The sequence below is a fragment of the Talpa occidentalis genome, unplaced genomic scaffold (genome assembly GCF_014898055.3).
Source record: "Talpa occidentalis isolate TD23 unplaced genomic scaffold, MPIMG_talOcc4v2.1 talOcc4.8, whole genome shotgun sequence".
Lineage (NCBI taxonomy): Eukaryota > Metazoa > Chordata > Mammalia > Eulipotyphla > Talpidae > Talpa > Talpa occidentalis.
The window spans coordinates 80,667,985-81,230,332 of NW_023605194.1; the positions used below are offsets into that span (position 1 = coordinate 80,667,985).

A 562,348-nucleotide genomic window follows, 5' to 3' on the forward strand; every position below is an offset into this window, starting at 1 on the left:
AGTCTCAGAAAGTCTCAGAAGATATAAAGAAAACTTTGAGTAAATCAGGAGAGTGATGGATGGAAAAAGCAGGCACTAAAGGAATTGAATTTCTGCTCACTAGTATTTTCAGAATAGGGCACATATTTTGGTTTACCAAGTTTTAATGTAATAATTGAAAGAAGCACTTCATTGATCTCTCAGATTATAATTGCATATCCATTTTACATTAAATACAAATTCTGGTTTATTAAAGAAAATGAATCAAACAATCCTTGAAACAATAAGTAGAGATTGGATAACTTGTGCAACATTATGTTCAAAATTGTATTAATAATGAATACCTGTACATATTGTAAGTTTTGACTACACTTTATGCATTTTTTCTATACAAGTGGGATATATCAGTGTTCCTTTCTGACAGGTTTTTCGTAAGGATTCTTTTGTCACTGGACGATATCCATTTTTACACACAAAGTGAACAGGTTCCCCTGACTGAGAATAAAGTTTGTCAGCATCTATCCATCTCAACCTTATATGATGTTCCTCCATGGCTGTTGGTGATATTATGCATGGCTCTAATGGGGAGGAAAAGAATGTAAAACATTTAGTGACAAATATTTTCACAGGACTTTAGACTTTCAAGGGCAATCTACATTGGTCCAAGAATTTTCGAAACTGTTTCCTAACCAAAACATAAGTTGTACCAGTATTAAATTAATTATTTAAATTATTAATTTAAGTAATATATAAATTTGATTAATATTTAAATTAGTGATTTAAATGTTAAATGATAAATGATGTAAAAATAAAGCACTGTGTTTAATACGTGATAATTAAATGTTATAATCCCAGATTTATAGTATCAATGATCATATTAAGAAGATTGATTAAAGGAAATTGTTGCTGTTGTTGCTTGAAGGATGTTACAATGTCTGATTTCCTCACACATTATTTTGTAGCCAACCATTCACAGAATAATAGTTTTTCATCCATGAAAATTTTAGTTTAAAGAGTAAAACATCATACACATTACAGTGATTTTTCCGAGTTTTCATCAGAATTTTAAAATACTTACCTAGACATTCTGGTGGTTTTGACCATTGTCCATTGCGGCATATTACATTCTGGTTTCCATCAAGTTTATAGAAAGACTTGCATCGGTACTCAACTGATGTTTCTGGAGCATATACTGGTAATAGGGGTGAGGTAATATCTCCATTGTTTATAGGTGGAGGCGGGCCACATTTTCCTTTCGAGTCTAAAAAAATATATGATTTGCTGAATTTGACCTGTTAATCTCAGGTTATTTCAATAAATTCAACAGGTTAAGACCCTGAATAGGCAAGTAGTCATTAAAAAACGATGAAGAAGAGAGGTCTCATAAGCCCAGATTTCAAACTACAGCATAAAACTACAGTAATAAAAACTATATGGTACTGGAATAAAAATAGATACAAAGACCAATGGACTAGAATTTAGAACCCAGAAATAAGCCCTAACTTTATTGTCAGTTAATCTGTACATGGAGCCAGGATACACTGGATAAAGGAAACTCTTTAACTAATGGTGTTGGAAAAACTAGACAGTCGCAGGGAGAAAAAGAAAAACATCAACAAGGGGCTGATGCAAACTCTGCAAAGAACATATGGAACTAAACAAAAAGAAAGCAAGTAACCCAATAAAAAAAAAATGGACAGAAAAGGTAAATAGACACTTCTCCAAAGAAGACACACAGATGGACAACAGACAGAAGAAAAATAAAACCTTATTATCAATTATTCTTAGAGAAACTCAAATCTAAACCACAATGAGATACCACTTCACCCATATGGAAATGGTCCTCATCAAAAAGACCAGAAACAGCAAGTGTTGGCAGGATGTAGAGAAAAAAGAACCAGTGTACATTGTTAGTTGGAATATAGACTGGCTCAGCTCCTAAGGAAAACAGAATAAAGTTTCTCAAAATATTAAAGATAGGTCTGTCATATGATCTAGCAATTACAAACCTTGGTATCTACGTAAAGAATGCAAAGACACTAATTCAAGGGACATATGCACTCCTAAGTTCATTGTAGCACTATTTACACTCGCCAACTCATGGAACAACCCTAGTGTCAAGGAGAAATGAGTGAGTTAAGAAGCTGTGGAATGTATTCACAATGGAATACTACTTAGCTATATAAAAAGAAAGATGAACTCTTTCTGTCTGTGACAATGTGGATGTACCTGGTGGGGGTTATGCTAAGTGAAATAAACCAGAAGGAGAAAGACATATCAGATGTTTCATTCTTATGTGGAATACAAAACGAAGGGTCAAAGAAAACCAAACCAAAAATATACTCTAGAAATATTAAACTAAATTACCATATTTATTTCTCAAAAATCACTAAGTGTCTTAATCCTTAAGATAGGGAATTTTCCATGATTCCAATAGTTTCAGTTTGTTCAAATCTTTCATAAAATAAACCATGTTGCTTCTTCAGTCAAAAAATAATTGGATTTTAAAGTACCTTCGTTTTATTTGATTTGAAACACTTTAATACGAACAACTGCATATATCTTATTATTATCCTTAGATGTCATACTTGGGATAAATATGTTGATATATTGAATATATCACCAAATACATTATCTAAAATCATGTATAAACTATGATACTCTACATTTGCACTCAGGTGGTTTTGTCCATGTTCCATTTAAACATATCACTTCCATATCCCCAAATATGTCGAAAGGTTTTTTGCATTCATACTGTACTCTCTCACCAGATGAGTACCTAGGCATCTTGTTTGGTATCACAGCATTTTCCACTCTAGGTGGATCTACACAGGAAACATCTGTCGAGGAAAACAAAAGCATCTCCAAAGTAATGATTCATGTGAGTAGCAAATCAGTAATTGGGGTCCCAACTATATGTGAAAGGGGAATCAAAATAAATAATCTGTCATGAAAAAATACTAATTTTAATAAATTTGCATGCAAAATTAAAGAAAGAGGGATAAAGCAATCTATTTTTTGATAATGTTGACTCCCCTGTACCTTACCCTAAATAGAAGATTCATAGACATTTTTGAATCAGTGAAAATGAGAGTTTTACTGGACATGTCCATGGGTTTAGTAAAATAAATATTATAAATTATAAAAATTCAAGGTGACTTTACAATCCACAAGAAATTCATAAGAAAGAGATTAATTGACATCAATTAATGAATATGGTTTCCAACCATCCTGTTTCTGAAGTGTAATTTTAGGTTCATCGAAAAGTACACGTGGTAGACACTTCTTCAGAGAATATATCTGGAGCGGTAACACTTTGAAGACCATGGTTAAAGAAAGATGATTAATCCAGTCATCCCAATAGATGTGGAGAAAAAAACGGATGTAAATGTGTCATTTATGAAAACACTTTTTTGGAGTGTATTTTTTGCAAAATTTTAAATTACTTTAATGAGTGACTCGCAATTCATCAGTGAGAGTCAAGGAATATGTTAGCTAGTAGGTTACATAGTATTTATGTTTGATTCTTAAACCAAAGTGTGCACAGAATCCCCTGGGAATTGCTCAAACAGTTTCAGGGTTGAATCCCCAGAGGTTTTGATTCAGCAGGTTGAGTGAGCTTGTGAATTTGCATTTCTAGCAATTTCCAGAAGATGCTGATGCTGCTATTCCAGAGACCAAACTAAGAATTATTGGGCTTTAGGATTAGCCACTGAGTATACAATTTCATCCCATTATGTTAGGCATAAACAATCGTTGATCTGGCCTAAAATATCCTATGTCTATTTCTAATGATGCTAGATGCAATTAAATTACTTAAAACACATTAACAAATTAATTTTAAAAAATTATTGTAGTACCTCTACATGTTGGCCTTCCTATCCATTTTCTCTTAATACACTGTACAGTATTGGAGCCATCTATTTGGTGATATTTTGGACATTTATAAGCCACCTTTTCTCCTGACCTATATGATTCCTTTTTCTGACCTATGAGTATGGCATCACCAAAGCTGGGTAAATTATAACAATCCGTTTCTGAAAGACAAAAAAGAAAGTAATGGGACCTTGCTTAGTAAATATGTAAAAATACATAATGGTCAATAAGTATATTCAGAATAGTTCTATCAAAGCAATAAATGCTCTACTATACTTTCTTATGCATGGTAGCAGGTTTGACTTGGTTTAGTGTAACAGTGTAACAAAGAAATGAAAGCCTAAGAGAAATGGATACTTACATGCTCGAGACCATATTTCTTAAATTCTTTTTTTTCTTTTTGCCTGTACAGGCCATAACATTATGTATTTCTCTTTCTGTTTTGGTCAAAATCTGTTATCTTTGAGTTAGAGAAATGTCTTATAAAAGTATATATTTATAAGGTGATAACCAACAGTATATTGAATAATGACGAGATTGAGTTGCTGTTGTGATATAGGAAAGAAGGTGAGAAATCTCTGAGGATGTATATCAAAGGACATTGAAAGTGCTCACAAGATAATATGAAAATAAATTGAGTTGGTTCATGTCACACTTTAATTACTAGGCCGATTAATTTTATACTAGAACTAGAAAATATCCACAGATACTTTGTTAAATTATATAATTACTACTTAGTTTCACATTTGAACCATTTGATGATATGAATTAGAAAGAAGATATACTATACTTAGGCATTTTGGTAGAGGGGACCATTTTCCTCCTAAACATGTTATAGTTGCAGGTCCATCAATCCCAAAGCCTTCGGTACAATGGTAGGTGACAATTTCTCCATATTGGTAATTGTCTCCCTTTAGATATGGAATACCATGGGAAATCAAACCTGGAGGTTCACAAGGAAGTCCTAAAAAGAAATGTAAGTATGATTACATGTTTCACTAACTCTGGGATTGAATTTAATGTGTGGATATAGGAGCTACCATGACATTACAGCAAAGGCACACAAATGCTTCCTAGAATCACTATCCTGGTTCAGCTGTCAACTTGAGCAAGAACTTGAATTTAAAATGTCAGTATATTATTTAAGAGATTTTCAGTATTTCTCTATCCAATCATGTATAATAATAGAAACTAATCATCTTAAGGAAGTAGCATATATTCAAAGATATCAGAAAAGACATTTTTAAGAAGAATATAACATTTTTTTTAAAAACTTGATGACATCTCAAACATACAATGCTTATATAATAGGCAGAAACAAGAAATTGTATACTTATGTGATCAAGGAGGTTTAATGTCACAACACATTTTAAACATAAAATTGTTAGAATTTCAAGTGACCTATAATGAGTCATTGAAATGAACAATAATAGGATTGATTTATTATAGAAAAAATTTTGGGTAAAATTAAAAAATGATATATAAACCTATGTATGATTGTCTAGTTTTGAATGAATTTTACTGAAAATGGAATTTTAATTTGGATATTGTCCTTCCTCACCTACACACTGAGGTAGAGGGCTCCATTTTCCCATGTGGCATGTTATTTCATCTTCTTCAGATTTCTTGAAACCATCATCACAAATGTAACTAAGTTTGGTGCCATGTGGATAAGTCTTGGATCCTAGTGTAACTTTCCTCTCTTCTGAAGGGTTAGAAAATTGAATGGTTCCATGTTCTATATGAGGTAGTTGTGGACATGGCTTTTTTTCTGTATAAAGAACAGAGATCAAGGGTCAGTTACAAATATAATGCTTAAATTAAAAAATTCAAACATTCCTTTGAACTTTAAAATGGGGATAATTTTAACAAACTAAATTATTTAAACTGAAAAAAGCTGAAAATGGCAAGGATGTATATCTCCATAAAATCTGTGTTACTATCCACTTATATAATATGCTCCTTTGTTCTGGTCCTGTTATTATGAGGAGAAAACTATGCAACTGGAAATTTTATATGGTATATACATAGTTACCCAAAGTTTTTATCTGGATTTATTACACTGAAATAAAAGAATGCTGATTGACACATGAACTTTGATTGCAGTTTAGTCTTTCAATATGAAGTGGAAAGATATAAAGAGACATATAAACAGAAAGACCTCCACCTTGTTCACTTATACAAAATACAGGGGATTGTTAACGTCATCTGAAAAAAATCATAAAGCTTGGTAGGCAACAACTGACCAACACATTGTGGTATTGACTGCCATCTTCCATCTTTACACATAATTTCTTCACCGCCCTGAATTAGATAGTTTTCTTCACAGAGAAGAGATATTCTTTCCCCATCCTGGTAATTCACTGTGGTTGTCATAGCTTCAGCATGGAGAATCTGAGGTGGAGGTGGGCAAAATTGTTTTGGTACTTCTACTTCTAAAATATGAAAATTATATTTCTTGATTAAAAATCATGTTAAAAATAATCAAAGAATAATTCAATAAATGAGAATAATAATATGTGATCAACTAATAATGGTATGTACTATGTTTAAATCAGTTCTACTTTTCAGCTTGATAGCATTTCACTAAATCATATTTGGTTTATTTTCTCTGGTTTTCCTCCCAGTTTGTTTTGTTTTTTCCTTTGATTAATTTTGCATAATTTCTGTGAAACCTACTTGAATTATTTCTAACAATTAGGACATTCTAACAGAGTTATTCATGTGGTGACAGGCACTAAATAAAGAATGAAATCAGGATCTTTTTCAGATATCCATAATCAGATATATTGGGATTGGATTAAAACCTTCACAGGATAGTCTACAGATAAAGGTGATTAGCCAGAGGAAGAATTACATTTGTTAATGATCAATTAATATGATATATGTTATTGGCAAAAAAAAAATAAGATTTAGATATTCAGTGGTTAATTCAGTAGTTTAAGGTATGCCATTTAAAATTCAGACTTCTCCTGGAGATACCATTTCCTAGTTTGCCTGAAATTTTGAGGGATTGTATATAAATGAAATGCACCTGGCTTAATGGATTAGCCAGCCTGGCTTTAGTTACATAACCCTCAGTTTATAAAAGAGCCCTTGTAAACTTGTGTTTGAGCTCCTGTAAAACTGAGATCTATTTTTGAGTAATATGTGAAAATACCTGTTCAACTAAGGAATATAATTTGGAAGTTTTTGCACCTGGTATGAATCCTGTCACACTGTATCTTTATTTGATGAAAGGGAAGTCATGTAAATCCTTTCAGTTGTCCAACCTTGTATATTCCAATGATTCAGGGAAATATTTGACTGACTAAAACACTTCATTCATGCTTTCTAATATTGTCAGATTTTCTATTTCTATCTAAGTCAAAAGCAATATTTAATTTTTGATCAAAAACATTTTTTCTTTTTTCTGTTTTAAATATCTTTGCAGTTTTTTTCCCAACTTATTCTCAAGGATTAATTTCCTTTTATTTCTGTTATTTAACCACTTTTTCCTGAACAGTCTTAATTTGCATTCACGCTTGATAGATTTGCTAAAGTTTGGTCTAACTACAGAGTTTCTCTAAAAGCTGCATTATATTCTGCAAATCACCTGTTTATCCTCTTCCTTAGGTTATCATAATAGATGCTTCAGTTATTCTTTCCTTCTTTGTCCTTTAGAAGTATGTTCTCTTCTATTAGATTGCAAGTGCTATGGCTTCATTTTGTTCTTTGCTATTATTTTTGCTCTTTATTTAGAGAGAGTGGTTTGAGGACACTGATCACATTAACTTTGCATGTTGGGAATTCTTTTATCACATGGGAAAGATCAATTGTTTTAAATTAATTGACTATATTATAATAAGGTAATATAGACTTCAGTACAAGGAGAACCACAAAAAATAAAGGCAATTTTTTTAATTACAGAAAGGTTAATTCACAATGAAAAAATTATTATAAGTGTGTATGCATCTAAGAATATGTCACAGTACATGAAACAAAGCTGGGCAGAACTAAAAAAGGAAAGAGAAGTATTCACAATTCTAGTAAGCAACACTGATAGCTTTTTTACTCTGACTGGTGTATTACAATTAGACAAAAATTTTTTTTGAAAACATAGATAAATTTGAAAAACACCATAAACCACTTTAACCAGATCTATCAAGTAGAATATTACTATGTTTCTATGTGAAAAGGTACCCACCACAAAGATAGAAATCATGTTGCACAATAAAAAACAATTTTCAAAATACTAAAATCTTACACAAATGTTCTATGACAACAGGATATGACCAAAATTAATAGAAATAGATTATACAAGCACAGTAGTGTGTAGTATAGAGAATTAAAAGCAATAATTTTCCAATAGCAGTAAACGTACCTGCTATCCAGATGTTCATTTAAAACCACCTCATTTCTGGGTGGCTTACTATATATCTGATTGATGCACAAAATATAATTAGTATTTAGAAACACCATTTTGGGTAGTTTCTAAACAGCCTTCCAGCCTAAAACTTATTTTTTTAAAAAGATTTATTTATTTATGCATACAACAGCTGGAATGCTGTCCAGAAGTGGAGGTTGCGGAGTCGGGGGGAGAGGATTCACTAGAGACAGAGTGGGGAGCAGAACAGATGAATCTACTGAAATACACTGCTGAGGGCAGCAGCAGGCTAGACAGGAGAGGTCTGCTGTGCCATGTGGGTCAGCTCCCTGGCCATGGATTGAACTGGTGCTGCAGGGGCTGCCTGTAGTTTCATAGTGCCAAGACTTAAACGCTTGTGCTACCAGGGAGGCTCCTAATACTTATTTGTAACATTAAAAAAACCTCTCATTTTCCTTTAAGATACTATATGACAAGTTCAGGAGAAATAGAATAAAAATTTAAGAACTTTATTAACAGGAGCTTACCAGTGCAGGTTATTTTAGGATCCCATTTTCCATTTATGCAGGTGGCGTATTTTTTTCCTGATTTTCCTTTACAGTCGTAACTTGCGCGGTAGTTATGATTAAATTCAATCATATTTGATAGATTTGGATCATTTGCAAATGGCTTTTCTGGTTTACACTTCTCAAGTGCATCTGTTTCTATAAAATGAAAAAAATTCCAGGAAATGTTAATTATAAGAACCAAAGCAACTACTCCAAAAAATAGCTATAGAACCAATACTATAATGAAATTAGAATATGTCTATAAATTCCACCAACCAGGGTACTCCTGATCATATTGCAAGAGATGAGCTATTCTGTAGGAACATATATCCTATACCTTGTCTTAGAAATTTTAGAGAAAATATCCATAATTAAGGTATTTGCATATTGGAGACTGGAAGAGTATAAGAGGTTTACTCTTTTGTATAGTTGCCATAGCAAATGGTGATCACATGTTCAAATTTGTTCCCAGTGTGAAATCTCTGCAGATGTTCACATTCGTTTCTTGATTTCAAGCATCTCTATCTTTAACTGAACCTTAAACCATTAATATAAAATAAATATCTATAAAATCAAATGTATGTATGTATTCTCTCTATATATAGAATCAAATATATAATGTTGCTAGTTTAAGTATATTTTTTCAGGCAAGGTAATGTTATATAGCAAGGAAGTAGATCTGATACATATAGTATAGGATGTGACTATTTAAGCAGATCTTTTGTCTGATCACCAAATAGAAACAGATACTTAAATCAGTAATTGGGGATTTAAATTCATGAATTGTTTTCTGTGTGTACACTTAAAATATGAAGTTAATGGGAAGTATGAAAGTGCAGGCTAGAGGCAGGTATTAAATAAGCACTGGGAGGAGAAAATTGGAGTAAGACCTATTATAGCTGAAAGGGGATTACCTTAAAGTAAATATGGGTAGATTAACTCTAGGAAAGAAAACTGGAGTCAGAAGAGAATATAGTTGAGGCGAGTGTTTTTGGTCTAAATTAGAGTGAAAAGAGGAAAGTTTTCATGACTCATATTACCTTGGGTTCTACAAATTTGAATTCATTATAAATTGAGAATATCTCCCTATTTCAATAATGTTGCAAATCGGCATTTTCAAAGAGAATATCAAATTGATACATATTAATTTTAGGAGTGTATTCTTACCAATGCACTCAGGAAGTTGGCTCCACCTTCCATTAATGCAAGTGGCTGAGCTGTGACCAATCAGAGTAAATGCTTCTCTACAACTGACCTGTACTGAATCTCCATGGTGATAGGGAGGGGCAGCATCTTCAACAAGGCCATTAGGAAGGTCAGGTATACCTCCACATGTGCTCTTCTCCTCTGAAAATTTCACAAAAATGTTTATCATTAAAATGTAATTTGTTATATATGAACACATGCAAAAAGTGTAGGCTATAGTTAATTTTTTTAATTGAATTACCAATACACTTAGGCAAGTTTGTCCATTCTCCATTAACACATTGAATTTTATTGGAACCCTTCATCTGAAATCTAGGATTGCAAACATATTCCACCACTTCATTGTGTTCATATTCTTTTTTCTGTGCTTCTTTAACTTGTCCATTCAGGAGTTGTGGAGGTTTCCAACATGATTTCACTGTCCCTACTGTAGAAATACTGTGTAAGGAGTGGTTAAATTGCATATTTTACAGTTTAAAAAACCCAGCAAAATAGATTTTTTCTTCAATTTGTTTTCTATTATATAACTTATTGTAACATTCTTAACCAATGAAAAAAGAAATGTTTACACCAGATTCATGTTTCCCACTTCTATTACTTTTACTGAACTGGCTTGTTGGAAGCGTATTCAAGCCTGTAAAATATTTCCTAAATATTCTAAAGATGTTTACAAACGCATTAATAAATAGTTATGTAAATAATATTCCATGAACATTTTATCAAAACTTTCAAAAAACACCATCATTCGAGATTAACAGATCAACATCGTTTAAATTTGATTAAGCTGTTCATGTAATTTTATTGACTGTAAGCTGATTTAATAATATTTAAACACAGTGAAATGAGGTATCAGCCATGCTGTATGGAATATCCAAAAATAATGTTGGAATTTAGGTAATAGGAAAAATAACAAAAGTAGTCCCTCTAGTGTCACCCACCTTATATCTACTATCTATAGATACTTTTGCTACATATTTCAGAGCAATTAAAATTCTTAAATAAGGAAATCTGAAATATCTACTACCCAATACATGTCCTCTGGTTTCAGCACTAGGTTATAGACCCAGTGGAAGCCAACAGAAATCAAGAGAAGAAAAAATATTGATAGCCAAATTCTAATTCTTGTTTCAAAAATTGTAATTAATATTTACCTTTACATGTTGGAAAATTAGGGGACCATCCAAAGTGGTAGCACTGAACTGAATCTGGTCCAACTCTGAAACGGTCCAGTCTGCAGAATAATTTCACCACATCTCCAATTTTATACTTGTTTTTGGAAGGCCGAACAGTTAAATAATCATCTAGTTTGGGAATTTTACATTCTGTTTCTATAAGAAAAGGTGAAGTAATTTACTGAAACTATCACTGCCCAAATAAATCTTATGTATGTCATGAAGTGCCAGGTGCTGCATATACAGAGGCGCATCAGATAAATCCTCCCGGTAAATTCATGTGAAATTCTCTATGAAATATTGAAATATTGCACATCAATATATGTGTCCTGTAAATTTATTTGTAAGTTCAATTTGCTTATAATGTGTTGATTTTATAACTGATATTTATAATATTTAGTGTTATATTTTGGTACTCTAAAGAATACAAGTATGTTGTCATATTAAAAGATAATGATAGAGGTTTAAAATTGAACACAAATAAAAATTAGTATTTGTTTCATATTATTGGGGAACTGGAAAACACCAAAGCCATTTCCTATATAGTTAGAGAAACATTAAAAATCACTTCATTAAGGGCCTTCCCAGTGGCCCTTATTTGGAATCCTATCTGGAGAATAAATTTATAAAATTATTATAAAAAGAACTGGTATTCAAAATTTAGAATCATGCTAAAAAGAAAATTCATGCTATGTAAGAGTCAACTATTGGACAAACTTATAATATTAGAAGGTAAATGTTTTTTAAAATAATGACACAAATAAAACTCAACGAATTTGATTTAGGTTTGATGTTGAGTTTTGAAAATTAATTGAGATATTCACATCTTGAATGAGATGCAGTGGGATTTCTTTCCTAAAATTCTGTCCTGTGTTCTGCAAAACAGTGCCTTTATTTGTTGTGTCTTTGTTTATACATTTTGTGCTCATTTTATGTGAATTTTGTATCTTATCACATTGCAAAAAACTTTGTCTTAACAACAGCAACAAAGAGATCTCAGCTGTTGGTGATTTTTCAACTGTTGTATTTATCTAAAGATGTTTTAAGGAATGTGATTTAAAGGAGTAATTGAATGAGCATTGTTTCCCTGAATGGGCAATATTTATCTTTATTCAGCAGTGAAAATCCCAAATCCTAACACTAATATAGTAAGTCTTCACTTAAATATCTTCAATAGCTGCTTGGGAACTGTTACTTTAAGCAAAACAATGTATAACCAAAGCAGGTTTTTGAATGATCTGCTTTTGATTCCTGTCAGCCTAATTGTGTTGTTCTCATTAACTTTTTAAGGAAGGACATTGAACAAAATGATGTATTCAAAGAGCTGCTATACTTGGAAATGTTAATATGAATTTTTTTAATCCAAAGTTTATGTGCATTTAAAGGTTCAATAGACATGGTTTGACTTAAGGGGTTTTTGATAACAATTCCTTGGGAAAAGTTCTAAAAACAGGAATCCCGGAGCAATTGCAATAAATTCAAGTATCAGTCTGTGTGCAATTTTCTGCTACATGGTTAAGGAAGTTGTTTTTAAAAATTACTAAACTCTTATGTCGCCATTCAACTTCTGGAGTCCCACATTGTGTTGTTGAATCCTACCAATGTGCCACATGATTATAAAAATATAAATAAATATATAATTTTAGACAAACATATTTGTAATAGAAAGCCATAGTGGACACATTAATCACTCCAGCTTCAATATCCTCTCCATGTTTTCCTGGAATTGCAATATTAGCAGTACCATGGAAATTGTATGTTCACGATTTTGTATTCTTTCTTTAAAAAGGGCACCTCAAATATACAAAAGCTTCTGTGTTCATAATGTATGATCTGCCCAGAAAAGAAAATCATGATTATCTTAAAAGCTTCCCTTTTACTTAGAATAAAGCCCAAACTCTACTGAACCATTCCTTGCCTACACTTGCAAAGCCAACTTACCTCCCTCTCCCAAGTCAATCCAGACTCCAGGCTTATGATCTTTGAATTTTTAAAATAGGTGAATTTTTTTTGCTGCTTCAGATGTTGCCTATGTCCCTATTTCTATGCCAAATGCTTTTCAGGCTTTCTTTGTATAGATATCTTCCTATATAAGACAGTGCTCTCAATCCCTTCCCCTTTACCATTCAGTATGTTCTCATGACTCTCATCTTTTTTTGTTTTTCATATTCCTTTCACCACATAATTTCTTCTAGTAATAACTTGAACTTTCTGTTCTTTCACTTAACCAAACTTCTTGAAAGCTATATACCACATGTTAAATTTTCCTAGTAATGGTTTTTCTTCAGAGGGACTATGTAGATTCTGCTCTTTTTTTTTAATTTTTTTTTTTTTGCTTTCTCTACGTCTTTGAAACTGTTTCTGTTGTGGCTACTCTAGGTAGTCAGAGCCAACAATTTTTTTAAAAACTGTTTTCTAACATGACATATCAACTGAATTAGAAATATTTACCACTTCAACTATCATAAGATGTAATTAGATTACAATTTCTTGGGTTTTGTAAAACAGGCATGATGGCAAGAACTTTGTAATGGCAATGCAGTGTAATAGCCAAAGCAATCCTTTGAATTATTAGAGACTTCATGAATATTAAAATATTTTACAGATAAGAAGGCATGAATAAACTCCAGATAGTCTTGGTTGTTGCCCTAACTTGTATCCTTAGTTAAGTTCTGAATTGGACTTGGAACCCATCTAGATTGATTCCACAGGCTTTACCATTATTCAATCTATCATGATCATTTTCCATCAATCATTTTCTCCTTTCCATATCTGTAACAACATTCTTTCTATCTTTTTTCCTCCTGATTCGCTGGGTTCTCCTTTTTCTAACTATGTTGTTGCCATTTCTCTTTTGTCTCACATCTAAATGTTAGAATGATCTTTGATCTGTCATGAATTCTCCTCTTTCTTCATTCTGCATTACCTTCCTATCTGATGTAATTGCTTTTTTGATGATAACCCCAACTATATATCTCCTGGCTACAACTGTTTGTTCAACTCTGTCGTTTAAGATCCAATTTAAAATGTCTGTGGGTAACTCAACCATAATGTGCCCACAGCAAAAGTAGTGATGTTCCTCCCCAAATCTTTTCTCTTCTGCCAGCACCACCTTTCAGAAAGGCATGCCTATTTAACTACTTGCTTAAAAAAAAAGTTCAAAAAAAATTGAACATACTTGGGAGTGCTGTGACTCTTACTCTTTCTTTCGCTTAATAGTTAGTAACATTTACTATGTTTTCTAGCACCAAAATATATCCCAAATCGGTCCTTTATTCTGTATTTCCTCAGCCACTACCCTATGCACTTTTTATCTCTTCTTACCATAAATGGACTCCAGAATCTTTTCTTGCCAAGCACAAGCACAGGGAAAAGGTAAGTTCAAATATACAAATTCCTATTTTAAACCCCTTTATGATGTTTTACTAATCATAACATTAATACATATACTATATTTCCTTGCCATTATTCCGTTGTATTCCACCCATTCTTTGCTTAAAAAATCCCTCACATGCTGACTAGAATTGGCTCACCCTGAAATTTCCCAGATATTGTTTGGTTTTCAAAGCTTTGCTCATACTGTTCCCTTGATTTGGAACACTACATATGCTTAATTTCCACAATTCAAACCCTGTTTCTAACCGTGGAAAACAGGTGAATGGCAAACAAAGTAGATTTGTGGTTTAGTCCACAGAACATGATAAAACCAGAAAATCAAGAGCTTCTCTCAGGACCTGCAGGAACTCAGGAGCAAAAAAGCTGAGAAGTTGATAAGAAGCTATAATTTTGCTTGTGAGTGGCCAGTTTTATATAATTTGAAAGCTAGCATTTAGAATGACCTAGACAATTATACTATATTCATAAATCCATCATGTATATGGCCCATAGAAAACATCATTTTAACACACACTGTTAAAGATAATTATCTTTGGACATTAAAACAACCTCATTTATCAGTTAATAACAACCAGCAAGTGACACCTTGATGTTAATCATTGTCCCTAAAAAATGACTCTAATTATCAATTTTACTAATTCTGAAAAAAGGAATACACCAAATATAGCACTTACCATGGCATGTAGGTTTTTCAGACCAACCATTGTCACCACATATTATGGAGCCAGTGGTGCCTCCATCTCTGTTCTCATATCCCTTGTCACATTCATATTCCACTTTGTCATTGAGTTTAAACCATCTGCTATCGTTTTTGGGTCTGGCATGCTCGAATACTGGCATATCACATGATTCTAATGCATGATAGAATTAATATTCCATTTCTGATATTATTTAATTGTCAATCTAATTGAGTAAATCCCATCCCAAAGAAAATGATGTTTTCAAAGAGTATGCTAATATCAAAGAGTATACTAATTATATAAAAATAAGCTATGTCAATGATAAATCACTGTTCTAAAGCTTACCCACAGTGAAAAAAAACAGTTTCTACATTTAAATTCTCTGAAAAGTTTATGTTAAGAACATTTTTATCAATTATATTTCTGCCTTTATGCCATGAGAGAACAAAATAGACCATTACAGATATATTGTTCTTATTATTACTAAACAGAATAGCATTTTGTGAATGAAGATGTCAAACTTAGTAACAGTTGTGACAACTATACCAGCGAAAAATAGATTAATTGCAAAAAGATTAATTTTCAGTAATATGAGTAAATTGTTAAACATTCTATAAAGCTGTTTACTGGAAAAATATTAACTTTAAGGCATAAGTCTGATTTAATATTCTCAAATATTTTCCTAATGTCTTTGTATTCTTCAGTAATTATCAAGATTGAATGTAGAGTTCTATTGTTCATAACTAGATGTAAGAAAAATAAAGTATTTAAATATAGTTTCAATGTTCACTAAATGCTGCACTACAATAATATTAATAAAATATTTAATATTCCCCAATTTTATAATTTCTATAGACAGCTATCTTAAAGCTGCTAAGAAATAAAGCAAAATTATACTAATTAGGTAAATAGAGATATTTTCTGTTCCGTAAAAAGAGTGTTATAATGGATAATTAATCACAATTTAATGTGAGATGAGTTTGAACTAGGGGCAACTATATCACATATCTCTTTGACTAGGATCATAAAGCATAGAAATTGTCAAAAAATGGTAATGGAAGGAAAACAGGAGAAATGTGTGTCTTAAATATCCACTACAGTAAAGTGACTATATTAAATATCACTTTTAAAATGTCATTGAATGACTTTGGGGTTAATAAAAGAGAGCAAGTTCTTAGAAAAATCTTCTTAAATGTCTAGATAGTGGAAAAGGAGAACCTTGAAGCAGAACGTATTTTGGTGCTGTCTAGAAGTATTTCTCTTTCTCCATAACTACGTAACTACAAGGAATTTATGAAAATTTTCTAGAGGATTTTTTAAAATGGGCCTACCCTATAATATCAAACTTCTACATTATACAAGTTATTTTATTCTAAGATCATGCATTGTGCACCCATATGTTCACATACAAGTTTACATTTTATGCCTAAAAACAGAGACTCTCATATAAAAGTTGGATTACCTAGAAAAAAGGTACAGTAGGGACAGAAATCTCAGGTGTAATAATTGAGCTTACACCTGTATACACATGAGTGCCCCTAAGGATATTTTAAAGTGCAAAAAACTTGACCTAAAAAAGTGGATAGGCATTTTACTCTTCTGTTAATTAATCTTAAATGGCAAAATGTTATGTATTTTTTCAGTTATTTTTATTTATCTTTTCAAATAGAGCCATACAGGCAACCCCACCCCAAATAGTTAAGTTAAAATAAACTTTCTACAGTATCATTTTGGTGATGAGCAATAACAATTAATTACTTACTAATGCATCTAGGTTGAGCTGACCATCCGCTTTTCATACATTTAATTGATCCTGATATTTTACCATCTTCTGTTAAATATCCTGGTTTACACTTATATTGTGTTTCCTTATGTAAGGCATATGTAGTATCAGGTTCAGAAATAAAACCATTCTCAATTTCTAAATCTCGTTTTGAGCATGTTTCTAAAAGGGATAAAGCATATGGAAAAGGTAAGAATATGTTCAAAAAACATTTTCATAATGGTTCAAATAGTATTACAACATAAAAATTAAGAAGTCATTCCTGTTCAAGTCCTTGTGTTTTTAAAAAATAAGCTGAATTTCCAAGATACAAAGCCAAGATATGTTATTCATTTCTTTTTGGGGCAAAGTAAATTTCAAATATTCAGAATCACTTCTAAGAAATTATACACAGGAGCACAAAAAGATTATCAGGCATCCAAAGGCAAAGTAATGAATCTAGATATACTCCTCATGTATTATATGAAAGTTGACACAAAATTGATCATGTATGCAAAAGCAAAATATAAACATCTAAAAGAATGGATGAAATTGGTTTAGGCAAAAAGGTTTTAATGTACACCAAAAGCCAGGATCCTTAGAGAAAATTTTAATACAGGGACTGGTATCAAAATTAAACTTTTGCTCTGTGAAAGACTAGTGAGAAAAATGAAAAGTAAAGCTACGTTGGAGGCAAATATTTGCCAATCATATACCCAATTGAAAGCCTTATAGCCAGAATATATAAATTAGTTTCACAAATACAGTAATAATGAAACAATTTAGTGAAAGAGTAGGGAAAGATTTCCAGTCCTAAAAACAAATATGTGTAACCAGAAAATAATGCTCAACAGCATTAGCTATTGAGCAATGAAATACCACAATGTACATGTTAACATAGCAATTGAAAGACACAAGAAACTGACTCTATCCAGTCTTAGCAAGGCTGAGGAATAGTTGGAGCACTTAGACATGGCATGTGTGAATGAAACATGACGATCAACCAAGACAAGTTTATCCGTTTCTTGTAAATTAAATATATACTTAGCATCCATCTAGCAATTCCAGACCTAGATAATTAATTACCCATGAAAAATGAATTTGTGGTCCTGCCTGGTTGCCTGCAGGTTAAGCCTCAGTGCTATCACAGCTGTGGCCTGAGGTTGATCCCCAGCCAGGGAACTAACCCACATATGGAGCAGCTGACTTCTGTCCTGCCCACTGCTCCCCTTAGCAGGGTTTTTCAGTAAATACACCCATCCTGCTTCCCACTTTGTATCTCTGGTGAATCCTCTAATACCCAGCACCTCTGGCCTACACCCCTGTTCTTCTACACAAAAATAAATTTAAAAATCTTTAAAAAAAAGAAGAAAACATGAATTTGTGTTCATACAAAAACCTATATGTGAATATTTTTTAGCAGTAACATTCACAAATGCCCCAAATTGGAAACTACCCAAATGTTTTCAATGAGTGAATGTACTAACCAAGTGTGGTACACAATACAATGGAACAAAACTCAGTAGTAAAAATAATTACGATTGGTATGTAACAACATGAATTACAGATTCAAAAGTAGACTAACCAGGGCCTTCCTAGTGGTGCAGCGGGTTGAGCGCAGTGCTGCGAAGCTGTCCACAGCCTCCTCAGGGCTGGTTCGATTCCCGGCCGGGCAGGGAGAATCCCACATCGCGTGGCAGACCTGTCCTATCTGTCCCACTGCTCCCCTCAGCAGTGCTTTCGGTCCATCTACCTGTTCTGCTCCCCGCTCCGTCTCTGGTGAATCACCCTCCCGTGACTCTGTCCTGTACCCTAGCTCTTGTATAAATAAATAATAAATGTTTAAAAAAAAAAAACAAACAAACTAGACTAACCAGATAACACAGTGTGTGTTAGACCTCCATCATTTGGGATCAAACGTAAAACTATTGTTTTCTTTTGGGGACATCTTATTTCATTAACACTTCATGTTTTTTTTTTTTTTAAGTTTTTAATTAGTTTCCTTGTGTTTGAAGTAGTCACTTCCTCTAGTCTTTACTGACCAACATTGGCAGAGAAATACCTCTGTGAAAACTGTTAAGGATTCAAAGACTTTTTCTGGGACCCTGTTTATGGATATACCTGTTCATCATGTGTTACTCTCACTAGGAAGGGAATTCTTAAATTGCCTGCCTTTTGTCACTCTTGCAGAGTCAGTCTGGCAGCTGACACTTTCCTGTTTGCTTGTCCTGAAACCATGCTGAATGCTGAAGCCTGTGTTTTGTTCCCATTCCTGAGTCAAGTGAGCTTTCTTGTACTCACTAGCCATCTGTAAAGACAACATTTTGACATGTGCACAGCGGCCTGCCCATGGTGTGGGTTGGGGCGAGGTGTGCAGAGAATCGGGGTGCCTGTGGGTGAGCAGGATCTGTAGCACAGCTCCCCCATGGCTAGTGGACAGGCTTCCTAGTAAAGGAAGGTTGCCCGAGCTTGGTAGGAGTTCTGTCCCTTTATGAATTCGGAGGCCTGGATGCTCTGTTCCAAGTTTCTCTCACCGCTTTGTGCTACTGCTGATCTCTCTATTGTGGGCTATTGTGGATGTGGTGAGAAAGAAGGGGGCCTTTTTCTAAATGTCAAGCACAGCCTAGGAAGCTGGACACTCACTCATATTTTTTCTTTTCTCCACTGGGAAACCATGGACTGAGTGCATCCTCTTGGCTGTGCCTCTTTAGGGGAGGGGTGGGGTGATACAAGTTAAGTGAAACTGTTACTGTCATCCCCTCCAGTGCAGCCAATCTGGAACCAGTTTGTTTCAACAATGTGCTGAAACTTCTTTGCTAGAGTTCCAGATTCCCACAAAGATACTCTTCTTCACAGGTAATTGTCAAAAACAGTGCCTTTTGTGGAGAAGATGGTAGAAACTCCTTTACGTCCTTCTTGCTGATATCACTCTCTTTTTACAAGTTTTGTCCGTGGATCTTTTACTGTCTTCTTGACTCTGTCTATCAATAGCACATTAATTTTGCTGTGTACTTATCAAGAGATTGCTGTGTCGACTCATACACACTTGAAAAGAGTAAAACCAAATAGATCCATTGGCAAAACAGAAGTTAATTGAAACTTTTTGCTGCAGTTAAGATACACAAGTCTTGGGAAATCATCAACATACTGGGTTCTTAGACACCTGTACTTACTGACTTTAATGCATCTGGAAGGAGGGGACCAGTTATTCTCTGTACATGTCATTGTATTCTGCTCATCCTCAAGACTGTAGCCAGGAAGGCATTCAACACGTATAGATTCACCCTGTAAATACCATCTTGGTCTCAATGGATAGTTTCCATTTTCCAAATAATTGAAAATACATTTTCCTAAGGATCGCAAAAAAGATAAATGAAAATGAAGAGGCCCATATGTTTGATTAAAGTAGAAAACTAAAAATATATTTACAATGCCTAATTGACAATACAGTAACTTAAAAAACCCATTAATGCTTCTGCCAAATGTTTGTTTAAAAAGATTAATTCAATATATGAAGTTATTTATCTTGTTTTTTAATTGCTAAAATGAATGTGAATTATGTAGATATTTATATAAAATCCCTAGTTTTATTTCTCATGTAATTTTCATGAATAGCTTCTCTTAAAATCAAGGGCATATGTTGTTTTTTTTTTTTTTTGGCTCCTAGCATTTATCTCTTAGCCTTATTTTTGTCAGAGAAGCCTTAAGTGTACTCTCTTTTTTGTCTCCATCTTTTGAAAGATTTATGAACACAATTTTAAAGATGTTTACTTACTGAGGCATGGCAGTGCTGGCTCCCATCCTTCTGGTTTGCAAGTAATTGTACCCCAAAATTGTTGTGAAGGGGTCACAAAATTTTCATCACAGCCATAGTAGTAATAACGTCCTATGGATACTGGAAAGTATGGTCTATAATATGCTTCATTATGTAGATGTCCGTGTTTAATTTCTGGAAAATTACAGGGCTTCACTTGCAATAAGAAAAAAAAAACATAAATCATGTTTTACCCCAATAAAAAATTAGAAATTGTTTTCTCTATGAATTTTCTTATTTGCATAATTACACTTATTGCATTGGGACTGTAGGTCAAAAGTGTTCAAAATGATTGAGGTGAATGTGGAGGCCCTTGGGGGTAATGATAAAATTATGTGTGTATGTCTTATGATGTATAAACTTATATAAAATATGTACAGAACTTTTTAATGTAATCTCCGTAAGAGCATATATAGTGTGTTGTTTGATTAAATAAGCACCTTGGTTGGGAAATGAAGATACTGATTTTATCACTCATTATATTTATTTTATTAATTAACTTTTAATTGAATTGATATTTGAATACCCCTATCTGGCATTGCCACTGTAGTACGCACACCACCAAATCACTAAAATAGTCCATTGAGCTCCCTTCCCTCTATCTTCTCTTCCCCCCAGCCCTCCCCCACCATTGCTCCCCCCATGAATGTTTCCGTTTTATAGTCAGCTTTCAAGAGTTAGTTTTTAAGGTTGTGTTTACCTGACCCTTGATTTAGTTACTATTATTCCACATATTAGTGACACCATCCCGTATTTATCTTTCTTGTATTAACTTATTTCACTAAGCATTATCCCTTCTAGTTCTATCCATATTGCCGCAAATGGCATGAGTTTAACTGCTTTGATCACTGAGTAATATTCCATTGTGTGTACACATATATACATGTATATATATGTATTTAATAACCCATATCTCCTTGATTCAGTCATCTGTTTTTGGGCACTTAGTTTGTTTCCATAATTTGGCTATGGTAAATAGTGCTGCAATAAACACGAGTGCATGTTTCCTTTTGAAGTAGTGCGTTTGAATTTTTTTCAGTAGTTACCTGAAAGTGGAATTACTGGGCGGTGTAACTGATCCATTTTTAATGTTTTGAGACATTCCCACACTGCTTTCCATAAGGGCTGGACCGGTCTGCATTCCCAGCACCAGTGCAAGAGAGTTCCCTTTTCTACACTTTCTCACCAGCACTTGTTTCGGTATTTTCAACGTGGGTCCTACTCACAGGTGCAAGATGGTATCTCACTGTGGTCTTGAATTGCATAGAGCACATCAAGATGCCACAGAATAAAACTAATCAAAACAATCAGTTTAGCAAAGTGGCAGGGTATAAAATCAACTCAAAAATCAGTTGCCCTCCTATATACAAACAATGAGATAGAGAAGTTAAGAAAGTGACCCTATTTACAATCATAACAAAAAAAATTAAATACCTAGGAGTAACCTAACACAAGAGCTAAAAGATTTATACAAAGAAAACTCTTATACATTGTTAAAAGAAATAGAAGACCCAAAGAAATGGAAAAATATTCCCTGCTCATGGATTTGAAGAATCAATAGTGTCAAAATGGTCATCCTACCCAAAGCAATATACAGATTCAGTGCAATCCCAATGAAAATATTAATAACATTGTTCAAATAACTGGAAGAAACACTACTGAAATTCATATGGAATTACAAAGACCCTGAATAACAGAAGCAATTCTGACAAAAAAGAAAGAATGGAGTTATCATATTTCCAGACTTCAATATATATTATTAAACCATAATAATTAAAACAGTCTAGTACTAAACCAAAAACAGACACACAGACCAATGGGATAGAATTGAGAGCCCTGAAATAAACCCCACCCCCATATGGGCAGTTAATCTGTGATGAAGGAGCCAAGAACATGCACTCATTTTATCTTCATTTCCATTCCCATTGGAATCAGATCCCTGACTTTTTTTCCCCTGGATCAAGTCAATATAGGGAGATAGTGAGGTCTTTCTTGATCAACATTCATTATTTTTCTATTTATCAAGAACAATTTTAAAATACAGAAAAGCATATTTTCCATTGATCACATCATAGAGAAAAATACTATTATTCAAACTTCAAAGCAGCTATTGCAGGAAGTTTTGCTATAGTTAACCAGAGAAAAGGACATGAAATATTTCTTATTAAGCATATTGTTAAGATTTTCATAGGCATTTCTAAATACCTAAAAATTTAATTGGAGATGAGGTATTTTTAATGTCATAAATATTTGTAAAGAGGTACAATACCTATCATTTTGAGTACTTGCTATATATTGAATAATTTGTAGTGTATATTTAAGTGATGTACTGTATGAACAACTTTACATATATTTTCAGAAATATTTGCCTTTTCATGGTATGATTTATTTATACTTCAGCAATTTTAATATCAGTGTAGTGTTAGTGTTTCTATGAAAGATGTTATGAGAAACTATACAACGCTTTAGAAATGTTTCCACACATATACACAAAGTGCTCCCTATCATCTTCATTCCTTAAATTCCCTTCTCTATTTTTTTTGTTTGAATCAAGAAAATTTTCAGGTAGTTTCTACCTACTTTTCATCTGGATTATAAACTTTGAATCCTTGCATATACTGATGCCTTTCTTTAACAAAGATTTGTTTATGATGCTGTTTTTGTATATAGATTTTTGGCCAGTGGTCCATAACTTTCATTCTTGATACTTTTGCTCACTTTTTGAAACTTCAAGTGTTGAATTAAAATGTTCACTTAGTCTCATTCCTTTTGAGTAACATTCTAATTTTTTTTGCCTCACTTTTTTGAGATTGAGGTTATTTTCTCTTCATCCTCAATTTTACCAATATTTATCTTGGCCATGTTTAAATATTTGGATTTACAGAAACCATTCTTAAAGAACTCAATAAAATTTGCATGAAACTGTGAAGGAGGAATTTGAACTCTGGAGGTCTGATTTCAGAACAAGTATGGCTCCCCACTTCCAGTGGTGATTCATAGGATATGAATAAAATAAAGAAGACCCTGAGATTTCTTTTAAAAGGTGCAGGAAGGGGCCATCATTTAAAGTATTATCATTGCAAAATGAATCACTGCTATTTTTCTCTTTCTTTTGGTACATTCAAATCTTTATCCTCTAGTGAGATCAGCCCTGAGGCAAATACAGCATTTCATAAGTGGTCGGAATAACACTGAGCTTAGCAAGATTTAAAACAGCCTCATTCTCCCTCTAGGCTTGTGGTCTCATTAGCAGTTATGGGGCTCCATCAATGTTTTAACTCAAATTGATCACAAAATTGATTAAAATATTTACTAGATTTTAGAGCTGTTTCTAGTACTTGTGTAATTGATTCCTCAAATGCAAGCCCAGGATCTTATGGTTACTACTGCTAAATGTCATATTGCTAGATTTAGCCTTAAACTCAAGATTCTATTTGAATGATGAATCTGTCCTACTGAAGATTCACTATCATCACCTCCTGTATCAATTAGTTTGTATGGCATTCCCTCTAAACTCTAAAACTGTTTGGTGACACAAATGAATAATAGAGTTGGTCTGAGAACATCGACCTGCATCTGGGAACAACATCAGTTTATTTAATTTTTATTCTAAACTATGTGATCAACCATCTGACTTGTCAATTTCCCAACTAAAATGCAAGAACTTCATCAGTTCCTTGTGGAATAATTTGGCTGAGATGGAAATACCACTGGGCTCATCTACCATTTTCATAAATTAACAATAAATCATAAATATTTATTTTATAATTGTTAGCACATTGAAGTCTTATTTCATGCTGATATCAGTTTTCTCTTTGAGGGAACTTATGCTTTGAAAACTCCTTTTGGACTTAACACTAGAATTAACTTTGAAGTCATTAATGCCTATTATATGTAGCATTACATTTTCCGTCATGGAATATCCATTTTAATTGTGGTGCATCTTCACAACAAACTGTGAAATATAAAGATAAGGAATATGATTGCAGAGGTGGAAAATATTTGAAAAAAGACAGAGGGAGCATATCCCCAAATCAAATATTCTGTCAAATTTTATGGATTTTGCTGAAAATGATAGTTTTAGGAAATTGTACAACCTCTTTAGCACTCATTCTTCAAAAAAAATGGAGCTTAATTCCCCTCCTCTGTGTGTGTCTGGACTTAGTGAGTCACTTTTAAAGAACAAATATGTTGGGGCCTCCCTAGTGGCACAGGGGTTAAATCTTAGCACAATGAATCTAGCATCAGCCACTGTGGCATGAGTTCCATCCCTGGCCAGGGAGCTAACCCACATGGCACAGCCGACCTTTCCTGTCTCGCCAGCTGCTCCCCTCAGCAGCGTATTTCAGTAGATCTGCCTGTTCTGCTCCCAACTCTGTCTCTGGTGAATCCTGTTACTTCCTGCACCTCTGACCTACACCTCAGTTCTTGTTTGCATAAATAAATAAAAACTAATCTTTGAAAAAAAAAAAGAACGAATATGACTGAACCACCAATGTGTGTCCAGGTATAGATGGTATGGAGGCTTCCTACTCTGAGATCACTAGGTCTGGAGAGTCAGTGCCCTTTAAGCAACCTGTGGAGAGTCCAGGTGGGCAAGTACTGATGATTTCTCTTATGTCATGTAATCTCCAGAGCAGGCCCTAGGCTGGGCTGACCGCAGCCTAGCTAACATCCTGACTGCAAGACGGAGACTGATTCAGAGCTAGCCTGCTCAGCCACTCCCAAATTCCTGACCTTTAGAATCTCAGAGATGATAATGGTTTATGTTTTTAAGTCAATATGCTTTGGAAAAAAATTGTTATATAGCAGTAAATAACAAGTGTCTAGATTGTAGATGCTACTACTATTACCTGGTGTTTAGCTCAGATATTAGAATTTTATTAGTTTGAGAACTATGTATTTATATACATATATTTAACATTGACTAGCCAAAAAAATAAAAAGATTTACATTTATAAAGTATTTTTGATCCTATAAAGAATTGGTTACTTTGAAAATCAAAGAAGCTTCTTGTTATATATACAATATGACAAATATTTTGATTAATTGTATCCACATTTCTGTGCTTAATTGAATTAAGAAGTAAATCAGGCTATGAATGGAACCCACAGTTACACCTTGGAGCAGGTACCCAGCCTGTAACAGTGCATTTTACTTTATTTTCCCAGGTTGCATATAAAAGCCAACTTTACATTCATATGTGATTTCATCTTCAGTTCTGTATTTGGTCTTTACAGGTTTGTAGACAGCATTTGGAATATAAGGCTTATTACATGTTACTTCTGAAAAAAAAAATGTGTGGATAATGTAGGAATGACTACCCATTAAAATAAGCAAGTACATGAAAACAAAGAGAGTGGGTATTATTTTTCTTTCCGATCACAGCACAAAATGGGAATAAAATGAGCATAGCATCATATTCTTTTTTTCTTTTCTTTTACACCATTGTTCATTTTGAAACAATATTTGTTTCCCACTCCCCCATCAGGTGTAGTCCCCCATAGACTTTCCTCCACCAGTCCACCCGTGCACCATCAGCACAGTCCCCTGTGCTCCTCCCTCCGTCCCTCTGAACATCATATTCTCACTGTATCACTCATATCCCCACATATCTCTCATATAATATATTTATGTCCCCTGGACTCTTGATTTCTCCAAAGTCATCACCTATTTCATGATACTCCACTTGGGGCCTATGAGTTCAGTGTATATTATGTTAGCATTCTTTCCACTTTAAGCTTCTTGGCTTCTGAAGTTCTCATGTAGATTTTTATAAATATTCTGAATTTTTTCCTTCCAGACTCTTGGTAGGATCACTTGTCCCTGGCCAACTGAAGTAGGCATGCCATAGACCAAGTGAAATCGCTATTTCCACTCTCCCATCTGTTAGTTATTCTTCAGTCTACTGCTAACTGGCTTCTAATATCTACTCTGTGTTGGCACTGCTCTGACTAAAGACCCCCAGTTTCCAAATCCCCAAATTCCTTGTATTTGATATATTGCAGTGACTAGTGTCTATTATGGGCTTCTTCATTATGTGTTGTACTGGACAGATAAAACCCTCTGTCATCTTCAACATTGTTGGCCACTGGCTTTTTCAAGTTCTCCTGTGCCTTACATTCTATAATAAAATGATTATATAACAGCATTCATTTCAGTTATTTCTGTCCAGGAGGAAGTTAGAGGTAACCACGTGGCCATCATTAGAATATTGGATAAGTAAAACATATGCACACTATGCAGTCCTTAAACAACAGCAAACTAGATTCAGCAACATGGAGCTGAATAGCGATAAGGCAGTAAAATCTCTGGTCATCTTTCATCTATGAAAAACATGTAAATGAGACATAATTAACAGAAGGGTTTAAATATTTAAAAATATATCAAATGCACATCCCAGTTTGGTTTAGGGGAACATAATCCAGAATCCCCTTTATCAGGGATAAAGGGGTAAATATATACATAAAGGAAAAGTAGCACCCTTCATAGGCCAATCCTCTGACGTGACAAGTACAATTGACTTCACCGTTGCCCAAGACACCCAGTAGGGGTGGGCAAAAGCATATGAGATCATAGCCTCTGTCTTTAAGCAACTGAATATTTTGTGGACCAAACTTACAACCATATAATTAGAAAATTAGGTTGATTATTTCAGTGTCTTCATGAGATACAATAATTATATCAGGTGGTTTCCCCCTATTTAGATAGAAAAAGAAAACCAAAAAAACTATGTAAATATTACCTTATTGTATAATTAGATGCATTAAATAAAGTGAATTCATGTATCTCACTTTCATCACTTTAATTATAGCTTATCTTTTTTTTTTTCAGTAGAAAATTTGTGGTAAACTGTCAGCTAAAAGTCAAGTATAATCTGGAGGATATTTTCTTTGAACAAATTCCCGAAGGTGTCTATTTTTCCAAGTAATTTTGCTTTGTTTCCGACATCTATGGACATTTCATAGCCTGACTGGTTTCTTGTCCCTATAAACTAATAATGCTCATCACTGTCCTCCCATACTCATCAACTGTCTGCCTCATGTTCACAGTAACTCACACTCGAGGCTGTGTGGTTATGAATATTTTTTTAAGAGTCCGCAGGTTTTGGTTTGTCTGGACAGTCCTGCTTCAATGTGTTGGCCACATATTTATTAATAGAGCCTCCTTTCACCTCCAAAGTGTCCTCATTTGCGTAGTCAATTATATAGTCCTCCTACTTATTACAACTTCATGACTTCAATCAATGAATAAAGCATTAGGATAAAAATCAAATTTTTTTTGACAGTTGATAATCTTGCTGAAAATTTACAGTTACTTCTTATTTTTCAAATTTTCCACTTTAAGTTCTTACTTTATGTAAACAGACTTAAAATTGCCCAACTTTTTCGTGCTAGGAGTGGCTTCCAGTGAGCAATTGGAATTAAGGTTAACGCATTAATTCCAAAGAACACCTGCACCCCTATGTTTATAGCAGCATTATTTACAATAGCTAAGCTTTGGAAACAACCCAAATGCCCAAAAATAGATGACTGGATCAAGAAGATGTGATACATATACATAATGGAATATCACTCAGCATTCAAAAAAGATAAACACATGCAATTTGCAGCAATATGGCTGGAGCTGGAAGGGATCATGCTCAGCGAAATAAGCCAGAGAGAAAATGAAAAATACCAGATGGTCTCACTCTAGCAGGAATCTAGAAAACCTAAATAAGGGACCAGGAAAAAGAATAGCTACAAGAAAGAAAAAATCAAAATCAACAAACAACTATGAACCAGAGACACACGGGGGGGGGGGGGGGAAGGGGCGAGGCAGGCGGGGAAAGTAGGGATGGGGTCAAAATAAGGTGGTTGCAATTGCATGTGGATTGTAAAAATAAAATTTAAAAAACAATGAAGATTAACATATAACTTCTAAATGATCATACCCTTAAGGTATTTAGATACTGTTCTTCTATCCCCCCAAATCTAGATATGCAAAGGGTGTATTGTCCTATGTTACTAGAAGAATACTTTGCTAGTTTTGCCCAAAGGGAAATATCTAAGTATTAAAATTATAAGAAATATTTTTTAGTAAAATTGATGTTCCCAACTGAAAGCATATATTAAAAATCCAAATTCAATTAATTTTAGGATTTCCTTTATATTTTTTAGATAATAAATAAGAGTAAGAATTATTTTTACTTTCTGCATTGAGTTCTCCTGATATGATTAACAAGATGATAAAAGCCAAGTCTTTTGACCTCATCTTCAATGGCATGCTTAATAAAGACTAACAATTTTAAAGCAGTAGGGGTTCCTCATTAATTACACAACACTTCTCTTGAAGAAAAAGTTAATTATTTACATCTGTCTAAGTCTCTTTGTCACAAGCTGTATATTTCATTCAAAATATTTTTGAATAGTATTAACTTAACAAAATTATGTTAACTTACAATATTGATCATGCCAGAGGTAAATAGAAAATTGATAACCCAAAAGGGCAGAAGCATAATAATTAACTCAAACTACATGAAAGGAGTAACATTTTAACTCTAATTTTCAATTGTAAGTCCATAGAGTAAAGTTCACTTGTGGTCATTGATTTCTTTACCACTATTGATCAAATGAAAAGATGAACTTGGGAACATGAGATAATGGATAACTGTTGTTAAAATAAGACCAGGTCCATTAAATCAAACCTCTTGATTCTGACAACAGGATGGTGGTTACCAGAAGGGAAGGAGATGGGGGAAAATGAATAAAGGGGGGTCAACTGTATGGTGGTGGACATTTTTGATGGGTTTACAATGTAGCATATACAGATGTCACATTACAATGTTGTACACCTGAAAACTATATAATGATATGAACCAATATCATATATACATATATTTAGATATGTATGTATATGGTGCTGTGTAGGTTGTACAAATTAAAGAGGACAACGAGCTTAAATGTCTCGAGTAATGACAGGATATTCGTAGTTATGTCTACCATTTAGTAGGTGCTCACTTGGAAGACAACCTACTCCCACTCAATAAACTTCTTTTCATATATAAACCCATAAAATTGTCATTCTAACTATGTTGCATTTTACATAGTTCTTTTTTGCTTCTGGTTTTAATTATGTAGGTAGCAGGCTTTCCTCATTTAAAGCTCTTAAAGAGCCAAATTCCTTTTAGTTCAGATAATGAAATAAGACTAATGTTATTTAATTACTATACAAATTAACATACTTTTCTTGTTCATAACAAAATATGGTAAATCTATCAATTTTATTGTTTATACAGCAAATAAGTAGTAGATGAATATTGTTCTAGTAGGAAGAATAACACCTCTTTGTTTTCCAAATTTAGAGTTAAGATGCTCTTTTTTTTTTGGTTTATTTATTTATTTATACAAGCACTGGGTAGAGTCAGAAGTGCAGGAGGGTGAGAGAATTCACCAGAGCCAGAGCGGGGAGCAGAGCAGGCAGAAGGACCGAAGTACACTGCTGAGGGGAGCAGCTGGCGGCAGGAGAGGTCTGCGCTCCATGCCGGACCCTCGCCCTGTGGCCGAGGATCAAACCGGCCGTGGTTGCGGGCAGCTTTGCAACCCAGCGCTCAACCGCTGTGCCACTGGGGAGGCCCAAGATGCTCTTCTTTAAGACTAATAGAAAATGGTTATTTTCATCCTATTAAGGAAACCTATCAAGAAGGAGATGTAGTTCAATTTTTCTGCCATGAAAATAATTATCTAAGTGGATCAGATTTAATTCAGTGCTGTAACTTTGGTTGGTACCCAGAATCTCCTGTAGGTGAAGGTAATTTTTAAAATTTCTGAGACATAGAAAGAGATACCATGTTTTAATCTCTTTGAACTTTAAAAAATGTCTGTGGTGATATCTAATTCTTGTCTTCAGTACTATCTTTTAAAATAAATAACTATTGAGGGGAGCGCGTCCCCGGCACTGGCATTTTGCAGCAGGGACCTTTCTTGCTGGAGACTGTGTGAAACAAGCAGAAGGCTCACCGAGGAGCCAGAGGTAAGCTGGGAGGCTTGCCCATGCAGGGCGCTGCCGTGGACCACCACAGCAGTAGAAGATGAGGCCACCTCAGGGTTGAGAGAAGCGTGCAGGGTGGTCAGGGCGTCAGTGAAAGAAATGACAAACAGACACACTTCAAGAGTGAAAATCTGAGTGTAATTTTCTTTGAGTTTGTGACCAATATATATGTTTTCCAAAGGCACAGGGACAATGAACATCAATGAAATCAGCTTGCTCATGGGCTCAGTCTATCACCATCAGGGAGGTGATCTACATAACAAGCAATGACTTTTGTAGAAGAAAGAAGGAAGTTTAGAAAGATAAATAAGGGATTGAAGTTTGTAGTTCTAGAAAGAGGGGATAAGATTTTTAGCATTCTTGTAGTGGTTCTTGGTGGTCATTATCTTTTGATAAGCTTCTGCCTTTTCAGGGAACTTCAGCTGAACTTCCTCTGCTTCAGGGTGTTATGCTGTTCTCCCCCTGCATGCTGGTTGCCCAGCCTGACCTAGGGACCTTGGTGAAAGCCATTCCTAAAGATCACTGCAGGGGGGGGGGGGGAGGTGCAGCAGGTATGTAGGGTTTTGCTGTTCTCCCCCTGCGTGCTGGTTGCCCAGCCAGACCTAGGGAATGTTAACCCTAAAGGTCACTGCAGGGGGAGGTGCAACAGGGCGCCTTCTAGCCTGCAGTCCCAGCCCAGAGGGGAGCAGCACCCACCACTGGGGCAGACCGGGCGTGCAGGGGAGCGCGTTCCCGCATCGCCATTTTGCAGCACGGATCTTTATTTGGTGGAGACTGTGTGAAGCAAGCAGAAGGCTCACCGAGGAGCCAGAGGTAAGCTGGGAGGCTTGCCCATGCAGGGCGCCTGCTAGCCTGCAGTCCCAGCCCAGAGGGGAGCGGCACCCACCACTGGGGCAGACCAGGCGTGCAGGGGAGCATGCCTGGCACTGGCATTTGCAGCAGGGACCCTTTTTTGGTGGAGACTGTGTGAACCCAGCAAAAGTTCCCCAGAGGAGCCAGAGGTGAGCTGGGAAGGTCGCCCAGTACCCAGTACCAACAACACAGTGTCACAAGGAATACGGCATATTAGAAAACAGGCAGTAGGGAGTAGAAAAACCACATGCAACCCAGCAACTCCTCACCAAAAAAGCACACCGCAAAAAGAAAACCATCTACCAGATTAAAACAACAGTAACTTGGAAGAACTTCTGAGCCTTCCAGATAGAGAATTTAAAATTGCTGTGATTAAAAAACTGACAGAAGTCATAAAGGAAAACAATGATAAGGGGAAAATAATTAATGACCAGAAGAATGAAATTGAATCCCTAAAGAGGGAAGTAAAAGAAATGCAGGAGATCAAAGAATTAATGGAGACACTAAAGAACTCTGGGAAAACCAATGAAAGCAGAATAGATGAAATGGAAGAACGAATAAGTACTCTTGAAGACACAGAAATAAAAAGAACTAAAACTGAAAAGGAAGGAGAAGTACGAAGGAAAAAGACAGAAGAAAGACTTCAGGAACTATCTGACTCCATGAGGAAAGGAAATATAAGAGTTATAGGAATCCCAGAAGGAGAGGAGAGAGATGTAGGAACAGAGAAAATATTCAAGGATATAATTGAAGAGAACTTCCCAAACGCGAAGAAGGAGCTGAAAATTGATATACAAGAAGCAAGAAGAACACCAAACTTCCATGACGAAAGGAAAAATACAGCAAAACACATAATAGCAAAGCTCCCAAGAATCCAAGACAAGGAAAAAAGAATGAAGCTGACAAGAGGGAAGAAACAGATAACATTCAAAGGAAAACCAATCAGACTGACATCAGACTTCTCTGAAGAAACATCACGGGCAAGGAGAAAGTGGAGGGACATAGTCAAGAGACTAAGAAAACAGATGGCAGCCAAGAATACTCTATCCCACAAAGCTTTCCTTCCTCTATGAAGAAAGAATAAGGACCTTCCCAGACAAACAGAAACTCTGGAATTTCATTACAACTAAACCCCCACTCCAAAAATACTACAAGGAATCCTAAAGCCAGAACCAAGAGAGGTATGAATAACAACAAAAGAAGGCCCCCCCAGAAAAAGTTATTAAAAGAATAAATAAATAAAACCAGAGGAAAGACAAACACAATGGCAAATACAGATACTAACATATCAATACTAACTCTAAATGTAAATGGACTAAACTCTTCAAAAAAGACACAGTGTTGCAGGCTGGATTAAGAAACAAAACCCAACCTTTTGCTGTCTCCAGGAAACACATTTAGCTGCAAAAGATAAAAATAGACTCAAAGTAAAGGATGGAAAACAATTCTACAAGCAAATGTACCAAAAAATAAAGCAGGAACAGCTATACTTATATCAGATAAAACAGATTTCAAACTTAAAAAGATAAAAAGAGACTCCAGTGGTCATTACATTATGATCAAGGTGACAATACTTCAAGAAGAAATAACACTCATTAACATATATTCACCAAACGAAGGAGCACCAAAATATATCAGACAACTATTGGCATCTCTGAAAACAGACATCAGAGAAAACACATACGTACTGGGAGACTTCAACACACCACTATCAACAATGGATAGATCAACAAACAAAAAATAAGTAAAGATACTAAAGCTCTAAATAAGGATCTAATGTGCTTGGGCTTAACAGACATATATAGAACACTAAACCCAAAAAAATCTGAGTATACATTTTTCTCAAGTGCACACGGATCATTCTCCAGGATCGATCATATACTGGGGCACAAGACAAACATCAACAGATACTCCAAGACTGAAATCATACCAACCATCTTTTCTGACCATGAAGGCATCAAACTAGAAATAAACCATAAAAAGAAGGCAAGGTACTCTCCTACCTCATGGAGATTGAAACCCACACTACTGGAAGTCCACTGGACTAATGAGGAGATAAAAGAAGAAATTAAAAAATTCTTTGAATTGAATGACAAGGAGGACACCAATTTCCTAAATGTATGGGATGCAGCAAAAGCAGTAATAAGAGGAAAATATATAGCAATAGATGCTCACATCAAGAAACAAGAAAGAACTCAAAGAAACAACCTAATCTCGAAGCTCAAAGATCTAGAAAAAGAACAACAACAAAACCCCAAAACCAGTAGAAGAAAAGAAATAATAAAAACCAAAGCAGAAATAAATGAAATTGAAACTAAAAAAACAATCCGAAAGATCAATGAAACAAGAGCTGGTTCTTCGAAAAAATAAATAAAATAGATAAACCCCTAGCCAGGCTCACAAAGGAAAAAAGGGAGAAAGCACAAATAAATAGGATAATAAATGAAAGAGGAGAAATCACAATGGACACAGCAGAAATCAAAAGAATAATTAATAACTACTATGAACAGTTATATGGAAACAAGTTCAACAATCTAGAAGAGATGGACAAATTCCTACAACTCTACAATGACCCAAAGCTAGATAAAGAAGAAATAGAACACCTAAGCAGACCGATTACAAGCAGCGAAATTGAAATGGTAATCAAAAACCTCCCCAAAAACTAAAGCCCAGGACCTGATGGATTTACAAATGAATTCTACGAAACATCCAGAGACGAATTGGTGCCTATCCTTCACAAACTCTTCCAAAAAATTGAGAAGGAAGGTATAATACCTAACACGTTCTATGAAGCCAACATTACCTAATACCAAAACCAAACAAGGACAACATAAAAAAAAAAGACTACAGGCCAATCTCCCTAATGAACACTGATGCAAAAATCCTCAATAAAATTTTAGCTATCAGAATTCAACAGTGTATCCATAAGATAATTCACCACGACCCAGTAGGATTCATTCCAGGGACACAAGGATGGTTCAACATCCGAAAATCAATCAACGTTATCCAACACATCAACAAAAAGAAATATAAAAACCATATGATATTATCAATAGATGCCGAGAAAGCTTTTGACAAAGTGCAACACCCATTCATGATAAAAGCCCTTGAAATTCTTGGGATACAAGGAACATACCTCAACATCATAAAGGCCATCTATGACAAGCCAACAGCCAGTATCATTCTCAATGGTGAAAAGCTGAAAGCAATTCCATTAAGATCTGGAACAAGACAAGGATGTCCACTCTCACCACTGCTTTTCAATATAATACTGGAAGTCCTAGCCAGAGCAATAAGAAAAGAGAAAGACATAGAAGGAATCCAAATAGGAAAAGAAGAAGTCAAACTATCACTATTTGCAGATGATATGATAATATGCATAGAGAACCCCAAAAACTCCATAGAAAAACTAATTGAACTCATCAATCAGTTCAGCAAAGTGGCAGGATACAAAATCAACATGCAAAAGTCAGAAGCCTTCCTATACACTAACAATAAATCTGAAGAAGAAGAAATGAAAAAAACCATCCCCTTTATTATTGAAACAAAAAAAAATCAAATACTTGGGAATAAATCTAACAAAAGAGGTAAAGGACCTTTACAAAGAAAACTATAAACACTGTTAAAAGAAATAGAAGAAGACACAAAGAAATGGAAAGACATCCCCTGCTCATGGATTGGAAGAATAAACATTATTAAAATGGCCATCCTACCAAAAGCAATCTACGGATTCAATGCTATTCCAATCAAAATTTCAATGTCATTCTTCAAAGAAATAGAACAATTATTGATGAAATTCATATGGAATCACCAAAAACCCCGAATAGCCAAAGCTCTCCTGAAAAAAAAAGAAGGGAATGGAGGCATCACACTCCCAGACTTCAAACTATACTACAAAGCCATAATCATCAAAACTGCATGGTATTGGAACAAGAACAGACACACAGACCAATGGAATCGAATAGAAAATCCAGAAATAAACCCACAGATTTATGGTCAACTAATATTTGACAAAGGAGCAAAAAATATGCATTGGAGCAAAGAAAGTCTGTTCAATAAATGGTGCTGGGAAAACTGGGTCGCTACATGCAAAAGAATGAAGCTTGACTACTACCTCACACCATACACAAAAACCAACTCAAAATGGATTAAAGAACTAGACATAAAACCTGAAACCATAAAATACATAGAAGGAAATATAGGCGAAACACTACGGGATATGCACATCAAAGACATCTTTACAGACACATCACCCAAAGCAGTGATAGTGAAGGCAAAGATAAACAGCTGGGACTACATCAAATTAAAGAGCTTCTGCACAGCAAAAGAGACAATAACAAAAACAAGGAGAAACCCCACCAACTGGGAGAACATTTTTGCACCCAACACTAATGATAAAGGATTGATCACAAAAATCTGCAAAGAACTGATTAGACTCAACAACAACAAAGAAAATAACCCAGTCAAAAAATGGGCAGAAGAGCTAAAAAGAAACTTCTCTGAAGAGGAAATGCAAATGGCCAACAGGCATATGAAAAAATGTTCAACATCACTTGTAATCAGGGAAATGCAAATCAAAACTACCATGAGATACCATCTTACACCAGTGAGAATGGCACATATTAAAAAAACTAGCAAGAACAAAAGTTGGCGAGGGTGTGGAGAAAAAGGAACTCTTCTGCACTGTTGGTGGGAGTACAAACTGGTCCAACCACTATGGAGAGCTGTGTGGAGATTTCTGGACCTACTAAACATAGAGCTTCCATATGATCCAGCAATTCCACTCCTAAGTATTTACCCAAAGGACACAGAAACATCAATTCCAAAGAACACCTGCACCCCTATGTTTATAGCAGCACTATTTACAATAGCTAAGCTTTGAAACAGCCCAGATGCCCAAAAATAGATGACTGGATCAAGAAGATGTGGTACATATATACCATGGAATATTACTCAGCATTCAAAAAAGATAAACACATGCAATTTGCAGCAACATGGATGGCGGAAGGGATTATCCTGAGCGAAATATGCCAGAAATAAAAAGAAAAATACCGGATGGTCTCACTCATAGCAGGAATCTAGAAAACTTAAATAAGGGACCAGGAAAATGAATAATTATAAGAAAGTGAAAATCAAAATCAACAAAAATCTATGAACCAGAGACACTTTTGGGGGGGGGGGTGCCGGGAGGGGAGGGATTGGGGTCAAAATGGGGCTGTTGAAATTGTATGGGGAATATAAAACTAAAATTTATTATTAAAAAAAACTATTGAATATACACTTAAAAAAAAACTCTTATAATTTATCACAAGTACTGAATTGTTCCTTTATTTTTATCTTGAGTTTCTTCTCCTTACTGAATGATTTTACCCCTAACAGATGGATAATTTTTGTTGATGATGTTTTTCTTTTTGAACATTCTGTGAAGCTTATTTTATAATATTTTCTAAAATCTGATCATTTTACATATTGGTAAACTGTAATAGTTGAGATATATATCTGCTAATACATTCTATTCCACTGTTCAGTGAAAAGGTTGTGCTTATTTTTTTTTTTTAAAGATTTATTTTTATTTATTTATTTATACAAGCACTGGGTACAGTCAGAAGCGCGGGAGGGTGAGAGAATTCACCAGAGCCAGAGCGGGGAGCAGAGCAGGCAGAAGGACCGAAGTACACTGCTGAGGGGAGCAGCGGGCGGCAGGAGAGGTCTGCGCGCCATGTGGGACCTCCTCCGGTGGAGGCTGGGGAGCAGCCGGGGATTGAACTGGCACTGCAGAGGCTGCGGGCAGCTTCGCAACCCAGTGCTCAACCGCTGCGCCACCGGGGAGGCCCGGTTGTGCTTATTTTGTCAAGAGTTTAGCAGTTAGAACTATCCAAAATCAACTTGCTTACTCCAGAATAAAACGTTCAGTTTGTACAATCAAAAATAAATAAATAAATAAATAACTATTTTCTTTTAAATCAGCTTTTTTCAGTAATATATCTTTTAAACTTATTTTTAAATTTCTTACATGAAATTTAAAACTCATTGTAATGAATAACTTTTTAATTGGAGATTAATAGATTCAGCTATCCCTACCTGCCAGCTTTGTTGAGGTTCTATCTTATTTGGTCATACATTTTCCTTTTTCTTTTTTTTTAAAGATTAATTTTATTTATACAAGAGCCAGATGCATGGGAGGGTGAGAGGATTCACCAGAGACAGAGCGGGGAACAGAACATGCAGAATGACGAAACACATGCTGAGGGGAACAGCTGGCGAGACAAGAGAGGTCTGCTCGCCTGGCCATACGTTTTCTAATGTGAGAACGTAGTCTCCAAAATAATGGGGTAGAGAGCAGAAAATGCAGCTCAATATGAATGAAAATGAATCAAAATGCAAAGCAAGTTTATCTAATTAGAGCTATCCTAGAATGCAATGGCTATTTATGGTCAAGTTTCTTCTTCTGCAGTTGTTAAGATTACCTCTTTGAAGACATCAGTTTAAGAGTCATTCAAACATACCACAATGTAATATGAAGGGGATCTTAGTGTAGCTATTAAACAGATGTTAAAAAATTAATTGGGGCAAGGGGTTCAGCAAGGGGCGCAAGGGGTTCAGCACTATGAAGCTATCCACAGCTACTACAGAACGAGTTTGATCCCAGGACTGAGAGGTGACCCACATGGCGCAGCAGACCTCTCCTGTCTTGTGCACTGCTCCCCTTAGCAGTGAATTTCAGTCAGTGTGTCAGTGTGACTGTTCTGTTCCCTACTTTATCTCTAGTGAATCGTCTCACCCCCACATTTCTGGTCTGTACACCACTTCTTATATGCATGAATAAATAAATCTTTAAAAAAATAATTGGTAACTATGTGACATAAATACATATATACTGTGATAAAGTTAGGTGCAAAGTGTATGAACAAAGATTGATGTTCTAATTGGTATGGTGAGAGATAGCATTTACAGAGGTGATGGTTAATATGTGAACTGAGCCAGAAAAGAGAAATAGAAATTTGAAAATTGGAAGGTTTGGGAGTGGTAAAGGACTTGATAGCTTCTATTGTCTACGGCCATACCACCCTGAACGCACCCGATCTCATCTCTGTATGATAATTCATGTCATTATAGATAGAAGGGAGAAGGACAGCAAGGTCGAACTTGAAAGAGAGTGGGGAGATTTGAAATAGGTGCTAGGAGGAATAAGAACAGGAATGGACCAAGAACATGAATGGGAGTGCCCAAAACTATCCCAATTCATTAAATGCACCAAACAATAACTTTGTTTTTAAATTTTCTGTTGTGCTCGATAGTTTTGTTCTAACTGAAGAGAGGAAGATTGTTAGCTTAGAGTCTGTAGCATGTTATTTAAAAAATCTATGGCAGACCTACTTAACTTCTATTTTGTTCCCATCCCCACTCAGATTAGTCAGCATGCCAATGACTTGCTATTTTCTCCAGTAAACAGTCAGCAGGTGTAGGACAGGCAGTGTAGTAAGCTGAATAATGTTCCTCTCTGCCATCCCTTCCCTCTAGCAAAGATAGCCATATCCTTATCCTTGGAATGAGCCTATTTGGCAAAAGGGACTTTTCAGATGTGATTAACTGAAGGATTTTGAGGTAGAAATACTACCTGGGAAAATCCTGATGAATAATCACAAGTGTCCTTATAGAAGGGAGATTTGATGATAGAAGCAAGAGACTGGAGTAGTAGGAGAAACGGCCGTGTGCAAGGAATGCAGGCAGCTTCCAGAAGTTTGACAAGGCAGAGTAGCTGATTCTCTCATCAAGCTCCAGGACTGCAGCATCCCTGATACCTTGGCTTTAGCCCCAGTGAAACTATTCTGGACATTGGCTTCCAGAGATGCCAGAATAAATTTGTGCTGTTTTAAACCAATAAATTATGGTAATTTGTCATACCAGTAATGGAAAACTAACATAGTCACTGTTGTACAATAGCTAAAGAGCAGTAGATTTTAATTCAGATTGACATCCATTCAAGAGCAGATCCTCTACTTACTAAATTTACTTCATATGTTTTAGTTCATTTATAATATGGGAGACATGCATGATAGTCCCCACTTAATATTTATTTTAGGAATAAAGGAGATATGTATGTAAAGTGTTTGCTATTTCTGTTTTTTGTTGGAGCATAGCGATATTACTAAATGGTTAGAGCTTAAAATGAGACATTTTACAGTTGGAACAGGAACTCCTGTTCCTGTGAGTCAGGATTCTGGACCATAGCATCAATGGGTCCTTTGTATTTGTGTCTATTAAAACTACAGTCTAGGTGTTGGCTGGGACTGCAGCCTTATCTGAAGCTCAACTGGGGACCAAATCTGCTTCCAAACTCTCTGGTTGTAGGTAGGATTCAGAGCTTTGCAGATTGCTGAATGGAAGGGCCCTCTGCCCTTTGTCACATGGTTTTCTCTGTTTGGAAGCACACATGGGGAAGTTGTCTTCTTTTTAAAATCAGCAGTGAGAAAGAGTCACTCAGTATGAATGGGGTTACAATATTTTGTTGCATAACCACACTCAGATAATCACATATATCTCATAACCTTTGCTGCATCCTATTGGTTAAATGCATATGGCCGTCCCTGCTCCTAGAGATATTTACCACCTGAGACAGTGAATCTAAGTTGCGGGGGGCCAAGGAGGTGACCCCGCAGTCTGACTGCCATACTTCCTGTGCCACTTGGCATGATGAACATGCTAATTAAACCTTACTTTCCATTTGGGGGTAATTTTATGACAAAATACGCTGAATTTCTCTTTTCATTAGGAGGAAGAAGTCGATGTCCTCCTCCCCTTCTGCCTCTAAACTCCAAGATTCAGATGTATTCAACAACTTATTGTCATGGAGAAATAGTTCATGTAGAATGTGAACTTAATTTTGAGATACAAGGATCAGAAGAAATACGTTGTGAGAATGGAAAATGGACAGAACCTCCAAAATGCATTGGTTAGCAATGCCTCAAATAAGCTTTCCCTCAATGAGATGTGCCGGTATTGATAACTACTCTCTTCTTTTTAAATTGTCCCTTTCCAGAAGAAACAGAGAAGATAGCTTGTGAAGAACCACCCTTCATTAGGAATGGGGCAGCAAACCTAAACTCTAAGATTTACTACAGTGGGGATAAAGTGACATATGGATGTGAATGTGGCTATTATCTCCGTGGATCAAAAGAAATCACTTGTACATGTGGAAAATAGACACTTGCCCCTGAGTGTGTTGGTGTGTTGCTGCATTTGACATCAATAGCTTATCCCGTTGTGTAAAAATTTCCTTTATCCACATTTAATCTATAGAGTGGTGACTGTTTAGAAGATTTAGGAACATGTCGAAACTATACCTACTTTGTTATATTTTCTGTGTCTTTGGAGCCATCTATAGAATGTAAGCCTATAAAAATAATTAGGAAACAAAAAACCGAAGGGCACAACCAGGTTGTGCCACCCTGCCTGAGTACTGTCTTCCTGTCATCCTTCTCAATGCTGGATCAGATCCCGGAGAGCGCTCCATAAATGTGCTTACCTGGGATATTTGTTGTGTAACAAAGAAGCTATTAAGGTTGTTAAGAAATTAGCAGAGTAAGATAAAGACTTTTAAAAGACAGAAAAGCATGGAACATTTAATCCAAAGACTGAGATCCAAGATGAAAGGGAATGAGAAGGAAAAGTGTAGAAGTGGATAGTGACAAAAGAGAGTTTCAGGACTGAGTAAAATCTTTTTTTTTTTTTTGTAGTTTTTACATTGGGTACTTTATTTTTTTTTCTTATAATAAATTTTATTTTTATATTCCCGAAACAATTGCAACCCCCCCATTCTGACCCCAATCCCTCCCCTCCCGCCCCCCATCCCCCAAAAGTGTCTCTGGTTCATATTTTTTTGTTGATTTTGATTTTCACTTTCTTATAGTTATTCATTTTCCTGGTCCCGTATTTAAGTTTTCTAGATTCCTGCTATGAGTGAGACCATCCGGTATTTTTCTTTTTCTTTTTGGTTTATTTCACTGAGCATGATCCCTTCCAGTGCCATCCATGTTGCTGCAAATTGCATGGGTTTATCTTTTTTGAATGCTGAGTAATATTCCATGGTGTATATGTACCACATCTTCTTGATCCAGTCATCTATTTTTGGGCATTTGGGCTGTTTCCAAAGCTTAGCTATTGTAAACAGTGCTGTTATAAACATAGGTGTGCAGGTGCTCTTTGGAATTGATGTTTCTGTGTCCTTTGGGTAAATACCTAGGAGTGGAATTGCTGGATCATATGGAAGCTATATGTTTAATAGATCAAAAAATCTCCACACAGCTCTCCATAGTGGTTGGACCAGTTTGCACTCCCACCAACAGTGCAGGAGAGTTCCTTTTTCTCCACAACCTCACCAACATTTGTTCTTGCTAGTTTTTTTAATATGTGCCATTCTCACTGGTGTAAGATGGTATCTCATGGTAGTTTTGATTTGCATTTCCCTGATTACAAGTGATGTTGAACATTTTTTCATATGCCTGTTGGCCATTTGCATTTCCTCTTCAGAGAAGTTTCTTTTTAGCTCTTCTGCCCATTTTTTGACTGGGTTATTTTCTTTGTTGTTGTTGAGTCTCATCAGCTCTTTGCAGATGTTTGTGATCAGTCCTTTACCATTAGTGTTGGGTGCAAAAATGTTCTCCCAGTCAGTGGGGTTTCTCTTTGTTTTTGTTATTGTCTCTTTTGCTGTGCAGAAGCTCTTTAATTTGATGTAGTCCCAGCTGTTTATCTTTGCCTTCACTATCACTGCTTTGGGTGATGTATCTGTAATGATGTCTTTGATGTGCAAATCACGTAGTGTTTCGCCTATATTTCCTTCTATATATTTTATGGTTTCAGGTCTTATGTCTAGTTCTTTAATCCATTTTGAGTTGATTTTTGTGTATGGTGTGAGGTAGTAGTCAAGCTTCATTCTTTTCCATGTAGCAACCCAGTTTTCCCAGCACCATTTATTGAACAAACTTTCTTTGCTCCAATGCATAGTCTTTGCTCCTTTGTCAAAGATTAGTTGACCATAAATCTGTGGGTTTACATCTGGATTTTCTATTCGTTTCCATTGGTCTGTATGTCTGTTCTTGTTCCAATACCAAAATGTTTTGATGATTATGGCTTTGTAGTATAGTTTGAAGTCTGGGAGTGTGATGCCTCCATTCCCTTCTTTCTTTTTCAGGAGAGCTTTGGCAATTCAGGGTTTTTTGTGATTCCATATGAATTTCATCAATAATTGTTCTATTTCTTTGAAGAATGACATTGAAATTTTTATTGGAATAGCATTGAATCTGTAGATTGCTTTTGGTAGGATGGCCATTTTAATAATGTTTATTCTTCCAATCCATGAGCAGGGGATGTCTTTCCATTTCTTTGTGTCTTCTTCTATTTCTTTTAACAGTGATTTATAGTTTTCTTTGTATAGGTCCTTTACCTCTTTTGTTAGATTTATTCCCAAATATTTGATTTTTTTTGTTTCAATAATAAAAGGGATGGTTTTTTTGATTTCTTCTTCTTCAGATTTATTGTTTGTGTATAGGAAGGCTACTGACTTTTGCGTGTTGATTTTGTATCCTGCCAATTTACTGAACTGATTGATGAGTTGAATTAGTTTTTCTGTGGAGTTTTTGGGGTTCTCTATGTATATTATCATATCATCTGCAAATAGTGATAGTTTGACTTCTTCTTTTCCTATTTGGATTCCTTGTATGTCTTTCTCTTGTCTTATTGCTCTGGCTAGGACTTGCAGTATTATATTGAAAAGCAGTGGTGAGAGTGGGCATCCTTGTCTTGTTCCAGATCTTAATGGAATTGCTTTCAGCTTTTCACCATTGAGAATGATACTGGCTGTTGGCTTGTTATAGATGGCCTTTATGATGTTGAGGTATGTTCCTTGTATCCCAAGAATTTCAAGGGCTTTTATCATGAATGGGTGTTGCACTTTGTCGAAAGCTTTCTCATCATCTATTTATATTATCATATGGTTTTTATATTTCTTTTTGTTGATGTGTTGGATAACGTTGATTGATTTTCGGATGTTAAACCATCCTTGTGTCCCTGGAATGAATCCTACTTGGTCGTGGTGAATTATCTTATGGATACATTGTTGGATTCTGTTAGCAAAATTTTGTTGAGGATTTTTGCATCAGTGTTCATTAGGGAGATTGGCTTGTAGTTTTCTTTTTTTGTGTTGTCCTTATTCGGTTTTGGTATTAGTGTAATGTTGGCTTCATAGAACGTGTTTGGTATTGTCTCTTCCTTCTCAATTTTTTGGAAGAGTTTGTGAAGGATAGGCACCAATTCATCTCTGAATGTTTGGTAGAATTCGTTTGTAAATCCATCAGGTCCTGGGCTTTTGTTTTTTGGGAGGTTTTTGATTACCATTTCAATTTCGCTGCTTGTAATTGGTCTGTTTAGGTGTTCTATTTCTTCTTTATCTAGCTTTGGGTGATTGTAGAGTTGTAGGAATTTGTTCATCTCCTCTAGATTGTTGAACTTGTTTCCATACAACTCTTCATAGTAGTTACTGATTATTCTTTTTATTTCTGCTGTGTCTGTTGTGATTTCTCCTTTTTCATTTCTGATCCTGTTTATTTGTGCTTTCTCCCTTTTTTCCTTTGTGAGCCTGGCTAGGGGTTTGTCTATTTCATTGATTTTTTTCGAAGAACCAGCTCTTGGTTTCATTAATCTTTTGGATTGTTTTTTTAGTTTCAATTTCATTTATTTCTGCTTTGGTTTTTATTATTTGTTTTCTTCTACTGGTTTTGGGGGTTTTGTTGTTGTTCTTTTTCTAGATCTTTGAGCTTCGAGATTAGGTTGTTTCTTTGAGTTCTTTCTTGTTTCTTGATGTGAGCTTCTATTGCTATATATTTTCCTCTTATTACTGCTTTTGCTGCGTCCCATACATTTAGGATATTGGTGTCCTCCTTGTCATTCAATTCAAAGAATTTTCTAATTTCCTCTTTGATCTCCTCATTAGTCCAGTGGTCTTCCAGTAGTGTGGTTTTTAGTCTCCATGAGGTAGGAAAGTTCCTTGCCTTCTTTTTATGGTTTATTTCTAGTTTGATGCCTTCATGGTCAGAAAAGATGGTTGGTATGATTTCAATCTTGGTGTATCTGTTGATGTTTGTCTTGTGCCCCAGTATGTGATTGATCCTGGAGAATGATCCGTGTGCGCTTGAGAAAAATGTGTACTCCGTTTTTTGGGGGTTTAGTGTTCTATAGATGTCTGTTAAGCCCAAATGCTCTAGGTCCTTATTTAGAGCTTTAGTTTCTTTACTTATTTTTTGTCTTGTTGATCTATCCATTGTTGATAGTGGTGTGTTGAAGTCTCCCACTACATATGTGTTTTCTCTGATGTCTGTTTTCAGAGATGACAACAGTTGTCTGATATATTTTTGTGCTCCTTCGTTTGGTGAGTATACGTTAATGAGTGTTATTTCTTCTTGAAGTATTGTCACCTTGATCATAATGTAGTGACCATTGGGGTCTCTTTTTATTTTTGTGAGTTTGAAGTCTGTTTTATCTGATATATTGTTGATCTATTTCTTTAACACTGCTTCCTCATGTCATTATCACCTTTGAAAATCTTGTTGAGCAAATAAAAATATACTTGTAGCTACTCAAAATGTATTTTGGATTAAAGAATGATTGTAATAAACATTTAGTTTCAAGTGGAGAATTGCAGCAGCTGCCTAAATAACTGCCAAAATTGAGATAAATTTGAAAAAAATGACATTCACTTCAAACTTCAATCCCGTAGATTTACTTCATTTTTAACTTTGCTAGTAAGAGTTATATATAAAAGTAATGCCACTGATCATTATAGTTACAATGAACTTGTTACATCATAACTTTCAGAGAGACAATGATATGATGAACATCTTATAAAAAGTCATTTAATTAAAATACTAGCCTTTTAAACTACAAAATCGGTCATTGTTATTTACCAAATAATAAGTGTATAGAAGCAACAGCTAGAAGAAAACAGAAAATATCAGTAACCTTAAAAAAAAATGCCTTAAATAAAAGACTCAGATAATGTCTCCTAACCTTTCTCTCTCTCTCTCACACACACGCACACACACTCACTCACAAAACATGCTATTGTGAAATACTACCCCTTTTTTTCACTTAAACTATATTATGAACATGATTTGCTATTCTTCAACAATATATATTTTAATGATTATATACTATTACAGTGAAGTATTACATGGTTAAATTTATCACTTTTTATGGATGTTTCGTCTGCTTTCAAAATTTTATATTCCAAACAGTTCATTTAGTACCAGTATTTGTACATTTGAAAAAATTTTGTTTTTTAATGTTTAAAATCATTTATCTTTATTTCACTTTTTTCCCCAGATTGGCTGAATAGGAATTTATGGGTCAAATAGATCTGGAATTTTAATTATGTTTCTAAGTACCCATTTGTCCTCAGAGAGTTTATTCTGCTTTACATCACCATGTTCACTGAATTAAAGTAGTTTCCCTAAAGTTTGTCAATAAATATTTTAATATTCATATGTTATTAACAATTTCAATTATTTAACTTGTTTTAACTAATTACTAATGCATTGGGAATTTTTCCAGTTTTCTAATGGCTGCTTTTTTCAATGAACTGACTGGTTGCAATTCAGCCGTTTTTCCATACTCAGAATAAGAGTTTTATCTATATAAATTATTTTATCCCTTTAACAATCATGTATATTACAACTATTTCTTATGTTTCTTTTACTTTTATTGATAGTGTTTTTAAGCCCATCAGTTGAAGTTTTACATCTGAAGCTCTTTCAACATCTCCTTAGTGCTTTGTGTCTTACAGATCATTCTTAGACTACTGTTCCCATTCACATTCTGATAGATTTTCACTTATTATTTTAATTGCTATCCTGTTTTTACAAATGTTTTTGATAATGTGATTGGTATTTTCACTGAGTAGAAGTACAGTCCTCTCTGAGGACAGAGACTGGATTGAAATTGTAATGGACGAGCTAGTAATGGGACAACCTCATAAAGAATACAGTTTGAAGAAATTGATCATTTTATATATGGAACAACTGTCTCAAGACTAGATGAGGTGGTAATGAACCAACTCAAATACTGACTGAAGACAATTCATTGTCATCAGGGTAGGAAGAGTTTTTCTTATTCACCTTTGCAACTAAAAGTACTCTCACTACAAATGGCAAAAACAGAGTGATGAGGAGCAGAATTTTCCAACCGTGAAATGTTCTTCCAGGCATTAGGAACCTTCTAATTTTCTTCTTCCTGGTCTTTCCTGCTTTCATTCTTCTACAGCCACTTACTCTTCTTATACCAAGTGTGCTATCACCTCAGCACCCTCTGCCTGAAATGTCTTCTCGCAGATAGCAACTTAGTTTAGTTCATGCCTTAACCTTCTTCTTCTTGCGCAAACATCACTTCTTATTTAGGCTTATCCCAGCCACCTTCTTTAAAGGAACGACCTCATTTACCCCAGTCCTTTTGATAGCCTGTCCTCTCCACTGCTCACTTTCCTAATTCATCCTGTATGGTTTAAAGATGATCTCACATTATAAAATCCATGTATTTATTGCTTACTATGTATGTTTCTTCTAATTGGAAGCCAAACTCCATGAAGTCAGGACCTTCATTTTCTCTTTGGTGTGTAACAAGTGGTAGCTCTCCCACAAATAGTCACACACTAAATACATGTTCTATTTTAAGGTTTTTATTCTATAGGAAGGAAATCATGATCAACTTCAGTGGTTAATAGCCCTAAGTGATGTTTTTAATGTTTCAAATTATTTGATTTTAGTTAATGAAATAAAGAAGATAGGGACCTTTGAGGATAAATATCAAATATCAAATATTAATTTTGAGCCCTGTCATAATTTTCCTTTAAATATTATCTCTTTCAAATTTGTGAAATGAACAAAGGATTTAAAGGAGCATTTTGTTTTACAGAGCCATGTACTGTTAATGTGGATTACATGAGCAGAAATAACATAGAGATGAAATGGAATATGAAAGAAAGATCTTACATGGAGATCTAATAGATTTTGTATGTAAACAAGGATATGACTTAGCTCCATCAACTTCACTGGGGTTTGGGGTTTAGTTTAGAGATGACAACAGTTGTCTGATATATTTTGGTGCTCCTTCGTTTGGTGAGTATATGTTAATGAGTATTATTTCTTCTTGAAGTATTGTCCCCTTGATCATAATGTAGTGACCATTGGGGTCTCTTTATTTTTTTTGAGTTTGAAATCTGTTTTATCTGATATAAGTATAGCTGTTCCTGCTTTCTTTTTTGGTCCATTTGCTTGTAGGATTGTTTTCCAACCTTTTACTTTGAGTCTATTTTTATCTTTTGTAGCTAAATGTGTTTCCTGGAGACAGCCAAAGGTTGGGTTTTGTTTCTTAATCCAGGCTGCAACTCTGTGTCTTTTTATTGAAGAGTTTAGTCCATTTACATTTAGAGTTAATATTGATATGTTAGCATCTGTATTGCCATTGTGTTTGTCTTTCCTTTGATTTTAATTATTTATTCTTTTAATAACTTTTTTTAATTATTTTTTATTTTTTGGGGGGCCTTCTTTCATTGTTATTCGTCCCTCTGAGGTTTTGGCTTTAGGATTCCTTGTAGTATTTTTTGGAGTCGGGGTTTAGTCGTAATGAAATTCCAAAGTTTCTGTTTGTCTGGGAAGGTCCTTATTCTTTCTTCATAGAGGAAGGAGAGCTTTGCGGGATAGAGTATTCTGGGTTGGCATCTGTTTTCTTGGAGTCTGTTGACTATGTCCCTCCACTCTCTCCTTGCCCATAGTGTTTCTTTAGAGAAGTCTGATGTCAGCCTGATTGGTTTTCCTTTGAATGTTATCTGTTTCTTCCCTCTTGTCAGCTTCATTATTTTTCCCTTGTCCTGGATTCTTGGGAGCTTCACTATTACGTGTCTTGCTGTATTTTTCCTTTCATCGTGGAAGTTTGGTGTTCTTCTTGCTTCTTGTATATCAATTTTCAGCTCCTTCTTCACATTTGGGAAGTTCTCTTCAATTATCTCTTTGAATATTTCTCTGTTCCTACATCTTTCTCCTCTCCTTTTGGTATTCCTATAACTCTTATTTTTCCTTTCCTCATGGAGTCAGATAGTTCCTGAAGTCTTTCTTCATTCTTTTTCCTTCGTACTTCTCTTTCCTTTTCTGTTTTGGTTCTTTTTATTTCTGTGTCTTCAAGAGTACTTATTCGTTCTTCCATTTCATCTATTCTGCTTTCATTGCTTTTCCCAGAGTTCTTTAGTTCCTCCATTAATTCTTTGACCTCCTGTGTTTCTTTTGCGTCCCTCTTTAGGGACTCAATTTCATTCTTCTGACCGTTGTTTTCTCTCTTTAGGGCCTCAATTTCCTTCTTCTGATCATTGTTTTCCTTTATGAGTTCTGTCATTTTTTTAATCATGGCAATTTTAAATACTCTTTCTGGAAGGCTCAGAAGTTCTTCCAAGTTACTGTCGTTGCAATCTGGGGGGTGGTTTTCTTTTTGTGGTGTGCTTTTTTCCTGAGGAGTTGTTAGGTTGCGTGTGGTTCTTCTACTCCCTACTGTCTGTTTTCTAATTTGTCGTATGCATTGGGACACTGTGTTGCTGGGACTGACCGGCATCTTGGGTGAGCTTCTCTGCTCCCCTCTGGCTCTTCCAGGGGCCATCTGTCTGTTTCAAGCAGACTTCACTGAAGAAAGGTCCCTGTTCTAAAATGCCGATGTGGGAACCCACTCCCCTGTGCGCTTGGTCTGCCCTGGCGGTGGGTTCCCGCTCTCCCTCTGGGTTTGGACTGCAGGACAGAAGGGGCCTGGCGTGGGCGAGCTTCCCCGCTCACCTCTGGCTCCTGAGGGAGCCTTCTGCAGGCAGTCTTTACTGAAGAAATGTCCCTGTTCTAAAATGGCGATGCGGGGCTCACTCCCTGCGCGTCTGGTCTCAGGCTAGAAGATACTACCCTTTATACTTATAAAATGTAGAGAACTTTAAAAAATGAACTGTAATATTAGCTGAAGGTTAGTGAGCAAATATTTCATGAGGTAGTAATCTGTCCAGATGTTCAAATATTGCCCAAGAAATACAGTTTAAAAGTGCTAATTATTTAGGTTAAATAATTGTTGGGATCACGCAGATTATAAAATCTGAAATCAGTGAATACTGCAAGCATTGAAAAATGGCATTATCATTATTACCAAGATAAGTGGGTGACTTCAAAGTACCACATTGCCACTTTTCAGCTTGAAGCAGCAGTTATGCTTTTAATCGCTATCACAGTTCATTCATAAGCAGTGTAATGACACTACCTAGGTACAGGGATACCTGTTAGGATTGGTCGTTGTTACTAGAATAGCATTTTTTTTTTCTATCTAGAAATTATTCAGTACATCTAACTCAAGATCTTATTTTTTCAGTATGATGACTTTCTTCAAATCTCCAAGTTATAATTATTTACTACCGGGTTATGAGGTAACCTCTGTAAACGAAGTCACAATTTTTGGATTTAAATTTAAATTTGAGTCCCTGGATTAAATATTCACTCATCAAATGTTAAGCGTGCATGTTTTAGGGCTGTGCTTGAATACGTAGTTATTAATTAATTTTTTTGTAGTAGTTATCTACAGTGGATCCCATGAAATTGAAATCTGATTGAAATTAAATAGTAATAGGAAAGTATTGATCCTTTTCACTCAACCACTCAATGCATTAATGAGTGATACAGAGCAGCTGCTGTATCCCAGGAGAAGGGTAATGCAGGATACAGATATGAATCAAATTCACTCAGTATTTAAAGGAAATCCCAAAGGAAGGAACTCCTTAGTTTAGTAGAAGAGAGAAAGTACTAGCAGTAGCCAACTCAAAGACCTAGGGGAACAAGCACAAGTCTGGGATGTTGAGTGTGTCAGGGCCTGTGATATTCCTGGTGGCCTGATGATGGCACGCTCTGTTTAACCCGGACAGCTGCTGCTTTGCTCAGCGTGGATGATTGTCCTGTGAGATTGAGTCCAGTATTGCTGCATATTCTGCTTTGTTTCTTGTGAAATCTGACTTTTATACGTGGAGGAGAAACGAAATAATTTTGTGAAAAACGCAGTTCATAAGCTGCCAGTCTGGAAAGTGCCTGCACAAAGCAGAGCGGTGGCACAGCTGAGGCAGCTGAACTTTTTGGGGGTGTGTGGAGGAGGGAAGGGAGGGAGTGGAAAGCTTCCTAGAAATAGTAAGTCTGGGGTCTACCCGACCGGAGAAGACATTTCAAGTCGAAGGCACAACGCAGGCAACATCAGCTATTAAGCACAAACCGCACACTGCGTATTAAACCCAACTTTCGGGATAAGAGGAGAGGTGGGACTTGCCCTCAGGACTGTGGGGAGGGGGAGCAGCCGACCCTCCTCCCGGGTCTCGCAAGGAGCCGCGCCGGCGCCCGAGGGGCTGCGGGGTGCCGAGCGGGGGAGCGGCCGTGGCGACGCGGCGAGCGGGCCGCAGCCGCTGGGAGGTGAGCCCGGGGTAGGCGCGGCGGCCCCGGGGGAGGCGGCGTCCCCGCCGGTCCTGTCCCTCAGCCATTTCTGCCGGTCGCCCTTTCTCTGCTTCGGGGACGTGCGCCCGGGCGCCTCGCGGACGCTGGGGCTGGCCCTGGCCAACCCGAACGAGGAGGTGGCTGAGGTGAAGATCCGGCGCTTCCCGGCCCCCGACCGCGGCTTCAGTGTCTCGCGCCGCTTTTTCGTGCTGCAGGTGAGTCCCGGGCGCCGGCGGGAGCCGGGCTAGGGGCGGTGGGCGGGGCGCGGGCGGGGCGCGGGCGGGGCGCCGGCGCCGCCCTTGGGAGGTCGCTCCCTGGTCTCTGCTGAGGGGCGAGCGCGGCTGGGCGGGGAGCCTCAGGTCACCAGCCCCTGGAGAATAAGTGACTGTGCCGCCGCGCTGACTCCGTCGGTCCTTGTCGCCTGTGTCACGAAGGGCCAGGGTAGGCGACCGCCGGCGTTTGGTGGCGCAGCAAGTCGCGCGCACCTGCAGGACAGAAGCGTTTTCAAGACCCCTGTTCAGTGGGGAAGCGTTTCACAGCCTTCGGGTGCTGCGACGGGCTCTTGCAGTTTTAAAGTAAAAGCATTAAAAAGGTAACGCCTAGTTTTCAGATGGTCAGGAGTACTTTGGTTGGAGCAACTGTTTTTTTTTTAAATTGCTTCCTGTCAAGTCATCGTAATATATGCACTTTCGTGTTCACAAGCATCAGGGAAACGACTCCCTCTGAAGCGCTTCAGGGTGATTCTGCTGAAAGATTTTGGGTTCTTTGCTTTTGCTAATGTTCGCAGCAGAAACCAAGAACCTTCTTCCTAGTGTTCAGCCTGCATGTATGGGGTCAATGCACACATTAGCATGAGTGTTTTAATCCTTTGTTTTCTTTTCTGTCAGTCTCAATTGCGAACCTAATTTTATGCATGTGGTTTCAGTAACTTCCCCTGCAGTTTTTTCTGCAGTGCATTGACCAGAGTAGCATTCCCACCCTTGTCACCAAAAAGCAGAGAACATGGGTTCTTGTTATGACTACTGTGGGTTTTCCACCGCGTAAAACCTCTGCACGTATGAAGATAGACCATGAGTTGAGGGCGTGTGAGCAGTTAGCTGAGTAACTGCTTCACAAGGTAGGGGGAAGCAGCTCTGGTTTGAGATCCATGAACTGGTGTGTAACCAATCTGCACAGCCACATTTCAGAACCTGCCTCACCCCTATAGTCTATGACTTGTTAGTTTTTAGAGAAAGAGATGTTTGTTTTCTATCTACCTAACACTTACTTCCTTGATAGTTGGAACTAATGGGCGTGTGTGTGTGTGTGTGTGTGTGTGTGTGTATTTATTCAAATGTACTTTTTTTATAGGAGTGCAGGTTCCCTTTCCAATTAGTGTTTTTGTGTCCTTGGGTAAATTCCAAGAAGTGAAATTGCGGGATCATATGGTAGATTCATTTTTAGTGTTTTGAGGAACCTCCACACAGCTTTCCATAGTCCCTGGACCAGTTTACATTCCCACCTGTGGTGTAAGAGGGTTCCTCCTTCTCCACATCCTCATGAGCATTTGTTTACAGTTTTTTAAATATGGGCCATTCTCACTGGTCAAGGTGGTATCTTATTGTGGTTTTGATTTGCATTTCCCTGATGACAGGTAACATTGAACATTTTTTCATATGCCTGCTCCCCATTTGTGTTTCTTCTTTGGAGCAGCATCTTTTTATCTCTTCTGCCCATTTTTTCATTGGGTTGTTTTCTTTGTTTTTGTTGAGTTGTGTAAGCTCTTTGTAGATCTTTGATATCCCTTGTAAAGTGTGTAGATATTTTCTCCATTCAGTCTTTGTTTTGGTTACTGTATCAGAAGTTTTTTAGTTTGAGCTAGTCCCTGTTTATCTTCTCCTTCATTTTCCTTGCTTCTGGAAAAGCAACCTCACAGATATTTCTGAGGTTTATATCGTGGAGTGTTTTGCCTGTGTCCCTTTCTATATATTTCACGATTTCAGGTTTTACATTCTCTTTCCATTTTGTGTTGATTTTTGTGTATGCTGTGAGAATGTAGTTTAGTTTCATTTCCAACATCATTTATTGAAGAGGCTTTCCTTGTTCCAGTGTATCTTCTTTCTTCCTTTGATATAGATGAGTTGACCACAATTGTGGTTTTACTTATGGACTTTCATTGGTCTGTGTGTCTGTTTTGGTTCCAGTACCATGCTGTTTTTATTATTATGACTTTGTCATAAAGTTTGAAATCTGGGCATGTAATACCAACATTCTTCCCTCTGTTATTCAGGAGAGCTATGGCTATTCAGTGTTTGTGTTTGTGATTCCACTTGAATTTCAGCAGTATATAGTCCATTTCTTTAAAGAATAACATTGAAATTTTTATTGGAATTGCATTTAATTTGAAAATTGTTTTTGATATGATGGCCATTTTGTTAATATTAATTCTTCCAATCCATGTGTTGGGAATATCTATTTCTTTGTGTCTCCTATTTCTTTTAACAGTGTTGATATTTCCTTGTTGTAGGTATTTCACTTTCTTTGTTAGGTTTATTCCCTGGTATTTAATTTGGGGGGAGTACATTTACAAATATGATGTTTTTCTTAATTTCTTACTCCTTCTGATTTATGTGCATTCATTTTGCAATCTGCTACTTTACTGAAATTTTCTAGTTCAGTAAATTTTTCTCCATATTTTTTAGGGTTCTCTCTCTATTATTGTATCATCTACAAATAACGATAGTTTTACTTCTCCTTTTCCAGCTTGGATTCCTTTTATGTCTTTCTCTTGCTTAATTATTTTAGGTAGAACTTCAATATTACATTGAAAAGCAGTGATGAAAGTGAACATCCTTGTCTTGTTCCAGATCCTGATGGGAAGTCTACTCAGTTTTTCACCATTAAGAATATTAGGTCTCTGGTGAATCCTTTCACCCTCCCGCGCATCTGGCCTGTGCCCTGGTTCTTGTCTAAATAAATAAATTGATCTTTAAAAAAAAGAATGCTATTAGCTGTGGGTTTGTCATATATGGCTTTTATTATGTTAAGATCTTTTCCTTTTATTCCAAGTTTTTCAAGGGCCTTCATCATAAATTATGTTTATAAAATGCTTTCTCAGCATCTATTGATATGATCATGTGATTTTTCTTTTTCTTTTTGTTGATGTGGTGACTTATGTTAATTGATATTTAAATGTTGAACCATTCTTGTGTTCCTAGAATAAACCCCACTTGGTCATGGTGTATAAAACTTTTGATGAGTTGTTGGATTTGTTTTGTTAAGTTTTTTTTTTTGTTGTTTGCTAAGTTTTTTTTTTTTTAAGATTTATTCATTCATTTATATAAGCATTGGGTACAGTCAGAAGTGCCTGAGGGTGAGAGAATTTACCAGAGCCCAAGAGGGGAGCAGAACAGGCAGAAGGACCGAAGTGCACTGCTGAGAGGAGCAGTGGACTTGGCAGGAGAGGTCTGCGCTGCCAGTGGGACCCTCTCCAGCAGCCAGGGATCAAATGCGCTGCAGAGGCTGCGGCCAGCTGTTTTGCTAAGATTTTATGGAGAATTTCAGCATCTGTGTTCATAAGGGAGATTGGTTTGTAATTTTCTTCTTGAATGTTATCTTTAGTTTTGGTACCAGTGTAATATTGGTTTCATAAAATGTATTTGGTAGTATTCCTTCTTTCTTGATTCTTTGAAAGAATATTTGTAGGATGGGCATTAGTTCATCTTTGAATGTTTGGTAGAACTCACTTGTGAAACCATCTGATCCTGGGCCTTTGTTTTTTTGGAGGGTTTGATTGCTGTTTCAATTTTGCTGCTTCTAATCGATTTAGCTCTTCTAGTTCTTCTTTGTTCAGCTTTGGCTGACTGTATAGTTCTCAGAATTTGTCCTTCTTATCTAGATTGTTGAACTTGTTTGTGTAAAAATATTCATAGTAATCTCTATCTTCTGTGTCTGCTGTGTCTGTTGGAATTTCTCCTCTTTTATTTGTGATCCTATTTGTGTGAGTTTTGTCCTTCTTTGTGAGCCTAGCTAGAAGTTTATGTATTGTATTTTATTTTTTAAAGAAGCAGCTTTTGGTTTCATTGATCATTTGAATTGTCTTTTTTATTTCTACTTCATTTCTGCTTTAAATTATATTATTTTCTTTCTTCTACTTTTTTTTGTCGTTTTTTTTTTTAGTTCTTGGAGGAGGAAGATTAGGTTCTTACTTGTTTCTTGATGTGGGCTGTTAGGCTATATACCTTCCTCTTACTACTGTTTTGCTGTATCCTATGATTCTGGAAATGTATGTCTTCATTTGTCATTCATATTAAGGTATTTTTAAATGTCTTCTTTTATTTCCTAATTCACCCAGTGGTCTTTCAGTAGCCTGTTGTTTAGTCCTCATGTGGTAAGGGAGCTCCTTGCTTTCTTTTCATAGTTCAGTTCCAGATTGATGCCTTTCTGATGAGAGAAGGTACAATTTCAGTCTTCGTGCATTTTTTTATTTTATCTTGTGCCCCAGTAAGTGTTTGATCCTGGAGAATGATTCATATGTACTTGAGAAACTTTGTATTAGGGTTTTTGGGGTGTGAAATGTCCTATAGATGTCTGTTAAGGCCATGTGGTCTAGATCTTTACTTTGGGCTAATATGTTCTTGTTTATTTTTTGTCTAGTTGATCTGTCCATTGGTGAAAGCAGAGAGTTGAAGTCTCTTAACCACATATGTATTTACTCCAATGTCTGTTTTCAGAGATGATGGTAATTTTCTAAAATTTGGATGTTCCCTCACTTGGTGAGTATATATTGATGTGTGTTATGTCTTCCTGGTGTATTGTACCCTTGGCATAGTCCTCATCTGTGTCTCTTGTCACCTTTTTTAGCTTGAAGTCTATTTTATCTGATATAAGTATGGTTGCCCCTGCCTGCGTTTTGGGCTCATTTGCTTGTAGAATTATTTTCCAACACTTTACTTTCAATCTATGTTTATCTTTAAAGTTTAGGTGTGTTTCTGGGAGGCAGCAGACGTTTGGATTCTGTTTTCTAATACCGCATGCTCTTTTATGTCTTTTACTGATGATTTTACTCTGCTAACATTTAGGGTGATTATTGATACCTGGAAGTCAGCCTGTATTGCCATTTTCTTCACCATTTTGTGATTCATTTCAATTACTTGTTCAGTTCTTCTTGTTCGTTCCTCTCTTGCTTTAGGTTTTTAGGCTTCGTATACTATTTCTCAGTGGGGGCTTCGTGGTAGTGAATTTCTGAAGATTTTGTTTGTCTGAAAAGTTCCTTATTTTTAACTCAAATGAAAGGAGAAATTATAGGATTGGATATTCTCTTGGCTAGCATTTTCATCTTAGAATTTTTTAGAATAAGTCATTCCATTTCTCCTCTTGGATTAGTCTTGGATTCTTGGAAGCTTTACTAATATGTGTCTTGCTGTAGATTTCCTTTCATTATGATAATTTGGCACCCTTCTAACTTCCTGTATGCCTATAATCATTCCCTGCTTCAAGTTTGGGAAGTTCTCTACAATTACTTCCTTAAATAGTTTCCCCTCTTCCTTGCCTCTCTCTTCTCCTTTTGGAATTCCTGACTCTTCTATTTTCTTTCCTCATGGAGTCAGATAATTTTCAAAATGTTTCTTTATTCTTTGTGTCTCTCTTTCCTTTTCTTCCTTGTTTCTTTTCAGATCTGTGTCTTCGGGAGTATTGACTCACTCTTCCATGTATTCTATCCTGTTTATTTTCATGGCTTTTTTCTAGAATTTTTTAGCTCTTCCATTGATCTTTTACATCCTGCAGCTCCTTAATTTTCTTATTTAAAGTTTCAGTGTTTTCTTTTGTTCATTGATTATGTTTTCCAAAGTGTTCTTTTCCTTTTCTGTATTTTCTCACATATCTCTGATTTGTTTTTCTGGGTTTTGTTTGTGTTGTTTGAGTTCTTTGACTTTTTCAATTATGACAGTTTTTCCCTTGGCCACTTGTATTTTTCTTTCCTCCCATTGTTTATTTTCATTTTTGCTCTGCTATAGATGGAGCTTCAGTTGGCTGTGGAACTGCTTCTCCCTCTACTTCTGGGTGTTCACAATGGCTTACCGTGAATTATAAAGTGCAAATGGGGCTGTTGGGTAGAACCTCTGTTTACCTTACCTGGCCATGGGTTGTCCAGGTGAGTGTCTGGGATGCTGGTGCCTATCAGTGTCTCTCTGGGCAAGCTGATGGCGGGATGTCCTGGGTGGTCGTGTGTCCTGTGACAACTTTGGTGTACTCTGTCTCAGGACTGGGTTTCACCAGACTGTGTGGGTTTTTGGCAGGGATGTTTTGGGAAGTCACAGGGGCCTTAGTAGGCTGGGGCTGGTGGAGTCCGCAGAAGTTGGCAAGACCTCTGTTGTTCTGGGTAGGGCTTGTTGTCTTGTGCTGGAGATTATGAGGTGTCCGGGCACTCTGGCCCCTCCCCAAGTTGCATCCCAACTCTCACCTGACCAAGCTGGGGCTGGCAGAGTCCCGCGGAAGGTTGCGGTTGTTCTTGTTTTTTTAGACCAGCCAGCTATTTATGATATTATATGGTTTCTCCTTCAAAACAAAATTTGTGTTTTTCACTGGAAAAACAATAGACACAGTTTTCTTGTCATGTTAGGGTTTTGCATTTGACAAATTCTGCCAGGCTGTGTGATGTTGGTGTTAAAGTCTGAACTTTGAAGTCAGACTGCCGGGATTTGAATTTTTAGCTGTTTGATGTTGGCAAAATACATAAAGCTTATTGGGTCTTGATTATTTCATCTGTAAAACGTGCATCTAAATTATGGTACCTGCTTCCTAATGATGTGAAGGTAAATGAGTTAAATAAGATACCTAAAACTATGCTTGGAATGTAAGATGTACTTTGAAAAATTATCAGTAATGATAATGTGGATGATAATGTGGATGATAATGATAATGTGGTCATCTTAACATTTCTTTTTGAAAAAAGTCTTCAAAATACAAGGTCATTATATTTACAGTAGAATTACTGTGCAAATTATTTTTTTGTGCACAAAATGCTGTGCAAATGTTAAAGAAGTAAAATATGCAAGTAACGTTGAGTCAGACAACTAAAATAAATTTATGTGGAGACTATCTGTTCTTGCTTTCATGTACATTGAATATTTTCTTTTTTTTTTTTTTAAGATTTATTTATTTATTTATACAAGCACTGGGTACAGTCAGAAGCATGGGAGGGTGAGAGAATTCACTAGAGCCAGAGCAGGGAGCAGAGCAGGCAGAAGGACCGAAGTACACTGCTGAGGGGAGCAGCGGGCGGCAGGAGAGGTCTGCATGCCATGTGGGACCCTCCTCTGGTGGCCGGGGAGCAGCCGGGGATCAAACCGGCGCTGCAGAGGCTGCGGGCAGTTTCCCAACCCAGCGCTCAATCGCTGTGCCACCAGGGAGGCCCTGAATATTTTCTTTTTTTAATTTTTTTTTTTTATTTATACAAGCACTGGGTACAGTCAGAAGTGCAGGAGGGTGAGAGAAATCACCAGAGACAGAGCAGACAACAGAATAGGCAGACTGATGAAATACACTGCTGAGGGGACCAGCGGGGGGCAGGAGAGGTGTGAGTGCCATGTGGGACCCTTGCTGGCACCTGGGGATGGAACTAGTGCTGCAGAGGCTGCGGGCAGCTTCGCAGCCCAGCGCTCAAAGGTTGTGCCACCAGGGAGGCCCTATTTTTAATTTTTTGAGTAATCTCCATACTGTTTTCCATAATGGCTTACCTAATTTCTTTTTATGAATATTTCAATTACACTGTGTGGTAAATAGGCATCTTGTAGAAGACTTTAATGTTTTTTATATTAATGTATTAAGAAATAAACGAAAGTAATAACTATTTACAACTTATAACTAACAAAGGTATGGTTTAGTTTGGTTTTTACATACTTGTGAGCTAATATTATTTTGAATAAGGATACAAGAATATTTTTATCATTTCGTCTGAAATAGTCTCAGAAAGTCTCAGAAGTTATAAAGAAAACTTTGAGTAAATCAGGAGAGTGATGGATGGAAAAAGCAGGCACTAAATGAATTGAATTTCTGCCCACTAGTATTTTCAGAATAGGACACATATTTTGGTTTACCAAGTTTTAATGTAATAATTGAAAGAAGCACTTCATTGATCTCTCAGATTATAATTGCATATCCATGTTACATTTAATACAAATTCTGGTTTATTAAAGAAAATGAATCAAACAATCCTTGAAACAATAAGTAGAGATTGGATAACTTGAGCAACATTAAGTTCAAAATTGTATTAATAATGAATACCTGTACATATTGTAAGTTTTGACTACACTTTATGCATTTTTTCTATACAAGTGGGATATATCAGTGATCCTTTCTGACAGGTTTTTCGTAAGGAATCTTTTGTCACTGGACGATATCCATTTTTACACACAAATTCAACAGTTTCCCCTGACTGAGAATAAAGTTTGTCAGCATCTATCCATCTCAACCTTATATGATGTTCCTCCATGGCTGTTGTTGATATTATACATGGCTCTAATGGGGAGGAAAAGAATGTAAAACATTTAGTGACAAATATTTTCACAGGACTTTAGACTTTCAAGGGCAATCTACATTGGTCCAAGGATTTTCAAAACTGTTTCCTAACCAAAACATAAGTTGTGCCAGTATTAAATTAATTATTTAAATTATTAATTTAATATATAAATTTCTTAATATTTAAATTAATGATTTAAATGTTAAATGATAAATGATGTAAAAATAAAGCACTGTGTTTAATGTGTGATAATTAAGTGTTATAATCCCAGATTTATAGTATCAATGATCATATTAAGAAGTTTGATTGAAGGAAATTGTTGCTGCTGTTGCTTGAGGGATGTTACAATGTCTGATTTCCTCACACATTATTTTGTAGCCAACCATTCACAGAATAATAGTTTCTTCATCTATGAAAATTTTAGTTTAAAGAGTAAAACATCATACACATTACAGTGATTTTCCAAGTTTTCATCAGGATTTTAAAATACTTACCTAGACATTCTGGTGGTTTTGACCATTCTCCATTGCGGCAAATTACATTCTGGTTTCCATCAAGTTTATAGAAAGACTTGCATCGGTACTCAACTGATGTTTCTGGAGCATATACTGGTAATAGGGGTGAGGTAATATCTCCATTGTTTATAGGTGGAGGCGGGCCACATTTTCCTTTCGAGTCTAAAAAAAATATATGATTTGCTGAAATTGACCTGTTAATCTCAGGTTATTTCAATAAATTCAACAGGTTAAAAATGTATATGAAATCACATAAGACCCTGAATAGGCAAGTAGTCCTTACAAAACGATGAAGAAGAGAGGTCTCATAAGCCCAGATTTCAAACTACAGCATAAAACTACAGTAATAAAAACTATATGGTACTGGAATAAAAGTAGATACAAAGACCAATGGAATAGAATTGAGAACCCAGAAATAAGCCCAAACTTTATTGTCAGTTAATCTGTACATGGAGCCAGGATACACTGGATAAAGGAAACTCTTTAACTAATGGTGTTGGAAAAACTGGACAGTCGCAGGGAGAAAAAGAAAAACATCAGCAAGGGGCTGATGCAAACTCTGCAAAGAACATATGCAACTAAACAAAAAGAAAGCAAGTAACCCAATAAAAAAAAAAATGGACAGAAAAGGTAAATAGACACTTCTCCAAAGAAGACACACAGATGGACAACAGACAGAAGAAAAATAAAACCTTATTATCACTTATTCTTAGAGAAACTCAAATCTAAACCACAATGAGATACCACTTCACCCATATAGAAATGGTCCACATCAAAAAGACCAGAAACAGCAAGTGTTGGCAGGATGTAGAGAAAAAAGAACCAGTGTACATTGTTAGTTGGAATAGAGACTGGCTCAGCTCCTAAGGAAAACAGAATGAAGTTTCTCAAAATATTAAAGATAGGTCTGTCATATGATCTAGCAATTACAAACCTTAGTATCTACGTAAGGAATGCAAAGACACTAATTCAAGGGACATATGCACTCCTAAGTTCATTGTAGCACTATTTACACTCGCCAACTCATGGAACAACCCTAGTGTCAAGGAGAAATGAGTTTCATTCTTTTTTTTTTTTTTTTGGTAAGGATTTATTTATTATTTATTTATACAAGCACTGCGTATAGTCAGAAGCACGGGAGGGTGAGAGAATTCACCAAAGCCAGAGCAGAGAGCAGAACAGGCAGAATGACGAAGTACACTGCTGAGGGGAGCAGCGGGCTGCAGGAGAGGTCTGCACGCCATGTGGGACCCTCCTCCAGTGGCCGGGGAGCAGCCGGGGATTGAACTGGCGCTGCAGAGGCTGCGGGCAGCTTCACAACCCAGTGCTGAACCGCTGCACCACATGGGAGGCCCCAGATGGTTTCATTCTTATGTGGAATACAAAATGAAGGGTCAAAGAAAACCAAACCAAAAATATACTCTAGAAATATTAAACTAAATTACCATATTTATTTCTCAAAAATCACTAAGTGTCTTAATCCTTAAGTTAGGGAATTTTCCATGATTCCAATAGTTTCAGTTTGTTCAAATCTTTCATAAAATAAACCGTGTTGCTTCTTCAGTCAAAAAATAATTGGATTTTAAAGTACCTTCATTTTATTTGTGTTGAAACACTTTATTTAATAAGAACAACTACATATATCTTATTATTATCCTTAGATGTCATATTTGGGATAAATATGTTGATATATTGAATATATCACCAAATACATTATCTAAAATCATGTATAAAATATGATACTCTACATTTGCACTCAGGTGGTTTTGTCCATGTTCCATTTAAACATATCACTTCCATATCCCCAAATATGTCGAAAGGTTTTTTGCATTCATACTGTACTCTCTCACCAGATGAGTACCTAGGCATCTTGTTTGGTATCACAGCATTTTCCACTCTAGGTGGATCTACACAGGAAGCATCTGTAGAGGAAGAGAAAAGCATCTCCAAAGTAATGATTCATGTGAGTAGCAAATCAGTAAATGGGGTCCCAACTATATGTCAAAGGGGAATCAAAATAAATAATCTGTCATGAAAAAATACTAATTTTAATAAATTTGCATGCAAAATTAAAGAAAGAAGGGGGATAAAGGGGGATAAAGCAATTTATTTTTTGGTAATGTTGACTCCCCTGTACCTTACCCTTAAATATAAGATTCATAGACATTTTTGAATCAGTGAAAATGAGAGTTTTACTGGACATGTCCATGGGTTTAGTAAAGTAAATATTATAAATTATAAAAATTCAAGGTGACTTTACAATCCACAAGAAATTCATAAGAAAGAGATTAATTGACATCAATTAATGAATATGGTTTGCAACCATCCTGTTTATGAAGTGTAATTATAGGTCCATCGAAAAGTACACGTGGTAGACACGTCTTCAGAGAATATATCTGGAGCTGTAACACTTTGATGACCATGGTTAAAGAAAGATGATTGATCAAGTGATCCCAATAGATGTGGAGAAAAAAAGGGATGTACATGTGTCATTTGTGAAAACACTTTTTTGGAGTGTTTTTTTGAAAAATTTTAAATTACTTTAATGAGTGACTCGCAATTCATCAGTGAGAGTCAAGGAATATGTTAGCTAGTCGGTTACATAGTATTTATGTTTGATTCTTAAACCAAAGTGTGCACAGAATCCCCTGGGAATTTTTCAAACAGTTTCAGGGTTTAATCCCCAGAGGTTTTGATTCAGCAGGTTGAGTGAGCTTGTGAATTTGCATTTCTAGCAATTTCCAGAAGATGCTGATGCTGCTATTCCAGAGACCAAACTAAGAATTATTGGGCTTTAGGATTAGCCACTGAGTATACAATTTCATCCCATTATGTTAGGCATAAACAATCTTTGATCTGGCCTAAAATATCCTATGTCTATTTCTAATGATGCTAGATGCAATTAAATTACTTAAAACACCTTAACAAATTAATTTTTAAAAATTATTGTAGTACCTCTACATGTTGGCCTTCCTATCCATTTTCTGTTAATACACTGTACAGTATTGGAGCCATCTATTTGGTGATATTCTGGACATTTATAAGCCACTTTTTCTCCTGACCTATATGATTCCTTTCTCTGACCTATGAGTATGGCATCACCAAAGCTGGGTAAATTATAACAATCCGTTTCTGAAAGACAAAAAAGAAAGTAATAGGACCTTGCTTAGTAAATATTTAAAAATACATAATGGTCAATAAGTATATTCAGAATAGTTCTATCAAAGCAATAAATGCTCTACTATACTTTCTTATGCATGGTAACAGGTTTGACTTGGTTTAGTGTAACAGTGTAACAAAGAAATGAAAGCCTAAGAGATATGGATACTTACATGCTTGAGACCATATTTCTTAAATTTTTTTTTTGCCTGTACAGGCCATAATATTATGTATTTCTCTTTCTGTTTTGGTCAAAATCTGTTACCTTTGAGTTAGAGAAATATAAAAGTATATATTTATAAGGTGATAACCAACAGTATGTTGAATAATGACGAGATTGAGTTGCTGTTGTGATATAGGAAAGAAGGTGAGAAATCTCTGAGGATGTATATCAAAGGACATTGAAAGTGCTCACAAGATAATATGAAAATAAATTGAGTTGGTTCATGTCACACTTTAATTACTAGGCCGATTAATTTTATACTAGAACTAGAAAATATCCACAGATACTTTGTTAAATTATATAATTACTACTTAGTTTCACACTTGAACCATTTGATGATATGAATTAGAAAGAAGATGTACTATACTTATGCATTCTGGTAGAGGGGACCATTTTCCTCCTAAACATGTTATAGTTGCAGGTCCATCAATCCCAAAGCCTTCGGTACAATGGTAGGTGACAATTTCTCCATATTGGTAATTGTCTCCCTTTAGATATAGAATACCATGGGAAATCAAACCTGGAGGTTCACAAGGAAGTCCTAAAAAGAAATGAAAGTATGATTACATGTTTTACTAACTCTGGGATTTAATTTAATGTGTGGATACAGGAGCTACCATGACATTACAGCAAAGGCACACAAATGCTTCCTAGAATCACTATCCTGGTTCAGCTGTCAACTTGAGCAAGAACTTGAATTTAAAATGTCAGTATATTATTTAAGAGATTTTCAATATTTCTCTATCCAATCATGTATAATAATAGAAACTAATCATCTTAAGGAAGTAGCATATATTCAAGATATCAGAAAAGACATTTTCAAGAAGAATATAACATTTTTTTTAAAAACTTGATGACATCTCAAACATACAATGCTTATATAATAGGCAGGAACAAGAAATTGTATACTTATGTGATCAAGGAGGTTTAATGTCACAACACATTTTTAACATAAAATTGTTAGAATTTCAAGTGACCTATAATGAGTCATTGAAATGAACAATAATAGGATTGATTTGATTATAGAAAAAATTTTGGGTAAAATTAAAAAATGATATATAAATCTATGTATGATTGTCTAGTTTTGAATGAATTTTACTAAAAATGGAATTTTAATTTGGATATTGTCCTTCCTCACCTACACACTGAGGTAGAGGGCTCCATTTTCCCATGTGGCATGTTATTTCATCTTCTTCAGATTTCTTGAAACCATCATCACAAATGTAACTAAGTTTGGTGCCATGTGGATAAGTCTTGGGTCCTAGTGTAACTTTCCTTTCTTCTGAAGAGTTAGATAATTGAATGGTTCCATGTTCTATATGAGGTAGTTGTGGACATGGCTTTTTTTCTGTATAAAGAACAGAGATCAAGGGTCAATTACAAATATAATGCTTAAATTAAAAAATTCAAACATTACTTTGAACTTTAAAATGGGGATAATTTTAACAAACTAAATTATTTAAACTGAAAAAAGCTGAAAATGGCAAGGATGTATATCTCCATAAAATCTGTGTTACTATCCACTTATATAATATGCTCCTTTGTTCTGGTCCTGTTATTATGAGGAGCAAACTATGCAACTGGAAATTTTATATGGTATATACATAGTTACCCAAAGTTTTTATCTGGATTTATTACACTGAAATAAAAGAATGCTGATTGACACATGAACCTTGATTGCAGTTTAGTCTTTCAATATGAAGTGGAAAGATATAAAGAGACATATAAATACAAAGACCTCCACCTTGTTCACTTAAACAAAATACAGGGGATTGTTAACGTCATCTGAAAAAATCATAAAGCTTGGTAGGCAACAACTGACCAACACATTGTGGTATTGACTGCCATCTTCCATCTTTACACATAATTTCTTCTCCGCCCTGAATTAGATAGTTTTCTTTACAGAGAAGAGATATTCTTTCCCCGTCCTGGTAATTCACTGTGGTTGTCATATCTTCAGCATGGCGAATCTGAGGTGGAGGTGGGCAAAATTGTTTTGGTACTTCTTCTAAAATATGAAAATTATATTTCTTGATTAAAAATGTTAAAAATAATCAAAGAATAATTCAATAAATGAGAATAATAATATGTGATCAACTAATAATGCTATGTACTATGTTTAAATCAGTTCTACTTTTCAGCTTGATAGCATTTCACTAAATCATATTTGGTTTATTTTCTCTGGTTTTCCTCCCAGTTTGTTTTGTTTTTTCCTTTGATTAATTTTGCATAATTTGTGTTAAACCTACTTGAATTATTTCTAACAATTAGGACATTCTAACAGAGCTATTCATTTGGTGACAGGCACTAAATAAAGAATGAAATCAGGATCTTTTTCAGATATCCATAATCAGATATATTGGGATTGGATTAAAACCTTCACAGGATAGTCTACAGATAAAGATGATTAGCCAGAGGAAGAATTACATTTGTTAATGATCAATTAATATGATATATGTTATTGGCAAAAAAAAATAATATGTAGATATTCAGTGGTTAATTCAGTAGTTTAAGGTATGCCATTTAAAATTCAGACTTCTCCTGGAGATACCATTTTCTAGTTTGCCTGAAATTTTGAGGGATTGTATATAAATGAAATGCACCTGGCTTAATGGATTAGCCAGCCTGGTTTTAGTTACATAACCCTCAGTTTATAAAAGAGCCCTTGTAAACTTGTGTCTGAGCGCCCATAAAACTGAGATCTATTTTTGAGTAATATGTGAAAATACCTGTCAACTAAGTAATATAATTTGGAAGTTTTTGCACCTGGTATGAATCCTGTCACACTGTATCTTTATTTGATGAAAGGGAAGTCATGTAAATCCTTTCAGTTGTCCAACCTTGTATATTCGAATGATTCAGGGAACTATTTGACTGACTAAAACACTTCATTCATGCTTTCTAATATTGTCAGATTTTCTATTTCTATCTAAGTCAAAAGCAATATTTAATTTTTGATCAAAAACATTTTTTCTTATTTCTGTTTTAAATATCTTTGCAGTTTTTTCCCAACTTATTCTCAAGGATTAATTTCCTTTTATTTCTGTTATTTAACCACTTTTTCCTGAACATCTTAATTTGCATTCACGCTTGATAGATTTGCTAAAGTTTGGTCTAACTACAGAGTTTCTCTAAAAGCTGCATTATATTCTGCAAATCACCTGTTTATCCTCTTCCTTAGCTTATCATAATAGATGCTTCAGTTATTCTTTCCTTCTTTGTCCTTTAGAAGTATGTTCTCTTCTATTAGATTGCAAGTGCTATGGCTTCATTTTGTTCTTTGCTATTATTTTTGCTCTTTATTATAGAGAGAGTGGTTTGTGGACATTGATCACATTAACTTTGCATGTTGGGAATTCTTTTATCACATGGGAAAGATCAATTGTTTTAAATTAATTGACTATTATAATAAGGTAATATAGACTTCAGTACAAGGAGAACCACAAAAAATAAAGACAATTTTTTTTAATTACAGAAAGGTTAATTCACAATGAAAAAATTATTATAAGTGTGTATGCATCTAAAAATATGTCACAGTACATGAAACAAAGCTGGGCAGAACTAAAAAAAGAAAGAGAAGTATTCACAATTCTAGTAACACTGATAGCTTTTTTACTCTGACTGGTATAACAATTAGACAAAAAAATTTTTTGAAAACATAGATAAATTTGAAAAACACCATGAACCACTTTAACCTGATCTATCAAGTAGAATATTACTATGTTTCTATGTGAAAAGGTACCCACCACAAAGATAGAAATCATGTTGCACAATAAAAAACAAGTTTCAAAATACTAAAATCTTACACAAATGTTCTATGACAACAGGATATGACCAAAAATTAATAGAAATAGATTATACAAGCACAGTAGTGTGTAGTATAAAGAATTAAAAGCAATAATTTTCCAATAGCAGTAAACATACCTGCTATCCAGATGTTCATTTAAAACCACCTCATTTCTGGGTGGCTTACTATATATCTGATTGATGCACAAAATATAATTAGTATTTAGAAACACCATTTTGGGTAGTTTCTAAACTGCCTTCCAGCCTAAAACTTATTTTTTTTAAAAAAGATTTATTTATTTATGCATACAAGAGCTGGAATGCAGTCCAGAAGTGGAGGTTGCGGAGTCGGGGGGAGAGGATTCACTAGAGACAGAGTGGGGAGCAGAACAGATGAATCTACTGAAATACACTGCTGAGGGCAGAAGCAGGCTAGACAGGAGAGGTCTGCTGTGCCATGTGGGTCAGCTCCCTGGCCATGGATTGAACTGGTGCTGCAGGGGCTGCCTGTAGTTTCATAGTGCCAAGACTTAACCGCTTGTGCTACCAGGGAGGCTCCTAATACTTATTTGTAACATTAAAAAAACCTCTCATTTTCCTTTAAGATACTATTTTACAAGTTCAGGAGAAATAGAATAAAAATTTAAGAACTTTATTAACAGGAGCTTACCAGTGCAGGTTATTTTAGGATCCCATTTTCCATTTATGCAGATGGCATATTTTTTTCCTGATTTTCCTTTGCAGTCGTAACTTACGTTGTAATTATGATTAAATTCAGTCATATTTGATAGATTTGGATCATTTGCAAATGGCTTTTCTGGTTTACACTTCTCAAGTGCATCTGTTTCTATAAAATGAAAAAAATTCCAGGAAAGGTTAATTATAAGACCAAAGCAACTACTCCAAAAAATAGCAATCGAACCAATACTATAATGAAATTAGAATATGTCTATAAATTCCACCAACCAGGGTACTCCTGATCATATTGCAAGAGATGAGCTATTCTGTAGGAACATATTTCCTATACCTTGTCTTAGAAATTTTAGAGAAAATATCCATCATTAAGGTATTTGCGTATTGGAGACTGGAAGAGTATATGAGGTTTACTCTTTTGTATAGTTGCCATAGCAAATGGTGATCACATGTTTAAATTTGTTCCCAGTGTGAAATCTCTGCAGATGTTCACATTCATTTGTTTCTTGATTTCAAGCATCTCTATCTTTAATTGAACCTTAAACCATTAATATAAAATAAGTATCTATAAAATCAAATGTATGTATGTATTCTCTATATATATATGGAATCAAACATATAATGTTGCTAGTTTAAGTATATTTTTTCAGGCAAGGTAATGTTATATAGCAAGGAAGTAGATCTGATACATGTAGTATAGGATGTGACTATTTAAGCAGATCTTTTGTCTGATCACCAAACAGAAACAGATACTTAAATCAGTAATTGGGGATTTTAATTCATGAATTGTTTTCTGTGTGTACACTTAAAATATGAAGCTATTGGGAAGTATGAAAGTGCAGGCTAGAGGCAGGTATTAAATAAGCACTGGGAGGAGAAAATTGGAGTAAGACCTATTATAGCTGAAAGGGGATTACCTTAAAGTAAATATGGGTAGATTAACTCTAGGAAAGAAAACTGGAGTCAGAAGAGAATATAGTTGAGGCGAGTGTTTTGGTCTAAATTAGAGTGAAAAGAGGAAAGTTTTCATGACTGATATTACCTTGGGTCTACAAATTTGAATTCATTATAATTTGAGAATATCTCCCTATTTCAATAATGTTGCAAATCGGCATTTCAAAGAGAATATTAAATTGATACATATTAATTTTAGGAGTGTATTCTTACCAATGCACTCAGGAAGTTGGCTCCACCTTCCATTAATGCAAGTGGCTGAGCTGTGACCAATCAGAGTAAATGCTTCTCTGCAACTGACCTGTACTGAATCTCCATGGTGATAGGGAGGGGCAGCATCTTCAACAAGGCCATTAGGAAGGTCAGGTATATCTCCACATGTGCTCTTCTCCTCTGAAAATTTCACAAAAATGTTCATCATTAAAATGTAATTTGTTATATATGAACACATGCAAAATGTGTAGGCTATAGTTAATTTTTTAAATTGAATTACCAATACACTTAGGCAAGTTTGTCCATTCTCCATTAACACATTGAATTTTATTGGAACCCTTCATCTGAAATCTAGGATTGCAAACATATTCCACCACTTCATTGTGTTCATATTCTTCTTTCTGTGCTTCTTTAACTTGTCCATTCAGGAGTTGTGGAGGTTTCCAACATGATTTCACTGTCCCTACTGTAGAAATACTGTATAAGTAGTGGTTAAATTGCGTATTTTACAGTTTAAAAAACCCAGCAAAATAGATTTTTTCTTCAATTTGTTTTCTATTATATAACTTATTGTAACATTCTTAACCAATGAAAAAAGAAATGTTTGCACCAGATTCATGTTTTCCACTTCTATTATTTTTACTGAACTAGCTTGTTGGAAGCGTATTCAAGCCTGTAAAATATTTCCTAAATATTCTAAAGATGTTTACAAACGCATTAATAAATAGTTATGTAAATAATATTCCATGAACATTTTATCAAAACTTTCAAAAAACACCATCGTTCGAGATTAACAGATTAACATAGTTTAAATTTGATTAAGCTGTTCATGTAATTTAATTGACTGTAAGCTGATTTAATAATATTTAAACACAGTGAAATGAGGTATCAGCCATGCTGTATGGAATATCCAATAATAATGTTGGAATTTAGGTAATATAAAAATAACAAAAGTAGTCCCTCTAGTGTCACCCACCTTGTATCTACTACTATAGATACTTTTGCTACATATTTCAGAGCAATTAAAATTCTTAAATAAGGAAATCTGAAATATCTACTACCCAATACATGTCCTCCTTTTTCAGCACTAGGTTATAGACCCAGTGGAAGCCAACAGAAATCAAGAGAAGAAAAAATATTGAAAGCCAAATTCTAATTCTTGTTTCAAAAATTGTAATTAATATTTACCTTTACATGTTGGAAAATTAGGGGACCATCCAAAGTGGTAGCACTGAACTGAATCTGGTCCAACTCTGAAACGGTCCAGTCTGCAGGATAATTTTATCACATCTCCAATTTTATACTTGTTTTCGGAAGGCCGAACAGTTAAATAATCATCTAGTTTGGGAATTTTACATTCTCTTTCTATAAGAAAAGGTGAAGTAATTTACTGAAACTATCACTGCCCAAATAAATCTTATGTATGTCATGAGGTACCAGGTGCTGCATATACAGAGGCGCATCAGATAAATCCTCCCTGTAAATTCATGTGAAATTCTCTATGAAATATTGAAATATTGCACATCAATATATGTGTCCTGTAAATTTATTTGTAAGTTCAATTTGCTTATAATGTGTTGATTTTATAACTGATATTTATAATATTTAGTGTTATATTTTGGTACCCTAAAGAATACAAGTATCTTGTCATATTAAAAAATAATGATAGAGGTTTAAAATTGAACACAAATAAAAATTAGTATTTGTTTCATATTATTGGGGAACTGGAAAACACCAAAACCATTTCCAATATAGTTAGAGAAATATTAAAAATCACTTCATTAAGGGCCTCCCTGGTGGCGCAGCGGTTGAGCGCTGGGTTGTGAAGCTGCCCAAAGCCTCTGCTGCGCCGGTTCCATCCCTGGCTGCTCCCCAGCCACCGGAGGAGGGTCCCACATGGCATGCAGAACTCTCCTGCCATGCCCGCTGCTCCCCTCAGCAGTGTACTTCGGTCCTTCTGCCTGCTCTGCTCCCGCTCTGGCTCTGGTGAATTCTCTCACCCTCCCGCGCTTCTGACTGTACCCAGTGCTTGTATGTATAAATAAATAAATAAATCTTTAAAAAAAAATCACTTCGTTAAGTGAATAATCAAATAGAAATATAAACAGATCATACTGAAATATAAAAAAAAGAAGAAACATTGTGTTCAAGGATGCATTTGTATATCCATAGTGTCCTGAATATTTACATAATAACCATCTATTTTAATATATGATAATTTATACTATATTTTAATAAATTGCTTCTTTTCCTGATTGAGTTAGGAATTGTGAAACTTTCCCTAAAATTTGTAAACTTTGTGCAATTTGTGATATTGCTAAGTGTTTGTCAAAAATCATTTTTATTTGGAATCCTATCTGGAGAATAAATTTATAAAATTATTATAAAAAGAACTGGTATTCAAAATTTAGAATCATGCTAAAAAGAAAATTCATGCTATGTAAGATTCAACTATTGGACATACTTATAATATTAGAAGGTAAGTGTTTTTTAAAATAATGACACAAATAAAACTCAACGCATTTGCTTTAGGTTTGATGTTGAGTTTTGAAAATTAATTGAGATTTTCACACCTTGAATGAGAAGCAGTGGGATTTCTTTCCTAAAATTCTATCCTGTGTTCTGCAAAACAGTGCCTTTATTTGTTGTGTCTTTGTTTATATATTTTGTGCTCATTTTATGTGAATTTTGTATCTTATCACATTGCAAAAAACTTTGCCTTAACAACAGCAACAAAGAGATCTCAGCTGTTGGTGATTTTTCAACTGTTGTATTTATCTAAAGATGTCTTAGGGAATGTGATTTAAAGGAGAAATTGAATGAGCATTGTTTGCCTGAATGGGCAATATTTATCTTTAGTCAGCAGTGAAAATCCCAAATCCTAACACTGATATAGTAAGTCTTACTTAAATATCTTCAATAGCTGCTTGGGAACTGTGACTTTAAGCAAAACAATGTATAACCAAAGCAGGTTTTTGAATGATCTGCTTTTGATTCCTGTCAGCCAGAATTGTGTTGTTCTCATTAACTTTTTAAGGAAGGATATTGAACAAAATGATATATTCAAAGAGCTGCTATACTTGGAAATGTTATATGAATTTTTTTTAATCCAAAGTTTATGTGCATTTAAAGGTTCAATAGACATGGATTGACTTAAGGGGTTTTTGATAACAATTCCTTGGGAAAAGTTCTAAAAACAGGAATCCCGGAGCAATTGCAATAAATTCAAGTATCAGTCTGTGTGCAATATTCTGCTATATGGTTAAGGAAGTTGTTTTTAAAAATTACTAAACTCTTATGTCGCCATTCAACTTCTGGAGTCCCACATTGTGTTGTTGAATCCTACCAATGTGCCACATGATTATAAAAATATAAATAAATATATAATTTTAGACAAACATATTTGTAATAGAAAGCCATAGTGGACACATTAATCACTCCAGCTTCAATATCCTCTCCATGTTTTCCTGGAATTGCAATATTAGCAGTACCATGGAAATTATATGTTCATGATTTTGTATTCTTTCTTTAAAAAGGGCACCTCAAATTTACAAAAGCTTCTGTGTTCATAATGTATGATCTGCCCAGAAAAGAAAATCATGATTATCTTAAAAGCTTCCCTTTTACTTAGAATAAAGCCCAAACTCTACTGAACCATTCCTTGCCTACACTTGCAAAGCCAACTTACCTCCCTCTCCCAAGTCAATCCAGACTCCAGGCTTATGATCTTTGAATTTTTAAAATAGGTGAATTTTTTTTGCTGCTTCAGATGTTGCCTATGTCCCTATTTCTATGCCAAATGCTTTTCAGGCTTTCTTTGTATAGATATCTTCCTATATAAGACAGTGCTCTCAATCCCTTCCCCTTTACCATTCAGTATGTTCTCATGACTCTCATCTTTTTTTGTTTTTCATATTCCTTTCACCACATAATTTCTTCTAGTAATAACCTGAACTTTCTGTTCTTTCGCTTAACCAAACTTCTTGAAAGCTATATACCACATGTTAAATTTTCCTAGTAATGATTTTTCTTCAGAGGGACTGTGTAGATTCTGCTCTTTTTTATTTTTTTTTATTTGCTTTCTCTTCGTCTTCGACACTGTTTCTGTTGTGGCTACTCTAGGTAGTCAGAGCCAACAATTTTTTTAAAAACTGTTTTCTAACATGACATATCAACTGAATTAGAAATATTTACCACTTCAACTATCATAAGATGTAATTAGATTACAATTTCTTGGGTTTTGTAAGGTAGGCATGATGGCAAGAACTTTATAATGGCAATGCAGTGTAATAACCAAAACAATCCTTTGAATTATTAGAGACTTCATGAATATTAAAATATTTTACAGATAGAAGGCATGAATAAACTCCAGATAGTCTTGGTTGTTGCCCTAACTTGTATGCTTAGTTAAGTTCTGAATTGGACTTGGAACCCATCTAGATTGATTCCACAGGCTTTACCATTATTCAATCTATCATGATCATTATCCATCAATCATTTTCTCCTTTCCATATCTGTAACAACATTCTTTCTATCTTTTTTCCGCCTGATTCTCTGGGTTCTCCTTTTTCTAACTATGTTGTCGCCATTTCTCTTTTGTCTCACATCTAAATGTTAGAATGATCTTTGATCGGTCATGAGTTCTCCTCTTTCTTCATTCTGCATTACTTTTCCTATTTGATGTAATTGCTTATATGATGATAACCCCAAATATATATCTCCTGGCTACACCTATATATTCAATTCTGTCGTTTAAGATCCAATTTAAAATGTCTGTGGGTAACTCAACCATAATGTACCCACAGCAAAAGTAGTGATGTTCCTCCCCAAATCTTTTCTCTTCTGCCAGCACCACCTTTCAGAAAGGCATGCCTGTTTAACTACTTGCTTAAAAAAAAAGTTCAAAAAAAAATTGAACATACTTGGGAGTGCTGTGACTCTTACTCTTTCTTTCACTTAATAGTTAGTAACATTTTCTATGTTTTCTAGCACCAAAATATATCCCAAATCTGTCCTTTGTTCTGTATTTCCTCAGCCACTACCCTATGCACTTTTTATCTCTTCTTACCATAAATGGACTCCAGAATCTTCTCTTGCCAAGCACAAGCACAGGGAAAAGTTACGTTCAAAAATACAAATGCCTCTTTTAAACTCCTTTATGATGTTTTACTAATAATAACATTAATACATATACTATCTTCCCTTGCCATTATTCCGTTGTATTCCACCCATTCTTAGCTTAAAAAATCCCTCACATGCTGAGTAGAATTGGCTCACCCTGAAATTTCCCAGATATTGTTTGGTTTTCAAAGCTTTGCTCATACTGTTCCCTTGATTTGGAACACTACATACGCTCAATTTCCACAATTCAAACCCTGTTTCTAATCCCGGAAAAAAGGCAAATGGCAAACAAAGTAGATTTGTGGTATAGTCCACAGAACATGATAAAACCAGAAAATCAAGAGCTTCTCTCAGGACCTGCAGAAACTCAGGAGCAAAACAGCTGAGAAGTTGATAAGAAGCTATAATTTTGCTTGTGAGTGGCCAGTTTAATATAATTTGAAAGCTAGCATTTAGAATGACCTAGACAATTATACTATATTCATAAATCTATCATGTATATGGCCCATAGAAAACATCATTTTAACACACACTGTTAAAGATAATTATTTTGGACATCAAAACAACCTCATTTATCAGTTAATAACAATCAGCAAGTGACACCTTGATGTTAATCATTGTCCCTAAAAAATGACTCTATCAATTTTACTAATTCTGAAAAAAGGAATACACCAAAAATAGCACTTACCATGGCATGTAGGTTTATCAGACCAACCATTGTCACCACATATTATAGAGCCAGTGGTGCCTCCATCTGTGTTCTCATATCCCTTGTCACATTCATATTCCACTTTGTCATTGAGTTTAAACCATCTGCTGTCGTTTTTCGGTCTGGCATGCTCGAATACTGGCATATCACATGATTCTAATGCATGATACAATTGAATATTCCATTTCTAATATTATTTAATGGTCAATCTAATTGAGTCAATCCCATCCCAAAGAAAATGATGTTATCAAAGAGTATGATAATATCAAAGAGTATACTAATTATATAAAAATAAGCTATGTCAATGATAAATCACTGTCCTAAAGCTTACCCACAGTGAAAAAAAACAGTTTCTACATTTAAATTCTCTGAAAAGTTTATGTTAAGCACATTTTTATCAATTATGTTTCTGCCTTTATGCCATGAGAGAACAAAATAGACCATTACAGATATATTGTTCTTATTATTACTAAACAGAATAGCATTTTGTGAATGAAGATGTCAAACTTAGTAACAATTGTGACAACTAGACCAGAGAAAAATAGATTAATTGCAAAAAGATTAATTTTCAGTAATATGAGTAAATTGTTAAACATTCTATAAAGCTGTTTACTGGAAAAATATTAACTTTAAGGCATAAATCTGATTTAATATTCTCAAATATTTTCCTAATGTCTTTGTATTCTTTATTAATTATCAAGATTAAATGTAGAGTTCTATTGTTCATAACTAGATATAAGAAAAATAAAGTATTTAAATATAGTTTCAATGTTCACTAAGTGCTGCCCTACAATAATATTAATAAAATATTTAATATTCCCCAATTTTATAATTTCTATAGACAGCTAGCCTAAAGCTGCTAAGAAATAAAGCAAAATTATACTAATTAGGTAAATAGAGATATTTTCTGTTCCATAAAAAGAGTGTTATAATGGATAATTAATCACAATTTAATATGAGATGAGTTTGAGCTAGGGGCAACTATATCACATATCTCTTTGACTAGAATCATAAAGCATAGAAATTGTCAAAAAATGGAAATGGAAGGAAAACAGGAGAAATGTGTGTCTTAAATATCCACTACAGTAAAGTGACTATATTAAATATCACTTTTAAAATGTCATTGAATGACTTTGGGGTTAATAAAAGTGAGCAAGTTCTTAGAAAAATCTTAAATGTCTAGATAGTGGAAAAGGAGAACCTTGAAGCAGAACGTATTTTGGTGTTGTCTAGAAGTATTTCTCTTTATCCATAACTACGTAACTACATGGAATTTATGAAAATTTTCTAGAGGATTTTTTAAAATGGGCCTACCCTATAATATCAGACTTCTACATTATACAAGTTATTTTATTCAAAGATCATGCATTGTGCACCCATATGTTCACATACAAGTTTACATTTTATGTCTAAAAACAGAGACTGCCATATAAAAGTTGGATTACCTAGAAAAAAGGTACAGTAGGGACAGAAATCTCAGGTAGAATAATTGAGCTTACACCTGTATACACATGAGTGCCCCTAAGGATATTTTAAAGTGCAAAAAACTTGACCTAAAAAAGTGGATTGGCATTATACTCTTCTGTTAATTAATCTTAAATGGCAAAATGTTATGTATTTTTTCAGTTATTTTTATTTATCTTTTCAAATAGAGCCATACAGGCAACCCCACCCCAAATAATTGTTAAACTAAACTTTCTACAGTATCATTTTGGTGATGAGCAATAACAATTAATTACTTACTAATGCATCTAGGTTGAGCTGACCATCCGCTTTTCATACATTTAATTGATCCTGACATTTTACCATCTTCTGTTAAATATCCTGGTTTACACTTATATTGTGTTTCTTTATGTAACGCATATGTAGTATCAGATTCAGAAATAAAACCATACTCAATTTCTAAATCTCGTTTTGAGCATGTTTCTAAAAGGGATAAAGCATATGGAAAAGGTAAGAATATGTTCAAAAAACATTTTCATAATGGTTCAAATAGTATTACAACATAAAAATTAAGGAGTCATTCTTGTTCAAGTCCTTGTGTTTTTAAAAAATAAGGTGAATTACCAAGATACAAAGCCAAGATATGGTATTCATTTCTTTTTGGGGCAAAGTAAATTTCAAATATTCAGAATCACTTCTAAGAAATTATACACAGGAGCACAAAAAGATTATCAGGCATCCAAAGGCAAAGTAATGAACCCAGACATACTCCTCATGTATTATATGAAAGTTGACACAAAATTGATCATGTATGCAAAAGCAAAATATAAACATCTAAAAGAATGGATGAAATTGGTTTAGGCAAAAAGGTTTTAATGTACACCTAGATAATTAATTACCCATGAAAAATGAATTTGTGGTCCTGCCTGTTTGCCTACAGGTTAAGTCTCAGTGCTATCACAGCTGTGGCCTGAGTTTGATCCCCAGCCAGGGAACTATCCCACATATGGAGCAGCTGACTTCTGTCCTGCCCACTGCTCCCCTTAGCAGGGTATTTCAGTAAATACACCCATCCTGCTTCCCACTTTGTCTCTCTGGTGAATCCTCTAATACCCGGCACCTCTGGCCTACACCCCTGTTCTTCTACACAAAAATAAATTTAATAATCTTTAAAAAAAAGAAGAAAAAATGAATTTGTGTTCATACAAAAACCTATATGTGAATATTTTTCAGTGGAAACATTCACAAATGCCCAAAATTGGAAACTACCCAAATGTTTTAAATGAGTGAATGTACTAACCAAGTGTGGTACACAATACAATGGAACAAAACTCAGTAGTAAAAATAATTACGATTGGTATGTAACAACATGAATTACAGATTCAAAAGTAGACTAACCAGGGCCTCCCTAGTGGTGCAGCGGGTTGAGCGCAGTGCTGCGAAGCTGTCCGCAGCCTCCTGAGGGCTGGTTCGATTCCTGGCCGGCCAGGGAGAATCCCACGTGGCGTGGCAGACCTGTCCTATCTGTCCCGCTGCTCCCCTCAGCAGTGCTTTCGGTCCATCTACCTGTTCTGCTCCCCGCTCTGTTTCTGGTGAATCACCCTCCCGCGACTCTGTCCTGTACCCCAGCTCTTGTATAAATAAATAATAAATGTTTAAAAAAAAAAAAAAAACTACACTAACCAGATAACACAGTGTGTGTTAGACCTCCATCATTTGGGATCAAATGTAAAACTATTGTTCTCTTTTGGGGACATCTTATTTCCTTAACACTTCATGTTTTTTCTTTAAGTTTTTAATTAGTGTCCTTGTGTTTGAAGTAGTCATTTCCTCTAGTCTTTACTGACCAACATTGGAAGAGAAATACCTCTGTGAATAATGTTAAGGATTCAAAGACTTTTTCTTGGACCTTGTTTATGGATACACCTGCTCATCATGTATTACTCTCACTAGAAAGGGAATTCTTAAATTGCCTGCCTTTTCTCACTCTTGCAGAGTCAGTCTGGCAGCTGACACTTTCCTGTTTGCTTATCCTGAAACCATGCTGAATGCTGAAGCCTGTGTTTTGTTCCCATTCCTGAGTCAAATTAGCTTTCTCTTACTCACTAGCCATCTGTAAAGACACACATTTTGACATGTGCACAGCGGCCTGCCAATGGTGTGGGTTGGGTGAGGTGTGCAGAGAATTGGGGTGCCTGTGGGTGAGCAGGATCTGTAGTGCAAGTCCCCATGGCTAGTGGACAGGCTTCCTAATAAAGGAAGGTTGCCCGACGTTGGTAGGAGTTCTGTCCCTTTATGAATTCGGAGGCCTGGATGCTCTGTTCCAAGTTTCTCCCACCCCTTTCTGCTACTGCTGATCTCTCTATTGTGGGCTCTTGTGGATGTGGTGAGAAAGAAGGGGGCCTTTTTCTAAATGTCAAGCACAGCCTAGGAAGCTGGACACTCACACATTTTTTTTCTTTTCCCCACTGGAGAAACCATGGACTGAGTGCATCCTCTTGGCTGTGCCTCTTTAGGGGAGGGGTGATACAAGTTAAGTGAAACTGTTACTGTCATCCCCTCCAGTGCAGCCAATCTGGAACCAGTTTGTTCCAACAATGTGCTGAAACTTCTTTGCTTAGAGTTCCAGATTCCCACAAAGATACTCTTCTTTACAGGTAATTGTCAAAAGCAGTGCCTTTTGTGGAGAAGATGGTAGAAACTCCTATACGTCCTTCTTGCTGATATCACTCTCTTTTTACAAGTTTTGTCCGTGGATCTTTTACTGTCTTCTTGACTCTGTCTATCAATAGCACATTAATTTTGCTGTGTACTTATCAAGAGATTGCTGTGTCGACTCATACACACTTGAAAAGAGTAAAACCAAATAGATCCATTGGCAAAACAGAAGTTAATTGAAACTTTTTGCTGCAGTTAAGATACACAAGTCTTGGGAAATCATCAACATACTGGGTTCTTAGACACCTGTACTTACTGACTTTAATGCATCTGGAAGGAGGGGACCAGTCATTCTCTGTACATGTCATTGTATTCTGCTCATCCTCAAGACTGTAGCCAGGAAGGCATTCAACACGTACAGATTCACCCTGTAAATACCATCTTGGTCTCAATGGATTGTTTCCATTTTCCAAATAATTGAAAATACATTTTCCTAAGGATCACAAAAAAGATAAATGAAAATGAAGAGGCCCATATGTTTGATTAAAGTAGAAAACTAAAAATATATTTACAATGCCTAATTGACAATACATTAACATAAAAAACCCACTAATGCTTCTGCCAAATGTTTGTTTAAAAAGATTAAATCAATATATGAAGTTATTTAACATGTTTTTAATGGCTAAAATGAATGTGAATTATGTAGATATTTATATAAAATCCCTAGTTTTATTTCCCATGTAATTTTCATGAATAGCTTCTCTTAAAATCATGGACCCATTTTGTTTTTTTTTGGCTCCTAGCATTCATCTCTTAGCCTTATTTTTGTCAGAGAAGCCTTAAGTGTACTCTCTTTTCTGTCTCCATCTTTTGAAAGATATATAAACACAATTTTAAAGATGTTTACTTACTGAGGCATGGCAGTGCTGGCTCCCATCCTTCTGGTTTGCAAGTAATTGTACCCCAAAATTGTTGTGAAGGGGTCACAAAATTTTCATCACACCTATAGTAATAAGAACGTCCTGTGGATACTGGAAAGTATGGTCTATAATATGCTTCATCATGTAGCTGTCCATGTTTAATTTCTGGAAAATTACAGGGCTTCACTTGCAATATGAAAAAGAAATATAAATCATGTTTTACCCAAATAAAAATTAGAAATTGTTTTCTCTATGAATTTTCTTATTTGCATAATTACACTTATTGCATTGGGACTGTAGGTCAAAAGTGTTCAAAATTGAGGTGATAGTGGAGGCCCTTGGTGGTAATGATAAAATTATGTGTGTATATCTTATGATGTATAAACTTATATAAAATCTCTCCAGGAAGAACTCTGTACAGAACTTTTTAATGTAATCTCCATAAGAGCATATATAGTAGTGTTGTTTGATTAAAGAAGCACCTTGATTGGGAAATGAAGATACTGATTTTATCACTCATTATATTTATTTTCTTAATTAACTTTTAATTGAATTGATATTTGAATACCCCTATCTGGCATTGCCAATGTAGTACACCCACCACCAAATTACTAAAATAGTCCATTGTGCTCCCTTCCCTCTATCTTCACTTCCCCCAAGCCCTCCCCCACCGTTGCTCCCCCCATGAATGTTTCCGTTTTATAGTCAGCTTTCAAGGGTTAGTTTTTAAGGTTGTCTTTACCTGACCCTTGATTTAGTTACTATTATTCCACATATTAGTGACACCATCCCGTATTTATCTTTCTCGTATTGACTTATTCACGAAGCATTATCCCTTCTAGTTCTATCCATATTGTCGCAAATGGCATGAGTTTATCTGTTTTGATCACTGAGTAATATTCCATTGTGTGTACACATATATATATGTATATATATGTATTTATAAACCATATCTTCTTGATTCAGTCATCTTTTTTGGGCACTTAGTTTGTTTCCATAATTTGGCTGTGGTAAATAGTGCTGCAATAAACATGAGTGCATGCTTCCTTTTGAATTAGTGTGTTTGAATTTTTTTCAGTAGATGCCTCAAAGTGGAATTATTTGGCAGTGTAACAGATCCATTTTTAATGTTTTGAGACACTTCCACACTGCTTTCCATAAGAGCTGGACTGGTCTGCATTCCCAGCACCAGTGCAAGAGAGTTCCCTTTTCTACACATTCTCACCAGCACTTGTTTCGGTATTTTCAACGTGGGTCCTACTCACAGGTGCAAGATGGTATCTCACTGTGGTCTTGAATTGCATAGAGAGCCAGCAAGATGCCACAGAATAAAACTAATCAAAACAATCAGTTTAGCAAAGTGGCAGGGTATAAAATCAACACACAAAAATCAGTTGCCCTCCTATATACAAACAATGAGATGGAGAAGTTAAGAAAGTGACCCTATTTACAATCATAACCAAAAAAAAAAAAAATAAATACCTAGGAGTAACCTAACACAAGAGCTAAAAGATTTATACAAAGAAAACTCTTATACATTGTTAAAAGAAATAGAAGACCCAAAGAAATGGAAAAATATTCCCTGCTCATGGATTTGAAGAATCAATAGTGTCAAAATGGTCATCCTACCCAAAGCAATTTACAGATTCAGTGCAATCCCAATGAAAATATTAATAACATTGTTCAAATAACTGGAAGAAACAGTACTGAAATTCATATGGAATTACAAAGACCCTGAATAACAGAAGCAATTCTGACAAAAAAGAAAGAATAGAGTTATCATATTTCCAGACTTCAAGTTATATTATAAAACCATAATAATTAAAACAGTCTAGTACTAAACCAAAAGCAGACACAAAGACCAATGGGATAGAATTGAGAGCCCTGAAATAAACCCCACCCCACTATGGGCAGTTAATCTGTGATGAAGGAGCCTAGAACATGCACTCATTTTATCTTCATTTCCATTCACATTAGAATCAGATCCCTGACTTTTTTCCCCTGGGATCAAGTCAATATAGGGAGATAGTGAGGTCTTTCTTGATCAACATTCATTATTTTTCTATTTATCAAAAACAATTTTAAATACAGAAAAGCGTATTTTCCATTGATCACATCATAGAGAAAAATACTATTATTCATAGTTCAAAGCAGCTATTGCGGGAAGTTTTGCTATAGTTAACCAGAGAAAAGGACATGAAATATTTCTTATTAAACAGATCGTTAAGATTTTCATAGGCATTGACTAAATATTTATAAATTTAATTGGAGATGAGGTATTTTAATGTCATAAATATTTGTAAAGAGGTACAATACCTATCATGTTGAGTATTTGCTATATATTGAATAATTTGTATTGTATATTTGAGTGATGTACTATAAGAACAACTTTACATATATTTTCAGAAATATTTGCCTTTTCATGGTATGATTTATTTATACTTCAGCAATTTTAATATCAGTGTAGTGTTAGCGTTTCTCTGAAAGATGTTATGAGAAACTATACAACGCATTAAAAATGTTTCCACACATATACACAAAGTGCTCCCTATCATCTTCATTCCTTAAATTCACTTTTCTATTTTTTTTGTTTGAATCAAGAAAATTTTCAGATCGTTTCTACATACTTTTCATCTGGATTATAAACTTTGAATCCTTGCATATACTGATGCCTTTCTTTAACAAAGATTTGTTTATGATGCTGTTTTGCATATAGATTTTTGGCCAGTGGTCCATAACTCTCATTCTTGATAATTTTGCTCACTTTTTGAAACTTCAAGTGTTGAGATTAAAATGTTTATTTCTTTTTTTTTTTTAAGATTTATTTTTATTTATTTATACAAGCACTGGGTACAGTCAGAAGCGTGAGAAAATTCACCAGAGCCAGAGCGGGGAGCAGAGCAGGCAGAAGGACCGAAGTACACTGCTGAGGGGAGCAGCGGGCGGCAGGAGAGGTCTGCGCGCCATGTAGGGCCCTCCTCCGGTGGCTGGGGAGCAGCTGGGGATCGAACTGGCGCTGTAGAGGCCGCGGGCATCCTCACAACCCAGCGCTCAAGCGCTGTGCCACCGGGGAGTCCCTAAAATGTTCATTTCTTTTGAGTAACATTCTAATTTTTTTTTGCCTCACTTTTTTGAGATTTAGGTTATTTTCTCTTCATCCTCAATTTTACCAATATTTATCTTGGCCATGTTTAAATATTTGGATTTACAGAAACCGATTCTTAAAGAACTCAATAAAATTTGCATGAAACTGTGAAGGAGGAATTTGAACTCTGGAGGTCTGATTTCAGAACAAGTATGGCTACCCACTTCCAGTGGTGATTCATAGGATATGAATAAAATAAAGTCGACCCCTGAGATTTCTTTTAAAAGGTGCAGGAAGGGGCCATCATTTAAAGTATTATCATTGCAAAATGAATCACTGCTATTTTTCTCTCTTTTGGTACATTCAAATCTTTATCCCTCTAGTGAGATCAGCCCTGAGGCAAATACAGCATTTCATAAGGGGTAGGAATGACACTGAGCTTAGCAAGATTTAAAACAGCCTCATTCTCCCTCTGGGCTTGTGGTCTCATTAGCAGTTATGGGGTCCATCAGTGTTTTAACTCAATTTGATCACGAAATTGATTAAAATATTTACTAGATTTTGAAGCTGTTTCTAGTACTTGTGTAATTGATTCCTCAAATGCAAGCCCAGGATCTTATGGTTACCACTGCTAAATATCATATTGCTAGATTCAGCCTTAAACTCAAGATTCTATTTGAATGATGAATCTTTCCTACTGAAGATTCACTGTCATCACCTCCTGTAACACTTAGTTTGTATGGCATTTCCTCTAAACTCTAAAACTGTTTGGTGACACAAATGAATAATAGAGTTGGTCTGAGAACATCGTCCTGCATCTGAGAACAACATCAGTTTATTTAATTTTTATTCTAAACTATGTGATCAACCATCTGACTTGTCAATTTCCCAACTAAAATGCAAGAACTTCATCAGTTCCTTGTGAAATAATTTGGCTGAGATGGAAATACCACTGGGCTCATCTACCATTTTCATAAATTAACAATAAATCATAAATATTTATTTTATAATTGTTAGCACATTGAAGTCTTATTTCATGCTGATATCAGTTTTCTCTTTGAGGGAACTTATGGTATGAAAACTCCTTTTGGACTTTAACTCTGGAATTAACTTTGAAGTCATTAACCTACTATATGTAGCATCACATTTTCCGTCATGGAATATCCATTTTAATTGTGGTGCATCTTCACAACAAACTGTGAAATATAAAGATAAGTAATATGATTGCAGAGGTGGAAAATATTTGAAAACAGACAAGAGAAGCATACCCCCAAATCAAATATTCTGTCAAATTATATGGATTTTGCTGAAAATGGTAGTTTTAGGAAATTGTACAACCTCTTCAGCACTCATTCTTCAAAAAAATGGAGCTTAATTCCCCTCCTCTGTGTGTCTGGATTAGTGAGTCACTTTTAAAGAACAAATATGCTGGGGCCTCCCTAGTGGCACAGGGGTTAAGTCTTAGCACAATCAATCTAGCATCAGCCACTGTGGCATGAGTTCCATCCCTGGCCAGGGAGCTAACCCACATGGCACAGCAGACCTTTCCTGTCTTGCCAGCTGCTCCCCTCAGCAACGTATTTCAGTAGATCTGCCTGTTCTGCTCCCTACTCTGTCTCTGGTGAGTCCTGTTACTTCCCACACCTCTGGCCTACACCTCAGTTCTTGTTTACATAAATAAATAAAAATTAATCTTTGAAAAAAAGAAAGAACAAATATGACTGAACCACCAATGTGTGTCCAGGCATAGATGGTATGGAGGCTTCCTACTCTCAGATCACTAGGTCTGGAGAGTCAGTTGTCCTTTAAGCAACCTGTGTAGAGTCCAGGTGGGCAAGTACTAATGATTTCTGTCAAGTCATGTAAATGAGCTCTCCTGGAAGCAGGTCCTCCAGAGCAGGCCCTAGGCTGGGCTGACCGCAGCCTAGCTAACATCCTGACTGCAAGACGGAGACTGATTCAGAGCTAGCCTGTTCAGCCACTCCCAAATTCCCGACCTTTAGAAGCTCAGAGATGATAATGGTTTATGTTTTTAAGTCAATATGCTTTGGAAAAAAATTGTTATATAGCAATAAATGACAGGTGTCTAGATTGTAGATGCTACTACTATTACCTAGTGTTTAGCTCAGGTATTAGAATTATATTAGTTCGAGAACTATGTATTTATATACATATATTTAACATTGACTAGCCAAAAAAATAAAAAGATTTACATTTATAAAGTATTTTTGATCCCATATAGAATTGGTTACTTTGAAAATCAAAGAAGCTTCTTGCTATATATACAATATGACAAATATTTTGATTAATTGTATCCACATTTCTGTGCTTAATTGAATTAAGAAGTAAATCAGGCTATGAATGGAACTTACAGCTACACCTTGGAGCAGGTACCCAGCCTGTAACAGTGCATTTTACTTTATTTCCCCGGGTTGCATGATAAAAGCCATCTTTACATTCATATGTGATTTCATCCTCAGTTCTGTATTTGGTCTTTACAGGTTTGTAGACAGCATTTGGAATATAAGGCTTATTACATGTTACTTCTGAAAAGAAAAAAAAACATGTGTGGATAATGTAGGAATGACTACCCATTCAAATAACCAAGTACATGAAAACAAAGAAAGTGGGTATTATTTTTCTTTCCGATCACAGCACAAAATGGGAATAAAATGAGCATAGCATCATCTTCTTTTTTTCTTTTCTTTTACACCATTGTTCTTTTTGAAACAATATTTGTTTCCCACTCCGCCATCATGTGTAGTCCCCCATAGACTTTCCTTCACCAGTCCACCCATGCACCATCAGCACAGTCCCCTGTGCTCCTCCCTCCGTCCCTCTGAACATCATATTCTCAGTGTATCACTCATATGCCCCCATATCTCTCATCTAATGTATTTATGTCCCCTGGACTCTTGATTTCTCCAAAGTCATCACCTATTTCATGATACTCCACTTGGGGCTATGGGTTCAGTGTATATTACTTTAGCATTCTTTCCACTTTAAGCTTCTTGGCTTCTGAAGTTCTCATGTAGATTTTTATAAATATTCTGAATTTTTTCCTTCCAGATTCTTGGTAGGATCGCTTGTCCCTGGCCAATTGAAATAGGCATGCCATAGACCCAGTGAAATTGCTATCTCCAGTCTCCCATCTGTTAGTTATTCTTCAGTTTACTGCTAACTGGCTTCTAATATCTACTCTGTGTTGGCACTGCTCTGACTAAAGACCCCCAGTTTCCAAATCCCCAAATTCCTTGTATTTGATATATTGCAGTGACTGGTGTCTATTATGGGCTTCTTCATTATGTGTTGTACTGGACAGATAAAACCCTCTGTCATCTTCAACAGTGTTGGCCACTAGCTTTTCAAGTTCTCCTGTGCCTTACATTCTTATGTTCTCTTCATTATTACCTTTGTCTGAACAATGCTATTTTATTTATAGCTGCTCCTCCTCCTCTGCTTTTCTTAATTTTTAGACACTGCCTGCTTCTAAGATCTTAGCTCCTACCTTTTTCCTGCTTATTGCCCTACAACCAACACAATAGCCTCTTTTTGGTCTTCACACATGCCATACTTATTCTGAAGTGTGGATTCCTGTTTCCTGAAGCTTGTTTCCTCTAGAATGTCTTATTGCCGTTGATCATCAATTCAGAGACATCTTTTCTGAAGACCCTACAGATACCTTGTGAATGAAAATTTGTGCTTTACAGATGTTTCCACATGAGGATTTGTTTTATTGTTTTTCTTCTCACATTCTCTGTGACTCAAGACATGTCTTTGATTAAAAAGCTGTTGCTCTGCTAATAACTTCTTTAGTGAATCCAAATACACATATCCAGCTTCAGCTTCACACTGGAAAGGTCCATGTATATAATTGAAAGGCATACCAAACTTATTATGTGTAATACTAAATTGTCACTCTTCTTTCAACAGAAAGAGGTTAATGCCAGAGGGCTGTGTTTTTGCTTTCTCTGCTCAGGTACCACAGAATTCACGAAGACAAACAGCAGGACTCTACACACCATCAGCCTAACACTGATCTAATATCTAAAGTTTGAAATTTTTCCTTCTAAAATGAGGTAGACTAATTAGAACACAATATTCCAGGCATAATTTTTGCTGAGCAATGAACACAATTCAGATGAATTTTTTGATTCTGTATAATACCTTTTCCTTATGCAACCTAAAAATGTTAGTTTGGTTTTTTAGTGTCATGATCACCACTGATTCATATCAGACTTGTGGTTAGTGAAATATTTTTCTTCCACTTAATTTCCTTGTCAACTGAGGGTTTCCTCTTCTGGAATTAATATAATCTACTCTTGTGGGCTTTGGAAGAACAATTTAATTATTTGAGAAGTATATATACCTGGGATTAGAAAGCCTGCTATATTGCTAGTTCTGCCATACACTTGGTTTTTGACCATAAACCAACTGAGCTAATAAAAACTTCTTGTCTTTTTTTATGCCCATTGAGAGAGAGAAAGAGAGAGAGAGAGAACATGCATCATACCAATTGATCTCAAAATGGACCTTGCACAAATGCAATTTTAAGATATATTGTGTTTGTAATAGTTGGTTACTATAAACATTAATACTCCATTGTGCAAAAATAAACTGATTAGCTAAAATGATTATATGGATTAAAATCATTGATAAAGTATATAACCAAAGAAATAGAAGAAATATATAGTGCTACCTTCACATGAGGGTGGCGGAATCCATCCAGATCCCCTGCATACAGCATCTCCTTTTTCACTGTATTCAAAACCTCTATTACATTTATATTGAAGTCGTTCATTTTCCTTATAAAATTTCTTCTGAGCAATAGAATATCCATTTGAAATATCTGGTAACTCACAGGTAATTTCTAAATAGATGAGATTAAATTAAAAATGTTTGTTAAATTCTAAAGGGCTTGTCCAACATAGTTAAATATAAGACACAGATTTTTTTTTAATTTTTTATAGAGGCATGTTTTATTTATTTATTTATTTGTTTGTTTGTTTGTTTTGTTTATACATGCACTGGGTACAGTCAGAAGCGCGGGAGGGTGAGAGAATTCACCAGAGCCAGAGCGGGGAGCAGAGCAGGCAGAAGGACTGAAGTACACTGCTGAGGGGAGCAGCGGGTGGCAGGAGAGGTCTGTGCTCCATGTGGGACCCTCCTCCCGTAGCTGGGGAGCAGCCCGGGACGGAACCGGCGCTGCAGAGGCTGCGGGCAGCTTCACAACCCAGCGCTCAACCGCTGCGCCACCGGGGAGGCCCAAGACACAGATTTTGATTCCATTAGACAAGTGAGGCAACCAAGCAAAAGTTCTGTTTTGGTTTCAATGCTTGATGAACAATATATCTGTTATTCTTAACATTTTCTTTGTTAAGAATATCTGTTCATTTTCGAAGAAAAGTTAAAATGTTGATGAAAATTATGTTATTGTTTTTTTCTGGCTTGAGGATAATTTTTCCTCTTAAAATAAATAGTGGTCAGTAACATTCATCAGCTGCATATATAAAATTGAATGTAGATACAAGCTTATTGTGATGAATATATCACTTGAGTATCCTGCAAAAAATTACGTATCTTGCATTTTTTGATGATAGTGTAATTCGTGACAAAACACTTAGTCAAAAATTTAATTTATTACATTTCCATTACATTTCTGGAAAGCAACTGACCAACTTCTGTGGCCTATCCATCCAAGTTTTCTTACAAACATTTTACCCAAGGATCATAGAAACAATGATTAATTACCCATGTCCTACTTTTCCACCTTTCTAATCCGCTTTCCTATTGGTAATGAGTGACACTTTCCTTGTCACTTCATTGCTCCATTTATAATCCTTGATTCCGGATTCAGTCTGAATAAAAGCCAATTTCTCCTGGTGTATGTAGCACCTCAGAACCCCATGCTGGACTGTCGTCAATCTTTTCCAAACGTATCCCCTACTTGTATTTTGTAGGCAGTGCCTGAGAACAATGGAAATAGGGGTGCTTCCCACTCAATGAAACCTCCCTGAATTTGCACCTTCCTTTTATGAGCTTCTCCAATTCACATGCTTTTTCCTCTCAACATCTTCTAAAAAATTCTCATTTTTCCTGTGTAATTCATCTTATGTGTCACTCATTTCCAGAAGCTTTCACTAAACACATAAGTGTAGTTGTATGAAGTATATCCCTTTCACGAATGTCCAGCATACATAATGTTTGATATAATCAATATGAATGTATTTATCATTACTGACTCAAAGACATTATTTTGTTAGAAAGAGTTCTGAAGAGGAATGCTTTCTGCACCTCATTGTAGTAAAGATTAAGTATAAATAATATGGAGATTTTTAGAAAACATTAAAAAATAAATATGGCAGAAATGGCAAAGTATGGTGCATTTAAATAAATTGACCATAATGCTTCATTATAAAAGCCAGTATCATCAGATTTGTCATGATGCACAGGTCAGCAGTATTACAGCTTAAAAAAATCTTGACTTACAGATCAATATGCTATAAAACATCAATAAAAGTCAAAGATTGATGTAATGGATTCAATTCAATTCATGCTAAACTCTTAGTGCAAATGTATAAGTCACTTTCCATCTGTGTTTTTCAAAATCAGAAAGTCATATAACACATCAAAATAGAAATAAATGATACATTTTTCTACTTTCAGATTTAAAAAAAGAGGCCAAAAAATAAAACCTAGAGCAAAAATGCTTAATGTGTTATTTTAGACAAAAGAGCTGAGCACAACTTGATTATTGTTAATAACACGGATATTCGTGTCAGATAACCTAGAATTCAATCCTCTACCATTTATGTAGTCATGATTTTGGACATGTGATTTAACTTATCTGCAACATGTTTTCCTCAATTATAAATTAGAGGTGAAAGCAGAAAGTGAATCATAAAGTCATTTTGAAGGTAAAGTGAGAGTACACATGTAAGGCACTTAGATCAAATGTTGGGAAATTGTATGTGCTTAATAAATGAGCACAATTATTCATATTCTTTAGAATGCATGGTGGTTTGAAATACATGTTTTCATGTTAAAGACTTAAATTCTTCCAACAATCAAAGGAACAGAAAATGTATCTTACCCACACATTTTGGGATTCCACTCCAGGTACCATTTGCAGAGCAATGTATTTCTTTAGGTGCCTCAAGCTTGAAACCTGTATTGCACTCAATCCGAACCACATGTCCAAAGGTATATTCCTGGAGGTCTGATTCTAATGCACCACTGATAATTCTCCCATTCTTTGGTTCTGTCACTGGTAAACACTTAACAACTGAACAAATAAAGAAACATAACTTCTAATAGAATCTGAAAACTCTGTTGTATTAAATATGCACATGTACATATATGTATGACATAACAAGATTGGAGAAAATTACTTAAATTTTTTATTTTTTTAAAGATTTATTTGTTTATGTGTATAAGAACTGGTGTAGAGGCCAGAGGTGTAGGGGGTGAGAGGATTCACCAGAGACAGAGTGGGGAACAGAACAGGCAGGTTGACTGAAATACACTGCTGAGGGGAGCAAAGGGTGAGAAAGCAGAGGTCTGCTGCTCCATGTGGGTCAGCTACTGGCCAGGGATCAAATGCATGCTGCAGTGGCCGCAAATAGGTTCATAGTGCTGGGTTTAACCCGTTGCACCACCAGGGAGGCCGGAATTATTATTACTTTTAAAGATTTATTTATTTATTTGTTTATTTGTTTATACACGAACCGGGGTACAGGCCAGATGTGAGGCAGAGATAGCAGGGAACAGAACAGGCAGACTGACGAAATACAATGCTGAGGAGAGCAGCGAGCGAGACAGGAGAGGTCTGCTGGCCATGTGGGTTTCTCTGAGGCCGGCAGGGGTCGAACCGGCACTGCAGAGGCTGTGGACAGTCTCACAGCGCTGCGCTCAACCATCTGTGCCACCAGGGGAGGCCCCCCAAATTTTTTTTTTTTTTTATAGAGGCATGTTTATTTATTTGTTTATTTGTTTGTTTTGTTTACACATGCACTGGGTACAGCCAGAAGCGCGGGAGGGTGAGAGAATTCACCAGAGCCAGAGCGGGAAGCAGAGCAGGCAGAAGGACCGAAGTACACTGCTGAGGGGAGCAGCGGGCGGCAGGAGGGGTCTGCGCGCCATGTGGGACCCTCCTCCGGTGGCCGGGGAGCAGCCGGGGATCGAACCGGCGCCGCAGAGGCCGCGGGCAGGTTCGCAACCCAGCGCTCAACCGCTGCGCCACCGGGGAGGCCCCCAAATTATTTTTATAGCTTTTTATATAGCTTTTTGTCATAGATAAATGAGTAAAAAATAATTAAGTTCAACTAATTCTTTTTTATGGGAGTGGACAAAAATATTACTACTTTGAATAACAGTTTATATTGTTGTATTATCAATGTTAAATAATTGAGCAATATAAAGCCTGGAATAATTAACTTTCCATTTAAGTCCCAGAATAATGTAATACTGTATTCCTAAAAGATATAAAACAAACTTTCTGATTATATATAATTGAAACAGTCCTTAATCTTCCCTCCTTTTCCATATGAGTGCTCAAGATAATTTGAGTTTTTCTTTTAATTTGATTTAATATTTCCCAGTACCTCCTACATTATGGTAATTCAAAATTTATTTTATAGTGGGATGATGCAGAATGCTTATTAAAATGGAAATTCTGTGGCCATCTCTCTTCCCTGTCACCTCAGATATGTTGATTGAGTAGGTCTTTATAACCAAAAATTACAGTTTTTAGCAAACACAAGTAATTCCAGTGTAGATGGTCCTAAAACATTTATCTCCTCCTCTTGTTTGCATGAATGAAATATCTTTCTTTTCACCTTAGACATCAGACATCAGATTTTTGATAACACATTACTTCTTATGCCCCTTTCCCTACCTGCTTTTCTCCCTGTTTCTCTTCTGCATACACTTCCCCTTCTCCTTCTTCTATTGTCCTTCTCTCTTCTTTTTTCCTCTCTCTCCCTCCTCCTCTCTCTTCCCCTCTATTTACTCCTCACTGGAACTAGGAAAGATTATTCAGATTAACATTTTTATTTTCATGATAACTGGAGACTGGGATTCCATCCTCAGTCTTTGGAAACAGGATTGGCTTTTGCTCATTCTCACTGTTTGCTTTATGGATCAGTAAGAAAGGGCGAAGCACTCTCCTAGTTCCTACCTTTTTTCAAAAAGACTAGGACCACATGAAAGCCTCTCTTTGTAGGCAAGCAAGGATACATATCTAAAACATGTTCTCCATTTCAGATGTTGCCAAAGATCCCCGCATTTGTGAGGTTACTGGCTGAATGCCTCTTCTTAATAATGCTGAAATTCAGATCTTAATGTAAAAAATGATATTTGCGGTATATCTAGTTGTTAGAATTCAGAAGAAATGAAAAAGTAATTTTACATTTCATATCCTTTAATATTTTGAATATTGTATCAGATGATACTGTATTCATATTTGCTTATTCAAACCAAAATAATATAGTAATAAAAATTAAGCTATTTTAATATACTTATAAATCAATTTTACACCTACTTTCACATAGAGGAATATTGTTGGTCCATCCATCTGTCTCACATTCACGGTAATTAATCTCACCTAGCAGCTGATACCTGAAAATAAAAAATAACAGAGTGGTGAGTTAATGAGTGTTTACATACAGCTTTAAATTCAATACCATTCTGAATGCACAAAATCCCCATTTCAGGGAAAACGAACACTGTATGTATTTTCTTTCTCTTGATTTTTCTTTTTTGCTCTTTTTTCTTGCTTTTTAAAAAAGATTGATTTATTTATTTATACAAGCACTGGGTACAGTCAGAAGCACAGGAGGGTAAGAGAATTCACCAGAGCCAGAGCGGGGAACAGAACAGGCAGACTGATGAAATACACTGCTGAGGGGAGCAGTGGGTGCTGCAGAAGAGGTCTGTGTGCCATGTAGGGCCCCTCACCTGTGGCCAGGGATCTAACCAATCTAACCAGCACTGCAGAGGCTGCGGGGAGCTTTGCAGCCCCCTGCTCCACCAGGGGAGGCCCTTTTTTTTTCTTTCTTAGGCTCTTTTTCTCTTAATGACCTTTAAGCCCTTAGGTCCATACACTTGAAATAATCACAATTCTTGATTCAAAAAACAAATTTTATGCACAATATATTTCTGTTTTGTCCCTGAATCAGTTAAATAGCTATACTTAACAATCTAAAAAAACCCATGAAATATCAAAAACAAAAGCTAAAAACATGAGAGTAACAGCTAATCATAAGTTACCTTCCTCCAATACTTTTCTCCCCACATTCCTACCCTCCATGAATGGGAGATCCTGGACTCTTTGGGCTTTGCTTTGCTTCATGTGTGTTTTATTTTCAATTCTTGTCTTCACCTCCTATCTCCATTCCAGTGATTCTTTCTAGAGTGTAGTCAACCAGTCATGTTTGCTTTTGTAACCCATTCAAAATGGAATTTATCTAATTATAGGGGGAGATGGGAAAAGAGACTGTCCATAAACATGTTGGGGGTTGGGAAAAATAATGGCTTATGTCACAGCAACCCAGCCAGGCACAATATCAGAAAAAAATCCTTTTGCAGAATGCCTCCTTAAAACTATCTGCCAGTAGATAATGAAACTAACTATCCATTTTGAATATCCTCAGAAGTGGCTAGTATTCAGTAGAGAGAAGGTAAGGAAGGATGAGGAATCATGAATGCAGGCTGAATGGGTTTAGACAACCAACTTGACTATTATTTTCCACAAATGGGTAATAGATTTATAGTCTCTCAGATAAAACAATCCCTCAATAAACATTTTAAATAGCATAAAATGCTCAGTTTTCTGACCTTATATATTTCAAGAACTTTCATTTCACTGAAAAATATCTAAATCTGTTAAGAGGCCCAAACTGAGTAACAGAGATAGTGACTAGTCTAGAAAACCTACAGCAGTTTACCCATAGTTTGCACAACACAGAGGCAAAGATGATTTGGGGAGAGCCAAATTCAGAGTCAAGTATATTGCTGATTTCTTTACCAAATTATAAATTTTATTTAATAGTGAGATTTAAAGAATCTACTAGAAGTTTGTGAGTTTTGATCCCTTTGTCAAGGGTGGAACTCAAAAGGACCAGAATATCCTGGATTGAAGGAACTTTTCCAGAGGTGAAGAGAAGAACAAATGGGAATGTTTAGGCCTAGGTGTTCTTAATCTGTTTGACCATGTGTTATAAGATCAGCAGTAATGATTGAAGGTTGGGCTAAAAATGTCTTTGAGGGCCCTCCCAGTGGCGCAGCGGTTGAGCGCTGGGTTGCGAAGCTGCCCGCAGCCTCTGCAGCGCCGGTTCAATGGTTCAATTCCCGGCTCAATGGTTCAATTCCCGGACGCTGGGCGAGGGTCCCACAGGGCACGCAGACCTCTCCTGCCGCCCGCTGCTGCCCTCAGCAGTGTACTTCGTCAGTCTGCCTGTTCTGCTCTCTGCTCTGGTTCTGGTGAGTTCTCTCACCCTCCCTTGCTTCTGACTGTACCCAGTGCTTGTATAAATAAATAAATTTAAAAAAAAAGATAAAAAAAAAAGTCTTTGAAAAATTCCCTTACATAGTGATAAAGGAGTGACTAAATTCATAAGAACTAATATCTAATGGGTGTCTACAATATTCCAGAAACTCTTCTAAGGCTTTCTAGTGTGATTCTTATTTTTTTAACCTCACTTGAAATAATAGGGGAGAACAATGATGAGGTAAAACAGTGTTAAGATTAGCCATGAAAACTCAATGGGTGCTAGAGAACGCAGTTAAAGACCATGAAAATAGTATCATTTTTGGTCAATGTGATAAGAATAGTTTTCAGATCATGGAACCTTAAAGACTAGTCATTATTATTTCAGTATATTTGAAAGTTTTGCTTCTCCTAAGTTTTTACAGTCTTTATCAAAATAAGTACTATGCATCTAATTTTGTTACCATCCCCATTGTCCTGACATAGTGAACTCCCATAATGCTCTGTACATGATAGAATGTGGTGAGGACTTGTTGAAGTGAACCCTTATTTGTAATGCATACTATTTTCCCATCTTCTTTAGCCACATTATCAAAATAATTTTAATTCATTTTACTTTTTCAATTTTGAGAAGATATGATATCCAAATACAATCATTTACTTCATAGATTAATTTTTCAGATTACTTGTGTTACTTATAAAAATTCTCAAGATAAATATAGGAATCTGAAAAATATAAATGAGTACCATTGCTATTTTCATCACAAATAAGAAATTATCTCACTTACAGTTCCCCTTTGATTTTGACTACATACCCCTCATTACAGGTATAAACAACTTTTGCACCATATTCAAACTTATTTCCTACTGCAAGTTGGAAAGAACCAAAGGGAGTATCTCCAGGATGTCCACAGGGCCTTTCTAAAATGAAAAATATAAAATGTTAGTGGGTAACACAGAGAAACACATTTCAAGGACCATGATATTTGATATTATATTAGAAGACAGAATTGAAAATTTAAAAAAGGTGAAAATGAAGTTACTATTTTATAAATGAACTTACCTGCAATTTTTTTTTTGAATTTTGGAAGATTGCAGGCTCTTTTTAGGAATAATGATGGTGTATTGTTTTGTATTTCAATCCCCACAGTGATATAATTTGGCTTGTTACATTTATCAGACCCCTCAGTATTTTCAAACCTAAAAGGTCTCACAAATTTTATCAGCGTGAATCACTTACTTCGGCATATTCTAGATGGATAAAGAGGCTCCCAGTTTCCCTTCTTGCAGACCATTGTAATAGTTCCAAGGGTTCTGTATCCAGGGCGGCATTTGTATGTAGCCTGAGTGCCTTCTTTATATGATTGCTCAGGCCATGAGCCTGACAAAATTTTTCTTTCTTTTTTTGGAGGTGGTTCTTCACAATCTAAGAATAATAAAAATAAAACAGGTATTTAAAAGTGGCTACTTAAATACACGGGGCATTTAAGTTAGTTTTGCTTTTGTAAATACCTTTATAGTTACTGACCCATTCAAATCTCTCTCTTTCTTTTGCTCTCTTTCTCATAGAAAAACTTAACCTCACAGAAATTGACTCTACACAAATCTTTAAGAATAACTTTCCAGAGAAATAGTCATAATTTATTATATTATTATTAACTGCTGCACAGCATTTTACTATTCATTCATTAATTTGGAATATATTTATTGGGTGCCGTTCTGAGTACTAAAAGGAAAATGTAACAGAAGAAAATTTCCATTTAGTAAGGAAGTTATCTAATAAATCACCAGTGATGTATAATATGCATTAAGGTATAGCACACTTTTATTTTTCTAAATAGAACTCATTTTATTTAGATAAATTCTTCTTAGAAACTCAATTTAGGGAAAAAGAGCACTATAAGATTAGGCAAAAACTACATGAGGAGATTCCAAAATGGAGACAATGGGATAAAACAGAATTAAACTTCTATTGCAAAGTGAAAAAAAAGACAAATTGTGTGTGTGTGTGTTGAAAAGGATTAGAAATTGTAAATTGTGGCAACAAAGCATATTAAGTAAATTAGACCAAAGTGAGAAGGGTCAGTTTTGGGCAAACATATTGTCTTTCACCACTTTTTACCTGGTTGTGTTTGCCAGGTCTAAGTATAGGTTGAAGATAAATAAGACTTTGCCCAAATAGAGAAAATGTTGATGAGGGAAGAAGGGGCTTTTGGAGATGTGTTTGACATGAAAAATTCAGAAACTTTGCAGAACGAGGGTGATGTCCTGAAGCCTATGATGTTTATTAAAGCTGAAATTTAATTCCCTATAGTCTAATGGGAAAAGTTCCAAAAAAGAAAAGGAGCCTTGTTTCAAATACACAACTGGTGTTTTTTTTTTTTTTTTAAAGATTTATTTATTTATGATTACAAGAACTGGGGTACAGGCCAGAGGGCTGGGCAGTGAGAGGATCCCCCAGAGACAGAGTGGGGAACAGAACAGGCAGATAGCCCGCAGTACACTGCTGAGGGGAGCAGTGGGCGATCCAGGAGAGGTCTGCCGCGCCATGTGTGTAGCTCCCAGACCTGGGATTGAACTTGCGCTGCAGAGGCTGCAGACAGCTTCATAGCACTGCTCTCTACCCCTTGCGCCACTAGGAGGGCCCCCGCACAACTGGTGTTTTATCAAGACATGTCATATTTGAAAGTCACCCAGAGTAAGATTTCAGAGCAGAGATTAATAAAACACCAGAATAGAAAGATAAATCCTTATCATCTTTTGGAATAAAGGACGTAGAGAGAAGACAACCTCTTGATAAATAGCTCAAAAAGTTCTACACCTTGAGACTTTTGAAACCAGAAATGGATTGCCAAACTAAAAGTTCAATCCAGGTTCACTGAATTCAATTCCTGACTGGATCAAGAAATTAGAAACACTTTTGTCAGGGATGCTTAAGTTTATATTATTTACTTATCACCATGCATACTTATTTTTGTATTGATAATCTCCTTTCTTTAGTTGGTTTTATGATAAACTTTTAACATTCTATTCTAGAATTTCATTTAAAAGGCAAGTGTAAAATATAACTGAGTGGAATAACTCCTTAGAGAATATCCATCCATTAAGGCTACATTTCAACTTCCCATAGAACATAAAACTGTACTTGAAACTGCATTTATGTAATAGTATTTGTGCACTAATTTTCTTTTGAAGTTGTTTTGCAAATTTTTAGAACATTTATATTAGGGAATTTTATGATTTCACATTAGTTTTGAATTTTATAAACTATGTAAACACACCATTTGTCCACTAGAGGGGGTGCTAATACCATATCATAAACAACCCAATTTATCTGCCACCCTCCTAAATCCCTCAAGTCAGAGTTTTTGGTTTTGATTTTTTTTCAAGAAAGTAAATAAAAGTTTATTTAAAGGAAGAAAACAAGGAAGCCAAGTTTTTGGTTTTAAATATTAAATTCATGCTCATGCTTTTACATGGAATTTTTCTTTTCCATTACAAACTATCATGTGTTTTTCTTTTTCAAAATTGAAATCCATATTATGGAGTTCAGGTTATTGGAGGGAAAATTAGTTAAATTTCAAATGTAGATGTCAACATTGTGAGAGGAGAACTGATGTTAACATTTCAGTAAACTTAGTTTCGATCTGCTAAACTAATGAAAGAATAATAGTTTTCTTATCAATTAGTCTATTTGATTTAAATTATATTTATTAAAGTAATGCATCTACCAAGAGAGCAATCCACTCAGAAAAAAAGAAAAATTCATCCCATTGTCACCCTTCCTTCATTTTCCCATATTTCAACTGCAGTCTTCAAAATTTGAGTTATGATTTTAGTCATCTGTGACCTTGACTTTGAAACAGCTTCCCAACTAGACTCCAAGCCTCTACTCTTCCATGCAACATGTGTGGTTTTTGCAAATTTGGTTATACCATTGCTGTGATCAAAATTTTTCTGACTTCCATTTGCTTAAAAGACATCCCAAACTCTTCCCATGACCTTGGAACCCCCTGTGGCCATTCTCTCTGTTCTTGTAACCTCTTCCATTTGCTCATAGAGCCAAAGCCAACTGGTTTCCTTGTTTATATTTTGTTGACAATTGAAAATGTATTCTCCCTGCTGCCACTACTGCAGGTCTTTTGCACATACTGTTTTCGCCTTCTTGAACACTTTTACCTCAAACTTTTGATGACTGGCATATCTTTCAGGCTCTATTCAAATGTTATCTCCTCCAAATGATTTACTTACCTCTATTCTCAAAGACCAGCCAGTCTTAGTCTCCATGCTCCACTGCCCCACAACTGTTATTTTCCCTCAGTTCCTACTTTACATTCTTTACAACATAGTTCCTCATTCATGATCATTTTGCATTCACTAGGATTTCATCAAACCTCCATCAAAATGTAGACTCCCTGAAAGTAAGGATCATCTCTGCCCTGTTTTTTAAACTGGGGGATTTTCATTAACATCCAGATCCTCTAACTCAAATATACATTCTGCCTACTTTTGTTCTCATGTTACTAAACATATTGAGTGCAGGTTTGTCTCGTTATCCAGAAGTAGAGCATTCCTATGAAATCTGTCATAAATCAAAATTGCTGAAAGAGAAGAATTGCCGTTAATTTATATGGAAAAAGTTTTGTGTTCCCAGACACAAGGAATAACTTACAGCATCATACCCAAAACACAGGAAATCTAAAATACCACTAACATAGAGTAAAAGCAGGAATGCTGTAGTAGAGTCTGTATAAAGTAGTTTCCAGGGAATACGCTTGGTGGAGCCACTGTAGTTTTTCAGGGTGCTGCCTCTAGAACAGCTGTTGCAAAATAAATGCTGCACATGATTTTCACTTTTTTTTGCCTTTTATCATAAAAATGAGCTCTTGTTTGGATTTCTTTAGGTTAGCAAAAGCAGATACTAAAGTAAGTCATAAAAGCTAACTGTCATAGCTCAAACCTTTAAAAAGCAGGGAAAAACTGATTTATCAATTCATGTGATAACAAAATATTTTAAGTAATGATTTACTATGTTTTGTATTACAATAATTAGGTCTTATGACCTGACTTTTATTTGCCTGAAATGACAAACAACTAACTTTTCAAGTTCAGTTAAACCACATTCTCAATCATTTCTAATTACACAAAATGTGTGTGTTAGTTCAAGTTAGACTGTTGTCAAATATATACAACAAACACATTTGCTTTAATTAAATTGTCATTTGAAGAAATAGGATGGAGGGGGGAATATTAAATATTAATAATAGGCAGCATTAAAATATTTTCAAAAGTACAAAGAGTTTTTTGAGATAGGGTTTATTTTAAAATTGTATTGTTTTTGAACAGACATCTCATTTTCTCAAATTTTAAGTTAATGGGTAAACTAAGCTCTCCTATATCTAAGTACATACCTAGGTTTAAACAATAAGTACTTCATCATATATGTTTATATAAAATTTTAAATGCCAATCAATCTTTTTTTACAAAAACTACTTGGATGAATTTTTTCACTCACTTGATTTGATTTTCTGATTTAAAAATATTCAGTCCATGAATAAGGAGAATGAATAGATTTGGCTTTTAGTAGGAATAGGAATCATTTTGCTTTAATTTTAGGGACATTCTTAAAATTTAAAAGAATAATCTTTGAGAAATTTAACATTGAAAAACAGCATGAAAATAATTCTAGATCTTCTAGTTTTAAATTTATAATGACATTTAGAATAGTTTTAAAGGTGCTTCTAGCTTAAAAATATTTTACAAAAAGAAAATGGGGGGACAAGTGATAGATGTAATATTGGATGGGATAATATGTTTATCATAATTAGTAATGAAACAAGTTACTATTAAGATACAACTTAGATATTCCATTAAAATCAAGTTTCTTGAAATTTGTATTGTTTAAGTAATACCTAACATAACATGGTTCAAGTCAAAATGCTAGCTTCTTAAAATAAATTGTTCATATATAGAAAAACCTTTCTTAAATTTTTACAGATTATTATAAAAAAGGAGCTTTGTCATAAGTGACATTAAAATGAAGACCCTGAAATGATTTAGCATTTAAATAAATATCATTTGAATCTTAAGAATAGGCATTAAAAGAGAAAGGGAAGGAAAATGCATACAACACCCAGTTTTACCTGCAGTACTGGCAGAAATTAAATTGATGGAATAATCAAAACTATGGGAGATGATTTCAGTCCTCCAATTCTATTTTTGTATATTTTTTTATTTTTTAAAAAGATTTATTTTATTTATGTATACAAGAGCTGGTGTACAGGCCAGAGGTGTTGGGCAGGGGGTGAGAGGATTCACCAGAGACAGAGCTGGGAACAGAACAGGCAGATTGACCAAAGTACACTGCTGAGGGGAACAGCAGGCGAGATAGGAGAGGTCTGCTGCGCCATGGTGGGCTGCTCCCTGGCTGGCTGGGTATTGAACTCATGCTGCAGAGGCTGCAGACAGCTTCATAGGTTGCATCTTAACCCCTTGCAACACCAGGGAAGCTCCAGTCCACCAATTCTATAGAACATCCTTCCAGTAAACACTCCAATGTTTCCTCAGTCTTGAATGTCTTCCTGGTCATTCTCACCTGGCTAACTCCTATTGAACCTTCAAAACCTACTCAAGATGCTATATCAATGCTGACATTTTCTCTCTTGAATCCACCTCTCACAAACAAACTCCTCCACTCTTAACCCCCTCCATCCTTTTATCCCATTTGGGGACATGTCTTCTCTAAATGATCCTATAGTCTCTTGTTTATCTGCACCATGATACTTTATATAGGTTAAAATAAATTGATAGAATGTAATCATTCATTCCTTTTGTTTTCCCCTCTAAGTGACCGTTTTTAGAAAGTTTGTCACCATGTCAAATTTAACTGCACTCACAATATGATAATTATGTGAATGAACAATTGAACAAATGCACACATATGAAACTATCTGGGAGCCTTTCCAGTATATCTGCAGATTATGGACAATCTGTGGAAAGGCATAGTAGATGGTAATATATGTAAAAGAATAAGAAAGCATGGGAACACAGATTGAGTGCATTTGAAGATCTGCTGCATGAGCCTAAGAAAGTCTAACATCCCTAATTCTGTTGTATATCTTGTCTGTGTCTTAAGTTTGAATTTATGTTATGCTTTTTGGAGGCAGAATCATTCCCACTTAGGCCCATAAAAACTTGAGGGGACCTTTGAAGGGGCATTTCTATAATCACTTTTCTATCTATTACATTTCTGGCTAACAAGGTTTATGAGAAACTTGGCTCTCTCAGTTAAAAATGTCAAAACAAATAAAAATGCTCTGTCAAATCTTTTTTTCCCCTTTTATTCTTTTCCATTTTTTTTCTGGTATATTGCTTTCTGAGTTATCTTTATAAATTTTCCTGATAATTTTAAATTAAAATGTAATACTTTTTTTCTATTAAATTGTATCCTTTTTATGCACTATGTTCTGAGACTTGCTAAAGTTGTTAAGAGGAAATAGATAAAATGCACAGTAGTTAAGTGAGCATGGGATAGATTGGTTGGCAGAAACTAGTTAGGTGAAGGACTGTGGAGGGTGTGGGAGGGAGGAGGTATAGCTGGGATGAAGGAAATTTAACTGCACTCACAATATGATAATTATGTGAATGAACAATTGAACAAATGCACACATATGAAACTATCTGGGAGCCTTTCCAGTATATCTGCAGATTATGGACAATCTTGCAGTGGCAAGTGCTGACAAGCAATCAGGGACTGAGCAGATGAAAAAAAGATCAATTTAGACTTTGGCTCAAACCTTAGCAATCGAAGGTCAAAAGCAAGGGTCTTTACTAGCCTGCCTTTCAATTTATATTTGGGAACTTCTAGTTAGGAATAACTCTGGCAATACTTAAAGTAATTCCGTTTAAAATTATATGCAGTAAAAACATTGCAAATTCCCAGAATTAGCCAAACTTCATTAGTGATCTAGCTTTCACACACCTCTTCTCGGTGCCATTCCTGTGGGCATTTTCTCTATCCCTCCTCATGACACTCTGTACAGCCACCAGATATCTCCCACCTGGGAATACCTCATCTTCCAGAATTGCAGAGCTCTGTTCTTATTCACTTCAACATCCATTTCTACCTCCTCCCACAAAAATTGTTGACAATAAATTAGCAAGCTATAACAATTCACAGTAAATTGCAGTGAATACTACTATGAATTTAACTGTCCCAAAGCATATATTCAGGGTAGTTCTCAAATTTATGGTAATATTAATGTAAACCATTTTAAAAGGAGAGATGTTACCCTATTGTATAACTGTAATTCACACATACTGGTCAATATTCATCCTATTATCTCTGAAAACGTGGGACTTTGGGGGGTGGTGGAGAGGAATTTAAAACAGACTTTAGTATTATAAGCCACTATCACAAGTTTTTCTGGATTAGACAACTATTGATAATATTCAGAGATATCCTTACAAAAATAATTTTATCAATGTATAATTAATTTGCGTATTTATGGTGTCAATTTTTCCGTATTGGGATTAACTAGAATTTGAAGCCATCTTGTAATTGAAACAATATATAAAAATATAAATTCTTCTCTTTGAAGGCATAGAATCTTTCAATACTTGTTCTATGCTGTATTTCAGTTTCTGAAAGAACTTTTTTTGCCCATTAATCCTCCAGATCAAGAAAACATATGTCTCCCATATAACATAGCCAATGTGTACTTGGACATGTTTCAGTGTTGTTTTAATTTATTTACTTTCTTCCTTCTGGAATTTCTGGGTTGTGTCCTAATTGCAAAGGGTATGCAATTTTTACACCCTAAATCTAAGAGGGCTACATGAAAATACTTGTCATAATACATTCCAGAAAACAGAAATTGCATGGCATGACTGAGTAACTACTATTCTTAATTTCCTCCTGTATACCTGAGCAGATTCTTAGCAGCCTGTGGTAGCAACTCCAGCTGTGACCTTTCACAGCAAGCAAACAAATAATGTTCCTAATACTACTAGGAATATAGATACAGACAACCCACACTGCATTCAGAAAGACACTACTAGATCTCCAATACAGAAAAAGGAAATAAAGTATAAAGTTCAGTTTTATAAATTCTTGCTTTTGACTGTTATTCCTCTTTAGTATTGAAAGGTATTTTTTAAGGAATCTTCACTCTTAATGGCAAAGCAATTTATGAAGTGCTATAATGTTGTGCTTAGTTGAGTAAAGCAGATTATGATAGTATTCAAACTGTCTTTTCCAATCTAGCATACAGTTCTCAATTTGGTATCTCAATGTAGTATTCCATGTTTATTTCATGGTGAGAAGTAAACAAAGGCAAATGCTGAAGTGTATTTGCATATTTTTAATGGTCAAGGCTACTATGTTGAGTAATATTTCTCTTAGGCATAGTAGATAATGGAATTGATTTACATTTCAAACTAAATTAGTTTCAGAACAATTTGGGAGACAAGGAATACAATAGCAGTTCTATGTTCACTGAAAATTCAGATAATTTTTCTCTACTGGTTTGTGCATTGTGTGCTTTTGTGAAAATTATGAGACTAATCTGAGTGTTGTTTTAAATACAAAACTTGTACTTCATCTGTTAGAAAGTAGCCAGATTTTTCGTCATTCTTACTATAATATTTTTAGTTCACCAGCAGAAAGGGTATTACATTTACATACACTGATGGAATATACAAGGCAAATGAATCAGCTGCAATCAATTACATAAGATTAAATCACTGTTGTTTAATTTCTATCACTTATACTTTATAGCACCCAATTTTAATATTTCAGTTTCTACTTTGTAATCACTTAGACTGCTTGATTAAACGTCACATCAATTCTTGGTTTTTAAATATGAGCCAAAAATGAAACAAGTCTTTAGAACATGTACCTGACAAATGATATCTACATAAAAAGTTAGTCAACAATATGTAAATAGTGAAAAACTAAAAGCATAACTATTAGAGAAATAACTTACGCAAAGAAAAAAATCTTTGCTGTGATGGAAACATTAGCATTGTTTGAAAACTCTTTGCCAAACAATAAGCAATAATATTTTACCTTTAAATACTAATTATCATGTTTATATACACAGGACAAGTATTGTAGATCTAGTTTTAAAAGTGATCGAATATGAGGTGCATTAACTGAAAATCAAGCAACAGCATATTAGAAAATTTATCTGAAAAAGGGCTTTATCTTTCAAAAAGTATTAGACACCTTTAATTAAACCTAAAGAAATTACTAAAGGAATTAACTGAAAAAAAAAAAAGAAGAAGACATTGCCTTTATTTTCTAGATTAAAGGATCCATAAGGACAGAGGTTTTGAACCATTTGCTAAAACTCCTCAATGTTTCCATGCTGCTATGGAATAAGAAGCATTCAGTCAAAATCTTTTGAGTTAGTGAAAGGTTTGGGGATTTATGAATGGTTTATGAATTTATGAATGTAGTTCACTTGGTTTTAAATATCAATCAAATATCTACTGCCTATCAGAACTATTAAATTTCTTCCAAGAAGAAACTTTTTAATCTATGGAGAAATAGTGATAGATTTAAACTTAATTATGAATTCAGAAATTGTATTATTGATATCAGAAAAAACTCCTACACTGATATTCACTATACTTAAAGACTGCTCTTCCAGAGTATCTTATATACAGCCACAGAAAAAAAGTCCTATTGAAAGGCCATTGATGTTACAAAGACTGTGTGTTCAACATTTTCAAATTTACATATTTTAATTCTAATGATGTAAGTAATGTTCATCTACAAGACTTTTAAGATCACGACAATGTCAGTTGTAAATGATAAATTAATTTATCTTTAGGAAGAGCTAACATCCTGATTTGAAATAAATATCATAATATTTAAGGTTTTTATTGTCAAATTTAAGTTCTGGGTCTATATATTTCCACATACTTAATACTTTCACATAAAGCACTATGGTAAAAATGCTAGACAATAAATGTAAATTAATTTTATGACAATTGCAAAAGAAGTGACTATGGCTGTGCACTTTCCAAAAATATTTATTAATACAGTTTTTGAAATTTTACATTAAGTTTATGATGAATAATCATTCAAATAAACTACTGATTTTTTAAAACTTAATGTCAAAAGCCACTTACCTGTTAAGCTACAGAATTAAATCATATTTAAGCTACAGTAATTATATTTTTGACCACATTTTTATTACCTCTGTGAGAATCATATTTACAAGTATTTCATAATATAGAAAAAAATTTCTTTTTGCTCTTACCTTGTGCTATACAACCAGTCCATAACATAAACCACACAATCGTCACTGGAAATTTCATTTTTTGAATCTTTTTAGGTGCACATTTAATAGCCGTCACTGTCCACACTACATCAGGTTCTCCTCTGCTAAAAATAATGATCAGTGCAGTAAAGTACTTGCCCCAAAGGAAGCTGAAACAGCTTAGGCATTAAGGGGATTACTAGATGCTCCACCCATCTGCAAACTTTTGCAAAATAAAAGAAATCAACCACAAGCTCTAGCAGTGCCAGCCTTAGAACTGGATTCTTTCTGCATTCCTACAGAATGCTAATACTGTGGCTTGCCCTTGATTTGTTTTTATAAACCCAAGCATGTTCTTCTTTGGAATATGCTCAGATTCTTGGAATGTACAAAGCAGTAACTAGTGATAGCTTCTGAGTTTCATAAATCCTGTAATTACTCAGACTCCATTCTGGTCACTTGTGTGCAAAGCACAGATAAAATAATAGAAACTGTTTTAAAAATCATTTACAGAACTTGAGATTAGGCAATGCTTACACAATCAAGACCTAGACAACATGTAAACTTTGCCAAGAATGCAGTGCTGGCTGATTTGGGGGAGCCTGCATTTCCCACAATCCATGAAGTCAGTTTTCTAAAGAATTGTTATATATGTGTGTGGATTAAAGTGTTCACTCTGAGGCACAAATGAGTTTAATAATTCTAAAATCAAGACATTGAAATGCTGAATTTTTTTTTTTACAGATTTTTAAAATTTTATTTATGCATACAAGAACTGGGGTGTAGGCCAGAGGTGCAGGGGTTGGGGGTGAGAGGATTCACCAGAGACAGTGTGGGGAGCAGAACAGGCAGATCTACTGAAATATACTGCTGAGGGGAGAAGCGGGCAAGACAGAAGAGCTCTGCTGCACCATGTGGTGTAGCTCCCTGGACAGGGAACAAACTTATGCTGTGCCACAGTGGCTGGTGGTATCTTGATTTTGCTGAGAATTTAACCCCTGCGCCACCAGGGAGGCCCCAAAATACTAATTTAAAAAAAATATATTGAAATAGAAAGGGAAAATAAGTAAATGATTTACTGACTATTGAGAAGTGTAAAATACTCATGCATCTGGCACCAAAATCAAGAAACTGAATAGTATTGATACTTTCTCTTAGGAAACCTCTAGTATTCCCTTTCAGTTTCCTCCTTTATCCTCTGCCTGTACACATACAGTGATAACTTTATCCTGATCTCTAAGACACTGGGACAAATTTACCTGTTTTTACACAGCATGTGCATGGAATAATAAGAGATGTATCCTTTTGTGTTTAGAGACTTTCTTTAAAAGTCAGATCATTCAGGGCCTCCCTGGTGGCGCAAGGGGTTAAGTCTCAGCACGATGAAGCTATCTGCAGCCACTGTGGCACGAGTTTGATCCCCAGCCAGGGAGCTACCCACATGGCGCAGCAGACCTCTCTTGTCTTGCCCAGTGCTCCCATCAGCAGTGTATTTCAGTCATTCCTCCTGTTCTGTTCCCCACTCTGTCTCTGGTGAATCCTCTCACCCCCCACAACTCTGGCCTGTACCCCAATTCTTATATGTATAAATAAATAAATCTTAAAAAAATTCTTAAAAAAAAAGTCAGATCATTCAACCACACAGTTGGATGTAGTTCCAGATTATGAATTCTTGTCCCTGTAAAACATTATTCAAACATACCACATTTTATCTATTTGCGTGCTACCAGGTTTTTAACAGTGGCATTTGAGTAGATTCTAGTTTGAAGTTAACACAAAAAGTGCTGCAATGAACATTATATTATGAGATATTTTTGAAAACACACGGCCTCATTTTTAGTAAGTACTTACCGAAGATTGGAATTTTTAAGGTCTAACCTATTATTATGTAATAGGTAACCTTGGACAGTTTCCCAAAACAATGAGAATAATTGATTTTCCCACCAGAAGTATAAGAGCTGTTCCATATCCTCAACAACACTAATTTTTTTTTAAAGATTTATTTATGCATACAAGTACTGGGGTACAGGCCAGAAGTGCTGAGAGTGAGAGGACTCACCAGAGAGGGTGGGGAGCAGAACAGGTAGATCTACTGAAATACACTGCTGAGAGGAGCAGCGGGCAAGCCAGGAGAGGTCTGCTGCACCACATGGGTAGTTCCCTGGCCAGGGATCAAACTCATGCTGCAATGGCTGCTGATAGCTTGATAGAGCTGTTTTTAATCCCTGTGCCAGACCAGAGAGGCCCACAACACTAATTTTCAATCTTTATAAAGCTTTTAGTCAGCATAAGCAGCTAATGCCAGTGGTTTTAATTTGCATTTCCTCCTAACAAAGTAGACCAACTTTCATGTAGCAGTTGATTAATTAGGAATCCTCTTTGGTGAAGTGTTTATTAAATTTCTTTGTATATTTTTCAAATGATTTGTCTATTATCTAATTGTGGGAATTGTTTATATATTTTGCATATAAGTACATACTTGGACATGTAAATATCTTCTGTCAGTCCACAGGTCATCATTTCACTCAGTGATACATGTCTTTATTTTATTTTTTTAAATGATTTATTTAGTTATGCATACAAGAGCTGGGGTACAGGCCAGAGATGTGGGGGGTGAGAGGATTCACCAGAGACGGAGTGGGGAACAGAACAGGCACATCTACTGAAATACACTGCTGATTGCCTCACAGTGTGGTGCTTAACTCCTTGCGCCACCAGAGAGGCCCAATAAACAGTATCTTGATTTTAAAATAGAGCTATTTGTAAAATTTTATTCTACAATTAGAGCATTTGCTGTTCTGTTAAATATTCTTTGCTTACACCCAGGACACAATGATGCTTTTTCTCTAAAAGCATTGCTTTCTTTTTCACATTTAATGTTCCATATGACTTTTGTGTAGGGTGTGATAAAAAGCTTCAGATACATTTTGTAATGTTCTATCTAGTTATTATGGCTCTAATTATTATAAAAACCATTTTTTCCCTTTTGCACTGCTTCACTGTCACTTTGTTGTAAATTAGGTGAGCTAGATATATGTGATTTCATCTCACTAAGCCCTTCACTAATTAGATTCTCTTAAGCTCTTCACCCAGCAATAGTCAAAGTCCCACTTTAATTTTTAGAGGGCATCCTGTGTGTAGTGCCAGTTTCTGGGAATTTGGGGATTTCTTTCTTATCTTTTTAAATTTATTGCTTAACTTTGTGTTCAGAAGATATATTCTAAATAATTCCAATCTTCTAAAATTTCATGAATTTTCTTTATTACCCATTTCTAATCAGTATTCTACCTATATCAGTAGGTCATATTTGTAATTCCACTATGGAAATCTTTTACATTTTTTCCATATTTTTAATGGTTATCTATCTATGTTGTTGGAGATTTCTTGACCTACTAAACATAGAACTTCCATATGATCCAGCAATTCACTCCTAGGTATTTACCCAAATGACACAGAAACATTAATTCCAAAGAGCACCTGCACGCCTATGTTCATAGCAGCGCTCTTTACAATAGCTAAGCTATGGAAACAACCCAAATGCCCAAAAATAGATGACTGGGTCAAGAAGATGTGGTACATATACACAATGGAATATTACTCAGCAATCAAAAAAGGTAAGCACATGCAGTTTACAGCAACATGGATGGAGCTAGAAGGGATCATGCTCAGTGAAATAAGTCAGAAAGAAAAAGAAAAATACCGGATGGTCTCACTCATAGCAGGAATTTAGAAAACTTAAATAAGAGACCGGGAAAAAGACTAATCAATACAAAGTAAAAATCAAAATCATCAAGCAACTATAAACCAGAGATACACGACAGGGCGGGGTGAGGGAGGGGCAGGGAGAGGAAGGACTAGAGTCAAAATACAGGGGGTGCAATTGTATGGGGAATATAACCATAATGAAAATGCATACATTGTGCAAAGATGAAAAATGATGTAAGAATTATATAAAATAAAATATGAAAAAAAAGAAAGAGTATATTAAATTTTCCTCTATGATTGTGACTTTGGCAGGGCTTTTTGTTTGTTTAAATCAATCGATGTTTCTTCATATAATTTAATTCCATAATGATATTTGTGTACATATATAGAATTTGATGTCCCAAAAAAGTATCCTGTTTATTTCCAATATTTATGTCACATTCTCAATAGATGTTTACTATGTTTTTGTAAGACCTGAAAGTATGCAAAATTTATAAAACTTAAGTGACATAAATTTGTATTAGAGAAAATTTTCATATTTTTAAAGTAGATGTAAGTAATATCTATACTAAGTCAAATGACTTATCAATACATGCCACAGATATTTGGAGGACAGATAAGAAACCATTTATGCCTATGTTTTGAAGTGTTTGCCTATGTTTTCTTCTATGTATTTTATGGTTTCGGGTCTTACATCCAAGTCTTTTAGTCATTTTGAGTTGATTTTGTTTATGGCGTGAGATAGGTGTCTAATTTCATGCATTTGAATGTGACTGTATAATTGGCTTCTTTGTGGCTACCTGTCCACATATGTGTAGTTTTGTTTCTGGGCTTTTACTTCTATTCCATTGGTTGGTGTCTATTCCCACATACCATGTTGCTTTGATTGTTATAGCTTTGTAGTGTAGTTTGAAGTTTTTGGGAATGTGATACTTCCTTTTTATTATTATTATTATTTTTTGGTTTTTATTCAGGGTCTTTGTGGTTCCAGAAGACTTTTGGTAATGTTTGTTCTATTTGAAGAATGCCATTGAAACTATGATAAGGATTGCATCATATCTATATATTGCTTTGGATAAGATGACCACTTTAACAATGTTCATTCTTACAGTTTATGAGCAGGGAATAGTTATACATTTCTTTGTATCTTCTATTTCTTTTAACAATGTCATAGTTTTCATTGTACAGATCCTTCACTTTCTTTGCTAAGTTCACTCACAAGTACTTTATTCTTTTTGATGCATTTGTAAATGGGGCTGTTTTCTTCTTTCTCTTCAAAGGCATTGTATGCATATATTAATACAACCGATACTTGTAAATTTATTTTGTAACTTGCTACTTGCCAAACTGATTTGTTGTTTCAATTAGTTTTTCAGTGAGTACCTAAGTTTTTCTATGTATATTATTTTGTCATCTGCATGTTATGTATATTAATATGTTTTCAGTAGCTCTCCTTATTCTCCCAAAATTTAGATTTCTTTTATATCTTTCTCTTGCCTAATTGCTCTAGTAGGGCTTCAAATACTATGTTGAACAGTAGTGGTGAGAGTAGACATGCTTATATTAGTGGAAAAGCTTTCAGTTTTTCACCATTGAGAATGATATTAGTTGTGGGTTTGTCATATATGGCATTTATTATGTTAATGTGTATGACATTCAATTTTTGAGGGTTCTTATCATAAATGAATGTTGAATTTTTTCAAATGTTTTCTCAGCATCTAGTTATATGATCATGTCATTTTAATATTTTCTATTGTTGATGTGGTGAATTACTTTTGGATGGTGAATCATCGTTGTGTCTGTGGGATAATTACCATTTGCAAACCAGTACAATTTGATGATTCAATTCTCAGTGATTCATAGTAAAAAATGCTCCTGTCTTAATGATATATTGACATCAATTGAGATACCCTAACAATTATAACATGCCTCAAAAGTGAGACTATTGAGAGAAAACTCATTAATAGTATTTCAGCTCAAAGAGTATTTAATGTTAGCCATAGTGCAAGAACTCTTTTTATGTTCTGAAATGTATGTCAAGGAAATGTGACAGAATTTTTCTAAAATTGACAATAATCCTAAAAAGTTATAGGACATTATAAATCATGAGTTGTGAATATGAAAGAATGTTCCTAATATTTCAATAGAAGTAATGAAATAAATTAAACATGCTAAAGAAAATCCTGAATTGCTTTTTAGCATTTCTGTGCAGAAAAAAAGAAAATAAGGGTGTTGTAATTGTATGGGGAATATAAAAAATAAAATTTAAATAAAATGTGAAAAAAAAGATATCAAAATTGTATCAATTGCTATACATATCAGTTTGGTTTCTAATTGTTATGTCTGTGGTATTTGTCCATTTTTTTAAAAAGATTTATTTATTTATTTATACAAGCACTGGGTATAGTCAGAAGCGTAGGAGGGTGAGAGAATTCACCAGAGCCAGAGCGGGGAGCAGGACAGGCAGAAGGACCGAAGTACACTGCTGAGGGGAGCAGCGGGTGGCCGGAGAAGTCTGCGTGCCATGTGGGACCCTCGCCCTGCAGCTGGGAATTGAACCGGCGCTGCAGAGGCCACGGGCAGCTTCGCATCCCAGCGCTCAACCGCTGCGCCACCGGGGAGGCCCTGTGAGTTTTTTTAGTAGTGCATTTTGTAATAATTTATTTCTAACTCTATTTTTATTCTTTTAATTGATAATTTAAATAATCATTTCTTTTCAAACCTAATATTTGTTCTCTGTTTTTGGTCTTTTTCTGAAGGAGTCTGTCCAAATCTTATGTTGTATTCATAAAACCTGGATCTTTCTTCATTACACTTGTGGTATTAAAAGTAAGAGATAACAATCAAAATCATTCTATATTATAAAGTATATATCCCTTCAGGGCATCTTATATACCCCTAACTACATATTACAAAGGACAACACTTTTTTTTTTTTTTTATTAGGAGGCTAGTACCTTTATTTCTTTCCAAGGAGATATTATTAGCAAAACTCTATTTCATAATTTGCATGAAGATGAAGAAAATTGCGTCTAGATTTTCTTTAAATCTAATGGTGATGAAGTGAAAATATGCAATGGCCTCTGTAACTTTATTGTGCTTATTTTACTAGGTACATTTATAAAACTAGATTGCAAGCTCTTCAAATAATTGAACCCTTCAAAAGAGAAAGAAAAATATTATCATTCTCTTGACAACTTCTCCAATCAACTTGGACTTGGAGAACATGTAGAAAGCTTTAAAAAGCTTAAAGAAACTTGTCTCTCTCTTCGCTATATCAGCTTTCTCTTTTAATGTCCTCTTTCCCAGGTTTCCAGGCATTCATCCTAGGCTGTAACACACAACATAACTGCAAAATAAATTTGTTGTAGAAGAGAAGGCAAAATGATTTTTCTAAGCTACATTAACATAGTAGGAATTTAGAAAACCTAAATAAGGGACCAGGAAAAAGACTAATTATAGTAAAGTAAAAATCAAAATCAACAAGCAACTATTAACTAGAGACACACTGGGTGGGGGGAGGGAGGAGGGTCCCACAAGGGGGGGTGGGAATTGTATGGGGACTATAACCAAGATGAAAATACATACATTGTGCAAAAATGAAAAATGATGTAAAAAATATATAAAAGAAAAAAAGTGATCAATGTCACTTGTTAAGCTTTGCACTGACACCATTTCAGTCTTCCAAGTTCTGCTGATTGTTACATGCCAGTTGATGTGTTAAGTGTATTATTAACTTTAATTTCATTATAAACCTTATAGTTTCATCATTTCCTTTTTATACATATGGAAGCTGAGTTTCAGGAGCATTAAATGTCTTAACCCTAATATATTTCAGTAAATTTAGAACTCAGACTGTCTGGTCCCAGAGTGAATATTTCCATACTGGTCTCAGGGCTTTTCAGACTCCAAGTATGTATTATTCCCAAATTTTGTTACCAATTTTTGCTTAAAATTGTTCTTTTTCTAGACTCTCATAAGAATATAATATTTTGTTTATAGTAAAAGGCATTTTGAACATTGTAATTTCTTCTTTTAAGTTGTTTTAAAAACGTCTAATAAATGATGTGCTCCAGCATATCAGATGGAAATAACAATTTCTTGGAGAATATAAAATAAATCTTGCCTATGATGCGTAGTTAGTTGAAAGTAAATGGTTAATGACACGGAACTGTGGGAAAAGAAATACCTGCTTTTGAAGCCATAAGTCTGTGATATCTTGTTATAGCACTCCTGGCTGGTTAATATAAATCGTGAAGGTGAACTATTGGTTCTATAGTCAAAAACTACAGGAAAGGAGGTTCAACACTTGATCAATTTCTTTAGGTAATGCAGGTAGCACATACCACAAATGGCCCTTAGAATGCTCATTCCCGGGCCTTCCCAGTGGCGCAGCGGTTGAGCGCTGGGTTGCGAAGCTGCCCTTGGCCTCTGCAGCACTGGTTCGATCCTCGGCTGCTCCCCAGCCACCAGAGGAGGGTCCTGCATGGCGCGCAGACCTCTCCTGCTGCCCGCTGCTCCCCTCAGCAGTGTTTCCGGTCCTTCTGCCTGCCCTGCTCCCCGCTCTGGCTCTGGTGAATTCTCTCACCCTCCCGTGCTTCTGACTGTACCCCGTACTTGTGTAAGTAAATAAATAAATAAATCTTTAAAAAAAAAAAAAAAGAATGCCCATTCCCTAAGTGTTCATGTGATTTCTTTTAACAGTTCGTGTATGTTCAGTAAAATATGCATTCTCAATGACACATTAGGATAACTGAAATATGTGTAACATGTAACACCATTCTCTCTTTTGGACAATCTCCTCCTGCTCAGTCTTATAAATCATCCAGAGACCATTCACCATAATGTGAATTCACAGACTGTTTACAATCAGCCCATGAATTGTAACTGAAGATTGAATTCTTTAGTAGTTTTATAACTGTTCAGATTTTCACTTTCTCTTTAAATCTCTTCTATGCTAGATAAACAATAGGAATTCTAGGATTTTATTACATGTTTTCAAATATATTTGTTTATGCTAAACATGGTTCATCTCTGCCCTCTTTTGAGTTTTGATAACTCTCCCTCCTTCTCCCTCCATCTTTACCTCTCTTTCTGAATATCTAACTCTGGCTCTCTACCTCTTCTTCCCTACTTCATTTCTCCCTCCTATGTGGTTAGATACAATTTAAAACTTATTAGAGATTGTTAAATGAACATTTGCCATTATGCACTAATTCTCTTTAACTCTGCTAATATTTTGCATGATGTCTTGCCAGTGTTTTTTCAGTTACTTTGACAAGTTGTGTTTTCACTGCTGAATTTAGCACAATTAGTAGTATAATTGTGATTTTCATTTCTTAATTTTTTCTAAAAATCTTATAAATATTTACTATTTCTACACTTTTTCTTGATGCTTTGTTGGTGTTTGTTTTTACTTTCTTTATTTTCCACTTCTATTTTTTTTATTCTTCAGTGGTCCGTTTTATCATACACATTTAATTTTCATAAAGTTAATTTATCACTCTCTCAAACAATAAGATGTTTTGTTAATTAACCTACATATGCCCTGCTTAATTTATTTACTTTTATTATCTGATATTTTATTTTATTCTGCAATATTTAGTTTTTTATAAGCACTACTTATTAAAATTATTTAAATAATATTTCTTTAAATTTACCAATAAAGTTATGAGTTTCATTGCATCCTAAATCATCCTTCTGTGGTTATTTTATAGAAACATATATGGTAAATTTTTGTGTTATCTTGAGTGAGTAATAGAGTATCCAGATATTTGACTAAACACTATCACTAGTTGAGTCCATAAGAGTACTTCTGGATATTAATATTTTAATTGGTTTATTTTTAGTAAATTCTTAGTTTTTTTATTCTAAAAATAATCTTATTTTCCGAGATGTATTCCTGAGTACCCAGTTAGAGTATTAATTATTTTGTATTTATTTTTAGTACTTTATTTTGTTATAACTAATTATTTCATGTTTATTCTTCCTTATCAATATTAAGAGAGTATTTCACTACCCTGCACTTTTTATCTTTGTTTAAAAGTCTACTTATAGTCTAGTAGTCTTTGTTTTATTGTTGTTTTGCATTTTATCTGACTACATTAACATCTTTTATTATTATTATTATTTGGTGTCCTTCAGTTTTATAATAAATACCTGAGGATTTATATTTACTTACTTATAACCCTTATACATTCTTTGCTACCCATCTGTTCTTTATTTTTTGTGAAAAACTCTTAATTATGATTATTTTCAACTATTCTCTCATTTTCACTTTACATATTTATTTTTCTGGAATTCAGATTAGAGATATGCCTTTTCTTTTTATCGTCTATTCTCTTTCATATATGCTGCATTATGGGTTATTTCTTCAGACATATATTTATTTTGTATCTGATAACTTTAGTATCAAATGTCCCTATGATTGCCAAGCTTCTGGCTTTTATTTTTGCTCACTCTCACTCTTGAGGGCAAGGTTCTGTTTGTATTTGGTGATCTTTGATATTCAACTTGTATGTTCTTGAAATGCAGGAATACAGAGAGTCTAGCAAGAAAGAATTTTTTTTATTTGCTTCTACTTCAGATTCTATGTACCATGGAACATTTAGACATCTCCAGATGTCTCAGTAGTTAGACAAGTTGGTAGTAAATCTCAATGGCCTAAAAAAGATACTTCTATTGTATTACATACAATGATATACAAGATATCATATTACACAAAAGATTAAACAAAATTTGCCTTATACATATGTAACAATATTTTATATTTATTTATACTATTCCTCATTTATGATACTCTATTGTTAAAATTTTTTTAAAGATTAATTTTTTATTTATTCATGCAAGAGCTGGGGTACAGGCAAGAGGTGTAGGGGGTGTGAGAATTCACCAGAGACAGAGTGGGGAGCAGAACAGGCGGCCCTACTGAAATACACTGCTGAGGGGAGTAGATGGTGAGCCAGGAGAGGTCTGCTGTGCCATGTGGTGGAACTTAACCCCTTGTGCCACCAGGAAAGCCCTTATGATATTCACTTTAATGTAAAATCAAAAATTTTTTTAGCCTTAAATGTGGTTCATTTATCATTTTTAATTAAATTATGTGTATTGAAGTAATATTTTTGTTGATTCGCAGCTCTGAATATGCTTTTGGAGTACAAGTCCACCCTTCTACAAATGTGTGCTTGCAAACCACACCCACTCATGCTACTCAGTGTTGATGGGTAACCCATGAACAGATGTACATGTTGTCCTGGCTCCTAGATCTAGTTGTTGGGAATGCTGCCAGTTGCCATGAGAGAGGAAGGAGAGCTGGAAAATTGCATGCGGTTTCTTAAAGCTTCTGTCTAAAGATCATATAAATCAATTCAACTCTCATTTTATTGTTCAAAGCAGGTTCTGTGTATAGAGTTAACACAAAAAACTGTGAAAAACATTCCTATCATGTGTTTCTCACATTTTCCTCCTGTCATCTCCTGAATGTGTTAGATAATGTGTTGTATCAATTTTATAACTAATATTCCCATTAACTTTAAATCTTAGTTTACTTCTAAGTGGATTTATTTATTTTTAATCACATGTGTTTTCTTATTTTTCTGTTGCTGAGATCTTAATTTTGATTCATCCTTTTTCCCCCTTGTAGTTCATAATCAAATTTTTTATGACAGGCTCTTAGACTCTATTCCTTGATTTCTTTCATATTCATGAATTTATTTATTTTACACTAAAATGTCAAATTGACTGAACATAACAAGTCTTGAGTCATGCTTCTTTTTCCTAGGGACTTTATAAATATTATTTTACTAATGTCAACATATGTGGAAGTATTAAATGCCATTCATATCCTTTTATTTTGCATGATTTGTTCTCTGGATGCCAATAGAATGTCTTTTATTTTTTAATCAATTTAAATTTAATTTTACCTTTCCAATCATAAAATAAGATAGGCTGTTTTTTTGTTTTTTTAAAGATTTATTTATTTATTTATACAAGCACTGGGTACAGTCAGAGGCGCGGGAGGGTGAGAGAATTCACCAGAGCCAGAGCGGGGAGCAGAACAGGCAGAACGACGAAATACACTATTGAGGGGAGCAGCGGGTGTGGCAGGAGAGGTCTGTCGTGTCATGTGGGACCCTCGCCGGTGGCTGGGGATTGAACTGGTGCTGCAGAGGCTGCGGGCAGCTTCACAGCCCAGCGCTAAACTGCTGTGCCACCAGGGGAGGCCCAAGATAGGCTGTTTTAATAAGTTATGTAACACAGAGATAAATACAATAGCCTTTATTTCCTTCACCAATCTCATCTCCCTGAGCTGATTCTATTCTTGTAAAAATATGACCATTTACTGAATTATAACACAAATATAGAAAATGTGGAAATCATTCATATAGTGAGAATTAATTGCATAAATGTGAGCACACTAACATTAGTAGCATGTGGACAAAATCATAGTTCAATGCTATTCTCTCTAGGGATTCCTTCCTCTAGTAACCATTATCTTAACTTCTAACAGACAAAATAATTTCACCTGTTGTTTTCTTTTGAAAGTTTTTTGGTAAATGATTTTTACATAGACATAAAAACAGATGAAATACAGCATTAAGTTTATGTTTTTTATTAATAAGAGTATTTGTTAACAGACATAATATAAAATGAAAATGTGGGCCTCCCTGGTGGTGCAACAGGTTAAGCGTCAGCACTATGAGGTGATCTGCAGCTACTGCAGCATGAGTTTGATCCTTGGCCAGGGAGCTGAACCACATGGCGCAGCAGACCTGTCCTGTCTTGCCTGCTGCTCCCTTCAGCAGTGTATTTCGGTCTATCCACCTGTTTTACTCCCTACTCTGTCTCTGGTGAATCCTTTCACCTCTAGCACCTCTGGCCTGTACCCCAGTTCTTGTATGCATGAATAAACCTTTAAAAAATAAAATTAAAATGGCAGGCATATTTTCAACAATAATTTTAAAGTATTTGTTCTATCTCATATATATATAAATGTATTAAAATAATACATTAATATATTCAGTTACCATATGTATATATTGTATGTCCTATGTTTACCTTCCATGGCTATGATTTGATCTCTAATTTATTTTATTTAATATTCTTTGGGGGTTTCATTTTGTAGGATTCTCTCAAGTCTGTCCTTCATGCCCCATAGCATACAGTTAGCCCTCACTTAATGTTGTTGACAGATTCTTGGAAACTGTGGACTTTAAGCAGAATGAAATATAATGAAAGCGGGTCCTCAAATAACATTATTTCATTCAGTGGTGGCTAGGGTTTTTTTTTTTTTCCTCATCAATGTTATAATGAAACAAAGTTAAATGAAATAATGTTACTGAAGACCTGCTATACAAATAAGTGTGTGTGTGTGTGTGTGTAATGTGTGCAGGGCTTCTGATATTGTTTTAGTTTCTTTTTTTTAAAATAAATTTTATTTTTATATTCCCCATACAATTGCAACCCCCTTATTTTGACCCCAATCCCTCCCCTCCCACCCCCCACCTCCCATAGAGTATCTCTGGTTCATAGTTTTTTGTTGATTTTGATTTTCACTTTCTTATAGTTATTCATTTTCCTGGTCACTTATTTAAGTTTTCTAGATTCCTGCTTTGAGTGAGACCATCTGGTATTTTTCTTTTTCTTTCTGGCTTATTTCGCTGAGCATGATCCCTTCCAGTGCCATCCATGTTGCTGCAAATTGCATGTGTTTATCTTTTTTGAATGCTGAGTAATATTCCGTGGTGTATATGTATCATATCTTCTTGATCCAGTCATCTATTTTTGGGCATTTGGGTTGTTTCCAAAGCTTAGCTATTGTAAACAGTGCTGCTATAAACATAGGGGTGCAGGTGCTCTTTGGAATTGCTGTTTCTGTGTCCTTTGGGTAAATACCTAGGAGTGGAATTGCTGGATCATATGGAAGCTCTATGTTTAGTAGGTCCAGAAATCTCCACACAGCTCTCCATAGTGGTTGGACCATTTTGCACTCCCACCAACAGTGCAGGAGAGTTCCTTTTTCTCCACATCCTCGCCAACATTTGTTGTTGCTAGTTTTTTTTTAACATGTGCCATTCTCACTGTTATAAGATGGTATCTCATGGTAGTTTTGATTTGCATTTCCCTGATTACAAGTGATGTTGAACATTTTTACATATGCCTGTTGGCCATTTGCATTTCCTCTTCAGAGAAGTTTCTTTTTAGCTCTTCTGCCCATTTTTTGACAGGATTATTTTCTTTGTTGTTGTTGAGTCTCATCAGCTCTTTGCAGATTTTTGTGATCAGTCCTTTATCATTAGTGTTGTGTGCAAAAATGTTCTCCCAGTTGGTGGGGTTTCTCTTTGTTTTTGTTATTGTCCCTTTTGCTGTGCAGAAGCTCTTTAATTTGATGTAGTCCCAGCTGTTTATCTTTGCCTTCACTATCACTGCTTTGGGTGCTGTGTCTGTAAAGATGTCTTTGATGTGCATATCACGTAGTGTTTCGCCTATATTTCCTTCTATGTATTTTATGGTTTCAGGTCTTATGTCTCTAGTTCTTTAATCCATTTTGAGTTGATTTTTGTGTATGGTGTGAGGTAGTGGTCAAGCTTCATTCTTTTGCATGTAGCGACCCAGTTTTCCCAGCACCATTTATTGAACAAACTTTCTTTGCTCCAATGCATAGTCTTTGCTCCTTTGTCAAAGATTAGTTGACCATAAATCTGTGGGTTTATTTCTGGATTTTCTATTCAATTCCATTGGTCTGTGTGTCTGTTCTTGTTCCAATACCATGCAGTTTTGATGATTATGGCTTTGTAGTATAGTTTGAAGTCCGGGAGTGTGATGCCTCCATTCCCTTCTTTTTTTTTCAGGAGAGCTTTGGCTATTCACGGTTTTTGGTGATTCCATATGAATTTCATCAATAATTGTTCTATTTCTTTGAAGAATGACATTGAAATTTTTATTGGAATAGCATTGAATCTGTAGATTGCTTTTGGGAGGATGGCCATTTTAATAATGTTTATCTTTCCAATCCATGAGCAGGGGATGTCTTTCCATTTCTTTGTGTCTACTTCTATTTCTTTTAACAGTGTTTTATAGTTTTCTTTGTATAGGTCCTTTACCTCTTTTGTTAGACTTATTCCCAAGTATTTGATTTTTTTGTTTTGATAATAAAAGGGATTTTTTTTTGATTTCTTCTTCTTTAGATTTATTTTTTGTGTATAGGAAGGCTACTGACTTTTGCGTGTTGATTTTGTATCCTGCCACTTTACTGAACTGATTGATGAGTTGAATTAGTTTTTCTGTGGAGTTTTTGGGGTTCTCTATGTATATTATTATCATATCATCTGCAAATAGTGATAGTTTGACTTCTTCTTTTCCTATTTGGATTCCTTGTATGTCTTTCTCTTCTCTTATTGCTCTGGCTAGGGACTTCCAGTATTATATTGAAAAGCAGTGGTGAGAGTGGACATCCTTGTCTTGTTCCAGATCTTAATGGGAATGCTTTCAGCTTTTCACCATTGAGAATGATACTGGCTGTTGGCTTGTCATATATGGCCTTTATGATGTTGAGGTATGTTCCTTGTTATTGTTTTAGTTTCTATAATGGTTTTACTTATCTTCTTTTTTCTGAATTCTCTTAACTTATATTTTTTATTGATTCAACATTTTATTTTCTTACATTGTTCATTTCTGTACAATATTTGATTTCTCCCCATAAATATCCCACCACCATGTTAACCCATGAACCATCACCATAGTCCCTTGTGCTCTTCTCTTCCCTGTTTTGACCCCTCTGCCTCCCCATCCCTTGCTGCATGCCTCAGATCTATCATTTGCCTGTAAGTTTTTTTTTTTCTTCTGTGAACTTATTTATTATTTCTCCTCTTTTTTTATACTTTTCTCTACATTTTCTTAACTCATTCAAACTCAAGAAAGCTTGATTGATTAGAAGCAATCTAGTGACTCATGGTGTATATTTCTTTTGTTTGTTTTTTCATATGTAGATCTTTTCCTATTTATTTAACATTTTGTCAATGAATATGTCATTTATGTTTATTTATTTATTCTTTTTACTAACTTTGAATAGGGCACATATATCTGGTTCAAATATTTGCTGACACATAATTAAGAGTGAGAGATGTAAACTGATGCTATGAGGACATTTAGTCTTTTCTGTTTTGTCATCTCCTTCCTAAGTCTCCACTTGTCACTTAATATTTCCCATGTCTGGTGAGCCAAAAGTCTTCATAGTTTTCACAATAAAGCCTATGTTCCAGGTGTTACATATGACACATTGGGCAGTTATTAATTTGTTAGCATCTGTCTTTATTATCACCGAGGTGATTGTGCTGTATGCACTCTCTTCTTGTCTGCGTTGAAAAAGATGATACCTGTGTAGCTTCTTCTTTAGGCTCTCCTCCTTAATGTTACTTTACAACACCTGTATTCCATTCACATCTTCCATTAAGATCTCTTTGCTCCTTTCAGAGCTGTCTATCTACTTTGAGAGATCTTTGCACTATTTAAAGTATCTTTAGGAGTTTGTACTTACTCTTGACAGCTTCTGACATTTTGGTCTCAATAATTTTTTAAAATTTCTATTTGGAGTTTATTATTTGGGCTGTTTCCTATTCCCACTGAAAATAAGGCAGTTTCCATTTTTAATATTTGATTGTTACTTCAGTAGGTATTACAGAAGAAAATGGACTGAATTACAGAAGAATGCTTATAAATTCACTGAAATTTGGTAAAACATGGATCAGTAAAATATTTTCTAATTGCTTATGTGTTAAAGTCTGTTATTATGAAATTTTTCACTTCTACATGGATCAGATGGTCTGTTGCCTTGTGGTGGGTGTAATTACTGCAGAGTATAAAATTTGGGACATGAACATGGACATGCCAATGATTTGAAAGTTAGTATAGGAACAGTAGTGAAATTTCTGGAGAAACAAAATGTAAAGCACTTACGCTAAACTTTATTAGGAAAAGATTCTAGCTTTGAACCAACCTGGTCATTATTCATAGCATTACTGAGGAGATAACCATATATAATATAAATATCAGCAATTTTTTTCAAGTACTAGCGTCAGAAATTCAGTTCGAATCATCGTAAGTAAGAAGATAATTTATTGAAACTTGTGATTAGGTATTCTAGGAGTGCTGCTTACTTTGGTCAAGACTAGATCCAGAAATTTCTCTGTGATGTGTTCCACCTTGGACTATATGACCATGAATGTATGCAGGAATGGGTGGTAGTATCCCATGATCAAATGAAAGAAATAGGAGTTTCATGTACAAAAACAGGATGTCTGTAGACCAAAAGTTTAGTGCAATACAATTAATTGGGATGTACTGTCTAATATCCTCATTGCAGTGTGATTTCTAAAAAGGCTTTATATTTCAACAGTAAGTATGTGCAGAGTCTGAAGTCTATACTGTCTTACTTGCTTTGAAAAGAATTGGAGGAAAGAACAAACAACACAACTGTACTATTTCAGTTATCTTAATTCTTTAGTTGCAGATGGGCAAGCTAAAGTCTAAGGGTAATCACTCCATTACTCTGGTAGCTCCAAGTTTTGTGGGAATCCTAAGTTTAAATATGATCATTTGTTCCAGTTGGAAGTGAGTGAATTCATTGCTTGAGCTTCACAGCCATCTTGAAATCACAGGGGAAGGCTATAGAAAGCAGGGTAATTAAATGTAGAGGACATATGTTCTTTGTGGCATCATTAAATTACTATGTTAACCCTGGCTAAAGCTTCTATTATTCTGAATTTCTCCACATGTGAGATAATAAATTTCCTTTATTTTTATGACATTGAAGGTCAGGTATTCTGGTAATCAATAATATCTTAAATGATACATCAAGATGCTTTGGCCCTTAGCCTTTGCTAATAGTGTCAAAATCTCTTTTTTGAAAACTGAAAATTACTAATCTGAACGTGTGTCTTTAACTTTAATGTCCTTTAATGTCCCTCTTCCTATAATTCCTCTTGCTCTACTTCCTAGAATCTTGCCCCTGTTTCAAGTATCCATATTTAGCTTTTTCACTCAACTGTTAACTTGGTTCTTTCAGAGTCCAATCCAGCTTCCACAGTATCTCTAACAGATCTCTGTATTACTATTGGTTTTTATTTGGACACTTGCATTTTATCGCTTATATGATTCATTCCTACTCAATAGCTCTCATGTGACAGTAGCATAAATGACTTAGCTTCTAGTTTACTCTAATTAAATGGAACTGAACTTCACCTCATAGGTCTTTCATCTGATTGATTGGGGAGTTGATCATCAGCAAGAATTTTCTGCAGTGAAGAAACATGGAAAAGAAGGAACAATTGGTGGGGCAGTTTAAAAACAAAGTTATTTATTATATTTATAATCGTGACCCATGTTTTAGTGTACATAAACTATGAGTAAGGTTACCTGAGTAAAACAGAAAGAAATTATGGTCTTAGAGAATTTGGTAGTTTACTCCTAGGAAAAGAAGGACATATATTCCTTTTTCAGGAAATAAGTTGAAAACTCATACTTGATTTTCAGAACATTAACATCCAATGGCATTCAGTTTTTCAGTACCATGCTTTTGAGCTTGGTGAGTTTCCCGGGGCTTAAGTCCAAGTGTGCTCTTAGGCTTGTAGGCGAAAAGAAGGAAATAGAAGTGCAGAGGAAAAATTAGAGTTGTTTATTATTTGTGTTACTAAATCTGTTAAATGCCTTGTCAAAAATGTGAGTACTAATATTCTTAAATATCACATATTACATTTCAGCATACTAAATCAGTACTTCAAAATATTTGTATTGATATTTGAGTCAGAGGCAGTGAACTTTCCTCTTAATTATTGATTTGGCTATGACATTTCCAGATTGCTTTTTGCCATATCCTTATTTTCTGCAACTGTAAAGTTTGTGTGGACCCAGTGTAAAAATTGCATTACTCATTTAGCTCTGTAGCACATGTTCAGCTTGTTGCATCTGAACTCAATATGGTGCATATTTTTTTCTGGTTTATATGTGAATATAATTTAAGATGCTTGCTTTAATTTTAAATGCCTAGATGATCTGGTTTTAACTAAAGAATATTTAAGATATTTTTCTGATTATCCATTTACTATTTTCATGGGAGATCAGATTTTTTCTTTTTAATATTTGTACATTTATGTTCAGTTGCTCTGAGAGTACATACTTTAATTTATGTCTTAAAAGGTAATCAAAGCTGTTCAACCAGTTGTATGAAATTTGAAAAGGATGATTCAATTCGTTAGTTGCTAAATAGCAAAGATGAGTTTATATTAAGAAAAAGACTTCTAAAAGTGTGGATGCCTACATTTTGATAAACACATGTAGTAATAATAACAAATTATGTGGTTAGCATCATTCTAAAATTTTAATTGTATTAATGCATTTGATCTTTACAAAATAAGTATTCTAATACTTATTAGATGTGGTAACTAATGCACAATGAGTAAATTGTTCAAGGTTAGGTAGCAAATATATGCCAGGGTCAGGATTTAATACCAAGCAGTTCAGATTCAAAACTTGTGTACTCGATCACCAAAAATTAAGTAGTTGGGAACAGTGGGCTAGGGAACAAAAGGACCAGATAAATGGTTAGTGTAGGTTTTAGGCCAAACTTGATCCACTTCTTGAAGTCAGAGTTTAAATGATGGAACTACAGGAAAGAATTAGAATTTACTAAAAAAAAAAAAAAAACCAGTTTGCTAAGATTGTGTGTTTGTGTGTGTGTGTGTGTGTGTGTGCGTGTGTGTTAAAGATAGGCTAAAACTTGTAACCATCAAGAGGGAGGGATGTGGGGGTGAAAAGGTAGCATTTATACTGAAAATGAGATATATGCTGGTCCACTACTTGCAAGCAATACATGCAGATGCCAAATAAAGTGGCCCAATATTGAATGGCTTAAAGAGTGTAAAATCACTAACAATATATCACCTTTTAGATCTCAGTCTCTTCAAAGATATTGCTCATGTTCTATAGTTTTGTTTTCCTGTAAACAGAATGTTGAACTGACTAAATAGTTGCTCCTTATGGCCATGCCTATTGCGCTCTTCTTATATCTCCAGTTCTTAAGTTTGCATATTCAACAATTTGTCATTATTTGACAGTATTGATATTTGTATTTTTCTATTTCATTCTTATTTTTAGCATAACAATCAAAATGTCAGTAAACATTAATTAAAAAAAATCTGGACATTAAAATATACAAATAAAGGTATAAATATACAAATAGAGACTATAATGAACATAGAAATACCTTTTAATACCTTGGTGGTGGACTATCTGAAAATAAATAAAAATCCAAGTTTAGTATATAAAGGTAGCAGAATATTTATAATGAAACTTTATATATAAAGAAAATATATGAGTGTCAGAACTTATTTATTCATTAACACCAGTAATTTCAATGTATCTAACACTGTTATGGATGAAAAACTGAGACTTTTCTAATTTCTCTGATTTGTTATTATGTGCTATTTCATCTTATCAGGTTATTGTAGTGAACACTACTCCTAGTTTGTGGCCTAGAGATATTGCATAAAAATCAGGAAAATTGGACTTCCATATCATTTGTATTGAAATGGCTACTGAATAACTCATTTAAGCTTTCTTTACCTCTGATTAATCAACTTCAGAATGAGAATATTTAATCTATTAATATAAAATGTCAAATTATTCTACATTTTAAACTAATGAGTCTGGGGTATTGTTAATACTGGAGTGGGCAAATCATAACTATACATTAGAAGCTGTTGATATAGAAATGATACAGAAATCATCTAGTTTTCCTCCTTGTAAATTAACTTCTACATTGAAAAATCAATCTAAATTAACGTTTCATGCTTTGCCATTTTAATTGCTAAGACCATTCCTTATACTTTTTCTTGCAAGCGTTATTCTTTGGTTGCTCACATCGAGCCCTGCATGAGAGAGTATCTATTACACCTTAATATAACACTCTGACAAAGCACTCTTAAAATGTGCTTGAGTTAACTATGATACACACATGTATGCATGCACACATTTAAATCTGCTTAAATGTGCAACACAGTTTCTCCAGATTGGAACTCAACTGTCTAGGCAATTATTTGAAAAGTATCTTTTCCTTTCTTTACACCTTCTTCCTTTCCTTTCTTTTTTTTTCGTATCACTCAGCAATTTTCTGAGTCTATACTATATAACAGGTGCTGTTTTACATGCTGATAAGATAGACAAGGAAGACCCTGTTCTTAGGAAGCTTACAGCATTGTGGGAGTGGAGGGGGGTGGGGGGAGAAACCACAAAATAAAAATAGTGATGATGATTTTTAAAAGATAGCTGAAATTGATGATATACAAATTTTATATGAGAGTGACTGGGAGGGATTTTTGTGTTGAGTGATTAGGAAATCTCTGATGAAGTGATAATGAAGTTATGAAGCAGAATTGGAAAAAAGATAGGAAGAAGAGTTTAGGGAAAACAAATGTGATGGGAAGCCTCTCACGAGCAAATGGTCAGTGAAGTAGGAGCTCAGTGGATCACAAAGCTATTGCTTAAGGAATGACAAGGATATGACCTAATCCAGTCACACACACAGCTTCTTATTCACTCATTAGACATTTGTTGGCCTCCTTAACTGACAGCTATCTTGGAAAGACAAAATTAGAGTAGTTATTACTGTGTTAAAGGTTTGGTCATGGCAAAGGTAGGGGTGCCTCCACCACGGACACGTGGGCTAATCCAAGATAAAAACAGGTTTCTGGACCTGCTGGAGATTTCTCCTTTTTCCTGAGGGAAGCGGACCTCCCCAGGTCGCGTAGCGGTTGAGCTCTGGGCTGTGAAGTCCCGCATGGCACGCAGACCTCTCCTGCCACGCCTGCTGCTCCCCTCAGCAGTGTATTTCGGTCCTTCTGCCTGTTCTGCTCCCTGCTCTGGCTCGTGAATTCTCTCACCCTCCTGTGTTTCTGACTGTACCCAGTGTTTGTATAAATAAATAAATATATCTTAAAAAAACAAAAACAAAAACTCTCCTGAGGGGAAGGGAGAACTATATATGTGAATCAATGAATAATGATGGGTGTGACTTTTGGATTATTGTAGGAGATATTCTTCAAAGTTTTTTTTTTATTTTTATTTATACAAGAACTGGGGTACAGGCCAGAGTCGCAGGAGGGTGAGAGGATTCACCACAGAGAGCAGGGAGCCGCACAGGCAGATGGACCGAAAGCACTGCTGAGGGGAGCAGCGAGCGAGACAGGAGAGATCTGCCTCACCAGTGGGACACTCCCTGGCAGGCCGGAAATCTAACGGGCTGCGGAGGCTGGGAATAGCTTCAATAGCTTCGCAGCGCGCCGCTCAACTGGCTGCGCCACCTGGGAGGCCCAGAGATATGCTTCAAAATTTTAAAATCACATCTGGCCCTAAATAACTCCACCCTTGGTTTTCGATTCTCACTCCGAAAGTTCCGTTGAAGAGAAAAGGGAAGCAAACAATGAAGACAATGCAAGTTATCATTAAGAATGAAGCCAAATAAGAGGTGTCCTTAGACAGAACTATGAGAAGAGAGAAGGAAACAAGCTCATATGACTTTTTCTTTCCCTTTTTTTTTTAAAAATTGAGATTATTAGATTATTTTTGTTATTTTGGAACTATTGGCTCCTCCCTTAGGTATCACCACTGTCGTGCATCTGCCGCCAAACACCCAAAAGTCCCCTACCATAGCCTTCCCTGATTTTCCAAATCCAGAATTACATGTCTTTAAGTACTTCTTTGAAACACTATTACTACTTTGACTGATCACCTATTTGTTTAACTAGTAGCTGATCTGTCCTTTCACAGATACTATCCCTTCCCTATTAAGAAGATGAAATTCATTTCATAGTAACCACTGAGTAAATCTTTGTGAAAAAAATTATGAAACAGACACGTAAAAGAAATCTGAAAGTCAGAAATCTAAAAATTAAATTCTATTGAAAAAAGCAAAGAGATTGGAAGATGCTTTCCAATGTGTTTTCTAAAAAGAAAAAAAAGAAATTCTTAAACTAGGGATTCCTGACACTCTGTACTTGATCAGCATAATACTTTTCAGTTATTTTTTGACAAGTACTCCTTTGGTAGCGTGAGACCAAACTAGTCACTTGCTATAACAGACACTAGATGTTGATTATGGAGCTTCAGCAGCGAGTAGTGTAATTGTCACGTACAGAACCAAGTTTAAAATTGTTTCAAAAAATCAAATATGTTAGAGAGTAAAATGAAAGCTTCCACACACAGAGAGAAAAAGAAATCTATGATGCAGGAGATTAAAAAAAGGACAATGAAAAAAGGAAACCAAGATAAAAAGAGTGAAAGAGGAAACTATACTTTAACAGCAGGAAATCACATAACATTTAAAAAAATGTAGAAAGATAGGTGGGAAAACTAAAAGTCAAAATTAATGACAAAAAATAAAAAGTCTGCCAACAGACTGAAAATAAAATATAAATCAGAGCAAAAGGATCTTCCAGTTATAGGATCATGCCTTTCAATGTGCTTTCCCAGGATCTGCCAGTTAGAAGATTATTTCTTCAAATATAGCAAATATTGCTATATTTTAACAATGTCAGGATATAATCTCTTATATTCCAATACTTTAAAACTTTTTCTTAAATTTTGAAGTATAATCTTCACTTTGACAACAGTGTTAAGGCACACAGAAAATCAACATCATGAATGCAGTTGGAGACACTGACACAACTGAGAAAGGTTTTACTTATTTTTTCCTTTTTTTCTTTTTAATATGTCTGCTCCCTCCTTTTTTAAAGTCTCTCATTTTTATTTATTTATTTTGTTACATCATTGTTCATTTTTAAACAATACTTGCTTCCACCCACCCCCTCAGGTGTAGTCCCCATAGAGTTTCCTACATCAATGCACCCCTGCACCATCACCTCAGTCCCCTGTGCTCCTCCCTCCCTCCCTCTGATCCCTCTCCCCTGCTTCCTCTTAAACCATACTCTGGGCAGTTTAAAAGCCTACCAATCTTTAACTTTGAGTCTATTTTTATCTTTTGTAGCTAAATGTGTTTCTTGGAGACAGCAAAAGTTTGGGTTTTGTTTCTTGATCCAGCCTGAGACTCTGTGTCTTTTTATTGAAGAATATAGTCAATTTACATTTAGAGTTAATATTGATATGTTATCATCTGTATTTGCCATTGTGTCTTCCCTTTGATTTTTTTTATTTATTCTTTTAATAACTTTTTTTTTTTTTTTTGGCCTTCTTTCATTGTTATTCGTCCCTCTGAGGTTCTGGCTTTAGGATTCCTTGTAGTATTTTTTGGAGTGGGGATTTAGTCGTAATGAAATTCCACAGTTTCTGTTTGTCTGGGAAGGTCCTTATTCTTTCTTCATAGAGGAAGGAAAGCTTTGTGGGATAGAGTATTCTTGGTTGGCATCTGTTTTTTTTTGGAGTCTGTTGACTATGCCCCTCAACTCTCTCCTTGCCCGTAGTGTTTCTTCAGAGAAGTCTGATGTCAGTCTGATTGGTTTTCCTTTGAATGTTATCTGTTTCTTCCCTCTTGTCAGCTTCATTATTTTTTCCTTGTCTTGGATTCTTGGGAGCTTGACTATTATGTGTCTTGCTATATTTTTCCTTTCATCATGGAAGTTTGGTGTTCTTCTTGCTTCTTGTATATCGATTTTCAGCTCCTTCTTCACGTCTGGGAAATTCTCTTCAATTATTTCCTTGAATATTTTCTCTGTTCCTACATCTCTCTCCTCTCCTTCTGGGATTCCTATAACTCTTATATTTCCTTTCGTCATGGAGTCAGATATTTCCCGAAGTCTTTCTTCGGTCTTTTTCCTTCGTACTTCTCTTTCCTTTTCTGTTTTGGTTCTTTTTATTTCTGTGTCTTCAAGAGTACTTATTCATTCTTCCATTTCATCTATTCTGCTTTCATTGCTTTTCCCAGAGTTCTTTAGCGTCTCCATTAATTCTTTGATCTCCTGCATTTCTTTTACTTCCCTCTTCAGGGACTCAATTTCATTCTTCTGGGCGATGTTTTCCTTAATGGCTTCCCTCTTTAGGGACTCAATTTCATTCTTCTGATCCTTGTTTTCCTTAATGACTTCTATCAGTTTTTCCATCACAGCAATTTTAAATTCTTTTTCTGGAAGGCTCAGAAGTTCTTCCAAGTCACTGTGGTTGCAAGCTGGTGGGTGGGTTTTTTTTTTTTTTTTTTTTTTTTTTTGTGGTGTGTCTTTTTTCTGAGGTGTTGCTACTTTGCTTGTAGTTTTTCTTTTTCCTACTGTCTGTCTTCTGATTTGCTTCATACAAGCAAATGGACCAAAAAAGAAAGCAGGAACAGCTATACTTATATCAGATAAAGCAGATTTCAAACTCAAAAGGGTAAAAAGAGACCCCAGTGGTCACTACATTATGATCAAGGGAACAATACTTCAAGAAGAAATAACACTCATTAACATATATTCACCAAATGAAGGAGCACCAAAATATATCAGACAACTATTATCATCTTTGAAAACAGACATCAGAGAAAACACATAGTAGTGGGAGACTTCAACACACCACTATCAACAATGGACAGATCAACGAGACAAAAAATAAGTAAAGACACTAAAGCTCTAAATAAGGATCTAGAGTGCTTGGGCTTAACAGACATCTATAGAACACTAAACCCCAGAAAATGTGAGTACACATTTTTCTCAAGTGCACACGGATCATTCTCCAGGATCAATCACATACTGGGACCCTAGACAAACATCAGCAGATTCACCAAGATTGAAATCATACCAACCATCTTTTCTGACCATGAAGGCATCAAACTAGAAATAAACCATAAAAAAAAGGCAAGGAAATCTCCTACCTCATGGAGACTGAAAACCACACTACTGGAAGACCACTGGACTTCACTTGTAATCAGGGAAATGCAAATCAAAACTACCATGAGATACCATCATATACCAATGAGAATGGCACATATTAAAAAAACTAGCAACAACAAATGTTGGCGAGGGTGTGGAGAAAAAGGAACTCTCCTGCACTGTTGGTGGGAGTGCAAACTGGTCCAACCACTATGGAGAGCTGTGTGGAGATTTCTGGACCTACTAAACATAGAGCTTCCATATGATCCAGCAATTCCACTCCTAGGTATTTACCCAAAGGACACAGAAACATCAATTCCAAAGAGCACCTGCACCCCTGTGTTTATAGCAGCACTGTTTACAATAGCTAAGCTTTGGAAACAACCCAAATGCCCAAAAATAGATGACTGGATCAAGAAGATGTGGTACATATACACCATGGAATATTACTCAGCATTCAAAAAAGAAAAACACATGCAATTTGCAGCAACATGGATGGTGCTAGAAGGGATCATGCTTAGCGAAATAAGCCAGAAAGAAAAATACCGGATGGTCTCACTCATAGCAGGAATCTAGAAAACTTAAATAAGGGACCAGGAAAAAGAATAACTATAAGAAAGAAAATATCAAAATCAACAAATAACTATGAACAAGAGACACTCTATGGTGGGTGAGAGGCGGGGAGGGGAGGGATTGGGGTCAAAATAAGGGGGTTGTAATTGTATGGGGAATATAAAAATAAAATTTAAATTAAAAAAAAATAAAAGCCTACCAAGACCATCACAAAAGTGTAAAATAAGGGCACATAGTTTTTAAGTAAAATGCTGTTGCTTTACTTTCTAAACTCCAGCATGTCACGAATCAAAAACACTTAATAGCTATATTTTTCTTTTAGTGCCATGATTCTGAATCTGTTATATAAATATTCTAGATCATGCTGAATATAAAAAGAGTATAACATGCAAAAGAATGAAGCTTTACCACTACCTCACACCATACACAAAAATCAACTCAAAATGGATTAAAGAACTAGATATAAGACCTGAAACCATAAAATACATACAAGGAAATATAGGCGAAACACTACGTGATATGCACATCAAAGACATCTTTACAGACATATCACCCAAAGCAGTGATAGTGAAGGCAAAGATAAACAGCTGGGACTACATCAAATTAAAGAGCTTCTGCACAGCAAAAGGGATAATAACAAAAACAAAGAGAAACCCCACCAACTGGGAGAACATTTTTGCACACAACACTAATGATAAAGGACTGATGACAAAAATCTGCAAAGAGCTGATGAGACTCAACAACAACAAAGAAAATAATCCTGTCAAAAAATGGGCAGAAGAGCTAAAAAGAAACTTCTCTGAAGAGGAAATGCAAATGGCCAACAGGCATATGAAAAAATGTTCAACATCACTTGTAATCAGGGAAATGCAAATCAAAACTACCATGAGATACTATCTTACACCAGTGAGAATGGCACATATTAAAAAAACTAGCAACAACAAATGTTGGCGAGGGTGTGGAGAAAAAGGAACTCTTCTGCACTGCTGGTGGGAGTGCAAAATGGTCCAACCACAATGGAGAGCTGTGTGGAGATTCCTGGACCTACTAAACATAGAGCGTCCATATGATCCAGCAATTCCACTCCTAGGTATTTACCCAAAGGACACAGAAACATCAATTCCAAAGAGCGCCTGCACCCCTATGTTTATAGCAGCACTATTTACAATAGCTAAGCTTTGGAAACAACCCAAATGCCCAAAAATGGATGACTGGATCAAGAAGATGTGGTACATATATACCATGGAATATTACTCAGCATTCAAAAAAGATAAACACATGCAATTTGCAGCAACATGGATGGTGCTGGAAGGGATCATGCTCAGCGAAATAAGCCAGAAAGAAAAAGAAAAATCCCGGATGGTCTCACTCATAGCAGGAATCTAGAAAACTTAAATAAGGGACTAGGAAAATGAATAACTATAAGAAAGTGAAAATCAAAATCATCAAACAACTAAGAACCAGAGACACTCTGTGGGGGGTAGAGTGCGGGAGGGGAGGGATTGGGGTCAAAATAAGGGGGTTGCAATTGTATGGGATTATAAAAATAAAATTTATTATAAAAAATAAAAATAAAAAAAGAAATAAATATCTGTTGTTTATAAGCCAAAAAAATAAATAAAAAGAGTATAACAATATAAATGAAAATATTAATCTGAAACACTGAAAGGGCTAGCTTAATAGTAGATGGAGTTTCAAAATATGAACCAGATAGTCTCCTTTTTTCCCCTTTGCAAACTGACAATATGTGATATAACTTTCTCATTTGCCAAATGATTACAAAGTTCATGCAAAAGAAATATAGACAAATACAGTGAATCCTGAGCTAAAGCAAATGTGAAAATTATTTATTTCCTAAGTTTAAAATTTTTAATGCTTTCCACAAATACTTGTTGAGATTTTGTTATTTCAAAGACACTGCATTAGATAAACCGCAGGGAGGAGGATAGATGTGAGAAAATCACATCATACAACATGCCAGAATCTAGTAAGTACTACAAGCAAAATACAAGAGGTAAAAAGGGTTCAAGGAAGACCAGATCATTGCTAAGAGATGGAATCAGGAAATCTAATAGAGCATAGGTCATTTGTGATGGATCTGGAAGAGTGGGTAGAACTTAGAAGCCAGAGACAGGATATGACTATTTTATTTCCACTGAATTTTTCATGTTTAGGTACTCATCCTACTTTACCTGATATTACCATGTTGCTTATTTCTTCTGGAATTTTTAATTTTCTGTATAATACCTTCATTACATGACTCCATTAAGAATTAATCATAACAAATCAATCACTGTCCCCTAAGTAAACCAAACATTAAACAAAATTACTTTACTTCTACTCATGATATTTTCCCTGCTTGCTTGTTTTCCTTCCCTTTAAGTAGGTTGCAAAGGCTTAACAGCAGGCTTAGTTTGTTCTTAATGTTTTCCTTGACCCCCTCCAGGAGTAAGTGTGTTATCTATCCCTCAGGTATTTCCACATCTCTTTATATGTTCTTTAATTACTTTGTCTCATAAAGTATCACTTCAATTACAAGCTTATGCCTTCAAGCAAACAGATTCCTAAGGCCTAAGCAAGGATATGGTCTCTGTATCCTTAAACTCAGTATCTCAGGTGGCTAAGTATTCGTCTGCAAATACCCTGATGGAATCAGGTCTTGGTGGAAGATCGGTAAGCGCAAAGCTTCTGGTTGACAAAAGCAGCGGCTGATAATGAAAAACCAACTCTGGATTCGGGTTCCCTTTACATTCCCCCTGGGGAGCACATCGAAGGCTAAATTTAGCCTTGCAGCCTGGAAGCCCACCCTGCTGCTAGAGCGATGGCAGTCGGGGACGAGTGTAGACCCTCCCCGCCTTTAAATGCGCTTTCCTACCCTCACCTAAACGCTTGCTTTCAGCGGTCTTAAGTGGTGCTCCCTTCTTTTCCAGGATGGGGAAAACACCTCCCTTTTTGAGATTGTGAGCGAGGGAGAGAGAAAAAAAAAGGGACTTTCCTAGGTTGGGAGCGGGGATTCCCTCTCCAGGACGCGTATTTCCCAGCCCGCCCACCTCAGCTCAAGGCGATCAAAGCCTAGGAGCTGGGGATGCACAGGGGACACCCCGACAACCCCGCGGCTCCCGACTCCCGCAGAACGGTCTGGAGCCCGGGAAGCCGCAGTGGAAGCTCCCCCCAGGGTGGTCCCCGGGCACCTCCCCTCCGCCACCGTGTTAAGCTAACGCGGGGGCGTCGCCATGGCTCGGCCTGGCGCGGCGGCGGCGCGGGCGGCGACGGCGTCGGGACCCATCCCCGCGCTGCCCCCGCGCTGCCCCCGCGCTGCCCCCCGCGCTGCCCCCGCGCTGCCCTGCGCGGAGCCGGGTGCGCGCGCCCGCCCGGGGGGCGGCAGCCGACCCGCTGCCTGCGGAGCGGGGTCTTCATCTGCCAGTTGGGAAAGTGCTCCCCGGGGCCGCCGCGCGCACCCCCACCCCCGCCCTCTTTACAGGCACCGCGCGTTTGTTTTATTTTTCCGGGGAAGTAACTTTTGCCTTCCCGCCTCCCCCTCGTCCTGGGGACCAGAGGCGGCGCCGAGCCTGGGGGCGGTTCCCTGGCAGCGCCGATTCTTGTCAGAGCCAGACTTTTGCTCCCGGGCTGGTTTTGCATCATCCCCATCGCACCCTCGGAGAGGGGAGCCAGCCCCTGGCAGCCTCGGCTTCCGGCTCGAGCGCCCCCCGGCCGGCGGCCCAGGCCCCTTCGCTGCACCCGCCCCTCTCGCGGCCCCCCCTTTCGGTCGTCCGCTTTCCCACCCCTCAGCATTTTTCTGTCTTTCTCCCCCCTCTCCTCCATTTGTTGTTTAATGTTTCCCACTCTTTGAGGGAGGATGGTTGATTTGGAGAGCGAAGTGCCGCCTCTGCCTCCCAGGTACAGGTTTCGGGATCTGCTGCTGGGGGACCAAGGATGGCAAAACGATGACAGGTGAGTGGTGGTCTGGAAATGCAGCTGGAAAAAAGACCGACGAGGGGAGGCGAAAGAGGCAGGGGGGAGGAGGGAGCCAGAGACTGGGGGAAGGAGTAAAAGGGGCTCTGATATGACTCTCCATTTTGACTGCAGAGTATTGCTGGAGACAAGGAACTCTTTCCACTTTCTTATCCTTGCAGTGCATTTATTGCATCCATTGGGCGCTTGTTCTTTTGTCTATCTGTGCTTTCCTAGGGTGTGTATAAGGCTGGTGTGAGAAGTACAGTATATCGGAATGGCACGCAATATCAATGCCAATATTTTATTTTTTTTCCCCTTAAGTGTTGGTAATCAAATTCGAAAACGTAGGCAAGTTGGTTGAAAAAGCGCTTTAGAAACTTAAACATTCAGGTATCCATTTACTTGCTCCATGTCTGTGTTTCTTGATTAGGTATTCACCTGCCACTGGGGATTTTAGGCGATTTAAACATTTGGAGTTGCAGGTAGATGATCCTTGTAAATATGTAACAGGTAGTTAGGGAAAATGACCAAGTTTGCAATGGAAAATACTCACTTTGACTAGGTAACTGTAACAAAAATAAAGATGCTTGTATAGCATGATCCAACCTTATCTTACTGTATCTGTTTTAATCTAACTAGTATATGTCATACAATTAAAACTAAGTTTCCATACTAGAGTATTTATTATTGACAAAATGTTGCTAATGTGTTTTATCTGTAGCATCACTGATTTGCCTAGTTCAACTTCTGAAATTCCTCAGGCTCTTGTTTCATTATTTAAAATGTCCATTTTATGTTTTATTGAATTTAATATTTTCTGTAATAGTCACTTCATGGATCACATGCCACATTTCCTTGTTTTTAAACAATATATTAACTAGGCTTCTAATTCAGTTGAAATGTTTCCTTTAAGTTTGGTTTGGTACTGATGTGTATATATGTGGTACTGATGTATATATTTTAATTATATAAAAGAACCATTATTGGTCCAATTCAAAATCTCCTCCTTACTCGCCACTGGGTAATACCCTCCTTTTCCTCAGCATCACAGCTCTCGCTACCAACTCCTGTCCCTACACACAGGGGATTTTATCTTGGGCATTGATTATGGATTTCTTTTGCCTAATGTTAGTAATCTAAAGTGATATGGATGTTTCACAGAGGATAATAATTAAATTCAATGTCTTTTTAAGGATAAGCACATATATTGATTAATAAAGAAAAGAAAGAAAACATTTGTAGGCTGGCAAAGTAAGGAGTCTGGTTGACTGAAACTAAAAAAAGATATTTTAAGAAATTTGCAATGTTAGTTGATATTTAGAAAAACTAGTCTCCTTAAATGGCATATCAGGTGACAGTGTTCATAGTGATTGAATTTATATCTGTTATTCTGGCCTATGATCATCATGGAGAATAGAATTTCTCATTGCAGAAAAAAGTGAGACAGGTTGAATACATAGAAGACTCATTTTGGACTTGGTGGTAGCGGCATTTTTTCTTTTTTAATATCATATCCAAGGTATTGATTGTTCACGTGGTTGCCCTTATTTCTCTAAGAATTCTGTAAGTATATTTCAGTAACTAGGAATTTCCCTAGTTGGCTATATCTAAATGAGTCTGTTATATTCAAAAAGTTTGAAATATCTCTTATAATAAGAACTTAAGGTACTCAACTTGAACTTAAAAGTCAGACCATATTTATTATTAAAATGAGATATTCGATATTTAAAAATCATTCATCTATTTTTAAAGATTTGACTAAATTTGTCACTTCAGGAAAACTTTACATTTAGCTTTGGTTCCACTTGTTATCCATCTTTGAACAAAAAATCCTTGCAAGAATACAGATATCAGGTCTTTGTTTATTTTTTCACTTGCTGAATCACCTTGGACAGGTCATGCAGCCATGGGATTCAGTAATCTCAGTTCTGTAAGGTACCAGACTAAAAGTTACATACATATATGTAAGTAATTTGTGTATGTGCATATAGACGTGTATGTGTAGGCATGATTATGATTATACATTTAGCATGCATGTGCTGAATTGTTCTATATATTATCTAAGTTAATCCCTGAATAGTGAGCAGTTATTTTAGGCAGTAGAAAACTAAGTTTCTGGGAAATTAAATACTTGCCATGGTAAGAAATCTTATAAATACAAAAATGAAACTCAGTGCTTTGTGACTCTGATTTCTCTAGAAGCTCCTAATTATTTTCATTTAATTAGAGTTGATAAGAATAATTTTACAGCAGGTAGCAAGTGTAGGTGCTCATTAAGTGTTATTTTCCTTCTTTAGTTCAGATCTGCAGTTTGGTTCTGATATGCGTTATGTAAAGATGCAAAAATATGTATGCATCTGTTTGTCTGTAATATGGTCACACATTCTTCTTGCTATTCATTATGAATACAGTTCTGCTCAGTTATATTCATGGACTCAGTTCCTACAGGGGTAAGGAGGAAGCACTCATTCTGTAGCAAAAGGTAGTTTCTGCCAACAGATACATCTAATGGTCTGCCCATATTATTATTATTTTTTAAATAATAAATTTTATTTTTATATTCCCCGTACAATTACAGCCACCCCATTCTGACCCCAATCCCTCCCCTCCCGCCCCTCACCCCCCAAAAAATGTCTCTGGTTCATAGTTTTTTGTTGATTTTGATTTTCACTTTCTTATAGTTATTCATTTTCCTGGTCCCTTATTTAAGTTTTCTAGATTCCTGCTATGAGTGAGACCATCCGGTATTTTTCTTTTTCTTTTTGGCTTATTTCGCTGAGCATGATCCCTTCCAGCGCCATCCATGTTGCTGCAAAGTGCATGTGTTTATCTTTTTTGAATGCTGAGTAATATTCCATGGTATATATGTACCACATCTTCTTGATCCAGTCATCTATTTTTGGGCATTTGCTGCCCATATTATTTTTTTTTTTAATAATAAATTTTATTTTTATATTCCCCATACAATTGCAGCCCCCCATTCTGACCCCAATCCCTCCCCTCCCGCCCCGCCCCCCAAAAAAGTGTCTCTGGTTCATAGTTTTTTTGTTGATTTTGATTTTCACTTTCTTATAGTTATTCATTTTCCTGGTCCCTTATTTAAGTTTTCTAGATTCCTGCTATGAGTGAGACCATACGGTATTTTTCTTTTTCTTTTTGGCTTATTTCGCTGAGCATGATCCCTTCCAGCGCCATCCATGTTGCTGCAAATTGCATGTGTTTATCTTTTTTGAATGCTGCGTAATATTCCATGGTATATATGTACCACATCTTCTTGATCCAGTCATCTATTTTTGGGCATTTGGGTTGTTTCCAAAGCTTAGCTATTGTAAACAGTGCTGCTATAAACATAGGGGTGCAGGTGTTCTTTGGAATTGATGTTTCTGTGTCCTTTGGGTAAATACCTAGGAGTGGAATTGCTGGATCATATGGAAGCTCTATGTTTAGTAGGTCCAGAAATCTCCACACAGCTTTCCACAGTGGTTGGACCAGTTTGCACTCCCACCAACAGTGCAGAAGAGTTCCTTTTTCTCCACACCCTCGCCAGCATTTGTTGTTGCTAGTTTTTTTAATATGTGCCATTCTCACTGGTGTAAGATGGTATCTCATGGTAGTTTTGATTTGCATTTCCCTGATGGCAAGTGATGTTGAACATTTTTTCATATGCCTGTTGGCCATTTGCATTTCCTCTTCAGAGAAGTTTCTTTTTAGCTCTTCTGCCCATTTTTTGACTGGATTATTTTCTTTGTTGTTGTTGAGTCTCATCAGCTCTTTGCAGATTTTTGTGATCAGTCCTTTATCATTAGTGTTGGGTGCAAAAATGTTCTCCCAGTTGGTGGGGTTTCTCTTTGTTTTTGTTATTGTCTCTTTTGCTGTGCAGAAGCTCTTTAATTTGATGTAGTCCCAGCTGTTTATCTTTGCCTTCACTATCACTGCTTTGGGTGATGTGTCTGTAAAGATGTCTTTGATGTGCAAATCACGTAGTGTTTCGCCTATATTTCCTTCTATATATTTTATGGTTTCAGGTCTTATGTCTAGTTCTTTAATCCATTTTGAGTTGATTTTTGTGTATGGTGTGAGGTAGTGGTCAAGCTTCATTCTTTTGCATGTAGCGACCCAGTTTTCCCAGCACCATTTATTGAACAAACTTTCTTTGCTCCAATGCATAGTCTTTGCTCCTTTGTCAAAGATTAGTTGACCATAAATCTGTGGGTTTATTTCTGGATTTTCTATTCGATTCCATTGGTCTGTATGTCTGTTCTTGTTCCAATACCATGCAGTTTTGATGATTATGGCTTTGTAGTATAGTTTGAAGTCTGGGAGTGTAATGCCTCCATTCCCTTCTTTTTTTTTCAGGAGAGCTTTGGCTATTCGGGGTTTTTTGTGATTCCATATGAATTTCATCAATAATTGTTCTATTTCTTTGAAGAATGACATTGAAATTTTGATTGGAATGCTTTCTATGATTGCCCTCTGTCTGAAGGTTTTTGTTGTTACTATGATTTTCCTTCTGGCCACAAGAGCACACAAGATCTGACTGAGAGCAAGCCAGAAGTTTCACTGTGTAAACAGGGAGTTCTTAGCGAAATACCTAAACTTCTGAGTTCCTTGAATGGGATCATACTGAAGCATGCTCTACACTGTGTCCAATGGGACTGAGCATCCCATGCCCACAAGGGGTAGTTGACTTGATATTGCAAACTTTATTGACTTACTTCCCCTTCCCCCCTACTGGTATTTTGTGGGATAATTTCCCACACAAACTACTTATGTTCAATACTTACCTCAATGTCAACTTCTTTTTAAGATTTATTTTTACTTATTTATGCATCCAAGAACTGGGGGTGGGGGGTGTAGGCCAAAGTTGTGGGGGGGAGGTGAGAGGATCACTAGAGACAGAGTGGGGACCAGTACAGGCAGATCTACTGAAATACACTGTTGAGGGGAGCAGCAGAGAGGTCTGCTGCACCATGTGGATTAGCATCCTGGCCAGGGGATTGATGGAATTCATGCTGAAGTGGCTGATGATAGCTCAAAAGTGCTGAGACTTTAACCCCTTTGCCACCAGGGAGGCCCTCAATGTCAACTTCTTTTGGAATCTGAATGTAGGTGGGTATCTTTTGGTTCAAAAGTCACATCCTAGAAATGATGGGGGAGTTAGAGGATAGGAAAATAGATGCTTTTTATCTTTTTCTTCATTTTAAGAATTGTAAATTAAATCTTGGGAAGGCAACATTGACTGTTATGTGAAAATGAGTGAGTTCTTAAAGAAAGAACATTGGTATTCCTGTTAACATACAGAAAGTATGTACTCTCTACTAATGATTTTTCTGTGAAATAACCTTAGATAGTTGACTCAAATCTATATTGTATCACCATTTGTGTGTAGGGAAACACATATGCATTTAGTGTACATATAATATCAATGTGTATATATATGTAATAGAAATATATTAGATCTGTGACATATATAAAGTATATATAATAACTATAATAAATATATAATGTAGCTATGTGTTGAGTATTACATGTATACGTATATAATTAATGGTATCCTCATATAATTACCTTTCCCTCATTTTCATGCTGATATCCTTTTTCTGAGCAGTAAATAGGGAACAGATTTAGACACAGCCGTGCAGATAACTTAGCACATGATTACCATTAATTCTGTGAGGCCATGAAATAAGTTTGAGTTACTTAATGAGAACACTGCTTATGCTTTAGCGATGGCTGTTCAATATATGATGCACATGTATTTCTTTGGCATCCCTAATAAAAGGAAAATCTAATTCAAATGGTTAGTATAATATTTTTAAATGGTTAGTTATACATTCAGTTAATATTGCAATTCATGCTCCATCACAAAACTTCTCTAACTTAGCTTTTGGGAAGGTATAAAGAGCAATAAGAAACAGTGCTTCCTTTGGAGATGATCGTGAGTATGTTAGAGGTGAATTTTTTCCACAGTAGTACATTATGTTTTGTATTATCATGGTATCTTTGCAGAATTTCCATTCTAGACTGTTAAGAAGATTGTGCACCATTTGCAGATAGGACATTGGTGTTTGCTTGCAAATAAAGCACCCGTAGTCACCTGAAAGGATGACTCAAAGTATTCAATATATTTTGAATCTAAATTTAGAATATTTAGTATCTTCAAAGTTCACTCTGATTAAAACTGTTTGACCGGAGTATGTAACTGTTTTATTTTTTAAGATTTATTTATTTTTATTTATTTATACATACAAGATCTGGGGTGTAGACCAGAGGTGGGGGGTGGGGGGACGGTGGTGGTGGTGGTGGTGAGAGGATTCAGCAGAGAAAGTAGGGAGCACAGCAGGCAGATCTACTGAAAAATACTGCTGAGGGGAGCAGTAGGTGATACAGGAAAGGTCTGCCTCACCCTGTGGGTTAGATCCCTGACAGAATAGAACTCAGGTTGTAGTGGCTTGTGATAGTTTGACAGCACTGAGATTTCAACCCCTGTGCCACCAGGGAGGCCTGTAACTGGTTTTATATGTGAGCCATTTGTAGTATGTAGAATTTTTGTCTTAAAATCTGTAGTTTTCTGATCTGATATTTCTATGATTTATAAAACAGATTTAGAATATTGTCTTACCATTAAAGATTGGTCAATTTCAGGTTTTAAATGCCTTCAGACAGAACAATTCCTTCTCCTCCTTCCACATGACTTGGTAATTTCAAAGTTTGGAACATAGTGCACTTGATGTGAATAAATTGTCACAACTGTGGATAAATTGCTGTTAATGGACAATTCTCAGTTCCAGTGAAGCAAGAGTAGGCCATTTATTTAAATAAGATCATTCTTGTTTTCAAAAAGAATTCAAGTCCAGTAATTTTCAAGGCTATCTTACATATTTTAAAGGTGGTATTTAAAAGTAATATAGACAGATCACTTAATGTATCTTAGTGATTGAAAGCAAAAGAATTTGACCAAAAAGTATAATTCAATAAATAGTTTAAGAGGTATTTATAAAATGGGGAAAATATATGAATTCCTTTTAGAGTATGTGTAATTCTAGATGTCATACAGCACAAACATATTATTTTATATAATCTAACTTTGGAAATGAGTTTTGGATTGGCAGATGGCATATTTTTTTTATAACTTACTAATATATTTTCTCCCATAATAGTATGTTATTTGAAAAGTAGACAGTAATGTAACTACTTATTCTAAGTTTGCAGGTCAATAAATGAACTTTAAATTATTTTAGGTGCTTCTAAAAACTGAAATGTTATCTTTACTGCTTAAATCTATAGTGGAATCAATCCATGAATATACAATATCTATAAAAGATGATTTAAACATTATGGGAAAGATAATATAGACAATGCTGTGTTTCTAAGCAATGTTTATATTAAGGAAAATCTAAACAAATAAAGCAATAAAAATTGCTTACTACTGTAGTAGGTAATAATGCAAAAAAAGGACAGGTATATATACACAAAATTCAGAAAAGCTACACTGCTTAATATTTTTTTCCATAGCTACCAAGAATTCAGACATTAATGTTTTATATAAATCTTAAGATTCCTTCATTTTGACCTGATCATAAATATAATTGAAATGTGATTTTTATTTTATTTATTTTTATTTTTTAAAAGATTTATTTATTTATTTATACAAGCACTGGGTACAGTCAGAAGCGCAGGAGGGTGAGAGAAGTCACCAGAGCCAGAGCAGGGAGCAGAACAGGCAGACGGACGAAGTACACTGCTGAGGGGAGCAGCGGGCAGCAGGAGAGGTCTGCATGCCATGTGGGACCCTCCTATGGTGGCTGGGGATGGAACCCAGCTTTGTAACCCAGCGCTCAACTGCTGCGCCACCAGGGAGGCCCAGAAATGTGATTTTTTAAAATTATTTAGAATTTATTTATTTATCCTTCCAGTTTTATTGGAAATAATTGACATATATGACTATACAAGTTTAAGTTTTAATGCATGATGGTCTGATTTACAAGAATTTTATTTTAAAGTTTGATTTTACTTAAACACCTTCTTATAGATGGGTATGTATTAGTAATACCACAACTGTGAGATCTGCACCTTTTACTTTTCAGAGTACCTCTACAAATAGTAAGTCTTGGATAAGAAGCTGGAATGTAGTGATTTTTATTTTCTACATAAGGCCTGTGACATTTTAAGGTAATTAAACTTTCAACTAAATGGTTTTTTCGTTATAGCTTCAAGCAAGTCTTGAGTATAGATGCAAAACACTTCTAGATGGATGACCAAAAAAATGATTTCGGCCAGCATAATTATTTTCTCAAAATTGTTAACACACTTTCTTCCTTCCCTGTTAATAATGTTATTCAAATTCTACAAAATTATATTTGAAAAATAGTACAAGAAATAATATAAATGAAGGCTAAACATTTTTTGTTTTGATTTTTATTATTGGTACAAATTGAAAGTTAAAATGAAGATATATTTATTTATGATATATTCCTATATTTAGGTCATGTTTTTGTCCTTTTGTTCTTATTGATAGTGAATGTAATATCTATTTTTTTTTCAATTCATGTTCTTATTTATTGAAATTTTTATGTGCTCAAAAATAATTTTGTCATGGATGGTTCTTCTGTGTTTTTTTAATTGTATTTATGTAATGTCAATGTTGTCTTACTTATGCTCTATGCCTATCTAAGTTTACTTGAAAAAATGAAACAAATACATATTTTAGTGTAATTTTAACTAATTGCTTTATGTATTAAATATATATGTTTACATATTGAAATTAAGTTAGGTTGGCCTTTTCTGAGCAACTTTTAGTACTTGCAATTAGCATGTTTTTAAACTAGTGTTTTTTCCTGAGTATTAAATTGCTAATTAAAAATTTCTCTGTAAAAGTAATCAAAACAATAGATAATGATCCAAAAAGATGATTACTTTTACTCTTTGATAAGTATTGACTGGATGTGAGAATTTTTTTCTTATGGGTCATGAAAAGAAAACATTTCTTTTCACAAGGATCTCAATCATCAGACAGCAATCAGGTTGCAATTTAAGAGAAAATCACTTGGAGAAAGGTGTGAGAAGAAAAAGGTGCATCTGGAGCACTGACAAAAAGCTTGTTGTCGTCTGTACAGATTCAAAATTGGTTGTGTAGAATTCTATAAAATGGATGCAAGTAAAGCTAGGGAACTTGGAGTCCTTTCTCATACTGAGTGTACTTCTCGGTAGAGTAGATATGGTTAAGTAGGGCCAGAAGTTATAGTGGTGTGTGAAGTTTGTAGAGTGGTAAGCTCATGACTGAAATGTAGGAACAAGCAAATTATAAAGACCAAGTATAGATACATATTTTACTCGTATAATTAAATAAAATAGCATTGTTTATACTGATTATTGTTCTTTGTTCAAATTAACATAGAAACCAAGAAATTTGACACATGTTACAATTAGGAACATTACTGTGTCAGCCAAAACACACTGTTATCTATAGTCTAAAACAATCATTAATACTGACTTTTTTCCTGATATTATGTATTATGTCACTGTGATTTTCTAGTATGTGTGCATATTATAGAACAAGGGCTGTAGTTCCTTAGGAGCTGAGGTTTCCTTTTAAGCCCCATATGCTGCCACCACATGATCATCTCTGCAACCTAAAGCTTTATTCATGTGTGTTTAGCCTCATCATTTGTCTCAGCATTTGGATATTGCATGACCCTGAGCCATTGTGTTACTTGATTGCTTGTCTCATGAAGGAGAGTGGCCTTGTACATGCTAATAGCAGATAAATGCAAACCCAGACTCCATGAAGGTAAGGAAGCACTAAAATAATATCTAATATTTTGTATGTGATCATATGGAAACAAAAGAGTGGATTGGAATTTCCTGACCTTAATTCCTCAATAACTGAATATGACCAGAACAAACTAATTATTAAAGGGAATGTAAGATATAGTAGTTTTCAAGGAGGAACCACTGCACCTACTTGGAAAAGTAAATCATTTATGTAAGCTAATTCTGTTCGCTAGGCACATTAGATTTATTTGTCCCCTTTGACTGGAGAATAGAGAGAGGGATTTGGAGTTAGGAAGTGAATCGATTAGAGGCTATAAAACCCTAGTTTCCTGAAAGAAATGGAGGGATGCTCTCAGAAAAAGGGGAGATGAGGGACCACAAAAAGGAAAACTGAGGGGAGTCAGAATTTTCTCCTTAATTTTGTCTTAGGTCTGTCATACTTGTTTTTATCTCATTCTCTTTTATTTTGACAAAAAGGAGCAGTGAAGAAAAAAGTGACAGAAGCACAGACTTGCCTGTCCTTTAGGAAACTGTTACTGGGGATGAAACCTCAAATCTTTGACCCCTTTCATGTTTAGCATCTAAATGGGGCCTCTTTTTTGGCACCATGCTTTAGTTCTCTCAGAACTACTGCAATTATGCCCTGGCTTTAGAGGGTAGAGTCAGTTCCCTCTGTGCATGCATTCCTTGGACCCAGAGTTGTATTAATTCCAATTTTCACAGTATGTAAATATGTGTGAGAAATGGACTTTGCCTACAAAACCAAAAATAGTCAGTCTAAGAAATAAAGGCCTGCTTTTCTTGGCTTTCTTGTATTGGACTTTGCACAGAATCATAATGACTAATTGTTACTATAAGGGCACATGCTTAGCCCATCTTGTAGATCACTGTGAATAGGAATAAAAGCAGATTAACACATTTCAACCTCATTTAAGTCCCAGTGGGGAAACTTCTAGATTGTCCACCTAATGCAAACAACAAGTTATTAACAGCAGGAGCCAGATGTGCAGTTTAATAATGGACAGCCTGCTGGCACAGGTCTGTCAAAAACTGAAATGCCACCCGATCCCCTAGGACTCAAATAGGTGATCAGTAAGCTGCACACTTACCAGTGAAGAGTGCTGGCAGTGACGTTAGTCACTGTCGCACTGTGTGTGATTCCATTGGCAAATTATAGATGGAAGCTTTTTGTATTGTGTCTCTGTTTTTTTGTCTACCTCCCCATGTAAGGTCATGTGCTATTACAGTTATTTCTATGGAAAATACAGAAGATAAAGTGGAAAGGTTGATGATATTGGATATAGTAATTATCACAAAGACAGTGAACATGTCCCAAGAGCTAGAATCCATGCCATAGTTATTCTAGAGAGGTGACATACATGTATTATTTTATTTCGTCTTCACACCATCTCCAAGGAATTATGTTATTTTTCTTTTCACAGATGAGTTACCTGAGGTATGGAAATACAAAACTTGTTGCAACTTATGTAATCATAAGGTAGAAGTAGAATCTAGTTATTACATCAACTGTAATGTAAACAAATGAGATTTAATGCTATTTAATATTAAATAACAGAAAGGTAAAGGTCAAATAATTATATAGGGTTTGCAACCCTCTAGGCCAGTTTACAATAATTAACTCAAAAGAAAAGTTGGGAGTTTCGAAGTTAGTAATATTTTCTGGGAGAACATTTCTTTTCCTCTGAATGTGGAACACTGTTCTGACAGTCTGGAGAGGGTGAATTGAAACAAGAAATTAGTAAAACAACTAAGCAGAAATGTAATTTTTTTTTTTTGTTTTATTTGTCAGAAATAGGTTAAAGGTAATGCTATTTTATGTAGCCCTGTATATACATAGAGATTATACTAAATACATAATTATTTTTTTTAAAGAAATGACTTTTTTTTTAAAGATTTTATTTATTTTATACAAGATCTGGGGTACAGGTCAGAAGCGCAGGAGGGTGAGAGAATTCATCAGAGCCAGAGCAGGGAGCAGAATAGGCAGAAGGACCAAAGACACTGCTGAGGGGAGCAGCTGGCGAGGCAGGAGAGGTCTGCGTGCCATGTGGGATTTTCCCTAGCCGGCGGGAATCAAATGGGAGCTGCAGAGGCTGCGACAGCTTCACAGCATGGCACTAAACCGCTGCACCACCGGGGAGGCCCTAAATACATAATTATTATATTTGACTCTGGTTGCTAATAAAACAATACAGATAGCCAAAACTAGAACATCTTCAGTTTATCCATTGCCACCAATATCATTATGGCCTCCTCCCCCCAATTTCAAAACTTTACAGTACTTTATAATATGACTTTCCTAGTTCTTTACCTCCATGTGTTCTTTTTTTGGTAGAATTCTATCCAATCTTATTTAAATGATTACAGTATTTAATAGTGTGCCTCATTGTTCTGAGTCTGTTCTATGTATATATCTCACTTTCAGTTATCTTCCATGGTCAATTCAAGTCTTGTTCAATGATGCATTTTATCATAATTTTCTTAAACATGATTTTAATATAATATTTGTTTGAAAACCTCTGCTATGTAACTAATGCATGTTAAGTGAAATTTAAACTACTTTTCTCAGTAATCATTACTCTTTCTTAACTGATTCTTTCATTAATTCTCCCTAAATTGCTCTTTGAAATTTAATCACTGTAGTTATTCACAGAAATAATCCCTCACCTCACAAGCCAATACTTGCCTCATTGTCTTTGCTTGTATTCTATCAGGAGCTTGTCCTGTCCTCTGCCTGTTCATGTCACTGCCTCCTTCATGACTGGACCCCAAAACTTGACACACAACCAGAGTTTCTAATGGAATCGTTGAAATCACGCAGGTTCTTTGAAATATTTTACATACTGTGATACTGTTTAAAATTACTTTCATTTTATTTCAAGTATAACATAAAAAGTCAAGTCTTCAATTCATTTTGGACCCTCCTACATTGTTTAACTCATGTGGTTTACACAAAAGTGGCAAGAATTTCAATCCTGTAGTATAAGGATTTTATTTTTAAAAGAAAAAACTTACAGCTATGAATATATATGTACATCACATAAATACATTATAACAATAAAAATGAGGGGTCATTTGAATTTGAGATTTCTTCTCCTCATGGAAGCAAAATAGTTTGTAGACATGCATTCTAAACCCAGGTATAGTAGTTTAAATCATCCAACTTAAATATCTTCCCCACATCTCGTTTAATATTCATGAGGTGCTTTCCTTTAGAAATGGCAAAGCAGAATGTGCTTCAGTCCATAATTCTTACTGTGACAGTTCAAATGACTGTTAAAGTGAATTCTGAAATTTACATAGGGAGCTGTTCAGTGAAAGCCATGAATTTGCTTGACAGCTAGCAGTGCCGTTGTCCAAGGACTTGTGGAGGTATTGTCAATGATCACTTGGATCTCATGCTCAGATAGGTAGTGGTGATAATATTACATAACTGGGATGAAGAGAAGGAGTTTCTTTTTTTTTTTTGCCTTAAATCTTAATTTTTTTTCTTACTGAGGAACAGTGCTCATAGTTTAGTGTGTGCTTACTTCTGCATGTTAGTATGCACTTTAGAAATTCAAAATATAACTGAAATGTATCAGTGATAGTTATTTAAACATTTTCTAAATCTTTAACTAGAAGAAGGCACATTATTTTAAAACATGTATATTTTATTATTCTGTTTACCAAGTCAGATCGTTACTTGTTTTTGTTGTTCTCTAATTACTGCTTTTGATATCATTTTATTTTATTTTCAGTCCCAGAAAGAAGCTTTATAATATGTCTCTTTACGTTTGCAGCTTTACTACCACGTGGCAGGTAGGAGAGACAAGCACTAGTCACAGAAATATATCATTAAATGTGTGCTCAAAAAAACCAGCTAATTAAGATGTTCATTATAAAGTTGCTTTGACTTGGTGATTCTATTCCTCCCATAACATATTCTGAGTACTGTCTTCTTTTAGTAAACTCATAATGAAGTGAGGGGCCAGTTCTTTGTGTTCTCAAATGGTGTTCAAATTGAACTTACTCCTCTTATATGTGGTGGCATACTGTGTAAGAGCTATTTGAATGATGTGATCCTATACTCACACGATCCTTGAGCCTTTATTGCGTTGGAGAGAAAAGACAACTACTGCATAAATTAGAACACGATACAAGACTTAGTGCTATAGGAGTATTGGGAAAAGCTTCTTGGACAGTTCTAGAAAGGGAGTAAATTTTATTAGTCTTCATGTATTAAAAAAAAAAAAAAGTAGTAATGGCTAACACAAAAACACAATGGATTGTCTCTATGGCATGTCCTAGGAAAAAATGAAGTAAGTAGATTAAATTGGAAGCAATATAGGATACATGGTTAATAAGTTTACATTAGTAGTTCAAAGGGAAGATTCTAAGTGAGCTTATATTGCTAAATGAAAGAGTTTGATTTTGTTTTTGTGAAATTATTGACAGGGTTTGAATAAGGAAGTGACATCCATATAATTTAGTGGATTTATTTCAGATATGTGAAATGATTTGGAAGAGAAAGGGTGGGGATATTCATTAAGTCAGTGATAGTAAAAATGGCAAAAAATAATCTGTTAACGTGCAAGTGAATAAGACCCAGGGATTCCAGACTGTCAATGATCGATATTGTAGAAGGGATGCAGCCATCCACGTACACAGCCAGAGGAAACAGACTATTAGTGTGAAAGATTAATGTATATATAGAGAAGAAAGGATTTTAAATAATGGTTTCCTAATATGACTCCAGAAATTGCCCATACCCCCATTAGCATATGCCCAGCCTAACAGGCTTGGTCTGAAGCAGGGCTGCTGAGGCTGAAAGCTTGCCACAAGTCTAAGGTACCTTGCAAGGAACAACAGATCCCAGAGAGGTAGAGGAAAAAAAGAGAGACACAAAATTTGAAATACACCACATAATCCAACATAAGGTCAAGATAATGGCTGCTTTTATCTCTGTCAAGGACCCAGAGCAGCCTCCTTGTGTGTCTGTCACCCACAAGTCTCTCCCAAGTATCTCTTCATGTCTGTCTTCCATATGTCTCCTCCACATTTATTCCTTTCTTTTTCATTCCACTTCCCTTTATATATCCACCTTGATCCACCTTGCTCCTTGCTAGCTGTCCCCCACCCTCATTCAGCAAACTCAATTGATGGTATACTGGGACTTGTAGGCCAGGGTGGCTCATACGCTCTTCACAGAAGTGTATCTGTAATAAATCCAGCAAAAATCATAATGAAATCTGTGAAATGACCGGAAACAGAAAAAGGAGTTCAATTTGTGTTAGTGCTTTACATGTCCATTCGCTGCAATTTGATATCATTCATTTGGATTATGAAGCCTAGGGGGCAAGATTTCTAGTAGCTAATAATATACCTTATAAAACATCCAAGAAACGTGCTGTTTTAATTTTAAATTAAAATTTATAGGTAGAAAAATCATAAGACTATGAATGAAAGAATATTTGCCTACACCAGCCTTTTTCTCTGCAAAGTCATTCCTTACCTGGAAGAGTGTGTCCTATGTTTTCTAGAGAAATAGTGAAAAACATACTGATGGTCCTGCTAGTAACTGGGAGAAACAGAAAGGATGGACTCAGAATAGGGTGGGGGAGACTAAGGGTTGGGGGGAGAGAGAGAAGAGAAAGAGAAGAAGGGGATTAGGGGAAGGACAGAAAGAGGGGGGAAGAGTTCCTAATACTATTCCTAATCCTATTAGACTAAAAGTACCATGCCAAATAGGATTATTTGAGAATTTAAAGATATAGTTGCTACATTTATTGTGCAGCATTGTTCAAAGGGCATGCAAAATACTTTACTTACACACAGACATATACATGTGTGTATTTTATATGTAGTCTCTTAAGAATTATGTTTATACAAATGGGGTTATACCAGAGAAAATACAGTTTTATTAACTGCTGTTTTTCATTTAACACACTATTCAGTAGATGTATTTAAATGTATTGAGTGAAATGCACTCAATAGATTTAAGTAGATTCCTGAAACAATATTATTCATAACAGTGTAATATTCCATCATATCATTGAGCCATATTTATTTAATTTGATATTGTCGATAGACATTTAGGTTGCTTTCAAGATGACACACAAAGGTAAATCCATTTTTTCTCTGGAATAAAATCAGATAGTTGGAAGCAGAGGAGCATGTCAGTATATCAAAACAGGGTAATTTGAGCTTTCATAATTTTGGAGTAGTATTTACCTAATTTTCTATTATGTTACACTTACCTAGACATTACAGGGTATATTTAATTTTGAAAACAAATATCAAAGATTTGGTGTTACATGTTCTATGGGTTATTTGTGGCAATTTTTTCCCCATTAAAATAGTAGATTAAAATTTCAATGAAAAGTAGAAGTAAATAATTTTTATATTGAATACTTCTCTAAACATGTATCTATAAATTACTGTAATTAAAACCTGCAGAGTTAAAGCTTTTAAGCATTCAACTAAATTAGGACTCTGAAATTAACACATGATACTTAGCAATATAAATAATTATACAGGATGTTAATAAATAATAATACTTGGGAATTATAGACTTATTGCATAAAATTAAATAATTAAAAGGGAAAGGTCTTGTACTTTTAATGTCACTATAGTATAGCTATGGAGGCCATAAAATCTTAACCATCTTGTACTATGGGTTGAGGTCTCTACTCTAGCATTTTATAAACTGTATCCTTGGGCAGTTTAATCTCTGCAGTTATCAGTGTCCTCCTCTGCCTGATGAGGTTAATTTACTGCCTTTGGGAGATGAGACTATTGATGAAAAGTAGGCATAGTACTAGGTAATAATTACTGTTAAATAAATGTTAGTTGTTGGTTTGTTGTTATTTTATTAATAGTATGTAAGACATTTTAAGATATCCAGTCAGTCTGTAGAGATGATCGATATTTTTCTACTTGAACTTTCATGGTCATATAGAAAAATTATTTTTGAAAACTTTGTAAATACTTGAAACACCAGTTCTGGTTAAAATTTTGTTTGAATTTTTGACACAAAATATAGTCTATGTTTCATTGCATAGCTTTGAAAAAAGATAGAATCTTGGTTGCCAAAGTTTATTGATGTTTCATGTTTTGTAAGGTCTGAATCTGTTTTAACAATGCTGTGGTGATTGTACTTTGGAGAGTCCAGATCTGACATAAAGAATTCTTTTTCTTATTATTTATAGATAGCAAGACTTAGACCATTTCTCCCGTGAGCTCTTATTATATAATGCAGTTAAGAGATCAAGGGAAGACTCATGAAGCATATATAGTTTATAAGAAACAAGGGAATTTAATTATCAACTGACTAGCATGAATTAACATAAGCCCTCCAATGACCAAATTCTTAATAATGCTAATTGTTTTAAAACTTTAAATCAATTAAATGTCCTACAAGATTTTAAACAAACCCATAAAATAGAAACTGTAATAGAAGAGAGGTGAATTGACTCATCTGCTTATTTTATAATTAATTCACTATAGTTGAGAATTATGTGAATTTAAAATAAATTTATATGGATTGATATACATTCAATTATTCAAAAAGATGATGCCATCCTGAATATATTAAAGATATGAAATAAAATTATGTACCTAAGTATTTATGTAATGTGGTTTCCAGTTATCTAGAATTGGAAAAGTTAAGTTTTATCAGAACTTATTGACCCCATCAAAATATTGTTGATGGTAAGAGTCCCACTCACAACATGGTAGATAGTGAGTTTCTGATAAACATAGCCCCATTTCCATTAAGGTCAGAAACAAGAGTGTCCACTTTCACTACCACTATTCAAGTTAGTATTTGAATTCCCTGCCAGAGCAATTAGGTAAGAAAAAGACATAAAAAGAATCCAAACTGGCAAAGAAGAAGTGATGCTATCACTGTTCACAGATAACATGATAAAACCCAAGAAAATCTAAAAGATTCTACAAAAAACCTTGCTAGAAATAATAAATGAATATTTAAAGCAGGGCCTCCCTGGTGGCGCCGGTGGTTAATCGCAGTGCTGTGAAGCTGTCCGCAGCCTCTCTGCAGTGCTTGTAGTATCCCGGCTGGCTGTGGAGATAACCACATGGCACGACATACTTCTCCTGTCTCATGCGCTGCTCCCCTCAGCAGTGTTTTCAGTCAGTCTGCCTGTTCTGTTCCCCACTCTGTCTCTGGTGAATTCTCTTACCCTCCCACACATCTGGCCTATACCTGATTCTTGTATGCATAAATAAAATAAATAAATCTTTAAAAAATATTTAAAGCGGCAGGTAGAAAATCAGTACACAAAAATCTGTTGTATTCTATATGCAAACAAAGAATTAGAAGAAAGAGAAATTAAGGAAACAATCTCCTTGGGAGTAATTTTACAAAAAAGCTAAAGAATCTGTACCTATTGTATAATGTAAGACATTATCAAGGAAATTATCGGAAAAAAGGGGAAAGATAAAAAGGGGAAAAATAAACATTATTTAAAATGACCTTATTACCTAAGAAAATTTATAGATTCAGTGCAGTATCTATTACAATCCAAAGGATATTTCTAAAGGAAATAGAACAATTATAAATTTTTCATGGAACCACATAATTATTTAATTGTTATTACTCAAATAGTAATTTTTAATACATATTTTTATTTATATCTTTTACATCACTGGGTATTCCCCATAAAATTCCCACCACTTGTTCATCTGTGAACCAACACCATAGTCCCTTGTGCTCTTTTCTACCCTTTTTGATCCTGTTTCCTCCTCCTCCCTCACAGAATGTCTCTTATTTATGGTTGCCTAATAGTGTTTTTTATTATTATTATTATTATTATTATTATTATTATTTTTCCCCTGATCCCTTATTTCCTCAGATCTCTTACCCCCCTATATTCCTCCTATAAGTGAAATCATTTGATATTTTTCTTTTTCCTTCTGACTTATTTCACTGAGCATTATCCCTTCTAGCTCTATTCATGTTGCTGCAAATGGCAGAGTTTATCTGTTCTGATTGCAAAATCGTATTCCATTGTGTATATATACCACATCATTTTGATCCAGTCATCTATTTTTGGGCATTTGGGATGTTTCCACACCTTACCTATTGTAAATAGTGCTGCAGTAAACATAGGGATACGGGTATCTTTTTGAATTAATATTTTTGTGTCCTTTGGATAGATTCCTAGGAGTGAAATTGCTGGGTCATACGGTAGCGCCATCAAATAGTAATCTTGAGAGGAAAGAAAATAAATGTAGGTGACACTCTTTCTGCCTTCACACTATATTACACAGTTATAGTGATCAAAATAGTATGGTATCAAAACAAAAACAGGAACACAGACCAATGGAATAGAATACAGAGCCCAGAAATAAACCCACACAAATGTAGACACTTAGTCTTTGACAGTGGATCCTTGACCAGACCATGGAGAAGGAAAGGACTCTAATAAATGGCCTTGGGAAACTTAGACAACTACATGTTATTATTTAACAGGTTATTACTTAATTATGGATACAAAAATAATTCAAAATGTATTATATATCTGGTTATAACCTTGACACCGTAAGATATAAGAAAGAAAGCATAGGTAATACAATTCAGGACATCAACTGCAGAAATATATTTAGGGAAGTAACTGCAACATCAAGGGAAAGAAAAGCAAACATAAATGAGACCATATTAAACTAAAAAAAAAAAAAACAACACCTTTGTACTGTGAAGAAACCACTACAAAAACAAAAGGCAACCTGTGGAGTGGGATAAGTTATTTGCTCATCACATGTCTGACACAGGGTTTATTTCCAAAATATTTTAATAACTCATACAACTCAATTATGACAAAGCAAACAGCACAATAAAAAAAGGGCCAAAAATATAAACAGGTGCTTCTCCAAAAAAGACAATCAGATGGCCAATATATATGAAAAAACACTCAGTATCCCTTATTATAAGGAAATTGTGAATCAAAGCCACAATGAGATTCCACCTCACACCTTTGAGAATACTCTATGCGAAGAAGTACTGAAACAACAAATGTTGGCCAGGTTGTGGAGAAAAAGTAACACCTTCATTGTCAGTGACATACACAATAGACAAGTCATGGAGCCAACCTAAATGTCCATGAACAGATAAGTATATAAAGAAGCAGTGGAATGTATACTCAATGGAATACTAATTAGACAAAACAGTGTCTTTGGGGGCAAAATGGATGGATCTTGGTGTGATGATGTTAAATAAAATAAGTCAGAAAGCAAAAGACAGTTACCTGATGATCTCACTCATTTGTAGAATATAAAAAAACCGAAGGAAAAAAAGAACTGATGAAATAAGAAGAATAATTCTACAACTCTGTATAGAATGTCTTAGTTTCCAACAGGTATGGGAGAGATGGGAAGACGGAATACAAGAGAGAAAGCAATAGGGTAATCGCTCTGGAGCTTTGTTGGAGGATGAGTGAGGTCTGTGCACACATGGGGTGTGAAGGGTAATCCTAAAAGTATATAGTTATGTAAATTACTTGCAAATCAATAAACTTAGAGGGAAAACATTCTGTTATTAAAAAATAAATTATGAAAATTAAAAATATGTTGATGGTATATAAATACTAAAGTTGAAAGTATAGCGTGCATCTGAAGTTCTAAGTCCTGAAACTCTAGATGACCTATTCCATTTTCATTCTATGAATTATATCTAAGAGATTGAGTTGATGAATCTAATGGATGGGTGAATTAAATATTTTCTTTTTCATTAAAAATAATTATTTAAAAATGATTGTATATCCTATGTTGCTCTGTTATTTCTGGATTATCAAACTAATTTTGTGATTTTATAAGGCTTATTTTGAAGTATTTAGTTTCCACTTGCTAAAATACGTAGTACAGTAATTTCTATTCCATTAACTACATTCTTTTGAGCAGTTTGCTTATTGGGGTTGATGGAATGACAAATAATTTATAAGTATTGTTAAAATAATGTGCCTGGTTTGAATAATCAATATATATCAAATAGTGATATAAAAAATCAGTAAAGACCTTTATGTTTCTTCCCTTCTTTCACAATTTATTCCCTATTTGATATTTGATATGCATACAAGAACCAACCTGCTCTTTATCTTTGAATAAAGATAAAGAATTTGACACTAACCCAGGATTGCATAGCAGTTTAAGAATATTACTATTTCTCTTACCTTTCTGATTTCCCTGTCCCCTTTCCTTCCTTTGAATTTTATTCCCATTCTTATTTGTACTTATTATTTTATTTCATTTTTATATATACTCCTTGGGTTATTATTTTCTTATGTTATCTCTTATTTTACATCTTCCCTTCCCACAACTAGACTCCAAATCTCTCTAAATCTGGTTGTACTCATACTTGGAAAAAAACAGAGCTTGTCAAATGCTGAGCAATCAGTCTTTTCTACCTCATCTCACCTTTTCTTTCAGAATATTGTTTTGCTTGGAACCCTGAGCAAAGTTTCCTGAACAGTAGAACGGAATGATAAACTGAATTTTATTTGTAGTTAGGTAAAGCACCCAGAATTTTATTTGGAATCTTGGAGTCAGTTAATTTTCCCTGAGTGCCAAGATCCTGATCTAGCAAAATCTACCAATTTAATACTAAAACAAAATTTAATTAGAAAAAATTGACAGGATTTTTCTTTTGACAATATTTGTAGTCATTACACTGTTTACCAATATAATTTTCTGAGAATATGTTCAATCATCTGTACTCTGTCTCATCCCTGTACTCTGCACATTAGTGGGCCAAACAATGTCCTGTGTGTTAACATTTCTTCCTTCTGAGTCTTCTAGATTTCCTGCACTGCGAAAAAGAAATTTACTCACACTCTCAGACCAATCCAAAAGAGAGGTCAGTCCATTTGCTTATTTTAAGGAGAACCAAGCTATAACATTAGAAGCTTGTTTTCATACTGTTTCCCATATACTACAGGTCTGGGAGGGAATTGTTTAAATTATAGGCCATTACATCTTCATATGTTTGAGTTTTTTTCTTTTTAATGAGGTTTGTTTTTCCTGTCACTATATTCTGTCAATGTTTGGATCATTCTTCCACAATCACAGAATTTATGGGTACAACCTGGTACTTCAATTTATGTTGGGGATGCTTCCCACTTTCTCTTGTTTGGGTCTCCCATTTTATGAATTTGACTATTCCTTCATGTTGCTGGAGCACATCTTTCTGGAAATTCCTTGACAAGACCCTCTGCCTTTATATCTCATTTAGTTTGGTGACTTTTATGTCTAGTTTTCATCATCATCCTTTTGAAGGCTGGACTTAGCATGACCAGAATTGCTTTACTTCTGGAAACTTACTTTGCAGCATCCCACTATTTAACTAACTGCTTCTTATTCCAACATCTCACTAACTGATTAATTTTTTTTTTACATATCTTAGCAACGGTTAGTCCCTTGTCCATTTCACGTTCATGCTTCGCTCCCATTTTTTAGCTTCTGTTTTCCTTTTCCATTTCTTTTTTAGTCTTCTACCTCATACTTCCCTGTCCCCCCCTTACTACTGCACTGATACTTCTTTTAGTTTCTGGTTATCTTTATTATTACAGATAGGATGAACACTTTTCTCCTATGTTCCTTCTCTTTCTTGAATTTTCCTTATCAAATTTCTGTGACATCAACTTACTTCTAGTTAACATCCTGCCCATTCTTTTTGTTTGTTTTCCTTTACAGGTTTTCCTTTTACTTACTCCTAAAACTTGTGTTTTACCAATGATTCTTCTTTAGTATTTTTCACTTTTTACTTCTTCCCTTTTTCTAGTTTACTACATTCAAATTGTATAACTTTATAATCATGTTAATAATTTCCAAATCTCTATATTTGTTTTACTTATCTATCCAGAGCTCTAGAATTATACACACATTTTCCTCACAAATTATCTTTGTGTAGCTGTCTAACAGACAATTCAACCCATAATGCTCCAAATTGGTTTTATCTGCTCTTTAATACTGTTCTCTGGTATAATTGTTAGGGGAAAAGGATGTCCTAAAGCTAATTCCATACAGCTTTGTGGACTCCACCCCCACCCCAGGCCAAAGCCAAAGACACTGGGAACTCCAAATCCCATCACCATCAAAGGGAAGGTGGCTGGGACCTGAGGGTGGGGTTAAGCAGCCAAGTTGGTATAAAGGCAGACACGTGGGCTTTGGGGGGGGTCCCCCATTTTGGCTCTCCACCAGCTAGCAGCGTTCGGCCAGCTCTGAGCGTGACTTTGGGTTTTCCAGGTCGGCGGATTGGGTAGGACGCATTAAAGTAAAGACTTTATTTCCCTATTTTCTCCCTGAGTTGCACATTTTCCTTATTTTCTTTTCCCTTGTAAATAAACCTTTTATTAACCTTTTGTATGTGCCTGTAGTGGAGTATTAGTAAGTCCCTTTTAAGCGCGTGGGTGAGGACCCACAGCCAGGAACCCGTTCAGTATCGGGGCTGTCCTATAACAGCTTGGCGCCCAACGTGATTTCCAAGCTTCACCCGTGGTTGACCAGCCCAAAGCCAGGAACCTGTTCAATATCGGGGCTGTCCTATAACATTTTCTGTGGGGAGTAACAGCAACAGACAATCAGTAACCCAAACCGAGAGCCTGAAATTCAACCTTAAGCTTGGTTCACTACTAGTCTTATTGTGTTTTAGTTCTTAACTCTTACATTGATGTGGTCATCTTTGTTATAATGACAAAATCCTGCTGCCTGAGACCTCTGTCTAAAGAGTAACAACCTCTAGAGACAACCCACCCCATCCCTACCCTGCTGACCCATAGTGACTTGTATATTTTACTAATTATCATGTAGCCTTTATCTCAGTCTTTTGAAAAAGACTTTCTTTTCTGAAGATCTCTATTCTCATTCTTCTCTGTATCTTGCTGTTTGCCAACCTCCATCATACTTTATTCTATTTCATCTAGTTTGGAGAAAATGAAGCAGCTGGTCTGGGTGCCCTAGTACCCTAGCCCTGTGCATCTTTTCAGTATAAATGGTGTGGTGGTGAGAAAACTATTCAAAATGCTGAGTTGTTGAACCAAACTCATCCAAACTGCCCTATCTTGGTATTAAGGTAGTGGCCAGGATTGGCGAAACTATGATCTTGACTTTGTTTGATAAGGCAACTTGCACAGCTGACCTTTTGTCATTCTACCTAAGCTCAAAATAACCTCTCAAAATCCTAGCTTCACTTTTGCATATTCACTTTTAGCATATGAAGAAAGGAAACTCTTTGTTTACTACCAAATGTGTAGTATGTCCATAATAGATACTCTTATTCTGGCCATTGCCATTAGTTTCATGCTACCAGAAGTTGCAATTAATTTGTTATTGTATTAATATATAGTATAAACAGAGAGCATAAAATGTCAAATTGGATGATGTTTTTTCCTTGTTTTCCACCAGACTTCCCTCTCTTCTACTTTTTAAAAAGCTTAAGATAACATTTAAATTTAAGGTGATATATAGTTATAAGGATCCAGAGTGCAGAGTCAAAGAAGCTGGACCATTTTAGGTCTCTACAGCTGCTTTTTAGGTATTTCTTCCTACTGTATATAAAAGGGCTGTTGTCTATTCATGGACTTTAGCTCCTTAGTAGGCCAACAAAATGGAAGACTTTGTTTTCAAAATGTAATGAAGTGTAGAGTAAGAAAGCAACTTGGGTATTTTTAATGAGATATGGCTCTTAGCGAACACTTTTTACTTTTATTGAGTATAATTAGTATTTGAGTAGAACTTCTTTCTCTTTTCAGAAAATTTTAAAAATAAACAAAAACAAAAATCTTCTTACCAACAATATTCCTCATCCCTACCTTCTTCTTCTGCAATACTTATGAAAAATTCTCTGAAATGAGTTAGGCCATTGAGTGAATTTTGAATTCATTTTAGCTTTGTTAAACTCAAATTCTGAGAAAAAATTGAGGCAATATTCATTTGGCAGCTTTCATTTTCAGTAAGAGCTAGCAAAACTCAAAAGCTTTTATATTATTATATTTAATGATTTATTTTGCTTACTTTTGAATATACATGTCTGTTTCACATTGAAAGAAAAATAGAACTGCTTTTACTAGACTAGTCTAAATTTAGATATTTGGAAGTGTATGGATTTGAATGGTTAGAAAAAGGAGTTACCTGGAGAAAATGTCCTGCTTTCTACTCCCATGAAAACAGTTTATCATGTAAAAGGTTTTTTTCTTTACAATAAAAAAAAGTGAGTCACTGCTACCTAACCTATATTTTCTTGGCAGAAATTGGCATTTATGTGCTCCTATTCTAAGCCTTTGTGAAAGACAAGGCTAAAAATGTTAAGAGGATATATTGCATATATACTAAAGGATATATTGCATATGTACTAATGTTTAGATGTTTATTTAAAAAATGAACATGTTTTGTGAATCGCTATAGGAGCTATAATTCATTGAGAATAAATGACTTGCTTTTTAAAACATGTTTTTATCCAAATAATATTTGTATATAGTTTAAAAAGTCAGCTATTGTTAGAAGGCATTCTATAGGAAAACAAGAACATTGAAAACAATTGGCCCCTGCCTCCATCTTATCAGCCACACCATTGCAGCCTATTCAGAAACACTATTAAGTCACTTGGCCTTTGTTCACATTTGAACTCTATAATATAATTATTAGTTTTTCAATTTTAGTGTCTCTTGACTACCTACTGGAAAGGTGAGAAGTCTTATTACACAACCACATATAGTGGTGTCTACTCCCTGTCCTCCAAATATATATACCATCCTGACTTTTCACTTAGGGAATAGCAAATGTGTATATTATACTGTTATTTAAACATTTCTCAGAGTGGAATAATGTGGTATATCATGGTTAGCATTTTCTTATTCTTGATCTTGATTTTGTTTTTGTTGGATACTGCTCCTCCAAATGCCTTAGCAGACCTATTAAGCCTTTCTCTGTGTAGTGAGACACATCAGGAAGTGTGCTGGACTAGGTGGTTCAGGTCATGCTGTGGTAAGAAAAATCCTCAGATCACGGTGGTTTCTGTGGACTTACTCATGAGCCCCTTCCTCTCCCACTGACCTGTCTTCAAGGTTTGTTCTGAACTCAGAACTCTTGAGTCTTCTTCATCATTTTCTCTCTGTTGCACTGGAACTGCGGTTCATCCTTTTCCTATCATCTTGGGAATAGTTCTTCCTTTTTATTATTGGGTACTCCTTTTTCTTGAGTTTCTTTGTGTTGTGGAACATATCTTTCAGGTGTTTACTAAGAAAATGATTTTAGGAGGAAAATTTTTGAGCTTGTGTATACCAGAAATATTTACCTTTTCATGAGACTAAATATAAAATTTTGTTTTGACAATTATTTCCTCTCAGAATTTAGAAGAAATTGTTCCATTTCTGTTACCTTTCTTTGTTGTTGAGAAAAGATAGTTAGAAGTAGCCTTGAATCTAGTTAATGAAAACTTGTATTTCCACTCTTCTGATACTTCATGAAGATATGCCTTGGTATAAGTCTTTTTTTTAAATTTATTTAATAGTGAATTACCAAATTTAACTGAAAGCTTTATGACTGCGTGGGATCTGTTGCCTGAGAGCTTCACAGTGGGTGGTATAGAGAGTAACTGGTTGTGTCTTTGTCATTGACACTCCTCTTACCCAATTCCAAATGCCAATATTGTAGTTCTTGTCTCCTGGATTAGTTCCTCTAGAGTTAAATCCTCTGGAAACCAGGAAAAGAGTATTTTATATGTTTACTTGCAATGTTAACATGACTGCCCTGTTTTAGAAAAGAACCACCTCCCTAGTCACTTTCTTTCTTTTTGTTTCACCTTGGTCTACAACTACTCTTTCACCCTCCAGTTTTTTTTGGGTACTGGAAGTGTTATTTCCTTAACTGCTTCTAGTAGAGAAAGAAATAGTGATACTAACAGACCTTACACCCACTCTGTTTTCTGAGCAGCCCTTAACTCTCCGCAGTCTTGTTTTCTAGTATATGTATAATATTAAGTAAAATTCTATAAAATGCTTGGGAAAAAAAAAAAAAAAGAGTGTGGATTGCTTTTCTAATCACCCAGTATTATTTTTTCCTAAAGAGAAAAGTATCTGAAACAGAGCAAACCCAGAGGACTGGGGAAGAATCTGTCAGTGAAGCCTCATCTCACCAGCACACTTAAGAATGAAAGGATTTCTTTACATAGGGAATGAGGAAAAAGAAAAGAAAATTTATTGGTCAGCTCATGGCCAGATGCCATCTGTCCTATGCCAGATTGTGTTTGCTGAGCAGAGACCAGGACACAGTTGGAAGCAAACCACGGGGAAAAAAAGGGACAGGCTGCCTGTACTCTACCTTTAAATTCCATGTGGTAATTCTCCTCTGCCCCTTGTTCCCAACAGCTCTCATTCAGGAAGTCAGAGGCTAAACTCCAGAAAGCTCCACCGTTTTACCACTAGGATGGCTACATGCATCATCTGTACTGTTACTACTGGTTCTTTCACAGACCTAGATGGCTTCCTAACCAGCATGTGTTCATCAGGTGTCAGCTGAGCACTGAGGGGATACTGTCTGCTGATAGCTGGAGATTTTTCTATTTGAAGCTTTCTCTGACACCTTTTACCTCACCATATTCTCTTGGAAGATAGCAAATTTCCACTAATAATACCCTCTGTTAAACATTGGTTTTAAAAAATACCTTAACTACATTCTCCCAAGCATGAAAATTATATAACTTATTTAAACAGAAATTCTCATCGGTTGATAATGAACCTTGAATTTTGCTTGAAATCATTGAACAAAAAGGCATCTTTTTTACTTGTTGAAAACTCTAGGAGAAGAATCTGGGAAAGACATAAAGAAACTTGTGTCATTCTTCTTTACTGATGTAGTTTTTAAAAATAAAGGAAGAAACTTTTTTTTCCTATGTTTGTATAATTTTTCATTTCAATATTCTGCATTCATAATCAAATAATGCCAAAACTTTACATATATTCTATATGTATCCATAGTAGCTCATAAGTTTTAGATACTCCATGATTTTTTAAATAAGCCCACATATCTCTTTACATCTTAAAAGAATGTTTTTGGTCTCTATTAAAAACTGTAAAAGTTTACTTTATTTCTTTTAAAGAAACAATTTTTATATTTTGTTATTTTAGCTACCCTCTTTTAGGTTTGTATATGATATCTTTGTGATGAAACAGGGATTTTGTTATAGATTAGAGAGAATACTGAAATGTGAGAGAAAACTTGAATCCCCAGTTTTTGGCTCTTCCACTACTGTCTACTTCTTGGTTAGCTGTTTAACAACTGTATTTCTAAATCCTTACTTTCTAAAATGAAACAAACGTTCAATCATATGATTGATGTGAAAATCACAGTAGATGGTGTATTTGAAGGTAATTGGTAAATTAAATTTCTTTACAAAAATAGCTTATTTGGTATGGGGAGAAACTCCTAAATTAGAATAAAATAAAACACAAAATTCCACTTTTTGGGCTCACTGATAGGGTACTTTCCATATTCATCCATTCAGACTTTATAGGAATATATCCCAAATTAATATTTTTTTGTTCTTGCTTTTTCCTTTCTCCAGATTATTAACACTCTTAGTAGAATAGTAATACCATTAATAACTGAGTCCAAGAGTGAGTGAATGAGTTACTCAGGAACTTGTGACTGTGAGCTAGCTTTCAAACCTGTTCTATTAGTAACCAGTTTTTGTGTACATAAATTTTTATGTAACATAGAAATGTCACACTCTTTTCTTTCTCTCAAGAATTTTCAAGTACCTGGTATGGATCAGGCATTATTGGAAGTGAATTCATGCTATTATGGTATTTATAGTTCTCTGAGTTACTAGGAAGATAAACAAGATTACCCAGTAGCTGCCATGCTAAAGTTATGGGTATGATAAACCTGTATAATGGATGTGGGGAGGAGTAGAGATGCATATGGTGTTTGAGTGAGTTAATTAGGTCAATGTGGTAGAAACATATAGAAGGAATAACATGTGCAAAGGTGTGAAACTTTGAGGGACTTTGGAGAATTTGGGAAAGGGAAAGAAAAGGGTACAGTTTATATAGTGTTAGAAGAGTATTGCAGAAATATGTAAGTTTCTGCTTGTGAATGCACTCTATACTTCCGAAGTTTCTGAAATTTTCTGATTGAGATGGAGGAGGGAAACTACTGAATAATTTTAAGCTGTGAAGTGACCTGCCAAGAATCCAATTTTGGGTATATCTCTTCTCTGCTTGTTCTAAAAGTTAGCTGTGCTTACGTGAAAATTTGGATGATTACGGTTGGCTGTGATATGAGATACATGCAAAATAGATGAATTTTTAGTTCAAATTTCTTTTTGGAAAGTTATTTATAGTCAATGAACTATTTCTTTGAGATAAGAATGAATTGCCTAACTATATTTTTTGCAATTTGAGATTTTCATGGATATTTTTTTTTCCTTGTTAAAAATGTGTGGAGGGGTGGATGTGTATGTATACTGCACACAAGTGTGGGTATATATGTGGTTACACATTGTATTACACAATGCATATTGTCATTAGAGATATGTATAACAACAAAAGTCTAGGAGGAAGAGAAAGGAGAGCATTTCTAGATCTTACCAAGATTCAGAAGCCAGAATTTAAAAAATCTGAGACAGGTACTTATGCATAGTCTTTCATGCCTTAAACCCTGGTGGTGCAGCGGTTGAGCGCTGGGTTGCGAAGCTGCCCGCAGCCTCCGCAGCGCCGGTTTGATCCCCGGCTGCTCCCCGGCCACCGGAGGAGGGTCCCACATGGCGCGCAGACCTCTCCTGCTGCCCGCTGCTCCCCTCAGCAGTGTACTTCGGTCCTGCTGCCTGCTCTGCCTCCCGCTCTGGCTCTGGTGAATTCTCTCACCCTCCCGCGCTTCTGACTGTACCCAGTGCTTGTATAAATAAATAAATAAATAAATCTTTAAAAAAAAAAGATTTTACTCATTCAATGGATATTTGTTCACTTTTCACCATGTGGATACTCTCAAGTTAAACGATACAATAGTATAAGTTATAGCCCTTCCCCCTCCCAGGTAGAATTAACATGTATTATGTATCATGTAATGTATCATGACAACTGTTTGATGGAATTACACCTAAAGGAAATTATTCAGGCCAGAATAAGCTTGTTAAAATATTAAATTGGAGTAAATAATTGCCATTATCAAAGGCCAGTGTTTGACTCTCTTAATTCTATAATACTCAAACATGATCCTTTCCCTTAGTTCCTCACAAAGGTATCAATGTTCTATAAAAAACAAATGAATTTGGAAATAGTGGGATTTAAAATACAGTTCAGGATGCAGAGTACTGAATAAAGTAAAGGTGTCATTTCTCTCAAATTGCTCTATAGGGGTAAGGCAATTCCTATAGTTATTTCAGCAAGGTTTTTTTCTTTTATAGATACAAAGAAGTGTATTTCAAGATTTATATGGGAAAGATAAGTTTCTGGAATAGCCAGAACAATTTTGAGAAAGAAGAATGTGTGAGGCATCAGTCTTCTTAATGTTAGGGTTTACTTTGCTATAGCTATAGTATTCAAGATAGTGTGGTATGGAGGAAGAAAAGTTACATAATTCAGTGCAAATGGATAAATATGTCAAGTTAACTTTTTACAAAGGTGCAAAAGTAGTCCGATGGAAAAGGGATAATCTGTTCAATAAATACTGGATAAATTATGTATCCATAACTTAAAAAATGAACCCTTACTTAAATAGCATTCTCCACAAAAAAATTTAAGATGCAGTAAAATGTAAAACATAAAACTTCTAGAAAATAGGAGACAAATCTTCTCCTTCTAGAAAAGTCAAATAGTACTCAGATTTTACACCAAAAAAACCTCTAAAAAAATATGAATTTCATAAAAAATTCAAAGCTTTTCCTCCACTTGTAAAGGAGATGAAAAGACAAATTACAAACTGGAAGAAAATATTTGCAGATTACATTTTAACAATGAATTTATATCTAGATAAATAAAGAATTCTCAAAACTCAACATTTAAAAAGAAACCAAAGCAATCTATTTAGAAATTGAATAAAATATATACAGACATTTCACTAAATAGGATGGTAATGAGCATTTAAAAATGATGTTCAGTACCATTTGCATAGTAAGACCACAAGGAACTATCACTACACATTCACAGAATGGTTAAAGTTAGAAATTAATGTGCTACCTTCAATTGCTGGCAAGGAGATAGAGTAACTAGATCACTCATCCATTGTTAGTGGAAATGTAAAATGGTTACAGTTACTTTGGAAAATTGTTTGGCAGGTCCTTTAAAACTGAAAATGGATTTTCTGTACGATCTGGCAGTTTCACCCCTCAGCACATATCCCAAATAAATGAAAATTAGTTTTCACGCGGAAATTTGTTCACAAAAGTTTGTTCATAGTAGCCAACCAGTGGTTGTGGTATATCCATACCATGGACTACTTACTAGTCAGAAATAAAGGGCAGCAGCAATTGGACACTCAACAACTTGGGTGATTGTCTGGAAAAGCTTATCAAGGGAGAAAAGCCAGTCTGAACAATATATACGCCATGACATATATTTGTTGTTTATGAAATAGCATTAAATGTATGGAGAACAGATTTGTGTTTGTGAGATGTTAGGAATGGATGGGTGGTGGGTATGACTATAAACATCATGGGGGAGTCTTTTAAGATTTATTTATTTATTTATTTATTTAATTTATACAAGCACTGGGTACAGTCAGAAGCGTGGGAGGGTAAGAGAATTCACCAGAGTCAGAGCGGGGAGCAGAGCAGGCAGAAGGACCGAAGCACACCACCATGTGAGACCCTCCTCGGTGGCCGGGGAGCACCCGGGGAGCAGCTGGGGATCAAACTGGTGCAGCAGAGGCTACGGGCAGCTTCGCAACCCAGCGCTCAACTGCTGCGCCACCGGGGAGGCCCGATAGGGGAGTCTTGATAGTACACTTAAGTATTTTAATTGCAGTGGTAGCTAATATGAAGCAGCATAGGAAACTTACATAGGGTTATTACTTACACTGCACACAGCAAGTAAATTCATTTATATCTGGTAAAATCTGAATAAACTTTGGTTTTACCAATTACAGTTTTTCTAACTTTAGTATTGTACTATAGTTATGTCAAATTTTAATTTTGAGGGAACCTGAGTGAAGGGTGCAGAGGACATTCCTGAATATTTCTTTACCTTTCCTCTGAATTTATAATCACTTCAAAATATAGGGATTAAAAAGTAGCAATTAGTAAACATAAATGAAGTAAACATTCCTGGGGAAAAAAGTTTTCATTTCTCCTCCATTTAGCACTGCAAATAGTTAGAAATAAAATTATTGAATCTTATGAATATTTTAGTTTTCTGAGATAACAAGTTCATATGCTTCTCCCTCTAACCCACTCTCCCTTCTTTATTTCTTTCTTGGAGTCATCAATTATTTAATGTTCAGAACACTTTGAAGGATACTGGGTAAACAGCTGGAAGAAAATATGAATATCATGTATCAAATCTTCAACCTAACTTGAGTTCTATGAAATGGCTTATTAGTATTTGTGGCCAAGCGCATATTCACCTGGTCTTATTAGTAATCAAAACTGTCCATCAATAATTTTTTAAAAAAGAATTCCTCAATGAAATACAATGCTAGACATATAACCAAAACAAAAAGTTCCTGCTAATTCCCACCACAGTAAGTGTGGTCGTTTTTAGATCTAATCAAGCCATTGAGTGATTAAACAAACACATAATGTATACAAACACACATGTTTAGGAATTATATTCTGTGATTTCATAAAATTTCATATGTATCTCTTAGAATTAACTCTCTTTTTGGTGTGTCTTTAATTTATTTTTAAAACATTCATAAACTGTCACATTTTCTTATGCAAATGTGAAGGTTATTCTTCAAAGTTAAATTCATGTATTATATCTCTGTGAAGGATGAACAGTTTCTTAACGTTGTGCTGGGAAAGATTTGGTTGCATAGCTTTTGTGTGCCTTATGAAAATAAAAACCAATTCTCAAATCATTCAAAATTCTGTAGACAAAACCTGTTATAGTTAACCATATATATAGTTCCTGGAAGATCCTTTTCTTCTGATAAACATGTGTGCTTTCATTTTATCCTAGCATCCATCTAAACGTGAGGCAGCAGAGCCCCTTTCAATTTTTATTCCTATTTATGTGGAGTAAAACTTATGCTTAAAGTTTGCTGAGAAACATGGAAGAGTCTGAGCATCAAAGAACTATTGAAATTCTCATAGACATTCTTGTTCACCAAAGTCCTTGCTGCAACTCATTTGTTGATGATTCTCACAATAAATGCCTGGCCTTCCTCTATTTCAGTAAATTCTCTTTCCTTTTTTTAAGATTTTTTTATTTATTTATACAAGCACTGGGTACAGTCAGAAGCGCGGGAGGGTGAGAGAATTCACCAGAGCCAGAGCGGGGAGCAGAACAGGCAGAAAGACCGAAGTACACTGCTGAGGGGAGCAGCGGGCGGCAGGAGAGGTCTGTGCGCCATGCGGGACCCTCTTCCGGTGGCCTGGGAGCAGCCAGGATCAAACCGGCGCTGCAGAGGCTGCGGGCAGCTACACAACCCAGCGCTCAACCGCTGCGCCACTGGGGAGGCCCTCTTTCCTTTTTTATTAGCCCTTTGAAAGCCTACATTTGTGTAGTCAAATGCATCATGTGTTCAACAAAATGAAATAACTTTTCAATAATAATTACCCTTCCTAAAGCCATGATTAAGACTTCTAAGAGGCTATTGTGTTGTTATCAGATGTTTCTTCCACAAATACTTAGAGACACCTTCACTTACTATCAGTCACTTTATCACCACCTTCTACAACCCAAGTTTAGGTTACTCTGGATCTGGAGGATCTTCCCCAAAGGCAGAGCTTTACTTGTGTTGGGGGATGTCCCAATTTCCTAGCAAGTCTTTATATCAGGTCCAAAACTTGAACATACAGGTTTTAATTTTGTCCTGGTTCTTGAGTAAACTGAGAATAATTTACTTCCATGCCCTCTTTTTTAACAATCTGGATTTATCATTTTCTGTACCTTCTGAGAAGGTAAAAGACAAGTATATTGTACTCATCAGTCTGGCTATGTATTATCTGGTCTGATGTGAAGCAAGTGACGATAGCATCCATTAGACAGTTTCACTCATGGTGTGGGAATAATTACCTCTCATTTCTTGTTTCTCACATAAAATATTTCCTTTCTGCAAGTTTTAACATCTGCACATTAAGGGTCAGATTTTTAGCACACATACTGACATTAGCAAAATTATACACTATTTCCACAACTAAACCAAATAGAAATGATGTTTCTGCTTTGTGAATCTCAAAAACACATATCTCTCCTCCATATAAATACTCCTCATCCGGGCTGAGATGGACTTTTCCATGAAGAAAGATTTCTGAATCTCTAGGGCAAAATTGAAGTTACTGGATCTCTGGAAGTGTGGATCTTTGCAGCCATATGCCTTCTGCATTTGGATCTTTTACACTCTAATTTGCTTGTATTTGATACAGGAAAAAATCCTCCCACCTCATCTGTGGTCTAAGGCTGGAAAGACTAATAGCAGGCATTATTAGGATCAAAGGCTAAAATTTAATAACATCTATATGGAGCATTTACATGGTTGTAAATTCCAATGAATAATGGAACAGATCTGAAATATTTATTCTGTGTTTAATTGCCTGGGGTGCCAAAGAGAGAGAAAGAGGAGGACACTGACCATAACACAGAGAGGATGTTATTCTCAGAGTAAAAGATGAGTTTCTTAGATAGGGAGGACATATTCAATGACACCCCTATACCTTCTAGGTGAGAAAAACCAGGGAGCAGTGATTGCTTCTTCTATTTGGAAAAGGACAAATAACTGAGAAGGACAAAGCTTCTCATAGCCTCAAGAGTCTTCATAATTTACACTTTTAATTTAACTTAAAACAATCTTCATTCCTTAAGTGATGGTGTTAAATATCAAGGTGACACTTATTAGAAGAGGTCTACTCTGACATATTGATAAAAACCTATCTGACCCTTTTGGGGAGACTAGACATTAGGGCCTGGTTGACCTGTTGGTCACAGAAATCTAGTTTATAGGTAAGGTTTTAATAAAGGAGGTAAGGTAGTCAGTATGGTTAATAACCAGGAACCCATATCTCTTTGAAGGATATATTTACTTGTGTCAAAAAGCTAGTTTAACTCTGATCTCTTAAGTACAAAGAATTCTGTATCAAGGGACTTCTTTTTTTATTTTAAAATTTATTATTTATCCATACAAGAATGGAGTGTAGGCCAAAGGTGGGAGGGGGCGAGAGGATTCACCAGAAACAGTGGGGAGCAGAACAGGAGGATCTATTGAAAAACACTGCTGAGGGGAACAGCAGGCGAGACAAGAGAGGTCTGCTGAGCCATGTGGGTTAGCTCCCTGACAGGGGATCAAACTTAGGCTGTAGTGATTGGTGATAGCTTGATAGCGCTGAGACTTAACCCTTACTTACCAGGGAGGCCCTCAAGGGACTTATTTTATTCATTCCTACATTTCATTCAGCTCTCTTTCTGAACTGAGGCCCAATACTACTACATACTGGGATGATTTCCAGGGATATCTATATCACCTCTTCATTTCTTCTCCAAAGTTAGTATCTTAGAGAAAGAAGATCTATGGTACTCTTTAGGTCTTTTCCTATGCTGCTCAAGTTCTTCCAAAGATATTTGAAGTGGGTCTGTAAGAATTCTTTTGAAAATTGAGTTTATCTCTCCCTTTACAGTTTAATAGCAAAATGCTGTCCATTTCTTCACAAAATATACTTACTATTAAGGCATTATTTCAACAAATATGTATTGTGCATCTCCTATGAACCAGGCATTATTCAAAGTGTTGAGGCCATACAAATGAACAAAATGGACACGTTTCAGTCCTCATGAGGCTTACATCTTAGTAGGGAGAAGAAGACAAATTAATAGTGAGCAAGAGAGAGTGAGCTGTCTGCTCTTAGAATTTACTTTTGTTTTCTGAGCACTTCCATTAGAGGAAATGATGAATGTTTGATTTTTCAGGCTGAAGGGATGAGATGCAACCAGTTATTTATGGGGTACCTTCAAGATTAGCTCTCTGGCTTTCAAGGGTTCACCAAGATCCAGTAATAAATCAAAATCGTGCTGTTTCTGAAAAGTGTGATATTTACTCACACAGGGTTTATTCTTGTTTCAGAGTCATAGGCATCCCCGTTTTGTTCTTCCTATGGGAATCTGTCATACATTTTATTTAATATCCTAATCTTTACAGACAATTTGTGTACCATTACAGCTGACAGGTTATGAATGTGTTAAGCATTTTTCTGTTTTGAGAATACTTTGCGTAGTATTTAAAGCTTGAAACTTTAAGGTTTGGTTGGTATTGAGGCAGACTATATTACCAATATATGATGAGAAGTTTGGGATGAGGTTCCCACAAATAGGTCCAACTCTCCAAATCTTCAGTTTCTTTCTTTACGATAAATTTTATTTGATGTTTGAAAATTAGAATTATTCAGACTCAATGAAAATTTTGTAATAAAATGAATCATAAAAATATCAATACAAATATTTAATAGATTTTTAATAATAAAAATGATCAAAATTACAGAAATTCCTCAAAATTAGTGTTGTTTCCACAGTTATCACCTTTTGCCCTAAGAACGGGTTATCTTTTTTCTTTTTTAATTTTTGGTATCTTTGCTGTTTTTAGGGGTTTAAAGTGATATTTTGAATATCTGTGCCCATCATTGTAGGGAAACCTTTTTACTCAGAGACTCTTCTCTTCCAGATCAGGACTCTTGGTCTCCTGAGACTTTGTTGGTTAGAATTTTCTCTCCCGTACATGAAAGATTATTGCAGTTCTTGAGAGACTTTAGAGATGACTAACTTCGTTGTAGATTTTCTTCAGTTTTACCCTTCTCCCCACCACCAAGTGTTGTCCATATGCCCTCTAATCAAGCAAAAGCATGGATTTTCTTTTTAGTAGAAGTTTCTAGCAATGTAAGAAATCACAGCATTTTAATTTTCTCTCCAATCTAGCTAATGTGGGTGAACATGAACTCCAGTTGTTTAGGCTTGAATAAGAATCTGCAGCCCCAGATTAACTATTCTCTTCCTTCTCTGTGGGCAGCCAATATTACTTCCCTGTTGTTAGCCTTTGAACTAACTTCATTAACAAAAGAATTCAAGGGCTCTGTAGGTCTCTGTGGAAGTCTGAACTCCTTCAGTAATGTTTTGCCATAAATAGCTACAGCAGTAAATTGTTCCAAGTGATTCTGAAAAAAATCTGTAAAATTTAACTGGATTGTATAAAATAGGGAATTAAATGTAAGATAGTGCTTTATCTTAATGTGGTCACCAAATGTCAGGTAAATTCATAGCTTTGTTACAGTTTCAATAACAGATTAAGTATATCTCTTATTGAAAAATCAACAACACTATCAAATTAATATAAAAACAAAGAGACACTACTAAATATTCAAGTATATTTTAAAAGGACATACTGTCTTTTTAAAATTTTTATTCGAAATAGTTGCAGAGATTGTTATAGGACAGGGAAAAGGGTCAGCCCAAACCCCGCAAACCTGCCTATTCTAAATGGGTTCTGCCATCCGCCGCATCAACACAAAACATAGGAGACTTTAATGAAAAGGAACTTTAATAAAACTAGGAAACAATACAGGTAAGGCAAAGAATCTAGTTTCTAAATGAAGCACCCAAAGTTACCCGTCCCCTCGTGGGTAAAAGTCCATCCAAATGGGATTGGCCCAGAACAAGGCCCCAAAGCCTGCTACAAGTCTAAAGCATCTTCCAGTGGGGACCCACAGAAAAGGGTCACAAACAACTGGACAAGCCCGGAAGGAAAAGAGCAAAATCAACATCAAGATAAAAGCTGCCATTGTCACCTCCCCATGGGTCTCACCCACATCTGTGTCACCTAGTCCACGACCAAAAGACAAGCGCAGTTTCTTCACGTGTCTCTAGGCTCCATGTGCCTCCTCCAGGTCTCCTGGCTCCACCCTGCTTCCTTCCTCAGTCTCTTCTGCAGCTTCTCCTCTTCCTGCTCAGCTCCACCCTCCCTTGGGAGGGGCAGGGAACCTCCCCCTTTCCTGGGGACCACCCTGTTACAAGATCACTGAAGCAGAGTAGATAGTTCTAAAATTAAAGGAAGTAAGTGCTGTGTAAGAATTTAATGTATCATCAGAAATAGTCAATTAATTTTTGAAGAAGAAATTTAGCAATATAACTAATTATAAAAATCAAATCAGCTTGCAAATCATTCTCTAGATTAAGAAGGTAAACATGAAAGTACTAGAAAATCTGGGAGAAAGTAGTAATCAATATTAGGATATCAATGTAAGTATGGAAGTTTACTAGGAAGAAAATTGTAATAGCAGTTAGTCAGGACCTCCATGATCCTGTCCAAGGTGATCATTTCCTTAGAGGATGGAAAGTTATCATCATGCAACACATCAATCGATTTGACTCTACGAGCTGTAAAATTTTTGAGCCTAGAGCTATATCTTTTATCTCTGAACTCCTAACATAGTGTCTTTCTGGCATGCATTCAACCAACATTTACCATTTGCTTCAGTTGTGTCAGACTCTGGAGAAAGAAAAAAAATCCCACTATATAACATAATGAAAGCATTTTAATTTATGGTGAATGCAGATGGAAATTTGTGTTAGGTATTATGAGAGAAGAGAGATGAGCATGTGAGAAGAACAAGCTTCAGGATTGTTGTTTATTGTTGTTTTCTGAGCATTCTTGGCTCAAATACCATTGCTGCTGGTAAGCTTGAAGAAATCCTCAACCACATGAATAGAACCCAGGGCTAAAGCCATAGAGTTATCATAAATGATGAAGAAAGACTTGAATACTGAGGGAAATTGAAGATGAAAAGGCGGTCCAGCAGTACTTGTGTTGTTCTATAATGCCCGGTTACTCAAGCAGGCTCTTTGTTTTTTTTTTTTTTGTTGTTGTTGTTTTGTTTTTTTTTCATATTTTAAATTTTATTTTTATATTCTCCATGCAATTGCAACCCCCTTATTTTGACCCAAATCCCTCCCCTCCCCAACCCCCACCCCCTATAGCATGTCTCTGGTTCATAGTTGTTTGTTGATTTTGATTTTTTCTTTCTTATAGTTATTCTTTTTCCTGGTTCCTTATTTAGGTTTTCTAGATTCCTGCTATGAGTGAGACCATCCGGTATTTTTCTTTTTCTTTCTGGCTTATTTCGCTGCGCATGATCCTTTCCAGCGCCATCCATGTTGCTGCAAATTGCATGTGTTTATCTTTTTTGAATGCTGAGTAATATTCCATGGTATATATGTACCACATCTTCTTGATCCAGTCATCTATTTTTGGGCATTTGGGTTGTTTCCAAAGCTTAGCTATTGTAAATAGTGCTGCTATAAACATAGGGGTGCAGGTGCTCTTTGGAATTGATGTTTCTGTGTCCTTTGGGTAAATACCTAGGAGTGGAATTGCTGGATCATATGGGAGCTCTATCTTTAGTAGATTGAGGAATCTCCACACAGCTTTCCATAGTGGTTGGACCAGCTTGCACTCCCACCAGCAGTGCAGGAGAGTTCTTTTTTCTCCACATCCTCGACAATGATTGTTGTTGCTAGTTTTTTTAATATATGCCATTCTCACTGGTGTGAGATGGTATCTCATTGTGGTTTTGATTTGCATTTCCCTGATTACAAGTGATGTTGAACATTTTTTCATATGCCTGTTGGCCATTTGTATTTCCTCTTTGGAGAAGTTTCTTTTTAGCTCTTCTGCCCATTTTTTGATTGAATTATTTTCTTTGTTTTTGTTGAGTCTCATCAGCTCTTTGTGGATTTTTGTGAGCAGTCCTTTATCATTAGTGTTGGGTGCAAAAATTTTCTCCCAGTTGGTGGGGTTTCTCCTTGTTTTGGTTATTGTCTCTTTTGCTGTGCAGAAACTCTTTAATTTGATGTAGTCCCAGCTGTTTATCTTTGCCTTCACTATTACTGCTTTGGATGATGTGTCTGTAAAGATATCTTTGAGGTGCATGTCATATAGTGTTTCGCCTATATTTCCTTCTATATATTTTATGGTTTCAGGTCTTATGTCTAGTTCTTTAATCCATTTTGAGTTGGTTTTTGTGCATGTGAGGTAGTAGACAAGCTTCTTTCTTTTGCATGTAGTGACTGAGTTTTCCCAGCACCATTTATTGAACAAACTTTCTTTACTCCAGTGCATATTCTTTGCTCCTTTGTCAAAAATTAGTTGACCATAAATCTGTGGGTTTATTTCTGTGTTTTCTATTCAATTCCATTGGTCTGTGTCTGTTCTTGTTCCAATACCATGCAGTTTTGATGATTATGGCTTTGTAGTATAGTTTGAAATCTGGGACAGTGATGCCTCCATTCCCTTCTTTTTTTTTTTTTTCAGGAGGGTTTTTGCTGTTCGGGATTTTTTGTGGCTCCATATGAATTTCATCAATATTTTTTCTATTTCTTTGAAGAATGACATTGAAATTTTAATTGGAATAGCATTGAATCTGTAGATTGCTTTTGGTAGGATGGCCATTTTGATAATATTAATTCTTCCAATCCATGAGCAGGGGATGTCTTTCCATTTCTTTGTGTCTACTTCTATTTCTTTTAACAGTATTTTATAGTTTTCTTTGTATAGGTCCTTTACTTCTTTTGTTAGGTTTATTCCCAAGTATTTGATTTTTTTTGTTTCAATAATAAAAGGGATGGTTTTTTTGATTTCTTCTTCATCAGATTTATTGTTTGTGTATAGGAAGGCTACAGATTTTTGTGTGTTGATTTTGTATCCTGCCACTTTACTAAACTGATTGATTAGTTTAATTAGGTTTTTCTGTGGAGTTTTTGGGGTTCTCTATGTATATTATCATATCATCCACAAATAGTGATAGTTTGACTTCTTCCTTGCCTATTTGGATTCCTTGTATGTCTTTCTTTTGTCTTATTGCTCTGGCTAGGACTTCCAGTATTATGTTGAAAAGCTGTGGTAAGAGTGGATATTATTGTCTTGTTCCAGATCTTAATGGGAATGCTTTCAGCTTTTCACCATTGAGAATGATACTGGCTGTGGGCTTTTCATAGATGACCTTTATGATGTTGAGGTATGTTCCTTGTATCCTGAGAATTTCAAGGGCCTTTATCATAAATGGGTGTTGTACTTTGTTGAATGCTTTCTCAGCATCTATTGATATTATCATATGGTTTTTATATTTCTTTTTGTTGATGTGTTGGATTACATTGATTGATTTTCAGATGTTGAACAATCCTTGTGTCCCTGGAATAAATCCTACTTGGTTGTGGTGAATTATCTTATGGATGCATTGTTGGATTCTGTTGGCAAGGAATTTGTTGAGGATTTTTGCATCAGTGTTTGTTAGGGAGATTGGCCTGTAATTTTCTTTTTTTGTGCCACCTTTGTTGGGTTTTGGTATTAGTGTAATTTTGGCTTTATAGAACATATTTGGAACTATTCCTTCTTTTTCAATTTTTTGAAAGAGTTTGTATAGGATAGGCACTAATTCACTGCTGAACGTTTGGTAGAATTCATTTGTGAAGCCGTCTGGGCCTGGGCTTTTGTTTTTGGGGAGTGCTTTGATTACTGCTTCAATTTCACTGCTTGTAATAGGTCTGTTTAGTTGTTCTATTTCTTCTTTGTCCAGCTTTGGGTGATTGTATCGTTGTAGGATTTTGTCCATCTCTTCTAGGTTGTTAAATTTGTTTGTGTATAAGTGTTCATAGTAATCTCTTATTATTCTTTTGATTTCTACTGAGTCTGTTGTGATTTCTCCACTTTTATTTATAATCCTATTTATACGTGTTTTCTCCCGTTTTTTCTCTGTGAGCCTTGCTAGAGGTTTGTCTATTTTGTTTATTTTTTCAAAGAACCAACTTTTGGTTTCATTGATCTTTTGGATTTTTTTTTTTTAATTTCTAATTCATTTATTTCTGCTTTGATTTTTATTATTTCCTTTCTTCTACTGGCTTTAGGGTTTTTTTTGTTGTTATTTTTCTAGTTCTTTGAGATGTGAGATTAGGTTGTTTCTTTGAGTTCTTTCTTGTTTGTTGATGTGAGCCTGTATTGCTATATATTTTCCTCTTATTACTGCTTTTGCTGCATCCCATATATTCTGAAAAGTGGTGTCCTCCTTGTCATTCAACTCAAAGTATTTTTTATTTCTTCTTTGATCTCCTCATTAGTCCAGTGGTCTTCCAGTAGTGTGGATTTCAATCTCCATGAAGTGGGAAGGTTCCTTGTTTTCTTTCCATGATTTATTTCTAGCTTGTGCCGTTATGATTGGAGAAGATAGTTGGAATGATTTTGATTTTCATCTATCTCTTGATGTTTGTCTGTGGCCCAGTATGTTATCGATTCTGGATAATGATCCATGCACGCTTGAGAAAATGTGTACTCAGATTTTTTTTGGGTGCAGTGTCCTATAGATGTCTGTTAAGTCCATGTGTTCTATGTCTTTATTTAGGGCTCTAGTGTCTTTGTTTATTTTTTGTCTTGTTGCTCTGTCCATTGGTGAGAGTGGGGTGTTAAAGTCTCCCACTATATATGTATTTTCTTTAATATCTGTTTTCAGAGCTGATAATAATTGTCTAATATATTTTAGTGCCCCTTCATTTGGTGAGTATATATTGATGAGTATTATATCTTCCTGATGTATTGTCCCCTTGATCATAATGTAGTGTCCATCTATGTCTCTTTTTCCTTTTTTTAATTTGAAGTCTATTTCATCTGAAATAAGTATGGCTGTTCCTGCCTTCTTTTTTGGTCCATTTGCTTGTAGGATTGTTTTCCAACCTTTAACTTTCCGTCTGTGTTTCTCTTTTGTGGTTAAATGTATTTCCTGGAGACAGCAGAAGGTTGGATTTTGTTTTTTAATCCAGCCTTCAAGCAGGCTCTTTGAATTGCACTCTGTGCTCTGCAGTAGTCCTAACCTTTGTCTCTTAACAGAAGGCCCAACTTTCCACTTTAGGACTAGGACAGAAGCCATCACACTGGAGAACTTCTCCAGTTGTTTATAACTGTACATAAATGAGCACACTTCCATTCTAGTTGCTCATGGCAAAAGGAAGAGGTGCCTTCTAGGTAGTGAACATTTTCTCCACTTACCGTTTGTAAAGATTGCAGAGAAACATTAAAAAAAGTCCTAAACTTAGGCCAACAAAATCTGAGACTCAATTGCATCATGCAAAGACTTATAAGCAAGGTTAATCAGACAATTAGACTTCTCTGGAGAAGGGACATCTGATTTTTATCTTTTTTTTTTAATTTATTAACTTCTTTTTAAAAAAAAAAAAAAGATTTATTTATTTATTTATACAAGCACTGTGTACAGTCAGAAGTACGGGAAGGTGAGAGAGTTCACCAGAGCCAGAGAGGGGAACAGAACAGGCAGACCGACGACATACACTGCTGAGGGGAGCAGCAGGCGTGGCAGGAGAGGTCTGTGCGCCATGTGGAACCCTCGCCCAGTGGCTGGGGATTGAACCAGTGCAGCGGAGGCTGCAGGGAGCTTTGTAGCCCAGCACTCAACCGCTGCACCACCGGGGAGGTCCTCTGATTTTTATCTTGACAGACAAAGGCATTTTCAAGAGGTTACGATGTCAAGAAAGCTTTCCTGGTAGGTGGAAGAGGTAATACAAAAGTGAGCTATATTCAGTCAATGGCATATGGCTTAGAGTATTCAAAGGTGATGTTCGAGTAGAGAAGTGTGAGATATGACTGGATTGATAAAAGTATTTTATGATGGACCTATTTATTTTTAATTTTGTAATTAATACACAGCCAGTAATGGGATATTTTGATCAATCACTGTATTTCTTAATTAAATTTTGTATGAAACTTATGTTTTTTATTACCTATTTGTTTTTATTTTAGTATCTATTTTTGTCTATGAATCTTATGTGAATTTATTCATAGGTTTTGCAAAATATTGTATCAACAATTTTAAGTATATACTCAAAATAATATTTTTTACAAAAGCAATATTTTTTAACTCGCTGTTAGAAATATCTTGTAATAGAACAAAGTACAAAATCTTATAATCTATTTCTGTATCCTATACTTTTCTCATAGCAGGTATTCAATAAGTTGACATCTTTGTGAGACATTCATCTACTACGTTTAGCTGCAATAATAATATACAATTTCTTTCTTATCTTTGAGGAAAGTCCTTTAGTGAGCTATTTGTCAGCTGGTAATACCATGATGAAACTGTAAAAATAGTGCATTCATTGTGAAACTACAGGCAAGCTTTCATTTAGATTTTAAAGTTTCTCTTTTTTCATATTTACTCCCACCACCTTATCTATCTACCTTTTTGTTACTTCACATTCATTGAAATAAGATATTGCTTTCCTGTCCCATCCCATTTGATTTATCTTAGACATAGTTGCCATTCTTTTATTTATAAGAATTGTATTAGTTATGTATTTCTCATTACAACAGTTTTTATTGTATATCCCATGTCTTTTTTGTGGTCCAAAGGGCACATTTAAACCCTGCAATTTAAAGTTCAAAGAATTATCAGTTCTAACACCAAGTTACCTATGAAATCACGCAAGCTAACCATTCTTTGATATTTTATTGTTTTCCCTATCTGGAAGATCGTTTTTTCATTGTGTAAATGAAATGATGTTTTAATTTTAATGATGAAATTTGACCCAAAGATATCAGTCCCACTCCTCTTTGCAATAAAAAAATTCCTGACCCAAATTATCTTACCTGCTGGAGTCCCGCTCCAGCAGAATGTCGTGTCAGGAGTCCCTGAAAGGAGAGGACAGGACGGTGTCAGTGAAAACTTGGGAGGCTGAGGGAAAGTGGAGTGAGGTAGACACAGACGCTCTCTCTGGTGCAAGTATCTCCTGCTGAGGGTCTCAGCGGCCTTTATTTATACATCAGAAATTCTTTATGTGATCATTACATCATGAAATCATGTGATTTCACTTTTACATTGTTTCAGAACTTATTTTTGATTATCAATCAGTGCCCAGCCCTTTCTTAATTTTCCCAGTATATGATTAACTTGGTTGCTTGGTTACATTAGCATGGATACATATTTTCCTAGGTAATGTATGTTATTAGAAAATAGAAACAGGTGCTGCACACAACATGATTCAAGCAGTCAAGCTAGGTAACTAAAACAAGGCTAAACGGGCATAGTAAAATTGAGGGCTTTCTATTTCCCATGTAGAACCAGGGGGTCCCTGTGGATCATCATGTGGTGTGTTTTTCTCAGACCTCCTTTGCCTCCCGGGGCATCTCTGGGGCTTTCTCTTGTGGGGGGCTTTTGTCGGGCTCGATTCCAAGAGCTCTATCAAGCGTGGCTTGCTAGAGAACTCAGTGTTACTCATAGTAACAGAATTATAAATTGGAGGACGTGGAGAATTATTGGAAACCTTTTCATTATCAATTATGTTGGAAGGTACAGTTTTTCAAACTACTGAGGTGTGCATTACTTAAATGGCATTAATGCCAACACTCATTGTGTTATTCTAAAACTTATAGAAAATTTCCATGATTTTAATAACTGGCACAAACAAATGAAAGGAAGTAGCAGGAGCCAGCTATGGAGCTTTCTGACTTTTCAGAAATTTCCCCCATGCCCGGACCTTGTCAGACAACATGAGTAGCATGGCCCGCGCCATTTACCTTTATATTTTCTATCATTTCTGTATTATTTAGCTAATAGTACTCACTAAGATCCTAATGGGAGACCAGATGTTTTTACACTATTGAAATAAAATGATAAAAACAGGATCCATTGCCTTGAAGTGACTGAATTTCAGATGGCAGCCCTCATAGATGATTTCAGTTAAATTCTTAAATATGTAGTCATAATTAGATTAAGGCAGTCATGATAATTCTTCATAACACATGATTGGAAAAATGATTGGCAATGGTAGAGGTAGGGTAGGGAAATTGGAAGGAAAATAGTTCCCCATAAGAGAGAATACCAGTATCATCATCATCATCATCACCATCATCATCATCAACAACAAATGCTTTCTCTTTCTCTCATATTTCTGACTTTCACTACTGGGCAATTGGGAGGTTGTCATCCCTAGATTCTTGGCAATTATTGGGAAAAATCCAAAGCTGAAAGCATAGATACTCATGATTTCAAGCCCCTATTATAGGAAAGTTTGAACAATGGGGCCGTCTTTAAGGAATCTAGTATCTGGGACTTCCTGGTGGTGCAGCGGTTTTGCGCTGGGTTACGAAGCTGCCCGCAGCCTCTGCAGCGCCGGTTTGATCCCCGGTTGCTCCCCGGCCACCGGAGGAGGGTCCCACATGGCATGCAGATCTCTCCTGCCGCCCACTGCTCCCCTCAGCAGTGTACTTCGTCAGTCTGCCTGGATAGTGAGGATTCTTATAGTATTTTTTTGCATTTGTGAAATAGAGGACATTGCTGAAGTCACCAGTCTGTATATTGCCTTAGGTAAGATCACAACATAAGATTGTATATCATTTAAGTAAATGTTTACTGTCCATGAACATAGATTATCTTTCCATGAACATAGATTATCCATGAACATAGATTATCTTTCCATTTCTTTATATTTTTTTATTTATTTAGACAGTATCTTATAGATTTCAGTGTACAGGTCTTTCACCTCCTTTTAAAAGTTTATTTTTGGGTATTTTATTATTTTTGATGTGATTGTAAATAGGATTATTTCCCTAGTTTATTTCTTCTAGGTCATTATTTGCATATTGGATTGCAACAGATTTTGTATATTGAGTTTGTAACCCGACATTTTCCTGTACTCACTAATTGTTTCTAATAGTTTTCTAGTGGAATATTTAAAGCTAAGCTTTTCTATGTGTATTATATTATTTTCAAATGGTCATAGTTTTCCTTCTCCAGTTTTTTCTTGTCCAACTACATTGTCTAGGACTGCCAGTACTATGCTTAATGAAAGTGGTGAGAGTGGACATCTTTGTTTTATTTGTGATCTTAGAGAAAAAACTTTTAGTTTTTCACCATTGACTGTGATGTTAGCTGTAGGTTTGTTAAAGATCACCTTTATTATTTTGAGATATAGTCTTTGTATTCCTTGATTTTCAACAGGGATAATTAAGTGTCTTATTTTTAATTAGCTTTTATCTTTACACCACCAAAAACATTTATATTTTTAAGATAAAGATCAGAAAATCTTTTATTTTCTAAAAATTTTTTAGTTACATTGGTTACATTTGGTTACATTAGTTACCATTGGTTACATTTAGTTACATTAGTTACATTTGGTTATATTGTTGTTGGTATTTTGGAAGTATAGATTCTCCCCTTTCAGGTGTAGTCCTATGGTTATAGGGCACCACCACCAAAGCACCCATAGTCCTCTACCATAGTCCACTGTGCTCTTTCCCTACACTGCTTTGTTCCCTCTCCCTCCTCTCTGAATGTCTCATTTCAAGGGTTGGTTTAAAAATTTAAGAACAGGAATCTGAAGAGACGTCTAGTGTTGCCTGGTCACCTTGCCGACTTCTCCAGCTTTATGTAATGCTGTGTTCGCCTCTCACACATTTTTAAACTAATTGTTTTTATTATATCTGAATTCATATCACCTTATTTTAGCATAACATTATTGTTCTGCTTTGCCACCCCTTCACCTAATTTAGCCTTGATAAGCTCTGTTACACCTCAGCTCCACCATTCCTTTTATTAATTGCTGTCCTTTACACTAGTTTTTAAATTACATGAGTATGGAGACTTTACTTTTTTCTCACTATTGATTTTGCCAAGTTTAAAGCATTTTTCTTTGATTCATAGTATTTACTAATTTTTTTTTAAAGATTTATTTATTTATTTATTTATACAAGCACTGAGATACAATCAGAAGTGCGGGAGGGTGAGAGAATTCACCAGAGCCAGAGTGGAGAGCAGAACTGGGCAGAGTGACAAAGTACACTGCTGAGGGGAGCAGCAGGCAGCAGGAGATATTTTGCAAAGAATTAAGTAAAACATCTGAAAAAGATGAATTCCAAGTAAATACTCATCACAGAAAAATACATCATTAATAAACTGAGAAATGCATGTTAAAATGAGATTCCATTTTTAGTAGTATTCTAAAATTATGCTATTCAGTATGGAAGAGGATACAATAAATCAGGAGTATTTTTACATTATAAGTTGGAACGTAAATTTGTACAAGTCTTTGCAAAATGATTTGGCAATATTTATCAAGAGCCATGTAAATAAATCTACTTTTGGGAATTTACTGTGAAATGCAGTAAGAACTTTGCACATAAAGATATTACCATAGTTCACTTATAATTGTGTAATACTCTTTCTCCAGTACTGTGTGTAATACTGTAAACAATCCTATGAACTATATTAAAAAGTGAGTAGATTAAGTAGAAAAGAATTGTTAAAAAGATACTGCCTTCAAGTGTGCTTCAAAAAGCTCTTATGTAGGTAGTATCAATTTTAGGGGACTATTCAATGACTATTTTCCCCCAGTAAAATTGCTACTATTTACATATGTATTTTTTATGTAGACATTAATTTTGTTTATGTGTATCTCATTTGCATTTAAAATTAATGTGCCTTTCAAGATATAACTTACTTTATGTAGAAGAATAATGCATTGCCACCTTTTTATAATATAAACTTTTGTTTTAAAGTTGGAGGCTTATAACTAAATGTTTTTTATGTTATAAAAAACTGCAAAAATGTTCAGGGAGCATTTTATTCAGTTTTACTATATTTTCACTAAATAGTTAAAAATAAGTTTCAACTCTGAAAGGATATATATCTTTACTATGTAAAAAGAGGGGTATATAGATTGCCATTAGAAAAAAAAAAGCATCAGGATGAATGGTGAGCTTATTTAATTCAGCATGTTGTCATTTTACTCTGAGTTCAGCCTGTTTGTTTTGGTTCTGTTTTCCTGGAAAATCATTTACCAGGTCCCCAAAGCCATTAAGAGATTCTGGTAAGTTACGCTTTACTTGGCTTGTTGAACTGGTTGTGGAAATATTATCCCTCTCATTTTCCCACAAAAGCTGCAGTCCAAAAAGGAAATGGAAAAGAAAAGAAACAGAAAAAAAAAAAAAAACACCTCATAATTTAAGGCAATGTTAAAAACTATTCTAAAATCAGTAGTCAGATATAATATACTTTTAAAATCATATTCCTTATTAATGGATAACTTGAAGTGAACTTTCATCACTTTAGCTATTGGATTCTGTTTGGCACATGTGGTTTATATGTGCACATTTTCATGTGGCCTATAAGAGCACATACACAATTTTTTCAGGATATGGGTCTGCTGCCACTGAAGACTTTTCTTTGGTTTCATTATATCATATTATATTCTAATTAGAAATAAAAATCAATCACTCACTCTATTATAATATCAGCTTGCAGTTAAAGAGTGCTTTTTGGAAAGCATTAGACATCACCCACTTTGCCAGGAGGCTAATTTGTAACATTTTGATGACAACAGTGAGATAAAATATTACAGAGCATTCCCTGTCAGAATGTGCAACCTCTCACATCTTGCAGCTTAAGAATAATTAGATCACATTGCTTTTTCTTATCTCTGAAGGTACACTTTAATAAAGAGATTTGAGTTCCTTGGAAACAAAAGATGTACATTACAATAGTAAATATAGGTTTTCATTTAAAAGAATATAGATAACCTATTTGATTAAATAAATCACCTGATCCTGTTCACAAATAAGACATCAAAAATACCAAAGTTTTATTTTTTTATTTTTTTAATAAATTTTATTTTTATATTCCCCATACAATTGCAACCCCCTTATTTTGACCCCAATCCCTCCTTTCCCCGCCCCCCATCCCCCATAGCATGTCTCTGGTTCATAGTTTTTGTTGATTTTGATTTTCATTTCTTATAGTTATTCATTTTCCTGGTCCCTTATTTAAGTTTTCTAGATTTCTGCTATGAGTGAGACCATCCGGTTTTTCTTTTTCTTTCTGGCTTATTTCGCTGAGCATGATCCCTTCCAGCGCCATCCATGTTGCTGCAAATTGCATGTGTTTATCTTTTTTGAATGCTGAGTAATATTCCATGGTGTATATGTACCACATCTTCTTGATCCAGTCATCTATTTTTGGGCATTTGGGTTGTTTCCAAAGCTTAGCTATTGTAAACAGTGCTGCTATAAACATAGGGGTGCAGGTGCTCTTTGGAATTGCTGTTTCTGTGTCCTTTGGGTAAATACCTAGGAGTGGAATTGCTGGATCATATGGACGCTCTATGTTTAGTAGGTCCAGAAATCTCCACACAGCTCTCCATAGTGGTTGGACCAGTTTGCACTCCCACCAACAGTGCAGGAGAGTTCCTTTTTCTCCACATCCTCACCAACATTTGTTGTTGCTAGTTTTTTTAATATGTGCCATTCTCACTGGTGTAAGATGGTATCTCATGAAAAATACCAAAGTTTTAAAATCTCCCCATTTTAATAATTTATAATTTTTTGCATACTTATCACGCATTGATAAAATTTGTTGGAGATTTGGTAAACAAAAAGGAATTACTTTGCTGGTAATTACTATAATTTTTGTGCATGCCAGGTCAGATTGTCGTTTTTCTTATCAGTCACCATTTTTCCCTACACAGACATCATGTTAAGTCGTAAACATTGTAAGAGGAAAATACTCACAGGGGCCATTAAAATTACCTCTTGTTACTAATTAACACCAAGATGCCTCTTATAAGTGATATACTTCCATGGGAATGTTCACCAAGATCATTTTATCCCTCCAAATTTGGTATAGGATGATGATTATATTTGGTTTATTTTTGATTAATTCTCACTCATAATAAATATGAAAATATAAATACTGTAAGAATTCTAAAAAAATATTTTATGTCATCCTTATTTGTCTTTCTAAAACAGAAATGTATCCACCCTTTCTAAACTAACATGAAATCACCTGAAAAATGAATAGACTAATGAGTTTACTGATAAAGCAATTGGTAGTTTCTCTTTTTTCAAAGCAAATACGATATATCAATGGGCACAACTGTTAAGAGATTTGGGGAGTGTCATTCTGGAAGAAGAGTATGGTCTGTTTCCGACTAGTGTAAAATATTTATCTTGTTCCCTAGATTTTTTTGTACGTACTTTATTAATATTTAAGATAAGGGTTGAAGGTGGGTAGTAACTACTCTGATGGCTTGGCAAGGATTGGAAGAACAGCAAATTGGCCAAGAGTTTGAAGTTCATTTTATTTGTCCATATTTCTGACATCACAAAATCACACAAGTTTGAGTATAGTACCAAGATTCCTCTTGCTTTCTGAACTCCTCAAATTAAGTCTGACATATTATGGTTTGTTGTAATTTGTACATTTCACAACAGGACACTACCAAGGGGAGGTGGCAGAGTAAACATTTCTCCTCATTATGAAAGAGAGCATTTTAAGGTGGAGAGTATGAGAGCTATGTTCTAATGCCTGGAGATAGCTGAGTTCCTTGGGGAAGTGACAATTATGTTTGTTTATCTGATGTAGTTTTTTATGCTTGCACTTAAATGTAATCCACATTGGATGTTCCATAAAATGAATGAAATTGGCATATGAAACAGTTGTTTCATGATTCATTGTAACTAAAGTAGTAAGAACTGTGGGGAAACATGGAAGAATGACCCCATATTTAGGAATGGACTTCATCCTAACGAGATGGATTACTATCACTAACATTGATAGCAAATGCTAGATATTAATCTTTTATGGAAAGTTTAGAAGGTATCTCTTTATGAAATAGAAGAAAATTTTTAAGGAGCATTCACATTTCAGTTTTATATGCCCCTACTTTAATCTGTTCTTAACAGACAAAAACTGCAGTCACCATTAGCTAAATGAAATAGCAAAGTCATCAATTTTTGTAATCCTCTTTCCCCATTTCATAATCCCTCTCTGTTTTCAAGCACTCTCTCAACACCCATCTTCAGCAACCTCATAATCCCATGTCTACCTTTCACATACTGGCTCTCCTTTTCCATCTAGTTCTGTTATACAAGACATTTCAAATATCAAATTTATGTTTTGTTCATCAAACCAAAAATACAACAACAACAAACCCCCACCAAATCTGCTTTGTGTTACAATCTGATGAAAATAATTCAGCAGAAGTTAGGGATATAAGAGACTTAATCAGTTTTAGAGGTTGTTTAAAGCATTAGCTAAACCACATCAAGCTCTAAGTTTATGGGTTCAGAAGAGGCAAGAATAGGATACTTCTGAGCTTTATTTGCTTCCTGAAGGCCTGGCCCAGCCCAACCTCCTCATTTTTTTCAGACTCCTTAGGGGCAGTGCTGTAACTGCATGCCCTGTGAATGTAGAGAAAATAGTCTGGCACAACTGCAAATATCTGAAATTATGAATCATACATATATTAAAGTCAAGAGTTCCTTTTATTTAGGAAGTAATATCATGGGGAACATAGTTTTCCCATGTTGCTTTCCTATTTTCCATGGGGTTGACCTGAATTTACTCTCAGCAATCCCTCTCCTTTGCAGCATCTCTTTTCTCTTATATTGTTTCCATAACTTTGATTCAGAGAACAAAAGCATTTACCTGAAGAAAACAGAGGTCTGCACGATAATTTAGTGGAAAGAGAATCTAGGTGAGAAACAGAGCATGTTCAGTTTTCCGGTGTCTGCTGTATGATTTATTTTAGGAACTTCACAAGTGATCCTGTGCTTATTTTTAAAGTTGTGTGCATGGATAAATTGTAAGTGTGGTTCTTTGTGGTTAAAATCCTAAATGGTGCCCTTATCTTAACACAGAAAATACACACACACACACAAACACACACACACGACTATATATATGTTTGACTAAAGTTATTTTCTTGATTTTGATAATTTTTATTATAATATAAATAAAACCAATTAGTTATACATAATTTGAAAATCCACATTTTTCTGACAATGACAAAATGTACTGTATTTAAAATAGCCCATCTTCATTCTGTGTATTTTCTTACACATGGTACTTGAAGAAAAACACGTAAGAGGAATCGAGACAATCCAAATGTTTGATTTTTCCAAATGATTTTGCCAGAATCTGGATTTAAATTTTTTCTCTCACTCCTGCTGAGAAAGTGCATATATTTTGAAATTTAGTCTATTTGAGCAATGCTTTTCCCTCTTTACGCTGGTAATAAGCATATGGGTGTGGGATTGAATTTGAGACAAGCTGTTGATTCCTATTGAACATTCAAAAAATGTAAGGTATCAAAAAAATTTAAAACTATCCAGAGCTAGTCTAAAATGTACAGGAATTTCAGTCAGTGTAAAAGCCATTCTGGTATAGGATTTATAGAATGATAGGTGTGATTGAAGTATATTTCAAAATTGGGGATATGATTATTTTACTTATTACTTAGTGTTATAAAGCTACTGTTATCAAGAAAGAGAATTAAGAACAAGCTAGGGACATTAAAATTCACACAATTGTAGCCAGAATGTTTTTATATTGTCATTCTCTTGTTATTGTGTGATTTGTTATTTTTAGAATTACAATATATAGGACTAGCATATATATATATATATATATATATATATATATATGTTTTATATTTTATAATGTACACATATACCTAAGAAAGATTTTGGACATACAGTGAATATATACTGCATATTTTAAATGCTTTTAAAAGATAGACTTATACATTCTCTGTTATTAAGAAAGTAGGCTTCTGAGAACTTACATATTATTCCTTAGATTATTCTCAATTTCTAGTGTGGTGGCCTGTTACCTACAGAATAGTTCTGTTGCTTTTCTCTTGTAAAATTTCTCATGTGGTAATTCATGTGTAATAAACCAGGTATCAAAGTAGGAAAAAAAATGGAAGAAAATGAACTTCCAAAATTAAAAATTTCAAAAGTAAAAATAGAAGGTTTATCAGAACATAAAGACTAAAGTACATTTTAAAGTGATTTATAGTGACTTAGTACCGAAGTACAATCTAAAGAATGGGTTTTCACTCTTTATTGGTTATTATTGTTTTTACTAATTCCTCTCATATCCTTAGATTCATGAATTATAAATAGTCTGCCTATTGAATGAGAAACTCTGCATTTCCTTAAGACCTATCACTCTAACTAACTAGAAATGAAAAATCCTGGGCCCAGGCGAGACCTAGTGAATAAGAGTCTGCATGTTAGAAGATTCTAGCTTAATATATATATATTTGTTCTAAAATTTGAGAAGCACTACCATAAAATGCTTTTTCTTGTATTTTACCATTGGCATTTAATCCTAATTTCTTATGAAATTGTGTGTTTTTAATAACAATAATTTAAAGGATAGTTTTCTAAATAAATTATGCATACCCATTTAAGAAAGAAAATAATACAAAGAAATACAAATAAGGAAACTTGGGTACTCAGAAATGACATTATTATCATGATAATTTCAGATGTCTCTATATACAAATACAGATGTAGATGTAGATAGATGTGGATAGATAGGGAAAAGAGAATTTTATGGAAATGAAATTATGTAGTATATAAACATTTTACCTTGATAGGTATGAAGTTAATTTTACTGAATTCTGAATTCAAAATTGAACTCAGCAGAAAATCTTAATTGGAAATGAAGGTGTTGTTGAACTTGAAGCAAACATTTCTTTACAAGAAGAGATACTAGATCTTAAAAGTCTTCTAAAATGTAATGACATTCTGAGATGGACGTGTTTCAAGTTCAGACATCTGTTATCTGTCCAATGAAGAATGAAGAAATAAATATCATCATACTGCCTCACACTTCCATCTCCTAATTTTCTTTCTTCAAAACAATTATTTTTACAATAGCAAAGCTTCTAATGTTCACATTCCATTCTACACTCATAATTTTAATAGTTGTTTAAACTTACTTTTCAAATTTAGGGACATAATTATCAGTTGAACTTATCATAGCATCCCCCATTGTGTCTTTATTTTGATTCATATAATAAATACAAAGATTTCATTAATTTTTTTTCTCTTACCAACAAAATTGAATGAATGTTGTTCTCCTTAATTTCTTTCATACTCAAGAAGGTATGTTGTCATTTATTAGAAGGCTTAATTGCATATTTTTTTCTTTGCGGCCTATAACTGTAGATACTGTGTTTTCAGATATTATTTTCTTGAAATAGTAAGATGATTCCAATTCAACTATCCCTGCTTCTTATACTGAATATATAACTATTTCTAGAAATTAATATCTTTATCATAATGGCTTAGTTTTTTAATCAATTTTTTGTGGTACATATATTGTGCCATAAATTGTTGCAGATTCATAAAGTAGTTTTTATTTCAGTCGTTTTCTTCATTGTTTTAAATAGTTTCTTTGCTTTCTCATTTTATGTTTAAAATGTCTTCTTTCCATTTTACTTATCCTGTTTTTAAGAAACTCTCTCCGTATGTGTTCAGATTTCTTTGTTTTTTGTATTATTTCAGGATAATAGTAACAGATTTTGTAACAAGTAGCATATTTTATCATTCACTAGACCCTGTTACTTAGGATATTTCTTCTGTACTATCACTACCCTTGGGAATCAGCCCCACTCTGCTCTGTAGGAGAGACTAGTGAGTGTTCTAAGTTGTAACCATAGGGTGCAAATGGTATGATACCGAGTGTACAAGTGACAGAGAAAAAAAAAATTCCAAAAAGTTAAAAGCTCAAAGGACATCATCAAGAAAGTGATATAATCCCTAAAATAGAAGAAATATTTGTAAATCGAATATCAGGTATTTTAGATATTTTCCACTCAAGAGTCAAAAGATAGCCCCAATCTAAATATGGGCAAGATGAAGGAGAAAGAAAGTTGGGCATGAAGGCAGGGGCCCCAACTCTGAGACAACATCCTAAACATGTTAAAAATAGGACATTCTGTAGGCCGGCCCAGACCAAGTGTCATCTGTGTGGGCCAAGGTAAACACTATCTGCACTTTCCAAGAACCAGATATTATCTGACCAAGGAGACCCAAGCCCACAAATAGCTGGAATCTACTAGATAAAAACCTGTCCTAGAATTTCACCACTTCAAAAAGACACAATACTAATCCTCACCCCCTCCCACCATCTGTGAAATACTGATGCCCACTTATGTCAAATAAAATACATATGTCCATGCTTCTTGCACTTAACAGCTGTCCACTTGGGATCCCTCTCCATTCAGAGAGCTTTTTTGTCCTTCTCCTTCTCCGAGGATAAATTTCTTGCTTTTCTGGTCAACTCTTGATGTTGAATTCTTTCCTCACAGAGACAAGGACTGAGCCACTTGGAGTCCAGAAACTGGACTCAAAAGGATCTGAATAGACATTTGTCCAAAGAATATGTATAACTTGCCAATAAGCCCAGGAAAAGATGCTTTATCAGCCATTAGAGAAATGCAATCAAAACCACAAGGGGAAGCAATTCATAACATTAAGAAGATTATGATTAAAAAAAGACAGATAATAGCAAGTTTTGCTGAGGCTGTGGAGAAGTTAGAACCTGGTGGGAATGTAAAATGATGCAGCTGCTTTGAAAAACAGTCTGGTAGTTTCTCAAAAGGTTTAACGGATTTACAATATGATCCAGCAGTTTTCACTCTACATATATGCTCAAGAGAAATGGGAATGTATCCATTCAAAAACTTATACTGGGTTTTCACAGTAGCATTATTTAAATAGGCCACACATAAAAAGAAATCATATCCTGTTCAATGGACGAATGGATAAATTAAGTGTGATATACCAAGAAAAGCAATGTTATTCAGCAATAAGAAGGTATTAAGTGCTAATATAAACTGCAACATGAAGGAAAGTTGAGAACATCCTGAAAGGAACTAATTAAAAAGGATTGCACCCTGTATGATTCCATTCCTATTAAATATTCAGAATAGTCAAGTCTGTAGACACTAAGTAGTTAAGTGGTTGCCAGGGTCTTGGGGATGTGGAGAGCCACTGCTCATGGGTGAATAGATTATTTCATTTGAAGTCTGAGAATATTAAAATCAAACTTGGTGATGGTTGTACCATTCTATTAATATACTAAAGAACATTGAATTATATACATTAAATAGGTAAACTTTTTGTTATGTTAATTCTATCACAATAGAATCATTAAAAGAAAGCAGCCAAGTGGTGTGCAATCTAACTTACAGGTCTCTCTTTGGTCATTTATCATGCTTGGTAATCTCCCACAACACATCCTGTTTTCCCAAGGTCATAACTCATGCTCACTTTCTGTTGCACCTTTTCTATGTCTCTGTTGATGCTCCACACTCTACCCCCTTTCACCCGGTGGGTGATTCATTTCATGGTGACGATGGAGATCAGAGCCAAGTGCGTAGAGGAGGTGTTATTCCATTGTCCTCTCTTTAATTTTATAGTTATCATGTACCTATAGCCTGCTTACCTCTCAAAGCATTCTCTTGATTTCCAAAGCCCTCCTGTGGAAGTGAAAGTTATTTTTTTCAGTGATTGTTTTTTAGATTAGGACAGTGGAAAACACCTAATCATTCTTAGAAATTGTAACTTCTGGTAGCTTTTTGCATACAAGGACAAAATAAAAATATATTTGAGCTAAAGTATGTTTCTCCACTGATTAGACTTTTGAGAAGTCACTTGTTTGTATTTTTATTTAATCTCTTGTCAAGGAGGAGGATTTTTTTTTATCTTATCCAGAAAAACATTACATAAACTTCAGTTTTAAATCCAAACTTTTTTTTTTTTTTAGATTTATTTGTTTATTTATACAAGCACTGGGTACAGTCAGAAGCGCAGGAGGGTAAGAGAATTCACCAGAGCCAGAGCGGGGAGCAGAACAGGCAGAAGGACCGAAGTACACTGCTGAGGGGAGCAGCAGGCGGCAGGAGAGGTCTGTGCGCCATGTGGGACCCTCACCAGCAGCTGAGCAGCTGGGGATGGAACCGGTGCTACAGAGGCTGCGGGCAGCTTCTCAACCCAGCGTTCAACCGCTGCGCCACCGGGGAGGCCCTAAATCCAAACTTTTAATTTTTCTGAAGTCAGTTGTTATTACAAAGTTTTTCCGTAACTGCTGGTATCATGAAAAAATCACACAGCCTAGTCTCACAGGGGATATTACTTGTGTTACAAAACAAATTTGATCATGTATAATGAGACATGAAAGTGCCAAGCCTGCCAATGTTCCTTAAGGTGGCTCAGGGCATTCTTTTTCCAGTGAACTCTGTGTCTAGAAACAAATTAGGATGAAAAGACTGTTCAATGAGCATATGGAATCATATCAAAGAGAGTAGCCAAACTATCAGAGTGTTCCTGACATCCATCAATTCACTTGCAGATGAGACATAGTAGGTACATATATTACAAAACTTGTACATCTAAAATTCTCTAATGGATCTTTTCATCTTTGCAATTGCACTCTCATTAACAAGTGAAATACAAAACTTTCCTAAGTGAACTATTAGAAATTGAAATGTATGTTTATATGTGTGTATATGTGTGTATGTGTAATTTAAAAATAGTATTTTTTTGAGATAGGTAATATATTTCTGGTTTGAAAAAAATTAACTTGTATAAAGAGGAAGAGAAGTATAGTGAAAATTCTTTCTTACCTTTTCCTCCATTCATTTTGAATTTTTAAAGAACTAGTTTAGTTGGTCCTCTACTTCCTATATATGCTTCCAGAAACATCCTATCAATGGAAGCAAATAAATAAAAAGATTCTTGCTTTATTTTAACAAATGATAATACCTAGGTAGTCTCTTTTGTGTATTTCCTTTTGCACTTATCAAAAGTCTTAGAGATAGTTCCATTAGAGTGTATCAAGTTTTCTCATGTGTTTTAGATTTTCAATGTAATCTTCTGTTTGGGCATATCAAAATTTATTGATGCCATGAACTTTCATAGATACTTAGCTGATTTAGTATTTCATTTAGGTTTTTTCATGTACGAATAATTGTTCTTTTTATTGCTAAGTAGTATTCCACAGTATTGTTGTACAGTAGTTTGTTTAACCTTTCACCTGTTGAATGGCACCTGGACTGTTTCCAGGTTGAGTTATTACAAATGAGCTGCTATGAACATTTCTGTGCAGGTTTTTTGTGTAAATATGAATTTTCATTTCTCTGATATAAATACCTAAGTACAGTTTCTGGGTTCCATGGCAGTTGCATGTTTCATGTATTAAGAAATAATCTTATCTGGTTTCCAGAGTGGCTGTACCATTTATTTACATTCTTGTCAACAAGTATGAGTGTTCCAGTTTTCCACCCACCTCACTTCATTTGGCATGTTCACTTTATTATTTTGTCCATTGTGATAAGTGTGTAATGGCTCTGATTTTTAAATTATGAAATATTACAAACTTATTCAATATGAACCATCTAGAAAATATAGCATCCATTCATTTTTTCCAACTTGGTAAGTTTTTTTTAAAAGATTAAAATATCTTGATTATAATCAAGATACTTTATAATTTTTGAAGTGAAGTTTTTTTTACTTTTGGTTTGAATTCCTTTTTTTGTCTCAATGTTCTCTTTTCTGTTACAGTTACTTTCTTGGATTTATCTTTGAGATACTAAGATAGTAGTATGATTTTTTTATTGATACTTAATCTGACAAAATATATAGATCTGTGGTTGTACTTACAGAGGTGTTTGGTTGCTACCATGTAATGAGATGTACAGAAGATATTTTACTGAGGTTACACTTTGGTTTTATGACTTTAGAATCCTCACAATTGCAATATGTTAAAATGTTAATTCCCTAGGATATTGTTGAGAGACATATGGGATAATTATCTACAAATTAAATATAATTGTTTGAAACTACAAATTAAATCATGAACCAAATTTCTTATGCATGAAGCTTAACTTTAGTGAATTCCCTTTAAGAACTGAAATAAATAACCTTCAAGACTACCACAACTATATTTAAAATTAATATTTTGCTTACATATTTTCTATTGATAGTTACAATATCTCCTTATAACTTCATATAATAGACCTTACAATATCTATTTGCTTTTCACTTTGCCTTAAGTAATTTCTGCTCCTTGATATTCTAGCACTTTTTTCTCTGTGTGATTCTTACCCTTCTGATGTCTGTTCCTTGGTTATTTTCTTAGTGGGGGTTGATTGAATTCCATTATTCTTGCTCAGGGACCATGCAACTATTCTTTGTATCTTTCCAATTTTTGTGATTGTACTGCCACAGTTTGCACTGCCACCCTCTGGATCATGTTATATTCTCCTTCTATATGTTTCCTGGTTTCTTCATAAACATATATTGGCACTTACTCAGTACTCAATCATCTTAATAAAAGAACCTCTGGTTCATTGTCTTCATGAGGAGGACATGAACAATGCCTTTGTTCATTGCTCTTTTCCAGTGCCAAGTTTCACACCTTCCTCTTAGTAAACAATAAATTTGTATATTTTGGTGGAATGGTTGAGGGAATGAAATAATGGGCTAAAACTACCCTGACTTATAATTTCCATGGAAATGTTCTTTATTTTTTATACAGGAAGGTAGTTGTTTCTGATTCCCATTTCTTTTAAGGTGGGTAGTTTGGCAAACTCAGAAGGGGAATTATGTAAGGCGAAGAGAGTACTATAGAAAATTACCCATGAAGAGAATACTGCAGAAAATTGTCCTGGACTTCAGTTTCCTCTGACCACTCTCAGATACTCAAGACTCCATTTCCTTTATCCAGTAGTCTACCTTTTGGTAAATCAAAATTCTATAAAAGGTCTAAAGTTTTACTTCAAATCAGTGACCACTGAAGTTTATCAGTATATTAAATGCTGTCAAGGTGCTACATTTTCTTGTCTTGAAAAGGCTTGTCATTTTGTGGCTGTCTGTTGAAGGCTAATGCATACTTGGATCAAAATTAGATAAAAATTACACTTTAGAAACTATTATCTCTTAATAGAATATGTTTGGTAGACTTAGATCAGTGTAAATGAGTCAGATATTTATGCCCTTTAAATAGTGATTTTTAAAATTATAAATGTGCTTAGATGTCTTCCCTTTGTAAATTGAACTATATATATTTTTACAAAATTGACTGAGGAGATAACCATGCTTAAAGTGATCACCTCATCTTTAAAAAACATTTCTTTAATACTTGAATAGGTAGCATATCAATAACTATACAAGAATGTAATGGACATCATTCTCCTAATCTTGTCTTCTGTCCAAATTTTATCCACCCCCCCATCTTAGTTTCATGACATCATCTCATATCAAAGGAAATGAATTGGTTAAATGTGCAGAGTGCATTATCAGATATTTAAAATAACCCCTACATAATCATAAATACTCTTACAAATATTGCTAAATGTAATGAAACAGGTGATGGCAGAAGGCTGCATATTCTCCTCACTGGGACAGAAAGCAGCAATCTTCTCTATGTTCATAACCATGTAACAATTGTTTTAGATCCTGGGGGTCATACAGTCTCTGTTACAACTATTCAACTCTACTATTGTAACTTAAAAGCATCCACAGACACCATGTAGATGTGTGAACATGTTAGAGTTTGAATAAAAGTTGATGGACATTGAAATTTGATTTTTGTGTCACAAAATATTATTCTTGGATTTGTTTCTAACCATTTGAAAATAATAAAGCCTTCTTCACAGTTTATAAAAACAGTGGACACAATTTGGTTCCTTGGCTATGGTTTGCTAACTGCTGCTGCATGTAATGATACTTTGTTGAATTCTGTAACTTACTTCATTTCCTTTGAAATTGACTTTTAAAAAATAGATTCAAAATACTGATTTTAAAATATCTAATTACTTTGTTTAATCTGCTCAATTCGATATATGACTTTAGTAGCATTTAACAATTACTGAAAGATGATTAGGCGCTAGATGCATTTTATACTTTCTCCTAGTATATTTACCCACTCTATACAGTAGATATTATTTTTATTTTATAGGTAAAGTAATGAGGAAGAAAACAATACCAACATTTCCAAGGTCACATACTTGCTAAGATGTGGACTGTTTTTTTTAACATGGTTTTATCAGATTCCATGTTCATAAAACTGAATAATTTTTTGACTGTAAGTCTGGTGCTTCTACTGAGCACAATGCATTGCTTATGTCTAGTGTTCAAAGTTTTGTTGCTGCGGATGTTCAGTGCTGATACTTTCTCAAAGATATAAATAGGAAAATTGAACTCATATCTGTTTTCATTACATAATTTTCATCTGAGTGATTTTGCTCTAACTTCCTTTTAAGGAGTATTGGATTATAAAATTGTCAAATGGAGTTTGAAATGCAGTATTTTTTTTTTTTTTCAAATGTGGCCCATGGCTTGCAGGTACACATTTAATTTAATTTTTGCTTTTACAATTTCAGTACATTTTCTCTTGACTTCAGATGTTCAGAATAACATTTGATGACACACCAGTATTTTCATAGTGGTTAGGGGAAAAATGAAATTTTTTTACATGGAGATTTTAAAATACATTGAAGTGCATTTTAAAAAATGTTTTATTTATTTTCTTATATCTTTGTTAATTTTTGAACAGTATTTGATTTCACCCATGAGGTGTAGTCCCTGTAGTTCTGCCACCACCATAGCACCTGTGATTCATCACTATAATCCCTTGTGCTCTTCCTGCCCCTGTTGTATAAAGCACAATTTTTTTTTTACTTTGAGTGATCCTCTAATTCAACAACATCATTGAATTGCATCTACAATGTTCATAGCCAATAAAATCTAACTATCCTTCAAAGTAGAATTCAATACAGGAATAATTTTGGTTCACTTTATTCTTCAGATTAAAACATACTTTTTCTTGCATATATACTGGTTTACTTCAAGGGATTATTCAGATTATTTACAGAATTTAATAAATTACTTAAACAGCATTTTAAAAGTAATAACAAAAACTAAGAGTACACCTTTGTAATAATATTACCACTTATTTCAAAAAGACAATTTTAAATTTGCATTTAAACCTTATAGTAACAGTTTGAAATATGTTAATTAATTAGGACCTTTCAAATTCATCAGTCATGCCATAAAATATTCTCTCTTTAGTAATGGAAAATAATATTTTTAATTCCTTTTAGGGATTTGCAGGTAAATCTCTGGTTCACATTTCTGTAATTAAGTAATTAAAGATTAGTTCCAAATTACAGAACTTTATAGATCACATAATATATTGAATTTTAGTAATTGCTTGAAAGCAAAAAGTATAAGAATGCTGGATGACTACAGGATTACACAGAAAATTTCTTATTTCATATCTGCTTAGAAAATTCAAAGCAAAAGCTTATATATTTTTTTCCCTTGAGTACATAATAGCTTTTATTTTATTTATTTATTTTTTAAATAATAAATTTTATTTTTATATTCCCCCATACAAATGCAAACGCCCCATTCTGACCCCAATCCTTCCCCTCCCGCCCCCCACCCCCCAAATAGTGTCTCTGGTTCATAGTTTTTTGTTGATTTTGATTTTCACTTTCTTATAGTTACTCATTTTCCTGGTCCCTTATTTAAGTTTTCTAGATTCCTGCTATGAGTGAGACCATCCGGTATTTTTCTTTTTCTTTTTGGCTTATTTCGCTGAGCATGATCCCTTCCAGCGCCATCCATGTTGCTGCAAAGTGCATGTGTTTATCTTTTTGAATGCTGAGTAATATTCCATGGTATATATGTACCACATCTTCTTGATCCAGTCATCTATTTTGGGGCATTTGGGTTGTTTCCAAAGCTTAGCTATTGTAAACAGTGCTGCTATAAACATAGGGATGCAGGTGTTCTTTGGAATTGATGTTTCTGTGTCCTTTGGGTAAATACCTAGGAGTAGAATTGCTGGATCATATGGAAGCTCTATGTTTAGTAGGTCCAGAAATCTCCACATAGCTCTCCATAGTGGTTGGACCAGTTTGCACTCCCACCAACAGTGCAGAAGAGTTCCTTTTTCTCCACACCCTCGCCAACATTTGTTGTTGCTAGTTTTTTTAATATGTGCCATTCTCACTGGTGTGAGATGGTATCTCATGGTAGTTTTGATTTGCATTTCCCTAATTACAAGTGATGTTGAACATTTTTCCATATGTCTGTTGGCCATTTGCATTTCCTCTTCAGAGAAGTTTCTTTTTAGCTCTTCTGCCCATTTTTTGACTGGATTATTTTCTTTGTTGTTGCTGAGTCTCATCAGTTCTTTGCAGATTTTTGTGATCAGTCCTTTATCATTAGTGTTGTGTGCAAAAATGTTCTCCCAGTTGGTGGGGTTTCTCATTGTTTTTGTTATTGTCTCTTTTGCTGTGCAGAAGCTCTTTAATTTGATGTAGTCCCAGCTGTTTATCTTTGCCTTCACTATCACTGCTTTGGGTTATGTGTCTGTAAAGATGTCTTTGATGTGCAAATCCCGTAGTGTTTCGCCTATATTTCCTTCTATGTATTTTATGGTTTCAGGTCTTATGTCTAGTTCTTTAATCCATTTTGAGTTGATTTTTGTGTATGGTGTGAGGTAGTGGTCAAGCTTCTTTCTTTTGCACGTAGTGACCGAGTTTTCCCAGCACCATTTATTGAACAAACTTTCTTTACTCCAGTGCATATTCTTTGCTCCTTTGTCAAAAATTAGTTGACCATAAACCTGTGGGTTTATTTCTGTGTTTTCTATTCAATTCCATTGGTCTGTGTGTCTGTTCTTGTTCCAATACCATGCAGTTTTGATGATTATGGCTTTGTAGTATAGTTTGAAGTCTGGGAGTGTGATGCCTCCATTCCCTTCTTTTTTTTTCAGGAGAGCTTTGGCTATTCGGGGTTTTTGGTGATTCCATATGAATTTCATCAATAATTGTTCTATTTCTTTGAAGAATGACATTGAAATTTTGATTGGAATAGCATTGAATCTGTATATTGCTTTTGGTAGGATGGCCATTTTAATAATGTTTATTCTTCCAATCCATGAGCAGGGGATGTCTTTCCATTTCTTTGTGTCTTCTTCTATTTCTTTTAACAGTGTTTTATAGTTTTCTTTGTATAGGTCCTTTACCTCTTTTGTTAGATTTATTCCCAAATATTTGATTTTTTTTGTTTCGATAATAAAAGGGATGGTTTTTTTTATTTCTTCTTCTTCAGATTTGTTGTTTGTGTATAGGAAGGCTACTGACTTTTGCGTGTTGATTTTGTATCCTGCCACTTTACTGAATTGATTGATGAGTTGAATTAGTTTTTCTGTGGAGATTTTGGGGTTCTCTATGTATATTATCATATCATCTGCAAATAGTGATAGTTTGACTTCTTCTTTTCCTATTTGGATTCCTTGGATGTCTTTCTCTTGTCTTATTGCTCTGGCTAGGACTTCCAGTATTATATTGAAAAGCAGTGGTGAGAGTGGACATCCTTGTCTTGTTCCAGATCTTAATGGAATTGCTTTCAGCTTTTCACCATTGAGAATGATACTGGCTGTTGGCTTGTCATAGATGGCCTTTATGATGTTGAGGTATGTTCCTTGTATCCCAAGAATTTCAAGGGCTTTTATCATGAATGGGTGTTGCACTTTGTCGAAAGCTTTCTCAGCATCTATTGATATTATCATATGGTTTTTATATTTCTTTTTGTTGATGTGTTGGATAACGTTGATTGATTTTCGGATGTTAAACCATCCTTGTGTCCCTGGAATGAATCCAACTTGGTCGTGTTGAATTATCTTATGGATACATTGTTGGATTCTGATAGCTAAAATTTTATTGAGGATTTTTGCATCAGTGTTCATTAGGGAGATTGGCCTGTAGTTTTCCTTTTTTGTGTTGTCCTTATTCGGTTTTGGTATTAGTGTAATATTGGCTTCATAGAACGTGTTTGGTATTGTCCCTTCCTTCTCAATTTTTTGGAAGAGTTTGTGAAGGATAGGCACTAATTTGTCTCTGAATGTTTGGTAGAATTCATTTGTAAATCCATCAGGTCCTGGGCTTTTGTTTTTGGGGAGGTTTTTGATTACCATTTCAATTTCGCTGCTTGTAATTGGTCTGTTTAGGTGTTCTATTTCTTCTTTATCTAGCTTTGGGTGATTGTAGAGTTGTAGGAATTTGTCCATCTCCTCTAGATTGTTGAACTTGTTTCCATATAACTGTTCATAGTAGTTACTGATTATTCTTTTGATTTCTGCTGTGTCCGTTGTGATTTCTCCTCTTTCATTTATGATCCTGTGTATTTGTGCTTTCTCCCTTTTTTCCTTTGTGAGCGTGGCTAGGGGTTTGTCTATTTTATTGATTTTTTCAAAGAACCAGCTCTTGGTTTCATTGATCTTTTGGATTGTTTTTTTAGTTTCAATTTCATTTATTTCTGCTTTGGTTTTTATTATTTCTTTTCTTCTACTGGTTTGGGGTTTTTTTGTTGTTCTTTTCTAGATCTTTGAGCTTCGAGATGAGGTTGTTTCTTTGAGTTCTTTCTTGTTTTTTGATGTGAGCTTCTATTGCTATATATTTTCCTCTTATTACTGCTGCAAAAGCTTATATTGAGATACCATTGTGTTTTAGTCAATTGATGAGTTGTAATCATTACTTAATCACTACCAAGATAAAAAGTTATTCAAATTTATTTTAAATAAAAACTAAATATGTGTTGTTAAATTGAAAATAGCTGGCAAGAATGTGAAATAATTCTGTTGTAAATTACACATTAATATCAATAAAAATATTAATTGGACTTATATGTAAAATTTTGACTGAGTCCGAAATATGATATTTTGAGATTTACTGGCATGTCAGAAATTTATAGTTAAAACTATACATGAAAAATATTCAATAGATCAATAATTACACTTTTTGCAAAATAACTCAATTTTTAAAACAAACTACCTTATTTGTGTATGATTGACATATAAAAATGTGTGCATATTTAATGTATATAGCTCTATGAGATTAGAGATTAGAGATAAACATATGCCCAACCATCATCACAAGTTTATCTGTCACCTACAAGAGTATCCTCTACCTTCTTTCATGATCATCATTTTTTTTTTAAGATTTATTTATTTATGTATACAAGAACTGGGATACATATAGGCCAGAGGTGTGGGGAATAAGAAGATTCACCAAAGGCAGAGTAGGGAACAGGCAGACTAACCGAAATACACTGCTAAGGGGAGCTTGGGCAAGACAGGAGAGGTCTGCTGTGCCATGTGGGCAGCTCCCTGGCCAGCTGGGGATAGAACTTGTGCTGAAGAGGCTGCAGATAGCTTTACAGTGCTGTGCCCAACCCCTTGTGTCACCAGGGAGGCCTATCATCATTGTTATTATTCTTGTGTATGTATGTATGTACAAATATATGCTAAAAACACTTAACATAAGATTTACCCTCTTAGGAAATGTTTAAGCCCATATAATACTTGTGTTGTGAAAGATAGGCTTTATGCTTTATAACTATTTTCTAAGAGAATCAAAGTGCTTAATCAGACCAGTGTGTTAAGTATGTTAACTACGTCTGTGGTTCCCAGGTCAGAACAGAGAACCAAGTCAAGCTAGGTATGGATGGGAGCATATGATGACTTGGCAGGGAGCAAAATCATGGTAAAGAGGTCAAAGTCAGGAGACTCACTCCATAAACTGGCACAGTCAAGACTGAGTGATCACTTTGGTGGGGTACACTAAGTCCTCACAGAAAGTAGCTGGACAGTACTTCAGGCATAAAACTTTGAGAACAGGTCATTCCTTTTCAATCCTCAGGTTGTAGCAGGATATGACATTGCATAAATGCATAATATATGTTTATTTAATTAATGAGAAACATTTTTTACTAAGAAGCCATTTTTGTTAGGCAGGAATCCCCCCTTAGAACAGGTTGCCCAGGACTTGCAGATGTAGATGGATGAAACATCTCAGAGGAATGTTAATGAATTCATCTTTTTAAAATGAGAATCATGAGGCTAGATTTTCTGGCAGATGTTGACAGTTCACCGATGTCTGCGTAATCACCATCCTTACAATCCTTCATTTGGAGGCTGAAGCTAAGCCTTAAAAGTAGATATGTGTTGCTTGTTATCTAGGAGAAGAGCATTGCAGATTTTTATTGAAGGAATTAATGAATGGCACCAATCTTCTGTATATGTTGTTTTTCAAAAAATAAAAAAGTGTTATTTACTTACATATTTATATTAGTCCTCAGTAAAATAGTACTATTATTTTTATAACCTAAGTAGTTAACTCAATTTATAATGGATAAGTTCATTCAACTATATTAATTATATATATTAATTATATTAAATGTTTATTTGTGTTCACATCTGATTTCTATCTTCAAGAAATTATTTTATTTTTAAGACATTTTTCTACTTTTTTTCTTTATTTAATCAATATTTGTACATTGGGAATTCTACTAGGTATGATGAAAATTCAAGGATGAAATAAGAAACACGTGCTCTTAAGAATTATGTATATATTCTTTCTTAAAATTTTCCTTATTTTCTGGTTAATAAGATTCATGTTCCAAGTTTAAATTTGGAAATTTTAAAGAGTTCAGGATATTGAGTTTAGGAATGAACTTAGCTGTTAAATGTTCTGTTGATGTTAGCTTTGGAAACTCAAATGATGTCCAAATACATTACATGGAAATTATTCACATCACCTAGTTTTCTGTTTCTTGCTTGGCCACTGCTGGTGTTTATGCCACTGAAACTTTTCAGTAAGAATGAGTTGTTCCTGGCAGCATGTACTGTTAGCCCAAACTCTGATGTTTTGAAAAGATGTTTTAAGGGCTAAAGTTTTACTCAGAAAATTATTTCTGTTGATCGTTATTTGCAATCACTGTAAAATAAATATTAATATTTGATCAAGACATCCACTTCCTAAGAGGAAAAAAAAAAGACTAATGATTTTGTTTACAAAGATATTCACTTTAACATAGTGTAAGCTAAGGAAGCTTAATCACAAATCTGAGTATCCTGATGACTATGTGTCATAAGAGGAAGACAGTTAGTTCACAGGTACACCTACTCACCACTAGTCACCACTAGGCCATACTGCTTCAACAATCACCTCTATACCTCTACCAGCAACCATTTTAGTTTTATTGCTAAAATAAAGCATCTCTACTTGATGGAGAGAGACTCTAGCACTGACTGACTAGAGGTCCTGCTGAAATAATTACTGGACTCTTTACTTTCATTATTTCAATAAATGTAACTCATATCAATATTTCTCAGTGATAGCAATGTAAAACTTCACTAAAATGTCTACTTGCTTTGGAGAGAACATCTTACCAAATTTTGTGATAATAATGGTTATTCTGAGGATACTTGGATGAGAAAGGAAACAATGATGGAGACACTTCTACATGCCAGTTTCTACAAAAGTATTTCACATCCATTTTCATTTTACTCTCATTCGTATTTGTAAGTAGAAATTATACCTAGTGGGAACAACTGAGACTCAGAATAGTGAAAAAAATTGGATGCATTTAAAGTCCTATAGTTAGTACATAAGTGGATTTAGATGCAGCCCATGTGGCACTGATCTTTGTCTACTTACCTCAACATTCTCCGCCTATCCTTCTGGAAGTCTGCTTAGGGATTCTTCTCTGAGAACTGTGAGGATCACTTTTCCTTGATGGAGCTGGTAGAAAAGCATGGGTCTAACTCATTAACATAGAAAATGGTTCTTAAACTCTAAGCAGCAAAGCCCACACATTGCACCTGAAGGAATGAAACTAGCAAACCCCACCGACACTTCAGAAGATAAGGATATATTATGCACAAGTGAATACTACTCAGTTATAACAAAATGCAATCCTGCCACTTGTGACAACATGGATAGAATTGGAGTGGAATATGTGGAGGGAAATATAAGTCAGAAGGTGAAAGAAAAATACTGCATGATTTCACTCATATGTGGGATATAGAGAAACAAAACAAAGGAGCAGACTGAACTAAGCCAAACAAATCTTAGAAATCTGACTGTAGAATTGAGGTTGGCAGCAGGATAGTGGGGAAAGAACAATAGGAGAGTGAGCACAATGGGCTTGGTGAAAAGTTATGGTGCTTTTGTGGTGGATGTTGTATAGTAACATCTGAAGAGGTGTGATTCTGTACCTCTGAATCAACACAGTGTTGTAAACCAACTTTATCTAAGAAAAAAAATACAAATTTAAATTTTAAGCATATTAGATAATATGGTTCTTGATTACTGGGTAGTGATCAGCTCAAGAACTTAGGTTCTGTAAAATTGCTGTTTACAATCAAATTTCCTCTTTGATTTATTCTTTCAAAATTCTTATCTGAATCTTGTGAATTTACTCTGGGAGAGTGGCAGGGTGCTGAAGCGTAATTGAGTGAACTAACTAGTAAGTAGCAGTTAGAACAATGAGCTCTTATTTTTTACTTTGAGTGTGATGTGATTTCCATCATGATGTATTTTAAAATGACCTAATGCCACCAGGGAACAGCTATTTTGATTATGTAAATGACATTCATAAATTGATTTTGAAGAGATAAGCATTTTAGGAAGTAAAATTATGGTTAAATATTATGATAGTAATGTTATTTGATACTGATGATAGGTCTTATTTTGTTATTGGCTTATTTTAATTCCATAAGTTTTCCTACATAGCCACTATAGGAAACTTCAAAAACAACAACAAACAAAAACAAAAACATATTTCAGCAATGTTAATAATTTTATGTTAACTATTTTGGACCAAATACACTGGCATTTGGTGACCTATTTTTGTTTCTTTTTTAAAAATTAATAGTATGTTATGAATATATCCATCATTATCTGTGATGAGATGCTATTCCATAGTATTGATATACTAAGATAAATTTATCTAATTTTCTACTATTGAGCAATTGCTTTGATTTTTTTAACAATCAAAACAAGACTATCTTGAGTAAGGCTAGAAAACATGTTTATATACTACTGGGCACTATTTTATCATATAAATTACTGATACAATTTTCTTTTCTTTTTAATGAGATGTGTGCATTTTATATACTTTTGCATTTTTCTGAATTCAAACATGTATTCTTTCCTGTTGCAAATCCTGCCATTCCTGTTATGCCTATGAGAAACATCTCCACATTTTTTGTGTCCCTCATCATGTCAACCTTTCCATAGGACCCACGTTAAACAATAGTGTCCTGTTGGAATACAACATTTAGTGTTTATACTGTTTTCTTATTGTTGAAAGCACTTGATGATCATTCATAATTTTCAGAGTAATAAGGCTGTGTGTTTGGTAGACATAGTCTCATATCATGGACTGATCTTAAATTAACATCTGATTTTGATTGCCAGATAAAAAGTTGTAAGATATATCTTTTTGAAACATGTGATATGTTGTATATTTTGAACACCAACCATCTTGTGATTAAATAAAAATGCGTAAAAAGATTTGAAAAAAGAAGTAGCGAGGAATGTTGTGACAACTTATTTGTTATTAATGAATGCACAGTGCTTTGTGAAATAATCATGTTAACCAGTACACTGGTCTTCCTGCATCATCAACATTTCCTTAATAGTCTGTCAAGCAATGCTGAATCAAAGATAGCATTAAAGAAATTAGAATCAGCTGCTGAAGCTGAAATGTTTATATCGTATAAAATCTTTCCAAAATAATGGTAGAAACAAAAGACTCCTTTCCTTTGATCATGCAACTGGATGAAAAGAGTTTGTGGCTGTAAACAAATTTCTCCCTGGAACAAATATCTGAGCAGAAGATTATAATGTCTCCACAGCTAATTCCTTGTGGATCCACATTTGTGCCTTTTCCACGACTTCAGCCTTCAATGTCTGATTCAAGAGAAAGGTACTGTAGGGTAAGCTGGAACATGAAGGGGTTGAAACAATGAAAGCAATGTTCAAATGTTTTTATTGATGTGGATTAATATATCATTATTTGCTCCTTATTTATTCATCCCAAATAGAGTACTATTAATCTTTAGTTTCAAAGGATTTATATCGCATGTTTTAAATATATTTATCTTCATGATCAATAAGAGATAGAAATTTCAGAAAATTCTCTTAGCATTATTAAGTATTCAAGAATCTATATTTAAGATACCTTAGAATAACTGAGTATATGAAGTACACTCCTACTTTAAATCATTATCAAATTGCTCTAATTCAACATAATATCCTTTCTCTAAGGATACATTACATTATTATTCAAATAGAAGGTATTTGAATGTAATATGACCAACATTTTTCTAAAAATGTAATTTGATCTCATTATTTGTTTTAAAGTAGAGAGTCAAAAGTTAAATATTTATGTATAGTATAATGTAAGAATAAAGTGTATGGGGCAACTAAGGCACCAGTATGTCATGTCTGACTTTTTTGGTTCTCCACTGACTACAATAGCTTTCTCTAAAAATGCCCATTTTCTCCTGCTCCTTTTATTAGGACATTTTAGGCCCTGCTCCCAGCATTGCAGATGGGATTGTTATAAATACATTGATGTCACCACTCTAGGAAATAATTCTACCTAATGAGCAGGGGACGTGCTAACCATTTATTAGTAACAAGCAGTCATGCACCAGCAAGAAGGAAACTCCCACAGAAGATAAATCTCTTCTCCATTAATAACTTTTATTTTATGGTCTACATTTAAAACTAAAATGCTTCTTCCTTAAAGCTGTTGTATAGTAAGTGTTTGGGTAATAACCTATAATGAGTAAAGTTTTATTGCATTTCTTATTTGGCTTTTTAATCAATATAACACTTTTTTTTTTTTTGGCATGGGTATCATTAGAAAATTAGAAGTCACTGTATGCCAATTTTATTTGATTTTTGCTTAAACCAAAAAGTTGTTAGTCTAAAGTAGTTGAGGAAATATCACACAGTTTGTTTTTGCAATTGAGATGGCAGCTTAGAATTTTCTCTTGTGCTCTGAGGAAAACAATGAATAATAAAACTACTGGTATCTAAAGACCCATTCACAGCCTTTGTAAATATTTGGGGCTATCCAACATTGTAATATGGGTTGTTAAATGTTTAGAGTAATCCCAAGGCTATCCAACATTGTAATATGGGTTGTTAAATGTTTAGAGTAATCCCAAGACTTATTCTAACTTTCAAGAAAATATTACATGAAATCAAAAGGAATGTTAAATGAAATCAAAGGATTTGTAATGGATATAGTACTGATGTACTAAACAAATCGAGAACTTGTTTGAAAATGAAACGGAATACTTTGACACATAAAAGCATAAGCTTTTAATTTTTTATTACAAGTGTATAAAATAGATGTGGCTATTCTCTTATAGGGCCAATTATGGAGATTACTAGGTTAGAGACATAATGACTGTCAGTTCATTAGTGATTATTATATTTTTCCCCTCCAAAATGTTCAGTAAAGGTAATTAATGAATATTCATTTGAGACTAGAAAGTTGGTAAGTTAAAATGTCTAGGGAAATGACATAGAAATTTTGGTTCATTAACCAGAAGCCTTATCTAAATATCAGACATATGTATGTTCAGTTATTGCTTTGTTACTGTGTATACAATGATGCCCCTTAGTTTAAATCATTTATCTACTGTGTGTTTTAATTTTCTTTCTGTCTGCAAATAGAAGTTATAAAGAGTATCCTAGGCAAAAGTAGTTTTGACCCATTACATCTGTTGTTTTATAAGATAAAGTATGCATGGAAATAACTTCAAAATATATTTTATTTTCTTTGTAAAATTTCACCTTTTAAAGATCTTACTAGCAGTCAGACTTTGGACAACATACCAAACTTCCTGAGCCTCACCAATGTCAGCTATATAATAAGAATGACAATTCTTAGTTGAAGGATTTTTGTGATAATGTATTAAAGAAATACATACTTAACATAAGCAGGCAGATATTAATGGTGTTATCCACCTGGGTGCTCAATTTAGTTCGATTGATTAATAGAATACAAGTACATTTTGGAAATGGAAGTTTTCATTGGTGATGAAAAACATTTTTCATCTTGTTCATGACTACGTTTTTTCCTTTTATTTCATTTTTACTTTTATCTATCAATTTTTTGTTTAATGCCTTGCACATTTTTAGGATAAGATTATTGGGTTAAGTCATTGTGGAAGATACACAAGTGGAAAACTTAATAGTTTCTTGACCTCTAAAATGGAAAAATTTTATGGCAACCACTGAACTAAACAAATTGGGAAATGGTTTTAACATCTGGAAATTATGAGAAATGAATTCAACCCTGTGCTTTGTATAATGCATCTCTTTATCTGAATTATGTTCCTTCTGTGCACCAGCAACTTGACTTCACATTAAATTACTTAAATTGTGACTTTTCAAATTGTAACTTTATGTTTTTTATTTAAGTGAAAGTTTCTAAGTAATTAAGCATATATCCTTCATGTGCTAGAAATATATACTACTTTCAAAGAGCACATGCTGACTCACAAGTGGAATAATGGTTTCCTATTAATATTCTCCTCCATGGAAGAAATTCAAGCAGCTTTTAAAGTACTTGAAACTATAAAGATAATGGCCTCATTTTCACAAAATTTGTCAGATTATTAATATGGATTTTATGTCACCCTGTTTTGCTAGTAAAGTGTCATTATTTACATGTGAATAATTCTGAATGCATTTCAGTTAATTTTACCCAACTTTATGATGTGTGATACATTGCTATGCCTGCACTTTCAGCCTTTTTGGTAATAATGCTTTATAGTTTACTAACAAAAAAGCAAATTACTGAAGCTAATAAGCAGTTCTCATAAACGCTATGAGACCACCTTTGTCTATTAAAATGAATAACTTGCCGTTTTAAAAGCCCTTTTGTTTCTTTACCAATATTTTTGAGGAGATATACGGTAGCATAAACACACTGAGGATGATGCATAAATGTGTGTGGCAGTCAGTGTCTTTGTCTTGGTAACATTTGAAGAACAAACAAGAATGCTTTAGACCATCCTAGTAAAACTCCTTGGTAGGTCCTGACCAGGGCTATGATACTCCATGTTATACTGATTTATGTAATATATACATAAATTTATAAGCATGTGTGTGAACTTGAGTTGTCACAATTATATTTAATTTGTACACAATCACACACACATAAACAATCAATTGTTATTCATACTAGTTTTAGTCTATCTATTTGAGGTGAAGACTGAAACAGTAAACCCTGAGCTGTTGCTCCTGGGTAAGTACAGGACTAGGCTCTTGTGCATCTCTTCTCAAATTTTTGTCACTGATCAGCAAGCATACAGCCTTGCTTCATGTTTTTCTTCTGTTTAGGAACGTCTTATTTAATATATGTATCTTCCAGATAATTGCATATATGCAATATTTTTGTATAATAAAACACTACCCATGAAAATTTTAATATGTTCATGATTCTGTATAAGATGACCAGAGACTTCTTTGCCTTTTAGCCTAAGGACAATGCTGTCCACTATACCTTTTTTTTTAAAAATAATTTTCTTGGTCATCATCTCATGAATCCACAAAATTATCCAGTTTTCCATGTTTTTCATGGCTTCAGCAGCCAGAAAGGATGTTAATTAACATTTCCCAGAGCAGGTTCACATATAGAATGTTCAATTTCCTCTTCTTTTCTCTGGGTGAACATTGAGCTGCCATCCAAAAGCACTGTAACTTATTCCTGAAGGAAGTTTGATTAACAAATATTTTCTCCTTAAGGATGATAGACTCAGCATGCACTTAGGAAAACTGGACAGTGCGTCAGCATTTTGTGTGAGGCCTATTTTATACAGCAATATCTTTGACCAATATAAAGCCCCCAAAATGCAAAAAACATGGCACTCAGTTGATCATGGAAGGATAGATCTTTAAAGCATGAGTGCTGAAGCAGAAGGGGAAAACATCTTATTCAACTTCAGTTGGAAAGTTGCCCTACAGAAGAATTACAAAAATCTACAGATGATCATGAAAATGCCTTGGGTATTGATTTGATCATTTTCCATCTGTCCACTCACCATTGTCCAACTATTAAAATTTACCGAGTCACTGATCCACTTCTGGTATTCTGGTATTCTGGTTAAATGTTCCCATATCTAATTAGATGTATGAGTTAGGAATCTGGGAATCAAATTTGACTTCTTGTTCTTTACAGGGATTGCAGATATCTAACAAAAATCCCAATTGTATTCTTTCTGTTTTAAATAATGTTTTTAATCCATTTTCTGTACTGATAAAATCTTTTCAAAACTACATGTGTAACAAATAATTCTCTATTTAAAATACTTTCCATTGCCTTAAAGTCCAAATTCCAACTAATTTATGTGATTTACAAAATTCTGCCACCTTTTCTGCATCTCCTTTCTTCATTTTCTGTACTCCAACCATAATAATATAACACTTGCACTCATAAAAGTTAAACCTGACACTTGATTTAAGTTTTTTCTAAGCTATAAGAGAGTTTAACATGGAATTAATCTAATTTGTCCTCACTACCTGTAAACTAGAGATATATGTATATTAAATTTTGATAACTAGAAACTACCTCACTAGCTAATATCCAAAGTAATGTCAATATAGAAATGTTATTATAATGTGATTCTAATTACTTTTTTCAACATTTATGATATTTAAGATATAAGAATATGAAGATCTTGTTTAGCACTTGAAAGTGAGCATTATATTTGACTTCAGTATCAAACTGATTATTATACATCAGGTCTCATATACATTTAAAACATTAACATTCAATGATAAAACATTATCACTTCACTTGTAACTTTTGTAAATAAAAAAAATAATAGAGATACATTGTTAGGAATTAGTTGCTTTCACTTGCTACCCTCTTCAGTGTACATCAGTTATTTTACTTTATTTTTATTTATTTATTTATTTATTTTTAAAGATTTATTTATTTATTTATACAAGCACTGGGTACAGTCAGAAGCACCGGAGGGTGAGAGAATTCATCAGAGCCAGAGTGGGGAGCAGAGCAGGCAGAAGGACCGAAGTACACTGCTGAGGGGAGCAGCGGGTGGCAGGAGAGGTCTGCGCGCCATGTGGGACCCTCCTCCAGTGGCCGGGGATCGAACTGGCGCTGCAGAGGCTACGGGCAGCTTTGCAGCCCAGCGCTCAACCGCTGTGTCACCGGGGAGGCCCTACATCAGTTATTTTAACAGATAACCATTTATTCATTCTTTGTCTCTGGAAAACCACCAAGTCCACTGGATTTATTGCTTTCTTCTACCTCTAATCAAGCCCTCAGTTTGAAGAATATGACTGAGACTCAACCAGTCAAAGAGCTTCCTTCCCTAAGCCCTGAGTTTAATTTAGGAATGTAAATATTATGCAGTCAGATTAATTGAGACCTAGTGAAACATTTTCTTGAAATTCTGGTAAGGACTTCTCTTTCTTTTTATACTCAACATGAACAGATGTTATTCCTGGAGCAGTTGTAGGTATCTTGCTACCTTCATGGAAAATCTTTTTGGGGTAAAAGCAAGGGAAATGAAGATAGGAGATGGAAAAAATAAGGTCTTGTTGAAATTGATGAGTTCCTGCTTCCAGCCAGACCTATAGTCATTCCTGTCTGGCACTTTTCACGTAGGAAATAATTTGTTTTTCCTTTTAGTTTAAGATAGTTTGTTAGGTTCTTGTTCTCAATTGTCAACTAAAGAATCCCAAGAGATACAGCACTTAACAATAATATAATCAGTTCAGACATCTGCAAATTATTTTGACTCAAAGCATAAACATAAAAGATGTAGTACTTTCATTACTTCAGATTTTACTAATTCCTATATATGTTAGAAAATTGTTTTGGAATATGTATGCCTTTTCTTCATAAGAAACTGCTGGCTCCTCTAAAGGGCCTCCCTGGTGGCACAGCGGTTGAGTGCTGGGTTGCGAAGCTGCCCGCAGCCTCTGCAGCGCTGGTTTGATTCCCTGCCTCTGGGTGAGGGTCCCACATGGCGCCCAGACCTCTCCTGCCGCCCGCTGCTCCCCTCAGCATTGTGCTTCGTCAGTCTGCCTGCTCAGCTCTCCTCTCTGACTCTGGTGAATTCTCTCACCCTCCCGCACTTCTGATTGTACCCAGTGCCTGTATAAATAAATCTAAAAAAAAAAAAAAAAAAAATTAAAAAAAAGAAACTGCTTGCTCCTCTAATAATTATACTTTTTGCACATATATTGTCTTTCAACATTTATATCTAATTTGTCACAGACTTGTAACTCATAAACAGTCATTAATTTTTTTCACCTAAAGTAATTTTTACCTTTGGTTAACATGAATTAACATGAAAAAATTGCAAATATTAGTAAGAAAAATAGTAGAGTTTCCCGATATGGGTGAAGGAACTGAAAGCTGGTTTGAAGTGATATTATATTGCCAAGTATTGATTCTTTCGGCATAAACACATTAGTTGGATATAATATTTTGATATATTTATGTTCTGTGGTATATTTTTAGATACATCACAGTATTATTGGTATTTATTTCCATAAATGAGGGAAAATGTGATTCTATCACTAAGATGAAAAATTTCATTACAGTTGATACTCATTTATTGTCAGATCGCTCATATATAGACTTTAATTTTACATCAATATTTTTTCTTACCCTGTAAGGTATTCATGTTTCTTGTTAATGGTGAGTCAATGTTTGCTCAGTTATTATTAATGTAATAATGTGCATATTTTCATAAATACTAGGGTTGTAAGCAAGTTTGCATGTTATTAGTAGTCCTGATTTTATTATCTATTCCAAGCTGTAGAATGAATGCCTGTTAGCAGGAACCTAATATCCCTATATCTAGAGTTGGACAGGTTCTTGATAGGAGTTACAATGTGATGTGACTGCCATCCGAATTTTGGTAACAAGCCTCAGGGTCATTGAAAGGTCATGCTGTTGTTATTCCCATAGCTGTGTACTTTGGCAGTAATAGTGAGTCAGGACCTAGAATTTTCCATGATGTTCCTTCAGTATTTGGAATATCTTTCATTATTCCTTAGTCAGAGACATGGATTATTAACAAGAGGTTGATTCTCTACAAGGAACTAAGTTATCATTCTGACTTTGTTTCATTTATTTTTTGAGATGAGATATATTCATTTTTGTTTCCCTCTTAAAAAAGATGATTGAAAATTCAGACTTATCTGGTCTGGGAGATAGTTTACATGTTTTACTTCAAGGTCAGATGACTGTAAAAGACATGTTTAAGCAGCATTACTAAAGTGTTAGTATTTTAATTTAATGATTTTTTTTAATAAGTACAAGAAAAACTTCCAGTAAAAGTAAATGAATAGAATTATACTTTCTTATATTTTATGCAAATGTAGAAAAGCAATAAACTAGTTATTTAAATATTCCTATATTAAATATTATACATTTACTTATTTTAAAATTTAAGTAAATATTTAGGTATGTTTGTATAATGCACTTTTTTTAGTCACATTTTATCAATAATTTATGTAAAGTGCAATAGTTATTCTGAAAATATCAGCAAGGAAAAACCTTTTTTTTAAAGATTTATTTATGCATACAAGAACTTGTGTACGGGCCAGAGATGTGGCCCGTGATGTGAGTGGTGAGAGGACTCACCAGAGACAGATTGGGGAACAGAACAGGCAAATCGACTGAAATACACTGCTGAGGGGAGCAGCAGGAGAGTCAGGAGAGGTCTGCTGCACCATATGGATAGCTCCCTGGCTGGGGATTGATCTTGTGCTACAGTGGCTACGGCTAGCTTCATAGGTTGCATCTTAACCCCTTGTGCCACCAGGGAGGTCCAAGGAGAAAACATTTTTAATGGTACTTCTCCAACAGAGAAGAATGGTACCACTGCTAAATATTATGGAGGAGATTGAAGGGTGAAGGAGATTAGTAGGTGGAAATTCCAAATAAGACCCAACATAGAAAGATGGGATGGCAGAAAATTAGAAAAATCTTCAGAAGAGGTTAAAAATTAACAATATATTTCTAACAAATGAAAATGTAAATATGAACAAAAGCATAAAGCAAACCTCAATGTAGCAAAATTGATTCAACACTCAGTAATTATGTTGAGTACCTCATGTGTGTACCTAACGCTGAGTTAGATTCTCCAAACAAAGTCATGATGAACAAAATAGGCACAGTTCCTGCCCTCATAATTTTAGAGCCAGTCAAAGCCATTACTTAGCAGCTTTGGAGGGGCACACAGCAAGAAACATGCCCTCAGATCAACTCTTGATGAGGCTGATGGTTCCATGTTATTAATGATGCATTCCATCTGGTAGCTTCCTGTCTATTTCTGTCTATTTTTGCTCATGATTTTTGCAAAGCACTAAACTAAGTTAGCCTACTCTGTTTCAGGAGAGTATATAATTTCAACATGAAAATATGCCAAGTTTCTAATAAGTAAATATTTTCTAGTTATTTTTTTCTTGGTTTTCATTCTTATGAAAACTACTATGATGAAAGGAATAGAGTGCACTAATACACATGTGTAACTTCCCTAAGATTTTGATGAGGAACAACATTAAGATAGCAGCTAAAATGTGACCTGAAAGAATCAAGGCGAGGCCTAGAAGGAAAGCTTATCTAATTATTCTTGAGGTCCAGTTTGATATTTTTATTGAAAAGTAGTGAGCCATGGATTAAAAAACCTAGTAACTTTTTTGACAGTTAAATCTGGTGGAGGAGCTAAAGATGAATTATGCTACAGTGTTCATATCCTCCATAGCAAATCAGGAGCATGTACTCTCAAACTAACAAATGTGTTCTTCCTTTTGGAGCAAGGTTATTTGGGAGTTTCTGTTTCCTAGCATAGATGCCAGATGGCAGAAGCCACAGATTGTCAGCCTCTGCATGCTGATAGTTGTCAACTGTAGATGCTAACAGGGTGTGAGAAGCAACTATTACCGAGTAATTTTTAATTCAATATATATTAGTGAGCATCCTTTATATTGTTGCACAGCGTAACAAACCAAGACTGATTAATATTCTTTATTTAGTAGTGCTTGTGGTTTAATGAAGCTTTAAGAAACTGTGCAGTGACAAACTTTATTCTTCCTTAAACCAAATTTTATAGAACCCTGGATTCCATAATTGGAATTAAGTTGGGGAGGGGAAACAGAGAGGATAGACTTAGGGAAAATAACAGGTAGGTTGAGTACCTCCTTTCTCAGACACAATAAGGTGATGGAAGAAGAAAGTGGGTGGTTATTTCTTTTCCAATAATTCCCTCTGTGTCACTATCCATCACTCATGCTGGGGGAACCAATCTGGCAGTTTTTGCAGTCATATCTAATTAAAGGTCATGTCTTAGAATAGAAGACTGCACATCACAGTGCTTTCAATGATGAGAAATATTTTGCAGCTATTTTTGTAGATTGATACATGGTTGGTGCTTCTTTGGGGTTCAGTATTTCTGTTTATCAATTAAAGATTTTTTTCCATGTTTTGTCTTAAAAATAATTTTTAAGCTGAAGACCAGCTTGAACATATTTAGGTCATTCTGATTAACTATTTTTGACTGAACATGTTGAATATAGCCTTTCCTTTAATTTTCTTCTTTGTTCTGCTGTTACAAGACTTTTACTACTTAGAGCATTCTAGAGACTGTTAATATGTGTTTAAGTGAAAAGAGGTTTCAGTTGTAGCCGTATGATTTTTGTCCTAACCATCAGAAGGATGGATTTGATAGCACCTTATTGAAGAAAAATTTCAGGGAAGAGAATAAAAAAAATAGCTTTAATTATACTGAATTGGGGATGCCCATTTTAGAGATCAAATAGAAGAGATGCCTATGTAGTTGAATGTATGCATTTTGGAGATTGGACTGGATTGGAGAAAGAAGTTTAGCAATCTTCAAAATATAGATGGATTACACATTTGAATAAAGCTATAAGAGGACTGATTTTGAAAACAAAAGATGAAAAATCTCAAGGATACTCAGAAAGTAACCTGAAATTAGGATGAAAACTAAGAGAATGGGGTGTCCTGGAAGTCAAGTGAAGGGTGAGGATGTGATCAACTATGCCTGACATTAGTATGATGGGTAATATGGGGAGTGATACCCGATTTCTGCATCATGTCAGGTAGAGGTCACTGGTGACTGTGGTAATTGAAGATTTGGTGGAGAAGTGGAGTAGGCTTTAAAAGGAACAAGAGGTAAGGAGTTGAAGTCTGATTTCTGGTATATTGTTAGCTCATGTTATGAAATTGTGTCCTGAAAAATTCATATGTTGAAGACTTAACATCAGTACATAAGAATGTGATTGCATTTGGAAATAGGGCCACTCTAGAGGTAATCAAGCTAAAATGAAGTCATTAGGGTGGGCCTTAGTCCAATCTGGTGTTCTTGTAAGAAAAGCAAATTTGAATACAAAGACACAAATAACAGAGGAAAGTGCCTGTAAAAGTGCCACCTACCAAAGAGAAAGGCATGAGAAAAACTAGCCCTGTTAAACTTTGGTCTTGCACTTATAGCCCCCAAAACTACAAGTAAATTTATAATGTTTAAGCTATCCAGTCTGTGGTATTTTGTTATGTCAGTCTGGGGAGACTAATCCAGCATGCCTTAGTATCTCTTCCTTCCTTTCAATGTCAATGATAACCATGGTCAAGGTGGCCAAGTACATTCAACATCTTATGTGGTAAGGGATTTTTCTTAGTAGGTTGCTTTTCAGGAGCCCTGGTTCTTTGTGGGGGCTCTTTGTGGAGCTCCTTGTGTTGGATTTCCTTGACAGATTTCTTGCCTGTCAAAATACAAACTTTATACTCCCAGAAATTGGCTGATAGTACCAGTGTGGACAGCTACTTCATCCTGTGGTGGGAGGTGGGGGGAGAGTAGGGCATAATGCTAGCTTGCTTCTCTGGTTTCTGATTTTCTTATCTTTCCTGGGTTTTCAGGATTTCCTTACTTTCCGGCTAGCTAAGTCATACATGTTTTAAAAATTTGTGTGTGTGCATGTGTGCATTTCATGACTTATCTTTTTTGGTTACTTCTTTTGGGTTTGTGTTTATGGGACATCTGTTCTACCAGATTATCAAAAGCAAAATCCTGAATTATTTGAAGTGTTTTTCTTTGGAAAGGCAATTTGCTGTTATCTTTATATTCTGTTTTAATAATGATCAATTGCTTACTTTTTGATTAAGTTGACTGATTAAATTTATAGACAATCTATATAAACTAATTGCTGTTGTCTCTGGTTAGACACTCTAGAAACGGGAGTTTGGCTTGTTTGTCCTGAGAAAGGCATGATCTCACAGAAGGTGGCTGGTTGCTGAGTCAGATTCTGAAGCAGCTGATTGCTGGAGATTATCCAGCTACTATTGAAGGAGGAAAATGTGGATGTCACATTTCTGTGTCTACCATAACCAGTTATGCTGTACAACACACACACACAACAGTCTTAAGAAATAATATTTATTTAATAACGTAGTTGAAATTGAAATCGATGTTTCTTTGCTTCTCTTCAAGTTATTTTAATTATCTGGCTTCTTTCTACTTTTCAGCTTTTACATATTACCTGATAGATCCCTGTGCAGTAGTCCTTTTAACTCCTTTTTAATACTTCTCACACATTTCCCCCTATTTCTTATATTGGAAATGGCTTTCCATGTGTCTCTCCCCTTTCAAACTTGCCAGTCTTATTCAGTCTGCCTCCCTACCAAATTTCTGTTTGTGCTAAAGTTTTGATTTACATACTTATTTGTGCTAAAATTTTGAATTATATACTTATTTGAGCATGAACATTTCTTCTGCGTAGCATGTTGGAGTCCCTCTTACCCCTTTCTTCAAAATTATATTGAAGATTTTTTTCCCAGAGGTTCAAGATTACTTTAATTGTAATTCTTTTTTTTTTTTTTAAGATTTATTTATTTATTTATTTATTTATTTATTTTTATTTATTTATTTATTTATTTATACAAGCACTGGGTACAGTCAGAAGCGCGGGACGGTGAGAGAATTCACCAGAGCCAGAGCGGGGAGCAGAGCAGGCAGAAGGACCGAAGCACACTGCTGAGGGGAGCAGCGGGCGGCAGGAGAGGTCTGCGCGCCATGTGAGACCCTCCTCTGGTGGCCGGGGAGCAGCCGGGGATCGAACTGGCGCTGCAGAGGCCGCGCGCAGCTTTGCAGCCAAGCGCTCAACCACTGCACCACCTGGGAGGCCCTTTAATTGTAATTCTTAATTTGTGGCACACTTCATCATTATTCTATGGAGAGACTCATTCATTAATTCATTGTTCTATACACACTCTAATTTCATTAATTCATTCCTTTATTAATTGTGCATTAATACTATATAAACATATATGAACACTGAAAGAACTATTATTTTACTTTAAAACTAATTCTATATTCCTCTACTTTCTTCCCTGCCTTCTTCTTGGAGGTTTTCACTACCCTATTTTGACATTTTATTTTCTTGCTTTTTAAAAAAATATGGTTTAAACAGATACATAAGCTATTCTTTGATCTTTTTGAAATGGTAAAAGTGGATACCATGCTATGTGTAGTTTTCCTAGACTTGCATCTTTCACTCAACATTCTGTGATTAAGATCCACTCATACCATTGCATTCAGCTATAGCTTATTAATTTTTACTGCAATAGTCCATTGAATAAATATACTATAATTTACCCATTACCCTGTAAGTGGATATTTGATTTACTTTTGGTTTTTCTCTGTGCTCTTATGAACAGACTTTTTTGAAAAGCATACATGTGTGTAAGTTTCTTTACAGCATTCATCTGGGAGTATGGATGGTGCATTGTAATATATGATTAAATTTTATTAGATGAGGTCAGGTTGTTTACAAAAGTGATCACACCAGCTTTATACCAACAACTGAGAAATCATTTGGTACACTTTCACTCCAACATTTGGCATTATATTTCTTGAATGTCTAATCAAATGAATATGAAATGTTACTTCACTGTAGTCTAGTTTACATTTCCTTAAGTACTGATGAGGTTGAAAATATGTGTATTTTAGGAAAAATAAAAGTTAGCAAATCTAATGATCAAATGCCTGTCATCTCATTCAATGCCCGTGCTCCTCTCTATTCGCTTATATTATACTACAAAATAAACAAATGACCACACTATTGCAGAAGTGAGTTTCCCTAGAAAGCCCACATTTTATTGTGATACATCACTAAGTGAAATTCTACTTGTTACTGTTTTCCCATCTTCCTCCAAATTGTATGACCCTGTTTTCAAATGTATTCAACCCAGTATGCCTTGCCTGTTGAAAGTCACGTTACTTTTATTTAAGTAAGTGTGCTAATTACTAAGAGAAATTCTAAACAAACAGCTGTGTCTCAGTGACCTGTGTCATTACTGAAATATGGCTTCTCCCTGTGTGGTGCAAATGGAATAGGCTACTTGGAGTATTGATTTAAAAATCTTATATCATCACTGGGAAATATTAAATAGACATAAAAAGTGCTTCTTTCACTACATATTAGTGTCTTGATGTAATTTCCAGTTTTATATTAACAACTAGCACCAGCTGATTATGATCTGGTTATTTTAAACCCAGTGTCCCCCTCCTCTAAAACACACATATTTCCCTAAATTGGGCTTTCTTATTTAGCCATGCTGTTCCTACCAATCCTGGACTATAGGAACATCATATTTTCCTTCAAAGTTTGTCAGTTACTGCAATATTCGAGGAGTTTAAGATTATGTGGGCTCTTTCATGGTCTCATTATTTTGTAAGTGTAGAGAAAAAGAAAAGATTTGCATATAGTTATGTTTTGATTGGGAAGGCATTAGGTTTGTGATGGACCTGTACTGCCTGTAGTTGTATTATATATGAGCTTTTCTGGGGGTAACAACTTTTATATGTATACAGGATTGCCTGTCTATATGTATGTTTAGGTATGCATATGTAATATGATGCATGTATCTTATCTTTGGAGGTATATGAGTACACGTACATGTTCAATGAGGCGTAGTAGACTTGAGGTAATAGGAAAAAATAGAAATGATCTTGAAGCTTATAACCTTTTTTTTGAGGTGGTTGTAGTAAGGATATGTAATCCTTACCAAAAATAATTTATTTCAAGCCTAAATGCTGTGTATTTTCTACTTTTTATATAGTTATCAGCATAAAAGGAAATAAATATTCTATTATTTCCATTTTTTCTTTTTCATTTCTAACAGTTTGACCCAGACAGGCCCTCCTTCATGCATAAGGGGGTGGAGTTGAACCGCAAAATTTCTTTGCAACTTAAGGATGAAAAAAATGTACCCTTATTTTGCTTCTCATGTTTAGTTTTAAGTTATGTTTAGGTTGCTTAAATATCATTATTTTATATAAAATGAGGAAGTACAGAGAGTAAGACCTGCAAATGAACATTGCAAGAAGGACTTGAGTTTTTTAACTGAAGAATGACTTGAATACAAAAGTGCTTTTGGGTGCACTTGTAATATGTTTTACCATGGAAACCTCAAGATTATGTATTTCAAACTACCTACAAGCTGTGATTACCTAAGAGTGCCAGCAGCATAAATACAATTATTGAGCGACTGTCAGCATTATCCATAATGAAAGAAAATTGATAGTGATTAGCACCCCAGATTCTTTCCTCATTACCATTTATATCAGTAAACACACTTGCTATGTATGTAAGTGTATATATTAAGGCACATATATATGTGTATGTATTATATCCGTGTGAATGTGTTTGTATATATTTTATATGTATAAAATATAAAACATTTAAAATTTCATTTAAAAATTCAGATAATGCAATTGAAGTCCATCGGAGTTAATCTTTACCTCCTTATGAAAAGATTTATATGGGAAAAATGAAATTAAGAAATGCCATGAGGGACTTCAAAATATTTAAAGTAATGTTGTATTTGTGCATATAGTAAAAATTGAGTGTTGAGTAGTAAATCCTGGAAACTCTTGAGCATGAAGTGTTGTGACTCATTTTATAAGATGAAAACTCAGTAGTATGCCTCTTTAATTTATTTTTTATAAGAATCCATTTGAATGGTTGTTCTTTAGAATAATTTAATTATCAGAATTTAGGAGTATTTTTAAAAGGCTAGGAACTTGGTATAGATCAGTATTCAAAGGGCAGAAATAAACACTTCTCTGTGTGGACTAGGTGTTTGAATGCTCTTGTAATACTTTAACAAATGACCTAGAACTCTCCTAATAATGAAGAGCCAACTTGATGAGAGGCATAGGCAAGAAGGGACAGATGAGTGAAACAATTCTGTCCAATTACTAGCTGTTTGAATTTGAGCAAGTCACTAAGATTATTTGAACTAAAGTTTCTTTTTTTTGAACTAAAGTTTCTTATTCTATAAAATAAAGCTATGACTGTCTTACCCATCATAACAATATTGTAAAAATTAAATAAACACCCATGTAATTTTTCCTAAATAGTCATTAAATAATGGTATAATAGTACAAATAAACCTAAATTGATAAAAATGGGGGAAAATTAAAAATGTGTAGGGAATTGTCATTATTTACAAGGTAGAACAAGTTGGAATAAAAGAAATTCATGTTTGCATTCTGAATAGTTATAACCTAAGGATAGTTGTCCGGAGCCGTCTGGAGTATATGCCGTGTTGAAGAAGAAAAGAGATTTAAGAGGAGAACCACGAGAGAGGAGAGCGCTGCGAGAGGAGCAGAGAGAAGGCCAGGGAAGTAAGAAAGACAGGGAAAAGTAAAAGTGAAGGAAAAGGAAAAATAAAGAAGCAAAAGCTAGCGTCAAGTTGTCAAGCTCCTCATTTCAATCCTCAGCCCTTCTCTTTTCGTGCCTCTGAATCCCGCGGGTCGGGACAGGTGGCACCCAGCGCGGGGCACGAAAAAGAACGAAGGAAACGCTGAAGGACCAGCTGTGGTGAGCCGGCAAGTAAAGTAAGGTAGCTGGGATCATGGGCAATTCAATGTCCAAGGGGCGGTTAGTTATTTCCCTGGAAGCTCTCCTAAAATAGTTTGGGGTTCCTCTTAGTAAGGAAAATTCTTAAAAGATTTGTAGAGACCCTTAGTATCACTAGTAAGTGGTTTCTGGAGCAGGATCAGGTCGCTAGTGCCATTTGGAATAAGGCAAGATGGAGGAGAAGCCAACATTCCATTAACAAAGGTCATTCAAGGGTCGACAGAACCATATGCGGAGTTCCTAGCAAGACTGATGACTGCAGCTGGCCGAATTCTAGGTAACACTGATGCCTTCTTACTGATAGTTAAACAGCTTGTGTTTTGAAAATGCTAGTAAGTGGTGTCAGGAAGCTATTAGACCCTGGAAAGCTCAGGCTAGTTTGTATGAGTATGTGAGACTTTGTTAGGATATTTGTGTATGTAATAATCGTTCATGTCTGGACTGGTGCCCTTTTGCCCTGGTGGGCCAGGGTGAGGTGAAATTATATAATGGCACTTATTCTGCAAACAGTACCTTTGAACAATCCGTTAGTGTCCAGAATAATGGGTCGGAGAGTTTGTCTGCTGCTGTCTGTTTGTCCCCTCCCTTCTTTCTTGTCCTTTCCAATAATGCAGGAAATGCCACTGTGTTGAACTGTTCAGCGGAGGCCTGCGCCTTCTCTGCCTGCTGGGCCTGGAGTGCGGAGAGGGCGGTGATCGTTCGTCTACCTTCTTTTTTAGTCATGCCCGTGGTTGTTTCTGCACACCTTTCCCTGTTCTACCTAGAAGGAGACGTGATTTTAGCATCACTGCAGCTATTGTCGCCGTTTCAATAGCGATGGCTGCGGCTGCGACTGCCGCCGCCATTGCTGTCACTCAAGCTGCTGCAAATACGGACACTATGGACAATTTAGCTGCCGGTGTTGCTTCTGCATTGTCAACACAGCAAGATATTAATGGACATTTACGAAATGGACTTTTTATGCTTAGTCAGCAGTTAGCTAATGTAAAAAGGGATAGACACACTTTTGTTAACCGCTCACATACCTTGTAACCCTCTGTACAGTTTTATTTGTGTTACCCCTGTTACGGGTGAGGGTCTCATTGCCTGGTTTAGAGGACTCCTCTCAGATTTGTAAGCTTGGGGCAGGGTGGTAGCCTTAGCTCTTGGCTTTTTGTGCATTCGGTTTGTGGTTTCTTCGTCGGCTACGGAAGTAAAACAAAGAACTATTGTGCTATTGCGATCAGGCAAGTACTTGGCACCATGGTACTTGACCAGGACTCCCCAGTGGCACCTGGATGGGTCACCTTAGTCTTAGAGAACCTGTGAGCCAAAGACGGGTAAGGGTGTAGCCCCTCCAGACCAACCTAAGACAGCGGTCCGGACCAAGTGCGCCGGATTAGCGATGATGGGTAAGGCTGGTTATGGGACGTGCCAACCTAAGACAGGCAGGTGTCTCATTTAAAAGAAAAAATGGGGAGATGTCCGGAGCCGTCTGGAGTATGTGCCGTGTTGCATATGTGTGCCATGAGTTCGCTTTACCGTTTCGCCTTCGGAGAACCACAGGTTTTTCCTGTAAAGCACATGAGACTGGGAGGTACGGGGGGAGGAGGTACGAGGGTATAAGAGGAGAACGCTGGAGAGAGAGGAGAAGAAGAAAAGAGATTTAAGAGGAGAACCACGAGAGAGGAGAGCGCTGCGAGGGGAGCAGAGAGAAGGCCAGGGAAGTAAGAAAGACAGGGAAAAGTAAAAGTGAAGGAAAAGGAAAAATAAAGAAGCAAACGCTAGCTTCAAGTTGTCAAGCCCCTCATTTCAATCCTCAGCCCTTCTCTTTTCGTGCCTCCGAATCCCGCGGGTCGGGACAGATAGTTATAACCTAAGTTATAACCTTTTATCTCTTTCACTGTACTATCAAATCAGTGTCTGTAAGTTTCGTACCAAAGAAAAAACTGGGGGTGATATTACCCTTTCAGGCATTCACTCAGTAGTAGTTAATATCGAATATGTCCAAAATAATATGTTATTATTATTTTGTTATCTCATTTCAGTTAAAAAATACATCTCTATTATATATCCAGTACTGAACTTACTGAACTCCAAATATTATCTGAAGAATGGACTCATTCTTTTTTTTTTTTTTTTAAAGATTTATTTATTTATTTATATAAGCACTGGGTACAGTCAGAAGTGTGGGAGGGTGAGAGAATTCACCAGAGCCAGAGCGGAGAGGAGAACAGGCAGACTGACGAAGTACACTGCTGAGGGGAGCAGCGGGTGGCAGGAGAGGTCTGCGCACCATGTGGGACCCTCACCCAGCAGCCAGGGATTGAACCGGTGCTGCAGAGGCTGCGGGCAGCTTCTCAACCCAGCGCTCAACCGCTGTGCCACCGGAGAAATAAGTAACGAGAATCTGAATTTCTTTCTTTTTGTTATTTACATGTAAGGTGAAAACAAACCCATAAAGTTACAGAGCAGAGCCTCTCTGGTGGCGCAAGGGGTTAAGAGGCAACCTACGAAGCTATCTGCAGCCACTGCAGCACGAGTTTGATTCCCCGCCAGGGAGCTACCCACATGGCGTAGCAGACCTCTCCTGACTCACCCGCTGCTCCCCTCAGCAGTGTATTTGTCATTCTGCATGTTCTGTTCCCCACTCTGTCTCTGGTGAATCCTCTCACCTCCCACGCCTTTGGCCTGTAACACAGCTCTTGTATGTGTAAATAAATAAATCTTTAATAAAAATAAAGTCACAGAGCATTCAATTCCTTTAGAATGTGTAATAGATAAAACTTGATTTCTGACTGACAAAACCCTTTTTGCTTTCATGGCATAAGAGACTGCTTTTTAAATATTCATGGAACTTCTTGAAAATACAACATCGATTATAGTAGTGAAAAACTTCTCTAATACATTAATATCTTCATAAGTTTTAACTTCCATGAGTACTCCTACAAAAAGATTCCCATTTCTAATGTTGATTATCAACTAGGTATGCTCTGCACACAATGTTTCATTTCGCTTAGTATTTTAAAAATATTAATTATGCCCATCACTTTAAAGATATTTCTTTTAGTATTTAGAAGAGCAAACAAATGTATTTTTTAGAATGTTGGTGTTTTACAGGCTTGATATAATTTGTGGTGAATTAAATAGCTAATATTCAATTTCTTAATGGATTTTTCTGGTTTATAGCATATCTGGTGATTTTATTATTCTGTTTGTCATTAGCACTCCTTTTCTAACCATGTATAATATGAGTATATGTAAATTAAGAGATAAAGTGTCTCATATGTGGTGACCCAAATAATCTTAAGGTGGAATGAAACAACTTGTTAAAAATAAGATTTCAGGCCCATCCCATAATATTCAGGTCATTTTTGGGTATTTTTTTTTTTTTTACAGTAACATTGGTTTACAACACTGTTTTTGATACAGAGGTATAGATTCACACACCACAACCACACCTACCACCAAAGCACCCATAGTCCTCCACCATATTCCACTGGGCACCATCACCCCTATGCTCTCCACTCCATCCTAACCTCCTCCTCTGTTAGCCTCAACTCTGCAGTCTGATTTCTAGTGCTTGTTTTGGCTTAATTTTATCTTTTTTATTTTATTTCATATTTTTCTTTATGCTCCATATTTGAATGAAATCATCTGGTAATTGTCTTTCTCTTTTTTGACTTATGTCATTTAGTATATTCTCCTCCAGTTCCATCCATGTTATCACAAATGACCAGATTTTATTTTTTTTCTTTATATCTGAGTTCTATTCCTTTGTGTATATGTGTACCATATCTTCGTTATCCACTCATCCGTTTTCGGGCATATAGGTTATTTTCATAGCTTGGCTGTAGTAAATAATGCTGCAATTAAAAAAGGCATGTGTGTGTCTCTTCAAATTAGTGCTTTTCCATTTGAGGTGTTGATACCTAGGAGTAGGATTGTTAGGCCATACATTAGACCTATTTTTAATTTTTTGAGAAACCTCCATGATGTCTTGTATAGGGGCTTGACTAGTCTCCATTCTCACCAATAGTGTACGAGGTCTTCTTTTTCTCTACAATCTGGCCATTACCTGTTGTTTCCAGTCATTTTGATATAAGTCATTCTCACAGGATTGAGGTGATAACTCATTGTGGTTTTGATTTACATTTCTCTTATAATAAGCAAGTCATACTAATTTTTTTCAAATATCCAGTGTATTCTTATGATGGGGAAAATTATTAAAACACCCATTCAAAATTATTCCAAAGATACATATTAAAGACTTTGCATTATTGCTATTTCGAATCATCCATATTACTCTTTACATTCACTAATACAAAGAATATAATTAAAAAAAATATGATATTTGAATGGGTTATATCTTTAAAATTAGAAAGTAGCTTCTTTTTCCAAAAACTCAGTAATGTATTCAATTTTCTGTGGTTCATGTTAAAAGTACATAGTGTATTAAATAATTTATTTTTCTTTTCTAATTATTAGTCTTTAATTATGTTTTCATTTTCTGTTTGCAGGGTACAAGTTGAATTCTATATGAATGAAAACACATTTAAAGAGAGACTAAAGTTATTCTTTATTAAAAACCAGAGGTCAAGTAAGTCATTTACTTTATTCCACTGTCTATATGTTTGTGTATATATTTCCTCAAAAAATTCTAATTGTTTAAACTTTTGCAAAATATATTTTATATAGAGGAATAAAATTTATATTCTTGGCAGCCAGGCAATAAAAATTTAGAAAACTATAGTTGTTGCATCTGGTTTGGATAAGGTTTCTTAAATATCTTTTTTTTTAAAGATTTATTTATTTATTTATTTGATACAAGAACTGGGGTACAGGTTGGAAGCGCGGGAGGGTGAGAGAATTCACCGGAGCCAGAGAGGGGTGCAGAACAGGCAGACAGACCAAAGACACTGCTGAGGGGAGCAACGGGTGAGGCAGGAGAGGTCTGCTGCGCCATGTGGGGTTCTCCCTGGCCGGTGGGGAATCGAACCGGCGCTGCAGAGTCTGCGGACAGCTTCATGACCGCTGTGCCACTGGGGAGGCCCGGTTTCTTAAATATCTTTAATACTCTGCATTCTACATTGATAAGCAGACTTTGATTAGACAATCTGGATTAATATCTAAATGATTAATATCAGACAAATTTGGGAAACATTCCAATTTAAAGAGAATGTGAAATTAGCCTAAGCACTGAACTTGTAAGTATCTTCAAGATTGGAGTATCAGTGATATTTCATACTCCCAATAATACCACATATATTTAAAATTCACATATAATGAACATATATATTACATCATTGTTTAAAATCTCAGCAAGCAAAGCAGAGGTCTATATTAGTTTGATTTAGACTTTACGCTCTCTGAATTTTGACTTCTTAATCCTCTTGCCATGGTTTAAATTAAATTGTGCATCTGCAAGTATCCAAGGAAAAAGCCTGAGTTGTGAGAAAATTACTCCTAATACTGACATTAGGGAATATTTTAATATTTAAGGCACATTAGATAGCAATTCTTATGGTATGTTGTATCAGGTTTAGCTGGTAATAGCTAATGTCTCTCTATCCTGATGTTTGGAATTTCCACAGAAGCCCCAACAGATGTTACCTAAACAGTCACATAATATTAATAAAAGTTTCCTTGATTGTTTTTTTTGTTTGTTTTATTTATTTTTTTTTTTGTGGGACCCTCGCTGTCGGCTGGGGAACGAACCAGCGCTGCAGAGGCTGCGGGCAGCCCCACAGCCTAGTGCTCAACCTCTGCGCCAACAGGGGAGGCCCACAGTTTCCTTGATTTTAATACTAACAATGCTATCTCTCTTTTTTTATTATTTTTTTAATAAATTTTATTTTTATAAGACCAGAAAAGATTGATTGATTACTTTAATATTTGTCAGTAACTAGATTTAACCAAGCAGTCATTTGAAAAGACCAATTCTATAAAATCAGTGTAGTGTCCTTAATAGCTTAAAAGATTTTATAAAGAAGCTAACCCCATAAAATGTAGCTAGCATTTTAATAGGAAATCCTAGGAAAATGACACAATTCATGAACATTAACCTTTTGCTTTTAAGAAATGTTATCTGAAGTATACTCACATATACCAGAGTAAAAAAAAAAAAAGACATTTCATTCCCAGATTTTATTAAATAATAGTTATAGGAAAACCTTTCTGAAAATTTTATTCATGATGCATAAATCATATATACCACCTAATAATTACAGAAAATGTAATGCTTCTATTAATCAGATTTTAAGCATGTTTTGTTTAATCTTAATTACTTTTCTTCATCATTATGACAGATTGCATAACTGTGATCTATACAGTTTCAAAGATACATTCATGACAGTCTTAATTCCCACAAAATTTTTAATATTTCATTGGAATTTTAGTGAAAAGTATGACTCAACTGGTCAAATTGTAAAATGTTTGTGTGTGTCAGTATTCCCAGCATATGTTATTATGATTTTTCAGTAATCATATGCATTTAATATAATTAAATATACAATATATAATTATACTATGATTTTAATTTCTGTATAATCATACATGCAAGGCATTCTGAAAATACAATACTTATAAATTCACGTGTGACTTTGTAAGCAGCTAGATTTTCCGCTTAGCTAAAATTGATTACACAATTCATTGATATATAAAATACTTAAACATCTAAGCATATTCAAACCGGTCTTGGATGAACATGATTTTTGTGACTTAACCTATATTTACTCTTATGTATAATGTTCATTGTCATTTAGAGTTCATGCATTTTGTCAGTCTCACTTTTTGTTTCAATATTCAGTTAATTAAAATTCAACTACCTAGAACTTCAGAGTTTAGACAATTATGTTATTGTAGTTTCTAAATACAATTTAAGTGCTGTATTTAAAGTTGATTTTTTGACAATTCTTTTTATTCTTTTGTGAACTAAGTTCAAATGAACATCAAATTTTTGTTGTTTGTTTAAAGGTCTAAGAATACGACTGTTCAATTTTTCTCTCAAATTATTAAGCTGCTTATTATACATAATCCGAGTGCTGCTAGAAAACCCTTCCCAAGGAAATGAATGGTAAGGTATCTTTGACCTTCAAAAAAAATCGTTTGATTGCTTTGAATTAAATTGTTATTTTAAAAGGTGTTAATGTAGAATTTGTTTTCTAGAAAGATGTTTTTGGGTTTGTCACTATTAAATTGATTCAATAATGCATTAATTTGATCCTAGGTTCTTTTTTTTTTTTTTAAAGATTTATTTATACAAGCAGTGGGGTATAGGCCAGTGGCGCGAGAGGGTGAGAGAATTCACCAGAGACAGAGCAGGAAGCAGAACAGGCAGAAGGATCGAAGTACACTGCTAAGGGGAGCAGCGGAGGAGGAGACAGGACAAGAGAGGTCTGCCGGTCTGCTGCACCATATGGGAATCTCCATGGCGGGCCGGGAATTGAACCCACGCTGCAGAGACTGCGGACAGCTTCACAGTGCTGTGCTCAGCCCGCTGTGCCACCAGGGAGGCCCCCTAGGTTCTTTTTGTTGTTGTTGTTTTGTTTTGATTTATTTGTTTATTTACACAAGCACTGGGTACAGTCAGAAGTGCAGGAGGGTGAGAGAATTCACCAGAGCTAGAACGGGGAACAGAACAGGCAGAAAGACCGAAATACACTGCTGAGGGGAGCAGCTGGCGGCAGGAGAGGTCTGCGTGCCATGTGGGACCCTCGCTCCTGGCTGGAGATCAAACCGGTGCTGCAGAGGCTGCAGGCAGCTTTGCATCCCAGTGCTCAACCACTGCTCCACCAGGGGAAACCCCCCCTAGGTTCTTTTAAAGCATTTCTTCTTTTATTGTTTATTCTCTAAGGCCAAATAGTAGATACTCACCCATAACCCATAATGTTTTTGTTACTAGCCAAAATACAAGTAATTGTATATGTTAGTTTCTTTAAGGACCCAAATACCTTTCTGCTTTACATATACTTTCTAAGATTGACCTATATTCCTAAAGGGTTACTCTGCTGTATACCAGCTTTATAAGTATTTTCAGTTATACTCTAGTTATTACTCTTGACTAGAAACACCGTGGCATTCATTGTGAGGCATGGCTATATTAAATCTTAACTAGCTTGTGTAGTTCTTTATCTTATATGATTTAAATGAATTACTGATTTATTTTATTGTATTTATTCATTATTGTGTGGCCATTATAAAATTGCATTTGTATTTATTTATGGACTTTCCTTTTTGGACTCGGTCCTAGGAAAAGTTAATGATATGTAATGGCCCTAATAATTTTTATATCATGTCTTGGTACCCTGTCTATTCTACTCATTTTAAAATAATTTTCAAAGTAGAAAACTTAAATTTAATGGCTACCTTCTGTACAATTGTTTTCATGTGGAGGCTTACCCTATGAAAATTAAAAAAAATCAAGGAAAAATGGAAAGTCGGAACATAATACGAATTTAAATGTATTTGTGGCCCTTCATATTTAGATTGTGAAAATAAATGTATTTATTAAAATGTTTGGAAATAAGTTAAAGATTACTAAGTGAAATTTTATTATGTAATATCTTTTTAGAATTTCTTATAAATTAATTTATTAAATGAAATAGAATTAGACTCTGTCACTAGATTGACTAGCTTGCATGCACCAGTCATATTGCTGTAACTGAAGATATAGTCATGAAAAGCAAAATTCACTACTCTCAGCAATTTTCAACCTGTAAAACTTTGTATATTTCAGAGTTCTTGGTATTTCCTGGCATTAAAGTAATTGTTTCCAGTATGAAAATCCTTCAGTATACACTTAATTCTACTATTCCCACTTTACCTTTAAAGAAGCAGAAGTTTGCTCATATTTGCTCTCTGCTTTGAGATCCTCAAAAATAATCCTTTTATACATTTTCCCTGTTTAACTCAGTGTCCACAGGAAACCAGCACCTTCCCATTCTCCCAAATTCTACTTGCATATTTATCTATTCCTCTTGTGTATTTAATAGACGTTTCATTTCAAACTTGCCATGTTCCATTTATCTTCTGTCTTCTTACATATCACTAAGAAGGAATGTGAGTTCCCCAAACCCTCTTCTCCTCACAGCCTTCCACGTTTCAGCTGATAGCAGCTGATCTACAACTGAGCCATAACAGTTGCTTGGCTTTATCTGTGGAGTCATTTTGTCTCATACTCGGCAGCATGCGCCGCCTCCTTGGAAAAGTCTATTGTTTTTCCTTCAAGATACAGCCATCGTACAGTCACTTCTCAGTGCCACTACTGTGGTGGAAGCCACCTTTTCTCACCTAAATCTCTTTTTAATGTAGCAGCTAGTATTTTTCTAAAATACAAGTTAGATGTCTGAATGACAAAGTGCTTCCTGTGACTTAAAGACCCCCTTTTCCCCAGTGACTACTCCTACTTCTCGTCCTCCACCCATTTTGCTCTACTCCCATTGGCCTCTTTTCTCTGTTCTCTCTGTCTGGTATTTGTCTTTCACCAAGTAACATTAGGCACACTTCTGCAGATATTTACTCAAAACCCTGTTTTCAGTGAGAGCTTAACTAAACATCCTGTTAGAAATTGTAATCTCCTCATTAGACTCTCTTGGATACTTAAATAAAAAATGTTTTAATTTCCCTGTGCTGCTGTTATCACTTTTGTTGCTATTTTCTTTTCTGTATATTCCTTGTGGATTGCATGGATACTCCATGATGGCATAGATTGTCTGAATTCTCAGAACCTGGCACAAGTTAGGCACACTGTAATTACTTATTGAATGAGCAACAGACTAAAGGGGTGAATGAAGGTTCTTTTTGATTTGACTTTAACATACCTCCTCTCATCTACCTCCTATTTCAGCCATGCCGACCTACATGAAGCGAATTATACATACTCTGTTCTCCTTGCATTCAGGCCTTTGAACATTTTGCTTCCTCTTCTTGGACCTGTTTTCCACAACTGCCTTTAGCCTTTTATTTTTTGTTTAGGGAATTATTTTCTTTCCATTTTATTGAGATATAAAATTGACATCAAGCACTGTATAAGTTTAAGGTGTACAGCAAAAAGATTTGACTTACATAAATGGAGACATGCTCGCCACACTAAGTTTAATTAATTTATTTAGGTGTTTAACATGTGGAAAATAGTACTAATTTAGAGGAAATTAGCATGGTTAATGAAAATCATTTTGTAAAGAATTATTTTTTCCCTCTTTTTATTTTACACAATTGAAAACCCTCCTTCCCGCCTTTCTGGTAACTACTAATTTGGTCTTATACGCTAAAAGTTTTTCTTTTTTCTTTCTTTATTTAGTTAGTTTGTTTTTCTCTATATACCACCTAAGTAGAGTCATGTGGTTTTTTTCTTTCTCCATCTGACTTATTTCACTAAATACCCCCAAGGTCCATCCATATTATTGCAATTGGCAGCCCTATTTTTTTTTTAACCCACTTCAAGACCCCTGGACTTTTGGAGTAAAAGTTGATTGGTTAGCACTTAACTGAAATTCTTACTTGACAGTGTGACCTCGAATACAGTTCCACTCTGGTTTAAGAGTGGCTTCTGAAGATTCTCCAGACATCTTGCTCAAACTTCTATTGCAGTAATTAACAAATTGCTCTTGATTTTACATTTCACTTCTCTGTTCCCTCTTCAGTCTCTCTCAGAGCAAAGACTATCTGTATTTGCTTTCTGCAGCTTCCATACTTAGCAAGGTATATGTAGGGTCATGAATGTTGCTGAATTAGTAGGTTGTGCTCATCAGTTTTAGTAAAAGTGTGGTACTGTTAAGATGATTGAAGACCTCTACCTAGAGATGTCAGTGCATATTACATTTATTACATTTTTTGTCAGTGTGCTAATAAAAATGGTTCACATTAAATTTTTAAGAGCATACCAAAATGTTTTTAAAATTTGGTGATTTATTAATAAAGTGTACAGTGGGGAGACCTGAAAATCATAAAATAAGGCATTACGGCATCACGGCATCTTTCTACTGGTTAGAGGGCATTGGTAGGTGACTGCAGAATAAAATCGTATTATTTGAAAACATTAGGAGAAACAAAGTTTCCTATAATTAATTTCTATGTCATATTACTAAGAATATTCAACTATAATTGTAGAGGATATACATTTGAAAAATCATATTACTGCCATTAAAAAACATAACAAAATAACTCATGGCTCCATTTTGAATACAATGTTCTGTTTAGTTCCCATTGTCTATGCAGTATTGGTTAATGAAAAACAGAAGTGGCCTTTATGGGCACAGACTCTATTTTGAAATAATGAGGCTAATTCAACATAGAGATTTATTTAATTAGAGTTTCTGACATAATAAAGCTGCAAATACTTTGTACTGCTTTGCTTTATTTTTAATTCCCTTCAAGGGGTCAAAACTGATATAAAAATGTTGCAAAGTATGGACACATTGAAGGATATGAAAAAAAGTTTACTGTCAGTGTATGAAATTATGCAAATGATAAACTATGTTGTTTACAAAGTCTTTAGTAAATGACTTAAAGGTGATAGCATAGGAAATACACCTCCAGTGTGTAGTTTATGAATTTCATTGAGAGATGAGCCATCAGCATTGAGTCATTGCCTGCTGGTGCTTCCAGTTCTGCACTATCAGTCAAAATTCATGCATCCCTTTCCACTTTAGAATTTGTCAAAATGATTATTAATTTGTAAGATCAAGTGATATAGACAAAGATAAGCACATGAATGTATTTATATTTCATGATACTTGAATTTGCATTTAAAACCATGCCTGTTATAGCAACAGGTGTATTCAGGTCACATTCAATTTTAAAGATAATTTCTTCTTTAGGATAACAACTATTGAAAGAAGTAATTAAATTAAATCATAAACATTTGATGATTATTAGGAATGAATCTCACAATACAGGATTACTTTTCCTTTAATGTATATTGGTTATGGTATAAAGTAGTACCAAGTGTTCTAACATATAATCTAAAAAATAAAAAAAAAAAGTTTATGAGAGACTAGTGCTGATATTCCTAGTCAATGTGACCTTTTCTTCATATGGTGTTCACACACATACACGCACACACACACACACAGTGTTATATATGTTATCCACTTTATTTTTGTGGTTGTGTGCTGTCTCTGCTAATACCTACAAGTCCTTTGAAGTCACTTTCAGATAGGTAGAGAGAGCATTGCAAAGGTATGTAACACTTCATAAAATTTTTGGCTAACAAATAGCAAGCATCGCTTTTACTTGTATTTCATACTCAGCTCATGTGAGAATGTCACATTATCATACTTGACACAAGGCTGAGAAATGTAGCCTTCGGCTGACATGTGACTTTTTGCACTCAACTCTTTACTGTGGAAGGAGAGAATGAAAGTTGGTACAAAGCCATTGCTGCCTCATCCAATATATATGTGATTGAGAGACTCTTAAAATCCATCCTCTCAAAGAGTGGGCATCCTGTCCTCTTTGTAATATCACTGATGGTTGGACCTCTAATCTTGTATCAAGCATATCAAGTATTTTGAAAGGATTTATTAAAAAATCTTCCTAATACATTTTCAAAGCTATCATGCTTTAGTATCCTAGTCAACTTGATTTTATACACACATTAATATTTTTAAGTCTTTGAAATGTGAACCTACTGTCATGCCTTCTACTAATTTCTTACCATTTGTTGTGGTGAGGAGAGTTTCATAGTTTGCCTCTCTGGTTACGATAGTATAATTTTGTCATTACAGTACAAGACTGTATAATTTTGGGGGAAGTGGGTCATTGAGTTCATACTGTGTTTTTGACCCACAAGTTCTTTGATAAGATTCTATTCCCAAATATTTGCTCTACTACTTTGACATAATGCTTTATTTGCCTGTTAACATACTCATCCCCTGACTTCTATTTCAGATCTTCGTCAAGTTAACTGCCAAAGCTAATCTGACATTTTTAGCAACTACTTTCTTACCTTTAGGAGACACCATAAGTAAATGGTTCTTCTAGTTTCCATAATGAGGCTTCAAGCAAGAATTTCATCTGTAGGCTTAGTCTAAGAATAACTGAAGTGTTGCATTTGATATTCGTTTTTTGTTGTTTTAATGTTCTTTCCTGAAAAGCATGGAATTTATTCTTATTTTTATGATTTTATTAATGGAGCATGATTATTGTAATATAAATACATATGGCAAGGTAAAGGTAGTAGGAATTTCCTAAAATCTCAACAACTAGAAATAAGTATTTTTAGTATTTTAGATGACCAATCTTGTAAATTCTCCCTCTATAAATAAATGTATGTATAACACACTACTGATATAATTTGGATAAAGTAATATACATCCTTTTATCAGTGCCTTTTTTTCTCGTTTTTGTTATATTGGCTGTTGTTGATTTTGATGAGGCTACTTTAATTCTTTTATTGTTGGATATTGAGATAGATTCTACTTTCCTGCTATAAATAATACTGCAATAAGTCTTCCTGTACTGTTTCTTCTTTGCTGATTCTCCCTAGTGCTTTTAGTCAGTGGAATTAAAGCTTCAATGGGGGATTGACTTTCAATGGTCATTTGTTCTGGACATTATATTGGAATATACCAATAATCATTCTTTTTCATGATCAATCTATTTCACAGTAGTTTGGGCACTAGTATTATGCTGGAATTCATTTTTTTCTATGTATCCAAATTAGTGCTTAGTATATAGGTGAAAAGACATTCTATTGGAGATCTCACTTTACACTGATCTTTATGTATTAAAGATTTGTAGAAAATGCTTTTAGGGATTATGAAACCTATTTCACATAGCCTAGTATTATGCCCAAAAAACCTTTTCTTCAAAATATTATTTAAGTTTAAATACTCTATATTTCAAGACCTAACAAAACAACATCCTAGCCCAAAGGATAAGGAGTTTAATATACCAGTTTTACTAAATCCATGTTAATTAACAAATTCCCTTTGAAAATGTTCACAAACGTAAAAGTCACACATCATAATTCTCCATAATTTGAGATCTTCTGAACTAGTAGTTTTTGTAATGTGTCATTTTTCTATCTATGAAAACTATGCAGAGGCTATATCATAGTATACATATAGCGGAGTATACATCACTCTGTACTCCTACATAGCTTCTTGTGGTCAAATTTCTCAATGTCACTGAGAATGCCAGAGATATATCTTGGAAAGGACAGTGTTGCTGAGCTTATCAACCAGTTCTGCTTTTACTGGCAGGATCCATTTGTTGATCTTGAATATTTAGCCTACTATATGCATTTACTCAGAATGTTATTGGGATTACAATACTGGACAGAGTAGACATACTGTTGCATCTTTTGGGAATTTCAGTTTAGTAAGGAGAACTATTAGGTGTAAGAAATACACCTACACATAAGTGTAAAATTACAATTGAGATGAGTGGTAGGAGAAGTATGGTGACGTGACATGGCCCAAGAGATTTGTGACTACATCAATCAGTTGGAAGCTTCAGAGAAGTTTCCCAGAGAGAGAACTGAAATGAAAATGATGAAGAAAAACATGTAAAATGGGTTGTAAAAGGAAGGAGCACAAGGGATGAATAAAACTAAGAATGTTATGTAAAGAGTTTTGTTCTTTATCTTAACAAAAGTGCAAGACCAGTACACAGTACACAGTAATCTAACTTGCACTTAGGAATAACTGATGTAGAAATTTGGAGAAAAAGTGTAGAAGACAAAGGGAGGTGCATGGTCTCAGTTGGAAGACTTTTATAAGACTCCAATATGGAAACGGTGGTTTAAATTAAAGTGGTTGTAGTAGAGATGAAGATAGGTAGATAAATTCAACAGGCTTTTGTTGGGAAGAATTGAAGAGGCTTAGCTAATAATGGATTAAGTATTTGCAAGTACAGGAAAGTATCTAAGATGATGTACAACTTTTGGGTAAGCAAACATAAGGGATTTGGTGCCATTTACTGAGATGTGAAAAGTGAGAAGACCAGTTTTCCCCAGAAAAGTTACAGGTTTAGTTTGGAACAGTCAAAGATGTTAATCACGCTCCGTCTTCACTGGTTGCCCTATTACATGTATCATTCGTATACATGTAATATTTCGGGAATTACAGAGTAGGCTAATATACTAGCTGCTTTCTTTCTTGTTAAAGGTTACCATTTTAAAAAACAATATTTTGAAGAGTTTATTGTTCTTTTGTTATTGCTATTACCAAAAAATGACTTGAGGATTAAAAAAAACGCACAATATTTAATGAGGTACTTATATATTTCATTGCTCTAACCAGTGAGTAGGTTTGTTTTATCCTGTTTGTTATTTTGGCTTCTTTATTTGCACTTTGTGGCCCTTAATATAACCATTTTTAATTTTTTCCCCAAATGCAATGCTCTATTCTTTTTCCAACAACCACAATATAATAAGCATCTCCATCTGCATGTGCCTGAACTTCTCCTTGGTGGTTACCTCATACTTAACGAACTCACATGCTTCCTCCACCATCTCTATGAACATGTCTGCCAAATCCTAATAAATCTTGTCTCCTGCAAGTTCCAGAGCCTCATTTTTAATTGCATACCATTCTACCTGTTTGACCACAAATAGTTCAAATTCATCATTTCTAAAACCATTTTCATTATTCCGTCTATCTCCACCCCAATTTGATTTTTCCCTCAATATGTTTTCATAGTTTTATGGTTCATTGTTCAGATTTAGGAAAAGCTTAAAATGATACTTGATTTTTTTCTTTTCCTCACTTGTCTCAGCCAGTCAGTTGATGATTTCTACCTTCATAGTTTATCTGGAATCAAGCCTATCTATTCCTTTCAGCCAGACAAAACCTCACTCTCAGCTTTCCTTTTGTATTTCATTCACATCTTAACTGAGAAAGTGTCTTTCAGTATGATATCTCTTTGGCCCTTGCTGCACATTCTTACTCACTACTTGTAAAACATATTAACAATTATAGAATTCTTATGATCAACATCCTCCATCAATCCCTTCATTTGTTGCTATACAATTCTCTCACTATACTGTCCAAATTTTCCCAATATTTTCAAAACATCACATATTCTGTCAAAATTTAAATATTTATTACTATTCTAATCTTGTGTGCACATTCTTTTATGACTTTGCTAACTCTATAAATTCTTTTGTCCCACCTTTTTATCTTTTATAATAGAAATCACCAGCTGAGAATAACTCCCATTTGATTCAAATATACATAAATACTGTAGATAAGGATAGTATATGATTTCTAAGAGATATTTAAGGACATTTCTGCATAGGATTAAAAATTGATTTTTCAATGGTGAATTGACGAGGTATGAGTCCTTTCTATCCTGTCATTAGCACTGTTTAAAAAAGGTCCCATTCATTTTTCATTATTAACGCGACACTGAAAAAATAGAAAAAGGGTTTCCCATAATAAAAATATATATTATCAGAAAAGAAATTAAGTAATATAAAAGTTTTCTAATTTTAATTTTGGTATTTTATCATCTTTTTATGTTGACATTATTTGAATAATTTAAACTTCATTTGAAATTCAAAATGAATGTATTTTTCACAATTTTAAACTAACATCTTATTCTTTTCATAGGTCTCATATCTTTTGGGTGAACAGAAGTCTGCCTTTATGGGGCTTGCAGGTTATGTAAAATTTTACTTTATTTGCATACTATTAGATTTGTTTATCTTTTATAGAGAAATGTTATTGGAGAGAACATTGTTGATGTTAAAATTGAGTTTGTTTTGTTATTTAAGTAACATTGATGCTCATCTTAGACTAATAGTTTCATTCCTTTCCTTGTTTGCCTGAGTTTTACATTCCACCTTTTGAGAATTTCCTCATAGTCAGGGTTAGACTTCAGAAAGCTTTAGAAAGTAGGGAGGAAACTGAAGTAAATCAGTGTCTAAGGCACCACATGTTCCTCACACTATTTTAGGAATAATCTTTGGATTGATTTAGGTATAATCATCAATCAAAAGCCCATAACCATATTTGCATTTTTCACTTTATGTTCTCAACATGTGGAAATGGGAGGATCTCAGTATAAAATTGTCAAATGAAACAAATGAATGGTTTCTATTGCCAATAGTAAAAGCTCAGTCCCTAAGCAGTTAAGTTTGTCAATAAAATAAAAAGTACCCCCTAGCAAAGGAAATTCTGTCTGAATTATATGGTTGAGGTGTTTCCCCAGAGTTGGCCTCTACTTTGTTCTCTTTTCTATTGAATTTTACACCCAACAAACATTTTTCAACTTTCTATCACCTCTGCCCTTGTCTTCTTCCTATACTCTAAGTTTTCAAAAGTGAAAATTATTTAAAGAATAGTCACTAACATAAAAAAATAGAATTGTTTAGAAGAGTGCTGAATCTGGAAGAAATAAACCGTAAGACACTGTTTATGAGTAACTCTAAAAATCAAATGCATGGTTTGTCTTTTGAAGTTATAATGATTGAGGAATCTGTACTTTTTATAAGTGATAATGAATCATTTTAATTACATATGCTTTGTAACTATATTATGTAAAGCCAAGTTTTTACTGTGTCTGAATATTTCATATTTTATTTGGGTATTGAATTTATTTTGTATTTCATTACACTGACTTTTGTTGCAGTGTCACAATTATCCTTATTTAAGTGTTCATTAAAACACAGTCTTTTAGTCTCTGAGCTAGATTCCTATAGTATCCTTCAGTGAGGTACATATATAAGGTAGGTTAATATTTTTATGAATATACAACTGAAGACATATTTCATTCCATTCAAATTACTTTTGTCTAATAGTGGCATTTTAAATAATGGCATTAATACTTATTTCCAAATAGGATTTTGAGTAATCCATGTAAAAAGTGTTCTAGAGATCATCTAATATTATGTACCTATATAAAAAAACATGGGTGATTATGATTTAGAGGTCTGTGGAGAAAAATCTAAGGGGTGTGAGTTTTCTATTACCGTAATGCTTGGCTCCTTATGAACTTATTTTACTTATATTGCTGTGCATTCATGTTTTCTATTATCCTTATGCTTTAATAATCGCTTAAATCCAAATTATTCCAATAGCAGGCAAACCTGAAAGCTCTAGGGTATCTGATTTTCTTATATGATTGTCAAAAATCTATAAACAAATAAGTTAGTTATCTGAGTCATTTCTTGTTTATTCTTGCTTATTTTGATTCTACTCATGCATTCCAATTTGTTTTGAGTGTTTAGTGCATAATAATTTGGATGTTTTTCTAGTTAAGTTTTCTGTTGCAATGCATAGGTTAACTAGTTCATCAGTGATAATTTTATATATATTTATATACAAAATAGAGAGCAGAGGGAAGGGTGGAAGTTTGTCTGTGAAGATGTGGACTAGCACTTCCAGATGCAAAAAGTTAATTGGTTATGAAGTTCATTTAAATGGAATTTAAAAGTATCAAGAAGTACTGACATGGACTCTTCATTTAGTCTTTAGTATTTCATTTTGTTTGGAGTGGGTGGGAGGATGGAACATGGTGTTCAACAATGTCTATATTCTATTATTTTATGAAGGAAACTGCTGTTTTTGCCATGTTCTGGAGAAGGTGGTAGCGTTGGTAGAGGGCAATTATTTGACATATATGGGACAGTTGTGTGTGATTGTGTGTATTAGTAACTTACACAGACATAAGAACCTATAATACAAATTCAAGTCAGTCTGACGATTCTTATTCCACACTTACATTTGAGATAATAAATACAAACTATTTATTAAGGAGTATTAGAAATTACAAAAGCTAAATTTTAGTACCTGAAATAACTTGCAGCCTATCACCTGTCTATAGAGGGTCAAGTACAACATACTGCCTCCTATCTCACAATTTGTATGTATCATACAAATGCATGTGGATATATGTACAATCATATGTGTACATATATGAAGTCAATAATATATATTTTAAGTTTATTGAATGTTCTCATTAAGATAAAATTTTATATTTTAGGTTTCAGTGGCATTGATAAGTCTATTTGAAACAATACTGCTTGGTTATCTCAGTTATAAGGTAAGTTATTTTAATTAGAAGTTTTCTGCTGGTAGAACATACTACTAGCATTTACACAGTATTCTATTTATAATTCATACCCAGGGGATAAAGCAAGCTTTTCTAAAATCACTTTAATTATTTTGGATCTCTTCAGTAAGTGATTAAAAAAAAGACTTTAGTAACATAGTAATGTTCTTCTAGGTGGCTTAAAATACTCTTACTGATTCCTGTGGGTTAATTTACCCATTATATGTGAGCTCACATGAAGCAAGCAAATGGAATGGTCTGGCTTTTTATGTTCTCAATCTCTTTTACCAATCTGTACAAAAAACATTGCAGGAACAAAGATATGTTTGTTATGGATTGTTTTAATTAATTCTCTTATTTTTTAGTGAAACTTTGTTCTAACACAATTTAACAAATACCGATTGAGCTATTTCATGAATATTTCTACCATGTGATTGTTCTTTTCTCAAAAAGTTTAGAATCTAGAAAAGAGGATAGGTTAGGTAGAATAAAATTATATTACTGATAATAACATAAAGTGGAATATTAAAGTCCTATGGGGGTTCATGGAGAGAGATCATATCATAGGATGAAAAAATTCTCTACTGTTGTAAGGAAAATTCTTAAATTGGTGATTTCTATTATAAAAGATTAAAAGGTGGGACAAAAGAATTTATAGAATTAGCAAAGTCATAAAAGAATGTGCACACAAGATTAGAATAGTAATAAATATTTAAATTTTGACAGAATATGTGATGTTTTGAAAATATTGGGAAAATTTGGACAGTATAGTGAGAGAATTGTATAGCAACAAATGAAGGGATTGATGGAGGATGTTGATCATAAGAATTCTATAATTGTTAATATGTTTTACAAGTAGTGAGTAAGAATGTGCAGCAAGGGCCAAAGAGATATCATACTGAAAGACACTTTCTCAGTTAAGATGTGAATGAAATACAAAAGGAAAGCTGAGAGTGAGGTTTTGTCTGGCTGAAAGGAATAGATAGGCTTGATTCCAGATAAACTATGAAGGTAGAAATCATAAACTGACTGGCTGAGACAAGTGAGGAAAAGAAAAAATCAAGTATCATTTTAAGCTTTTCCTAAATCTGAACAATGGGCTATAACCATAAAACTATGAATAAGGGTTTTCCAAAAAATATAAATGGGTTGGTTTAATCGTGAAAAAAAATAGGATGTTAAAAATGTTAAAGAAAGAAAAATATGTTGTATGAAAGTATGTGAACTATTCAGGTTTAGTAAGGAACTTGAGAAAAACTATTGAGTTTACAATTTAGGAGTTCATTTGCTAGTTACTTATAGGAGACTAGTTTCAATAAAGTACAGCTGAGGGTAATAACTGGGGAAGGAGTTCATTAGAATAAGAAGAAGAATGAGACAGTGAAGATTTTTTTAAAGATTTATTTATTTATGATACAAGAACTGGGGTACAGGCCAGTGGTGTAGTGGGTGAGAGGATTCACCAGAGACAGAGTGGGGAGCAGAACAGGCAGATCTACTGAAATACACTGCTGAGGGGAGCAGCAGGCGAGACAGGAGAGGTCTGCTGCACCATGTGGGTTGCTTCCTGGCCAGGGATTGAACTCGTGCTGCAGTGGCTATGGATAGCTTCATAGGTTTTTTCTTAACCCCTTGCACCAGGGCGGCCCAACAGTGATTTTTTGATGATAGAAAAATCAGCATCATTTAAATGTAGGTAGAGAGGATTAAAATGGTGGATGAAACAAGATTTATAAAAAGTAAGGAAAGGATAAAATAGGAGCCTGATTAGCTTTGGAAATAGTCCATTACTTTTTTAAGAGCACAGAAGATGGAAAATGGCACCTGAAAGAATATTTTGAAGCTATAGAAGAAATGAAAGAAGTTAATAGTAGTATAGACTAAGATATTGAATGATTAAGGATCTTTCAATTGTTAGTATGCCTCCTTGTTAAAATAGGTACTCTATAAATATAAATCTGGATTTTAGGATACTTAGATAGACACAATAAAAATTAATTCTTATCCCAGATTTTATCTTCTATGATCCTTAGCATTGACGTATGTGATAGATATTTCCTGATACACAAAAAGTGACATACTGAAAAATTAGCTTGATGTTTTTGGTAAATTAATTAAATCCTTCTAGTATAAGTGTATAAAAAATATATAAACCAGTCAAAATATGGATCTGCATCTGTGATTGTAATTGCTTCACATTTTAGCTTAAAAGTCTCATGAAATTAACCTTGGTGCTTTGCTAATGGAACTAGTCCTAATTTAAAAGTCACTTAAAAACTACAAACTGATCAGGGAAATAAAAATCAAAACCACAATGAGATACCATCTTACACCAGTGAGAATGGCACATATTAAAAAAAAAACTAACAACAACAACAAATGTTGGCAAGGATACGGAGAAAAACAAACTCTCCTACACTGCTGATGAGAGTGCAAACTGGTCCAACCACTATGGAATGCTGTGTGAAGATTCCTCAATCTGCTAAAAATGGAGCTTCCATATGATCCAGCAATTCCACTCCTAGTATCTTTGGTGTCTACCCAAAGGACACAGAAACATTAATTCAAAAGGATACCTGCACCCCTATGTTTATTGCAGCACTATTATACAATATGTAAGCTATGGAAACAACCCAAATGCCCAAAAATAAATGACTGGATCAAGATGATGTGCTACATATATACAATGGAATATTAATCAGCAATCAAAAGAGAGAAACTCATGTCCTTCGCAGCAACATGGATGGAGCTGGAGGGAATCATACTCAGTGAAATAAGCCAGGAAGAAAAAGAAAAATATAGGATGGTCTCACTTATAGGAGGAAGGTAGAGGATCCAAATAAGGGATCAGGACAAAAAAAAGTAACTATCATAAAGTGAAAATCAAAACCAACAGGCAACTATAAACCAGCAACATACTTCAGGAGGGCAGAAGGGAGTAGGATTATAACAGGGGTGGGAAGAGCGCAAACAACTATGGTAATGGCTCATGGGTGAATGGGTGGTAGGAATTTCACGGGAACTATAACTGAGATGAAATTGCATACATTGTACAAAAATGAAAAATGATGTAAAAATATATAAAATAAAATTAAAAAAATACAGATTCAAGATTTTCCACTGCAGTCATTTGATGCTGACTTTTCTAATTAATTACTTCTTACTATTTATAAAACTAGAACAAAGAATTATAAGACTTAGTAGGCAGAGTTAGATGGTTTATACTATTTCCATTCTGACTTTCATAAACACCAATGACTTAGAAGGAGGGGAAATGGATAGTAGTTAAGTTCTGTATGCTACAAAGAAAACAAAGGATAAAAAGGAGTTTTGTGACAATGGAAGGATGTTCCTGTTAATTACCTTTATTTTCGGTCACAAATTCAAACTATTGAACTCTTCTAACTGCTACAATAGACTGTTGGGTAAAATTTCTGGAAGAATATATTAAGTAACTGATAACTACACTGGCATATGAGACAAATTTGGGTAGCAGAACCTTTAAATAAGTTCTTCCCCTAAAATTCAATTTAAAAAAAGTGTTACAGGGCCTCCCTGGTTGCTCAGGTGGTTGAGCATTGCACTGTGAAGCTGTCTGCAGCCTCTGCGGTGCGGGTTCGATCCCGGCTGGCCGGGAGAAGCCCACATGGTACAGCAGACCTCTCCTGTCTCACCCTCTGCTCCCCTCAGCAGTGTATTTCGTCAGTCTGCCTGTTCTATTCCCTGCTCTGTCTCTGGTGAATCCTCTCACCCTCCCGGGCATCTGGCCTGTACCCCGGTTCTTGTAAAAATAAATAAATCTTTAAAAAAAATGTTACAGAGGAATGCAGAAATTGATATTGCGTTAACAACTGTGTCCATTCTCAATAATGGTTTATGATACTACTAGTTCTGAAATAGCATTGTTAATACCAAACCAACATATATTTACCTTATTTGTTTATATATGACGATATATATAGATTATATATAGACAATTTTTATATATACACTATAAATGTATATAAGAAATACTTAAAATTAATAGAGTATTCTGTCAGTACTTTGTAATTTTTGAAATTAGGCATACTAAAATAAACATGACTTAATCCGTAACAAAATAGTCAATCATAGAGACTTCAGTTTCTGAAAAACAAAAGAAAAATGAGCACAAACTGTTTAAGTGTTGAGGTTAACAGATAATTATTTAAAAATTACTGATATCAACTTATTTTATTTTCCCTCATACAGATGTGCAGGTCTATACTTAACTCATCTTTTCATTCATGTTTATAGCTACTTGGAAAAACCACCACATTAATTGCCCAACACTAAAGTTCCTTTTCTTCTGTCATCACAAATTCCACCACAAAGTCTTTATAAACTGCTTTCAAAATAGAACTCTATTTATACACACATATTCATTAAATAAAAGGGAAACAAAATAAATGCCAGCATAATTTCCAAACCTCTGCAAACAAAAAACTTACCTCAGAGGCCTTTTGAATCTAAAATTCTTTCAATTCTTTATAATCACAATAAAAGGCAACAGTTTTTGAAATTTTAACACCATAAGAGCTTATTCCTGGAAATAAAAAAAAAAAATTGAACTAGGGCTCCTTAATACTCCTGGATAATAGTGATTTTCCTTACCCTACCCTAGAAATGATAAATCTGAATATTCCTGAGTAACATTTAGAAATACAAAGTAATGGGCCTCCCAGGTGGCACAGCTGGTTGAGCGCAGTGCTGTGAAGCTGTGCACAGCCTCTGCAGTGTAGGTTCAATTCCCAGCCGGCCAGGGAGATACCCAGAAGGCGTGGCAGACCTCTCCTGTCTCACACACTGTTCCCCTCAGCAGTGTTTTTTGGTCCGTCTACCTGTTCTGCTCCCTACTCTGTCTCTGGTGGGTCCTCTCACCCTCCTGCGTCTCTGGCCTGTACCCCAGATCTTGTATAAATAATCTTAAGAAAAATTTAGAAATACAAAGTAAGACTGCCATAGGATTATTACATTATTTTATTTTTATTAATTTATTATTTAATTGAGATAACATTGGTTGACCATTACACTATTTTAATTTTATTGAAAGAAGATACGTTATCAGCCTTTTCATTAAACATTTTAAACATAGGTATTCTTAAGAAGAAAGTATCTTAGTATGTCTTATCATTTATAAGAGCCTTTTCCTTTATTGTAAAAATAAAAGCAAGATGCATTTTAAGAATATCATATATTTACACATTTTTGTTGATTCAGAAAATTTGTGTCCATACCAAATACTATTTTCCTTTTGAAAATTACCCTTTTTTACCTTAATTGAAGCAACATTGGCACTGTATATGATTCAGGTCTATCGGTTCACACCCCTTCAAATGTATGTATCATACCACCTAGACACCCATAGTCATACACTATAGTCCATTGGGCACCCTCTGCACTTTGCTCTCCCCACCCACTTTCCCCTCAATTAACTTCAATTCAGCAGACAGATTTCCAGGGTTTCTTACTGGTTTGGTTTGGTTTGTCCTTTTGTTTAGTTTCTTTATTGACTTACTTCATTGGTATAATCCCCTCCATTTTTCCCAAATGGAAAGCGGTCATCATGTTTTAATAGCTGAGTAGTCTTCCATTGTATGTATATACTACATCTTTTTTTTTTTTTTAAAGAATTATTTATTTATTTATACAAGAACTGGATACAGTCAGAAGCACAGGAGGGTGAGAGAATTCACCAGAGCCAGAGCAGGGAACAGAACAGGCAGACTGACGAAACACACTGCTGAGGGGAGCAGCGGGTGCAGCAGGAGAGGTCTGTCGCGCCATGTGGGACCCTCGCCACTGGCCGGGGATCGAACCTGTGCTGTAGAGGCTGCAGGCAGCTTCGCAGCCCCGCTACTCAACCAGTGCGCCACCAGGGGAGGCCCTGCTACATCTTCTTAATCCACTAATATGTCCTGGGGCACTTAGGTTGCTTGCATAACTTGGATTGTAAATAGTGCTGCAGTTAACATAGGAGTGCAGCTATCCCTTTCTGTGTTTTTGCATTCATTGGGTAGATACCTAGGAGTAGGATTGTTGGATCACAGAACTATTTTTAATAGTTTGAGAAACCTCCATGCTATTTTCCATAGGGCTGGACCAGTTTACATTGCCACCAGCTTTGTTTAAATGTTCCTTTTTCTCCACATCCTTGCCAACACTTTTTGTTTCTGGTCTTTTTGACAGGTCTTTTCTCACAGATTGCAAGATGGTATTTCATTATGGTTTTGATTTGCATTTCTTTGCATATAAGTGATAATGAGCATTTTTTTCACATACCTGTTGGCCATATGTATGTCTTCTTTGGAGACATGTCTATTCAGCTTGTTGACCCAATTTTAATTTTTTTCCCATTTTGTTGAATTGTATGAGTTCTTTATAAATCTTGGATATCACCCCTCTGTCAGATGTATGGTTTGAAAATATTTTCTCCCATTCAGAAGGATGTCTTTTTGTTTTAATGATAGTTTCTGCCACTGTGCAGAAGCTTTTAGTTTTATGCAGTCCCATTTGCTTATTTTTGCTCTTATTTCTTTTGCTGTCGGAGATGAATTGACAAAGATATTACTGAAGGCAATATCATGAATTGTTTTGCCTATATTTTCTTCTATGTATTTTATGGTTTCAGATTTTATATTCAAGTCTTTAATCCATTTTGAGTTAACTTTTGCATATTGTAAGAATAGTGGTCTAGTTATATTCTTTTGCATGTGGCTCTTTAGTTTTCCAACAGCATTTCAGAAGAGACTTCCTTAGAATGTTACCTTATTGAAGAACACTAATGTTTTTTATCTTCTTTGTCAAATAATATTAAATGAAACAAGTGTTTAATTAATTTTGAATGGTATACTTGTCTTTTGAATTTTATTTCATACTTTTCTACATAGTGGCATTCTATGGGTGCTTGCTTTCTTTTTAATCACTCTTACTTTAACCATGTGGATTTATATGACATAGGGCTATGAAGATCCACTAATAATCTTCAGGTTTCACTATGAAACTCAACAGCCAGTTGATATTCCATTCCATGTTCACTTTTCATTAACTAGTTTTACTAGAGAGAATTTATGAATGCATCTTTAAATTCATCAGATAATATAAGATCATAGAATGAAAACTTATGAAATATAACTGAAAAGATGATCATTTATATTTAGAAAATGAACACATTGCCCCATTATGTAATTTTGATAACAAAAATGTATCTTCCGTGGGAAGTTCATTCATTTGCCACAACACACATGCATATTTTCTATGACTAAACAGTAGTATGTTTGGCATAATGTAGAACTCTGAACTAAACTGTTATTGATATAGGCTTCATGGCTCTTAAAATCAAAAGTTATAATATATTCAATATGTAGATACAAACTTTAAAAAGTAATGTGAAGGATTTTATTTTTTCCTTTTATTTATTTATTTATTTATTTATTTATTTATTATTTTATATTCCCCATACAATTGCACCCCCCTTATTTTTGCCCCAATTCCTCCTTTCCCCGCCCCCCCTCCCATAGTGTGTCTCTGGTTTATGGTTGCTTGTTGATTTTGATTTTTTTCTTTCTTATAGTTATTCTTGTTCCTGGTCCCTTATTTAGGTTTTCTAGATTCCTGCTATGAGTGAGACCATCCCATATTTCTCTTTTTCTTTCTGGCTTATTTTGCTGAGCATGATCCCTTCCAGCTCCATCCATGTTGCTGCAAATTGCATGAGTTTATCTTTTTTGATTGCTGAGTAATATTCCATTGTGTATATATACCACATCTTCTTGATCCAGTCGTCTATTTTTGGGCATTTGGGTTGAGAAGGATTTTAATGGAAAATGGAAAAGTCTAATGTGGGAGTCTCCTCTTGTGTAGCATGTGTATGATAGGGGTCTCATCTCAAAAACTCAAAAGATTTTGAGATGAGAGCAGAAAAATGAATATGAAAACTAGACAAAGTGAAATCAGAAAGGAAGGAGATTTTCCATGCCTTCTTTGGAAAAAAAGCACACACAAAGCTAATGTTCTATGGAAGGAAAGACCTGTCAGTTGATGGTGGAGAGGTCAACATGAGCCAAATGAAGTAGTGTCCTGCAGGGTTGCATTAGGATTTTTATCTTTTAAAACTGTCTAACAAATACAAGAGTTAGAAAGTGAATGGGGGACCTCCCCTGGCGGCGCAGTGGTTGAGCACTGGGCTACGAAGCTGCCTGCAGCCTCTGCAGCACCGGTTCGATCCCTGGCCCACGGCAAGGATCCCACATGGTGCACAGACCTCTCCTGCCCGCTGCTCCCCTCAGCAGTGTATTTCGTTGGTCTTCCTGTTCTGCTCCCCACTCTGGCTCTGGTGAATTCTCTCACCCTCCCGCACTTCTGACTGTATCCAGTGCTTGTATAAATAAATGAATAAATCTTTAAAAAAAAAGTGAATGGGTATTGGGTGGGCTGAAGGTTCAGGAAATCGGCACATTAGATGTGTCTTAAGAAAAATAGCTTGGCAATACTGTAAAGGCTAAGTTGGAATGGCACAAGAAAGAAAGGAGACCAAGTAGGAGTTTTGATTAAGGCAAAGAGTGGGAATTGAGTTAGAATGAAAACTCAATAAAGATCTATTAATCAGGAGATAGCATGTCTAAGACTTATGTAAAGAGTTTCTCCAGGATATTTGGTTTGTGTTAGAAGGGAGCCAGTCAGGACAAAAAATCCTAAAATTTCCTTTTAGACATATTATATTTGAGGGTGTGTGTGAGAGATTCATATGTAGCAACATGTTACGCAACGGAGATCTGAATTGAACCTGAGATAAAATATTGATCTGAGCTATTGATACAATATCGGGAATCATTAGTTTATTATTGATAATAAGCTGAATTAGAAACAGGCAAACTTACCTAAGATGGGCATATAGCCAGATATCTTAGAATGAGTTCTTCTGGAAAATTTCTTTTCAGCTTTACTGTAGTTACAGTTTTAATACCATCTATAATTATATAAACAATAAAATTCCTCCAAATGTTTTCATTTGGACTTATTAAAAGGAAATATAAATACTTAAGTTCAAAAAATATAGTGATTATACCAAGAATTAAATGAGTATGGATAAAATAACTGGGGGTTTCATTTATTTATTAAAATATTTTTGAGCTCTAACAGGTATATAAAGAAATAAGTTCCATAAAATGTTATAAGACTTGTCAAGAAGATTAATGATGGAGGCATGGGGAGTGGGGCATTCTGAGCAGAGAAAGAAGTGCGGAAAAAGTTGTAAAAGTCTAAACTAGCATAGTTATTCAGAGAACTGTATGAAACGCAGTATGGATGAATCCACAGCTGAATTTAATATGAAGAGAGCAATACAATGGATAGATAGAAATTAGACCATTAGTCAAGAGTGCAAATTCTGACTTCATAATACCATGAAGAGTTTAGATTTTGTTGGCAATAGAAATTTGTCATTTTAAAAAAGTCCTTCGATTTTAATATGGAAGATAAATCAGAAATGAACTTAACCATGTCAGATAATAATATATGGTGACCTTCAATGGTTTGAGAAAAAAATCTTAAAAATCCAATTCATTAGTTAAAAATGAAAATGAAGTCATTTTAGCATTATACAAGTTTTTTGTGTACTATAAATTAAATTTGTCCAAATGGCATTTCACAGCTAATAAAATTAAGATTAAATCCTGCTGTGTATTAAAAAAAAAGTACTGTACCATTTCACCATCCTGCCATTTCATCCTTGCCATATCCTTCCTTTTCTTGCTGATCATTTCAGTCTCTTTTCTCACAAATAACCCATTTCAAGGAGAGATATGCAAAGATAAGTAAAAATCCAGCAGAGAAAGAGTAAATCAAATGTTAAACATTCTGTACTGAGTCATGTGAAAATTTGACGAAAGAAATGATAACAGTAGCCTGCACAATAAGATAAATTGGCAATAAAATAACAAGTTAAAATTAATTTATTGAGGGCCTCCCTGGTGGTGCAGGGCTTAAAGCCTCAGCTTTATCAAGCTGTTGCCAACCACTGTAGCATGAGTTTGGTCCCCGGCCAGGGGGCTATCTTATCTCACATGGTGCAGCAGACCTCTTCTGTCTTGCCTGCTGCTCCCCTCAGCAGTGTATTTCAGTAGATCCTCCTGTTCTGTTCCCCACTCTGTCTCCAATGAAACCTCTCACCCCCCACTTCTCTGGCCCAGTTCTTGTATACATCAATAAATAAAATGAATCTTTTTAAAAATAAAAATAAAATTAATTTATTGAATAGGCCTAGCTCATTGCAAGTAGGAAAGATCTTTCTATACTTCATATCCGTTAATCCTCCTTCTGAGCCATGCTAATTAAGGTGAAATCTCAGTGGAGGTCTCAGGTCTCATGGCTTTCCTAATCTTATCAATCGAAGGGCAAATTTCAATTTAGCATTTAAATTATCAATATATGGAAAAAAATAATTTTTATCCAATTGAAAGCTTCAGCTTTTCCCTAGCTAAGGACTACCTGGGGCAGGAAATGATCATAGAGGCTGTCTCCTAGTCTTACCCTTTGCTCCTGTGTTGTGCCAGCTGCTTTTGGTCCTTTTGAGGCTGAGGAGGAGCGGAGAGTGAAGTGAAATCAGCATTTAGGAAAATTTGTCTGACTGACAAAATATTGGGCCTTGTGTTGGATTAGTCTGCATGGAGAGATACAAGTAGGGCATTTTTGTCCTCCCAAGCCTTTGACTGAAGTGCCTGGATGTGTCAATGCCTCTAGCTGACCCTAGGGCTCCGACCAAGACCCTGGCATTTTGAGGTGCACTATCTGTTAAGTTTCCATTTCTCCTTCAGGCACACTTAAGCATAAACTTTTTGTAAATAACCACAGGTTTCATTTTTTAGTGTCTATATCTGGCTCCCAGAAAACAGGCACCTTTGTCTTAAAATTAGCAGAGTTGTGATTTGCAGTCATTTAAGCCTTCTTTCTCTCTGCCCTGTTTTCTCCTCATTTTGAGATGCTTTAGATGCTGGACAAATAGTCTTTACATCTGAGCCAAGCTCTGTAGTGCTTCATTGACCCTTCTTGTTTACCTGAGGGCATGAAAGAAGAAAGAACTCAGCATCTGTATACAGAGGAATTCTCATTGATTCTCTTCTAGTTGACTGACCTTCCCTAACTACGACCATTTTTCTTATAGCCTGGAGTTGGCAGTGGATTAATGATGACATTCCTGTTACTTAATATGTTAGTACATAGATAAAGCTGATCTAGAATCTTGCTTTGTGATATAGAGGTATTTAATATCACTGTAATGTTTTACACCTTTGGGACCTCAAGGAAAATGAGAAAATATTGTCAATTTTTCACTTAGTATTATAAAATAATTGGAAATAGCAGGAAACCAGATTTCAAATTATCTTTCTAATACACAGATCTCTTTATATAAGACTAAACTTCTTTAGGAAGTTCATAGTTGTTTTTCATTAGGCACCATTCAAAAAAGTTTTAATCATCTATTAACATCAGGCAATGTATGAGTGTGTGGTCTGCACAGTAGCATAGGGCTACACAATTAGGTGGGCCTGGACTTGATTTAGTCTTCTGTTGTCACCTTGAAATTGTCACTACTTTCTCAATAATACTGAATTTTAATTTTTTTCACTGGTTTAGTAGGTAGTTGTGATTAATATTGTTGTATTATGTGGGTTGGGAGATTAGAATGTGGATAATGGAAAAGCCTTTTGTTTAAGTCTTATTAATGTAAAAGCAATGTTAATATGAACATTGTTAACAAATTAATATTTAATAGACTTTATTTGAACATAGCTATTATAGTAAAAATTAAAATTGAATCACATTTTCTTTGATGCTATAGGTTTTGTAAATGTGTTTAAATTTTACTAGTAACATTTCTTCCATGAAATATTGTATGATCAAAATATGCGCAATATTGAAGTGTTATGATAAACCCTTCTTTTACTTCTTGAACTTATTAAAAAATGAAGAAAGCACAATTTAACTCAGAAATCCTTGCTATGTGTGTGTATATAAGGAGTCATTATTCTGTTAACATATACTTACTGCTAATGAAATTCTGAGTCCTGTCTGTTTTTCCCCTTAAATGGGATTCAGTATAATTGATGTTCATTTTATTCATTCTTTCTTGGAAGGGAAACATCTGGGAACAGATTTTACGAATACCCTTCATCTTGGAAATAATTAATGCAGTTCCCTTCATTATCTCAGTAAGTTCTAAAGGAATCTTAATTTTAATTTTTTTGCCATTACACTTAAAACTTTGATTCTAAATACTGAAGAATAATGTATTAGCTTAAATACATGAATTTAGACTTTCATAAGCATCATGATATTAAAATATATGTAGTATACAGGTGAATAACTGTATTGTGGAATTAAATGAAAACTTATGAGAGTAATAGTACAATAGCAAAATAAAATGCTTTTTAGAAATACATGCTCCAATGGTACCATTTAAACAAGTGTCAATATTGTCTAACAGATTAGAAATTAATCTTTCCATTTCTTGTATATATTATAAAATATATATAAAATAGAAAACAAGTACTTTCAAATATTGAGAATTTATCTATAGTTTAATCATGAATTCACTAATTCCAGTTTTCTTTTTAATGGGAATATAGCCCTCTGACAATTTACTTCTTCAACAAAGTACTATGCAGTACCAATTCATGAGTATCTTGTTTAACTGAAGTCCCATAAACATGTAACCAGCTTGTTCTCATTGCAAAATTAGGATTTAATCTCTATTTGGTAAGAGTTATGTAATATTTGTTGGTATTATGTTTTCTAATAGTATGTGTGGATTTTATTTGGAAAATTATGACAATAAGTGGAGATTATTAGAAATGATTGCTCACTTCTGATAATTATTGTAAGTTGCATAAGCAACTGGAACTTGATTAAATGAGTAACTAAATATAATTTCAATTGACCATGGTTTCCCAATCTCATTTAAAATACTTGTTTCCAAAAGAATAAGCAGTAACGTTATAAAAAAGGCAGTATTTTCTCCTTGTTCTACTTTTCACCTCAAGTTGCAGAGAAGAGAGAGCCGATGTCTATTATAAATTGTCACACTAGAAGATTTAATGATAGTATTAGCATAGTTATATCTGACATCCAGAGAGCACTTATGTTTTTATTCCTCTAATAATTTCTCTTAGAATTTTTTCCTAAGTTTAAGATAGTGAATGAAAGGATTATATCTGCATCTTGCATATTTATTTCTTACTCTGAGAAAGAAGTCCAGTTTTGATTTGTTTTTCAGATATTCTGGCCTCCCTTAAGGAATCTATTTGTCCCAGTCTTTCTAAATTGTTGGCTTGCCAAACATGTTTTGGAAAATATGATTGTAAGTATAAAAGTAAAACAAAAACAAAATATTTTGACACTATTATTTCTTACTTATTTTCAATGTTCAAATTAAACAGAAGATTATTTGATGTCTTACTCTTGTATTTTCTCATTCACCTTTCTACCTTAAAATATAAACATATGCATTTCAAACTGACTTATACTTAAATTTCTAAATTTTGTAAACTTTTTAAAATCAATTTGGTACCCTAGTATTTTCATTTAGATTTTTGTAAAAATGAAAGACATTTGGTAAAGTACTGTCAAATAATTAAAGTGCTATGTAGTGTAGCTCACTCCACTAATAGAACTTAAGTGAAGATTTTATTTTTATCCTAATCAAAATGACACATAAAAAATACTAAAATTTTCAAGTCACTACTTTTGTAAGATCCCATCAACTGGTAAACAAAAATGGTTTTGATTTTCTCTCACCAAACCAATGCTAACTGCTGTTTGGATAAATTCAACTAGAGTTAGTCAATCTTGTGAAGACAACTAGCCTTCCGTTCCAGAGCAGTCTGTTGATGTTTACTTGGACCCTTCCCTTTAAGGAGAGGTCACACTATTCTTAACTGTACATGACTTCATTTGCCATAAAGATCTGTGGGGTAAAGCTCTGCGTGGGAGCTAGAAAGCCTCTCATTTAGTCATCTCTTTAGATTTGGTTGGGTTGGGTTGTGAGCAGGATATTAGGGGCAAGACAGGAAAGTGGGTGATAGAATAAAATATGCAGAATTCAAAGATTCACCACTTCTGCATTTTGCCCAAGGCTTATCCTCTATGGAAGGATTGATTTTTAACTGTTACCCAAACATGCTTAGTATACGCTTCAATAATTACAAGTGAGCAGAAAGACATTTGCTATGTAGTCATTCATTCTAAAAATGTTAATACAAATCTGCTATATACTAAGCACTACTCTGATATGAGAGGCAACTGTTTATATTTCTCTACTAATTTCATTATATTTAAAGAAAATAAAAATATGAACATTATAGACTTGCTGTGAGAATTAAATGAAAGTGTATATAGACATAATAATATATATACACACATATAAGTACATATATATGTATATAAGTGCATATATATGTGTATGTATATGTGTGTATATATATGTACACATATAAATATATCTGGCATAAATATAGTAAGGATTCAGTATTATTAATTTCAAAATATCAAAATTATATTTCCTGGTGACAAACTTGTTTTCTTTCCAATGATCTTTAATTGGAAATTATGACAAAAGTTTTGGCCTAAAAGAATATTTAGAAAACATTGAGTATTCACAACTGGATGACTACTACTAAAAAGTACAGGATTAAAATATGGGAGAGTGTGGCCTATTGAGTTGTTTGCAGACATTTTGGGGAGTCTTCACTGGCCTTGCCACCCCAAAACAAACATTTCACTAAAGATAGGTTGCCGAAATTACTAATAGAAAAAATATACCAGGAAAAAACTAAACCTTTGTTAATTTGTATTATTAGTTGTTAGAAAAAATAACCAAAAGAGAAATCATGACTCAATCATAAAGTAATTGAGACTAAAAGTAGTGCTCCGCAGTATTAGTTTAAGCTTCATTTTTCATTGTATTTTTATATTATGCTTCACCTCAACTCACTGGTTGCTTAGCATTTTTTATTTTTTGCTCATTAACACCTCTGTTGGGAGAAAGTAAGGGGTGACAGGTGAAATACTAATCAACTTATTTTTTATTTTTTCTAACAGTTAAGGTTACATGTGTAGTAGAATTAAGTAATAATAATGACTCATTGAGATGTAATGTTGGTGAATTACTTAACTCATGCTACACTGATTTTAAGACTCTTCAAGTTTTATTGTATAAGTTTGATATGTACAGAAAACTGTAGGGTAAATGATGAAAATCTATGATTTACTACAAGGACTAAACTTTGTAGTAATTTATATACTTCCAATATTTTCAGTGAAAAAATGCATACAAATCATGCATGAAAATATATGTTTTTTTAACTTTATAATGTTAATTTGTGTCATATGATAGTATATGCTAGACAAGTTCCTATGTTTTTAAATTTTCTTTAAGTAATTCTTAGTGTGTGCATCTAAATAAACTACAGAGATATTGATAACTTTACATAGCCATTTGGTATTGCTTATTTTAAGTGGAGCAAACTTATTTTTTCATATAATAAATATTAACATTTTATATAAGTATGAACACACATAAACATTCCCATCTTTGATGATTTTTATGCAGTTAATTTTTAGAAGTTTTGTTATTATGTACTGTATTACATTGATTGATTTGCTATTGAATATTGATTACTTACTAAGTGAATGAAACAGTGATTGAAATACAAAGCAGATACTTCTGAATTTTGGCTTAATAGTACCAAATTGCCTTTAAAAATTTATTGCAAATTATATGAGCAGAAAATGAGTGTTCATTTTTCTTCATTGTAAACTACACTGTGTTTTATTATTTTTTAATGTCTTTTAATTGGAAAGGTATAACAGAATTCACATTTATTTTGGTATTAATGAAATTAATTTTTTACAATGGGTTTATTATAATATAATTTTTCCTTTTGTGATAAATTGCTTGGCATAACTCATGTTATTTTTCCTGATTCAGAGACTGTGATTTGATTGTAGTTTGATGCAGCTATTACTTCCCAATTAAATGAAATGTAATTTAATAATCTTTTAACATTAGAATTTTCCATGAAAGTTTGTGATTATGGATAAGTTTTAGGAAATCAATGCAACATCTCCATAGATATTTGCAGACAAGTAAACTGAAACTTAGTCTTCCCCTAGTATTATTGTGAATGCTATTTAGACCTAGGGAAAAATTAAATATATGTTGCTATGATCTTTTAAATTGTAAGTATTAGATATACACAGGATAGTTGAAATGTAATATGTAGTATATTGTTGTAATGAAATTTACTGATATTTAGCGCTATTGTATTTTAAAATATGCTCTCTTTTCTGTCACTTTAGAATGATCTACACAGAGCCATTCAACGTACCCAGTCTGCCATGTTTAATCAAGTTTTGATTTTAATATCTACATTACTATGCCTTATCTTCACCTGGTAAGACTGTATATGTCAACTATTTTATTATTTTTCATTTCTTTAGAAACAATGTTATAATGCATTTTAATTAGTAAAGATCTAGCTAAAATAAGTAGTCAATAAATATTCACTGCAGAATGCAGTGGATCAGCTGAGGGGTACAGGGGAGAAAATAACAAAATCCTTCCTTCAGTCTACAGGTAGAAAAATGTAAGCTCATTTATCATTTGGTATTGATATTTACTGCAACTCTGGCATCTTCCCAAATACTGTAAACAACCAAATTAAGACAATTTGTATTGCATGCCACAGTTGTCAAACAAGAAATGTTTCCTTCAAATTACTGACACAGAGGTGCCCTTATCTTTCCACAATCTTCAAAGCAGAAAAGGTGAGAAAACTGTCATTGCCCATCACTGTCTCTGCCTGCGCTTTATTTCTGTGAAGTTTTATTGTGCAATCAGGCAGAAAGGAAGGGCAGGTCTCCTGACAGTGCAAGTCAAGAACTAGTGCTTTGCTTTATTATAGAAAACAGTTTGTTCTGCTTTTGGAAGTCTTTGACAGTTATAAAGTAATCTTGTGTGATTGGTACACTGCAATATGGATTTATGCAGATCTGTAACTACAACAAAAAACACAAGTCAGGGAGATGCAGAATAATGTATCTTTTGCAGGAGTCTGAGGTATTCTGTTTAATTGTGCTCTATTGTAGGTTTGACCTAGTATGGGAGAGAAAAAACTAGTTAGGTAGTATTAAAATAGGAAGCATAATTTTATACTAGTATAACTGAACCAGATAGAAATATAGCTATAGATATGTGTATGTAAATATAGATTTAGACACCTGTACCTAACTTCACATCATAGTGTGCAGTTAATATCTTTGTTAAATGGATTTAAACTGTTTTATCACATACTTTCATATATAAAGATGTATTTTAGGATACTTAGTGTCTTTAAGTGTAAAATATTCTGAAATTGACACCATGCCATTTTTTTATTTAATATTTTTTACTTTAAATTGTTTTTATTGTTCATAAGTAAATAATGGTAAATATGAACTGCTAGCAGTCATGACTTCCTTTTAGAGTAAAATATTGTCTATGATGAGCTCACTGTTTGCTCTACTTTCTTCCTCAATGTCTATTTCTTGGGTAGCTTTTAATTTTGAAGAGAGTAACTTGACATTCTGCCACTTTCTTATGCTAAGGGAAGTAACATTGCTCTGTAAGGTGTTTTCATGATATATAAGAAACTTCTGTCATGTGATTTATTTACCATGTAAATCATTTGTTTTGATGCTTTATTTGTAATAATTTAGTTTTTATTGTGTGTGTTTCAATTGTAGATAAATGAATAGTATATAGTGTTACAGTCGCTTAATGTACAATTATTATATAGAGTTATGTTTAGCTACATAAAACATTATTGTCTTTATCACATATATATTAATATATTTATATTGACATGTTTTAAAATTATAATATCTAGATAGGGAAATTGATGTTTGGTTTCTTTGTATATTTTTCTCTACCATTACAGGAAAAATGTCTTCATACATTATGAACATAGTAGTAAGGTAGAATAAGTTGTATTTTGATTCACCTTTAAAAGTATAGCAATCTACAGAAAAAATATAAACAATGTATATCAGTTATAGTACATTATACAGATTGTATTTTTAAAAAGCACCATACATGCTTTAAAATTAATTAACCCATAAGATTTTTTAAATGAGCGCTAAATCAATTACATTTATAAAGTTTCCAGAAAAAGGCATAAAATGTGTGATTACACTATGTACATTCAGGTTTTCTATATTTTCTACATTTGTCTAATATTTTTTCCCTCTGGTTAGACTCATTAAGCTGATGATAATGATAGCAACTCTCTCTTTCTCTTGGTACATTTAGTATTTTTAATTTTATAAACACATCATCATAACATGCCCATTGTTCCCACTTCACTTTGGTTGGGGGGGTTTCTTTATGTGAACTTAGAATGAGTTCAAATTTATTAACTACTAAATTATACAAGTAATGCCATCATCTTAAAATTAAGAACTTTTGGTTACTCTAGAGGAAAGCCATTATTGTTAGTATTTCATGTTTATATAGTGAAACATGTTCTACATGAATAATAAAAATAATTAAGAGTAAAAAAGATACATGATAGAATGGCATGGCATCCATTTTAGAAAAATGTTATGTATTCTTTAATTGACCTTAGAATAAGATAGGTAAGTAGAAACCAGGTTCATGGGAAGTAGGGTGATTCTAGGCAACAGGCCACACAAATAGAAGTAAAAACTGCTTTTTAGACTGTTTATATTTGTTAGGAATTTTTGACGTATTCTGTGAATAAATCAGAAAGATACATGAAAGAAAGAAGAATTTGTATTTGAAAGAATTTGTCAGACATGTGTATGTAAATATTTGCATATATACCTATATTAACATGTATATTAATGTCATATTTAGGGCACTAGCTATATTTATGGTTATGTGTATGGTTATGTGCATAATATAGATGAATGTATATATGATATGTGCATATGTGAACATAAATACACAAATAGAAATATTTTTTTACATTGTGGTGAGATTAGTCACAATTAATTGCTGTTATATTATATTATAGAGCAAAACTATCGTTGTTTTTCCAAACTTAATATATACATTATAATGTAAGGCTAAAGGGATTCAAGAACTAATATATGATTTATTCTCTGTTTTGTTCTTGAATCTTTAAATTTTAAAATTACCTGTTCAGGAAAACTGCAGTATTGTTTTAAAATGTATCTTCTCTTCAATATTATTAACATTATAAAAACTGTCATTAAGCATCTGTCTAAAAGAAACACGTGCTCAAGGCAAACTGAAATAAAAATTAAGCTGCTGACCCACTCTGTATAGAATGTGCTTAGAATTGTTTTCCTGTCTTTGTAATGGAATTGGACTAATCTTTCCACACATTCACTATGTACCCATCTTGATCAATAATGCACACTTCCAAGACAGCTGGGAATTGTGATTCATTCTGTGTCTCTGTAACAAAGCAGAGTAAACTGGTACATCCGGGAATTAAGTGCATGACTTTAGCTTAATTATTAACATATTCTAACCAATAAGTGCTGCAATTTATATTGCACTTGGTGTTTCTAATTTTATGCTAGTAAACTCATTTTGCACCTACTTTGTTCCAAATTTTCATTTTTAATTTGAATATCTATGTTTACATATTTTCATATTATTTCATAGAGTTATAACATAAAAAGGCACATTACATTGATTGATATTTTGTTTTAGTCCAATGTAAAAAATACAGTTCACCTCCTCAGTCTTATTTCAGCAGAAAATAAATACATTTATTCATTGTTTTAAAAAGTGTGATTTACTTGACCATTAACCTGCTTAGTTCAAAAGCATTTGGCATTTTCTTGCGCATTTTGATTAACATTTTTTTGAAAGCTTGATATTTAAGTTCTTGAATAATATTTCCTGACTCAAAGCCTAAAGTAAATGACTACTTGCGAAGTGGACAGTGAGAATATAATTATTATAAGTTTGCAGAAAGTATTAAATCATAATGGCATTATGATTTAATAAATTATTATTATAAATAATTATTATAAATTATTTATAATAAATTATAAATTATAATTTATTGTGATAATGGCATTATCACCACCATGATATTAAAGTTCTAATTTTACTTGGTTACTTTGGTTTGCTTTTATCATAAAAGAAATTGCATTTGTCTGAAGAACAGACAACTGACTTATAGCCTCCACATTTGTTTTACACTAGAACAAATCAAGAACTATTTGTCCCAACAAAATTTTGCTTAAGTGGGAAGTTAGGTTTTAGTTATTTAGCCAAGTAAGGTACCTTTAAGTTAGGAAAAGGGACTACGGTTATTTAACGAGTGTAAATAATGGTGTAGTTTTTATTAACATGAAAGTCTAGGAAACAAGGGTTTGAATTAACAATCTATCAAACAACTGTTTTTGAAATTTGACAACAATGGAATTATTTTCAAATATGGAAATGCTGAGCATAATGACTGATATTTCATGTAGTTACTTTATTTACTTTCCTGAACAGTTACAAGTAGCAATTAATTTAATCTTCAACGACCTTTAAGGTAAATTCTATTATTTCCATCGTTTTATAGATGAGAAAACTAAAGTGTACAATTGTTAAGGAATTTATAAAAAATAGCGGCTAAATACATCTGTCTTTAGTGTTCACTGATCCACGGTGGGCCACTCTAAAACTTTTGGGAAAAATAAAGACATTACCCGAAAAGGAATAAGAATCATTCTGATATGCATATTCTCATTTCAATCATTAGTTTCTAGAATACTGTTCACACATTTCCAAGGAATTATAATAGATTAGAATTTGGTAAAATTTAAGCCATCATTAAGCTATGTGGGTCATGTAGATTTATTTTCAGACATATAAGAAATTAGAAAGTATGCTTCCTATATATTATTAAGGATGTATTATAGAATAAGGCCATGAGATCCTGTGGTGTATGCAGGAGCAACACATTGTCTCTGTTCCTGGGAAATCCTATTTTCACACTGCATTTTATCAGAGTTTCAGTTGAATGTTTATATAGGCCTAGGTGGAGAGAGACACCATTCAGTTTTCTGTAGCTTAGGCACCTAGCCATGGGAGATTTCCTGTTAGAGGCTAGGGTGAAGGAATGAAAGAAAGCTGAAGTTGTCACATAGCCAAGAACCAATGACTTCTAATATTCTTTACAAGAAAAGTTCTGAGGAAAAGGTTCTGTGACATTAGTTTTATATTCATGAAGATGGCTGGAAAAGTGAACTGAAAATCTCATTAATAAATGTACTTCATGGGGCCACCCCGGTGGCGCAGCGGTTGAGCACTGGGTTGCAAAGCTGCCCACAGCCTCTGTAGCGCCAGTTCGATCCCCGGCTGCTCCCCGGCCAAGAGAGGAGGGTCCCACATGGCGCGCACACCTCTCCTGCCGCCCGCTGCTCCCCTCAGCAGTGTACTTCAGTCCTTCTGCCTGCTCTGCTCCCCACTCTGGCTCTGATGAATTCTCTCACCCTCCCGCGCTTCTGACTGCACCCAGTGCTTGTATGTAAAAATAAATAAATAAATAAATCTTTAAAAAATAAATAAATAAAAATAAAAAATAAATATACTTCATGTGGCACATAATAATCACCTTGAACAAATTACTCTGACAGTTTAACCAATTAAGAAATAAAATTGAGGGAAAACAAAAACTTGATTAAAAAAAATTGAGGTAAGAGTTAAATGGGCTTAATTGAAGTAACAGACATGAATGCTTAGTTCTCAAATCCTAGAGTCATAATAAGAATGATAGCTAGCACTTACTCTTTTTTTATCATCTTTGCCAGGCATATTTTCAGTTGCTTTCTGTCTATTAAATTATCAAATTTTGCACAACAAACTTCTATGGCAGTTATTATGATCTTTATTTTACAGTTAAGAAACACTGACACAAAGATGTTAAATAAAAAGTTAACCCAGGGGCCTCCCCAGTGGCACAGCAGGTTGAGTGCAGCGCTGTGAAGCTGTCCGCAGTCTCTGCTGAGTGGGTTCGATTCCCGGCCGGCTGAGGAGATACCCACATGCGCAGCAGACCTCTCCTGTCGTGCCCACCGCTCCTCTCAGCAGTGCTTTTGGTCCGTCTACCTGTTCTGCTCCCTGCTCTGTCTCTGCTGAATCCTCTCACCCTTCTGTGCCTCTGGCCTGTACCCCAGCTATTGTATAAATAAAAAATAAATCTTTAAAAAAAAAGTTAACCCTTAATTATTCTATGGTCCACAGATAATAAGAAACAGAACTCAGATTTGGATCTCAGAGCCTGTTTACTAAATATTGTAATATAATTTGTTTGATGTTCTTAAAAATCATTAACCTGGATATGTAATAATCAAACAAAAAGACAAATAGAATTATAATTTTCCCATCTCTTCATGTTACATTTTAGCTATTTCAAGTAGAATCATAATTTAACACATTAAGATCACATCCTTAAAGATATTTTTGATGAGGATAAAGACTATTTTAGCCATTAGTAAATAAAAAATAGTTATTTCAAATTCAGCAAGTTGCTATTTTTTATTTCAGCTAAAAATACTTGCAATATAGTTAAAGTTAGCACATGTACAGTTTGTTAACATTATTTCCACTTACCTATTCATTCATCTATCTATAATTTTGTGTATCTATAGAGACACATGAGAATATATCAAGTGACTATGTGTGTATATGATATATATAAGAATAAAGATCCAGTTTTCCTTTCTTAATAATTTCATGTCTAGCATCTCATATGGTTAGAAAATAGTAGAAACTTAGTAAATGTTTGCAATTGATAGACAATAACGTTCACGGTTAAAAGTCACAGAATGATAGCTGTTGCATTGATAACACCATACTGACAAACGAAAGTTGTGGAACAAGCTGTAGGATGCAGGATGCTGCTCACAGGCAAGATCCTGGCCTTTTTATTGATAGAATAATCATACAGCATCATTTGTGAGACTAAGAAGGAGAAAAAGAAAAGGGAAGGGTAAAACTAGAAAATGTGCTCTGTCAGCTGTAGTACCTGGGGTTGTGATTCTGCTCTCCAGGCACTTCTCATCTGCTTGATGACTTGGTATTGTAATTAAGATCAAGCCCTAGATCACCAGCCATGGTTTCAATCTTATCAAAAAGGTTTTCCACAGATCCGCTTCTGGGATCCCTTGTTGTACATCTGTCCTCAGTACCTGGGTGTTCCTGGTCTTACCTCATGATGTGTAAATCAGGAGTACATTTTTGCATTGGTCATCAGCCCCCCAGGCATTCTCAGTGATACATAATGACGCATAGCCTTCCCAGAGTCATCAAGCTTTAAGCTCTTGGTTGATTTGAAAGGCACCTTGTAAGGTTTGCTGATTGACCAGGCAGTTCTGACCTAGTATGGGAATGCAGAATTGCAGGTAACAAAAAATGGTGGCCGAACAGGCCATTTAGGATTAGCAGACCCACAGATATCCCTGTCAATTGGAGATACTCAGCTATATTGTAAAATAAGCATGTTCTAACCATATTTTTGAGTTGTTCCTTTAAGTGCTCTCTTTCCATACTTAACTCTGGTGAGCGGTCATAGAAGGAATTTTTGTAATCATAACCATCTATGACAGAATTTAATTTCATGAAAACATTTTAAGATTGCGGCTTCTGCCAAACAGATATAACTGGGTAATATAACTTTTACTAAAAATAAATTCTTTCACAAAATTTTTATAAATTGCATACATACACGCACACACATGTATATATCACAGAAGTAAGAACTTTCAGATGTATTTTGACTTAATTTTCCCTCCTTTTAACTTTTGAATTTATTCCTTTGATAATTTATCTTCCTTTAACTTTAGAATATGTGAGAGAATTACATAATAAAATTACTGAAACATCATATCCCATGTTGAGCTCAGAAGTAAATTGAATAACTGCAAGAGAACATTTTAATACACGTGTTATCGACTTTTCTCTTCCCATCATCTTTTACGATATTTTTGCTTTTTCTGATTTTTTTTCAGTTCCTGAAATTTCACTTTTTCCTTCTCCCATGTGATCTAAATCCTGACACTTTCCTGAAAAATCTGGTCATCATACATTTTTTTGAAATAAAGAAAATGCACATTTATGCATTAGGACATAGGGTAGGTGTGGTCACTTTTATGAAGACTCAACTGTAGTGTATGTTAACCTCAGACCAATGGTTGATGACGTGATTCACAAACCTTTTTTTGCACAGACACAAAGAAATTCCCAGGAGAGTGAGAACTTTCAACAATAGAAAAATGAAATATTACTTCTAAAACAAAACTTCTCCTTACAAAATATAAAATTCCAACATCTCAAATTATCTTAAATTCCATGGGAATATTAGGTTTCAGGCACATAACTCAAAAAATAAAAATGATTAGTTGGAACAATTTAATTGGTATTCATTCAATAAGCACACAAGTGCAAGTTGCTGAATGATGTGAATGCAAATGCCTGAATTAACAAGCATGAAATCAAATTGTTAGATGCTTTCAGCACAGAGAACCTTTGCTAATTAAATTTTTCCAGTAACTGTGAACAGCAATGGGATTCATAGGGAGTGCATGGATATTTAAGGTTGTTTATTTCTGCCATGTGGCTTTTTTATCCTCTGAAAACACTTTGTTATACAAGTTGCATTTACCAGGTGGTGAAAAGTTTATAGTTTCATTATTCCCTTTCATTCAAATTAATGTTTTCGTCATATACCTTGCCAAAGCTTGAAGAGCTTGTATAACTAAATGTATAGTTTTTTTAAAAAGTAAAATTTAGAAAGCACAGAGTAAATTATTAGTAATTAAGGTGCCTTTGTTACTGTACATAAAACCAAGTTAAGTAAGCAAGCAAATCAATTAAGATTTTTCAGTGAAGAGTAGTGTGTCTGTATTTTAAATCTTAATTAAATGTTCAGATTTTTTTTGAATTACAAGACACTGAAATTATTTTGTATGAATTTGTGTCAAAGATAACAGTTGAGAATGTTTTGTAAAGAAGCAAACCTCACAGCAGATTCTTAACTCAAATCCAACATTCTTTATGACATTATCTTGAAATATTTAAAAAATGCTTTTTTTCTAAAGAAAAACAAAAACAAAACCTAACATTGAAGCTTTAAAAAGCTATCTTTAATGCATTTAAATTCTTTTACTATTTGAAATGTATGCTGTTTAGTATAATTTTTCAGTAAGTATATTAATTTAATTTTTATTTCTTTTTTAATTTTTATAAAGATATATTTATTTATTTATGCATACAAGAACTGGGGTATAGGCCAGAGGTTGGGGGTGTGTGAAAGGATTCACCAGAGACAGAGTAGAGAACAGAACAGGCAGACTGACTGAAATACACTGCGGAGGGGAGCAGCAGGCAAGTAAGGAGAGGTCTGCTGCACCATGTGGGTAGCTCCCTGGCTGGTCAGGGGATGAACTTGTGCTGCAGAGGCTGAGGATAGCTTCATAGTGCTGTGCTTAACCCCTTGCACCACCAGGGAGGTCCGATTTAAATTTTTAATATTATCTTTTTAAAGCAGCCACACATTCTATAAATGTATGTGTTAGTACATACATACACATACAGAAGTGTATGTATATGATAATTGTAATAGACTAGGTTTGACCCAGTTGCAGATTGAGGCTGAGAATGTGGTTGATCTCATATAGCATTTGGTTAGCCACTATTATAGTGTCCTGGGAGCTTTATCTAGAACAACTTCTTTAAACCTTCCAAGTGCCCAGGGCCCCGTCTTCTAATTCTGGCTCTTGTCTTAGAATCAGATAAATTCTGAGATAGTACAGCACCGTCATGTCTGCGAATAGAGCATGTTGAGGCCATGACTCACTTGGGTGATCTCTCACCTGGTTCTCACTGTGAGTGAGCAGTCTCCTTTATGTCAGGACAAGGTGTACACTGAGTTGTCACCTCCTGCCTCCTTTTTAATGAATGATGGGTAAAAAATCTTGATTAGGAATAAATAACTTTTCAACCAGTAATTCAGTTTCCATTCTGGTTCAGTCTGTGCTCAACCTCTTCCATTTGTTATCTGTATTTCATTCAGGCTATTCTTAATGCAGTATTGTATTTTCTGTCACTTATGCACTTCTTCAGTTTCCATTTAATGACACTAATGTGACTATAGAATTGCCTTCTTCTGTAATTTTTTTAAAAAGATTTATTTTTATTTATTTGTGCATAAAGAACTGGGGTATAGGCCAGAGGTGCTGGGTGGGAGGGAGTTGGGAGGATTCACCAGAGACAGAGTGGGGAGCAGAACTGCAGATCTACTGAAATACACTGCTGAGGGGAGCAGCAAGCGAGACAGGAGCGGTCTTCTGTGCCATGTGTGTTAGCTCCCTGGCTGGAGATCGAACTCATGCTGCAGCGGATTGATGACAGTAGCTTGATAGCACTGAGACTTTTAACCCCTGCCCCACCAGGGAGGCTGCTTCTTCTATAATTTTTAAGGTATGTTTGCTCCTTTGGACAATGGTAAAAATCCTAAGTTAGACATGTAAAATCCTAAGTTCATATTATACCCTTTCATTAATTATATAATTTATTATTTGTTAATTATATAATTCATTTGACACTTAAAATTTGGTGAGTAGTTCTCATGTTGAGTATTCTTACTGCATTGAAATTTTTTTAAAAGAAGTGACCAGTTGTTTTTCTTTTCTTTTTTTTTTCTACAACAAATTGTGTAAGGTGTGAGAGAATAAAAATTCAAGAATGACTGGAGGTTTAGATTTTGGGAAACTGACTGAGAGTGTCCTATAGGAAGGTGAGGAGACCTAGAAAAGCACATAAAGAGCAAGAGAAATGAAGAGTCCATTACAGTTGAGATGCCTGTGGCCACCTAAGTGGAGAAGTTGAATAGCTGTTTGACTGTGGGAGCCCAGAGTTCAGGACAGGGCTTGGTTCCTAGCTGGGCACATATGGTAATCATCAGCAAGTGGATAACCATTAAAGACAGGGTTTTAGAAAAGAGCAGTCCAGGAATGAATAACGTGGAAAAAAGCAAAGCAAAACCAAAACCTTAGCAGGGCAGTAGGCTCACTATGTAAAGATTAATGTACAATTCATAAGTAGACCAGATCTTCATTCACCTAGGTGTCAAAAAAAGGTAGTAGTTAAATATATAAAGTGAAAATTCAAGAACTTGATTTAATAAAATTATAGCATATTTCAATAAAGAATCAGCTAAAATGGATCTAAGAACACTTTTTATTTTCCACTTCTCCAAACGTAACCATTTCTATACCATCTAACCCAGATGGTTATCTATTTTAAACCGTAGACAACGTTAGTGCTTTTATAGTACATGTTCATTATAATAAAGGCATTTTTACCGTCAAACAACCAAATCCATGCTGCATTCATACATCTTCTGAAAACACCATAAACTCTGTTTTTCCCTTTAAAAACATTTCTCTTAATTTTTCACTCCATTTTTCCCTTTTAATTAATTCCTCATCTGTTTAAATTGCTCCTATAAATTGCTGAGATACTTACATTTCAATTGACTTTAGAATTGTTGTACTCAGAATCATGTATCGTTGCTGTTCTTCTGACAATGTCTTCTTAGTAGGTTCTTTGTTTTATAATATTATAATTTACCCTATTCTTTGCTAATGTACTTTAAATGGTTTTTGACTCAGAATGTTGAGAAACTCATTTTAACATTGTCACCTTTCTCTGCATTCATTGCTTACACCGATGCTTTCTCTAGCACCAGAGTTATATTAACTTTCATCAACATTTTGCTATGCAAATGTTACACAGGATATTTCTGATTATCCCTAATAATTTAGGCTCATTTGGTAATTTAATACCCCTTTTATTGTTCCTGTATATTAGCCTTTTTTATTATATTTATTACAGAACTTTGTTATATCTTTATATAGAAGTTTTTGGTGTTTATTTTTAGGTTCTGCGTTGCTGGCAAGTTGATTTTAGGATGTTCTAAATATCTCATTTGAATTTCATATGAGCTTGTTTCCTCTAGTGTGCCTACTGTGAAGGTGAAAACCACTTTCACCCCCTGCTTTATAATTATCTTTTATATCGACAAATGAAACACTCAGTCCTCTTTCCTTCAAGCCAAATATCCCCCAAATGCTTTAACTTTTCTCCCCAGGATTTTCTGGCTTGTTTGTTTGCCTTTCTCTACATCATTTCTATTTAATAATTACAAATACATAGTGCTGAATAACCGCAAAGATCAGGCTAGTTTATATTAAAAGCATTTTGTAAATTATAAAGTGCTATTCAAATATAAAGTAGTATTTTTATTGGCATGATTTAAGAGACAGATTTTAACTTAGAAAAAAGTTTCCTTAGGTTTATTTCTCCCAGGGATGTATGTGTATATATATAGCTATCTGGAAAGACTGCTGATAAAAAAAGCATAAATTTATAGGATATGAAGATATCTTGGTTGTGTAATTGTCTTGCTATGTGACTTTAGTTAAATGATAGCCTAGATCTTAGTTTAATTTATTCATTTGTCAAATGGAGACAAGAATATATGTAAATGTCAAAGAAAGTTTATAGCAATTTAAAAATCATTATGAATATGGGTTATTATAAAATAGAATAAATAACCAGTCAACATAGTGGGATGAATAAAACCTGATATTAAACTTGAAGGCAGCTGAAGTTGAAAGAGAAATATGATTTTATTTATCTCAGTATCAGAAGACAAAAACATGTAATTTTTTTCAATGGCATTAATGTCCACCTCCCCTTCCCTGCATATTTCAGGGATCTCATTCTATAGTCAGAATATAAAGACACCATATATAATAAGTGTAGAAATACAATATATGTTATTTCTCACAATTTTTTTCATAATGCAAAAATACTGGTTTCCCCCCTGTTGTGTTAGTGTTTCACTAAGTCTGTATAAAAATCCCATGGCACTATGCCATTACCGTCTCTAGTTTAGAGAGGAGGCAAATAGGTCAGTGGAAGTAGTTAAGCAATTTGTTTAAGTAATTGAAACATAGTGCTGAAATACATAGTGCTGAATAACCACAAAGATCAGGCTAGTTTATATTAAAAGTATTTTAAAGAATCTAGGTTTTTCTGACCATGCTCTCTTTTTTCTGTGTTAGGCCATAAGAGTTACTTGAAAGGAGTGTTTTTAGGGAACAATATGTTGTGGCTTAAATTATGGTGCTTTGCAGGGTTCTGCTTTATCCTAAGGGATGAATTACACCATGTTGCAAAGGAAGGGGATGAATTACACTTTCACCTAACTTTGCCATACATACTTTTTTTTGCAGATATTTGATAAGTGTTCTAGAATTGGTTATCTAGTTTCCTCTTACTCTCCAGTACCTGCTAACTTTATCTGCTTAGGTGAACTCAGAGATCTCTAGGCCTTCCCAAGCCATGTATAAGCTGTTATCTTCAACAGTACAAAACAGCATTTGTAATTCTTCTCTCTTTCCAGGCATTTCTTCCTCTGTCTTCTCAATTAGTTATCCCACTGTTCATCCAACCCCTCAAAATAATAAAGCACTTAAAGTCATTTGGACTCCTCACTTTCCTAGCTCTGAGCATACAATCTCTAGGCAGCCTTTTTCCCTCTGCATCCAGAATCACGCCAGCCACCTTCTGTCTCTTTTACCTGCACTATCTCTTCTCGTCAAGCAACTATTATCTCTTGTTTGGGTCTTCCGGTCTGTCTGCTCACATCCTTGTTCTCTTGTATTTCCATAGAGCTGTAAGAATGTTTGTATAAGTTTAAAAAACCGCACATGTATTTCCCAATGTGCTACTGGTGAGGATCCCCCAGGATCTGACCCATGTTTGCTTCTCTGACTGGGCTTCTACATTGCAGCTTGCTTTCTCTTCCTTAACGATATAATGATTCCTGACTTGGACTTTTTAACTTAGTATTCTCCTTATCTTGTATCTTCACTTGTTTTTTTGATTTTTTTTTTTTTTTTGCCTTCATGAGGTCTCAACTCAGACATTAAGTATACAGTGAAAACTTACTTAACAGCATAATTGAGGGTCCTGACAACTGGTTGTTCTGTTATTTTGGATCATTTGTTTTTATCAGAAATTAGATTTTTATTTTACTTCTATAAAATATAGTATGGTATGATACTAATTTTTGTAGTATGTTTGGGACAAAATATTTGAAGATGTAAATAATAAAGTAGTGGTTATATTTTAATTTTAGTTATATACAGCAAGATTAATAGTAATGGATACTTTATTAGGTATTATTCTCTCCTTTACTAATCATGTTTTACACCTTGGCAAAATAATAAAGACGTGTAGATATTTTTAGACGTTTCTGTGTAAGATGGTTAAAGACAGGTTGCAGTGAAAGGATTGATGTTAAGTAAATCTTACTCTCTTTGCATTACCCGAGTTAGAAGACACTTAGATATATTTGTCATGTAGAAAAGACAGCATGCTTAGTCAAATTCCATCTTATTTGAGACATTCAACCTAGTTAATGGGTAGTTAATAATTAGTCCTTTAGTTCACAAGGTTGTAAATTTGTTTTCCTGCATTGAGAAGGATTTAGAACACGCACCTAAATAAACAGAGTACTTGGAGGTAGCTGGTTTCCTTCATGACTGGTTTCTCGCTAAAAAGAAAGTATACCTAATTTCTAAAGTCTCTTAGAGGAAACTTATATTATTTGATTTCAACAAGGTTGGGGGGAAAGTAATGAAACACTTTTTTATGTCCCTAGTTCTTATGTCCCTTGTGACCAAGGGACTTTTTTGACTTTTTTCTTTCCTAAAATGCAGCTCTGTAGAGACAGGAGCTGGACTAGTTCCATTTTTCTCAACCAGGGTGCTGTGGGTCCCAGCTGCCCTGGAATTCAGAGCAATGTCTTTAAGGTGAGATAAGTCCATGATATTCATAATCATTAGGCCTGAGAATAAATACTATTAAGATAATGTCTGTTAAATGAAATTTTGAACCAAATGGCCCTCATGATGACTAAAAAGAAAATAGCATGTGTATTGCATATACTAGATTATAAAATCCTATTATTGCATATTTTCTGCGCATGCAAAAAAATATAGGGTCAAGAATTTCTCAAATGGTAGTATCTTAATTGCAACATTAATTCCTAGCTTAATCTCCTTGAGTATAAGTAATCTGATATGGCAAAACTCTTACAATCTTGAAAACATTGAGACCGTTGAATAACATGTGCATAGACAAATGTTAGGGAAAATCATGTTTTCCGTGAAATTTTCTATTTTAGAATGTATCACTGACTTCCTCAAACTGCTCTTTGAGCAGTATCATTGATCAAGAAAACAGCTGTAATTTCCAGTGTAAAAGAATGACTAGTTAACTAGGAGAACATTTTGCACAGATACTAATATATTTGATATTAGCTTACAGGCAATTAAACAAACATCAATAGAAAGATTAGCTGGATGTTCAGATGAACTTATCAGGTTATTCTCAAGAATGTTCTTACCTACATATGATTATATTTGTATGTTACAGAATTATATGTGACTGTTACACCCTATGAAATGATATAAATTCACTTAACCATCTCTTGGGGAAGATAAATCTTTCCATTTATTGTAAGCAGAGGTTCAACATTATGAAAGTAAAAGTGCCATTGTGACAAAGTTTTCTATTGCTGAACATGACATTTTTAATATTACATTAAAAAATTGGATTCAAGGAAATGAATACATAAAATTAAGATCAATTTTACTGTATTTTTTACTCCTCACAATGTGAAGTAACATGGTAAACACTTATGTTGTCTATTATTTTTATTCATCTATTTTTTTCTTTTTATATTTTCTTTTATATATTTTTACATTTTTCATTTTTGTATAATGTATGTTTTTTCATTTTGGTTTTAGTCCCCATGAAATTCCCACCACCTATTCACTTGTGTACCATCACCCTAGTCCCTTGTGTTCTTCCCACCCCTGATTTGATTCTACTCTCTTCTCCCCAGCTGCAGAATGTCTCTGGTTTATATTTGTCTGTTGATTTTGATTTTTACATTATTGTAATTACTTTTTTCCCCCTGATCTCTTATTTGGATCCTCTATATTCCTCCTATGAGTGAGACCATCTGATATTTTTCTTTTACTTCCTGGCTTATTTCACTGAGCATGATCCCTTCCAGCTCCATCCATGTTGCTGCAAGTGGCGTGAGTTTATCTCTTTTGATTGCTGAGTAATATTCCATCATATATATAAACCACCCAGTCATTTATTTTTGGACATTTGGGTTGTTTCCATAGATTACCTATTGTAAATAGTGCTGCAATAAACATAGGGGTGCAGGTGTCCTTTTGAATTAGTGTTTCTGTGTCTTTTGGATAGATACCAAAGATACTAGGAGTGGAATTGCCGGATCATATGGAAGTTCCATTTTTAGCAGACTGAGGAACCTCCACACAGCTTTCCATAGTGGTTGCACCAGTTTGCATTCCCACCACAGTGTAGGATAGTTCATTTTTCTCCACATCCTTGCCAACATTTGTTGTTGCTAGTTTTTTTTAATATGTGCCATTCTCACTGGTGTAAGATGGTATCGCATTGTGCTTTTGATTTGCATTTCCCTGATTACAAGTGATGTTGAACATTTTTTCATATGCCTGTTGGCCATTTACATTTCCTCTCTAGAGAAGTTTCTTTTTAGCTCTTCTGCCCATTTTTTGACTGGATTATTTTCTTTGTTTTTGTTGAGTCTCATTAGCTCTTTGTAGATATTTGTGATCAGTCCCTTATCATTAGTGTTGTGTGCAAAAGTTTTCTCCCTATCAGTGGGTTGTAACTTTGTTTTGGTTAATGTCTCTTATGCTGTACAGAAGCTTATTATTTTTAATAATTAAATTTGGGCCCTCTCAGATAGAGTCTTACTTTATGCCTTTTCCATAAGTTGTTGACTAAAGACTGAATATTTTGTATTGGTCATGTTATGTGGCAATAACTAGTTAAGCTAGTTCTGTGGAAACATATTAAATGGGATTAAATCAGCTTAATTTAGCAGACACCATAAGTTGAGTGTTCATTTTGCTATATTCTTGATGGGAAAAATGCATTGCTAAATCAAAACTTTTCTAAAGAGGGCCTCCCCTGATGGCGCAGGCCGTTGAGCGCCGAGCTGTGAAGCTGTCCACGGCCTCTGCAGCGCAGGTTCAATCCCAGCCCACCTACTGGCGAGGGTCCCACATGGCCCAGCAGACCAATCCTGTTGTACCTGCTGCTCCCCTCAGCAGTGTATTTCGTCAGTCTGCCTGTTCTGTTCCCTGCTCTGTCTCTGGTGAATCCTCTCACCCTCCTGCGCATCTGGCCTGTACCCCGTTTCTTATATAAATAAATAAATAAATCTTTTAAAAAAAAGACTTTTCTAAAGAGAATTGAGATATAAACATTTTATTTTCATCAAGCCTAAATATGGGCATATCTTTAAAAATAGAAATTAGTAGTGTGTAAAACTAATGTTGCATCGGCTATGGACTTCAATTTTAGGAACTGAGAAGTGAAAAATGCTAGCAAAAAATGTAAATTTCAGAGAGGAAAGACTCACAACTTAGAAAATGCTTTAGGGTTGAATGTAGTAGCTTTTTTTTACATCTGTTATTCCCTGCTCAGAGCAGTAATTTCACTTGGATGTTTTACATAGGCAGTGCGTTAACAGTGTTTAGTCTGCTTAGAGACTAACAGTCTAGTGTTAATGTAGTTATTGCTTATGGTAGCAGCATCTACTCAGTATCAACTGACTTACTAATGAACTTATCACTATTCTGTGTTATCACATCATTCATTCACAAGCTTAAAATTCTTCATTTGTGTCTTCAATCTTCAAGATCATATAAATTCCTGATGTAATAGTAGTTTATGGTTAGTACCTGCTTACTTCATTGATCTCATCTTTCCATATTTGTCTTACTTTAAGGGCTGTACTCTAACCATATCACACTATAAGTTTTTATGCAAAATTTGATTGTATTTTCTTTGCAACCAGTTGAAGTTACTTTGAACTGTTCATTAATTCGTTGCCTCCCTCATTCCCTGATAATGCGCCTGAAATTTAGTACTATTCAATAAATAGTTGAACAGATAAATGTAAAATTTTTCAAGTGTATATTAACTACAACAGAGCAAAAATAAAATTACAAGTATTTTATTGATGCTTCAGGCAATAAAGTCCCTGAAGGTTTTATGGGAAGTAAGAAAAAGAAAATACAGAGTATTTTTATTTTTGGAACATAAAATGAACCACAATGGACCACATTGTCTTAATTTACAGTCTTTTTCAATTATTTTGGTTTAAATAGTCATAAATAATTACAGCAGATTTTGCTGGTGATAAGGGTCCCCATTTTTCCCAGTGAGAGTTTAAATTTCTTAATATTGAAGTCTTTTAAATTGAGAAATTTTAAGACCATACTCATATTTTGCTTAATTTTTTGGCCGTTTTTGTTATTACCACTGATCATGATATTTTCTCATTTATACTTGATTTTATATATTTCACTCTGTTGTTTCTTCATTTGTCTACTTCCTTCACAATTCACTGTAGGAAACACATTTTACATTTTGAGACACGATACACATTTCTTAATAAATCATCATAGACGAATGTGAATTCACGCTCAGTGGGACATATAACCTGAGGAACACAAACACAAGAATACACTACATGATTGTAAGTTCCATCTTCCTATAATGAACCAGAGAATCTTAATTTCATTTGCATATATTATAATAATGGCTACGGGCTTATGTCTATGAGTAATCTACAAAGATGGTCAACAGATGTTTTTATTTTATCAGTAATGATGAATAGAGATGAAAAGTAGTAACTGTAACTTAATGTAACTTTGTTAAAATATGTATATTGCATAGGACTGGCAATGTATAATATGTTTATTTTATGTTGCATATAAGAAAGAATGCTTGTCTTTCTCTTACTGCATTTGTGGCCTTTATTATTGTCTTTGCCATGTCCTGGTGCTCCATTTTCACAAAGTAAGTGAAGGGGAAATAATACTTAAACACATATAGATTTAGATATTTGTTAAAATGAGATATAAGTAATAAATGTTTACATTAGATTTTTTATCTCTGAAGTAAATTAGAAATTATTTGCATGGTATATTTCTTGACTCTGTGTATTTAATAAAAAATGGGGCCTAATCCTCTTTTCAGTTAATATGGTTATGATCTTTGCATAGTCTGTAAAGTAAAAGTAGTGAAATCTAACAATACTTCAGTTAACAAAACATAGAATTGAATTTTTTTTTAATGAAATACAATTTGAAGTCTTTCTTTCAATAAGGTATGCTCAGTTTGGTGTGTGTTTCAAATAATTGCTATACTTATGAAAAAAATCTGTCCTGTTTTCGTAATTTCACTGTGAGCAGGATGAGGAAATTTCTTCATTGCTTATCCAGCACTCAGTATGACTACTGTTGTCTGTGTCTATAAACTGCACATTATCATATGTCCTTGAAGTAAAAATTTGCAGGAAATTATTTAAGATCAAGGAATGAGAGTGAGGTATATTGATTCTTGTGGATTTGTGAAAGGAATGGCAAGCATTCCAAAATGCATTTTGGGGGGGGGGGGTTGTAAGCCGTGTTGAATTGAAATTAAGGATAATAATTAATCTCATTTCAACTGTTAAATGTTAAAATTTTGTTGTTTTATCTCTCTTAAAAGACCAAGCCAAACAAAACTTAAGAACCTGACAGTTTCACTGTTAAAATTCTTATAACAAACAGTTCATCCAGGGTGGTGGTTGTGCCAGCAAGCACAGGGCAGGTTCATTATGGTTTCAGGCAGACAGATAAAGTTAAGTCCCAGAACCCTCTGTGGATTTTTTGGGCTTTAATATTCTCAGGGAACCAGGTACACAGGCACACCAGGTAGGGGAGTTGGCATTCAAGGAGACAAGCACAGACCAGGAAGGGGGTGCTGGGAGGTAGGCAGGCAACCAAGCCTACCAGTCCCCCCAGGAATCTTTAAGCTATTATCTGACATTCTCTCTTGCATGTCGTCTGGTGGTCTCGCCTCTTTTGTAGTCACACCGCCCGTCATCTCATAGCCGTAGCCTGCTTGAGTGATGCTGCCCTTATAGCCCTGGCCTCTAAGCCCAGGTGTGCATACTTACACATGGATGTGCACCCATGCCCCACAATTAGGCATGAGTGCCCTGTGCCCACACACCTTCTGCATTGACATGATGAAGGCTGCAGGTGATAAACACAGAGGCTAGTGGCATAGAAAGCCTTATTAACTTATTTGCCCTATAGTGGTATAATCCAGGGCATTGACAAAGGCAAAAGTTATACAAATTATTTCATAAATAATCTAAACTATGATTCTAAAATACTCAAAGCATGCACAGTAAACTGATACTCTAATACTTTAATTCATAAAATCCCAATCCTTTGAGATACTCAAAACTAAAATCTGTGCAGCCATGTTTGACTAATTGATGAAAATTATTTCAAGTGCAAATATTTAAAATAAACATTAACTCATTATGAGGACTCAAAAAGTCCTTTGCTAAATAAAATATGTTTAACCAAAAGTTCCCAAGTGTATTTGATTGTAGATCCCTGTATCTGGCTACATGGATTGCCATACTGGCTTTTCAGGAACACCTATTGCTAGATACAGAACTAAACATTAAGATCAATTTACAAAGATAAACACCCTATAGCAATAAATTGCCAAAATAAAATGAAAAGTGCATTTAAATAAAAAATTAAAGCAAAGCAAAACAAAATATCAAACAAATCAAAGAATAGTTACTAAACATTACTTACCTCATGGGTAGGAAGGAATGCAATGCTAGGAATAACTTCTCATTTTATACATTTATTATTCATGTTGTAATAAAAAGTATTTTTCCATTTTTTGAAAGGAAAATATTAGAACTATAAAATACATTGCAAGAAAAGATTGCAAGCATGTCTAATTATAGGTAGAAATAAAACAGGTATGTCATTGCAATGGATTGTATATTGCAAGAATTGAAACTGGAGCCCCACAGCTTGTTTGGGGCAAGACTGGCATTTCCCACCACCACCTAAGTGGTGGGAGAAAAATGTGGCAGTTTTCCCTGCAGCACCATAAGTTGCTGCCTGTGGGCAGTCCCTCCCCTGGGTGCCATCTGGGTTTTAAGTGCAGAGGCCAGGAGCAGCAGGCTGCCCTGCATCAGAAGGCTGCAGGATGGATCCATGGAGACCTGGTGCTGGTGGGACTTGATTGCTGGCCAGGCATTAGCCATTTTATATTGGGCGCCTGGGTGGTAAAATGGAACAACCAGATACAAGCAAGTTCATAAGCTCATTAGTTAATTATTCAGTGCCACATGGGTTGATTCATCCTAAACTGGTCTAATCACTTAGAATTGAAAATGGTCCAATCAGGCAAATATCAACTAGGGCAGAGGATTCTGAAACAGGTTATAAGTCAGGGCAGGAGCCAGTTTGGGACTCTCAGACTCCAATTCTGTCCCTGCCCTCTGAGAAGAAAGAAGCAGCATTTAGCTGCCAAAACTCTGAAAAGAAGCCAAAGAGCTTTGTAGCAACTGGGCAACTGCACCTGCCACTGATCCTGCCACTGCTACCAACTGAAAAGAGCACCAAAGACCTAGATCTGGTGTCTCAAAGAGCTGTAATGTTGCTGTTTCTATTACTGCCTCTGGTTACCAGGCCACTAGCACTATTGGCCAGTGCTATCCAGCACTGCTGACAGGTGACCAGCTCTCTGTGTCTGAATCACTTTTGGGACCTGTTAACAGTGTATCTGATCATCCCAACCTCAGACTGCTGCTGTAGGCTGCTGCAGTCTTATGTTAGCAGCCCCACCTGTGAGCACCTTCAGCTGCTGTGAGTTGGGTCCTAGCCCAATGCTTACCTGTAAGCCACATGCTCCAGGCCCATGTTAGTGGGATAGTGACGTCTTGAATGAGTAACCTTTTGTTTGGGACTTCTGGACACTGTGGATGCTATCTAGGGTGAGAAAGCCGGCCACTTGTAGCCTTAGAAACTCTTCGATACCCTGTTTGTTAATAAACCCCACTGTTGTCCCTCGAGCCTGGGTGGTCTTGCAATTGTGCATGTGGGTGTAAACCCAGACAGTGACCTGTCCTCTACCTGCCCACTGTCCTTTGACTTGCTAGAGTACTCTTATATCCCTGTTTCAGAATGGTAAATTCAACACATCCAAAAATGAAATAATTTTCACCCTTCTTTACCTGAAAAATTTCCCCAGAATATCCCTTATCTTATGCTATTGTTACATACTGTCTTTTCCCCTTGATACCTATACATTGATATTTGAAAATCAAAAACTATTACTTGAAAACCAAGAGCTATCTTTGCTTCAGAAGGTTGTAGTCATATTGTTAATCTTATCGTTTATAGATATTTTAGATATGAAATTCCCTATAGTGAAAGGGTATTTTTCTGTGCTTGTGTACAGTGGTGGTAAACAAGTTCTCTTAGTAGTTATTTAAGGCCATATTTGTCATTTTCTTCTCTAATTTTAGTGCATCACAGTTTAAGTGCATCACTACTTCTATTTAGAAAAATTTACTAAAATTTTTGGTATTTAACTTCCACTTAATTTAAATTTTCAAATGATCTTTATTTTGTAGCAATCATCTTCAAATTAATGTCTTCACAAATGGGTAGTCACATAAAACTATAGCCTAAGGAGGAAATGACTTGTAAATTAGTTTTGAAAAAGCTGTTTAAGTTCAATATTGTATTGTGATAATTATGCAAAAACATAATATGTACACACAGTAATTCTCTGCCTCCCCCCAAAAAGAATAGGTATAGTTGATAGTTATAAGATATAAAATCTGTAAATTACATAAAATTAAATCTCTACTTAAATGATAATAGTGAGTTTGACTGTATGAGTGAAGTAACAAAATGATCATTCTTTCCCTGTTTTTTTTCCAAATTATTACTCTTAACATTTGAATCTTAAAATATGATGATATAGTTATATATTTATTTGTTACTTAGGTCAGTGAATTGTTTAAATATACAATTATATGGCTATATGCAGTCTTTTATATAATTGCAATTGAAATTATTTTATTCAGGCTAGCTCAGTAACAAGTAGTTCTTTTAAGCAAGTCAATAGCCTAATATTGACATTTTAGCCCAGAAATAGTGCCTTATCTTTTTTCCCTTACTGCATTACCAAGAATCAGTTATCAGTTTCTGTAAATGACAACATGAACCCTCCAAAGGTCAACTAATATCTGCATAGCTGCTCTTTCTAAATAGTTAAAGATTATGAGTTTGCCTTGCATATTGCCTAATTCTTGTTTCTCAGCCCTCCACCCTTTCTTATGCTACTTTCATAGCAGTTGAGAGTTGCAGGGGCGACAAAAGATTGGATAAGATTAAAGACACTCTTTAATCCAGGGATGATTGCCTGCTGCTAATAACTCTGTTAGCAAATCCATAGCAAAAAGAAATTCTGTTTCAATTTTTTTATTGCCTTTCTCTTCCTCCATAATTTTGACTCTTATTGGTATTTATTTCTTTTATTAAGTAGAAAACAAATAAAATACCTATTAACACTTTTATGTATATATTTCATTCTTATATTTTTATACTTCTATTTCTTTTATGCTGGGACTGATATATAAATAACAAAGTTATTATGGTATTCAATGAACATTATTATGTGTCTGGCATTACTTTTACTTTTAGCTAATGTAATTTTAACAGTAATGGAAGAAGTTAATATTACATTTATTTTTTAGTTGAGGAGCATGAAGTTTTAAAAGCTTAAGCATTTTTAATTTATGGTATTTTTTATTAAAAAGCTTTTTATTGAGGTAATGTTGATTTATATCATGTTTTGTTTTAGAAGTAGAGTATTTCCCTCGGGATCAATAGTAAATGGTCTCACTCATAGCAGGAATCTAGAAAATTTAAATAAGAGACCAGGAAAAAGAATAACTATAAGAAAGTAAAAATCAAAATCAACAAACAGCTATGAACCAGAGACACTATATGGGGGGTGGGGGTGGGGAAAGGAGGGATTGGGGTCTAAATAAGGGGGTTGCAATTGTCTGGGGAATATAAAAATAAAATTTAAATTAAAAAAAATAAAATAAAGTTGAGGTCATATTGTTCACTTTAGATTTTAAAAGCCCTTTGTGTGTATACTAAATTATCACATTCATATCTGCATCCCTAATCTCACCTACTAAAAATGGAGTCTCCATATGACCCAGCAATTCCACTCTTAGGAATCTACCCAAAGTACACAAAAACATTAATTCAAAAGGACACCTGCACCCCTATGTTGAGTGCAGCACAATTTACAAAAGGTAAGCTATGGAAACAACCCAAATGTCCAAAACTAGATGATTGGATCAAGAAAATGTGGTATATACACAGTAATAAAAAAATAAACTCATGCCATTTCCATTTGCAGCAACATGGATGGAGTTGGAAGACATTATGCTCAGCGAAATAAGCCAGAAAGAAAAAGAAAAATATTGGATGCTTTCTCTCATAGGAGGAATTTAGGGGAACCAAATAAGGGATCAGGAAAAAAAATAATGATAATAAATTTTAAAATTTAACAGGCAACTATAAATCAGACACACTCTGCATGGGAGGGGGAGGGAGAGGGATCAAAACTGGAGGGCAGAGCACAAGGGAAAGGGACTATGGTAATGGTGCACTGGTGAATTGGTGGTGGGAATTATACAGGGACTACACCTGAGAGGAGAAAACATACATTGTACAAAAAGGATGAATGATGTAAAATATATATGAAATTAAAACAAAAAGTAAAAATAAAAAAAGATGAATGGTATTCTTCTATGTATTTATATACTCATGTGCCTTTGGACATCTGCTCACCTGTGTTTGGGCACTTTGCTGGTTACCATAACTTGGCTAATATACATAGCACTGCATTGAACACAGGTGGGCAGTCGTAAATGGGATTATTTCCTTGTTTTCTTCCTCTTGTAGTTCATTGTTTGCATGTTAAAACACAACTGATTTTATTGTAAACTGCTACTTTGTAGCACTGATTTATATTTTAAATTAGTTTTTAGTGGAATCTTTCATATTTTCTATGTATATTTTCATGTCATCAAAAAATAATGATAGTTTCACTTATTTACCAGTTTAGATTCCTCTTACATCCTTTTCCTGCCTAATTGCACTATGATTTCTAGTACTATACTGAATAGTAGTGATGACAGCAAACATCTTTGTCTTTTACCAGATCTTAGGGGAGAAGCTTTTTTTTAACCACTGTGAATGATGTCAGCTATATTTTTGTCATATATGGCCTTTATTATTTTGAAGTATGTTCCATCTAACTGGGTTTTTTGAGGGCCTTCATCATAAAAGAATGTTGAAGCTTAGCAAATAGTTTCTCAGCATATACTGATATGGTCATGATTTTTATTTTTCCTTTTTTTGATGTGGTGAATTACATTGATTAATTTTCAGATGTACCATCCTTGAAATAAATACCATTTGGCTATGGGTGTATGATCCTTTTAATGCATTATTGAGTTCAGTGTGCTAAGATTTTGTTGAGGATTTTTGCATTTATGTTCGTTAGGGAAATTGGTGTACAGTTTTTTTTGTGTGTGTGATGTCGCATTTGCTTGTAGGATTGTTTTCCAGCTCTTTCTTCAAGCCTGTGTTTATCTTTGGAACTCAAATTGCATTTCCTGGAGACAGCAGACAGGTATTGTTTTCTGATCACAATACTCACTCTGTGTCTTTTGATTGGTGAGTTTAATTTTCTTTGGTGGAAGTTCTTCTCTTTGGTTTAGATAGGAGAGCTCCTTTCAACATTTCTTATTCGGGAAGTCTAGTGTTTCCTAACATCTTCAATTTCTGTTTGTCTGAGAAGGAATTTATTTTTTTCATCATATTTGAAGGAGTCTTGCATTATAAACTGTTCTTAGCTGGCAGTTTTTTATCTTTAAGTATTTTGATTATATCATCCCATTCTCTCCTGGCCTATAGTCCTGCCTCAGAGAAGTCAGATATAAGAATAATGGGCATACCTTTGTCGTTTAACTTCTTTGCTTTTTCAATATTCTTTATTTGTCTTGAGCGCTTGGAATTTTCTCTACTAATGTTTCTTGGTGCAATTCTCATTAATTTAGGTAACTAGGTGTTCTTTTAACATCACAGGCTTGTATATTTAGTTTCTCTTCCAGTTTTGGGAAGTTTTCCTCTATTATTTCTTTGAATAAGTTCTCTGTTCACTTCTCTTTCTCTTTCCTCTCTGTAATACCTATTATTTTTATATTGCCTTTCCTCTGGGAGTCTGTAATTGTCAAAGTGTATTTTCATTATTTTCTTCATATTTCCCTTTCTTCAGCTGGATTCTTTGTCACTAGTTATATCTTCCACTTGGTCTATTCTACTTCCATAGTTTTCTCCAAAATTTTTATCTCCTCTATTAATGTTTTTACATCCTTTGCCTATCTTATTTTTCTTTTTTAAAACTTCAATTTCCTTCTTCTGTTTATTAATTTCTCATGCCATTCATTTGTTTTTTTTTGTACATTTTTGTCAGCTTATCTGTGTTTTCTATTTCTTTGAATTTCTTTATTATGGCAATTTTGAACTCTGTATCTGATAGGAAGTAAAGATGCCCCCAGGTCTTTGTGGTTGGAGTCTAGAGAGTTCTCTCTGTGTGGTAAAATGCCCCCTGAGGACTCAAGGTGCCATGTGCTGAATTTTTTGATCTGGTTTTGTAGTTTTCTAGGTTGTTATTCAAGTGTCCTAAGGGTGCAGAACTTCCACTCTTCCAGTAGATGGCACTGTATGTTGGGGAGAATTGATCTGCTGAGTCAGAGGGTAGGAGAGGAGCCTGGAGGGGTTTATAGCTTACTTTTGTCCCTTGCTATCCATCCTCTCTGGGTTTCTAGACCTGCATCTGTACAGTCTACAATCTAGGTTTTTAGAGCTGATTCACTGGATCATCTTGCATTCCAAGAGAGTATGGGAGGGGCAGTACATCTATGTGACTTCTCTTCTTCACTAGAGAGCCTGCCTGTCTGCTCACTGCAGCACCTCCTCATCTCTCTCCCAGCAGTTATGGGTGTGCCTCTATACCACTTAGCTGTCCTTTCATTAGGACTACTAGCAGTATGTGGGAGCACAGGCTAACACCTCTGGTTCTCATCCAGGTTCATCTCTTCACCCATCTTTGTTGTATACAGCTGAATGTCCTCATTGTCCCTCTGCCACAGTCAGCATTGGTCTCCTATGTCCAAAGACACTTCAGTTTTTCCCCAAGTCATGAGATCTTCCAGCTCCAGTGTCTCTCTGGACCACCTTAATTTAACTTCCCAGCAATGAAAAAGGGAACCTCCTCTGATGCCATCTCCCTGTCAACTTTGAGCTCTTTACTTAATATTTTAAATCACTATAAATTATTTTATGTCAAAAGTTTAGGGATGCAAGATAATAAAAATTGGTTAGAATTAGATAGCCATTAAATTCAAGCATTTTACTTTTTAAACATCACTGTTCAATCACAAAATAATATTAAATTTGATTACTTGAAAACTTAAAGTAATTTAATATCCATCAGCTATGATTATTTTAAAATTATGTATTATTAAATTTTTCTCCCTCTTTCAATTCAGGACTTGATCTAAATGGTTTAACATGATATTTTGTTGACTAGAAAGATGCATCTCTCTTTTGATGAGGCTACATAGGAAATTTTCATTATGAATGTGCTTTATTTAAGCACATTCTTGGATTTGAGCACATTATGAGAAAATCTGTGCTCATCATTAAAATCGCTTCTGGGTACAGACACAAATAATAATTAACTGACATTCATCAATTATGTTCAGGGAGTAGAAGCAGTTTTGATTAATAATGGCTCCAAATACATCTGTGAATGAAATTAGATAACAATCTATATTAAAATGGATTATAATCACTGCATACTTTCAAATCTTTATATAGCATGTTGTAGCATTCACAGATCTCAGCAAAATAGCTAACATAAATGAAATATTAGTGTTTATAATGCAAATAAAGGGTATTTCAATGCCAAAGCTGTCTTAGCTTCAAGAATTATATAATAAAGTAACAATTTATGTATTTACCTGTCCTGAAGATACATTTTTCCCCCATTCCTTTATAAAAGTAACTGAATTGGGCCTCCCTGGTGGCACAAGGGGTTAAGCATAGCACTGTGAAGCAATCTGCAGCCTCTGCAGCTCAAGTTTGGCTGGCCAGAGAGCAACCCACTGGCAAAGCAGACCTCTCCTGTTTTGCCCGATGCTCCCTCAGCAGTGTATTTCAGTTAGTCTGCCTGTTCTGTTCCCCACTCTATCTCTGGTGAATCCTCTCACCCCCTGCAACTCTGGCCTGTATCCCAGCTCTTGTATACATAAATAAATAAATCTTTAAAAAATAAAAAAAAAACTTCCTCTGACTGTACCCAGTGCTTGTATGGGTAAGTGAATAAATCTTAAAAAAAAAAAAAAAAAAAAAACTTCCAGTATTATATTGAAAAGCAGTGATGAGAGTGGACATCCTTGTCTTGTTCCAGACCTTAATGGAAATACTTTTAACTTTTAACGATTGAGAATGATATTGGCTATGGGCTTGTCATATATGGCCTTTATGATATTGAAGTATGTTCCTTGTATCCCGAGAATTTCATGGGCCTTTATCATAAATGGGTGTTGTACTTTGTCAAAAGCTTTCTCAGCATCTATTGATATTATCATATGGTTTTTGTATTTCTTTTTGTTGATGTGTTGTATTACATTGATTGATTTTTGGATGTTAAACCATCCTTGTGTCTCTGGAATAAATGCTACTTGGTTGTGGTGAATTAAATTGTTCACACTGTTCATACCTCACTCATAGCAGGAATTTAGGAAACCTAAATAAGGGACCAGGAAAAAGACTAATTATAATAAAGTAAAAATTAAAATCAACAAGCAACTATAAGCCAGAGACACACTACGGGGAGTGGGGGAGGAGGGAGTAGGATCAAAAGAAGGGGGGTGGGAATTGAATGGGGACTATAACCAAGAAGAAAATGCATACATTTTTCATATATTGCAAAAATGAAAAATGATGTAAAAAATATATAAAAGAAAAAATAATAAAAAATAAAAGTAACTGAATTATTTTGGAGAAGATAGTTTATATGAACAATCAAAATATATTTTATTTGTATAATTGAGCAGTATTGTAAATGTGTATATATATATATATATATATATATATATGTATATTCTTCAAACAACCTTCAATTTCTGGCCAATAAATAATAGTAAGCAATAAGTTGGCAGGTACTTTGAACCTTCTCCATGTATGCATAGCAGTATTCTATAAATAGTATCATGTAATGATGCTATGCCCATATAATATGAATCAGGCAGAGTAGTTTGATCTCTTCCCCTTTATTAAGCTTCTCCTTTTATTAGTATTCCCTTTTGTAAAGTAAAAACATGGAAAAATAGTTTTGAAAATGCTTTTTAAATCTTAACTTTGGTGATGCTATGAGAAGTTTTCAAGCACTAATTTTTAATTAAATAATATGAATACTGTACCTTAAGAATTTGATAAGCTCATGCAGATTTCTGTAAAATTCCTTTCTAAACTGTCTTCTCTACTCGTAATATGATTCTTTACGTATGCATAAGAACAAAAAGGAAGAGGATGTGGAAGTTAACGTGAAAGTGACAACAGAGTCCACATTGTGTAGTTATTGTAGGTAAATCTCTAATATTGAAAGTACTTTACTTTTTTCCATAAAACATTAACATTTTCATGATATGATACTTATACAACTGACCTGATGAATCTTAGTATTGGAGTATACAATATTTACTACTTGTGACATGAATGAAATTTCACATAAAGCATTTAATTAGTAAATATTTAAATGGGGCAAATTTATTTCAAGAGTTTAAACAATTTTTTTTTTTTAAAGATTTATTTATACATGCACTGGGTACAGTCAGAAGCGCGGGAGGGTGAGAGAATTCACAAGCCAGAGCGGGGAACAGAACAGGCAGACTTGATGAAATACACTGCTGAGGGGAGCAGTGGGTGGTCAGGAGAGGTCTGCGAGCCATGTGGGACCCTCGCCAGTGGCCGGGGATTGAACCGGCGCTGCAGAGGCTGCGGGCAGCTTCGCAGCCCAGCGCTCAACTGCTGCGCCACCAGGGGAGGCCCAAGAGTTTAAACCATTTATAAATGTTAGTGATATAGAAATTCTGGAGTGTAACATGACTAAATAAACACAAATTTAATATGTGAATATTCAGTTTGATTATGTAAAAGACATTTTTTTGGCTATACAGTTTACTTATATATTACACAACAGAATGAATTTCAATGTCACATTTTTAATTTCCACGTTTCATTTATTATATTATTAAACTATTACTAAGTGAAAGAAATGGTGGAGTTATAAATACTAATTACTAGGGACAGTAAAACCTAATGCTTGTTTATAGCACTTGAATGTTTCAAGTAATATTGAGTAAAAGGTGGTGAGAAAAATCAATAGATTTAGGGGTTGTCATAGCTACTTCATTTGACAAAGAAGTACTTAGTCTTGCCAGTTAATTATACTGGAGTCTACAGTTACAACAGTGGTGAAATAAACACTTTTGTCTGTTTTTTTCTCTATTATTTTATAAATTATATTTATATTTAGCTTATAGCTAAATGGACTAAATAAATTGGCAATTTAATATGGAGATCTGTGACTTTTGTTTTCTGACCCCCCCCCTTTATTAATTCTGCAAATAATAAACATCATTGTGTGCTTGGCAATATTTCAGTACTCAGACAACATGGATCAAAAAAAAAAACCTTGACCTTATCCTAATAGACTTCCATTTTTCTAGAAGGTTACCAAACATATCAAATGACTACAATTGTTTTTAAAATATTAAGCAGGATAAAATGTTTAATATATGATGATCATACCAGGAACAAAGATTTGAGGGGTGTGAAGAGTTAGTCCTAAAGATAGATAGGGCAGTCGGGTTCCTGAGTCAGGAATATGCCTATAGTGTTGGTCTGAAAGGAAGACGTTAGCATAGCAGGGCCAAAGTGAACCATAGGTGTAAGAGTTGGAAATGAGACCCAGAGTTATAGGGAGGACTCAGATTGTATAGTGTGTTATAAAAAAAATGAAAGAACATAAGTAAATAGGGACACTCTCAGGGCTTTAAGTAGAGAAGTAGCATGATCTTCCCCATGTGGTTGCAGGACAGTACTGGTGGTATGTTGACTATAGGCTGTTGAAGGAAGAAGGGAAGTGTTTATTTCGGTGATGGGAAAAGAGGATGATGGCATAGATAACTGATAGGAGTGGAAATGGTGGTGATGGTGACTTCTGGTTACATTTTGATTCTGGAAACTGAATTTTCAAGGGTTTGGATGTAAGTTGAATATAAGAGAGAAGTCAGGATGTTTACAGGGTTTGGCTTAATGAACAAGTTGTATTTGGCACCCTCTGATGTTGAAGAATTTGAGAGGAACAAATGTATAGAGAAAGTTTAGGATTCAATTTAAACATGTTAACTTTGAGAAAGTCTGTTAGAAACCCGAGGAAAGAAGTTGAGAAAGGAATTGGATGATGCTTGGCGTGTTTAAGTCTGGTAAGAATGAATGGCAGTGAATGAAGCAATGTCTTAGAAAATGAAATTAGAGAACAGGGGCTTGAGGATTTCATTCTAAACTTGATGAAAATGAATTGAGAATTATGAAAAGAAAGGGAACAATATTTGACTTTCAATTCAAAAGGAGTACTGTGTATTTGGACTAGATATTTAACTATCTTTTGCTTGGGGACAGAAAGTAAATTAATTTATTATCAAAATGTTTATTAATTTGGAAGATATAACTTTAATATATTTATGTAAGGATATTTTAATCCACGACATAAGTAGTGGACAATTTTATGAGACCCTAAAGAAACTAGCTGGTGGACCTATTCAAAAATCAGAGAAAAACTCAAAATATAGATCAGAGTATTCACATTTATCAGATAAATTTTATTTTTGTATAATAACACTAGATATATTGTAATTTGTTCATTTTCATGTTGATTTAGAGCCAAAAGGTATAGAACTACTTTAGTCTCCAGTTTAATAGTAACACATGTGAAAGATTCACATAATTTTCTCAGGTTAAATAAAAATGGCATTTTACATAGTATGAGAAATTATTATAAATATGGATTTAACTACAGTTTTATTAGGAAATTAAATATTGCAGACTATAATGTGATTTATTCAACAGAAAATTTATATAGGTTATGATAAGTATTATCATTTATGCAATTTGCTATATTGAAAAATACGGCTACAGTATTTTGTAGTTCCTTTTGTGAAGAGATGGAATCTATTTCAAACTTCCTTCAATCTGTGCTGATCTTGTGACTTGCTTTGACAAATAGAATTGGGCAGATAAAAGCTAGGTCTTAAAAGGACTTGCATCTTCCTTTACTGCCCAGAGACAGTAAGGAAGCTGGTCAAGTATATTGGAAGGTGGGAGGTCACATGGAGAGGAAACACGGCATTGCCGCCAACAAGAAACACTAATCATTGTGCACGGGAATGAGCTTTAAACCTTTGATTCTGGCTGGAATTTTGGCTGAATGCAGACACATGAGTGAACAATGGAAAACCTGAGAATTTCCCACCTGCCTACAGAATCATGTGGAATGACAAATTACTATTGTTTTAAGTAACTGATTTTCAGATCTTATACAGTAATAGTAATAAAACTGAAACATGCATGAAATATTTTATGGAGTTTGTGTAAATTGTTTAAATATAGTTTTAACATGTTGTTCTTTGATCATTTAATAGTTACTGCATGTTTACTATGCACTTTTTGCTAAGGGCTCTAGGAAATAAAGATATAAATAAAATATAAATACTGTCAATAGATAGTAATTGAGTAGGGGTGATAAATACTAAACACTAAATGTAAATATTTTTGTTTAGTTTATCTAAGATGAATTCATACTTGCCTTGGGAATTCAGAAGAAAGCATTCATGAGGATGGTCATATTTGAAGTATGGCTTCAGAAATGGGAATTACGTGTAGGTATTGGGGACAGAGGGATTTCAGTTGAAAGGACTATCTTGTGCAAAAGTACACATAGGAGGCAATGGTTATATATGATAAGTTAATCTAAATAGTCAGTGAAGGGGAGATAAATGAGAATAAATTTCCAGAAAAAGTAGATTAGTTCACGATGCTGGAGTCATCAACTCTTTGTACCACATATCCCATGCCAAATTACAAACCATCCTCCAAATTAGTAGCTTAAAACAACATAATTTGTTGTTTCTCTCAGCATTGTGATTAGTACCAGGGCAGTTTTTCCACTAGTCTCTCCTGCAATTACTTTTTTTTTAATTGAAATAATGTTGCATTATAACAGTATAGAAGTTTTACATGTGCACCATTAAGATACAACATGTATATATAGTATATTACATTCACCCCTAAATGTACAATACAATTACTTTCTTAACTCCAATCATGATGACCTGACAGGAGCTGGAGAGCCCAATATAGCCCTACTCTAGTGTTGGGCAGTTAGTGCTAGCTGTCAGCTGAGCCGTTTTCATTTTCTTCCACATGGCTCCTTATCCTGTAGTAGACAGCACTGGGCTACTTCACAGCCTGGTAGTCTCAGACTGACAAGAAAATGAGAACAAGATCTTCAGGTCTGCTAAGGTCTAGGCTCTGCAATTTATGCAGCATCACTTCTGCAGTATTCCATTGATCAAGACTTGTCCTAATTCAATAACATGGAGAAATAGAATTCAGTCTTAATGGGCGATACAATGTCATGTTGCAAAGGGGCATGAACATGGGAGACTTGATTTATTGACAGCTGCTATTAAAATGATCATACCAAAAAATAGAGTTTTCTTAAACAGTGAGAAATCCAATGACTTTTTGAACCTGAGAGTGACATATTGCAGCTATATTTAAGGAATATGAATATGGCCTTTATGAATAGAAAACATTTATAAAGACAGACAAACTGAAGACCAAGCACCACATCAGGAGACATTTCTGTTGTTTGGGTCAAGATAATATAAGTCTGAAGTAGGAAATGTACATTTTTTTATATGAACAGAGATTTATATTTAAGTATAATATAGTTAAGTCCTTAAATAACATGGGTTTATAAAATATATAACTCAATTATCTTTTCATTCTGTTTTCTCTAGAAATGTGAATATTTGCATGGATTGTTTACATTTTCAAATATGTACTATTTAAAATTAAATGAAAGACCTGCTCCACAGAAATGTCTATTATCAAGCAAATGTGTTCTTTGTATTAAGGCTCCATCTCAATAGTCATATAATTTGCCTGCTTATTATATTACATAGAGGCAGCTGAGCAAATAAACTGATTTGAGTCAACTCAAATGACCTGGTAGGTCACACAAAATTCTTAAGCATAGGACAAGGGCAGTTTTACTGAGCCATTCTGGAGACCTTAAGTTAAGAAGGAAAGAAGAAGTACAAAAGAACAATTTTGCCCCAAAAGTAAAATGATGACAAATACCCTATTGTTTCTATTCTGTTTCTTGATGTCTCTTCTTGTGTACCTAACCCTCTACCTGACTACCGGCTAATAGTCCGTCTTAAGAAATAAAAGATTTAAGATAATTGAATATTTATTCTATAACTTAGAAAAAAATGGGCAGGCATGTTAAAATGTCAGAAAAAGGATTGAATGTTACTTCCTCATGGTCATAATAATAATAGAACTATATCTGCTTCTTGTGCATAGAAGGTAAAATCAGTGTTCAAAATTGTATACTGAAATTTTGACAGCTCTGTGATGGTATAATTTACATACCATAAAATTCACTCATTTTCAGTGTATATTTCAATCACTTTTAATATCCTACATGGTTCTTCATTCCTCACCACAATCCAGTTTAGAACATTTTCTTCATCTCTTTTCCCATCATCAAACCAGACAACCATTAATTTGCTTTTTATATCTTTTCTGTACATATCATATAAACATACTCAAGTAACAGGTAATCTCTAACATCTGACTTCTTTTACTCAGCATGTTTTTGTGGTTTGTGTAGTAACAGGAATCATTACATTATTTGATTCCTTTTCTCTTGCAGAATAGTATTCCATTTTATTCTGATTTTATGTTGCAAGTGTCACTCCCTCAGACATTGCATGACATGTATGTGTCTATCTTAGTCTCACTTTTTAAATGTAGCAGTGCTTTATCTAATGGTATTTAACACCACTATAAAGACTTCAGTTTGTAACAATTTCTATGCTGTGCCCTAACTTTCATACCATCAGTAGGCTTGTACAAATGACTTACCCAGTTAAGGAGTCTTTTTGTGAGATACTTGTCAGTTATTGTCTCCTTAAATTTTTCTACCTAAGTGTGTGCATGCACACACACATAGTAAAGTGTCTACTGCTAAAGAAAAAAAAAAGACTTGCTGTTTTGAAGGGAATAAATTTAGTTATTTGTGTTCTCTGTGTCCTTGATACATATTCAAAATGTTTGTATAAATCACAAATGAAATCCAGTTTATTAATTTTATATGCCATTGAAATATACTTTGTGATATTTTGGTTTTTAATTTATTAAAAACCAAACCAGGGTGATTTTTAAATTATTTATTTTATTTAGATAACATTGGTTTACAACATTATCTATGGTTTAGAGATCTAGGGTTGTAGCTTTCAGGAGTATATTACTACACCATGCCCACCAGCAAAGCACTTAAAGTCCTCCACCACAGTCCATCATACCTCCTCCCCACTTTACGCAGTCTCCCTTCCTCCCAGTCTGGTAGCCTCAATTGTACAATCATCTTTCTAGGGTTTGTTATTTCTTTTATCTGACCCTTTTTCATTGCTTCTCTATATTCCACATATTAAGTGAAACCATCCAGTATTTGTCTTTTCACCACTGACTTATTTTGCTTAGCATAATCTCCTCCAGTTCCATCCATGTTGGTGGTATTTTGCCTATAATTGTGACTATTAATTAAAATAATGTATCTGTTTAATGAGAAAAAACTTAAAAATGTATTTCTTTATATATATGTATGTATATATACACACACATATATATATATATATATATATATATAGAGAGAGAGAGAGAGAGAGCAATATATGGCCCTGTTAAATGGCTTCATGAAATGTATTTTGGCTTTCAAAAGAATAATGAAAATTAAGCTGCTCCATTGGAATGTTTTAATCTTAATGCACATTTGTTTCTTTAGCATTTGTGGAATCCAGCATCTGGAGCGAATAGGAAAGAAGCTGAATCTCTTTGACTCCCTTTATTTCTGCATTGTTACCTTTTCGACTGTGGGCTTTGGGGATGTCACTCCTGAAACATGGTCCTCCAAGCTTTTTGTTGTTGCTATGATCTGTGTCGCTCTTGTGGTTCTACCCATACAGGTAAACATAACATGTTAACTTTTATAGAAATGTTTAAAATTTTATAAAATCAAATCTTCCCTGTTTAATGCGAAATGCAGGGTGATGTTTTAAATCTAACAATAATGTGTTAACACATGTTGCGAGTACATCTAATCAATTAATTTATATTGTTTCATATATGTCTTCTTATATTATAAACTGAAATTTTTCTCCAGCCTTAACTTCTAGTTCACATATTTTAAATTTTCAAAATGTTTCTTCTAAGTATATGGTGTTTAACTATATTAATTACATGTAGGATTGTAGGATAATATTTAAAATTATAGAATGGTAGATCCCAGAAATAAATTTGTGAGGAGTCGATTTCTCTTGATTTTTGAAACAGTCTAATAACCATTTGTTATTAGACTATATACCTTGGTCTAAAAAAAATTGACTATATACCTTGGTCAACTAAATCAAACAAGATCTAAAGATGATATATAACCACTCTAAGTATGTAAAGAGTGGTTGCAAAAAGAAAGAAATATAAGATGGGACTAAAGCTAAATAGAGCACTCTCCACCTCTTTTCTGCAATCAGCTCTGAGTTCAGTGAGTGGACAGGACAGAACCACGGTATGGCTAACACAATTGAAATGTGTATATTTCAATATAGAACCTTTGGCTATAGTGTGTCTAAATATACTTTCTTTGGGTTAAAAAATGGTCTTCCCACTCCTGTCCAATGATGCATATCTTCCTTCTGTATACTTGCCTTACCAGTATGTCTGATTGCATGAGGTGTGGATTAAACTTGACAGAAGAATGTGAAAAAATGTCAATGAGGTTGTCTGACCAAGCATGTGACATAATAAGACTGCATTCTCCACTGGACATAAAGCAGAGACATGAATCTGTTAGTGACCTGCTATGAGATAATAAAATAAATCATATTAATATGTTTCCTTAGAGACCTGAAGCCTTAGGAAGGTATTAGCAAACTCTGCAACAATAATATGAAAAGTCTGTTGTTGAAGAGAACACAATTTTAATCTCAATGAGTCATATCTAAGAAATTATGTGTATCTAATGGCAATGATGTATTGCATTTATTTTTATTTTCTTGTCCAGAGTTTTTAAATTGCATGTGGAAAATATGTTACAGGTTGAACAACTGGCCTATTTGTGGATGGAGAGACAAAAGTCGGGTGGAAATTATAGTAGACACAGAGCTCAAACTGAAAAGCATGTTGTCCTGTGTGTCAGCTCTTTGAAGATTGATTTACTTATGGATTTTTTAAATGAATTCTATGCTCACCCAAGATTACAGGTATCATTAAATTACATTATGCTTATGGTGGATCATACCTACTAACATATTGTCAAAGTCAGTTAGCTGATGGTGCAGCCTGTGTTCTGGAGGATTTTATTTATACATGCAAATTTAGAAAGAGTAAATGAAGAAATACAAATTTAGCCAGGAACATAGAAAAAATGCTGCGGGAATACACAGTATTTTAAGTTTCCTTCTGTATCTACAAAAAAGACAGATGGAATTTTGTTAATGCTACAAAGAAAGGTTTTCTTTGAATTAAGAGGATTGCTTTTTCCTCCCTTGGGTAGTGCATAAGTGATATTTTTATGAAACAGTGAAATGTAACATGAAATATAATAAAACAATGAAAAAATCATTTCAATATTATCTGTTCTCTCGAATAGTTCAGGGATTTATCAAGTGTTAGTGATGGAAATGTGGAAATATAGAAGTTGCATTTTTTTCTTTTTTTTTCTTGACTGCAACTAGATTCTACTTATTTAACAATACATGGGAAAAATGGGTAATAATAGCTGAATTGAGAACATAAATTCAGAAAAATGTCTATGTGATAAAATTCTCAGATATTTCTTTCACTTGTCACTGTTCTGGGCCAGTTTAGACTTAGGTAATTTCATTTTCTGCCTAATGTATTTAGTCCAGTCCAAACAGTAAAGAACTATTTTAATATCCTGTATTTCCTCAATAAATATGTATCAAGAGAATGGAAAATCCTGAAATAAAAACAATACTGAGTATATCTAACTCACTTAGCATAATTACCTCAAGATCCTTTCATTTGTCCCCAAAGCACCATTTAATCTTTTTGTAATAGCTGAATGAGTAGTATTTCATTGAATATATATTCTGTAATTTATCCATTCATCAATCCATGGGCATTTAGCTTGGTTCCATGTCTTTGATACTGTGAATAATGTTAGTATAAATTTAGGCATGCATAAATCTTTTGGTATTAGTGCTTTCATATTCTTTGGGTAAATACCTAAAAGTAGTATTGCTGGAACATATGGTATTTCCATTTTTAGTTTTTAGAGGAATATCCATACTGTTTTACATAGAGGTTTCACCAAATTACATTCCCACTAACAGTGGATAACTGTTCCCTTCTCTCTATATCCTTGCCAACATTTGTTTCCAGTCTTTTTGATACAGACCATTCTCACAGAAGTGAGGTGTTATCTTAAGATTTTGATTTGCATTTTCCTTATAATAAGTGATATTGAACATTTTTTCATGTGCCTACAGGCCATCTGAATGTCTCCCATGTGTCTGTTCAGGTTTTTTGCCCATTTTTGAATGGGTTGTTTGCTTTTTGTTGTAGAGTTGGATAAATTCTCTGTTTTGAAAATGAACATGTTATATGATATGAAAATATAGTCTCCAAGTCCTTAGGTTGCCTTTTTGTTTATGTGATGGTTTCTTTTATGGTAAAAATGCTTTTTAGTATGATGTATTCCCATTTATTTGTTTTTGTTTTATTTCCCTTGAGATTGGACTTGTGTCCCCAAATACATTTCTGTGGTAGATATCTAGTTATAGATCAACTGTATTTTCTTTTAATTTTTTCAGGTCTTACATCAAAGTCTTTAACTCTTTTTGAATTAATTTTTGTTTATGAAGTTAAAAATTATCTAGTTTCATTTTTCACATGTTCTTTCCAAGTTTCCAAATACAATTTTTTGAAGAGGGTTTCCTTTCTTGATTGTATAGCCATGGCCCTATTGTCAGATATAAACTGTACATATTTATGTCAGCTTATTTCTGTACTCTCTTCTATTTATTGCTTCATGTTTTTGTTCCAAGGCATATTCTTTTGATTACTATAGCTGTGTAATATAGTTTAAAGTCAGGGAGTATGATGGCTCCATTTTCTTCTTTCAATATTGCTTTTGCTCTTAAGGTCCTCTCTTGGTTTCATACAAATTTTACAATTGTTTCATTTCCTTGAAAAACATCCTTGGAAATTTGGTCGGTATTGAATTGAATCTGTAATTCCTTTAGGTAATATGGCTATAATAGCAATGTTTAGTCTTCCAGTTCATTCACATGGGGTATCTTTCCATTTCCTTGTGCCTTTTTTAATTTCCTTTGACAGTGTCAGAGTTTTCAATGTATAAGTTTTTAATGTTCTGTTGCATTTTTGTGGTATCTGTTGTAATTTTGCCTTTCATTTCTGATTTTTTTTCATAGAGGTTTCACCAAATTATGCTCCCACTTTGGGGTTTTCTGTTTTCTTAGTGAGTCTAGCTAAGATTTTATCAATTTTGTTTATTCTTTTAAGTCAACAATCCTTGGTTTTATTCATATATTTTCATTCATATTTTTATGTCTATTTTAGTTCTAATTTTTATTACTTCGTTCCTTCTACTGATTTTGGTTTCATTAGTTCTTCTTTTTCTAAGTCCTTTATATGTATATTTAGAATTTTTATTTGAGATTTTTATTGCTTGTTGATGTGGCCCTGTGTTGCTTTGTACTTTCCTTTTAATACCATCTTTAGTGCATGCAATAGGATCTGGTAGCTTATCTCTTCATTACAGTTGGTCTCCAGTATTTTTTTAATTTTTTTTTATTTCTTCATTGTTTATTCTCTGCATTATAGGGTTTTGTCCAGGTTCGTTTTGTGCTTGATTTCTAGCTTTACATCATTGTGATCAGAAGATACTTGATATATTTTTAATTTTTATATGTTTTTGAGACATATTTTATGTTCTGGTATATGATCTGTCCTTGAGAAACTTCCATGTGCTCTTGAGCAGAATGTGCATTCCATGTACAGAATGCTCTGTCACTGTTTATTAAGTCCATCTGATCATTTGCTTCATTCAAGGACACTATTTCCTTGTTTTCTTTCTGTCTGAATGTTCTACCATTGGTATAAGTGATATGTTGACATCCCTATGGTTATCATGTTGCTATTGATGTGTTACTTTAGGTGTGTTAATAGTTATTTTATATAATTGGGTATACCTTTCTTGGGTATGTAAATATTGATTATAATTATATCACCCCGTGGTTCTCATTTCTTCAGTTTCTTCATTTCTTCTAGGTGTCTCCATTCTAGGTTTTTGTTTAGTGGTTACCACAAGGGTCTTATCAAGCTTTCTATATCTGAAATAGTCTTTTCTGTGCTGTTATCAACTCAGTGTCCTTTAAATGTATACATATTGTCTTTTGCTTCTTCCCCTTCAATGTTTTGTTCTTGTCTCATATTACTCTTGGTATATTCCTGATCATGTATTACTGTTTATCACCTTGGTCAAAGTTTTATGTTCATGTGCTTTTTCTTTTCATGTGGAACTCCTTTTAACATTTCTTGGAGGACTGGTCTGGAGGTGGTAAACTCCATTAGGTTTTGTAAGACTGGGGAAGTCTTTTTCTTCATCATATTTGAATGATAATTTTGCATGATAGGAAATACTTTGTTGGAAGTTTTTATCTTTTAAAGTGTAAATATTTTATTTTACTCTCTTTTAGCCTTGAAAACATCTTTTCAGAAATCTGATAAAAGTCTGTTTGAGTTGCCTTTGTATGTTATTTTTTTAGTTTCTTAATAGCCTTTGATATTTTTTCTTTAGCATTGACTTTTGTTAATTAACAATGATATTTCTTTGTGAAGGTCATTTTGCATTTAGAAATTTGGGTGTTCTTTTGTTTTTTTGCACATTCATGTTTAATTCTTTCCTTATATTTGGGCAGTTATCAGCTCTGTTTCTTTAAATAAGGTCTCCCCCTCTCTCTTCACCTTCTAGGATACCCATTATTTTTATGTTTCTTCTTCTAATGGAGTCTGATGTTTCTCATAGAGCTTCTATATTTTTCCTAAATCTTGGGTTTTTTCTTATTTGCTTGAGCCATTTGTACATTTGAATCTTCAATTCCCAAAATTCTCTCTTCTGCCAGCTTAAGTCTACTTAATATGTTTTCCATATTTGTTCTCATTTAATTCATCTTCTTTTGAATTTTATTTATAGTATCTTCAATCTCTTTAGTGAAGAACTCTTTGTCCTCTGCATCTCTTTTCTAATATTCTGAACTCTTTTGTCTTTCATTTTTTTAAAGATTTATTTATTTATGCATACAAGACCTGGGGTACAGGCCAGAGATGTGGTGGGTGAGAGGATACACCAGAGACAGTTGGGAACAGAACAGGGGGATTGACCGAAGTACACTGCTGAGGGGAATAGTGGGCGAGTCAGGAGAGGTCTGCTTTGCCATGTGCGTTGCTCCCTGGCCAGCCAGGGATCAAACTCATGCTGCAGAGGCTGTGGATTGCTTCAGAGTGCGGTGTTCAACCCCTTGCGCCACCAGGGAGGGTGACTTTTGTATTTTATTGACCTGCTAAAACCTCTTTAAGATTGTTACTCTAATTTTTTTTTTTTTCTGGCAGGTCTAAAATCTGTGTCCTTCATATAAGTCTGTGGAGTTATATTTTTCTCTTTCTACTTTTCCATTTTGTGTTCAGTAGCTCTTTATTACTAGGCATGAGACTTGCTTTATTTGCTTTTGCTCATTGGGGTGCTATGGCTTTCATTTTTAAAAAAAAATCGTATTTGTTTACATTGGCATCCAGTAAGTGAGTGGAATGATAGTTGAGTCCAAAGACTTGATCTCAGTCTTGTGATGAGGGAGGTTGTTAAAGTGAAAGAAATTTACACTGCTTCTTTTTCCCTTGCTCATCAGAACAAACCCTCTTCACTGCTACAGAGAGTATAAATTCCAGAGCCCCATCTTATTTTAGCTTTTCCCTCTGGTGCACATTGTGCAACATGTCTCTCTCCCTCCATCTTGGCAGAAAGGGATTCTCTGCCATTCATGCAGCCAAAAGTCTGATTCTCTGTGAGTGAACAACCAGTCCCAGTGCCCGTGTAGATATGTCTTCACTGTCCCTTCACTAACAAACATCCTGCACACATTCCCTGGTCCCACACAGTCTGTGCCTGGTTCACAGCTTGTTCTGCTGACCTGTGCAGTCACCACTCTAGCCACAACTCTCTGACCCTCTCCCTATTCTGCCCCAACAAGGAGCCATCAACCTCAAAGACATAAATACATGGTTTAGTCTCCTGTTTCTGATGAAGAGCTGGTGGTGTTTCCTGTGGGGAAAAAAAATAGGTTTTTCCTACTTGTACTTAGGGAAGTGGTTTATCAGAAACCTCTGTTCTCTCATTTTGTGGGTAGAGCCTGTGGAGACCTTTTAGGTATTATTTTTATATTTAAAATATCTAATAAGAGATAGTTAAGTTATATATGCATTCTTTTGTGGTCTTATGAAATTTTGCATATTTTGAGAAGTTCCATATATATTTTTATTATTCAATTTTTTCAGGTTTTCTTATAAAGAAAATTTATTTCCAAGAAATGTGATTCCCCAAATTTGATCCTTACTAATTTATTTTGTCTGATATGAATTTAGAGTGTTTTTTAAACTCTAAAAGTTCCCAACAATTATCTCTTAGAGTGATAAAATGATAACAGTTTACTAGAGAATTTGAATTCCTATAGGTCAGTTTTAAATTCTATTTTTAGGAGTATGTTCTTATTTTCTCTAAAGGACCTTTTTTTGAGAAATATTTTGATCTCAACCTCCTTCATTTACTTTGTCAATGTCATCAATATTTTAATGAATCATCATTCAAATATTCAGAAGCTTTGCAGTTAGTTCATGATAATACTAATAAATTACATAAATCAACAGTTTTTATTCTGAAAGTAACATTGTGAAGTATAAATTATACTTAAGCAATTTTCCTGCAAAATATGAAATACATATTTTTTAATATAGCCTTAAATCATAACTAAAACTTTTACTGCAAATGTTTTTCAAACAAAATTGCAAATGTTTTTCAAACACTAATTGTCCCCTCTTCATGCCAATGGCAAAATTGAAAATAGTCAGTACGATCATATTGATTTATTTGTATTTTATATGCCTCTGTTATATTTATTATAGTTTTCTGTTAGTATATGCCCAACTTTTGAACGAAAAATTTTATTACAAGAGTTAAATTCTATTTTACCGTATTTCAAAATGTTCTTAGAAATTCACTGTTCACTTACGCAATATAAAATAAAACTTCATTGTTTCTAACCAATTACCACTTTGTTTTACCAGGATTATTATGTGGTGATTTTGTGTCCTACTGAAATGGATGTGCAAGTTCGAAGGGTACTACAGATTCCAATGTGGTCACAAAGAGTTATTTACCTTCAAGGTTCAGCTCTTAAAGATCAGGATTTGTTGCGAGCAAAGTAGGTATCTTAATTTCATTTCACGATGCCCCTTTTTTTTTTTTAAAGATTTATTTATTTATTTATACAAGCACTGGGTACAGTCAGAAGCATGAGAGGGTGAGAGAATTCACCAGAGCCAGAGCGGGGAGCAGAGCAGGCAGAAGGACCGAAGTACACTGCTGAGGGGAGCAGCTGGCGGCAGGAGAGGTCTGTGTGCCATGTGGGACCCTCCTCCAGTGGCCCGGGTGCAGCCGGGGATCAAACCGGCGCTTCAGAGGCTGCAGGCAGCTTTGCAACCCAGCGCTCAACTGCTGCGCACCCAGGGAGGCCCGATGCCTTAATTTTTTAATCCATTTTCAGTATTACAAGATGGTTTAAGTATTTTTGAATACAAAGCTTTACCTTAGCCCTACTGTTGGTTAAATTGAAAGGTTAAAATTTAAAAATCAGTGTGTTTAGTCCTCAGTACTTCTCAGTACAGAGATGTGCAGCAGACCGTGTCTACACATTATGAGAAATGTAGCATGGTATAATTATCTCAAGCAGCCAGAAATGAGCTGAGTTATCCAGAGTCACCATCAGTCTCCAAGTCACTGAATCTGTTTTTATTCCACCAATAAAAGTTTTGTATGAAACAAGTGAGATTCCAAAGTAGTTTAAGTTAGGGTTTAAATATTAAGAAGCCTGTGTTATATCCTGGGATGATTACCTTTGTGTTGCCTGGTGTCAGAGGTGGCAGTCTCTGGGAACTGGAAGAATCACAGATGTGAAAGGTCTTAGTTGCTCTCTTTTTGTTGTGCATGTTCCAGCCAACTCAACTTAATGGTGACATAGTATCAAACATTTGTCACAGGTCACAGGGTTATTCCACATGAGCTGATTGAGAGCATGGTTGAGTAGACCAAGGCCACCAGAGAGTCAGGGCAATTGCGAAACATGTATAGTTTCAGAAGCCAGAAGATATTCCTAACACTCGTGGCTTAGCATCATGTTTTCTGTTGCTTTTAAAGTTTTAAATATGTCTTCATGTTTATCCTTGAGTTGTCCCACATACTCTTTTAGATTTAAAAGTCTGCATTGAATTTTATAGCATAAATTTTTTTTCTGACTTGCTTATGTGATTTAGTGAGTGTGTGTATATATATATATATATTTATGTGTGTATGTGCGTATATGTTCTTTTTATTTTACTTATGTTGTGACTACATGTTCTATATTTGTGTCTGTGTGTTTGTCTGTGCAGTGGGGGGAGGGTGATAGAAAAGAACAGGAGAAAACCCTCAGACTCCTTGCTACCTCATCCTGCAAATAATGACTAAATAGCTCATAATGGAAATTAGACATTTCTTTTGCTTTGATTCTTTCGATAGGTCAATTTAACTAAGATTTTTTTTCAGTGACTTAACTTCTAAAAAAAAGTCAGTAGAAACTCAGGATAGATTGAATAGTACATAATTGACAAATTTTGCTTTGAAAATGTATTAATATTTTTAATGCATAGATTTTTTTCACTGTACATATGACAGATCTCTATTAGTCAGTTCTCCCAGTATCTCAAGCAAAACACAGCCTTTGGTGTTTGCAATTATTTAAATTTTTTATTTAAATCTCTAAAGAAAGAGTTTCTTAATCACTTACATAACTTGGATCTTTATAGTCATCTGCAAACATAATCAGTGTGTTTAATTTATTATTTGATTTAAGTTAATCACATTTAAAAGCTAGTAATGCCCATATCATGGTCATTATGAATTTGTGTCATAACTGAAGACTTAGATATAAGCTAGGATTAGCACCACTCATTATTAATAGTTAGTATTAGAAATTATGTTAGTAAAAGAAATGACTTTTACAAGGAACATTCCTCCATAGGAATATAAGAGGATGAGAATGAGGATGAGAGTTAACAGACTGGATGTATTAAAAAACTGAGTTAAGAAAGAAGTTAGACAGGAATATCCATTTTAATATTCATTTCTAATCCTAATGTCATATAAAGGTTTGGTATTTAATGTTAACTAACACATTCTTCAACACAATTTCCCATGCAAGAAACAAGGAATAGAATTCTCCAAACCAGTTTCAAAAGGTCAGTTGCATGAGTTTTGAATTGTTTTGTTGAAGGTATTTAGAAAATATTATGCAATACTCATATTATCTTAATTACCATGGCTCAGCATTTTCCTAGTATTGTGTGGTTTGGTCTAATTCCATGTATTTTAATCTTTGTTCTCAATAGAAATTTTTTTTGGAAAAGACTTACTATAATGAACTGGAAAGATAAATCATTCCTTATTTTGAAAATAAATATTTTTGTTTTTAGAACTTTGTTTGTAAAACGCTGACATACTGTTTCTGTATCATTCAATTTATGAAACACATTTAAACCTTAGTATGAAGTTCAAGGGTTTGGAACAAGATGTTCAATCATAAAATAAAGTTTAATTTATGAATTCTAAACAGCTCTGTTTTTTCTTAGTTGAATTGAGGTAAAATAGAATTAATTATAAAATAAACATCAATATAATGCCTTTGGTTTAAATAAGACATATATATGAAAAATTACAAAATCATAAAATAGGTAAATTTTGACATTTACTTCTGTCATAAACTCAATTTTAACATAGTTAACTCAGCAGTAATTATTTTGTTAATATTCAAACATAGTAATGATTTGATAGAAATCCAGCTTTCATTTGTGTTTAAGGATACTTTATATGCATTTCACTAAGCCACAAATTCTGTTTTTTAGATGATCATAAATATTTCTGCATGTGATTGTTTTGGCTTTTCTCTGCATCTAGGATGGATGATGCTGAGGCCTGTTTTATTCTAAGCAGCCGCTGTGAAGTGGATAGGACATCATCTGTAAGTTTCTAATATCTCCTTTAGTAAATTGTTCTTTTTTACCTTAGATTGTTTATTTGATCTGCCAGGATAAAGTATTGTTGACTTTAAAAGTTTACTAAAGGGAAGCTATTATATCTAATTTATTTTTGACATAATAAGAAGTAGTTGCATCACTGACTATGAAAAAAAGTGTTTTTGAAGTAGTTCCTACTAATCCTTGGGTTTTCTGTTGATTAAAATGAAATGAGTCATATGTAAACAAAACTAGACCATTTAAAATTAAATATGTGCTGTGTTTTGTAATTTTGTTAAAATGGTCTCAATTTCCTCAAGTCAAAAACAAGGCAGATGGATCTGGCAGTCTACATTTGAATCAGTTGGAGAGGATCTAAAAAAATATGCATTTGTGAAAATTCTATTCAGGATATATAGGGCAGGGTTGGGAATCTGTATGTAGAAAGAGACCCAGGTGATTCTGAAGCACCTCCCACCTTGGTAATCTTTGATTTATTTGATCTCCTGATGTATTTTTTTTTAGGTATAAAGTTCTATTAAATTGCCTAATTTACCAAATTATAACTTCTGCTCTTAGAAAAAGGCATTTTAGTCTTATGATTTAAAAAATTACTTTATTATTTTATGTCCTGTTAACTCTGTTTTTAAGCCAGTGTGTCCATATCTACCCACACAAGGTTCTCCCACTATGTAAAAGTATAATGTTCCTATTTGGTAATGATATTGGCATTAATTTTATGAAAAATTTTTTTAACATTTCCAGATCAAAAGACTAACTTACCAAATAGTAATGTTTTTTTCAGATTGCAGGGGGAACCTATATCTGGTACACAAACAAATGAGAACCATAGAGGCTTCTATAGTAACAAGGAAAAGACAAAAACATGTGTGGATCTTTCATTGACGTATATCCTCTTCAGGAATGTATTTTTCCCTTTTCCTAGAGTATCTAACAGGTGTGCTCTGGTACATTTGCTCAGGACCATAAGTCTTGAATGTGGCAGGATTTGTGTTATCTTCACTCTAATTTATAAAAACATCTTACTGAGTTTTACACCATCTTTTTCATCCTTCATTGAAAGGGAGCTATTATGGTTTCAATTCTGTTCAACCCCATCCCCAGACTCATATGTTGAAGTCCAACCCCCTCTACCTGGTACCTCATAATATGAACTTCTTTAATTGATAAGGTTTTTTTTTTTTTTTAAGATTTATTTATTTATTTATTTATTCAAGCACTGTGTACAGTCAGAAGCATGGGAGGGTGAGAGAATTCACCAGAGCCAGAGCAGGTTGCAGAGCAGGCAGAGGGGCCGAAGTACACTGCTGAGGGGAGCAGCGGGTGGCAGGAGAGGTCTGCGCGCCATGTGGGACCCTCGCCCAGTAGCCGGGGAGCGGGGATCGAACCGGTGCCTCAGAGGCCGCGGGCAGCTTCACAACCCAGCACTCAACCGCTGCGCCACCGGGGAGGCCCAATTGATAAGGTCTTAATAGAGGTAATAGAATTACAGTGGGCTCGTTAGGGTGACCCTTAATTCAACATGACTGTCATCCTTATAAAAAGGATAAATTTGGAGACAGACAAATATCAGGGAGAATTCAATGTGAACATAGCAACTATCTGTAAACCAAGGAGAAAGGCTAAGAGCTAAATTTCCTATTAGAGCTTGATTTTGGTCTTTCTGCCATCTAGGACTATGAACCAATAAATTTCAGTTATTTAATTCATCCAATTTGTGATACTTGGTTTCTGCAATCCTAGCAAACTAAGTCTTTTAAGACCTGTAGTCCTCTAGTATATAGATTTGTGTTACAAGGGAAGTTATATATTAGGAAATAAATACATAATGTGTTTAGTGTCCCCCTTATGTGATTTGGTGGCTTTCTGTTAAACAAACACATTCATTTTTTTCCCTGACATTACTAAATTGAAAGGAATAAAAAGATTTCTCTTCTAAGGACAAAAGTGGTGACAGATGAGACAATACTAATAGAGGTTTGACCCTTGAAAGGAGATGGATGAGGGGTGACTGACTTAGAAAAAGTTAAAATGTAAGTTGAGAGGGAAACAAATCAGAAAAGAAAATGTAAGCTGCTTTTTGTGATAGAACCTTCAAAGTCTCAGGAAATAGAGGCAGCAAGTGCCTCTGCAAGAAGGGTCAAGTATAAGAATGAACATATGAACAGAAAATATAGTCTGTGAGAGAATCAGAGCCCCTCCACATAGCTACTGCTGGTAATGGTCCCCACCCTAGTAAACGAGGTTTATTATTTGGAGAATTTGATCCAAGGTACCCTTCGGAAACACTGGGCATAGCTGAGGGTCCAGGTAGAATCAAAGGAAATAAAGTTCAAGTCATCTCACAAAACATGTGATGCTTGTCTAAAATGATTCTGAGAGGACTTATAACCAGTTTCATATCTCCATTGACACAACATTGGAGGAATTTTCTCCAGAAAAAATAACCTACTATAAGAGAAACTGCCATATGTGTTTGTGTGTTACATTATGTATGTGTATACACACACACACATATAGTATATAAAGTGTATGTGTGTTGTGTGGGCATAAACATATAAAGTCAAGAGTTTTCCAGTACAATATTGCAGACTGGTTGCCTTGCACTAAAGTTTGTGTAATGATAAGTTCCCACCTTCACTCAGGTCTCAGGTGGATTTTGAACTCTTCATTGCTAAAATTGCTCAACCAGACATTGTTAGACATTTAAGGGAATCCTAACTAGAAAAAGAATGAATAAACAAATAAATGTAAAGAAAGTAGAAATGCAGAGGAAACACAATATCACTGTGCTGTTCTTAAGAAATAAATATTAAAATATTTCTATTGTATAGCCTTAGTGCAATATGAGATGAGAAGTATAGACCTATATAAAACAGGACAGTTGGCTATAGAACAAAACAAATCAAAATAAGAGACATTCACTGAACAGAAAAGAATTCTTGGAGATTAAATATCAGATTATGAAAAAAATTAAAGGGTGTAGAAGATAAGTCTAAGGATATTTAAAGAATGAGGAATAATAAAATGAACTGTGAAACTAAGAATTGGAAGACTGGAGTCAAAACAAGAGAAAAGTAGATTAGCTAGGAAGAACAATGTCTATATAGTAAGAATATGTGGAAGGAAGTCCAGGAAATAATGAGAGAGCATGTTATAAATATATGATGCAATCAACAAAAGGGCCAACTTACTACAGTATAATGATGAAAAAAGACCTTTATTGGTCAGAGATCAAAAATAATAGATGGACACAGAGAAAGAGAAGAATGAAAATGACATGAAGGAAATTGAGAAGTTAAAGAAGGAAAACTTTCAAAACTAAGGATGGAGAATTAGAATATATTTAAACTCCGCAACTGTAATACCGAAGCCAGAAAACAATGAGAAAATGCTTTCAAAATTCTAAAGGAAAATGTTTTCCACTTAGAAGTCTGTATTGTGGGAAATTTTCAGTTAGGAAAGATATTTATAGATATGATTTTTAAAAATGCACGATTCTCAGCAAGTTGTAGGCAGATGTGTTTAAAGTCAGGGATGGAATGAAAATAAAGGAAGATTCAGAGTATCTGGAGGGCACTTTGATCTTGGACTTTCGGCCTCCACAACTAAGACAAAATAAATTTCTGTTCTTCAAGTCACTCAGTCAGAGGTGTTTTGTTATGGCATCCCTACAAAACTAAGAATTCAGATTTTGAATTAGTAATGAGTGGTTATGAGTAGTTTGAAAATAAATGTTAAAAGAGATGATTCTTACCTCCAAAGAAACATTGTTCATTCAAGATTGGAAAATTAATTATAACACTCATCACTAATAATAATAACAGTGATATGAATACTGACTATTGATCTGACCGAAATTATTCCTGAACTATATTTAAACAATGAGGTGAAGAGAAATTGGGGGTAGGAACCTGCACTAGAAAGGTATCCTCTTCCATTCTATAGTAGGAAGCCAGGAGACAATAGTTAAAATTGAAAACTCAATGTAGGGGCAGGACAGGCCACAGTGCAGGTTATCTGATCCAGCAGACTGAGTAAAGGAGGAGTCAGAGTCCTCAGTGGATTATTGCAGGTCTTTTATTGGGATTACCAGGTACACGGCAGGCAGGGGTGCTGGGGGGACGGGAGGCTAGCAGGCCTCCCAGCCCTCAGCAAGCCTTAACTCTGTCTGGGCTCTCCGGCGTTCTCTGCTTCTCTCTCAGCTTCTGTTCGTTCTAGGCTTCTCTTTTGGCTTCTTCTGGCATCCCCGTGACGCCCCCTAAAAGCCCAGTCTCAGCCCAGGTGAATCCCATCTACTTATGCCCACACCCTATTCCAGGTGACCACCATCAGGCATGCATTCAGGAACGCAAGGATCCATCATCTATCCTGATGGCGGGAGGGCAGAAAAGCCTGACATTTTTCCTTACCCTACACTCAACATATAGTAATAAGATCACATTTTTGGTGTGTGGAGGTAAATAACAGAATAAGAAAATGCAGGATTTTAAAGTGATTGCCTTTGTGAAATGGAAATATAACATAACATAGGAAAAACAGGGGATGCTGCTCTTATGTGTTTTGAAACTTGAAAATTACTTGTCTCGTTGAACTATGTTTGAGCAAAGATTTGATAACATTTTAATCATATGATTTGGAAAAATTCCCTTGTCTAGGAAAAAGTTCATTAGCCTAAGAACTGAACCTTTTGTTTTAGGCAGAGAACTGTTTCATCTTCATATCTGTTTCAAAGAACCCTCGAGATGCCAGTGAATAGTTTCAATTGAGTTGCATCTACTTTTTAGATATTTGTGTTTTTTCTTTTAATTCAGCTTTCACCCATAAATCTACTTGAAGTATTCTATGTTATTCACACTGGTTAAATTATTCTGCTATTCACACATGACTGAATAAGTCTATTGATTCAGGAAACCTACAAGGTGTGCCAAGTAAGGCTGAGTAAAACAAGTAGTATCAAAAAATTGTACTATTTATCAAAAAAAATTGGTGAAACGGCATACTATAGCTGTAAAAATCTAGCAGAGTGGCAAGGGGTCATAGATAAAGGAAGAGGAATTCCTTAAAATTCTAGCCAGGAACTTGTGGTTTTCAGTTACCCAGCTGAGGAGTTTAAAAATATCCATGCTAACAGGAAAGTAAATAGCTGAACAGACTGAAAAATCAACAATTCTTCCAGCGTCTGTAAGAGAGGTAAGGACACAGGGATAACCATTGCCCCCAAGATTGAAGAGACTGGTAAGAAATACAGAGAATGAGGATTTACCAGAGCAGAGACTCATGAGTGGAAACCACTGAGGGAACCAGTACTGAGGTAAAAGCCACAATTGTAATTGATGAATGGCTGGAGGCCCAGTGCAGACAATTTTGAAAATGAAAAACTCCCGGTAGGCTGGGTCCTATGGGAGCCCACAGTATTCTGAAATTTACCGTAGAAGCTCAACCACGTTCCCACAGTAAATATCTGAGAAAAATTGCCTCTGGCTCTGGTAAAGGAAGGGAGGGGTACCATTTTGAAATACAATGGGGCATTGCATTCTTAACAAGGTCTCTCTTCAGGGGAAGCTAGTCAACTTGCTGGTGTATTATCAGAGCATAATTAACTTGGGGGAAGGAAAGTACTCAACTTCAGCCAGCTCAAGTCATTCTCTGCCACCTAAAGGGTGAATGAAAAAATCTAAAAATAATTTGTGAAGCAACCAGTCACTGAAACATAATTAGTCATGGACTAAAGTTTTCCAACCTTCTCTAGTATCAGCAAGCACAGGGAAAGTTCTCAAAGGATCTGGGCAGATGGGTAAAGGTGAGTTCTGGAGCACTCAGTGGATTTTAGGGGCTTTTAATGATTGTTCTACACCATTTGTAGTGAGGCAGCCAGGTGCAGGGCAAGTAGGGTGGTTTGGTATCCAGGAAGCTGGCAGGCCTTCCAGCCCCCCAGCAGGATCTTTACTTTTAGGGCTTTCTCTGACATTCTCTTGTGATTTCTCTGCCACTCTCTGCTGCCCCCCATCCTTGGTGACATTGCCCTTATATGCTCAGCCTCCAGTCTCAGGTGTGCCCATTATGCACTCCAGGTGCCCACCATCAGGCATGCATATCCTGAGCCCATGCTCCAAAGCACCTCCTACATTCAAGGGCACAGGTGATAGCCACAGAGGCCAACGTTGCAAGAACCTGAGGAATCTTCATTTACCCTACACCCTCCTTCCACTTCACCTCACATTTCTAAAAATCCATTTCCTTAGCTGATACTTAGTGTCTAGCAACTAGAATTACAGGGTTTGCTGTGAAGAATACAATTTGAAGTGACAGAACAAGCATACAGCCAAACATAGCAGGAATGTTGGAATTATTGGTGCAGAGATTTAAAACAAATGTGATTACTATGCTAAGGGCAAATGAACAGCTTGCTAGAAAAGAGGGTCAATGTAAGCAGAGCAATGGAAACCCTAAGAAAGAATAAAAAAGAAATGCTAGGAATGATACCATTATAACAGAAATGGAGAATCATTCTGATGGGCACCACTAAAGAAAAATCTCTGAGGTTGAGAATACCTCAATAGGAATCTCCAAAACTGAAACCCAAAGAGAACAAACACTTAGAACAGAATGTCCAAGAATGTGGGACAACTATAAAAGTAGCATTCTTGAAATGAGAATAACAGAAGTAGGAGAGGAATAGAATAAATATTTGGAATGATAATGTTTGATAATTTCTTCAAAATTGTCCAACACCAAACCACAGATCCTGGAAGATCTGAGAATACCAAATAGAGAGATGCCAAAAGTCATTTTGAATTTTCAGAAAATTAAGATTAAGAAGAAATCCATAATGATGTCAGAATAATAAAACAACAAGAATTATTTACCTCTTCTCAGAAACCATGGAAGCAAGAAGAGAATGGAGTAAAACCTGGAAAGTATTGAAAGATTATTTGATAGGGAAGTCATTGTCAAACTTTAGCAAACTTTAGCACTAGAGGAGAAGGAGAGGAATGGAGTTAGAGGTTTTGACAAAAAGGGTAAAAAAGGAAAACAAGTTTCCAAGAGTGGCACTAAATGTAAAGTTTGGCAAAAATTGGACTCTTAACTGTTTCATATTTGATCTCATAGAACTGTCTACAGTCCCTGGACAGAGACTTTTAAGGACTTAATGACAACATGGATACCTGACCTGCTCATATATGGATATATATCGCCCATCTCCTTTTTAAAATATATTTACATATATGTGGGCACAATATGGTCTAATTAAAGAAGATATTAAAAATGCAAAGATGTTGCACCACTGTTAGTATAGAAGACATTACATTGCTTGATGAACATTCTACCATGTTAGATATTACCTGGCACAGTTGTTGCTGTTATCAATACTACATTATTTCCTACAGAGAAGGTGGTGTAACAACTACCATAACCCACTCTTCTCTGCTCCCACAATGGTTGGTTTAAATTGTATCAGGAAGTTCAGTGTTCTGCCTTGAGTGTTCTGCCCTTTGATTTCCCGGTGGTAAATAAATACACACACATACACACACACACACACACACACACACACATACATATATAGGTTTTCTTCTTTTGAAGAGACAGTATCAGATATGAAGTCTTTCTCCAGGCAAGCTATTTTAGTTGCCTCTCTAAGTAATTTCTATTTGGGAGGTGAAAATGAAGGTAAGTGTCTCCTCTTTTATGATTATTCCATTGTAGGATCAAGAAGAAATTTCCCTCATTCCTCTGTATTCTCCTTCAGTTAGTGAAACAGGCAACCAAATTTTTTCTATGGGGTTGTTCTTAACCATTCTGACAAATTATGAACATTTTCTTTTATATTATTTTCTTATATGTGTTAGAAATTTTGAAAAATGTTGACTGCACCACACTATTTCTGAGAGATACATATTTATTATTGCTGAATTTGCAAAGTTAGATGAATGAATTCTTTTGTTATTATAATAACAATTTTGAAACCAGGCAAAATACTGCTAAACCTAGCATTAGTTCATGTACATTTTTTGCAGCAACATGGATGGCACTGGAAGGGATCATGCTCAGAGAAATAAGCCAGAAAGAAAAAGAAAAATACCGGATGGTCTCACTCATAGCAGGAATCTAGAAAACTTAAATAAGGGACCAGAAAAAAGAATAACTATAAGAAAGTAAAAATCAAAATCAACAAACAACTATGAACCAGAGACACTCTATGGGGGGTGGGGTGCGGGGAGGGGAGGGATTGGGGTCAAAATAAGGGAGTCTCAATTGTATGGGGAATATAAAAATTAAAAAAATTATATAAAAAAAGAAATAAAATCGGGATCTCAAGGAAAAAAAAGATAGCATTTTAAAATTTTCTAACATTGTAATGCTAATTTTCTTCAAAAATCTTGCATGTTTATATAGGACTGCAGTTTTAGTCAAAATTGCTACCATTGCTATACATATTTTAGCTAATTTCTTCAAGTTTGTTTCATAAAACAAACAAAAAAGGAACCAAACAGATTTCACATTTAGTAAGTGGTCAGGCATTTTGTGCGCATTATGTCATTTAATACTCGCCACAGTTGTTTTATAGATGGAGAACCAAGACTCTGAGTTGCTAATTAGGTTTCCCAGAGCGGCAGAGTGTGACTTCCACCCAGGTCAGTCCCACTGTAACACCTCTTCCTTTGTCCCAAACTGTTTCCCATGGTGATAATAGCTTAGAGTTCAAGTGGGTCTCACCCTCATCAATAAAAGTGGTTCTGTTTGAAATTGTAAGTATGATGTTTATAGGACTTTAGACATCATTTATCTCTTCTACTCCTTCCCATCTTTAGTCTGTCTCTTAAAAGAATATATTTACTCCAAATTCATTAAACAATTTTTTTTATTTTTGTTATCTTTGCTGTGGATATTGGTCTTTTTTTAATTCATTAAATTATTGATAACATATTTTGTTTCTTTGTTTCGTGAAAAAATGAAATTTGTTTCCCACTTCAACTTCCATTTCCATATTTGTTCTTTCGTACTTTCATTGTTATTTCTAAAGGCTGATACTCTTTTTCCTTTTTCCTGCATGGCTTTGGAATTTGTTATGAGGAAGAGGGTGGAAGGGTTTTAAGATGAATGACATAAGAAGTGTACATTGATTTGAAGAAATGTTTAGTGTAAGTACAAATATTAAAGGAGAATTGTTGATGGATTAGAGAAAGCTTACAGAAAGCTCCTATTTATAAATGTCATCAATTATGAATGTTGCCAAGAATATGTTATGAATATATGGGTATATGAATATATAGAGTAGGAAAATGTCTCCAATCAAGTCAATTATATTATTGGAAACTGGAGGAAAGGTGATCCTTGCTATAAAGTGGCAGAGGCCTTGGCTAAGTTGTGTTTTATTGATGAAAAGTAGAACTTTAGAGTGATGATCTTGGACATTAAACTAGGAGATTTCTAAGCATTGCTTAGAATGCAAAGTGAAGCTTGTTTTCTCCTTGCTGCTCATAGTAGAATGCAAAAAGAGAGATAAACTGAAGATGGTTTTGAATAGATCTAATGTGGTCTGTCTGTCCTACATTTTAAAAGAATACTTTGGTTGCTAATTTTAGAAATGACTGAGCATATGGGAGGCACTAGAGAAAGATGTTCAGTTACAAGTTCAAGAAAAGTAATATGGGTGAGCACTAATGGGTATATTTTATAGTAGTAGAAATGACTAAAAATATATTGGTTTGGGATATGTTTGAAAGCAGAGCTGGCATAACTTGCCAATATAGTGGGTATAAGATTTTAAAGTCAAAGTTAAGGCCTACGTCCTGTGAACTTTGTATAGTACATTGATGTTTATCAATATTAGAATGATTGGAGAGAAGTAGGTTTTCAGAAGGAAATCAGTAATTCTTGATGCACAAGAATTGTAAAATATATGTGAGACATCCAGCAAGAAATTTAAGCAGTAGTTGGATATACACATTTGGTTTTCAAGTGGGAATATGATTGAGGATATGAAATTGGAGTAGTAAATATATAGAGATAATGTAAAGCCACAGTACTGGGGTGATCACATTGAGATTGTATTTACTTAGTGAAGAGTAGTCTTTGGACTGAAGTCAGATGCAGTGTATTCATTAGAGAGAATGCAAAGAAAAAATAAGTGCAGTTAGGCTAAAAATCAGAATGTGACAAAAGATAACACTATAAATATTAATAAATATAGCTGAAGTGGCTATATTAGGTGGGTAAAGATTTTAAAACAGCTGTTGACTAAAGAGAAATATTTTGTATTAAGTACCAATTCTTCAAAAAGATATAACACTACTTAATGTATGTGTAGCTTATAATAAAGATACATACACATACAGTACTGAAAGAAGGTGAAAAATCTGCAGTTGTTGGGCCTCCCCTGGTGGCTCTGCGGTTGAGCGCTGGGCTGTGAAGCTGCCTGCAGCCTCTGCAGCACCGGTTTGATCCCCGGCCACCAGCGAGGGTCCCACATGGCGTGCAGACCTCTCCTGCCATGCCCGCTGCTCCCCTCAGCAGTGTATTTCGTCAGTCTGCCTGTTCTACTCCCTGCTCTGGTGAATTCTCTCACCCTCCCGCGCTTCTGACTGTACCCACTGCTTGTATAAATAAATAAATGTCTTTAAAAAAAAATACAGCTTAAAAAAATATTAAAAAAAAATCTGCAGCTGTTAAAAATCTTAACACTTAGCTCAACAAGTAATAAAAAATAGATAGAAAATCAATAAGCATGTAAAAACTGAACTCATTTTCACTAAGTAGACCTAACTGACATAAGAACATTACACTTAGGGCCTCCGTGGTGGCACAAGGGGTTAAGCACAGCACTGTGAAGCTATCTGCAGCCTCTGCAACAAGAGGGATGGCCAGGGATCTACCCACATGGTGCAGCAGACCTCTCCTGTCTCTCCCGCTGCTCCCCTCAGCAGTGTATTTTCAGTCAGTCTGCCTCTTCTGTTCCCCCTCTGTCTCTGGTGAATCCTTCTACCCCCGCACCTCTGGCCTGTACCCCAGTTCTTGTATGCATAAATAAATAAATCTTTTTTTTTAAAAAGAACATTACACTTAACAGTTGTGACTATGCATACTTTTTCAGTTCATATGACATGTTCACAGAGATGACCACATCTGGATAGTAAAAGAAATGCTAGAAAAATCAATGGTATGAAAAGCATAACAGAGTATGTTCTCTGATCAGATATAGTTTAATGAGAAACCAGTAATGCCCAAAGTGTAAACCAAAACATATTTAAAAATTTGTGAATGGTAGCAGAAAATGCTGCCTCTGAGACAAATTACCTTTATAGGGGAAAACTCCATTTGTGAAATTATCTCGCTCCCTATACCAAGAAGTGAAGGATGACTCTAAATCTAAAGAAACTCTTCATGAGTGAGGAAGACACCATCTTTAAATCCACTTAACATCCTTACTGCACTTTTCCACAGCTGGTCCTCAACCCCCCCATATCTTTCTTGTGTCTTTGTAAACATGATACTTAAGGTGGTGCCTTGAATTCTTTTGGGGGAGTTATGTTCAATGTCCCTGTGTATATCCCATGCATGCATGAGGTATACATGTTATTAAACTCCTGTTTTTCTTTTTCTTTTGTTAATCTGCCTTTTCTGATGAAGGAGGTCTCGGTCATACAATTTAGAGGTAGAGAGGGAAAATAATTTTCCTCTCGGAACTGCAAACGTTCAGCACTTTTCTCATGCTTTCTATCAGGGTCACATAGGCATTTTCTGTGTAAGTGTTCAATGATTGTTTGCATTCTACTCTGTGATTCCATATGTTCAAAAATGAATGTCATAATCAGGGTAAAATGAATGTCTTTGACATTTAAGAGGAAAGCTAACAGCATGGTATAAAATACATTTTTTTTCTGAGTGTTGCAATTTAGTCTGAGCATGATGAAATTACATGAACAAGATGGCCCTAAAGTTCCCTTCGATTTCACTTCTTGACAGGTTACTGTAGGGCTCTGACCTCCCTTTTCTTAAAACATTTACCTTGGAAAATTTTCAATCATAAAATATGTTCTTGTCCCTTTGAGATTTATCTTCTTCCAGATGTGCACCAGTTTTATAATCCAGGAATGCCTTTCTCAAGGATCTGGGACCATCTCTTTAGTAATCTTAAAAGGCAAGAGAGCTCCTATTTCCCAGCCCCTCTGGATGTGTAGGGCCCTGATTTTCATAAGGGAGAAATAACAAATGATGGCCTTGTCAAATTGACCAACCTGCCCCCTCCAGTACTTTTCCACTAGCTCACTCCAAATCATAAAGCTGTTCTAGCCTTTAGTTCCAGAGCAATTGATTCCTAATGTTCTTCTCTGGTGCAACAGTCTTACATAAAGTGTTTCTTGCCTGTTTAACTTTGTCTGGTACATTTTTTTCTGTGACACAGATAAAGTACGGTATGTCAGTTTGTGAGCTACTAAACATACTCTCCTAAAAGCAGATAAAATTCCAGCCTGAATCTTGGCTCATTAATCTACAAGTTAGAGCTAATAATAATTTGTAGAATTGTTAAGTGAAATCCCTCTCTCTCTCTCTCTCTCTCCCTCTCTCTCTCTCTCTCTCCCTCTCTCTCTCTCACACACACACACACAAACACACAGTTCCCTGTAATCAGTATTTAGTGATGGCTACTAAATGAGGGTTGTTGTTATGTATTTTCTTTCTTTCTATTTCCAAGAAGCAACAAATCTGAAAATCTGTAATGCTAACGAAGCTGAAGGAGCAAAATAAATACTACAGGTTTTCTCAGAAATAGATCAGTTACATAAAAATTCAAATGTCTAGTTCAGTAGATTAAATCAAATTATTTCACCATTGGAAAGGAAAGCAATATAATCTACTGTACTTATCCTTTATAATGACTCATAGGGGAAACTTAGATTTGAGCAATTCTTTAAGAGCATGCCTAATAGTACAGTGAGTGAACATTTCTACTATTTAATTCCTTAATAAAATGTACATTAAATTCTTTAGGGAGATTTTGCAGATTTATTTTGCTTTTTATTCAACCCAGGTTTTTTTTTTTAATTATTACTAAAAATGTCCTTCTTGTCAACTCATAAATTACAGAATTTTAAACTTTCAAAAATTCCCAGTAATCATGAATATAACTCACTTTAAAAGTTTCCCAGAAATATCTTTTGGAAAATTCTTGCAAGTGGTTATCACTGGACTTCAGCTACATACTTTTAAGATAGCATAACCTTTTTGTGAATAATTTTAATTATCATTCATTTGACATTTTTCAATGAGTTTTGTGAGAATTTAAAATACCATGGTTATAATTTTGTTAAATATAGAATACATAAAACAGGGAGGACTCAAGAGGATAAATCTGAAGTTAGATTTGGTGCCGAGGACAGATTCCCCCAGAACTTTGAAAAGGCTAAAATAAGCAGAAACAACTGCTACAGAATGAAGTAATGGACATATTAACTAGAACTCATACCACCACCAACACAATATCTCACCTTCAAAAAGTAGAGTAAAACATAAATAAGCTTTGGTTTCTACAAGGAAAAATGGAGAGTAAGTGTTTAATTGGCCATAAAGTTGACTTGTTCAGTTCCCAAATTTCTGTTTAGATACTAGAAGCATATTATATCTAGAAATTCAGATAAGCAATCACGTTTCATTCCTTTGTGTATGTATAAGCTGTAGTACATTCAGGTACCAAAATAGAAATCAAGGTAGGATTACAATCTCTGAAAGATAATTGGAGAGAACCTTAAAACAAATCTGGTATGATGGTTTGGTTCCCAGATATAATATGAATTCCCTTACTATTTACACTTGTCAGGAAGATAAAGCTATATTATCATCCCTAGGAATTTTGATGTCAAGATCCAGAATGCTAAACTAAGGCTTCCTTAATTTTTCTTTAGTGTGGTTTACTCTTGAAGCTTCCTTGTGGTTGAGTCTGTAGGTATAGGGAAGAACTGTAGTTTGTTTTGATGCAAACTAGATGACCTGTGTATCTACTTTCTGTTAGCTTGCTCGTTAAAATAGGACATATTTTAATGTTTTCTTATCTATTTGGGTTTTCTTTTATATACTTTGTTTTAAAGTATTTTACATAAGAACCTTTCTGAATTACTTCTGTATTCATAAAGTCGATATATATCACATTTGAAGCCTACTTCTCAAAGACATCAGTTACAACTAGTTACAGTAACTAGGTTATTTCCTTATTTGAATATTAAAACAGTCAATTAATTATAGCTATTATAGAGTGTATATATAAGAATTATAGTTTTTTATTTTACTTGATATATATATGTACACACACACCTTTTAGACCCTAATTATGAAGAAAATAGAAAACGTACTCAAAGTGCTTTCAAATCTAATCTAATGTAAAACCTTTATGGGGATTTCTGACAGTAAATTTTTCTTTGGGCAAGGATTTATTTGGCAAGAATCATGTGTAAAATATTGAGTGTTTTTATGAAAAATTTGTTCTCTAGTTTACTATAAGACCTTATATTCTCTTTTATAAAAATGCTGCATTACTTTAGTTGCCTATAAATTGAGAACAAATTTATTTATGTTACTTTAATTGTATAAATCAATTTTATTTTATAAATTATCTTGAAAAGTGAAGTGTCTGATATATATGTAAGATAAGTTTAATATATAAAAATAAAATATACTCAAAATATTAAAAAAATTGCTAAAAGCTACAGATACATCATATAAATTGAAAATAATGTTCAAGATGACTTTTGATCACACTAAATGTCTTACCCTTTTCTGGGTCATAGTCTATTTGAAACTAAGAGAAACGCAGGAAATAGTTGAAGCACAAAATCTCACCTATAGTGTCTGAATCTTTCAAGGATCATTTGAAGTTCAGTTAAAAAATATAGGAAAAATGATATTCTTTAAGTCATTGAAATGTCAACAAGTACTTTTTAGATACTTCAAATTTTATTTTTTTAAATATTTATTTCTTTATGCACACAAGAGCTGGGGTACAGGCCAGAGATGCGGGGGGTGAGAGGATTCACCAGAGACAGAGTGGGGAACAGAACAGGCAGAGTTACTAAAATACACTGCTGAGGGGAGAAGCAGGCGAGACAGGAGAAATCTGCTGTGCCATGTGGGTTGCTCCCCGGCCGGGGATCAAACTCGTGCTGCAGAGGTGTTAAGCACCTCACTATGATGCTTCAAATTTTAAAGACACTTAATCCTTTACTCTCAGGATCATTGATGCTTGTTATATTTTGGTAGTGTGCAATGCACCAATAAAATAGGGAAGGCTTATGGGCCTTTAGAATAAGTACTTCAACCCATCTACTTATTCACTGAATTGATGTATTTACTATATCAATCTGTGTGTGGTGCTCTTTACATATTTCATTTAAGGCTTATAATATCCCTATGAAGTGAATATTGTTTTTCAATTTATCTGTGAAATGCCTAGTTATAGATGCTCGGATTTGTTTGGGGATAGCAACATATAATTATGACATTTTAACCCAATGGCTATTAATTTTGTTTAGTGAAGACCAACTTTAAAAAATAGGTAGAGTTGATGCTGTGGTAGGGCAAATACATAATACAATGGGAATGTTGACCTCACACTAAAGCAATCAGGTATTCCAGTAACAAATGAAGTTCATTTGGAAACAAACAACAGGAGAAAGGGCAGATTGGAGGGTGTGTTCATGATGGACACATATGTAATTCTCTGACTCCCCGGCTAGTAGCTTCCTGAAGGACCTTGCCTGCAGTTCCACTGGAGGGAAGGACGGCATCACCTCCTATAGGAGGTGTTAGGCTTGTTGGGTACTGTGGCTTAATGATTTTCACCTGTGTGGACACTCTTTAGCCTCCCAACTTCATTTAAGTAGTTGCATTCTGCATACTAATATTCATAGGAACAACTAGCTTGGACTTCAGTAAGAATGGGCTTCCTAAAATAAGTGACAAATGGTTCCAGACAAATGACTGTCAGATTCTTGTAGGTTCAACAGGGGAGAATGCATTACAATGGAGTAGAGTCTGAGCTGCAGAAGTAGTTTGAAAACAGTTAATAAAGGGTCTTGCAAGTCTTACTAAGAAGTTTGGATTTTATATTAGGAGTAATGAAAGTCACTGTGGGTTTTAAGCAGCTAAGTACAAGAATCATATTTCAGTTCACAAGGATAATAAGTCTGGTAAAACACAGAATTAATAAAAAGAAAAGATATAAAATGAAATAGTCTGACTCAGGGACCATTATCCTTACTTCAACTCACTGGTTGTGATAGTGAGTTTGGAGTGCACTGGACATACTAGGTTGATACTTAAAAGGCATAATGAACAAAATTTGAGAGCTACTAAATGTACATGTAAGAGAAATGAAATAGATCAGGATTTAGCATCTGTTAATACTCACCTCTTAGAAAAGGAAGAATTACCAGTAGGAAGATGAATTCAGTTTGGGATAAGAAGGCAAAAGGATGACCAGACACATGTTGTCAAGAGAAGCTAAGGAAGAATATTTTAGGGACTCAATGGTCTACATATCACATGTTGCCAAGGGTCAAGTAAATAAGAAGAATTAGCTGTCTGCATTCATTTTACAAAAGATAAGCAAATCTTTTATCCTAGGAATTAGATTGGTTTAGTAACACAGTTTGTAAATTCTAGAGACAGATTAGACCCTGGAATCTGTGACTCTAAATCCTAAGCTTTCACACTTTGTCTTTTTTTTTTTTTGGTAGATAAAAGGTTATTTTTTTTTAATTTGGGTTTTTTTATCTTATATATTTCTTACATCATTTTTCATTTTTGCACAATATATGCATTTTCATCTTGGTTATAGTCTAAAATCCACACTTTGTCTTTTAATGGACTTTATTTTCTTGAGTCATTTTCCCTTTACAGAGAAAATGAGCAAAATATATACAGTATTCTCTTCCCTCTCCTGTTCCCCCATTAAAATTTGCATTTGAAATAACTGATGAACCTATATTGATATATCGTTGTTTACATTAGGGTTCACTCTTTGCATTGTACATTCTGTGGGTTTTTACATAAATATAATGATATATGTCCACAGTTACAATATCATGCAAAATTAGTATGATAATTTTGATTAGTACAGAATCACTGCCTTAACAATCCCTTTTTATACCGTTTCGTCCCTCCCTCTCCTCTTCCCTGCCCTACCAAGTCCTTAAAAAACACTGATCTTTTTAATCTTCCCAATTTTACCTTCTCCAGATGTCATATAATTGGAATAATACAGTATGGAATCTTTTGCGATTGGCTCTTTTCACTTAGCAATATGCATTTGCATTTCCTCTGTCTTTCCATGGCTTCAGAGCTCATTTCTTTTTATTGCTGAATGATATTCCATTGTCTGACTGTACCACTTTATTTTTTTTTAAATCTCATCACCTACAAATGGTATCAGGGTTACATATATCCAAGCTTTTGCAATTATGATTCAAGTTTCTATAAGTATTAAAATTCAGGTTTTTGTGTGGATAGGTTATTTGGGTAAATGCCAAATACTACTGGGTTAAATGGAAAGGGTATGTTAGCTTTGTAAGAAACTTCAGTCATTACCACCGGCAGTGAATGTAAGTTGCTCTTCATTCTCACCAGTATTTGCTCTTGTCAGTGTTTTGGACTTTAGTCATTTTAGTAAGGTGTGTAGTGATACCACATTTTTGTTTTAATTTTTAATTCCCTAAAGACATTTCATGTTAATGATCTTTCCCATGCTCATTTGTTATCTATCTATCATTTTTTGGTGAGGTGTCCATTTATCTTCTACCCATTTTTAAATGGGTTATATATTTTTATTTATATCTACTTTCATTCTTACAATAGTTTTATATTTAAAATAGCTTATAGCTGAGTCTTACTCTTTTAACATGTTTAGCCCATTGATATTTAATATAATTTTTAGTATGTTTGGATGTAAGCCTAACTAGTTTTCTCATTTTATCAGCTGATTTTTGTTCCTGTTTGTATTTTCCTATTGTTTTGATTTTTTTTAAATAATTTGAGTTACTCTCTATTGGTTTCTTGGAAATACTGTTTGAATGTTTTTTAGTGACAGCTCTAGGAACTACAATACACAACCTTAACTATTCATAGTCTACTTCTTGTTAATATTGTATCACTTGTGAAAATTAGACAGTACATGTATTACTCTTCCACTGCCCTTTATGTTATCAGATGTCAGTTAGTCCCATATATTTGAAACCCCACAAGGAAATCAATTTCTCTCTCTGACTTGAAATTTCTTATAATTCTTTCATCTGCTACATATTGTCTTAGATTTGATTATTTGAAATAAAAAAACGTTATCGCACCTCTTTGAATACTTTCAATGGCTGGAAGACATGCATTGTCCATTTAAGGAATTCTGGTCTACTGTTCATCAACTTTGAAAGTTACCAACATGGACCACAGCTTCTTTTTTTTTAATATTTTATTTTCTTTTATATATTTTGTACATCATTTTTCATTTTTGCACAATGTATACATTTTCATCTTGGTTTATTCCCACCCCTCCTTATTTTGACCCTAATCCTGCCTTCCCCCCTCCAACCCCCCTCCACAGTGTGTCTAGTTTATAGTTACTACAAGGATGGAGCTGGAAGGGATCATGCTCAGCGAAACAAGCCAGAAAGAAAAAGAAAAATACCGAATGGCCTCACTCATAGCAGGAATTCAGAAAACCTAAATAAGGGACCAGGAAAAAGACTAATTATAATAAAGGACCACAGCTTCTTTCCGCTCTTCTACAATACAAATAATTCCATATATCTACCTGTATTTTTAATACACATTTCCTTTCCCTAACAGCATTGTCAAATAGAACTTTCTGTGATGATAGAAGTTTCTTCACTGTCCAAGAGAACTTTAAAAAGGTCACATGTGGCATTAAATACTTGAAATGTGACAGTGTGATGGAGGAATTGAATTCTTAATTTTAGTTCATTTAAATTTAAGCAGCCACATGTGGCTAATGGCTACTCTGGCCAGTGCTTAACACATATTTTTGCTTCCTTTTTCAGAATACATTAGCTAACTATATAGCATTACTCTAATAATTTGTTTTGATTTATATAGTTAATTAAATAGTAATTTAAGTGGTGATACTATGTAAGATTTCAAGTTAAGCATGATTTGAACTGTCAGTCTTAGATTTAGAAAGTTTTTTTTCTTTGATTTTTTTTTATAACTGTTAGTTATTGATCTCTTATTAAACACACACAGAAACAAGTCCAAATCCCTTTAACTTTTGTGTTATGTATTAAAAAAATCAAAATATGTTCTATATTTGCATGGTTACTATAGTCATTCCCCTTTTACCACCTTTCTATATATGGTAAAATTCTCATAATAAGTCTGCATTTTTTCCAACAAAGTTATTACAACCTATTAGTTGTGCTACATATTTGAAGACTTCTGACAATTTAGTATTTTCTGGGAAAATTATTTTTAAGCTTATCAAGAGCCTCCCCCCTTAGTCTCTGCTCATTTTCTAGGTCCTTAAATTAGCACTTATTGAATTAATTATTGTTATTCTCTTTTATAGGTAACTTTAAAAATAAATAGTCCCATAGAATTGTTTTGTAAGTTTAATTTTAAAAAGTAAATGTCATCATTTAACATACTGATGATTTGAGGATTTTTGCTTTATATTTTATGCATTTCAATTTATTGCATGATATTTTGATTTTTATCATTTTAGGACCACCAAACAATTTTGAGAGCATGGGCTGTAAAAGACTTTGCACCAAATTGTCCTTTGTATGTCCAGATATTAAAGCCTGAAAACAAATTTCATATCAAATTTGCTGGTAAGTTAAGTCTGAAATGAGATACTTTTGAATTTTCTAAAATTCTCATTGTGATTGTAAGAGATATGTCTCTGAAGTTGGTGGAAACTTAGTATATTCATGATTCTGTAGAAGGACTTCCTTTTGATTATTTATTTGTTATAAGGATTATTCACTTAATGTGATGAGGTAATGTTTTGGGGTGACTCTACATTTTTAAGTGGTAGTTCTTTTGTACAATGTAAGCACAGGTGTCCCATGATCCATGCTATTAATTTATACTTACATTTCACAATGATAAATAATATTTTGCTATAGATTATAGATAATTTTGCTATAAATATACCCTGCAAATTAGAGTAATCTATTAAGATGTATTCAAGTGATTTAAGTAGGCTATTTTGGATTAGGTTTTGAAAACAATTCTAGAAAAATAAACGTAAAATTTTCATGGAGTTACTGTTTTTAAAGTAACTGTTCACAAGGGATTATATTTTAAAATGTTAGGAAATTAAACAGTAAAACAGCACTTTGTTTTTTTCTTACATGCTTCCGTAGGAACTAATTTTAATCCAGACAGTAATTTATACATTTTTTCAAATATAACAACCTTGTTTTTTGTTATATTTTACATATTAGTCTGAAGATTCAAAAGTCATTAAAATGTAAATGGCTTAACTATGTATTTCCTTAAGAGGTTGTGTTCACGCAACTTAAAATGCTTACCTATTAGTATATGATATTTAATGAAATATTTAAACATTAAGAAATTTTAAAATAATAAGGAAATCATGACATTGTTGCTATTCAGTTTATTCTTTTATCATCTAGTCTTGCTTCTGTTGGCATCATTATTTCTAATAATGTTTACCAAAGTACTTAAAGCAATGACTCTTAACTCTGGTTGTTTTAGTGGTGTTTTGGGGAAGATTTTTTCAGAATTCTAATCACAGAGATTCTGATTTAAATTATTTGAGATTGTGTCATGTCTTCCTTAAGCCTGTTTTATAAACTGAAAATTGAAAGAAACACTACAGCAAATTTTTAGACAAATTTTACAAATTTAATGGAAAAATACATCTAAAGTACTCCATTCATGGTCTCTTACATGTGTAGTTAGCATTCAAAGTATGCCAAATTTTTATCTAAAAGACCTTTTTACAAAGCTGCTTTTTTATTATCATTATTTACCAGTATTTTTGCAAAATAGTCTTTGTACCTTATAATGACTTGCTATGTTTAACTTTTTAGGAAAGGCACTAATCACATAAGCACTACAGTCCTAAAACTTTGAATTTAAATTTGTGAGTCACCATTTATGATTTAAAAGAACCGATTTGTTTTCTAAGTTCTATTTTCCTGTCCTGTTTAATGGTTGTACTGCATATTATGTCTGTGTTCCATCCCTTAGGATTAGCAGTAAGGATTAAATAAATAATGTCTGAAACATACTAGGTGTTTAATAATGGGTATTGAATGGAAATCTTAGGACACTGCTGTTTGGAAAGAATGTCTAATTTTGAATGTTTTATAAAATAAGATTTAAAACATAATATATTCTTTCTTCTATAACAAGCTATTAATATGCTCACAACAGATATATATATATATATATATATATATATATATATATATCATTGAAATGGTCCAGTTTTTCAAACAAAAAAATTCCAAAAACTATTTACATTGATTCTTATTTTGTCAGAGTTGTTTTTTTTTTAAATAGAGGCATGTTATTTATTTATTTATTTGTTTGTTTGTTTTGTTTATACATGCACTGGGTACAGTCAGAAGCACGGGAGGGTGAAAGAATTCACCAGAGCCAGAGCGGGAAGCAGAGCAGGCAGAAGGACTGAAGCACACTGCTGAGGGGAGCAGCGGGTGGCAGGAGAGGTCTGCACGCCATGTGTGACCCTCCTCCAGTGGCCGGGGTGCAGCTGGGGATTGAACGGGCGCTGCAGAGGCCGCGGGCAGCTTCGCAACCCAGCGCTCAACCGCTGCGCCACCGGGGAGGCCCCCTTGTCAGAGTTTTGATAAACCCATTGAAATGAATTGAGTATATAAAAATTCTACCCGGTCTCAGTGTTGTCATTTATGGGCATCTGCTGAAATTCCTTTTAATAATGTCTGTATTATTTTATGGCTGAGATTACAACATCTTAGAGGAGTTCTTTTTATATTATAAAAAGATGAAAGCACCCTAGCTTCATTAAAATGCTATACAACACAGCTTGGGATGATGTATGAGATTCTCAAACCAACATAACTTTTTAATATCTCAGCATGAGTTTGAAAAGATTATAGGTTTTACCTTTCAAGAAGTGGTGTATCAAGTTGTCACTTAGTTTATGTGGTAACTTGTTAAAATAATAATCTCCAGGGAGCCTGTCTCTATGTCCCCTTATGATGTGCCTTTGCAGCTTATTCCATGAGTAAGTGAAATCTAAATTTTCACCCATTGAAAATGGGCTGGTCTTGTGATTTGCTTTAACCAGTAGAATGTTCCAAAAGTCATGGTGTATGACTTAAGAAGTCCTGAAAGGTCATGCAGCTTCTTTCCCTTAATTGCAACATTGCCCAGAAACTATGTATGAATAATCTTGAGTTAGCCTTTCCAAGAAGGAAAAATCATATAGAAAATGAGGCACATTAATTCCAAGCACCTCACCTATTTAGTTCTTTTTTTCCCATTAGCTAATCCTTGGAATCACATTGACCCACAGAATTTTGAGAAATAAAATTAGTCACTTTAGTTAATTCACTAGGTTGTTATGAAGAAGTAGATAACTATTTGTAATAATAGTTATTACAACTTAAAGATGGAAATTTAGTTAAAAATCTGTTACTTAAACATATATTTACTTATATTACTTAAATATGTTTATTTTGCAAAAAAGGATTTGCAATAAAATAATAATCGATTTAGCCTTAAACCGTAGCACCTGATCTATTCTTATCCTTGTATTCTCAAGAGTACACTTGAGCCTTGAATAAAATGGGTATGAAATGGGTATGATTTTCTAAATAAAATGGGTGTGGTTTTCTAAATAACATTTTTTTTTCTGTAGCTGACTTGTTAGAAGGATGCAATATGTAATACACTTAAACTTCAAAATATGTGCTAATCAACTGTTTATATTATCAGTAAAGGTCCAATCAACATCATTTTACTAGTAGTTAAGATTTTTGAGAGTCAAAGTTATACCGAGATTTTGACTGGGTAGGGTGTTGACCGTCCTGATCCCTGCACTGTGCAAGGAACTGTATGAAATAGCTGAATTCCAATTATCATAGTTATAAAATGAGATTTTCATTTACATTTGCTTAAATAATCATATTAATTTGCCCTGAAATGTAGAACTTCTACCACAAGTATAGTTTATATATTTTAAAAAAAAATCTATGATTTTAAAAGATAAAATGGAAAAACTTAAAAAATTCAACTTATAAGTTTGTAAAATACTGTAAAGAAAAAAGCAACCTAGCAACTATTGATTTGTGTAGATCTATCATTCATATTCTTAATGAATTATTTTCTCCCAAACAAAATGACCATAGGCATTCTTTAAAGAAAATTGGAATTGTTACTCTATTATTTGAATGAGTATATGAGTCATTATACTATTAATTATAGTTATATACTATACTTTGATTGGAAAAAAAAGCATATTGACATGATTTAAACAATATAAACTTTTTTTCTTACTCATATCACCAAGAGAGGAAGGTAAAAAATAGTAAGGCTACTGATTGAAAATCCTCAGTAGAATAATAGTTATGATAGCAGATGTCTAAATATAAATAAAAATATACTACAAACTATAGAATTAAATAACATAAAAATAATCTTCACAGATAATTTGATTATATTTATCACCATAAATTTTCTAAGTAGAAAATAAGCACAAATTAGTTCATAGGAAAACAGTGTACTTTCAGCAATTTGTGCTTTTTATAATAAATTTGTCAAAGTATAGAGATTAATATTGCAAATTCTGCAATGAGATTGTCTTCAGTCTTCATCCTACTGTATATTAACTGAATGACCAGGGTTTCTCAGTCTCTCTAAACTTGACTTCTTCAATATGTAAAATGAAGATAATAAGGGAAATTATCCAATAGGGTTGTTGCAATTAAAAAAAAAATCCTCAGAAGAATATCAACCACTAGTAATTGTGATGGTTATCAATAATATTAAGTGCTTATTTCTCATTTTTCTAGCAAATCTGTAGTATCTTTGTTTCCAGGAAAAAGTTTGACTGAGGATTGTCCATAATATTTTGTAAACAGCTTATTATAGACATTCAAAAACACTTAATTCTCAGTTTGTACATATTTTTGAGATAGTAGAAAAAGAAAGCTCCCTCCCAGTCCATTGTATGAATCTAACATAGTCTCAAAACAAAATTCATTAATTGTGGAATGAGAAATAATACATATAGATGGATTTAATGATTAGCATTAAAATTATATAAAACATTAACAAAATGAAATATATTTTTAAAATAATATGTCATCATCAAGTTGAAGTTATTCTAGCAATAGATCATGTTAAAGGAGAAAACAGTTGTCATTTCAATGAATATAAAAATGCATTTGAGATAAAATTTTAATATCCACTCACAATTGAAAAAGAAAAAAGTGTTAGAAAAACTGTGAATAAAGAACTCCTTAATATAAGGCAAGTTATCTTCCAAATAACCTAGATTTTAAAAAAGCGTGCTTAATAATAATGGATTGAATGTCTGTCCTTAAGATTAGGTCAAACAAGGGTTCTTCCTAAAGCCACCTTTACTCAGCATTGTGATCTAAGTCCTATGGTCTACAGTAAAACTATAACAATAAATAAAAATGATAAGCTTTGAAAAGTGAGAAAACAACCATTATCCGGATATCTTAAGATTCTCTGTGAAGAACATTCTAAGGAATTTTCTTTTCTTCCTGTATACTTTTTTAGAGGGGAGCTCATCCACTTACATGATTTCCTAAATTAAATCTCTCCCTCAGTATCTACCATGATATCTTGTATCTTTAATTGCATAGGCAATATCGATTTTTAATACCTACTCAAAATAAGAACATTTGAAATAGTCATTGACTTTTTTGACATAACATCTGTTTCACTTTCATTCTTTCCAGCACTTTCTACTTAGACCTCAAGCCAAAAACCTGAGTTATTATTCATTTTTTAGTATTTTATCCCTTAAATTCTGTAGGATACATTCCTGAATATCTCGGCCTTATTCATTGATAGAACCATAGCCTGTGCCAGGATCATTTTTAACTTTGTCTGTTTCAAACACTCCCTTTTTCGTGTTTCCTGTGTAGTCAAAGATTATATCTAGAAGCTTACTGATGCTCTTCAAATTCCTTAGCACCTTTGAAATACTGAATGCCATTTGTGTAGGCAACTATGTCTTCATATTTCCAATATTAGCCTAAATTTACTACTTTCCTTTTCTCAGTACAACAATGCCAACATTCTTTTACATTGTTATTATTTTTACGGATTCTTTCTGGTGAATTATTTTTTGTCAACTCTTATATAAGTGGTAATATAGTTTTGGTTATGTTAAATTTCTTTTCTAGTGAGAAGTGATTTTTTTTGTCAGTAGGCTTCTTTTTAAAGAAATGGCAGTTAGTACTGAAACATAGGAAGAGGTAAAGGCAGGGTTTCATAGCTATGACTAATATAAAAATGTGATTTTATATGTCCTCTGCTGACCTCTTGTAGGACTGGCAATTCTAGTTAAACCTCCCCAAGGTCAAATAGCTCATGGACAACCACATGGGGAAGTTATGCTTCAATATTGTTGAGTTCTTCATAAATTATCTTTCTTTAGTGGCAACCATTGTAAAAATGGCAAAAAAAAATAGTAATTTTATATTGGATGGTTTCCCTTAAAACAGGAATATAGGGGAATCAAATAAGACATCAGCGTAAAAAAGAATAACAGTACAAAACACAATAAAGCAAAAACAGACAATTATAAATCAGAGACATACTGCAGGGGAGGAGGAGGGGGAGGGCTCAGAGGGAGGGAGGGAGGAGAACAAGGGGCTGTGGTGATGGTGCATGGGTGCCTTGGGAATGGAAATTCTATGGGGACTCAATCTGAGGGGATGGGGGGAAGCAAATATTGTTTAAAAATTTAAAAATTAAAAATAATTTTTTAAAATTAGTAATTTTAGATGTTTCTGTAGTAAAAAAAATAATCCAAAATTCTGAAAATCATTTAGGAAATCATTTAGAAACAGATGCACACAAAACAGAAAACAAATAAATTAGTACTTTATTAGGAAAAGAACGCCTATGTTTTAAAACCTTGAATGAACTTAAAGAATAAAATGTGCCCTCTAAATTAGTTTTTGTATCTAAAAGAAGTTATCTGTCTGCTTGTCAGATGAAAATACTCAGAAAATCAGTGGGAGATGAATCCATGTTATATGAATAAATTAATTGCTAAATTTAGGTTAACTGTTCTCACTTGCTATATGAAGTACTGAATATTCCTTTTACTTTGTCAAATAGTTTTATTTCAACTATTGGAACCTCTGAAAATTTTCCACTTCATTTTAGTAGATGTAATAAAACAGAAAAATCAAATTGATAAATTTTCACGCACAGGTAGAAGTAAAGAATGTAAAAGTCAACTTGTGAATTCTATAAACGGTACTTTTCTTGCTTGATCATATTGCTTCTTCAGTAACATAATTTGAATTATAGTTCATGAATGAAAAGAAGACTCATACCTCAACAGTAAAGTGTTGACTGAATGAAATAGTTTCTACCTCGCTACTAAAACATGCCTAGAAAAATGAATCATTATGCTAGAATAGTAGGAGTTCAGGGAATTAAAATAAAATTTCAATTGCAATACAAGTTGAATATACAGGCAAAACTAAACACTTTAGAACATTGTCATTGACAATATTGCAAAAACATATATTTTTCTTTGAGTAGATATTTGTAGTCACCATCACAAAAACAATATAATTTAACACACACACACAACTTCCCACACCACATATCTTGGAGGAATGTTTGACTAAAAAAATCAAGGTCTTATCTCAGTTTAGCTACCTTCTGTTTTTTACTGGAATACCAGACATTCTAATACTTCACTTTTTCCTACCCAAAAAAGAGAGTGGAAAAATATTCCCATGCAGTATAAATATTGGAAATTATCTTAGCTGTTTTTAAACAACATATGTATGCACAAGGCTTGACTTTCACCAAATGTGAGGTGTGAGTTTTTCATGTTGAGTAATTTCTTCATTTCCCATATAACACCCACATAGACATCATTTTAAACTTCATTCTCAACCTGCTTAAGAATATAATGCTTTGGATTTCTATATTTTCAGAAGCTAAAATGCCAAAGCTTTTAAATTTCCCCACTTTTAGATAGAAATATTTTCTATTTGATTTTTGTCTGTTATAGAGATCATTGGAAATCACCTCACTACAGCATGTTCAAACCATATTTCATAGTTCAAAACTATATTTCTTCACTTTTTTATTTCATATAAAAGCATGCATGTGTGGTTTTAGCAATTATCCATTGAAAACCTGTATATTCTTAATTTACAGTCAGCACATTTTGACATTTTAACTCATAGGCTTAAACTTTTCCTTGTGTACACACACCACACACACACACACACACACACACACATTTTGAGCATGCTTTTCCTAATACTGACATTTACCACATACCCATAAACATCTTGTTCACTCCTAAAAAAGGTAAAATTATTCCATGGGTCTGATTCACATGCAAACTCAATTGTTCCCAATATGTTTCTTGTAATTATATACATGAAATCAATATTTTATTTTTTGTTGACTTGCTTTTTATTTAAAATTATTATTGGGGAACAGGGAAATATGTTTTGAAATTGTAAAAGTTGTGGTACTAAAAAGGAAGGGAAAGACCAGATAAAACAGGCCAACTATATGGTAAAGGATATAAACCAGACATGGCAAACCAAGTTGGTTTATAATGCTCTTCAATGATACCTATGTTATGTTATAGCTTAATGTTACTTCAATAAATTTTTGAAGGAAATAATTTTAGATTTACAGAAGTGTAGTAAGGGCCTCCCCTGGTGGCTCAACGGTTGAGTGCATTGGGCTGCGAAGCTGCCCGCAGCCTCTGCAGCGCCTGTTCGATCCCCGGCCACTGTCGAGGGTCCCACATGGCACGACAGACCTTTCCTGCCGCACCTGCTGCTCCCCTCAGCAGTATATTTTATCAGTCTGCATGTTCTGTTCCCCGCTCTGGCGGTGAATTCTCTTACCTTCCCGTGCTTCTGACTGTACCCTGTGCTTGTATAAATAAATAAATCTTAAAAAAAAAAAAAAGTGTAGTAAGGAAGTACAGAGAGTGCCATATACCTTTCACATCACACAGCTTCTGAAATGTTAGCATCTTATAGAGTTGTGGCCTGTTTAATCAAAACAAAGAAATTAACATTGGTGCGGATTACTTTTAAGTGAAACAGGGTTTTGAATTTCTATCCTTCTAACAATATACCTTATTTATTTTTCTTTTTCTAGCATTTAAACTTGTAATATGTGGGTTTATTAAATAGCCAAACCAGCTTTCTTGTTTGTTCTTGTGATACTTGGTAAATTGCTTCTGAACAATAGACATTTCAAGCCATTTTCTGAGGAATGCTTATAATGTAATTAACTCAAGTATCTATGTTTTTCACTGTTAATTTTCTTATAATTGTATATTCCTGTAGACTCAATTTTATAATTCTGAAAATCAGAGGGGAATATTTATTCTTTTGTCTTTGGAAAGTGCCAGGTATATTCTGTCATATCCTAGACCAGAGATTTTCAACCTGAAGTTTTTTAATATAAATATCTATAAAGAATACTCATTAGTTATACTCACTCAAATGTTTTAATCTCACACAACTGTGAGCAATTTGTTGTTTTATGCAGTAATGGTATAATGATGAGCTAGATGGACTAGGTATTTATTCTAATGACACATTTTCTCATTTTCTCATTTTCTTTACCTCTCAAACTTTAAATAACCAGTGAACTTGTGTGTTCTTACCTCTCCAACTGAACAGATACTTCCTATGTAGATTTTGTTGTAACCTTGTGATGCTCCTCCCTAACTCTTTCCACTCGTCATCTATATCAAAGCTCATGGTTCCAGTAATAGTCTAGTCTCATCAAATTTTGCTTGAGGAAATTAATCAGTTTAGTCAATCTGATGGAAATTAATCAATTTAGTCGACCTGATAGATAAGCTTTGATTTAACATAATGGCTTTATCCCTGGAGTAATTTACTTTTTTTATTGCAAACTGTTAAAATAAAAATTTAAACTATAAAGGAATAAGATTCTGAGAGTGGACTGATTAGAAAGTGGAGAAAGCAATATAGTGGAATTTTTATCAAAAATAGCACTGCCTGAAACCATACTGCATAGAAACTTCATATTGTACAGGCACAAATGTGTGTTGGTGTGATTGTAAATTAGGCTTTACTAAAGAATTTAAATGTTGTTGGAGAAGTAATGAAACTAATAAAGTTTTGGGTAAATGTATACAATTTTACCTGCATAGTAAAGTAATTCCAAGGGAAATGTGAAGTGCAGCAGAGAGGACAAAAAGGACCTCATTGGAGTGCTTATAGAGGAAGCTTAAATTAGACTTGTTCAGATGAGAGACACTGAGAGATTGAACCAGAGTGGTGATAATAGAAATTGGAGTGAGAACAGACTCATGAATCATTTCAGATATATGCTATAGACTTAATAATCAATTGACTGTGGGAGCCACAGCAGAGTGAGAATTCATTTTATCTTTGCAATTATCATCTGTCTTTTGTATATCTTCACATTTAATCTGAATTCTATTTTAACAGTTGGCTGATTGATTCATAGTTGCATAGATGTTCACTTAACTTTAAAATATGAGTTTCTTAAGTGACTCATTTCTACTAACCAACAGTATTCACTCATAGTGTCTTATTTCTATAATAAACTGAGAAAAAGATTACAACATGAAAAGATCAAGCGAGAATGTAAAAAAGTAATATAACAATTCAGAAAAATAAAAATTATAAAATGTTAATATCATTCAAATATAACTGCTAAGTTATCATAAAAGAGGTTTTGTGAACTTGGAACTAATAGCACTTAGATGATAATCTAGTAGAATTTTCTTAATTAGTTGATATGTATACTTTTATGGCTTTTATATATCATGCCAATTTCATTTCCAAAAATGTATGGTTTACTTTTGTAGAAGTGGACAATGTTATTTTTCCATTTTTCCCCTTAGTTGAATGAAAAATAATCTAAATATTTAGCATCATTTTGTTTATAGCAATAGTAACAGTTGATATCTATATAGTGTTTATGCAAGGACTACTGGTCTAAAGTACTTTTATAGATTAAATTCAAATAATTTTCGTTTGGACCTTGTAAGGTTGTGTTTTATTTATGTATTGCTATGTAACCACCCCATAACTTTGTGGTGTAAATGGTAAGCATTTATTATCTTCCAGTTTCTGTGGATCAGAAATTGCAAACAGTGTCAATTAAATCATTTATATATGACAGTGAAGATATTACTTGGGACTGAAATAATCTGAAGATTTGATTTGGGCTGTGAGAGCTTCCAAAGTACTTCACTCTTCACTCACATGGCTGGCAAGTTAGTGCTGTTTGCAGGCAGTTCCTTACCTCATGGACTGGTCTTTAGCTCTGCTGGAATGGCTTCATGTGGAGGCAGCAGACCATAAGATGTCAGCCTGGCATTCATACTGTCACTGCCACAATATATTACTGGTAGAGTAGATCAGTCCTATTCTGCAGAGGAGGGAAATAAATATAAAGAGTATGAACACCAGAACTTGATAATCAATGACTGTCCGGGAGGCTGGCTTCCGGGAGGCTGGCTGCCACGTTCTATTTCTGTTTCCTTTCTATCTATGAGGAAACTGAGAGCAAAGTTACTAAGTAAAATGCTCATGGTACCATACTAAGTGATTGAGGACTTGAATACACAATATCTATCTCTAGAACATGTGTTGTTAAGAGAAAGGTGGTTAATAGTTCCTTTTAACTTTAAATTTTTGATTACTAAGAGAGTTTCACATTTTGTATATCTATTGTCCATTGAATTTATGTACATTTGTATACAACACATATCCTTGGTTTTTCTGCAAAGGTGACTACCTTTCTAAGTGAGTTATAAAAATTTTTCATATTCTAAAATTATTGACAATTTAAAATTTTAGAGATTTTTTTTTTAGTTGGCTAGTTGTCTTTGGGGTATGTGTATGGCGTTTTTATCCAACTGAATTTTGTCTTTGTGTCAAAATTTATCAGTGTTTTTCTTTATGTTTTTTTCTAAATTATTCATGGATTCATCGTTTATTATTTCAAAGCATTTTGTAATTCCCAAAGTTACTTTTTTAAGACATATAATTTTTAGCAACTTTAAGAATTATCCAGTAAAATCAAATAGAATGTGTGGATTGTGAATAACTAAAGTGCCAAATTGATTTTATTTATTGGAATTTGTTGATGTGAATATCATGTTGAAGAGTTGTGGGGACACCTTGATAAAAGGTGGTGAGGTTGAGGAAGGACAGTCCATGGTAGGGAATCAGCAAGGCAAAACATTTGGTTCCATTTTCCCTTAAATTAACTTCACTGTGCATTAAGAAAGTCCTTTTAAGGTGCTTTGCCTCCTGGTGAAACTGAAATTTCAATCTTTTTTTTTTTTGTATGTTATATGTTCTCCCTCCTTCTATTTATCATCTGTCTGTCTATCTGTCAGTTTGTGAGGATAGATATTTTGCAGGGAAAGGGAGCAGGAACTTCCTTTGCAATTTTGTCCAGACTAATGGTGCTTTCAAAAACAGCTGCCACAGATTATATACAGCATCTATAAATATGACTACAGGTTGTCATTTGCCTGGGAGGATCAGGCAAATTGTAGTCTCCTCCTTGATTGGTAAAAAAAAGATGTGGACTCATTTCCATTTTTATAAAAGATAACTACTTATTATGGCACTTTGTACCTTATTTCATACTTCCCTGTTACTTCAATCTGAAGGTTACATTTTTATAAGGCAGATGTAAAACAACAAAATCCTATGTAGATGGATCCTCTTTGCTTAACCCACGATTGAGCCTATGGGTCAGATTTATGTCAACGTAAATTCTTATTCAGGAAGTTCTGAAGTCCTTAATAATGTAAATTTGTTCTTCTCAAAATACTCTCTTTTTATAAGAGTTACAAATAGGGAGTTTATTTCATCTCCCAGCTCTTAGATATTGGAAAATGGCATGTGAAATTTTCCTCAAATCTTTGCTATGTTACTTTCTAAATGTTGCTTCATTACACTTACTCTTTCCTGCTTTTCTCTTATTACTAAAGGATTCCCTTTTCATCTGTATGCTGTATCCCATTGGCCCATAGAGACCCTATCAGTAACCCTATAATATTTTTCTAGTATTTAAATATTAAATATTTTCCTAATCTTTAAATATTTATTATTTCCTTAAAATATAGAAATCCTCCAAATTTATTTTTTATTTTATTTTTATTTTTTTTAAAGATTTATTCATGTATGCATACAAGAGCCAGGGCACAGGCTAGAGGTGTGGGGGGGAGAGAGGACTCACCAGAGTGGGGAACAGAACAGGCAGACTGACCAAAGTATACTGCCGAGGGGAGCAGTGGGTGAGGCAGGAGAGGTCTGCTACGCCATTTGGGCAGCTCGCTGGCCGGCCAAGGGTCGAACTTGTGCTGCAGAGGCCGCGGACGGCCTCATAGGTTGCATCATAACCCTTTGCACTACCAGGGAGGACCTCCAAATTTATTTTTAAGAAAATTTCCTCTGTAGACTTTCTTCAACTTTCAACTACTTTGCTGTTCATTGACTTTAAAAGTCTTAGTTTAAACATTACTGTATTTGGGACCTTTTCCTGATTCCTTCACGACAGGAAAGGTGTATCCTTTTGTATCCTCTCATGCCACCTGCACTTATTTCCTTTATAACACTTATCACAGTATTTATTTGCTACTCATAAATCTAAAGATCTTTCAAATTCCCTCTGATTAGTGACAGAAATCATAGTCCAGCTACAATTTTGGGGGTTTTGTGTGTGAGTGTGTGTGTGCGGTTGCCAAGTAATAGAATTGATTCCAAGGGCAGTGTTTGGCTATACTTCCCAAACTCTTCCATAAAAAATGGTGTTTGGGTAATATGTGTTTGTATTTTTGTCAGTCATAAGTTCCATTTAGCGGTTGAGACATTTGCCCATGGAAAAGCAAGTAATAACCTTTAAAGTGGCATAAGGAGAGCAAAAAAAAAAAAAACCCACTAAAATATGTAGCTTATTTTAATATACTTGCTTGATCATTTAGACTTGTATAACTTTTGTGGATTTCTTTATAGGCAATTTGAATGTAAAGTAAGAGAGTATTTAGATAGTCTATAACCTCTATGATTTTTTTATCTGAAAACTGCTTAACACATATATATGATAGCAGTTTTGTAAAGCTTAATTTTATATATGTATGTTTGTATATGTATAGTCTCACAGAAGCATACTATTTGAAAAGCATGTCCCTCAAAACCGTTTCCCACTCCTTGAATAATTACTGTTAACAGTTGATTCCTGTTCATATAATTTGTATATTTATTCATATATATATATATATATGCACATAGGAGTATGTATGAATACTTCAGAACTTCTATATAAACTAGGGACATGTTTACGTTGTACATAGATGTTATGTTGTATTTTTTGAAACTTAATTTTTTTATATACAAATACACACATATAAATATGTACCTTTTAGCATGAGAGTGAAAATAGTGTTTGGTATTATTATTATGTAAGTATTAAGAAGATTCAATAACTATATCATTATTATGATATCAATAACTACCATGAGCTAGAAGGGAAGAATATTTTTGTTAGAACCTAAAGAAATACTAGCTATGAAGACAATTTTTTTTAAATGTTGATTGCCATGTTTTTTAAATAAAGGGAATGTAATAAAATGGAAAGGCTCTAGAATGCAGAAGTTTGATCCTTCTTTTGAATATTTAATGTGATACATTTCTTTAAATTGCAACATTAAAATGATTCAAGCAATTAGAAGACAAAAATTATTTTTATACTCAGAGTTATAGAAGTGAAGTAAATCTCCTTTACAAAATACTGTCATTTTCAAACTATGTTGCATTCTATATATTTAATGTGCATTCTTATATTTAGATCTTGTGAAACTAAATGACTTTTAAAGGTTTACTTAATTCTATTCTTAACCCGTTTTGTGGTTGAATGGCTCACAATCCCAGAATTGGAGAAGCCTGTGATGTGTGTGCACATGCACATATACCAACCTCAGGTCACCATTGGTTATTTAACTGATTACAGCAACAGGAACAAAATGAAACTCAATTGTTGCAGATTATCTAGATTATCTATTCTCTTCTAAGAATAAGAAGCAATTTTCATAGCAATCAACTCAGTCATGCTTATAAACAGTCCATTAAGCAAAGGATATGTGACAGATTTTATAATGCAATTTGTTTAGTCAGTCTATGTAATAAACTTTCCCCCATAAAATACAAATAACATTTGATTTTTTAAATTCACTCTCATTTGTAATTTAAGCTCTTTCCAAAGGATATTTGATTTTTATAAATCAAAATCCAGGACTAGATTGGTTTAGTGTACTTTCCACTGTTGTTTACTGCTTTCCAAAGAGCTGTTACCTAGCAACTGCATGGAAGAAGCTTCTAGTACTTTAAATCACACAAGAGCTTAGGAAATACCACGAGGCAGATTTAAAGGAAAAAAAAATCTGAATTTTCAAACTGTAATTAACAATTATGTCTTCGATAAAGTAAAAGGAACCTGAAAATGATTTAATTCCTATCTAGCTAAATTTGTATATTTAATTATAATTGCTTATCTTAAAAGATTTTAAATTAAAAGTAACAAAATAACAATAAAAAAGAACCAGAGACAGCATGTAAAATTACTGTTGTAAAGTTATATCTCTCAAAACTGTTTCCTGCCTCTTGAAATATTTTTTTTTTACCTATACACACAATTTTTCTAACTTTTGCAGAATTACTTGTGCACACATAAGTATGCAGGCAAAATTCAGCAATTTTATAAAACTAGGATCATGATTTAATTGTGGAGCAATTAAATACTAGCTATATTGTTTTGCCACTTAAATTAAAAAATATTTCATTGACATTATTTCAATGTAGTTTATCAAAATCTATATTTTTAAATAATGAATGATTGTTATGATTGATAATATTTATTTAGAATTTGATCAGCATTTTATATTTATTATCTACTTTTCTGCTCAGAAAGCCCTATGAGGGTCTCACACTGTATTTTATTTTATTGGAGTAGTTTGGTTTACAATACTGTATAAGTTTCAGCATACAGTTTCACTCTTGGACATCTATATATCTTACCCCACCCCACCACCAAGTGTCCATCCACCACCACACATACTACCCCCTCTCCCCATCCCATATCACCTCTCCCTCCTTCACCTCTGGTAACCACCATTCTGTGGTCAGAATCAAAGGTTTTTTTGTTTTGTTTTGTTTTGTGTGTTCATTTGCTTTGATTCTTCCCCATATAAGCAAAATCAAAAGGTATTTTCTTTTCTTTGTTTCATATTTTTCACTTGATATACTTCCCTCAAGTTGCAAATGGCAAGATTTTACTCACATTTTGAAAATAAAAAATCAAGAAAGTTAAGCTGAAAGGGACAGGAACTTGCTCCCAGCTGGACACACCCAGCGGGGTACCACTTCATCTCTTCCTTATGCTTTCTCAGCAAGCACAGAGTAGAAAGATCTAAATTAAAACAAACAGAAACATTAAAAGAAGAAGAAGAAAATACCAGAGGAAGTGTGTACACTTTTGAAAGAGGAAATGGTTTCTTTCACATAGGCATGAAATTAGAAGCCATAGGAAAAAAAAAAAAACGGACTGATCTGCTCTTTGCTACAGAGTTATTTTTGTCAAAGTTGGGATTTTGCCTCATATTTCATCATTAAGTAGTCTAGGGAAAGTGATTTTGTCTATACAAATAATCCAGAAGTTGGAAAGTACTTAATCATATGATCATGTCTAACTGACAGGGGAACTGGGAAATGGCATTTTCTACCTGGGCATCCGAGCCCCCAGCTAAAACTTGGGGATGGGTGAAGGGAAGTGAGCGCCTCTATTAATAAAAGGAAGAAAGAGCATGCAGAGTATGAGAGTAATTTAAGCCACACAATTCAAACCTTTGGCTACCCAAGTATCCCTGTAAAACATTTTTCTTACATATCACGATGCTCTTCCAATTCTGTGACAAGTACTCCAAAGTTGCACTGATTGCTACTTCCAGCTCAAAATCCAGGATATCTCAATAATTCAAAATTAGTTCTAGAGGTGACTCCAAGTGGTCTGGCAAAACACACTAATAAATTAGTTAACTGCTCCCTGCTCCATTCTATATGCATATATTATACTGGAACAAGATAGCTATAATGAAATGATTGTGTTTGGAAAGTGGAAGAATGGGAGACACACATCAATCATTGGTCAATAGCAGTGATGAAATTCTGTTAGACATGTGCTAATTGCAGTGACCTTGCAGTAAGATCCCAGTTCTTCATTTAGAGAATCACTCCTTTGTCTATTCATAAGCATGCCTCTTTTTTTTTTTTTAATATTTTCTGGAAGTTAAAATTGGACTGGAATCTTCTAGTCCTTCCCATGTGTCAGTCATTGGTTTCAACGTTTGTTTTCCGCAAGAGCCTGCCTTATGTACTGACTTTTATTACCCTGCCCGTATTTATCTCCCTTTTATGTGATAGTGGTGACCATGGAATCCTTTGAAACATATGTTTGAGCAGGCAGGTCTGGCTTGCCTGAGAGTCTTAATGGGAGGTTTCTGATCAAGACTGAAAGAGAGTATCATCTCCTGCTATATAGAGTACTGTTCACATTTTCATTTCTGCAATTTTCTACATTTCTGTTTTTTTTTTTGGTTTAGATTTCTGACTTCAAGAAAACAATGTCCTAAGAGAGCTTTAGTCCTTTTTCTTGCAAGATGATCAATTTTCTCCCTGTAGACAAGATCATCTCTCCATGTATACCTGACTATATAATCTAAGATGCTGTCAACACACATTAGTATTTTTGTCCTTTTCTTCGCCTCTTCCAGACATGCCTCCATAGATAGACTTCTGGATGCAGTGGGAAGTTGATAATAAGAGAAAATACCAATTCTGTCACAGATAAAATGCTGTATCATGCTTTTCATAGAACTCAAAAATACTAGATATTTTTTTTGACTTTGTCTTATATTTTTAATTAGAAAATTATTTGATGAAAATAACTTGAAATGTGAATTGTGACTTGAAATGTCACAGAAAGGAATTTCAACTCATTGATAAACCTGAAAAAGTACTCAATGTCCTAGCTCATTGTCATTCTCCAGCCCTGCTTGGTCATAATAGTTTATAATAATTACCAATGAAAATGATTTTTTTCAGGCCCTACACCCATGTTTCTTTCATTTCATTTCTTTTAATGTTGTCTACTTCTATCTCAGCACCCACATCTGTGGCATATGCTCTGAATCATGTCATTAACAGTAAATGTGATCCCTCTGTAACCCCCACCCTTTCATCAGCCCTTATCTTTTCAGTTCATGTCCTGTGATACAGAAACCCTAATATGTTTTTACTATATTGGGACATACAATTTCTTGATTATACCAGATTTTCACTGTCATGTATGCTGATAGTTACATCCCTTCCTAACCTATTTGGATTCCATAGCACACCATTATAACACACTACACCCAATACATTGTTCCTCTCTCCATTAATTACACTTGTTTGCTAAGGTGATATGTAACTGTCTGTCTTCTTGGTTTTCACTTTGATGCATTTGCATGGAGTTAGTTAGAAGAAACAAACAAAAAGAAGCAACATACAAACTATTCCCACTTTCAATTCATGATCACTAATTTTCAGAGATACATAATTGCCAAATAACCATTACTTTCTTCTGTTTCCTCTCCCACTCTCTTAAACAATACCATGTTTGCCATCTTTTCTGTTTTCACCTCCAACCTCTTCTGTAATCATCATTTCCACCTATTTTACTAAAAAAAAATAGAACCATAGGGAGAAAAACAAAATTTTCATAAAACTTCCACCTACATATCTACCCACCAACCTCCATGTATTCCCATATGCTTGACCTTCTCTCCTGTTATTGTAGATGAAAAATTTTAGCAGCACTGTGATTAAGAACGGCCTTGTCTGGGCAGTAAATTATGTTAGTAGATTACCCTGATTTCAACAATCCAAGAATTATATTTTTAGGAAATTAACATCTATTCCAAAAACTTTAGGATTTATTTAAGGTCATTAATCGATATGCAGATCAGTGATAATTGCAATATGCTGTATTTGCATGATCCGATACTGTAGCCAGCAGTCGTGTACACTATTGTTTGCTTTATTATTTTGGAAATGTGGACAGTATGATGGAATAAGGAAACATTTATTTGTATTAAATTTTAATTTCTTTAAATTTAAATAGCACACAGGGTTGTGGCAACTGTATTGGACAATACAATTTTAGAGACTTAATAGATGGAGTGTTGCAGAGTTCGATGACATGGAGAGCATTTAAGAAGATATTGCATTAGAGAAGTGAGAGACTCTCAGAGCTGGAACAAAAGTCTATGATCCCTGAGCTCTAATACTGAAATCTTTTCTGAAAACCAGAAAACTTTAAAAAATGAAAATATTTCCGTATTTCTGTTCATGTAAAATTTGACCCTGAAATTATTTGGTGCAATTCCTACACTGCATTTTATTCTTTCCATTTAGTATAAGTATTTGCATATTTAACTGAAGAAATAACAAATGTTTTAAAGCATAGGTTATTCCTGGGATATATTACATAGATCTGGTGATGGAGCATATTTTCTTTGTAATATCTGAAATTGTTTTTACTCTAAATATGATATCTGACTCATCAGGATTATGGATAAGAACTGGAAGCATGTAGTAACAAGTGCAAGTGGAGATGGGATTTACGGGTGAGAAAGAAAGGGCTTTTCTTCCTAAAGAAAGGTTTAATCAATAAACCTTGGCAGTCAAATGACATTGGGAAATGCACACAAAGTAGCTTGAAGGAATATTCCGTTTTTAAGTTGCCTTAGGAGAGTGATTAGTACTTTAACAAGTCTCAGAAGGAGGAATGGATATGGATCTGTGAAGAGAATTTTAGAAATTTATTCAATTCTGTTTTGCAGGCTGAGTTTCAGTTTAATTTATATAAATAAATGGAGATTACTGCCTAGTTGAATATTCTATTGTTTTTCTTTCCCTGTATCAGTTATCCATATTGATTAAAATTATATTTTTTTCAACTGTTCCAATACCTCTTTTTGCAATAAATATTTTATAACAATACTCTCTTTACTAACTTGGAATAAAATTCAGCATAAATACAACCATTTATACTCATGCACTTTAAATAATATGCTAGTTGCAATATCAAGGAGATGAAGAAGGAAAATTATTTTCCTGTAAAATATCAGAGGTATCAGAGTATGTATTAAGTATCAGAGGTATGTATTTTTAAAAATATCGTCCCCTCACCTCCCTGATGCTGCAAGGGGTTAAGTCTCAACACTATGAAGCAATCAGCAGCCACTGCAACATGAGTTCATCCCTAGCAAAGGAACTGACCCACATGGCACAGCAGACCTTTCCTGTCTTGCCTGCTGCTCCCCTCAGTAGTATATTTCAGTAGATCCCCCTGTTTTGCTCCCCACTCTGTCTCTGGTGAATACTTTCACCCTTCCCGCACCTCTGGCCTGCACCCCAGCTCTTGTATGCATAAATAAATAAATCTTTTAAAAAATAAAATAAAGATCCCTAAAGATCTATGTGTATAAGCAAACAAAAAAAAAAATAATAACACACACACAGAGAGAGAGAGAGAGAGAAGCAGTAGAAGGCCATTAACAGAGACTTGTTTTTTTTTTTTTTTAGAGTAAATTCTGAGATTTAATAATAGCATACAATTTCTTCTGTAAAATGTGAAAGGAGAAAATAAATAAGGAAATGAAAGATAAAATAGTAGGCTCTTTCATATTCTAATCATATTATCAAAACAGGGGTAAGGTGGATATTTATCTGTACTGAACATTCCTTGAACCATTTCCCAAGTGACCTTTTCTTGTTTCTTTTTAAATTATATGGTTTGTGTGTTCATTTTGTATATTTGGCTCACTTAAAAATTCAACCATCTATTTCTTAATTTAGCTAAAGCTGCTATTTTCTGCCTAAGAATATTTGTTTTCTTAGAACTTTAAGCATAGTCTTTATTTTGAAGACCAGCTTTGTGTTTGCTTGGGAGGGAAGGTTTTGTTCCAAAATAAACAGTACTTTCATCACTTATCTGGGGCAAGAAAATAATGTATGTGGACAGAGTTGCATCATTCCCCTTCAAATGTGACTTATAACCTCTACGGTGTCCTCATCTGTGGCACACTACTGCTTTTATACCATTGGAATTCAGTTGCCATTTCTTATCTTTCCTAGTTGTACCTTATCATCTTTTGAGTTTATGGCATAAGGTCTTAAAGTATAATTTAAATTCAAATTTATTCTAACATTCATTTTATGATGTTATATTTTTATCATATAGTTTATTACTTATAGATAATATAAATGAGTCACATCTTTTAATATTTAGTTTGTCTTTATGCTGTGTGACTATTAATTTCATAAATAAATACTGTTTTAAATCAACATTACTGTTCTTCATATGTAGTTTAGGGAAAGTGGTTTGGTCTACACACTTTCTAATAATCCAGAAGTAGGACAAAATCTAATCATATGATCATGTCTAACTGGAAGGGGGACTGGAATTTATTTTCCAGATTGTACCTAAACCTACCTACATCTCACCTCTTTGTAGAAATGGGCATAGGAAAAGTACACATTTTGCAGAAGACTGCCAGTTTTGTTAAAGACAGAACAAGGGCTAAAATCCCTTTCCTTCTTGATCACTTAACTCATCTAGTACTCTTATGAAATATTTTTCCCTGGGGAAAATTGCACATGTAAATACATCTCTTAACTAACTGTGTTTATATGGAAAGTAATTTTATTCATTGTTTTATTTTTCATATTTTTAAAAATATTACTATTCTTAGGTAAATTATTCTAATTTACCTATTTTATTTCAAACAGATCATGTTGTTTGTGAAGAAGAGTTTAAATACGCCATGTTAGCTTTAAACTGTATATGCCCAGCAACATCTACACTTATTACCCTACTGGTTCATACCTCTAGAGGGCAGTAAGTATGTTTTTTCTTCAAGTTAATGCATTTTAAATTAAAAAATAATATAAGTTCAGTTATGTGATTTAGAAAAATAGTAAGCTAAGATACACCACTGGATATGTACCTATACTTGTAAGAGTTATCTTCATCTAATAGATCAGTGGGTAGAGAATACAGAGAGATTTATTAAGATATCCAAGACAATAGTGTTTTGCTATTTTTTCTAACTATACTTGAGATCATTTGTTTTATTTGAAATTTTAAATGTCTATATCATTTGTTCGGTTTAGGGTTAGTTTCTATTTTTGAGATTAATTCTTAGCAAATAAAATTTTAAAAAACAGTGTGATGACAGTCACTACTGTAATTCCTTAAGCCAATATTATCTATTCTTGAGGTAAGTTTTTATTTTAAAACTATATGTACACAATTAAGCTCAGAATTATAATTTTGCAACTATCACAGAATAACAAAGTAGTTCATAAAATTAACATATTATAAAAATCATCTTTTTATATTTGTTTCAAGGTAGATGGGGGAAAATCATATAATTGGAAACTTTTTGGTTATTCTTTGTTTATTTTGGTAGAGTTTCACAAAATACACAGGTTGTTTTGTCTTGATCAAGGGAAAAAACTAAAATAGTCATGGCTCCTGTTAGAAACATTTCATACTTTTTCATATTTGCTACTTATTATTTTAGACCAAATGCTGATTTTCTAAGTAAGATCTACTGTGAAACTTTTGATTTTGATTATTTAAATTTAGCAATCTAATTGATAGCTCCCTAAATGAAGCGGCAAGTAAAATAAATCAAGGGAAGTTCTTTCTTAGGATTTAATACTCAATGAAATAAGTTGCTAAATGAAAAGTAGCAAATGCCCCATGATATTTTTAAGTAGCTTTTAACTATCTTCCTTGCCATTATGTTTCTGTTCTTTTGGGGCAATAAATTTTTTCAGGAGCAATTTTCTTAAATTTCTGATTAGAAATATTTCTGTTCTGTACATTTATAAATTTTCATTCTGTTCAATAGAAAAAATACAACAGGATCATGAATAAAATACTTTTTCTCTGTATAAAGTACTCAATATTTTGATGAAATACTCAAAATCTTTGTTAATATCAAATAATTGACCATTCATAGAACTTATCACATGGGTCAATTTTTATACTATCTTTGCCATAGAAGCATAAAGCTGAGAGTTGGCTCTCTTATTACAGCTTCATTGTTATGCAAATGAAAACACATCAACAGTAGCATTCATCACTACTTATAGACTGAAGTTAAATTACACTGTCCAACTATAGTAAATATTATTTATTGGCTCACAACATTGCCTGATGAATAGATTGCATGTGACATAGCTAAAAAGACCATTAAAAAGACTTTTTCCAGATACTCCAATGAATTTTAAAATTGTATTTAAATTATCATATATATTAAATATTAAAATCAAGTTATAACATATTTAAAAAGAAAGTTATGTTATTGAAGATGTTATCACATAGTTAAGGATTTCCATAAATACAATTGACCTGCAAAATTATTCACATGAAGTATCAGAATAAATGCTTTAGTCCCCCAGAATAACCTCCTTTATAGCTTTGAGATACAATTAAAATTCCAAATAATTCACTAATTAAAAATGTACAATCCGCTGTTTTACAGTACAGTCATAGAATTGTGAAACCATCACCACTGTGTAACACCTGAATATTTTAATCGTCCAATAAAGAAACTGTCTACCTTTTAATAGTGACCCATATTTCCCCTCATTCTTTCCAGCTCTTGGTACATTGATCTACTCTGTCTCTGTAGATTTTCCTATTCTGGATATTTCAAGTAGATGAAATTATACAATTTATGTGTGTTTTGGCTTTTTTTTTTTGATTGGCTTCTTTGCAATTAGCAATATATTTTCAAGGTTTATCATATTGTAATATGTGTCAGTAATTCATTACTTATTATGACTGAAAGATATTCTGTTCTATGGATATATCACAACTGGTAATTATTTGATTTGTTCCCAGCAAAGTGAGTAAGGCTGCCCTTAACTGTCATGTGAAGGTTTCTGTGTGGGAATATATTTCATTTCCTTTGGGTATATATCTGGGAGTAGAATTGTTTGGTGACCTGGTGACTCTGTTTAGCCTTTAGGAACTATCAGAATGTTTATCAGACTGTAACATTTTCTATACACACAAGCAATGTGTTAAAGTTTCAATTTATTTCTTCATACTCTCAATAGCATTTTCTACTATCCATTCCAGTGGATGCAAAGTGTCATCCCTCATTACAGTTTTGATTTGCATTCCACTGGTGGCTAATAACATTGAGCATTATTTCAAGTCTTTATTGGTCATTTATATATCTTCTTTGAAAAGAACTTGTTAAGATCCCTTGCCTATTCTTTTAAATTAAATTTTTGCCTTTGATTTTTTTGAGTTGAAAGTGTTCTTTATATATTCAACATACTTGTTCTTATCAGATATATACCATTATTTGAATATAGAAAATTATTGAAAAGGTCACCTACTTTAACATATAAAGTGTGTGTTGGACTGAATAATTTGTGTCTTCTTCTGGATTAAGCATTAACTGAAATAGAGTCAAGATTCATTTAGTAGCAGAGTATGTCTGAAATTTTGTCCCTGAGCATCGTCAAAAATTAGAAAGCCCCAAAATTGATTTAATAGGAAGAGCATAAATTTGGGGGCTGGACTAAGAATTATAGAGGGAAGAATGTTGAAATGCTAGGGAATATTTTATGCAAACATTCATAAATCCACTAATTGAAACCAAAGCTACATAATACTCAACTCTTTCCATTAAAGGGAGAGTAATATATAAATTTCATTCTATAATAAATAGTGATTTTGACTAAAAATAATAGAGGTTGACAGGCTCTTATATATCGGATTAATTGATAAAATGTGAAAGAAAAGAAATGAAGACTGTATAGAATACCTCAAGTGTAGAAACATAAAGGACACTATACAAATCTAAAATGGCCCAATAGCCTCCCCGGTGGCGCAGCGGTTGAGCGCTGGGTTGCGAAGCTGCCTGCAGCCTCTGCAGCACCGGTTCGATCACCAGCTGCTCCCCGGCCATGGGAGGAGGGTCCCACATGGCGCGCAGACCTCTCCTGCCGCCCGCTGCTCCCCTCAGCAGTGTACTTTGGTCCTTCTGCCTGCTCTGCTCCCCGCTCTGGCTCTGGTGAATTCTCTCACCCTCCCGCGCTTCTGACTGTACCCAGTGCTTGTATAAATAAATAAATAAATACATCTTTAAAAAATAAATAAATAAATAAATAAAATGGCCCAATATAAAAATATATTTAAAAATAAAGTGTTAAAATAAAGTAGATTTTAGATGTTTAAAGATAATAATAAAAATGAGTTCTGAAGCAAATGAGTTAAGCAAAAGAATCAAGATTTGAAAATGAAAAGGTCAGATCTTTTAGTAACAAACTTACTTAAGGTCATGGTAATAACAACATCTTTATTCAGTCCTATAATCAGAATAGACTTATCCAAAACATCACATTCACCCTTAGTTTTCTTCTTGTCAGTGGAAATGGATACACCTATGAAAACTACAAGTTAATGATTAATTAACAATTTCCTGACTTACATTAAAAATATGATCTTCTATTGGAATAGCCACAGCAGTTCAGCCAATACCCTTTCTTCTACAGCTCCTAAGGCTGATTAACGCACTTGCATTTTCTTTTTCCTACATGTTAATGTATTTATTCTATTCTAATTGATCCATGAGTCATAAAGTAGCTTTTAGAGAACTTCAAGTATTCGTGCTGCCATTATTTATTGAGATTTTACTTTGTAAGCACTTGATAACTTCCCCTTGCTCATTTCTCTTATACTTGAATGTTTAGTACTCTTGGGAGTGGTGTTTCTGATGGTTATTTAAACTGACATTTTGATTTATTTAGCAGTCTTGTTAGAAAGAAGAACATAAATTCATTCTGTGGACAAAAATTTCTGTAGACTGTTGAGCAGGATTGTGATGATTTTAGCAAGGAAAGGTCAAATTATCAGCCAGTTGATAGACATTCCATTTAGCCATCTTGACATTCCATCCTTATCAAAATTTAATTTTCTTTTCCTTTCACAAAACAAATTGTAACAGTCCCTTCCAGGAAGTAATAATTTTGGTGTTAATCAATGAAAAATAGAGGGTTGGTAAGAAAAATATAGCAAGGGTAGAATTTATGGAACCTGGCCACTAGTTAGAAATGGATGTAGTAAGGTTAAAAGAAGGAAGTCTCACGTGTTAAATCTGGTCAGAAATATAAAATATGTGGTTTGGCAGAAGCTAAGAGGAGTTGGATGCTGGACAAATTTGAGAGAGTTCAAAGCTGTTGTTACAAACTTGGCACTATTAAAATCAGGAAATATTTAGAATATCTATAGTATAGTTGTGTTATTATTACTTCTTGATTATCCTTTGTTGAATTTTTAATATGTTCTATATCAAAGATACTCAAACCAAACATATTATTATTAAATGAATGTGATTCAGAAATTGGTCTCAATACATTAAGCAACTAATATTGGCCACTTTGGAAACTACATAAGCTAATCACAATTAAAATTCCTTCCGTAAATGGAACTTATAAATTTAGGGAGGATGTGTGGGAAAAGGAAGGAACACCAACTTTGTCAGATAGAAATGGTTGAGTCAGAAACTGGTAAAGCCAGCTAACACTGATTTCATTACATACTCCATCCAAATCCCAATCATTTTATATGGAAAAGTTGGGATAATGTAAATTTATGCCAATTTTATTTAACAAGTATTTACTGAATGTCTAGTGTGTGATAAGCAAAACCCCTAATACCAAGGACCTTTCTTTCTGTTCAGGGAGCCAGATAATAATTCAAAATAAGTAAAGTGTATAATATCCAGAAGGCAACAGTACAGTGGAGAAAAATGAAGCAGGGAAGGACGATGAGGAGTGCAGAGATATAACAGTGGGTCCAATTTAAATGACAGAGTCATGTAATAACCTAATCACAATATCTTAAAATGATTTTATTTTATTCACATGACCAAAGAACAGGAGCTTCAAATAGATATCAGTTGATATGTGATATAAATATATACTCTAAGTATATATACTTTAAATGTATACTTAAAAAAATATAAATATATACTTTAAGTATTCTGGATGAATGAAAAACATTTCATTACCTTCCATAAATACATATAAATAGGGAAAAGCTAAGTTACTTTTTTTTATTTTAGTTAGAATGAATTTTAAAAAGTTACAATTTTGTAAATATGTTCTCCAGGAGTATTAATTTCATTAAAGGATCTTCATTAAATTACTGGGCATGTTTATTATTTTCATCAGTCGGACCTGAAAACTGCAGATCTGGGTATTGTTGCAGTGCCCTTTGTGAAAAGAAAATTAGCTTAGCTATTAACTATTAAATTTTGTCCTTTGTATTCAAAGTAATTGATGTCTTTGAAAATAGCAGAATACCTTGCTTCATGGATGTTTCCTGAACTTGCAAAATTTTATCAGACCATCAGCCAAATGCAAGGAGTTTATAAAAAACATAAGGAAATGGTTTTACTTAACTTTCAATCACAAGCTTTTTAATTGTATACAGTTAAACTTAAGTGAAAATTCAGCTTTTCCAAATAATTGTTCACCAAAGATGGCCTGTTTTTTTTTTTTTTAAATTAGCACCCACAATAGAAACATAGAAAGCCAAAATACAGTGTAATTAATATGTGTGGTATAAAAATAGTGGTTATATTATTTCATAAAATTTCCAAATTTGTGTTTCAGGGCAAAATGGATATTAATGTTTTTCTGAAAAATAAATTACAAGCTCAAGTGAGATTGACAAATTCTAGATTATCCATTATATTTTTAATGGCTTAGGTTTGTTTGCCCTTTATTTTGAACTAATTTTAGACTTCAGAAAAGTTACAAAATAGAGTTCCCATATGCTCTTACCATTTAAACTTTTCCTAATATTTACATTTATATAATCATAATACAATTATCAAAATGAGGAGTTAACATTGGTACAATATTGTTATTTTTACTTGAATTTCAGCAGTTTTTCCATTAATGTCCCAATTCTGTTCCAAGATTCTCCCTAAGATCATACTTTGCATTTAACCTAAGCAGTCTCCAGTAGGTGGCAATTCCTATAGGTCAGGTTGGAATCAGTAAAAGCTCATTATTTTGAATGCATATGTGCAAAAGAGATATAGAGGTATAAATGTGTGTCTGTGTCTTTTAGTATGTTTATGTATGAATTTTATCTCACTTTACTAAGAATACCTAGAAACAATGACATCTCAGTAGTAATGAGCACACTTAATGCTCAGATATTGTTTACTAAATACCATTCTTTAATAAAAGGAATCAGGGCTTCTCAGGGTATTGGTTGATTTCAGGACTGGGGCAGGGGAAATACAAGATAAACCTAGAAAATCTTATAGTGCCAGAAAGTAAGAAATACCTGAGAGCATGGGGGATTCGTCAAAATGACACAAAAACCAACTTTTTTATTTTATATATTTTTACATAATTTTTCATTTTTGTACAATGTATGCATTTTCATCTTGGTTATAGTCCCTGTACAATTCGCACCACCCTTGTTTGGATCCTACTCTCTTCTCCACCCGCTCCTCCGTAGTGTGTCTCTGGTTTATAGTCACTTGTGTGTTTGCTTTGGAAGCACATATACTAAAATATAGTTGATTTTGATTTTTACTTTATCATGATTAGTCTTTTTCCTGATCCCTTATTTAGGTTTTCTAAAGTCCTGCTATGAGTGAGACCATCTGGTATTTTTCTTTTTCTTTCTGACTTATTTTGCTGAGCATGATCCCTTCCAGCTCCATCCATGTTGCTGCAAATGGCATGAGTTTATCTTTTTTGATAGCTGAGTAATATTCCATGGTGTATATGTACCACATCTTCTTGATCCAATCATCTATTTTGGGGCATTGGGGTTGTTTCCATAGCTTACCTATTGTAAATAGTGCTGCTATAAACATAGGGGTGCAGGTGTCCTTTTGAATTAATATTTTTATGTCCTTTGGGTAAATACCTATGAGTGCAATTGCTGGATCATATGGAAGCTCCATTTTTAGCAGATTGAGGAACCTCCACACAGATTCCCATAGTGGTTGGACCACTTTGTACTCCCACCAGCAGTGTAGGAGAGTTTCTTTTTCTCCACATCCTCGCCAACATTTGTTGTTGCTAGTTTTTTTTTTTTTTAATATGTGCCATTCTCACTGGTGTAAGATGGTATCTCATTGTAGTTTTGACTTGCATTTCCATGATTACAAGTGATGTTGAACATTTTTTGATATGCCTGTTGGCCATTTGCATTTTCTCTTTGGAGAAGTTTCTTTTTAGCTATTATGCCCATTTTTTGACTGTATTATTTACTTTATCTTTGTTGAGTCTCATCAGTTCTTTGTAGATTTTTTTGTGATCAGTCCTTTATCATTAGTGTTGTGTACAAAAATTTTCTCCCATTCGGTGGGGTGCTTCTTTGTTTTGGTTACTGTCTCTTTTGCTGTACAGAATTGATGTAGTCCCAGCTGTTTATCGTTGCCTTCACTATCACTGCTTTGGGCGAAGTGTCTTTAAAAATGTTACTGAGGTGTATGTCATGTAGTGTTTTGCCTATATTTCCTTCTATATATGTTTTTTATGGTTTCAGGTCTTATGTCTAGTTCTTTAATCCATTTTGAGTTGGTTTTTGTGCATGGTGTGAGGTAGTAACCAAGCTTCATTCTTTTGCATGTAGCAACCCAGTTTTCTCAGCACCATTTATTGAACAAAGGGCACCTGCACCCCTATGTTTATAGAAGCACTATTCACAATAGGTAAGCTATGGAAACAACCCCAATGCCCCAAAATAGATGATTGGATCAAGAAGATGTGGTACATATACACCATGGAATATTACTTAGCTATCAAAAAAGATAAACTCATGCCATTTGCAGCAACATGGATGGAGCTGTAAGGGATCATGCTCAGTGAAATACGCCAGAAAGAAAAAGAAAAATACCAGATGGTCTCACTCATAGCAGGAATTTAGAAAACCTAAATAAGGGACCAGGAAAATACTAATTATAATAAAGTAAAAATCAGGTCTTCTGTCTAGGTCTATGTTTCAGGTCTTATGTCTAGTTCTTTAATTCATTTTGAGTTGGTTTCACAAAACCAAATCTAAGGAGTTCTTAATAAACCAAAATATAACAATTTGAAAAACAAGTAATTGTGACATAAGATTTTAACTCATAAAATCAAATAAAAACTGGTGAGCTCATGCTGATGTAATAAACAACATACTAAATATTAGATAAATGGAGGAGAAGGGACATCTTTTTCATATTGAAAAATTCCAATTAGTCAACGCAAAAGGAAAGAGAAAAATACAAATTTGTAGACAAATTCCCCCAATTGGGGTTAATATGAAGGAAAAAAAATATATAACTTGACTGTAGAGAAACCTGACAGACATCGCCTAAACCTAGGTATCAATGTAAACATACCAATAAAAGAGATGTTGACATCATGTAAACCCTATAGTGCACCAAGAAGCATATAGCAGATTCATTGGTGCGCCTGCCAACATTTTCTGATCATAAAAAAGTAAAATGTCAAGGCAGTGAAGGGCAATGAAAGAGGAATTAGGTATTTATTTTTAAGCATTTCATACAGCTTTATTGGAGAGTATTTTTGAATATTTTAGATAGTATTTTAACTAAAGGAATTTTCCCAGCTAAATCTTTAAGAAAAATATATTTGTAGGAAACATGGGCAAGTAAAAAAATCAAGCTACTTAATTTTTTTGCTATATCCCACTACCATGAACCTAAATTCTAAACAAAACTTTAAGGATCTGCTGAAGTCTCTGTTTTTCTTTGACCGTCAGGTCAGTGACCTTACATGAAAATTGGTCATGACAACTCCTTTGTAATACTTCAGCGTTAGGAGGGTCCCAGTTTTCAGCACTGGACTCTGAGAGAAAAGGAAACTCTCATGTCTTACTATTCCCAGGAAAAGAATGGACACAGGAAGGCAAGGAAGAGTTTCTCCCTTTATTATTGAGCTGGTCCACAGACAGCCTGGGGAATCAGCTGCCATGAGAGAGGAGAGAAAGTTTCTCAAAAGTAATAGAGATTATTCTTGCCACCCTGACTGAAAAGAAGGAAAAAAATGTGGGGGCAGGGACCACTATGGAGAGCTGTGTGGAGATTTCTGGACCTACTAAACATAGAGCTTCCATATGATCCAGCAATTCCACTCCTAGGTATTTACCCAAAGGACACAGAAACATCAATTCCAAAGAGCACCTGCACTCCTATGTTTATAGCAGCACTGTTTACAATAGCTAAGCTTTGGAAACAACCCAAATGCCCAAAAATAGATGACTGGATCAAGAAGATGTGGTACATATATACCATGGAATATTACTCAGCATTCAAAAAAGATAAACACATGCAATTTGCAGCAACATGGATGGCACTGGAAGGGATCATGCTCAGCGAAATAAGCCAAAAAGAAAAAGAAAAATACCGGATGGTCTCACTCATAGCAGGAATCTAGAAAACTTAAATAAGGGACCAGGAAAATGAATATAAGAAAGTGAAAATCAAAATCAACAAAAAACTATGAACCAGAGACACTTTTTGGGGTGGGGGGGCGGGAGGGGAAGGATTGGGGTCAGAATGGGGCGTTTGCAATTGTATGGGGGAATATAAAAATAAAATTTAATATTATAAAAAAAAAAAATAAAAGAATATGTGTTTAAAATTAAAAAAAAAAAAAAATGTGGGGGCAGGGAAGAGCCTGCCTAGGAGAGCTATCTTTAGCTCTGTTGGAAATTTCGCACTCCACAACTGGGACAGAGGATTATATTTTGTAATCTGGCAAATCTAATTCAGTCACACAGCTCCAGTAAGGTGGATGAAATAGAGTGCCCATGAGATGAGAGACCCTGGATTTCCCATTAGAGCAAAGCACTTTTTTTTTTCAAGTTTTAATACATTTGAACATTTGATTTCAACTACTCATCACTTGGAGTATATATCCTACATTTTATTTGATAAAACTTTCTTATGATGAGTCCTAAATTCCATTAGTAGCTTGATGTGTATATTTTCTAGTGTTTTCAGCCAGATTTGAGAGTACTAACTGGCTTTGTTTAAATCAAACCTTAAATGTCTTTCCTATCCCTAATACCTCACACTATTAGCAACCTAGTGACTCTCTAACAACAGCAGGATAGGAAAGTGTAAACATGTGACTGAACATGTGACTGATGGCATGGTGACTCTGTGCTTCCTTTGTGGTCTCACATCCTGCCTGAACAGCCAGTGCAGCAGTCCACTAGACAGTTGCTGACCACAGCTGCTATCACCATCTGAATGGCTTCCTGATAGACCTTAAACCTAGTGCTTGTTCTGAGGGCTGATATCTGCCCCGCAGAGCTGTCTGGAGAATGGAGCTGCTGGGATGCAGCTAGTCCTCAGTTACTTTTGCCAGGCTACTCACTTCCTCAAGTGTCTCCTTAGTCTCCCCCAGATGACTTCTTAGGTTTACATATGAAGTTAATAAAGAGCCTGTGAGAAATGTGGTTTCCACACCAAACACACCTCCGTGTGTGTGTGTGTGTGTGTGTGTGTGTGTGTTGGGAGTGAGGATGCTGTGGTACCTTCTCACCTGGCTGCATCAACTGACCAATAAATTTATCTTTCCTCATGCTTCAAAATTCTCTGCTTTTCAGCTAACTATAGCCTGGGAAGAAATGTTCTGCTGTTCAGACCCCCAGACTACATGGAAATGGCCTTTTAATATTTCCTTCCAGTGTCATTCCCTTAGAGGTGAATTAATTTTACTTAATCAAGGAACTGTACAATAGTCCTCACTTATTCTTCTCCAACAACTCTCCTACTTTGCACTATTCTGTTCTGAATTCCTTGTATTCTTTTGACCATTGAATTAGTTCCCTTAGTGCTGCCATAACAATGGGACTGGGAGGCTTCAACAACAGAAATTAATGTTCTATCAGTTCTAGAGGCTGAAAGTCAAAGCTCAAGGTATTGGCAGGAGTGGCTTCTCCTGAGGTCATTCTGGCCTGCGAAGAGCTACCTTCTCATTGTGTCCTCACATGGTCTTTACTCTGTGCACACTTATCCCTGTGCCCATATTTCTTCTCATGAAGACTGCAATCTTCATGACTGGTCTAGGGCCCACCCTTACAGCTTCAGTTTAACTTAATCACTTCCTCAAAAACCTTAGAGCTCCAAGTAGTCACATTGTTAGGGATTGGGGTTAGCACTTCGGTGTATGAATTGGGGGGCAGGATAGGATGTGCACAGCAGAAGGTGTGAAAGTGAGGGGCACTGTAGATTTTACCAGAACACATTTATAAGCTGTTACTGTTTTCAGAGTGCACCTAGTTTTGCTGATTCCATAGAAGCCTGCATCTTTGATGCCTATATATCCTTGGGAGTCTTTTCTGTATTTCTCCCATTAAAAAGAAAACAGGCTTTCAAGTTTGGAGGTCTGAATGGAAGTAATCACAAGGAGGAAAATGACAGAAATCTGAAAGTTGCTTTTACTTTTCTTTTATATAAACTCATGTGTGCTGAAAATCTCCACTGAAATATGTTTTTTTTATGAAGTGTCTCCAAAATCTCTCTGACTACCTGAGAAATGTTTCCCTAAGCATACCTATTAAAAGATCAACTGGAACAGTATTCTATTAAATATTTTGAGAAATTTGGATCCTGGTCTAGTCTGGCAGTCTTCTGCTTGAAAAGCCTTGAATAGCTCATCACTCATCATCAAATTAGATGCAAATATGTCTGTTGTATTTATTTGAGGCCCTCTATGCTCTAGTCCTAATTTATTTTTATATCCTATCTCCCATGATTCTCTTATATATGCCATGTTCTCCAAATATCATGATCCTAAATATACTTTGTGGTTTCCGCCTTCTGCATCCTTTTTTAATGGTGTTCCCTCTGCCTTGAATTCATTTCTTTTGCTTTCCTGGATGATTTTGCTAAATCCAAAAATTCTATCTTCTCCTGAATATTTTTAAACTCCCCAATTTAATGTGATTTCTTCCTTCTATGAACTGGCATAGGGTTTTATTATATTCTGCCAGAGCATGTATTTTGGTCCTTTAATCTATTTAATTTTCTTTACTCAGTAGGCTACCATTTCATTCAAGGTAAAGAACATGTTTTCACTCATTCATGTATCTTCTGTGTTTTTCACAGCATGGATTCTCAATAAACATTAGTTATATAAATTAAGTAAGGGAGGCACTAAAGGTGATTCTTTGATGTCTCTGGTTCACAGTAGTTTATGAACCATATTCCTTTATCTGCTCTCTTCTCAAGAGATGCTGTTGAAATGATGAGAAAGAAATAAAAAATCAGAAGCTTTACTCTTCGGGAAAAAGTGGAAGACATGAGAAATTTCACAAAAATTGTAAGAGATGAAAAATGGATAAAGAAATAAATTCAGTAGAAATCTCCGTCTCAGATTATATTTACAACAGGACAATATGCTATCCCCCAGTGAAGCTCTGGGTTACAAGATTACTAGAAAAAGAAGAGAGATTTTAATTGAATGTTTGTAAGTAAAACAATTATTCCTGTTCCATGTACCATGGCACCAGTGCTCTGTAATTAAGTTTAGTTGGACTACTACTAGAAAAAAAAAAATCTTATTTTTCCTAAGCAAATTAGAAGAATATTTCTGCAATATATATGCGAACAGACAGAATATATATGCACACAGACAGTTTGAGATGGGGATCCAACACGCTTATAATCTGGAAGTTAAAGCCTCCAGACTAAATTGCCTAATTCCTTCATGTTCATTTTAAGGTATAACCAACCCCTTACCAAATCCATTTCTTACACTTATATTTCATGCTCATAACTTAGAAATATTGCTATTGTCTTTTGCTGACTACCTGTATGCAGAATGAAATTAGGGAAATAAATTTAGATGGAAAACGGTTATCTCTACTTACACTGGAATTGTTTTGAGTTCGTTGGCAAGGTTGGATCTTGTACTCACTAGTAACAAATTTAAAAATATCAATAATCCACTAACATTTGAAAGGGAAGCAAAATATATATTTTGAAAGCAAGAAGAATCTCAGTAAATGAGAAGGAATACACTAAAAGGAAATCAAATGTATTTTTGAAAAGTAGAAAAGTATAATAGTTCAGGAGAATAGTGACAGATTATAAAAGGATGATGACCATTATTTAAAGAAATAAAATGCTGAGAAAAGAATTTTGTGGAGGTTATCATTTTCAGTTCCATCTGATTTCAACAGAAATCAATTTTTTGTTGATTATGATTCTGGAGGCTCTGGATTTTTTTTCCAACAACATGGAGAGGAAGAAGCCTTAATAAGTAAATATGCAAATTCAGAGTAACTGGATTATTATTCTCAGAAATATTGAAAAAGAAAGGTGGTATGGCAAACAAATCGAGGGAAAAAAATAAAACCCTTTGAAATTTACAGTGATTGCTGAATTAAAATTTCATGAAAGCCTTTAATGATAATGTTATGTACATTTGGAGGATTTCAGATGATACAAAGAGAAAGAATATATGAGAAAAAAGATAGAGTATATGGTAATATATGTAGTCTTATATTAGAACAAGTTAGAAAAAGAGTACATAAGAAAAGCACAGAGGATTAATTGAGGAGAAGTAATATCTGATGTAGTCAAATTTTCAGAGATAAATAAAAGAGAATGTGGACTGTAAGAGTTTATAACCAAGAAGGGAAATTGAAATCTTTAAACTCATTGGACCTCTTGCCTGTAAATGATAATGAATGAAAATGAAAAGTATGTAGGAACAGAGCATTGTCCTATTACAGAACACAAGTGTTGAAGAATAGCTTATTAAAATGTGTAGAAAAGGAGGAGGTAATCAGTATTAACTAAGTGTAAAGACTTTAAAAGGAATACGGAAAACTCACAGAGCAAGAAAGTTTGCCTCTAACATCATAGAATTGTATGAATTATTTCTATAGCTAACACCATTAACCTGATCAGGAACTTTGACATCCCCAAATCCTAGAGCCATACACTATCACTGCAGCCACCCACCACAACAAATGCCTTTGTGCTACCTGTTTCCTCATTTAGCTCACTACCAAAGTAAAAATCTACATTTTTGTCACATATCTATACCATAGCTAAACCCAAATATTCCTAAAGGTTATGATATGAAAAGCCAGATATTTGGTCTCAATAAAAGCATGAAATAGATTAAAAGCAACATATGCAACAAAGAAGACATCTATTTTCTCTCCATGGTAGACTCAAAAGCAATCATAAACCCAGCAATTTTTTAAAATTTTAAATAAAGCAAATTAAGTAAATTTTTTAATATAGCACTCCACTTAACAATTGAACTATGCTGCAATAATCATAGTAATGTGATCACCACACATGGATTCTCTACTTTTTTTCATTGTTATAGGTATAGTTGACACATAGCATTGTGTAAGTTTTCTGCCATTAATCTAAATAGCAAAATACAAATATTTGCAATCTAACTGTAAAAATAACTTTACAGGGCCTCCCTGGTGGTACAGCGGTTGAGCCCTGGGCTGCGAAGCTGCCTGCAGCCTCTGCAGCACTGGTTCAATCCCCGGCCACCAGTGAGGGTCCCACATGGCCACATGGCCTGCAGATCTCTCCTGCCGCCTGCTGTTCCCCTCAGCAGTGTACTTCGTCGGTCTGCCTGTTCTGCTCGCCGCTCTGGCTCTGATGAATTCTCTCACCCTCCCGCACTTCTGACTGTACCCAGTGCTTGTATAAATAAATAAATAAATAAATAAATCTTTAAAAAAAAAAAAAAAAAAAAAAAACTTTACAACACATTGTATTTTGTAGTAAAGCAGAGAAAGAATGTGAAAAGAGGGTAGTTAATACCCTCAGTTTAAAAAATGGAAAATCAAAAAAGCCAGTAGAACAGAGTTTTAAGTATATTATTTAAAGTTTAAAAGTGACTGGTAGATATGAAGTTGCAACCTCACAACTAATGGTCCAAATTCTCCTTGAGGTAGGTGTTATTTAGCCACTGGTCTCATGTAAATACTTTTTTTTTCTTTTGAATCGTTATCATCTATAATCAACTCAGGAGGCATGTATAACCAATTCAGTAGAAACCTAAACACTCCCCATTGTCTTACATCTGGCCTGATTCACATATTTACTTTACTAAACTTGTTCTGTAGACAACTCAAAGGAGGATTCCAAAGGAGGAATTAAAAATAACAATATGATTATATGAACAGCCCTTTGGTGGATCTGTTGTGAGATCATTCTTTTATATCTTGGGGAAGTAAGTCAATAGGTAATGCCTACAATGAAATAGTAATAAATTTTTAAAGATTTATTTATTTATACATACAAGAGCTGGGGTACAGGCCAGATGTGGGGAGGAGGTGAGAGGATTTACCAGAGACAGAGTGGGGAACAAAGAAGGCAGATTGACAGAAGCACACCTCTGGGGGAAGCAGCGGGCAAGTCAGGAGAAGTCTGCTGCACCATGTGGGTAGCTCCCTGGCCAGCCGGGGATTGAACTCGTGCTGCAGAGGCTACGGATTGCTTCACAGGTTGCACCTTAACCCCTTGAGCCACCTGAGAGGCCCAAAAGAAATAGTAATAATTTTACTATCAGTATTATTAAAAGATATCTGAAAACTCTAAATGCAGCTCAGTATTTGAAGCAATTTTTTTTTTTTGGTAAAAACATAAACATAAACTATAGATAAAATGTTAACAGTGACATTGAGTTGAGTTAGAATGTTGTTATGGCTTGACCGTTCATTCATTTTCCATAAATAATAATCACATGCATCCAAATATGTAAAGTATCATGTTAGAAATTGGAAAATGCATATGTAATATATTATGATCAAAAAGATCAATATGCCATACAGTGTAGGACTCAGTGCCAATGTTTTTTACAAACAATTTTCCAACATACTATAAATTTCCGTTAGTACTACAATTAGTTTTATTAATAAAGTTTCTTTTAGCTATAAGATTAGTTTGCATACATTGAGAATAATCAAATGACAATATGGAGAAGCAATAATTTCCTAATACAAATAAATTTAAAAGGGAAAAAGACCCAGTCAATTGATAAAATGTAAATAACAATAAGAGCTTCTGAAGCTTTTGTAGTCCTAAATACTAATATTTAGAATATAACTTCTGAAAATTTTACAATGATTTGCTAAGTTAAAGAACAGATAGAATAGAGCAATGTGAATGTACAAGGGCATGAAGCACTTGAACAGAAATTAATGCATGGTATTCAGTAAGCAGGCAAGCTGTGTTCTGAGTGGGGGTGGGTGGGGTGTGTGAAAGTACAATTTATGAATAAATTTTAAAAGCTGAAGTAGAACAGCCTTAAAAGCTGTCAGTGGGCTATGACTTTTTAAATAATGGAATTAAAGTGCTGAGAATGCAGTTTCATTACAACAAATGGAATTGTGTTTTCATTTGACAATCTAAAAAAAATAAAAGTCAGTGCAGAAATTCAGGATTTTCTTTGGTGATCATTACGTAGCTTCTTTGATTAAGAGCTTAAAAAAAAATTCACATTGGAGTTTTTGACCTTAACTAACTTTAAGAGCAATGAATTTCAGCCACCTTTATGAACAGTCACCCTTTCAAATTTAACTTTAGAGGTCTGGCTTCATTCCTTCTGGAAATAGATCCCTTTCAAAATACTATGTGTTGTGTATGTTAACTGTTAATAATGCTTGAAAGCTATGTAACATTTCTGTCTTCTCTCTAGTTCAACAGTGGTTTTTATCCTAATGGCATACAGCTCCCAGTTCCACCTAGTGGTTGAAAATTAATAATTATCCTCTATATAGTTTTAATAAATTTGTGTCAATTTTGGGGTGAATCTTAAATTGAATAATGTGGATTTCACTATTAGGGCTGAAGAGAACAAAATGTACTAGCAAAACTAAATTCAATAATTGCAACTTAGGTACTTTAAAAATACAAATACAATGTTGTGAGACATGGATTTCTATTAAGGATTACACTTTACAGCCTTAGGGCTGTGATTCAATAACCATGGTTAGTCTTCCTTAGTTTTCCTTTAGTCAATGACACTATTACAGTCTTAAAGGAGACACAGGTAAAAAAATCTTTGCTTTCTAAAACTTATTTGTATGAGTTTTATAAGGCACGTGTCATTAAGAACAGGAAGTTGTTACTAAATTAAAGTTTTATGCTATTTCCTTAAAAATGCAAACAATATTACTGACCAAAGCAGTAATTACTGACCAATAATCCGACCCTGATCTCAAGGCATTCCTAGAAATTGGAACAAGTTGTATAGTATAATAAGACTTGAACTTATTGTGTCTGAAACAGGAAATTCCGGCTAAATCCTTTCTCCCTTTGGGAAAATATAATCTTGGATAACATTTAAAGATAAAACTATCTTAGATTCTTTTACTGCATTCAGAGTTTGGATTAAAATTTATTTCCTGAAATAGTAGAACCACGTATTTATAGATAATAGTGCTCGTGCCTTGGTTGATTGTATTGAAGCACGAGACACTGGTATGTGAACTACTTTGCTCTCTGGTAATAAGTATCCCTTTGACCTGAGTTGTAATCATAGATTAATGAGGAGTGTGCTATTAGTGTTTCAAAGAAAAATAATATCAGCTGTCAAAATTGATCTATAATACATCTGAAAGTTAAGTGGAACAAATGATATTTTTAATAATTTATTTTTAACTTGACAGCAATAAACAGACAACAAAACTGTTTCTGGTGTTTTGTTGTTGTTTTTTTTTTTTTTCTTTTACTAATACCTAATACGGTGAGAAGGACTTGCTCTGTTGTCCCAGGTTTAGTGACTAACTTAAAACTGAGGACAGAGAAGAGTCAAATATGCCATTTTCTAATCTCCCCACCCTTTTTTTGTGAAAAGAAGATCAGAAAGAAAACAAATAGAGGAGTCTGTGCTTTGGCACAGTGGGTGCTTTGGCCCCCATCAGCCAAGTGAAGTGAGGTGCAAAAGAACTACCTATTGTTCATAGAGAATAGCAGTGTTTACAGGAAATAGGAATTGCATCTCATTTGCCAGTTTGATTTCTGCTTTTGTGGGTTTCTGTGATTGTCTGAACACAGGAAAAAAGAATGAGAGAGAGATGGCAGGGCAGAGAGAACTGTAGAGTAGCCCATGTGCATATGTGTGAGTTACCTGTAGCAAAATTGATAGCTTAAAAAGATTTGGTATCTCTTCTAAGGTATCTCTTCTAAGGGTGTTGGCCACAAGGTGAGGAGACCCTAGAACCTGAAGGTTTCTTGCTTGCCAGTGATAATATACAGAGACCCACTCCCTATTTTCTACAAAGCATTTTCACATTTCTTTATGAGATAACCAGCCTTTGGACACCTTCATAGAGGACATCAATGACCAGTTAGACTTAGTCCAAGGAGCAGCACCAACCCAGGAAGAATAAGCCTGAACTGGTAAGACTGGTATATCAAATTGTATGGGGCTGGTTTTTTAATACTGAACGTGCTTTGAAAAAAAAAAAAAAATGGGACCTGCCTGAGACATTAAAGCAGAGGAATGGGAGGTTGGACAAAAGTACTACTGAAGGTTACAATTTCTTGAAGACCTTAACTTGGAGTTTGCAATTTATTTCACAAGATACTTTCCCCCCTTTCTCCTAAGCAATTCATTGTTGGCTTTTCTTACACTTTCTTTTTTCATGTAATTTTCTTACTAAGGTATTTGTTTAGGATTCAAAATGCAGAGAATAGCAGACACAGCCTTCTAGGCTGCCCAATCAAAGTATTTCTAGGGCTCTAGTGCCTTTGGCATTGGGTACATGAATTCTACAGCGTGTTCCTTCTTTCAGGGAAAATAGAGATCTCAGAGAGATTCTTTCAAGCATCAAGCATAAACTTCGTTTTCTAAACTCATTATTTTCTTAATGAAATATTTCATTTTTCTATTGCTTTTCATCCTACTAAATACCTTTACAAGGGACTCCCCGGTGGCGCAGCAGTTGAGCGCTGGGTTGCGAAGCTACCGGCAGCCTCTGCAGCTCCGGTTTGATCACAGGCCACCGCGAGGGTCCCACATGGCGCGCAGACCTCTCCTGCCGCCTGCTGCTCCCCTCAGCAGTGTACTTTGATCCTTCTGCCTGTTCTGCTCCCAGCTCTGGCTCTGGTGAGTTTTCTCACCCTCCTGCACTTCTGACTGTGCCCAGTGCTTGTATAAATAAATAATAAATAAATCTTTAATAAATAAATAAATACCTTTACAAACAGTGGAACTGGAAATTATATTGAAAATAAAGGTGAACACAAACCTGTCTAGAAAGGGTTCATTACTATTCACTTTTCAGTCAGTATGGTAAAACATCTTTAAACGGTATGAAATAGACTATAAACTATACTGCTTTACATACTGAAGTGTATATCAAGGTTAAAAGTAAATAAATGCACAAGCTACATTTTCCCCCCTAAGTGTTCATTTGATTAGCTTAAACACATCTTTAATCTTCATTAAGTTGTTTTGGTAAATTCATCATAGGAAAAATAATTTGTTAGGACTAAAAAATTATTCTGGTGAAGGAGATATGGAATTATATAATTAGAAAAGTTGAACATTTAGTAACCAAGCATGAAGAACATTGTTATATTATTCTTTGTTCACTTAACAAAACATTTATTAAGCACTTTCTCTGTGTCAGAACTATGTCAGGTCTCAGAGATACAGTGGTAAACAAGATATCATCCCTTTCCTCATGGAAGTTATTTCACAAGCAAGCACAACAGTAATGAATTAAAACAATTCAGTGTTACAGTATTATGTAAAAGAAGTACACTATTACAAAGCTGGGAAGTAACGACTAAGTTGCAGGCCAAAAATTGAGTAGGGCATAGGAGGTCGACAGAATAGCTTAATGAAAAGTCTTAGATATAAGAGAGAATCTTATTCAGAAGAAATTATAGAATACTCATGACTGGCACACATCTGAGTAAACAGGCAAAATGATAGATAAAATTTGAAACTCAGGCATAGCAGAGAAATCATGATAAAAGGGCAGCTTTTTAAAAGTAGGTTTATGACTCTTTTAAGAGTAAGAATTAGTGATGGAGAAGGGGATACATGACAAGTTTAAGAGTCACTTAGGTGACAATTAAAGAATTCTCTTATATTAGAATTTGGAATTTTATTTTTATTTATGTAATTAGCTCCTCTAATTCAAATGTAATACTAGATTAAATCTGTCTGAATACATAAAGATAAGACAAAGAAAATTAGAATGGTAAGTTGAAGACAAATAACATTGTTTTTACAGGTCTGTAGATTTGCAGGCCATAAAATTACCTCTATTATTTTATTTTGTTAAGATGTAATAGACGTAGCACATTGCATTAGTTTCAGATATACAGCATAATGATTAGGTATTTGAATATACTGAGAAATGATTAACACAATCAGTCTACTTAACTTTCATCATTACCTATATGTTTATAATTCCTACTTTTAAGGTTTACTCTTTTATCAACTATCAAATGCATAGCATGTTATTATTAACTGTAGTCACCATTACTGTTTTTTATTTCCTTCGGATAAATACCCAGAGGTGGAATTGCTGAATTATATGGTAGGTCTATTTTAACTTTTTAAGGAACCTCTGTATTGTTTTCCACAGTGGTATCAACCAATTTACATTTTCACCAATAGTGCAGAGCTCACTTTTATCCACATCTTCACCTGTACTTGTTATTTCTTGTATTTTTGGTAGTAGCCGTTCTAACAGCTATGAGATGATATCTCTTTTAAGGTTTTGATTGCTATTTTCCTGATGATTACTAATACTGAGCATTTTCACATATGCTTATTGGCCATTTGTATGTCTTCTGTGGAAAAATGTCTATTCAGTTCCTCTGCCTACTTTTTAATATTTGTTTGTATCTTTTGTTATTTAATATGCATTCTTTACATATTATGGACAGTAATCCTTTCTCAGATATGATTTGCAAATATTTTTTCCCATTCAGTAGGTTGCCTTCTCATCTTGGTGGTGGTATCCTTTGTTGTGCAGTAGCTTTCTAGTTTGATGTAGCCCTATTTGTTTATTTTTGCATTTATTGCCATTGATCTTGGTGTAGATCCAAAATAACCTCACCAAGACCAATAATATCAAGATGCTCACCACCTATGTTTTCTTCTGGTAGCTTCATGGTTTCAGATCCTTTGTTTAAGTCTTTAGTTCATTTTGAGTTGATTTTTGTGAATGGTCAATGTAGAAATACAGTTTCATTCTTTTATATAGGATTGTTCAGTTTTCACAATACAATTTATTAAAGAGATTATCTTTTCCCCATTGTGTATTCTTGACTCCCTTGTTTATGACCTCATATATATGACTTATTTCTGGGATATTTTGTTTACTTGAACTCTTTTAATGCCAATACAATAATGTTTTGACTAGAACAGCTTATTAATTTTTTTAAAGCTTCTCTTAAATCCCTGCTAGCCAGAAGAAAAGAAACCTCACACTGAATATAAGAGTTACTCAGAACTGAAGCTTCTAATTAATGGCAGCATTTGTAGCCAGACTGTGTGGGTTCAATTTTTTGATCTGCTCATACAGCTAGATACTTGAAATCATTAATTTTCAGTTTTTCTGTACAATGGGTATAATAAAAGCATGTATCACCTACATTACCAGGAGGATTCAATTCTATCATTAAAGAAATATTTATGAATGTGGGGCCTCCCTGATGGCGCAGGCAGTTGAGCGCAGCGCTGCGAAGCTGTCCGCAGCCTCTGCAGTGCAGGTTTGAACCGCGCCGGCCGCAGAGATACCCACATGGCAGGACAGATCTCCCCTGTCTCGCCTGCTGCTCCCCTCAGCAGTGTATTTCACTCAGTCTGCCTGTTCTGTTCTCTGCTCTGTCTCTGGTGATTCCTCTCACCCTCCAGCACATCTGACCTGTACCCCGGTTATTGTATAAACAAATAAATCTTTAAAAAAAAAGAGAAATATTTATGAATGTTTATTCTGTCCTAGAAAATGTTCTATCAATAGTTCATAAGATCCCATAGAGAACAAAATAGACAATGGGGCTCACAATAGTTCGTGCTTACATTCTGCAATAATTGGCAATGAATAAGAGGCCAAAATAGACATAGAAATAAAAGTTCAATATATCAATATTATAAATATGTCAATTTTACCCAAAATTATTAATTTAAGACCATTCCAGTAACCTGCTCCCAGCATTCTTTTTGAAGTAGACAAGCTTAAAGTTCATATGGCAAAATAAAGTAACTGAAATAGCATGAAAAATTTTGAAGGAGATCAATAATAAAGGAGCTTGCCCTTAACTTTAAGAAAATATTTTATAGCTACAATAATTGAACTAGTGTGGTTTTAGTGAATGGATTGAGACAATCAAATTAACAGGCTAGAAAGTCAAAATACAAACATAATTAGGAATTTAGTGTTTGATGAAGAAGTCATTTTAGAGCTGTGAACAAAAAGATGGATTATTCAATAAGTTGAATAACTAGGTAGCTATTTGGGGAAAATGATATTTGATACATTTGTCCTGGGAAGAAGGAGCAATGATTACTTCTTTCCTAAGAAAAATATTAGTACCAAATTATGGTAAGCACAGAGGTTCTCCAATAGTGGATGGGGTTTAAAATGCTACCCTGAAAGGTAGCAGTGAAAAACAAAAGCTTAAACTCTCATTGCCAATCCTGTTTTTTTGTTTCTTTTGCAAAGCACTTTACTTTTTATTTATGGGAAATAATTTAGATATTCAGAAGTTATAAGAATGCAATCATAACAATCCATGTACCCAGAATTTCAGATTTTAAAAATAGACATCCCAAATATTTGTAAAGCCCATGTATACTATCTCTGATTTCTCTTCTTCCTAAGGACTTACCTCACTATAATGACAAATATAAAACCACTTCTTTAACATTTTATATTTGAGTTTTCTCCACGATATTTCATAAGCACTAGGACTTAATTTTCAATGTTATCTGTACGGATATTTTATTTATGTTTTTCTGTATTTATATTTCCATATTTTTAGTTGACATAGTAGTATATATATTTTTTTCTCTTTAATTAGCAATTCCCTGCAGATCAAGCTTCAGAACACAAGAATCTAACCCAGTTGAAACCATCATCATCTAGTTCAGTAATTAGAGTAACATCCTCACTGGACAGTGCCCCTTCTTCAATCTATTATCAGTACAATGACCCAAGAAATTTTTGTAAAATACATCAGAATAGTTTGCACCCATCTTTGAAATCCTCCAATGCTGCCAAATCTTCCGCGGTAAAGGTCAGAGACTTGGTAAATTTTACAAATACGTACCTACAAGACTCCCTCTCTGGCTTCATTTTTCCCCTCCTTTCTCAACTCCAACTGAACTAGTTTCCTTTCCTTTCCTTAGCCATACTGGACATTCCCTGCCTTGGGAAATTACTTGCTACTTCTATCTAGAATGGTCTTCTCCATTTACCCATATGATTACCCCACTTAGTCTCTTCAAGATGCTCACTTAAATGAAAATCTTATCCTCTCAGTGAGGACTTCCTCAGCCACCCCTAAACATTATTTTCCTGTCTGCATATTTTTCTCTTCACTACTTGTCACTCCTAACATATAACATAATGTGATTATTTATTTTATTTCTACTTTAAGCCTCCACTAAAGGCTTCAAGAAATAAAACATTTTTGTCCTTTTTGTTAATGGCCATAACTTTTGAATCTACAGCTTTTCCTGGTGTATTGAAGGTACTCATTAATTATTTCATGTCAGAAGTGAGTGGGGACTTCACATTCAACGTATTAACTAGAATTACTCATTTCAAACATTTCTCTATCAACTAACATGAACTGAGAAAAATGTATATATTTACAGTTTGGTGAACTTAGAGATTCTTAGTTACCTATTACAGATTTTTGAAGAAATCATAAAGAATATATGTCCCTTTAGGTAAAAGTTGCCAATATAATACAACATAGTATGAGAACAAGCAAATGATTGAAGGAAATTCATTCGAACTGTCCTTGTCTGACCCTCTCCTTTTTTGTTCCCATACCACAGTGTATTCCCACTTCATCCCTTGGAATTAGATTAAGCATTCTGTTGAGTAACTTTTAGTACCCTTGTGTGACAATTAGTGACCTCATACTGCTTTTTGGATGGCAAACAAATCCTGATTTTTTGGATGGCAAACAAATCCAAATTACTGGCACCTTGTTTTATATTCCCACCCTGAAAATGGATTCTAGCTTTGCCAGTTACCATCTTGCCAAGTAGCAGTGAGGTACATAACAAAGATAATTTTATTTTTGTTTGCCAAAGGGAACATTTTCTCCACTGGGAATGATCATTCTTAGGAAGCAATAGTTAGATGTAGCCATATGCAATCACGAATCCAAAGTATTTCATTTTATTTTTCTATTTCCAAAGATACATTGACCTTATGACAAAAAGGATAATGTTTTAAGAGAGTATCATTGTTTAACGATCATTGTTTAAGGTATTTTGAAATTGTCTCCAAAATTTAACCATGAGGAAATAGAACAGCAAAGTAATAAAAGAAGCTAACATTCACTGACTGGTTACTCAGTAATGCCAACATCCACTTAGTAATTTATTTGTGACACCTCATTTTATTCAACCTAATGATGCTAGTACTATTTTTCACAGAAGCAGGAAAGAATCTCTTAGAAGTAAATAACTCAGCCATCTTGCAAACTTGGGATTTAGATCATGCAATCAGACTCCAATCTCAGACTTTTTACTCTATTTAAGGATTGAAGTACAAATGTAATATACCTGGAAAAGTACGTGTTTTCTAAAACAATGCATTGGTACTTTGAAAATGTTGATTAATATGTTATCTTCCTCTTGATCCTTTAGACAAAACTGAGAGTTTAAAACAGCTTTATAAACCACAGGTGTGTTATATATGTTTTGTCATTTGTTTTCATCTATTAAGTATCTGTAGAGATTGATAGAATATTATCACTTTCCTTCTAAAATGTACATTTCTTGCACTTACAGTTTGAAAGCCTTATTCAGCAAAAGTAAACAGAATTTATTGTGCACAATAGGGGGAAAGAGCTAGTGTATATTTATGATTTGATTTTTTTTATATATGCAAGACTACTGAGCAGACTAGCACAAAAGAAGTTGCACTTAATGTAATGAATTGATCTTCTTTTGAAAAAGTGCTCCTGGCAGTCTCTTTGGGGAGCCCCTATTTTTTATCACCAAGTAACTTTTTCTTAACTGCTACATAATTTGAAAAAAGTCATTGCTATAATATGGTAGAAATAAGAACACATTTTTTATGAAATCACATTGATAAGCTGATATGTATACATTTATAATGATAATTACAAAAAAATAACCTACAGAAGTCAAGCAAGTATCATGAATGAGATGCAGTGGATCATATTATTGACATGATAAAACAAGTTTATGCACACACACACATATACATACACCCCATTTATATGGTATTCATGACAGGATATACATAAAAAGAGATTAGGAGTCAAATACTCATGTCTTTGGTTCATGATCAGTGTAAATGCTTTCATTAGCTGAATGGTGAAAAATTTCCACTAAGTCTCTCCCCCTTCTCAAACTATATGCTGTATTTTTAAGATTTTGTAGTATCTCTAAAAATATTTGTAAATAATGCCATCATTTAGGGCACCACACAGATAAGTCTTTGAATTGTGCTCTCCAATTCTTACAGTTGGGAAAATCCAGACTATGTATGACATCTGCTTTTTTAACCACCTTCACTGAGTTTTTCTCTTTGTATGTGTGTATGTGTGTGTGCTTTTGTTGCAGAGAAGGCCAGCAATCACCAGAACAATGGCAGAAGATGTATGGTAGATGCTCTGGGAATGAAGTATACCACATTGTTTTGGAAGAGAGTACATTTTTTGCTGAATATGAAGGAAAGAGTTTTACATATGCCTCTTTCCATGCACATAAAAAGTATGTTTCTGCTTCCCAAGTATTACAGAATATAAACCAATTATATCTTTTAAACAGCTTTCTAAAATACAGCCCATATTGGTACTCATGAGTTACAAGTATTCTGGGTTTGTTTTTTTTTGACATGTTTATAAACATTATAACTCTGGCCTTTTTTGTGGTCTCCACAAGTTAATATTGTCAGGTGTAAAGTATAATTTATTAGGAACATTTACTTTAGTAACTTTCAAATTGTCTTAAAACATTTTAATCCAAAATTCACAATTGTATGGCAATGAATCATCAATACACATCTAAATTTTAAAGTGTTGATTAAAACTTTAACAAAGTTACAATAACATTTATAAAACTAGACTTTCGTTAAAACTTAGTTTGACCAGAGACAGAAGTTAAAAAATAAATAAACATTAATTTCCCTGTTCTTTTAAGATAAATTGTTTACTTAAGAAGTAAAAGTAAACTCTTGTCATGAAAATAACATCATCAGTATGATAAACATATTAATATAACATATTTTGGGGATTTGTATATACTTAGTGTATTCCACAAGGTATTCCACTTCAATTCTCAGTGTGATTCTATTTATACATATGAATTTTCTCTTTAAAATTTTTGTAAAGTTGAATTACTTATAACCTTTATAAGACATATTAAATAAAACATTACAGGATAATTTGTGTTTGGGGCATACCCTATGAAAGTATATAAGAAATTTTCAACATCTGTTTTATCCAAAGATTGTTACTAAGTTGCACACTTATTCAAGTCTATTTTAAAAACTTTTATCCAAAATTCAGAGTAAACCAAATATAGTAGAAACAGAGCAACAAAAAATTTAGGGATCCTGATTCTTATGTTACTTTGGAAAGTTTCTTCTACTACACTAAGCAAATGGTTTTCAAACTTTTTGGCTAAAGTAAGAAATACTGTTTACATTTTTGACCAAAGTATTATATATGTCATGGTGAGACTCAGTACATACAGGCAAAATTTACAGGAAATTATTACCCTTACTAAATAATATGCATTCATATACTTTCTATTTTTATATTCTATTCTGCATTAAAAGCATATATCATAATCAACTAAATTGATTTTACAACTTGCCAAATATGTATTTCTTTTCCTGTAAAAGCAAGTCCCTTGAATTTTTATATATGTTTTCAAGCTTTAAAGTACTCTGATGTGGGACTTTAATTTTCTCTGCCTTATCATAGTTTATTAATTTTTACATATGCAAACCTAAAATAAACAACTAGGACCTTTGCTGAATTTTAATTCTTAAGCTCCTTTATTTTCTTTTTTAAATTAAGGTTTGGTGTCTGCTTGATTGGTGTTAGAAGGGAAGATAATAAAAACATATTGATGAATCCAGGTCCTCGATATATTATGAATGCTACTGATATATGTTTTTATATTAATATTACCAAAGAAGAGAATTCAGCATTTAAAAACCAAGACCAACAGAAACAAAGCAATGCATCAAGCTCATTTTATCATGGACCATCTAGATTACCTGTACATAGTATAATTGCCAGCATGGGTAAGTATAAGGAAAGGAAAATACAATGAGTTTCTTTCTAAAAGATAGTAAATGTATTTGAATTTTTATTAAAATTCTAAAATCAAACTTAACACGTATTTGTATATATTGCAAACTTGGTATAAGTAATTATAAAGAAAAAAATTCTAAGTTTGTAAGTCTGTAAGATGTTTCAATAATTAAACACTACCAACAATGACTTTATATTTCTGATCAGAACATAAGCACATGATGCTTTTATATTTCTTACTAATTTTGGCTAAAAAACAGATATGATAATCCTCTAATTTGTCACAATTCAGTTACTAAATTCTGTTAAATCTGATTCATCTCTCTGGATGTCCACTCTTTGTGTTGCAATAGTCTACACTTCCTTCATCATTCCCTCAACTACAGGATCCATTACAATTCTTACCTTTTCTCTGCTTCTAGTCTTGTTGACATGCTTTTCTCACCCACATGAAAAGGAAATAAGCGTTGGGATTAAAGGATAAACAGTAATATATTTCTGCTTGTACTGATTTTATTTCATTTCACTTTGATCAGTAAGTGATTGATATACTATATAAATGGCAAATGCCTTAATGGATATTCATGTTTCATTGTTTTAGGTACTGTGGCTATAGACTTGCAAGACACAAGCTGTAGATCAAGTGGCCCTACCCTATCTCTTCCTGCAGAGGGGAGCAAAGAAGTCAGAAGACCAAGCATTGCTCCTGTTTTAGAGGTTGCAGATGTGTCATCAATTCAAACATGTGATCTTCTAAGTGATCAATCAGAAGATGAAACTACACCAGATGAGGACATTTCCTCTAACTTAGAGTATGTTTATATACTCTCAGTGTAGATTTAATGGAATTTTTGCTTGCCATGGAGAAACAATGTCCTAACCTTCTAGGCATTCTACAATCATATATACTTCTTCCAAAACGCCCTTCCTAGTAGCCAGTATCTTTCTTGAGTATATAGCATTCTAAGCAAACACATTCCTGACATCAGTATATATTGATACTTTCTTTTTTCTCTAAATTGAAACATAAGTCAGTATTTCCACAATATAAATTACATTATCATGTTTTTGTTAGATCGTATTGTACCTTCTATCTTTATTTTCTTCTACCTCCATATTGAAGTTTAATTACTTCATAATAACATAATAACATAATACAACTTTCTCCATTGTTTCTTCTGCTTATCTCAACATTGAGTAGTCCTTTTTTTTTTTATAAGATTTATTTATTTATTTATTTATTTATTTATTTATTTATTTATTTATTTATTTATACAAGCACTGGGTACAGTCAGAAGCGCGGGAGGGTGTGAGAATTCACCAGAGCCAGAGCAGGGAGCAGAACAGGCAGAAGGACCAAAGTACACTGCTGAGGGGAGCAGTGGGCGGCAGGAGAGGTCTGCACGCCATGTGGTACTCTCTCTCACCAGGCAGTCGGGGATCGAACCGCGCTGCAGAGGCTGCCAGCAGCTTCGCAGTCCAGCGCTCAACCGCTGCGCCACTGGGGAGGTCCTGAGTAGTCTTTTTTTATATACTGTGTCAATAATATTTTGAATTAATGAAGAAGTGATGTATTTGTTTTTTTTTTTCTAAGCTTTCATCACATGTAGTACCAATATGTATATGCTATTTATTACATTTTAGCCTTCAGTAGAGTTTGTTGACTTATCTACATGTTATACCATCATTTCTTGAGGGAAGCACAGTGGTGAATAGTGTTGACTATGGAGTCTGAAAGAATTTGCTTCCAATGACATTTCCAACCTATACTGGTGTGTGCGAATAACTTTGATTAAACAATCTGGTCCACAATTTCTCTGTCTGTAAAGTGAGTATAATTACACCTGGTAGTGTTCCTATGAAAATTAATTGAGTTGAAAAAAGTATACGAAGGATAATGCTTTGAACAGAGTAAGCTTTAAATGAATATTAATTACTATTATGTGCATTAACCAGTGATAGTGACAACATTCAAATACTTCTCCCAAACTCTTTCATATAATTGATGTTCAATTAATGACAATTTCAACATTAACTGAAATTTAATTAAAATTTGCAAAGACCCTTCTTTTATTCCTTCACACTTAAAAAAAGAATTTCTACAAGAACTTTGGTGCAGCCACAGAACACAATTCTCTAAAGAATCAACTGTATGCAAATATATTTATGAAATATATAATGGGAACAAATATATTTAGAAACATTTCTAAAAATGGTGATTTAGAATGTAACTGAAATTCTTGCTACATGCACTTTTAAAAGATTCAGAGGTTGAATTTTTATTTCCAAAAATGAAAAACATTTTGAAATAATAAAGTCCACTTCTAAATTTCTAAATATGCCTCATTTAACCTTCTCAGTTTATGATTTATGGAAAATAGTCTTGAATAGGTTTGAAATGTAAAGTTAACTTTTATTTAAAAAAGAGAGCTTTCATACGGGTAAAGGAATTTTACCTGTGTTAGATTTTCTTTGACTTATTGTCATTTATGTTGCTAATTTTTGATAATTTCACTTTGAAAATTCACACCAATAAAATATATGACTATTTTTATAAAGTCATCAATCAAACATAATTCATTTACTCCTTTTTTCTTATGTATCCAAGGCTAATATATCCATTGATAATGAATCATAATGTCCTTTGCTTTAATATATTTTGTGAAAACTGTTATTTTATTTTTTATCATTAAATATATTTATTGTTATTATTTTAAATCCCTCTAAATTTTTTAGATTAAGACTTGGCAAATCATTTTTGGAAAAAAAGCAGTTCATAAATATTCTAGACTTTATGGACTGCGTGTTCTTTGCTACACCTGTTCAGCTCTAGTTTTGAAATATTAAAGCATCCATAGACAAGATAGAAAATGAATGCACATACCTGTGTTCTAAAGAAAACTTGTTTATGGGTATGGAAATTTGATTTCATATAATTTTAAAATGACTTGAAAATTTTTTTGAATTTTTTACAACCATTTAAAACTATAAAAATCACTCTCAGCTGTGTGGAGATTTCTGGACCTACTAAACATAGAGCTTCCATATGATCCAGCAATTCCACTCCTAGGTATTTACCCAAAGGACACAGAAACATCAATTCCAAAGAGCACCTGCACCCCTATGTTTATAGCAGCACTATTTACAATAGCTAAGCTTTGGAAACAACCCAAATGCCCAAAAATAGATGACTGGATCAAGAAGATGAGGTACATATATACCATGGCATATTACTCAGCATTCAAAAAAGATAAACACATGCAATTTGCAGCAACATGGATGGCGCTGGAAGGGATCATGCTCACTGAAATAAGCCAGAAAGAAAAAGAAAAATACCGGATGGTCTCACTCATAGCAGGAATCTAGAAAACTTAAATAAGGGACCAGGAAAATGAATAACTATAAGAAATGAAAATCAAAATCAACAAAAAACTATGAACCAGAGACACTCTATGGGGGTTAGGAGGCGGGAGGGGAGGGATTGGGGTCAAAATAAGGGGGTTGCAATTGTATGGGGAATATAAAAATAAAATTTATTATTAAAAAAAATAAAAAAAAAATCACTCTGAGTTCACAGATGGTTCAGATTTGGTCCTTGGACTCTTGTTTCCTTACCCTGTTCTAAACTCTTTCCTTTTCAAAATGTTACAGCCTCTAGCTTTTTCAAAATATAAGTACATGACTATAATTTAATTGTCCAACTTTGCATGCCTTATTCAAGACATTTTACAATTTCAATTTTACAGATATGCTAAAGGCTACCCACCCTACTCTCCATATATAGGAAGCTCACCCACTTTTTGTCATCTTCTTCATGAAAAAATGCCATTTTGCTGCTTAAGATTAGACAAGGTAAGTACTTGTTGCTGTTATTTTTCCAAAAATGAAATTAAGCCACTTTGCAATTGTATATATTTAAATAGTTTTTTTTTAGTCTTTTGACTCAAATGTTTAAAAAGCACTCTTTTCAAATGTAAAGGTTATACATAAATTGGTGAATTTTACTTTCTTAACTATGCTAAAGATTACCCAGATGTTTCACACCACTAAAGTCTCTAATGAATCAGTGAGTTATATTTTTTAAAGAAAACAGAGATGCCAGAATCTCCCAACAATGAACTCTCAACAACAGAGTTTCCCAAAATCACATTGACCAAATGTGCACTGTTAATTTTATCAGGCATTTTTGCCATAAATCTCAATGTGGAATTGGTTGACATGATGAAATTAGCTGATCTATGTTAGTCACAAAGATTCATTATTGACTGGACTGGAAGCTAAAATAACATGATTCTTAATATCTCCTAAATATTTACTGTAATGCTTGGCTTATATCTGAATATTCTAGGGAAATGAAGCAACACAGAAATATTTCAAGAATGAAGAATTTTGATTCTTTCACAATATGGCCAGTGGGCTTGATCTTGAAGCGTTTATTCTTCAGAATAAGAAAGCTGATAAAAAAAATTCTCAAATCCCAACTGCCAACCCTTAGAAATTAAATTATGCCATGTTTCTAATGAGAAATGTCTTCCTAAATTGTCTTCCTAAATGTCTACTCTAAATTAAGTATTAGCCATAATTAATTACCAGTTCTCCATTTACAAGCTGTGCAATTTGGGTGAGTAATATCACCATTAAATTTCAGTTTCTACATCTGTAAAATGGTTGTGATTTTAATATGAACCTCATAGGGATCTTGTGAGGGTTATATAAATAAGCACATGAAAAAAGCTTCAGCTTAGTGCCAGAAGCTTAATGTGTGAACATTAATGTAATATACCTACTGCTCTTTTGTTAATATTCTAGTTACTGTTATTTTTTTCATATGGTAAACATAATAAATCTTGGCTGTTGCTATCACTCTTGAAGAAGAGTAACAAAACATTAGCAAATTTCTGACTTAATATTCCTGAAGTTGTTTTTGGAATCTGTCATTGCTCCTAACTATTTATCTGGGTCCATTAAAATGGGCAGTTCGTCTCACATTGCCTTATTTTTTTTTTCAGTTCCTTTTTATTTTACTGCTCTGCAGCATTTGATACTGCTAGCCAACTGTGTATTTCTCATAACAGTAGTCTTAAGCTTTAGGACCTTTCGCCTGTATTGGCTCACTCCAAGTTTCTATTTTTTATTTATAGTATTTTTGTTACGTGAATTTTTCTAAAATAATTCAAGTTTTCAACCCCACAAAACCTGAATTCACTTCTGCTGACACTTTACTTTTTAATATACAATTAAATTAAAATAAAATAGCTGGAGACTAAATGAAGAGTGGAAATTATTAACCTCCAAGCAAAGGATCTGATACATTGGAAAGGCTAGGCCTGCAGAGATGAGGATTGATGGAGTCAGAGTTCTTTTAAAGTCAAAGACTAGGAATTGTCTCTTTATCCTATTAAGAAAGCAACATTTCTGACTATTACTGACTGACTGGTGACTTCTAACTGGATGTGGTCTGCTGTGTAAATGAGTGCCCACTTTGGGATTAGGGATGGGATTCTGCAGGAGTTGGGATTATGTTGTCCAGGCCATTCTGCATCAATATCAGCGGTAGATTGGTCCCTGACCAAAGTTCATCAACACTAAATTCCCTGTCCTCTTCTAATTTTTTTGTGTCTTATTAGTTGAGTTACTTCTGAGACGCCTAAAATTTTTTCCCCTCATTTTATCTCATAAATATGGAAGCTCTTATTAATCCCAACATCATCTGGTCTCTTCTCCTTCTATGACCTATTTCTAAATGATCTTATTCCTTCATTTGTTTTATTTTAATAATTCTCCAATCATAATCCCAATAAAGAGATTGCCCTTATTTATCATTTGCCCTTTTCACCATTTTTTTTTACCTTAAACATTCTTTCTGGATTCATTTTCCTATAGCCTAAATTAAAGTATTTAGAAATTCTATTTATGGGAATTGAAATTTCAGTTTCCCTAGAAATGTCCTTTTGTTTTACTTAATGAAATACAATTCTGCTGTGTATTAAATTCCAGGCTATCAGTTTTCTTTCTTTTTTAGCATTTTAAGATTTTATATGCTGCCTTTTGGTTTACATGTTGCTATTGAGAAATCAGCAATCATTTTAATTTATATTCCTTGTGGATAACCTCTTTTCTTTCTGGCTACTTTTAAGATCTTCTCATTGTTTTAGTTGTTCTGCACTTGCATTATAATGTGTATGACACTGGATTTCTTTTTATTTATTTGGATTAGGAGTCACTGGATTACCAGAACCTGGGGATTGAGGCTTTTCATTAATTCTAGAAATCCTCAGTCAACATTTACTTGAATCTTTCTGATTCTCTCATCTCTTTTTCAGGTATTCTGATTAAATTTATGTTAGACACTTTCACACTATTTTCCAAGTATCTTAGTTTTTCCATCCTACTTTTTTCTTCTTTTCTAATATGTCCTGCATTCTACATAATTTCCTCAACTCTTACTGTGCCGTTGATCCCTTCAGCAGCATCAAATGTGAGATTTTACCATCTTTTGAGTTTCTATTTTTCAATTGTATTACTTTTTAGTTCCAAAGGGAGTGTGTGTATATATATATATATATATATATATATATATATATATATAAACATTATTTGGATATTTTAAATACCTCCTCATTCCTTTTTCATACTTTATGTATTCCCTTTAATTTCTTTAAGCATAATAATTCATCTTATGTTTTGAATCTAAAAATAGAAAAATCTGCAGTTTTTGTGAGCATAATTCTATTCATTTTTTCTGCCGACTCAATCCCACCAGTGTTCTCTAACTTTTTATTAAAGAATAAAGGCAGAGAAATTCTAATCGGTAATGAATTACAGAACCAACTAATCTCAACCCAAATAAATAAAAAGAAACCCACATGGAGACATATAAAGATGAAAAAGCAGAACAATAAAGCAATTCTCTAAGCAGAAAAATGTAGTTTTAATGAATCTTGGTTTAATTAAGCTAAATCTAGAAAATTCTAGCCACTGCCCATAGCAAAATGCCTTCAGAAGAACAATGAGTTTTGCCAAAGTATAATATCAGTATCTTACTTTTAAGAATCTCTATCCTATTTTCCAGCTCAGGTATGCCTTTAGACAATTGGGCTTTTTTTTTTGTTGTTGTTTGCTTTTGTTTTTTAATGACAGCAGAAAATTCCTTTAGATGTATATCTCTTCGGGTTTTCAATACTTGGAATGTTCCAACATTATTATATTATGGCTATATTTCTGAAAATGGAACTCAGAGATAGATCCTTTTTTTCTAGTTTTATTAATGTATGATTGAAAACATTATATATATTTAAGGTATATAATGTGATGTCTGATCTGTGTATAGATGGTGATTATCTTTAAGTATAGTTACACAGTTGTCATCCACCAGCAAGTTTAGTTTACAATAGAACACATGTACTCATACATTGCTGACTTTTCCCCCCTCACATCAAGCTATATGGATGCAAATCATTTGTCTTGTCTATGTACACTATTATTTTCTAAAGTGGGCTGGAGAACTGGGCATAGGAAATGTAACTATTTTCAAATTTGTAGAAAATAAACGACTCTCTAGGTTAGAGTAATTTTCCATTTCCATGTATCCTACAGTGTTCACAAATTTCAGTGGATTATAAAAATGGCATTTTTGTATAATTTTTCTTCTCTAGAGTTGCCAGCATAACTACTATGAGGACGCAAAAGCCTATGGATTCAAAAATAAACTAATTATAGTTGCAGCTGAAACAGCTGGAAATGGATTGTATAATTTTATTGTTCCTCTCAGGGCATATTATAGACCAAAGAAAGAACTTAATCCCATAGTACTTCTATTGGATAACCCGTAAGTATATTTTAAAATACAGAAATGAGACAAAGATTTTTTAATATTATGTCAGAAATAACTTATTTTAATTTGCTTATAATACTTTAAATCAGTTACATTATGGCACATGATTCATCAGGAGATATATTCTGCAGGATGGAACAAAACAAAAATGGGATATGGTTATAGTTCACAAGTACTACTTAAAGCATCACTGGCATACTCTGAGCTTTTTATTTAAAACTATTTTGCAAATGGCCATCTACTCAATAATCAGTGGGAAACAAGCCACTGAAATAATTACAGTAATTTCCTTTAAATTAATCAACTGGCTTGGAAAATTCTCTGCCAAAACTGGACAATTTTGTTGTTTCTCTAAAGAACCATTAATTATCAAAGAAGTATGTTCATATTAATGGTCCACTTTTACATGTTATAACATGAAACATTTTCATAATTTATGGTGTTTCTTCTAGTAAAGCATACATTCTATAATGTGATATGAATAATTAATATTTTATCATGTTCATTTATTTTAAAATGATATACTTTTGTGAAATAAGACTAAGCATTTCCAAATCCTCATGCAAATACAAATATAAACCACTAAATGCTATGGTCAAATCCATTGTATCCTAAAATTATGATATTCTTCTCTGTGACTCAGAATTAGTAGCAGGTGGTTCTTAGATTAGTTCCGTACTTTAGGACCTTCCAACACTACTCTTTATTTATTTATTTCCAAAGTGAAACAAATTTCAGGATAAACTACATGAAACCAAAATCTATTGCCTTGCCTTTAGGCCTTTAAAATTTTCAAAAGAAAGTTCTCAAAAAAAAAAAGTCTCTAATATATTATAACTTCATTGCTTATAATATTCCTCTGAACATCATCAATATCATGACACTCACTGATGTATTTTTAGCATGATTATCACAATTATAATCAATTCTAAAAATGAGCATACCTGGAGAGGTTTTAGTTCAATAATTGTCAGGTCAAATAACTCCATTATTTGTTTGATACCACTTTGGCATATAAGGAAAGGTGAAGATTTAGATCCCATAGATACTTGGATCCAATGTGAAAAATAGAAACACATTATAACAAATCCTATGAGAATAAAAGAGGTATTGTGGCATGATCTCGGTGACAGAATGGTTGTAAATTGCAAACAGTGCAACACTTAATACCAAGACCTCCAGGGCCTTTAACCATATCCTTAATTCTTGAACTTTTCTGGTAGAAATCTCTGAGGGACTAGTGGAGCTGGGGCAAGAGAGATGCTCAGTTAATGATGTGAATTAAAATGTGTCAGGTCTTTGTTCATTTCGCTTATGCTGTGTTCACTCCCCTAGAAATAAGTTTTTAGTTATGAGCATTTACACACTGATTGCCTTAAAGCTACCCCATCTGGTATGACTTGGATCAAAGTGGATCAACTCATGCCCAGAATTCAAAAAAATAAAAAGACTTGGGATAAAAAAGAAGTGAAACTATACTTATATCACCCCTTTGGTAGAGCAAAGGGTTAAAACTGTGCTTTCCCCTGCTTTACATTATTTCAAGATAAAAATTTCTTGTGCTGATATGTAAACCTTCCAAAAGAATCAGACTTTCCAAAATTGGGAGTGGAGTTTGCTGCACAGAACAGAGATATAGTCTTTTCTGTTTCTAGCTCCAGTTTTACTAAGTAATCCCATTTCAGAATCAGGAATCCCCTTTATTTATTATTATTATCATTATCTCAATGACCAGGGAGCAATACCTAGAGAATCCTTGACATATGTATTTTATGAATATTTTGGAATAGCTAGTATAGTCAGGCCTTGCTACTTGGTTTTGAATAAAGAAGTACTGAAAATGCCAGATTACTGAATGATTGATCTGTTTATTATAATTATAAAGTGGTTGTTTCTACTGCCTTAAATCCTGAATCTAATCTAGCATAGAAAAACCTGAAAACTGTTTCCTTGATAACAGACAAATTGCTTAATATTTCTTTATAAATAAATCTGTAGCTTTAATCAGAGAATTTTGTCAATGAGGCCATATAGATCATTTAATAAAATTAGCATTTATTATCTGCACCGTCACTTCCTATAATAACTTAAGCATTTACTACAAGTCAGACATCTAGACACTTCACCTTTATTTTCCATTTTATTCCCATTAAAAATGTAACCATTTATATCATGATGATTTATCCTCAGAGAGATGTATCAAGCACCTTAAGATCTCAAAACTTGCAAGTTACAGTGATAACATTTAAACAAGACAAAGTGTATTAACTGGTTATATTACTGCTTCTTACGGAAGACAAAACATACCCAAAGAAATTAAATGCCTTTTTAAAGGTCAATTCTAGGATTAGAACATCCTATGCAAGTCTTAGTTTATTGTTCTTTCAACTATATAATCTTACCTAATGTATGGGGTTTTATATATGAAAAAAATGCTTGTCGATTTTTTAAAAAACAAAGCTATATTTTAATTTTAGATTATTTTACATTAAAATACCCCTTTGCTCTTCTAAAGACTTCCATTTTGGACTACAGCTGTCACCATCCTATTATTTGGTAGATGATTTTTGTTTGGTTTGAGTTTATTTATTTTGTGGGTAAGGACAGAATGCTTACTGTAAAATGTGTTAGCTTCCTGTGCTCTTTCCAAAAGTGGTATCTAGCATTTTTATTAGTTGTTCTCTGTTACTTTGGTCAAAAATGAAGACACAGAAGTTAAACACTAATAAATAATGTTTTAAGATGTTTTATGCAATCCTTTTTTTTAAATAATGAAAAACCTGTTGCTCTGCTGTGCTCTGCTAATATTTTTCAGTCTATTCTACAATAGTACAAAGAAATATGATGCTTTCATTTTTAAAATATTTTAAGAATTTTACTTGAATAATTGTATGCACTTCTAAATTATTAGTTTTATTTTAAATTCACATGTGAATTGCTGAAAATGTTATTCTATATATTGATATTTAAGAAGTTTGGTTGAAAGACAGTTAACAATATAACATAAACAATAACAAAAGTCTTAAGTATGGGGTTTTAAAGTGTAGGTTAAATGTACAATATCATGTACATAATAGATCAAAATAAGAGTTCCAAAGAGAATGCCTTCTATTTTTTTTTTTAAGATTTGTTTATTTATGCATACAAGATCTGGGGTGTAGATCAGAGGTGTGGCGGCGGTGGGGGATAAGGGGATTCACCAGAGATAGAGTGGGAAGCAGAACAAGCAGATTGACTGAAATACACTGCTAATGGGATCAGCGGGTGAGACAGGAGAGGCCTACTGTGCCATGTGGGTCAGCACCCTGGCTGGGGATCAAACTTGTGCTGCAGTGGCTGCCAATAGCTTCATAGTGCTGAGATTTAACTCTTGCACCACCAAGAATGCCTTCTAGATCTCGTATGGAAATTAAGTAAAGCAAGTCACATTGGAAAACATCCTACGCTTAGTACTGGACCATTAGAGCTGGTCTTAGTTCCGATTGGTTGGCAGTATGTTCTAAACCATCTGTTTTTGTGCTATACTGATTTTTAAAATTTGATTACCACATCAACCTTAAGTATCATGTGGTCATGTGATCATACCATTTCATCTGGGAAATGGAAATGAGATCTAAAACTTTGAACTATACTACCCAAAGCTACATAAAGTTGAGGCAAAAGATCCAGGTATATATTCCTGATTTTCACATCTTGTCACACTATCCCTTTATTAAATCAATTTTCCTTTTGAATAGAGTGCCAAGTAAACTTCAGCTTATTTCAAAAGTAATGATAGAATGTTGGGTGATTGTAAAGATATTCAAATTTTGGACTCCTGCAGATCTAAGGTATAAGCTTACCCTTGTGATAGAACTGTTGCATGTTATTTAATATCTACAAACCTCAATTTTCTCATTTATAAAATGAGTAGAACACTTGTCTTAATAGATTACTTTGAAAGTATATTAATAATGTATATGAAACACTAGGGCAAAAGCTGAGTCATAAGAGGAAGTCAGAAAATGTCAGTTTCCCTTCTACCAATCAAAAAATTGATACTGTCACTATCACTATCCCAGCTGATGGGTATACTTGTGTAAAAATCCAATTTATCAAATAGAAAATTTATTTCAAATAGTTTAAATTAAATACATATATATGTACATATAAACATTGTATATACATATATATGGAAAATATATATATATATATTCCTTAAAAGTGGAACCATAAATGCTCTCAAAATACTACTCTCATAAAGATATACAGCATTCATTTACTGGATTTGAAATAGAGAAATTGTTCATTATAGCCATTTGTTCAATGGGGGATAATTTGAAAAATCCATGTAAAATTACGAGCTGTTTTTACTTCCTAGCAATTGCAAGTTAATTGCAAGTTAATTAAAACTTGTTTATAATGGCAGTTTTAATAGTGAAAGAGTTTTATACTCCTAAGTAGTAATCTTTCTTAATACAGTTACAGTTAGGACTCTTAGGAAGTACTCATTTCTTTTCTATTTACTAATGACAATTTCTTGTTGCATTTGTTGAATTTTTCTTTTATTATTTGTTAGCTCTAATTTGTTTTGTTTTTACCTATGCATATTTATTTTGCCCTATATCTATAGTCTTTTCATGTTTAGTTTCTCTTATTTGAAATACACATTCATATGTTAAGCAAACTTGATTTATGACTCATATATTGAGAAACAGATTTTTAAATATTTATTTCCTACATGTTAAATTTTTTGATGAGTTTTATAGTTAAATCTGTCACCCATTTCACCACTTTTCCTTAATGTAATTTTAAAGATAGACCGTACCAGTTAGATTTTTAAAACTATGTACTTTTTACTCTATTGTATTTATGGTTTTAATTTTTTATGTTCCACTCTTCTTCTGTGTCAGATTTGTGGCATTAAAAAATAGAGCCTCTTCTACTTTTATAGTGTTTTGTGTTTTCATGTGAAGTTTTTCAATAATGATGCTCTCAATTTAAACATTATACTTACAATTAACTGTTTCTCAATAGCTAGAAAGATTAGTCTATTAAGAGGCTATATTATTTATATTACTTTTTAATTACTAAGCAGTATAGTGCCATAAACACTGTTGCCTTTGTTTTTAAATTAGTCAACATGTTACGTGTAAGTATACAATTGATTTATTCTTTGTATTTCAGGTTTCCTTTAAACCACCTTTATCAATAAAAGTAGTGTGATTCTATTTGTTTCACAAGTTAACTTTTTCAGATTAAAACATATATTCTAATGTATATTTTGGCTATACCCAAATCTCTGTGTTTCTTATAGTACAAGTTAACATGATACTCTCTTTTGCATATGCTTGAGTATATTAAGATGTCCATTATATAAAATACTTGGGATACGTATATGTTCAGTAAATAGGTGCATGAAAGAATTATCAACTTTATAAAATGAATGCAGTGGATTAAGTGATTTCGGAGGAAGTTTCCAGGTTTATGATTACTCCAAATATGCATATAAGTAAAGATTTCAGTTATAGTAAATATTTGCTCAATAGTAAATAGTCAATCAATAAATTAAAAGGTGAATGACTTTCAATTTAGTTTTACATCCTATATTGTATAGATATATCAATATTTATTGCTTGATATTTTGATGTATTAAGGTGCATGTTGTTACTCTACATAGCCCTCAGAGAAAGTTGCTTTTAATAGGAAAATGAATTGAGCTCCCTATACATTGGGTCATATAATAGCCTTACTTTCTCTTTTTAAAAGTCTTTATTTCCATGAATAACTTTTAAACTCATTACTAAGATTTTGTTAGTCACAATTAAGAGTAGCAACTTAGTATTTGTCATAGAATTATGCCATAATGTTTCTGATTTACAGAGCAGAAATACAACTTGTTTTTATAATCCTGACTGCATTGATTTATTCATAACAAGTACAAATGATATTTTCTAATTAATGTTAAGGAAAAAGTCACTTAAAATGATTCTCATTGTTAGTGTTTTATTTTGGAAATGCAAACTAAGTCAACTTACTCCTTTCCCTTAGAAGTGCTGCCAGTCTTGTGACATTGTGTTTCATTTTGTAACCCATCTGCTACTTAGGCCAGATATGCATTTTCTGGATGCAATCTGTTGGTTTCCAATGGTTTACTACATGGTGGGCTCTATTGACAAGTAGGTAGCAAAATCTTTGGCACACTAACTAGTGTGGTGTCCTGTGGTTTGTCATGTGCTGTGCCCTTGTTGCATGATGAGTGTAATTTACTGTTTCAGTATTGCAAATATGAAAATAGTTTGCATGTAGAGCTTATGTTCTCGTGTTATACATCTTATATTCAAAGTTTCTAAGCAGTAATGTATTATTAAATTAAAACCTATCTTACTGCATGCCAATTTTTGTCAATTTTGTTAAGTTTCTAAAGCTATTTCAGTTTTGTGTTGTCTACAATAGTAGCATTATTACTATTGACACAGTGGTAAAGGAAATCTAGAAGTTCAACATTGTGATTCATTAATATCATTGTCATAACATAGAAATCTTCAAAATAATTTAGAAATGCTCATTGTAGCCGGATTTATGTGTTAGAGCATTTCCTTAAGTGTTTACTCTTCCCAGCAGTATATCAGAGTCTGTACTTTCTAAAATATTTATTAATTTCAGCTCCAAAGTGTGCAGTGCATTAGTATTAAATATAAATTATCTTATGTGCACCAACATATTATTAAAAATTAAAAACTTAAAAGATCATAAAATTGTTATGCTTATAATACACTTTTTACAATTTTAAAAATATCAGCCAGAGCTTTTAAAATAAAATGCTGAAAGTTATCAATTGTGAACATCATCCTGTGGATGTTGAAAAAAACAGTTTTGTAACTTTGAAAGTATTTATTGACTGTGGGTTGGATACCTTAAAGGTCAAACAGTAATATGTATATTTAGCCTCACTCTATGCTAATGTGACTCATGTTATCATTTGTGAGAAATACTAACCAACTATCTAAATGTGGTTAGATGAACTAAAACTATTTCTAAATCCATGAAAGTAAAATCAACCCTTATTTTATCACTAATAGCATTACCTAGATATTATATTCTATTAAAATTCATTAGAAAAAAAAAGTTTAAAAGATAAAAAATAAATCTTCCTTCTGCTCTTTCTGATATTAATTGCAAAATAAATTCTTCCTCTATAAAAGTATTTATGTTAAGGAAAACAACTGAGAGGATCAGATTCCTAGAATTAGAGATGATAGTTATTGAAGCTGGTCATTGGCAAAAACTGTTCTTTCACTTGTGTTTGAAATGTCTTTAAAAGCAGAAAAAAAATAAGCAAAGCATTTAATGGGTTAAAACACTCACAAATAACCCATTATATTTATACATTCACATTTTAGTTCTCCTTAGGAAAGAAAATCTTAAAGTGTAAAAAGTGAGGCATTGCCAATAAGATTATCTGAAGCTATTTTTAATCCATATGATTTTTTTCCTTAGGCAGCCATCTGGTGGCTGAACTGCGTAAAACAACCTTGCTTATTGGCCTCGCTTTGGGTTTCTTGGTTTTACTTTGTTTTGTTTCCTTTCAAATGCTCTTAATTTGCTGATCAATTGTTTATATAAGTATATAATTTTGTTTTTAAATATAAGATGTATTTATTTATTACATCCATCATCAACTATGTTGTTGGAAATATAACTTCTTACCCCAGTATGTGCTATTGCTTCACTCACACTCCACCAAACACCAGTGCGAATACCCTATCAACTTCCTTCCCCTCTCCTCTCTGCCCCCTCATCCTTTATGGTAATCTCTATAATTTTCAAACAACATAAGACCTGCAATCATAAAATACATAAAAGAAAACAGGTGCTATACTCCTAGACATCAATTGCAATGGGAAAAGCACCAGCTTTGTAGACAGGATAAAGGGGAGAAATTATGACAGATAGTTATAACAATAAATTAGTAACCTAATAAAAAAGAAAAAATAAAAAGATAACATTAGAATATATATAAAGAATAATTCAAATTTAAAATATAGAGCAAACATGTTTCTTCATGGTTTAGGAATGTCATTCCAATTTTATGTATTTTCTATGGACAAATCCATTTAATAATAATTACTAAAATTATTTTTGAAGGTTATGTGTCAATTACAGGAGCAAATTTTTTAATATAGAGTAAATTGATGCATATAGTTATAGGGAGCTGTTAGATATTTAACATAGGTATCCTCATAGTAAAAATTTTGTCAGATATTACCTTCAACTTCATTGGTTTATTGATGATGAAATACTCACCTTTCCTATCATAACTTTTATCTCTATATCCTACTCCATAAAGCTTACCTTCTACCACCTTATCTTTCCATTTTCCTGTCTAGATAATTGTAATATTTTTTAAATGGGAAAAAAAATTTGTAATACTGAAATATGAGAATGTAAAAATTATAATAAGGTGGGTTGAAGACATTTTTAAGGCATAATTTTTATGGACCATATCACATTCATTTTCTACCTACCTCTTTCCTTTTTAGATGTATTTTAAGCAATGTAAGAACAATTACGATGAATTTCCTAGATAAAAGGAACACCCAAGTATTCTAGAGATTTAAACTTGGTCACCATATTGGTTAGATGTTATGGCCCTGGCCCCTCTCACCATAGGAAATTTATTTGGAATAACATTCTGTTTCCACAGTTTTAGCCATAAAATCTCTGCCACAGAACATTGTTCCTGATTCAAGCGAAATATTTTTTCTGGACTACTCCTGGGGATCTTGGACTCAAAGCTTTGGTAATACTCTCTCGCCTTATAACAGAGTAAGAAATCCTGCCTCCTGCCTTCCCATGAAAGGAAAATAGTTCCCTCTAACATGACCTGGCTAATTGAACCAGTCATACACTTGGAAAAGATCCTCAGGGAAATGCTTCTTCAATTTAAGGATATAAAAGGAACAGCTGTTCTTTAAGTTTTACACTACCTATTTTAAATCAGAAGATGTCAAAATCAATTAGCCCAAATTATATGTCTTCAATTAGCTCTACCTAAAACATTCTTGTTCAAGTTTAGTGTCCTTATCAAATTCAGTCCTATTTTTCTAATTTGAATTAAGTAGAAACAATAAGAATATGTCTTCCCTTGTGTAAGCTTTCATGAACATTTTCTTTTAATTCAGTGAGAGAATGCTAGGTAAAGTCTTTATCAATGATAGGGGAAAAGTCTGACTAGATCACAACTGATAGGGATTCGTATCCTCATTTATCAATTAATTTATACAGCCAAAGAAATCAGGTTAGCCAATCACTTGCTCAAAAAATAAAGGCTGGCTAAATGAACAGTAGGCTTGAAAACAACTGATCTTCATTTATTTCACATGCTCTTGGCTGTGTAGAACCAATCTATAACAAGTAGCTCTTACACCAAAACATAATAGACATTTAAAAATAAATATTTCATATTTTATATTTATTAGGCTTGACTATCTAAATTACCACAATAATATTCATTTCTATCTCTTTTTACCAAAAGCTCCTTAGGGATAAAAAATGTAGATGTCATGTCTTTGAAATAGTGCATTAACTGAAAAAAATAACAAAGTCCAACATGTTCTATTTCAATTTGATTGCACAATGGATGTACTCCACTTGTTATTTATATCATTCATAATTATTATTAAAAATTCTTAGTGCATATCCTTTTGTACAGTTGAGATTTAATGAAACATGAAGATCCCCAAAACACATATTATTTCATATCAGTACAGAATACTGTATTATAATCCCCACTAACATCTGCTGGTGCACACTCTGTGAGAGCCACCTATAAATGCAGCCATTACAAGTGCAGGGGTTAAATGAGTTTGACACTGATCCTAACACTGAGATTTATTGAAAGTCCATTTTTCTCTGTTGATTTTTATCAAAGTCTAGATGATTTACTCAGGTGTGGAGTGACCTTCGCTGCCAACATGGTAGTTGTGGACAAAGAGAGCACCATGAGTGCGGAGGAAGACTACATGGCCGATGCCAAAACGATTGTGAACGTGCAGACCCTTTTCAGGTAAATATCTGAATAGCCCAGTCAAGTTGTTTACGTAGTGCCAAACATCTGTGGAATATTTGAGTGTGAATGTGTGTATGAGGAATGAACATGAAATTCCTACAATGAATTTATGTTTATTCGTTTAATCCTACAACCATTATCACCACCTGATATGTGACTTGCGTTAGATAAAGTCAAATTTCTAATAGTTCAGGAATGCTCTTAAAAATTAATAGAATGATAAATCTGTTTTCTTGTATAATTTAACAATAGATTTTTTAAGAAATCATGCACAGTAGCAGATGTGATTTCTTGTAGAAAAGGGATATTCTAATTTTGATTGCTGTGCATAGTAGTGACCAAAGTTATACTTTCATATACTGGATAACTAGGATACAACAATTACAAGGCTGTAATTTACCCATGTTAGGAGAAAATTATAACCTTAACCTCAACTCACTCTTTTCCTGTCTTTTGTTAGTTGAATTCACCCAGATAGGAATTCTCTTTATCTTCATCTTCTGGTAAGAGTAAGCAATCTTTACCAGAGGAAAGTACATGCTGTAAGCAAAGTCAAAGTCATCTACAAATCAATACATCTGTGTCATTTGGCAAGATTCTTCCTAAAATGATTTTTAAATTAAAGTATCTAAAAGACTATGTTTTTAGGCATTTTGCTTTGTCTGTTTAGTTTTGCAGATACCTAAGACAGCTTTAAGGCTCTGAACCTCCAAAACATGAAAGTCAATATAAGAATGAATTCTATTATCATCTCCCCTCTACTTTCTTATCATCATTTTGTGGTAAAGCATATGTTGAGGGTTATTATGTACTTATAATTTGAGTTCAGAATTCAAAAGAGAGAGCTACATGAGTCCCGCTTAAGTTGACTATGACATTAAGGCGAATTACTTTCCTTCTCGAAACATCAATGTCTTAATCATTTTGTTTGTTAGCTTATGACTGAGGGGCATCCCGGAGCCCCACACATAAGAAGTACATGCTGTAAGAGGGATTCTGCCATCCACAGTACAAAGACAAAGGGAGCAGACTTTCAGTGTGAAAGATCTTTAATAGAATTATTATAATAGAAAGAGGAGGGGAAAAGTATATTCCTAATAATAATTTCCCATTAAAACCCTTAAAATTATCTATCCCCTCGTGGGCAAATGCCTAGCCAAATATGACTGAGCCTAAGTGGGGACTCAGAGGCCTAACACTTGCCACAAATCTAAGGTACCTTCTGGCAAGAAACCACAAAAAGGAATGAAGGGACTGGGTAAGTCTAGGACAGAAGGAGAGTTGCACAAATACAAATTAGGATAATGGTCTCCATTCTCTCTGCCAAGGACAATCTCCCCATGTGCCTTTCACCCTCTGGTCTCTTTAAGTTCTTCTACATGTCTCTCCTCCCTTTGTCTCTCAAAGTCTCTGGGTGCAAGTCAAATTCAGGGAAGCAAGAACCCCCAGAGCTCACCTGCCTCCTGTGTGATATAGCTTCACCTGGCTGCTCAGCTCCACCCCTATTTCCCAGTAACTACCTTGCTCAGGAAGTAAGTGGGGGAGGGGAAAATGGCACCTCTCCTTCATAGAGGTGTGTCTGCAAGATTTTAAGATATGTATTGGCTTAACACATGCCTGGTAGCCTACATTTAGTAAATTATTAGCTATTATAAATTTTTTAAAGATTTATTTATTTATTTATTTATTTATACAAGCACTGGGTATAGTCAGAAGTGTGGGAAGGTGAGAGAATTCACCAGAGCCAGAGGGGAAAGCAGAGCAGGCAGACTGACGAAGCACACTGCTGAGGGGAGCAGCGGGCGGCAGGAGAGGTCTGCATACCATGTGGGACCCTCGCTGGCAGCTGGGGATCGAACCGGCACTGCAGAGGCTGCAGGCAGCTTCGCAACCCAGCACTCAACTGCTGCGCCACCGGGGAGGCCCTAGCTATTATAATTATTAACAAAATAATGATCACTTTTATGTGACATACGTTGAAACAATATGCTGTAGCAACATGTAGATTTCATGTAGCACAACCATCCCAGAAGTTCCAGCAGACACTAATTCTATGAACTTAAGTATGTATATCTCATCTATAAAATGCATAAAATGATTAAACTTTCTTGCAATATTCATGCAAAAATGGGGAAATCAGAGGCGTAATTAATCTGTCATAACTTCTGGAAAGCCTACCCTGAACTCGAGTAAGAACGTCTTCCATAAGGAGAAATATACTTTCTAAAGTTAGTGGCAATTCATTTCTAATATAGCTAAGTAGCAATTGATCTATATTGAATAGTACTGTTGAGGCCCAGAGGAAATCATCTCTTACTTAGCGGGTAATCAAACAAGCATGATGCATATGTACATGTAAGATGACATAACTAAAAATACTGACTCTGATTAAGTTTAAGTATGATAATTATACCTTTATATAATACAAAAATATTTTAACCTTTTTTGATTAGCTATGGTTTTATATTGTAAAAGAGTCAAAATAGTTTTCCATCTACCCTTTGAGGTTCTTGACTGAGACACCCTTTGTAATTTAAAAAACAAAAACAAAAACACAGACCTCCCTGGTGGCCAGGGGATAAGTCTCAACACTATACCATGAAGACCCACTGGGACGGCTGGCCTGATTTTGATCCCTTGCCATGAGGTAACCCACATGGCACAGCATACCTCTCCTGTTTTACCCAGTGTTCCCCTGTGCAAAAATAAACAAATAAAATCTTAAAAAAAAATTACAGGAGAAAAACAGAAATTTAATAACATGTGCCTCCTCTATACGTGGGAAATATCCAGGAAAACTCAGCAACTCCATCAAAAATGGCCCAAGTCATCACTTGAAATGTCATCTCCAGTGAAAGACAAAAGCAGTTGGTAGGGACTGGGGAAGCAGTTATGGGAGGCTGTGAGGAAAACAGTTAATTAAGGGTAAGGTTGTTAAACAGATTTTACTCCATGCCATCTCCATTGATGAGTTTCTAGAAATTGGCCAACCTTCATATCCTCATATAGAGAGGGAGACACAGGTGGAGATTTTCTGATAAATGGAAATGTCTCTTGCAAAAGGGTAAGTTCTCAATTTTGAGAATTTTTTCTGTGTTTATGGTTTCTTTAAAAAAAAAAAAAAGATTTATTTATTTATGTATGCATAGGCCAGAAATGCAGAAGAGTGGGAGAATTCACGAGAGACAGAGTGGGGAACAGAACAGGGAGCCTGACCAAAACACACTGCTGAGGGAAGCAGCTGGCGAGACAGGAGAGGACTGCTTCGCCATGTGGATCGCTCTCTGGCCAGCCGGGGATCGAGTTCATGCTGCAGAGGCTGTGGATTGCTTCGTAGTGCAGTGCCTAACCCCTTGCACCACCAGGGAGGCCCCTGTGTTTACAGTTTCTTAAAAAATAACTAGCTCAAAAGGATCCCATGTTCACAAGGCATATTCTGGGGCAGTATATTCTGTTTCTTTTCAATAGAGATGAAGTTTTAAATGTAGGAGATGTCTCATATGTATCACGCAGTTGGGGCCCAGGGGTGCTGAGTTACCCCGGGGTACTTGACTTCTACACAGGAAGAATTCTTGCAGAAGTCAGTCGAGTGGGTTAGAATTGAAGCTTTACTGTGTGAGAGGACTCTCTCAAGAGTGAGTATGGGCAGATGCAGAGGAGAGTCATGCCTTGGGCCTTAAGGCTGCTGATATAAATACTTGCTTAGTTTGAGGGGCAAAGGCTAACAGACTGGATGCTGAATGGGTTTTGACAACTTTTGCTTAATAGAGAGGCAGGAATTTACAGATGAGAGAATGGGTTTTGGCCAATTATGTTTATCAAAAGCGCATGACCTAGGCCTAACCTGTTAGATAAATATTTGCCAGAGATTATAGCATATTTATATTTGTTTTAATGTTTATACTAAATTGTAGTCTTACACTGACTTTTCATGTATCTCTTTATGTCTGTAAACCTGTGTATTAATTTAACTCCCTTGTTACTCAAAAACATCATTCCCAGTCACCAGGACAGATAAGAATGTACAGTGTAAAAATAAAAAAAAAAAAAAGAACATACAGTGTAGCACACTAACAAGAATGTAATATTTTAAGATATTGTAAACATTTTCAAGATTTGTATGTTCTTATGTTGTTTTGCTTTAATATGCAAAAGCAACTAGTCTCAATTCTCTCAGTATTCTGTGAAATAAGTTTACAATATGCCTTTTATTTTTGTATTGGTTCACACTGGGCATGTCAAAAATATTTATTAAGAATTAATTCAGGGGACCTCCCTGGTGGCCTACGGGTAAAGTCTCAACGCTACCACCATGTTGGCCCTCTACTTCTGCCTGAGTTTGATCCCCAGCCAGGGAGCTAACCCACATAGCACAGCAGACCTCTCCTTAATAGTGTATTCCAGTAGATCTGCCTGTACTGCTCCCCACTCTGTCTCTGGTGAACCCTCTTACACCCTGTACTTCTGGCCTACACCCCAGTTCTTCTGTGCAAAAATAAATAAATAAAATCTTGGAAAAAAAAAGAATTTTGGCAGAGAATATTTCACTGATATCTTACATCTCATAATCATAATATAAAGTGATTATAAGAAAGCTTTAAATAGAACAATTTTTATCACTTTATTTTTTTATTTTATATATTTTTATATCATTTTTCATTTTTGCACAATATATGTATTTTCATCTTGGTTATAGGCCCCACACAATTCCCACCCCCCTTGTTTTGATCCTACCCCCTTCTGCAACCCCCCCCCGTAGTGTGTCTCTGGTTTATAGTTGCTTGTTGATTTTGATTTTTACTTTATTATAATTAGTTTTTCTCCTGGTCCCTTATTTAGTTTTTCTAAATTCCTGCTGTAAGTGAGACCATCCGGTATTTTTCTTTTTCTTTCTGGCTTATTTTGCTGAGCATGATCCCTTCCAGCTCCATCCATGTTGCTGCAAATTTCATTAGTTTATCTTTTTTGATAGCTGAGTAATATTCCATTGTATATATGTACCACATCTTCTTGATCCAATCATCTATTTTTGGGAATTTGGATTGTTTCTATAGCTATTATAAATAGTGCTGCTATAAACATAGGGGTACAGGTGCCCTTTTGAATTAAAGGTAAATATCTCAGAGTGGAATTGCTGGATCATATGGAATCTCCATCTTTAGCAGACTGAGGAATCTCCACACAGTTCTCCATAGTGGTTGGACCAGTTTGACTCCCACCAGCAGTGCAGGAGAGTTCCTTTTTCTCCATATCCTCGCCAACATTTGTTGTTGCTAGTTTTTTTAATATGTGCCATTCTCACTGGCATAAGATGGTATTATTGTAGTTTTGATTTACATTTCCCTGATTACAAGTGATGTTGAACATTTTTTCATATGCATATTGTCCATTTGCATTTCCTTTTTGGAGAAGTTTCTTTTTCGCTCTTCTGCCAATTTTTTAACTGGATTGTTTGCTTTTTTTTTTGTTGAGTCTCAGCAGCTTTTTGTAGATTTTTGTAATCAGTCCTTTATCATTCGTGTTGTGTGCAAAAATTTTCTCCCAGTTGGTGGAGTGTCTCTTTGTTTTGGTTACTGTGTCTTTTGCTGTACAGAAGCTCTTTAATTTGATGTACAACATTTTTTAATTACAATATTACTGCCTAGGAAAAAAAAGACATAATTTTATTTCTAAAATATTCTGTAATCAAATGTATTTTGGGTCATAGTGAGTCCCAGAAATAGGTTTATAGTGTCAACATTTTAAAGTTACAAAATCAAATCTATTAGACAATCACATTTCTAAATATAAAATATTACAATTGAATACAGGTAATACATTATAGATACAAAGGACACTGCAATAAAACATTTCATCATTTATTATTTATTTCTAGATTTTTCACTAGGTGGCAGACTTAGATAATGTATTGTTTTTCAGTTTAATATAATATAAATGGTGTAAGTTCATATATAAAAAAAATGGCACATTACATAAATTGTGTTGTCCTATCTAATTTCAATTCTGTAAGTCAGTTAAATATATGACCAGGTCACTCAATCATATGACTAACTTTTACTAAGATCTCAAATATATCTGGCTGCATGGAACTAAATTTCTATTTGATAGGTGTTAGAAAAAGATGATAAGCAAGAGTCCAAATAATCACAAATTTATACAAAGTTAGATAATACATGAAAAATAAGTCATTATTTCTAAAAGAAAATAAAAAATTTCCAAAAGAGCATGAATATAGGTTACATTATCTAAATAATTCTTTTTTTTAAAGATTTATTTTTATTTATACAAGAGCTGGGTTACAGGCCAGAGGCACAAGAGAGTGAGAAGATTCACCAGAGACAGAGCAGGGAGCAGAACAGGCAGAAGGACTGAAGTACGCTGCTGAGGGGAGCAGCAGACAAGACAGGCGAGGTCTGCTGCACCATGTGGGTATCTCCCTGGCTGGCCAGGAATCAAACCCACGCTGCAGAGGCTGCCAACAGCTTCACAAACTGCTGCACCACCAGGGAGACCCCTAATTAACTAAATAATTCTATGGAGTTTTATGTTCATTGACCCAACTTAGTACTATTATTTATTCATTTTATTTCCTTTCATCGAAGCTTGTAAAATAATATCTGTGGCTATACTCATATGAAGGTAAATATCTCCAGTGACACTGTTTGTTTTGAAATATTTATTAAATATTTATTAAATAAATTATTTTGAAACTACCAGATGGTGTGAAATTTGGCAGTAGGTGGCATTTCCTAGGCTTTGTGCCTTGGTGCCAGCTGCAAAATCAATTGATATTTTTCCATTAGGCCATTCTAATTTTTCAAAAGTTTCTGAAACAATGAACTTTAATTTATAAAATATGCTATCATTAGTGACATTTGAGCAAAAAGAATAGAGCATCTAAAAGAAGGTGGTAAGGAAATAAATAAGTAGTGTTATTCTATAAATAATGTTAACTTGCTGTAACTTCATCAAGATTTTATCTACTAAGCCAAAAACACACAAAAATTGAGAAAATACTTACTGTAATACTGAATTAAAGGACTATGAGGAGCACTGGGCCCTTAGAGTGCAACTGACTTTCTAGTTGTAATGATGTATTAAAGGATAAAACCATTCAGGGATTAGTTCAACCCTTTGTGTAATAAACAGTGCAAGTCACATGTTAGGGAGCCAATGTGGCAAGAATGATTCCAACTTTGGGCAATTTTAAAACTTCATCTCAATTCAATTTGAGAGAACCTTTAAATAATGGCTGCACTTTCAAAATACAGAGACTGAGGAGAAAAGTAGAGGAAAGGAACTCAGCTAAAGTACAAATGACAACATGAGAAAAGAAAAAAAGCTAAAAAATTTAACAACACTACTAAGAAACAGTATCTTCTGTATGTCAATGTGCTGTATCACAAAGCATATCTATAAAATTCACAGCACCTCTCCTTTACAGAATCTGAGCTGTAGAGTTACCTTAATCGACTTGTTGGGACACAAAAGAAATCATCCCTGAATTCTTCAGTGTTCTTCTCAGGCTGTAAAAGTAACCAAAACAGTATCAGGCTGGTTAGCAAAGGAAAAACAATTAATAACACACATATGGAGAAATTACATGGCTGTGCATTCTTAAGGACAGTGAAGCACACCAGGAGAGATGGGGAGACTTGACAAGACAGACAGAAAAGAGTGACATTATCCTTACTCCCAGAGTAAAGATGAGATTCTTAGAGCATGTTTACCAATAAACCTAGAACAGGGGGAAAATACCCTCAAACTTAAAAGCTTTAGTCATGCCAGGGAAAACAGTGATTGCTTCTTCAATTAGCAAAAGAGCAGAAGTTTAGAACATGGTCTCTTCCTTAATTATGGAGGGGTGAAGGACTTAGGCAAGCACAGAAGCTTCTCACAGTCTTTTAGGACCCTCACTACTCAGCCCAAAATAATACACTTTATTTAATGGTAATAAACCTTCAAAGGCTTGCAGGGGTGGGGCTTGATTGGCCTCTAGTTCCCATAACAAATGACAAGAGGCCTGTGGGTATGTTGAGAAAAGCCTATTGAACCATTTTTAGAGAGACTAACCTCACAAATTCAACCTCACAAATTTAAGGTAACAAAACTATTGAGAACAATGATCAAATGCACAAATAAAATTGTGGTATTTTTAACATTAAAAAACAGCTAAAGAAAATTATATTCTGATCGTTTTACTGATGTTATTTCTATCAAACTAATTATGATTTACCTAGATTAAGAAACACAACAACATTTGCTTTCAAAATGGAGATTAAGCTATGTAATGCTGATTATGTTTTTTATTTTAAAGAGTGGAATTTACAAAAACACCCGATGATATAATTTTCAAAGGTTTTGATTAAGTAAGATTCAAGTATTAGTCAATTAAGAAAATTAAGAGGACGCACAGTTTTCACACATAATTGAATTGTATACTGAAAGAGTATTTTAAAGAATTTTTAGAGTCTTAACTAGAATGGTGGCCAAAACCCAGTGAAGATAGATCTGAGAGACAGATGTCAAGGAAGACCTGACCACAGGCTGGGCCTCTGCTATAGAAGTTAACATCTTTATGCTGCTTAGTAGGTATGCAGTATTCTTTTCCCTAGGAGAAGGGAGCAGTTCTGGAAAAAATCCAATCAAAACTCATATATAGTCCTAAAGTTCAGATCAGGGTTCCCATTTTAAAAGAGCTGTGTTCCATTGAGATATCACCTTACACCAGTAAGAATGACACATATCAAAAAAAAACAAGCAACAACAAATGTTGGCGAGGCTGTGGTAAAAAAGGAACTCTCCTGCATTGCTGGTGGGGTGCAAACTGGTCCAACCACTATGAAAAGCTAGGTTCCACAGTCTACTAAAAATGGAGCTACCATACTACCCAGCAATTCCACTCCTAGGGATCTACCCAAAGGAAATAAACACATTGATTCAAAAGAACACCTGTATACCTATGATTATTGGAGCGCTATTTACAATAGGTAAAACCTGGAAACAACCCGAATGCCCAAAAATAGATGACTGGATCAAGAAGATGTGGCATATGTACATAATGGAATAGTATTCAGCAATCAAAAAAGATAAACTCATGCCATTCACAGTAATGTGGATGGAACTAGAAGGAATTATGCTCAGTGAAATAAGCCAGAAGGAAAAAGAAAAATATCGGATGGTTTCACTTATAGCAGGAATATAGGGGAACCAAATTAGACATCAGTGTAAAAAAATAATAACAGTACAAAACTCAACAAAGCAAAAACAGACAATTATAAATCAGAGACACATTGCAGGGGAGGAGGCAGGAGAGGGATCAGAGGGAGGGAGGGAGGAGCACAGGGGTCTGAGGTAATGGTACACGGGTGCATTGGGGAACGAAACTCTACACCTGAGCAGGTAGGGGGAAGCAAATATTGTTTAAAAATGAACAATGATGTAAAAAAAATAATATTGAAAAAAAGAGCTGTGTTCTTCTATAATGAACCAAAAAAGCACTGGAGCATGTGGAAGACTAGTGCCCTAACACTGAAACTCATGAAATGAGAGTAAGATCAGCTGGACAAGCTGATGTGTTGAGTCATTAACTGGAGGTTTACAAGTGTGATATCCATAGAAAGGGAAGGTCACAGGTTCCCTGCCCACCCAAGGAAGGTTGGAGCTGAGGAGTGAGGAGAAGCTAGAAAAAAAACTGGGGAAAGGAAGAAAAGAAGAGGACCTGGAGGAGGAACCTGGAGTAAAGAGACATGTGAAAAGGCCACGCTTGCTTCTTAGCCCTGGATTTGTCCAAGGGACTTATGAGGACATGCAAGGGGACACTTGAAACAGGCATGGAGGGGAGACTCTTGGAGAGGGTGACAGTGGCAGCCTTTACTTCGACTTGCATTTTGATTTTGCTCCTTTCCTTCCAGATTTTCCTGGTCCCCTCTTCCCCTTTCTATGGTGGCGCCTTTCCCAGAGGGTGGCCTAGACTTGTCGTAAGCTTTGGGGCCTCAGTGGCTTCACTTTGGGCCAACCCTGTTTGGGCATTTACCCATGAGGATATCGGTAACTGGGTATTTCTCTTTTCTCTCCGTTGCACATTAATTGTATTGAAGTTCTTTTCTATTGAAGATCTTATGCACTAAGAGAATGTTTTGTCTTGATGTGGTGGATGACAGAACCTATTTAGTGCAGGCAGATTTGGGGATCCTGGGGTGCCCCTCATTCTTCCACTAACAGAGTTTATATCCTGCATATTTTCAATCAGTCTGAGTTCAAGGTATGGGTTCAACATGGTGGTAGGAAAATTATGTGGCCATTGCTGAGTTAAAACACTTATTGTCTGGGGAACAAGGCTGATTATCACATGAAGTGGTTACCACCGGATATCTCAAAATATTGTAACCCAGAGCTACCAAGGATGCATAGATGTCAGGTAAGAATCCAATTATCAACAACAAAAAGGCATTTGTATAGTTTTTTCTTGTCTCTTTACTTTGTGGGAAAAAATAATGTACCTGGGTGCATGCCTGCATATTTTTTTTTTTTTGAGTGTGAGGTTAATAGGAAAAAGCTAATGCAGAGCTACAACATGTGAAAATTCTCAGGATCCTTTTAGAACATTATCAACTGAACCTTGGTCTGAATATATTACAAAGAAATGCTATTTCAGTAAAAAATATTTTCTCCTCTGAGAAGTTCATTATGGCAAAATTTGACATTTGAAATTCCATACTATGAAAATAGGGAGCCATAGAGATCAAAGAACTCCCATTATGGACAATAAGCTCATCAGGCAAAATTTTTGTCAATCAGCATGTTCTTCTTGAATTTTCCATTTCAATATTTTCTACAAAGCAACATTCTAAATTCTTAAATCAGCTGTATAAGTTTCTCTTCTATGCTGGGAGAAAGTGCCTAATAGAAGCCAAATGATTTCATTCATTTTTCTTATTGTGCTAAAATGTTTTTTAAATATTTTCTTAGAAGTGTTTTTCTAACATTTTATAGAACATTTTATGTGATACCACCTGCTCTTGTAATTGCATGTCAATTCATGCCTAGGGCAAGGAATCACTCACTCATAAATATGTTGCTATAAAGAATACCATGTTGGGTTGTTAATGAAATGCAAATTTTTTTTTTAAATGTAGGTTGTTTTCCAGTCTCAGTATTATCACTGAGCTTACACACCCAGCCAACATGAGATTCATGCAATTCAGAGCCAAAGACTGTTATTCTCTTGCTCTTTCAAAACTGGAAAAGGTAAGACTCCACATTATTAAATAAACTGGATTTGACTGTGTTGGTAAAAAGAATAACTAGAAATGTCTCTGTATAGAAGGAAAACCATAAGATATCAAACATAAAAAATAAAAATGCTTTTTGAACTATTTTTGTGCTAAAATCTTGTAATTTAAAAAATGTGCATTGAGAGATTTGATTTAAATCCATGATAGATTTACCACTAATCATTAATTGATGACATGTTTTATGAAGGAATTGTGTGGCCATTTAAAATATAAATTATATCTATAATATCACAAATGATTTGCTGTGTCAAGAAAGTTATAAGGTTTTGTAGTTTTCAAACTTCTTAAGACATTAGAAAAGTTGTAAATTTTGTTGAAAGTGAGTTTCCCAAATGTCACCAACATAACCTCAGGCAAAGCCAAGTTATTGCTTACTTAGGTAAGAGATACTGTCAATTTAAGACAGTTTTGGCAATGCCTCAGAGTAAGGAGGTAGGGGTGGCGAGGTCACATTTTATTAAGAATTGGAATTTCATTTAATGTGGGTCTTTAAAAGGGAGAACTTGATTAGGATTGAAAAAGGATCTGGATAATTCTAACAGTGGGATTGCGGTCATGTAATGTGAACAAATGGTTTGTGTCCAGGCTGAGGGTAGGGATAAATGAATTCAGTGTTTGCTTGCTACTAGTATACTGGGAGAATTTGATGTAAGATTGAGAGAGACTCAGTCTTATACATCTAAAAATATGTTAATAGGCCATTTTTTTTTGTTCATAATAATATGAGAGATAAAGATAAGTTGCCTTACACTTTTTATCAGTTTTTTCTTTCCTTGCTTTTATTTTGGTTACTTATGCCAGATACAGTCCTGGTCCCTGAGAAATTTATTGTTGAGTGAAGTCATTTCTGCATTCCTTTTGATTTCCATCTTCAAAATGTGTCACATACATTATACTAGTTGATCCTTTCTACTGCTCATTTATACACATGTTTAAGTATTGCTGTGCCCTACTTCCAGTTGAGGAAACTAGTATAAGACAAGTTGTATAGTTTTTTCAAGAATATATAGCTATTAAGTCAATTCAGAAAGAGAAACTTAGTTATAATGCCAGGGCAGTTAAGTTCCATGATGCCACACCTCTTTAATAATATAGAAAGGGTGACAAGCATTGTTAAATCGACCTAGCATACACAAGCAAACCCAATAACTAGCAATCAGCTAGAATAAGTGTTGGCATGATGTAGTTGGTGTGCTTCATGACAAGTGGTGTAAAATCCCCCAGCAATAAAGAAGATAGGTTCTGGAGTCAAGTTGGTCCATTTCTCTACTTCTAGGAATGAAACTTAGATAAATTACTTAGACATTCATAGCCTTAGGATACTTATATAGAAAATAGTAGTAACACCTAAATAATAGGGTCATTGCAATGATAACAGCATATGGTCTAAGTAAGACATTTAGTCCAATTTTGGCATACAATCAGTAATTAAATAAATGGTACTAAAAGCATAATTATACATTATTATTAGTAACATTTCAATTAATTAATATTCCATTGTGTGTATTCAATTTTATCCCAAGTCAATTGATGTAGCAAGGTCATCATTATGGAAGATACTTTCAGGATTAATGAGTATGTCTGTTGCATTAGGGAGAGAGAAGAACAAAAGGAGGTTTTGATTTTTGTTAAGGAATTATTAAAAATAAATCCTTTACCAACTTAGAAATCCTCTCCACTAATGTAGATTTTTTTAAATAAGTATTAAGTCAGACTGTGATGTCTATATTAGTCCACTTAAGAGAGTGTAAAGACAGAACTATATCTCACATTTTTTATATAGGCAGGCAGAGAATAGCACTTACACACGTTAAATATCTTTATCCAAAGGAAAAATAAGTATTGTTGCATTTTTGCAACAATCAATAAGTTAGAACTTGAGCACACCACCTAGGTTAAAGTCCCAGAGAGACAGGATGCCATCCTGCTTTCTGCCCAAAAAGAGAACAGCAGATACTTCACTTACAGTCCTCAGAAGGAACCAATCCTCCTGACCCCTGATATTAGACTTCTACATTTCTGTTCTTTAAGCCACTCACTTTAAACTGAGTCAAGGGGCTCACAGCCATATGTGCAGAATGCCAATTTTATGACACCAGAATTTTGCAAGAGGACAGTTTATTAGTTGACTGATAAGAAAAGCATAGTTAAAAGTCAAATCTGTCTTTGCCACAGAAGAAAGGAAAGGAGTTTGTTTTAGTTTCTGGGAGGCACATTTAGGAAGAGTGGATTCAAATTTTGTTGACTAAGAAGTTATCTATGGACAGAGGAATATAGAAGTGGCTAGAGTCCATTGGATAGTTACAAATTAACCAATATAAGGAGAGATCTTTTGCAAATGACTGAATTTTCATGGTGAATCCATTCCATTCCTTTCTTCTGAATGTCCTCTGGGGGTTTCCTTTTCCAACCTTTTTAATTCCTTGTTAGCAATCTCATGATTCTGAGAGTGAAAACTGAGGTCAATTCTATCTCTACATGCAGGCTTGTATGTCTCATAGTAGGTCATGAAGCCCTGTTGCTTTTGTGAAAACTCAAAACAAGCTCAAAAGATAGGTAAATATGTCCACTGTTTCTGCTTACAGCAGATTGGCCATGATATTGATTGGTATGGAAATATAGCTAGCTTACTATTTGAAGTGATTGTTGGGTTTCTGTATTTGTATTCTGCATATAAGAAAAAATTTAAGCTTAGTAAACTGATCTTTATTTCTAATATTTAAGTGAATGCCCAGTAATATTTTCTAGTTATCGTTGATGGGGGAAAAGATGGGTTTTTATTCTTCCAACATAACTATGAATATCATATTTTATTTGTCCTACAATTAGGTGCACCTGCACTTTCACACATGGGACCTTTACCTTTAGAAACACAATCAAGGTTTAAAATCAGAAAAACACATCAGCTTCAAAGTGCTGAGCACACTTTTCTACCAGTTAGTAGTTGTCATTCAAACTCAGAGATAGAATCTATAACAATGAGTAGAGAACTTTGAATGGTTTTGCCCTGGAGACTTCACATATATGAGGATTACATTTTGATGTTTGTCTGGTAATAGACCTTCTATTCTGATAGGTGGTTTCTATCAGTAACAGGAGTGATACTGTTCTCTGTGAAAGGGCATTCACTGAAGAATATCGCCACAGTAGCTTCCAGGAGGTAAAGAAAAGAACTAAACACACAGAAGTTTCACTGGTCCTATAATAATGATATAAACAATAATTGTGAAAACCCCTCTCAGCTCTTGTGAAGAGGAAAATCCTTAAATATTTGTTTAAATTTGCTGTCTTCTGGAATCCCTTTGCCATTGTTTTGTGTAAATTTGTCTCTTACCTCAAGTTCTTCCTTCTTCACTATTATTCATGTCACTTAAGAACTACATACTACTTACAGTCTCTGCAATGTTTGCATCCTGCATCTTGGTTATTCTAGTTTGACAATATCTAAACATTTTTTAAGCTTATGGAAACTTTTTCAATTATAATTGAAATCTAAAGCCTTTTCAGACTACATTGCTAATTTCTCTCAAAAATTTGATAAATTTCTTGGGGAATTATTTGAAAAAAAATTTGATAAATTTCAATAGGTTAACATGCTTCCCTTCAAACTGTCACCAGAAGTATACTTAAAGTTCTTTCTTAAATATAATACTTAAGTTCCTTATTTCTTTGCTTCCTCAATCCATGCATTTCTCTGTTATTTTCATGGAAGTACCTTGAAATTATTGTGACAAGAAAATTTGGTTGGACTTTGTTTTTTCATGTTTTGTTCAGTTTTATGACATGTTCTGTTGGCATCAGGAAACAGATTCTTTTTAAATCTGAAGGCTTTTAGTCTTTGAACTTTCTACTTCCTGCAAATTCTATTGAAACTAATTCTTACCTGAGTAGCTATCTTTTAATATCCAACAAAATGCAGCAGGTAACAGTATACCCAACCAATATTAAACATTGAAGATTTTTTGGACCAGATCTGGCAATGGCACAAGACATTAATTCTTTAGCCTTGGTTGATCTTACTCATATGACTACGCCTAACTTCAGAAATGGTGTTCAGTCATGTGCCTAGGAAGAACAGGGTGTTGGCTTTTGTGGACAGTTAAGATTCCCTGACACATGTAGTAAATGACACATTCTTCAAATTTGAAAGTCTAGCAAAATATGTCCTGAACATCTGATCTAGCATTTTCATTGGCCCTATCCTTTGTGTTGTCCATTTTTGTTGCTGTTTTATTTTGTCTTATATAATCCTTCTTGAATGTTCCCATCACTGTCACTGTTTTCCTTCAAAACACCGTATGTTTACTTTTTGGTCCAGTTGGCCATTGACACTCCTAATGAAATAATATAGCAGTCAACAGAAACACAGCAGAAAAGCTGACCAGAGATGGAGAGTAGATAACAGGTAACAACAAAAGGGAACAGAGGAAACAATAAAAAAAAAAATCACATCTCATTTCAACTCCCTCTAAGAACTTATTTTGTTACTCTTGTTTTGATGTGTCTCATTTTAAAAAATCTTCTCATTCATGCTTTTGGCACAATTTGCTTCAAGAACACTTCCTTTCAATTTCCTTTGAACTATCACCACTCTCCAATGATGATCATGATTACACTTTAGCAATCATATGGTAATTACACACTGATGTAAGAAGCAAAGTAATGAAAATGTGAGATGAACAGTATGGTATAATAAGTAAGTAAATATATTTAGTCTTTTCCCTAGTCTTTGTCCTGACACAGAACTTCAAATACCCTTCGAATTTCTTGAGTTACAGGAATAGCTGTTCTAACAAGCAACTAATGGAGGAGACTGATCCTTAACAGGTTCAGGATGAAGCTGCTTTCGTCATCAGAGAAAGTATTTACATGATTTGAGGAGTAGAGAGGACAGGGTATTGAGTTTAATCATATACTTAATGATTTATTTGATCATACTTACCTATCCATACATATCTACCTAACAAGGTTTGAGAGCTTCCTTATTGGCAGAAATACTGAAGGACCAGGAATATTGCACACCGTGATCCCTGGGGCCAGGGCCCATACTCTGGAGCCTCCAGACCTGCCTTAGGCCTTTCATGTGCTAAACACTTGTATCCTTATAAGTAAATGACAATTACTAAGTGTAATACTTTAGTGAGTTCCATGATAATTCTAGCAAATTATCAGACCTGAGGGGGTTCTAGGAAACCCCAAATTTGTAACTGGGTGGACAGAAGTGCTATTGGCTTAGGGGCACCAGGGACTTAACCTGGTGTCTGCAATGGGAGCAGTCTGAATTTGGTGTGCCAGGGGAATTAATACCTATTTGTGACTTAATCTTAAAAACCTTTCTATATGACAGAAATTGTAGAAGAGTTCCTTGAAAGTGTCTATCCTTAATGCCATCATTATATATAACTTAAACCAACTAGGCACACGGCTGATGCCATAATCTCCAAACCACCCAGACCAATCATTTAAGGAGTATGTTAGAAGATTTATGGGCTTGATATCTAGGCTAATAAATTAGAAAATGTATTATGATGTAATGTTCATAGATCAAAACTGGGGTAACACTTAACTGCCCTTTCTTTACTGGCACGCTAGTCCTCAAGTGAGGCTATTTTTTAGTCTGGAAAGCCTTTTCAACCTGAAAAGGCATGGTGAATATGGTGGAATAACTTCTTTTCTTTGAGAATCGCCAAAATTACTGCTTTTGAAATAGGATTTTATTCTCATTGTCTCAAAAGGTGAGAGCTGATCATTTTTCAATTTGCTTAACTGTATCTTTCTCCTAATAAAGGAAAGTTGGCAACAAAATAAACCAGCATTTTTGAGGTTGTCATTTAAGTACAATGTGAACTTCATGATTAAAAATTCCTTTTAGGGGATGGTAAATTGAGTAAAAGGACAATTGTATGGTGAAGGATGAAACTGTACTTTAGTGAGGAACATAATGTATTATGTACACATGTGAACTTACAGTGATGCACAGCTTAAATCTACAAAGTTATAATGCAATATCATTTCAAGAAAATTGAAAAAAGTCCCATCTAATCTTAAACAAATATGTTCTGTCATGCCTTTGTTTATTAAGGGGAGATAGTGACAACATGATTTTTAAAAAAGAAAACCCCAAACGCCATAATACACAAATGCACACAGTTTTGTTGTTGTTGCTGTTGCCATTTAAGGAAACTTAGCTGGAGACTGGTGTGACTGGCACAACTTGAAAAACAACTGGAGAAATGAAAACTCACATGACTAGAAGCTAAAAACCCTGGATGTGATGGTTCCTACCTGCCTTTTATTTCCTCCTCATGTAGAAAAATGTTCAAAAACAGATCTCTTAGGTGTTATGTTAAGTTACATGACTTTAGGTTTTCTTTTTACTTTAATTAAATGACTTTGATGTGTTTGTTCATTTTATTATATCACCTTAATGCCTATTGAGGAATATGTGTGAAGAGTAATAAAGTGTTTAATGTATGAAAGAATTGACCTGTCTTAACTATTGAGTATTTTAGTTAAGAAAACATGGTCATTAATACTAAAGGAACATATTACAAATTTAATGGTAAAGTGAAATAATGACACACACATTCATAAATTAAGAAACATATACTGCCTGCTCTGCTCCCCGCTCTGGCTCTGGTGAATTCTCTCACCCTCCCGCGCTTCTGACTGTACCCAGTGCATGTATAAACAAAAAAACAAACAAATAAATAAATAATAAAACATGCCTCAATAAAATAAATAAATAAATAATTAAAAAAAAAAAAAGAAACATATAATGAAAATAACCTTTGTCACATATGTCAGGAAAATACAGCTAAAAAGATAATTTCAAAATATAGAATGCTCATAAATGTTCTCTCTCAAATTTCTGAACAGAAAGAACGAGAGAGGGGCTCCAATTTGGCCTTCATGTTCCGACTGCCTTTTGCTGCTGGGCGGGTGTTTAGCATCAGCATGTTGGACACACTTCTATATCAGGTGTGCAGTACTTGATTTTGTAAGTTGTTTATATTGCATCTGGGTGTTATTTAATAAATGTTTTGTTTAGTGTTTCTTATGGACTTGTTAATTTGAGGTACCTTTAAAAGTAATTCAGTATTTTAATTCATACGTTTAATGACTTAAATATGCCTACAATATGTTTTGTAAGGAAAACATTATTTTTCAGGTAATCTGTGACACAGATTTTAAACATTCAGTTTCCTCCAATGTTATCTGTGACATTTCAGTACATTTTGCACATTACTCTAGGATATTACTGGACTTAATACAAGCTTAAAAAAACAGCAAAACAAAATAATTCATAATTATGAATTTTTTTCAAGTTTGAAAAAAAGATACCAAAATTGATGTCAGTAAATTTATTAACCAATGATGTCTTAAGAATCTGCTAATTATTGCATACTTTTAAAAATATGTAAAACAGATTTTGCAACAAAAATCTGTGCCCAACAAAGTGCCTAAGTTAACACTGTCAATTTATCCTAACTGAGAAGTTCATGGATGTTATTTCACACAAATATATTTCAATCTTCAAACAGATAAAAAGCCAAAAACCTCTGAGGGAGACAGACTGGAAAGAAATAAACTGCCAAAAACTGAATGGCCATAAAATATCTATCATTGATTAGAGTAATCAGATAATTTCTAAAGATTACCACCAATGCCAAAAATATTTACAGAACTTTAATTTGATGACTTTAAAGCATATTGCTGTGCCTTTACCCTTTCAGATTCCATATTTTGTGTACCCTCTTTTACCTTGCTTGACTTAATGAACTAATCCAAAGAGTGTTAAAACTTTTCTACTGGCCTTTGGGCTAATTATGCTCAAGAGTATGCCTCCAGCAATGTCATGAACATCTGTGTTTGCCAAATGAGCAGGAACAAACACGGGGGAGAATAAACACTGCAGCTCCCACTGAAATATCCAGACACATTCACTGGTCACAAAGTCCTTTCCTGCTGGGGGAAGGACTTACCTCACACCCTTCCCCACACACATGTACTTCCAGTCTCTTAATGGAGGATGGAACAGAAGTCTTGCTTGAAGAGCAATGTTGAAACTGATCAATGTACATCACTAGCAGTCAAATACTTGATATCATTGCACCAGTATATTTCAGATTTTTATTCTAAACAGTATACTATACTTTATCCAATACTATTTGTATACTATAGTCATAATTCTATAGCTTAAATATATTCATGAGGAATATTAATATATAAGCTAATTGGAAGGTAAAGCATTCTGTAGGAATGGAAACTACTTTTTTTTTTACTTTTTTTGCTTTTTCCATTACATTTTTTGGCAGTACTTATTTCTTCCTCTTCATTTTTGCCTATGTTTTTGTTATAAACAAAGATGTAGGAAATAATGTTTTCTGGAGTTACTACAGGAAGAATAGTTTCCAAAGTAGCCATCATTTAGGTTCCTTTCCCCATCATCACCTGAGATACTTTCCAGTCCATTTTTCAGATAAAGAAATGCTCATTTATGTGTTAGAAAATACTAGAAATGTAAAACATTATATATGCATGTGTATATATATATATATATTAAAATTATATAATGAGCATTCTTTTATTCATAAATATACTAAATATCAGCTAATAGATGATTAATGATTTAAGTCTGTCCTCATATATATTTAAGAATGATTATAATTATTATTAAACTAGCATTGCATAGAGATTGACTATTAATATAATGCTATCCTAGTAATCAATTCATTTGCTTCCCAAAGAAAACTGTGATACAGACATTATTATCAACCACAGTCTACAGATGAGGTCACAATTTTCACATAAAACAGATCACCCAGGGCCTCCCTGGTGGTGCAAGGGCTTACGCACTGCGCTATGAAGCAATCCACAGCCTCTGCAGCATGAGTTCGATCCCTGGCCTGCCAGGGAGCTGCCCACATGGTGAAGACCTCTCCTGTCTCTCCTGCTGCTCCCCTCAGCAGTATATTTCAGTCAATCTGCCTGTTTTGTTTCCCACTCTGTCTTTGGTGAATCCTCTCACCCCCTGCATCTCTGGCCTGTACCCCCTCTCTTGTATGCATAAATAAATAAATCTTTAAAAAAAAGACAAATTATACAATGATCCATGTGAATGCTCATCTTCAGGCCATAATACCTCATAAGATGACTCCCACCCCTATCCCTGTGGTGTTGTCCCCGCATTTATATAATGGTTTAATTTCTTATGGGATTTTTGCTTTTTAACTTATTACAAGGTTCTTTTTCTTTGTTATATCTTCTCCATAGACACTTTTTGCTTTCCCACTGGAAACACAGCTTACTCATATTTTTTAATAATTTCTATTCTCATCTTTGTAAGGTTTGAAAACCAAATTATTAAACAAATAGGAACCCTCTAAAATAAAATTAAATAGACACTAAATGAAACTGAATAAAGATTCTTCTATGATTAAATTGTCCGAGATTTAAAACGTAGATTATGTGATATCAGGTGGAGTTGTCTACATCTTTTTGTCACACTCCTACTTTTTTGTCTATGCCCTGATGAAGTTACCAGGCAGGTGTTTTCAGGACAAGGAATTTATTAGTGACAAACACTAAATGAGCTGCGTTGCCGTATCTGGCTTTAAAATAATTTAAAACAGTTCTCTGCCAAATCTTCGTTTTTCCCTTCCATGAGTACTTTCCACTATTCATCATGAAAAATAATAGTTTTTTAAGTGTCTGAAATTTTGTTGTAAAACTCTTCCTTTTTTAGTACACACTGAACTACAAATGAAGTTGAGAGATGTTCTCTTTTTTTAATCATTTAATTAATTTTATTTTATATAATTCTTACATCATTTTTCATTTTTGCACAATGTATGCATTTTTATTTTGGTTATATTCCCCCAGACAATTGCACCCCCCCTTATTTTGACCCTAGTCCTTCCTCTCCCCTTCCTAAAGGCATGTCACAACTCATTCCCCCCCCCCCAGTGTTCCCATATTAACTTCTACATTGATACATCTTGAAATTTAAAATGAGATTTCTTTGGTCTGAAATGAGGATTGGGTGTGTTTTCTTCTGTTCTTCTTTAGATGGGAGGGTTTTGCTTTCTGAACCTAGCTGTTTGTGAGCTCAAGTAGCAATTAACAAGTATAGTAGATTTATATGAAAGATATTTTAAAAGTCTTTCCTATGCAAAACAAATATTGGTTAAGTTTTTAACTCTTTAACACTTGAAGATCAAATTCAAGGAAGTCATTTCATAAAATTTATCAAATAATGTAACAATTGCCACGGTGAAATTTCCTTGCATCAGATGAAATTGTTTTCACTCAGAATTTAAAAATTATAAGAAATTAGAAACATTGTTAACTATTGAGTAATGGTTATGATACATAACAAAATATATCTAATTTGTTAGCACACAAGTAGTTGGATAAAATTTATTAATAAACTATTACTTCATTCACATTTTATTAACTTCAAATATTAGAAATTTATTTCACTAGCATAGAGATTAAACCCCCAAAATAAAATATTACATTGCAAACTTTAGTTCATGCATTGGTTTTTTGATTCTCTATTTTATTTTAGCTCATAGCTCTTATCACATCTAATAATATGCATAAAATATAAACCTATCAATGGGGGTGGAGTCTGAGGACTTATCACCATCACTACCTGCATTACATTCCCGGCCAAGGAGCTAACTCACATATGGTGCAACAGACCTCTCCTCTCTCGCCTGCTGCTCCCCTTAACAGTGTATTTTAGTGAATCTGCCTGTTCTGCTTCCCACTCTGTCTCTGGTGAATCCTTTCATGCCCCTCACCAATTCTTTTTATTCCTTTACACATAAATAAACAAACAAACAAACAAATAAATAAATAAATAAATATTTAAAAATGTAAGCATATCAGATATTCTAGAGAGTAATTATTTTCTATATATCACTATAGACAGGTTAACTATGCTTGAGTATTAGAAATGAAAAGATAGATTTTCATTTCTCTTTTAAAATATGAGAAATGTCCCAGTTCAATATTCTACAATACATTTTATATTTTAATAAGAGTAGAAGGTCCTTTTATTATTCTTTTCTTTTAAAAAAATTATTTTCTTTTTCATAAAGTCTTAATGATGTATTAGGAGAAGTAATCTATGATTATCACTACCATATGGAATGTTTACCTAAAATGTTTACCTCCCTGGCTATTGTACTCATAATAAATACATATTTTGTTTGTATTGCAGTGCTTTGTGAAGGATTACATGATTTCTATCACCAGACTTCTCTTGGGTTTAGACACTACACCAGGATCAGGGTTTCTTTGTTCTGTAAGTTAAACTCTGGAATGGAAGATTGTCCCCTGATGGACTCTTAGGATATCTGTCTCTAATGTACTTTAGTTAACTCTTTTGGGTCATATATATCTAATGTGTATGTGTATATGTGTGGGTGGATGGGTGGGTGCACACGTACATGTGTGTACTGATCCAAGAATAGCATCATCATTTTTTCCTTTAATATTTTTAGGGAAAACATACTATGTTAAGTGAATAATCATGATAAAAAAGTCACTCCACACAAAAATCAATTTCTTTTTTAAACCTGGCATTTTGAGACTGATAGTTTCTGATATAGGATGCCATAATGCAAAAAAAAAAAAAAAAAAAAAGTGATCTGGGCCTCCCTGGTGGCACAGGCAACTGAGCACAGCGCTGTGAAGCTGTCAGCAGCCTCTGCAGTGCCAGTTCGATCCCCGCCGCCTCCGAGCAACCCACATTGCACGGCAGACCTCTCCTGTCTCGCCCGCTGCTCCCTTCAGCAGTGTATTTTGGTCTGTCTGCCTGTTCTGCTCGCCACTCTGTCTCTGGTGAATCCTCTCACCCTCCCATGCATCTGGCCTGTACCCTAGCTCTTGTATAAATAAAATAAATCTTTTTTTAAAAAAGTGATCATGTAATTTAATCCCTTTGTTTTATATATGATCATACTATGTCCAGATGTATTTTTTGAAATGACTGGCTAACAATTCAAACTTGTAATTAGCAAAAAGAGACTAGAATTTATGCCTCCTGTTTTTAGCCCTGTGCCTTTTGCTCCACTTTCTCAGTATTGGTGTAATTAGCACTTTTGATGGGGCAGTTTTTGTTTTGCTGGAGGGTCCTATGTACTTTAAGATACTTACTTTGGCTTACCCTGTCCACTGAATTTGGTAGCAGCCTTTAGTTGCTGGAACATTCAAAAAAGTCTCCACATTTTCCAAATCTCCCAGTCAGTTACCAATAACTCTTGCCTATGGATATTGAACTAAGACAATACTATGTTGCCAAAAATTATGCAGTTTTTTTTTTTTTAAATTTGGGTGAATCCCAAGGATATGCCTGAGGTTGAATGCAAGCCCTTATAAAATGCAACTTTGAGATTTTAAATTATTAATGAATTCTGCCTTCAAGTAGAAGAAAATAATCATTGGGTTTTTACTTCTTAAGACATGTAGATAATTCTCATACTTGTTATAGATGAAAATCACCGAGGATGACCTATGGATCAGAACTTATGCCAGACTTTATCAGAAGTTGTGTTCTTCTACTGGAGATGTGCCCATTGGAATCTACAGAACTGAATCTCAGAAACTTGCTACATCTGAGGTTTGGAAATATCAAGATATTCATATTTTAGTGTTTAATATGCTTGAAGACTGCCATTCCTAATCTTGGAAGCTGATTTCTGGAAAATGCCATAAAAAGTTAATAACTATACATAATGTTCATTCAGAACATGTCCATTCAGTAATGTCCAAAACAGTACATAATGTCCATTCTCAGAAGTAAAAATCTATCAGCTGTTTGTTTTAGGAAACTATGACTGTGTTTAATAAAATATTGCTGCCTAATGTATTGTTCTAATTTGTAGACTTTGGCTCTGAATGCCTTTGTAGATCTAACATTTTTCATTTCTAGAGGATTGTTGGGAAACAAGCTAATTCTAAGTAATCCTCTCACACAGAAGAGGCGTTCAGGACAAGCAATCTAACTTTCTAATAAACTCCTTAACTTGTTATATATTAACATTTGGAAGAAAGCAAAACAAAGAAAAATTAATAAGCACTGAAACTCATTTTTCTAAAACTCTAGATTAAATAGTACTCTGCAGGCAGGAGATGAAACCCAGCAAAATTGCCAGACTTTTCCAGAGATAGTTCACTAATTTTGAAAAACTAGAGTTCATTAATATGAAACAGAATTCCTGATGGCTGCAATTCTTGATAGTACCACATTTTGATCTACTCATGTTACATGGTTTTAAATAGTTTTTATATCCTTTAGTAAAACAGCATCTTTTAAATTAGATTCCTTTGTGAAATAAAATTTTTGCAGAAATGCATGACCCTATCAGCATCTAACAAAGTTATTTCATATAAATTATGTCTTATATTCTTGAAATATTTTTTCTTCACAAACTTAAATGTATTAGAAATTTTTGTTATTTTGTTTAGCCATTCATTTTATTTTCGTACGCAAAGAAGAAAATTTCTTATCAGCTGTGAGACTCAGATCAATTTTTATATGAATTTTAGTAGTCCATATAATTGGTAAACCAGTGTGTGATAAAATCACTCAATCCATGTAACAAAACAAAAATCTGCCAAGGCACATAAAAGCAATTGAGTAGATTTTTGTTTTCTTGTTAAAATTAGTAGTTTCATATTTAAATAAGTGATATATAGGACTGTGGGATATACTTCTAGTTTTTTGAGGTGTTTGTTGATGGTTTCACTACAGTTTCGGGAGTACTAAAAGGAACTATATTGCCATTTCTGCTCCTCAATTACAATTGTTATTGGCTGTGGATCCTGTGGTTCCCACTACAAAGCAAAAGTCCAAATCAGGAATGCCTCACAGTTAAGCATAAGTCAGTTTAAATATGTAAGATAGGCCAGCCAGATATGCTTAAAATTTTAAGAATATTGGATCTAAAAATATTGTTGATTAAAGATAAAGAGAAATAGTTTCATCCCTAACCAAGTAACAGTGTCTTATTTGAACTTGGTAAGTATGAAGGAAATTTCCATACAGTGGAGTATTATGTTCTTATACAGGCTTTGTGAATTTCAACATAGTAAATTCTGTCCTTGGTCAATTCCAAGTCCTTGTGAATTATTTTGCATGTGAATGACTTTGTTCCATGCTGTTTACACTGTTGGTAGTATTTGTATTGCTGTCAAAGAACATTTAACATTACGTTTTTGTCAAATTTTCACATCACAATAAAGATACTTCAGTAAAATGCTTATAAACCCTAACCTGCTCCTCTAGGGGACACATGAGGATGATATTTCTGTCTGCAGGAATATCCTTTATCCACAGTTCCAAGTTTTCTAAATTCATTGGTAGCAAAACATCACTTCAGTTATTGTAAGATTATGTATAATATTTACTACTTCCATTTTTTTTAACATTTTTTATTTATTTATACAAGCACTGGGTACAGTCAGAAGTATGGGAGGGTGAGAGAATTCACCAGAGCCAGAATGGAGAGCAGAACAGGCAGACTAACGGGGTACACTGCTGAGGGGAGCAGCAGGCGCGGCAGGAGAGGTCTGCGTGCCATGTGGGACCCTTGCCTGTGGCTGGGGATCGAACTGTTGCTGCAGAGGCTGCAGGCAGCTTCGCAGCCCAGCGCTCAACCGCTGCGCCACCAGGGAGGCCCTACTTCTTCCATTTAAAGTGAATAGTCATACTTTACATGGCAGAAAAAAGTATATTATGTAGTACTACCTCCCCCCAATATGAAGAATTCTAAATTAATAAGCATTTATTCCTTTTTTTTTTAGTAGAAAGTGTGGAACTTCCTTTGTTTCCAGTTTATAAATTCAATGAAAATCATTTTTGCTTGATATATAATATAGACAGTGAACAATTTAATTAGAAACTTGAAACAGATTATTTTGTAGCATACTAAATACCAGCATCTTTGAAGTACAGAGAATGAATTTATGGAATATGTTACTCTGATTGTTGGTCACCTTCACAGTAAATATATCCTATAGGTTTAATAAATGTATATAATGGATGATTACTGAATTACTAATCATTAACTCTTTACTATTAAATTGGAAAGTAAAATTTTATATGTATTATGTATACATATATATTTTATGTATAATAAGCAGATTAGCTTTTATAAAATGTTAGTAATAAAATGAATTTAATAATAATTTAGAATAATTTAGAAACTCTAGCTGCCCATTTTCAATGTTTATTTCATTGGGAAGCATGTTTGGAATTTTGAGACAGTTTCAAAGGGTCTGTAATAAAATGTTTATTATACGTATTTTTATATTTGTATAATAAATACATATAAAATAGAAAACATATAAAATTATATTTTATGTTTCTACAATATAAAACATTCCCTTTAGGTAATGAGTTAGATTTGGGTTATATTAAAGAAAATAATTGAAAATTTTACATCACCCTATTGAAAAAATTAATAGAATATTAATCCTTAGAACTGAAAAAATAAGTTGGTATGATTTCTTTAATATTTTTTTTTATGCATACAAGAGCTGGGGTACAGGCCAGAGGTGTGCGGGGTGAGAAGATTCACCAGAGACAGAGTGGGAAACAGAACAGCAAATTGATTGAAGTACACTGCTGAAGGGAGCAGTGGGAGAGACAGGAGATGTCTGTGCTGTGCCATGTGGGTTGCTCTCTGGCCAGGGATTGAACTCGTGCTGCAGTGGCTGCAGATAGCTTCACAGGTTGCGTCTTAATGCCTTGCAGCACCAGGGAGGCCCAGCATGATTTTTTTAATTGAGGTAACATTGGAAAACAATGTTGGTTGTGTTTTAGAAGCATGAGGCCTCCCTTCAGGTGTTGTCACCACACCACAGTGTCATGACTGGGCAAATGAACTTCTAGATTCTATAATCAATATGAAAAAATATAATATTTCTGTAAGTTTGATGAAATTGAATGTTTGTTTAGTTAAATATGTAAGTATGAGGAAATAATTTATTGTAAGATCTAATTTTTAACACGTTAGTTTTTTTTTGTTTTTTTTTGGGGGGTCTTCCCTGGTGGCGCAGTGGTTGAGTGCAGGGCTGCAAAGCTGCCCACAACCTCTGCAGCACCGGTTCGATCCCTGGCCACCAGTGAGGGTCCCAAATGGCACGCAGACCTCTCCTGCCACGCCCACTGCTCCCCTCAGCAGTGTACTTCGTCGGTCTGCCTGTTCTGTTCCCTGCTCTGGCTCTGGTGAATTCTTTCACCCTCCCGCCATTCTGACTGTATCCAGTGCTTGTATAAATAAATAAATAAATCTTTAAAAAAGTTAGATTTTTTTTAAATTGGAAAGACATTTAATGAATTACATGGGAAAATGTGTATATTCATTTTAAATTTTTAAATTTTAAATTCTATTTATTGAGGTAACATTGGCTTACAGCGCTGTGAGCGTTGAGTATAGGCTCACACCTCTATAATGTGCCACAACCAAAGCCCAACTAAACCTCCACTTAGTTCATTGAGCCCACCCGCTTCTTTTGGTAGGCTCAGTGCCTTCCCCCCACCCTCTCTTTTGGTAGCCTCAGTTCAATAGTACAGGTATTGAATAGTACAAATACTGAATAGTACAGATATTGAATAACAATGATTATTGATATTATGTCAGCTATTATCTTATGAATATATTATTTTTCATCATCTTCTGCAAACTGCTTCATTTTCTTCTATGCCTCTTTTACTTTTTTCAACCCTTAAAAAGAAAATTTTAGAAAAAAAAAAAAAAGACCCAAACAAACTGCCTAACATGAACAACTCTCTGGTAAACTTTTAAAATAATAGCTTATGCTTTACCAAATTTTATTCAAAAGTTCTAGGATAAACAATCAAACACAGTATATTAATGCTACTTAGTTCTGTCATATTTTGTTCTCATTACATATTGTTTCATGTATGTATTGTTTAGTCATTATTTAAACTGTATTTTGTATGTTTCTTTTTCCCTCTCTTTGTGTCAGTTTCGAGAAATAGCATCACAAGTAAGTATTTCGTTTGTCTCCCATTCCTCAAATGGTTTAATACATGACTTCAAAGCTGTTGAAGGAAAGGAATATTAAGATTTAATTTAATTTTTCAGATTTTAAAATAAAGCAAATTAATGAAGATGAAATATATATAAATATTCTCTATTTTCAACTTAATATATTTATATTTCCTGATCGGATTACAAATTTGTTTTACCTGTTTGTCCTCAAATCATATTAATATAGTAATTCAGAAATCACATGTTTTACTGTGTGGGTCTCCGTACCGATAGCCACTTAATGGTGATGGACTGTTTGTCCTTAAGTGAGGTAGCCACCTTCACAAAAGGAAATAATGGGGATCATATGATATGAAACATACCCTTTAGTTCTTATTTATTATGTATGTATGCAGACATTAAGTATATTCCTAAAACTTGGATGTTATTTTCAGCTGATTTGGATTTTTAATTTTATTTGCCATTTTCTTCATTTAAACTGTAGTAATTGTCATTATGTTTTAGTGCTTAACACAAACTCCCAAGATTAATATAATTACTGAAATCATTATAATATAAACACTTTCAACTTAAAAATTGCATTTCAGATATCAAAGTAATGGTAAAATGTAGTCATCAAGAGTAAAACTTGTATGTGAAAAATAACAAATGAAGTCCAACTTAAGTACCAACTAAAAGTCTATGTTTGATGTTGCTGAATTTTGGAGAAAAGATCTATATTATCATAATATCCAAATTGTTTGATATAACAGCTGTTGTTTTCCCTATATCATAGTCCTGAATCCATTTAATAATTTCAAATTCTGTTTATTAAATAAATTTGAACATCTTAAATTATTTATTTAAGGTTTATAATCTGTCATTTTATTACTTTTCAAATTTTTAAAAAAATGTTTAAAGGAACTTTTTTTTTTAAGATTTATTTATTTATTTGTACAAGCACTGGGTACAGTCAGACATGCAGGAGGGTGAGAGAATTCACCAGAGCCAAAGCAGGGAACAGAACAGGCAGAGTGACGAAATACACTGCTGAGGGGAGCAGCGGGCATGGCAGGAGAGGTCTGTCGCGCCATGTGGGACCCTTGCCCAGCGGCCGGGATTGAACTGGCGCTGCAGAGGCTGCGAGCAGCTTCGCAACCCAGCTCTCAACTGCTGCGCCACCAGGGGAGGCCCACTTCTAAAAAATATTTTTATTTTAGTTCCAATATATTGATTCATTTGGGATTTACTAAATGTTTACCAAGAAAGCTTCACTTTGGGTATGATTTTATGATTCACAAAACTCAGCAAGTGTCTAAATGTGAATGAACCAACATGTTTTCAGTTTTGCTATCAAGTACCTATAACCTCAAACTACTGACTAAGGAATGATAGTCTCTACTGATGGTATATATTACTTTAGAGTTTATGAGTTTTAGTTTTACTGAAGATTTTCAGTATATTATCAAGTAGGGGAAACTAGAGTAAGTTAAAATTTGTAAAGATATCCATGATTGCAACACCATAGCATTTAAACCATAGCATTTAAAATTTTGAAACTTCCAGATTAAGCTCTGAGATATAAATAAGGTTATAAATTTTATTCACATATTCTCTTATAATAAAGTTGTGAAGGTCAAAGAAATTATTTTATAACACTGTGGTACAGTACTGTTTTGAAACAAATATGAAGTTAAATTTTTATTGAATTTAAGTGTGAGATTATCACCTAATTGCCATTAGGATTTGTATGTAAGCTTTGACTGTGCATCCATAATTTCTATTGACTTTTAAAGGATTTTATTGGAACCCCCTCCTGGCCTTAAATTGGTAATTTCATGGGCCTCCCCAGTGGCGCAGCAGTTGAGCGCTGGGTTGTGAAGCTGCCCGCGGCCTCCCGGCCACTGGAGGAGGGTCCCACATGGCGCGCAAACCTCTCCTGCCGCCCGCTGCTCCCCTCAGCAGTGTACCTCGGTCCTTCTGCCTGCTCTGCTCTCCGGTCTGGCTCTGGTGAATTCTCTCACCCTCCTGAGCTTCTGACTGTACCCAGAGCATGTAAAAATGAAACAAACAAACAAACAAATAAATAAATAAATAAATAAAAAGCATGCCTCTATAAAAAAAAAAAGATGAAAAAATTGGTAATTTCAATTCTGTTACTTTGAAAGCCAGCAACATATGCATGTTATAGCTGAAGCATAAACTTTCACCCATAGAAGGAAAACACAGCAGATTTATGAATGCTTCTTATGTAGGGTGACTTTCAGGAAGCTGTTCATTTGCATGCACATACTTCTAGAAAGTAAAACTTTCTGCTTTGATCAGTGTTGCATTTCATATGGCTTCTTGGTATGAAAAGCAACATATTTGACACATAAAGCTTTTATTTATCAAAGACCTAAAAATCAAGAAGAGCTTACTTTAAAATCAGATATAATAGTAAAAGTGTACATCAACATAGACTTTATGAGTTTGTTCATTGTTTTTCCCTCCTATGGAAGTAAGCCTGATTTAAGTTTTATTTGTGGTTTTGGAATACATTAGCAAAACATTAGTATTTTATTACATATTTTTTCACCTATAATACAAAGATCAGTTTCTATAATATATTGTGATATTTTAATCAGAAAGTATTTTATATGATGAATAAATAATGGCATGAATTTAAAATTATTTTGTTTTCTTCTGGATCATCAGGGAATAAATTCACATTATATGAAGTTCTTTCTAATGCTGTCCTTAGAAAGAGCAATAATTTTAAAACCTTTAAAATATTATTAATTCCAAAATTAAGAAATCTTCATAATTTTAATTTAAATTTCATGTACGGCACGTGTAGATTTAGAAAAGTCCATTATATGGACTTTATTTGAGTATAGTTATATGGTATCTAGTTTTTAGGTTGTTTGTGGTTTCAAACTACTCAAGCTAGTAGTCATTCATGATAATTCTGATGCATAAAAATTAAATCCTTTCATAAGAACTTATATTGGAAAAGCGAAGATATTTTATCTGGTTGATATATAACTTCAAAAATATTTTCTAACATTTTTTAAAACGGAAAATTAGTATCAATGATTATGATTTTGCTCTTTCTGTGAAAACTCTCATGAGTAGATACATAATTGTAACAAGATATTTGCAAACAAATACTAGACTAGTTAACTCCAGAAAACAATTATTCCTAAATAACTAATTATAAATATCCATTTCCTTTAAAGTCTCAAATATCTATCAGTGTAGAAGAGTGGGAAGACACAAAAGACTCCAAAGAGCAAGGTCATCACCGAAGCAACCACCACCGCAACTCAACATCCAGTGACCAGTCAGACCATCCCTTACTGAGGAGAAAGAGTATGCAATGGGCCCGAAGACTGAGCAGAAAAGGTCCAAAGCACTCTGGCAAAACAGCTGAGAAAATAACCCAGCAGCGACTGAACCTCTACAGGAGGTCTGAAAGACAAGAGCTTGCTGAACTTGTGAAAAATAGAATGAAACACCTGGGTCTTTCTACGGTGGGCTATGGTATGTTCTTTAAAAGTATTGTACTGTACCGACCTGTAGTTCCTTGCCCCTGTTAGTCGCTTAGTTGGCTTGAAGTAAGTGAAGAATCACAGTTTTGTTTCACAGGTCAATTTGAATGAACTAGTGACAGATCTAAGCTACAAAAAATAATTATAAATATGTCAAGTATTTTCTTAATTCACTGATGTGAACCCATTATGTCAATTATCTTAATTTTCATTTCGCAAAAACTATTACATTTTAGAGACAAGGAAGTTCCTAATCAGTTTGTGAAGTAACTTACTAATTAGTTTGTTAATATTAAGTGTTCTATAGAAATTTGTGCTTGTCTGGCTCTGAAGTCTCTTTTACACACACACACACATACACACACACACACACACACACATCCGGAGAAAACTCATCTTTTTTTAGGACCAAGGATAAAACAAATGTGAGTCATTGGCCAGTAACAAAATATGTAATAATGGATGAGCCACAATATTTCTACAAAATGTACTTAGGTTCTTGTGTCCAGAAACACAAAGTCTTCAAAAGTTTAACACTCAAATAATGTTTACCCTAATATAGATTATATCTGAATCAATAATTGATAGGCTTCTGTATTGATCTCTGATAGCAGTATAGACTATATAGCATAGTTTAAATATATGATGCAAATATAATTTAAACACATATTATTTATTAGTCGAAGAATTTTATTTTAAAAAGAATCAATAAAATTAGGAAAAACAAATTATAAATAAAATATTTTGTTTTCATACATATATAACTTGGCATATATAATATATATACACGTAAATGTTACTTGGTATGTGTATATGAGCTAAGAGTGTTGGCAGACTAAGGATAAAATAAAATGTACTTCATAATTCTTCCCATCTTATCATTATCATTAAAGTCTCAACTTAAAACAATGGAGAGGGGCCTCCCCGGTGGCGCAGCGGTTGAGCGCTGGGTTGCGAAGCTGCCCGCAGCCTCTGCAGCGCCGGTTCGATTCCCGGCTGCTCCCCGGCCACCAGAGGAGGGTCCCACATGGTGCGCAGACCTCTCCTGCCGCCCGCTGCTCCCCTCAGCAGTGCACTTCGGTCCTTCTGCCTGCTCTGCTCCCTGCTCTGGCTCTGGTGAATTCTCTCACCCTCCCGTGCTTCTGACTGTACCCAGTGCATGTATAAACGAAACAAACGAACAAACAAATAAATAAATAAATAAATAAATAAATAAAAAATAAAAAAATAAAACAATGGAGAGAGGGAAAACTTCCAATCACTGAATTTTATAGAGTTTAAATTATCTGTGTTTCTCTGAAGAAGAGAACTAATTTACTTGGTGTCCATTCTATGCCAGGTAGTTTATGTATATCTTCTCATTACTCCTTATAAATGAGTAATTTATACTTTAATTAAGGTTGTACATTAGCGCCTTCGCGGTGGCGCAGCGGTTGAGCACTGGGTTGCGAAGCTGCCCTCAGCCTCTGCAGCACCTGTTTGATCCCTGGCCCCCAGGCGAGGGTCCCACATGGCGCACAGACCTCTCCTGCCACCCGCTGCTCCCCTCAGCAGTGTACTTTGTCTGTCTGCCTGTTCTGCTCTCCGCTCTGGCTCTGGTGAACTCTCTCTCACCCTCCCGGACTTCTGACTGTACCCAGTGCTTGTATAAATAAATAAATAAGTAAATCTTTAAAAAAAAAAAAAAAAAAGATTGTACCTTAATCTGATTAGATAAGTGTCTCATTTTCCCCTTCAAGAATTTGAAGCTCATAGGTTAGGCCTTGTTCAAGGGCCTACAGCTGAAATGTGGTAGGATCAGGATTCCATATGTAATTGAAATTCTTAAGTATATTTCACTTACATGTAAAACAGACTAATCTGTGACCAATAATTTTAATATAACCATCCAAGATCTTACAGTAAGAAGCAAATTGGAAGAATAAAATGATGTTCATTTAAAACTTCTTTTAATAGCTATTTGCCAATTTAATGATATTAAGTATGTTTATATTTCTTACATGACTGAAATTCTATATTTATGTATACTTTTCTTAGTTATTCCTCAGTTACTTTTTTCTTTTTTCTTTTTTTTAAAGATTTATTTATTCATGCATGCAAAAACCAGGGTATAGACCAGATGTGCAGGAGGATGAGAAGAGTCACCAGAGACAGAGCAGGGAACAGAAAAGGCAGACTTATTGAAATACACTGCTGATGGAAGCAACGGGTGAGACAGGAGACGTCTGCCATGCCATGTGGGTATCTCCACAGCCGGCCAGGTTCCAAACAGTGCTACAGAGACTGAGGACAGCTTCCCAGCACTGCGCTTAACCGCCTGTGCCTCCAGGGAGGCCCCTCAGTTACTTTTTACTTTTTTATAAAAGGTTTAGTAAATGATTATTCATCCCATTTCTACCTGTTTCTTGAGCATTCTAATCCCAGGCTGGCCTTTTAAGCAGTGTGGCAGGTAACAGTTTGCTTTAAGAGAAACATGCATGAGTTGACCATGTAAAAGAATCATCAGTGAATGTATTATGTTTTTACTAATGAAACGTTCTTCATGTAACTTGCATTTAATTTTTAAAATTTGTTTATTTAATTCTCACATTAGCTGTTACAGAAAGGAATGACAGATACTGTTCATCTTCTTTTTCCCTCTCTGTGTCCATTCAATCCATCTATTTACCCATAGACCCATTAGTCCTTTCTGAAGTCATGCACATCTCTAATAACATAGATGTTCTGAAAATAATATTTTCAATCTAGTACATCATGGGCCTCTGGTCGTCTCTGTTTATTCCTAACCCACAATAATTCTCCATTCAATAAACTTTCCCAGGAAACCTCTGAGCCAGGCATTGTTCCCAACACTAGAAATAAAGCAATGACCTAGGTGGATAAGAACTTAGCATTTATAAAAGTGATATTCTCCTGTCAACCAGTAGATTTGTTGATGTATTTAGCTTCCCCAAGCTACCTTTTCATTCGTGAAATGAAAACAGGAATAGCTAGTCCTAGGTGTGTTTTGAAGGACAAATGGGATAATAAATAATAATGTGCTTAACAATCAGTGAATACCATAGATTTACCATATGTCTGTTTATGTACTGTATGTGTATCTGTATTTTACACATAGAAAGAGTAAGATTTTTGTTTTTTCTCATCTCAAAAAACAAACAAAAGACAACTGTGCACCCTTGAGAGCAGTAGTGACTCCATCGAGGATCCAAACTCTAAAACAAATTATTGTTTTCCATGTTTGCCTTCCACCCTAGAGGGAAAGGAAATGTTGTACTCAACTTTTCATCTTTGTATTCCCCAAAATTACACATTTCCTGACACATAGGAACCCAGTAACTGCACATTCATTGTGTGAATAAACATAAGGCTGCAGATGAGAAAACAAGGTCTCAATTAGAAATGATTTCTTTGGTCGCTTTGCTTAGTACACACTCAACAGTTACTATAACTTACAACTTTTAATGCTTTATGTTTCTGTGATACCATTCATTTTATTAACATTGTTATCAGTATTTTGTAGTGTTTCACAGATTCAGAATGCTTTTTTTTTTTTTTTTTTTTTTTGGTAAGATTTATTTATTTATTTATACAAGCACTGGGTACAGTCAGAAGCGCGGGAGGGTGAGAGAATTCACCAGAGCCAGAGCGGGGAGCAGAGCAGGCAGAAGGACCGAAGTACACTGCTGAGGGGAGCAGCGGGCGGCAGGAGAGGTCTGCGCACCATGTGGGACCCTCCTCCGGTGGCCGGGGAGCAGCCGGGGATTGAACCGCTGCAGAGGCTGCGGGCAGCTTCGCAACCCAGCGCTCAACCGCTGCGCCACCGGGGAGGCCCGATTCAGAATGCTTTTAAGTGCTTTATATATGATGCATGATAATTGATTAGCTCCCATATGATCTGATTTTTTAATTAGTAAGTCTGGCCTACTCCAAGAGAATAAACAGATTACTTTTAACTTTGTTGGATATGAGACATAAAGAAGAGGGAAAATGAGGAGTGAAAGGAGAGATAAAAAGAGGAGGAGTTGGAGGAGGAAGTGTATAAGATGATGTCTTTGAGGGTGAACATAGTAAATTTAATTTGAATGCCTGAAAAACTTCAGATGCATATTGTTCCTTAAGAAATTGTATTTCTGCTAGCTGGTGCTCAAGAAAGAGACTTGAGCATAAACTTTTAATTAATGTCTTAAGAGTAGATGAAGTAACCTCAGGGGAAAGAGAACTCTGAAAGCCACATTTCAGGAATATTAAGGGAAGAGATGATTTTTTAAAAATAAGAAGCTGAAGTATATAGAAGTGAATTATTCAAACAATATACCATAGTATAATAGTATGTTTCAGTTACTTACATGTTTTTTCATGATTTTGATCTTTTATATCTTCAGAACACCAGGTGCAATCAGTTTTGGCCTCTTCAGAGGCTCCCTCAGAGTAGTCATTACAGTCAAAGTTTTGTCTGTTACCCCAATGTGATGTATGTATATCATTGTCTATATATCCTGTTATGTGAAAAAATGTTGGAGAATGTTGGATTAGATATAGAAGGGAAGATAATAAGTTTGTAAACCAGATTTCAGTAGCTTGTATAAAAATGTTAGGTAAAGATGTGGATATAGTGGATTTAAATATATTCAGGACCCCCAAAGGATTGGACTGCTTCATCATGATTAATTTATTCATGGTACAAGATGAATATTGAACTCAAATCATTTAATCTACATTCTACTTAGGGAAGAAGAGAGAGAACAATGAAGGAAGGAAGGAAGAGAACAATGTCAGTTAAAAGACATTACCATGTGGTTGCACACACTGTTTCTACCATGTCCCATTAGCAAGAAAACATGTTTTATTTTTTTATTTCCCAGTTAATATTAAAGTAGACAGAAAGAATGATCTCTCAGAGACAACTCTCAGTCTCTGACAAGTAGATATGTTTTTTTCTCATATTCTTTTTTATTATTATTATTTTAATTATATATATTTTTACATCGTTTTTCATTTTTGTACAATGTATGCATTTTCATCTTGGTTATAGTCCTCATACAATTCCCACCCCCCCTTGTTTTGATCATACTCCCTACTCCCTGCCTTCTAGTGTGTCTCTGGTTTATAGTTGCTTGTTGATTTTGATTTTTACTTTATTATAATTAGTCTTTTTCCTGGTCCCTTATTTAGGTTTTCTAAATTCCTGCTATGAGTGAGACCATCTGGTATTTTTCTTTTTCTTTCTGACTTATTGTGCTGAGCATGATCCCTTCCAGCTCCATCCATGTTGCTGCAAATGGCATGAGTTTATCTTTTTTGATTTCTGAGTAATATTCCATTGATTGCTGAGTAATATTCCATTGCTGAGTAATATGTGATGCATATGTACCACATCTTCTTGATCCAGTTATCTAATTTTGGGCATTTGGGTTGTTTCCATAGCTTAGCTATTGTAAATAGTGCTGCTATAAACATAGGGATGCAGGTGCCCTTTGCTCAGTAAATGGTGTTGAGAAAACTGGGTTGCTACATGCAAAAGAATGAAGCTTGACTACTACCTTACACCATGCACAAAAACCAACTCAAAATGGATTAAAGAACTAGACATAAGACCTGAAACCATAAAAAATACATATAGAAGGAAATATAGGCAAAACACTACATGACATACACCTCAGTAACATCTTTAAAGACACATCACCCAAAGCAGTGATAGTGAAGGCAAAGATAAACAGCTGGGACTACATCAAATTAAAGAGATTCTGTACAGCAACAGAGACAGCAACCAAAACAAAGACACCCCACCGAATGGGAGAAAATTTTTGCACACAACACTAATTATAAAGGACTGACCACAAAAATCTACAAAGAGCTGATGAGAATGCAACAAAAACAAAGTAAATACAGTCAAAAATGGGAAGAAGAGCTAAAAGGAAACTTCTCCAAAGAGGAAATGCCAATGGCCAACAGGCATATGAAAAAATGTTCAACATCACTTGTAATCAGGGAAATGCAAATCAAAACCCCACTATCTGGTGAATCCTCTCACCCTCCCACACATCTGGCCTGTACTTGTATGCATGTATAAATAAATCTTTTAAAAAAAACTACAATGAGATACCATCTTACACCAGTGAGAATGGCACATATTAAAAAAAACTCTCAACAACAAATGTTGGCGAGGATGTGGAGAAAAAGGAACTCTACTGCACTGCTGGTGAGAGGGCAAACGGGTCCAACCACTGTGGAAAGCTGTGTGGGAGATTCCTCAACCTGCTAAAAATGGAGATTTCATATGATCCAGCAATTCCACTCCCAGGTATTTACCCAAAGGACACAGAAACAGTAGATATATTTTTAAAAGAAATTTCACTGCAAAGGAAAGGTAAGAACTATGAGTAAGTAGAGGAAAGAGGGGCTGTTTTTTCTGAAGATCAGAGAGATATGAGCATATTTAACTATTAAGACTGAGCCATTGAAGACACTGAAAATACAGGGGAAAGATCAGAGTTAGGGTTCATTGCTTAGTTATTTGGAAGTGAGGGAAAGACATGTTTTTAAATGCAATGAACTTACAGGTAGATTGACAGGAAATTGTACAGTATTTCATCTGATAAAAAGAGGTAAAGTCATCTGCAGAGGAAGACAGCAAGAGTAGAAGGGTGATTGTTATGAAAATAATTCATAATATTTGCAATCTCAGAGGGAAAGATGTCCTTTCTGTCTAATCTCTCTAACTTTTTTTATTAAAAAATTTAATATAGAAATTTTCAACCAGGATAAATTTGGAAAGTATAGTATAATGAGCACACATAAACTCATTATCAACTACCAATTCATGGCCTGTCTTGTTTCATATGTGCTTCCACAAATTCTCTTCACTTCTTTTATTATTTTTAGGTAAATTTCAGATATCTGTATTTCAATATATACCTCCATAATTTAAGAACTCGCTTTAAAAATATAACCACCTACCGTTTTCACACTTAAAATATTTTTGGTATCATCAAGTATTCATTTGATGTTCAGATTTCCAATTATCTCACAAATGGCAATTTTTTATACTTTATTTAAATCAGACAGGGTGAATTAAGGTTGTTGCTATGAAATTGTTGAAATGTTTAAGTCATTTTTTAGCTTCCCCTAGCTCACATTTTCTTTCTGTTGCAATCTATATTTTAAACTCTCTTTGTTCTCTGGTTTCCTGTACTTTGAATGTCCTGTCTAAATTTGCCCACTCTGTTCTATCCCCCTCATTATTGTGAACTCATAGGTTTAAAAGTATTTGACAGGTTTTAATAATTGTAGTTGTGAGCTATTCTTTGCGTTGTCCTCAATTTGATCTGTGGAACCTCTTCAAATTGCTTCTATTATCCTTTTGTTACAATTTTAACCTTTTATGATAGTCTTACTTGTCTGCTGGACTAAATGCTCTTCACCGTAAATAAGTCATATCTCCAAGGATTCTGTTTCTTTAATGGGAAGCGATATTTCCATATGATAGTCAAGTTCTAGAGATGCTTATTTTTTACTGCGTTTGTCACTATAAGTGTTTTCAGGAGACAGAGCAACAGGATAAGTAGATTATATAATATTGGGATTTATAATAAGAATTATATATTTGATTTTTGTTTTGTTCTGATCCAGAGTTCCTAAAGCCCTTGAAATTTATTAAATGATGAGAACAATAAAGGTCTTTTGTTATGTTAAAATCATGAGTTCCTATCACACCAATGGATGGGGGCCAAAGGAACCCACAAAGGGACTTGGTGATTACAACCTTCATTCTCAGTACCCCTATCTCTTCCACCTCAGGTGGGAGGTGGGAGATACTGAAGGTTGAGCCCAATCACCAATGACCAATGATTTCATCAATTGTGTCTATGTAATGAAGCCTGTATAAAAACCCCAAGCCCTGAGTTTGGAAAACTAGGGTTTGTGGACACATCAAAACTGGCTCACCTGGAGAATTCATGGAAGCACCCTGCCCTTTCTTCATGGATTGCTCTGTGTATATCTTCCATGTGGCTGTTCCTGAGGTATATTCTTTCATAATAAACCAGTAGTCCAGTAAGTAAATGGGCTTCCTGAGTTATGAGTCTCTTTAGCAAGTTAATCAAATCCATGGAGGAATTTATGGGAACTTTTTATTTGTAACCAGTCGATCAGAATTGTAGTTAGTGTCTAAAATAGAGGGTAGTCTTGTGAGACTGAGCCTTTAACCTATGGAATTTTGATGCTGTCTCTGGGTAGGTAATACCAGAACTGACTTGCTTGGTGATGTTGGGAACGCCTCCCTATGAATTGGAATTGGGTACAGAACAATTTTTAGATAGATGTTTAGGAGACTTTTCAAAATTTAATTTCATTTTTTAATAATGTAAGCTACTCATATAGTCAGTCACATAGTCAATAAACTCTTCACATAGTTAATATTGAACATAGTCAAACATTTAATATAAGATATATTAAAAAATTTTAGCATCCTTGTCATTTCACACAATCTCTTTTTTCCCTCATGGATGAACTTTCCATTAACTTTATTGTTTATCATTCATTTTCAAAAAATATAAATAATGGGCCTCACTGGTAGTGCAGGCGGTTGAGCGCAGCACTGTGAAGCTGCCCGCAGCCTCTGCAGTGCCAGTTCAATCCCTGACGGCCACAGAGATACCCACACGGTGTGACGGACCTCTCCTGTCTCACCCACGGCTCCCCTCAGCAGTGTATTTCATCAGTCTGCCTGTTCTGTTCCCCGCTCTGTCTCTGGTGAATCCTCTCACCTTCCTGCACATCTGGCCTATACCCCAGTTCTTGTATAAATAAATAAATCTTTAAAATATATATATATAAATAATAAAATTTGGATGGTAGCATGATTGTTCATTTTTTTCCATGTTGCGTCTTTCAATTAATATATTCTGGACAGACTTGCTAGAATATAGAAGCAGTGTTTGGTTCTTTCTACATCTGTCTCATTGTCCAGTGAAGATGCATCATAATCTAATAGCCAGATTATGTCTTTATGTGTCTTTTGTGATGACAAATAGATTGCAAGTAATAGGATTATGTATTTATCTTTCTGTATTTTTCCTTGTCTGTTTCAAGAGTAAAATTTTTCAAAGCAAATTAATTTTGTTCAGTAAATGTATCTTATATTTTTAGTAAAGAGTTTTACTTAATCATTTGCTTCTTTGCCACCATCAATGTTGATAGTTATGATAGGGTTTTAAAGAGCCAGCATTTTCCCCAGCAGATCAAAGAAATAACTGAAAAATAAACATAAGGAATGACCGATATAGACAGAATACCAGACTTAAAGCTGATAAACCTAGATTATTGAAAGTGAATTGTTACCACATTGACCTTTCAAAACATTGCTTCCTTATTCTTAAAAACAACATCGGAAAGAGAATGAAATGTAGACCTTTCCAACAAAGCAGCAGAGCAAGAACAAGCAGGCCAGAATTAACTTGCATCAAGGTAGACAGGAAAAAGATAGCATGGCTTTGAGCTCAGCAGCTTCTTTTACCCTAGTTGGAAAGGTAAGTAAATCCTCTCTGAGAAATCAGTGAGGGCTACATGAGGAAAGTAAACCAGAAGCCATAAACTCTGGGTGTGCATTAACACATCTTTATATGGGATCATTAAAATGGAATCACTGCACATTAGCAAAATATTTACTCCAATTTCTAGAGTGCATTGAAAAAGTAAAATCCTCAGAATAATAAAACAGGATATTGAGCATAAAAAATACATAATAGTTATATCTATTGAAATAAAGTTCTCAGTTATCTAAGCAGTATTTGCATTCCTAACAGGAAAAAAAAATGTCACCAATAGATTTCTACTTAATCCTGGAACGAAAAAAAGAGTATACAATATCTTAATAACAATCAAGGAGAAATGTTGAATATTGACACTGACTGAGAAGTTATTTGTTAAAGTTGTTTTCCTATACTTTTTTTGGTATTATTTATTTATTTATTTTTATTTAAATATTATTTTTGTATTCCCCATACAATTACAACCCCCTTATTTTGACCCAATCCCTCCTTTAAGAAACCAGTCATGTCACTGCTTATATGAAAAATAGAGTGCACCTAGCCAAATGCGATTATCTGGCCATTTATTACATGGCAGAGTATTACCCTTTTCTCTCTGGAATCTACTATCAATCCCTATTATTTAATAAGGCAATTGTAGAAACTCACGAGGACAAATTTTCTCAAACAGCATATAAATAAATCAAGTTGCTTTCTGTATAGAAAGATGATCGAGGTAAACTCCTTCTGCTACAATGTGATCTGAGTTGGAAATATATCTTATTTAGAGTAAACTCATCACTAAATACTTTTTTTAATTCTTTGCTCCAGCCTCTTGAGTTAGCTATCTAGCAGCAGCTATGAACAACAGATTTAGAAAATAAAAAATATATAGGATTTCCAGTTAAATTTCATATAAACAACAAATAGATTTTTAGTAACTCATATATAATATTTATACTGAAGAATGTTAGTTTTCTTAATCTGAAATTCAAACTTCACTGAGCAGCTCTATCCTTATGACCAGGTACAATTCCTTGTGTCTAACCTGAGATACACAATCCTTTGTATTTCTATGACTATTAATTTGATGATACTATATTTATAGTAGTTCTACTGATAAATTTATCAATGATTAGATTATAGTAACATTTATCTGCTTCAGAAGATAAATATTTTCATTTATAAACTTTACAATATGCCACATCTGCATATCAACTTGAAGTATCATAACAAAAATATTATCTTTCACATTCAAGTGGCAATTTTCTAGTTAGATAAACACAGAGTAGACATTGATTTATGAAAACAGTATATCTTTTCCACTGGAAAATTTAACCATGGAAATCAACTTTAAAAAGACCTTTAATTTTATTCAATTATTTGAGCATTGATAGTTCTCTCTTGGTTTAAAATGTATTCTTAGATGTTGGATCAAACCCCAAAATGTAATGCTTCTATTAGGAGCCAAACTTATCATCAATTGAAATGGCTGCAAGGGTTCTAGTATAGGATTGTATTTTATTTTTTTAAGTGTAGGAATTTTTTAAAAGATTTGGTTATACAAGAGCCGGGGTACAGGCCAGAGGCGCAGGAGAGTGAGAGGATTCACCGGAGACAGAGTGGGGAGCCGAACAGGCAGACAGACTGAAAGCACTGTTGAGAGGAGGAGCAGGCAAGACAGGAGAGGTCTGACCTGCCATGTGGGTATCTCCCTGGCCAGCCGGGAATCAAACCCACACTGCAGAGGCTGCAGACAGCTTCATAGGGCTGTACTCAATCTGCTGTGCCACCAGGGAAGCCCTTTAGTGTAGGATTTTAAAGAGTACCCTCAATCTCACATCTTTACCTTTGGGAGACACAATGTTTATTGAAGTATGCCTCTACAGTGTTTATACATACATCTTACCATAAACTTGACAGGTAAAAGATATAGATCAAAAACCTGTTTTCTTTTTCCAGTGACCTGTAAAAGTGCTAAGTTTATTCTCCAAACTTGAGTTTGCAGATTTCCTCGGAGTAAATTAATAAAATTAAAAGGGTAGAGCCAGGGGCCTCCCTAGTTGTGTAGGGATTAAGTCTCAGCTATCACTGCTAAAGTCTGAGTTCGATCCACCACCAGGAACCTAACCCACATAAGGTGCAGCAGACCTCTATCTCACCTGCTACTCCCCTCATCAGTGTATTTCAGCAAATCTACCTGTTCTGATCCCCATTCTGTCTCTTTTGAATCCTCTCATCCCCTGCACCTCTGGCCTACACCCCAATTGTTCTATGAAAAAAAAAGTCTTTTATTTAGCAAATACTGTTTTAAAGGATAAAAAGCAAACAATTGAGTAGTACACATATCTTAAAACACACAGTTAAATTCTGTACCACAGGATTATTTGCATTTTGCAAAAACCATTATATCAGATACACTGTGTAGCATAACAAAAAAAATTAGGGCATTCAAGGTTTTTAGATATAACTCCATTGTTTTTTCTAAGCACAATATCATTAAATTACTTTTCACAAAATGACCCATATGAAAAGTCCTTTCTTGGATAATCATCTGTAACCACAATTATTTTTTGTAATTGATAAAGCATAAGTCAAGTAAACATCTTGTCTAATCATTTCTTTAAATAATCTTTTCCATTGTTATCATTTAAGGGTAGGAGATGACATGGATTGTTATGAACAGAATTAGATACCTCATTTTTACAATGTATTGAGACAAAAAAACAAGTTACTTATCAGATATTTATAATGACAGTAATTTGAAAATTATTAAACATATGTACACAATCATGCTGTGAACAAAATTATGACAAGTTTTCTTTGACAGCTATATGGTTTGAACATAAGATTCACTACAGTAAATCCTGTTATTTTTTGCAAATAATGTAACAAACTTGGTATTTATTTATCTTCTAGATGAAATGAATGATCATCAAAGTACCCTCTCCTACATCCTGATTAACCCATCTCCGGATACCAGACTGGAGCTGAATGATGTAGTGTGAGTTGATCTCATATCTTACAGAAATTTATTTTTAGAAAACCAAAAATGTATTTATTTGTATATGCACCATTATAGTCCCTTATTTATCTAGCCTCATATATGCCTAGAAATCTAAATGTATTTGTGTTCAATAGACAAATTTCACATTTTGCTGTGCACAATACTATTGGAAAGCATTCTAAGATTGTAAGAGTACAAAGGAAGGAAATAGTAGCATGAACTCTGCATTTTGTGAACTATTTCATATTTGGGGAAATAAGGAAAAATATATGGACTAATAAGAATAATTCAAAAGGAAACCTAAAATATCTAATACTATCTAGTTCTAAATACCTGAATGTTCCTAAAATCAAAATAAATAGGTCAAAATAGTAAAATGTTATTGTTAGTAAAATATGATTGATCAAAAATCATTGTGAATGTACAGTTCAACTAAAGTTGCCCTAAGAGTATACAATAGACATAAGACATTGTCCCTGATTTCAAATTGCTTGTATTCTAATTAATAAAAAACTAAAATTTGAGATTTAACAATGTAATAACAATATATAATATGACTTTGTCACTAACAAATTAAGCATTAATTGACAAGGACAGAGTTCTCTCCATATTGAAGAAGGAATTGTTCGAGTGATTACAAAGGATCTTAGACTTGAGCTATATTTTGAAGGATAGGTAAGATTTGTGTAGGTGGATAGCAGAGACCATTCCAAAGAGCAATAGATTGAGAAAATGCACTACAAGGGAACTGCATAATGTACCTCTGTTCACAATACTACCCAAATCAGTTTGACTGGAGTTAAAGTTTTGTATTTTTAACATTTCTGTTGTTCAGAAGTTAAGTATAATATTAGAAAATATATTAAAACTGACTTTTGAAGGATATTAGATGACAAAGTAAGGATTTTATCTGAACCTTATAGGTGATAGGTGGCACTTAGACATATAAGCAAGAAAGTAACACGATTATAAAAATGTGATTTGATAACTATTGACATAAGCTAAGAAGAAAAATTCCTGGTTAAAGTCTGGCCATGAGACAGGGGTGGAAAGAGCACAAGGGACTATGATGATAGTGCACAGGTGAATTGGTGGTGGGAATTTCATGGGAAATCATACATTGTACAATTATATATATATAAATTCTGGCCTTGAAGTCAAACTCCTGAGGCTGAGATGGATCAGCAGCTGCTTATCAAAAGTAATTAATTGCAGATTTTACTCATGACATAAAGCAAAAGCCAATGGTCTAGATATCTTGTGGGTACTAGGTCTACAGGATATCTTTGTTCCTATAATCAGGAAAATAAGTACTGTGATTAGAGACTAAGAGAAATGAGAACATTTTGATGCACACCATAAAATGGATCCATACAACCGCTTTCATGCTAAAGCTAAGAATATGCCAAAAATTAATTACCTACTTTTATATCTTTCCTGTATAGAAAGGATAGATGTTTTTTTAGAGTTTTAAACAAGGAACAGAACTGATTTGCAGTAAAGATTTAGGTGTTATGGTTGAGATAGATCTAAGAATCAGGAAATCAGTAAGCTGTTACACAGGTGTGAAGGAAATAGGAATCAGATAGTGATTTGTAAAGATAGGGTCCTACATACATAATTTATGAAGGCACACATCTCTGTCACATAAAAAAAAAAAAATGCTGGCTCACTGCAACATGTCAGAATAGGCAGGCAATTTTCCATGTGGAAAGAAGAGTGATGATGATACAGTGTTCAGTGAGCAAAGTGTAGATGTCTGGAGGGCATGTAGAGAGAGTACTGGAGCTTGAAATTGAAATTAGTTCTATGAAGAAAATATTTTTTTTTATCTTTTTGATGAATAAAGCTGAAAAGAGAATGTTTCCAAGTGAAGCAAGACATAAAACAGAAAAGGTGGGAGAACTGATATCAAAATGTTGACTAGCGTTCAGTTTTAGGGCAGAGAGATGAATGTGTCTCAACAATTTCTTAGGAAAATACATCAGCAGGAGTACACTGGCCCAAAACCAGTGTGAAAAGATTTCTGCAATGGTCCTAAGATAGAACTATTATTTATATAATAATGCTCTATTTTGCCATCTCTTGGTACTGGTTAGGTTATTGGAACTTTGAGCTGCTAGAGTTTTTGAGGCAGCTGCCAAAAATTATATCCTGTGGTTATTTGAATTTATAGAGGAAGTTAAGTAAGAAGAAATTGTCTTATTTATGATGCACCTGGCTTTCAACTGCCTGTTTTGGTGACTACATGACAACAGTAAAACAAAGTTGCTCTGATTTCCTTGTGTCCATATTTTATAAATATCTTCCTCCCTTTAAATGCATAAAAAGAGACCACTTTTATTAGTTCTCCAATCTGCACCCAAACATCTTATCACTTTTCCAAATTAATTATATTTGTATTAATTTTGTAGGCTTTTTTAAAGGTATATTTACCTTATTTGTATCTCAAAGTAAACTGTAAAATTTTTTGATCTGATATATCCGTTCCTGTGATTCTTTTTGATGGAATGGGAAAATATTGTTAGCCATTGGAGCCTTTAAGTATGTCCTTTTATCAAATAGGTGTTCAAAATTCAAAATAATTCCCCAGACTTTTAAAATTACAAATAAGCTGTGTATATTATAATGTATACAAGTAAAAAAGATATGACATTTTCTGTGTTTTTAATGCTATTATCTTTTATGTTTTAAGCTAAAATATCAGATTAACTGCTATAAAAATACCTTTCTTGCTATGAAATGTATTGTGGCATTGAAATTATAAATTTTAGGTTACTTCAGCAATGAAGACAATTGTAAAGAGGTATACTTAACATGTACTTTTTTATATTTATTGTTCTAAAGTATGCTTTAAAAACTTACTAGTATACTGTACTATACTAAAAGTTATACTCATGTACTGAGTATACTAAAAGTATAAAGTCTTTTATATACTACTTTTCATGATCTTAAAAGTAATATATGAAAACACATTTAAGAAATTTGTTTTATTAGACTCATAGGTTAAATAGTGATTATAACAGAGAAAGGAACTGTTGCAGCTACATCAATACATTCAGGGAGCAATGGAATATATTAATAGCTTTTATGTCTTTTTAAGAATTCGCTTTCAGAAGTTCATTTTAAATGAAGGGTGAGCATTAATTTGATTCAAAAAACAATAAATCACTGAAGATATGGCATTTCAAAACTTAATGTGCACTATTAGTTTTCTTAATTGATCTACAGTACAATTTATAGTTAAAGTAATTACAAAGCAGTGTGCATAGATAACAAAATCTAGCTCATAGATCCAAGGATACTAATCATAACTTTTGTTTAATCAAAGTATATAAACTGCAGTGTTTTAAATTGCCTTTTCTCATTTTCATTAAAGGATCCATTTTATGATTCTATTTCTCTAGTTTTTAAGAAGAAATATATTTTCATGAGATTTCTTACTTTTAAATTAGTTTCTCTTTTGTACCTTCTAAAATTAATATAATTAATAAGCTCATGAAGCAAGATTTTCTTAGAATGCTATGTTACATATATTTTGTATAGATATGCTATTTAGGTAATCTGAAAGCAGATCAAATATATTTGAAGTGGTAATGTAAAATGTCAGTATGAATTAGTTTTGTCTTTACCTACTATTATGCTTTTTTTGTGTGTGTTCTTCTTTTAGGTACTTAATCCGACCAGATCCATTAGCCTATCTTCCAAATAGTGAGCCTAGTCGAAAAAACAGCATCTGTAATGCCAGTGGACAAGATTCTCGAGAGGAAACTCAGCTTTGATAAAACAAAAATGATATTTTTATTTCTTCAAATATCTTGGTTTAAACAACTCTAAATCTTAGGGGAGGAAGTGTTACTAGCTTGAAAAACTAGATTGGAATATATTCAATTCTCTTATGTTTTAAGAAATCTACTCTCTTAGAAGTATAGATTATTTTGAAATTAATTTACTACTTATTGGAATGATTTTGAAAAACTAAAACATGAAAGTTTTAATCTGATATTTCATAATCCATAATGTCTGACGCCAATATTTTTAAGTATTAAGGTTTTTTTATGGAAGTAAATTAAAAATCCAACTATATTCGGTGCATCACAATGGACACACAAGATGTTGTTCCTCTTAAAAATTAAATGTCATACTATATTCTTTAAATTTGCTGTTTTATAAAATAGAGCTCATCATAAATGTCTAGTCTTCTCTACACAGAAACTGACAAAGAAACTTGTGTGGTTGACTTTTATGTAGAATCACAGTTTGCATTAGACTATAAATCTTTTAGTCATCTTAACTTTCTGTTTTCTCTTCCTAGTATATCATTTTAGATCTTGAGATGTTCATAGCATGTTTTATTTTTCTGAAGAAACCAAAAGAATCAAAAAATTATCAAGTAGCTGAAACTTTGGTAACTCTATGTCTGACACATACTGTATTCCAGGAAAAGTATACAAAAAACAAATATTTATTGTTCTCCTAAAAGAATGCTTACATAGATCAATACTTAAACCTTGTTTTCTTGAATTTAATCCAAGGATGGAAACATTAATTCAGTATATAGTAATGACTTCCATTGTACACTTAGACCTAAACATTTCCCATGTATTTGTTTCACTAGAAAATTATTTTAAAATTCAAAAAAGCAAAATTCCATATTCTTTATGGAATGAAAAGATACTTCAAAATATAAGAAGGTTGTCTTTTATGCCTTTAGTATTAAAGTAATCATACGCTCAGAAAATAGTAGTTAAGTTATTGATTTAATTTTGAAAAATCATTAATAGAAGTTACGTTTTAACATTGTAAAAGGAATGTAATGAAGTTAGATATATTTTGCAATTTAAATTTAATATAAATCATGCAGTTTTGCCAGCTATAAATTGAATTTATACCTTTGCTTTTGTCTGTATTGTTTTATCCCTAACACAAACAGACTGAAAAGCCAGGAGTGTCATTTGCCAGGTAATTAAAGTGTGTTCAGTTATTCCCATGAGAGAGACTTTGGTATATTTTTCTTCTAATTTGGTATTTTTCTTTATTCTTGAATTTGACTTTGAGTTTTAATTCAACAGAAAACAGGACCTAAAAGAGCTATTCTATTCTTTTCATGAAAAAGCAGATAAATTAGAAGGAAAATATGATCTTGAAAAACATAAAAAAGTATAACATTCTCCCCATTATTCTATGGAAATTAAAATGTAAAACATAAAAGGGAAATTAAAAATTATAGATGTTGTGTTATTTTGCTTAGGGAATATGAAAGACCTAATTTTTGTCTTTTAATATTTTATATTACCCTCTCTTTAGAATAACAAGAACACCATAATTTCCCCTAAAATAGAGAATACCTATCTTTCATTTGCTTTAATCAAAGATAAAGTTTGTAGTAAGTTACTTAAAATTGCAAGCATACCATAATTCTTTGTTTGCATTTGTATGTGTATATGTTTAAATTACATGAAATATATTTGTCAAATGCACATATTCACATGTAAATTGTTTAAACTGAAAAAAAGAATTGAAGTAATACATGTAATGGAGTAGAATAATGAATTTAATAAACTTTTTCACATTTGGCATCAGTAGTCAAATATGATGCTTCTTTGATTGCCATCACTTCACTCCACTACAGCTATTTTTAGGAAAAATGTAAGATTTTACAAATCTTCTACTTCCCCAGAAGAGCTCAAGTTTAGTATTTTTGCATTATGACAGTTGTTAAGACTAGGATTTTAAGCTAGGACATGACTATATTTCCTATAAAACTGAAAATTTTGTTTCTTAAATTTTACAATAATTATTTTTGATTATAAACATTAGTCCAAATTTAATATTTGACACAGTTCGTATCAGCTTGCTATAATAATGATAGTTTATTAGTCTTCTGTTATTTAAAGACTAAAATGCTTATAAAAGCCTTTTAAAAAACTGTTGCCTTTTTCAGATAATTATACTTGCACATAAATATGAAACATAAAGTCAATAATAGTCCCTATAATCCTATGGGAATTGATTCTGTTTATTGTCTATGTACCATTTTGCTACAGTTATATTGAATTGCTTTAAAATAAATAATAAAATTATTTCTGATGATGAAAACCCTTGGTTTTTGTTTGTTTATTTGCCAAACTTGGTTTTGACATATTATGCTTGAAAACTGCCCAATTCATTAGTCATTTTTGCATTTTAAGCCAATATAAATGTGAAGGTGATGTCATTGGAAAAGATAACCAGAAGTAAACTTTCTTTAAATTACTTCTTCATGTAATAGATTCCAAATACCAATGAGCACATATAAAAAGTCCCAGGAAAAGTCTCTTTTTTTTGCCAAAGGCCTGATTTGCAGAAACTCAGACTCCTAATCTCCTAATGCTCTGTGGTATTGGGTGGTTTGCTGGAGAGTGCTACCAGGAATTGTGGGGTTCAGCATGTCTAGAGGCCAGTAGTTTCTCTGGGCCATTGGTTTTGTAGCCAGTGAGTCCAATGACACACTTCCCCAAGACATCTTTCTCCAGATTTCAGCAAGTTCCAGCCGATCCTGATTCCAATCCTGTGGTCCCTTGGGCATGCTATCTCAGCCTTAAAGATGATAATGCATTTTTTCTTGTCTACTATTGCTGTAAAATTTTTAAATTCTTTTTACTTATTAACTAATCTGTCATTACTCTAGAGCTCTGCTTCAGTTAAGAACTCTCTATTTTAAACTTTCTCTGTCAAAATCATTTTGTGGTTTCTTTCCAGAGTGGACTCTAGCTGAGACATGATGCACAAATCAGCAGTTCTCATCTGATTAGATCTGAAGTAATGGTGCTGTCAAATTCCAAAGACTGATCTGAGGAAAATTTAGGAAAATTCAACAAATTAAGTATACCTGATGGAACTTTAAAGACAGTTGTCATCATGTGGAGCAGTAGGCCACTTTTATTTCACTGTGATTTCTGCTTTTATTTTTTAAGACTGTTCTCCAGTCTGTTTTACTCAGAAGGTAAGTTAGTTTCAATTGATAGATCAATGCAAGATTATAGAAAATGGCTCTAAAAAACAGTTACTAGGCTAATAATTAAATCTCTGTATTATATTATTATTCAATAGATTATATGTAGTTTTATTAATAACAACTACCATTTTTCAGTAGAAACAAGAAAATGATCTGTTCTAAGTACATGTAATAGAAGTTTCACTGTAATTTACTTACAATCCAATGAAATATATTGTTCTATACAGAGTTATATTTTTTCATTATCTACGACATACAAAATCTATTCCATTTATGTAACACCAGGCTCCATAGCTTTGTATTTTACAAAAGCAATCAGGAGTCTATAGCACCTTCAAAACTTTGTTTAGAGGTCTCCTCAGTACATTTCCAATTTTCATCACTTCAGTTTTCTACCTTCTATAAAGCACTAGAAAATGGTTAACACCTATGACAAAGATAACCTTTCATCCAGTTTCAGTAACGTGTTCCTCATTTCTGTTAGGGACCCCATTAGAATATCCTTTATGGTCCATATGCACTAACATTCTGTTTGTGACAACTTGGGTATTTTCTAAGATCAAGGTTTTCTTTATGACTCTCCTGTTCTCTTTCTAAGCTCTCCCTACAATCACCTTTAACAGTCTAGCACAACAATGTAGGATTTATCAAACACATTTCTCAAAACTCTTCTAGCTTCTAACTCATTATAGATACTTGGAGGTTCATTCCTGGTCAGGGAACGAAAACTGATAAAGGGTGAAACCAAGGGGTGCCAAGGCTTCCTAAATGTTAAAGAGAAAAAAATGTCATTTATACACACAAAAGAGAGCAATTAGTATTCTCTAGTATTCTCCAAGTTTTAAATAGGTAGAGAGAAGAGGAATAGGAAAGAGAAGAATTTCAAATAACAGACTCCCAATGAAACTCTGAAATCATCCATCCCCTTATGGGCAAATGCCCAGTCAACAGGCTAGGCCCAGAGCTAAATGGTTGAGGGCTGAAAGCAAAGTTGCCAGGGATCCAAGGCTCTGACAAGCAGGAAGATTAAGCAGCACCTACTGGGCTCAGAAAGGAGAGACCTGAACTTCACAATGTACTTTCCAATCTGGATAACTTACCACAAAGTCAACATGGCCAGTACCACTGTCCCTCGAGAGCCGGTTTGCTGGAAGCCCTAGAGCTGCAAAGTCCAGGAGTAGCCTGCCCATGTGTCCTCTGTTCCTCACACAATGGCCATGTTATTCTTACTGCCCAGTATTTTCCCCCATTCAGGCAGTCTTGTTCCTGACATGCTGCGATTTGTAGTCCAAGGTGTCGGATATGTTATCAGTAGGGGATGAAAGTGGGGTCCCACAACCTCAGCAAGTGCTGCTCCCCTTGCTGTGGTGATGTATCCTGCAATAGTTTCAGTTTTGTAGATTTTTTTTAACAGCAGCACCCCTACTTCTCAGAATCAGTTTCTGTCCTAGTCCATTCAGATGACTATAACAAAAGAACTGGGTAACTGAAACAACATATACTTATTTCTTATATTTCTGGAAATTCCATGTTCAGACAGAGTGTCAACAGACTTGGTGTCTGGTTTGAGATCTCACTTCCTGCCTCATAGATGTCTGCCTTCTTGTATATTCACATGGGGAAGTTGAGAGAAACAAGCTTTATTGGGACTCTTAAGAGCATACTCCTATTCATGAGGGCTCCACCTTCATTACTTCATCTAATTGTCTCCAAAGGTCCCATCTCTTATATCATCACTGGAGGGTAGGATTTCAACATATGAATTCCAGGAAATTGGCTTGATGGTTTAGCTATACAGAAGTAACAGATAAACACCATAAATTCAGTGGCTTATAAAATTTAAAAATATTAGATCCAGAAAGATACCCAGTGCAGAATTGATCTAACGTTTTAGAATATTAGATTTTTTTAAAATCACATGCAGGGCCTCCCTGGTGGTGCAAGGGGTTAAGCACCGCACTATGAAGCAATCCGCAGCCTCTGCAGCATTAGTTCAATCCCCGGGCAGTCAGGGAGCAACCCACATGGTGCAGCAGACCTCTCCTGTCATGCCCACTGCTCCTCTCAGCAGTGTATTTCAGTCAGTCTGCCTGTTCTATTCCCCACTCTGTCTCTGGTGAGTCCTCTCACCCCCCGCCAATACTTCTGGCCTTTACCCCAGCCCTTATGTGCATAAATAAATCTTAAAAAAATAAAATCACATACAATATAAAATATAAATATTCAGATCCCTTGGAGTGACATAAATACAAAGGAACAATTCATTACCTTTGTTAAGAATTTAAACATATATTGGGAAAAATGTAACTACTTGAAAACACTTTTATATGTGCTTAGGCTAACTAAGCTACTTGCTTTTGAAAATAAAATCTTATGATCACTTTTTAATGAAAACTAATTGATTTTTAATGTTTTTGGCAAAAAGCATGCTGTGAAATAACTGATATTTGACATTTCCACTGAAAAACTGCAAAAAATGATTGAGCAGTTGTGCAAAATTCTTGAACTACTCAATGTCCTCCATGTTAGTGTGGCAATCTACATTTCTCACCTTAGGGAAATGAATATTTAACCTAAATAGGATATTTCACTATGAAACAAGTTGTAATCAGATTTGAAATAAGAAGAGCAATCAGTTACTTTTGTCTCACTATTTCAATCTCATAGGTCTAAGTTTTCAGGAGAGAAGATGGTTCTTTGATCACTTTAGAAGGAATGCAAGTGTTTCAGGGCACATATTTTAAAAATAAGAAATCTTTGCAAATTTTCTATTTATTAGCCAATATGGTTGTGACATTTGTTAGTACTAAAAGTGGAAATTGCATAAAAAATTATTTTTAATTTTGTTATGTCACTTGAGTTCATGCTGTCATGAGTGTTTTTTTCTATTTTTTTTTAGCTTGATGAAATTTTATTATCCGTGTACTATAAATCACAAGCTATTAAAAGTCTATTATTAAGAATCTGCAAGAGCAAAAGATTAGTATTGCAAAATAACTCCTGCAATATTTGCAGTTTTTCTTTTTTTTAATTTTTATTTATGCATACAAGAAATGGGGAGGATGAGAGGATTCACCAGAGATAGAGCAGGGAGCAGAACAGGCAGATATACTGAAATACATTGCTAAGGGGAGCAGCAGGCGAGACAGGAGAGGTCTGCTGGACCATGTGGGTCAGCTCCTTGGCCGGGGATGGAATTCACGCTGCAGTGGCTGCCAGATGGCTTCATAGCACTGACTTTAACCCCTGCACCACCAGGGAGACAACAATTAGTTCTTAAACAACTAATCTGAAAAGATCTGTCATGTCTCATAATTATTTGGACGTGGGAACAGTTTTTTAGTATTTAAAGAATCAGATTTCCCCAACATTATTCAATATTCCTTTTGTGTTTACTTGTTATATAAAATAGCCACCAAAGCAATTAACAAATTCATATAACCTTGAAATAACTTAGTGAAGTAATTTAACATCTTTTTGTATCAGATAGAAAATAATTTTCATCTGAATCTGACATCAATGATTTCTTTGTAACTCTTCCAATATCATCACAGAATAAACTATAGGTTATAGATGATGATCAAGGGTGGGTAATTTGTTTTGCATATATAGTATTGATGGCTTCTCTAGACTATTTGTGTCACAATTGTCACATCTTGCATCTGCTTGTTTCACTATACTCACTTGGCACCAGGGCAGCACTCCCCAAGCCATGAGCTGATGCACAAGGGCAGATCTGGACCCAAAAGTCACCCACTGATGTGCTGGTCTTTTGAAGTTCATCTTAGTGGTTTTTTCCCACCCACTTTTACTCTTGATTTAATTATAAGCTTATGTTATTGAAATGTGAATTTACCCCAATAAATCTTATTGCAATTATGTATGTTTGACTTGAGTGATAAGTCAAACTTCCCTACCCAGTTGGAAGTGCACTTGTTGCAATCTGAATCTCATATTGCTTATACATAGTTTATGTACCCTCTTCAAAGGGAAATAACACAAGACTTTCCTCATTAATCATTCAGCTCCAAATCTGGAATTTCTGGATAACATTGATTCCTAGTCTGATTTCTTCACTCAGGTGCCAAAGTCTCTAAACCAGATAAGTCTAGAAACAACAAAGAAAAAAATAGTTCTGTCTTTTAAAAAATATGTCATCCCATAATATAGTCTTGAAGGAACCACTGTTTTAGCACCAGCTCTCAGTATTGAAAGAAGTGTATTTTGGATATAGTAAAAATAGAAACGCACCATATTTGGTTGCTGACTCATATGATACATCATATTTTCTAAGATAGCACCCAAAATTTGAAAGATACTCTTGTTATATGTCTTGCTATACTTGAATATTCAATGTATAATTCATAATTCTCTATGGCTAATGCTTCTGGGTCACAAGGTACATAACAGTATCAGAAAAGGGGCTTCTCTGTGGCACAGGGGTTAAAGTCTCAGCACTATCAAGCTATCATCAGCCATTGCGGCCTGAGTTCGATCCCCAGCAGGGGGATCAAACCCACATGGTGAAGCAGACCTCTCCTATCTCACCTGCTGCTCCCCTCAGCAATGTATTTCAGTAGATCTGTCTGTTCTGCTCCCCACTTTGTGTCTGGTGAATCCTCTCACTCCCTGTACCTCTGACCTGGACCTCAGTTCTTGTATGCATAAATAAATAAAATAAATCTTTAAAAATATATATCAGTAAAGATGATGGGTACTATATTTACCTAGTGTATTGTGTTCAAAATCATGCCTCCCAAATTCTTGTAACACTCTAAACATGTGTTTATGGCCTTATTTAGAAATAGGGTCTTAGCAGTTGTGATCAGTTTAAAGTCATAGACAGATAAAGCCATACTGGATTAGGTTGTACCCAATCCAATATAAAATTATAAATTGTCCTTATAGGAAGAGAGATATGCAACACAGAAACACAGAACGCAGAAACATGCAATCAGAACACCATGTGAGGCAATAATTGGAGTGATGGATTAGAAGCCAAGGACTGCCAACAACCACCAAAAGCTAAGGGACAAGGGCATGGAACAGTCACCTTCTGAGACTCCAGAGGAATGGGCTTTGCTGACAACTTAATTTTGGATTTGTAATTATAAGAGAACAAGTTTCTGTTGTTATGGGCCACACAGTTTGTGGTAATTTGTTGTGGCAGCCTTAGGAAATTAATAGAACTGTCACCTTTATTCTTTTACATTGATATAATTTCTTGTCAGAAAAGGTTGGTGGGGAAACCAGGATAATAATAGTGAGTAAAACAAATTCAAATGCAGAATAATCTAACTTCAACTACATGGTCTGAAACTGAGATAATAAAAATGAAACCATTCCAAAGTCCCCCTGGGCTAGGCAATGAGGTGGCTCAATGGGTTGCATGGAAATTCGATTTGCCAGCTAGTCTCCACTGCAAAAGCAGTGACATTCCCCAGTGAAAACTGGACCTCTCCTCCATTCAAAATACTTTGGATACTATCATCTTCATCTTCTTTAGGTGTAAGAGTGGAGTCAAGATCAAAGACTCTCATGGTTGTTAAACTCAGGTTCTGCAAATCAAGTAAAACCTCAGTGGATTGCTTTGCAATTTCATTCCCAGGGACCAAGAGTTAATTTTACCACTGCCAGCAATTTTTTTTTCAGAGAAAGCATTATAACATCAGTCTTGATACATACATAGCCACTTTACTTGAGAGGTTAGGAGGTCTTACTTAATCTGGCAACCTTGGATTTCCTCTTATCCCTGTGTGAGATATCAAAAATCTGTAGCCATTCTCAGCTACATTTTAGGCATAGGGAGAACAGTAATGAAGGAAATAATAATAGATATTAGATCTCTCTTTGATAATAGATGTGAGATCTAGCTTTAGCCCAGTGGTTATAAGCTAGAATTTCCTGAAGAGCTTTAGCTTTAAAAAAATATAATAGCCTGTTACTATCCCAAACCAATTAAATCATAATGTCTGAACTTTGTGTATATACCTATTAGCATTTTTTATATCTTTTTAATGCATGGTCACATTTTCCCCCTAAATAAGTTTTTAAAATGCTACTGTCTCTGAAAATTAACTTTCTCTCTGGGAGTCAGATGACCACTAGTACATACTTACTGTGTGTGCCTGCTCAAGAATCAGCTAGAGGACCAGGAATAATCTCATCTGTCCCTTATTCTTGTTTACCTCTGTCACCACAGGAAGCGCCAGGTTGGTCTAATATCCATGATTCATCCTTCTTATATAGCTGTTAAGTGTTTTATCTATTATTATAATGTGAACTTAACATTCACATTATGAAATTAAGGCTCTTGGGAAATTGAATATTATAGGAAAGAGAAAACTGAGTTAATATAAATATTGTTCTTGTAATGTCATATTACTACCTGTATCCCCAAAAACTGAAGAGTAAAGCTATGTAAAATCACATTTAAGTATTCTAGTGCTGTTTTGCAGTTGAATATTCATATTGAAACAGAAATCATTGAACTTTAGTTCAAAGGTATTCAGAGCTCTAAAATATTGCTGTTAATTTTGTCTAAGTGTTCATTTTATTTCATAAAAGCACATTTCTTTACTGACAAATGAGTGTGCAAACTGAATCCCCTAGCTCTGAATTTCCTAACACAGCTCCTTGCAGTATAAAATTCAGATCAGATCCTCATTTTACCTTAGATTTAAGTTTTTGTTTTAGAGTTAATTGGGCTTCTCTTGGTCAAAGCAATGTGACTGCTGATGATATACAACTGCATGTAGTGGCTATTGAAGTTTTTACTACGTACATTAATACCAATTCAATATGTGCCATTTGTAGATTCTAAGATACACAGAAAAGAAAAATATTGAACAAAACATGTATTGTGAATTGTAGCAAGAAGAAAAGACCCAATCAAAAATATTTTCTGAACAGATGCTGGAGACAGGATTAATCCATAATTTGTCTAGAATTATTGATTTATCTTTATTTCTTTTTGTTTTATGTTCTACAAAGGTTTGCAGAAACAAATCAGTCAGCAGTTTCAGAGTGAAAAAAATATAGTCTATTGAAAGATTTGTATATTTTCTCATGCTTGTGTCATGTGAGATTATTTAAGGTTGAATACATGCAGCATTTATAAATTGGCAAGCAAACATGTTGGGGTGATCACATAGTAAATACAACTGTTAAATAGAAAGTAAATATTCTTGTTTTGCAACCAACTATATGACACAATTACAGATTATCTGCTCTTTAGAGTAGTAGGAGAATAATCAAAATTTTAGTAAATCTAGAGAAGCGTATCCATACATAATTTTCACATATTTACATCTTCCTCAATTTTACATTTAGGTGTATTAGGAGAAACAGTAGGCAATAGTAATCAGATGTGTTATTTCTCAGTTAAATAGGAGGATAAGGCGATGAAAAATCCATTTATAGGGTAAATGAAGTTATCATGCTTCTTTCTGCCATTCCGCCTCGGGCTTGGATGCCGAGCCAAGGACATGGGCACGCAAGCCTGTGATTGTGGACACGTGGACCCAGGCAGCGCGGGAGAGCGCATGCGTACGTGCTCACACCTGTGCGGAGATGCCAGGCCTATAAGGGCGGTGCCATTCTGAGGCTAGGACTACGACCTGAAGTAGGACCACTTTGGGAGGAGACCAGGAGACAACATGAAGCTGAGAAGACCAGAGAGTAAACTAGACAAATAGCATTGATTCCCGGGGCAGCTGGGAAGCTGGGTTCCCTGCCCGCCTCCCGGCCTCCCTGCCCTGTCCTTGCCTGACTCCTTTGTATGCCGCCCCCCTGCCTAGTGTGGCTATGTACCTGGGGCCCTGTAAAATCTATCAAGGGCTCGGGTACTCCTTTTATTCTCCTACCCAAATTGACAATGAACCTTTTCTGTACATGCTCGCAAAACAGCAGCCAATAATTATTTACAATTTAAAAAGGATCAAGTCTCCTAAAGCTACATATGTGAACAGCTCTAGTGTTTGTGAAATTTATATTCAGCAGATAATTTCAGCTTCTATTATTCAACAAGGAGTGAGAAAATCAGTCAGAAAATTAATAGCCATCACAAGTTGCAGACATGGTACTAACTCTGAGATGGTTCAAATTAACAAAAATCCCTATCCACAAATTATAAGAATGTTTAAGTAGGCAGATTATGAGGAAAGGCATACATGGGGCAGAAAACTTTAAAACCTGTGTATACAAATAATACAATTCTGGTTTTTTGTAGAAAAATAAATGATTGAAATTAAGAGAGTTGCATAAAGCCAGGTTGGGATCAAACACATGGCAATTTGTGATAATATGATTGCAATAACTCTAGCCTTTTGTGGGGTGGGGGGCAGGGGAGTTAAAAATTCACAGATGATTGAAATTACCAAACTTTTGCTTGAGGAAAAAATTCAGTAGTAGTGTTTAAAATGTATCAATTTGAATAAAAATTGGAAAGAGAGACAAACATCAATATATGTAAGCATTTCCCAAAGGCATTAATTATAGGCAAGGGAAAGCTTTCATACCACCAACCCCTAGCAGCATATATCTCATATGTAACTGGACTTTTATTGAATTTTATTAATATCTGTCACTCCCTTTTAGTTTATTTAAACACCCTAATAGTGGAGATTATCACTGTAGCTCACTGCTTTAACTCCAGCACCTGTTATAGAGACTGGTCCACAGTTGTTGCTTAGCAGATAGCTGTTAAATCAGTAACTTGTTGAAAGATGAATCAGAGTGAGGAGATAAGTATTAATGGGTCTTAGTATTTTTGAGACTAAGTGTTTTTCATCAAAACTTGTCATATTGTGGTTGTCAGAATAAGCATTTTGACCAGGATTATATAAAGTAAGCAATCATAATTTTTAAAACTATTTTTTTAAAGAATAAGTTTTTTTTTAAATATTTATTTATTTATACAAGCACTGGGTACAGTCAGAAGTGCGGGAGGGTGAGAGAATTCACCAGAGTCAGAGCAGGGAGCAGAGCAGGCAGAAGGACCGAAGTACACTGCTGAGGGGAGCAGCAGGCGGCAGGAGAGGTCTGCGCGCCATGTGGGACCCTCCTCCGGTGGCCGGGGAGCAGCCGGGGATCGAACCGGCGCTGCAGAGGCTGCAGCCAACTTCACAACCCTGCGCTCAACCGCTGCGCCAGCGGGGAGGCCCTTTAAAACTATTTTTTGATTGTAATACAAAATTTCTTTGAACTTCAAAAATCAAGAATGTTCAGATCCAAATATGGGAAAATACTATACATTCTACTGTCTTCTGAAATATGATATTTAGTGTTGTGTGTGTTTGTATTTAAACCAGCATTTTTAGTTTTGTTGTGGGTTATTTTCAGAGTTTTTTGGACTTTAATCCAATACAAGATTCATACATTGAAATCATGAGTTTTTTGGTTTGAATTTCCTTTTTCCCAAGAAACTGTGAGGTTGCCAAAGCCAGGATGCTTGTCTGTTTAAGCTTTGTGCTTCACAAAATGCCTGCTGCATATAGAACTCATCATATATTTGAAAGAATGAATCTCAATCAAGTAAATGTGGAATAAGAGCTGTAAATCTGCTCTGAGTTCCAGGGAATGGTGATTCTTTTTCATTCAGTTTTGTGTGCTCAGGGAATGGATGTCTATCCTTTGTACCAGTACCACACTGTCTTGATTACTACTGCTTCACTTAGGACTTCAAATTAGTTCCCCAACTTTGTTCTTCTTTCCAAGATTGTTTGGCTCTTTTGGTGCTTTGCATTTCCATATGAATTTTAGGATGCATTTCTATTACTTAAAAAAAAAAATAGAGCTAGCTGGGATTGCATTTTTTATGGATAAATTTGGGGAATGTTGTGGTCTTAACAATTTAGTCTTGTAACCCTTGGCCCTGCCAAACTACTGGGGGAGTTCATACTGAATGAACTCCACTCACTGATGTTTGTGGACTCCTCCCCGACCTCCATACCAAAAACATCCCAAGCACCAAGGACTGTAATTCCCATCGTGCCTTGAGTCTGCCATGACCCTTAATTTCCTGCAGGGAAATTAATGATTGCTGGGACCTAAGGGTGCAGTTAAGCAGCCAGGCTTGTTATAAAATCAAATACATATGGGCTTATGGGACTCTAGATGTTGCCTACCTTCAGTGTGTGCCCAGGTACCAGCTCAGATAGCAGATATCCATAGGAAGCATAGGAAGTATGGACTAATTAATTTCTTCCTCTCTCTCTCTCTCTCTCTCTCTCTCTCTCTCTCTCTCTCTCTCCCCCCTCTCCCTCTCTCCCCCTCTCTCTCACCCACCTTTATGCTCGCCCTCATTTCATTCCCCTTGTAAATAAGCCTTTTATTTTCTTCTTGCTGTGTGCCTGCCTTTAGGTCTTGGCCTGAGTTTTTAAGGGCAGGGTTGAGGACTCACATTCAGGCCATGCCATTTCCCTTTGGGGTTGCCCTGTAATAGAACCTTTCCATTTATTTAGGTCTTCTTTAATTTCTTTTAACAATGTTTTATAGTTTTTCACTGTACAAGTGTTTGCATTTCTTTTGTTTCTACTCCTAAATATTTAATTCCACTTTTTAATTTAAGCTTAATTGGAAAATGATCTTGCTCATTTGCTCACCTGCTTTCTATGGCTGCTCTTGCTTCAACAGGAAGCCTGTAGAAACAGGGTTTGCATATACCTTGTGTAATAGCTTTCCCAAAGATATTCTCTGCTTACTGCAGAAATTATTTTCCATGAACATTTTGAGAAATGTAAATGTTATCTGTAAATTACAATTGAGCAATCTTTACAGTGCATAGTTCTCATCTTTTATTTTTGGTTCATTAGCCTCTGCAATTCTACTAAAAGTTTAGTTCAAAAACCCTGAAATTGCTAACCCCTGACTGTTGAGTATTTTAAACCCTGAATGAGAGTTTCTAGGACCTTCAGATAATTCCATGTTTATTCCAGACAAGTTGCAGAATTGGAATCCTGATATTTTTAGCATTTTTAGCCTCATAAAACAGTGATAGTACCACACCCTTTAGACCCAACTCCACAGACTGCAGTGTGAAGGATATCAAATCATCTGAGAACAATGCTTTGTTAGGACTTCCTCTCAATTTCCAAGTATCTTAATGAAAGTTCTTAATTGTTTGCTGTTTCTGCTGGCTTGGAAGTCATTCAACACATGGAAATCCAGATGGTAAAGATGACCAAATTAACAAAAATCTCCTTCCAGCTTTGTTATCAAGCTTCTTGTTTTCCCAAGTGTTTGCTCTGTTTATGACTGTTACATTAATTGTTGCTCTGGGTACAGGAAAAGGAAATATCTCATTTGTTAAATGATGTGAAATAAATATCAGTAATTAATTCAAATAAAAGTTATTATTTCATATTTTAAAATATTATCTTATCAACAATACACACCGTTTTCTGCAGATTGATTTATATGATCTCCTCGAGGGGTAATGGATCAGCGATAGGTGTGAGGTACAAAATAAATGAAAAATGTAGAACTAAAACAGATGTTGAAATATAAATTAAGTTGGGGAAAGACACTGTTGACAGTTTTAAAATTTAAAGACTTGTCTGAGAAAGAAACTCAAAATATGCGTGTTTTGGAATATGTTGGTTTATTTTTCGAATTCTTTGTTTATTGCACCATCTTGTGGCCAAATTCAAGTTTCCCATGGCAAGCTTACCAGATTATGTTTTTATATAAAACTTCCTATGACTAGCCTGTAATATTACACTTATACACTATCTTTTAATTGATATTACTGTCATTTTAATAACTGGCTTGTGTTTTTTAAAATTCAAAACTGTTTTCATCATATAGATTACTGAGAAAGACCTTATTGTACTCTTCAAAGCTAATAAATTAAAATTATGTTGAATAAAGTAAAAGCTACTTATCAGTTATATGTAAGAACTTATTTGCAATCAGAAATATTTTCACTGAAATTTTTAAATGTAGAAAAATTTGAAGAAAGTATATTATCATTAAATTTTTAAATGGTTTAAACCTTAAGGTCTGGCTAAGATGAAGAATAATAGTTTATAGGAATCATGGCATAAATATCAAAATCATAATAGAAAAATGTCATCAAAATTTGTGTTATTCATGTTAAATATGGCTTTGAGGGAGGACATTTCTCTTCTGAGCTCTTGGGCTGGTAATACAATCAGATTAGCACAGAGAGACAAACAAAAGAACAAATTTAATTACATATGGAGAACCTACAAGTATGTGAATTCTGAAGTCAGTGAAACAAAATGAAGGTATATATCCTGAATTAGGGGATAGGCTAGGGGCTTTGGGCTTTAAGGAGAGAGGAGAGGGACTCAAATGGTAAAGAATGGTGACTCAGATGAAGAGTAGCATATTCTCTGTAATTAGATGTTTTCCCTGAAGCACAGATAAATATCAGATAGAAAGGTTGTTTCTGGTAATAACCCAGATTCTGTGTGATATTCCACATTTTCATTCTACAAGGTAGTTAAGAGAATAGTCAAAGTTTTCATGAGCCTGCAGGACCTCAGGTGATCTCAACTCCAAATAATACTCATCACAAAGTGATACATAATAGAAAGGACTGGTCTGAATATCTTGGGGTGCTTTAGTCTTCAGTGTTAATAGTAGGTATGCAGCAAATGTCTCCAATTTTAGACTCCAATAGTCCACTTCTTATACTGGAATCAGGGGCAATTTCAATCAATTTCTTTTTTCTCAGGAAACATAACACCTAATTCTATCATTCCCAACATTATAAATCCAATGTGAATTTTTCTCAGTCATGTAAAATTTCTAATTATTGATAATGATGGACTTGTTCATAAGGAATATGCCTCGGGCCTCCCTGGTGGCACAGGTGCTGAGCGCTGCGCTGTGAAGCTGTCCTCAGCCTGTGCAGCGCGGGTTCAATCCCAGCCGGCCACAGAGATGCCCACATGGTGAGGCAGACCTCTCCTGTCTCCCCCGCTGCTCCCCTCAGCAGTGTATGCCTGTTCTGTTCCCTGTTCTGTTCCCTGGTGAATCCTCTCACCTTCCTGCACCTCTGGCCTGTACCCTGGTTCTTGTATAATTAAATAAATCTTAAAAAAAAAAAAAAGGAATATGCCTCATTTCACTCTTCTTCCCTGGGAGCTAATTCCTATGGCTGTTTAAATTATGAACACACTATAATAAGGATCACCTCCAGCCTCTCTGTCTTAAGGAGCAAAGTAAGCTAAGAGGAAAAAAAACCTTGAGTTTTTATTCTGAAAGACAATGTAATTATCCCAAGTGCAACCTTTTGATTGCCTAGGAGGAATTTTAGACCCCAAAGTGACATACTTTTCTAAATTCCATTATATTAGGCTAATTAATCATGGGACAAATACTTTATGTACTGAGGTGTCAGTATTCTCAGCTAAATTATAATTTATTAAAATTTTTTCTTAAAGTTTACTCTTTCTATATACACACATACATACCGTGTGTGTCTGATTAAATGTTTAGTTTAGGCTTTCTTAATGTAATGCATCTCTAATGAAAATAATAGCATAAGTGCTTGCTTTTGACACATCCCGGAAATTTTGATTTCTTATGATTTTATTTGAATTTATTAAAAGCTATTTTTAAATTTCTTTTCAGACTTCTACCTTTACCCATGGGTTATTTAAAAATATGGTAGTTGCCATAGGCTGGGGATTGCTGAGATATGTTTTCACTATTGTTTTTAGTTAAATTCTGTTAAAATATCAGAATATATTTTCTATGATTCTATACTTAATTTTTGCTAAAGTAGGTTTTATGGTCCAGAATATAGTGTATTAGTGGATCATGGTGAATATTCCATGTGCACTTGAGAGGTAATTGGCTGTTTGGGGTTGGAATAGTCTATAAATAGCAGTTAGGTCATGTTGGTTGATACCACTAGCAAGTTCATCTGTATTCTTACTGATTTTCTGCCTGCTCTTATCAATTACACTGTAGAAGGTGCTATATTTTCCAACTGTAACAGAGGCTTAATCTATTTCCCGTATTATATAAATATATGGCTGACTATATATATTTTTTCATCTAGTTGAAACTCTTGACAGAGTGTTCAAATCTACTTAAGATTATTTGCTTGGCGCAGCACTACCTTTGCCATGTGTAATATCCCTCTGTTCTGTTTTATCACTTCTATCACTTCATTGTTTAAATTTCTTTTGGACTAATTCATTGTCTTCCTAGGCTTTGCAATCTTTATTTCCTGTAACTATATATACAAATACAGTTGTATACCATTTATCAGGGAGTATGAGGACTTTATAACGTGAGTTCTCTGTTCATCCTTGGTGTCATTTGCCATACATTTCACTATTACATATGCTGTAAACTTACGTGACATCAGCTACTCTACATTTTGTGTGAAGAAAATTCACTTGAGTGAATTCGAGTCAAGGAAATTCTCTACATAGAAGCAACCAGCTTATAAAAAATTTGAATTAAAAATCTAGTTCTGCAGGTTGACTTTCAGGTTTGTTTTTAATTTTTATAAGATATACATAAAATGGGGTATTATAAATGTGTCCCACACTAAAGTTATAGAATTATTGACTCTAACTTTTGTTTATTAATATTCTTTTTACAAAAAAAAATGTAATGCATTGTGTAGACTGCCTTTTGGTATTCATTGACCAAGATTAGTGGAACCAAAAATACATGAAAATGCTTAACAGAAATGCTTCTTTCTGAATTTTTGTAAACACTCACAATCCCTTGATTTACCAAGTCAGTAGGAAATCTTACCTCTGGGGTAATGCATATAGCATGGGACAAAAAAAAAAAAGGTGACAGATCAATTTTGAAATATCAAATTAGACATTCTGCATGTCCAGCACAAAAAAAAAAAACTAGTTATGAGAGCTATTGTAAAGCTGGCTTTTTAGAAAAAAATATTTGTTGAGCTCAAAGTTGAGAGCTAGGAGAGTTCAGATTACAAACTGACTATAAATAAAAAGCTACAGACTACAAATAAAAGTTATTTTCCTGCCATACAGACTATCCTGGGTTGCAAGGGGCAGGTGGTGGGTCTGACACCTGTCAGTGGTGAGACACAGGGCAAGCTAGGAATTATGCAGTTTTAGGGACAGTGCAGGAGGGGACCTCTGAAGAATTTAGGGAAGCTTCAGAGATAAGGACAGCCAAGGGAATGTAACAATTCCACTAGGAAATACAAACATCTGAGGACCAAGGACAACATTGTTAACGCTGGTCCTGGTTTCCTTCCGGTGGTAAAGGGAGGCAGAGATTGGAGAAATGGAGAGTGGTTTAATTTATGGACAACTTAGAAGGGCAGATGTTTAACTTCAATGCAGGGATGCCCATCCAGAGGACCGGGCCATAAAGATAAAGATGTAACAAATGGGGAAAGAGAAAGCTGTTAGATAAGGAATGTGAAGATCCCCCACTCAGTAGCAAATTAAGTGAGACAGCCGAGAACTAACCAATCACAAAGAAACTGGTGGAGCTTTAGAATAATTAGGGAAAGAAGGTATATATTCCCTGAGACACGACTCCACTTTGGCTTCCTTGCCCCTCCCTGGTCTGGTTTCCTGGCCTGGGAGTCCCACTTTATTTCTGTTCCTTTTCTCCTCCAATAAACTTTTTCTTTCTCTAAACAAACCTGCCTCTTCTCGCTTGCTTGCCTGAGAGTCTGCGAAGTTCCTGCTGGACTTCATGAGACACCAACCCGTGGGGGTCTAGTGGCTGGGGCTCAGCGCTGCCCTGCAGCCCGGGATATGTTCCTGGCTGGGAGACTAGGCCTGACAATTCCTGTATCAGTGGGGACAGGTTTCTCGCCATGGGTATCTGCATCTTGGTCTTTCCTGGGTCAAAACCTTCCTTGAAGAGTGATAAAGCCCCTTAGATTTATTCCAAAGCAGTTCAGCCTAAGCAGATTTTATGGTTGGGTCTCTTTGCAATGCCAACCTGGAAGAAGCCCTTGTGGCTCTGTGAAATGGCCACAGTTGTGTGGAAACAATTGAGACCTGGGAGTCTCCTGGAGACCTGATTTCCTCCATCCAGTCCGCTTCCTTCCCATCTTACACCTGTTTCCTTCGCTTTCTGCTGCACCTCCCCCTGCAGTGACCTTTAGGACTAATGGCTTTCCCCACCGTCCCTAGGTCCGGCTGGGCAAGGAACCAGCTTGCAGGGGGAGAACAGCAAAACACCCTGAAGCAGGGGAAGTACAGCAAAGTTCCCTGAAAAGACAGAAGCTTATCAAAAGATAAGGACCACCAGGAACCACTACAAGAATGCTAAAAATCCTTATCCCGTCTTTCTAGAACTACAGACTTTAATCCCTTATTGTCTTTTTAAACTTCCTTCTTTCTTCTATAAAGGTCATTGCTTGTTAATTAAAAAATCATATGAAATCCTTAAAACAAGGCTGACTCAAATGAAACATTACTAAACCCTGTAATAATTAAAATATAGTTTAGGTAAAAAAGTAGTTAGTAAAAAATGTAATTATATGGTTTAAAAACAAAACTAATGGTCTATCTACTTAGGAATGAGGCTGGGTCCAGATGTAGATCACCGCCCTGTCGGTGATAGGCTGAGCCCATGAGCAAGCTGATTTCGTTGATATTCATTGTTCCTGTGCTTTTGGAAAACATATATATACTGGTCACAAACTCAAAGAAAATTACACTCAGATTTACACTCTCTCTTGAAGTGTGTCTGTTTGTCATTTCTTTCACTGACGCCCTGACCACCCTGCACGTTTCTCTCAACCCTGAGACAGCCTCATCGTCTACTGCTGTGCTGGTCCGCGGCAGCTTTCTATACTAATAACCACAGGCATTCTCCTCCCCACCATCATTTTTGTTCTGTTCCCTTGCCTCTTATCTTTGGGGCTGGGGATGATATGCAACAATATGTAAATTTGAACAATTTTGAAATTTAATCCTTTAATAAGCAAATGGGTTAAATTTTTAAGAGTCATAATTTAGAGATGAAGTGTACATATCTTTCTACATACTGCATTTTTTTTTCTGTCCCTGAGACAAAGGTGCTCAACAAATTACATTTTTGGATAAAGTCTAGAATTATGGTAAAAAGAGCCAACAATATCAAGTAATTTAAAGACTATCCAGTCTCTAAGCATTTGATGTGACAATATGGTCCTAAGTTTAGTAAAATGTAAACTAGCATTATATCCATTATATCACTTTTGTAACATCTTTTACAACTATTTTTACCATCTCGACATTTATTTAACATTGTCTCCACTTTTCCTTTGAGAGTGAATGAAACTGATTATGCAATTATTCTATGCTTTCATTCCAGATTCTCTTACAAGATAATTGACTTTTATAGTTATTATATTTAATTTTACAAAAACATTTTTAAAAACACTAAATAAAGCATTAGCATTGTTTTGTTGTACTGATACTGGTGAACATATTTACACATAGATTTAGTCTGTGTTCAGAGCATTTCCTTAAGTCATTTTCCAAAAATAGAATTAATTTAAAGTAAAATATGGGGCCTCCCTGGTGGCACAAAGGGTTAAGACACAACCTATGAAGCTCTCCGCAGCCTCTGCAGCATGAGTTCAATCCCTGGTCTTCCAGGGAGCAACACACATGGCACGAAGACCTCCCCTGGCTCACCCACTGTTCCCCTTAGAAGTGTATTTCAGTACATCTGCCTGTTCTGCTCCCCATTCTGTCTCTGGTGAATCCTCTCACCCACCCCCACACACCTCTGGGCTCTACCCCAGCTCTTGTATGCATAAATAAATCTTAAAAAAAAAAAGTAAAATATAAATATTCTAAAATCAAAGTTCTCTGACCAAGGACAACATGAACTTACTTTGTCAGTAATGAACAAGAGTGCATATTTCATTTTATCCTTACAAACACTTATTTCTAGCTATCTTATTCCAGGGCTTGATACAAATTTGCCTCCATCCTTCTCTCCCTGCTTCTGCGCTTGCTCTTTCTGTTACCCCTCTGCAGTCATCATTATTCTCAGCTTTTGCCAATTGACCCCTTCTTGCCCGCAGAAGGCCACCTCTTCGCTCTGGTCCTTCCCTTTTGCCCCATGAGCTTCTTCGGTGGCTCTTTCCATTCTCCCTACGTCCTCTCGCTTCCCATCAATTCTGTGCTTTTGCTGTTTTGCTCCTACTTGCCACCAGGGGGCGCCCTCTGTTGTTTTTCTGCACTTCGTCCCTCTAGACCCTTTCCACTTCCCTTCTGCCCTCAGTCATTTCTCTGGGTTCATTCATGCTCCACCCTGTCCATTGTGCACTCCGTTCCTTTCATTTCTGTCCTTTGCTGGGAGCTTCTCCTTCCTCTGCCTTTTCCATCCCCGCCTGGCTGTGAGGTTATCACTAGGCTCAGGCTGTTTCCGTGCCCTCTGGCAAGCTTGCGGAATGTGCAGGTTGACAATCTAAGAGTTGAGGGCGAGAAGAAAGGGTGGAGGAAGGTGAAGCGTGTGGGGCAAAGAAAAGGAACGGGAGGAAAGGATTTTGCCGCCTGATGGCAAGGAGGAGTTTTACGGAGGGGTGAGATGAAAGGATGTGGTGGTCAAATGCAGAGCAAGGTGTGATTGCAGGCACCCTTTCTGTCATCTTCATGGGCAAGGGGCTGGTTTGTTTTGTCATCTGTGGCCCCTGCCAAGTAATCTTAAGTTTTCAAATCCAAGTAGAGATGGTTTGCTGTTTTAATGGCTTCCTAAAATTTCCCTTGACACTAATTTTAGAGAAGACATGGGATATTTGCCTCAATTTCAGTGTGATTTTCCAAAAGGTGTTGCTGTAGCCTGATTGGGTGAGCGGGGCCGTCCCCTTCTCCCCCCCCCCACCCCACCCACTGCCAGCTGCACCTGTGCTAAGGCCCGGTCTGGCCCGCAGGTGTGCTCAGCGCGGCTGCCACCATCACCAATACACTTGCTTCCTTGGGACTTGTGAAATCTGTGCTGCGGGAAACCATTTTCAGAATCCACAGGGGAGGTGCCTTTTTGATCTGAGATGACTTCCTTGGCCCAGAGAGGACAAGGTGAGCCAAAAGTGAGGGAGGGTGAGAACATCTCTTTGTTGGTGGCTGATACCTAAGGGGGTCCACTAGGAGGATCCAGTGCAGGAGATGCAGAAAATTGTGGGGCATTTTTGGGTTAATTTTTGGGCCTAGAGGAGCCTTGGGGTCGGGTTTCATTCCTGAGCATGACTCCTCTGCTGTCCCATTGACTGAAGAGCTGAAGAGAGATTTTTACTCATGGCTCCTTTATGGAAAATTCACCAGACATGATGTGGGTATTTCTGGGCTCCCTTTCTGTTCCATTGGTCTGTGTGTTTTTATTACTATAGACTTATAATATAGTTTGGGGAACATATTGTAATCTTTTCTGGGGCTGACATCCCCTCCTTCTCATCCCAGATCTAGTAGGAAAGCAAAGCCATGCCACAGTCTCCTGGGGAGTACAAGTTCTGACCCAGTGGGTTGTGTGGGGCCTGGGACTCTGTATTTCTCACAAGCCCTAAGATGATGCCCATCCTGGTCCTGGGACAACATTTGAGTGCTGAGGTCACTTACCTGTCATGCAACTGTTGTTACCACTCAGTACCCTGAAGGGGGAAATTTGGCATTTGGAAACTGCCTTATGTGAGGTGACTTTAAAATATCCCTTGGATAAAATCCAGGCTTTCCTGAGCTTTTGAGTGACCAGGAGCCACACAGCCATCCACAATGGCTACCAGTTTTTGATTCTTTGATTCTTTAAAAGGGATTATTGGGCCTCCTCTGGTGGTGCAGGCAATTGAGCGCAGCACTGTGAAGCTGTCCGCAGCCTCTGCAGCACCGGTTGGATCTCAGCCTGCCAGTGAGGGTCCCACTTGGGGAGCAGACCTCTCCTGTGGCACCCACTGCTCCCCTCAGCAGTGTATTTCGTCAGTCTGCCTGTTCTGTTCCCCACTCTGTCTCTGGTGAATCCTCTCACCCCCCCCCCCACACACACACACATCTGGCCTGTACCCTGGTTCTTGTATAAATAAAATAAATCTTTTAAAAAATGGATTATTAATTAATTAAACATATTGAAAACAGTGATCCTCAAAACATTATAAAAGGGAAAACACCCATTAAAACTTGCATAAGGGCAGCTAGAGTATCATAACTAATGGGCATTTAAATTTCTCATTGAAGAGCTATCTGAGACAGTAAAGGGCCCATTTATAGGCTCATGTCATTTTTTCTCTACTGATCTCTGGAGCTAAGAGGATTCCTGCTATTTTGGGGATTTGATAAGCCTCTGTGAATCATTCACCTGGGAACTGGACATTTTGTAGATAATCCACTTTATTTTTTCACCTTTTTAATGTGTTAAACTGATTTTAACCCCTCCCTTGCAAATCCTTGTTTTATGCTTTCTTTAAAGTTGAACTCCTCAGGAAGGAGAAAGGAATTGATGTTTATTGAGCACCTGCCACTGATTACCTGACTCTGTGCATTGCATTCATTACAAAAGTAATGTGATCCCTATTAATGACTCTATAGAAATATTAATTTGAGGTCCAAAAAAGAGCAGTAACACAGATAAGGTTACAATTAAGGACAAGAGCCAGGTATTTTTTTTTTTTAAATATATATTTATTTATGCATACAAGAACTGGGGTGTAGGCCAGTTGGTGGGGGAGGGGTGTTGAAAAGATTAACCAGAGATAGAGTGGGGAACAGAACAGATAGCTCTACTGAAATACACTGCTGAGGGTAGCAGCAGGCAGACAGGAGAGGTTCGCCATGTGGGTGTCTCCCTGGCCAGGATTGAACTCTTGCCACAGTGGCTGGCAATAGCTTCATAGGCCTGACACTTAAAAAAATGGCTGGCCCTCCCTTATGGCACAGGAGTTGACTCCCAAATCTCTATTTTCTACTGAACCAGAAGTTGTCAAATTGCGGCTAAATTCTAAACCCCCTTAGAGGCCAGGGGGAGTGCGGGTGTCCTCCATCTGACCTCAGAACAGCTTCTTGAACGATGAGTATTCTCCTTCATAAAAAGGGAGCTTCTAGTTAAAACAAGTCCAAACAAATCTTTTAAGTATCATTACGTTACGTGAAGATGCCATTTTTATTCCATATTATTTAATAGTTTTGGAATACCTGTAATCCTGAACATGATTACTAGCAGGGAATTAAGAGACTGTGGTTAAAAATCGCTTTTTCACTAATTAGCAAGCTTAACTGCTATACCTACTAGAGGAAAGTCCTGGAAATCTAAAACATTGGTAAGAAAGAACTGCTGCATTGTACATGATGAGACCCCACCCCCTTTAGGTGTTAATGTTTAGGTATATCTCATCCATATGAGTAGAAAACATATTAGAAGCAGTGACCATTGCCCTCAAGATGTTTGTATTCATGGTGATTTTTATAATTATTCGTGTTTTTTCTCTGCTGATGACATTTCTCAATGAACTTGTGTTATTTTTGTAATTAGATTAAAAGGGCTATTTTAAGACAGGTCTACAATGCCATGATATAGTTCTAAAGTTTAGATATTTGCATGAACTCTTAGTGATCCCCTTTTCAGTTTTGAAGAGAATGTATCCGTGGTTAGAAATTATATTGTTTACTTTTATCATTAAAATTGAGTTCCAATAGGGTGGTTCCAGGAAAAGGGGAGGTTCCAGGTTCCCTGCCCCACCCAAGGGAGGGTGGAGCTTGAGCAGGGAGGAAAAGAAGCTGGAGGGAGACTGGAGAAATAAGGAAGAAGGATGGAGAGTAAGGAGACCTGGAGGAGGCACATGGAGCAGAGAGACATGTGAAGAAGCTGCACTTGCTTTTTGGTCCTGGACTGGTTGAAACAGATGTGGGTAGAGACCTGTGGGGAGGTTAACAATGGCAGTGTTGATCTTGATTTTGATTTTGCTCTTTTCCTTCCAGACTTGTCTGGCTGTTTCTGACCCTTTTCTATGGGTAACACTACAAGAAAGGTAAAATTGCAATAAAGCAAGTCACTTTTTTGATTTCCTGGTGCATATAAAAGTTGTTTACACTGTACTGTAGTCTATTTAGTATGCAATAGCATTATGTCTGAAAACAACATACACAATCAAATTAAATATGAAGGGGCCTCCCCGGTGGTACAGCGATTGAGCATTGGGTTGCGAAGCTGCCTGCAGCCTCTGCAGTGCCGGTTCGATCCCCAGCCACCAGGCGAGGGTCCCACATGGTGCACAGACCTCTCCTGCCGCCTGCTGCTCCCCTCAACAGTGTACTTTGTCAGTCTGCCTGCTCTGCTCTCCCCTCTGGCTCTGGTGAATTCTCTCATCCTCCTGCACTTCTGACTGTACCCAGTGCTGGTATAAATAAATAAATAAATCTTTAAAAAAAATAAATAAAGCAGCGGTTCCTATATTAAAAAAAAATAAATATGAAGGAGACATGATGTGAGCATATACTTTTGGAAAAATACTGCTGTCAGCCTTGCTTGAGTCAGAGTTGCCACACACCTTCAGTTTGTAAAAAGCAGTATCTGAGAGGTGCAATAAAGCAAAGCACAACTGGGCCTCCCTGGTGGCACAAGGGGTTAAGCACTGCACTATGAAGCAATCCTCACCCTCTGCAGCATGAGTCTGATCCCCAGCCAGCCAGGGAGCAACCCACATGGCACAGCAGACCTCTCCTGACTTGCCCGCTGCTCCCCTCAGCAGTGTACTTCGATCAATTTGCCTGTTCTGTTCCCCACTCTGTCTCTGGTGAGTGGTCTCACTCCCCGCATCTCTGGCCTGTACCCCAGCTCTTGTATGCATAAATTTAAAAAAAGGCAAAGCACAACGAATGCGGTATGCCTTCATGGGAGTGATTCCTTTGGGTTTTAGTAAGTTATGCACATCTGGAAAGTGGACTCATATTTATTGATGATGTCTGTACATAACTATTTTTCAGCAAGTATATGAACACTGGAAAATGTGTATTCTTTTCCACGTAAAAACATGCTAGGAACACTCAAACTAGTCAACAAGTGTTTGTTAAGTGCCTGCTATATGCTGGGCACTGTGCTCTACCTACAATTTTTTAAAAACTTACTGTGATCTTTTAGAATGTAAGGGCCTCCCCGGTGGCACAGCGGGTTGAGCACAGTGCTGTGAGGCTGTCCTCAGCCTTTGCAGCGCGGGTCTGATTCCCAGCCGGCCAAGGAGATTCCCACATGGCACAGCAGATCTCTCCTGTCGTGTCCACTGCTCGCCTCGGCAGTGCTTTCGGTCTGTCTGTCTGTTCTGCTCCCTACTCTGTCCCTGGTGAATCCTCTTACCCTCCTGCGCCTCTGGTCTGAGCCCCAGCTAAATAAAAAATAAGTCTTTTTTAAAAAATGTGCTGCCATTAGTTGAATCTCAAATGTATAAGTAGAAAATATGGAACTTTTTATAATATTGAACAGTTACAGAGGAAGCAAAATGGAAAACAGATTACTTAGCTTCTAGTTAAATTATTTCCCAGGCTGTAAATGCATACATCAGCACTGAGGTAGCCAGTATTTTCTGCCACCATCCCATTATACCTCTGCTCCCGAAAGGCCAGGAGTTACAGTCCACATTTGGGACCATTGTACCATTGCTATCCTTTCTTGCTTTAACCTATTATCTTGTGTTGCACAGTTTAAGGGCAAGCTTTAAAGTAGCTCTAAATTAATTAGCCTAATTGCAGGGTAGGAAACATTAGAAATGAAAAGTGTAAGATGATGAACTAGGTGAATTAATATTCAAAGAGTAAAACACAAGTGTTTTTAAGAAACAGGAAATGAGGACCTCCCTGGTGGCACAGCTGGTTGAGCGTGGCGCTATGAAGCTGTCTGCAGCTTTGGCAGCGCCAATTTGATTCCCAGCCAGCCAGGGAGATACCTACATGGCGCAGCAGACCTCTCCTGTCTCACCCACTGTTTCCCTCAGCAGTGTATTTCGGTCAGTCTGCCTATTCTGTTCCCCGCTCTGTCTCTGGTGAATCCTCTCACCCCCTGCACCTCTGGCCTGTACTCCGGTTCTTGTTTAAAATAAATAAAATCGTTAAAAAAAAGAAACAGGAAATTAGATGAAAGAACAGTTTTGAGCTTGAAATTTTTACAAGTTTTGTTTCAAGCTGGAGAACTTAGGTGGGAGATAGATGAAAAGTTTATCACTGGTGACCTTTGGAACTTTCTTATGCATTTGGTTCTGATGCAAAATTTGCATCAAAACTCTTGAAGAAGATAAATAGAAAGAATGAAATGTTGGCAAAGGTGAACTATATACTTTCATTCTTTTCTGAGAAAATAATAAATTGATATCTGTTCTGCAGAGAATTGTGAATTTAAGACATTTGTGCTGTTTGGTATAGTAATTTTTGGGAAATGACCAAAGGAAATGCTTTGAAATACATATAAAACTTTCTCTGTGTAAAAATATTCACCAGCACTTTATAGTTATATAATTGGAACCAATCTAAATGTAAACCCCATGGAATGGTAAAATAAATTACTATATATATATATATATATATATAAATGAAATGCAGCAAGTAGAGGGTGGATAATGCATGAAAGGGCAGAGGAATGATAAGGGATCTGGGGGGGCAGAAGGGGCCCTGAGGGACCAAGTGCAGAAAAAATGGCAGTGTGCACCTAGGTGGGAGGACAGGTAATGTGGTCCTGAGAGAAGGGGAGATGAGAGGGTGGTGTGGTGGGGCTGGGAAGGGGGGGTAGGACAAAGAAGAAGGAGCAAATCCCAAAAGCCATTCTATCATTATGGGGAAAAGGATTTGCTTGTTGCATCATCTGTGGTCACTGCTAAATGGCGCAGAGCAAGGTTTTAAATCCAGATAGACACATTTTGCCATTTTAAAAAAAGATTTATTTATTTATGCATACAAGAGCTGGGGTACAGGTCAGAGGTTGGGGGGGTGGGTGAGAGGATTCACCTGAGACAGAGTGGGGAGCAGAACAGGCGGATCTACTGAAATACACTGCTTAGGGGAGCAGCGGGCCAGTCAGGAGAGGTCCACTGCGTCATGTGGGTAGCTCCCTGGCAAGGGATGGAACTAGTGCTGCAGAAGCTGCGGATAGCTTCATAGGTTGCATCTTAACACCTTCCGCCACCAGGGAGGCCTGCATTTTGCCATTTTAATGGCTTCTTGAAATTTGCCTTAACACCATTTTGGAGAAGACATGGGATATTTGCCTCCATTTCAGTGTGACTTTCCACAATGTCTAGTAGCAGGAGGGCCAGATGGGCGGGGCCGCCAGGAGGCGGTTCCTGCTTGCCCGGCCCCGCCCACCCGCGCCTGGAGCAGCGCCTGTGTCGCGGGCCCTCTGGCCGCGCATGCGCACTCTGCCCGGCCTCCTCCTGGAGCGTTTTCTGGGACCTGGGGTGAGGTCAGTGCACGCAGACCGGGTCTCTTCCGGTAGCAGCAATGTGGGGCGCCATCAGCACTTTGACGTGGGGACCCTATTGGCCTGGAGAGGACAAGGTGAGCCCCAAGTGCGGGGAAGGTGAGGAACATCTCCGGTGGCGGCTGAGGGTGTCCAGTCGGAGGACCCACTGCGGGAAGGGCTGGATGTGGAAAACGGGGGCTTTGGGGAGGGGGGGGAGGGAGTAATTATTGGGCTTGAAGGGGTCCGTGTTCACCCCTGAGAGGCACCCCGATGCATCCGGCCGCTGACTGAAGAGCGCGCGGGGTGCCGTTTGCCCCTTGGCGCTGCATTGATGGTGTTACAGGGCAGCCCCGATACAAAACGGGGTGCCTGACTGTGGGTCCTCACCCGGGCTTAAAAGGACTTATCAATACTCTACTGCAGGCACACACGAAAGGTTAATGAAAGGTTTATTTACAAGGGAAGGGGAAATGAGGAAATGTACAACTCAGGGAGGAAAGTGGGAGACAAAGTTTTAAATGCGTCCTACCCGATCTGCGGATCTGGAATCCCAAATGGCGCTCTGAGAGCTGGCCGCGAGCCAGGAGCCCTGAAGCCAGGAGGCGAGCCAGAGAGCGAGCCCCACAAGGCCCACGTGTTTGGTTTTTATACCCAACCTGGCTGCTTAACTCCACCCTCAGGTCCCAGCCACCCTCCCTCTGGTGGTGACGGGATTTGTCTTTCCCAGTGTCCAGATGGCTTTGGTCTGGAGTGGGGCTGGAGTCCACAAAGCCTGCATGGAGTTTGCTCAGGACATCCTTTCCCCCTAACAATGGCGCTCCTGGGGAGGGTTTTCTGGGCTCCCTGTTCTGGCCCCAATATTGGTCTGGACCTCTTTATTGCTGTGCATTTATAATACGGTTCTGGGAACATGCTGTATGATTTTCTGGGGACCACGCCCCTGCCTCCCTCCGGAGTCTAGCAGGCAGGAGAGCAAAGCCACCTCCCAGACCCCTCTGAGCAGCCCCACCCTGCACCTTCTGGGAAACTGCCCCCGAAGGTGAGGCCATTCTCTTCACCCCACTGTTGGCCCTGGAGGCAGAGAAAGAAGAATTAACAATGGGCTGTCAGCCTGCGTCTCCCCAGGACATTCTTCACAAAGGCAGAGATTAATCAGGCTTTGCCTTCCCCCAGCATCAGCATAAGTTTAGGTTGAGACCAGGTGGAGCAGAAGACCCTCCCTTCCAGAACAATTACACTGTTAATGTCAGTGACTCACCTATAAATGCCAACTCTTGTCCTGGGTTCAGATCCTCACTTGAATTATCTAATAAAATGTCTAACGTTAGTTGAGAGTTTGTTTCAACAGTTTTTTTTTTTTTTTAATAGAGGCATGTTTTATTTATTTATTTATTTTATTTGTTTGTTTGTTTTGTTTATACATGCACTGGGTAGAGTCAGAAGCACGGGAGGGTGAGAGAATTCACCAGAGCCAGAGCAGGGAGCAGAGCAGGCAGAAGGACCGAAGTACACTGCTGAGGGGAGCAGCGGGCGGCAGGAGAGGTCTGCGCGCCATGTGGGACCCTCCTCCGGTGGCCGGGGAGCAGCCAGGGATCGAACTGGCGCCGCAGAGGCCGCGGGCAGCTTCGCAACCCAGCGCTCAACCGCTGCGCCACCGGGGAGGCCCTGTTTCAACAGTTTGAATTTGGACGGAGATTCCTCCAGCTTCACTCTCAAGTGTTTTGACTCCTCTTGGTCCTTTGTGCTCCCTTACGCATTTCAGGGTGGTTAGTTCTGTTTCTGTGAAATATGCCATTGGAACTTTGATTGGGATTGCACCGAATCTGTAGTTTGTTTTGGGAAACATGCACATTTCAATGATACTAATTATTTCAGTCATGAGCACAGAATCTCCACTTATTTGTGTTTTCAATTTCTTTCAACAGTATTTTATAGTTTTTTTTAAGGTTTTATTACTGCTTAACTTTTTTTTTTAAGATTTATTTATTTATGTGTATGAGAACCGGGGCACAGGCCAGAAGTATGGGGAGGTGAGAGGATTCACCAGAGACAGAGCGGGGAACAGAACAGGCAGATCTACTGAAATACACTGCTGAGGGGAGCAGTGGGCGAGTCAGGAGAGATCTGCTGCACCATGTGGGTATCTCCCTGGCCAGGGATTGAACTCGTGCTTCAGTGGCTGTGGATTGCTTCATAAGTTAGGTCTTAACCCCTTGTGCCACCAGGGAAGCCCATTATTTTATAGTTTTTCAGTGGATTTTCTTCTTGGTTAAATGTATTCCCAATATTTTATTCTTTATGATGCAATTGTGTATGGTACTCTTTTCCAAATGACTTTTTAAAAATAGTTATTTATGCATGCAAGAACCTGGGATGTAGGCCAGAGGTGTAGGGAGGTGAGAGGATTCATCTGAAACAGTGGTGATCAGAACAAGCAGATCTGTACTGAAATACACCACCAAGTGTATTTCATAATACTATTAGTACTTGACATTTTTTTCCTATGACCCTTTTTCTCTTCCTTTCCTTTTGATGCTGGTGTCTATAGTTACTGTACAGCTGCTGCTGCCACTTTGCCATGAGTTCTTGTCTCTTGAAGCCTCAAAAAGTAATTCAGACTGTTCAGATAAATAAGCAGAGAAACACAAATCTTGTCTTACAAAGAAGAGTTTTAAGAGAAAGGACAAAGAACAAAGACTCCCAGGTATAAGGTACCTGGAAGGGGCCAAGATGAACCAGTATGGGGTCTTGCTTCAGGAATATATACTTTCTTTCCCTAATTATCTTAAAATTCCAGTGGTCTCTCCCTGATTGGTTTGTTTTCAGGTGGTCTCACATAATCTGCTACTGAGCAGGGATCTTCACATTCCTTGTCTTTCATTGTACTCCTTACTGAATGTCTTGTTGACCTTAGTCCTGGGATGTTTGTTATTCCCACTGGAATTAGTTACATTCCTCTTGATGTCCTTATCTCTTGAGCCTTCCTTAACTCTCCTGAAGTCCCTGCACTGTCCTTGAGGCTGTCTAATTCTCCCTAACTTGCCCTAGGATTCACTTTTTAACACATTTCAATGATACTGTTACAGAACAGGAAGAGGGGCACCCCAGACCCCCAAAACCTGCCTGCTCTAAATAGGTTCTGCCATCCACCGCATCAACAAAACATATGAGACTTTAATGGGAAGGAACTTTAATACAATTAGGAAACAATACAGGAAAGACAAAGATGATAGTTTCTAAATCAAGTACCCAAAGTTACCCGTAGCCTCATGGGTAAAAGTCCATCCAAATGGGATTGGCCCAGAGCAAGGCCCCAAAGCCTGCCACAAGTCTAAAGCATCTTCCAGTGGAGACCCACAGAAAACAATCAGAAACAACCAGACAAGTCTGGAAGAAAAAGAGCAAAATCACAATCAAGACAAAAACCGCCATTGTCACCTCCCCACGGGTCTCTCATCCACATCTGTGTCACCCAGTCCACGACCAAAAGACAAGTGTAGTTTCTTCATGTGTCTCTCGGCTCCATGTGCCTCCTCCAGGTCTCCTTCTGGCTCTCCATCCTGCTTCCTTCCTTCCTCAGTCTCCTCTGCAGCTTCTTCTCTCTCTCAGCTCCACCCTTCTTTTGGGTGGAGCAGGAAACCTGGAACCTCCCCCTTTCCTGGGGACCCCCCTGTTACAATACTAATTATTTCATTCATGAACACAGAATATCTTTCCATGTATTTGTGTTTTCTGAGTTTTGTGTATTTTTGTGTTCTGTAACTTTAATGAATTCATCTTTTCTAACATTTTTGGTGGAGTGAGATAGAGTATTGGAATTTAAAAATCCTAATGATTCTAATACATCCTGGGTCATTGGCAACACCCAAGACATAGTGTCTGTTAATAGAATCTTCCCACAGGGCCTCTTAATAACACATGACTCCTAAAAGGCGCTAAGCTGCACAACATTGAATGGATTGGATCTGGTCAGGGCCGGTCCGCCATAAGGAATTTCATTGTCATCTGTTTTTCTGGAGAGGCATTTGAAAAGTAATTTAGTTTCCAGTTACTTCACATTCACAGAAAACTTAAATAGCGGTACACATGCTCTTTATTTCGATACAGAGATTCCCAGCAACATTGCTTTATGCCATATTTTATTTAATCTGAAACATTTCATTGTGTTTTTATCACAGTATTCCATTGTGTATTTAATCAAAATATTCCAGCGATCCACCACATAGCCCCTGATTAAGTAAATAACTCATCATGGTTTCCATGTTATTATCCAATCCACAGGCACATTTGTGTGAAAATGTCTTGTTCCATCTGATCCACCTTTCTTTTCTGTGACTGTTCCTCATTTTCACAACCTTGATGGATTTAATGTGCACACGTGCCTGCAATGTGGGTGCTCCTTTCTGTTTGCCCTCTTTCACTTAGGTTTTTCATGTCCATGCATTTTTTTTAAACTGTTTGCCTGCACGGATACTTAAAATTTTGTTTCTTCATTCTTAGAGCTGATTCTTGGCATTATTAAACCAAGGGAAAAAAGAAAATATTTTTATGGTGGATTATAATATATCCATGACAAAAACAGGACAGTATTTCAGCTTTAATGTCTGCATTTTGTTTTCCACTTGCCATATTGATATTGCTAAAAAATAAGACACATTTTCAATGTCAGGGCTTTTGCACTGCCAGCTCTCTGTGCTTGGAGTACCCACTGGAGCACTTCATTCCAGTCATTGTCAATTAACTGCCTCCTCAGAGAGACTCACTAGGCCACACTATCTATAATAGTGTTACAGGGCAACCCCGATATAAAACGGGTTGCCTGACTGGGTCCTCACCCATGCGCTTAAAAGGGATTTATTGATACTCAACTGCAGGCACACATAAAAGGTTAATAAAAAGTTTATTTACAAAAGGGGAAAAATGAAGAAATGAATAACTCAGGGAGAAGAAGAGGGAGATAAACTCATGAATGCGTCCTACCCATTCCGCTGACCTGGAATCCCAATGGCACACTGAGAGCTGGTGAAGAGCCAAGAGCCCTGAGACCAAGAGAGAGCCCCAAGGCCCATGTGTCTGGTTTTATACCAAATCTGGCAGCTTAACCCCATCCTCAGGTCCCAGCAACCCTCCCTTTGGTGATGATGGGATTTGTCATTTCCAGTGTCTTGATGGCTTTGGTCTGGAGTGGGGGTGGAGTCCACAAAGCCTGTATAGAATTAGCTCAGGACATCCTTTCCCCCTAACAATAGCACTCCTCTATAACCTTAATCTAATTTCCAGACCTTTTCTTCATAATACCTATAAGTACTTGACATGTTTTCCTTTGATCCTTTTTCTCTTCCCTTCCTTCTTGAACTCAGGAACCTCACTTATTTTTTAGCAACCAATAGTTTTTATAAGTATTGTGCTTTCTTTTCTGATCTGATATATACACATCCCATCATTAGTCTTTGTCATTCTGATTTGCTTTACTACAAATGAGTCCCTCAAATTCCTTCCATTTTTCTTGTAAATGGTAATATTTTGTCTTTCCATATGGCTGGATAGTGTTAACACTAACTCTCCATCCCTCCCTACCCTCCTCCCCTGGTAACCACATTCTACATTTTGTTTCTGAATTTGACAACTCTGGATACTCAGATAAGTGGAATTTCTTTGCATTTGTCCTTTTATGTATGTTTATTTCACTTATCATAATTGTTACAGGGCAGGGAGAGGGGCAGCCCAGACCCTGCAAACCTGCCTGCTCTAAATAGGTTCTGCCATCTGCCGCATCAACACAAAACATATGAGACATTAATGAAAACAAACTTTAATACAATTAGTAAACAACACAGGAAAGGCAAAGAATATAGTTTTTAAATCAAGCACCCAAAGTTACCCGTCTCCTTGTGGGTAAAAATCCACCCAAACAGGATTGGCCCAGAGTGAGGCCCCAAAACCTGTCACAAGTCTAAAGCATCTTCCAGTGGGGACCCACAGAAAAGGGTCAGAAACAACCAGACAAGTCTGGAAGGAAAAGAGCAAAATCAAAATCAAGACAAAAACCGCCACTGTCACCTCCCCACGGGTCTCTCACATCTGTTTCACCCAGTCCATGACCAAAAGGCCAGTGTAGTTTTTTCATGTGTCTCTCAGCTCCGTGAGCCTCCTCCAGGTCTCCTTCTGGCTCTCCATCCTGCTTCCTTCCTTCCTCAGTCTCCTCTGCAGCTTTTTCTCTCTGCCCACTCAGCTCCACCCTCCCTTGGGTGGGGCAGGGAAAATGGAACCTCCCTCTTTTCTGGGGACCACCCTGTTACATAACGACTCTAAATTTCCTATAAGTTGTAGCATGTATCAGAATTTCCTTCCTTGTATTATATATATGCGCCACATTTTTGGATTATATACCTAGACACTAAGGTGGATAGCATTATACTTTTAGTTCACTATAATAAAAATATTGGTAATAAGAACTAGCTCCCATTATGTGAATGATTTTCCAGGTAATTTTCACAAATCACAAAACTAAAACTAATAATCAAACAGTAAACAAGCACCTATCATGCACTGGTGGTGCCTCTTCTCTGTTTGACTTACTCAAAATGCTGTTCAGGTTATTAGTGGCTTTGGGGAGCTTCCCCTTGTCCCTTTTTGGTCTGGTGTGTTTGGCCAGCAGAGTCCTTATCTCCCATAATCTCCCACACACACTGGGGGCCCCTTAGGGCAGTGGCCACACCTTTAATCTTACAGCTTCTGAAGAAAAGGTGCTCAAGAAGTAGTCAGCTGCCCTGGAGGCTTACAAAGAATTCTCAGTGATACCTTGCAGTGTCTTAGAAGAAGCCTTCCAAAGATCATCACCAAAACTTGAGTGGTATACTTGGCACACATCTCTGCACTTCACAGAACACTCATCCATTTTTGGCCCCTCCATCTTTCAAGTGCCTCAACTTCACTCCTGCTCAGCTCCTCTCAACACCTCCCAGTTTTGTTTTCCTCAAGAATGTCTCCAGCACTAACCCCACCCCCGCTGGCTCTGACCCCTGGCTCTTTTATTTTCATCTCTCCATGTCTCCATTATCATATCTTGAAAGAGCAGCTGACTCTCGGACCCCAATGACAAAGTTAGGACATGCATAGCTTTGAAGTCTCAACTGGCTTGGTTCCTTTTACCATCCAGTTTAGACAATTAGCTAACTTTGACCTTAGGAGGTTTGGGGGCTGCTGATACCTCAAAACTCACCATAATGGCGAACCTTGACATTTGTAGAGGAGAGCTTTTAAAAAATGCAGATTTTTATTTCAGAAGTTAACGTTCATGGTTTTCTTTTATAAACCTCATTTGTTCAAGAAGTAATCCCTACACTGTCATGTGTATGCTATAGTCTGATGGTTTTGGTAAGCAGACTTGGTTTCTAGGCTGAGTACAGAGTATGTGTCCAGACAGACCCAGGGCACCCTAGGGTCTCCAAATTTGCAATCTCCAAAAGAGTCTGGCCATCTGTGTGCACAAAGCATACTGGTAGTGCAAAAGCATTTCAATAGAATTAGTGTGCATCGAGAGAGGAGAAAATATCATAATTTCCCAATAAAAAAACCCAGTTTATACACCCCTTCATGGGTAAATGTCCAACCAAACAGGGTTGATCCAAATCAGGGCTGCTGAGTCTCAAAAGCTTGTCACCTATTGATGGGGAGTCACAGGAAGTGGGGAGCAAGAGGCCAGGCAAGTCTGGGATGAAAGGAGCAAAATCAAACTGCAAATCAAGATAATGGCTGCCATCGTCAACCTCCTTACCTGTGCCTCACCCACATGCCACTTTCAAATGTCTCCTCATGCCTGTCCGCCACTTCTCTCCTCCAGGTCACCCAAGTGACTGGTGCAAGTCCAAAGCCAAGAGGTAAGACATCCCCTTTCCCATGTGTCTCTCTTGAGCCCACCTTCCTTCGGTGTTACATTGCTTCACCTGGCCACTCAGCTCCACCCCTCACTAAGTGGGGGTGGGAACATGGTCTCTCCCCTAACACAGGTAGAAGTTATGGTTCAGCTGAATGAAGCATAACTGTGGTCAGAGCCATCAGGGGAACCCTTTTATGTGAGACCTTAACTGCTCTGAATGACTGCACAAGATCAAGGATCTGTCTCTGGGACATTAAGCCTCGCTCATGGAGGAACTTTCTTCTTATACCTACCAAGAAAATATCATTAGAAGATTGAGTGATAACATTTAAAATGTATTTAGATGTGAGGTCAGTTTGTAGCGGTTTTGAGTTCGGAGTGTAGGATCCTTGGGTTACCTCTGAGAAAAGTTCATCAGTGTTCTCCTTTCGGTGGCATGCGGCGAGTTTCCCCACAAGGCAGGGGCATTTATTATATTTGAAAGGGCAGGTTTATTGCAAAAATGGAAGGGAAGGGAAATAAAGGATAGGCTGCTTGCACAGACACAAGCGGGCAGAAAAAGCTGTCCCTGAAAGGAGCAGGTTTGTTAAAGGCCTGCACAGTCCCAGGCGGGCAGTCTTGGGAGGAGGCTGCCTGCAGTTCTGCTGCTTTGCAAAGGGAGAAGCTGGTGAAGACAAACACCTGCACAGTCCCAGGCAGGCAGGAGAGCTGCTGCCCCTTGCCAGTGCAGAAATGGCACTGATCCAGTCTTGTCTTTGAGAGGAGCTCATTTCTTTGTGGATTTGTTAACTTGGTTAATTTGTTAACTTGTTAACTTGGTTAACTACCTTGATTTGGTTAACTAGGTGGAATTTGAAAGGACCAGAGATACTGTAATTCTCAATCTCCATATCCCTCCACCATTCTGGGCTTCAAAATTTACACTTGTTATCAGTTGGTGCTTTAAGAATTTCTCTAATTGGTTTGACTAAGTGGATGGCTTTGGGATTTATAGGAGCCTGAAGCTTGCTATTAGTTGGCAACTAAGGATTTGTTTGATTTGGCTAGGCTGAACTGAAAGGACCTGAATTTTTTACAGTGGTCCTCAACGTTCAAATCCCTCCTGGTCTACAAATCAGTCTGCATCTCTAGATACTTTGCTTTTCTGTATACATTGTTTAACGACTCTGTTAGTCATTTCTACCCCTGCCTTCAGTTTCTGGCCTTGTGTGAGCCTGTTTCTAGTCTTGTGAGGCCTCCTTTTATATTTTTTACTCTTAGCCTCCATCAGATGGTCAAGGCAACAGAGAGATGGCCCTAGACTAGGTCACGGACTCAAGCACTGGTTTCTTTGGAGCCGGTGATTCAGCAGCACCTGCCCCTGCACATCCCAGGACTTCTGCCTTCACCTCTGTGGCTGGGGCCTGTGAGAACTTGAGACTCCCATGGGCGGTGAGGGGCTCGTCCCTTTCCCTGCAACCAGTGAAAGTCATCCCTGTGGGGCTTTGCTTTGAATTCTCTCAGGTCTGCTTTCCATGTCCCAGATAGCCAGTCTTCATCCTCCTGCGCTTGGCCAGTACGTGACACAAACAGGTTCTCACTGAGGAAAGTCCTGGTTCCTTGACCGTTTACATTTCCGTCTCCTTCATTCAGCTTCTCTCTCAGTAACATTTTTCTTTCTTTAATATTTTCTGTCCCTGCCTTTCAGGTCAGAGTTCTACTTTACAAAAGCTCTCTTGTGATCAGGGTGACCATGAGTCTTTCCCCTGTGGGCGCAACTGCATTGTTGACCATTTTCAAGGGGCTGCCCAGAGGCTTCTGAGGGTGAGAAAGAGCACAGCACAGCAGCTTCTCTCTGAGCTATTACCTGCCCTGACAGCCTCACACAGTGCAGTGGGGAGGGAATCGCCTCACAAGAGGCTCAGTTCTCACCAGCCTTACCCATACTTGCCCCTCACCTGCCTAGTCCCTCTTACTTAATCCCCTGCCCACTTTTTATATCATGAGAAGCCAGATCACAGGGCTGTGCTAGCAACAAGTATTCATGTCAGCCAGGGAGATGGCGCTTTCTACACGACCCCAGCAGGTATCTGCAGGATGGGGAAGGAAGGGCTGGGCTACCTCGATGTCTTTAAGAGCAGGGTTAGTGGACCCTGGTCTTCTGTTGATAGGTTCTTGCTTTGTGTTCTAACTAACTGGGTCTTGTTTTTCTCCTGAGGCTGGGTTATGGCCTAGTAGCCCATGTCAACACTGTTGCCTGGGAGTTTCGGTCATCTGCCTTTGCTTAATTTTTGTTTTGGTGATTCCAGTTGCTTTCCTGACCTACCTTAAGTTGTGTTGTTTCTGCCCTCTTCAGATACTACTGTTCTACAACTTTCCTAGCCCTGACACTCATATCCAGGTACCATCCATCCTCATGCTAAATAGATTTCCATTTTCAATGCAGGTTAGCAATGAAGACATTAAGGAATCCTGATGGTGATCCTATTAAGAACTAAGGCTCCACCTACTTTTTTTTAAAGACCCATTATTTATTTATGCATATAAGGACTGGGGTGTAGGCCAGATATGTGGGGGGTGAGAGGATTCACCAGAGACAGAGTGGGCAGCAGAACAGGTGGATATACTGAAATACATGGTGAGGGGAGCCAGTAGGTGAGAAAGGAGAGTTTTGCTGCACCATGTGGGTCAGCTCCCGGGCAGGGGGATGGAACTCAGCCCACTGTGGCTGGCACTGGCTTGAAAGTGCTGAGACTTTTTCAACCCTTGTGCCACCAGGAAGGCCCCTCCATCTACTCTTTTTAATGATGGCTTTTTAGCCCATTTTCACCAGTTATAATGCCCACCCCACTTTCTCAGTGATTTCCCAAAGCTGCACAATCTGTGTGACCTCCACTATGTGCTAAATTTATAAATCCCTTCTAGAAAAATTCTCGTTGGACTGGGATGGTTAATTTGCTTTCAAGCCATAGTGCTTATTATTGTGAACCATAGGGCTTTTATGCTGACTCTTATTTTCCTTCATCCCAACCCCTGTCCACAGATTTCCAAGCAGCCCCCCTCCCCTCTGCACCCCTCCTCCCATGGTCAAGTATGTTCTATGCGTTTTGTCTGTAACATGGAAATTTTATTTTACTCATTTCCATATTGCTTGTAATTTAAAAGAAACGCTGCATAGCTAAAAAAAAAAAAAATGAGCCAGTATCCTGGTGATGATGGTATTTCCCCTTCCTCTTCAGCCAGGGCTGCCTCCTGACTCCAGTCATAACGCTGCGACCACCTTTCTGGGTCTTCTGCCCCATTAGCCTCTTGTCCCGGTTGTGTCAACCACTTTTCCCGGCCTCCCTTTTCTTCTTGTGAAAATCAAGTCAGCTCTTCAGGATAGTTTGTCCTTGTGTCCCAGGGCTCGGTCCCTTCTCTGATTCCAGAATTCCTACATGGCGTGAAAGTTTTCACCATGAATCAATGATTTCACTTGTTGAAACTAATCTCCTTGTGCTGGAATGTTGGCTGAGGGGAGGCGCTGCTGCCTGCGAGTCCCGCGGGGATGGGGCGGGTGCGCGCTAAGGGTGAGAAGGGGAGCCTGGAGCTTCAGGTTTCCTGGGATGCGACCTCAGTTCCCGCCAGCGGATGCAGAAGGCCCCCTTCAGCAGGACGGCGGGGATGGCCCAGGGAACTTGGAAAACTCTGAAAAGGAGAAATTAGGAGAGATGCGAGGCGGACCGCCAAAGCCTCACTATTTAAATGTGTAGTTACAAATGAAGTGTGTGTGACACTGATGTCTTTCCATGCTGAGATTGAGATTTACTCATTTTTGCCAAAAATTTCCCAAGTCATTGTCCTCTGTGTTTATCAGTTTGTCCCATTACATTTATGTTTAGCTTCATTCACTTGGCTCAGGGGTTCTCTGCCAGTGTCCTCCATGCAAAATCAGTAATTTTTCAGTCATTAATAAGGGTGATGGAGAGAGAGGTACTGAGCAGTGGGTAGAAACCATCTCATTTAATATGAAAAAGTTCTCTTTAGATTCTCTGTTTCTTCTTTGATTTGGAAAATGAAGGCTCTTACCTAAGGAGATACTGGCTTTTCCAACTGAAAATTACCAGGCCTCGGTCTTGTCGGTTTCCAATATATTCTATACCACAGGTTTTCTACGCTTACACTTTATCTTTTAGAAAGATGAAGCACAGATGTGAAAAGAAACAAAACTGTCACAGTGACTCAGCAGCAGTTCCTCTTATTCAGTTGAAATCACTGTGTTTGTCCCCTGGTGTGTTTGAGAAATACAGAAACATTGTCATTCACAAATAGAAGTATCAGTTTATAAAATTAAAATAACATGATTTCGTTGATAAGAAAAGTCTGTCCTCTCACCTTCTGTGCGTGTGGTCCCATCTCCGCATATGTCTGTGTGTAAGAGGCTTTCATGGTTTACCTCATTCTGTGTTCTTTGTAACATGGTCCCGTTTTTCTTCATCACAGGACATGCCCTGAACAAATTAAGAGTCTCCCAAAGCATTTGACTGAGTCAAAATCAAGTCTCAGTCATTTGCAAATGATAATTTGTTCTCATCTAGCCACTCACTGAAAACATTTGGTTTTTTGGGCACTTGGAGAACATTTACGCTAACCAAGCATTTCTTCCTTTATGTCTTTCCTATTTGATTAATGGCGGAGGATATTTTTTTTTTCTAGTTGAAAAAAGGCTCTCAGTAAGTTTGACATTGTTCTGTTGCAGAATTCGGCTCAAGCCTGGAAGACGATGTGGTGGGGATCCCTCAGGGTACATCAGAGAACCTTGGTGGCTCTCCTTCAGGTGTTGGATGGAGATGAACTACAGTTTGATTAAAAAATCTGAGCCCGACTGGTCTGAATGTGGCCAGGTAAGGTCACTTAACATTCTCTTAATCATGTCTGATACTTGCTTGACGCTGGCTGTGTGCTGCCTGAGTTTGGCTTTGTCTTGGAGCATCCGACCTAAGCTCTAATAACCAGCCTGTGTGTGTGTGTGTGTGTGTGTGTGTGTGTGTATGTGTGTTACTGTATTTGGAATTCAAATCAACAGAGTCATTTTGGATTTGTAGAGTGTTGTGTGATACAGTGAAATCTTGTAGAATTGTTATGATCTTCATACAACATACTCTCCCTAGGAGAAAAAGCCCCATGTACCTTCACCACTTGCATGAAAATGCTCATGTACTTCAATACTGTGACATATTTTCTATTTCAAGTGGAGACCCTGATGCTGGAGTTGATGGCGCTCAGGTTGAACCTGATGTGCAGGTAAATGAGGCTTAATATGTGATAGCTGTTACTATGACATATAAGTGAGAAAAGAATCCATGTTAATAAAAAACCACAGTCAATGTTGCAATAGCATCTACAAATTGTTTTATTTATGGGTCATTACCAAATCATAGTGTTCTCATTTTCTTCTGCCAACAAAGCATTGTATTCCAAAATGGAAATGAAATAATATAAATTGCATATAAACAGTGAGTTCCATCTAGATATGTTTTTTTCCAATTGTGCAACATTCTTAAAACAGAATTTAATAAAAGGTGTTTTTTCCTAAACAGACACACTAGTAGTGATTGCAGAAAATGAAGAAAGAGTACTGAACTGATAAAAGGTGTCATCTTCCACCTTCCATGGAATTCTGAGTGTTCTTTTGTCCACTCTTTATAGTGACATCCAGATAAAGTGTGGCACTTAAGGGGCTTTTGAATTCCAGGATAGTGTCAGTATGGTTTATAAAGTAATTAAACACAGGAATTAAGCCAGAAAACTTGAAACCTGAAACTGAAACGTGAAATTGGTAATAAAGGTAGCGTCACATGTCATGGCCCTGCCTTTCTGGTCACATGTGCCAGTAAAATCCGCAGCCTTGATTGCTGGTCACCTACCGCCGAAAATGGCAGGGCCTCTCTCATTCCCGCTTCCCGTGGACTGTCCCTTCTGACACAGGACTGGTGGTCTGGTTTGCTAACACAGGGCAAGGGCATGTTCCTGCTGCTGTGGGTGGGTTGGCTTCATGTCTTCCCAGCTCTGCCTCGCTGGAGAGACAGACCAAACATGTAGTAAGGGCGGACCTGCGGGGCCACGTCATTATTTAAGGCCCTAAAGCCTTTCATTGGTTTCCACCGCCCTCAGGATAAATCCAAGCCTCTGATGCTGTTTATGAGACTCTTGTGACCTGCCCCTTGCTTTCCTGCGCCTCCAGCCTCCAGCTCACTCTCTTTATTCTCTCCCTCCAGTCACCTTATTCTTTCCCAAGGGCCAGTCCTCAGATTAACCCCTTTCTAGGGAGCCCTGCCTGACCACCCCTACTCCCCCTGCAAGGTGTGTATCAGGTGTCCCTTATACGAAAGACTGTGGCACCTCGACCTCCAGTCACAGTCCTTAGGTCATCTGCTAAAGTTGCCTATATGTACCTGGCTGCACCCCAGGGTGCTCAAGAGCTGTCGGCTCTTGGAATCCCCCGCTTCTAGCAGAGGGAGGATTGGAACATTCCAAGGACTGGGTCCTTGGAACATAACTGGTGAATGCACTGTGCAGACCTCTCAAATAGAGGGGACATGTTCCCTTATATAGGTAAGGAAACTGAGGCTCAGGAATTGGAGGGAAAAGCCACGGCCCCCACCTAGGCCTGTCTGGCCTAAAGCCCTCCTTTTTTTGCCCAGTCCATAATCTCTGCTTCTTGATCCTCTCTCTCCTTTGCTTATTACACGTAGATTGGAAGCACAGATCTGGCTGGACTCTCCCCTCTGGAGGGGAAAGAGCCAGAGCAGCTCTGCAACCCCCGTCCCAGGTGGCTGGGCCCTTGTCGGTCAGTGGAGTGACACCGCTTGCGGGCTCTGACAGGGCCAGCTGGTTGTCACACTCCTCCAGGGTGTGTGGGTATAATGTAGCTAGGAGGTCTCACGTGACCCCATGAGGCCTGGGTGGGCAGCAGGCCGGTTTCCCAGCAGGACCAGCCGTGTCGTGAGCACAGTGCTGCAGAGTGAGGCTGCTGCCAGTGGATCCCCCTCAGTTTTACCTCATTCTTGCTGATTTCTCTCCTCAGAGTGCTCAGTGGACAACAGTGACCAGACTTGCATGAGCATGTGGGTCTCCAGGGGCTCCCCCCAGTACAGGTTCTGCCCCAATGTGCTGTTCAGGAATGAAACTGGACCCCTGTGTTCCTCCACACACATAAATGAACCCCAGAAGGGGTTCAGATTTCCACATCCAGCCCTCCCTCCATGTGGACTCTAACTGGACCCCCTCAGCTGCCCGCAGGGAGATGTACCTCACCTTCCCTCACTTTGGGCTCACCGGGTCATCTCCTGGCCCAAGGAGGACCCCAGATCAGAGTGCAGGTGGCGCCTCCCCACTTGGTCCCCAAGGCAGGATGTCCACGTCAAGTCCCCGCCCTGGGAGGTGCTCGCCCGGCAGGATGGAGCTTTTTGTTGGCGGTGATGTCCACCCAGCAGTCCTGCTGTCACAGGCCACTCGGGAAATTCAAATGGAAGTGGAGGCAGATAGCCCCGTCTCCTCCAAGAAATCGAGTTAACCTAAAAATTCTGAGCATAGTGCAAAAAGGCTCAAATGTCAACACAGTCCTAGCTGGGAAAGTTGTCTTGGGGTAAATTTTACTTGGTTTGTATGCAGTCAGTTTCTGTGTGGAGATTTCTGGACCTACTAAACATAGAGCTTCCATATGATCCAGCAATTCCACTCCTAGGTATTTACCCAAAGGACAAAGAAACATCAATTCCAAAGAGCACCTGCACCCCTATGTTTATAGCAGCACTATTTACAATAGCTAAGCTTTGGAAACAGCCCAAATGCCCAAAAATAGATGACTGGATCAAGAAGATGTGGTACATATATACCATGGAATATTACTCAGCATTCAAAAAAGATAAACACATGCAATTTGCAGCAACATGGATGGCGCTGGAAGGGATCATGCTCAGCGAAATAAGCCAAAATGAAAAAGAAAAATACCGGATGGTCTCACTCATAGCAGGAATCTAGAAAACTTAAATAAGGGACCAGGAAAATGAATATAAGAAAGTGAAAATCAAAATCAACAAAAAACTATGAACCAGAGACACTTTTTGGGGGGTGGGGGGGCGGGAGGGGAAGGATTGGGGTCAGAATGGGGCGTTTGCAATTGTATGGGGGAATATAAAAATAAAATTTATTATTTAAAAAAAAATAAATAAAGATAAAAATCTTTAAGCCCCTAAAAAAAAAAAAAAAGTTTCAAAAAATTGTTACAGCTTGAGACTATAACAACTGTTGTACTTGCTAGGTTGAAATTCACCATGTGAAAAAAAATGTGGGGCCAGGGCGTGGATATGCATTCAAACGGTATCTGCAGTGTATCTTTGACATTCTATTCATTGACAGCTGAAATAAATTCAGTGAGAGTGAAATATTTTAAGCCCCCCCCATACACACCCCTCAAAAGAAATCCAATCTTTAAAATGGGGATTTAATATAATTGGCATTCTTAGGGTTCCGTTAGTGCTTCTGGCAATTCTGCAGTGTTTTATCCTGTCTTTTTTTTTTCTCATTTGAGTCTTGGCACCTATTTTAAGTAATGACTGCTGACCTTTGTGGTTTGCAAGCTCGCGCAGAAGTAAGACCACTGTCGGAACTACCACAAAAGTATAAATGAATATTTGAGTACCAGCCTTGCCTGTTGCCTGTGGAGTCTCTGCTGAGATGAACCAGAATTTGAGCTCTAGGATGAGACAAAAATGAAAGCATGTTGTTTGCCAGGACAGGGCACTGTTGTTGTGTATTGATGTGTGAGAATTTGATTTGGAACATAGGAATTTCATTCTATCCTGTTCAATTCTTTTTTGTTTTCTTTTTTTAAGGGCACAGGAACGATCTTTCCACTGTATAAAATTTTGTTTTATCAAATGTCATTGGCTTCTTTCATAATTTTGTCTTGTTCTTCCCATAGGTATGTACAACTCAAAGAACTCTTGTGCCTGAAAGCTGGAAGGGGCCTAGTCTTTGAAGTAGTGTTGTTTTTATTGTCTGGGTTCACCCCCTGAACCCACCCCCCACCACCACTGAAGCTATATAAAGCTGTAGGTTTAGACAGAATAAATTTCTAAATTTAAGAATTTTTTAAAAAGGCAAAGTACATTTATTTGGATTAAAAACTAGTAGGAACACAGGTTCAGGTCAGATACCCAAATGCCCTCACTACAACACCCTCCCTTAAAAAAAAATGGTGACCTTGACATTACTACTGCAAGTGCTGCTGCTCTGTCCACGCCTGCTTGACTAGCAGAAAGCCCATATTTTCTTTTTTTCTTTTATTTAAAGATGTATCTTCCTTATTTAGGCATACAAGAGTTGGGGTGAAGGCCAGAGGCCCAGGGGTGTGAGAAGATTCACCAGAGACAGAATGGGGAGCAGAACAGGCGGATCTACTGAAATAGACTGCTGAAGGCAGCAGGGGGGAAGACAAGAGAGGTCTGCTGCACCATGTGGGCTAGCTCCCTGGCGGAGGATTCAACTTGTGCTGCAGTGGCTGCCAGTAGCTTCATAGTGCTGAGACTTAACCCCTTGTGCCACCAGGGAGGCCCCAAACCCATATTTTCATCTAAATGTTTTTCCATAACCACCGTGGACTTCTTAAAAGTTTTTAAAAATGTATACCAGTTACTTTTCACCTGCCAAGGAATTTCAGCAGTGATTTTTTTCATTAGCTTTGCTTGACTGGTTTTGATAATGAAAGGGGATTGTGTATATTAGGGCAAACTTGAAAAGTAGAATAAAATTTAACAATAGTCAACTGATCTTTCAACAAAAGGTAAGTAGTTTTATGAGATTTAAGCTTTCTTCCTAGTGCTTTCCAATTTTTTTAATTATATTACACTTACGTCTAGGGATAGGCAGTATAAATGTAGTCTGAGAATTGCAAAATGAAGTCCCATTAAGCAGATTAAAATAGAAATCACATCCCAACAGAATCTCCCATAAGTGAGCACCAACATGACTTTAAATAAAAGTATTTCCCTTTCTCTTCATCGTAATTTATCACCTAAGTACATGTCACCAAATGTTTAGTTTAAAACATGATTTTAATTCTGCCTGGTATTTAAAATTTAAATGCATGAAGTTGTGTTTATTTTATATCTTGACTTTTTACACAATATGTAGGCAAGATTAAGCAACACATTCTTGGATGCACCTAGAGCCTACTTACTTTCACTGCTGTGTAATACTCCTCCACTTGATGCAGAGTAACAATTTTCCCATTCTGGTCTACATACCCATGACAGTGAAAGATTATTTCACTAATAATTCACCTTCTGTGGAGGGATTTTTTTTTTTTTTACTTAACATTGTACTTAAATAAAGGCACTACCTTTATCCCCGCTTTTGTGGCTTCACTTGTCTCTGCCTCCCCGCCCCGCCCTGCCCTCCCCAGGCTCCAGGCTCCCCGCGCGCCTCCCGGCCCCTCGCGCCTTCCAGCCCCCCCAAGTCACTGCTCAGCCATCATTCACCGTCTGCCCTTTCCCTCGCGTCCGGGCCCCTTCCATTTTTGTTTTTAATTCCTGCGCTTTGCGCCAGCCACGCGCCAGCCTCGCCTCACTGAGCAGCGCTTCCCGCCGCCACTGCGGCCTGTGCGCCGCGCTTCTGAGTCATCAGTCCACGGAGCCGCCAGGGAACACACCGGTTCCGCGAGGGTCTCCTTTGCCAGAACCCCAGTTCCCGCCGGCACTTCATGCCCAGGGGCTTCTGGGGTGGTGATTTTCCCACGATACACCCCGTTCCACAAGGAGGCGCTCTTTAATTTCTGGGCACTTGTTTTGTCCCAGGAGCCCCTCCTAACTCTCCGCACGTAGCCCCGCCCCCTCACGTGTCACCTGGTGGTTTTAACCGCTATTTGCTCACGATACCAGCCCTGTCCACAAGGCGGCGCTCTCCTTTATTTGACACCTGTTTCGGCACAGGAGCCGCTCCTTCAGCTCAGCACGTGGCCCCGCCCATTTTCTTCAGTGTCAATGTGAATTTCTGACCGCTATTTTCCCACGATACCACCCCGGTCCACAAGGGGGTGAGCATTATTTTCTGAACACCAGTTTTGAGCCAGGAGTAGCTCCTTCCTCATCGCACACAGCCCCGCCCACACTTCCTGTCACTGTCACCTCGCATTTGAGACTTCTATTTTCCCACGATACCACCCCAGCCCACAAGGGGGCGAACTCAGTTTTCTGGAGACCTATTTTGGCCCAGTAGTCGCTCCTTACTCTCCCCACATAGCCCCACCCATTTTTAATTATGGTGTAGTTAATAAATATGGAAGTGGGCGGGGCTTTAGCCAGAGAGGAAGGAGCGGCTTCTGGACCAAAACCGGTCTCCGATAGACAGAGAGCTCCCCTTGTGGAGCGGGGTGGTATCGTGGGAAAATAAACGGTCAGAAATGCAAGGTAACACGGAAGTGAGGGGGCGGGACTAAGTGAGGGGGAGGAAGGAGCGGCTCCTGGGCCAAAATAGGTCTCCGGGAAACTGCGCGCGCCACCTTGTGGCCTGGGGTGGTATCGTGGGAAAATAGCGGTCAAAAATGCGAAGTGACACGGAAATGAGGGGGTGGGACTAAGTGAGGGACAGGAAGGAGCGGCTCCTGGGCCAAAATAGGTCTCCAGAAAACTTCTTCCGCCCCCTTGTGGCTCGGGGTGGTATCGTGGGAAAATAGCGGTCAGAAATAGGTGACAGGGAAGTGAGGGGGCGGGGCTACGTGCTGAGAGCAAGGAGCCAGTCCTGGGGCACAAGTCCCCTGAAATTAAAGCGCGCCGCCTTGTGGACGGGGGTGCATCGTGGGAAAATCACCGCCCCCGGCGCCCCTGGGCATGGAGCGCAGGCGGGAACAGGGGTTCTGGCAAAGGGGACCCTCGTGGAACCTGGCGCTTCCCCTGGCGGCCCCGTGGACTGACGTCGCAGAAGCGCGGCGTAAAGGCCGCAGGGCGGGGGAAAGCGCGGCTCAGGTTGGCGACTGGGGGCCGGGAAGGGACGTGGAGAGACAAAGCGCGGGAAGCCGCAGGGGGCGGCGGAAATAGAGACGCAGAAAGGCGAGAAGTGAAGGCGCGTGAGGGCCCGGGAAGGGCGCGGGGAGGCGGGCGCCGGCGAGGGCGGGGCGGGAGCGGCAGGACTGAGGCGGGTAAGGCGGGGCCGGGGGCGGGGCCGGAGACTGAGGAAAGGGGGCTCGGGAGGCGCAGGGGAGCGCGTGGGAGCCTCGAAGCCAGCGACGTCCCGAAGGGCCGCTCTCCCCGCTCCTGACATTCAGACCACCCTGGACAGACAGCACTGAATTTTAAATATTTATAGTTTATTTTATATAGAAACTAATTCTGTTTACCTGCACTTTCTGTAGAGTAGCAACTAACTGGAGAAAAGCAAAAGGAAAATCCCCGAGAACAACAAATTACAGCACACACATAAATGTAGCAATTAGATACAATTCCAAATAGTTTTTAATGACCTGGAAAGTACTTAAGTACAATGTTTAATGAAAAAAAAAAAAGTAGAATATCCCCCACAGAAGGTAAAATATTGGTGAAATATAATCTTTAACTGTTATGTGTATGTAGAATAGAATGGGAAAATTATTACTTTGCATCAAGTGGAGTATTATACAACAGTGAAAATGTGGCTTAATCTTGCCTTCATATTGTTGAGTCAAGATATAAAATAAACACAACTTCATGCATTTAAATTTTAAATGCCAGGCTGAATTAAAATCATGTTTTAAATTAAACATTTGGTGACATGTACTTAAGAGATAAATTACGATGAAGAACAAGGGAAATACTTTTATTGAAAGTCATGTTGGTGCTTACTTATGGAAGATTATTATGAGATGTGATTTTTACTACTTATCCCATTTAATGGGACTTCATTCTGCAATTCTCAGACTCTACATGTATACTGCCTACTCCTAAACGTGTGTAATATTTAACAATAAAAAAATTGGAAAGCACTAGGAAGAAAGTAAGCTCAAATCTCATGAAACTACTTACCTTTTGTTGAAAGGTCATAGTTGACTATTGTTACATTCTCTTCTACTTTTCAAGTTTGCCCTAATGTACACAATCCCCTTTCATTATCAAAACCAGTCAAGTAAAGCTAATGAAAAAAATCACTGCTGAAATTATCTCCCTGCTCCTTGGCAGGAGAAAAGTAACTAGTATAAATTTTTTAAACTCTTAAAGAAGTCTACTGTGGTTATGGAAAAACATTTAAAGATGTGAAAATACAGGTTGGGGGCCTCCCTGATGGCACAAAGTTTAAGTCTTAGCACAATAAAGCTATTGGCAGCCACTGCAGCAAGAGTTCAATCCCCGGACAGGGAGCAACCCATATGGTACAGCAGACCTCTCCTGTCTCCCCTGCTGCTCCCTTCAGCAGAGTATTTCAGTAGATCCACCTGTTCTGCTCCCCACTCTGTCTCTGGTGAATGTTCTCATGCACCTCTGGCCTACATCCCTGTTCTTATATGCCTAAATAAAGAAAGCACATCTTTAAATAAAAGAAAATATGGGCTTTCTGCTAGTCAAGAAGGCATGGACAGAGCAGCAGCACTTGCAGTAGTAATGTCAAGGTCACCTCATTTTTTTTTTAAGTGAGGGTGTTGTAATGAGGGCATTTGGGTTTCTGACCTGAACCTGTGTTCCTACTAGTTTTTAATCCAAATAAATGTATTTTTCCTTTTTTTAAAAAAAAAATAATTTAGAAATTTATTCTGTCTAACCCTCAGCTTTATATAGCTTCAGCTGTGTGGGGGAGAGGGTTAAGGGGGATAAACCCAGACAGTAAAAACACTACTTCAAAGTCTGGGCCCCTTCCAGCTTTAACACACAAGAGTTCTTTGAGTTGTACATACCTATGGGAAGAACAAGACAAAATTATGAAAGAAGCCAATGACATCTGATAAAATAAAATTTTATCCTGTGCCCTTAAAAAAAGAAAACAAATAAGAATTGAACAGGATAGAATGAAATTCCTATGTTCCAAATCAAATTCTCACACATCAATACACATCAACAGTGCCCTGTCCTGGCAAACAACATGCTTTCATTTTTGTCTCATCCTAGAGCTCAAATTCTGGTTCATCTCAGCAGAGACTCCACAGGCAACAGGCAAGACTGGTACTCAAATATTCATTTATACTTTTGTGGTAGTTCCGACAGTGGTCTTACTTCTGCGCGAGCTTGCAAACCACAAAGGTCAGCAGTCATTACTTAAAATAGGTGCCAAGACTCAAATAAGGAAAAAAAAAAAAAAGACAGGATAAAACACTGTGGAATTGCCAGAAGCACTAACGGAACCCTAAGAATGCCAATTATATTAAATTCCCATTTTAAAAATTGGATTTCTTTTGAGGAGTGTGTATGGAGGGGGGGGGGCTTAAAATGTCAAAAACACACTGGAGATACCTTTGCAATGCTTATTTCATGCCCAGGCAAGAAGCTAAGACTATTGTCTGGGCCAAAAGAGGAGGACTTTAGGTCAGAGAGGCCCAGGTGGAGGCCATGGCTTTTCCCTCCAATTCCCGAGCCTCAGTTTCCTTATCTAGACAAGGGAACATGTCCCCTCTATTTAAGAGGTCTGCACGGTGCATTTACCAGTTATGTCCCGAGGGCCCACTAACTGCTAGAAGCAGAGGATCCCAATGAGTGAACAGCTCTAAACACCCTGGGGTACAGCCGGGTACACAGGTAACTTCAACAGATGGCCCCAAGGACTGTGACTGGAGGTCGAGGTGCCACAGTCTTTCGTATAAGGGACACCTCATACACACCTTGCAGGGGGAATAGGGGTGGTCAGGAAGGGCTCCCTAGAAAGGTGTTAATCTGAGGACTGGCCCTTGGGAAAGAATAAGGCGACTGGAGGGAGAGAAAAGAGAGAGTGAGCTGGAAAGCAAGGGGCAGGTCACAAGAGTCTCATAAACAGCATCAGAGGCTTGGATTTATCCTGAGGGCAGTGGAAACCAATGAAAGGCTTTAGGGCCTTAAATAATGACATGGCCCCACAGGGCGGCCCTTTGCAGGCAGTGAGGCAGGAACGAAAGTCCGCAGACAGCCCTCACTACACGTTTGGTCCGATTCTCTCTCCAGCGAGGCGGAGCTGGGAAGACATGAAGCCAACACACCCACAGCAGCAGGAACGTGCCCTTGCCCTGTGTTAGCAAACCAGACCACCAGTCCCGTGTCAGAAGGGACAGTCCACGGGAAGCGGGAATGAGAGAGGCCCTGCCATTTTCGGCGGTGGGTGACCAACAATCAAGGCTGCGGATTTTACTGGCACATGTGACCAGAAAGGCAGGGCCATGACATGTGACGCTACCTTTATTATTTCACGTTTCAGTTTCAGGTTTCAAGTTTTCTGATTTAATTCCTGTGTTTAATTACTTTATAAACCATACTGACACTATCCTGGAATTCAAAAGCCCTTTAAGTGCCACACTTTATCTGGATGTCACTATAAAGAGTGGACAAAATAATACTCAGAGTTCCATGGAAGGTGGAAGAACTTCCCAATGTCATATCCACTTGTCGTATCTTTTAAGATGGCACCTTTTATCAGTTCAGTACCCTTTCTTCATCTTCTGCAATCACTACTAGTGTGTCTGTTTAGGAAAAAACACCTTTTATTAAATTCTGTTTTAAGAATGTTGCACGATTGGAAAAAACATATCTACATGGAACTCACTGTTTATATGCAATTTATATTATTTCATTTCCATTTTGGAATACAATACTTTGTTGGCAGATGAAAATGAGAACACTATGATTTGGTAATGACCCATAAATAAAACAATTTGTAGATGCTATTGCAACATTGACTGTGGTTTTTTATTAACATGGATTCTTTTCTCACTTATATGTCATAGTAACAGCTATCACATATTAAGCCTCATTTACCTGCACATCAGGTTCAACCTGAGTACCATCAACTCCAGCATCAGGGTCTCCACTGGCCTGAAATAGAAAATATGTCACAGTATTGAAGTACATGAGCATTTTCATGCAAGTGGTGAAAGTACATGGGGCTTTGGGAGAGTATGTTGTATGAAGATCATAACAATTCTACAAGATTTCACTGCATCACACAACACTCTGCAAATCCAAAATGACTCTGTTGATTTGAATTCCAAATACAGTAACACACATACACACACACACACACACACACACACACACACACACACACAGAGGCTGGTTATTAAGAGCTTAGGTCGGATGCTCCAAGACAAAGCCAAACTCAGGCAGCACACAGCCAGCGTCAAGCAAGTATCAGACATGATTAAGAGAATGTTAAGTGACCTTACCTGGCCACATTCAGACCAGTCGGGCTCAGATTTTTTAATCAAACTGTAGTTCATCTCCATCCAACACCTGAAGGAGAGCCACCAAGGTTCTCTGATGTACCCTGAGGGATCCCCACCACATCGTCTTCCAGGCTTGAGCCGAATTCTGCAACAGAACAATGTCAAACTTACTGAGAGCCTTTTTTCAACTAGAAAAAAAAAATATCCTCCGCCATTAATCAAATAGGAAAGACATAAAGGAAGAAATGCTTGGTTAGCGTAAATGTTCTCCAAGTGCCCAAAAAACCAAATGTTTTCAGTGAGTGGCTAGATGAGAACAAATTATCATTTGCAAATGACTGAGACTTGATTTTGACTCAGTCAAATGCTTTGGGAGACTCTTAATTTGTTCAGGGCATGTCCTGTGATGAAGAAAAACGGGACCATGTTACAAAGAACACAGAATGAGGTAAACCATGAAAGCCTCTTACACACAGACATATGCGGAGATGGGACCACACGCACAGAAGGTGAGAGGACAGACTTTTCTTATCAACGAAATCATGTTATTTTAATTTTATAAACTGATACTTCTATTTGTGAATGACAATGTTTCTGTATTTCTCAAACACACCAGGGGACAAACACAGTGATTTCAACTGAATAAGAGGAACTGCTGCTGAGTCACTGTGACAGTTTTGTTTCTTTTCACATCTGTGCTTCATCTTTCTAAAAGATAAAGTGTAAGCGTAGAAAACCTGTGGTATAGAATATATTGGAAACCGACAAGACCGAGGCCTGGTAATTTTCAGTTGGAAAAGCCAGTATCTCCTTAGGTAAGAGCCTTCATTTTCCAAATCAAAGAAGAAACAGAGAATCTAAAGAGAACTTTTTCATATTAAATGAGATGGTTTCTACCCACTGCTCAGTACCTCTCTCTCCATCACCCTTATTAATGACTGAAAAATTACTGATTTTGCATGGAGGACACTGGCAGAGAACCCCTGAGCCAAGTGAATGAAGCTAAACATAAATGTAATGGGACAAACTGATAAACACAGAGGACAATGACTTGGGAAATTTTTGGCAAAAATGAGTAAATCTCAATCTCAGCATGGAAAGACATCAGTGTCACACACACTTCATTTGTAACTACACATTTAAATAGTGAGGCTTTGGCGGTCCGCCTCGCATCTCTCCTAATTTCTCCTTTTCAGAGTTTTCCAAGTTCCCTGGGCCATCCCCGCCGTCCTGCTGAAGGGGGCCTTCTGCATCCGCTGGCGGGAACTGAGGTCGCATCCCAGGAAACCTGAAGCTCCAGGCTCCCCTTCTCACCCTTAGCGCGCACCCGCCCCATCCCCGCGGGACTCGCAGGCAGCAGCGCCTCCCCTCAGCCAACATTCCAGCACAAGGAGATTAGTTTCAACAAGTGAAATCATTGATTCATGGTGAAAACTTTCACGCCATGTAGGAATTCTGGAATCAGAGAAGGGACCGAGCCCTGGGACACAAGGACAAACTATCCTGAAGAGCTGACTTGATTTTCACAAGAAGAAAAGGGAGGCCGGGAAAAGTGGTTGACACAACCGGGACAAGAGGCTAATGGGGCAGAAGACCCAGAAAGGTGGTCGCAGCGTTATGACTGGAGTCAGGAGGCAGCCCTGGCTGAAGAGGAAGGGGAAATACCATCATCACCAGGATACTGGCTCATTTTTTTTTTTTTTTAGCTATGCAGCGTTTCTTTTAAATTACAAGCAATATGGAAATGAGTAAAATAAAATTTCCATGTTACAGACAAAACGCATAGAACATACTTGACCATGGGAGGAGGGGTGCAGAGGGGAGGGGGGGCTGCTTGGAAATCTGTGGACAGGGGTTGGGATGAAGGAAAATAAGAGTCAGCATAAAAGCCCTATAGTTCACAATAATAAGCACTATGGCTTGAAAGCAAATTAACCATCCCAGTCCAACGAGAATTTTTCTAGAAGGAAATTATAAATTTAGCACATAGTGGAGGTCACACACATTCACCTTTTTGTGCAGTGTCTGGGAACTCACTTAGAAAACGGGGTGGAGGGCCTCCCCTGGTGGCGCAGGTGGTTGAGCGCAGTGCTGTGAAGCTGTCCGCAGCCTCTGCAGCACTGGTTCGATCCCGGCCGGCTGGCGAGGGTCCAACCTCTCCTGTTGTGCCCTCTGCTCCCCTCAGCAGTATATTTCATCAGTCTGCCTGTTGTGCTCCCTGCTCTGTCTCTGGTGAATCCTCTCACCCTTCCACGCATCTGGCCTGTACCCCGGCTCTTGTAGAAAATAAATTTTACAAAAAAAAAAAGAAAATGGGGTGGATATTATTAATGGTGAAAATTGGCTTAGAAGCCACCATTAAAAACAAGAGTAGGCAGTTAGCTCTTCATAGCTCTTAATGCCTTCATTGCTAACCTGCATTGAAAATGGAAATACATTCAGCATGAGGAGGGATGGGATCTGGCTGTGAGACAGTGTCAGGGCCAGGAAAGTGATACAACTGTAATATAGGGAGAGGCTAGAAACTCACCTTGAGGTAGGCCTGGAAAGCAACCTTAATGACCAACAAAAATTAAGGCAAGTAAACAAAGGCAGATGACCGAAACTCCCAGGCAACAGTGTTGACATGGGCTACTAGGCCATAACCCAGCCTCAGGAGAAAACAAAGACCCTGTTAGTTAGAACACAAAACAAGAACCTATCAACAGAAGACCAGGGTCCACTTACCCTGCTCTTAAAGACATAGTGGTAGTCCTGTCCTTTCCCCATCCTGCAGATACCTGCTGGGGTCGTGTAGAAAGCGCCATCTCCCTGGCTGACATGAATATTTGTTGCTAGCACAGCCCTTTGATCTGGCTTCTCATGAAATAAAAAGTGGGCAGGGGATTAAGTAAGAGGGACTAGGCAGGTGAGGGGCAAGTATGGGTAAGGCTGGTGAGAACTGAGCCTCGTGTGAGGCGATTCCCTCCCCACTGCACTGTGTGAGGCTGTCAGGGCAGGTAATAGCTCAGAGAGAAGCTGCTGTGCTGTGCTCTTTCTCACCCTCAGAAGCCTCTGGGCAGCCCCTTGAAAATGGTCAACAATGCAGTTGCGCCCACAGGGGAAAGACTCATGGTCACCCTGATCACAAGAGAGCTTTTGTAAAGTAGAACTCTGACCTGAAAGGCAGGGACAGAAAATATTAAAGAAAGAAAAACGTTACTGAGAGAGAAGCTGAATGAAGGAGATGGAAACGTAAACGGTCAAGGAACCAGGACTTTCCTCAGTGAGAACCTGTTTGTGTCACGTACTGGCCAAGCGCAGGAGGACGAAGACTGGCTATCTGGGACATGGAAAGCAGACCTGAGAGAATTCAAAGCAAAGCCCCACAGGGATGACTTTCACTGGTTGCAGGGGAATCTCTCAAGTTCTCACAGGCCCCAGCCACAGAGGTGAAGGCAGAAGTCCTGGGATGTGCAGGGGCAGGTGCTGCTGAATCACCAGCTCCAAAGAAACCAGTGCTTGAGTCCATGACCTAGTCATCTATCTCTCTGTCGCCTTGACTATCTAAATACATTTTAAGTATAATCACTCAAGCTGGTGATGATACTTCCTTGGTAGGTATGGGAAAAAAAGGACCTTTGTGAGAGACACTGTATCCCCTAGGTGAGACAGAGCCTTGACCTGCATTGTCATTCAGAGCCATCAAGATTTCCCAGTAAAGGGTTCACCTAATGACTTAATTCAGCTTAACTTTAAATTCTGCCTGTGTTAGGGAGGGATCAAGTTCCCAGTCCTCATTTAATAAGGGGTGAGACAGAGCAGCCAGCTGAAGTGATATGACACAGAAAGCAGGTGGGCTTGAGAGACACATGTAGATGGTGTGTGCTTGCTTCTCGGCTTTGGACTTGCACCAAGGACTTGAGGGGCTTGGAGGAAAGAAGTGGAGGAGAGACATGAAGAGACACCTGAAAAGGACATGTGGGTGAGAAACAGGGAGGCTGACAATGGCAGCTTTTATCTTGATTTTTACTTTGATTTTGCTCCTGTCATCCTAGACTTGGCCGGCCCTCTTAGGTCCCTTCCTGTCGCTCCATATCAGTAGGTGCCTTAGAACGTGTGGCAAGCTTTTGGGCCTCAGCAGCCCTGCTATGGGCCAACCTTGTTTGGCTGGACATTTACTCATGAGGGATAGATAACTTGGATTGCTTTGTTGAGAAAATGGGTAGTCAGAAAAATCATGACATATTTTTGCTTAAAAAAACAGAGAAAAGGGTCTCCCCTGGTGGCGCAGCAGTTGAGTGCTGGGCTGCGAAGCTGCCCGCAGCCTCTGCAGCGCCGGGTTGATCCCCAGCCACCGGCGATGTTCCCACATGGCACGCAGACCTCTCCTGCCACACCCACTGCTCCCCTCAGCAGTCTATTTCGTCGGTTTGCCTGTTCTGTTCCCCGCTCTGGCTCTGGTGAATTCTCTCACCCTCCCGCACTTCTGACTGTACCCAGTGCTTGTATAAATAAATAAATAAATCTTTAAAAAAAAAAAGAGAAAAAACTATGTCATGACATTTCCGAGAACACAATATTATCTTTTCTTCTCTAATTTCTTGAAAGTGCTTTTAAACTAAGAGTATGCACAGAGATGGTCTAATCCCTTTAGAGAATGCACATCTGGAGGCCCCACAGTGCCCTTGGGTCTATTTTTGGACACATACTCTGTACTCAACCTAGAAACTAACTCTAATTTCCAAAACTACCAGACTATACCATTAACATGACAGTGTAGCGAGTACTTCCTGAACTATTAATGAGATTTATAAATGCAAAAAAAATAAAGTTAAGCTCTGAAATAAAAATCTTCATTTTTTTTTTTTAAAGCTCTCCTTGACAAATGTCAAGGTTCCCCATTTTGCTGTGTTTTGGGTATCAGCAGCCTCAGATACAGCACCATTTTGCTCCACAAAGGCCCCCAAATACATGAAAGTCAGAATAAACTAGTTGCCTCCACTGGATGGTGAAAGGAACCAGTGGAGACTTCAAAAGATATGAGTGTCTCAGCTTTGTAAGTGTGGTTTATGAGTCAACTGCTCTTTCCACACAGGAAAATGGGAACATGAAAATAGAGAGGCTGGGGATAAGGGTGGGGATGGTGGTAGAACCTTCTAAAATACACTAACTAACTCCTGAGTTAGCCAAGCAGAGAAGAGGTACCCTACATGATAAGTACTCATTTACTATTTGTTCCTTAATTTTAGTTCATTTTGATTGGTGATGATTACCTGGAAAATGTTTCAAAGAATGGGAACTAGTTCTTATTGCCAGTGTTTTTATTATACTCAAGTACAAAGTCACCTATCCATCTTAGTGTGTAGGTAGATGATCCAAAAAAGAAAACAAACTACACTTTACCATATGGCTGAAGTGGGCAATGCACTCATATTTTTTCTAGTTGTGAGCATCTTCTCGATATACTTATTTCATAGTAAAAAGTTTTTGAAAGCTTTCAAAAAGATAGTTTGCTTACTTAAAATGTGTGCACATTTTAGCATAAAATATACGTGGCAGTTAATAGCATAATTAGATTGCTATACCTGCAAAAACTTATTTTTCATTAAACTTGTAGAAACTTCCAGGGTTTCTTCCAGTGCTGATATTGAGATAAAATAAAATTTTAATTTTAATAAAATACAATAAAATACATCATTATATCAATGCGGTCTGATGATGGATTACTCAAGATAGTTTAGGCCATGAGTAAGCCCAGAATTCTCATTGTGCAAAGATTAATAAAATCTTGTTTAAAACATAGATGCTTAATTGGGCCTCCCTGGTGGAGCAGGGGTTAAAGACAGTGCTATCAAGCTATCACCAGTCACTGCAGCATGAGTTCGATCCCTGGCCAGCCAGAGAGCAACCCACATGGCACAGCAGACCTCTCCTGTCTTGCCCGTTGCTCCCCTCAGCAATGTATTTCAGTAGATCTGCTTGTTCTGCTCCCCACTCTCTCTGATGAATCCTTCACCCCTGCCCCGGACCTCTGATCTGCACCCTAGTTCTTGTATACATAAATATATAAATCTCTAAAAAAAAATAAGCTTAATATAACAGGGAAGAAAACACTGCAAAGTGTAGTGTAAAACTAGGAATTTTAGAAGGATAAAAGCACAAAGAGTGAAAGAAAATATTTGCACACTTGAAATGGGGATAGTCATAATGGTATTTTCTTGCTTCTGCTTATCCTGCAAGAACAGCAGGATGGGTTTGCAACAATGGGACAACAAAGAAAAAAAAAACAAATCTTTTATAAATTGACAAGTTATATTTCAGAGTGCAGGTCCAGAAGATTATGAGCTGTCCTTGATGTGACATCTTTTGGTTGGACCAAAAATAGCCAAAACATAACTACAATGGCTGACTCATGGTTATGGTTCAAAGGACAACATTCATAAGCAAGCGTACTCCGTGTATGGCAGTTCTGGATCCAAACTCAAGTTACACTGTGATTCAGCAGCAAGCAATCAATCAGACTCTACCAATTTGCATTTTATGTATTTGTTCTTCAATCCCATATTGCCCAAATCCCCATCCTTGAGAGATTAATTTGAGAGCTCTGTCTCTAATCTCCTGCCAGGAGACTAATTTAACTAATTCTTTTCTCCAATCTGGTGGCATGGGTTTTGACTTCTGTGCCATTAAGTAGCAGGTCCATGTTTGGCACCATTGTAAGTCTTATAATAGTCTGATCAGAACACACAAAGAACTTACAACTAGTAAAGAAAATCAAAATTAAAATGGACAAAGGACTTGAATATTCTTCTCCAAAGTTCACTTACAAATAGTCAACAACCACCTAAAAAGACTTTCCACATCCCTAGTTATTATGGAAATAAAAAGTAAAACAAAAAAGTTAAAAATAGTATTGCCATATGTGTCAACATTTCCAATCCTAGATATATACCTAAAGAATTGAAGACAGGTATTCAAGCTACATATTGTGTCCAAATATTTGCAGCAGTGTTATTGTTCATAACAGACAAAGGGAGAAACAGTGCAAATGTCCATCAACGGGGGAGGTAAACGAAACATGGCAGAGACCCATAACATTCAATATTATTCTGCCAATTAAAGGAGAAAGTCAATTGGTGCAGCTGCAGTGGAAAGCAGTATGGCAATTCTCTTAAAAACTAAACATAAAATTAACATTTGATGCAGCAATTCCAATTCAGGAAAAATACCCAAAAGAACTGAAAGTGATTCAAATAGATATCTGTATGCCCATGTTCATAGCAGTATTATTCACAATCTGTCAATATCTAAAAAGTAACTGGTGTCCATCTAAAAGTAACTGGGATGAATAAATGTAAAACAAAAATGTGGCATATATACAATGTAATATTCAGCCTTAAAAGAGGAAAAGAAATTCTGATACTCCCTACAACTGGTAGAAACCTTAGTGTCATTATAATAAGTGAAACAAATTACCAGACACAAAAGGACAAACGTGCAGAAATCCCACTTATATGAGTATCCAGAGTAATCAAATTCAGAAACAGAACATAGACTGTGGGTACCAGCGGAAGGTGGGAGAGGGATGGAGAGTTAGTGTTCAATGGATAGTTTCAGTGGGGACGTGACATGGCTCTGCAGACAGATGGTGAGGGTAGTGGTACAACAATGTGCATGTAGTTAATGCCATTAAATCATATGGCTTAAAGGTTTTAGAGGTTAATGTTATGTATATTTTATCATAACGAAAGAAAGTACTAGCAAGTTACCACATGCATGAACATGAGATGGGAGACTGAAAAGATGACAGCAGAGTGAAGATGCCCAGCTCACCTCTTCCACTATTTATAGCCAAATTACACATAAACAAAGATACAACCTATGTGCCCCCTGAGAAAGGACTAGGTCAAGAAGATGTTGTATATCCACATAACATAAAACTATGCAGCCATATGGAAAGACGAAATATTACCATTTACAACAAAATGGATGGAATTTGAGGGACTTGTTTATAGTAAAGCAAGTCAGAATGAAAAAGACAAATCTTGGATGTTTACATAGCAGATGAGCCAACAAAACAAAACAAAAAGATCGTTAAAAACTAGTGGGGTCTGAGAAAGCAGTGAGGTTTCTGAGGTTAAGAAGGAAGGGGGAGAGAGAAAGGGTCAAAGGGGTGTAAGGGATGTTGATGGGAAAAAAATGTAGGGTACTAGTAGATACTATGAAGAAAAGGTCTGCAAAATAGATTAAGGTTACAGAGGCGCTATTAAAGAGTGACCTAGTGAGGGCTGGCTTAGGTGGCTATTTGACAATGACCTGAATGGACTGATACACTGGGCATTTCAAGAAGAGAGAACCTCAAGTGCATAAGCCTGATTCTGAAAGTATCTCTTATTTTTAGCACTATCAATAGGGCCAGTGCGGGGGCGCAGGGGGGGGGTAGATAAAATAAATAAATTAAAACTGAAATACTGTCCTGTTTTTGCCATGGTTCAATTATAATCCACCATAAAAATTGTAATGTCTTTTTTCCTTGGTTTAATACCACCAAAGAAATCAACTCTAACTCTGAGGAGCAAACTTTTAAACATGCAAACAAATGGGCTATAGAGGTGGGGGGGGGCGGGAAATTGCATGCATACAAACGCCTAAATGAAAGAGGTGTCAAACAGAAAAGGCCACCCAGATTGTAGGCATGTTTGCACATTAAATCCATTAAGGTTGCGAAAATAAGGAACAGTCTCAGGAACAGTTTCAAGAGAAAAGTAGATCAGAGTGGAATAAGGGGTTTTCACACAGTTGGGGCAGGTGGTGAAAGTTGAAATGGGCCTGTGGATTGGATTATAATATGGAAACTGTAATGATTTTCTCACTGGGGTTATGCTGGGGAATATTTCATGTTAAGTGACGTATATGGTAAAGCACAGATGCTGGGGAGTGTGAGTATAGCAATGCCAAGTATTGTTAGAAGGCAGAATGAGGGGCACCCTAGCAACCTCAAACCTGCCTGCTCTAAATAGGTTCTCTGCCATCCGCTGCATGAAGACAAAACATATTCTTAGTGCATAAGATCTTCAGTTGAAAACAACTTTAATACAATTACTGAATAATAGAGGGAAAACAAAGTTAACTTAACAGTTAAGTTTCCAATTAAATGCCAAAGGTCACCCATCCCCTAGAGGGTAAATGCCCATATAGGGTTTGCCCAAAGCAGGGCCACTGAGGCCCAAAAGCTTGGCACAAGTCTAAGGCACCTTCTCATGGGTAAGTCTAAGAAAGGGTCAGGAAGGGCCAGGCAAGGCAGGAAGGAAAAGAGCAAAATCAAAATACAAGTCAAGATAATGGCTGCCATTGTCAGGCTCCCCAAGGGTCTCTCACTCACTTCTGTCTTTCAAGTGTCTCCCCTACCATGTTCCATAAGGCCCTGGTACAAATCCAAGGCTGAGAAGCAAGACTGACTTCTTCACATGTCCCACTGCTCCATGTGCCTCCTCCAAGTTGTCATCTTCCTAAGCCCTGCTCCCCATCTTTTCTAGCTTCTCTTAGCTGCTCAGCATTACTCTTCCTCGGAAGGTCCCCTTTTTATGGATATCACACTGTTAACAAGTCTCTGCAGGAGCTCAGTTCACCAAAGACTGGGAGGAAGGTCCCCTGGAGGTAGAAGGGGAATTCAGCACAAAGGCAGCAGCCCTCACCCACCACTTGCACCATTTAGCATCTCTAAAAAACAGCTGCACACATTCCAGAACAAAGTGGCTCAAACCCTATTAGTTTACTTTTCACTGTACACCACTAGTCATAAAACAGGTTAGGGGTGTGAATTGTACCGGGACTATAACCAAGATGAAAATGCATACAGTGTACAAAAATGAAAAATGATGTAAAAAATATACAAAATTAAAAAAAAAAAAAAGCCAAACAAATTAGGGATCCCTGCTTTTCAGAAACAAAACTGGCCAAGACCTATATTCTCATCTGCAAATTCCTGCCCCTTTGTTAACAAAATTGGTCAAAACCTGGTCAGGATCCCATCTGTGAGAACCTTGCCCCCTCAAACTAAGTACTTGTATCAGCAGACTTAACACCCCACAAATTATCCCTTATATCTGCCCAACTAACTCTCAAGTGTGTACTATCACCGACAATAAAGCTCCATTTCTAACTCACCCATACTGATTCTTTCCTGCGTAGGAGTCAAGAACTTCGGCACCCTCAGCACCCTTGGGCCCCAACACCTGTGGCCGACTAATACAGGGGGTGAGGCTGGAGGTATGGGGGGGGGGGAGAATTCACCAGAGAGGGTGGAGAACAAAGGTGGATTAACTGAAAAACGCTGCAGGAGAGCAGGGGGCGAGAGAGGAGAGGTCTGCACACCAGGAAGGGTTCGGGGTTCCCTTTTATAACCTAGTTGGATGAACTTTTCAAGACTGGGGTTCTGCCGGCTGTGATTTGCTGGGATGTCAGGTTTCAGCGAGCCTTGAGCAGGCACAGGACCCGTCCCATAAGGTTCTGTTTGCCCTATTTCCACATTCCCCCGAATTCTCCATTGGCCTCTAGGGGTCACGTGGCCCCAAGGTCAGGTTGCCATGGCAACTCCATCACGCTCTCCCTTTCTCCGTATTTTGTCTCGCAGCGTTGTTCAGCTAAACAAAGTGCACAGACCAAGTTTTAACTTTATTAACTTGTACCCAGACGACAGCCTTTACTCCGTAGAGGGGTCCAGAGGCACCGCGCAGGCTTGGGAGAGGAGCGACCCCTCCTCACCCGAGAGCCCGGGTCCGTCCGCCCAGGACCGCCGGCTCCCCTGCCCAGGGTCCCTCGGTCAACTCCCCCCTGGCAGGCTTCCCTCACCTTCACCTCGCTCTCCGCTCACCTGTGGTCAAGGGACCCCGCGTCGTCTCCAAGCAGACCTGGGGTGGCGTCTGACGCTGGGTCCTGAGACCGAGCCCGGAGGAAGCAAAGCAGCCGCCAGCGCGCAAACCTCGCGCCCCGCGCGGCCGTCGGAACACGCATGCGCACGGGGTCAGCATGAAGAGGGGGAGGAACCTGCCTCGGCGCTGGGTGAGGGCGTGGAGCACGCATGCGCACGGGGTCAGCGCGAAGCAGGGGGGACACGCATGCGCAGTCAGGCAGGTTGCGCCTGCTGTCTGTGGGCTGCGTCGGCTTACCAGGAGAGATGGCCTTCCGTCTGTTCATCTGAGGCATAACAGTTTGAAATTCAGAATGAAATGTAGATAGATAGGCTGTTTCTTCTACAAAAAGTGTTAACCTAAACATTCTCGAGACCATTAAAAAGGTAAAACATCTTTATTGGGATTTAAAAATTGAAATTCTGGATCACAGGTTCAGGTTAGAAATCGAAAACAGATTCTGAGGAAGGCCCCAGATCTGGGGGTTATAGGGAAAAAGAAGGATGAGATCACCCAGGATGAGATCACAACCCAGATGAAGTGGTCAAAAAATTAAAAAGAAGGCATCTGCAGGTCAAGAGTAAATGTGGGGGGGAAGTTCTGATAGTTTTGAGTTGTTAGCAAGTCACTTCAATAAATACACTTGGACATAGTATGCTCATGTGTAAAACAAAGGGATTAAATTGCATGATCACTGTTTGTTTGTTTTTTTTTTCCCCCAGCACTATGACATCCTGTATCAGAAACCATCAGTCTCAAAATGCCGGGTTGAAAAAAAAAAACCTGCTTTGAATTTTCTATAGAATGGATTTTTATCATGATTATTCATTTAAAATGCTTCCCTTAAAATTTTTACAGGAAAGAATGATGATTCTATTCTTTGAGTATATATATATATATATATATATATGAAAAATGTGTCTCCCAAAGAGTTAGCTCAAGTACATTAGAGGCGGAGATATCAGAACCGTCCACCAGGGGGCAATCTTCTATCCCCGTGTTTAATTTACAGAACAAAGAGAAACCATGAGTCTGTTGTAATGCCCAGTCCCAGTAGAAGTCTGTGATAGAAATCATGTAATCCTTCACAAAGAACTGCAATATAAACAAAATATGTATTTATTATGTGTGCAATAGCCAGGGAGGTAAACATTTTACCTCTTCCAAAAGGTAGTGATACCCATAGCTTAGTTCTCCTAACACATCAAGATTTTTAAAAAAAAAAGACAAAACAAAGAAACATCAGTCTTATTAAAATATAAGCTGTATTTTAGAATACTGAACTGGGACATTTCTCATATCATATTCGTATTTTAAAACAGGAAATAAAAATCTTTCAGTGTCCTAAACATACAAGCATAATTAACCTGTCCATAGGGAAATATGGGAAATAATCTTTCCGTAGACTATTTGATATGCGTATAGCTTATGCATACTATTAGACATAATAAAAGCTATGAGGAGAAATAAAATAGAAAATATCAAAAAATGAATGAACTAAAGTTTTCAATATAATATTTCAACTAGTTTTTTAGGATTACTCTAGCTTTTGAAATAAATTTCTAATATTTAAAGAAGTGAATCATAATATGAATTAAGTAATAGTTTATTATTAAATATTATTGGACCACTTGTGTGCTACTGTTACAGGGCAGGTGAGGTACAACCCAGGCAGCCCATACCTGCTGGTTTAAATGGGTTCTGCCATCCTGCACCTCAAGACAGAATGTACTCTATTATATAAGAACTTCAAAAGAAAAAAATTTAATACAATTTAGTGCACAATAAAGAGAAGGGAAAGAATATGCTTTTCAAATCAAGCATCCAAAGTTACCCATCCCCCTTTCCATCTGGCGGCAGCCATCAGTTTTTTTTCCGCAAAGGTAAGCCAAAATGGGCGCTTACAAATACATCCAGGAACTATGGAGGAAGAAGCAGTCCGATGTGATGCGCTTTCTTCTCAGGGTGCGCTGCTGGCAATATCGCCAGCTGTCGGCCCTCCACAGGGCACCCCGCCCCACCCGGCCGGATAAAGCGAGAAGACTGGGATACAAAGCCAAGCAAGGTTATGTCATATATCGGATTCGTGTGCGCCGTGGTGGCCGCAAACGTCCAGTTCCAAAGGGTGCAACCTATGGCAAGCCTGTCCACCATGGTGTAAATCAGCTGAAGTTTGCTAGAAGCCTTCAATCTGTTGCTGAAGAGCGAGCTGGACGCCACTGTGGAGCTCTGAGAGTCCTGAATTCTTACTGGGTTGGTGAAGATTCCACGTACAAATTTTTTGAGGTTATCCTCATTGATCCATTCCATAAAGCTATCAGAAGAAACCCTGACACCCAATGGATCACTAAACCAGTCCACAAGCACAGGGAGATGCGGGGGCTAACATCTGCAGGCCGCAAGAGCCGTGGTCTTGGAAAGGGCCACAAGTTCCACCACACTATTGGTGGTTCTCGCCGTGCAGCTTGGAAAAGGCGCAATACTCTCCAGCTCCACCGTTACCGCTAATAAGTAATGTTTGTAAAATTCTTACCTAATAAACAATTTAGGACAGTTAAAAAAAAAAAAAAAAAAACAAAGTTACCCATCCCCTCATAGGTAAATGTCCAGCAAAACAGAGTTGGCCTAAAGCACAAGTGCAGAGGCCCAAAAGCTTGCCATAACTCTAAGGCACCTTCTGGTGGGGACACAGTGGAAAGGGCCAAAAGGGGTCAGACAAATCTGAAGGGAAAAGAGCAGAATCAAAATCAAGATAAAGGCTGCTATTGTTTAACTTTCCCATGGGTCTCTCACCCACATCTGTTTCAAGTGTCTCTTTTCATGTCCCCCAAGTATCTGGTAAAAGTCCAAGGACAAGAGGCAAGCACAGCTTCTTCACATGTCACTCTGCTGCAGGTCTTCGACTTGCTCTTTCCTCCCTTCTCACAGTCCTCTCTTAGTGTCTTCTAGCTTTTCCTCCTCCCTGCTCAACTCCATCCTTTCTTGGGCGGGGCAGGGAACCTGGAAGCTCTCCTTTCCCTGGGGACCACCCTGTTACACTAAAAAATTTCTAGACCATTACTCAATAAAGTATTAACAATACTTTCTTCCACTTAATTATGAGGGAGAAAAAGTTCATATGATGCAAACAAACTTCACCATGACAACTAACATTTGCTAAATTTTATAAGTGAATGCCTTGAATTTGATCTTCAAGATCAAATTAAAAAGTGAAAAACTTAACTAGTTATTTTGTAGAGCAGACTTTTAAAAAGTTAAAACACCTTTCATATAAATCTACTATACTATTTTGTTAATTGCTACCTTAACTTACAAACAGCTAGTTTCAGAAAACAAAACCCTCCCATTTAAAGAAGAACATTAGAAAACACATCCTGGGGAGGGGAAAAAAAATAAAACACATTCTTGGGCCTCCCCGGTGGCGCAGCGGTTGAGCGCTGGGTTGCGAAGCTGCCCACAGCCTTTGCGGCGCCGGTTCGATCCCCGGATGCTCCTGGGCACCGGAGGAGGGTCCCACATGGCGCGCAGACCTCTCCTGCCTCCCGCTGCTCCCCTCAGCAGTGTACTTCGGTCCCTCTGCCTGCTCTGCTCCCCACTCTGGCTCTGGTGAATTCTCTCATCCTCCCACGCTTCTGACTGTACCCAGTGCATTTATAAACAAAACAAACAAACAAACAAACAAATAAATAAATAAAACATGCCTCTATTTAAAAAAAAAATTAAAAATAAAACACATTCTATCCTCTTTTCAAGTCAAAGAAATGTAGTTTTTGATTTCAAGGTAGATTAATGTAGAAGTTAATGAGGGAACATTTGGAGGGCCCCCAAAAGGAGCTGTGAGAGCATCCTTTAACTTCATTTGTATCTCAGTGTGTGCTAAGAAGAATTTTACAACAACATTTCAGACACTTAAAAAACTATTGTTTTTCATGATGAATCGTGGAATGTACTCATGGAAGGAAAAAACTGAAGATTTGGCAGAGAACTATTTTAAATTATTTTAGAGCCAGATGTGGCAACACAGCTCATTTAGTGTTTGTCATTAATACATTTCCTGTACTGAAAACACCTGCCTTGTAACCTCATCATGGCACAAAGAAAAAGTAGGCATGCACCAAAAGGATATGGACAACCACACCTGATAACACATAATCCACACATTAAACTCAGACAATTTAATTGTAGAAAAATCTTTTTTGGTTTCACTTAGCATCTAATTTTATTTTAGAGGACACCTATTTGTTCAATAAATTATACGAAGATGAGAATAGATATTATTAAAAATACAAATAGGCTGTTTTTCCAGTGGGAAAGCAAAAAGTGACTGTGGAGAAGATATAAAAAAGGAAAAGAACTTTGCAGTAAGTTTTTTTTTTTAAGTACTGTAAGAAATTAAACCATTATATAAATGGCTTACTATTTATTACCACAGGAATGAGGTGAGAGTCACCTGATGAGGTGTTATGGCCTAAGGATGAGCATTTACATGTACCACTGGATGATTTTTCTTTCGGGGAACTTGTGACCTCATCAGTAGACTGTGGTTGATGATACTGTCTGTACAGTTTAATAATTGTTCTGAAATATGTAACATGATCATTAAGAGGATAGGCTTAAATCATCAGTCATGTATTAGATGGTATTTAGTATATTTTAAGAATAAAGGAATGCTTATTATACAATTTTAATAGATATAATGTTTTACATTTCTAATATTTCCTAATTCACAAATAAGCAGTGCTTACCTATCTGGAAAATGGACCACTGAACTATCTCAGGTGATGATGGGGAAAAGTAGCTAAGTCATAGACACTTTGGAAACTTGTTTTAGTCCAATCTTTCTACAGAAACTCCAGAAAACATAATTTCCTTTATCTTTGTTTATAACAAAAACATAGGCAAAAATAAAGGAAAGTAATAAGTGCTGCTAAAAAAAAATGTAATGGAAAAAGAAAAAGAAAAGAAAATTTTCCTTTCTACATAATGGTTTTTCATCTATTTAGCTTACATGTTAAACTTCCTCAAGAGAGCATATGGAACTATGGCTATAGAATAAAAATAGCATAGTAGAAAGTATACTGTAGTATACTGTTAAGAATAAAATTCTGAATATACTGGTGCATATCAAGTATTTGACCGCTAGTGAGGGACATTGATCAGTTTCAAGCAAGACTTCTGCTGGATCCTCCGTTAAGAGATCAGAAGTACACTTGTGTGGGGATGTGGGTGGGAGAAGTCCTACCTCTTGCAGGGATTTGTGCCCAGAAAATGTGTCTGGAAATTTCAGTGTGGGCTACACTGTTTATTTGTGTTTGTTCCTGCTCATCTGGCAAACGCAGATGTTCCTGACATTTCTGGAGGCATACTCATGAGCATAATTAGCCCAAAGGTCAGTAGAAAAGCTTTGACACTCCGTGGATCATTCAGTCAAGCATGGTAGAAGAGGGTACTTTAAATATGGAATCTGAAAGGGAAAAGGCAAAACAAAATGCTTTAATGCCTAATTTGACAGAAAAGTCATCAAATTAAAGTTGTATGGATATCATTTTTGGTTTTGATGGTAATCATTGGAAGTTATCTGATTATTTGAATCAAAGAATATGAAATATTACTGCTATTCAGTTTCTGGCATTTTATTGCTTTCCAACCTTGTCTCCCCCAGAGGTTTTTTGTCTGTTTAAAGATTGAAATATATTTTTGTAAAATAACATCTCCATGAACTTCAGCTAGGATAAATTGACAATGTTAACTTGGCACCCAGGTTCTTGGTTTTGTATTCTTTAAAGTATGCAATAATTAGCAAGGCTTAAGACATTCATGATTTATCAGTTTATTGACATCCATTTTGCTTTCTTTCAAATGTGGAAAAAGTTCAGATTTATGAAGAATGTTATCTGCTTTTTAACCTGTATTCAGTCCAGTAATATGCTTAATGTGAAAAATGTATTTAAATGTTGCATTAAACAATGAGGAAACTGAACATTTAAAAATCTATCTCATAGATTATCCTAAAAAAATGTTTACCTTACAAAAATGTTTTGTAGGCACATTTTATTCATTAAATGTATGAACTGAAATACTGAATTACCTTTAAAAGTATTTTAAATTAGTGGGTCCATAAGAAACATTAAATGCATGATTTATAATAACATCTGGATGCAATATAAACAGTTTACTAAAAAAAAAAAATTGGGGGCCTCCCCGGTGGCGCAGCGGTTGAGCACTGGGTTGCGAAGCTGCCCGTGGCCTCGGAGGCGCTGGTTTGATCCCCAGCTGCTCCCTGGCCACCGGAGGAGGGTCCCACATGGCGCGCAGACCTCTCCTGCCGCCCGCTGCTCCCCTCAGCAGTGTACTTCGGTCCTTCTGCCTGCTCTGCTCCCCGCTCTGGCTCTGGTGAATTCTCTCACCCCCCGTGCTTCTGACTGTACCCAGTGCATGTATAAACAAAAACAAACAAACAAACAAATAAATAAATAAAACATGCCTCTATTTAAAAAAAAAAAATGGACACCTGATACAGAAGTGTGTCCAACATGCTGATGCTAAATACCCGCCCAGCAGCAAAAGGCAGTCAAAACATGAAGACCAAATTGGAGCCCCTCTTTCATTCTTTCTGTTGAGAAAATTGAGAGAAAAAAATTCATGAGCACTCTATATTTTGAAATGATCTGTTTAGCTACATTTTCTTAACATGTGAAGAAAGGTTTATTCATTATGTATTTCTGAAGACCCCTGGGGAGTCAGGAAAACACTGACAGTGATGGGAACATTCAGGAAGGATTATATAAAACAAAATAAATAGCAACTAAAGTGGACAACACAAAGGAAAGGGCCAATGCAGATGTCAGATATGATATTCAGGAAATGTTTTGATCAACTTTCAAATATGAAGAATGTAAGTGCCATTTAGTACATGTGACAGGGAATCTTGACTGTCCACAAAAGCCAACACCCAGTTCCTCTTATGCACACGACTGAACACCATTTCTGAGTCTCCGTGAAGTTAGGTGTAGCCATATGACTGAGATCTGCCAAGGCTAAAGAATTACTGTCTTAAACCCCTAGCCAGGCTCACAAAGGAAAAAAGGGAGAAAGCACAAATAAACAGGATCATAAATGAAAGAGGAGAAATCACAACGGACACAGCAGAAATCAAAAGAATAATCAGTAACTACTATGAACGGTTATATGGAAACAAGTTCAACAATCTAGAGGAGATGGACAAATTCCTACAACTCTACAATCACCCAAAGCTAGATAAAGAAGAAATAGAACATCTAAACAGACCAATTACAAGCAGCGAAAAATTGAAATGGTAATCAAAAACCTCCCCAAAAACAAAAGCCCAGGACCTGATGGATTTACAAATGAATTCTACCAAACATTCAAAGACGAATTAGTGCCTGTCATTCACAAACTCTTCCAAAAAATTGAGAAGGAAGGGACAATACGAAACACGTTCTATGAAGCCAACATTACACTAATACCAAAACCGAACAAGGACAACACAAAAAAGGAAAACTACAGGCCAATCTCCCTAATGAACACTGATGCAAAAATCCTCAATAAAATTTTAGCTATCAGAATCCAACAATGTATCCATAAGATAATTCACCACGACCAAGTAGGATTCATTCCAGTGACACAAGGATGGTTCAACATCCGAAAATCAATCAACGTTATCCAACACATCAACAAAAAGAAATATAAAAACAATATGATAATATCAATAGATGCTGAGAAAGCTTTCGACAAAGTGAAACACCCATTCATGATAAAAGCCCTTGAAATTCTTGGGATACAAGGAACATACCTCAACATCATAAAGGCCATCTATGACAAGCCAACAGCCAGTATCATTCTCAATGGTGAAAAGCTGAAAGCATTTCCATTAAGATCTGGAACAAGACAAGGATGTCCACTCTCACCACTGCTTTTCAATATAATACTGGAAGTCCTAGCCAGAGCAATAAGACAAGAGAAAGACAAACAAGGAATCCAAATAGGAAAAAAAGAAGTCAAACTATCACTATTTGCAGACGATATGATAATATACAGAGAGAAACCCAAGAACTCCACAGAAAAACCAATTCAACTCATCAATCAGTTCAGTAAAGTGGCAGGATACAAAATCAACACGCAAAAGTCAGTAGCCTTCCTATACACAAACAATAAATCTGAAGAAGAAGAAATAAAAAAAAATCCCTTTTATTATCGAAACAAAAAAAATCAAATACTTGGGAATAAATCTAACAAAAGAGGTAAAGGACACATACAAAGAAAACTATAAAACACTGTTAAAAGAAATAGAAGAAGAAACAAAGAAATGGAAAGATATCCCCTGCTCATGGATTGGAAGAATAACCATTATTAAAATGGCCATCCTACCAAAAGCAATATACAGATTCAATGCTATTCCAATAAAAATTTCAATGTCATTCTTCAAAGAAATAGAACAATTATTGATGAAATTCATATGGAATCACCAAAAACCCAGAATAGCCAAAGCTCTCCTGAAAAAAAAAAGAAGGGAATGGAGGCATCACACTCCCAGACTTCAAACTATACTACAAAGCCATAATCATCAGAACTGCATGGTATTGGAACAAGAACAGACACAAAGACCAATGGAATCAAATAGAAAATCCAGAAATAAACCCACAGATTTATGGTCAACTAATCTTTGACAAAGGAGCAAAGAATATTCATTGGAGCAAAGAAAGTTTGTTCAATAAATGGTGCTGGGAAAACTGGGTCGCTACATGCAAAAGAATGAAGCTTGACCACTACCTCACACCATAAACAAAAATCAACTCAAAATGAATTAAAGAACTAGACATAAGACCTGAAACAATAAAATACATAGAAGGAAATATAGGCGAAATACACGTGATATCCACATCAAAGACATCTTTACAGACACATCACCCAAAGCAGTGATAGTGAAAGCAAAGATAAACAGCTGGGGCTACATCAAATTAAATAACTTCTGCACAGCAAAAGAGACAATAACAAAAACAAAGAGAAACCCCACCGACTGGGAGAACATTTTTGCACACAACACTAATGATAAAGGATTGATCACAAAAATCTGCAAAGAGCTTATGAGACTCAACACAAACAAAGAAAATAATCCAGTCAAAAAATGGGCAGAAGAGCTAAAAAGAAACTTCTCTGAAGAGGAAATGCAAATGGCCAACAGGCATATGAAAAAATGTTCAACATCACTTGTAATCAGGGAAATGCAGATCAAAACTACCCTGGGATACCATCCTACACCAGTGAGAATGGCACATATTAAAAAAACTAGCAACAACAAATGTTGGCGAGGATGTGGAAAAAAAAGGAACTTTCCTGCACTGTTGGTGGGAGTGCAAACTGGTCCAACCACTATGGAGAGCTGTGTGGAGATTTCTGGACCTACTAAACATAGAGCTTCCATATGATCCAGCAATTCCACCCAAAAGACACAGAAACATCAATTCCAAAGAGCACCTGCACCCCTATGTTTATAGCAGCACTGTTTACAATAGCTAAGCTTTGGAAACAACCCAAATTCCCAAAAATAGATGACTGGATCAAGAAGATGTGGTACATATACACCATGGAATATTACTCAGCATTCAAAAAAGATAAACACATGCAATTTGCCGCAACATAGATGGCGCTGGAAGGGATCATGCTCAGCAAAATAAGCCAGAAAGAAAAAGAAAAATACCAGATGGTCTCACTCATAGCAGGAATCTAGAACACTTAAATAAGGGACCAGGAAAATGAATAACTATAAGAAAGTGAAAATCAAAATCAACAAAAAACTATGAACCAGAGACACTCTATGGGGAGTGGGGAGTGGGGAGTGGAGGGATTGGGGTCAAAATAAGGGGTTTGCAATTATATGGGGAATATAAAAATAAAATTTATTAAAAAAAAAAGAATTACTGTCTTACGCCATTCCCAGACCTAATCCATAAAATCTTCCATGTTTAATATTGGTTGGGTATACTGTTATCTGCTGCATTTTGTTGGACATTACATGATAGTTACTCAGGTAAGAATTAGTTTCAATAAATAGCATTTGTGTAAAGTAGGAAGCTCAAAGACTGAAAGTCTTAAGATTTAAAAAGAATCTGATTCTTGATGCCAATAGAAATGTGAGCAAAATCTGAACAAAATACATGAAATAAATCTGAGCAAAATACAAGAAATAACAAAATCCAACAAAAACTGTTGCCCCGATAATTTCAAGGTAGTTTCCATGAAAGTAAGAGAGAAATGCATTGGTTGAGGAGCCAAAGACATAAAGAACTTAAAAATTATATGTAAGATAGAACTTTAGGTATATTTCCGGTCATAATTTGAAGGGAAACAGCTTTACTATTGAAGGTGACCAAGTTTTTGAGAGAAATTAGGCTGTCTGAAAAATCTTTAGACTAAATTATAAATGAAAAAATTTTCCATAAGCATAAAAAATGTTTAGATTTTGTCAAAGTTGCATAATCAAGATGCAAGAAGCAAACATTGCAGGTAATATAAGAAGTATTTAGTCCTTAAAAGACATGGATAATATGGAAGAGGAAGAAGCTTGAGGTGAGAAACAGGGTCACATAAAACAGTAGACAAGGGGATTCCAGAAAACAGAAAATTTAAATAAATATTCAAGGAATTCCCTCATCACAAGAGCTGAGAGGAGTTCTAATGATCATTGTTTATAACATTATTATAGGACCAGTGAAACTTCTGTGTCTTTAGTTCTTTCCTTTTCCTCCTGGAAGCTACTGTGGGGCTATTCTTCAATGAGAGGCCTTTTCCAGAGAACAGTATCACTTCTACTACCAATAGAAACCACCTATCAGAATAGAAGGTCCACCAGGTGAACATCAAATTTAACCCTCATATATATAAAGTCTCCAGGGCAAAACCAGACAAAGTTCTCCAATCTTTCTTACAGATTCTATCCCTGAAGTTGGAATGACAACTACTAAATGGTGAAAAAGTATACTTTGAAGCTGATGTGTGTTTCTAATTGCAAACTTTGATTTTGTTTCTAAAGGTAAAGTTCCCATTTGTGAAAGTGCAGATGCATCTAATTATAGAAAGAAGAAAATGTGATATTCGTAGTTATATTTGGAAGAATAAAAATCCACCTCTTCCTCAACCAACAGTAACTCTAGAAAATATTACTTGACATTTACTTACAAACAATACCTTCAAATAGAAAGCTAGCAGTATTTTCATACCAATTAATACCAAAGATAAAAAGTACTGGTTGGAGATGAATACATACATTTGTTTGGTAAAACTGCATAACAAAGTGTCACAAACTTGAAGCTGTGGCCAATTAGCTGTGAGCAGAAACAGTAGGACATATGTAGCTATCTTTTGAGCTTGTTTTCAGTTTTCACAAAAACAACAGGGCATCACGAACTGTTATGAGACATACAGGCCGCATGCATAGAAGGAATTGACCTTAATCTTCATTCTCAGAATCATGAGACTTTAACATGGAGTGAAAAACCACCCAGAGGATATTTTGAAGCAAGGGATACATTCACCAGGAAGATCCAGTCATTTGCAAAAGATCTCTTCTCATATGGGTCAATTTGTAACTATCCAATGGACTCTAGCCACTTCTATATTCCTCTGTAGAACATCTCTTAGTCAATAAAATTGAAATCCTCTCTTCTTGAACCCACTTTCCAGAAATTGATAAAAACTCCTTCTTCTGTGGCAAGGATTTGACATTTAACTCCAATTTTCTTGTCAGTCAACTCAAAAATCAACTGTCTTCTTCAAAATGCTGGTGAAATAAAATTGCCATTCTGCACATATGGCAGTGTGAGCCCCCTGACTCATTATAAACTGAGTGTCTTAAAGAATTGTATTGTCTCCCAATTATGGGGCCTAGAAGTCTAATGACAAGGGTCAGGAGGATTGGTTCCTTCTGAGGACTGTAAGTGAAGGATCTGTTGTTCTTTTGAACAGAATGCAAGGTGGAATCCTGTCTTTCTATCTCTCTGGGACTTTAATCTAGTGTTGTGCTCAAGTTCTAGCTTCTTATTGCAAAAATACAAGAAGTTTTATATTTACTTTGGATAAAGATATTTAACACATATGTAACTGATATTCTCTGTCTGGCTATATAAAATAAGTGAAATACCTCCCTGTCTTTACAATCTCTTTAGTGGAATATCTAAGATAGACATCACAGTCTGACTCAATGTTTAGTTTTTAAAAATTTCTACATCGGTGGAAAGTATTTCTAAGTTGGTAAAGGATTTCTTTTCTTTTCTTTTTTTTTTTTAATATTAAATTTTATTTTTATATTCCCCCATACAATTGCAAACGCCCCATTCTGACCCCAATCCTTCCCCTCCCGCCCCCCCCCCCCCCAAAAAGTGTCTCTGGTTCATAGTTTTTTGTTGATTTTGATTTTCACTTTCTTATATTCATTTTCCTGGTCCCTTATTTAAGTTTTCTAGATTCCTGCTATGAGTGAGACCATCCGGTATTTTTCTTTTTCTTTTTGGCTTATTTCGCTGAGCATGATCCCTTCCAGTGCCATCCATGTTGCTGCAAATTGCATGTGTTTATCTTTTTTGAATGCTGAGTAATATTCCATGGTATATATGTACCACATCTTCTTCATCCAGTCATCTATTTTTGGGCATTTGGGTTGTTTCCAAAGCTTAGCTATTATAAACAGTGCTGCTATAAACATAGGGGTGCAGGTGCTCTTTGGAATTGATGTTTCTGTGTCCTTTGGGTAAATACCTAGGAGTGGAATTGCTGGATCATATGGAAGCTCTATGTTTAGTAGGTCCAGAAATCTCCACACAGCTCTCCATAGTGGTTGGACCAGTTTGTACTCCCACCAACAGTGCACAAGAGTTCCTTTTTCTCCACATCCTCGCCAACATTTGTTGTTGCTAGTTTTTTTAATATGTGCCATTCTCACTGGTGTGAGATGGTATCTCATGGTAGTTTTGATTTGCATTTCCCTGATTACAAGTGATGTTGAACATTTTTTCATATGCCTGTTGGCCATTTGCATTTCCTCTTCAGAGAAGTTTCTTTTTAGCTCTTCTGCCCATTTTTTGACTGGATTATTTTCTTTGTTGTTGCTGAGTCTCATCAGCTCTTTGCAGATTTTTGTGATCAGTCCTTTATCATTAGTGTTGGGTGCAAAAATGTTCTCCCAGTTGGTGGGGTTTCTCTTTGTTTTTGTTATTGTCTCTTTTGCTGTGCAGAAGCTCTTTAATTTAATGTAGTCCCAGCTGTTTATCTTTCTCTTCACTATCACTGCTTTGGGTGATGTGTCTGTAAAGATGTCTTTGATCTGCAAATCCCATAGTGTTTCGCCTATATTTTCTTCTATGTATTTTATGGTTTCAGGTCTTATGTCTAGTTCTTTAATTCATTTTGAGTTGATTTTTGTGTATGGTGTGAGGTAGTGGTCAAGCTTCATTCTTTTGCATTAGCGACCCAGTTTTCCCAGCACCATTTATTGAACAAACTTTCTTTGCTCCAATGCATAGTCTTTGCTCCTTTGTCAAAGATTAGTTGACCATAAATCTGTGGGTTTATTTCTGGATTTTCTATTCGATTCCATTGGTCTGTATGTATGTCTGTTCTTGTTCCAATACCATGCAGTTTTGATGATTATGGCTTTGTAGTATAGTTTGAAGTCTGGGAGTGTGATGCCTCCATTTCCTTCTTTTTTTTTCAGTAGAGCTTTGGCTATTCGGGGTTTTTGGTGATTCCATATGAATTCATCAATAATTGTTCTATTTCTTTGAAGAATGCCATTGAGATTTTGATTGGAATAGCATTGAATCTGTATATGGCTTTTGGTAGGATGGCCATTTTAATAATGTTATTCTTCCAATCCATGAGCAGGGGATGTCTTTCCATTTCTTTGTGTCTTCTTCTATTTCTTTTAACAGTGTTTTATAGTTTTCTTTGTATAGGTCCTTTACCTCTTTTGTTAGATTTATTCCCAAATATTGATTTTTTTTGTTTCAATAATAAAAGGGGTGGTTTTTTTGATTTCTTTTCTTCAGATTTATTGTTTGTGTATAGGAAGGCTACTGACTTTTGCGTGTTGATTTTGTATCCTGCCACTTTACTGAACTGACTGATGAGTTGAATTAGTTTTTCTGTGGAGATTTTGGGGTTCTCTATGTATATTATCATATCTCAAATAGTGATAGTTTGACTTCTTCTTTTCCTATTTGGATTCCTTGGATGTCTTTCTCTTGTCTTATTGCTCTGGCTAGGACTTCCAGTATTATATTGAAAAGCAGTGGTGAGAGTGGACATCCTTGTCTTGTTCCAGATCTTAATGGAATTGCTTTCAGCTTTTCACCATTGAGAATGATACTGGCTGTTGGCTTGTCATAGATGGCCTTTATGATGTTGAGGTATGTTCCTTGTATCCCAAGAATTTCAAGGGCTTTTATCATGAATGGGTGTTGTACTTTGTCGAAAGCTTTCTCAGCATCTATTGATATTATCATATGGTTTTTATATTTCTTTTTGTTGATGTGTTGGATAACGTTGATTGATTTTCGGATGTTAAACCATCCTTGTGTCACTGGAATGAATCCTACTTGGTCGTGGTGAATTATCTTATGGATACATTGTTGGATTCTGATAGCTAAAATTTTATTGAGGATTTTTGCATCAGTGTTCATTAGGGAGATTGGCCTATAGTTTTCCTTTTTTGTGTTGTCCTTATTCGGTTTTGGTATTAGTGTAATATTGGCTTCATAGAACGTGTTTGGTATTGTCCCTTCCTTCTCAATTTTTGGAAGAGTTTGTGAAGGATAGGCACTAATTCGTCTCTGAATGTTTAGTAGAATTCATTTGTAAATCCATCAGGTCCTGGGCTTTTGTTTTTGGGGAGGTTTTTGATTACCATTTCAATTTCACTGCTTGTAATTGGTCTGTTTAGGTCTTCTATTTCTTCTTTATCTAGCTTTGGGTGATTGTAGAGTTGTAGGAATTTGTCCATCTCCTCTAGATTGTTGAACTTGTTTCCATATAACTGTTCATAGTAGTTACTGATTATTCTTTTGATTTCTGCTGTGTCCGTTGTGATTTCTCCTCTTTCATTGATGATCCTGTGTATTTGTGCTTTCTCCCTTTTTTCCTTTGTGAGCCTGGCTAGGGGTTTGTCTATTTTATTGATTTTTTCAAAGAACCAGCTCTTGGTTTCATTGATCTTTTGGATTGTTTTTTTAGTTTCAATTTCATTTATTTCTGCTTTGGTTTTTATTATTTCTTTTCTTCTACTGGTTTTGGGTTTTTTTGTTGTTCTTCTTTCTAGATCTTTGAGCTTTGAGATTAGGTTGTTTCTTTGAGTTCTTTCTTGTTTTTTGATGTGAGCTTCTATTGCTATATATTTCCTCTTATTACTGCTTTTGCTGCATCCCATACATTAGGATATTGGTGTCCTCCTTGTCATTCAATTCAAAGAATTTTTTAATTTCTTCTTTGATCTCCTCGTTAGTCCAGTGGTCTTCCAGTAGTGTGGCTTTTAATCTCCATGAGGTAGGATAGTTCCTTGCCTTCTTTTTATGATTTATTTCTAGTTTGATGCCTTCGTGGTCAGAAAAGATGGTTGGTATGATTTCAATCTTGGTGTATCTGTTGATGTTTGTCTTGTGCCCCAGTATGTGATCGATCCTGGAGAATGATCCATGTGCGCTTGAGAAAAATGTGTACTCTGTTTTTTTTGGGTTTAGTGTTCTATAGATGTCTGTTAAGCCCAAATGCTCTAGGTCCTTATTTAGAGCTTTAGTTTCTTTACTTATTTTTTGTCTTGTTGATCTATCCATTGTTGATAGTGGTGTGTTGAAGTCTCCCACTACATATGTGTTTTCTCTGATGTCTGTTTTCAGAGAGGACAACAGTTGTCTGATATATTTGGGCTCTTTCGTTTGGTGAGTATATGTTAATGAGTGTTATTTCTTGAAGTATTGTCCCCTTAATCATATGTAGTGACCATTGGGGTATCTTTTATTTTTTTGAGTTTGAAGTCTGTTTTATCTGATATAAGTATAGCTGTTCCTGCTTTCTTTTTTGGCCCATTTGCTTGTAGGATTGTTTTCCATCCTTTCACTTTGAGCCTATTTTATCTTTTGTAGCTAAATGTGTTTTCCTGGAGACAGCAAAAGGTTGGGTTTTGTTTCTTAATCCAGGCTGCAACTCTGTGTCTTTTTATTGAAGAGTTTAGTCCATTTACATTTAGAGTTAATATTGATATGTTGCATCTGTATTTGCCATTATGTTTGTCTTTCCTTTGATTTTATTTATTTATTCTTTTAATAACTTTTTTTTTTTTTTGGTCTTCTTTCGTTGTTATTCGTCCCTCTGAGGTTCTGGCTTTAGGATTCCTTGTAGTATTTTTTGGAGTGGGGGTTTAGTCGCAATGAAATTCCGGAGTTTCTGTTTGTCTGGGAAGGTCCATATTCTTTCTTCATGGAGGAAAGAGAGCTTTGCGGGATAGAGTATTCTTGGTTGGCATCTGTTTTCTTGGAGTCTGTTGACTATGTCCCTCCACTCTCTCCTTGCCCGTAGTGTTTCTTCAGAGAAGTCTGATGTCAGCCTGATTGGTTTTCCTTTGAATGTTATCTGTTTCTTCCCTCTTGTCAGCTTCATTATTTTTTCCTTGTCCTGGATTCTTGGGAGCTTTACTATTATGTGTCTGCTGTGTTTTCCTTTCGTCGTGGAAGTTTGGTGTTCTTCTTGCTTCTTGTATATCAATTTTCAGCTCCTTCTTCGCATTTGGGAAGTTCTCTTCAATTATATCCATGAATATTTTCTCTGTTCCTACATCTCTCTCTCTCCTTCTGGTATTCCTATAACTCTTATATTTCCTTTCCTCATGGAGTCAGATAGTTCCCGAAGTCTTTCTTCATTCTTTTTCCTTCGTACTTCTCTTTCCTTTTCTGTTTTGTTTCTTTTTATTTTGCGTCTTCAAGATTACTTATTCGTTCTTCCATTTCATCTATTCTGCTTTCATTGCTTTTCCCAGAGTTCTTTAGTTCCTCCATTAATTCTTTGATCTCCTGCATTTCTCTTACTTCCCTCTTTAGGGACTCAATTTCCTTCTTCTGATCTATCACTTTTTTAATCATGGCATTTAAATTCTCTTTCTGGAAGGCTCAGAAGTTCTTCCAAGTTGCTGTCGTTGCAATCTGGGGATGGTTTCTTTTGTGGTGTGCTTCTTTCCTGAGGAGTTGTTAGGTTGCGTGTGGTTCTTCTACTCCCTACTGTCTGTTTTCTAATTTGTCGTATGCGTTGGGACACTGTGATGCTCGGACTGACTGGCATCTTGGGTGAACTTCTCCGCTCCCCTCTGGCTCTTCCAGGAGCCATCTCTGTCTTCTGGGGGAGCTTTCTGCTGGTTTTAGGCAGTTTTTACTGAAGAAATGCCCCTGTTCTCAAATGGCGAAGCGGGATGCAGTCCCTGCGCCTCCGGTTTCAGGCACACTCTTCTGCGCACCCGGTCTGCCCCGGACGTGGGTGCCTGCTCCCTCTGTGGGCTCAGACTGCTGGTCGGAAGGGCCTGGCTGGCCACTGGGTCCTCCAGAAGCCTTCTGCCCTTTTCAAGCAGTCTTAAGAAATTTCCTGTTTTATGGGGTGTTGGTGACTTTTTTTTCCTGGTCGCTAGGTGGCGCCAGAGATCTCTCCTATTGTCCTTGGGGGGCTGTTTTTCGCCTCCCCCCACCCCGTGGGACAGGGAACAGAGCGGGAATGGTAGGGTACACCTCAACAGCTTTGGGGTGCTGTGTCTGCCTTGTGCCCCACCGTCTGGAGAACCCCACGCCCCGAATTTTCGTGCCCCGAGTCTCAGTTCAAAGCCCTCAGTTCCAGGAGGCGGGCTGTAGCCCAGTTCAGTGGCGCGGGAATGGCGCCTTTTGCACCGCTCCCGTGCCTGGGTGCCTGGTTCCTGCTCACTCAGGGAGGGACTTTCACCTCAGTGAGGACCTCTGCGCGTCTCCCCGCAAGCCTAGGTCGTCTCCCCGCAAGCCTAGGTCGCAGGCGCGGGGACCTGGGCAGCCGCGATCCAGGTCTGCACTTGCTTTTCAAGCGCGCGGAGTGCGCCGCTTTCCGCGCAAGCTTACCGGCAGCCCAGGCTGTGTGCGCGTCTCCCGGGGTCTTTGTTCTTCTCTAATGGCGCCCGGAGCCATTCGCTCACCGCCGCGGCGGATACTGCAGGGTTTGCCTCAGCTCCCGTTCACGGGGTGTGGTGGCTGCAATAGTTCCTTTCCGCTCACAGTCCCGCTTGCTGCGTCGTTTGTTTTTGTTGGCCGTTTTGGTTTGTTGTTTTCCTCCTCTCTGCGGGTCGGAGAGTGCCGCCTCTGTGGGCGGGGGAGGGGAGCAGGGTTCTGCGCTTCCCTCCCTTCTAGTCCTCTTTTATGGCCACTTTCTTCTTCAGGTAGTTTGCTGGAGTCACCCGTTTATCTTCCGTATCCCAGTTCTCACTGGGACCTGCCGCTTTTCCTCCCTATTAACTTTTTTTAATGGGAGATCTTACTCGCAGCGTCTCCTCGCCGCCATGTTGCTCCGCCCACCGGTAAAGGATTTATTTTCAATTAATTCCCTAACAAAGATCAAAACCTCATTTTGTTCTTTTTTCTCCCTGATGCAATAGATATAACACTGAAAGTATCTTCCATAATTATGACCTTGCTACATCAATTGACTTGGGATAAAAATCAAATATACAGAATGGAATATTTATTAATTGAAATATCACCAATAATAATTTATAAATATGCTTTTAGTACCATTTTAACAACTAACTATATGCTAGAACTGGACTAAATGTCAGTTAGATCATGTGGTATAATCATTGTAGTGACCCTACAGTTATTACCACTATTTTCCAGATGAGATCCTAAGGCTATGAATGTATGAGTAATTTATGCAGATACCATTCCTAGAAGTAGTAGAGAAATGGACCAACTTGACTCCAGAGCCTATATTCTTTTTTTAAAAAAGATGTATTTATTTATTTATTTATGCATACAAGAGCTGGTGTGTAAACCACAGGTGTGGGGGATGGGGTGAGAGGATTCACCAGAGAGAGAGTGGGGAACAGAACAGGAAGATTAACTGAAATACACTGCTGAGGGAAGCAGTGGGTGAGACAGGAGAGGTCTGCTGTACCATGTAGGTTAGCTCCCTGGCCAGGGATAGAACTTGTGCTGCAGTGGCTGACGATAGCTTCATAGTGGTGAGACTTAACCCCTTGCACCACCAGGGAGGCCCCAAAGCCTGAAGCAGACCATACTACATCATGCCAACACCGAATCTAGCTGATCCCTAATTATTTGGTTTGTATGTGTAACTGAGCCAATTTAATGATGCTTGCCACCCCTTCTATATTATAAAAATACTGTAGCATAATGGAATTTAATTGTACCAGCATCATAACTTTAAGTTATCTTACTGAACTGACTTGGTAGCTCTATAATCTGAAAAAGTTATATAACCTGCCTTATACTCAGTTTCCTCAACTGGAAGCAGGACATAACAATACTTGAACATATGTATAAACAAGTAGTAGGAAAGTTCTAGCCGTATAATGTATGTGACAAGCTTTGAAGATGGAAATCAAGAGTGATGCAGAAGTGACTTTTCTCAACAGTAAGTTTCTCAGGAATCAGGAATTTGTCTAGTATAAATATCCAAAATAAAATTAAGGAAATAAAAACTGACCAAAAATGTAAGGCATCCCTAACTTTATCTCTCATATTGTTATAAACAAAAAAGATGGCCCAGATTTAACATATTTTCAGATGTATAAGGCTGAGTCTTGTTTTACTCTCTCACAACAGATTCTCCCAGTATAGTAGTAGCAAGCAAAGAACAATTGCAAAAATAACTTACCTCTACCCTCAGCCTGGACACATGGGTGTCTACATTCTATGACTGCAATCCCACTGTCTCTGTTAGAATTATCCTGATTCTTTCCTAACCCTTATCAAGTTCTGCCTTTGAAAGACCCTCATTAAAAGAAAGTTCCAATTCTTAAAAAAATGTGACCTTGTACCTGACACCCCCTTATCTGAAGCACTGGCAGAACACTTTTGACAGCGTCTTTTAACTAGGTAAGCAATAAACTTGGCTTTGTCTCAGGTTATGTTGGTGACATTTGGGAAACTTACTCCCAAATTTACAACTTTTCTAATATCTTAAGAAGTTTGAGAACTATAAAGCCCTATGTAAACTTCTTGACATAGCAAGTCATTTAGCTATAATGGATATAATTGATATTTTAAGTGATTACACATTCCTACTGCATTTAATTCTTTCATAAAACATGCTTTCAGCTTATGATTAATGGTAACTCCGTCATGGATATAAATAGTTCAAATCCATCAAGTCACATTTTTTAATTATAAAATAATATTTTAGCCCAAAAATAGTTCAAAAAAGCATGTTTATTTTTAGCATCTTATGGCTTTTCTGTCTATGTAAAGACATTTCCAGAGTTTTTCTACTTAAAAAGTCAAATCCATTTCACTTTATAATGTGGAGTCTTACCTTTTCCAGTTTTGAAAAAGCAAGAGAGTAACCATCTCTGGCTTGAATTGCATGAATCTCATGTTGGCTGGAAAACAACCTAAATTAAAAAAAAATACATTATATTATAATCCAATATGGTATTTTTTTACAATAACATATTTATGAGTGAGTGATTCCTTGCCCTAGGCATAAAACTACATGCAATTACAATAGCAGGCAGTGCCACATAAAATGTTCTATAAAATGTTAGAAAAATTAAACACTGTTTTCCAATGAATATTTTAACCAATATTTTAGCACAATAACAAAAATAAATGCGATCATTTGGCTTTTATTAGACATTTTCTCCCTATAATAATAAAACAGCATAGAAGGGAAACTCATAAAGCTGATTTAAGATGTTGCAATCTTACTTTGTGGAAAATAATGAAATGGAAATTTCTAAGAAGAGCATGCTGATTGGCAAAAATTTTGCATGATGAGCTTATTGTCCATAATGGGAGTTCTTTGATTTCTATGGCTCCCAATTTTCATAATATGGAATTTTATTTTATTTTTTTAAGATTATTTATGCATACAAGAGCTGGGGTATAGGCCAGAGGTGTGTGTGGGGTGGGGGGGTGGGGCGGGTGAGAGGATTCACCAGAGACAGAGTGGGGAATAGAATAGGCAGACTGACTGAAGTCCACTGCTGAGGGGAGCAGCGGGCAAATCAGGAGAGGTCTGCTGCGCCATGTGGGTTCTCCCTGGCTGGCTGGGAATTGAACTTGTGCTGTAGAGGCTGTGGACAGCTTCATAGGTTGCATCTTAACCCCTTGTGCCACCAGGGAGGCCCATAATATGTCAAATCTTGCCATAATGAACTTCTCAGAGGAGGAAATATTTTAATTGAAATGGCATTTCATTATAATGAATTCAGGCCCATGGTCAATTGATAGTATTCTATAATAAAAGTATCCTGAAAATTTTCACATGTTGCAGCTTTGCATTAGCTTTCTTCATATTTAACTCCTACCCAGCACCCCCCTACCTCCCATATGCAGGCAAGCACACAAGTACATGATTTTTTTTCCTCAGAGAAAAGGGACAAGAAAAAAATCATACAAATGCCTTTTTGTTGTTGATAATTGGATTCTTATCTGGCATCTATGCATCCTTGGTAGCTCTGGGTTAGACTATTTTGAGGTTTCTTTGGTAGTAACTTGATGTGATAATCAGCCTTGCTCCCCATACAATAAGTCTTTTAATTCAATAATGGCCACTTAAATTTCCTCTCACCATGTTGAACCCATACTTTGAATTCAGACTAGAACTGACTAAAACTATGTAGGATATAAACTTCCATTAGTGACTCAATAACATATCAGCTCTTCTAGCTGATCTTACTCTCATGAGTTCCAGTATTTAGGGCACTAATCTTCCACATGCTCCAGTGCTTATTTTGATTCCTTGTAGAGGAAAAACACTTTAAATGGGAGCTTTGTCTCTGAACCTCAGCTCTGTACATGAGGTTTTTTTTTTTTTTTTGAAATTTAATTTTTTTTAAGATTTATTTATTTATTTATACAAGCACTGGGTACAGTCAGAAGTGCGGGAGGGTGAGAGAATTCACCAGAGCCAGGGTGGGAAACAGAACCGGCAGACAGATGAAGTACACTGCTGAGGGGAGCAGCGGATGTGGCAGGAGAGGTCTGTCGTGCCATGTGGTACACTCCCCAGCGGCCGGGGGATCGAACCGGTGCTGCAGAGGCTGTGGGCAGCTTCGCAGCCCAGAGCTCAACCACTGCACCACCAGGGGAGGCCCTGTACATAAGTTTTGATTGAGTATTTGCCAGAACTGCTCCCCTCCCCTAGGGAAAAGAGCCCTGCCTACCTACTAAACAGCCTAAGTGGGTCTGTGTAGCAGGGCTCCAGCTGTGGTCAGGTCTTCCCTGACATCTGTCTCTCAAGTCTGTCCTCACTGGGCTTTAGTCACCATCCCAGTTACAACTCTAAAAATTCTTTAAAATATTCTTTCCGCAATATCTGCGAAAATTATTTTCCCTCTAGTTAACTTAGTTGACTAATACTTGAAACTTACTTAATCAAAGCCTTTGATCAGGTGTTTAGGTGAAATCCACTTTTTTTAAAAGATTTAATTTTATTTATGTATGCATACAAGAACTGGGGTGTAGGCTAGAGTTGTGAGGGAGGGGGTGAGGGGATTCACCAGAAACAGAGTGGGGAGCAGAACAGGCAGATCTACTGAAAAGCACTGCAGAGAGGAGCAGGAGTCAAAACAGGAGAGATCTGCTGCACTAGGTGTGTTAGCTCCCTAATTGGGGATCAAACTGAACTAGTGCTGCAGCAGCTACGAATAGCTTGATAGCACTGAGACTTTAACCCCATGCACCACCAGGGAGGCCCCTGCATCTATTCTTTATAATAAGAAATATAATCAGCATTACATGACTTACTCTCCAATTTAAGAGCAAATGTTATTATGTTTCTTGATCTAGGTAAATTGTAATTAATTTCAAAAAATAATATTGATAAAATAATCAAAAAGTAATTTCTTTAGCTGATTTTAAATGTTAAAAGTATTGCAATTTTATTTGTGCATGTGGTCACTTTTCTTAATGGTTTTGTTACCTTGAATTTGTGAGGTCTGTCCCCTAAAAATGGTTCAACAGGCTTTTCTCAATATACCTACAGGCCTCTTGTCATTTGTTATTGGACTAGAGGTCAATTAAGCTCCAATTCCCCTCCTCTTTCTCTCCCCCCCAAGCCTTTGAAGTTCTATTACCATTGCTTAAAGAATGCAGGTTATTATGGCTGAGAGCTGTGAGGGTCCCTAAGGCTGGGAGAAGCTTTTGTTCTTGTCTGCGTCCTTCAACCTCCAAAATCAGAGAAGAGGTCATGTTTTAAACTTCTTATCTTTTGCTAATTAAAAAAGCAATCACTGTTCCCCATTATTATCTATGAGAATGTAGTTTGAGAGGTCTTTTACAGTTCTAGCTTTATTGGTGATCATGCTCTGTCTAAGAATCTCATTTTCTCTGAGAGTAAGTATTATGTCAACCCCTTCAGTCTATCTTATGAAGTCTCCCCATTTGTCACTGATGCCCCAGGTCCCATAAACTAGGATAAATATTCCTGGTCTGCTACACTATCCTTTAGAATGCACGACCATATGCATACACATACACACACACACACACACACACACGCCATACGTGTGTTATTAATTGTTTTTCCTTTGCAAGCCTGTCTGGTGCTGTTTTGATTACTTTTCCAGCCTGAGTAGAACCCAGAGGGATTCAAGGGTGATTTCTTTTGTGTCCCAACAAGTTAAGGAAACTCTACAGCTCAGATTTTGTAAAGGAGGGTATTGTGAAGTTTATTGATAGGTTTTATGAAACAGCACATTGTCTGACATACAGATGGTATGGTTTTTTAGTTGTGGTGTTATTATATTCTTAGTTTTTTTCTTCTTTTTTCTCAAATATTGCCATTTCTGTAGTGGGGAGAAAATATCGGATAAGGTGGGAAGTGCATTGGGTGAGAGAATTCACCAGAGCCAGAGTGGAGAACAGGAAAGGCTGATTTATTGAAATACCCTGCAAGGGAGCAGGGGATGAGACTGGAGAGATCTGTATGAAGAAGATGGATATGGGGCTCCCTTTTATAATCTGTGTCTTACTTACTGGACACACATCGACATGAAACATAATAGCTAATATCAAATAACTACAGGGCGGAGGGGAGGTGGGGAATTATCTTGGGACCGACAAAATCAGTAGTCACAAATGTACACTAATAATACTCCTGATAATACTAATAATACTCCTGTACACAATAGTATTATCACTCCACCTTAAAAATTATGTATTATTTTGAAAAAAAAAAGAGTGCTGTACTTTTCAAGAAAATAAAAACATTACACTACTGCACAAATCAAAGAAGATGAGATCATCTGACTTCATAAGAAATACTAGTTAAAAAACAGTGTCAGTGGCATCAGTAGAAATGTGACATAAGGCGATTTAAACACTTGAAATATATTTTTGAGCACCACAAATCAAAAGTTAGGAATACTTTAGAGATACTAACACTTAAGTATTGAAAATTACTCTTTAGAAAATTTACTTCTCAGGATCATTAGTAATCTCTATAATGTACTTATAATATACTTGTATGAATGGAGGATGTGAGACCTATATTAAAAAAAAGAAACTCCCAGTTAATGTTATGGTCCTAAATAAACTAATACTTTTATTATTTCTTTTATTTTTCAGTATCTATTGCAATAAATATTATTATTATTGACTGTATAGAGGGGCAAAGAGTTATCTGTAACAACAAGTTGATAATATTGACTCTTATTCTGTGTTACTCCGTCTAATAATTCAGGGGTTATTCTCAATCAAAAACATCCTTGCAGACACATCCAGGATATTACCTGACCAAGTGTCTAGGAACCTAGAGATCCAAGCAAATTGAGACAAAATTAACAATCATCCTTGAATGGTAAGGTTTTCTGTGAAAGGTAGGCAGGATCCCATGAAGATTAAAGCACAAAACAAAACAAAAAAACATAAGTTGAGAACATAAGAAAATGGGACTAATACAGGACAGAAAGGAGCACTAAAGGGCCTCCATGGTGGCACAAGGGGTCAAGACGCAACCTATGAAGCTGTCCGCAGCCTCTGCAGCGTGAGTTCAATCCTCGGCCAGCCAGGGAGCAACCCACATGGCGCAGCAGACCTCTCCTGACTCACCCGCTGCTTCCCTCAGCAGCGTACTTTGGTCAATCTGCCTATTCTGTTCCCACTCAGCCTCTGGTGAATCCTCTTACCCCCTGCATCTCTGGCCTGTACTCCAGTTCTTGTATGCATAAATAAATAAATATTAAAAAAAAAAGGAAGGAGCACTAAAACTGGCCAAGTACATTGCCCAAGTATTTTACCAGTCACTGTCTGAGCTCTTCACCTGTGCACACAATTGTAAAACTACTCAGTTTCAGAGAACAACAATAATGGGATTTATTTAACAAACAAGGGAAAACAAAGAGTCTCTAAGTCCTCAAATGGCTGTTTACCTCACCTGAAGCAGTGTCCTGTGTTTTAAAGTCCTAAATAGAAATGCTCCCATGATGGCATTTTCCTACCATTGTGAACACAAAGTACATGGCAGCCAGGCTATAGGCTCACATAGACAGCAGAAGCCACAACAGGAGATGCTCACAGGAGCTGCTGAGATGTGCCAGCACAGCACCAAACAAGTGATACTCAAAACAGCAGCTTCAGCAGCCAAACAACCCGACAAACAGCCCTTACTCATGCAGTTCAGCAAGGCACCAGGCTCTGGGTCTTCACCTTCCTCCCAGGTTGGAACAGCAGCAAAACTGGGAACAGTTTCAGTTGCCTGGCTACTTGCAAAGCCTTTGAACTTTTCCTCTTTGAGGTTGGCTGCTAAAAGCCTCTCCACATCCTTCAGAGGCCTGCAACCACCTTCTGGAAGATTGTCATGGTGGGGGCACAAGTGGATCACTCCGGAATTACTGAAAATCTGCAAACACTGAAATCCCGAAAGCTGAATCCTGGGGACTGCTTCTGTAGTCCCTTATATTTTTTATCAGAGTCTCCACTCCCCACTGGTACTTTGTATTTTGCCTGGGGCTATTCATCCTCACCAGCACCCCAATCCAGGGAATGCCACCTGGAACAGACTTTGGCTCAGCCCCTGCTAACAAGACTGGTTTGGCATTAATTGTAGTTAAGGAGTAGGCTGAGGTGAGGGTTCCCACTCATAGTCTGGGGCTTATGTGCTTGAGCAGAGAGCACTCAGGCTTTCTTATAAGTGTCCCCATGTGTGGGGCAGAAAGGGAGGAGGAGTATTGGTCCTTTTAAGTCTTCATCAGTCCAACATCAAAGTATGAGCCGACTCTTTATTTATTACAGGGAGAACTTGGTAGGGAATACTTAATTTTCTAAACATCTGAAAAATAAATGAAGAAACATATATGCCTTCTCTCTACCATCTACATATTTATGAATCACTTTACTAGGACTCCTAGTAGAATAGAAACAACCAATTACAATGTGGACAAAATTTCTTTTCAAGTTGCTCTCATCAACACAGATGATTTACTCAAATTTTAAGAGAAGACTGCAATTACATAACAATAGTATTCAAAATCCCAAAGAAGAAAAAGTAAGACTTTCTGGACTTCAAGCACTAGGAAAGGCATTAAAATATTGAAATATATGTAAACTAGTTTTTTTCTGAATGAGTTTGATAGTTCAGGTGAAAAAAATAACCATCAAAGTGAGAAATAATACTAATATTAGAGGGCAGACTTAAGTACCTGGTACAAGTCCAAGGCTGAGAAGCAAGCAAGGTTTCTTCTTCACATAGCGCTTTGTTCCAAGTGCCTCCTCCAGGTTTTCTCTTCGTATTACTTCCCCCAGTCCTCCCAGTCTTTTCTAGCTTCTCGCTGCTCTCATCAACCCTTCCTTGAATTGGGCAGAGAACTTGGAAACTCCCCTTTCTATGGACATCACACTATAACAATAGACAATACATTTATTATGTTTCATATTCCAGAGGCCAAAGAAAGTGAAGATTTAATTACACACACACACAGAGCCCAGGAATAGCAGAGCCCCAAAGGCATGGGAATTTGCCTTTTAATGTGTAGATTTACAACAATTAAAAAAAATGGTTTAACTTATAAAGTAGAAACTAAAAAGTAGGTTTATTGTTAGGGATAATAACTGAAATATAGGTATTAGATGAAAGAGGGGAAAGGAGAGAGATATGTGTTCTGTTCAACATACTGGAACATTAACAGTAGAAGTTTGTGCATTATTTAATAGTACTTCAAAATAGTAAAAATAGGCAATCTGGAAATTTTCATTTGGACATAAAACTAAATATTTACTTCTCAAGTCATTTAACTAAATGGTGAGTTAATGGAAGTTTTACCTACATGTCAGTTTTACTACTACATATTCTTGGTTTTTTTGGTCATCATCAAAATCAGGATACATATTATTAGTACCATTTTTTAAGAAATTTGATTGATTTTTTTTAAAGATTTATCTTTATTTATTTTATTTATTTATACAAGCACTGGGTACAGTCAGAAGCGCGGGAGGGTGAGAGAATTCACCAGAGCCAGAGCGGGGAGCAGAGCGGGCAGCAGGACTGAAGTACACTGCTGAGGGGAGCAGCGGGCGGCAGGAGAGGTCTGCGCACCATGCGGGACCCTCCTCTGATGGCCGGGGAGCAGCCAGGGATCGAACCAGCGCTACAGAGGCTGCGGGCAGCTTCGCAACCCAGCGCTCAACCGCTGCGCCACCGGGGAGGCCCAAGAAATTTGATTGATTTGCTTAAAGTTAGGAAGTACTGGATTGATCTGATTAAAATGCAGATTAGTATTTGATTTCAAATTCAGTATATTTTACACTATAATATTGCATATTCTCTCATTATCTCTATAATTCTGAAACTATATTGAGACTACATGTAAACACAATATAACTAGCTACTTTCTAACTCTTCTTAGATCACAGACTAATTTATTAAACTGAATTTTTATGCAAAAATAGGGAAACATTTTTGAGTGAAATTTTTTATAGAAAGAAATGTTCACAGAACCGAGTCACTAGCCATGATGTATATGTATTTCAATTTACATGACTTCTCATATATTCTTGAAATTTAAACTTTCTTGAAAGGGAAGCACTATGTACGAATTCTGTAAAGTTAAACTAACACACCTTCAGTGATTTCATTTCCTTCTGTTTTCATCTCAGCAACAATTCAGAAGGTCTTCAATAATAAATTAGCACACTTTAAGCCTATTATAAGGGCTATAAAACTGTTCTTGAGGAATTCATGAATCCAGATTACAAACACTCACTTTCAAACTACTGGATTGAATGATTTATTTTAACATACCACTTTGTTCCCCAGGTTGCTCAATAACTGACGATATGAGTAACTGTTCAATAAAAAAAATTGAGAAGAAATTAAATTGAGTCATTTTGGGGTGAAAGTGTGTATGAGTGTAAAGTGTGGAAAAGAGTGATATATTTTGTGAATCTGACACTCTGCCTTTCTGAAAACAATGGAAATAATTAAGCTATTTCAGGTATGAGAAGTATTTTATCATTTGTAACATTTTTAGTTCTTGTGAAGAAATATTTTAGCCTTTTATCAGCCATAGTATGAATGACACATATTTGAAAAATAATACAAATTTCCAAAACCCATATTATTACTATCTCCTTTAAGGACTTGGATATCAACAAATGGATTTGGGGGAGACAATGCACTCTGATCAGACCAAAGCAATATGAAGTATCTTTTTTTTCCACAAACACTAATATTAAATCTTGACTTTTTAAGTTAATAATTACATTAGACTTCTGACATTAAAAATACAAAAAAAGACAGACCAGAGTCCTCCTGTTACTCATAAAAATACTAAAGAGTAATTCGTAGAAGCATTAAAGAATAATAAATCTTCATTTTCACTTGAATATTTGCTCTCCTCTTCAGATTTAAAAAAGTTTAGTCTAGCACTGTTTACCACAGGGATTTGTTGTGTCATCTTGATTTCTGGTGAAATGTACTCATTGACAGAGAAATAGCACTAAAAATATGTCATTCCCTGTCCTTTCATACCCATTTTCCACTTGTCAGTTATATTTCTTTTCATAAAGCATCATGTGACATAAACTAATATTCACAGAACATTTGTTGACACAGACACTATAGTATGTACTTTTCATGTATTATCTCTTAGATCTCAGAGAAATTGTGGGTAAAATATTAGTATAATAACCATGTTTTCGGGCCTCCCCTGGTGGTGCAGGCGGTTGAGCGCCACGCTGTGAAGCTGTCCGCAGCCTCTGCAGTGCCGGTTGGATCCTGGACGTCCAGCGAGGGTCCCACATGGCACAGCAGATCTCTCCTGCCTCGCCCACTGCTCCCCTCAGTCTCCCTGTTCTGTTCCCCACTCTGTCTCTGGTGAATTCTTTTACCCTTCCACTCATCTGGCCTGTACCCCGGTTCTTGTATAATAAATAAATAAATATTAAAAAAAACAAACAAACATGTTTTTAAGGAGAGAAACAACAATATTACAGAGTTTAAATTACATAACCAGGAATACAGAGAACTGGTACCTGGTGGAACTTGTCTTTATATCTAGGTCTATCTGATGCTAATGAAACTTTGATCAGGTAACTTGCATTTAATTCTTTTTTTTCCTCGTAAATTTGTTTATTTCATTCTCACACCAACTCTTATAGAAAGGATGAATAGATACTGTCCACCTTATCTCTCTCTACCTTTCTTTCTCTCTGTGTCTATTCAATCCATCTATTTATCCATAGGTCCATTAATCTTTTTTAAAGCCATGTACTGGACACCTCTATTAACATAGAGGTTATGAAAACAGTATTTGAAATCTAATACCTCATGGGCCTCTGGACTTCTCTGTTTATTCCTAATCTACAATAGTTCATCTGTAACAAGGTGGTCCCCAGGGAAAGGGGAGGTTCTAGATTCACTTCACCCCAAGGGAGGGTGGAGCTGAGCAGGGGGTGGAGAAGCTGGAAAGAAGAAAGGGAGAAAGGAGCAAGGAGACCTGGAGGAGACAGACATGTGAAGAAGTTGTGCTTGCTTTTCAGTCATGGACTTGTACCAGATACTTGGGGGACACTGAAGGAGACACTTGAAACAGATGTTGGTGAGAAACCTGTGGGGAAGTTGACATTGGCAGCCTTTATCTTGATTTTGATTTTGCTCCTTTCATTCCATACTCAGTAGTATGCCATAGTGTGTATATATATATATATATATGCCACATCTCCTCGATCCTATCATTTGTTTGGGGGCATTTGTCTTGTTTCCATAGTTTGGCTATCGTGAATAGTGCTGCAGTAAACATAGAAGTGCAGGTTTCTTTTAGAATTAGTGTTTTTGTGTCCTTTGGGTAGATTCTTAGCATTTATCCTTCAGGGACACAGATACTTGATAAGGGCATGAGGAACAGTGAAAGAAGAGTACACTGTTGAGGAAATAGTCTATTTTTTCCCTTTCATTTTGAAATCTTTACCAATTGAAAAATAACTAGGGGATTTTGGACTTTTTACTATTGCAAATAGTAGATATACAGGTTTTAAAAAGTTAAGAAATGTTGTATACTCCATTTTCAAGGAAAAATTAAGTCTAAAGTAACTATCTTTTTTGCATGAGGCTGAATAAGGGATTGGCTTGTGCAAAGTGAAATTGTTGTAGAGCAACCCCGATACAAAACGGGGTGCCTGACTGTGGGTCCTCACCCGTGCGCTTAAAAGGACTTATCAATGCTCTACTGCAGGCACAAGCAAAAGGTTAATAAAAGGTTTATTTACAAGGGAAGGGGAAATGAGAAAATGTACAGCTCAGGGAGAAAAGTGGGAGGCAAAGTTTTAAATGAGTCCTACCTGATCCGCCGATCAGGAATCCCAAAATGGCGCTCTGAGAGCTGGCCGCAAGCCAGGAGCCATGAAGCCAGGAGGCGAGTGACAGCGAGCCCCCCAAGGCCCAAGTGTTTGGTTTTTATATCCAACCTGGCTGCCCAACTCCACCATCAGGTCCCAGCCACCCTCCCTTTCGTGGTGATGGGATTTGTCTTTCCCAATGTCCTGATGGCTTTAGTCTGGAGTGGAGGTGGAGTCCAGAAAGCCTGTATGGGATTAGCTCAGGACATCCTTTCCCTCTAACAAAATGAGTGATTTCTGAAACTTCGCCATGTATCACTACGTTTTGCTAATTGTTTCATCTTATCTTGATTTATGAATGTTCATATGAAAGGAAGTTAAGAGGCTTCATTTCTTGAGTTTTATTTTGTCTATCTTAAGACAGTTCTAAATTTTGGAAAGTAATGAAAATCATTTTCAATCAAGATTATCAAATAGAATCATTTTTTTACCCTCATATTTAACCACTTATTTTCTTAAAATGGAGAAAATAAACAGTTTGACACTAAACTGAAACACATGAGCAAGTTAGGTCAACAGTATAAAACTGGCCAATTTTATAGTTGGATTACATTAATCACTGTATTCTTCTATTACTGATTATTTCCAACATTAGACTATACAGGAGAAATAAGCACTTAGCAACAGAGTATTTCCTTTGATAAGGTATTTCTTGTAATGACTCAAGAAAATACCCTTACTCTGGTATAGCTTCAATTACATTTTACTTATTTTTCACAGCAGCACTCAATTGTACTGTGGTATCTCTTATCTTAAAATATCTCTATATCTCTCTCCTTTTCCTCCTGGCCATGCTCCTGCCTTTGTTCCCTTGTGTTTTCTAAGCACAGTGTCATTAGATGACTTTTCACAGAATGACCCATATGAAAAGACCTTTCTTGGATAGTTATCTGTAACCACAATTACTTCTTATAGTTGATAAGACATAATAAATCAAGTAAACATCTTGCCTAGTTATTTCTTTGATGTATTTTTCCATTATAATAGTTTAAAGGGTAGGAGATAAGAGTGGTTGCTCTGAACAGAATTAGATACTTCATTTTTATCATGTATTGAGACAAATAAATAAGTACCTGTCAGATAATTCTAATGACAGTAATTTTAAAGTAATCAAACATATGTACACAATCATGCTGTGGGCAAAACTATACCATGTTTTCTTTGACAGCTATACAGTTTGAACATAAGATGCTCTACAATAATTCCTGTAATTTTCTGTAAATAATGTAACAAACTTGGCATTTATTTATCTTCTACAAGAAATGATCATGAAAGTACCCTCTCCTACATCCTGATTAATCCATCTCCTGAGACCAGACCGGAGCTGAACGATATTATGTGAGTTGATCCCATATCTCACATACATTTATTTTTTTAAAAACCCCAAATTTATTTTTATATCTACAACTATAGTCCCTTATTTTCTTGCCACATAAATGCATAGAAATATGTCTATTTGTGTTCAATAAACAATTTTGCTGTGTACAATACTGCTGGAAAGCATTGTAGGATTGTAAGAATATAAAGGAAGGAAATAACAGCATGAATTTTGAATTTTGTGAGCTACTTCATATCTGGGGAAATAAGGGGAAATACACGGAACAATAAGAGGATAGTTCAAAGGAAAACCTAAGATGTCCAATATTATCTAGTTCTAAATACCTTAAAGTTCCTAAAAGTCAAAGTAAAATAGGTCAAAATACTTATTAGTAAAAAGTGATTCATCAAAAATTATTGTGAATATACAGTTCAACTAAGGTTGCCCTAAGAGTGTACAATAGACATAAGACATTGTCCCTGATTTCAAATTGCTTGTATTCTAATTTAAAAAACTAAAATTTGAGACAAAGATTTAACAGCAATATATAATATGACTTTATCAATAAAAATTTAAGCATCGATTGCGGAAGACAGAGATCTCTCCAAACTGAAGAAGGAATTGTTTGAGTGATTACAAAGAATCTTAGACTTGAACTACATTTTGCAGGATCAGTAAGATTTGTGTAGGTGGATAGCAGAGAACATTCCAGAACAGAGCAACGGATTGAGAAAATGCACTACTTGGGAACTCTGTTTACAACACTACCCAGTTCAGTTTGACCAAAGTAAAGTTTTGTATTTTTAACATTTCTGTTGTTCAGAAGCAAAGCATAATAGAAAATACATAAACCTGACTTTTGAAGGACACTAGATGACAAAATAAGGATTACAACTGAAGCTTAGGTGATAGGTGACACTTAGCCATGTGAACAAGAAAGTAACAAGATTATAAGAAGGTCACTGTAGAAACAAGCTAAGGAGAAAAATTCCTAATAAAAGTCTGACCTTGAGGTCAAATTCCTGAGGTTGAGATGGATCAGCAGGCTGCTTATCAAAGGTAATTAATTGCAGATTTTACTCAAGACATAAAGCAAAAGTCAAAGATCCAAGCATCTTGGTGGGTGCCAGGTCTACAGGATGTCTTTGTTCCTATAATCAGGAAAATAAGTAATGTGATTAGAGACTAAGAGAAGTGAGAACATTTTGATGCACACCATAAAATTGATCCATACAACCAGTTTCATACTAAAGCTAGGAATATGCCAAAAATTAGTTGCCGACTTTTATATCTTGCCTGTTGGTGGGAGATTTTGGCCTGTGTATAAAGTGTAGGTGTTTTTCAGTGTTTTTAAAAAGGAATAGAAAAGATTGGCAATAAATATTATGGTCGAGATAGGCCTAAAAATAGGGAAATCAGTTAGTAAGCTGTTATACAGGTGTGAAGGAGATAGAAATCTGTCATAACATCAGATAGCAGATTGTAAAGGCAGTATCCTAAATACATAAATTTATGAAGGCACACATCTCTGTCACATCAAAAAAAAAAATTCTGGTTCACTGCAACATGTCATAATAGGGAGGCAGTTTTCCATGTGGAAGGACTTGTTGACTGCCCTGAAAAGAGTGATGATGATACAGTGTTCAATGAGCAAATTGTAAATGTCTGGAGAGCATGAAGAGAGAGTATGGAGCTTGAAAGTGAAATTAGTTCTATGTAGAAAATATTTTTTCATCTTTTTGACCAATAAAGCTAAAAAGAGAATGATTTCCCCAAGAAGAGAGACAAAACACAGAAAAAGTGGGAGAACTGACTAGTGTTCTGTTTTATGGCAGTGATGGTTGTGTCTCAACAATTTCTTAGGAAAATACATCAGCAGGAGTACACTGACCCAAAACCAGTGTGAAAAGATTTCTATAATGGCCCTAAGACAGAATTATTATTTTTATAATAATGCTCTATTTTGCCATTGCGCTTGGTACTTGTTAGGTGGAGGGTAAATGGTTTTCAGGCTTTTCTGCACTTCCACCATTAGGATTGCCCTTCCTGATGGGGCACCTGCAGTAGTTACATTGCTGCAAACTGTCTTATTTACTTCTGTGGGCCATGGGAGGAATATTGAGATATTCCCCTAGAGGAGCAGAAGCAGAAGAAGAGGCAGGAGAGAGAAGAGAAAGAAGGCTGGAGAAGCCCAGAGTGAAGACTTGCTGGGGGCCTGGAGGCCTGTTGGCCTGCCATGTACCTGTTTGCCACACTACATGTAAAGCTCAGTAAAAACCTGAGAAAGCCACTGAGGGCTCCAAGACTCCCCTTTACCCATCTGCTGGATCATAGGAAACCTGCTCAGTGCCCATCCTGCCCAGTACATTAGGATATTGGAACTTTGGGGAATCTGATGAATGATAATTTCAGCTTCCAGAGTTTCTAAGACAGATATTAAAAAAAATTATATCCTGCAGTTATTTGAATTTATGGAGGACATTAAGTTAGAAGAAAACGTCTTATTATGATATACCTGGCTTTCAACTGCCTGGTCTGGAGACAACACAACTACAGTAAAACAAAGTTGCTCTGGTTTTCTTGATTCCATATTTTATACATATCTTTCTCCTTTTAAATGCATAAAAGAGGCCACTTTTATTAATTCTCCAATCTGCACCCAAACATTTTATCGCTCATTTTCCAAATTAATTATATTTGTATTAATTATATAGGCTTTTTTAAAGGTATATTTTCCTTATTTGTATCTCGAAGTTAATTGTAAGATTTTTGATCTGATGTATTACTTCCCATGATTCTTTTCCATGGAAAGGAATCTTTGAGAATGTCCTTCCATTGAATTGGTGTTTATAATGCAAAACATTTCCCTAAAGTTTTAAAGTTACAAATAAACTATGCATGTTACAATGTACACAAGTAAAAAATATATGACATTTTCTACCTTCTGAATGCTATTAGTTTTTATTAGTTTTAGCTAAAATATCAGTTTGACTGCTATAAAACACTCTTTTTTTAATAAGATCTCCATTGTGGCACTGAGATTATTAAATTTTACTATACTTCAGCAATGAAAACAATGGCTAAGTAATATACTTAAAATATACTTTTCATATTTGTTATACTAAAATATATTTCAAAAGTATACTAGTATGCTGTACTAGTATACAGTATATAAGTATACTAGTATGCTATAGTAAAAATTGTACTAATGTACTAAGTATACTAAAGGTATAAAATCTATTTTATTTACTACCTTTCATGATCATAATAAATAGTATATAAAAACACATTTAAGAAATTTGTTTTATTAGACTCATAGGTTTAATAGTGATAATAACAAGGAAAGTAACTTTTGCAGCTACATCAATAAATCTAGGGGATAATGTATTATATTAATAACTTTTCCATGTTTCTAAAATATCCCTTTCTAAAATATCCCTAAAAGTTCATTTTAAAATGATGGGTAAAGGGGCAGAGCAACATGGCGGCGAGGAGACACTGTGAGTAAGATCTCCCATTTAAAAAAAGTTAATAGGGAGGAAAAGCGGCAGGTCCCAGTGAGAACTGGGACACGGAAGATAAATGGACGACTCCAGCAAACTACCCGAAGAAGAAAGTGGCCATAAAAGAGGACCAGAAGGGAGGAAAGCGCAGAACCCTGCTCCCCTCCCCCACCCACAAAGTCGGCACTCTCCAACCAGCAGAGAGGAGGAAAAAAAACAAACTAAAACGACCAACAAGAACAAACAACGCAGCAAGCGGGACTGTGAGTGGAAAGGAACTATTTCAGCCACCACACCCTGTGAACAGGAGCTGTGGAGAACCCTGCAGGATTCGCCGCAGAGGTGAGCTCCGGGCGCCACTAAAGAGAGCCCCCCCCCCCGAGGAGACCAGTACCAGCACACAGCCCTGGGCTGCCCGGTAAGCTTGCTCGGAAAAGCGGTGTGCTGGAAAAGCAAATGCGGATCGGGATCGGGATCGCGCGGAAAAGCAGTGCGGTTGAAAAGCAAACGCGGATCGGGATCGCGGCTGCCCAGGTCCGCGCGTCTGCAACCTAGGCATGCGGGGAGACGCGCTCGAAGACCCTCACTGAGGTGAAAGTCCCTCACTGAGTAAACAGGAACCAGGCACCCAGGCACGGGAGCGGGGTGCAAAAGACGCCATTCTGTGGACACTGAACTGGGCTACAGCCCACGTCCTGGACCTGAGGGCTTTGGAACAGAGACTGGGGCATGAAATTCGGGGCGTGGCTTCTCCATGACGGTGGGGCACAAGGCAGACTCAGCACCCCAAAGCCGTTGAGGTTTACCCTACCATTCCCGCTCTGTTCCCTGTCCCACGGGGTGGAAAAATCAGCTCCCCAAGGGCTCAAGGAGAGATCTCTGGCGCCAACTAGAAACTTGAAACCAGCAGAGGCTCCTGGAGGAGCCAGTGGCCAGCTGGGGAGTTAGCCCACGCCGGACCCCTTCCGACCACTAGTCTAAGCCCACAGGGGAAGTGAGCACCCACAGCTGGGGCAGACCAGGCGCGCAGAAGAGTGTGCCTGAGACTGGACGCGCAGGGAGTGTGTCCCACATCACCATTTTAGAACAGGGACATTTCTTCAGTAAAGACGACCTGCAAAAGGCTTCCTCAGGAGCCAGAGGTGAGTGGGGGAAGTTCGCCCACGCCAGACCCCCTCTGGCCTGCAGTCCAAGCCCAGAGGGGGAGCAGGAACCCACCGCTGGGGCAGACCAGGCGCACAGGGGAGTGTGTCCCCACATCGGCATTTTAGAACAGGGACCTTTCTCCAGTAAAGACTGCTTGAAACTGACAGATGGCTCCTGGAGGAACCAGAGGGGAGCAGAGAAGCTCACCCAAGATGTCGGCCAGTCCCAGCAACACATTGTCCCAACGCATACGGCAAATTAGAAAACAGACAGTAGGGAGTAGAAGAACCACACGCAACCTAGCAACTCCCCAGGGAAAAAGCACACCACAAAAAGAAAACCAGCTCCCAGATTGCAATGACAGTAACTTGGAAGAACTTGTGAGCCTTCCAGAAAGAGAATTTAAAATTGCCGTGATTAAAAAACTGACAGAAGTCATAAAGGAAAACAATGATAAGGGAAAAATGATCAACGATCAGAAGAATGAAATTGAGTCCCTAAAGAGGGAAGTAAAAGAAATGCAGGAGATCAAAGAATTAATGGAAGAACTAAAGAATTCTGGGAAAAGCAATGAAAGCAGAATAGATGAAATGGAAGAACGAATAAGTTCTCTTGAAATAAAAAGAAATAAAAAGAACCAAAACAGAAAAGGAAAGAGAAGTATGAAGGAAAAAGAACGAAGAAAGACTTCGGGAACTATCTGACTCCATGAGGAAAGGAAATATAAGAGTTATAGGAATACCAGAAGGAGAGGAGAGAGATGTAGGAACAGAGAAAATATTCAAAGAGATAATTAAAGAGAACTTCCCAAATGTGAAGAAGGAGCTGAAAATTGATATACAAGAAGCAAGAAGAACACCAAACTTCCATGACGAAAGGAAAAATACAGCAAGACACATAATAGTAAAGCTCCCAAGAATCCAGGACAAGGAAAAAATAATGAAGCTGGCAAGAGGGAAGAAACAGATAACATTCAAAGGAAAGCCAATCAGGCTGACATCAGACTTCTCCGAAGAAACACTATGGGCAAGGAGAGAGTGGAGGGACATAGTCAACAGACTCCAAGAAAACAGATGCCAACCAAGAATACTCTATCCCGCAAAGCTTTCCTTCCTCCATGAAGAAAGAATAAGGACCTTCCCAGACAAACAGAAACTCCGGAATTTCATTACAACTAAACCCCCACTCCAAAAAATACTACAAGGAGTCCTAAAGCCAGAACCTCAGAGGGATGAATAACAATGAAAGAAGCCCAAAAAAAAAGTTATTAAAAGAATAAATAAATAAAATCAAAGGAAAGACAAACACAATGGCAAATACAGATGCTAACATATCAATATTAACTCTAAATGTAAATGGACTAAACTCTTCAATAAAAAGACACAGAGTTGCAGCCTGGATTAAGAAACAAAACCCAATTTTTTGCTGTCTCCAGGAAACACATTTAGCTACAAAAGATAAAAATAGGCTCAAAGTTAAAGGATGGAAAACAATCCTACAAGCAAATGGACCAAAAAAGAAAGCAGGAACAGCTATACTTATATCAGATAAAACAGATTTCAAACTCAAAAAGTTAAAAAGAGACCCCAATGGTCACTACATTATGATCAAGGGGACAATACTTCAAGAAGAAATATCACTCATTAACATATACTCACCAAACGAAGGAGCACCAAAATATATCAGACAACTGTTGTCCTCTCTGAAAACAGACATCAGAGAAAACACATACGTAGTGGGAGACTTCAACACACCACTATCAACAATGGATAGATCAACAAGACAAAAAATAAGTAAAGAAACCAAAGCTCTAAATAAGGACCTAGAGCATTTGGGCTTAACAGACATCTATAGAACACTAAACCCCAAAAAAACGGAGTACACATTTTTCTCAAGCGCACATGGATCATTCTCCAGGATCGATCACATACTGGGGCACAAGACAAACATCAACAGATACACCAAGACTGAAATCATATCAACCATCTTTTCTGACCATGAAGGCATCAAACTAGAAATAAACCATAAAAAGAAGGCAAGGAACTTTCCTACCTCATGGAGATCAAAAACCACACTACTGGAAGACCACTGGACTAATGAGGAGATCAAAGAAGAAATTAAAAAATTCTTTGAATTGAACGACAACGAGGACACCAATATCCTAAATGTATGGGATGCAGCAAAAGCAGTAATAAGAGGAAAATATATAGCAATAGAAGCTCACATCAAGAAACAAGAAAGAACTCAAAGAAACTACCTAATCTCGAAGCTCAAAGATCTAGAAAAAGAACAACAAAAAAACCCCAAAACCAGTAGAAAAAAAGAAATAATAAAAACCAAAGCAGAAATAAATGAAATTGAAACTAAAAAAACAATCCAAAAGATCAATGAAACCAAAATCGGGTTCTTTGAAAAAATCAATAAAATAGACAAACCCCTAGCCAGGCTCAAAAAGGAAAAAAGGGAGAAAGCACAAATAAACAGGATCATCAATGAAAGAGGAGAAATCACAAAGGACACAGCAGAAATCAAAAGAATAATCAGTAACTACTATGAACAGTTATATGGAAACAAGCTTAACAATCTAGAGGAGATGGACAAATTCCTACAACTCTACAATCACCCAACGCTAGATAAAGAAGAAATAGAAGACCTAAACAGACCAATTACAAGCAGCGAAATTGAAATGGTAATCAAAAACCTCCCCAAAAACAAAAGCCCAGGACCTGATGGATTTACAAATGAATTCTACCAAACATTCAGAGACGAATTAGTGCCTATCCTTCTTAAACTCTTCCAAAAAATTGAGAAGGAAGGGACAATACCAAACACATTCTATGAAGCCAACATTACACTAATACCAAAACCAAACAAGGACAACACAAAAAAGGAAAACTACAGGCCAATCTCCCTAATGAACACTGATGCAAAAATCCTCAATAAAATTTTAGCTATCAGAATCCAACAATGTATCCATAAGATAATTCACCACGACCAAGTAGGATTCATTCCAGTGACACAAGGATGGTTTAACATCCGAAAATCAATCAACCTTATCCAACACATCAACAAAAAGAAATATAAAAACCATATGATAATATCAATAGATGCTGAGAAAGCTTTTGACAAAGTGCAACACCCATTCATGATAAAAGCCCTTGAAATTCTTGGGATACAAGGAACATACCTCAACATCATAAAGGCCATCTATGACAAGCCAACAGCCAGTATCATTCTCAATGATGAAAAGCTGAAAGCAATTCCATTAAGATCTGGAACAAGACAAGGATGTCCACTCTCACCACTGCTTTTCAATATAATACTGGAAGTCCTAGCCAGAGCAATAAGACAAGAGAAAGACATCCAGGGAATCCAAATAGGAAAAGAAGAAGTCAAACTATCACTATTTGCAGATGATATGATAATATACATAGAGAACCCCAAAAACTCCACAGAAAAACTAATTCAACTCAATAATCAGTTCAGTAAAGAGGCAGGATACAAAATCAACATGCAAAAGTCAGTAGCATTTCTATACACAAACAATAAATCTGAAGAAGAAGAAATCAAAAAAAACATCCCCTTTATTATCGAAACAAAAAAAATCAAATATTTGGGAATAAATCTAACAAAAGAGGTAAAGGACACATACAAAGAAAACTATAAAACACTGTTAAAAGAAATAGAAGAAGACACAAAGAAATGGAAAGACATCCCCAGTTCATGGATTGGAAGAATAAACATTATTAAAATGGCCATCCTACCAAAAGCAATCTACAGATTCAATGCCATTCCAATCAAAATTTCAATGTCATTCTTCAAAGAAATAGAACAATTATTGATGAAATTCATATGGAATCACAAAAAACCCCGAATAGCCAAAGCTCTCCTGAAAAAAAAAGGAGGGAATGGAGGCATCACACTCCCAGACTTCAAACTCTACTACAAAGCCATAATCATCAAAACTGCATGGTATCGGAACAAGAACAGACATACAGACCAATGGAATCGAATAGAAAATCCAGAAATAAACCCACAGATTTATGGTCAACTAATCTTTGACAAAGGAGCAAAGACTATGCATTGGAGCAAAGAAAGTTTGTTCAATAAATGGTGCTGGGAAAACTGGGTCGCTACATGCAAAAGAATGAAGCTTGACCCCTACCTCACACCATACACAAAAATCAACTCAAAATGGATTAAAGAACTAGACATAAGACCTGAAACCATAAAATATATAGAAGGAAATATAGGCGAAACACTACGTGATTTGCACATCAAAGACATCTTTACAGACACATCACCCAAAGCAGTGATAGTGAAGGCAAAGATAAACAGCTGGGACTACATCAAATTAAAGAGCTTCTGCACAGCAAAAGAGACAATAACAAAAACAAAGAGAAACCCCACCAACTGGGAGAACATTTTTGCACACAACACTAATGATAAAGGACTGATCACAAAAATCTGCAAAGAGCTGATGAGACTCAACAACAACAAAGAAAATAATCCAGTCAAAAAATGGGCAGAAGAGCTAAAAAGAAACTTCTCTGAAGAGGAAATGCAAATGGCCAACAGGCATATGAAAAAATGTTCAACATCACTTGTCATCAGGGAAATGCAAATCAAAACTACCATGAGATACCATCTTACACCAGTGAGAATGGCACATATTAAAAAAAATAGCAACAACAAATGTTGGCGAGGGTGTGGAGAAAAAGGAACTCTCCTGCACTGTTGGTGGGAGTGCAAACTGATCCAACTACTATGGAGAGCTGTGTGGAGATTTCTGGACCTACTAAACATAGAGCTTCCATATGATCCAGCAATTCCACTCCTAGGTATTTACCCAAAGGACACAGAAACATCAATTCCAAAGAACACCTGCACCCCTATGTTTATAGCAGCATTGTTTACAATAGCTAAGCTTTGGAAACAACCCAAATGCCCAAAAATAGATGACTGGATCAAGAAGATGTGGTACATATATACCATGGAATATTACTCAGCATTCAAAAAAGATAAACACATGCAATTTGCAGCAACATGGATGGCGCTGGAAGGGATCATGCTCAGCGAAATAAGCCAAAAAGAAAAAGAAAAATACCGGATGGTCTCACTCATAGCAGGAATCTAGAATACTTAAATAAGGTACCAGGAAAATGAATAACTATAAGAAAGTGAAAATCAAAATCAACAAAAAACTATGAAACAGAGACACTTTTTTGGGGGCAAGGGGAGGGAGGGGAGGGATTGGGGTCAGAATGGGGGGGCTGCAATTGTATGGGGAATATAAAATAAAAAATTTATTATTTAAAAAAAATTCACTTGGTAGCAACATCCAAAAAAAAAAAAATGATGGGTGAACATTAGTTTGATTCAAAAAATAATAAATCACTAGAAGATATGGCATTATAAAGCTTAATGTGCACTATTAGTTTTCTTCATCGATTTACAATACAATTGATATTGAAGTAATTGAAAAGCAGTGTGTATGGATAACAAAATCTAGTTAACAGAGCCAAGGATACTAATCTTAAATTTTATTTGATCAAAATATATAGACTGTAGTGTTTTAAATTGCCTTTTCTCTTTTTCATAAAAGGATCTATTTTATGTATGTATTTCTTTTTTTTAAAGATTTATTTGTTTATATAACATCTCGGGTACAGGCCAGAGGCGCAGGAGAGTGGGAGGACTCACTAGAGAGAAAGTTGGAGCAGTACAGGCAGAAAGACTGAAAGCACTGCTGAGGGGAACAGCGGAGGAGACAGGAGAGGTCTGCCACACCATGTGGGTCTCCCCCTAGCTGGCTAGGAATCCAACCTGCACTGCAGAGGCTGGGGACCGCTTCACAGCGCAGCACTCAACCTGCTGCACCACTGAGGAGGCCCATGAATGTATTTCTTTAATTTTTAAGAAGAAATATATCTTCATTAGAGTTCTCACTTTTAAATTAGTTTGTCCATTCTTGTACCTTCTAAAATTAATATAAAACTATGAAATGTTAATATCATCAGCACCTGAAGCAAGACTTTCTTAGACTGCTGCATTACCTGATATTAACTTGTCTTCTCTTCTCCCCAAGATCTTCAATGGTTTACCACTGCCTTTGGAACAGAATTTGAAATGACAGATTACGCCTTACTTACTTAAGGGAAACTTAAGGGTCATCAACTATTTCCTGCTTTTCTTCCTGAATTTACTTACCACTATTTCCTAGACTTAAAAGTCTTCTAAAGTCAAACTTACATTTTTCTAAATGTAGCAGGCACATTGCTCATCTGTGCCCCTTATTGTCATATATTAAACTTTACTAATCTTCTACAGGACAAGAGTTGGAACTGTAACAGGGTGGTCCCCAGGAAAGGGGGAGGTTCCCTGCCCCACCCAAGGGAGGGTGGAGCTGAGCAGGAAGAGGAGAAGCTGGAGAAGAGACTGAGGAAGGAAGCAGGATGGAGCCAGGAGACCTGGAGGAGGCGCATGGAGCCTAGAGACACGTAAAGAAACTGCGCTTGTCTTTTGGTTGTGGACGGGGTGACACAGATGTAGGTGAGACCTGTGGGGAGGTGACCATGGCAGCTTTTATCTTGATGTTGATTTTGCTCTTTTCCTTCCGGACTTGTCTGGTTGTTTCTGGCCCTTTTCTGTGGGTCCCCACTGGAAGATGCTTTAGACTTGTGGCAGGCTTTGGGGCCTTGTTCTGGGCCGATCCCATTTGGATGGAGTTTTACCCAGGAGGGGACGGGTCACTGTAGGTGCTTCATTTAGAAACTAGACTCTTTGCCTTACCTGTATTGTTTCCTAGTTTTATTAAAGTTCCTTCCCATTAAAGCCTCATATGTTTTGTGTTGATGCGGCGGATGGCAGAACCCATGTAGAATAGGCAGGTTTGCGGGGTTTGGGCTGCCCCTCTCCCTGCCCTATAACAGAACTTACAACTTTTAATATTTCCAAGTCCTAGCAGAGTATCCTAGAGGGGCTCAAGAAATGGACCTTCATGGCATTACTCGATAATTTAAAAGACAACATCTCTCTTAAAAAATTCTAACATCATGGGCCTCCCCTGGTGGCGCAGTGGTTGAGCGCTGGGCTGTGAGGATGCCTGCAGCCTCTGCAGCGCTGGTTTGTTCCCCTGCTGCCTGCGAGGATCACACACACACACACACACACACACACACACACACATACAAGAAAAAAATTCTAATATCATTTAAAGGTATGATTTTGACAGATGAACACTTTCCGTTAACAGAGTGAAGAATTATGTTTTATATTTTTGTCTAACTACTAGCTTAAACTGCATTTTAGATTAATAGATTTCCAGATAATTAAAATATTATGTATTCATAATATTCTCCATATTTAAATTTTTAAGTTTGTAGAATTATAGTATATTTAAATTTAAATCTATGAACATTATTTTTATTTAAATGTATTCATCAGTGATAAAAATACACTTACAAGCAGTGATGTAATAGAAGAATCACTTCTAGAATTTAGGTCTCCTTTATAGAAAAGTTAAGTAAGGGATACTAAGTAAACAAATACTAAATGAAATATACATCTTTCATAAGATGAAGGTGTTAAAAGGAATCATAACTGAAAAATAATTTTCAATGCAGAAAATGATCTAAAGTTTTAGGATAAAAGATTTTATAAGTTTACATAAAATATAAATATCGAAATAACTTGGAATTACATAAAAATAAAGGAACTATGTATCACCTTAGCTAAGAATTTAAACTTGGACAGTATATACTGAGAAACAAATAACTATTGAGAAGACTTCAATTTTATATATTCTTAGGCCAACTAAGCTGCTTGGTTTGAAATTAGAAATTTATGATCATTTTTTAATGAAAACTAATTGATCTTTAATGTTTTTGGCAAAATGCATGCTTTGAAATAACTATGAAGTAGCTGATATTTCCACTGGAAAACATGTTGCAAAAAAATTATTTAAGTAGCTGTATAAAGTTTTTTTTTTTTTTTTAAGATTTATTTATTTATTTATACAAGCACTGGGACAGTAGAAGTGCGGGAGGGTAAGAGAATTCACCAGAGCCAGAGCGGGGAACAGAACAGGCAGACTGACGAAATATACTGCTGAGGGGAGCAGCGGGCATGGCAGGAGAGGTCTGTCGCGTCATGTGGGACCCTCACCAGCGGCCGGGGATCGAACCAGCACCACAAAGGCTGCAGGCAGCCTCGCAGCCCAGCGCTCAACTGCTGAGCCACCAGGGGAGGCCCTAACGTTCTTTATTTTGAATTACTCAATGTCCTCCAAGTTAGTGTGGGCAATCTACATTACTCACTTTAGTGAAATTAATATTTATACTAAATAGGATATTCCACTAAGAAACAAGTCAGTATTTCAAACACAAAAGTAATGGTTCTTTGATCACTTTGAAATGAATGCTAAGTATTTCAGGGCACATATTTTAAAAACATGTATTTTAGAAACAAGAAATCTGCGTGTTGAACAATTTCTGTTTATTTGCCAATATGGCTGTGATTTTGCTAGATAGTAATAAAGGTGAAAATCACTTAAGAAAAATATTTAATTTTGTTAGGTCATTTGGTGCCATGCTGTAATAGTTGTATTTCTTTTTCTTTTTCATTTTTTAGCTTGTTGAAATGTTACTGTCCATGTACTATAAATAACAAGCTGCTAAAATGCATTATTAAGAATCTGTAAGAGCAAAAGTTTAGTATTGCAAAATAGCTCCTGCAATATTTGCAGTTTTTTCTTAAACAACTAATCTGACAAGATCTGCCCTGCTTCATAATTCTTTGGACTTGGAGCAGTTTTTCAGTATTAAAAGAATCAGACTTCCCCAATCATTCAATATTCTTCAACATCCTTCTTGTGTTTACTTTTTACATAAAAGAGCTACCAAAGCAATTACCAAATTCATATAACCTTGAAATAACTTAGTGAAGTAATTTAACATCTTTTTGTATCAGATAGAAAACAATTTTCATCTGTGTCTGAAATCAATGATTTCTTTGCAATGCTTCCAATATCATCACAGAATAAACTATAGGCCATAGATGATGATCAAGGGTGAGTAATTTGTTTTGGGTATACAGTATTGATGGCTTCTCTACACTATTTGTGCCACAATTGTCACATCTTGCATCAGGCATGTTTCACTGCACTCACTTTGCACTGGGGCAGCATGCACCAAGCCATGAGCTGACACACAAGGGCAGCTCTGGATCCAAAAGTCACCCACTTATGTGCTGGTCTTTTGAAGCTCATCTTAGTGGTTTGTTCCCTCCCTTTATTGTTGATTGACTTGTAGGCTTAAAATTAAGTTTTGTCCAAGTCCCACTGGGCTAGCAATGAGGTGCCTCACTGGGTTGGCTAGAAACACAATTTGCCATCTAATCTTTGCTGCAACTGCAGTAACATTCCTCAAGGAGGAACTGGGACTCTCCTCTATTCAAAGTACTCTTGATGCTATCATCTTTATTAGGTATGAGAGTGGAGTTAAGATCAAAGGCTCATGGTTGTTAAACTTAGGTTCTACAAATCAAGTAAAACTTTAGTGGGTTGCTTTGCAATTTCATTTCCAGGAACCAAGGATTAACTTTACTGCTGCCAGCCAATTTTTTTCCCCCGGAGTTATAACATCAGCCTTGATGCATTTGAATGTAATCATACCACCTTACCTGAGGGGTAAGGAGATCTTACCTAATCTTGTCACCTTGGATTTCCTCTCATCCCTGTGTGAAGTCACATGCTCTGGAGCCATTCTCAGCCACAATCTAGGCATAGAGAGAACAGTAATAAAGGAGCTAGTAATATATTTTAGAGCTCTCTAGGGCAATGGAAGTGAGTTCTAGTTTGGGCCCAGTGGTTCATATCCCTGTTGTAAATTAGAATTTCCTGTGGAGCTTTAGCTTTTAAAAGGTAACAGTTGACAATCCAAACCAATTAAATCATGATGTCTCAACATTGTACATATATTTTAAGTATTTTTAAATCATCCTAATGCACAGCCAGCATTTCCCCCCTATGTAGGATTTAAATTGCTATTTTCTCTGAAAATTAGCTTCTCTCCTGGGAGACTGATGTCCACTTGTTTGTTCTTACCTGTGTGAGCCTGCTCAAGATTAGCCAGAGGGCCAGGATTAATCTCATCTATACCTTATTCTTGCTGATCTCATATCACAGCAAGTCTCAGTCATCTCTCTAATATATCTATTAAGTGTTTTACCTATTAAATATCATTAACATTCACAGTATGAAATTAAGACTCTTGGAAAGTATTATATGAAAAACAGTTAATATAAATAATTTTGTTTTTATAATACCATTTTGCCATCTCTGTCCCCAAAAACTGAAGAGTCAAACTATGTAAATTCACATTTAAGTATTCAAGGGCTATTTTGCATTTGAATATTCACATTGAAACAGAAATCATTGAACTTTAGTTCAAAGATATTCAGAGTTCTAAAATATTGCTTTTAATTTTGTCCAAGTGTTCATTTTATCTCATAAAAGCACATTTCTTTACTGACAAATGAGTGTGCAGGTTGAATTCTCCTAGCTATGAATTTCCTAACTGCAGCAGCAGGAAGGGCATGGAGCAGGATCTCTCTGACGGCAGACAGGTGAGGGAGATGGTCCTGGAGCCCTCGGTGGCTTTTTCAGGCTTTTATTGAGTTTATCAGGTACACAGCAGGCAGGGATGCCAGGGAGGCCAGAGGCTGACAGGCCCCCCAGCCCCCACGATTCTTCACTCCTTTTGGGCTCTCTGGCATTCTCTCGTGGCCTCTGCTTCTCTACTGGTTCCCTTTCTGGTCTCATTCTTGTTCTCCTGGTGGTTCTGCTCCTACTGTGATGCCGCCCTTATAAGCCCCAGTCTCATCCCAGGTGTACCTACCTACGTATGCCCACATCCTACTATAGGTGCCCGCCATCAGGAATGCATTCAGGACTGCAGCGATCCATCATCAATCCTAATGGAGGGAGGGCAGAAAAGCCTGACAATTATTTACTCTATACTAACACAGCTCCTTGCTGTATAAAATTCAGATCAGGTCCTCATTTTACCTTAGATTTAAGTTTTTGTTTTAGAGTTAATTGGGCTTCTCTTAGTGAAAGCAATGTGACTGCTGGTGATATACAAATGCATATAGTGGCCACTGAGCTTTTTACCACTTGCATTAATACAATTCAATATGTGCCATTTGTAGATTCTAAGATACATAGAATAATATTGAACAAAAAAATAGTGAATTGTTGCAAGTTACAAAGACCCAGTAGAAAAATATTTTCTGAACAGATGCTGGAGATATGATTAATTCATAATTTGCTTAGAATTGTTGATTTATCTTTATTTCCTTTTGTTTTGTATACTACAAAGTTTGCAGAAACAGGTTGGTCAGCAGTCTCAGAGTGAAAAAAATATGTAGTATAGTGAAAAAGTTGCATATTTTTGCATGCTTGTGTCATGTGGGACTTTAAAGTTGAATATATGCAGCATTTACAAGTTTGCAAGCAAACATCTAGGGGTGATGGTATAATAAACTGTTAAATAGAAAGTAAATATTCCTGTCTAGCAACCAACTATATGACAGAACTACAGATTATCTGCTCCTTAGTGTAGTAGGAGAAATAGTCAAAATTTTAGTAAATCTAGAGAATATCCATACATAATTTTCATGTATTTATGTCTTCCTCAAGTTTACATTTAAATGTTTTAAGAGAAACAATGGAGATATTAATTGGGCATTTGTTATTTCTCAGTTACTAGGAAGCTATGAGAAAGATAAAATAATGAAATACCCATTATTTTCACGTTTATTGATTAGAACAATTGAAATACAAGGTTGTAACTGCAATATTTCAGCAAGGCTAAGCATTTTCAGGAAATGTCTCTTTTACACACACACACACACACACAATTTATAGTAAGTTCCTAACTTAATTAGGCAAGTATATAATATTAGCAATGGTAACACAGCCACACAAGCAAAAACAGTTGCAGCTGAGTGCTACACTCCCAGAGACCTTGAAAAGGGCTAATGAATGCTGGTAACACTGTCCATTCACTATCTTAACACTATTGAGAGCTCCATCTTATTCTGGCAATTCAGTTTGCAATGAGGGGCTTCATCAATATTTTTAAAAATATGAATACACTATCACATCCTCTTTAGATTTTCGTGGTTTTTTTTTTAAAGATTTATTTATTTATACCTGCAAGAACTGGGATATAGGCCAGAGGTGTAGGGGGTGAGAGGATTCACCAGAGAGAGTGGGGAGTAGAACAGGCTGATCATAGGTCTACTGAAGTATACTACTGAGGGGAGCAGAGGGCTAGATAGGAGAGGTCTGCTGTGCCATGAGGTTGCTCCCTGCCTGCTGGGGATCCAACTAGAGCTGCAGTGGCTGGCTGCAGCCTGATAGCGCTGTCTTTAACCCCTGTGTCACCAGAGAGGGCAGATTTTCATGGTTTTTTATAAAACAATTTTCCTTGATTCTTGATTCAAATTCAGCAATAACATGGAGACATCCTTTCCTGGGGAATCAGAATCAATATCCAGATGTCCCTAACCAACGTTTTCGGCTTTACGATGGTTTAATATCCTTCTGTTTGGGGCATTCTAATACTGAGTTTAGTAGAAAGAGAATTCACAAATTTGGTGAACTTCATTTTTAAAATCATGTTAATTACATTTTAACATATAATATGTAAATTAATTATCCCTGTGTTCTAAGCAACTGTCGTTTCGTTTCAAACTACATCTAATTCTGATTCTCTTACACAGGATATTGGAGAGATGTGTATACTGATTAGTAATATTTATGCTTGCAGAAGAAACAAGTCAAAGAAGAGAGAAAATATTCATGACCATAATGACTTGGTAATTTCTTTTTCCTTTAAGATCATTACCTTGCTATCATTTACTTTGATCTTATTAGATGTCTGGGGGCTAGAGATAATGTTCAGATAATCTCTATCTGCTACTCTGAATGAGCAATTTACTATTGGATGCTTTTATTATAACATGAGAGAGTGATAGAAAAAGAGAGGGAGAGTGAAATGACTACCTTTTTAAGAAATAATCTTGAGCAGAGAAACACAAAGTTATGACGATGTGATCATGTACCATAGCAGCTTTTGGGAGAGCTGGCAATGTTCTATTCCTTCACTAAATAGTTATTATTTGGGTTTTCACTTTATAGTTAGTTACATGCTAAATTGTACATACATGTTGCATGGGTTTTCTGTAAGTTTCACAAATAAAAGATATTTTAAAAATATAGTTCTTATCTGATATTTGTGTATGTGAACTTAAAGATACAGAATCACTTCAAAATAAATTGTGTACTGACAAAAGATTCTGAAATCAGGATAAACATTTGATATTGAAAAGAGAAAGTGAAGGGCCTCCCTGGTGGCGCAGCGGGTTGAGTGCAGCACTGTGAAGCTGTCCGCAGCCTCTGCAGTGTGGGTTCAATTCCCAGCCGGCCAGGGAGATACCCATATGGCGCAGCAGACCCCTCGTGCCTCGCCCACTGCTACCTTCAGCAGTGTCTTCAGTCCATCTGCCTGTTCTGCTCCCCACTCTATCTCTAGTGAATCCTATCACCCTCCTGTGTCTCTGGCCTATACCCCAGTTCTTGTATAAATAAAAACAAATCTTTTTTAAAAAGTAAAAAAAAAAAAAAAAAGTTAAATGTATTTACTGGTTATTTTTATTCTTGTTAAAATTTGAATCATCATAGAATAATTTCTGTGTGATTGGTGAAATGCTCTTTTGCTATTTTGAAATTCTTGACATGAAAAATGTGTAATTCAAAATTCTTTCACTGTATCACATATGTTTGACATTTCATCTGTGGAATGTTATATTTGTGAAGATAATCCATAGTGAAAATAGAATTACACTAAATTACATTTAATGTTGGGGGAGAAGTGTATGCCAGCAGAGCAGAAGAGATATTCTCTACTACATTTGCTGCTAAACTGATGTGTTTCCAAATGCCAAAATAATAGTGATGGGAAAGCAAGTTCAAGATTCCATTCAAATAATTTGACTGTGACATAGAAGTTTAAAGCTAGTTATATATATAATATCTTCTTTAGCATTATATATTTTATCTATACTTATCTCATATATATACTCATGCACACATACATGTATATACATAAATTCATAAGGTAAAGAAAATATTTTTCATCAAACCCAACAGACTCCTCCAAATTCCCTCAGTTTGCTCCTTTATGCCACACAAATACTGTTTTTCCTGTGTTCAATGAAGTGAATGTCCTTGGTTTGGGAAGCACTGTTATATGATTTAGGAATAGGTATCAGCTGGAACTGGAGTGCTGAACCAAAAGAGAACAATTGGAAATAGTGTGGGGCTATTTTTGGTTGTTTGTTAAAGACAGCAGGTTGTGTTGGCATTTACCAGGCAAAAGCCAGAAGTATCAAAGTTTCACAGCATGGACCTCCCTAGTGGTGCAAGGGTTAATAATCAGTGCTATCAAGTTATCCCAGCCATTGCTGCCTGAGTTCCATCCCTGGCCAGGGAGCTAACCCACAGGGCGCAGCACACCTCTTCTTTCTCCCTGGCTGCTCCCCTCAGCAGTATATTTCAGTAGATCTGCCTGTTCTGCTCCCCACTCTCTCTGGTAAATCCTCTCATCCCCTGCATCTCTGGCCTAGACCCCAGTTCTTGTATGTATAATAAATAAAAATAAATATTTAAAGAAAAAAACCACAAAGTTCCTCGTGCTTGAGAAACTGCTGTTCAAGGAAGAACTGGATACATAAAATGCAGACTGCTTTGAAAAAACAATGACTTTTGTGGACAATCACTTTTCTTAAACAGGGAAGACTTTCTACTGTGGCATCTCTTGCTGATATTTACAATCCCTGTCCATTAACTACTCCACAAAATTGTACTTAACCTGTTGTGAGAATAACTATTATGTGCATACTGGCTATATCAATGAATACTTCTAAAGAACAAATGAGATCATGACCATGAAATTCTTTGCAAATTAAAAGTACTATGCAAATATACTATTTTAATTTGCAAAGAATTTCATGGTCATGATCTCATTTGTTCTTTAGAAGTATTCATTGATATAGCCAGTATGCACATAATAGTACTATGCAAATATACTATTTTTTTATAGAGATAAATCATCTACAACAATTTGCTTCCTACCTATATAACAGGATTTTTTTGAGGAACAAATGAGATTATGCACATGTAATTGCTTTGCAAACAAAAATATTGCTATGCAAATATAATATCTTTTAGAAATGATCTGCAGCAATATCTGTCCCTTACTTGAATTATAATTTCTTACTCATAATTTATAATCCTAATTATTTTTTGATTTCTTCCTCACAATAAAAAGTAAGGTAAGGAATTATTCATAAAAATCATTGACAAGTACTATCCCAATTCAGTGCCTTTAACTTAGCTTTTACCGTGTTATAAAATTTTATTCATTTAATTGGATAATATGAAAATACTGTTTTAGTAGATTAAAGACAGTCAATAATAATCAACTTACTAAGGTTCAAACTATAAAAACTTGGAACTTTACCTGATACTCTTTTTGAATTATTCATAAAGATAGTAAATATATTTAGAGCTAAAACTTAGAAGTGGAAACTGAATTTTCATAGGTATATGTTCTTTATTTTTCAGTTGGCTTACCAGAATAAATGCCACATTCTTACTGTTTTATTTTTTCAAGGATATATCACTAACAGTATGCTGCTTTGTATAAGGTGTGAATAACTTAAAGATGATCTAATTAAAACAAATCTTCTTTTAGGAATTTAAATTGTGGACACACTATTTTTCCTAACAAACTCTTAATGAATTAAAAATACAGACTGGCTGTGCTCTACAAGATCAGCAGACTCCCAAATGGCCCACAGAAATAAGCAAAAATAAACAATTCTGTTTTTAAGTCACTGTATTATGAAGGAATTTATTACCCAACATTATTGGCATTTTAATTGTGAGTTGTGTACTGGGCATTTCAGCATTCATTCTACCAGTGAGCACTCCTGATGATCATAAGAGATAGGTTTTATTGCCTTCCTTACTAAGGAGAAAACTGAACCCTAGAGAACTTAGACAATTTGCCTCAAAGCAGCACTTTTAGATAACAAAAGGGCAGAAATCTATTTCTGGTATAGGTAAGCTAAATTCTCCCATTAATTTATAACAGGATTTTTCTTGGTCACTAAGAATCAGCTTCCACAAAACTGCTATGCAGATGCCATGAGTGTATTTTGTTTTGTTTATAGGACTCTGAAAACATCATGGGAAGTGATTAAGAGTGTGGCTTTGTATCCTGCTCCCAATTTACTGTTTTGTGACTACTCAGTGGTCCAGTGAGTCTATTATTCAACAGGGAGTGAGAAAAAACAATCACAAGTTACAGTCATGGTGATAACTCTGAGATGGTTCAAGTTAACAGAAATCCTTATCCACAAATTATAAGAATGGTTAAGTAGGCAGATTATGAAAAAAAGGGCATACATGAGGCAAAACATTTTAGAGCTTGTGTCATCAAATAAAAACCATCCTGATTTTTTTGTAGAAAAAAATAAATACAGTTGAGTTGGAATGAGAGAGTTGCATAAAGTCAGGTTGGGATCAAATAGATGGTGTAGGGGCAAGAAGGGTACTGAGCAGGTTTTATGATCCGAGCAGACAGGGTAAAGGAGAGTCCTGGAGCCCTCGGTGGCTTTCTCAGGCTTTTATTGAGCTTTTACATGTAGTGTGGCAACCAGGAACACGGCAAGCAGGGGTGCCAGGGGGCCAGGAGGTCAGAAGGCCTCACGCCCCCAGCAAGTCTTCACTGGCCTTTTTTTTCTGTTCTCTCTCCTGCCTCTTCTCCTGCTTCTGCTTCTCTTGATGACTATCTCAATATTCCTCCCATGGCCCACAGAAGTAAACAACACAGTTTGCAACAATGTAAAAACTGCAGGTGCCCTCATCAGGCAGGGCAATCCTAATGGTGGGAGGGCAGAAAAACCTGAAAACCATTTACCCTACAGATGGCAATTTGTGACAATATGATTGCAGGAACTCTAGCTTTTGGAGAGGGGATTGCTAAAAATGCATGGATTATTAAAATTACCAAATTTTTACTTGAGAGAAAATTCACCTAGCAGTAGTGTTTAAAGTGTATCAATTTGAGTAAAAATTGGAAACAGACAAGTGTGGATATATGTAAGCATTTCCCAAAGGCATTACTTATTGGCAAGGATAAGCTTCCATAACACCAAATATATCTCAGATATAATTGTACTTTTATTGAATTTGAATGATATCTGTCAGTCCCCGCCAGTTTATTTAAACACCCTGGTAATGGAAATTATACCTGTAGCTCAACATTTTAACTCCAACACCTCTTATAGAGATTGGTCCATAGCTGTTGCTTAGCAAATATTTGTTAAATCAGTGAATAGGTGAAAGATGAATCAGAGAGTGAGGAAATAAGTATTAATGGGTCTTAATATTTTTGAGACTGAATATTTTTCATCAAAACTTGTCATTTTGTGGTTGTAAGATTAAGCATTTTGATCAGGATTATAAAAAGTAAGCAAACTTAATTTCTAAAACTACTTTTTGATTGCAATACAAAATTCTTTGAACTTCAAATATCAAGAATATTCAAATCCAAATATGGGAAAATAATATGCATTCTGCTGTCTTCTGAAATATGATAATTAAGTGTATGTATATTTGTGTTTATATATATATATATATATATATATATATACTTAACTAGGATATCTACTTTTGTTGTGGGAGATTTTTTGAGTTATTGGACTATAAGCCAAAACAGAATTCATACATTAAAATCATGAGTTTGTTGGCTTAAATTTTCTTTTTCCCCAAGAGATTATGAATGTCACAAAGTCAGGCTACTCGACTGTTTAAGCTCTGAGCTTCACAAAAGGCCTGCTGCATATAGAACTCATCCATCGTATATTCGAAAGAATGAATCTCAATAAAGTGAATGTGGAATTAGAGATGTAAATGTGCTCTGAGTTCCAGGAGATAGGGATTCTTTTTCACGCAGTTTTGTGTGCCCAGGGAACGGATGTCTATCCTTTGTACCAGTACCCCACTGTCTTGATTACTGCTGCTTTATAGTGACTTTGAAATCAGTCTGGGGACTGATCTGTTCTTGTTTTCAAGATTGGCTGTAGCGTAAATGATTTTCAGGCTTTTCTGCCCTCCCCACATTAGGATTGCCCTACCTGATGGGGCACCTGCATTTGTTACATTGTTATAAGTTGTGTTGCTTACTTCTGTGGGCCATGACTGCAGTATTGAGATATTCACCAAGCGAAGCAGAGGCAGGAGAGAGAGGTAAGAGAGAGAAGGGGAGAAAGAAGGGGAGGAAGAACGCCAGAGAAGCCCCGAATGAAGACTTGCGGGCCTCCTGGCCCCCTGCCACCCCTGCCTGCCGTGTACCTGTGTCGTGCAACCAACCCATCCCGGGTAGATCCATTACCAGTTCTAGCAGGCCTGTTGGTGTCTTCATGCTCTCCGCTTTTAGTCGATGTCGTACTCTGTAGCGCTCTGCCACTCTGCTCCACTCCTCCGTCCTTTGCACCGCATCACACTGTACTGCACTGCGCCACGCTACGCCACCCACACACGCACGCCAGGCCACACGGCGCCACGCTGTTTGGCTGAGTGCGCATGGGCAGTGGGAGGGTGGAAAAGCCTGACGCTTTTCCCCCCTACTACCCCACAATCCACCCCCTTAGGGTTTCCCACTATATAGTCTATATATAAATATATACAAGTTTCCTTTAACAAACATAAGCACTGAAGCCATGACCCACAAAAGCAAACAGTATATACACACAACATAACTAAGTTCAATTCTCCTAGGGGCGGAAAGATAAAGAAGTCACTGGTACCAGCAATGGGAGATCCCTCCCATCTGGCAATATACAAGCCAATTTTGTGTCTGAAGACAATATTGTAGCTGGCATCAGTGGCCTTCCAGGTCATGAGTACCACACTCACTTTGCCAGCGAAGAGGCATCAGGGGGCTCTACATGCAGCAAGAGTGGAGGGCTTATAATAGGCCACAGAGTCATCACAAATGTCCCCTTTAGGATCGTCCGCTGATCTGCCACCCCAGGGTGGGTAACACGCACCTGTGGCGGCCACTGTGCAGTCACCCATGGTGTTATTTGTAAATTGTTCTCCAGGCCACGACCCTAAAGGGCTCATTAGAGCCACCCAGTGCATGTTGGGAGCCTTCACAGTCCAAGGCCATTCCCAGTCCACAGTCTGCCCTGGGTCCACTCCAGTTGGGGCTGGCAATAAAATGTTGCCCTGCTGTCCAAATCCAGGCTTTAACAAAATATCCGAAGTTTGTATATGCAGATGGATTGGAGCAGCGGTGCGATGCAGCAGCGCCTCCACTGGAGCCAGGCCACCTTTCCTGCTCCTCTCATTTAGTGTTTGTAGCACATCCCACAGATGTCGGCTCCACCCGGCCAGCGTCAGAGTGGGGCAGTAGCTCTCAGTCCTTGCTTTAGCAGTCCGTTATAATGCTCTATGATCCCTGCAGCTTTGGGATTATAGGGAGTGTGAAACTTCCATTCAACACCCATGTCCTTGGCCCACTGCTGCACCCGTGCACTTGTAAAATTAGCCCCTTGGTCACTCTCCACTACCAGTGGATGTCTCTATGCAGCACATAGGCATGCCAGTGCCACCAAAACTGCCTTTTGGTCCGCATGTGGGGCAGGATAAGCTGCCAATTACCAGGTAGCAGTATCCACACAGGTGACCGCATACTGGTTGTCCATTGGAGCAAGGTAGTGGTCCAATGATGTCGATCTGCCAGCGTGTCAGGGGTACCTGGCCCCACAACACCTGGTCTGTGGATGCAAAAGTTCTCCAGGGTAAGTCCTGGAACCTACTACACATTGTTCACAAACAGTTTGAACCTCCTTTAAAGTTACAGGTAGACCCCAGGCACGCACAGTGGCCCACATTGTCTTTTGCCCTGCGTGGAGCAAGCATCTGTGCAGCCACTGCACAATATCCTGCCCTGGAGCAGTTTCAAGCCATGGAACCTGGTCTAGGGTATCTGCTTCATCGTTGCCTGGTGAGGCTAATGGGGCATGTCCTATGACATAATAAACAGTCACCTGCTTCTGATGCCCTAGATCCCATAGATCTTTCCATAGGGCCTGGCCCCACAATGGCCAATGCGTGATTGTCCAGTCATTGAGATTCCACGTGGAAGTCCACAGTGTCAGGCCTCTGTACACAGCTCAACTGTCAGTACAAATTACTAGAGGGGAAGGCTCATGGGCCACCGCTATCCATACAGCTCGCAGTTCAGCCCATTGGCTGCTCTGTCCTGTCCCAGTTTCAAGTCAAATAGTGTCCGTTTCTGAGTGCACAGCCACAGCTGTCCAAGAGGCTGGCTGGCCCCGGCTGGAGCCATCTGTATACCAGGCATCTGCTGGAATTGGTTCTCGCCCCTCTTTGTAGGGACTAGCTTCAGATTTGGCTTCTACACAGGCTTCTGAAGTTGGTTCCATATTGACATATGTCACCAGACCGAGAACCTCCTGCAACTCTGCCCTTAAGGGGCTAGTTGACAGGCTGCAGCCCCCCACTTCACCAAAGTGGGCATTTGAGCAGTACCACTATGGGGCTTTGTCGTCCAGTCCCGTACCCATCCAGCTATTGGGTAGGTGGTTCTCACTAAGACAGGAGCTGTGGCAATTATACTTTCAGTAGCTAGTAAGGCTGCATATACCATAGCTAGCTGTTTCTCAATTCAGGAATACCTAACCTCAGTCCCCATTATCCATTCCAGCAGGGTGTGGTCGCCCTGGCCCTACCACCGGCTGTTCTGCAGCCTCTGCCTCAAGGATGGGTGTAAAGTCACTGAGGCCAGTCTCTCCATCTCTTGTGCCGTGCAAATAATCTCATCCACCCCTAGGTCCCACAAACGCAGCAGCCAGGTTGCCAAGGGTTCCCCTGGTTTCTGGAGGAACTGTTTGCCCAAGTCCACCAGTTCTGCCTGGGTGTAAGGTCGGTAGGTAGTAAATTCCATCAT

General features: G+C 35.7%; 4 protein-coding genes and 1 long non-coding RNA gene across 7 annotated transcripts; 3 read left to right on the forward strand and 2 right to left on the reverse strand.

The window, feature by feature from the left end:
* Positions 1 to 322: 322 nt before the first annotated feature.
* On the reverse strand, positions 323 to 56,323 carry LOC119234715 (complement factor H-like). The gene is given in 19 exon segments (XM_054690687.1): positions 323 to 557; positions 1,058 to 1,240; positions 2,646 to 2,819; positions 3,840 to 4,016; positions 4,646 to 4,819; positions 5,417 to 5,626; positions 6,102 to 6,284; positions 8,749 to 8,925; positions 9,937 to 10,116; positions 10,217 to 10,399; positions 11,127 to 11,303; positions 15,218 to 15,394; positions 16,986 to 17,168; positions 20,159 to 20,335; positions 20,761 to 20,955; positions 25,912 to 25,977; positions 25,980 to 26,084; positions 51,052 to 51,697; positions 56,222 to 56,323. Coding segments are annotated over 19 exon segments (3,681 nt in total). The 3' UTR covers positions 323 to 345.
* A 2,940-nt stretch (positions 56,324 to 59,263) lies between these two features.
* On the reverse strand, positions 59,264 to 106,383 carry LOC119233607 (complement factor H-like). The gene is made up of 22 exons (XM_037496102.2): positions 105,950 to 106,383; positions 95,920 to 96,105; positions 95,495 to 95,600; positions 92,733 to 92,809; positions 90,285 to 90,476; positions 87,891 to 88,061; positions 85,564 to 85,737; positions 80,098 to 80,292; positions 79,503 to 79,679; positions 76,829 to 77,011; positions 75,065 to 75,241; positions 70,444 to 70,620; positions 69,536 to 69,721; positions 69,256 to 69,435; positions 68,066 to 68,242; positions 65,432 to 65,617; positions 64,748 to 64,957; positions 63,977 to 64,150; positions 63,183 to 63,359; positions 61,976 to 62,149; positions 60,207 to 60,389; positions 59,264 to 59,711 (listed from the first exon to the last, which is right to left on the reverse strand). Exons 1-22 carry the CDS (start codon positions 106,005 to 106,007, stop codon positions 59,500 to 59,502), a joined length of 3,732 nt encoding a protein of 1,243 aa, XP_037351999.1. The 5' UTR covers positions 106,008 to 106,383; the 3' UTR covers positions 59,264 to 59,499.
* Positions 106,384 to 135,792: 29,409 nt separating this feature from the next.
* On the forward strand, positions 135,793 to 440,701 carry KCNT2 (potassium sodium-activated channel subfamily T member 2). Of its 3 annotated transcripts, XM_054690179.1 has the most exons (28): positions 135,813 to 136,019; positions 228,106 to 228,185; positions 230,561 to 230,660; positions 240,145 to 240,193; positions 242,519 to 242,578; positions 254,740 to 254,814; positions 255,879 to 255,962; positions 258,962 to 259,056; positions 294,960 to 295,140; positions 296,269 to 296,433; positions 302,555 to 302,691; positions 305,478 to 305,541; positions 325,284 to 325,392; positions 346,690 to 346,798; positions 372,769 to 372,918; positions 374,232 to 374,461; positions 375,073 to 375,283; positions 378,218 to 378,323; positions 382,127 to 382,299; positions 392,219 to 392,353; positions 403,495 to 403,606; positions 410,533 to 410,634; positions 414,887 to 414,970; positions 416,159 to 416,287; positions 420,664 to 420,684; positions 423,890 to 424,193; positions 436,651 to 436,735; positions 440,409 to 440,611. In XM_054690179.1, the coding sequence occupies exons 1-28, from the start codon at positions 135,925 to 135,927 to the stop codon at positions 440,518 to 440,520; spliced, it is 3,357 nt and encodes a 1,118-aa protein (XP_054546154.1). In that variant the 5' UTR covers positions 135,813 to 135,924; the 3' UTR covers positions 440,521 to 440,611. The 3 variants fall into 3 exon arrangements, with proteins under 3 accessions (XP_037352215.1, XP_054546154.1, XP_054546155.1); XM_037496318.1 differs by lacking the exon at positions 420,664 to 420,684 and having other exon boundaries at positions 135,793 to 136,019; positions 440,409 to 440,701; XM_054690180.1 differs by lacking the exon at positions 410,533 to 410,634.
* Positions 440,702 to 469,053: 28,352 nt separating this feature from the next.
* Positions 469,054 to 482,930, forward strand: LOC119234052 (uncharacterized). The gene is made up of 3 exons (XR_005122540.2): positions 469,054 to 469,180; positions 481,682 to 481,826; positions 482,175 to 482,930. It is a non-coding gene; the product is annotated as an uncharacterized LOC119234052 (long non-coding RNA).
* A 23,100-nt stretch (positions 482,931 to 506,030) lies between these two features.
* On the forward strand, positions 506,031 to 506,738 carry LOC119233511 (60S ribosomal protein L15-like). The gene has a single exon (XM_037495920.1). The coding sequence runs from the start codon at positions 506,077 to 506,079 to the stop codon at positions 506,689 to 506,691; it is 615 nt and encodes a 204-aa protein (XP_037351817.1). The 5' UTR covers positions 506,031 to 506,076; the 3' UTR covers positions 506,692 to 506,738.
* Positions 506,739 to 562,348: the final 55,610 nt, after the last annotated feature.

What these genes read in the sequence shown, in the direction of transcription:
- LOC119233607 (XM_037496102.2), bottom strand. Translation starts at nt 106,007, where the DNA reads ATGAAATTTCCAGTGACGATTGTGTGGTTTATGTTATGGACTGGTTGT. An exon ending in CCAACTTCCTGAGTGCATTG is followed by an intron (nt 68,243 to 69,255) that starts GTAAGAATACAC and finishes TTCATTTTATAG; the next exon opens with AAACAGATGCACTTGAGAAG. An exon ending in CCCTCTACCAGAATGCATAA is followed by an intron (nt 63,360 to 63,976) that starts GTATAGTACATC and finishes TTTGTCTTTCAG; the next exon opens with AAACGGATTGTTATAATTTA.
- LOC119233511 (XM_037495920.1), top strand. Translation starts at nt 506,077, where the DNA reads ATGGGCGCTTACAAATACATCCAGGAACTATGGAGGAAGAAGCAGTCC.
- KCNT2 (XM_054690179.1), top strand. Translation starts at nt 135,925, where the DNA reads ATGGTTGATTTGGAGAGCGAAGTGCCGCCTCTGCCTCCCAGGTACAGG. An exon ending in GTTCATACCTCTAGAGGGCA is followed by an intron (nt 346,799 to 372,768) that starts GTAAGTATGTTT and finishes CTTTTGTTGCAG; the next exon opens with AGAAGGCCAGCAATCACCAG. An exon ending in GATCAGGGTTTCTTTGTTCT is followed by an intron (nt 414,971 to 416,158) that starts GTAAGTTAAACT and finishes TACTTGTTATAG; the next exon opens with ATGAAAATCACCGAGGATGA.